Source organism: Moschus berezovskii, chromosome 6 (genome assembly GCF_049115385.1).
Source record: "Moschus berezovskii isolate FMDL1 chromosome 6, NW_MosBer_1.0, whole genome shotgun sequence".
In the NCBI taxonomy this organism is placed as follows: Eukaryota; Metazoa; Chordata; class Mammalia; order Artiodactyla; family Moschidae; genus Moschus; species Moschus berezovskii.
The window spans coordinates 85,819,430-86,396,145 of NC_142465.1; the positions used below are offsets into that span (position 1 = coordinate 85,819,430).

Here is a 576,716-nt window from a genome sequence, read left to right on the forward strand (position 1 = left end):
ATTTATTCCTCCTTCTACCCTAGGGCCTGGTAACCACTATTATTTTTACTATATTCATAGTTTCACCTTTTCCAGAATGTAACATAGTTGGAATCAAACTATATGTAGCCACTTCAGCTTGGCGTTTTTCACTTATTAATATGTTTTTTAAGTTTCCTTCCTGTCTTTTCATGATCAGATAGTTTTTCTCATTTTAGTATTAAATAATATTCCATTGTCTGGATGTACCACAGTTCATTTATCCATTCATCTACTGGAGGATATCTAGGTTGCTTCTAAGTTTGGGCAATTATAAATAAAGCTACTATAAACATCCATGTGCAAATTTTTGTGTGAATATAAGTTTTCAGCTTCTTTGGATAAATACCAAGGAGTAGATTCGCTGAACCATATAATAAGGGTTTGTCTAGTTTTATAAGAAACCACTAAATTGCCATTTTGAATTTCCACTATTTAATATTTCCACCAGGAATAACTGACAGTTCCTATTGTTCCACATCTTCATCAGCATTTGGTATTGCCTATGTTCTACACTTTGGCTATTCTAATAAGGGTGTAGTGGTATCTTCTTGTTTTGATATGCATTTTTCTAATGACATATAAAGTGAAGCATCTTTTTATATGCTTATTTGCAATCTATATATGTTAAGGTATTTAGACCATTTTTTTTTTTACATTGGGTAGTTTGCTTCTGGTTAAGTTTTAATAATTCTTTTTATATTTTGGATAAAAGTCTTTTATCAGATGTTTCTTTTGTAAGTCTGTGGCTTGTCTTCTCATTTTCTTGACAAAATTTTGATTGGAATTACATAGAATCTACAGATCAAGTTGGGGAGAACTGATATCTTGACAATATTGAGTATTCCTATTCATGGGCATGGAATATCTGTATTTATTTAGTTTTTTATTTTATTCATCAGCATTTTATAGTTTGCTCATCCAGGTCTTGTGTATATTTGTTATATTTACACCTGAATATTTCATTTGGGGGGTGCTAATGTAGATGGTTAGACTGTGAAGAGGGCTGATCGCCAAAGAATTGATGCTTTTGAACTGTGGTGTTGGAGAAGACTCTTGAGAGTCCCTTGAACTGCAAGGAGATCCAACCAGTCCATTCTAGAGGAGATCAATCCTGGGTGTTCATTGGAAGGACTGATGCTGAAGCTGAAACTCCAATACTTTGGCCACCTCATGCGAAGAGTTGACTCACTGGAAAAGACTCTGATGCTGGGAGGGATTGGGGGTGGGAGGAGAAGGAGACGACAGAGAATGAGATGGCTGGATGGCATCACCGACTCGATGGACATGAGTTTGAGTGAACTCCGGGAGTTGGTGATAGACACGGAGGCCTGGCGTGCTGTGATTCATGGGGTCGCAAAGAGTCGGACATGACTGAGCGACTGAACTGAACTGAATGTAGATGGTATTGTGCTTTTAACTTCAAATTCCATTTGTTCATTGTTGTTATATAGGAAAGCATTTGACTTTTGTATATTAACTTTGCATCTTGCAACTTTGCTATGATTGGTTATGAGTTTCAATATTTCTTTGTTGATTATTTCAGGTTTCCTACATAAAATATCATATCATCTGTGAATGAGGATGCTTTTGTTCTTGTTGCCAATAAGTATACCATTTATTCCCTTTTCTTGTATTATTGCATTAGCAATAATGTTGAAAAGGGGAAGTTGAAAGAGGAGACATCCTTGCCTTAGAAAGATTTGAGTTTCTTGCTACTAAGTGTGATGTTAACTTTATGTTTATTATATATATTCGTTATCAAGTTGAATATCCTCTCTACTCCAAGTTTGCTAAAAGTTTTCATTAAAAATGGGTGTTGGATTTTATCAAAGACTTATGCTATTGATATGATTAATGTTGATATCAACAACCTGTTGATTAATTTTTATTTATTTATTTTTTTTAATTTTAAAAATTTATTTTTATTTTTTTAATTTTTTTAAGTAATTAATTTATTTTTTATTGGAGGCAAATTATTTTACAATATTATATTGGTTGGTTTTGCCATACATTGACATGAATTCGCCCCGGGTTTACATAAGTTCCCCCTCCTGAACCCCCCTCCCACCTCCCTCCTCCCTTTATCTTCCCTCTGGGTCATCCCCGCACGCCAGCCCTGAGCATCCTATAACATGCATCGACCCTGAACTAGTGATTCGTTTCACATATGACAACATACATGTTTCAATGCCATTCTCCCAAATCATCCCACCCTCACCCTCTCCCAGAGTCCCAAAGACTGTTCTATACATCTGTGTCTCTTTTGCTGTCTCGAATACAGGGTTATCATTTGCATCTTTCTAAATTCCATATATATGCGTTAGTATGCTGTATTGGTGTTTTTCTTTCTGGCTTACTTCACTCTGTATAGTAGGCTCCAGTTTCATCCACCTCATAAGAACTGATTCAAATGTATTCTTTTTAATGGCTGAATAATACTCCATTGTGTATATGTACCAAAGCTTTCTTATCCATTCGTCTGCAGATGGACATCTAGGTTGCTTCCATGTCCTGGCTATTATAAACAGTGTTGCCATGAACATTGGAGTACATGTGTCTCTTTCAATTCTGGTTTCCTCGGTGTGTATGCCCAGGAGTGCGATTGCTGGATCATAAAATATTAAACTTGTTTACATACTTGGGGTAAATTCCACTTAGTTGTTGTGTTTAATTCTCTTCATACCTTTTTGGATTTGATTTGCTAAATTTTTGAGGACTTTTTCATCTATGCCATGAAAGATGAATGTAGAATTCTCTTATTGTCTTTGGTTTTTGTATCAGGGTAATGTTGGCATCATGAATGAATTAGGAAGCATTCCTTCCATTTCTATTCTCTGAAAGAGACAGTATACAATTGGCATTATTTCTTCCTTGAATATTGGGTAGGATTTACTAGTGAACTCATCTGGGCCTGGTGCTTTTTGTTTTGAAAAATCATTAGTTATTGATTCAATTTCTTAAATAAAGAGAGGACTATTCAGATTGCCTATTTCTTCATGTGTTAGCTTTGGCAAATTGTGTCTTTTAGGGAATTGGTCCATTTCATATATGCTATCATACTTGTGGATATAGAATTGTTCATATTAATAGTATTTTTTTATTGTCGTTTTAATATCCACAGGATTGGTAATGATATCCCTATTTTCATTTCAGATATTAGCAGGTTGTATCCTCCCTTTTTCAAATCCTGACTAGAAAAATTGATTTCATTGATCTTATCAAAGAACCATAATATTTGATTTTATTAATATTCTCTATTGGTTCTCTTTTTCATTTTAATTGATTTCTGCCATAATTCTTATTAGTTCTTTACCTTTGGTTATCTTGGATTTAATTATTTTATTTTTATTAGAGAATAACTATTTTACAATGTTGTGTTGGTTTCTGTCATACAACATGAATCAGCTATAAGAATACATATATCCCCTCCCTCTTTCAGATTTCATTCCAATCCCAAAGAAGGGCAATGCCAAACAATGTTCAAACTACTGCACAACTGTACTCATTTCATGTGCTAGCAAAGTAAAGCTCAAAATCCTCCAAGCTAGGCTTCAAACAGTACATAAACCAAGAACTTCCAGATGTATAAGCTGGATTTAGAAAGGGCAGAGCAACCAAAGATCAACTTGCCAACATCCATTGGATCACAGAAAAAAGCAATTCCAGAAAAACATCTACTTCTGCAAAAGCCTTTGACTGTGTGAATCACAACAAACAGTGGAAAATTCTTCAAGAGATGGGAATATCAGACCACCTTGCCTGTCTCCTACAAAACCTGTATGCAGGTCAAGAAGCAACAGTTCGAACTGGACATGAACAATGGACTGGTTCCAGATTGGGATAGGAGTGCATCAAAGCTGTATATTGTCATCCTGCTTATTTAACTTATATGCAAAGTACATCATGCAAAATGCTGGGCTGGATGAAGCACAAGCTGGAATCAAAATTGCCAGGAGGAATATCAATAACCTCAGATACTCAGATGACACCTCCCTTAAGGGAGAAAGGGAAGAAGAACTAAAGAGCCTCTTGATGAAAGTGAAAGAGGAGAGTGAAAAGAGCCGGCTTAGAACTTGACATTCAAAAAATGAAGATCATTGCATCCGGTCCCATCACTTCATGGCAAATAGATGGATAAACAAATGGAGACAGTGACCGACTTTTATTTTGGGGGGCTACAAAACCACTCCAGATGGTGATTGCAGCCATGAAATTAAAAGACACTTTCTCCTTGGAAAAAAAGCTATGACCAACCTAGACAGAGTATTAAAAATCAGAGACATCACTTTGCCAGTGAAGGTCCATATAGTAAAAGCTATGGTTTTTATAGTAGTCATGTATGGATGTGAAAGTTGGACCATAAAGAAGGCTGAGTGCCAAAGAACTGATGCTTTTGAACTGTGGTGTTGAAGACTTTTTAGAGTCCCTTGGACTGCAATGACATCAAACCAATCAATCCTAAAGGAGATCAGCCTTGAATATGCATTGGAAGGACTGATGCTGAAGCTGAAGTTCCAATGTTTCGGCCACCTGATGCAAAGAGCTGGCTCATTAGCAAAGATCCTGATGCTGGGAAAGAATGAAGGTAGGAGGAGAAGGAGATGACAGCGGGCAAGATGGTTGGATGGCATTGCTGACTCAATGGACATGAGTTTGGGAGATGGTGAAGAGCAGGAAATCCTGGCAAAGAGTTGGACACAACTGAGCAACAGCAACAACAAAGGTGAGAACGGCGGCTTCCCAAGTGGCTCAGTGGCAGAGAACCCCCTTGCCACGCAGGCTGCGCAGGCTCAGTCCCTGGATCAGGAAGGTCCCCTGGAGAAGGAAATGGCCACTTACCCTAGTACTCTTGCCTGTGATATCCCATGGACATGGGAGCCTGGTAGGCTATGGTCCTTGGGGTCACAAAAGAGTTGGACATCAGTTCTATGAACTTCCTTCTAAGCACTGCTTTTGCTGAAACCCATAAATTTTGCTGGGTTTAGTTTCTTCTTCTTTTTTTTTTATAAGTAGTCCTGAGAAAACCTTAGACTTTAGGAAATGTACTGCTGAGGAGATGAGTCCTGGGATGATAAACCTTTTGGATAATGACTGAAGCTTTCCAAAAAGTATGTTTTGTATTCAAATGGTAGAGGAATAAAAAATGGTGTTATAGCTTGGAGAGAAAAGTGAGACTTGGGACAAGAAGTGAGGAGGTTAGGAACTCCTATAAGTGGCTATGCTGGTAAAGAATCTGGCTGCAATGCAGGAGACCCCAGTTCAATCTCTGGGTTGGAAAGATCCTCTGGAGGATATGGCAACCCACTCCCATATTATTGTCTGCAGAATCCCATGGACAGAGGAGCCTGGTGGGCTACAGTCCATGGGGTTGCAAAGAGTTGGACACAACTGAGTGACTAAGCACAGCACAAGGCATCGGTGGTTATATGATGTTGGGTATAAGGGATTAAATTTCGGGATTTTATTTTAGATTATGGAAATACTAAATGCTTGGTCAAAATTTTTTTCTGTAAGAATCACAATTCTTATTTTCTAGTGCTTAAGAACAGCTAGTGACATGTCTATAATTGTGAGATGGCAGTAATGAAGGACATGACACAATTAAAAATAGAACTATCATATGATAATCCAGAAACCCCTTTCTGAGTATTTATCTAAAAGAACTGAAATAAGGATCTCAAAGAGATATTTGTATTCCTATGTTCATTGCAGCATTATTCATGGTAACCAAGATATTGTCACACCTGAATGTCCATTGAAAAATGAATGGAGAAAAAAAATGTGATAAAATAAATACGAGTATTCAGCCTTGTAAAAGAAGGATATCTGACCATTTACAGCAACACGGATATATCTGGAGGAGACTATACTAAGTGAAGTAAATCTAACACAGAAAGACAAATACTGTATGATCCTACTTATATGTATGGGTAAGTCACTTAGTTGTGTCCAACTATAGAGTCCATGGAATTCTCCAGGCCAGAATACTGGAGTGGGTAGCCTTTCCCTTCTCCAGGGGATCTTCCCAATCCAGGGATTGAACCCAGGTCTCCCACATTGCAGGTAGATTCTTTACCAGCTGAGCTACCAGGGAAGCTCAAGAATACTGGAGTGGGTAGACTATCTCTTCTCCAGGGGATATTCCCTACCCAGGAATCAAACTGGGGTCTCTTGCATTGCAGGCGGATTCTTTACCAGCTGAGCTACTATATGTATTGGTTTGGCCAAAAAGTTCATTCAGGGTTTTTCTGTAACATCTTACAGAAAAGTCCAAATGAACTTTTTGGATAATCAGTCGGACACGACTGAGCAACTGAACTGAACTGAATATAATCTAAAACAATCAAACTCATAGAAGCACAGGGCACACTGGTGATTGCCAGGTGGTGTCACTATGGGGATTTGGGGGATATAACAAAGTGTACAAAGTTGCAGTTATATACCATAACTTAGTTCAGGAGATCTGCTACACAGCATAGTGCCTATAGATAGCAATGCTGTATTGTATACTTAAAATTCTGTAGGAGGGTAGAACTTATGTTAAGTGTTCTATAACAAAATAATAATAATAATAATAAATTACTATTATTTTTATTATTATAAAAAGGGAATGGGAGAAAACTTTGGGAATTTTTGGATATGGCTCTATTGGTGATGGTGCTGGTTTCACCATGAATCAGTTCAGTTCAGTTCAGTCGCTCAGTCATGTCCGACTCTTTGCGACCCCATGAATCACAGCATGCCAGGCCTCCCTGTCCATCACCAACTCCCGGAGTTCACTCAATCTCATATCCATCGAGCTGGTGATGCCATCCAGCCATCTCATTCTCTGTCGTCCCCGTCTCCTCCCGCCCCCAATCCCTCCCAGCATCAGAGTCTTTTCCAGTGAGTCAACTCATTGCATGAGGTGGCCAAAGTATTGGAGTTTCAGTTTTAGCATCAGTCCTTCCAATGAACACCCAGGATTGATCTCCTCTAGAATGGACTGGTTGGATCTCCTTGCATTCCAAGGGACTCTCAAGAGTCTTCTCCAGCACCACAGTTCAAAAGCATCAATTCTTCGGCGATCAGCTTTCTTCACAGTCCAACTCTCACATCCATACATGACCATGGGAAAAACCATAGCTTTGACTAGATGGACCTTTGTTGGCAAAGTAATGTCTCTGCTTTGTAATATGCTATCTAGGTTGGTCATAACTTTCCTTCCAAGGAGCAAGCGTCTTTTAATTTCATGGCTGCAATCAGCATCTGCAGTGATTTTGGAGCCCCAAAAAATAAAGTCTGACACTGCTTCCACTGTTTCCCCATCTATTTCCCATGAAGTGATGGGACCAGATGCCATGATCTTTGTTTCCTGAATGTTGAGCTTCAAGCCAACCTTTTCACTCCCCTCTTTCACTTTCATCAAGAGGCTTTTGAGTTCCTCTTCACTTTCTGCCATAAGGGTGGTGTCATCTGCATATCTGAGGTTATTGATATTTCTCCCGGCAATTTTGATTCCAGCTTGTGTGTCTTCCAGCCCAGCATTCTTCATGATGTACTCTGCATATAGGTTATATAAGCAGGGTGACAATATACAACCTTGATGCACTCCTTTTCCTATTTGGAACAAGTCTGTTGTTCCATGTCCAGTTCTAACTGTTGCTTCCTGACCTGCATACAGGTTTCTCAAGAGGCAGGTCAGGTGGTCTGGTATTCCCATCTCTTTCAGAATTTTCCATAGTTTATTGTGATCCACACAGTCAAAAGCTTTGGCATAGTCAATGAAGCAGAAATATATGTTTTTCTGGAACTCTCTTGCTTTCTCCATGATCCAGCGGATGTTGGCAATTTGATCTCTGGTTCCTCTGCCTTTTCTAAATCCTCAAAATCAGAAATTTGCATATTATTAAATATGTGTAGCTTTTACACATCAATCACACCACAACAAAGTGGTTTTTTAAAAAAAGACTGAAATGACAAAACTATCAATAGAAGTCAGGGCTATCTCATGTTCGGTCACCACCCGCTTGAGCATCCCCTGTTCTGTGGAATCCTTTGAAGAGCTCACAGTGACACATCAAGAAGGAGAGATGAGAACCATATACCTCAAGTGAGTAGCAATCAGTGACGATTCAGAAATAAATATAAACCAAGTCATTTCTTTTCTTTCTTAAATATACCACAGGAAGGTGATTCTTAATGGGTAGAAAAATCTGATTATTTATGGAAAGGCCCCTGCTGCCTTCAAAATACAATGACCTATTTTCTTTGCACATTATAGTTGGAGACATTCCATTCAATTTGAGGTTTTTAAAATAAACATATATCTTAAGTATCAGCCAAGTAAGTGATGCCTGGTGACTCTTTAATCACAGCATATTGCAGAGTTACTTCTTTCCCCTAATTTCTGTTTCTATGAACAATTTACGGAGTTGTGCAATGTGCAGATGACACATGGAAATCAACCCTGGTGGCTCAGAGGTTAAAGCGTCTGCCTCCAATGCGGGAGACCCGGGTTCGATCCCTGGGTCGGGAAGATCCCCTGGAGAAAGAAACGGTAACCCATTCCAGTATTCTTGCCTGGAGAATCCCATGGATGGAGAAGCCTGGTAGGCTACAGTCCACGGGGTCGCATAGAGTCGGACACGACTGAGCGACGGAACGGAATGGAACCTTTATGTAGACCATGTTGTTTGTTGCCTCTAAATTGTCTCCAAATAACTTGGAGCAAGAGTATTCCTTTATACTGTTTTCAACCAGGAAGAGCTACCTGAAATCATTTCCACCAACTATTCAGTGGAGCTCATTTTGTGTCCTCCTCCACCCTGTTACCCAGGTGGACTATATCGGTTTAGTGTTTCTTCTTAAGGAAAAATTCCACTGGGATATAGAAGAGTTTAGAAATCTTATAATGAAAGGTAGAGGAAGAAAATACAAAAGCTGTTTGGAAGAAATATGGAGCATCTTAAAAGTTACTGTAATTAAAACACAACAATTTTTAATTATTCCAAAGGGGGAAAAATTGCAAGAAACACTCAAAAATGCTAAGTGCTTACCATTGCTTTGCCATATTAGTTCAAATTGACTCGGACAGTTACAATATCTTCAGATGACCTGAAAATTACTTGGAAGGCTTAAAACAAAAGAAAATGCAACATAAGTGGGTGGAAAAGCAGTGGGTTTGGAGTTACTGGAGTATGGTTGGTTCTGCCATTGACTAACCAATTGAACTTTGGCAATTCATGGAACTTCTCTGTGACTCAAATTTTGAAACTGCAAAACAGGATACCACCACTTAACCCTGGGTTAAAAGAATGTGTGCAAAGACGGTGTTTTGTTCTCAAATGCTACTCTCCACACCCTCTTCTTGTCTGTCTCTCTTCTCTCCACCCAGTGGTAGACAACTGCTTGCCTAACTACACTACACCACTCCCAGCCACCTGTTTCATTTTCATTTTTTATATTCAAATACTTCCTTAGTATAAGTCTCCAAATTTATAAATTTTGCCTTTCTTAATATTTCCTAAAGATAGCATTCAATGTCATATTTAAAATTAACCCATTAGTATACTTACATTAAGTGTTTCTTCAAATTATTCTGCAAATTAAGAAAAAGTATTGGAGAAGGGGATGGCAACCCACTCCAGTATTCTTGCCTGGAGAATCCCCATGGACAGAGGAGTCTGGTGGGCTACAATCCATAGGGTTGTAAGAGTCGGACACTACTGAGTGACTAACACACATTCCTCTTGTTACCCCTTGCTCTTTGGTTACCACTGCATCTCTTTGGCCCCTGATGCTAGCTAAACTGCATTCACTGTTCAAATTCTTGACACAGGTGAAGTGGTCAAACATAAGGCAGCTACTGAGGTGTTCTTATGATAAAATCTTTCATTCCTGTAAGGGTTGAGTGAGTCTCCCAGTTGTTTGGGAATGACTAAGTATGTCTCAGCAGTTCTCAAACTTTACTTTGTATTAGAGTCATCTGGAAAACAAGTAAAAAATGAAAATTTCTGAAACCTTCTTTAGAATATTTTGACTCATAAAGTTTAGGTAGGGGACCAGGAATCTGCATTTTTAGCAAGTACCCCAGCTGACTCTGATGCAGGTGACCCATCATTAGTGCTCTAGAAATGCTGTTAAGAGATTATTTAGGCACTTCTAGAGCAAACTGGAGTCTACCCTTGTGGCTTATATGGTAAAGAGTCCACCTGCAATGTAGGAGACCTGGGTTCAGTCCCTGGGTGGGGAAAATCCCCTGGAGGAGGGCATGACTGTCCACCCCAATATTCTTGCCTGGAGAATCCCATGGAAGAGAAGCCTAGCAGACTACAGACCATGGGGTTTCAAGGAGTCAGACAAGACTTGAGCATGCCTGCACATTTGCAAATAGGATTATTTTATATTAAAAAATGTGATGACATATGTTATCAGAGCACTGATCCAAGTTTGGATAATAGTTTTTTCACTTGATATCTGTGTGTCTTAGATAAGTTAGTTAGTCTTACTTTTCTAATACGTGACATGAGAACACCATTAACCACTCGAAGGAGGTACTGTCGGGTTGAAATACATGTTTTAAAAAACACTTAGTCATGAAAAGGATAATAGGAATGTTAATAATAACCTCTTCATTATTGATCATTTCAAGAACTAGATTATTCAACTAAATAAAGAAAAGTTAAGGCTAGATTTCCCATAAGTTTCTTTCCCACAAATTAGTATTTTTACTTATGTGAATACGATGGGTATGTCATTGCCCATTGGCATAGGTGATAGGTCAGAGGCAAGGTAAGGTGCAACTATGAGACAGTTATCTGACTGAATAGGAGTTCTTTGGCATTAATAGTAATTCAATAAAATCTACATTTAATTTAGGACAAAAAACTGCAACTAAGTGTTCATACAATGTAATAGTATGTACATAATATGTACACTGGCTTCCCTGGTGGCTCAAGATGGTAAAGAATCTGCCTGCAATGAGGGAGACCTGGATTTGATCCCTGGGTTGGGAAGTTCTCCACTCCAGTATTCATGCCTGGAGAATCCCATGGACAGAGGAGCCTGGTGGGCTACAGTCTGTGGGGTTGCAAAGAGTAGGACACGACTGACTGACTAAGCACATACAGGGTAATAGTAAAATATATGACTTTTTTACATTGCACTAATTCATTTCAGACAATTTCAACCTGTTCTACAAAAGAAAGAAAAAACAAACAAACAAAATGGTCGGTTAGACATTGGCTGGAAATGAAATATGTGATTTCCATGTTATCAGGGAGCCATTTTTATTCTGTGCAAGACAGTGTCAGGTAGACCACAATTACACTGATTACAAATTTATTCTGTCTGGCTTTTGGAATTTAGTGAAAGACCAACTGAAGAAAGTGGTGCCTTGTATCTTTTTCTCTCTCCCCTGACTCCTTCAAATATATACATTCACCTATGTTTAAAACATTAATGCAGACTAAGTGTGTTAAGGATGTGTGATGTGTACACACTATGCATGTATGCACCATTTTCAGATTAACAAACTTTTTTTGGTAATAAAAAAATGTTTTCAGTAAAGTTTCCCAACATTGAATGGCTCAACAAAACCCTAGGAAGTACTTCTGTATGATCTAAAGTCAAGGGGTTGTATCCTCATAATCTTTCTCTCACAGGTATCTTGTGTAGTGACTAGAAATATTAGACACTGAACCAACACTCATTGTGGAAGTTTACTGATCTCTTTGAGACAGGGTCTAAATGGGTATTAGTAAGAATCCCAAGGAAGTTAGTTTATCCTGAGATTTGTTTTATCTTTCTAGTTACATTAAGATAGATCAAGTTCTCCTGCAATAATAGAAAACTCCCAGATCTCCAACTTAACATACAAAAAAAAAGTTCATTTCTCATTCAATTAAAACCATGTGTGGACATAGGTTTCCTCCAACAACTGTCCTTCTTTGTGGCAACTCAGTGATGTAGGCTGTTTTGATCTCGTTGTCTCTACCATTTCAACACAAGGTCCCTTCTGCTGTCACTCAGCAGGGGAAGAGAGCTTTGGGCTGGTGGGTCTGGCACCTGTAATTGAATGTTTTGGCTTGGACATGATACACTTCAGTTCTGTTCATTGTTCATTAGTATCTCAGCAGTGCCTCACTGAACTGCCATGGCTTAAGGAAATACAACCCATCCTCTGTCTCAGAAACAGAGAACTGGAGAGAATAACAATAGAAGTCTCCACATACAGCCTGAATGGTTTCCAAGAAAACACACAACACAGCAATTCATTTAAGGGGAAAATAACTTAAAAAAATAGATTGATGAAGAGACTATTTAATCATAAATGAAATGAACAGATCCTAGATGCTGATTATGAAGTATTCTACAATTGGACTACATTAAAAATGTAACTAAAAGCTAAGTTTAAAATCAATGTGAATTTATTTTAAAATGCCATATATTTAATATTTTAAAGCAACCTATTGTTGTCGACTTATAACTGAAAAATAATTCTAAATAATAATAGAAACTAGGAGGATAGAAGGCCCAATGGTTTTGAGATAAATCTTCATTGTGTTACTGAATAAATGTTATTCAATCACTGTTATTCAATCATTGAATCATTGATTAAAGCAAACTTTCCTTCCTTTGACAATATACAATTTTTTTTTCTTACGTAATTCTCACAAAAACATTATAATGTAATATAGTTATAATTTAAATTCCTGTTAGGCCAAAGCTTTAGGTATTATGCTGGTGTAGTTTCTGGTCATCTCAAAATCTCTATAAAAGGACTGCCAGGATTGAGTTGATTCTCTGAGAGTTCTTTAGAGTAGCTTTTCTCTGGGATTTTTCCAACACTGGATCCCTGATGGATTAACAAAAATTGACCAGTCCTAAACCTGACACATAAAGCTGACAAAAAAAATTTAGAACTAAATTGTTAACGTAGTTTATATTTTGTTTCCTCCTTAGTCACAAAATGGTGATTAAACTTACTGGTCCATACACTGGAATTAGCTAGCGATCCTTAAACAAGAAGACAAAATTGTATGAATTTATAAGAAATGGAAGCCAAGCTTAATGTTAACCTTTGTGAGAAAGTCTTTAATAATATAATTAATCTTCTTATATGGATGTCATTTAGCATAGTTTGAGATACCATCTGTTATAAGAAAGTTCAAATGCAGTGTTTTCTGGATGTGCTGAACTAGGTCAAGTCTGAAATCCCCTCCAGACCTAGGATTTGATGCGTAGACAGAGCGTGCAATTTTGCGATCTGCTGAGCCAGAAGGGGATTTAACACTGCGTTCAAAGCCGTATTCAAACTGTCAAAAAATGTTCAATAAAATAACACTGCAAATCATACTCAGTTAAACTAGCTGGCAAAGGTAGCATAAGAAAATTGAGAATTAAAGCATATGAGATGTAGTGTTATTTACACGTTTTCAGGGCTTACGCACTGGGTGGCTCGCTATTTACAAGACAGCAGTTTCCACCCTTCCCCTCTGCTTTAAGGTTTGGTGTGAGGCCAAGTCCTCCATCTGACTTCATCTGAATGTGGTCTAGTTCAGATTAGTGTTTGTCACCACTCTTCACAGCAAACAAGAATTCAGCAGACTAAGGGAGGAGGAGGAGGAGGAGAAGGAGAATGGGCTAAGTCTGTTGAAGGTAAACATACCTGAGACAATCACAACAGTGAAATTTGGAGGTTGCATGGCAGTCAGATGTGCATGGCTTAATTTTAGATAACTGTTGAAGGAAAGCGTGTTTTAAAATTCTCAAAATTTTTGCTGCCACTGGAAAAAAAATCATTTGGGAAAGCATTATTTTCACCCTCTCTGAAGACAAAGTTTTACAGGATTCTAAGCTTCTTACTTAGAATCTAATGGGACATGTGGTTGAAAGATGACAGATCATAAATCTGTTTCAAATAAATGAAGACATGGTTTGACAGAAGAGAAAAACCATGAATCAGAATAAATGGGTCAAAATAACGCAAGTATTTTTAAAAGCTAAAAAAATGACATTCAATCAATATGAAAAACATTAACAAAAATAATAATGAAACATTTTAAAGATAATAAAAATAGCAATTTTATTCTTTATGAATACAGAAGATAAACTCTGAAATATGGGCCAGACAATATTTATTGGCTTTACACATTAACCTAACAGGTTTATGAAGTGAATTCTAGTCTAAAACTGAGGAAACCGAAGCAGAAAACAGGTTAAATACTAAGTTGGTAAATGATGGACCTGACTTGACCCCACACATCCAGGCTCCATCCTGCACAACCTGTGATAATTTATGAAAGGGAAGACTACAAACCTTCTTATCATTAAAGTTTTGTAATGGAAACAATATCCTCTCGTCCATTTCCAAATTACTTAATATGTGATGTAATTTCGGATGTTAATATCACTGGAGAGCTGTATCAATTTCAAATAATAGGTAAAATTTGAGAAAAGGAGCCAGTGGTTCTTGGCTCTGTGTTGTGCTCTATGACTAAGATTTAGAAGAGAATTAAATTACTTTATTCAAACCTTTTCTATTTCCTTCTCTGAAAATGTAAGGTTATAATGCTCATCATACCATCAAGTTCTTATTGATTTGGACTGACAATTTCCCTTAAGAATTGATTAGAGCTTGGGAGAAGATTAGTCTTTTGGCAGACTCTTTATTGTTACATTATATTAGCCAGTACTATAGAAGTTGATCTCTTGACTTTATATTCTTGTCATTTAGCTAATGTAACTCCAGGCTAAATCGCAGTATTGATTTGCTTGAGCTGTGGAATGTAAATCTTTTCCCACGAGGTAAACAAGAGCAATTAAATGGAATTTGGCTTAGAAGGGAAATGATTTTCCCATAACTTTGCCCCATTAGCAGAAACCCTGGCACTCTAATAACCTACAGGGTTTAGTGCCAGGTGTGATGATGCATCAGTCAGCATAATCTGGTTGCCAAGAAGCTAAGCCTGGAATTTGTAAATTCTTTTAAGATCATCAGCATCCTTTGGTGGGAGATACATCACAAAAGTGAACTCAAACAGACTGAGTAGCTTGGTTAAATAAAATAGGTGAATGTAACTGGCAGAAGGAAATGTTTTGCCTTCTGATAAGCATGGACTTGTCATCAGGTAGACATGGGATGGAATCTGGCTTTACACCTTATGAAGCAGTGCTTGTTAAGCCATAATCACTGGTGAGTTATTGACCCATTCTCAGCCTTATTTTCCTCTTCTAAAAAAGAACTGTTATGAGCATTAATTAGCTGTATTTGCCAAGCACAGTGCATGACACATAGTAGGAGCTCAGTGCATTTATTTCTCAACAAATTACTGGGAAAAAAGTGTACATAAAATATTCTTGAAAGACATAACTAATTAGACATTATTTTTATTAATTAAAAATCTATTTTGGAAGTCTGAATCCTTAGTATTCAATTCTGAATGATGAATAAGTTGAATTATTCTAAATTGATTGAATAATGACATTATTCAATTTCTGCTTAATTTTAAAAATTAAAGTTATATTGATTCTCCAAGTCCCTCTCAAAAGCAAACCAAGACTGAATTTAACATATTTCCTCAAATCTAGGAGGTGAGTTTCTGATTTTTTGGATTATTTTGGCCAAAGATAAATGGCTCCTCTTTGCAGGCACTAAACTAGAAATGCTCCTAGCTCTGAGAGTCATAATAAGACAGAGGGTTATTCTGATTTAGTAGGTCTTTTACTCTTTAGTCATGATAAAATTAAATACATCAACAACACTGCCTTCTCATCCTTCTGCTGGTGAGATATCTTTCCTTAAAGAATTTCACACACATTTGAACTCATGACCTGCTCAGTCCCCACACTAATCTTCAGAAGGGTGGAAGTGAACAAATTTGACTGTGTTGAAGATCAAGGGTAACAAACCTCATCACTGCTTCCTCCCTGGCAAGAAAATCTCTAGATTTACAATGCACAATGTGGTGGCTACTAGTCACATGTAGCTGTATAAATTTAAACAAAATTAAATTTAAAAATCAGTTTCCTCAGTCACACAAACCACATTTTAAGTATTTAGTACTCACCTACAGCTAGTGGTTTACTGTATGACATAATGCACATATAGAAAGTTTCCCTCATCTCTGGAAGTTCTATCCAGAGGTATTGCTACACGATTAATGCTAAAAGCCCCAGATTATTTTTCTTTCACATTGAGCATACTAAGATATTATCTTCCTCTTACTTTCTCTTATTTTTTAAGAGAAAGAAATATGCAAAAATACCCAGAGTACAAAACGTAAATTGAAGACCATCTCACGCTTTTATTCCCACTCCTTGTTTTTTGACTATTTCATGGAGTTGCTCCAACCTTGGGGTCTTATGTGGTCCCATGTCCTCTATTTCATAAAGGAAAGAGGCATGGCCACCTGACAGTGATCTCAGCATGTTGAAGCAAGCTTAACTGCCCAGTGGGTAACTGATACATTCGACTGCTCGAGTATTTCTCTTAGTCAATTGAATAGGTAATAATTAGAACAGGTAATTAGAAAAGGATAGAATGCTCCTGTTTGGAATTTCTTGAATTTTGCTATTTCCCCCATTCGTACAACCCCAGGCCCCCATCTTACTTGTTTCCTACCTTGTTACTTGTTCACCATAATGGCAGGATTGGTGGTGCCACATGGCAAGAAGAGACAGTGAACTTTTCATGAGGGCTGAGAAGCCTGTCTCTCATTCCCAGAAGGTAGCTAATGAAGGTTGAGAAAATGTTGGTCCATCACGTTGCAAGCCAGGGCTGACTTAGAAAACGCCCAGAATGGCCTGAAACTGCATGTTTCTTTGTAGTACACGCAATACTGGATGAAAAGATTCACCACTGGGGGGTGGGGGGAAAGGAATATATTTTGCTTCCACTTTTCCCACCACTGTGAATAAAATCCCTAACCAATCTTAAAAAAGATTATATAAGACAGGGGTCCCCAACCTCTAGGATCTAATGTCTGATGATCTGAGTTAGAGCTGATGTAATAATAATAAAGTGCACAATAAATGTAATGTGCTTGAACCATCCCAAAACCATCTCCCCTGCCAAACAGGTTGGAGACTGCTAAGAGATCATGGATATTTTAATGCTGAATTCTATTCCACTATAAACCTTTAAGGAGAAACATTTTGGTATAGAAAAGTTAATAATTGTAGAGAAGCAGGTCAAACTGAAGCCATATAGAAGGAAAGGATGTGAAAAAGGAGTTGGATCCCAAAAGTATATACATACTCATTGCACACTTGCAAGTCTCAACCATTCATGTACCACTTTCTCCTTTTCAGCCCAGTCATACTTTCACCACCCACACTTGATCGTGTTAGTGTCCCCGCCCCAGTGATTGAAACCACTGCCGATTATTTGAAACTATTTACTACTTTGTATATGTTCCTAGCATCCAGAGTAAAATTATGAATGTATTTTCCCATAGACCCATTCAGTTCAGTTCAGTTCAGTCGCTCAGTCGTGTCTGACTCTCTGCGACCCCATGAACCACAGCACGCCAGGCCTCCCTGTCCATCACCAACTCCCGGAGTTCACTCAGACTCATGTCCATCGAGTCGGTGATGCCATCCAGCCATCTCATTCTCTGTCGTCCCCGTCTCCTCCTACCCCCAATCCCTCCCAGCATCAGACTCTTCTCCAGTGAGTCAACTCTTCACATGAGGTGGCCAAAGCATTGGAGTTTCAGCTTTAGCATCAGTCCTTCCAATGAACACCCAGGATTGATCTCCTTTAGAATGGACTGGTTGGATCTCCTTGCAGTCCAAGGGACTCTCAAGAGTCTTCTCCAGCACCACAGTTCAAAAGCATCAATTCTTCGGCGATCAGCTTTCTTCACAGTCCAACTCTCACATCCATACATGACCACGGGAAAAACCATAGGCTTGACTAGACAGACTTTCGTTGGCGAAGTAACGTCTCTGCTTTTTAATATGCTATCTAGGCTGGTCATAACTTTCCTTTTAAGGAGTAAGCGTCTTTTAATTTCATGGCTGCAATCAGCATCCGCAGTGATTTTGGAGCCCAAAAAAATAAAGTCTAGACACATTAGTTGGTTCAATAAATTTAGGCTTTAGGAAATCATTAGCTGTAATGTGGAGAATTGATGATTTGAGAGCAAGAATGAAAATAAGGACTCACTTAGCAGACTATTTCAAAAGCAGCGTGAAGGACAGGGAAGCCTGGAGTGCTGTAGTCCATGTGGTTGCCTAGAGTGGGACACGACTAAGTGACTGAACAACAAGGCACAAGATGACAAAGGCTTTGGTTAGCAAGGCAGTTGTGAGAAAGAATGTAAAAAAGTAGATGAATTCAGGAAGTCTTGGAGTACAGCTGACTGGACTAAATTTGAAGTAGGGAGAAAGAGATAAAAGAGAGAAATGGGGAAGGATGATACATTTGTTGAGATGGGAAATATTACCAAAGACAGAGAAAGATCTCTGGTTGGCACGGGTGAAGAGTGCTGTTTCTGACATGTTGGGTGCCACATCAATCAGACAGATGGATATAGGCTTGGATTTAAAAGTCAATGGTCTTTTAGCCTATGGCGAGTATGTAAAGCTGTGGAATCAGAAGAGAAACAGAGAGAGAATAAAGAAATGAGGACGCCAGCCCCATTACATTTAAGACTAAGGTCTATATAACACTGCATTATGGGTTATACAGAATTTTCAGGCTTCAGATTACTTTACATGTGTAATAGAGAATATGCCTTTCAATTTCTAAGGAATTAAGACAAAGACATTTCCGAGCACATGAATTTGCGTGGGGAACTGCCAGCATTACCCTGTGCCACTCTGAATTTAATTCATATAAAAGAGAACATGTCTCACTCTCATCAGTAACTGTAGCTGGTTATCTGGATTTCTTGGAAGCTAGGACTGGAGTTCTCTAAAAAATTCTGATTTGATATTTCTACCTAGCTTATGTCATTTTATAAAACTGCTGCCAATGTCAGTTTTGATTTGATACAAAGTGTAAATGTCTATGACGTGCTTTATGAGAAAAAAGAACAATTATAAGAAAAATGAAGTGTTATTATTTTTAGCTACATAAAAAGCCATGAACAAAAAAAACATATGGTTTGCCTGTAAAATTATAATGTAGAATTAATTCCAAAAAATAGCTCACTGAGACAGTTACTAAAATTGTACTACTTGCATCCCTGTTATATATTTTTTAATAAATTATAAATCTTTACATTTTTAGAAGCTATGGAAAGCAGACAAAAAGATACAGAGAATTACAGAAAAGTATAAAGGTAGTATGTTTCACAGTATTTGGTGGTTCTAACATTTTTAGAAAAGAATACCTACACAAAACAGCAAAACCTCAAAATTCATTACTATACATCTTGCCACAAGACATTTTCTATAATCTGCTTCAGTATATGAACTTGTTAAGTCAGTGATTTGTTCATTCTGTAGCTTCAGTTATTTCTTTTTAAATCAGCTTCCAGACTTTTGAGAACTGAATCTTTGCCAGGACCAAGTCAAGTCTTCCTATCTTTTGAATGACTTTGTTCCTTGATCTCTGTGTATTTCTCAAAAATAAAAGACTAGTTTGCACCACAATTGTGAGTCAGAGTGGGAGTCTAAAAGTCTATTAGATATCCTTCAGCATTCATTAACACCAGGACACACACCACATTGTCCTGAATATTCCCACTTCTGACCTGATCCCTAACTCTCTCTTCTCTTCACCTGTCCCAGTCCTCATCCCTCACCCAGCTCCTGCTGGGTCCTCTGGATCTCCTACTCTTGACTCCAGAATCCTGTGCATACAATCCCTTCTCTAACTTTTCTTCCTTCCTCCTATTGTAGCTGAAACCTGATGGACCAGGACCAGTGAGTCTAGTATTTATAGCTCACTCCCAAAACTGGAAGGCTAGGTACTGTAATAAATTATTTGACATATAATTTTCAGATGGCTTCCCTGATAGCTCAGCTGGTAAAGAATCAGCCTGCAGTGTAGGAGATCCCATTTCAATTCCTGGATTGGGAAGATCCCCTGGAGAAGGAATAGGCTACCCAATTCAATATTCTTGGGCTTCCCTGTGGCTCAGACCATAAAGAATCTACCTACAATGCGGCATGCCTGGGTTCTATCCCTGGGTTGGGCAGATCCCTTGGAGGAGGGCATGGCAATCCACTCCAGTATTCTTGCCTGGAAAATCCCCATGGACAGAGGAGCCCGGCAGGTTACAGTTCATGACGTCACAAAGAGTCAGTCACAACTAAGCGACTAAGCATAGCACACAGTCACTACTTACACTCTTTGGGGATCCAGTAAATTTGGGTAGCACGTCAATTTAGTAGCATTCTAGTAGCTGTGATTTAGTTACCCCATGTAGTATCTGGAATTGCAGGTTCATTTTAAAGTGTTCAAAACGCAGGTTACTGTTTTATGACAGTTCTTTAACTTTCTCATAGGACCTCATTTCTTATTGTACCACGGAAATTTTAGTTATTCCTTTAAATTAGCACTCAGACTCTATTAGCTCAAGTTTAATTTATTACTAGTGGAATAATTGATCAATTATTTATGAACTCACTACTATATACCAAGTTCACACACAGGGTAAGTACCAGGAAATTCCTTCAGGATATAATAAACAAGATAGATGTGGGCTCCTCTTTCAGAAAGATATGTATAAAATAAATAAGAACACATATTATTAATTATAAGTGGCAACAAATACAAAATATTATTTAATTCTGTATGTATTCCATGGGCTTCTCTGGTGGCTCAGCAGTATAAGAATCCACCTGCCAATGCAGGAGATGCGAGTTCAACTCTGGGTTGGGAAGATCACCTGGAAAAGGAAACTACAATCCATTCCAGTATTCTTGCCTGGAAATTTGCGTGGACAGAGGGGCCTAGCGGGTTACAGTCCATAGAGTTGCAAAGAGTCGGACATGACTTAGTGACTAAACAACAACAAACACAAAATATTTCATTCTATATGTACTCCATAGGAAATTACAATTTAATCTCATTAGAGATAAATTTTTGACAAAACTATATTTTCAGTGCGATCATATAAGTCCAATTCCCAACCTAAGAACTATTAATTTATTTTGGCTTCTTGCTCCTCTGAGTAGTCTGGAGACTTGGTAGAGTTGTTTACTGGTATGTAAACAGAAGACTAGGGGCTACGTGCTTAGATTCAATAACTCCAGTTTTTCTCTTATAGTTTTATAAATGTCTTCCAGGTATTTACGTATTTTTTTTCTTATTCAGAATTTATTATGCAAAGACTTATTTTAATTTAGCAAATGAGTAATTCTTTTGTCATTCTTTAAAGCATATTAAGCATTTCCTGATTCCAGTCAGTATAACTGTCAGAAAAAAGTTATAATTGTAGATACCTGACTCAGTGCAGAATCATATCAATCACAGGGACACTGTTCTGGTTTTGATTTCAAAGCAGTTACTGTGTAAGGCTTCAGTGAACTGCAACATGAATCAGCATTTAGCAAGGCTGAGTTTAAACCTCTATTCCAGATTCAGAGTGACAGAGAACTTCTAAATAGGGCCCTGTTTGTTCACAGTTTTAGGTATCTGTGATTTACTTGGCTTTATTAGACAATAGGAGCTTTGGTTCAGTTATATTTTTACATTCCTTAAAATAAATCAAAGAATGTTCCCATTTTGGATGAGGATTAGTATGGTGGAGGAAATGAAGAATTTACAAGTGCCAGGTATCCAGGGATTATGAGCTGGGCTCTGTGCTGAACTGCTTTGGTTAATACTTTATTGGTTGCATGTAATAGAAACTGGCTCTGGCTAGCTTAAGGGAAAAAAGTAAGTGGTGTTGGCATACTGGAAGAATATTTGGGTAGCTCAAAGAATCCAAGACTCAGGAAAGACAGTGATCAGGGGACTTTTGCCCAGAAGTAGAGTTCATGTCTTACCCCCCAGGGTAAAATAGTTGAAGTATCTCAGCACATGACTTTTCACAAGAGGAGTTTTGGTCTTCACCTATGGACCAGTCAGTCAGCGTCAGAGGGCAGAATAATATTGTTTAGCCAGTTGCTTGTGGGCAACTGCACCTGTGTTTTGTGGGCAGTTCCCAGAGAAAGGGGGCTTATTGTGAACTGGAGGCCATACCAATGAGGTCTACTCTATGGGGCATTTTACAAGCTTAACTTTTTTTTTTTTTAAGTCTATTAAACTCACTATTTGCACCTCACAAATGAGAAAACAGATTCCATTTGGCTAGGCAACTTCTCCAATGTTCCACAGTTAGAATGTGGCAGGGCATGAATTCTAACGGGTTATAAAAGGGGGTTGGTCTCCTTCTTTAAAGATTAAAGTAATGTGATGACTATTTGGATAAATATTTCCAGATAATTTCTCATGGAGAGATGTTGCTGCTACTGCTAAGTCACTTCAGTCGTGTCCGACTCTGTGTGACCCCATAGACGGAAGCCCACCAGGCTCCCCCGTCCCTGGGATTCTCCAGGCAAGAACACTGGAGTGGGTTGCCATTTCCTTCTCCAATGTGTGAAAGTGAAAAGTGAAAGTGAAGTCGCTCAGTCGTGTCCGACTAGTAGTGACCCCATGGACTGCAGCCCACCAGGCTCCTCTGTCCATGTGATTTTCTAGGCAAGAGTACTGGAGTGGCTTGCCATTGCCTTCTCCGTGGAGAGATGTTAGGTAGATGCAATTTTATACTAGAAAGAATAAAAAAACTACCTGTTGAAAGATCTGGGGTTGAATCCCACCCAACTCTACCTGGTCCTCATGGGCAATTAAACACCTAATCTATACTAATCAACGTGGATATATCATCTCCTACACAGGGTTATTTCAACTTCACAGGGGTGTTGAGATAATAATGTGAAAATACTTGGTTCAAAGCAGATACTCATTTGTTTTTTGAGAAAATAACTCTTCTAACGAACCCTCAAGCATGTTACTAAAAATGGAGTCACAATTTGACAGTGTTTTGTCACTCAAAAATCTAATTACTCTCTTACCCACAGTCTTTCAAGATGGTGCTTTATTCACCTAGACATAAAGGTAGGAAATGCTATAAAAAGTGGTAAGGAAATCATACAATAGGAGGGGAAAGTTTTAGATACAAAACATCTGACTACTTTGAGACTTTCAGCTCATATTTCAGGGAGAATCTCTTATCTTTGGTCACAGTGTTGCAGGAAGGGGGACCCCCTTCAAGGGCTCGAAACTGGGCTCTTGTCTAACACTCAGAAATGAATTGTCTGGGGAGATATATGTGCTGAGAAATCAAGAGATTTTATTGGAAATAAAATCCCCAATTTTATTGGAGGCCCAGGTGGAGAGCAGTAGGGTAAGGGAACCTAGTAGGACTTCTCTGCCACATAGCAGTAATGTGTTTTGTGGTGATGGGATTAGTTTCTGGGTTGTCTTTAGCCAATCATTCTGACTCAAGAGTCCTTCCTGGTGGTGCATGCCTTGTTCAGTCTATATGGATGCCAGCAAGAAGGATTCTGGGAGGTGGTCTGACATGTGGTGTCTCCTTTTGACCTTTCCGTAGCTCTTCTGGTTGATGGTTTATTAGTTCCATGTTCCTCACCAGGACCTCCTGTCAAAACAACTCATGCAAATAGTTACTATGGTGCCTGGCCAAGGTGGGCGGTTTCAGTCAGTGTGCTTCCCCTAATGACAGCACAATGCTTAAACTGTGAGAAATTAAATTGTAAGTATTAGATTTAAATGTTTAAGTCTAATTCTCTTAGTGAATGCTACCTGACATGGTTTATGTCCTTGTGATAACCAGAACAAAAAGAGAATACAGTTCTAAATGTGGAAACCTGTAATTGAATATCACTGAAACAGATTATTAGCTAATTCAGTTTGGAAGGATAAATGTATTAAATAGTTCTATGTCCAGATGATTATTCTCAGTTATCTTTAAGGACAACTCCATGGGATAAAAATATTGTAGCAATCTAAGAATTTATTATTGTGCATGGTGGGTGTTCTGCAATATTCAGAGACTGATCAGTTTCAATTTGTTCCAAATTACTTCAGACAATAATTAGTCTACATCAAGAGCAAAACTAGAACTCCAAATGGAAGAACAAAAAAACTCATTCTGTGCTGGTTGGGATAGAAAGAGAGGTGGAGATTATTGTATTCTCTTGATATTTCCTCTATCTCTGGGTCTGAGTTTCAGCGACCTTCTATGCTTCATTTTCATTGAACTCATATCTGAGTAACTCGTAAAATATCCTATCATTTTAAATTTGATGACAGTCAACAGATTTTAAACATGACCATAACATGGTTTCGTTGACTTTTTTCTGGATTAAAAGCCCTTTCTCCCCTTTTTAACTATGCTGCATTTCAAATCAGTGGCCTGCTTGCTTTAATTTCCTATTTAAATTTGTAAGATAAAACAACTAAGTAGTCATTAACAATTTAAAGATTTCTGGAGTGAAGTAAAAGTCACTCAGTCCTGTCCGACTATTTGCATCCCCATGTACTGTACCCCCCCAGGCTCCTCTGTCTACCAGCATTCTCCAGGCAAGAATACTGGAGTGGGTTGCCATGCCCTCCTCCAGGGGATCTTCCCAACCCAGGGATCAAACCCAGGTCTCTCACATTGTGGGTGGATTCTTTACCATCTGGGCCAACAGAGAAGCCCTTGGTAAATATTACTGAGCCACCAGGGAAGCCCTTGGTAAAATAAGCCCTTGTTAAAGATTCTTGGTGGGGAGGTATAAGTTAAAAACATCATCATCCGTAGATATAGAAGTTAGACTTAGAAAAAAAATTTAAAGAAAAAACTTTAAAGTATTAAAAATAACAATAACAAAATAAGATTTGAAGCTCTCTTTATTACACTGAGAAATCCCAGAAAAGTACAAAGCCCATGAAAGTATGTGCATTTCAGAAAACAAAACAAAAATGTTTGCAAATATTTTAAATGATATTTTAGTTTTGTTAAAAGAGAAAACAAAAAACCTCATCATTTTTCACTGAAGCACACTGCTCATGAATTAAGTACATCCTGAAATACTGGGAAAGGATTTCACATCTCATATTTGGACCTGATTCCATAATATTTATATATAACAGGGAATATAAATTCCCTAGGTTATATTCTCTTTCTAGAGATTAAGTTCATGGTGTGATTTATAAGAAAAAAGATTTTATTGATTCATCGTGACTGTGAAGAACAGAAATAGGAGATAAGCACACTATACATATATATTCCTTTAGGTGGTACATAAGATCAAAGTTGAATTAATTTAATAATCTTCAGTGTTTTTAATTGCTACCAATGACAATATATGGATCCCACTATAGAAGAGGTTGGTAATATCAGAATGATTCTCTGGCATATCCATGCTTTATAGCTAAGTTACACAGACAAAAAGGTGACGTTGAAAACCATGCTATTTATATCCTCAAAATCAAATAAATGTATGATGATATTCTAGAATCTAATCTGGAGTCACTGTGAAATGATAAGTAAATATATTTACCATTTTTGCCAAATACAATGTAACCGGCCACCAGAAGCTATAAAGTTTATTTAATTAAATTTTGGTAATTTTCAATGGTTTGGAGGGCACATCATACTGTCTGTTGCTGCTATTATTGCTACTAATAAAATAACATTAAACATAAAGGAGAAAATAAAGAAAATAAATTAGATCTCTTGTTCTTCTAAATATTGTTTTAGTTTATCCTTGAAGTGGAAACCAATTTTCCAAGGTTTGGAAAGAAAACAAAAACATCTTTATAATTCAGAGCATGTATTTTGGAGGTCTAATGATTTATCCATTGCCAGTGTGGGTTAGCTTGTCACGTTTTCTTTATTCAATGTCAACTGGTTCTGTAGCTATTAAAGCACTTAACTGTTTCTGAGCACAGGAAAGGAACAGTTCCAAACTGGACAGGCTTCTTTGGCGGATGACTTGGTCAAGCTGTTGATATTTTTTTAAAGAGAGAGAGAGAAAGAAAAAAGAATATACTTAGTTGAGGGATAAAGAATAGTATGCCACTGAAGCCCACTAGACAAAACTTTTGAGTTGCTTATTTAGCAAATCAAACAGTGCTTTAAACTCAGATATACTGCAGTCACCATTTTTGGTCTATCATCTAAGATGAAATGATAATTGTTACAACTTTATAATTGATGTTGATATTCAGCTACTGGAAAACACCATAAATTTGATCAGAGTGATTTCAGAAAATATAAAATAGTATTTAAAATACCATTTCATAATGAATATACAGACAAGAAATCCACAAATATCATAAAAACGTAACAGATGCAAAAAACAAAAGAGAAACAGGGAAAAACTGTATAATTGCACCAGGCCTACTCTGGAAGTTGGTGATGGACAGGGAGGCCTGGTGTGCTGTGATTCATGGGGTCGCAAAGAGTCGGACACGACTGAGCGACTGAACTGAACTAAGTTTACCTGGGACAAAGGATAAGTGAGGACATACACAATATCCTAAAATTAGAGAAAGTTCCTGGGAAAGGAGTATTTTAATGAATATTTGATACTGTTGAAACTTGAATTTGATTTGTTCTATCTGCTGAGTCAGAGATTTTTTTATTAGGATAATTTTAGTGTACTGATAACAAATGCAGTGAACAAAATCATAGAGGTTTAGTAATAAAAGTCATATAAAAACTTTCATGATGTTAAGGATTATTAACTACATCAAAAAAAGTTTCTAATTCTCCTGCCTTAAAAAATTGCTCATGGTATAAAAATAACCAACAACAACATATTACCTACAGGTTATAGAAGAATGGATGAACACAAAAGAAAGCCAAATAAATCCCATTTCACAATACACACGTGTCATATTTATGTAAAAGTTGACATATTCCTCCCACAAGCTCCCTCAACAAAAAGGACAAATCCAAACAAAAATTCTCTAGTAAATTACACATCCATAATCCACTAATTTCTAAAATGACTGAAAAAATGGAAGATTAAAATTTTGAGGTATCCTAAAAATTAGTAAAAAAGAATACAGTATATTTATCAAAATCCTCATGTAAAAAGATTGAAAACTACTAAGACTCCTTCTAATATTAGGGATTTCAATGTACATACAGAAACAGGATTCTTGCTTATCCTTTTTCCTCATTTTTTTTTCGTTCTTCTCTAAATGATAACTTTAGGTAAATATGTACCTTCTGCTTACAAGTTTCTATTAAGTAAGACAGTTCTTACAAGGCAAACCCCAAGTGAGCAGAGAGCTTCTCTGTCTTGACGCCTATTGTACCTCAGCATTAGAAGAAGTTCTGGTCACATGTTAGACATCCCATAAATATTTTCTGAGATTGAATGAATCAATAAATACTTAACCCAAATAGAGCAAAACAATCTACTAGGAAATGATAGGTATACTTTTAATTCTAAAAGTAAAAACATGCCTAACAATCTAAAAGCTATGTAGTAGACAGTTGAAATTTTTAAAGTTTCATTTTAATACACATAAAGTATACTGAAAGTTAATTATTTGAAGTTTTTAAAAATTATTTTGCACTTAGTCCAAATTCAAATAGCACAGAAGGGTATACCAATACCCAGGTCTAGTATATTCCTAGAGGTTTCTATCTACTTTGGATGTTTCCAAGCATTTAAAGATGGGTTTTAAAAAATATTTGGTCCAGATGCTGTAATTGTTAACCATGGGAGAGTTTACATAATCACTTTGTTCCACTGCCATTACAGGAATTTTTTCCTATCTCATTTTTTAAGAAATTGCTTGACTGTATTCCATGATTTATTTAGCAACTCTCCCATTGATAGACATGTAACTTTATTTCAATTTTGCCTAATTTTTGCAGCAACAAAGAAATTTCAACCTGGGTGCATTCCCTTCAGATGTTCAAGGGTTTCTAAAGGGATTCTAATACAGTAGAATTTCTACATCATAAGATCTAGATAGTCTATTTTTAGATGGAAAATAATATGATGATATACAATACAATATCATATAATTGCAGTTGAACATGTTAGTATGTTCACATCAGCAGTGTGTGAAGAACAGGCTATGAGAGGAGCAAGACAAAAACCCAAGAGATACAGTCTACAAGGCAGTCAATAAATGTGAGAAAAATAAACACAATTCACAAAAAAATCTCATTAATAGAGAAAAGTGTAATACTTCTGATCAGTTCAGTTCAGTTGCTCAGTCATGTCCAATTCTTTGCAACCCCATGAACCACAGTACGCCAGGCTTCCTTGTCCATCACCAACTGCCGGAGTCCACACAAACCCATGTCCATCGAGTCACTGATGCCGTCCAACCATCTCATCCTGTCGTCCCCTTCTCCTCCTTCCCTCAATCTTTCCCAGCATCAGGGTCTTTTCAAATGAGTCAGCTCTCTGCACAAGGTGGCCAAAGTAGTGGAGTTTCAGCTTCAACATCAGTCCTTCCAATGAATACCCAGGACTGATCTCCTTTAGGATGGACTGGTTGGATATCCTTGCAGTCCAAGGGACTCTCAAGAGTCTTCTCCAACACCACAGTTCAAAAGCAGCAATTCTTCTGAGCTTTCTTTATAGTCCAACTCTCACATTCATATATGACTACTGGAAAAACCATAGCCTTGACTAGACGGACCTTTGTTGGCAAAGTAATGTCTCTGCTTTTTAATATGCTTTCTAGGTTGGTCATCTTTCCTTCCAAGGAGTAAGTGTCTTTTTAATTTCATGGCTGCAATAAGCATCTGCAGTGATTTTGGGGCCCAGAAAAATAAAGTCAGCCACTGTTTCCACTGTTTCCCCATCTATTTGCCATGAAGTGATGGGACCAGATGCCATGATCTTAGTTTCCTGAATGTTGAGCTTTAAGCCAACCTTTTCACTCTCCTCTCACTTTCATCAAGAGGCTCTTTAGTTCCTCTTCACTTTCTGCCATAAGGCTGGTGTCATCTGCATATCTGAGGTTATTGATATTTCTCCCGGCAATCTTGATTCCAGCTTGTGCTTCTTCCAGCCCAGCGTTTCTCATGATGTACTCTGCATGTAAGTTAAATAAGCAGGGTGACAATATACAGCCTTGATGTACTCCTTTTCCTATTAGGAACCAGTCTGTTGTTCCATGTCCAGTTCTAACTGTTGCTTCCCGACCTGCATACAGGTTTCTCAAGAGGCAATAAACACTTGCAATAAAATTGAAATTAAAAAGGAAAAAATCAGACTACAGATAGTCTGATACTCTTTTTTTCCATGAAGTGAAAAAACTAAGCAAAATTTAAAAGTATATTGCATTGAGTTACACTAATAGGCAAAATAACATTTCTTTTTTTTATGAGTATAAAACAAGGAAGCAAATTTATATAAATTACTAAAATAGCTTTTAAAATCATTTACAAATCAGCTGCTACAATTCGTTTTCCTGATATGGTGTTAGTCACTCAGCTGCTTCTGACTCTCTGTGACCCCATGGACTGTAGCCCACCAGTCTCCTCTGACCATGGAATTCTCCCGGCAAGAATACTGGAGTGGGTTGCTATTCCTTTCTCAAGGTCTCTTCCTGACCCAGGGATTGAACCTGCATCTCCTGCATTGCAGGTAGAATAATTAAAATTTTGGTCAATGAAACATTTAATAGAAACATTAGTTCCTCCATATTACACACATATATAAGATAAGCCTTTTCAGAAACTTATTTTAGAATCCTCTATAAATCAGAATATCTGACTTCTGATATTCAGGAACAAACTACAATGAAGAGTATAAATTTATGAATACTGATAGTCCTAGTGGGAAGAAATGAGACCATACTCTATAATTAGTTATGGGATCCTCAAAAGGTAAATGATGAGGGCATTGACAGGCTCTAGTGTACTAAAGACAATATTGTCATTTAAAGGTTTATAGACAATAAAAAATAAATTGGATCTTTTAGAATTGTAAGTTTCTAAGAAAAATAAAGCAGTTGACAGATGGGAAAGCTGATAGAGATGCAACGCTAAAACCGAAATTCTACAGTAATGTACAGCAGTGTATTTTAACATCCTTCATGTATGGTAAACTTTACTTTGTTTTGGCTGGAAGTACTCTGTAGAATTTATCACGTGCACAGTAAATCTTTATACTTGTTTTAAGAGTGTCATTAAAGGATTCAGACTGCAACAAGTGGACATGTAGAAAATTAAATCCTTCTTCAATAGCCCAGGAGATCTGGTTAACAAATGGCTTGCTAATTCCTGAAATTATATTTCTTAACAAAACTTTCAGGATACGACCAAAATAAACTGCCTGAATTTACCCATTCTTAAGAGCCAAATGAGCAAATATACTAATGCTCATCAGGTACATGCTTCAAAATCTTTGGGAGGACTAAAAATTTCTTAAAGGAAAAAAAAAAAGGACATGTGAGAAGGAGGTCCTAATAGACTTCACTAAGAATGGAATTCATATAACTCTGTTTGACTAACCTTAGGCGTCAGTGACCATTTTTTTGCTGGTTGTGCAGGGCAGCCTGCAGGATTTTATTTCCCTGACCAAGGATGGAACCTGGCTCTTGGCAGTGGAAGCTAAGCTGGGAGTCCTAACCACTGGACTTAACTTAGTAGCTTATTTTAGTGGCTTATTTTAACTTTTCATCTTGAAGACTCCCCCGACCCCTTTCCTTCCCATTCCACAACTTTTCCCTTGTTTCCTTCTCCCTGCCCTCCAAAATCAGGAGAAAAAAAAAACACACACACACACTCAGATGGCCTTTCATTATATCTGTTCCTATAAGTAGAAGCTAAGTAATTTACGTCTAAATGATGTAAAAGAGGAAACCCACATTTGTGTTTAGGAAGCTTAATAACTCAACAAAACCTAAAAGGAAACGATAGAAATGAACTTACAAAACATAAAGAGACTCACAGACTTACAAGATGAACTGATGGTTGCCAGGGGAAAGGATAGATAGGGAGTTTGGGATGGTTATTACACACTGCTGTATTCAAATGGATAATCAACAAGGACCTTACTGCATAGCACATGGAAATCTACTCAATGTTATGTGCCAGCCTGGATGGGAGGGGGATTTGGGGGAGAATGGATACATGCATACATATGTCTGAGTCCCTTCACTGTTCACCTGAAAATACCACAACATTGTTCATCAGTTAAACCTCAATACAAATAATAAGTTAAAGTTTGAAAAAAAACCTAAGCTAAAACTTGGGAGGATTCATTGGAAGGAGCCTGATGCCTCCCACTCACCATACCATAGCAATAATGATTCAACCCAGAATCTAAGTAGATCCTCTGTGTGACTGCGTAGAATTTAGTCCTCAGATATCATTAACACAGATGTCAGAGGAAAACAGGGAAATAGTTCTCTTAAATAACAGATAATTAGGCTGAATAAATGATTTAGATGTTCCATGTTTACCTAAGAACTTAACCTCCTTCAAAAAGAAACCTTAGAGAGGTGGGATCCATTTGAAAAATTCTCAGAACTTGATTTTCTGTCTTCTCTTATAAGCAGATACCCCCTCTCAGGTCATTTTCAGGTTTTACACAGACAGGACTAAGTGAGAAATTCTGCTCCAGAGCCCACTCTATTTGTCTGGGTAAGGAAATAAAACCAGTCAGTCAATTCTAAAGAAAATCAATTCTGAATATTCACTGGAAGAACTGATGCTGAAGCTGAACCTCTAATACTCTGGCCACCTGACGTGAAGAGTCGACTCATTAGAAGAGACCCTGATGCTGGGAAAGATTGAAGGCAAAAAGAGAAGGGAGCAGCAGAGTATTAGATGGTTAGATAGTATCACCGACTCAATGGACATCATTTGAGCAAACTCCAGGAGACAGTGGAGGACAGATGAGTTTGGTGTGCTACATACACTCCATGGTCGCATAGAGTTGGACATGATTTAGCATCAGGACAACAACAAATATGTTTGTAGGAGTTGGGTGTGTCAGAGTTGCTGAACTTAACTTTGAGGAAATCCCTTACTTTTTCTTCAATTTCCTTTAGGCCTAGATTGGTTCCAAGTGTCTCCTCTAATAAGACAATCAGGACTAAGGCTACATCTTTGAAAGCTGCATTTTTATGGTCACAATACTTACAGAAGATCAAAGTAGAGCCTGCAGGTAGTGACTCAAAGTAGTGGACCACAACTGCATTCTGGCCATTTCAGAATCCATTGCTCAGTTCCTGACCTACCTCTTGTTTGACAATATCACTGTCTTCGGTTTCTTTGCCTGCTCCATCAGTTTGGATGAATAGGCATCGGTGATTTGTTCAGACACCTGAGTGCTTTTTCAGCATCTTGGTCAGCAGTGAGCAGCAAGATGGAAGGGTGAAGCCAACGTTGGGAGCTATTAAGATGTTTTTCTAGGAATGTTAGGTTCCTTTTTCACAGCTTCTCATCTTGACCTTGGTAATTATTTATCTGTTGTTTCATCTGGTTCTAGAACTCTTGAACAGGGATACTTTCTCCTTCAGGAGGACAAGTGTACCAGAAACTCCCAATAAGAAGAGCAACTGTCAGAACAAGAGGCCAATACTACTTCATCTTGACAAAAGATGTACTTTTGGGCTGTCCAGTCAACAAGAACTTGTTTGCTGGAGGTTAATGGAAACTGGTTTTCAAGCTCTGATTTCTGAACATTGTCATCACCTGAAAAACTACCATCTACTGAATACTTGCCTGATGATGATGTCTGCATCCTAGCCCTTATCCTTATGGTTTGTTCAACCCATTCCTGAGGCTTTTTTTTTTTTTTTCTCTCTCATATCCCGAGCTTGGTACAAATGATTGCTTATCAAAAAAGCTGTGAGATCTCGGCTTTGTGATGACTGCCAAAGTGATTCTCGGCAGTATCGACTGCCAAGAATGCTGACTTGATTGATGATCTGGTGGTTTGGTCTCCAGACCCAACAGAACCCCTGGGCCTGACCTTAACAACAGTAACATTACTGTCAGAGCTGTCTTGTTTTCCTCACTTTCCCCTTCTTTTAAGACATTAACCTTTTGTTGGACACTATCCACTAAGTTGCTTCAGTCATGTCCAACTCCTTGCAACCCTATGGACCATAGCCTGCCAAGCACCTCTGTCTAAGGGATTCTCCGGGCAAGAATACTGGAGTGGGTTGTCATGCCCTTCTCTCCAGGGGATATTCCCGACCCAGGGATTGAACCCACATCTCTTATGTCTCCTGCACTGACAGGAGCATTCTTTACCACTGAGAAGCACTCAGTTCAGTTCAGTTCAGTTGCTCAGTTGTGCCGACTCTGCGACCCCATGGACTGCAGCACACCAGGCTTTCCTGTCCCTCACCAACTCCCAGAGCTTACTCAAACTCATGCCCACTGAGTAGATGATGATCCAACCATCTCATCCTCCATTATCCCCTTCTCCTCCCGCCTTCAATCTTTACAAGAATCAGGATCTTTTCAACTGAGTCAGTTCTTCGCATCAGGTGGCCAAAGTACTGGAGTTTCAGCTTCAGCATCAGTCCTGCCAATGCATAATCAGGACTGATTTACTTTAGGATGGACTGGTTGGATCTCCTTGCAGTCCAAGGGACTCTCAAGAGTCTTCTCCAGCACCACACTTCAAAAGCATCAATATTTCAGCGCTCAGCTTTCTTTACAGTGCAACTCTCACATACAAATATGACTGCTGGAAAAACCATAGCTTTGATTAGACAAACCTTTGTTGGCAAAGTAATGTCTCTGCTTTTTAATATGCTGTCTAGACTGGTCATAGCTTTTCTTCCAAGGAGTCAGCATCTTTTGATTTCATGGCTGCAGTCACCATTTGCAGTGATTTTGGAGCCCAAAAATATGTTTCCCCATCTATTTGCCATGAAGTGATGGGACCAGATGCCATGATCTTAGTTTCCTGAATGTTGAGTTTTATGCCAACTTTTTGACTCTTCTCTTTCACTTTCATCAAGAGGCTTTTTAGTTCCTCTTTGCTTTCTGCCATAAGGCTGGTGTCATCTGCATATCTGAGGTTATTGATATTTCTCCCACCAATCTTGACTCCAGCTTATGCTTTATCCAGTCCAGCATTTCTCATGATGTACTCTGCATATAAGTTAAATAAGCAGGGTGACAATAGACAGCCTTGACGTACTCCTTTCCCAGTTTGGAACCAGTCTGTTGTTCCATGCCCAGTTCTAACTGTTGCTTCCTGACCTGCATACAGGTTCCTCAAGAGGCAGGTCAGGTGGTCTGGTATTCCCATCTCTTTCAGAATGTTCCACAGTGTATTGTGATCCACATGGTCAAAGGCTTTGGCACAGTCGATGAAGCAGAAGCAGATGTTCTCCTGGACTCTCGCTTTTCTGATGATCCACTGGTGACTTCTAATTCACTCATTTTAGTATTTCCATTTGTTTTCTATGCTGAATCAGATATTAAGATTCTTAGAGGGGGTCTACACACACTGGTTACAGGATCTTCATTCACGACTGTAGTCTTTTGTGTTCTCCTGATACTTTTCTTTGAAATGGTTTGGCTCAAAACAATTTGTGAAGGTGGTTTGTCCTCTTGGGATGAATGGGAATCCTGTAATCCCCTCTGGGTCATAATCAGAGACAGTCTAGCAGAGGCGGCTGTGTATGTTGCTGCTGCTGGAGGTGGGGAGCTCTTTGCTTCTTGATCTCCTGGGCTTCATGGAGTTGCCAACATTTCAGGACAAGAAACTTATGCACCAAAATTGATAACACTTGTATTCAGAAGGGAGAGTCAGAATGAAATATGTAGATTTATTTTGGAGGTGGCTTTTGTTTTATTACTATGGTTCATTACATATATTGTTAGATTTAATAAATTCAAAATCTTTTATAAGTTCCCCACTGCGGATGCTGATTGCAGCCATGAAATTAAAAGACGCTTGCTCCTTGGAAGGAAAGTTATGACCAACCTAGATAATACATTAAAAAGCAGAGACATTACTTTGCCAACAAAGGTCCATCTAGTCAAGGCTATGGTTTTTCCAGTGGTCATGTATGGATGTGAGAGTTGGACTGTGAAGAAAGCTGAGCATCGAAGAATTGATGCTTTTGAACTGTGGTGCTGGAGAAGACTCTTGAGAGTCCCTTGGACTGCAAGGAGATCCAACCAGTCCATTCTAAAGGAGATCGATCCTGGGTGTTCACTGGAAGGACTGATGCTAAAGGTGAAACTCCAATACTTTGGCCACCTCATGCGACGAGCTGACTCACTGGAAAAGTCTGATGCTGGGAAGGATTGGGGGCAGGAGGAGAAGGGGACGACAGAGAATGAGATGGCTGGATGGCATCACCGACTTGATGGACATGAGTTTGAGTGAACTCCGGGATTTGGTGACGGACAGGGAGGCCTGGCGTGCTGTGATTCATGGGGTCGCAAAGTCGGACATGACTGAGTGACTGAACTGAACTGATGTCCCAAAAACATCAGGAGTTCTATTAAAAGCCAAAGTGATTTAATATCTTAGAATTTATGAATGTTAGATAAGAGGAGAAATTTCTCCTTTTGAGACCATATAGCACAAACTCATAATTGCACAAACTAGCAATCAACCTACGACTGTAACAATCCTGAAGATTATGCATCAGAATAAATATCCTGTAATTTTGTAAAAAGCAGGGATATGCACAAGGACAAAAATGTTTGAGAGACTCCAAACACTCCTTTCTCTTGCCTGTGCTAAAAAGTCACCCTGGAAGTAGTCACTGTAAGATGATCGATGTCCTAACTTTGGGTTTAGTAGCTAAACTTCACTGGAGAAGGCAATGGCAAGCCACTCCAGTACTCTTGCCTGGAAAATCCCATGGACGGAGGAGCCTGGTAGGCTGCAGTCCATGGGGTCGCTACGAGTCAGACATGACTGAGCGACTTCACTTTCCCTTTTCACTTTCACACATTGGAGAAGGAAATGGCAACCCACTCCAGTGTTCTTGCTTGGAGAATCCCAGGGACGGGGGAGCCTGGTGGGCTTCCGTCTATGGGGTCACACAGAGTCGGACACGACTGAAGTGACTTAGCAGCAGCAGCAGCAGCAGCTAAACTTCACATCTTTCCTGAGTCTCCCTAGAACTGTTTGAAGGCAAGAATCCATTCAATTAATAGGAGTTCAGCAGTTAAGGAGCAAACAAGATAACAAAGATACTCTGAGGAAGAAGATGAATTGGGCCATCTCAAATCTAAGCTTCCAATTTGGGGGTGTTTTCTGCTTTTAAGACCATGTCCATGTAGGGGGGGGGTCACTTGAGGCCTTTCTCTTATAGTTCAGGGACAATTCCTTTTTCTAAAACAAGTACATCAAACTGAAAATTCTTGAATTTCAACAGTTTCTATTTTATTAGGCATGACCTTATTATCCTTTATTGAAACAAGGAGAATTTTGGCAAAATACTGAATTCTTTTTGCCCCCTTGAAGAGTGAGGCTTAGTTCTGTTTTTGCGACTTTCATCTCAAAGTGAATCAAAGATCTGTATTCTGTGACTTCATGCTGACAGTATTATGTCCAGAGTAGTGGTGGCAAACATATATGCCTCTGGGGTTTACAATCTCTTTATAATATTGTAGCTTTAACTGTTGGAGAAGGAAATGTTAACCCACTCCAGTGTTCTTGCCTGGAGAATCCCAGGGACAGGGGAGCCTGGTGGGCTGCCATCTATGGGGTCGCACAGAGTCGGACACGACTGAAGCGACTTAGCAGCAGCTGCAGCAGTTTTAACTGTACTGTTTTCCCTTCTATTTACTGCTGCTTCAGCTATTGTTCAGCTCTTTCAGATACCTGAAAAAAATAACCCTGGAAATTCTGAGATTCTGAAATGGACACTGAGACTTTAATTATACCATTTATTAAATAAAAATTTTAAAAAAGTAAAAAATAAAAATCTTTTTTTCCCTTTGTCATCTCTTCAGTTTGCTAGCATACTTCTGAACTCCATTAGAAGCATACATATGGCTTGTTAAAAGTTAATATTAAGGTTAGGGGGTAAAAACAAATGATTTTTCACTAACTCCCTATATTAGATTCACTTGTTCATTAGTATTTCATGCCATAGCAAAAGAAAAATAAAACAGCTCTAGACTTGAGCTTTTATTTCCTATCACCAAAACATAATAGGATGCATGGTCAACTTATTCTGGTCAAAAAAGCAAAATTCAAATTTAGTTAAAAACAAATATAGCTTATTTTAATGGGACTGTTAAGAACACTGTTTACATCCCAGAAAATCTGATACTTGTTTTTTAATATATATGTATATAAAATATATGAATGTATATAATTAATATGTATGAAATTTAAAATACAGAGTATTAATTGTGATTTCAGTATTTTTTAGGCTTTCACCAACAAGATATACCAGAAGATGTGAAAGTAGGTCTACTTTTATCAAAGTTACTTTTCCAACCTTCCCTCCTGTATATTTTAAACTTATGCTTTTAAAAAGCAATATCCAGCAAATCTACTGATAGAAAATTACTCATAAACATATGTTTTACGTTTAGTAATATGTTTAATGGATTCTGTTTTCACAGTCATTAACAAGCTTTTTCATGGGCATTGAAGAAAGGTCAAGTATGATGATCTGGAACTATAATTACTCAGGTAGGTTTTCCAGTTGATAACATCATATCAGGTAAGAAGGACTGTTTACCTTCTGATAAATGAAATAGTTCTTCAGGTTTTATTACAATGCTGCCCTTTTAACAATGTTAGTTGGATATGAATGCCTCTCTTTTTCTGACTTTATATACACCCACCACACACACACACACACACACACACATCCTACACACACACCTTCAAGCTGTTGTTTCATTTATATACACATCTGAGATCGAACTAATCCATTAATTAATTGGTCAATCAGCTAATCAATAAAAAAGTTAAGACTGCTACTATTTATGCATTATTACTCTGAACCCCCCAAAAGTATACAAATAGTGGCTTTGTCTTTAAGAAGTTTATAATGTTTTTGAAGACACACACACAACCATTAAAGAACAATTAGGTGATGACAATCAGGTAAAGATGAGTCCAATGGAAGGTCAGAACTGGGGAGAGATCATTGTGGGAGAGTGTAGCAGAGACAACTTCACAGAGGTTGAGGAGGATTTGAAGAGACTGAAAGAGAACATCAAGAGGGTTTTCTTAAAGAGAAACAAGATGTGGACAAAAAGCCTAGGAAAGCAGATGAGCAGGAACAAAGACAGACAGTTTAGTGACACCGAGGAAGGAGGTGACACTGAGTTTAGTGGAGCTTAGCAGTAGTCATATCGTCTCTCATTCACTCATTTATTTAGTATTTATTTGGTACCTACTATGTGCCAAGCACTGCTTCAGGCACTAGAGAAATAGTGTGGTAAAGAAGACTATTCTCTGCTACTGTACACTTTATGTTTTAGTTTGAGGAGACAACAAATTAATATTCTTCAGGTGAAGATCAACACTATAAAACATAACAAAGTAAAGCAGAGGATTTGACAGAGGCAGAGAGGAGATCTTTTTGGAGGGATGGTTAGAAAATACCACTTGGAAAAGGTGGTAATTAAGAGACTTAAAAGAAGTGGTGGTCCAGTGGCTAAGCCTCTATGCTCCCAATGTAGGGGTCACGGGTTCAATCCTTGGTCAGGGAACTAGATCTCACATGCTGCAACAAAGAGTTCACCTGACACAATGAAAAGATCCCTCGTGCCACAATTAAGGCTTGGCTCAGCCAAATAAATAAATAAATTAAAAAAGAAAAAGGTTAACAAAAGAGAAGTGAGGGAGGAAAGGAACCATGCAAAAACATCAGGGAAGTAAGTCAAAAACAGATGAAAACACAAGAGAAAAGTCCAAAATGTGTGTTCAGACTTGGTTTCAGTGAGGACTGGCAGTAAGTATAAGATAGGAGTAAAATGAGCAAGGGGGAACTGGTAGGGTAGGAGAGCATTAGAGAAATAGACAGTGATTAGAGCAGGAAGGTGTTACAGGGCATGGGGAAAATCTGGAGAGCTTTGAGTAAAAGTGTGGCCATACTCTATGTTTGAAGAATGTCACACTTGTAGGGAGTTCCCTGGTTCTGAGCCTTCACTGCTCTGGCCCTGGTTCAACCCCTCAGAGAATTGAGATCCCATAAGCCATGTGGGATCAACAACAGCAACAAAATCACACCTCGTTACTGGGAACAAGAGATTGCAGAGGGGGCAAGAGTGGAAGAAGAAAATCCAATTAAGAGAATTTTTGGCCTGGGAAAAAAATGTAAAGTTAATCAGACTATTGGCAGTAGAGGCTTAACAGTTGGTCCTATTTTTAGATATGACCGACTGGAGTTACTGATGGATAGGAAGTTTGTGGATGAAAGGAAGAGAGAAATAAAAGGTGATTCTTAGAATGGTGGTGGCATTCTAAGATACAATGAACGGAGAAAACTGGGGAAATGAAAGATAAAAAAGGGTTCCTTTTATGCAGAAATTTTCAGAGCCTTAGTGCTAATAAGAAGCATTGTGAGCTGCCAATATGGCTAGGGCATAAGTAATGTTTCTCAAACTTTTAGACCTTGAAATTGTGTGTGTGTATAAAGCATACTTTGGAAAATGCCCCACAAATCAATTTTTCTTGAGAACTCCCCTAGACTCAAAATGAAATGTGTATATATAGAGAAGGTTGCACTGATTCAGTTTCCCCTTAGTCTCCCATCATCTTGGAATTTTAATATTAAGAGACTTTGAGGCTGCTTAGTCTAACATCTACACTTTACAATTTTGGAAAACTGACATGTTGAATTGTTAATAGACCAGTTTCACAAACCTAGTATCACTGTGCTGACAAAGGTCCATATAGTCAAAGCTATGTTTTTTCTAGTAGTCACATATGGATGTGAGAGGTGGATCATAAAGAAGGGTGATCACTAAAGAATTGATGCCTTTAAACTGGTGCTGAGAATCACAGTACCACTCTTGAGAGTCTCTTGGACTGCAAGGAGATCAAATCAGTCAATACTAAAGGAAAGCCACCCTGAATATTCATTGGAAAGTCTGATGCTGAAGCTGAAGCTCTGATACTTTGGCCACTTGGTGTGAAGAGCTGATTCACTGGAAAAGACCCTGATGCTGGGTAAGATTGAGGCAGTAGCAAAGGAGGGCAACAGAGGATGAGATGGTTGGATGGCATCACCAACACAATTAACATGAGTTTGAGCAAACTCCAGGAGACAGTGAAGGACAGGGAAGGTGGTGTGCTGTAGTCAATGGTGTTGTAAGGAGTCAGATACAACTTAGTGACTGAACTAAAATGATATGCCGACTTACACTTAAAAAATACACTTCTTCAAAACATATTTACAAGTATTAGCTTGAGTTTATCTTTGCTTAAGAAACTCTACTATATATCAAGAAGACTATGGCCTCACTACATTTTGACAATGGACTTGAGTACCAGCACTAGGACCAGAAAGGTGCTGACAATCATTCTGGGGGAATGATATAAATATCCTGTCTCTTAATATAGACATAAAAGAAGTGGATTATGTATCAGTTTTAAAATTAATATGCACACATACTCATAAAGGGCTAGTTGGTTTCATGAAATTATCCCTTTGGGGCTGACAGACTTGAAGATGATTTTTACTCTTTAGCGGTAATTATTTTTATTGTGACATCTAAACATTTTTCTTTAAATACCACCTATATCCTATATCTTCAATTTCTGCATTTCAGCCTAAGAAAATTGAGACTTACCTGTAATATTATTGTAGCATTAATGGAGTCTCAGTAGTAAATGTCTTATTACTGATATTATAACCATAAAGAGTTTCTCTTTTAAAATCATCTACATATTTTAGACAAGTAATAAAATAATCTTTTCTTTATATTTTCAGATAAGTAAATTGGACTGCAAGAAATATATACTGTATATAAAGCTGAAGTTGACATAGAAAACTCCCTCTCGAGGAGAAGGAACAAGATGGCGGAGGAATAGGATGGTGAGACCACTCTCTCCCCCACAAATTCATCAAAAGAACATTTGAATGTGGAGTAAAGTCCACAAAACAACTTCTGAATGCTGGCAGAGGACATCAGGCACCCAGAAAAGCAGCCCATTGTCTTCGAAAGGAGGTAGGAAAAAACATAAAAGATAAAAAGAGAGACAAAAGAGGTAAGGACGGAGCTCCGTCCTGGGAAGGGAGGCTTTAAAAAGAGAAAAGTTTCCAAACACCAGGAAACACTCTCACTGGCGAATCTGTGGCGAGTCTTGGAACCTCAGAGGGCCACATAACCGGGAGGAAAAAGAAATAAATAATTAAAACCCACAGATTAACCACCAAACGGTAACTCCCAGTGGAGAAGCAGCGAAGACGCCAGCATATGCCATTAGCAAGCGGGGGCTGGGCAGGGAGGAGCCGGCTGAACTGCTTAGAGAGAGGACTGGGCCTGAATGCCGCGAGGGCAGTCTGGGGGAGCTGACTGGAGATAGCAGAGCAGACTGGGATAGCTTCCGCACGAAAAGGCGGAAAGCTCTAACCTAAGACTCCACCAGCCCCACTCACAGAACAAAGGACTGAGCAGAGTGAGCCAGCTGCGGTCGGCCCACCCCCCACCCCCTGCCAAGACAGGCAAGGGAGGGCAGCCAGAGCCAGAGGGGGCAACCATGGCCCCAGAAAGGCATCTGATACCAAATTGCAGGCAGGCTCCGTTGCTAATCAAGACTTCTTGGGCTCGGGCCGGTCGATTTCTGCCTGAGAAGGTGCGCCGGTTGTACACCCAGAAAACCGAGTGGCAGGGACTGGGGAGGCAATGTCGCAGCGACCGCGCTCGCCAAACACCTGGTCACCTGAGCTGCTTGGACCAGGGAAGGCACAAAACGCAGACCCAGCCAAGTCTGCGCCTTTGTGGAGTACCCAAGGACCCGAACCTGAGCCGCTCAGACCTGGGAAGTGCATACAACCGAGCTCCGGCCTCGGACAGTTCCCGGCATAGCAACATACAGCCTGTGCAGTGTAGACTGGGACAGCACACGCGCTGTGAGTGGGGGCAAACCCCGTGTGGCCGAGACGCTGCGAGCACTCCTCACAGACGCCAGAGATATCTGTCTGCAGTGTTCCTCCCTTCCTAGAACAGGTCTGAACAACTGAGCCTTAAAAAGTGTCCACCCACCTCCTAGTATCAGGGCAGAAATTAGACACTGAAGAGACCAGCAAACAGAAGCTGAAACAGAGAGAACCACCTTGGAAATGACAGAGAAGTATAGAGGCTACTCCAAGAATAAGACCAAAAACCAGAGGCAAGAGGCTTAAGCCTGAATCCTGAGAACACCAGAGAACTCCTGACTCCAGGGAACACTAATTGATAGGAGCTCATCAAACGCCTCCATACCTACACTATAAAACCAACCACCACTCAAGGGTCAACAAGTTTCAGAGCAAGACATTCCATGCAAATTCTCCAGCAACACAGGAAAATAACCCTGAGCTTCAATACACAGGCTGCCCAAAGTCATTCCAAACCCACTGACATCTCATAACTCATTACTGGACACTTCATTGCCCTCCAGAGAGAAGAAATCCAGCTCCATCCACCAGAACACTGACACAAGCTTCCATAACCAGGGAACCTTGACAAGTCACCCGTCCAACCCCACACACAGCGAGGAAACTACATAATAAAGAGAACTCCACAAACTGCAAGAAGAGGGAAAGGCCACCCCAAGCAAAGCAATATAATCAAGATGAAGAGGCAGAGAAATACCCAGCAAGTAAAGGAACAAGATAAATATCCTCCAACACAAACAAAAGAGGAAGATATAGGGAATCTACCTGATAAAGAATTTCGAATTTTGATGGTGAAAATGATTCAAAATCTTGAAAGCAAAATGGAGTTTCGGATAAATAACCTGGATAAAAGGATTGAGAAGGTGGAAGAAAGATTTAATAAGGACTTAGAGGAAATAAAAAAGAGTCAATATACAATGAATAAGGCAATAGATGAGATCAGAAACACTCTGGAGGGAACAAACAGTAGAATAACAGAGGCAGAAGACAGGATAAGCGAACTAGAAGATAGAATTGTAGAAATAAATGAAACAGAGAGCAATAAAGAAAAACGAATTAAAAGAAATGAGGACAATATTTGAGACCTCTGTGACAATGTTAAACACTCCAACATTCGAATCATAGAAGTCCCAGAAGAAGAAGACAAAAAGAAAGACCATGAGAGAATACTTGAGGAGATAATAGTTGAAAACTTCCCTAAAATGGGGAAAGAAATAATCACCCAAGTCCAAGAAACCCAGAGAGTCCCCAACAGGATAAACCCAAGGCGAAATACTCCAAGACACATATTAATCAAATTAACAAAGATCAAACACAAAGATCAAATATTAAAAGCAGCAAGGGAAAAGCAGCAAATAACACACAAGGGGATTCCCATAAGGATAACAGCTGATCTTTCAACAGAAACTCTTCAGGCCAGGAGGGAATGGCAAGACATTCTTAAAGTGATGAAAGAAAATAACCTACAGCCCAGATTACTGTACCCAGCAAGGATTTCATTCAAATATGAAGGAGAAATCAAAAGCTTTACAGACAAGCAAAAGCTGAGAAAATTCAGCATCACCAAACCGGCTCTCCAACAAATACTAAAGGATCTTCTCTATACAGGAAACACAGAAAGGGTGTATAAACTCGAACCCAAAACAATAAAGAAAATTGCAACGGGATCATACTTATCAATAATTGCCTTAAACGTAAATGGGTTGAATGCCCCAACCAAAAGACAAAGGCTGGCTGAATGGATACAAAAACAAGATCCCTATATATGTTATCTACAAGAGACCCACCTCAAAACGAGGGACACATACAGACTGAAAGTGAAGGGATGGAAAAAGATATTCCATGCAAACAGAGACCAAAAGAAAGCAGGAGTAGCAATACTCATATCAGATAAAATAGACTTTAAAACAAAGGCTGTGAAAAGAGACAAAGAAGGAAACTACATAATGATCAAAGGATTAATCCAAGAAGAAGACATAACAATTATAAATATTTATGTACCCAACATAGGAGCACCACAATATGTAAGACAATTACTAACAAGTATGAAAGGGGAAATTAACAACAATGCAATAATAGTGGGAGATTTTAATACCCACTTACATCTATGGATAGATCAACTAAACAGAAAATTAACAAGGAAACACAAACTTTAAATGATACAAGAGACCAGTTAGACCTAATAGATATCTATAGGACATTTTACCCCAAAACAATGAATTTCATGTTTTTCTCAAGCGCACATGGAACCTTTTCCAGGATAGATCACATCCTGGGCCATAAATCTAGCCTTGGTAAATTCAAAAAAATTGAAATCATTCCAAGCATCTTTTCTGACCACAATGCAGTAAGATTAGATCTCAATTACGGGAGAAAAACTATTAAAAATGCCAACATATGGAGGCTGAACAACACGCTGCTGAATAATGAACAAATCATAGAAGAAATCAAAAGAGAAATCAATATATGCATAGAAATGAATGAAAATGAAAACACAACAACCCAAAACCTCTGGGACACTGTAAAAGCAGTGCTAAGGGGGAAGTTCACAGCAATACAGGCACACCTCAAGAAACAAGAAAAAAGTCAACTAAATAACCTAACTCTACATCTAAAGAAACTAGAAAAGGAAGAAATGAAGAACCCCAGGGTCAGTAGAAGGAAAGAAATCGTAAAAATTAGGGCAGAGATAAATGCAAAAGAAACAAAAGAGACCATAGCAAAAATCAACAAAGCCAAAAGCTGGTTCTTTGAGAAGGTAAATAAAATTGACAAACCACTAGCCAGACTCATCAAGAAACAAAGGGAGAAGAGCCAAATCAATAAAATTAGAAATGAAAATGGAGTGATCACAACCAACAAAACAGAAATACAAAGGATTATTAGAGAATACTATCAGCAATTATATGGCAATAAAATGAATAACCTGGAAGAAATGGACAAATTCCTAGAAAAGTACAACTTTCCAAAACTGAACCAGGAAGAAATGGAAAATCTGAACAGACCCATCACAAGCACAGAACTAGAGGCTGTAATCAGAAATGTTCCAGCGAACAAAAGCCCAGGTCTAGATGGCTTCACAGCTGAATGCTACCAAAAATTTAGAGATGAGCTAACACCTATTCTACTCAAACTCTTCCAGAAAATTGCTGAGGAAGGGAAACTTCCAAACTCATTCTATGAGGCCACCATCACCTTAATCCCAAAACCTGGTAAAGATCCCACAAAGAAAGAAAACTACAGGCCAATATCACTGATGAACATAGATGCAAAAATCCTTAACAAAATTCTAGCAATCAGAATCCAAAAACACATTAAGAAGATCATACATCATGACCAAGTGGGCTTTATCCCAGGAATGCAAGGATTCTTCAATATCTGCAAATCAATCAACGTAATACACCACATTAACAAACCGAAAAATAAAAATCACATGATTATCTCAATAGATGCAGAGAAAGCCTTTGACAAAATTCAACATCCATTTATGATAAAAACCCTCCAGAAAGTGGGAATAGAAGGGACATATCTCAACATAATAAAAGCTATATATGACAAACCCACAGCAAACATTATCCTCAATGGTGAAAAACTGAAAGCATTTCCCCTAAAGTCGGGAACAAGACAAGGGTGCCCACTCTCACCACTACTATTCAACATAGTTCTGGAAGTTTTGGCTTCAGCAATCAGAGCAGAAAAAGACATAAAAGGAATACAAATTGGAAAAGAAGAAGTAAAACTTTCACTGTTCGCTGATGACATGATCCTCTACACAGAAAACCCTAAAGACTCTACCAGAAAACTACTAGAGCTAATCAATGAATACAGTAAAGTTGCAGGATATAAAATCAACACACAGAAATCCCTTGCATTCCTATACACTAATAATGAGAAAATAGAAAGAGAAATTAAGGAAATTATTCCATTCACTGTTGCAACGAAAAGAGAACAGTGTGGAGATTCATCAAAAAACTGGTGCCATATGATCCAGCAATCGCACTCCTGGGCATACACACCGAGGAAACCAGAATTGAAAGAGACACATGTACTCCAATGTTCATTGCAGCACTGTTTATAATAGCCAGGACATGGAAGCAACCTAGGTGTCCATCTGCAGACGAATGGATAAGAAAGAGAGGTGGGTTCAGTCCCTGGGTTGGGAAGATCCCCTGGGGGAGGGCATGCCAACCCACTCCAGTATTTAAAAAAAAAAAAAAAGCTTTTGTACATATACACAATGGAGTATTACTCAGCCATTAAAAAGAATGCATTTGAATCAGTTCTAATGAGGTGGATGAAACTGGAACCTATCATACAGAGTGAAGTAAGCCAGAAAGAAAAACACCAATACAGTATCAGTTCAGTTCAGTTCAGTCGCTCAGTTGTGTCCGACTCTCCGCGACCCCATGGATCACAGCATGCCAGGCCTCCCTGTCCATCACCAACTCCCAGAGTTCACTCAAACTCATGTCCACAGAGTCAGTGATACCATCCAGCCATCTCATTCTCGGTTGTCCCCTTCTCCTCCCGCCCCCAACCTTTCCCAGCATCAGAGTCTTTTCCAGTGAGTCAACTCGTCGCATGAGGTGGCCAAAGTATTGGAGTTTCAGCTTTAGCATCAGTCCTTCCAATGAACACCCAGGATTGATCTCCCTTAGAATGGACTGGTTGGATCTCCTTGCAGTACAAGGGACTCTCAACAGTCTTCTCCAACACCACAGTGCAAAAGCATCAATTCTTCGGCGATCAGCTTTCTTCACAGTCCAACTCTCACATCCATACATGACCACGGGAAAAACCACAGCCTTGACTAGACAGACCTTTGTTGGCAAAGTAATGTCTCTGCTTTTTAATATATTATCAAGGTTGGTCATAACTTTCCTTCCAAGGAGTAAGCGTCTTTTAATTTCATGGCTGTAATCAGCATCTGCAGTGATTTTGGAGCCCCCCAAAATAAAGTTTGACACTGTTTCCACTGTTTTTCCATCTATTTCTCATGAAGTGATGGGACCAGATGCCATGATCTTAGTTTTCTGAATGTTGAGCTTCAAGCCAACCTTTTCACTCTCCTCCTTCACTTTCATCAAGAGGCTTTTGAGTTCCTCTTCACTTTCTGCCATAAGGGTAGTGTCATCAGCATATGTGAGTATACTAACGCATATATATGGAATTTAGAAAGATGCAAATGATAACCCTGTATATGAGACAGCAAAAGAGACACAGGTGTATAGAACAGTCTTTTGGACTCTGTGGGAGAGGGCAAGGGTGGGATGATTTGGGAGAATGGCACTGAAACATGTATATTATCATAAGTGAAACGAATCACCAATTCAGGGTCGATGCATGTTACAGGATGCTCGGGGCTGGTATGCGGGGATGACCCAGAGGGAGGATAAGGGGAGGAGGGAGGTGGGAGGGGGGTTCAGGAAGGAGGAACTCATGTACACCCAGGGCGGATTCATGTCAATGTATGGAAAAACCAACCAATATAATATTGTAAAATAATTAGCCTCCAATAAAAAAAAAAAAAAGAAAACTCCCTCTCTGGCAATACAACTATTGTTGTTGTATTAACAACAGTCGTGTTAAGTCTAAGTTGTGTCTAACTCTTTGTGACCCAACGGAGTACAGCACACCAGGTTTCCCTGTCCTTCACCTTCTCTTGGAGCTTGCTCAAACTCAATTTCATTGAGTCGATGATGCCATCCAACCAGCTCATCCTCTGCCACTCCCTTCTCCTCATGCCCTCAACCTTTCCCAGCATCAGGATCCTTTCCAATGAGTCAGTTCTTTGCATCAGGTGGCCAAAGTATTGGAGCTTCAGCTTTATGTCATTATTATAAATCATGTTGAAAGAGATTCTGAACCAACTTCAGGTTAATAGTGATACAGAAATATATGTTTAGAATGACTCTGACTCTAAAAGATTTCAATATGATCAGGAGAGTGATTTGATAAGGCAGTGACAGGTACCTTGACCTGAACTTCTGAATGTTTATCAGAACATTCAAAGAACTTTAATGTCTATTGAATACTCAATCCAGAGTTCACATTTCCTTTCCTCTTTGAGAAACTTTTCAACTTTAAAGTATATTTCAAATCTAATCTATTTAGTAAAAATCTATCAACATATAAAGAAGTTGTGTAACTTGCCAGCAAGCACAAGATGAATTACAGATGCTCTTTTAGAGTAAATGAAAAACGGGTATAAAGAGTCTTAAATCCTATTGGCCACAACTAAAGAACTGTGAGTTTTGATTTGTTTTGCTTTTGTTTTTAAGATGTCTTAGGGTAAGTAAATTCTCTTTTTTTGAGTCATCTATAGCTCTTACATATTTGGGCAGTTTTGCCTTTTTATCCCAAACTACCACAGAATCCATGGGGGAATGGGAACATTCATTTTTGTTCTTCACTAAATCATCTGGGCAGCATAAACCAACATGTATTCCAAACTTTAATGTGCAGGCACACTATTCAGTCCTTTTTTTTTTTCCACTTTCTTTTAAAAAAAATTATTTATTTTAATTGGATGCTAATTACTTTACATTATTGTATTGGCTTTTCCAGTAGGCCAGAAAAGGATGCACTGGGGGAGTGAGTGAATATTTTACCTTTGCTTCCCTGATAACAGGCACTAGACTTTCTAGAAGAAGGTTCCATGTGTGAAGTTTAAGAAATTTTAAATGAAAATAATGCTGGTAACAATTGCTTTACTCCTAATTCAGACAATTTCTAAAACATTTGAAAAAAGCCACAGAGTTAGGAAAATTTTACAACAAAACTAAAGGTAATTAAAATTGTATGTGTTAAGTGCCCTAAGTTGCTTCAGTTGTGTCCAACTTTTTGTGACCCTATGGACTGTAACCTGCCAGGCTCCTCTGTCCATGGAATTTTCCAGCAAGAATACTGGAATGGGTTGTCATGCCTTTTTCCAGGGGATCTTCCTGACCCAGGGATCAATCCTGGGACTCATGTCTCCGGCATTGGCAGGTGGGTTCTCTACCACTGGCACCATAGTAATTGCATAGAAATTCTATCTTAGGGCTCTGACCCATAAGGTTGTGTTTACCTATTAAGTTCCATATCCTACTTTCCAGAGTTCAATGGTAAGAATTTATCTCAAATAAAAAATGGATTGATTCTGGCAAGACAGACTAACCAATTTTAATGACATTTCCACATAAAGTGTTAAATACAATTTATTACATGTTCCAAGCCATGAACAACCTTTTTCTACATATTTTCAAATCTTGGTTAGTGCAAAAGCATTGCAAAGATAACTGGTCTTTTGTAAATTAAACAACACAAAAATCCTGAACAAATATTGTTAAGTAAGCAAATTGATCAAGCACAACAAATATAAATTCTTATATTTTCATCAATTTAAGATAATATTTTAGCAATTCTTTTGTGTCAATCTAAGAAACAATATTTGCAAATTACTTTCTATATCCTTTTTTGTTTTGATTTTTTGGCAATTAAAATTACATCTTATTTTCAAGTAGGTGGAAGAATTACATGACTTCTGGGGGTTCTTGTCTTTCTGTGCTACCTTAAAATCCTCAAGTGACTGCTACATTTTGTCTTTTATGTTTCAATTTACAAAAGCAGGGAAAGAACTGTCCACAAACCTACTTTTTTTTGGCCACACCACACAACTTGTGGGATCTGAGTTTGCTGACCAGGGAATGAACCCAGGCCCTTGGCAGTGAAAGCACATAGTCCTAACCACTGTACTGCCAGGAAATTCCCCAAAAGGCTTTACTGCAAGCTCTCTGCACACATATCAAGTCTAATCTTTTCTTGTTCTGAGAACAGTGTTATTATTACTACCTGCTAACAAAGGTCCATCTAGTCAAGGCTATGGTTTTTCCAGTGGTCATGTATGGATGTGAGAGCTGTACTGTGAAGAAAGTTGATCGCCGAAGAATTGATGCTTTTGAACTGTGGTGCTGGAGAAGACTCTTGAAAGTCCCTTGGACTGCAAGGAGATCCAACCAGTCCATTCTGAAGGAGATCAATCCTGGGTGTTCATTGGAAGGACTGATGCTAAAGCTGAAACTGCAATACTTTGGCCACCTCATGCGATGAGTTGACTCACTGGAAAAGACTCTGATGCTGGGAGGGATTGGGGGCAGGAGAAGAAGGGGACGACAGAGAATGAGGTGGCTGGATGGCATCACCGACCCGATGGACATGAGTTTGAGTGAACTCCAGGAGTTGGTGATGGACAGGGAGGCCTGGCGTGCTGTGATTCATGGGGTCGCAAAGAGTTGGACACAACTGAGTGACTGAAATGAACTGAACTGAACTGATGCACAGGTGAACTTGCCTCTGTGTTATATTTGTTATCTATTTGTTGTTGTTTAGTCACTAATTAGTGTCTGACTCTTTGCGATCTGGACTATAGCTACTCTAGACTGTAGCTTGCCAGGCTCCTCTGACAATGGGATTTCCCAAGCAAGAATATTAGAGTCAGTTGCCATTTCCTTCTCCAGAGAATATTGCCAATTGAGGGATAGAACCTGTCTCCTGCATTGGCAGGTGGATTCTTACCACTGAGCCACCTGGGAAGCCCTTGGTTATCGATTACTGTGTAATAAATCACCCTAATAATGGTTTAAATCAAAACAAAAAACTGTGATATTAATCATCTTCCCTGTTTTTGTGAGTCAGGAAACTGGGTGCAGATTAACTGAGTACCTCTCATGCATGGTCTCTACTGAGGCGTTACAATCAAGGCGTCATTGGGGCTGCAGTCAACTCAAAGTTCAGCTGGGAAAGATGCTGATTCCAAGCTCACTGAGTGGTTGATGATAGGCCTCAAAACATCCCCTTTCAACAGAGCTCATGTGAGCTTCTCCACAAGGCTGCTTAGTAACATGACAGCTGACTTCTCGCAAAGCAAGGAAGCCAAGGGAGAATTAGACACAGCAGGAGCACACCAAGAGAGCAAGATAGCACCCAACACAGAGGCCACAATCTTCCTAAAAGTCAACTTCACTTCATCCAGCGCAGGCTCAAGGGGAGGTAATTACATTATGGACTGTTATGACTTGCCTGAGTGGTAGGGACAGGATTCAAATCCAGGTGTGTATGACACCAAGCTATTCTCTCAAGCACAATACTCCAGTGCCTTTTCAGATAAGAACTTCAGTTATGGCTGGGGGCCTTGGCACAGTATCTGTTTTGCTATAAATATGTAGGGGTATCTTGCACTGTGTACACTTGTGCAAAAACTTGACAATATGCCAAAAGCCCTATAGATACAGTTATTAAAACATGTAATTTTCTTCTCTTCCTAAACAGCAGGTTCAGGAAGCTTTCTGTTATATTAACATACAAATGATTCCCTAAAAATGCAACAGAAGCATCTGAAGAAAAGCTGGCACGTTAAATACATCACATATGCCTTAAAGGATCTGTAAACCTCAGTGGCTGTATATAAAAACAATAGATTACTTCTTTCTAGATCCATAATGAAAGAAAGGGGAAACACTCAAAAAGGCACTGTGTGGGGTGGACCTCACCTTGGGGGGTACCTCTGAGGTTTCGACAATCTTTGCTTGCTTATCTTCTTTTCCACTAGTGATAGAAGGGGCTACGTGCCCAAGGTGAGCTACCCGACACCTGCGACACACATCTGATTCCCATTAGGAAACCCTCAACATCCAAAATAGAATCAAAGGAACAAAGAAATATTTAATCAGATAGAAGTCAGTGAGAATAGATGTTTTTTCTCTTATTTCAAATAAATAGGGCTGCTCTTCTTCTCCATTAAGGATTTTACAGTGTGTACTTGACTGCTAAAGCCTTGAAAAAACACAATGCTGTACGTCTGGCACATTTTAAAACACATTTATCCAACTGAAGGACTCAAGTGGGAAAACACCCTGTCGGTCCTCCTAAAATCCCAGCTGGATTGAGAAATGTAAGAAAACCATAACCTCCCTCCTTGTAAAGAAGTAAAGGAGGTTTGGTTTCAGTTAAGAAAGCTAAATTTGGACATTATTGTCTAAAACTGGCAATAGCACCTGCTCAAAGAGATGTTGAAAAAACTTAACACTGGAACCTACCAAACAGAAGATACGAGAAGTCAGGGATTACGACAGAGCTTGAGAGTTCTCTCTCTAACATCCAGTCATCTTTCTTACCAATAAAATTCCAGTTTAATCCTAGGAAAAATGTGAACTTCCTCAGGGTATCATTCCCAAGATTTCCTTCCAGCTGGCTGCAAGGGGTAACTAAAAAGATGTTAGTGCAAGTTATTGGGGAGGATCTCCAAAGAGCTCCTTAAAAGTGGGACAGACACCTGTCTTGATTTTCTTTTCCCTTTTTTGATTCTTGCATCCTTCCCTTTTCCGCTACCTCAAATGTGTTTACTAGAGCTCCAGCTGCCATTTTATAGCCTTAATCATGTAAGCCAGTGCTAAATGCAGAGTACATCATGAGAAACGCTGGGCTGGAAGAAGCACAAGCTGGAATCAAGATTGCCAGCAGAAATATCAATAACCTCAGATATGCAGATGACACCACCCTTATGGCAGACAGTGAAGAGGAACTAAAAAGCCACTTGATGAAAGTGAAAGAGGACAGTGAAAAAGTTGTCTTAAAGCTCAACATTCAGAAAACTAAGATCATGGCATCTATCCCATCACTTCATGGGGAATAGATGTGGAAACAGTGGAAACAGTGTCAGACTTTATTTTTTGGGGCTCCAAAAACACTGCAGATGGTGATTACAGCCATGAAATTAAAAGACGCTTATTCCTTGGAAGGAAAGTTATGACCAACCTAGACAGCATATTAAAAAGCAGAGACATTACTTTGCCAACAAAGGTCTGTCTAGTCAAGGCTATGGTTTTTCCAGTGGTCATGGATGGATGTGAGAGTTGGACTGTGAAGAAAGCTGATCACCGAAGAACTGATGCTTTTTCACTGTGGTGTTGGAGAAGACTCTTGAGAGTCCCTTGGACTGCAAGGAGATCCAACCAGTCCATTCTAAAGGAGACCAGTCCTGGGTGTTCATTGGAAGGACTGATGCTAAAGCTGAAACTCCAATACTTTGGCTACCTCATATGAAGAGTTGACTCATTGGAAAAGACCCTGATGCTGGGAGGGATTGGGGGCAGGAGGAGAAGGGGACGACAGAGGATGAGATGGCTGGATGGAATCACCGACTCGATGGACATGAGTTTTAGTAAACTCCGGGAGTTGGTGATGGACAGGGAGGCCTGGCATGCTGTAATTCATGGGGTCACAAAGAGTCGGACATGACTGAGCGACTGCAATGAACTGAACTGAACTGAAGGAGTTAAAAAGTACAAAGTCAGAGTGAGTGTGTTTGTGTGAAAGTCACTTAGTCATGTCTGACTCGTCACGATCCCTTGCTGCTGCTGCTACGTCGCTTCAGTCATGTCCGAGTCTGTGTGACCCCACAGACAGCAGCCCACCAGACTCCCCTGTCCCTGGGATTCTCCAGTCAAGAACACTGGAGTGGGTTGCCGTTTCCTGCTTCAATGAATGCAAGTGAAAAGTGAAAGTGTAGTCCCTCAGTGGTGTCTGACTCTTAGCAAGCCCATGGACTGCAGCCTACCAGGCTCCTCCGTCCATGGGATTTTCCAGGCAAGAGTACTGGAGTGGGGTGCCACTGCCTTCTCTGTTACAATCCCTTAGACTATATATACAGTGCATGAAATTCTTCAGGCCAGAATACTGGAGTGAGTAGCCTTTCCCTTCTCGAGGGGATCTACCCAACCCAGGGATTGAACCTAGATCTCCCACATTGCAGGCGGATTCTTTACCAGCTGAGCCACAAGGGATGCCCAAGAATACTGGAGTGGGTAGCCTATCCCTTCTTCAGTGGATCTTCCCAACCCAAGCAGTCGAACCAGGGTCTCCTGCATTGCAAGCGGATTCTTTACCAATTGAGCCATCAGGGAAACCCGACAAAGTCAGAAGGATCCTGAATTTTTTATGACTTTGCTAAGCTTTTGTACCTTTGAACTACTCACCTCTGACTTGCATATGCCATTACTATTTCTAGCTTCTGTTACTAGGAGGAAAATATAAGTTCTAGTGATAAAGGTACCAAGTCTACACTGTATGTGTCTGCTACTATAATAGAAACAAAATTTTACTTGAGGATAGATGACAGAGAATGAGATGGCTGGATGGCATCACTGACTCGATGGACATGAGTTTGAGTGAACTCCGGGAGTTGGTGATGGACAGGGAGGCCTGGCGTGCTGTAATTCATGGGGTCACAAAGAGTCGGACACGACTGAGCGACTGAACTGAACTGAACTGAAGCTCAAAATGTTAGGAGTGAGACTGAAATTTCCACTGTGTTAGAAATTTTAGTTCAGGGGCTGAAAAACAACTAGTGGAATATAATGTCCTCTAATAGCTTAAGAGTATATGAATGCTTAAAAATAAAAAATCATAGTAATCAGGTTATGCCAATCACCTGAACATATACACCTCCAAGTTGCATTGACAAGTATCTTTTCTTTTCTTGTTCTTTGCTAGAGTATCTCATCTACAAACTTTAGAGTGAAAACACCTAAAAATGTTAAAAAATAAATAATGGGGATGAATTAGAAACTAAAGCAGTGAAATTCTGAAATTAACTTAGGCAAACAAGTTAATATATGGAAAGAAACAAAGTTCTTAATCAATTTAAAACTTATATTATGGATAAAATATGATAGTTTTGTCCCCAGGAAATTCCAAGTAATTTTGCAGATTAACTTTGGTAAGTAGACAGGAAGGACATTGTGGCATAAATATATATTTACATTGACTTTCCATCAGTTTCACACTAATTATTTGGTGTTAATTTTCCATTCAACATGAAATTTAATAATGCATATATTTTATGCACTTCTGGAACAAAAAATATTTAACAAATATTTAAAAATCAAGACAGAATGAGTAGAACCAAACACAATCTGATCGCAACCATACAGTTAAGGGACTCATCTCAACAATAAAATAATAGCACCAGTAGCTAACACCAAAAGTGAATGTTTTATGTGCTAAGTAATGTAAACACTACACATGCTAACTAATTAAATTCTCGTAATAATCCTATGTGAGGTAGGACTATTTTAATCTCCATTGTACAGACAAACAAAATGTGGCAAGAGAGGTTAAAGTACTTGCCTGAATTTACACATCTAATAAATTGCAAAGGTCAGTTTTAATCCAGGAAATCTGATTCAAAACCACACATTCCTAATCGTATACTATTCTTACTAAGGTGAAAAGTAGACCTATGCCATGTACAATGTTAAAGTTAAGACTTTCCAATAAAATGGGACAATCTAGTCATGGTAAACAAAACAAGAAAAGACCAAGAATCTTCTCTTTCTTTCTTTAAATATCTGTAGGGAATTTGAAAATCAGAATTGGTGGCGTTTTGGGTAGAAATTTCATAAATTGATGGTTCATAGCCCAGAGATATTTGTGAGGCTGGTATAAAAGCTATTATATGACTTGTTTCTGTATCAACCACTTACTTTTCTTGTCAAATAAATAACAATGATCATCTGTAGTTGCTTTTTATATACATCCAAAAGAAGCAAATGGTTCTAAACTAGAATTCTTACAGAAATAGCCATGTCAATTAATAAAAATTCCCATTTAAAATTCTTATTTCTCACCTATACTTGTATTTTTATATTTATACTGATGAGTGAGAAAGGTTCAGAACAAAACCTGGCAAAGTGTCTTAAGTGTAATCCACCTTCCCCAAGCATCTTTAGAAATGCGTTACAACTAGGAAGTAAGATTAACAAAGGTGGGAGGATAATTTTATTTCTTAAAAAAGTTATCCATAAGTGCATACTGCATTTGGGATGCACCTGAAATATCATATAAAGTATGACACAGTCCCAAGACATCTGCTCTCTCTCCATTACAGTGTACTACCTGAGGACCCCATTAATTAAGGCAATGAATGGCAACCCACTCCAGTGTTCTTGCCTGGAGAATCCCAGGGACGGGGGGAGCCTGGTGGGCTGCCGTCTATGGGGTCACACAGAGTCGGACACGACTGAAGTGACTTAGCAGCAGCAGAGAGCAGCAGCAGTCAATACATTAAAACTTTGTTCTTTCTGTTTTAATGAGAACAAATTCAGCCAATACATTGAAACTCTTTCTTCTTGTGTTCTGATATAAACAAATGACATTATGCAAGGAAATAGAAGGATCAAGTAATCTAAATGGTGTGTGGTAAAACAAATGCAGACTATTATCATAGAGAAATTCCATAGGTATGACCTACCCAAATGACTTACCACCTCATTTACTATATAGGTATCACTATGCTTGGATGAAAAATGATAGTTTTGCTGATGTATATCTAAATTTCTGTAAGTAAAAGACACTATGGAGTTTAAAGTCTTCAGGAAATGCCAAGATAGTGACTCTGAATATAACCATATATATTAAATATATGTTAAATGTTAAGTATGCTAAACTAAATCATATGCTCTGAGCAGAAGTTGGTCTTACTAATTTTTCTATGAAAATCTAGCAGTCAAAAGCAATATGGAATCAGAGGAAAGTAGCAGAGAGAGTATTTCCTAATTCATTCTATGTAGCCAACATTACTCTAATACCAACACCAAACAAAGACATGAACAGAAAACTACAGATATCTCTCATGAACACAGATGAAAAAATCCTTGATAAAATATTAGCAAATCAACCCAAAAAAGTATAAAAAGAATTAACATACAATGACAAAGTAGGTTTTATCTCAAGTATGCAAGGCTAGTTCAACATTCAAAAATTAAGTAATTAACACATCAACAAGCTAAATAAGAAAAACCACATGATCATATCAATAGAGGCAGAAAATGATTTGACAAAATCTAAAATAAAATCCCTCAGCACACTAGCAAGGAGGGAAACTTTCCTAATTTCATAGAGACTATTCACAAAAAACCTTGAGCTAATATTATACTTTAGGTGATAAATTCAAAGCTTACCCTCCAAGATCAGGTACAAGGCAAGGATATCCTCTCTTAAGCATCCTTTCAACATCATAACAGAAGTCCTCGCTAATGCAATAAGCCAAGAAAGCAAAATAAAACTATATGGATTTGAAAGGAAGATAAAAATCTGTTTTATAATAAAGATGTAATGATAAATAGATGACAAACATACATATGAAAAGATGGTCAACATCTTATGCCTTCAGAGAAATACATATTAAAATGACATACCCTATACACCTATTAGAATGATCAAAATCTGTAAAATTTACATCTCTAAATGCCAGTGAGGATATGGAGCAACTCTCATTCATTGCTGGTGGGAATGCAAAATGTTCCAGCCACTTTGGAAAACAATTTGGTGGTTTCTTATAAAACTAAACATATTCTTACTATACGGTTCAGAAATTGTGTTCCCTGGTGTTTACCAAAGGAGTTGAAAATTTATGTCCATATATAAAAACCTAAATGTGACTGTTTATAGCAGCTTTCTTCATAACTGCCCAAGTTTGGGAACAACTATGATGTCCTCCAACAGGTGAATGGGTAAACTATAGTATATCCAGACAATGAAATATTATTTAGCACAAAAAAGAAATGAGTGATCAAACCACGAAAAGCCATGGAGGAAAGTTAAATGACTGTGCTGTGTGCTAAGTAGCTTCAGCCATGTCTGACTCTTTGGAAACCCCTTGGACTGTAGTCTGCCAAGTTCCTCTGTCCATGGGGTTCTACAGTCAAGAAAACTGGAGTGGTTTACCATTCCCTTCTGCAGAGGATCTTCCTGACCCAGGGATCAAACCTTCATCTCTTGTGTCTCTTGCACTGGTAGGCAAAATTCTTTACCACTAGCAGCACCTGGGAAGCCATAAATGCCTAATAATAAGAGAAAGAAGCCAATCTGAAGAGGTTACATATGATTATAATTATACGACATTTTGGAAAAGGAAAAACCACGGACAGCAAAAGGATCAGTGGTTGTCAGGGTGGAGAAGAAGGTGTTGAATAGGCAGAGCACAAGGGAATTTTAGGACAGTAAACATACATTGTATGATGTTATAGGGTGGCAAGTCATGAGTTTGACCCCTGTATGATGTTATAATGCAGGGAAGCGCGTTCAATCCCCGGGTCTGGAAGATCCCCTGGAAGAGGGCATGGCAACTCAATATTCTTGCTTGGAGAATCACCACAGACAGAGGAGACTGGCAGGCTACAGTGCATAGGGTCACAAAGAGTCGGACACAACTGAAGTGACTTAGCATGCATATATCATTATATATTTGTCAAAACGCATGAAATGTACAATACAAAGAACTAACCCTAGTCTAAACTGTGGATTCTGAGTGACTGCGACGTGTTAATGTGTGTTCACCAGTTGTAACAAATGTACTAACCTGTGGGGGATGCTGATAAGAGGGGAGATGGTGCACCTCTGGGGGCAGAGAGTATATGGTAAATCTCTGTATCTTCCTCTCAATTCTGTGAAAAGCCTCTTGATGAAAGTCAAAGAGGAAAGTGAAAAAGTTGGCTTAAAGCTCAACATTCAGAAAACTAAGATCATGGCATCTGGTCCCATCACTTCATGGGAAATAGATGGGGAAACAGTGGAAACAGTGTCAGACTTTATTTTTTTGGGCTCCAAAATCACTGCAGATGGTGATTGCAGCCATGAAATTAAAAGACGCTTACTCCTTGGAAGTTAAGTTATGACCAACCTAGATAGCATATTAAAAAGCAGAGACATTACTTTGCCAACAAAGGTCTGTCTAGTCAAGGCTATGGTTTTTCCAGTGGTCATGGATGGATGTGAGAGTTGGACTGTGAAGAAAGCTGATCGCCGAAGAATTGATGCTTTTTCACTGTGGTGTTGGAAAAGACTCTTGAGAGTCCCTTGGACTGCACGGAGATCCAACCAGTCCATTCTAAAGGAGATCAGTGCTGGGTGTTCATTGGAAGGACTGATGCTAAAGCTGAAACTCCAATACTTTGGCCACCTCATGTGACGAGTTGACTCACTGGAAAAGACTCTGATGCTGGGAGGTATTGGGGGCAGGAGGAGAAGGGGACGACAGAGGATGAGATGGCTGGATGGAATCACCAACTCGATGGACGTGAATCTGAGTGAACTCTGGAAGTTGGTGATGGACAGGGAGGCCTGGCATGCTGTGATTCATGGGGTCGCAAAGATTCGGACATGACTGAGCTGAACTGAACTGAACCAAACTGAACACTACTAAAAAGATAAATCTATGTAGTTCTTCATTTATTCAAAGAAAACACTGAAGAATATTTTAAAATTTATGTTGAGTATATATATATATATATATATATATGTACAATTTTTAACAAAAAAGTAGACCTTTCAGTGATCTGAGAGCTTTGTATAAAAACGAATTATGTGTCCATCATTACCTATGTTGCGAGCTGAGAGAGAAATAGAAAATGTAGGGATACTGTTTAGGGAGGAAGACCACTACACTAATGCAGATATTAGAGACCTCTGCAGAAGCAGTCTTCCTCAAAGGTGGCATTAAAGCTGGGATTGCCAAGAGCTCATTAGTTCATAAATTACTCCCCAAATTACCAATTTAGTATTCATATTTTAATGGAATAAAATATTTTAAGGAATACTGAACCACAGTTAAAAAAAGACATATTTGGAGTCTTGCTCAGTTAAAGTCAGCAGAAGAATTGAGTTCTTTGGGGGAGTGTTATGAATAGATTTTACATGAATCCTGTAGATAGGAAACAAACTCACAACTGATTGGTTTGAATCAGGGACCATATGGAGCAATCATCAAAAAGAGGGATGAAGTTCTGGAAAGCAAAGAAAGCTGACTAGCATTTCATTTCCTTGAGGGACTTCATCCCACTATTTGATGATCACTCCACAAGGTTCCTTGTACTAAAACTGTTGTTATGCAAAAAGAATTGTACAAAGTTGTACAAAGTATTGATTTCATCAGGTAAATTTAGTAGTTTCAAAGGAAGTCTCAAAAGTAGAATGGAAACTAAGTACTGACAATTCTGATCGTCACTCATATTTTACAGATGAGGAAATTAGAACATCAAAAAGTTCTGTATCTGAGGACTGGCAGTAAACTATATTCAGAACATACAAGTTCTTTGGCTCCAGAGTCTAAATTCATACACTGTCGCGCTGAATTAATGTCCAACACTTTGTGATAGAAGATGAATATTTAATGAAAACAGTATTTGTGGGGAGGTTATCTCTTTAAATCAACTTTAGTAAATTGTATAGGGAGAATAAATAATAGTGTAAAGGACTATTCAGATTCTAAAATACATGAAAGTGAAGTCGCTCAGTCATGTCCGACTCTCTGCGACTCCATGGACTGTAGCTTGCCAGGCTCCTCCATCCATGGATTTTTCCAGGCAAGGATACTGGAGTGGGTTGCCATTTCCTTCTCCAAGGGAATCTTTCCGACCCAAGGATCAAACCAGGTTTCCTGCACTGCAGGCAAACTCTTTACCATCTGAGCCACCAGGGAAGCATTGTTGCTAACATACACGAAAGTATAGGAAAAATGAAGAAAATATTTAATTAGAAAATTATTACAAGATATCCAGACATGCTAAAGACTACAAAGTACTTCTGTTGTCCCAATCAAATAGTGAAGCTGTTGGGAGGGCTAAGGAAACACTTTTCAAATAAAGTTTGGAAAAAAAAAAAATCACAGCAAAGCAACATTTCAAAATCTGGTTCTCATTACTTGGCTATACTATGGAGAACAGTGTGGAGATTCCTCAAAAAACTGGAAATAGAACTGCCATATGAACCAGCAATCGCACTCCTGGGCATATACACCGAGGAAACCAGAATTGAAAGAGACACGTGTACTCCAATGTTCATGGCAGCACTGTTTATAATAGCCAGGACATGGAAGCAACCTAGATGTCCATCTGCAGACGAATGGATAAGAAAGCTTTGGTACATATACACAATGGAGTATTATTCAGCCATTAAAAAGAATGCATTTGAACCAGTTCTAATGAGGTGAATGAAACTAGAGCCTATTATACAGAGTGAAGTAAGCCAGAAAGAAAAACACCAATACAATATACTAATGCATATATATGGAATTTAGAAAGATGCAAATGACAACCCTGTATACGAGACAGCAAAAGAGACACAGATGTATAAAACAGTCTTTGGGACTCTGTGGGAGAGGGTGAGGGTGGGATGGTTTGGGAGAACGGCATTGAAACATGTATATTATCATATGTGAAACGAATCGCCAGTTCAGGGTCGACACACAGAGTCGGACACGACTTAAGTGACTTAGCAGCAGCAGCAGCAGCATGTTACAGGATGCTCGGGGCTGGTATGCGGGGATGACCCAGAGGAAGGATAAGGGGAGGAGGGAGGTGGGAGGGGGGTTCGGGAGGGGGAACTCATGTACACCCGGGGTGGATTCATGTCAATGTATGGCAAAACCAACCAATATAATATTGTAAAATAATTAGCCTCCAATAAAAATTTAAAAAAATGTAATGATATTAAAAAAAAAACAAAAACAAAAAAGGTAAATGGAGGGGGGGAGACACACCATGAATAAATAATAATATTAAGGATCATTTCAGTGGCTAAATTTTCTGTATTCTTGAGTCATTACAAAGGGAACCACATAATTTTTAGTTACATCTATCTCAAAATAATCTTTGGTAATGCAAAAAGGGAAAGTATTAATAGAATTGAGAAGTGTGTTTATCAGATAATCATAATATCAAAATGATAGTTATCAATAACAATCACTTAAAGTGTGACTTACTAGAAAATTGACATAAATTACTTGAAAAGGATAAAACCACAAAAATTAATCTTGAAGAAAATATTTAAGACACAGTTTATATTTTATAGGCAAGCAAACTATTGACAGAAAATGAAGTGAACAAATTTAATGTAAAAATAAGGATTATTTGTTTTGGAAACGTGCTCCTAATTAAGAGATTGCAGGTGCCTGATTTTGAGTATGAATAAGCCAGGTGCAATTTCACAGATCTTAAAATGTGAAAAAGAGACTCAATGAAAATATTTTAAAATAGAATTTTACTATAATTAAAAGCTCATTTAAGAAGTATATAAGCATACTCTTTTCTAAAACCTGGAAATTTTACATTGTTCCTCCTCCCTCTTTAAACTTTTCTATTCACCCAGTGTTCCCTACCATTTTTATCCTGGCAATATATCTTATGCTTAACAGTGATCACTCCATTTTACTTCTCTGAAAAATATGCATTTAAAAGCTAAAATTCATTGAAACTTTTCAGAGTTTAAATTATAATTTCTGAAGTCCTTTCACTGTTAGGTCATCAGAGATAACATTAAACACTGCTCAATTATGGCAGTCCGCTCCGGTGTTCTTGCCTGGAGAATCCCAGGGACGGGGGAGCCTGGTGGGCTTCCGTCTATGGGGTCACACAGAGTCGGATACAACTGAAGTGACTTAGCAGCAGCTCAATTATAAGTCCATGATAGCATTTGATAGAGATCAGTCACACCTCAATGTAAATCACTTTTTTCAATTTTCTTTTGGGCAAACATTTCAAACTTCACTTCCTAACCATCTTCCTGTTGCGCATTTTGCTTCAAGCATCCTGTCTTTCTTGCATTTCCTCAAATACAACCAAGCAGTCTTCTACATCAGCCCACTGCTCTTGGTGTTTTATCTGGAATGTTCTTCTCCTAGACAGTTGCATGACTTGATCACTCTCTATACTCATGTCTATTCTTCAATGCCTACTCAGTTCATCACTAAGGCTTGCTCTCACTCACTTTAAAAGAGCACCCCTACTCTTCATCTGCATCAATAACTCCTGATCCTTCTTCATGACATTTATCATCCCCAAATATTATCAGTTCAGTTGCTCAGTCCTGCCCAGCTCTTTGCGACCCTGTGGACTGCAGCACGCCAGACCTCCCTGCCCATCACCAACTGCCAGAGCCTGCCCAAACTCATATCCATCGAGTCGGTGATGCCATCCAACCATCTAATCCTCTGTCATCCCCTTCTCCCTCCAGGCTCCAATCTTTCCCAGCATCAGGGTCTTTTCAAATGAGTCAGTTCTTTGCATCAAGTGGCCAAAGTATTGGAGCTTCAGGTTCAACATCAGTCCTTCCAATGAATATTCAGGACTGATTTCCTTTAGGATTGACTGGTTTGATCTCCTTGCTGTCCAAGGTGCTCTCAAGAGTCGTCTCCAACACCACAGTTCAAAAGCATCAATTCTTTGGTGCTCAACTTTCTTTATAGTCCAATTCTCACATCCATACATGACTACTGGAAAAACGATAGCTTTAACTAGATGGAACTTTGTTAGCAAAGTAATGTCTCTGCTTTTTAATATGCTGTCTAGTTTGGTCATAGTTTTTCTTCCAAGGAGTAAGTGTCTTTTAATTTCATGGCTGCAGTCTCCATCTGCAGTAATTTTGGAGCCCCCCAAAATAGTCTCTCACTGTTTTCATTGTTTACACATCTATTTGCCATGAAGCAATGGGACCAGATGCCATGATCTAAGTTTTTTGAATATTGACTTTTAAGCCCACTCTGCTCTTTCACGTTCATTAAGAGGCTCTTTAGTTCTTCTTTGCTTTCTGCCATAAGGGTGGTGTCATCTGTGTATCTGGGATTATTGATATTTCTCCCAGAAATCTTGTTTCCAGCTTGATTCCACCAAAATATTGTACATGTACTTATTGTCAGTCTCATACCCCATTAAAATGTAAGCTCCCTAGAAAATCCTAAGGAAAATAGGGATTCTTATATATTTACTTTTGTATCTACAAGGTCTAAAATAGTATCTGGCATACAGGGGTGCTGACTAAATGTTTGATGAATTTATTGAATAAAGAACAAAAAGAGAAAAAAATAATTACTAATTTACTTTAGTAGTTCCAATTTAGGAAAAAACAGTGTCATACATTTTCAAAATTTTCAAGATTTTAATATTTTACCATCAAATAGATATATAAATTATTTAAAATGATTTTAAAAGCTTGCAAGTCATTTTTAAAAATAGTACACTGGCAATAGGGCTTCTCTCATAGCTCAGTCAGTAAAGAATCTGCCTGCAATGCAGGAGATCCAGGTTTGATTCCTGGGTTGGGAAGATTCCCTGGAGAATAAAATGGCAACCCACTCTAGAATTCTCGCGTGGAGAATCCCATAGGCAGAGGAGCCTACAGTCTATGGGGTCACAAGAGTCAGACATAATTTAGCGACTAAACTACGATGGCTATTTTTTAAAATTACATAATCTATTAATAAAATACAATATCACATGTGATAAAGGTTTGCATTCTAAATAATGGATAACCGTTTTTATTTTATGGGGTGTGTGTGTGTGCATTTGTGTACTCAGTTGCATCTCTTTGTGACCGCATGGACTGCAGGCTGCTATGCTCCTCTGTGCATAGATATACTTGGGATGAATGAGAGAATAAAAGAATTAGTAACAATAAATTATAAAATTATTTGAGAATCACATACATTTTGAAATTTATAACAAATCAATAAAATGAACAAATTGTCAAGTTTCTCATTTCTGTCACTGAAAATTGTTATTGGAAACTCTCATTTTCTAAACGTTGTTAGATCTAATAATACAGGGAGGGTTAATTTTTTTGACATTGACAATTTTAGGCTTTTAAAACTAGAAGAATTAATTAATGATGTTGAAGTCTCTCTGAAAAGGTAGTATTCTGGAATGCTCCATGAGTTGAGATAACACTGTGAGTCCTCAAACATCCTGGAATCTCAAGGAGTGCTTAGCTGGACCTAAAGGAAACTGCTTTCAGTGGTCTCTGGATACACAAGCTCTGCTTGCTTCAGCTGACTTCAAAAACCAATCCTCTTGTCACTATCTTTGTGCGTGTCAAATATAATATTAGCTACATACATCTTTTAAAAATTACTATTTGAATCCAGGCCACACTGTAGAGATACAAAGTATCACTCAAAAAGAATTTTGTCCTTGTCTCGTGACATTGTACAGGAGACAGGGACCAAGACCATCCCCATGGAAAAGAAATGCAAAAAAGCAAAATGGCTGTCTGAGGAGGCCTTACAAATAGCTGTGAAAAGAAGAGAAGCGAAAAGCAAAGGAGAAAAGGAAAGATATAAGCATCTGAATGCAGAATTCCAAAGAATAGCAAGGAGAGATAAGAAAGCCTTCCTCAGTGATCAATGCAAAGAAATAGAGAAAAACAACAGAATAGGAAAAACAAGAGATCTCTTCCAGAAAATTAGAGATTCCAAGGGAACATTTCATGCAAAGATGGGCTCGATAAAGGACAAAAATGGTATGGACCTAACAGAAGCAGAAGATATTAAGAAGAGGTGGCAAGAATACAAAGAAGAATTGTACAAAAAAGATCTTCATGACCAAGATAGTCACGATAACGTGATCATTGACCTAGAGCCAGACATCTTGGAATGTGAAGTCAAGTGGGCCTTAGAAAGCATCACTACGAACAAAGCTAGTGGAGGTGATGGAATTCCACTTGAGCTACTTCAAATCTTGAAAGATGATGCTGTGAAAGGGCTGCACTCAATATGCCAGCAAATTTGTAAAACTCAGCAGTGGCCACAGGACTGGAAAAGATCAGTCTTCATTTCAATCCCAAAGAAAGACAATGCCAAAGAATGCTCAAACTACCGTACAATTGCACTCATCTCACACGCTAGTAAAGTCATGCTCAAAATTCTCCAAGCCAGGCTTCAGCAATATGTGAACCGAGAACCCCCAGATGTTCAAGCAGGTTTTAGAAGAGGCAGAGGCACCAGAGATCAAATTGCCAACATCCTCTGGATCATGGAGAAAGCGAGAGAGTTCCAGAAAAACATCTATTTCTGCTTCATTGACTATGCCAAAGCCTTTGACTGTGTGGATAACAATAAACTGTGGAAAATTCTGAAAGAGATGGGAATAACAGACCACCTGACCTGCCTCTTGAGAAACTTGTATGCAGGTCAGGAAGCAACAGTCAGAACTGTACATGGAACAACAGACTGGTTCCAAATAGGAAAAGGAGTACGTCAAGGCTGTATATTGTCACCTTGCTTATTTAACTTATATGCAGAGCACGTCATGAGGAACGCTGGGCTGGAAGAAGCACAGGCTGGAATCAAGATTGCTGGGAGAAATATCAATAACCTCAGATATACCCATGACACCACCCTTATGGCAGAAAGTGAAGAGGAACTAAAAAGACTCTTGATGAGAGTGAAAAGGTTGGCTTGAAGCTCAACATTCAGAAAACGAAGATCATGGCATCTGGTCCCATCACTTCATGGGAAATAGATGGAAAAACAGTGGAAACAGTGTCAGACTTTATATTTTGGGCTCCAAAATCACTGCAGATGCTGATTGCAGCCATGAAATTAAAAGGCGCTTACTCCTTGGAAGGAAAGTTATGACCAACCTAGATAGCATATTAAAAAGCAGAGACATTACTTTGCCAACCAAGGTCCGTCTAATCAAGGCTATGGTTTTTCCCGTGGTCATGTATGGATGTGAGAGTTGGACTTTGAAGAAACCTGACTGCCGAAGAATTGTTGCTTTTGAATTGTGGTGCTGGAGAAGACTCTTGAGAGTCCCTTGTACTGCAAGGAGATCCAACCAGTCCATTCTAAAGGAGATCAGTGCTGGGTGTTCATTGGAAGGACTGATGCTAAAGCTGAAACTGCAATACTTTGACCACCTCATGTGACGAGTTGACTCACTGGAAAAGCCTCTGATGCTGGGAAAGGCAGGAGGAGAAGGGGACGACAGAGGATGAGATGGCTGGATGGCATCACCGACTCGATGGACATGAGTTTGAGTGAACTCCGGGAGTTGGTGATGGACAGGGAGGCCTGGCGTGCTTTGATTCATGGGGTCGCAAAGAGTTGGACACGACTGATCACTGAACTGAACAGATACTGCCTTATCCATCTCTGAGTGGAGAAGTGGCCCAGAACCAGTTAATAATATCGTCACTATAAAACATATTATCATAAAACTTAGTGGTATAAAACAACCATTGATCATGCTCATAAATTCTGTGAGTTCGGAATTGGAATATGGTGCAGTTGGACAGCTTATTTTTCCTTAATGTTTAGAACCTCAGCTGGAAAACTTGAAGTCCAGGAGCTAGCACATCTGAGGACTCATTCACTTTCATATCTGATGATTGATGCTTGTCCCCCCACATAGGCTACTTTCACTTTTGTCACTGCTAAATGGCCACATTTCAGAAGTGAGTGTTTCAAGAAAGACAAAGATATAGGTGGAAGCCTTATTGCCTTATCTAGCCTTGAAATCACATAGTGTCATATCCATCACGGGCTTCCCAGTTGGCACCAGTGGTAAAGAATCCACCTGCCAAATACAGGAGATATAAGAGATTTTGGTTTGATCCCTGGGTCGGGAAGATCCCCTGGAGGCAGGCATGGCAACCCACTCTAGTATTGTAGTCTGGGAAATCCCATGGACAGAGGAGCATGGCGGGCTACAGTCCATAGGATCACAAAGAGTCAGACACAACTGAAGCGTTTTAGCATGCACGGACGCATATCCACCACATTCTATTTGTTGAGGCATTCGCAAAGTTCAGCCCCAGACTGAGGGGAGTGACAGGAGAATGCTGGCCTGGAAATACTACTGTGGCCTTTTTTGAAGAATATAACCCAACAACCCAGGTCCTACCTGGATGCTATTTATCATGCTCAATTTCTTGAGGGTGTTACTTCTACCTGTTACTTCAACAGTTCAGATGACTGTTGAAGGAAGTAAACATTTACCTAAATTACAAGAGGTAACGTAGGTCTCTGAATTGTGTTCGGGAAGAATAACTTCAATCTTTATTGGACTAAAAACACAGGAAAAATCAAGGTCAAGAAATAAATATGGAGGATTAAGCAAATAGTGATGGGATAATATATTCAAGAGACAAATTATTTTCCTCATTGGTTTATTTCCACGAATCACTCACAATTGAACTTGCCTTTCTTAAAAAGTTTTAACAACATCCTCAAAAACATACCATACTATATCTCCTTGAAAACTATGTCCTTGCCTACACATATGTTTCTGTCCCCATTATCTACTTGCCTTCCTTAGCAAATAGAAAACAAGAAGGGAACCAGGTGCTTGTAGTCATCTTACCCTACTATTAACTTCACAGAAAGCCCATTCTTAGCCCTGTGGGTTTATATTGCTCTGTGAGTTGAGTGGCATGAAAATGCTCCTGAAGCCTCAATGTAAATTGTTTCTAACCCTATAAAAACTGCAAAACACACTCAGATCATGGGTATAAAACTGAGCTAAAGAACTCTCTATGACCCCAATACCACTATCAGTTTTGGTACTCACTTCATTGGTCAGCATCTTCCTCTAAGCATGACATGGATCAAATGGGAAACCAAAACTCCAGCCTTCTCCGGCTGGACACGCAAATCAAACCTGTTTTAGCCAAAGAGGATTCTGAATATACTTTTAAAATGTAAAGAACAAGGGTTGAAATAATGACATAAAAAAGAGACAACAGTCTACTTAAACTTGTTTTCTCTTTTTAAAACTAAGACATAATCAATATATCATATATTTAAACAAAGCGGGATATAGCAGGAAGCAAAATCTCTCCTAACATACCTCCCAGAGAAGATCATCGATCACTTTTTCCTTTTGTTTATTAAAATATACTTTCTAGTACAATACTCATACAGAGGTATACAGCAAAATATGTTTATATATACAGGATCATATGATCCAGGAGGTTTTACAACCATATCAACAAATGCAGATTTGCTTCAGCAGACACATGATATTCCATCATAATATAATTCATTTAATCAGTCCCCTGTGGCTGGACATTTAGGTTGATTCTAACTTTGAAACTACCAAAAAATAGAACTCTACTTGGGTGACTATGTGCCAAGGGATATTTAACAAAACACATTTTCAAATGTGGTAGGGACCTAGTGTTAAACGTTCTGTAGTAGCTTACAGGGCAGTTGAAAGGGAAGAGAAGCTTGTTTAAATATGTATACATGTAAGATGATGCTCTACTTCACAAATCAGAAAAGTTAACCTATTAAGATGTGATGGTAGTAACAGGGCTTAGGGCTTAACTCTTGTTAATGAGGCCCTTGGGAAAATATAAACACTCTGCCGAATTTGAATCATATCTGTGCACCACATTCGTGTCTTCAGTTCAAGCTTCTGGCCCTCCAGCCTGCAATTGAGGCCTTGCATCAGATGCCAAAGTAAACATTTGGGAACAAGAATTGTAATGACCTTCTGTTTATGTTTGTTTGTTCTAAGTAATTTAAAAACATATAACATGAAGCAAAACACAGAAAAATTAGGATGGGGAAATAACTCTAAGAAATAGGAAACATCTGGATATCTTTCAAAGAATTTTCTTGGGTAGGATATTCCTACATTATTCAGAGCACCTATTAATTGTCAGTGTCGATCAGCATGGCCTCTGAAACAGAGAAAGAGGAGGGGATACATGAATTCTGTTCAGACATTAGCGAAAAATACCAAAAGTTATAATTACCCGAATGCATGAGATAAGAGCGGAACAGAGACTCTTTCCAATTCACCTTCCGTATCTCCATGTCTGGTGAAGTTTGCATGACTGACTAATAGCCATTCTGGTGAAGCCACAACAGACTGATTATTGCTCTTGTTTTTTTAATCACGAACTTTTTAATACAATTAAACCCATCCTCCTTCTCTAATTTAAGAAGGGAAAATAACTGTCTGCCCCTGAAGGCTTTCATATGAAACATGCCAAAGCACATTGCTGATGATGTAAAAAGGACTTTGACATGTTTAGCATGAAATACTTCAGTGTCTGAAGACTCCTCTCTTCTTTAAATGTCAGATTATTCTCAAAGGGTCTAGATGAGTCTGCGGACTTATTAAAAGAATGTGCTAACATCTCCTCTGTTTGTCTTTACAATATAAGTTCCTGAGGAAGAAGTTTCCTTTTGAGGAGTGACTGGAAGGAGGCCGGGGTGTCTGAGATGCTGGCAGTTTTCTGCTTGACTAACATTCTGGTTACACAAGTGTGCTTCCTTTGTGAAAATTCATTGAGTGGTAGCCTTAGAATTTACATTAAACTAAAATAAAAGGTTTTTATAAAGAGAAGCAGCTGAGTAGATACAGCTTCATCTACTCTAGTTAATTTCTCTTGATATTTAAAAAATATTAATGGGCTATTATTGATAATCAGCACAACCAAATCAAAAGACAGTCGTCTCTACACTGATGAAACAGCTAGTTTAACATTACTGTGAATCACTTTGTTATGCACTTCCTAAGTACAAATGTTTTCTTAACTGAGAGGGTGAAGAAATCAAGAGCTAACATACGCTTTCCTTACTTTCATCAGCATAATTATCACAGTACTGTCTGAAATAAAATATTCAATTTACTCTAAATATTGACAGTAAAGACTAACTAAGCACTTGTAATGTGCCAGGAGTCAGGCTCTGAGCTAAGTGGGTTACATGCCCACTACCATTTAATTATTTAAAAAGTAGGCACTTTCTTGCTGAGAAACACCATTCTAAGGTGGCACATTCTGAATAGTCAATAAGATTAGCTATTACTTGCACTGAATTTACCTTCCTTTATCGTTTGCAGGTTCTTTCACTTTTTCAAGCATAGCTGAGGATCTATGATATGCCAGGCAAGGTTCTAAACAATGCGGCAGCCTTAAAATTCCTATTTCTCCAACTCACCTCTTTGGGGGAATTATGGAGGTTTTGACAATGATACTGTGAATATCTTTGAATGTTATAGCATATCTGGGACTCAACAAAGAAATTCACAGAATAACAGGGGAAAGTAATTACAAGGAAGATTTCCATACTTCAGCATGCTTAAATAATCGCTTCACTGTAGATGAGATTTATCTGCCAACCCATAACCATTCTGTGGTATCTATTCTCCTCAGTATCACTCAGTTTGTCATTTATTGTTTGCCAATTACTCCATGTGATAACAACCAACCCAATCAGTTCATAAACCCTATGAGAATTGGGGTCAAATGGACCACCAGGGAATTCCCTCTTTATATACCAGGGGATGGCAAATATTTTTTGCAGAAGTCCAGACAGTAAATATTTCAGGCTTTTCAGGCCATATGTCTCAGTCATAATTATTCAACTCTGCTCTTGTATCACACAAATAGCCACAGATAATACGCAAACAAATGGATGTATCTAAGTTCCAATAAAACTTTATTTTAAAACAGGCAGCAAGCTGATCCATTAGTCATGTTTGGCAAATCCCTGCTTTATCCCACAGTATCTTTTAGAGTGCTAGACAGCTAGCTGGCCTCAATAAATACATCTGGCTTGACAGAGCCAAGGGCACTGAAAAAGGGAATGCAGGAAATGGGGAGGTAACGGGTTAATTCTGAGTTCTCTATATCCACATTCCTTCTGCTGCTATTCTGGATTATACTTCTTTCTCTTTGAAATCAGATTCTAGAGCTTTAGAGAATATTATTTCTACGGATTTAAGGAAATCACATTAGGAAAAGAAAAAAAATCTCACAAGAAATTCAAATTGATCTGGGAGTATAAATTTGCTCAGTGTAGTATCTTTTCCCTTGCAAGTAGAAAACAGTCATTTGTCGATAGGTAGGAAAATCCAATAGGGAGAAAAGGCCCTATTCATAAAAGAATGCATCACAGAAACTCAAATATGGGTGGTCCAACCAGGCCAAAGCAGTTGGCAGTGGGATTTAAAAAATAAGATTGACACAAGATGTTAAGTACTAGAATCCATCTAGTCACAAACACATGTATCTTTAATGACATTCAGAGCTATTTCCATAAAATGAAAGAATGGAGGTAACTGCACTGAAAATATTATGAAAAATCTTAGAATGCCCTAGAAATAAGAACCTTTTATTATTTTCTCATGGCCAAAAAGCATGTTCATCTGCCAGTAACAGGTAATGCTCATGGCTAGGTGGAGACAGAAGACTGATAGCAGCATGAAATGACAGCAAGGGACCACAGCACCTTTTTTTTTTCCCCAACATAAAATTGACATATGAGATGCAGACCCATTGAAGGGGCCCTTCGTAAAACAAAGTTAGCAAAATAAGTATGGGTTTTTCTCAGGCATTACTGAATAGAACAGCTACTTCAGTAAGAGCAATCACCCCTGGCTCAGTCCCTGCTGTGACCATCACTCATGTATTCAGCAAATATCTACTGAATGCCTATAAAATGGGGAATGTACTGGAACAATTGGCTTTTTCTCTTTTAATGCACATCATTATTCTTTAGGGGAAATAGGATCATTTAAAACAGTACGATCATTTCAGTTACTGTTACTGCTAAGCAAAAAAAAAAAAGTCCTGGGTGGGGGTGCAGGGGATAAAGCATGGCATGTGTGAAGAAGAATGTATGGAGTGATTTTAGCTAGAATGGCTAAGGGATAGCCTTTCTGAAGAGATAACATTTAGGAGAACTTTGGAAGATTTCAAGTGTTATAATGCGATGATCAGTTTTATGCTTTGAGAAGACCGATCGTGGGATCCTGGATGGACAATACAGTGCAGCGAGGAAGGGGGCACAGGAGTAGAAGCAGGCTTGGTCATACGACACAGTCACGGAGATGGAGGAGATACTCTGCAGCATATCTGACATGCTGAAAGATGCTATCAGCTTGGGTTAGAGATGAGATCAGTGAAAAGTTGATGAAATCAGCATTATTTTGAAGTCTTGGAAAAATATGTGAATTGGGGAAAGAGGATGACTTCCAGGATTTTAGTTTGAGTGACTGTGCCATTTACTAAGAAAGGCCTCTGAAGGAGAAAATCTGGTAGAGGACAGCTGGTAGAAATCAAGAATTTCTTAAAATATGTCCATTTTAGACATATTAAGCTTTTCTTCCCAGCCCATGTCCTAAGGTAGACTTCACAAGAGAGGCAGTCTGCGTGTTGTGTTCCTCTGGGGTAAAAAATAATTACCTCATCTTTCTTTACATTATCCAAAGAATTATGCACATAAAACAGGTTCAATAAATTTATGAAACAAGTCATTATCCAACTAGTTATCAAAGTCAAATTTTGTGAATGGAATTAGAAAATTTGTTAAGAAACATGACAAGCTTTCACAAAAACCATTTATTTCTATTTCGTATCTAAACACCAACTTCATCCTCTCAGATTTCAAGATTCAACCCATGGTGGATATACTCCCTTCTACTCTGGTACCCCCCCTGCTGGTACACCGGTATTCTCAAGGAATAAGACTGCAAGAATGAAGACTGATCCACTGCAAGAGTTTGCAAAACTATTACTGGTCCAGAAATAGAAGAAGACTTCTTTTATCAAGACATAAAGATTTTACAACTAAGTGAAAATAATACACTTTGACCAAGCATTTTAGACTAGAAGTAGCCTGAAACAAGAGAATACTATATTAATGTCTACTTATAAGAAATACTTTGGTCACCTGATGCAAAGAGGTGACTCAATGGAAAAGACCCTGATGCTGGGAAAGATGGAGGGCAGGAGGAGAAGTGGATGACAGAGGATGAGATGGCTAGATGGTGTCATTGACTCAATGGACATGAGTTTGAGTAAACTCTGGGAGATAGTGAAGGACAGGAGAGCCTGGCCTGTCGCAGTTGCAAAGAGTGCGCCATAACTTAGTGATTGAACGATAAAAAGATAACAAATAGAAATTCTGTAAACAGGTGCTTTGAAGCCTTCCTTTTTTTCTTTCTTGTTCCCATAATTATCACTTTTGAAAGGAAACCCAAATATTTTCATTTGGATAATACCTAGCTACTTACTCTTTTGTATAAGTAAGCTACTTACATTTATATGGATGGTGTCACTGACTCAATAGACAGGAGTTCAAGGAAACTCTGGGAGTTGGTGATGGACAGGGAAGCCTGGCACGCTGCAGTCCATGGGGTCGCAAAGAGTTGGACACGACTGAGTGGCTGAACTGAACTGAAATGAACTGAACTGATAGCCTTTAAATGGGCTTCCCAGGTTACTCAGTGGTAAGCAGGAGACGTGAGCTCAATCTCTGGGTCCGGAAGAATCCCTGAAGGAAGAAATGGCAACCCACTCCAGTATTCTTGCTGAGAAACTCCCATGGACAGAAAAGCCTGGCAGGTTAAGTCCATGGGATTGCAGAGTCGACACAACTTAGTGACTAAACAGAAACAGCAAAAGAGCCTATAATTAGCTCTTTAAATGTCATGTATGTTTAATTAAATGGTGATCATAAAGTTTTACTTTCAAAAAGAACTTAAGATAAAATGATACAAAAGAACACATTAAGTCACTCATGTCATCATCCAGAAGTAAGCTCAATTATACTGTGACATGTATTATACTTCTACCTAGAGACTAGTACTCTCTTATTGCTTGCAGACAATAAACAGCCCTCCATCTTGTAAGATGACACACAGACCTCCATCCCTACTCCCCTGCCACCCTTCCACTAAGATTTACACCTCTTGTCTGTAAGACCTGGCTTCCAGACCAGAGCCACTATTTGAGCTACATCATAAACCAGGTTGGGAAGTGTTGTGCCTGCTAAGGAAAGAAAGGGACTGTACCTCAATGGGCCTTTAGGACCTAGCCAACAGGAGACTGTATGCTGGAGACTGTGCACAAGAGAGTGTTGGATCAAGAAGAGACAGAATATAAATTTGGATGAGGGAGAGTTTATTGACATGGGAGCATTCTCTCACAGGATTTAATACCCTAGTGAGATTACATAAAATGATTCTAAGACAATGCTATGATGTTTCCTGGAAGCATACAGAAAGCAATGATGGTAGAAATCTTATCACTATTTATACCACCCAGAAGTTGCTGGTATAATAGAGATGGTATAATCTATGGAAGGCACAGTTGAGACCCTACCTTCAAGATGTTATCCTATAATACACTCACAAGATTACAGAATACACCCTAGATCAACACCAATTATAAGGAGTTGTGTTTCCAAGAAGCAGAATTCATAGGTCCAGAAAATAAGAGGTGGCAATAAGAACATCCCTACTTATCATTGACTAGAAGACTGTGTGAGCAAACTATAGACTTTAGAGATACTGATGTTTTTTATTATATCCCATCAAAGGACACAGTATCAGTTCAGTTCATTTCAGTCACTCAGTTGTGTCCGACTCTTTGCGACCCCATGAATCACAGCACGCCAGGCCTCCCTGTCCATCACCAACTCCCGGAGTTCACTCAGACTCATGTCCATCGAGTCGGTGATGCCATCCAGCCATCTCATTCTCTGTCGTCCCCGTCTCCTCCCACCCCCAATCCCTCCTAGCATCAGACTCTTTTCCAGTGAGTCAACTCGTCGCATGAGGTGGCCAAAGTATTGGAGTTTCAGCTTTAGCATCAGTCCTTCCAATGAACACCCAGGATTGATCTCCTTTATATCCCATCAAAGGACACAGTATAAGCCCCATTAAACTTTACTACTGTCACTTGGTCACTTCACACCAACAACTGTATGCAAGGAAAAGAAGGCAGGGCTAACTGATCCTGATCAACAAGAGGAGATAGGGCTGTTACACAATGGGGTAAGGCTATGTCTGACATTCAGGTGATGCACAGGATATCTCTGAGAACTCTTTTAATTGTTAAATAGATAAGATCAGCATCCAGTCCCATCACTTCATGGCAAATAGATGGGGAAACAATGGAAACAGTGACAGACTTTATTTTTTTGGGCTCCAAAATCACTGTAGATGGTGATTGCAGCCATGAAATTAAAAGTTGCTTTCTCCCTGGAAGAAAAGCTATGACAAACCTAGACAGCATATTAAAAAGCAGAGACATTACTTTGCCAGCAAAGGTATATCTAGTAAAAGCTATAGTTTTTCCAGCAGTCGTGTGTGGATGTGAGAGTTGGACTATAAAGAAAGCTGAGTGATGAAGATGCTCTTGAATACTCTTAATGCTTTTAAACTGTGGTGCTGGAGATGACTCTTGAGTGTCCCTTGGACAGCAAGGAGATTAAACCAGTCCATTGTAAAGGAAATCAATCCTGAATATTCACTGGAAGGACTGATGCTGAAGCTCCAATACTTTGGCCATCTGATGTGAAGAACTGACTCACTGGAAAAGACCCTGATGATGGGAAAGATTGAAGGCAGGAGGAGAAGGGGATGACAGGGGATGACAGAGGACGAGATGGCTGGGTGACATCATGAGTTTGACTCTTGGTTGATTATGAGGTTGATTGATGGTTAGATGAGTTTGAGCAGGCTTCAGGAGCTGGTGATTGACAGGGAAGCCTGGCGTGCTGCGGTCCATGGGTCGCAGAGTCACATGACTGAGTGACTGAACTGAACTGAAGATCAGCAGCCATGGCCTGAGAAACACAAGGCAACAAAGCTTTAGAGGTCTTATGAGAGTAGATCTGGGTTATCTCATCAGGTAAGCCCCTAGAATAGTAGAGTTCAGCCAAGGTAAAAAAAGGAGTGGAGAGGGAAAAGAGAATCACTTGTAGTCTTGAGACCAGGTAAAGCAGTAGAAATTACAGCTCAGCCCCTCAACTTTCCTTTTTTCTTTCCCTACAAAAGAAAACGAGAAGACCAAATAGAATCCTAGAAGAACTTTTACAAGAACACATACAGAGTAAGTAGAAGTAAAAGGAATGAACTAGTACACCACCTCAGAACTAATTCTAAAGTTGCTGTGGGGCTCAGCTGAATTTCTCTCCAAGAATTGCTGCCTCAAAGTCATGCTCTCTTCCTGAGCTCAGTGAAGGCAAGTGACTTTACAAAGGTCAAAAAGAAAGCTACCAGTAAAAATGGATCTAGTAATTCATTCCACTTAATGCAATATTTTTCTGGTCCAGATGGCTGTCACTAACTGGAGAACACTGGAAACTTTTTACTCCCCTCAATCTCTTCCCTACAAACGAAGCTTATTTATAAAGTTTGATCTGTAGGCTCAAGATTTTATTCACTAATAGATTCAAACCCTTCACTATATCAAGAATTTAAACCTCAAATTTCCATCAGAGGGAAAAAGTCATTTGTAAATGTATGCATTGTGCCTTTCAGTTCAGTTCAGTTCAGTCGCTCAGTTGTGTCCGACTCTCTGCGACCCCATGAATCAAAGCACGCCAGGCCTCCGTGTCCATCACCAACTCCTGGAGTTCACCCAAACTCATGTCCATAGAGTCGGTGATGCCATGCAGCCATCTCATTCTCTGTCGTCCCCTTCTCCTCCTGCCCCCAACCTTTCCCAGCATCAGAGTCTTTTCCAGTGAGTCAACTCGTCGCATGAGGTGGCCGAAGTACTGCAGTTTCAGCTTTAGCATCAGTCCCTCCAATGAACACCCAGGATTGATCTCCTCTAGAATGGACTGGGACTCTCAAGAGTCTTCTCCAGCACCACAGTTCAAAAGCATCAATTCTTCACCGATCAGCCTTCTTCATATTCCAACTCTCACATCCATACATGACCATGGGAAAAACCATAGTCTTGACTAGACGGACCTTGGTTGGCAAAGTAATGTCTCTGTTTTTTAATATACTATCTAGGTTGGTTATAACTTTCCTTCCAAGGAGTAAGTGTCTTTTAATTTCATGGTTTACATAACATTTATTCCCCAAATTAGATTCTAATAAAGCATGTCTACACTATACAAGACTAGTGGTGGATTTAATGTACTTATGTATACCATTTGTTAAAAAGTCTTTTTTGGTGGTCTTTTACCTCTGAGAGATTTCATTTGAGTATTAATTCTTCCCCATGGGGTACAGTCTGATGGGCTGCAATAAGGAATCTTGCCCTTCCCTAGCCAGAGGGCTGGCATGTAAGCCAAACTAACCCAGGTAGATGCTTCCTCCCTGTAATTTATACACACAGAACCTACATATCTGCACAATTCTTTGGTTACAAGCAAAGAATTGTGCAGATATGTAGGTTCTGTATATCACATCAGCACCAAACACCAAACAGATAATCTAATTAATATGTGATTATTAGATATACAAATGATTTAGTGAATTCTCTCTGCCTTCAGAAATATGTTTAATCATTGATTTACCTTTTGGTTTTAGCCTTATTACATATCTATGCACAGTGAAATATATATAAGTCTTGAAGACTATTTACCTCAAGAAAAATTTCCTGTAGAGCAAAGGTGCTGTTTAAGCAGTCATCTCTGTTTGCTCTCCGTTGGAGCACTTCTTGGTAGGACTTCAAGAAATACAAGGCAAATGAAAAAAAACTGCATGTCTGATTGATGTCTGACTGCCTGGGTCCATAATTCTGTAGGCTCACCTGAGATCTTAAATAAGAATCTTTTCAGATATAGAGCCTTTCATTATTTTTGGCTTTCCTTCTGTGTCTTGGATGTGGTTGCTCTTTGGGTATAGCTCTGGGTCAGACTCTGTTGTGGTAAATCTGAATCTGCAATTACTGGCATTGGGGCTGGAGGCGAGGACTGCAGCAGGAGTGTACAGCATGTTTCTTAAACAAGGAAAGAAATGAATAATCATTTTGGTTTCTGCTTAACAGATGTTTTGATCCATTTCATTTTTCACTGTGGGAAGATAGAATGGCAATTCTCTGAGTTGCTATCGTGTTCACCTCCCAGAATAACTCTTCCAAGGCCATGCTTCCATCAGCTGTGTTGCTATACGAAGAAGCCAATAAAATGGCACTTCAGTGCAGGGCACAAAAATACGTTATTTTCCATAATATGGTATATAAAGTTCAGTGCTCCATTAGTGTTTCCCACATCCCAGAACATCATTCAGTAACAATTCTTTAAGCAAAGAAATCTAGAAAAACTAAATACATGTGTAAGAAAATCAAAGACTCTTTGATCCTTGCTGAATAATTAAGCCAAATGTCATCTTTTTTGTTTAAAGACAAAATGAGGAAAGAAGCCCATTAGCAGATGCTGCAATGGGTAACAGTTCTTATTTTCGGTATCACTGAAGCAGCTTTTACCAGCTGTCATGTCTACAATTTAGGTTGTCCTAGGGCTTCCCTGGTGGCTCAGAGGTTAAAGTGTCTGCCTCCAATGCGGGAGGCCCGTGTTCGATTCCTGGGTCGGGAAGATCCCCTGGAGAAGGAAATGGTAACCCACTCCAGTATTCTTGCCTGGAGAATCTCATGGACGGAGAAGCCTGGTAGGCTACAGTCCACGGGGTTGCAAAGAGTCGGACACGGCTGAGCGACTGAACAGAACGGAACGGAACAGATGGCACTGTGGTAAAGAACTCACCTGCCAAAGCAGGAGATGTGGGTTCGATTCCTGGTCTAAGAAGATCTCCTGTAGTAGGAAATGGCAACCGGCTGTGTATTCTTGCCTGAAAAGTTCCATGGATAGAGGAGCCTGGTGGGATACACTCCATGGGGTTGCAAAGAGTAGGACATTACTGAGCAACTGAACACACACACATGGTACTATTACCAATTTGTCATCCTGCAAGTTTCCAAAATAGAAAGGGCAACTCCCAAATTATCTCTGCAGATTAAGTTATAGCTACAGAGGAGCTGTTTTTCTGGCAAATTCCACAAGGTACTATTACCCATTTGTCATACTGCAAGTTTCTAAAATAGAAATGGCAACTCCAAACTTCATTTGTCAGTTACTGGCCAGACAGTAATTTTTCTTGACCTATAAATGATGAATGAAAGATATGCATAAGGATCTTTTAAGTGACATAAGCATCACATAGTTTAATAAATGGCTCAAAACTTTCCTGTGGGAAAAAATCTTATAGAAGGCATGGAAATATTTCATGATTATATAATTTATCTCTTTTCCTAGGAAATATTTTATCCCCTTGTCATAAGGAATCAATTGATTCAGGGTGGTTTTTTGATTATTCTTTCTTCTCAGTTGTATACCTTTCCTTCCTCAACCTACTAGCTGGCAATTCCAAGCTCTGAGAGAAGTATAAGGACCATAGTTGTAAGAGATTTCATCATATTATGGCTTATACTGAATGTATATACATAATAGAACTCATCAATCAATAATCTTTTCAATTCCTAAAGTGACATTTTCAACACCATTTCTTATTGTAATAACCTTACTCATAATAAGAATTCAGGTGTCATCAATTATTTCAGCTGCTGCTGCTGCTGCTAAGTCGCTTCAGTCGTGGCCGACTCTGTGCGACCCCATAGACGGCAGCCGACCAGGCTCCGCCGACCCTGGGATTCTCCAGGCAAGAACACTGGAGTGGGTTGCCATTTCCTTCTCCAATGTGTGAAAGTGAAAAGTGAAAGTGAAGTCGCTCAGTCGTCTCCGACTAGTAGCGACCTCATGGACTGCAGCCCACCAGGCTCCTCTGTCCATGCGATTTTCTAGGCAAGAGTACTGGAGTGGCTTGCCATTGCCTTCTCCGAATTATTTCAGCAGGTACTGTTAAATCACAATCAAATTTTGCAATTTATACCCTAGTTCAAAACATGCCACGAGATTTAGAATACATGAATTTCAGCCATGAAAGCAGAGGAAATGTTCTTCAGTGTATGGCTGGACCTATTCATTCTTTCCCTCCTCCCAAGGGGATCAGAAAAAGAGGGATTTCAGTGACTCACACTTTTCTCCACATGAAACTCCACTAGTTCCTTCTCACCAGAGATGCACTGAATGCTAACTATTTTTATTAAGCTACATGATTTTAAGCCTTTCTCCTTAAAGAGACTGACATTTTTCAGTTTGAATACAATTAAGCTATATTCACTGCCTTATATACTTTACTACTTTTGAGAATATTCCTTGTCCTTAGTTTAAATCAGAGATTACTGGATTGCAGCTAAGAAACAACCAATATGATTTCTTTGAAATAATGCTGGATGTGTCAATCCTTTACAGGAAGTGGCCCTTCGCCACAACGCTGCTGACAAACGATGTCCAGTTCAGGTGACAAACTGTTGTCTGAGTAGAGCATTTCTATGGTGTAAACTTGTTGGAAAAACATGAAAAATTACTGAAATAGCTTATCCTTCATGATAGTTTAAGGTCTTTAACAGGGAAAGATCAAAGAAGTCTACAACTGACTGATGAACTATTGAATACTTTTAAATACAGGGACCTATGGAATTCTGCCATCATTTAAGAAAAATGGACAGAAGAATGCCAAGTGTTTTTTGATAATTCATAAATGATAACAAAGAAAGTAATTTTAAAAATGTTCCTAAAATAATTAAGGCAATTTGTATATTTAAATATAGTGAGTCAATATAAACTTCATTCTAGTGGCCTTAGTCTCTTCACTGTACTCTCATATTCATAATTTAACTGTGACTTGATGCTCTTTTTCCTTCACTTTTTTACCTACTCCAACGTCAAACATTCTTTTTCATCCTTCAGACTGTGTGCAACAGATATCTGTAAAACAGTGGCTTAAACAAGAATTTATTATTTAATGCTCCAAGGCCTCTGGGAGTATACAGGGCAGAACTGGTAAAGAGTCCAGAAACCAGACTATTTTTCTCCACAGCTGTCTTCAGTTCAGTTGCTCAATCATGTCTGACTCTTTGCAACCCCATGGACTGCAGCAGACCAGGCTTCCCTGACTATCACCAACTCCCAGAGCTTGATCAAACTCATATTCATCAAGTTGGTGGTGCCATCCAACCATCTCATCCTCTATCATCCCCTTCTTCTCTTGTCTTCACTCTTTCCCAGCATCAGGGTCTTTTCCAATGAATCAGTTCTTTGCATCAGGTGCCCAAAGTAAGTATTGCAGCTTCAGCTTCAGCATCAGTCCTTCCAATGAATATTCAGGACTAATTTCCTTTAGGATGGACTGGTTGGATCTCCTTGGAGTCCAAGGGACTCTCAAGGGTCTTCTCCAACACCACAGTTCAAAAGCATCAATTTTTTGGCACTCAGCTTTCTTTATGTTCCAACTCTCACATCCATACGTGACTACTGGAAAAACCATAGCTTTGACTAGATGGACCTTTTTGGTAAAGTAATATCTTTGCTTTTTATTATGCTGTCCATCTTTAGCATATAAATTTTTTTCCTTTTGTTATAAGATGGCTATTGCAGCTTCAGGCATTAGCCTATATGCTCTATGTGGGGGAAAAAAAAAAAAGAAGAAGGACATGCAAAATACACACTAGTCAAAGGGGTCTGTCCCTTTCTACCAGGAAAATAATAGCTCTCTTCTCTCGCACAACAGACTTCCTTTGGCACCACAGTGCCTAGAATTAGGTTACATGGCCATTCAAGGCTTGTAGAGGAATTTGAGGAGTTTTGTGTTTGCCACAAATTATTAAAGTGCGACCTTAAATAACCTTGGCTTTCAATTAGGAGGCAGAAGGTGAGAGTTTATATTATATGGGGAATTCGTACTGTTGGTCACAATTCAAGTTTAGATGAAGAACCACAGTCTCTCACAGTCTTTTCTGTTACATTTCAGTCTTTCCTGATGGTTCTTTTTTTGAAGGCTCAGAGCAATGACAGGCAGAGTTAAGTATTACAACAATCCTGTACTGCCTCATATAATGCATTAATTTTTAAATATATCTTTTGACTTATCATCTCATAAGCTCTTGAAAATAAGGACAAATTTTATATTACTTGTGTATCACATAAATATGGTATTTAATTTATTGATGAATTTACTCATGAGTTCTACCTCAATCCTGTTTTCTAGAAAAGTAAGTTATAGTTTATCACTGTTGCTTAGAAGTTATTTCATTTGCAATAGCATGGATGGAGTTGGAAAACATTATGCTAAGTGAAATAAGTCAGACAAAGAAAGACATTTGTACAGAAACAGAAAAGACCCCAAATAGTCAAAGCAATCCTAAGAAAGAAAAGAAGAACTGGAGTAATCAGGCTCCCTGACATAAAACTATCTGATAAAGCTACAATAATCAAGACAGTATACTGGCACAAAAACAGAAATATAGATCAATGGAACAGAACAGAAGGCCCAGATATAAAACTATACACCTATGGTCACCAAATCTATGACAAAGATGGCAAGAACATACAATGGAGAAAAGATAATCTCTTCAATAAGTGGTGCTGGGAAAATCATATGGCTACATGTAATGGAATGAAATTAGAACACTTCCTAACAACATATACAATAATAAATTCAAAATGGATTAAGTATTTAATTGAAAGGCTGGACACAATAAAACTCTTAGAGGAAAACATAGGTAGAACATTCTTTGATATAAACAACTCTTTGATAGCAATATGATCTTTTTTTTTTTTTTTGACCCACCTCCAAGAGTAATGACAATAAAACAAAAGTAAACAAGTGGAATCTATTTAAATTTAAAAGTTCTTGCACAACAGAACTATACACAAAAAGACATCCCTTAGTATAGGAGAAAATATTTGTAAAAAATGAGCAACTACAAGGGTTTAATCTTCAAAATATACAAACAGCTCACATAGCTTAATATATAATAATAAAAATAACCCAATCAAAAAAATGGGCAGAAGTTCTAAACAGATATTTCTGCAAAGAAGACTACAAATGGCTAAAAAGCACATGAAAAGATGCTCAACATTACTAGTTATTAGAGAAATTCAAATCAAAACTACATACAATGAGGTATCATCTCACACTGTTCAGAATAGCCGTCATCAAAAAACTACAAACAATAAATGCTGGAGAAGGTAGGGAGAAAAGAGAAGTCTTCTACACCTTTTGGTGGGAACGTAAACTAGTACAGCCTCTATGGAGAACAGTTCTTTAAAACACAACCTAGGAGGTTCCTTAAAAAACTAAAATAAGTCAGAAAGAGAAAGATAAATATCATATTATAGCACATAAATATGGAAATCTAGAAAAATGGTACTGAAGAATTTATTTACAGGGCAGCAATGGAGAAAAAGACATAGAGAATAGACTTATGGACATGGGGAAAGGGGAGGAGAGGGTGAGATGTATAGAAAGAGTAACATGGAAACTTACATCACCATATGTAAAATAGATAGCCAACGGGAATTTGCAGTATGGCTCAGGAAACAGGGGCTCTGTATCAATCTAGAGGGGTGGTATGGGGCAGGAGATGGGAGGAAGGTTCAAAACGGAGGGCATATATGTATATCTATGGCTGATTCATGTTGAAGTTTGACAGAAAATAACAAAATTCTGTAAAGCAATTATTCTTCAATTAAAAAATTTTTTTAAAAGATTAAAAAAAAAACTAAAATAGAACTACCATATGACTCAGCAATCCAAATTCTGGGCATATATTTGGAGAAAACCATAATTCAAAAAGATAATGCACCCCAATGTTCACTGCAGTACTATTTACAATAGCCAGGACATGGAAGAAATCTACATGTCCATCAACAGAGGAATGGATAAAGAAAATGTGGTATACATATACAATGGAATTTACACAGCCAAAAAACAAAAAAGAACAAAAGAGTGCCATTTGTAGCAACACGGATGGACCTAGAGATTGTCATACTCAGTGAAGTCAGTCAGACACAGAAAGACATATATCATATATTATTGCTTATACGTGGAACCTAAAAGACATGGGTGCTAAGTTGCTTCAGTTGTATCCGATTCTTTGCAACCCTATGGGCTGTAGCCCACCAGGCTCCTCTGTCCATGGATTCTTCAGGCAAGAATACTGGAGTGAGTTGCCATACCCTTCTCTAGGGGATTTTCCTGACCTAGGGATCAAACCCACGTTTTTCACATCTCTTACATTGGCAAGTGGGTTCTTTACAAGGGCCACCTGAGAAGGGTACAATGAACTTATTTACAAAATAGAAGTAAAGTCATGGATGTACAAAACCAAATCATGGTTACCAGAGGATAAGAGGCAGAGGGATTAATTGGGAGACTGGGATTGACATATGCACACTACTATATATAAAATAGATTAACTATTTTATATATACGTATATATACGCATATACTATACGAACTTGCTTTATAGCACAAGGAACTCTACTCAATACTCCATATTGGCAGGCTACAGTCCCTGGGTTGCAGAGTTGGACACAACTGAATGACTAACACACACACACACACACACACACATACATAAAAGGAATATAACTTAAAATTCTGAATTACCATGCTGGAAAACTGAAACATAATTTTGTCTATCAACTATACCTCAATGAAAAAAATTTCATTCTTGACTACTATAGAAGCAATCTAGCTGTTTTCTGAAATGCTATAAGTCTTATTGATTCTCTACTCTTCCTTAAGCTCCTAGCTTTCCTACCAACATTACAGCAATAAAACAAACAAACGTAACAAATATTCTTCTTTTTTACACTGAAGCTCTTAGGGAGTGAGTATATTTTAAAATAACTTTAAATATAGCACTAAAATAATGGTGGCACAAATGAATTGTGACATCTGTGTTATATCTCTTTCCATCTTGTTTCTCCCTGTCAAATAGTCTCTTCCAATTTGAAATGAGAACAAACTGAATAGCTAACTTTCTCAGCAAAAGCATGAAAGTGCTTTTCTCACTACACTACCTAGTTAAAAAAGTTTTTATGGGAATCTTGTCCTAGACATGAGTGTGGAGAAAACCACTGATCTAAAATAGAAACATTTTACACCTAATATATGCTTTTTATTAATTGTGAACATATATTGTATTTTTTACTAACATATTATGCATAATATGAAATACACAATTTTTTAAAAAGTGAGACTAATGCAATTGAACAATTTTTCACTATATTTGAAAATCTTGGTTTAGTACACTGCAATACAGCAATTTGGCTCTACATATCATATATTTTTGCACTTGGTTTAATGGCTGTCATAGCTGAAAAAGATGCCTCAAAATGATATGTGGGTCAAATCCGAAACAATGCATAGTTAACTGTACTTACTAAATCAAGATTCTCAGTTTTCAGTTTCACGCATGGGTTCAAATTAGTAATATTTTGAAAACACTGAGAGTGGAGTATTAGATGACACCAAAAACCTGTGAGAAAGTTGTAATATTTCTCTGTTCTGTTTGGTGTTTTTAAGAGGTAAGAAAAGAAACAGGGAGCCAGGTCACAAGGGTCATATAGGATGCTGCAACGACCAACTTTTAGAGTGAGATGGATTTGACCTTGGAGAACAAAATGAAGCAGGGCAAAGGCTAACAGAGTTTTGACAAGAGAACACACTGGTCACAGCAAACACCCTCTTCCAACAACACGAGATGACTCTACACATGAAATAACCAGATGGTCAATACTGAAATCAGACTGATTATATTCTTTGCAGCCAAAGATGGAGAGGCTCTACACAGTCAGCAAAAACAAGACTGGGAGCTGACTGTGGATCAGATCATGAATTCCTTATTGCCAAATTCAGACTTAAATTGAAAAAAGTAGGAAAAACTACGCTGTTGCAGCAGCAGCAGCAGCAAGAAAAACTACTAGATCACTCAGGTAGGATCTAAATCAAATCCCTTATGATTATACAATGGATGTGACAAATAAGATTCAAGGAATTAGATTTGATAGAGTGCTTGAAGAACTATGGACAGAGGTTAGTGACACTGTACATGAGGCTGTGATCAAGACAATCCCCAAGAAAGAGAAACTCAAAAAGGCAAAATGGTTGTCCAAGGAGGCTTTACTAATAGCTGAAAAAAAAAGAGAAGCTAAAGGCAAAGGAGACAAGGAAAGATATATCCATTTGAATGCAGAGTTCCAAAGAATAGCAAGGAGAGATAAGAAAGCCTTCCTCAGTGATCAATGCAAACAAACAGAGGAAAACAATAAACAGGAAAGACTAGAGATCTCTTCAAGAAAATTAGAGATACCATGCAAAGATGGGCACAATAAAGGACAGAAACGGTATGGACCTAATAGAAGTAGAAGATATTAAGAAGAGGTGGCAAGAATACACAGAACTATACAAAAAAGATCTTCATGACCCAGATAACCATGATGGTGTTATCACCAACCTAGACCCAGACATCCTGGAATGTCAAGTCAAGTGGGCCTTAGGAAGCATCATTACAAACAAAGCTAGCGAAGGTGATGGAATTCCAGCTGAGCTATTTCAAGTCCTAAAAGATGATGCTATTAAAGTGATGAACTCAATAAGCCAGCAAATTTGGAAAACTCAGTCATGGCCACAGGACTGGAAAAGGTCAGTTTTCATTCCAATCCCAAAGAAAGGCAATGCCAAAGAATGCTCAAACTACCGTACAATTGCACTCATCTCACACGCTAGCAAAGTAATGCTCATAATTCTCCAAGCCAGGCTTCTACAGTATGTGAACTGTGAACTTCCAGATGTTTTAGATGGATTTAGAAAATGTAGAGGAACCAAAGATTAAATTGCCAACATTCACTGGATCATAGAAAAAGCAAGAGAGTTCCAGAAAAACATCTACTTCTGCTTCATTGACTATGTCAAAGCCTTCGACTATGTGGATCACAACAAACTATGGAAAATTCTGAGAGATGGGAATACCAGACCTGACCTGCCTCCTGAGAAATCTGCATGCAGGTCAAGAAGCAACAGTTAGAACTGGGCATGGAACAACAGACTGGTTCCATTTGGGAAAACAGTACATGAAGGCTGTATATTGTTACCCTGCTTATTTAACTTATATGCAGAGTATGTCATGTGAAATGCCAAGCTGGATGAATCACAAGCTGGAATCAAGACTGCTGGGAGAAATACCAATAACCTCAGATATGCAGATGACAACACCCTTATGGCAGAAAGCAAAAAGGAACTAAAGAGCAACTGATGAAAATTAAAGAGCAGACAGTGAAAAAGTTGGCATAAAACTCAACATTCAGAAAACTAAGATAATGGCATCTGGTCCCATCACCTCAGGGCATATAAATGGGGAAACAATGGAAACAGTGACAGACATTATTTTTGGGGCTCCAAATTTGCTGCAGATGGTGACTGCAGCCATGAAATTAAAAGACGCTTGTTCCTTGGAAGAACAGCTATGACAAACCTAGACAGCATATTAAAAAGCAGAGACATTACTTTGCCAACAATAGTCTGTTGAGTCAAAGCTACAGTTTTTCCAGTAGTCATGTATGGATGTGAGAGTTGAACTGTAAAGAAAAGTAAGTGCAGAAGAACTGATGCTTTTGAACTGTGGTGTTGGAGAAAACTCACGAGTCCTTTGGACTGCAAGGTTATCAAACCAGTCCATCCTAAAGGAAATTGGTCCTGAATATTCATTGGAAGGACTGATGCTGAAGCTGAAACTCCAATACTTTGGCCAACTGATGTGAAGAATCGACTCATTGGAAAAGATCTTAATGACAACAAAGTTCGAAGGCAGGAGAAAGGGACAATAGAGAATGAGATGAAATCACTGGATGGTTGGATGGCATCACTGACTAGATAGACATGAGTTTGAGCAAGCTCTGGAAGTTGGTGATGGCCAGGGAAGCCTGGTGTGCTGCAGTCCATTGGGTCGCAAAGAGTTGGACACAACTGAGCAACTGAACTGAACTAAACTGAAGCTGTTTCAAGGTTTTGTGCAGAGAAGTGACTAATATGACTTAAGTTTCAAAAAATGACTCCGCCTACTGTGTTAAGAGCAGACTTTGGAGAGCAACAGTGGAAGTAAAGATACCAATTAGGAGGCTTTTGTAGAATTCCAGGCAGAAGACTTAGTGGCTTAGACAGTGGTGACCATAGTTGTGACGGTCAGAATCTGGATATATTCCAAGGACAGACTTCCCTATGTGTTGGACATATGGAGAGACAAGTAATTCTTGAATTTTAAGCTTAGACAGTCAACCTAGGAAGGCTTCTCCCCCTCACATCCCTCAGGGTCATCCCAGTGCACCAGCCCTGAGCACCCTGTCTCGTGCATCGAACTTGGACTGGCGATCTGTTTCACATAAAATAATATATATTCATGAAATGAAATTTTATTGAACATCGGCTATGTGTTAGGCTTATTCTAGACACTGAGAACATGAAATAGACAAAGTCTTTTATTTCTCAGAGCTTATATTTCATCAGGGGAGATAGATAATTAACATGGATTTTTATCTGTTTTATTTACCGAAGTATCCTTAGTACTTGAGTACTGCCTGGTACCTATTAAGTATTTGATAATATTGTTTGATTGAATGAACATTAATAAGATAATTTCAGATAATGTGCACTAAGAAGAAAATAAAACAGCATGGAGATATGATGGAGTATACTTTGAAAGAGTGTAGCTAACCTAGATTGTGTAGTATGGTACATCAAATTATTGTTTGGCAAATATTCATCCACTATTTCCCTCCACCTTCATGACAAAAGGAATTTTCTAAGCCATCAGTGTTGAATTTGACTGTGCAACACGCTTGGCCTCATGATAGGCGAAATGTATTTTATAGCGTTTTGACTATGGGCTTGGCCATATAACTTGCTTTGGCCCACAAGATGTCAGAGATATGAAAAAATCAGAAACTTCCAGTGTTTACATATTTTGGGTTTTCAGTACTTCTATCCCTGACATGAGAAGAGCATGCCCATCATAGATTTCTTCTGAGTTTTGGAAACTCAGTTCAAGTGGTTTAGTTTCTTTCACTAAATTTAGTGAATTAATATTTTGCCTATTGATGCTACTTTCACTAATCTCTTGACTACTGATGTGGAAGTCCTAATATAAAAGAAATATGAGCAAACAAGTTGTATTTTGGGTAAGAGCTGTGAAAGGAAGGGATCTGTTCTGTGATAGGACTCAATGAAAAAATGTAGATATAAAGCTTTTTTTTTTTAAACAGGATTTTTAGTAATTTAACCACAAAAATCAACAAAGTGCAGAAGGAGAGCATGTTTGTTTAGTCCCATGGCTAAGCTCCACCCTAGACAAGATATTTTCATTTTCAACACATGATACATAAGAAAAGGAAAATGTGAACCACAGGAATGGAATAAATATCGAGGACAAAAGCAAAGTGTTGAATATATTATAGTCACACCAATCTTAAATGAATAAGCACTCTAAAGGAAAATGAAGCAACAAAGTTATTTCATATGCCAAATGTCCCCACCAATGAATAAAAAGCAGACATTAAAATTCTTGTAAAGTGGCAAAGAAACTATGATTAATATGTTCCTGGTACAAGGTAATAATCACATTATACATGCAAAAATATGAAAAACCATGGTGACAGGACAGGAATATTGGGATTACTTAATGAATCAATCCCAATGTACACTGAATGCCAGATATAGGATTTATCCTAAAATACTGTACTTCAAATCAAATGTTCAGAAAGTCATCTATGCTGGAAAACAACATTCAGTAAAAACTCAAATTGGAGTGATCTAACTTTCAGACTTACTAGTATAAGAGCGTTCTGACTCGCAGCCAGGTTTTGAACATAATCTTCTGTAACAACCCAGAAGCTCAAACAATGATAGAAGAAACAAGGACCAGTCAAAAGAGACACAACAAAACCTATATATTTATTACATATTATAGAACTGAAGGCTCTCCTTTTTTAGGCTTAGAATATGTTACTTAATTTGATAAATAGTACTTTGTTGCTCAGTTTCTCACCATTTTCTTCAGTTTTACACTTTAATCAGAATTGAAAAAAATATCAGAAGCCATGGATAACAGGTTTGATTGCAAGAAAATGGAAAGGAGGATAGAAGAAAGAGACCCACTTGTCAGAGTGTGAAGTAAATACAGAGAATAACGATGGTGCCAAGGACACAGAGGCAATTAACTCAATCCAGGCGAATTCAGTAGAAAGATAAGTCAATCAAGCTCTCTTTAGTAACCCTTGTGGCCATCACTCTACGAAAAGAAGTTCTATAACTAATGCAAACAAAAATGTCCCAGAATTACTAGGGAGTGAAACTGTTGGTTAATTCAAAGACAAGTTTAATTACTAAAACTTAAAAAATTTTAAAAAAAATCTCTTTATATCTTCTAAAATTATCAATATTTACCTTAAGTACATGGAAACAAAAACCTTATCTATCCAAAGTATTGCATATCTTCTGAACAGTGTCACATACTTTAGGCCTAACTGTAGAAACCTCAGACTATTGAAAAAGAATCAAGTGGTAATGGCCAGGTGACAAACTTTCTACAAGATATATGATGAACTTGGCAATTGCTAATGTTCTGTTTTAGTAAGAATGAAACTCATTTAGTTTGAGTTCAAAGGATCAGTTTGAGAATTAGTCAAGAGACTAAAAAGCTGGAAAAATATTTCTACTATAACCATAGAAACTTGGAAAAAATTCCCCAAATATGTAGTGACCATTTGTAATGTTCTCTGGTTTTTGATACCCTTCCTATGTTTGATGAATTTCTAGTCTTACGAAGTATGACTCTCTTAGGTAAAACCCAGAAAATTTAGTTATCTAGCCTGCCCTACCCCAAAGGCCCTGATAATCAGAGTCAACTGTGAAAGACTTCGATTCAGAAGTGAGCAACTAGGGAAAGGAAGCTCTGTATAGCACCCATTTGCTCATAAGGATAAGAATCATTCAACTGTTGAGTACTGAAATCACTAAATTAAGCAATGGGTTCCCACAGTGCCTGATGAGAATGTTGTGACAAAGAGGGACTCATCTTTAAGCAGGTTTTGTGGTGTAGTTTTTGGTATTGTTTCTGGAAGCTTTACCTTGACCCTAGTTCTCCAGCTCTCAACAACTTGGTCAACTACTCAATATCCTTTTAATAAAACTTCTGCTGCTTAACAGGCTGGAGGCAGTTTTCCCCTACTTAAAATAAGAACCCTGGTTGTTACTAAATGGCTACTAGAAGCAGTTGAAGGCAATACATCCCTAGGAAAATAAAAAAGATCTATGATCTGATGCTATAAGGGTTGATGGCTCCAAAAATCCAGCTAATTTTCTGGGAAAGAAAAGAAAAAAGTCTGGTAGCCCATAGCCCACAGTAGCAAGGAAACAAATTATTAATTACAGTCACTTGAAGTGACAAATGAAGGCAAAACTCTGGGAGATCCAGTGGCTTGTAACATTGAATAATATAAAGAGTATGAAAAATTCAAGCAAAAAGTTAGTTGCTTCTCATTCCACAGTAAGGGTTTGAAAAAAGATACGTAAGTGCTCACAACCCTAATGATGCTACAATTCTCTGTTCAAGGCAAGAATCAAGCCACCACAGCCATGAGCTACTCCTTAACCCTGTTCCTTGGGAGGTAAAAGCCAGCATTAGTGATGAGCATTGTCTTCTATGACCCAAGAGAGGTGATGGGTACCACTGCTTTCAACCTAGACCACGGGATGTGGAGGTGGAAGACCTCAGCCAGAAGCACGAAACTACAAGGGGCAGGAGGAAATGGTTAGTGACCATTAGCTCTAGCTACCTGATCAGACGATCTGTATGGATCAAACAGATAGGGATACAAAAAAAAATTCCAACTTAATAAAGTGATTAAGTTATCTAGATTTAGTGAGAGAGGTCTGACTTGAGCCACTGCAACAAAAATTTGTAATGTCTTTTCCAATTTCTAGTCCTAAGTCAATTCACAGACCCAGAATTTTTGGCTTGGCCTTCCTCATAAAGGCAACTGCATTGAAGAAAGGGAAATGCCTGGTCTTTTGGGTACTACTATCTAATGTATCTAATTGCTCTGAATGAGAACTAAAACTGGGGGCCTAGAATACCACTGTGGACTAGTGGTCAGAAAGGATGCTAGTGGGAATTAAATGATGACTGGACTTTTAATCTGAATCTGTCTCCTATCTAGGCCAGCTGGGCCCTTAACACATACCGAGTATACAGTTAGAATTGGTGGATGATATAAATGACCAAAGCCTAATCAGATAGTCATTTCTACAAAGCTGCTGTAGCAGACATGCATTCTTTACCAGAACTCAGTGCCACATATACAAGTATAACCTGGAAAATGCTTTTCCCCCTCTATTACAATAGACACAGAAACACCTAGCATAGCTATTTTTCATATGACAGGTAGGGCAATAATATTATTTGGCTCTGAACCACAGTATACTTACTTCACTAAGACCATTACTGTCTCACTATTACACAGGTAACTGCACTGATGATATATGTCTCTAGGACCTACAGTAATACATACTCAAGATTCTTAGTAAAGAACAGGTATGTAAAAAATACCTGTGAGTCTAATACGAGTGCAGTATGGTGAGAGATACATCAAACAAAAATATAAGAGCTACACCTCAGTGAAGTTTCTGAGAGTCCAGTGATCTTCAGCATATCAGGACAGCTTCTTCAAAGTTACAGATAACTTATTGTACCTTCTGCCACTAAAAGAGCAGCACAGAGCTAGATAGGGCTCTTGAAGGTAATACATGTATGTGTGTGTATGTATATGTGTGTGTATATATATATATATATACACTCTAAGGCTGGGAATCTTGTTTTGATCTATTTATGAAGTGACCTGAAAGCCTCTATTTGTAAGTGGACCCTGGAGGAAAAATGAGGCTTCCTAGTTAGTTCAGGCTGCAGTGCATCAACTTGGACTTAATGACCAATAGACTCAACAGATGTTAGAACTGTCAACAGTTTATTAAGAGCCTGTGGGGAGTTCTGACAAGAGGAATCAGAAATAAGAAATAAGCAATTGGAAAAGTGAAACTTGATGCGGAATCTTCCCTGCTGGTGAAAGTGGTGGCACACTGCGTTTTCAAAGGAGCGGTTGTGAAATGGTTTTAGTGATACACAAATGGCATAAGAGGAAAGCAGAAGCAATCGTAGTCTTCTTTAATACTTGGTGGAAGAGCAGTAGCACCAGAATTTCCTCATTAGGCCAGTTCTATGTCATGGTTTTAGGCTTTAATTTTGGAAACTGAACTGTTTCTCTCATCCAAATAACCTCTTAATAAACAAACTCCTTTTTTTTTGCTGAACCAATCATAGAAAACTGTTGCTCAAAATTAGGAGTTCAATCTGAATATAAAAATAAATAATCTGAGAACAGACCAACAACCTATCAAATATTTATAGGATATTAATATTAGGTTACTCTCAAATTCTCTGATCAAGGGATACAAAGATAAAAAGTAGTTCTTAGGTGGTAAACCGATGTGAATGTTGGAGCTTTACATATAAAACTGAGGATTATGAAATCTCAAGTACAGAATCTCAGATGAACTAGTCAATGATGAGGGAACAAATGAAAAATTACTAGCGAAAAATACACGGCAATGAATATCTTTAAAGGAGAAAGAACAAGAAGAGATGTACACTGGTACATCAATCTCAGAGAAGGAAAAGAAGTGCTAATAAAATTACTGTCCTGACTATTCATTCAGTATTCCATTTAGTATTATTCCATTGAGTATTACCATTTTTTAAAAATAACAAAAACAGTCCGACAATTTAGTCAGACGTGATTCACCTATAATCTAATGGGTTCATAAAAAAATAATGGGATGATCATAAATGACATATCTTTTACTTCTCTGTTACAGACTGGAGTTCACATATATTAAATAATTGGGCTCCCTTTACAGAGTGAGCACGAAGCTTTCAGAGCAAGACAGGAGCACAGAGAGGTCATGTCAGTGCACATGAATCAGCAAGGAACAGAACATCAAGGAGGTTTTCTCTGTTTTCATATGAGAAGAAAAATACCGCATCTCTTAGAAAATGATTTTTTCATGCTGTTTCCAAGGCACTATTAGTCACAAACCAAATTGTTATTTTTGCTGGTTTTTTTTTAAAGGAAAGAACTGATGGCTGAAAAGATACATATGATGGAAAATAACTATACAATAAATCAAATAGAGTAAATTTTAAAACTACCAAATATTCTTTAGTAATAATACCATCTCCTTTCTACTGGAAGTTGGAGATTTTGATAGTGGAAGAAGAAAACAGTCACTTCAGGAATTTCTTTTAAAAAGCAGCACATAAAAAATCGTATTTCAAGTATTTAAACAAATAGTCTTTGCTAGGATACTCAAAAGTTCACCATAGGTGAAAAGTGTATTTTAAAATAATTCACAAATTTTATGTAATACATAATTTCAAGCTATTTTCCAAATGAACTGTGTGTTCGTATGTGTGTGTATGTCTGCACTGTCTGTGTCAATCTACTTTTTTACCTAATTTATCTGGATGGACCCAATTTAATTAATATTAATATCCAGACAGAGCCTATAAAATTTATCCAGTTTATTTAGATGGAGCCTATTGGCATCACCGACTCTGTGGACATGAGTTTGAGTGTACTCCGGGAGTTGGTGATGGACAGGGAGGCCTGGCGTGCTGTGATTCATGGGGTCGCGGAGAGTCGGACACGACTGAGCGACTGAACTGAACTGAACTGATGAAAATAAAACATATATTTACAAGTTTGCTAGAGAAGAAACTGACAATCCTAAAATAGCACATGAAAAATGATGTGTAAAGTAAATTATCCAACCAGATTTAAGTTCCTCAGGAATCACCGTACACAGTTTGCAGTCAGACAGAACTAAGTTAAAATCTTGCCTCTTTTTATCGATCTCAGGCAGTTAGCTTAAGTCACTGACTTAGTTTTCCTTGTCTCTAAAATCCAGATACTATTTTAGAATACTTTTGAGAATAAAGTGAAACAGTGTAAACAAAATAGCCACTATGGTGTCCTGGACAAACCTGGCACTCAGAAATGGCTGCTGTTTTGTATATTTTTCTGATATAGACTTAGACTCCACTTAAGTTGAATGTTTCTAGGTATTCCTTTAGCATTAAGGTCATACTAAGATGCATCTTGGATTTCTATATTACTGAATTTCCATGGTAAACTTTTTTCCATACTTGAATAAGCTCAGATCTTTCAAAGTCTTCTAGGTTATATACTCAATTGCTCCCTCTGAAAACTGACTTCCATGAAAATATCAACATCTTTTACAAATATGGAACTCAAAACTGGACACTAAAGCTCCACAAGAGAAGATGAGGTAGCATCCGGATTCATGTGATCGGTTGCTTTCTGTATCATTATTTCACACACTTTTAGTTTTCTTAGTTGTTGATATTATAGTTTTTGCTGATTCAAACTACTGTGGTCTTTTTGATGATCATCTCCAGATAATGGCTTCACCAGACATACTACAATGAAACTGCCAGTTGCTGTGATGTAGAAAAAGAAACCTCAAGTCTCACTTATGGTTTATTAGATCTAACCTTGAAAAAGTGAACATTTCTATGATCTTTGACTCTCCAGTTTGTAAATTCAGAATAACCATGCAGGTGATTATATGCCAAAGCCTTTGACTGTGCAGATCACAGTAAACTGTGGAAAATTCTTCAAGAGATGGGAATACCAGACCACCTGACCTGCCTCTTGAGAAACCTCTATGCAGGTCAGGAAGCAACAGTTAGAACTGGACACAGAATAAAAGACTGGTTCCAAATAGGAAAAGGAGTATGTCAAGGCTGTACACTGTCACCCTGCTAATTTAACTTAGATGCAGAGTACACCATGAGAAATGCTGGGCTGGATGAAGCACAAGCGGGAATCAAGACTGCCAGGAGAAATATCAATAACCTCAGATATGCAGATGACACCACCTTTATGGCAGACAGTGAAGAGGAACTAAAGAGCCTCTTGATGAAAGTGAAAGAGGAGAGTGAAAACGTTGGCTTAAAGCTCAACATTCAGAAAACTAAGATCATGGCATCAGGTCCCATCACTTCATGGCAAATAAATGGGGAAACAGTGGCTGATTTTGTTTCTTGGGGCTCCAAAATCACTGCAGATGGTGATTGCAGCCATGAAATTAAAAGACACTTATCCTTGGAAGAAAAGTTATGACCAACCTAGACAGCATATTAGAAAGCAGAGACATTACTTTGTCAACAAAGGTCCATCTAGTCAAGGCTATGGTTTTTCCAGTAGTAATGTATGGATGTGAGAGTTGGACTGTGAAGAAAGCTGAGTGCAGAAGAATTGATGTTTTTGACTGTGGTTTTGGAGAAGGTTCTTGAGAGTCCCTTGGACTGCAAGGAGATCCAACCAGTCCATCCTAAAGGAAATCAGTCCTGAATATTTATTGGAAAGACTGATGTTGAAGCTGAAACTCCAATACTTTGGCCACATGATGCAAAGAGCTGACTCATTTGAACAGACCCTGATGTTGGAAAGATTGAGGGCAGGAGGAGAAGGGGACGACAGAGGATGAGATGGGTAGATGGCATCACCGACTCAATGGACATGAGTTTGGGTAGACTCCGGGAGTTGGTGATGGACAGGGAGGCCTGGTGTGCTGTGGTTCATGGGGTCACAAAGAGTCGGAGATGACTGAGCGGCTGAACTGAACTGATTATAAGAATCAAATAACATATGTAAAAATCTTTATATATTTTAGCTGTTAAACAAACACATTGCTATTATGGATACCAAGGTAAAAGTTCTCTTTCTTGATTATCTCATTTATCCTCATGTCCTGAGCACAGCAGAACATCATTAAAGATGTTTAACATTTCTTTATAGAATGGGAAAAAAATTAAAACTGAAACTTCCCAGTACACAGCTCAGGTTGGAAGATGGAAGGGTATATAAAGATGTATGTTGTATAGATATAAGGATCTATGTTGTATAGATCAAGATGCTGGCAATCTGAAATATCACTTCTTATTCATTTCTTTCTAATCAGTTTAATAGCAGCATGGTAAAGGCAACTGTGACTCTTAATAAATACTTCATGAATAAATGAAGTTATATATACAAGCTTTTTAACTTCTAAGGTTGGCTAAAGGGTAAGGAAAACAACTTAAAAAAACAAAACAAAACAAAAACACAAAGACAAAAAAACCCTCCATATCCACTGTCCTCAATAATAAGAGTTTCATGATCTAGTACATTATAGAACTGCAACCAAAAGGCATATCAAGAATCTAGAAATAGGCTTCTTGATAAAAATGTTTACAAATTAATTTGCCTATTCCTATAAGAGACCAAACCCTTTGGTTTCTCATGTAACACTGTCCATCTTCTGTTTACTATGTAGTCTAGTCCATATTTGAAGAAGGAAATGGCAGCCCGCTCCAGTATTCTTGCCTGGAGAATCCCAGGGACAGAGGAGCCTGGTGGGCTGCCGTCTATGGTGTCGCACAGAGTCAGACATGACTGAAGCGGCTTTGCAGCAGTAGCAGCAGCATCTAGTCCATATTTTAGTTTCTATTTGATTGAAATGAAAAAGCCCACTCTTATCATTGTAGTCTTAAGTGATCTTCTGGAATTCTATTGCTAATTATTATAAGCATAATGTTTTTGACCTTTTTTCAAGCACTACATTATGTTACGGTATTTACTATTGCTTCAAGCCATTTTTTGAACTTATATAATTACTTAAGATAATATGCTCTTATACTTTCCTTCTAAAACAAAACTTATAGCTTTTTAAAGATACGGTGGTTCTGGTCCTTCACAGGAGCTTTGATCTGGTAGATACCATGTAGTGCCACGCAAATAATAAAACATAAACATGAATCTCTGTTATCCTCTTACTCTTCTTGGCTTTTAACTTGAAATGTTCACTCTGACCTATTCACAAAATTCTTCCCTGTTCTTCATTGCTGCATCTTGCCCACAGAAATGGTTTGCCCAATGGTTAAAAGCTCAGGCTCCAGAGCCAGACTGTCACTTTCTAGCTTTGTGATCTCGTGGCTAATAACATTATTGTGAGTAATGAATATATACACACTCACACATGTAATAATATCCTTGGACTAGTGCCTGAAACCTAGTAAATGCTATATAAGTATTAGCTTCTATTGTTGTTGTCATCATCAATATTTCAATTTGGGAGCCTTTGGTAGCCACCACTTCCTCTAGATCTAACCTCTGTCTTTCCTTCTACATCAGCTGCTCACTGTTCACATCACAAGTTATCTAGCTATTCTTCATCTCAAGAAGCTTTACCCAACTATAGGCCTTTAATGATAGTATACCCATCAGGTGTGTCAACTCTTCACTTCCGTGGCCTTTGACACTTTGATTTTGTTGATCTGACTATGATTTGAATCAATTCTTATCACCATCTGAATTTTAAGAACTTTAATGTTGTACAATAATGGAAAAATCAACTGAATATTTAAGAAAAGCTAAAAACTTTTAATGAAGAATAAAGCTAATCGTCACTATCACTATAATGATTCAAGAAGTGATTGAATTATTTAGATGAATGTTTAAGTTACACAAAAACAGAATGGGCATTTTAAAATACTGACTCTAACTAAAGTATTTATACTTACTGTACTCTGATTTAGAAGTTTTGCTTTGCCTTAAACAAAAATGTTATCACAAAGAACAAAGAAGAGTGCTAAATTAATTGGTGGGCCAAACGAGTTAAGTGCAAATACATAAGTTTTAATTTTAAGTTGGAACATATTTATGTCTTATCCCTGAAACAGGAATTATAGTACTTAATCTAAGCATTGTTATTTCTATGCTGCTGATGCTGCTAAGTCGCTTCAGTCATGTCCAACTCTGTGCGACCCCATAGACGGCAGCCCACCAGGCTCCCCTCTCCCTGGGATTCTCCAGGCAAGAACACTGGAGTGGGCTGCCATTTCCTTCTCCAATGCATGAAAGTGAAAAGTGGAAGTGAAGTCACTCAGTCGTGTCCGCTCTTAGCGACCCCATGGACTGCAGCCTACCAGGCTCCTCCGTCCATGGGGTTTTCCAGGCAAGAGGACTGGAGTGGGTTGCCATTGCCTTCTGTTATGTCTATAGTATCTTCTTAATGCCCACTGTTGAAATGGAAATAGTCAATAGATTTGCCTTACCAAAGTCCATGATTGTTAACTTGTCAGTAAGTTCTTTTAAGATTATTCTCATGTAAATGAGTCCAGGAGAATAAGAAAGAGGATCAAGAAGATTGTTAAAATATAAAGTGAAAAACAGCAATAAATTTGATTTTAAGGTGTACTGCATGAAATCAGCATTCAGAGTATAAGACAGAAAAATAGTAACATTTTAGATCATACCTATACAAATCTTTAAATTCCCTTTGATATAAAAAATGAGGTACAGCTGAAAGTACAGATAACGATTGAATATGAGGGTGTATTATTCACTTTAATGTGACCTGGTCTGATAAAACCCTTTTCTAATATGAGACCCAAAGCAAAAGTTACAAGGGCAGATGTTGAATTCCTACTGAGTTGCTTCTTGTACAGGTAACAATATAGCCTGCCCCACGATAGGAGAAGCAAGGTCAACTGATTAGGATGAGAAGGGGCAAGAGGCTGGGAAATGTCAGGAAAGTGTCATTTCCCTACACTGATATATATAAATAATACACCAAATAAATATAAATGATGCAAGTGCTTTAAAGCAAGAATTAAAAACGCGTGGAGAGATTCATCAGTTGTCAAGGAAAATGTTACTCATAGTCTTAACAGATTTCAGAACTGTAAGACCTACACTAGAGACCAGTTGGTCTGACTCCCAAATTATTAAGAGGAAAAAAGTAAAGCAACACAAGTTATTAAAGAACTTGTCTTGCAATCAGGTTTAATTCTAGTAACTATATAAAAGATTAGAAACTAAAGAGAGTTCATTTTGGCCAAATATTGCCTTTTATTAAACAGTTTTTGAGATGCAAACCTCAAGAATACTGTAGAAAACCTGGATCAAAAGAGTCCTTTTATAATTAAAAAATTATAACAATGCTTTGACCACAGAAACTTTGAAGTAAAGGTAATTGCTCCTTACTCCTCTCTGAAGATCTAAATTAAAAGAATCCTCTAAAGTGCAGATTATTTTCCTGGAGGTGATTTAGAAAATACAGGCCATAATTCTGCTTCTTAAGAGGAAAAAAAAATAATCTTTTATTACATTTGGATGGGATTTTATTTTTTAGGAATCACTGCTTGGCTGTGAGTAGTTGTTGCTTGCTGAATATTATTCACACTTCCTCCCTCATAGCAAGCTCATGTGTAACAGTCTTAACTTGTGGGATGAGTTAGAACACTTCATTCTAATCCAAAGGCCATAGGTCATTTTCAACCACAAATTCGTCCTCCCTAGGGAAGTGTCAAGGGATGTGGTCTTTCCCACCTCATTTTTCTACAATCTCCTTTAGTATAAAATAAAGTTTATGTCACTAATGACCAAGTCTGAAATATTATAATGCCTTATCTGGTAATTAATATCAAGAGAGAAATCTTTTCCAGGTCCTCAGGAATTTCAATTGTCTAGTTTTAATGAGGCATAATGAAAGAATAAATATCTTGAAGGGCTGACAGGAGAAATTTTCTCATCAAGATTATTTTGATAGCCTAGAACACGAGTTGACAAATGTTTTTCTGCAAAGGGCCAGACAGTAAATATTTTAGGTTACGTGGGCCCCATGATCTCTCTGAACTACTCAACTCTGTGGTTGCAGCATGAACACATAAATGAATGTGTGGTTGTGTGTTTCAATAAAACTTTATAAAAACAGGCAGAAAATCAAATTTGACCCATGGGCTGTAGTCTGCTATCCCTTAATCCAGAATTTGTAACAATTCAAGAGAGTTTAAAATAAAAAAAATAATTTTAATAAAGTACAGTATGGCTGTTATAAATCACTACACTTAGGGATACCTAGCTGATTCCCAGATAAACTGTATGTTAAAATCTTTTCAGGTTTTCTTGCTTACCTTTTCCTCTCTATTATATAAATTATAACAAAAATTCCTAAATTCATTAAAAATTTAGACAATTTCTACCAATTAATAAGAAAAATTTATAAGAAGTGCGATTGCAAAACTTTGGCTTTTCAATTTCATACTACATTAGTGAACTCAATGTAATAATTTTCTCGGTTTAACAAGATAGAGTTTATAGAGGATTTTTTAATGCTATCATTTAGAATACCTACAAAAAAGCACTTACAAGATAGTCACTGATACAGATTCATTATTAATTTGAATTATTTTTCCAGTTGATCATTTTAAAAGCTTTCTTCGAATAGTTTGATTAAACACAAACATTTGATTATTATTATGAATTGGACTAACAGTATAAGTATTGTGTATTCAACTTAGTAAATAATTCAGGATGTAATTTCAGTGTAAATTTTGATTCACATAATTAGTACATAGGTATATAGGTATAGGTAATCCCTTTATCTGATCTAAGATGTTTAGATCGGAAGAAGGTGAGTATTTATAAAGTTTAGTGACATCTCTATTGATAACAAAAAACCCTGGTAAATGACATTTAAAAATAAAACATTTTCTCAATATAATTTCAGTTTCATTCTAATTCTAATTCTAAATATAACTGTAACACTCAAAAGGGTTGGATCACTGATTAAAAACTTGTTGAGTCCAGATACCTAAAAAAAGGAATAGTATCCTTTATATTGGAAAAGACTCTGATGCTGGGAAGGACTGGGGGTGGGAGGAGAAGGGGACGACAGAGAATGAGATGGCTGGATGGCATCACCAACTCGATGGACACGAGTTTGAGTGAACTCCAGGAGTTGGTGATGGATAGGGAGGCCTGGCATGCTGTGATTCATGGGGTCACAAAGAGTCGGACACTACAGAGCGACTGAACTGAACTGATAGTGATTTGCAATTCTACTGCAGTTAATATTGTAGGATAAATTATAAGCTATTTGAAAAGATAATCATTTCAGATTTTCCATTCTGTTTCTCTTTTAAAACACTGAATTTTTAACTTTATTGAGACTTAAAGGCTAAGTCAAAGATCTCTCAGTAAATGTCACATTGAACGTGAAAATATGCAGTTATTTTTAACTGTCTTTTGATATTGATTTCTAACATAATCCCACAGTTAGAAGAGACTGTGTATGACTTCAATACCTTTAGACAATGAAATTTTTGCACCTTGTTTTAAAGTCCCTGGATAAGTTCCACTGTCTCCTGGTTTACACTCTACAGAACTTGAGTAGAATTTGTATCCTGCTGTTGTATGAAAATTCTATAAATCGTTGAATTGGTTCATAGTACTTTTCAGGTCTACTATATCCTCCTACTTTTCTGTCTATTCACTCTATTAATTTTTGAGACTTTGAAATTCCAACTAAAAATCTTAATTTATCTACTTAGAAATAATTGTAAAAAACAAAAAAAGAATAGAAAATGCCAGAGTACACGTTCATAGTAAGGGTAGGTACCGTCTTATAAATTTCTTTTTCTAATTTTTATTTTTGTTTATAGATTCATTGACAACTGGGTCACAATGTAAACTGCATTTCTTATTCTGCATCACAGAAAAAAAGGCCACTCCAATACACAATGATTCAAACTGTTGCTTGTACTTAACAATGTATGTTGAAGATTGTTATACTACAGTTTTTAAAAAAGTTAAAGAGTGGTTAGGACAAAAGACATATAAAGACAGAAACTAACACGGGGTTAGACTTCTTCTTTCAAAGATTTTGGAAAACTTCAACGGGGGATGATTACTTCACAGACTGGAATGTAAGCCCAGTTGGAATCAAGGTCTACAGGGCTTTTGAGGTGTCTAATGTTGAAAATCTCAAGTTGACTTTAGTTAAAAAAACTGGAGAGGAGAAAGGAAAATTTTTGTTCTGGAAAAGTGTTCTTCTTTGATGCAAAAAGAAATTCATCTTACAAAGGAAGAAGGAGAGATGAGCTGCCCTAATTTAGTCTTTTGGAAACAGACAAAAAGATTATAAATATGCTAAAAAAAAACCCTCTTGTTTCTTCTAAGTATTACTTTATAAGCTACGAGATGTCTTTTTTGTGTGCATGTGAAAAATTTCCAAGCCTCCAAAATTCATAAAAATTAACTTGAAATACTGAAATCCATTTCAAAAAGAATCAGAGTATAGAGAATCTCAATTTTTGAAAAGTTACATATATAAGAAATCTCATAGTAGGTGTTTACATTTTAGATATTCTATCCACTTTCCTTTTTTATAGTTTTTCTATTTGGAGAGGTGGAAACATTCAAATGTTAAAAGTATTCCACAATGTGTGTTATTTAAAAAATTCTCAAGTCCCGAAGTGAAAGTAATAAACTTTCCTATTAATATATTAATTAAGTTTTAATCATCTATGAATCTAATAACATGAGTCAAATAAACTATTAGAATCATGTTTATTCTAAACTATGTTAATTTATTTAATAAATTAAATTTATTGTTCTTACTATATAAAGGAAAAAGGATAGAGAAGTGGAACTTTGGTGCAAATAGAATGTAATATTTTAATGACTGATGTGATTTAATGAACACTTCTAAAGGTGATAACTAGTTTATCTAACATAAAGAGATACTAATTTTTTAGGTTAAAGGCAAAGGAGAAAAGGAAAGATATACCCACCTGAATGCAGAGTTCCAAAAAACAGCAAGGAGAGATAAAAAAGGCTTCCTCAGTGATCAGTGCAAAGAAAAGGAGGAAAACAATAGAATGGGAAATGTCTTCAAGAAAATCAGAGATACTGAGGGAACTTATCATGCAAAGATGGGCACAATAAAGGACATAAATGGTATGGGTCTAACAGAAGCTGAAGATATTAAGAAGAGGTGGCAAGCTCAATATTCAGAAAACCAAGATAATGGCATCTGGTCCCATCACTTCACAGCAAATAGATGGGGAAATAGTGGAAACAGTGGCTGACTTTATTTTTCTGGGACCCAAAATCACCGCAGATGGTGATTGCAGTCATGAAATTAAAAGATGCTTACTCCTTGGAAGGAAAGTTATGACCAAACTAGACAGCACATTAAGGAGCTGAGACATTACTTTGCCAACAAAGGTCTGTCTAGTCAAGGCTATGGCTTTTCCAGTAGTCATGTACGGATATGAGAGTTGGACTATAAAGAAAGCTGAGCACCAAAGAATTGATGCTTTTGAACTGTGGTGTTGGAGAAGACTCTTCAGAGTCCCTTGGACTGCAAGGAGATCCAACCAGTCCATCCTAAAGGAGATCAGTCCTGGGTGTTCAATGGAAGGACTGATGTTGAAGCTGAAACTCCAATATTTTGGCCACCTGATGCAAAGAGCTGACTCATTTAAAAAGACCCTGATGCTGAGAAAGATTGAGGGCAGGAGAATAAGGCGACAACAGAAGATGAGATGGTTGCATGGCATCAACGACTCAATGGACATGGGTTTGATGGACTCCGGGAGTTGGTGATGGACAGGGAGGCCTGGCATGATGCGGTTTATGGGGTTGCAAAGAGTCGGACACGACTGAGCTGAATTGGCAAGAATATGAAAAAGAACTATACAAAAAAGATCTTTATGACCCAGATAATCATGATGGTGTGATCACTCACCTAGAGCCAGACATCCTGGAACACGAAGTCAAATGGGTCTTAGGAAACATCATTACGAACACAGCTGGTGGAGGTGATGGCATTCCAGCTGAGATATTTGGAAACCTCAAGGATGACGCTGTGAAAGTGCTGCACTCAATATGCCAGCAAATTTGGAAAACGGAGCAATGGCTACAGGACTGGAAAAAGGTCAGTTTTCATTCCAATCCCAAAGAAAGGCAATGCCAAATAATGTTCAACTACCACACAATTGTATTCATCTCACATGCAAGCAGAGTAATACTCAAAATTCGCCAAGCTAGGCTTCAACAGTATGTGAACTGAGAACTTTCATATGTTCAAGTTGGATTTAGAAAAAGCAGAGGAACTAGGGATCAAATTGCTAACATCCACTGGATCATAGAAAAAGCAAGAGAGTTCCAGAAAAACATCTATTCTTGCTTCACTGACTATGCTAAAGCCTTTGAATATGGATCACATCAAACTGGAAAATTCTTCAAGAGATGGGAATACCAGACCACCTTTTTTGCCTCCTGAGAAACCTGTATGCAGGTCAAGAAGCAATAGTTACCACCAAACATGGAAAAATGGACTGGTTCCAAATTGGGAAAGCAGTATGTTAAGGCTGTATACTGTCACCCTGCTTACTTAACTTATATGCAGAATACATCATGCGAAATGCCGGGCTGGATGAAGTACAAGCTGGAATCAAGATTTCCAGGAGAAATATAAGTAACTTCAGATATGTAGATGACATCACCCTCACGGCAGAAAGTGAAGAGGATCTAAGAGCCTCTTGACAAAACTGAAACAGTAGACTGAAAAAGCTGGCTTAAAATTCAACATTCAAAAAATCGAAGATCATGGCATCTGGTACCATCACTTCATGGCAAATAGATGGGGAAACAATGGAAACAGTGACAGACTTTATTTTCTTGGGCTCCAAAATCACTATAACCATGATGTAGTGACTGCAGCCATGAAATTAAAAGATGCTTGCTCCTGGGAAGAAAAGCTATGACCAACCTAGACAGCATATTAAAAAGCATAGACATTACTTTGCTGACAAAGGTGCATCTACTCAAAGCTATGGTTCTTCCAGTAGTCGTGTACGGATATGAGAGTTGGACTATAAAGGAAGTTGAGTGCTGAAGAACTGATGCTTTTGAACTATGGTGTTGGAGAAGACTCTTGAGAGTTCCTTGGACAGCAAGGAGATCAAAACAGTTAATCCTAAAGGAAATCAGTCCTGAAGATTCATTGGAAGGACTGATGCTGAAGCTGAAGCTCCAATACTTTGGCCACCTGATGCAAATAACTGACTCACTGGGAAAGATCCTGATGCTGGGAAAGACTGAAGGTAGAAGAAGGAGATGATAGAGGATAAGACTGTTGGATGGCATCACCGAATCAATGGACATGAGTTTGAGCAAGCTCCGGGAGTTGGTAATGGACAGGGAAGCCTGGCAGGCTGCATCCATGGGTCACAAGGAGTTGGACATGACTGAGCGACTGAACTGATACTGAACTGAATCTTTTAATGTGGCTCCGTGGCAAAGAATCCACCTGCCAATGCAAGAGACGTGGGTTTGATCTCTGAGCCGGGAAGATCCCCTGGAGGAGGAAAAGGCAACTCACTCCAGTATTCTTGCCTGAGAAACCCCACGGACAGAGGAACCTGGGGGCTATATTCCATAGGGTTGCAAAATGTTGGACATGACTGAGTATGCAAGCACAATCTTTTAATATAATTTGCAAGATCACACATTAAATGGCAGAGATCATTGTCAGGTCTCTTCAAGGGTTAATTACCTAACACAGAAACCAGATGACTCCGGTAAAGGCATTTGCTGTTCTCATTTTAAATGTTTCTAATGGTGGCCACAAGATTTCTTTTGAGCAGAAAGTAATATTCAATTTTTAAGTTTTTTTAAGAGAAAATTTCAATTTTGATCAAAGAAATATTCATCTAAGACACCCTTATGAATAAGTTTGCTATTTTACATAATCTCTTATCCAAATAGAGTGTTCAAATAAGAACTGGCCATATATTATTAAGAAAAGATGATTAAAAATAATACATCTGTAAGAGTTTGGGATTAACCTGTACAAACTACTATATATAAAACAGATAACCAATAAGGATCTAGTGTATAGCACAAAGAACTATACTCAATATTTTGTTATAATTTTTAAAGGAAAAGAATCTGAAATATGTATATGTATATATATAAAAAACTGAATCATTTTACCGTACACATGAAATGAACACAACATTATAAATGAACTATACTTCAGTTTTTTCATTTTTTTTAAAAGGATACATCCACAATACCCCGAATTTATTTCAAGTCTGTGTTCTTTCACTATCACAATTCCTGTGTGTATATGGAAAGCATCTATAATTCTTTTCTTGTATGACTGCTTCTGAAATAGGTTATTTAACATAAACTCCTTGAGAATACACATGTAAATAGGAGTTTTCTGGGAAAATATCACTTCCTGAAAGGTCAGCTGATGACATCTGGCTCAGAATTTTCTCTTCTGAAAGTGAAAGTCACTCAGTTGTGTCCAACTCTTCGCGATCCCATCGACTGTTACAGTCCATGGAATTCCCCAGGCCAGAATATTGGAGTGGGTAGCTTTTCCCTTCTCTAGGGGATCTATCTAACCCGGGAATCGAACTTAGGTCTCCCGCATTGCAGGTGGATTCTTTAGCAGCTAAGTCACTCTTCTGAAGGTTATGTATCTATTAGAAATTTTGGGGGGGTTAAACTACTTTTAAAAACATCTTGAGATAAGTTGCACAGAGATTTGATCCCGTATGAAATGCTTCTGTGAGTGATTAATTAATCTGGAAAACTTACTTAGAATTTTTTTTTTTGCTCTGCTGACAAACTCTTTGTTGAAATATAATGGTAGCTATTGAGGAGTAAGAATTTTCTTTATATCATACCAAAATTGATTTTAAATTAAGAGTATGGAACTAAAGTGGTATTATGAGTTCTTATGATACTCCTCTGAGTGTCATTATTCTTCTACTTAACTGCCAACTGAAGAGTAATTTTTTATTTCTTATTCTGACAACCATTACCTGTGCCAAATATCCTCATACACAATATGTTTTATGCTTTATTTATAATTTTATTATGTTATATAATACCGTATATTGTGTAATATATAGTTGTTTAATACTTTGTTATACTAAACATATAAATAAGACATAAAATAGTGTGTGAGAATTCACCATATAATATACTGTAATTTAATATGCTTATTACAGAGATTACCATTAAACATCTCATCCTAAGTGTTTTTCATCCTGGATACTAAAAAAAATAAAGATTTGTTGAAAAGTCTACGAATTAAGCTATTAAATACATTATTTTCAGCCACTGCTCAGACTTAACAAATTAATAAAACCACATTGTACCAAAATGACGTTTATTTTGTAAAGCTTCAACATGCATTATAAATTCTGACAAGCATATTCTGAATTTTGTTCTCAAAATGGAACTATGGCAGAAGAGCCCTAATTTGATAACTGTAATAAAATCTATTAGAACCCCAGTGGTGTTAACCTAGTCCGAAGGCCTAAAGAGTGCAAACAAATTTCGACAACCATTACATAAGAAATAACAAACTTAAGGCAAAAACTTAAAAAAAATCTATACATGACTACTTTCTTTTTAAGTGCAGAGTCATGCTGAAGATAGGTCATTTCTGGGAATCCAGCAGGAAATTATTCAGTGCTTTTTTTGTTAACAAATGGAATTTATGTTTACAGATGTAACTATTAGAATATATACTTATACCAGAAAAAATATTAGATGAAGATTCATAATTAGCTGAAAAAGGATGTTTTAAATATTTTAAAACTTCATGTCATTGTATGGAAGCCAATGCTTCAGTTTATGGAAGAACAAATTAAAACCCTTGAGGGGATACTTACCCTTTTCTGTTCCTTTACATACTCTATCAGTTCATCTCTTGTTCTCTTCACTGCCTCTTCCACAGCCTTTTCACTTCGTTTCTGCTCTTCTATTATTGCTGCCTTAACTGTTTCCTGTTTGTGGGAGGATGAGAAAAAGTCAGGGAGGTATGTGCTATGGCATGTTTGTGCCCATTTTATATAAACTAAAAACATTCAATGGGTTGAACTTATTCTGTCCAAAGCATATCTTTAAACAGGAATAAGAACTTACAGAATCTCTTGGGTTCTGTGAACAGATTCCACAGAATTCACTTCTCCAAACTGAGTGAAAGGGGAAAAAAAAAAATGGAGTAAGCCATTTATTGCAGGGAGAGCCTAAAAGACTCCAATGGCTTCCTTACCAACTTTTCATTTGATGTTTACATGATTGATTGCCTTCCTGTACTTTGCACTATTCACATAAAACTTTCAACTGTATTTATTCTTCCAAGAACACCCTAATGTTCTAGGCTGTTTTATTCATGTTTAGCTTTTCCATCATACAATAATCAAGTGTGGTCTGGGTGGTAAGATTTACAGCTAGTTTAGTCCTCCTGCCAGGTTAAGATGTTGAGAGCTGGACACCATGAATGATAGGTAAAAATTTCACTGTGTCCTCAGATCTGAAATGAGAAATCTAGGAAGAAAAGTGGTACTACTCATTTTGCTGAAATAGTAATCAAGGACGCTGAGAGATTTCAAATTTTCAGGTAAACAGAAAGACAGCTAAAATTCTGAAGAAGAAATATAACACTTCTCAAAAACTAAGAACTATTTTGTGCTAAAACAGCATTTCATAGATTGGAAGAATGCTACTAACTCTAACTTCCTTTTTCTACACAGGTAGTATCTTTCTTCGAACAGGCAATCAATTAGAAAATGCCTAGATATTTCTCAATAATATTTTCCTCATTTTGCTATTCTTGAGGACCCTTCACTTTGTTGTGTATACATGTTTTGGTTTAGTTTTTCCCAATTTTATACACACACACACTTAAGTTGGGTCTGACTCTTTTGTGACCACCTAGACTGTAGCCCACCAGGCTCCTCTGTCCATGGGATTTCCCAGGCAAGAATACTGGAGTGGGTTGCCATTTCCTTCTCCAGGGGATCTTCCTGACCCAGGGATTGAACCCATGTCTCCTGAATTGGCAGGCAGATTCTCTACCACTGAGCCACCTGAGAAGCCCTATCTGTTAACCCCAAATTCTAAATTTATGCCTCCTCCTGTCCCCTGCAGTAACTATAATTTTAGTTTCTATATCTGTGAGTCTATTTCTGTTTTGTAAATAAATTCATCTGTATCATGAACAGATTCTACATATAAGCGATATCATGTGATATTTGTCTTTCTCTGACTTACTTCACTCACTATGACAATATCTAGGTCCATCCATGGTGCTGCAAATGGCATTAATTTGTTCTTTTTTTATGGTTGAATAGCATTCCATTGTGTGTGTGTGTGTGTGTGTGTACATAGCACACTTATTCATTTATGTCAACAGACATTTAGGTTGCTTCCATGTTTTGGCTATTGTAAATAGTGCTGCTATGTACATTGGGGTGCATGTATCTTCTCAGATTAGAGTTTTCTCTGTATATATGCCCAGGAGTGTGATTTCTGGGTCATATGATAACTCTTTTAGTTTCTTCAGGAAGCTGCATACTGGTGATATCTCATTATGAAAAACTATAGTAATTTTTGGAAAAAAAAGACAAAAAGATTATTTCAAATTAAAGCACCTACTATTACAATTCCTGTTGGTTTCACACATACTAATTTGGAATTTGAAACTTTTCAGATTTTATAAAGGCAAAAAGTTAATACATATGTTACTAAGCCCCCTGAAATAAAACACAATAATAGTTCTGTGATGAAGGGTGTGAATATTCACACTATATGGGTAAATTAAAAGTGTAAATAGTTTCACATTATTTCAGGACAGGATTTGCAAATAGAAAGTTTCAAAAAGCCTTGGTTTTCAAGGGTTTTATAATTTTAAAATTACTGTAGACCTAGACTAGTTGAATATAGAAGATAAATCCATATGATATTGAATATCAAATACAATTTCTATCTAGTAAGGGTCAAATTTGACTAGAAATGTTTGAAGACAAAACCATCAATTTAAATAAAAGAAATATATCCAGGAAAAAGATGAAGAGAATTAGCTACTATGTTCTTCAGTTAACACTTTTCTTTTTTTAAGGGTGGATAGGCCTGAGAGTTTATACTGTCTGCTCAGTCCATACTTCTGAGGATCCTTCTTTCTTAAATTTTGAGTTGAAGAAGAACACTTACAAAGAAAGTCTCCTTTGATTCTCTTCTCCCCAGCTGGCAGTTAGGTGACAGTCAAGGTTGTGAAATCTATTTATACATAGCTATATTTAAAACAGATATCCAACAAATGGTTAGGGTCCCTTAGGAAGCATCACAATAAACAGAGCTAGTGTAGGTGACGGAATTCCAGTTGAACTATTTCAAATCCTAAACGATGATACTGTTAACATGATGCACTCAATATGCCAGCAAATTTGGAAAACTCAGCAGTGGCTACAGAACTGGAAAAAGGTCCGTTTTAATTCCAATCCCAAAGAAAGGTAAAGCCAAACAATGTTCAACTACTGCACAGTTGCACTTATCTCACACATAAACAAAGTAATGCTCAAAATTCTCGAAGCCAGGCTTTAATAGTACATGAAGTGAGAACCTCCAGATGTACAAGTTGGATTTAGAAAAGGCAGAGGAACCAGAGATCAAACTGCAAACATCAACTGGATCACCGAAAAAGCAAGAGAGTGCCAGAAAAACATCTACTTCTGCTTCATTATGATAAAGCCTTTCAGTGTGTGGATCACAACAAACTGGGAAATTCTTCAAGATATGGCAATACCAGACCACTTTACCTGCCTCCTGAGAAACCTATATGCAGGTCAAGGAGCAACAGTTAGAACTGGACATGGAACAATGCACTGGTTCCATTGGGAAAGGAATACTTCAAGGCTGTATATTATCACCCTGCTTATTGAACTTCTATGCAGAGCACATCATGCAAAATACCGGGGTGGATGAAGCACAAGCTGGAATCAAGATTGCTGAGAGAAATATTAGTAACCTGAGATATGCAGATGACATCACCCTCATGGCGGAAAGTGAGGAAAATTTAAGAGCCTCTTGATGAAAGTGAAAGAGGAGAATGAAAAAGTTGGCTCAAAACTCAACATCCAAAAAACGAAGATCATGGCATCTGGTACCATCACTTCATGGCATCTGGTACCATCACTTCATGGCAAATAGATGGGGAAACAATAGAAACAGTGACAGACTTTATTTTGGGGGGCTCCAAAATCACTGCAGTCACAAAATTAAAAAGATGCTTGCTTCTTGGAAGAAAATTTATGACCAAACTAGAGAGCATATTTAAAAAGCAGAGACACTCCTTTGCTGGAATGTCTAGTCAAAGCTATAGTTTCTCCAGAAGTCATGTATGGATGTGAGAGTTGGACCATAAAGAAGAATGCGCACTGATGAATTGATGTTTTTGAACTGTGGTGTTGGGGAAGGCTCGAGAGTCCCTTGGACAGCAAGGAGATCAAGACAGTCAATCCTAAAGGTAATCAATCCTGAATATTCACTGGAAGGACTGAGGCTGAAGCTGAAGCTCCAATACTTTGGTCACCTGATGCAAATAAGTGACTTATTTAACTTAGATGCAGAGTACATCATGAGAAACGCTGGAAAGATTGAAGACAGGAGAAGAAAGGGATGAGAGAGGATAAGATGGTCTGATGGTATCACTTATCAATGGACATGAGTTTGATCAAGCTCTGGGAGACTGTGAAGGACAGGGAAGCCTGGCGTGTTGCAGTCCATGGGGTTGCAAAAAACTGGAAACAACTGAGCAACTTAACAGCAACAACCCACAAATACCTACTGTATAGCATGTGCAATTCAGGTCCATATTATGTAACACTCTAAATGTGAAAAGGACTTGAAAAAGAATAGATACATGTATGTGTATAACTGAATCACTTTGCTGGACACCTGAAACTAACATAACATTGTTAATCATCTATACTCCAATATAAAATATAAATGAAAAAAGGAAAAAAAAAACTTCTATTATTTCATTTATTTCAAGAAATAAATATCTTTGAATATGACATAAAAAGTTTAAACCTTTCATTTTCTAACCAAATTCTGAACAAGAAACAGTGAATTTTGTGTGCATGTTCATGTGTCTGTGAATATCTGTCTGCATGTTTTGTTGAATTCCATGAATGAACTGTATTATCCCTGTGAGTCATGAGACTTAGTCTAAAATAAAATATATCTCACAAGGGATGGTGATTTGCCACTAATGAATACATTCAAACAAGGCAATTCTGAAAGAATACTTTCCAGAATATTTTAGTAATGGTCACACCCTGGAACATGATATATTCTCTAAGGCATGATTTATTCTCTAACCTTGGCACTACTGACAATTTCTTGCTGGGGGTGGAGATGGGAGTATTGTTATAAGTAGTATACTTGGTATTTGCTTACTAGATCATCTTCAGTTGAGAAACACTGCTCTAAAATTAACGGTTTGGAGGGAAAAACATCCATTTGCATATGTATTTTGGTAAGTTTGTTAAACTATATGTTGACACTTATCCTATTTTCTGTTAAAAATATGTGTAAAAATCACATTCACATTATTATATAACTTGTTTTTTAAGTGTGGAATAAAGAGTTCCAGAAAAACATCTATTCCTGCTTTTTTGACTATGCCAAAGCCTTTGACTGTGTGGATCACAATAAACTGGAAAATTCTGAAAGAGATGGGAATATCAGACCACCTGACCTTCCTCTTGAGAAACCTATATGCAGGTCAGGAAGCAACAGTTAGAACTGGACATGGAACAACAGACTGGTTCCAAATAGGGAAAGGAGGACATCAAGGCTGTACACTGTCACCCTGCTTATTTAACTTAGATGCAGAGTACATCATGAGAAACGCTGGGCTGGACGAAGCACAAGCTGGAATCAAGACTGCCAGGAGAAATATCAATAACCTCAGATATGCAGATGACACCACCCTTATGGCAGAAAGCGAAGAACTTAAGAGATTCTTGATGAAAGTGAAAAAGGAGAGTGAAAAAGTTGGCTTAATGCTCAACATTCAGAAAACTAAGATCATGGCATCCAGTCCCATCACATCATGGCAAATAGATAGGGAAAGAGTGGTAGACTATTTTTGGGGGCTCCAAAATCACTGAAGATGGTGATTGCAACCATGAAATTAAAAGACACTTACTCCTTGGAAGGAAATTTATGACCAACCTAGACAGCATATTAAGGAGCAGAGACATTATTTTGCCAACAAAGGTCCATTTAGTCAAGGCTGTGGTTTTCCCAGTAGTCATGTATGGATGTGAGAGTTGGACTTTAAAGAAAGCTGAGTGCCGAAGAATTGATGCTTTTGAACTGTGGTGTTGGAGAAGAAGACTCTTTAAAGTCCCTTTGATGCAAGGATATCCAACCAGTCCATCCTAAAGGAGATCAGTCCTGGGTGTTCATTGGAAGGACTGATGTTGAAGCTGAAACTCCAATACTTTGGCCACATAATGCAAAGAGCTGACTCATTTGAAAAGACCCTGATGCTGGGAAAGATTGAGGGCAGGAGGAGAAGGGGATGACAGAGGATGAGATGGTTGGATGGCATCGCCAACTCAATACACATCAATTTGGGTAAACTCTGGGAGTTGTTGATGGACAGGGAGGCCTGGCATGCTGCGGTTCATGGGGTCGCAGAGTCGGACACAACAGAGCAATTGAACTGAACTGAACTGATGAAGTTCATTTAGGGCTAAAAACTTACATATCATTTTTTAAGATTTAAATGTTGGTTTTCGTTGCCTAACAGTATAGTTATTCTTTAATATTCATTAAATCCACCATACATTTCAGTAAACATAGTATTCAGTTCAGTTCAGTTTAGTCGCTCAGTCATGTCAGACTCTCTGCGACTCCATGAATCACAGCACGCCAGGCCTCCGTGTCCATCACCAACTCCCAGAGTTCACTCAAACTCATGTCCACAGAGTCGGTGATGCCATCCAGCCATCTCATTCTCTGTCGTACCCTTCTCCTCCCGCCCCCAACCTTTCCCAGCATCAGAGTCTTTTCCAGTATTATGAACTAATAAATGGCCTGTGGTTGTTCTTTATCAATGCTATTTAGTTAAGGATTGTAAACACAGTTTAATTATTTATTGAAGACAAATCATAGAAATCAATTCAATTCTGGTTTGTGGGCCAGTATCAAATATTTTCTAGAGCAACAATATGCTTTATTTTTGTTTCTATACATGATATACATTGCTGTTGTTGTTCCGTCCCCCAGTCATGTCCGACTCTTTGAGACTCCATGGACTGCAGCCACGCCAGGCCTCTCTGTCCCTCACCATGTCCCAAAGTTTGCCCATTTTCATTGCATCGGTGATGTTATCCTGCCATCTCATCTGATGCCCTCTTCTCCTTCTGCCCTCAATCTTTCCTAGTGTCAGGGACTTTTTTGAGTCCGCTGTACACATAAGATGACCAAAATACTGGAGTTTCAGCTTCAGCATCAGTCCTTCCACTGAGTATTTGGGGTTGATTTCTCTTAAGATTGACTGGTTTGATTTTGCTGTTTGAGGGACTCTCATAAGTGCTCTTCAGCACTATAGTTTTTAGGCATCAATTCTTCGGCACTCTGCCTTCTTTATGGTTCAGCTCTTAAACCTGTGCGTGACCACTTGGAAAACCATAGTCTTGACTACACGGACTTTTGTCGGCAGAACAGTGTCTCTACTTTTCATAGTTATTTAATTATGTATTACTTTAAAAGCTGCATGTGGTTGTGGAATTGCACCTCAGAAAATGAATGTCTGAATCATAAGTCAACCTACTTTATGCACTTCCTTTGTATCAACAGTTAAGGAAGTAGGGCTTCAATTCCTACATAAATTTATAAGCTTATATTACAGCTCCATCAGTGTTTTTCATATATTGATCTAACTGCAAACGAAATTTCCATATTTCAAAATTCATCTGCCAGGTAACTGAGGAGCTTTCATCTAATTTTCAATTGGAAATGATCAATCTGCACTATAATAATATGCAAAATAAGAAGAATTTAATTCTACAAATGGTTCTCACGTAATGAATATGCTCAATCAAAATTATATACTCATTGACTGATACCAATATTTTTCCAGTACTTATTTGTGTGAAAGACATTCTTAAAGATGAAATATGTAGAGGTCTCATTAGATATCGGCATTAATAAATAAGTATTTGTCACCGTTTTTGATGATAGGAATACTTAATGGAACCACAATTAAGCAAAATGTTATTCTTTCCAAAGAAAATTCTATTCTTCTCACTAGTAGTGAAGGACAGGGAAGCCTGGTGTGCTGCAGTTCAAGGGGGTGCAAAGAGTCAGACACAATTTAGTGAAGAATACAAGTAGATGCACATTATGAAAAATTAATATTACTGTATTTTTAATTTCATCAACAAAAATTTGTGAATATTTGCTGTTTCCTGTGTAAACATAAGCTCCTACATAATATTTTCAATTAAGCCTCTTGGCCCATAAGTTTCTAAAATATTTACTAACTGGCTCTTTACAGAAAAAGCTTGCTAATCCCTGATTTAGCTCATAATTCTGTAAGCTGGAAACCTGAGCTGGGCTCAGCTGGACAGTTCTTTTGGTCTTGGCTGGGTTCTCCCATGTATCTTCCATCAACTGGTGGGTACCAATGTGGCTGCTGCTACAATGTTGGCTACAATAGGCTGGCTTGTTTCTCCTTCCTGTGGGTTCCTATCTCCTGCAGACTAGTTCAGGATTTTTCATGTAGCAGCTGGACAGAATTGTAAAAGAAAGAGTGGAATGTCTCTTAAGATACTGGCTCAGAAATGATACAGTGTTACTGAAGTCACATTATACTGGCTTAAGCAAATATATATTAAACATTAATTCCAAAATTCTTATCTAATTGTCTATATGTCTTTTTAATACATTCAAAGGTATCAAGCAGTCTGTTTACCTTCTTAGAGACATTGTCTCCTGGACATATCTCCAACCAGGATTGGTCGTTCTCTAGGTCAGTTATTCTGGGATTTCCATAATTTTTCTAGAGGTTTGGCTACATCTCTCTGGAGCCTACCTTCAGCTTTTTAGATACCACTGGATTCTTTTTTCTTTATTTACTTCTTTGTTTTGATAGAGTACCTCCTCCAGGAGATTCCTCAGAAAAGGCATGTTCTTTCTTTGTTTTGATAGAGTACCTCTTTCAGGAGATTTTTCAGAAAAAGGTACATGAGAAGCTTAAGTTTTGGTATCTCCTTTGTCTTCAAAATGCTTTCATTCTACGTTCACACTTATAGTTTGGCTGAGTGTAGCTTTCTAAGGAAAATTTGTTCAGTTTTCAAGGTTATTGAGGAGTCTGCTTACACATTCTAATTCATTATCATTTGCATAAATGTGTCCCTCTTATGAGAACTTTTATGTATTTTCTTTACCTTTGCTTCTCAAAAATTTAATGACAAACTTAGTAACAGTCCTACCTAGAAACTTGTATCTTACAATTTAGAAACTCATGTCTTTCAATTTTGCAAGATTTACTTCAATACTATTATTATATTTACTGCATTTTACTTTCTGCTTTTTATTTCCCCTCAAGATCCTGTGATTCAGCAAAACAATCTCCTGAAACGATTGCCTAATTTTCTCATCTTTTCACTTCTATTTTCCATTTCTTCATATTTTTATACAATGTTCTCTGGAAGACTTCTAACACTTCATCTTCTGACTCTTGCTGTTGCTTTTTAAACTTTCTATTCTATCTTAAATTTCTAATCCTTTCATTTGACTTTTAAAAAGGCACCCTCTTCCTGTTTCATAGGTGCAAAATCTCTTATTTTTAAGGAAATTAATGATAGTGTTTTTTTTTTTAACTTTTCCTGTCTCCATAGAACGTTTTTAATCTCTGCTTTTCATGAGAAGTATTCTATTTATACTTGACTATTTGCTCATGTTTAAAGAGTAGAGCACTAAAATGCTGAGTAACATATCTGTGCTTGCAGTTGTGGTTTATGGACTGTGATCTTAAGAGCAGAGTAATCTGGCTGAGTTGTTTCCTTGGGGAGATTTCTGATACCAATACAGTTAAGTCTTTTATCCTGGGCTGCCTAGATGCCTCAGTTAAAGAATCTTCCAATTTCCTATTTGGTTGTCAGCATTCTGAGAGCTCTGATGGGAAAAATGGGTAAGGTTCTCAATAAGCAGCTGAAAAGTTTTCACCTTGCTGACCTCCTAATCCCATTTCATTATAGCATTTATACCTTCAAGTATGCTTGGTGACACGACTGAGCGACTTCACTTTCACTTTTCACTTTCACACATTGGAGAAGGAAATGGCAACCCACTCCAGTGTTCTTGCCTGGAGAATCCCAGGGACGGGAGAACCTGGTGGGCTGCCGTCTATGGGGTCACACAGAGTCGGACACGACTGAAGTGACTTAGCAGCAGCAGCAGCATGCTTGGTGATCCCTGGTCCAGACACCTTCCACTTTCTTCTTTTTTTTTCCCCCCAGAGAACTAATCCCAGGCTTCTGATAGAATCTGCAGAGGATGAGTGGGGATCTGTTTATTACACAAACTTCCAAGCTTCCCTTCAAATTGAAGCTTCATCTCGATTTTCACTTCTAGAGATACCTGGTTCCACCAACTAGGAAGTCTTTGGGAGTTTCCCCAGAGTATACTGCATGTTGTATATTGGTCTTCTCAGTCATCTCCACTTCTAATTTAGGGCTCCATTTCAGAGTTTTCATTTCAGTGAGGTTTTAGAAGGGAGTTAATAAAACTGCTCTTTGATCTGGATATGTGTTAGAAAAAAATGTATGAAACTTTTTATTTTGAAATAATTTTAGATGTACAGAAAACTTACAAAGACAGTACAAGGATTCTCATATACCCTTAATACAGCTTCTTCTAATATTAACATCTTATATAACTATGGTACATTATCAAGCTAACAAACTAATATCATATGGTAATATTAAATAGATTACACTCAATAGATTATTCTGTTGAGCGTATACATTAGCTTTTCTAATAATGCCGTTTTCCTGTTCCAGGATTAACCTAGGGTAAGACATTGCATTCAGACATCATGTCTCATTAGTCTCCTCCAATTTGTGGCAGTTTCTCAGTCTTTCCTTATTATATTGACACTGTTGAAAAGTACTTTTCATTTTGAAGAAATTTATAGTGGTATTTTGTTCTCTTACAATTAGACGGGGGTTATGAATTTTTGAGAATGCCACAGAAGTGAATAATGCTTTTCACTGAAATCAGGAATTATAATTATTACAGTTCATATTCTCATCCTCTGTCACCCCCTTCTCCTCCTGCTGTCACTCTTTTGTAGCATTAGGGTCTTTTCCAATGAGTCGGCTCTTCCCATCAGGTGGCCAAGTTAATAGGGCTTCAGCCTCAGCATCACCTCATCCTCTGACACCCTCTTCTCCTTTTGCTTTCAATCTTTCCCAGCATCAGGGTCTTTTCCAATGAGTCAGCTCTTCACATCAGGTGGCCAAAGTATTGGCGCTTCAGCTCCAGCATCAGTCCTTTCAATGAATATTCAGGGTTCATTTCCTTTACGTTTCATTGGTTTGAATCCCCTCGCTGTCCAAGGGACTCTCAAGAGTCTTCTCCAGCACCACATTTCAGAAGCATCAGTTCTTCGGTGGTCAGCTTTCTTTACAGTCCAACTCTCACATCCATACATGACCACTGGAAAAACCACAGCTTTGACTATACGAAACTCTGTTGGCAAAATGAGTAACTGGTACACAGCAGAAATGCCTAATTCATCTTCAACAAACGAGTGAATGTGTTTCCTCAATTCAAAGAAACCTACTTAAGAGTAGGGACTATAACTTACATCTCTTGTGGACCCCACAAGAGGTGTATATCTTGTGGATATACCTAGGTTAAAGATTCCCTGGCTTTTTCAGTTTATCATTTGTTTTGCTGCCTCAGTAATTTTGTTCATGGTGCCCTCTAGGCCAGAAGAAATACCTAATTGTCCCATTTATTAATGGAACAATACCTTAGTAGCCATTTGAAAAGATACAAAAAATGGAAAGAAAAATACTTTTAACTCATTCTTGCTGCTGCTGCTGCTGCTAAGTCACTTCACTCGTGTCCGACTCTGTGCGACCCTATGGACAGCAGCCCACCAAGCTCCTCTGTCCACAGGATTCTCTAGGCAAGAATACTGGAGTGGGTTGCCATTTCCTTCTCCAAATTCATTCTCAAACATAGTTATTTATGGGAATTCTGTACATGTCAGGCATTGTACAACTTCTTAAATCTTAAGACTGGACTTCATTTCCTATTCCACAATGATATTTGCATGGTACTTGTTTTTTTATCACAGCAACATCTAAAACCCAAGTTCACTAAGATATGATAAAAACAGAAAGAAATGCAAGACTGTCATCAGTATTGACAAGTTAGTCAAGAGATCTCAAGTGTCTTCTCTGTGTTGTCCTCTAATACTTAAAATACCAGGCAGCATCCTTATGAAGTCACTGCAGCACAGGGCACCATGATTCAGTTTAGAAACTACAGCCTGAAGTAATCACAGCAATTAGCCACTCACTCACTGTTTATTACACATGGTACTATTCTAGGTGTTAAAACTACAAAGATGGTGGTAATAATGGTAAAATAAACAGCATCAACAACAGCAGTGGTCATCTCAGTTACAACAAATCTATGTTTCAGGCAACAAGCTAAGTAAGCTAAGTGAATTTATACTGGGCTATAAACTTATCAACAGTACTAAAAGATTTGTTGACCTAATAGAGGTTTGTGTGAAGAGCGGAGTTAAGCAAAATATACTGTAAACAGTATCAAAAACTAAAAAAGCAATGATATTTGGTATTTAAAATAAGAAAACTAATGTGCATTTTTCACTTAATCTTCAGAACCATTTTGAGAGGCAGGTATACCCTGAGATTTAAAGCAGTAAAACTACTTAATTATGTTTTAAAAGTGGCAATGTAAAAATTTCAAACATATTTTAAAGAGATTTTACAGTAATTATTTCTGGAAGAATTTCCAATGATTATGTTAACACAATGGTAGATTTGGGGCACGTTAGTAACTGGGTACAAATCAGGGTTGGTAATTCCTACTGACACAGGAAAAGAGAGATTCTAGAACAAAAAAAGGACAGTAGAAATGATATTCTCAATATATATACATTCTTTGGTCTTCTACTTAATCCTTTCTTCAGAGTCCTGTATAAAAATTATACACCTGTTGCTATTTAACCTGTAATCTAATGATTTTTTTATCATACTGGGCAATTTAAAATTGGTCACCTATTTCTTCTAATCTGTCCTTCTTCAAATAAATAAACAACAATACCCCTTCACTGCAGCCCTTCAAATATGTGAACAATGTTCTCATATCTTTATTCTCCTCTTCTCTGGGCTACGTGCTCCAATTTCTTCAAAACTATATGGCAAAGTTTCCTGCTCTGTCATTGACTTGACCACAATATCACATGATATTTTAAAGTGTCTGAAGCTGTTTTATAATCTATCAATGTTTTTATTTGACAATCAATCTATGTTTTTATTCTTTTTGAAAAACATGTTTCTAAAGGTCTCATAGCAACTCTACAAAGCCGGTATTATTAATCCCACTTTACAGTGGGATTGGAGGAAATGGGGCCTCATACATTTTTAAAAATTGGTCAAGGTAACACAAGTCACAAGCTAGGACTCAAATCTAACTCCATTTGCTACTTAGCACATTATTTCAACCACAGGTAACAGAAAATTCAGCACAAACTGTCTAAAAATAATTCACAGTCTCACACAGAAAAACATAAAAGAAATACAGGTTCCAGCAATGTGATGGGGATCTCTCTCCCTAGCTCTGCCTTTGGTGTTGGCTCCATTTGTACAAAAAGTTCTACAGATATGGTCCCAAGATGGTCACCTACAGTTCCAAAGATTTTCTCATTTTCTTCTGTGAATGACAGTGTTTACATACTTGAGGATCCAAGTCCCAGATGTAGTCTTATAGGCTTGACTCAGAATATGTGTGAATTCTTAGAACCTTCTAACATGGGGATGGAATATAATCATTAGCCTAAGTAAATAAGGACTTACGTCTAGATTAGAAAGTAGGTTAAATCTCACCTAAACCACATGGCTAAGAAATAAAAAGTATCACTTTGGGAAGAGAGGAATAGATGCTGAGGGAGCACTAATAAATGTGTTAAGTTAGTCCCATTCTGATTTGGAAATGTCTCTCTTAAAACATGGTATATGGAACTGAATGTGTTGTTTCCATCTGACCAGTGAGAGTGTGTGCTTTACTATGACTAAAAAATTCCTATTACTACTCATGCAGTAATTTTGGGGGCGGGAGGAGAAGGGGACAACAGAGAATGAGTTGGCTCCTTTACAACAAATCGAAACTAGTTGTTCAAAGTAAACACTTTCCTGAAGCTGAAATTAATTATCCTTTTTTTTGCCCAGATTTCTTTCTGAGTACTTTATTAAACTTCAATAGTAGTAAGAATCATCTCAGTTTGGCACCCAATAGACAATCTAATGCATACTTTTTAAAAAGGGATCATAATAGCCAAAGCATTAATTTAGGTGAACCTACTTTTAGTAATATGTTCCATTTAAAAGCAAGCAAAACTCTTAAGAGAGTCAAATTATGTTATCAGAGATCAAGTTCATTTTTGAAAGATTAACAATTCTCCTAAAACAGTGCGAGTCCAGAACCATTTCACAATCTCTTGCAGCTTGTTCAAGACTCACTTCCTACCTTAAAATTGCTGATAATATAGTGAAGAAGACACAGAGCAGATCCTTTTAATATAATATGGTTAGGCAATATAGAGTTAAATACTGCCAATGAAGAGGAAAGAATCTTGATTTAATCTGAGAAATGGACAAAGAAATTTACTGAATTTAAAAAAAAAATCTAAGTTATTAACAAGAGAGGGTTTTGAAAATTAGGAGAGCAATGACATTCTAGGCTGAAGGCACAGTATTACTAAAGGCCCAGTACCATAAATGGGGCTTTGCTGGTGGCTCAGATGGTAAAAATCAGTCTGCAATGCAGAAGACACAGTTTTGATATCCTGGAGATGGGAATGGCTGCCCATTCCAGTATGCCTGTCTGGAGAATTCCATGGAGATAAGAGTCTGATGGGCTACAGTCCACAGGCTCGCAAAGAGTCAGACACGACTGAGTGCCTAACACACATCATAAACAGGCTAGTAAGTGAACCAGTAGAATGGTACGAAAAGCATGAAGTGTGAAGCAGAGTGGCAGAATATGAGCTGGAAGTGTGGAGACCAGGTCACTGAAAGATTTATATTTTATGCTCTGAAAGATCTGTCGATCATTCCACGTATATTCTACAGGCTATGGGAGGCATTGACATTATTCCAATTTGTAAAGGGACAAAACTGGAAACAAAGCAATGTATATAAGAAGTCAAGGTAAGCAATAAGAACCCTAATTAAGACAATGATAGCAGATAGGAAGGAAGTGTACATGTTTAAGGATTATTTAACAAGTAAATTGGGAAAACTTGAATAATTTAAAGGCAGTGAAATCGGGACAAGAGAGGAAAAGTTTAGGAGGAGTTCCTTTCCTGGACTGGCTAACTTGGTAGATGACTATTTCATTATTTGAATAAAATAAGAAATGTAACAGGAGGAAAAAGTCTTGAGAGATGAGAAGGTAAGTTGATGTACTATTGTTCACTTGTCTCTAGATACAATACTGTTGACAATTAAAAATCTAATTAAGATTTTACCTATAGCTAACTAGGTTACTATCAAGATTCAGTACATAAAAAAATTTAAAACTAATGAATCAAAACAAAATAAGTCAATACTGAAAAATTATTTCAGTGTTGTGAAACTATCTGGCCTGCTAAGTTAAAATAGAAACGTTATTTCCTTTCTAAAAAGAAGGGTCAGGTGGCAATGCTAAATTTTTTAAAGAAAATTTAACCACTGATTGTAATATCTGTGGCTTCTGGGGAAAACACAACCCCAAATTACTGTGGCTGTGGTTATAAACTATTATGAAGAGCTTCCAACGTCAGACATAGTTTAAGTGTCTGTATGCACTGGAGTCTTTTTACAGGACTTTGCTAGAACAGCAAAATTAATGACTCTCTTCTTTTTGCCCACTTTGGTATCAATAACAAATGTGCTTTAACAAAGATTTTTAAGAAACACAGAATTAATTTAATATGAACATCAAATAAGCCAGAGTCATAAGCTTTCTCCTTCATATACCAGAATAAAAAAGTGCAAGTCTACAATCAACACTGTGACTTGGTCTTACTTTATGAAGAAGGCCAAATCAAATCATCTCTCATGTACAATTGGATAAATATGTGCCACAATACTTAGGTAGCATGTTTTTGGTCATAGTTTAACATTTCTCTCCTCAGTTAAAGTTAGTATTAATATAGAGAAAATCTAGAAGTAAATTAGGAAGCAAAAGCTGTTTTTCCCCTTGAATTTCTCAGGGGTAAATGACGTTGCTTAAGTTAGCCCAGATTGCTTTTTGCTTTGCCACACACTATCCTCTCTACATTTGAGTAAGACTTAGTGGCCAAGATGTTAAGTGCTGCTAATTACAAATTTTATTTTCTGAATTCTTTCCATTAAAGATATATCTGAGTGCTGTGGAGTGACCTAAATCTTGGCATTAATGAAAACATTCCAGGCTTCACAAAGCCAGGCCCTTCAGTCAGTACTCAAGCAGTTTATAGTTCCCAGGACAGTAGTTCTTCAGGCTTGATATTTCTCAACCAGGTGCCAAAGAACTAGCAGACAGAATGAGTGGTGGCCTCTGAAACCAGACAGGAGCTGGGCAGAGGGTGGCAGGAGCTGCTATTGTGCTGCTGCTCTGAGCTTCCCAGAAAATGTAGATGAAGGGGTAGTTGTTCAACCCTGGCTAACAGTGTGATACAGAAAGCATCAATAACTTTAATGCCTTCCCAATTTCATCTGAAATACAGTAATCAGGAGTGTGAGACTGTTTCTACAGTTAATTTAAAGCAGATATAGTTCTTTCTAGTTAGAAAATGGCCAAGTTCCATAAAAGAATGTCATATAAAGTCTTGTTCAGATTTTATTTATTTGCTTTTAAATATCATGTATATATGTGTTAACCTCAAATTTTGGTCTCCAGACCTGACAACCCACCTGAACTCCAGGATCATATTTATAACTGCCTACTCAATATTTCCTCTTGGGTTATGAATGGGTACCTCAAATTTAGAGAGCACAAATTAGATGTTATCTCCATAAAATTGAATCCTTTCTCACCATAGTACTGATAAATGAAGTCACCATCTGAAGTTGCTATCTATCCAATAATTTATTCTTGGTAGTCATTTGTTTTTAAAAATTAGCTTCATTAAAATATTATTTACATATAGTAAAATTATCAGTATGAAATATATAATTTGATATGGTTCTATCAAATCAAATGTAAGCACCACTACAATTATGATTAAAACATTTTCATCACCTTCAAATGTCCCCCTGCTGTCTCTTCCCTATCAACTACTGATTTCTTTCCTCTCAAGCTAATTTTGCGTTCTCTAGTATTTTAAATACAGGCATATCTTGGCGATATTGTGGGTTTGGGTCCAGATCACGGCAATAAAATGAATATTGGAATAAAACAAATCACAAAATTTTTTGGTTTCTCAGAGCATATTAAAGTTATTAGGTTTACACTTTGCTAAAGTCTATTAAGTGTGCAACAGCATTATGTCTAAAGTAATACATGCCTTAGTTTAAAGCATTTTATTGCTAAAAAATGTTAAACATTCTTGGAGCTTTCAGAGAGTCTGAATCTTTTTGCTGGTGGAGGGTCTCGCCTCAAGGTTGATGACTTCTGACTAATCAGGATGGTGGCTGCTGAAGGTTGGGGTGGCTGCAATATTTTCTTAAAAACAGAACAATGAGGTTTGCTGCACTGATTGACCTCCTTTCATAGTCTGTGTAACATGGAATACTGACTGTTTGATAACATTTTACCTGGAGTAGACCTTCTAACAAATTTGGAGACAATCCTCACAAACCCTTGCCGCTGCTTTAGCCAAATGTGCAGTTACTTCCTCCACTGAAGTCTTGAATACCTCAAAGTTATCCAGGAAGGTTGGAATCAACTTCTTCCAAACTCCTACATGTCAATATTTTTACCTCCTTCCATGAATCTGAATGTTCTTAATGGCATCTAGAATGGTGACGTTTTCCCAGAAGTTTTCCATTTACTTTGTTCAGATCCATCAAAAGAATACTGATTCTTTTTCAGCCTTACAGAATCTATTTCTCAAATTATAAGAGTTGAAAGTTGAAATTACTCCTTGACCCATAGGCAGCAGAATGGATATTCTGTTAAGCAGGCATGAAAACACCATTGATCTCTTTGTACATCAGAGTTCTTGGGTGGTCAGGTGTACTGTCAAAGAGCAGTAAAATTTTGAAAAAAAATTTTTTTTTTTAGTAGTAGAAACAGAGAACTGAAAATACTCAGTAAACCATGTTGTCAGCAGATGTGCTGTAATCCCGGCTTAGTTGTTCCATTTATAAGAAGCATGCTGTTGCTGCTGCATCACTTCGGTCGTGTCTGACTCTGTGTGACCCCATAGACGGCAGCCAACCAGGCTCCCCCGTCCCTGGGATTCTCCAGGCAAGAACACTGGAGTGGGTTGCCATTTCTTCTCTAATGCATGAAAGTGAAAAGTGAAAGTGAAGTCGCTCAGTCGTGTCCGACTCTTAGCGACGCCATGGACTGCAGCCCACCAGGCTCCTCCATCCATGGGATTTTCCAGGCAAGAGTACTGGAGTGGGGTGCCATTGCCTTCTCCATATAAGAAGCATGCTGCTGCTGCTGCTGCTAAGTCACTTCAGTCGTGTCCGACTCTGTGTGACCCCATAGACGGAAGCCCACCAGGCTCCCCTGTCCCTGGGATTCTCCAGGCAAGAACACTGGAGCGGGTTGCCATTTCCTTCTCCAATGTATGAAAGTGAAAAGTGAAAGTGAGGTCGCTCAGTTGTGTCCGACCCTTAGTGACCCCACGGACTGCAGCCCACCAGGCTCCTCCATCCATGGGAGTTTCTAGGCAATACTACTGGAGTGGCTTGCCATTGCCTTCTCCAATATAAGAAGCATAGGCAGAGTAAATTGGGAATAATTCTGAAAGGCCTGAGGACTTTCAAGGCCAAAGGAGCACTGGCTTCAACTTAACCAGGTGCTGCTGCTGCTGAGTCACTTCAGTCGTATCCGACTCTGTGTGACCCCATAGACGAAAGCCCACCCGGCTCCCCCGTCCCTGGGATTCTCCAGGCAAGAACACTGGAGTGGGTTGCCATTTCCTTCTCCAATGTGTGAAAGTGAAAGTGAAGTCGCTCAGTCGTGTCCGACCCTTAGCGACCCCATGGACTGCAGCCTACCAGGCTCCTCCATCCATGGGATTTTCTAGGCAAGAGTACTGGAGTGGCTTGCCATTGCCTTCTCCATAACCAGGTGCATTAGCCTCTAATAAGAGAGTCACCTGTACTTTGAAGCTTTGAAGCCAGGCACTGAATTCTTTATAACTGTGAAAGTCCTAGATGATATCTTCTTCCAATACAAGGCTGTTTCATCTACATTAAAAATCTGTTATTTGGTGCAGTCACATTCATTAATTATCTGAGCTAGATCTGGATAACTCACTTCAGCTTCTACATCAGCACTTGCTGCTTCAGCTTGCACTTTTATGTTATGAAAAAGGCTTCTTTCCTTAAACCTTGTGAACCAACCTCTGCTAGCTCCCAACTTTTCTTCTGCAGCTTCCTTGCCTCCTTGGGCCTTCACAGAACTGAACAGAGTCAGGGCCATGCTCTGGATTAGAAAATTAAAATAATGAATTTTTAACTATTCATTAATGTAATCAAAAGGTATTTTGAATGTAGGCCATATTTATTGATATGTGTATATTTCATGAGACTACAGGGGTTATGAGGTTCTACTTTTACTACCAACCACAGGTATATAGCTATACAAATTAGACATAGATGAATCTAATTAAACTGTTTTCAACACATATATACTATTTCTTTGATTTTATGTGCATATTTGTGTGAAAAAGGAAAACTAGCATATTAAAGGAGAAGGCAATGGCACCCCACTCCAGTACTCTTGCCTGGAAAATCCCATGGACGGAGGAGCCTGGTAGGCTACAGGCCATGGGGTCACAGAGTCGGACACGACTGAAGCGACGTAGCAGCAGCAACAGCATATCAAAGAGGAAACAATGTATTTATAGTGATTAAACATAAATTTGGATTCTGACTTCTTTGAAAATAGAGTAAAAAGGCAAAATTATCAGCATTAAAAAGTGAAAAGTACAGATATATTAAAAATTATTCAGTTAAAATATTAACTCAAAAGTAAAATAATTATGCCCAATAAGGTGATTTTAAGTAAGATAAAATAATAGTAAAATTACTTTATTTTGAGAAAATTTAGAAGAAAGAAAATATTCATAAAGAGCTAATTTTACTAACCTGACTAATTTTTCTCTGCTCTTGTATAGCTTTTTGAATTGCCTGAGATACTTCCTCTTGATCTTTTGCGTGCTCAGTCTTCCATAACTCCCTTTCTTCAGCATGGACATTTTCCAAATGTTTTCTTTCTTCTTCTATAGCTTTTAAAACTGCATCCTTCACCACTTCTTTCTCAAGCTTCAAAACAAATAATGACCACAACAAAAATATCTGAGTGAGTGACCACAGTAATTCCTTGAATAAGACACACTGGAGCTAACCTAAAAATCACAAAACTTTGATTTTATTGGGTTTATTTCTGACATTGGTTTTTTTTACTCATATGTAATAACTGCTGTAAAATAAAATCAATTATTTGGCTTTACACAAATAACCAACTTATTCCTATGGTATTTCTAAACTTCAGAGAAACCAAGCCTTAATTTAAAGTAACAGTTTTCAAACCATTTTGCCTTAGGACCTCTTTACACACTCTTAAAAATTATAGAGGACTTCTAAGAGCTTTTGTTTACATGGATTATACATATTAAGATTTTCCACCTTAGATATTCAAACCAGGAGAAGATAGACATATTAACTAATTAATTAAAATTAATAACATTAAATATATATTAATAGTGAATTTGATGAAAATAATTTTCCAAAGTTAAAAAGTTAGAAGAATATCTGCAAACCTCCTTACTATCTGACTTAATAGAAGAAAGCTTAGATTCTCATATATGAGCTCTGTATTAAATCTGCCATTTTTTGTTTTGCTGAAGTATATAAGAACAACCCAGCCTCACAAAGATATGAAGTAGAAAATAAAATGTATTTTATACATACTAAATGTATCCAGTTGAGATCACTGTGGATATTCTTTCTGATTCCACACAAAAACTTAACAAGGAATAGTTCTTAAAGGTAAGTTGCAATAAGGAAAATAAAATCACGTCAATGAACTTCTTGTACTGTTACATTACAATCTTTTCTTACCTTCTGAATGAATTCTTTACAGATGATTTTTTAAACATTTTTTATTTGGAAAACATTGATTCAATGAGTTATGCATCTCTTTCAGATGTTGACACATTTCTCAATATTATAACCAAAACAGTCATATTTGTTCATACCACCATCCATCTCATTAGAACAGTCTTTAAGTATTAAAAAGTAGAATAAATCTTCCAAATTTCTAATTTTCGTTTTAAATCTCTAATTTTATCATTGGCAACAAAAACTGTCAGTTTCTATGTTTTTTTTTTTTTTTTCCTTTAAGGTGTTGGGCTCATTCTGATTATTTTGGAGAAAGTGTCTGCCACATACTAAAGTCTGTATAACCCTAGTAATTCAGTAAAATGGCATTCCATGAAAAATGCATTTTGGATGCATTTTGGATGCAACTCAAACAGCTGCCTAAGAATTTTCCTCAAGAAAATCACCATACTTTGGTACATAGTAAAGTCCATGGGCCTCCTACTTCTGAGACAGTTACCACTTTTTCTCTTGTTTTCAGCTCACAACCAAGTTTGACAAAAGCCATTAAAGCTGACAGTCTTCATTTTTTTAACTCCTGCTTTATTTCACAATTCTTTTGAATCACTCCCTTACTGTGTACACCAATGCCTTCCATGTTTTTTTATACCAAATGGTATTTTTTGTTCTTTATTTTAATCCTTATTTTCATTACCCCAAGCAGTGTTCTACATAGTTGATTATCTCTGATTTTGTAAAGCCCTCTCTTTTCCTGGTTTGCATGAGAGCATGCTGCACATATTTCTTCTATGCATCCTGCTGAGTGTTGTCATTTCTTGGAACTTCTTCCTTTCTCTGGATCTGAAGGAATACTCTGGGAGTTCACAACTTGCCCATCTCCTATATCATCCATACCAAAAATGTTGATTCCATCTTCTATTTCCAAAATTTGGCTATTTCATTATTTTCCAGGTTACTACTGCTACTAGAGTTCTTTCTGCCATTCACTATCTCTTACCCAGACTTCAGATACATTCTGTTAATTCCTTCTCAGGCTTTGGCCTTTCTTGCTACAGTTTCCCCCAAATTAATATCAGTTACCATTATGACCCACCTATACTTGGAAATTTCAATGTGTCTCTACTTCTCTATAGAATAAAATTCCAACTCACTATTCAAAATGTTAGTCATCCTTCAAGGCTCAGTTCAAAAGAAATTTACTATTAAAAACTACTACGAGATGGAAACATAATCTATGCACTTGTAATAATTTAATGCATTTTTTTTACCTTATTAGTACATAAGGAAGGCTTTTTAATCTGATTGTAAATTCTTTAAGAAAAAGACAAAATCAGTCATTCTTGAACTTCTAGCCCAGCATAGTGATTTGTACATAGGAGACTTTTAACATTTGTTTGCTAAATTTAAATATAAATCCCAAACGCAACACTCAGTGCTCTATTTGTGTTAAAAAATTTAGTAAACAGAAACTTCAATTAAATAGTGTCAGGAGACCGTAAGATAGAACATGCTATGACATGGCAGAGCCCAGCAAGAAGAAGCAAGACTCCTCTACTTTCCCAGTGAGAACACAGCATATGAAATGCCATGGACTCTGTTTACCATGGCCCTCCCAACTTCCCTTTCTTCTTCCTCCCTTCCCATATGGGGACTTGCACATGGGTCAGTATGGTTGCAGACCCTGAATTGCAACTCCCTGACAATCCTGAACAGATGCATCATTGCTGGAGAAATATCTGGCATTCTATTTATTTTAGGTCAACATTTTGGTGGCCTGCACAGGGATCAGAGAAGATGCCTAAAGGCTCCGGGGCTACTGAACAGATGTGGTACCCACTGTCACTCGCTGCTTTCTCATTGATTGGAGTTTTACAGGTACACCTTTCTCCTAGACCCTAAGTTCATACCTTCTTTGTGTTTGAGGCTCTCCAGGTTTTATTCAGACTCTGTTTTAAGGTTTTGTATTTCTGTTAAAGGCCATGTTCTGCATGCATTTGGCGCTTCAGTCTGATTTTCAGTTCAGACTGTTTCCATCGAAGCTGGCTGGAAATGCCTTCAGTCCGTTCTTTTGGGAACAGTGACTTGTTCACTGAAACTGTATCTGCTTTTCATCCTTTGGCCAATTCTTTGGAAGGGACTATTACCTGGAAATTGACTGAAAAGGTAATTTCCAGCCTTTGGCCTGGCTCTTCCAGGGTCACGCTATCTCCTTAGAACTGACGTGACAGCTTGCAAGCTGTTTGAGCTGTAAGCTGTTAAACTGTTTGAAACTGTCCTTTTAATCTAGAGAAAAACCTCTGAGAAAGGAGATCCCACTTATCTAAGTATTTTGAGGTCACTCCCCCTACAGGGACTCCAGCTAAACTGATCTTTAAAAAACAATAGTTCTAATCCTCCTCATGGTCCTTTTTGAAAAAAAAGAAAAACTGACCTGACTAAAGACAAGTCAGAATATCAGTGGCCATTATGGGAAACTTTTGAAATTCCTAATTTCCTTAAAACTGAATTAGATCACAACAGTTCAAAACTTTTCAGAACAGAGTGGTGTGCCTGTTTTGATTGGTTATCTTAAGACTTCTCACCATTATCTGAAGCTGAAAATAGCCTTTCTGCAAAATAAGATTTTAAGATTAACTGAGGCACATAAACAACTGAAGAAAGATGAAAGGGTTCCGAAGGCCTCAGGCTCTTCCTCCTGGGTCTCCCCGGCAGCACCTTTCCCACCCTTGGGTCTTCTCGGCCAGACTCTGCCTCCGGTGCATCGTCCTCCCACCTTTCTGTGCCCGCGATGCCTCCTCTATACCCCACAGTAATTCTCCTCTCAAACTTACCCTTTTTCCTAAAACTCTTCCCACCCCATTTTCCTCTGAAATATTCAGAACTTTTCTTGTAAAACTAGGCCTTCTGAGGATCTCGAAGTTAAACCTTTAATTTCTTATATTCTCTGAACTAAACCTGAACTGCAGGTCATAAAAAAATATTTTCTCAAAGTAAACTTAAGATCCTCATACATTTGCTGAGGAATTTAATACAGTTATTCAAACTTATCAACAGTGTTCCTCTGACTCATGTCAGCTAGTTCATATGCTTGTTGGTTAAGGCCAGGCCCAGCATAGGATGAAAACCGCTAACTGGGAAAATCCTGAAAGGTCAGGCAATCATTAGATGACTTCATCGAGCAATTCCTGGGGGTTTTGCGAAACCTGTCGATTGAAACAGAATTCAGGATTGCACACAAAAATTGGATGACCCTTTTTATGACTCCTATAATCGACTTCAGAATGCTTTTAAGAAAATTCTGGTCTTCCTTCAGATGTTGATTCCACCCAGGCAGCTTTGAATTCTGTATTATTAATAGACTGAATTGGGACCTCTTTCTTCCCGTGTAGTAAAAAGGAGGAGGATGGAATGGAAAACTATGTCTACTTCAGACGTAATTAGTCTAGCAAACCAGCTCTCTCACACTCTAGATGAGTCACTGGAAAAGAAGAACACCAGGTTTCCTAATCTTCGAATCCAGCAAATGAAGACCTAAATGAAACCAAAACCTTCCCAGTTTCTGCTATAATTGCAAAGAGCCAGGCCACTGGAAAAGACTGTTACAAATTTAAGTACTCTGAGTGTTTTCAATCCTCTAATCAGCCTTTCCCTTGTCCTTTCAATTCTCAGTTGCTGGGTTTTGAGGAACTACAGGGTCTCTTCCCCTCTCAGTTGTCTTGGAGAAATATTTTTCGTGATTGAGGATGAATCTCTTCCTGTCTTAACTAACAACAAAGGCATGGTCTCAGGGTTCCATCTCATTACTATAATGCAGCTCCTGCTGTGGTTCAAATAGTGAGGATCTCTAATGAACTTCTTTTATTCATGGTCTATAGATTTCAGAGTGGACTGAAAGAAGCCTCCCCTCACAGACAGGATATTCTCTCTTCTGTGACTAAGGTACTTATAAAAAAGGTTGTCCCTACCTGAGGAGCTCATTTCAAGCATCATAGTGATCTAGAAATCCATTTTACTGGCTATGCACTTCAACAAGTTTGTGCTGTTTGGCTGGATTTAAAACATTTTCACTGTGCTTGCTGTTGTTGCTATTTAGTCACTAAGCCATGTCCAGCCCTTTGCGACTCCATGGACTGCAGCGTGCCAGGCATCCCTGTCCTTCAGTATATGCTGGAGTTTGCCCAAACTCATGTCCACTGAGTATATCATCTCATTCTCTGCTGCCACCGTCTCCTTTTGCCTTCAATCTTTCCCAGCATAAGGGTATTTTCCAATGAGTTGGCTCTCTGCATCAGGTGGCCAAAGTATTGGAGCTTCAGCTTCAGAATCAGTTCTTCCAGTGAATATTTACAATTCATTTCCTTTAGGACTGACTGGTTTGATCTTCTTGCAGTCCAAGGGACTCGCAAGAGTCTTCTCCAGCACCATAATCGAAAGCATCAATTCTTCAACCCTCAGCCTTCTTTATGTATGGTCCGCCTCTCACATCCACATACAACTACTAGAAAAACCACAGCTTTGATTATATGGACTTTTGTCAGTAAAGTGATGTCCTTGCTTTTTAATACACTGTCTAGGTTTGTCGTAGCTTTCTTCCAGGGAGCAAGTGTCTTAATTTCATGGCTGCAGTCACTCTATGCCGTGATTTTAGAGCCCAAGAAAAGAAAATCTGTCACTGTTTCCACTTTTTCCCCTTCTATTTGCCATGAAATGATGGGACTGGATGCCATGATCTTAGTTTTTTCATGTTGAGTTTCAAGCAAGCTTTTGTAACTCTCCCGTTTCCACCTGACCAAGAGGCTCTTTAGTTCCTCCTCACTGTCTCCCATTAGAGTAGCATCTTCTGCATAACTGGAGGTTGTTGCTATTTCTCCCAGCAATCTTGAATCCAGCTTGTGCTTCATATGCCCTGGCATTTTGCATGATGTACTCTGCATATAAGTTAAATAAGCAAGATGACAATATATAGCTTGTCTTCTTCTTTTCCATGAACCAGTCAGTTGTACCATGTCCAGATCCATTGCTTCTTGACCTGCATACAGGTTTCTCAGGAGACAGGTAAAGTGGTCTGCTATTCTCATCTCTTTAAGAATTTTTTATTTTTTTTTTGATCCACACAGTCAAAGACTTTAGTGTAGTCAGTGAAATAAAGTAGATATTTTTCTGGAATTCGTTTGCTTTCTATATCATACAACAAATGGATCACAGCCTTGTTGTGGTGAAGGGGCTTGTGTAACTCAATGAAGTTCATGACCACCAAAGATGGATGGGTTATAGTGAAAAGTCCTGAAAAACTGTGGTCCACTGGAGGAGGGAATGGCAAACCACTCCAATATTCTTGCTGTGAGAACCCCATGAAGAGTATGAAAAGGCAAAAAGATATGACAGCAGAAGATAAATCCTCCAGGTTGGAAGGTGTCCAAAACACTACTGGGGGAGAGTGAAGGGCAATTATTAGTAGTTCCAGAAATAATGAAGAGGTTGGGCCAAAAGAGGAATGATACTCAGCTATGGATGTTCCTGGTGGGGAAAGTAAATCTGAAGCTGTTAAAAAAAAAAAAAGAATATCACATAGGAACCTGGAATGTCAGGTCTGTGAATCAAGGTAAATTAGATGTGGTCAAGCAGGAGATGGCAAGAGCGAACATCAACGTATTAGGAATCAGTGAACTAAAATGAATGACAATGGCGAATTTAATTCAGAGCACGATTATATCTACTACTGTGGGTAAGAATCCTTTAGAAGAAATGGAGTAGCCGTCATAGTCAACAAAAAGTCCAAAATGCAGTACTTGGGTGCAATCTCAAAAATGACAGAACGATCTTGGTTAATTTCCAAGGCAAACCATTCAACATCATAGTAATCCAAGTCTATGCCCTGACCACTAATGCTGAAGAAGCTGAAGTTGACCAGTTTTATGAAGATCTACAAGATGTTCTAGAACTAACACCAAAAAAAGACATCCTTTTCATCATAGGGAAATAAAATATAAAATATTTTATTTTATATAAAATATATATATAAATATACTGGAATATAAAAGTAAGAACTCAAGAGATACTTGGAGTAACAGGTAAGTGTGGCCTTGGATTACAAAATGAAGCAGGGCAAAGGCTAACTAAGAATTTGCCAATAGAACACACTGATCATAGCAAACAGCCTTTTGCAACAACACAAGAGATAACTCGACACATGGACACCAAAGTGTTAGTCCCTCAGTCATCTACAATTCTTTGCAACCCCTTGGACTCTAGCCCACCAGGCTCCTCTGTCCATGGAATTCTCCAGGCAAGAATACAGGAGTAGGGAGCCATTCCTTTCTCCAGGGAATCTTCCTGACCCAGGGATCAAAGTCAGGTCCCTGACTGCAGATGTATTCTTTACTGTCTGAGACACCAGGGAAGCCCCTACACATGGACATCACCAGATGATAAATGCCAAAATCAGACTGATTATATTCTTTGCAGCCAAAGATGGAGAAGCTCTATACAGTCAGCAAAATCAACACCTGGAGCTGACTGCGGCTCAGACCATGAGCTCCTTACTGCAAACTTCAGGTTTTCCTGCTTTCTTCAATCTAAGCAAGGTAGAGAAAGTAGGCCATTCACTGTGCTTACCACCCTCAATCCCTCTGGCTTAGCTGAATACACTCATAGCATATTGAGATTCAGTTAGCAAAATTTCTTTCTAAATCCCAGGTCCACCCCTTTGGAACTCATATAATGCTCATCCCTCTTAAAAAATATTTATTTATTTACTTTTCTGTACCTGGTCTAAGTTAAGTTAGCATGTAGGGCCTTTGATTTTGTGGCATACGGGATCTTCAGTTATGGCATGCAGGACCAAAGAGTTCGCATGCCACAATTAAATCATTCCAAATGTCACAACTAAACTCTCACCCTCCAAGACTGTCACAAGACATCCATGCACTTGGCTCCTGCCTCTTTGGACCCACAACTAACAAAAGGAGAGATACTCCAATATTGTAAAGGCCTAGTTGTTTCCATTAAGAACAACCATGAAGAACATGTTTCCATGAAGAACTACTACGCCTTGGTAGAGGAAACCTTTTCACAACATACCCTTGAGAGGTGACAACCTTAAACATCATACCTTGCACCTGGAGATTTGCCTACTGGAAGACATACTTCCAGAAGAATGCTCTTCCACCTCATGGGAGAGGCCCCTATCAGGCAGTGATAACTAACCCCTGCACTGTCAAACTCCAAGGAATAGACTCTTGGAGTACACAGCTTAAGAAAGCACGGAAACCCATCTGGTCAAGCACATCATCTGGTGACCTGAAAGTAAAGACTTCCTGGAAATGAAGTCGATGACATCTGATGAGATAGCTTTCCCTAGATACCTAGACCAGGCTTGTTAGAAGTTTGTCACCAAACCTTTGATGATGATGATATAACACTTCAGATGATCTCTGATGTCTGCTGCTGCTGCTGCTGCTAAATCGCTTCAGTCGTGTCCGACTCTGTGCGACCCCACAGACGGAAGCCCACCAGGCTCCCCCGTCCCTGGGATTCTCCAGGCAAGAACAGTGGAGTGGGTTGCCATTTCCTTCTCCACTCTGATGTCTACAATCTTGATAACATGTGGACTTCAGATAAAAACTGCCGAAGATGTCTCCCTCCTTCCCCTCCTTCTTACTTGAATGCAACTGCAATAGTTCTCCAACCTGCACCACTTTCCTTCTGACAATGATGGACAAAAACTGCTAAAACCAGAAACCCTGATTCTTAATCTGTGATGTTTTCAGAGAAAGATCTTGATCAAAGGGGAAAATGTAAAAAAATTCAGAAACAGAAATATCAACTAAATAGTGTCAGGAGACCCCTTTAAGGGGGAGCTGTCACACCCTGCAACTATAGTAGAGCCCAAGAGGAAGAAGAAAGACCCCTTTTCTTTCCTGCCAGGGACTCAGCCAATGACAACCCATGAACTCTTCCTCTCTGTTAAAGTGTTCTTATTGCCACATGGGAATTTGTATGTGGCTTGCTATGCTAGCAGACCCCAAATTGAAATTCTCTCATAATATTGAAAAAATGTACTTTTGTTGGACAAATATCTGATGGTGTATTTCAGGTCAACATATGTATACATTAGTACATTAGCATACATATATTTTAAATCTATGCATATACTACCCAGATGATTTATTTCAAAGTTGACTTTAAAAATAATACAACTTGATAAACACATATATACATACAAATAAACACATATACTCAATACTTGTGTGATACCTGTCAAATACCAAGTGGATATTGGTGCTCCTATGTAGAAATACTGCTTTAAACATATGATTGATAATCTAAATGTAAAGCATTTCAATATCATTATCTTGTATAATGTATGTTTAATAAGAATACAAACAGCAGAAGAGGAAAAAAATTCTTGAATTTTTTGGAATGAAATATTTTAAAAGTAGACTGACTATACCATTAATGAACTCAGTTTATTAATTCCACTTAGTTACAAAGAAATTTATTACTGATGGGTCTATATCAGGTAAATACTTAGGCATAAATATAACAAAAACAATTCTTACATGAGACCAACAGCATTCACTTTAGGCTTTGAGGTGGGGGTAAACATAAAAAACAATTGAACTAATAAAAAGTATTGGAATTAAACTTCATAATAAACTTTTCAGATAGAAATACCTTTGCAGCAGATATTAATGCTTCTTTATTTTTCTGCCTTTCTTCCTCCAAACATTTTCCCAATATTTCCTGTAAATGATAAAACAGTTAGACGTTACAGTATTATTTGGGGCAACAGAACATTCTTTCCACTCTCTAAGCAAAATTAAAATATTACCTTCTGTTCTTGAGATTGCTGAGTCAAAGCTTCCTTTATTTTTTCTTTTAACAGTTCCTTCTCTGTGTCAAGCATTTCAAGGAGCCTCTGATGCTACAAGGAAAGTTAACTGCATTAAGATTATGGCTCTGAGATAGATAACCTATCAACACGGAAAATAGCTAGTGGAATTCATTTGAAGTAGTTACGAGGGGAAATAAGAAAGTTGGCTAAAATGAGGGCTTAGGAGCCAAAAAATCTAAATTCCCATTTCTTTCATCAATCAAGACATATTCTTTCCATTCCCAAATTCAGTGTAGTAGATGATATGAAAACTAATTTGAAAGATATTCCAAATATGAAGGGAATCAGAAAATGATAAAATGTCCTTTTCCAAAATTAAACTTAGAAAATATAATCATTAAAATTATTATTATTAGCTTTCAGTGAGAGCAATCAGATTATAACTGATGTCTGCCTGATGAAAAATTATCCTAACAGAATATTTGTGTTTCTAGTATTGTTAAAGAAATTGAAAGATCATTAGTCTCATCCTAAGATTTTACTACAGATTCAAAAATAAATAAATAAATCTATGAAAGTAATCAAAGGAATATTATTGTGATCATCGTGTCTGACTCTTTGCGACCCCATGGACTGTAGCCTACCAGGCTCCTCCCTCCATGGGATTCTCCAGGCAAGAGTACTGGAGTGGGTTGCCATTTCTAGCTAATGTTAAAGAATACAGAGTCCATGTATTCATTTTTATTCAAATGTAGTAGTAAAAAACCACACAGAGTCATCATCAAATTACCATTATTCAAACTTGGAGTTTGAATGAAGTTTTGCTGGGAAAATTTGACCTCTATGGCCTCAACACCTTCAATATAGATAAGCTAGATACTTGTTCTGAACAGCATTCCCAGGGAAAGCAAACATATGTATTTCCATTCACACAGATTTCTCCTCAGTTACTAAAGGCAAATAAGATATTTTCTCAGATTTATAACTATTTACATAAGAGCCTCCTTTAAATATGAACCAATTTCTGATACTCAGTATTTTAAAACAGATCTATGTAATTCAAAGTTGTTCATATTTAAATAGCTTTTAGGCAGATAATATAAATTGAGAGTAAGTAACCAAATAGAAAGTTAAGATAATCTATGATTTCTATTTTTAATTTACTGCTTTTATCTTAATTTTTCAAGACAATAAGAAAAATTACAAGAAAAATGTGATTTTTCTTTAAAAACGAATCTAACAAATCTAAACTGCAATATAAATCATGACACCATGATGAAAAATTGCTGGTATCCTATGAATTTGTGGAAATCATCTGAATAATAAATCAGTAGGCCTAGCATATGATATATAATAACTAAGACTTTAATGTTATATTCTTTGAAAGTCTAAATACACATAGAATTTCATAAAGTCAGCAACAACACCTAATACTCTTTATAAAACACACATGATAAAATGTTTAGCCAGGCAAATAATTAGACACAAAAACGGTAAGTACAATTCTCACTTGAGACTGAAAATATTCAATTTTCGGCTTTGGGATGAGGGTAAACATAGCAAAAATGGAACAAGTAAAAATTACCAGAATTAAACTATAGAAGAAATTTTTAAGTCGTTAATAATATTGAAAGTGATTTCTCCTTAAAATAAATCACACTAATGGAAATCAGTAAGTAATTAACTATAAGTAGGCCACGTTTCTCTGATGCTTCTTTTATGGCACAGCGGTAAGGAATCCACCTGCCAATACAGGAGATGTGGATTCAATCCCTGAGTCGGGAAGATTCCCGGGAGAAGGAAATGACAGACCTCTCCAGTACTCTTGCCTGAGTAATTCCATGAACAGGGGAGCCTGGTGGGCTAAAGTCTGTGGGGTCATGAAGAATTGGACAAGAGTTAGCAACTAAACAACAAAGAAGCCACATTTCTACAAGGGTCCAAAAAGAACTAGTAAAAGATGATACAGTAGCTAAAAATGAAAATGCAAGGATTAGAAAATTCATTTCTGAACTTCATTTCTTAATTCTGAAGTACAGTATAATAAAACACTATTTTTGACCTTGTTTGAGCCAAAATAAACTCAGGATAATCATTTGAAATAAGCCATGGCATCACCGACTCGATGGACATGAGTTTGAGTGAACTCTGGGAGTTGGTGATGGACAGGGAGGCCTAGAACTGAACTGAAGTAAAATTATAGATCTACTGGAGAAAATACAAAGTAACTACCACATATATATGTGTGTGTGTATACATATCAGTTCAGTTCAGTCGCTCAGCCGTGTCCGACTCTCCGCGACCCCATGAATCACAGCACACCAGGCCTCCCTGTTCATCACCAACTCCCGGAGTTCACTCAAACTCATGACCACAGAGTCGGTGATGCCATCCAGCCATCTCATTCTCTGTCATCCCCTTCTCCTCCCGCCCCCAACCTTTCCTAGCATCAGAGTCTTTCCCAGTGAGTCAACTCGTCGCATGAGGTGGCCAAAGTATTGGAGTTTCAGCTTTAGCATCAGTCCTTCCAATGAACACCCAGGATTGATCTCCTTTAGAATGGACTGGTTGGATCTCCTTGCAGTACAAGGGAGACATATAAAATAATAGCTAACATTTTTGAGCACTTTAAAGCACTTTAAAACACTGTTAAAAGTGTTTTACATGTAATTGTACCATAATAAACACAAGAAACTGCTAAACTGAATCACAGTCTTCCTCATTTTCAGACTGTTATGTGAGACACAAAGAGGCTAAGAAATTCTCAGGTCTTAAAGGAAGAGTTTCAGCAATAATTATATCTATACACTCATTTTCAGTAGTAATAATCATTTAATAGCTAAAAGCAGTGCCAGTATTACCTAGTTACTAAAGCTACATGATATAAGTATTATAACTGGTAAGACCACAATTCCATTTGGCTTTAAAAGGATTTGAGTAATCTGGTTTTGATTTTGCTCTTTTCAGAATAATATTAAAAAGATTCTTTGAATAAATACCCCTTGATATTAGGAAAGATGATTGAAAAAGATATTTAATGATATGGGAGAAGGTCAGTTTTCATTCCAATCCCAAAGAAAGGCAATGCCAAACAATGTTCAAACTACAGGACAATTGCACTTATCTCACAGACTAGCAAAGAAATGCTCAAAATTCTCCAAGCCAGTCTTCAACAGTACGTGAACTATGAACTTCTAGATGTTCAAGCTGGATTTAGAAAAGGCAGAGGAAGCAGCGATTGAATTGCTAACATCCGTTGGATCACAGAAAAAGCAAGACAATACCAGAAAAAACATCTACAGCTGCTTTATTAATTACTCTTCCAAAGCCTTTGACTCTGTAGATCACAATAAACCATGGAAAACTCATCAAGAGATGGGAATACTAGACTACCTTAGCTGCCTCCTGAGAAATCTGTATGCAGGTCAAGAAGCAACAGTTAGAACTGGACATGGAAGAACGAACCGGTGCCAAACTGGGAAAGTAGTGTGTCAAGGCTGTATATTGTCACCCTGCTTATCTAACTTCTATAGAGAAAACATCATGCGAAATGGTGGGGTAGATGAAGCATAAGCTAGAATCAAGATTGCCAGGAGAAATATCAATAACCTCAGATATACAGATGACACTACCCTTATCGTAGAAAGTGAAGAGGAACTGAAGAGCCTTTTGATGAAGGTGAAAGAGGAGAGTGAAAACACTGGGTAAAACTCAACATTCAAAAAACTAAGATCAAGAGAAGGCTCTACACATGGAAATCACCCCATGGTCAACACTGAAATCAGATTATATTATAATCTGATTATATTCAATGCAGCCAAAGGTGGAGAAGCTCTATACAGTCAGCAAAAAACAAGACCAGGAGTTGACTGTGGCTCAGATCATGAACGTGTTATGGCCAAATTCAGACTAAAATTGAAGAAAGTAGGGAAAACCACTGAACCGTTCAGGTATGACCTAAATCAAATCCCTTACAATTTAACAGTGGAAGTGAGAAATAGATTTAAGGGACTAGATCTGATAGAGTGCCTGATGAACTATGGACAGAATTTCAGGACACTGTACAGGAGATAGAAATCAAGACCATCCCCAAGAAAAAGAAATGCAAAAAAAAAAAAAAATGGCTGTAAGAGGAAGCTTTACAAATAGCTGTGAAAATAAGGGATACAAAAAGCAAAGGAGAAAAGGAAAGATATACCCATTTGAATGCAGAGTTCCAAAGAAAAGCAAGGAGCGATAAGAAAGCCTTCCTCAGTGATCAATACAAAGAAATAGAGGAAAACAATAGAATGGGAAAGACTAGAGATCTCCTCAAGAAAATTAAAGATAAAATAGGAATATTTATTGCAAAGATGGGCTAAATAAAGGACAGAAACGATATGGACCTAACAGAAGAAGAAGGTATTAAGAACAGCTGACAAGAATACACAGAAGAACTATACAAAAAAGATCTTCACGACCCAGATAACCTCGATGGTGTGATCACTCACCTAGAAAGAGACATTCTGGAAAATGAAGTCCAGTGGCCCTTAGGAAACATCACTACTAACAGAGCTAGTCATGGTGATGGAATTCCAGTTGAGCTGTTTCAAAACCTAAAAGATGATGCTGTGAAAGTGCTGCACTCAATATGCCAGCAAATTTGGAAAACTCAGCAGTGGTCACAGGACCGGGAAAATTCAGTTTTCATTCCAATCCCAACGAAGGGCAATGATAAAGACTGTTCAAACTATGGTACAATTTCACTCATCTCACACAATAGCAAAGTAATGCTCAAAATCCTCCAAGCCAGGCTTCAACAGGTAAACTTCCAGATGCTGAGGCTGGATTTAGAAAAGGCAGAGGAACCAGAGATCAAATTGCCAACATCTGCTGGATCATTCCAGAAAAACATCTATTTCTGCTTCATTGACTATGCCAAAGCCTTTCACTGTGTGGATCACAATAAACTGTGGAACATTCTGAAAGAGATGGGAATACCAGACTACCTGACCTGCCTCTTGAGAAACCTGTATGCAGGTCAAGAAGCAACAGTCAGAACTGTACGTGGAACAACAGACTGGTTCCAAATAGGAAAAGGAGTACGTCAAGACTGTATATTGTCACCTTGCTTATTTAACTTATATGCAGAGTATATCATGAGAAACACTGGGCTGGAAGAAGCACAAGCTGGAATCAAGATTGCTGGGAGAAATATCAATAACCAGTATGATATGCAGATGACAACACCCTTATGGCAGAAAGTGAAGAGGAACTAAAGAACCTCTTGATGAAGGTGAAAGTAGAGAGTGAAAAAGCTGGCTTAAAACTCAACATTCAGAAAAACAGATCATGACATTCAGTCCCATCACTTCATTGCAAATAAATGGAGCAGTAAGGGAAACAGTGAGACTTAATTTTTTTGGGCTCCAAAATCACTGCATATGGTGACTGAAGCCATGGAATTAAAAGATGCTTGCTCCTTGGAAGAAAAGATATGAGAAACCTAGATAGCATATCAAAAAGCAGAGACATTACGTTGCCAACAAAGGTCCATCTATTCAGTGCTATGGTTTTTCCAGTAGTCATGTATGGATGTGAGAGTTGGACTATAAAGAAAGCTGAGCTTCGATGAATTGATGCTTGGACTGTGGTATTGGAGAAGACTCTTGACAGTTCCTTGGACTGCAGGGAGATCAAACGAGTCAATCCTAAAGGAAATCAGTCCTGAATATTTACTGGAAGGACTGAGGCTAAAGCTGAAACTCCAATAATTTGGCAACCTGATGTGAAGAACTGACTCATTGGAAAAGACCCTGATGCTGGGAAATATTGAAGGCAGGAGAAGAAGAGGATGACAGAGGATAAGATGGTTGGAAGGCATCACTGACTCGATGGACATGAGTCTGAGCAAGCTCTGGGAGGTGGTGATGGACAGGGAAGCTTGGCTTACTGCAGTCCATGGGGTTACAAAGAGTAGGACTCAACTTAGTGACTGAACTGAATTGAAAATTGCCATTTTAGTGATTTGTTTGGGTGTATGCAACAGAGATAGAGGAAATGACCATGTTAAATTCACCTTATTTATCTAGATTTAGAATCATTTAAAAATATTTTAATTATATTGATCATTTTTTGAGAGACTATGTCAGGCACCATATTAGGAACTTTGTAAATATTAATAATCTTCACAATAGTTCAGAAATGTGTTATTACATTTGACAGGTATTAAAACTGAGTTCAGAGAGGTTATGTAAACTGCTTAGGTCTCACAGGACTAATAAATGGTTAGGCTTCTGAGACTGGAACTCAAGAGAAGCTGGATTCAAAACCCAAGGGCTTTACTCTAGATTCCTGAGAATTAACACACAATGAAAGACGGCTCAATAAAGGACAGAGATGGTAAGGACCTAACAGAAGCAGAAGATATTAAGGAGAGGTGGCAAGAATACATAGAAGAACTACAAAAAAGACCTTCATGACCTAGATAATCATGATGCTGTGATCACTAACCTAGAGCCAGACATCCTGGAATGTGAAGTCAAGTGGGCCTTGGGAAGCATCACTACAACAAAGGTAGTGGAGGTGATGGAATTCCAGTTGAACTATTTCAAATCCTGAAAGATGATGCTGTGAAAGTGCTGCACTCAATATGCCAGCAAATTTGGAAAACTCAGCAGTGGCAACAGGACTGGAAAAGGTCAGTTTCCATTCCAATCCCAAAGAAAGGCAATGCCAAAAAATGCTCAAACTACTGCACAATTGCACTCATCTCACACGCTAGTAAAGTAATGCTCAAAATTCTTGAAACCAGGCTTCAACAATACATGAACTGTTAACTTCAATATGTTCAAGCTAGTTTTAGAGGAGGCAGAGGAACCAGAGATCAAATTGCCAACATCTGCTGGATCATCAAAAAGGCAAGACAGTTCCAGAAAAATATCTATTTCTGCTTTACTGACTACGCCAAAACCTTTGACTGTGTGGATCACAATAAATTTTGGAAAATTCTGAAAGAGATGGGAATACCAGACCACCTGACCGGCCTCTTGAGAAACCTGTATAGAGGTCAGGAAGCAACAGTCAGAACTGGACATGGAACAACAGACTGGTTCCAAATAGGAAAGGAGTAAGTCAAGGCTGTACATTGTCACCCTACTTGTTTAACTTCCTTGCAGAGTACATCATGAGGAACGCTGGGCTGGAGGAAGCATAAGCTGGAATCAAGATTGCCGGGAGAAATATCAATAACCTCAGATATGCAGATGACACCACCCTTATGGCAGAAAGCGAAGAAGAACTAAAGAGCCTCTTGATGAAAGTGAAGGAGGAGAGTTAAAAATGTTGGCTTATAGCCCAACATTCAGAAAACTAAGATCATGACATCTGGTCCCATGACTTCATAGTATATAGATGGGAAATATAGTGGAAACAGTGGCAGACTTTATTTTGGGGGGCTCCAAAATCACAGCAGATGGTGACAGCTGCCATGAAATTAAAAGATGCTTACTTCTTGGACAGAAAGTGATGGTCAACCTAGATAGCATATTAAAAAGCAGAGACATTGCTTTGCTGACAAAGGTTCATCTAGTTGAAGTTATGTTTTTTCCAGTAGTCATGTATGGATATGAGAGTTGGACCATAAAGCTGAGCAGTGAAGAATTGATACTATTGAACTGTGACGTTGGAGAAGACTCTTGAGAGTCCCTTGGACTGCAAGGAGATCCAACCAGTCAATCCTAAAGGAAATCAGTCCTGAGTATTCTTTGGAAGGACTGATGCTGAAGCTTCAATATTTTGGCCACCTGAGGGGAAGAACTGACTCACTGGAAAAGACCCTGATGCTGGGATAGATTGAAGGCAGCAGAAGGGGATGACAGAGGATGAGATAGTTGGATGGCATCACCAACATTCAACACATGAATTTGAGCAAGCTCCGGGAATTGGTTCTAGACAGGGAAGCCTGGGGTGCTACAGTCCATTTGGTTCATAGAGTAGGAGTGAGCAACTCAACTGAACTGATAGTCATTTTAGCAATCTTATTGTGGCCTTTACTTGCATTTTCCTAATAACTAAGCATTTGAACATCTTTAAAAATGCTACTTCTACTTTTTTTTTTTCCTCAAAATTTATTTATTTATTTTTTTATAATTTTTTTTTCTTTACAGTTAAAAGTATTTTTATACTTTTGATAATATACTTTTAACTACTCCTTTTCAACTATTACTATTCATAGTACTATCTGTATAAGAAGGAAAATGATTGGAGCTCTTTTTTCAACTTTTGTAGGAGAGTGTAATAAGTAGAAGGTGTACTGGATTTGAGGTTTGTTTACTGACAGGTTCTTCAAATGTAGAAATACCTTTCCTGTCTGGGCCAGAGATTATTTTCATTATTTAATCACATTAAGGTAGAAATGCTTCCCTTGTAGCTCAGTTGGTAAAGAATCTGCCTGCAGTGCAGGAAACCCGGGTTCGATCCCTGGGTTGGGAATATCCCCTGGAGAAGGAAATAGCAACCCACTCCAGTATCCTTGCCTGGAAAATCTCATAGACAGAGGAGCCTGGTGGTCTGCAGTCCATGGGGTCACAAAGAGTCAGACATGACTGAGCGACTAACACTAACACTAAGGTAGAAATTAAAAAGTATTGAGAGATAATTTGGCCAAAAAGGTTTCAGACTCTCTTTATTAAATCTAAAATACAATATAAAGTATATTTGGAGATTGCCTGTATTACTTCTGTTGCCTGCCTTAATAGAGAATTCCCTACTTGTCTAAATTAAAGTTTAGCACCATGGAAGTAGATCACACGGATTTTGATGATATAAGGGATAATCAGTACAGTCTTTGTACCTTACTAGCAGACCATTCCAAGGTGAGGATGTTCTGAACAGCTTTTGTTACATACTTCAGAGCCAGAATTGAATCAAAGAAAATATTTAATCGTATGATTCTTTAAATATTTACAATTTTGAAACAAAGAGGTCCTTTCTACAGAATTTGCAAGACATAGCCTTACAAGACTTTGAAAGGCATTATGAAAATGAATTTAAATCTAAACTAGTAAATCTCATTTAGAAACACTGAAGAGCTTACTATACTCTGATTATCTAAAATATCCCACTGATTGCTTCTTAAAACTATACTGAAATTTTAGTAATTTTTAAAGCAAATTAAAGAAATAAAGACAAACTACAGAGTCCTGTTAATCTTAGAGTAGGTGCTTAGTGTAACAATACCAAGAACAGCCCTTTGAAATTCAGCATAAAACAAAAGGCATTCAGATGTGAGTTACTTTTTCCCTCTTATGGAAGAATAGAAAAATTTTTGACATAGACTCAAATATAAATATAGAACTTGTGTGGTTTTCACATGATTTTTGCAAAAAAAGAAAAGAAAAAAAAATCCTCTTTCCTTAATGTGACTCACAGGAGATATTGTAAACAGATTTAATTACAATCATACATAGATAGTTTTTGAACATCAAATTTTTGACTGAGGAATCAGAGAAGCTCATGTTCATGTATACAATTATCAATTTATCACAAGTCCACAAGCTTCACATTATTTTACATGTATAGTATATATTCTGCACATTCCAATAAGCATAAACATTGAAAAAAGATCAAGAGGTCTAGTGAAAAGTGGAAGTCGCTCGGTCGTGTCTGACACTTTCTAAAGCCATGGACTATACAGTGATTGAATTCTCCAGGTCAGAATGATGGAATGGGTGGCCTTTCCCTTATCCAGGGGATCTTTCCAACCCAGGGATCCCACATTGTAGGAGGATTCTTTACCAGCTGAGCCACAAGGGAAGCCTGAAGGGTGGTCTTAAATCACACGTTCATATTAACATGATTTGATGGATACTAAATAAATTCAATAAGTGTCTTAATATAATGTTGAGTCACAGCTGCTTCATCTCTTCATGGGCTAATACATTAAATATTGTTTGAAAAGAAACATAAATAAGATGAACTATGAGATCTACTTAAAACAGTTATACCACAAACAATAATATCAATAAACTTCTTAAAGTGAATAAAGTAAGACTAAAGATGTGTGTGTGTGTGTGTGTTAAGCTCCTCAGTCATGTCTGATTCTTTGCGACTCAATGGACTATAGATCGCCAGGTTCCTCTGTCCATGGAACTTTTCAGGCAAGAATACTGAAGTAGGTAGTCATTCCCTTCTCCAGGGTATCTTCCCAACAAAGGCACTGAACCAAAGTCTCCTCGTTGCAGGCAGGTTCTTTACCATCTGAGCCACCAGGAAAGCCCAAGACTAAAGATAGATTATACTAAATTTATTTCGCCAAACAGACATAATTTCTAATATGCATAAAGAATGGAAGTAATCAGGTTATTCCTCCAACTTAAATAGGTGTTTGATCTGAGGAAGTAATATGAACAGATGAAGCAAAAACTGAGGAAGAAGGCAAGAATGATGCCTTTCACTTCTGCTTTTCATCACTGAACTAGATTAACTAATGAAACACAACAAAAATTGGAGATAAAAAGGGAGAAAAAATTAGGCTGTCTTTCTTCACAGATATCATGATCATCTTTGTAGAAAATCTGGAAGAATTAACTAAAAAATTCCTGGAACTGATAAGCAATTATAATAACATTGTAGTATATAAGATTAATACACAAAAGCCAATCCCTTTCCTATACACCAAACAACTTTGAAATCAAAGTCACAATCAGTTCAGTTCAGTTACTCAGTTGTGTTCGACTCTTTGTGACCTCATGGACTGCAGCATGCCAGGCTTCCCTGTCCATCACCAACTTCCACAGTTTGTTCAAACTCATGTCCATCAAGTCAGTAATGTCATCCAGCCATCTCATCCTCTGTCATCCCCTTCTCCTGCCTTCCATCTTTCCCAACATCAGAGTCTTTTCCAGTGAGTTAGTTCTTCGCATCAGGTGGCCAAAGCATTGGAGTTTCAGCTTCAGCATCACTCCTTCCAGTGAATATTCAGGACTGATTTCCTTTACGATTGACTGACTGGATCTCCTTGCTGTCCAAGGGACTCTCAAGAGTCTTCTCCAACACCACAGTTCAAAAGCATCAATTCTTCGATGCTCAGCGTTAATTATGGTCCAACTCTCACATCCATATGTGACTACTGGAAAACCAACAGGGCCACCCAAAACGGACAGGTCATGGTAGAGAGTTCTGACAAAACATAGTCCACCAGAGAAGGAAATGGCAAACCACTTCAGTATTCTTGCCTTGAGAACCCCATGAACAGTACGAAAAGGCAAAGTCACAATACATTTTAAATTATCACCCACAAAAAGAAAATGTTAGGTATAAATCCACCATAATCTGTATAAGAGCTATATGAGAAAGACTACAAATTCTGATGAAAGATGTCAAAGAACAATTAAACAAACAAAATATATTTTCCGTGTTCATGAAAGCGAGACTGAATGCTGTCAATATGTCAGTTCTTCCCAACTTGATGTATAAACACAATGTAATCTCAGTCAACATCCCAGCAAGGTATTTTGTGTATGCACAAACAGATTTTAAAGATATGGAAAGAAAGAAAGAAACAAACAAACAAACTAACAAAAAAAAAAACCAGAACGACCAATACAGTATTAAAGGAGAACAAAGTTGGAGGGCTCATACTCTCTGACTTCAAGACGTTCTGTAAAGCCACCGTAATCAAGATAGTGTGGTAATGGCAAAAAATAGACAAAGAAATAAATGGAACATAACAGTTCAGAAATAGATCCCTATGAATACAGTCAATTGATCTTTGACAAAGAGGCAAAATCAATACAGTGTTACAGTCTTTACAACAAGTGTTTCTAGAACGATTGGACATCCACATGCAAAAATATGAATCTAGACACAGATCTCACTCTCTTCACAAAAATTAACTCAAAGTGGATCATAGACCTAAATTTAAAACACAGAATTTATGAAACTCCTAGATGATAACTTAGGAAAAAACCTAGATGGCCTTGGGTAAGGCAATGCCTTTTTGATATAATATTATAAGGACAATCCATGAAAGAACTAATGTATAAGTTGACATTCCATATAAAAATTCTACTAAAAATACATGTATGCATTGACTATAAATGAACATGAGAGAATTTTGGACGGGTAATGGAAATGTTTTATTTTATTCTTGTTTTAAGTGCTAGTTGTAAAAATGTTCATGTCTGTCAAAATCCAAAGAATGGTACATCTAAAAGGGTACATATTTTATTTATGTGAATCATATTTCAATAAATTTGAAGAAAAAAGAATATATAAATTTTAAATTAATTTTTAACTCATACTAGTTTTGTCCCCTTGAGATAGCTTGACTTTCCTATTCCAGTTAAACACAAATCTTTTCCCGATTAAAATATTACCTCTTTTAAATTCTTTCTTGAAGACTCAGAAAGAATTTCCTACTCCTTTATCTACAATCTTAGACATTTGTTTCTATACTTAATGCATTGGTTTATTTTATTGGAATTTATTTTACGGCTGTCTCTCATAATAAGGCTATTACTTTCTTGAAGGCAAAGGATGTCCTTATACTTTTAAAAACCTTTCTGGTACAGTGCCTGATATATTAATAACTTTCAATTCAAGTTGACAACACCATTATAGATACTAGTGTTCAAGGGAATATCTAACAGTTATTATAATGCCTGCCTAAAGATAAACTAATGGAAAAAAATGTACCGGATTAATATCTGACTCTGATAACAACAAGCAACTGAGTTTTTCCTATGATGAAAGGAAAAAAAAATAGTGGTCACCCAAAAATTGTACACAAATATTATTGGCAAACTAATTAAATAGTTCTAAGTGCAACCTGACCAATGCTTTAACAAGGTTACAGTCTGAACCACACCAATCATCTGGTTTGCAAGATTTCCTGCTGGACATCAACACCAACCACTCGTTAGACCCCAAACCACCTTGGGAAATAGCTGTGGCTAAGATTTACACAGACCAGTAATGGACTAAATTACTAGTTCAGATGAAAAACAGGTCAGAAGCATATATAACATGACAGAAATTGGAAAGCCAATAAAAAGAATTATATATCAGACTCCCAGCCCCACTCCTCAAAATTTAGCTGAAAGTTTTAAGACTCTGAAGTCGGAAGACTTAAAAAAGGTCTGGAAATTTTCTCACACAAACTTTATAATTATTATGAAATGCAGATTTGATGATAACACCTTGGGAAAGATTATCAGGTATTTAGTATCTTTTAGATGGGAAATGAAATAACGACATCAAATACCTTTGACATATTTTTTAAAACATTATACATAGGAAAAGAATATAGAAAATAAAAAGACAGTGCCTCTTTTTCTTCCATATAAAAGAAAAATATATTCTCCAGACAACAGGGGGGAATTTTTTAAGCAGAATATTTTATTTTTACAGCTTTATAAAATACATATTCTAAAATAAAACATACTCCATTTTCCCCCCAAATAAACTATGTATCTATGAAGAATATGAGGATACACAGTAAACACCGTGAATGATAATGAATCAGCATATTATAAAAAACAAGCCATTAACTCCTAACATCAATTAAAGACAGAATGATTGACAAAAATCAATAAACTATTCAGAAGGGTTCAGACCTGGTCTTGATTAGTTTATAGTAAGGACCGGTGGTTTTCAAATTCTGCCCAACAGAGCACTAGACATCCCCATCTCTATTTCAACTAGAGTCAACTATGCCATTATTGGTCTTCTTTGTAGGAATAAGCTTCAGTAGAAGCTTAAATCTAAGAAAAGGTATAACGGATAAGACACTTGCTAAAATAGATAATGAAATTGTATATTCACTTGGTTTCAGCTTTGACATGTAAAAAGCCTGGAAGATCAACGTGATCCTTGAACAAGAAAAAAGCTGAAACAAACTAAAGATCACATGCTTAGATCGATCAGAGAACCAGGATAAAGCAAACACTCCCATCCCCACCATCATGATCATTTTACAACTAGGCAAATCCAGAGTCACAACCAAGATCATCTTACCAAGAGCAGAAGCTACTGGATACATAAACTGGTAGGCACTTAGACGGTAAATCTGAGGAACTGCTTGACTGAGTGAGGATGAGTATGAGAGTGAGAGCTCTGCCAGCTGACGGTTTAGGGGTTTCCACACAGTTTAATGGGTTCTCCCCCCAGCAACTGCATCAGAAACTTAGTATGAAAAGCAAAGAAATTTCCCCTCATGTTCTGTTGAAGGGAGTAGAAAAAGTAACCACTGTGAATTATTCCGAGAGCATGAAGTGAAATGGAACTTGCTGAGTTGTGTTTGACTCTTTGCGACCCCATGGACTATACTGCTAGTCTCCTCTGTCCATAGATTCTCCAGGCAAGAATACTGGAGTGGGTAGCCATTCCCTTCATTTTCCATAACAAAAGTCTATGATTTAGGTGAAAAGACTTTATCAAAACCTTATGAAACCTTAAACCTGGGCAAAGGGCCTTATCAAGATTCCAGCTCCCTCAACCCTCACATAAAAGAGGTGGAAAAGTCAATAAACACTTGTGAAGGTCAGTTCAGTTCAGTCGCTCAGTCGTGTCCGACTCTCTGCGACCCCATGAATCACAGCACGCCAGGCCTCCCTGTCCACCACCAACTCCCGGAGTTCACTCAAACTCATGTCCACAGAGTCGGTGATGCCATCCAGCCATCTCATTTTCTGTCGCCCCCTACTCCTCCCGCCCCCAACCTTTCCCAGCAACAGAGTCTTTCCCAGTGAGTCAACTCGTCGCATGAGGTGGCCAAAGTATTGCAGTTTCAGCTTTAGCATCAGTCCTTCCAATGAACACCCAGGATTGATCTCCTTTAGAATGGACTGGTTGGATCTCCTTGCAGTTCAAGGGACTCTCAAGAGTCTTCTCCAACACCACACTTCAAAAGCATCAATTCTTCGGCGATCAGTTTTCTTCACAGTCCAACTCTCACATCCATACATGACCATGGGAAAAACCATAGCCTTGACTAGACAGACCTTTGTTGGCAAAATAATGTCTCTGCTTTTTAATATACTATCGAGGCTGGTCATAACTTTCCTTCCAAGGAGTAAGTGTCTTTTAATTTCATGGCTGCAATCAGCATCTGCAGTGATTTTGGAGCCCAAAAAAATAAAGTCTGACACTGTTTCCACTATTTTTCCATCTATTTCCCATGAAGTGATGGGACCAGATGCCATGATCTTTGTTTTCTGAATGTTGAGCTTCAAGCCAACCTTTTCACTCTCCTCTTTCACTTTAATCAAGAGGCTTTTTAGTTCCTCTTCACTTCAGGCTCACAAAAAGACGAAAATTTAATCAATTACAGACTACTTCCCCTCTCCAATGCCTTACATCACCAAACCAACAAGTGAGTGAGTGATAGTTACCCAGTTGTGTCCAACTCTTTACAACCCCATGGACTGTAGCCAGCCAGGCTCCTCTATTCATGGAATTCTCCAGGCAAGAATACTAGGGTGGGTTGCCATTTCTTTCTCCAAAACCAACAAGGTTCCAGTAAATCATAGTGGATAACAGTTGAAGGAGCAGTAAGACACAAACTCTTCTTAAGGAGGAGTTCTTAGAGAAGCGAAACACAAGAGGGGAGACAAACAAACAAACAAAAACTCAGAGGAATCTGAACCCTGGCAAAAAATTTACAGCAACAGAAAATATTAAACACAACTACTTCTTCCTAGACAAATTAAGGAAACCTCCCTTTAAATGTGTTAGCTTCTCAGTTGTGTCCTACTCTTTGCAACCCTATCTATTGTATTCCATCAGGCTCCTTGGTCCAAGGAATTCTCCAGGCAAGTATACTGGAGTGGGTAGCCAATCCCTTCTCCAAGGGATCTTCCTGACCCAGGGATCAAACCTGGGACTACCGCATTGCAGGGAGATTCTTTAACGAGACACCAATGAAGCTCCTTAAGAGTCTACCTCAATTCTGATTATATGATACAACATGTTCATCTTTTTTTTTTAATTGAAGTATAACTGACATATAACACTATGTTAATTTCAGGTATTCAATATATTGATTTGATACCTGTATATACTCAGAAATTTTCACTATAATTAACATCAGTCACCATATATAAAAAAAATCATCTTTTAACAAAACATTAAGGCATACTGAAAGGCTAAAAAGTCTGAAGGAACAAAAAAAAAGAGCATCAGAACCAGTTTCAGATATGTCAGAGGTTTATGAATTATCAGACTGGAAATTTAAAAAAAAATGATTAAATATGTTGAGGAAGCTAATGGAAAAAGAAAATAACATGCAGGAACAGGTGAATAAAGTACAGATGGAAACTCCAAGGAAGAAACAAAGGGAAATACGAGAAGTAAAAACAGAAAGAAAGAATGCCTTTGATGGGTTCATCAGCAGAGTCATCCTAACCAAAGAAAGAAGATAGGCCAACGAAAACTTCCTAGACTTAAGTACAAAGAGGGGGGGAAAAAAGGAAAACAGAAACACAGAACCGAACAGTTGAGAATTATGAGACAATTTTAAACGACATAACATATGTGTAATTTCAATACCAAAAGGAGAAGAATAAAGCAGAGTATTTGAAGAAATAATAGCCAAATTTTTTCTAAAATTAATGACAAATACCAAACCATGGATCCAGGAAGCATAGAGGACACCAAGCAAGATAAGTACCAAAAAAATTCCACAAAACCCCTACACCTATGTGTATTATATTCAGATGGCAAGGGAAAAAAAAAAACGAGAGAGAGAGAAATCATGGAAGAAGCCAGGATAGGAAGAGGGGAAAGGGGGAAATACTTCACTTACAAGAGGAAAGGATAAAAATGACAGTAGATTTCAGAAACCATGCAGCTACAAGAGAGGAGTTAAATATTTAAAATGTTGAAAAAAAATCATCAAAAGGAAAGAGCAGAAATTTGCCATACCACACCCTGGTAATACCACACTGTGCAGTAATAAAATATAATGATATTTATGTAAAAAAAAAAACAGATTAATACAACAGAATAAAAAGCTCAGAGACAGACCATGTATCCCTAGGAACTTAATCCCTGGTGGCACTAGTGGTAAAGAATTTGCCTGCCAGTAAAGGAGAAACAAGAGACGCAAGTTCGATCCCTGAGGTTGGGAAGATTTCCTGGAGCTAGAAATGGCAACCAACTCTGGTATTCTTGTCTGGAAAATTCCATGGACAGAGGAGCCTGGCAGGTTATGGTTCATGGGGTCACAAAAGAGTCTGATGTGACTGAGCACTACCAGGACAGTGGCAGCAGGACCTAAAGGAGTACCACAAAAAACAATGTATAAAGGGTAACAGGTTTTGTCAGTGGTTCTCAAACTTATGCATGTATCAGAATCACATGAAGACTTTGTTATGAGCTTGATGAGCCCAAGAGCAGAGTTCTGGATTCGGCAGTCTGCATTAGCACTAGGGAACTTGCATTTCCAACTGTTCCCAAGTGATGCTGACAGTGAAGCTGCTGATTGAAGAACTACAGTTTGAGATCCTTGATCTTAGTGATCCCGAGAGCTCAGGTGAGCTGAAGAGAGCAAACTCTCAAGTGTCAGACTTGCTGATTAAGCAACCAACAATGAGCCAAAATGACAGTAATGAAGAAGCCTTTAATCACTTACTGGTGTAGTATAAGCAAGCGGCTAAAATCCACTGCGTCCCCCTACCCCACCATGCACCATGGAACAGCACAGAAGGTGAAGGTCATGTGAATCAGTGCAGAAGTGGCAGTCATCTCACTGCTGCAGGTGCTCCCAACAAAAGTCTCTGGGTGCTGTATGAACCCTAAGGTGAAAGGGAGGGAAAAACCTGGCAGGGAAGGAGAGGAAAAGTTAAGAAGACTGAGTCAGAGTAGGGAAGAGTGTCTTTAAGTTTCTCTCTCCTCCTCCTAATAAGGTCTTGGCAGAATCACCTGAGGAAGACTTCTGCCCGGGGCACAGATAAACAGCCCTAGGAATAAAGGCACCTGAGGCGGAAATGAACAGTGAAAGTGTTAGTTGCTCAGTCATGTCTGACTCTTTGCCACCCCCATGGACTGTAGCCCACTAGGCTCCTCTGTCCATGGAATTCTACAGGCAAGAATATTGGAGTGGGTAGCCATTCCCTTTCTGACCCAGGTATTGAACCCAGGTCTCTTGCACTGTAGGTGGGTTTTTTTTACAGTCTGAGTCACCAGGGAAGCCCGAAGCAACTATGTAAAGAGCATGACCAGCAGTGGGGCCTGAGGACTTGAATGCCAAGGCTACAAGGCCCTGGTTTTGTAGTAAGTCTACTAAGGGGAGTTGCTTTCTCTCTGAGGCCTGCCAGGTAAAGCCTTTGTAATAGCCTAGTCAGACCTGAATAAAAAAAAAAAAACAAAACAATCACATGCAGGTTTTGAACCAGGAATCAGACTTCTCAAGTATATGCTACTAAGAAAAGTGGCTCATTTTAGGCAGAAACCTAAAAATGGACACTGAATCTTTATCTAAGATGATAAACAAAGCAAGATTATAGGGATACAATACCAAAATGTGAAAGGTAAATAGTAAAGTTAATAAGAAAAACACGTACCAATATGCCTTTGGCTATAAGGACAATAAAGAAATTCTTAAAGAAAGTTAATACAAACCACAAGGCAAAAAACATTAATTGGATTACATCAAAACAAGGGATTTGCTTCCAGCAACAGATACTAAGAACAAAGTCAGTATTCCAATTACAGATGAAAGAAATCTGTTTTATCTAAAAGCCTTTAGGGATTAATATTTCAATTTACAAAGAACCCCTGCAAACTGACAAGAAAAATATATCAACTTCAATTAAAAAAAAAGGTTAATGAATAGGCAACTTACTGAAAAGTGAATCTCCAAAGTAAATAAACTTACAAGAAATTTAAGTTAAGAATGAGGTTTCTATGCTGCTGCTGCTAAGTCGATTTAGTCGTGTGTGACTCTGTGCAACCCCACAGATGGCAGTCCACCAGGCTCCGCCGTCCCTGGGATTCTCCAGGCAAGAACACTGGAGTGGGTTGCCATTTCCTTCTCCGTAGTTTATTATAAAAAGTAAAATTTTGGGAATTCCCTGGACTCAGTGCTTCTGCTACTGTGGTCACAGGTTCAAGCCCTGGTCAGGAGACTAAGACCCTGAAAGCCACACAGCATGGATGGATTGATATTAAAACACAGGATTTACATGCACATAACATCAGTTTCAAATTTTAAAAGCAAATGTTCAGTGGATTTCTCTTGGAAGCATAGGAAACAGAATGCATTCTATACATAACAACATTTTTGTAAAACAAAAAAAGTAAGCACATCAAATAACACAGAGTTTGCAAGAGCACATTCAAATAAGAACATATATAAAAATGGAGGGAAGGCACTGGGAGGAAGGAAGAAGGATAAAAGTGCGGAAGTAGGAAGAAGGATAAAAATTGTATAATTGTATAAATGTACACATATATGCACTTACACATGCACAGACACACACATAGGGAAGGGCCTTGTAAGACACAACAGGATAATACGCCAAGAATTGAGGAGTATGATTAAAATTTCTTTCACCTAAGTTTAATGAAAATATTATAATTATACCGATAAAGTAGAAAATAGTATTAATGACAGCTACCCCAAGAGGGAGAACTATGAATGGAAACAAAACCATATGTTTCAAAACATACTTACGTCACAAAATAAACTGTGCCAGACCTAACCATGATGCACATAACGGACTACCTAAGCTCAAATCTTTTAATGACATTTCACTCATACCCATCCTTCCCAAGAGCACAGAAAAACTAACCTAATAGTAACTCTAGAAGGAGTCATGTATTCTAAAGATCAGATTGTTATAGCAACTTTTAAAATACATTTGATCTTAGCCAACGGCCAAGAAGTGATGAGCAAATTTTTTCTCTTTTTAAAAAATTTATTTATTCTAACTGGAGCCCAATTACTTCACAATATTGTGGTGGTTTTTGCCATACATCGACAGGAATCTGCGGTGGGTATACATGTGTCCCACAATCCTGAACCCCTCTCCCAACACCCTCCCCACCCCGTCCCTCTGTGTTGGCCCAGAGCACCAGCTTTGGGTGCCCTGCTCTATGCATCAAATCTTCACTGTTCATCTACTTTACACATGGCAATATACATGTTTCAATGCTATTCTCTCATTTTGTCCCACCCTTGCCTTCTCCCACAGAGTCCAAAAGTCTGTTATTTACATCTGTGTCTCTTTTGCTGTCTTGCATATAGGGTTGTCATTACCATCTTTCTAAATTCCACATATATGCATTAACATACGGTACTGGTATTTCTCTTTCTGGTTTAATTCACTCTGTATAATAGGCTCCAGTTTCATCCACCTCTTTAGAACTGACTCAAATATGTTCTTTTGAATAGCTGAGTAATATTCCATCCTGTATATGTACCACAACTTCCTTATCCATTCATCTCTCGATGGACATCTAGCTTGCTTCCACATCCTAGCTACTGTAAACAGTGTTTCAGTGAACTTTGGGGTACATATGTCTCTTTCAATTCTGGTTTCCTTGGTGTGTATGCCCAGCAATGGGATTCCTGAGTTGTATAGCAGTTCTATTTCCAGTTTAATTTTTTTCTTTTTTAAGTTAATTAAATTGGAAGCTAATTACTTTACAATATTGTAGTGATTTTTTGCCATACAATGACATGAATCAGCCATGGGTGTACATGTGTCCCCCATCCTGAACTCCCCTCCTACCTCCCTCCCCACCCCTGTATTTCCAGTTTTTTAAGGAATCTCCACACTGTTCTCCATGGCAGCTGTTCTAGTTTACATTCCCACCAACAGTGCAAAAGGGTTCCCTTGTCTCCATACCTTCTCTAGCATTTATTGTTGTGGACTTTATGATGGCAACCATTCCGACCAGCATGAGATGGTACATCATTGTGGTTTTGATTTCCATTTCTCTGATAATGAGTGATGCTGAGCGTCTTCATGTGTTTGTTAGCCATCTGTATGTCTTCTTTGCAGAAATGTCTGTTTAGTTCTTTGGCCCATTTTTTGACTGGGTCATTTATTTTTCTGGTATTGTCCTGTATGAGTTGCTTGTATATTTTGGAGATTAATTTTTTGTCAGTTGCTTTGTTTGCTATTACTTTCTCTCATTCTAAAAGCTGTCTTTTCACGTTATAGTTTCCTTCATTGTGCAAAAGCTTTTAAGTTTAATTAGGTCCCATATATTTTTGCCTTTATTTCCATTACTCTGGGAGGTGGATCAGAGGATATTGCTGTGATTTATGTCAGAGTGTTCCACCTATGTTTTCCTCAAAGAGTTTTATAATTTCTGGTCTTATATTTAGATCTTCAATCCATTTTGAGTTTATTTTTGTGTATGGTGTTAGAAAGTGTTCTAGTTTCATTCTTTTACAGGTAGTTGACCAGTTTTCCCAGCACCACTTGTTAAAGAGATTGTCTTTTCTCTGTTGTATATTTTTGCCTCCTTTGTCAAAGATAAGGTGTCCATAGGGGTATGGATTTACCTCTGGGCTTTCTATTTTGTTCCATTGATCTCTATTTCTGTCTTTGTGCCAGTACCACACTGTCTTGATGACTGTAGCTTTGTAGTATAGTCTGAAGTCAGGCAGGTTGACACCTTCCGTTCCATTCTTCTTTCTCAAGATCGCTTTGGCTAGTCAAGGTTTTTTGTATTTCCATACAAATTGTGAGATTATTCGTTCTAGTTCTGTGAAAAATACCGTTGGTAGCTTCATAGGGATTGCACTGAATCTATAGATTGCTTTGGGTAGTATACTCATTTTCACAATATTGATTCTTCCAATCCACGAACATGGTATATTTCTCCATCTATTTGTGTCATCTTTGATTTCTTTCATCAGTGTTTTATAGTTTTCAATACGTAGGTCTTTTGTTTCTTTGGGTAAATTTATTCCAAAGTATTTTATTCTTTTCATTGCAATGGTGAATGTGATTGTTTCCTTAATTTCTCTGTTTTCTCATTGTTGGTGTATGGGAATGCAAGGAATTTCCATGTATTAATTTTATATCCTGCAACTTTATTATATTCATTGATTAGCTCTACTAATTTTCTGGTGGTGTCTTTAGGGCTTTCTACTTAGAGGATCATGTCATCTGCAGACAGTGAGAGTTTTCTTTTCCAATCTGATTCCTCTCGTTTCTTTTTCTTCTCTGATTACTATGGCTAGGACTTCCAAAACTATGTTGAAAATAGTGGTGAGAGTGGGCACCCTTGTCTTGTTCCTGATTTTAGAGGAAATGCTTTCAATTATTTGCCATTGAGGATAATGTTTGCTATGGGTTTGTCATACATGGCTTTTATTATGTTGAGGTATGTTCCTTCTATGCCTGCTTTCTGGAGGGTTTTTATCATAAATGGCTGTTGAATTTTCTCAAGGCTTTCTCTGCATCTATTGAGATAATCATATGGTTTTCATCTTTCAATTTGTTAATATGATGTATCACATTGATTAATTTGTGAATATTGAAGAATCCTTGTAATCCCTGGGATAAAGCACTTGATCATGATTTATGATCTTTTTAATATGTTGTTGGATTCTGCTTGCTAGAATTTTGTTGAGAATTTTTGCAATTACGTTAATCAGTGATACTGACCTGTAGTTTTCTTTTTTTGTGGCATCTTCATCTGGTTTTGGTATTAGGGTCATGGTGGCCTCACAGAATGAGTTTGGGAGTTTGTCTTCCTCTGCAAAAGAGTTTGAGTAGAACAGGTGTCAGCTTTTCCCTAAATTTTTGGTAGAATTCACCTGTGAAGCCATCTGGTCCTGGGCTTTTGCTCCTTGGAAGACTTGATTACAGCTTCTATTCCCATGCTTGTGATGAGTCTGTTAGGATTTTCTATTTCTTCCTGGTTCAATTTTGGAAGGTTGTACTTTTCTAGGAATTTGTCCATTTTTTTCAAGTTGTCCATTTTATTGGCATATAATTGCTCATAGCAGTCTCTTAGGATCTTTTGTATTTCTTTGTTGTCTTGTGATTTCTCCATTTTCATTTCTAATTTTATTGATTTGATTCTTCTCCCTTTTATCTTTGATGAGTCTGGCTAATGGTTTCTCTATTTATCTTCTCAAAGAACCAGCTTTTTTTTTTTTTTTTTGTTATAGTCTCCTTCATTTACTTTTCATTTATCTCTGTTCTGATTTTTATGATTTCTTTCCTTTTAACTTTTGGATTCTTCTTTTTATAGCTGCTTTAGATGTAAAGTTAGGTTGTTTATTTGATGTTTCTCTTGTTTCTTGAGGTAGGCTTGTTTTGCTACGAACCTCCCTCTTAGCACTGATTTTTCTGAATCCCATAGGCTTTGGGTTGTTGTGTTTTCATTTGTCTCTATGTAATGAACAACTTTTAAAATACATTCTGACAAATCTTTGGAAGACCATTCAATGACCAAGTACAACCCTCCCATTCTATCATTATTTGTCCCTAATCCAAAGACAAACATGGTCCCCTTTGTATGTATCATGCTTTGCTGCAGCAAACTTTAAATCACATTCAGACTGAAGGTGAGTTCCCAGCAGCCTTTGGTTCATGGGTTTTAGTAGGAAGGCACAATAGAGTAAACAGAATTGACTAATCTCAAACAGCCAGTAGCTGTTGGCTGGTAGCTGCTGTGCTATAGAGCTTTCCATTGATTCCAGGTCCTTCTATTCTGAGGAGAGCCTAAAGGATAACTCTTTTGGGCATAACGGCAAAAATTTCATGTAAGTTCTGTGCCAAGTTGTCTAATTATTTTTTCCACTCATTTTAACATAAATGAAACATACCAAATGTAGTTAATAGAGTAAAATTTTTAGAGCATGTACATATTTAGTGTAATTGTACATGCTTTTTTGGACATGCTACTTACGGTAAATCTGATAGTTGTATAATCTGAACTTCATCCTCATTTTACCTACTTATTTCTTCTTTCATTGGTGCTCATACTACCAAAGTGTTAAAAGCTTTACAGTGGTTAGAACATGATAGGGATAAATGGAAAACTCTTAAGTATCTTTGAAAGATATTTTTGAGATACTCTACTGGGTCACAAGTTCTTGCTGCCTTCTTCTACCCATGAAACAATCAGAGAACAAAAAGCTCGATCCACTAATGGCCAAGTGTGCAGCTGGGAGTTTTGATAGATTGCTTCTCTTACACCCATTCCTTTGCATGTTAATTTCCAAGGACAAGGTGTGACTCCTGCCAGCTTTTGAAATGGGTAGGGGGGCCCTGGAATTTTCTTACTTATACAAATTTTTACACATTTGTATGTGACATGAAGTAGTATTTAATTTTTTTTTCATGTTGGAGTAGTGGGGCTATATATAAAATCGAAATTCAAAGGAATAATATCTTTTACTTTAAAACTTCAGCATTAGTAGATGATTAGGAACCAACCTCAGCCACACAACATGTATTTAACACTTGTGTGCCTGCTTGGTCAGTAAGTCGTGTCCGACTCTTTGTGATGTCGTGGACTGCAGTGCACCAGGCTCCTCTGTCCATGGGATTTCCCAGGCAAGAATACTGGAATGGGTTGCCATTTCCTTCTCTAGGAGATCTTCCCAACCCAGGGATCAAACCCGCGTCTCCTGTGTCGGCAGATGGATTCTTACGACTGAGCCACCTGGGAAGCCTTTTATTTAACACTAAGTTTTAAAGGCTAGTTTTAAAAATGAATGTCATTTCAGTCTGATGTAATTGAAATTAACTTTCAAAAAACCAATGGGAAGAGGGAAGTCCCACTCTTTTTCAACTTATATCACATAATTCCCTTTAGTACTGAGTATCATACTTTAAAAAGGTTGTATTCAAATAGGAAGATATTTAATGGCCAGTGGATACAGGATTGAAGGGACATAAAGACATACAGTATGAAGAACAACTGAAGGTACTTGAAATAAGTTTCCTATTTGGAAGACTGTTATATGAAGAAAGAATAGACTTATTCTGGATCCTTACAGAACTAGGGTCAATGTATTAAAACTAGAAAGAAACAGTTTAACTCATGAAAATACAAAGGTATTAGGTTTCATCTAACTAAATTGTGTTGATACGAAATCAGCTATATTAGACCATTTTTACCTATAAAAATAACTATTTCATACACTTCAACCCAATATAAAGGGATTGGGAGTGAACAGTGTTCCCTTCATGGGCTTCCCAGGTGGCTCAGTGGTAAAGAATCCTGCTGATGCAGGAGATGCGGGTTTGATCCCTGTGTTGGGAAGATCCACTAGAGTAGGAAATGGCAACCCATTGCAGTATTCTTGCCTGGAAAAACCCATGAACAGAGAGTAGCCTGGCAGGGCTACAGTCCCTGGGGTTGCAAAAGAGTCAGACATAACTCAGAGACTAAACAACAAGTGTTTCTTCAGGTAGCAAATTTCCTTTTTACTCGAGTAACCTCCTCATAATATGGACACTCATTTATGAGTAATTTACAGAGGGGTTTCAAGCACTGGATGAATAGTCAGAATATTTCCCTTAAGTTAATTTCTGATCCAAAGATTCTGTGATTTGAGAAACTGAATTTAATTTGGATTCACTGTGCATTTGCTGAATGGAAATCCAGATATACAGGGGAATGAGTAGATTTGACATTATCTTTATTGATTTAGAATATTCTCATTTGTCAAGATTCATAAATATCTTTTGCTAAATTTAAGGATATGATATGAGAAAATTTTATATATCAGTAGGCTCTTTACTCCAACCCTTAATGTGGATATTTTAAATACCACTTCACATTTATAACTTTTTTGAAAAATATTTTTGTAAACTAATATCTTGGGTATTTTCCTTTAGAAATATTAATATTTTCTTTAAAATATCCACTCTGGATAAAATTAATTCTTTGATTAGAAATAATTTCTTATGAAATACTTTTATTAACTTTTAGAAAACAAAGTATTGAAAGTAGAAATAATAATAAATAACTTTAATCTAGAAAAGTTATTCTGAAAACGAGTTTCTACCCATTAAACTTATTTTCTCTGCTCAGAGATTTTAAAAATGTGTTCTATGTAACAATTTTGAGAAAAAATGGAGACATAAGAAAGATCTTTATAGTCAATGGATTCTCTATCATATAAGCAATTTAGTAATTCAGACTGCAGAGCTAATCATTATTTTTGGATACCTTATGATTTAAACTCATAAAAATTTGATGTAAGATGAAATATATTATCTGGATACTCAAAGCATTGTTTCACCAGAAGGATTGTCTGAATCTAGCTTAGAGTAACATTCTGAATTTAAACTCAAATTTGAATGCCTTGCAAGGCCTGTTTCAAGAAATGGTGACCCATTAGGGCAATATTGCGGCATCCCACTATAGATCATTCTACTGACTGGATATTAACCTAAATATTTATATATTTGGCCAGGCCATTTAGCCAATTTTTATCTATTGCCCTTGCCCTTATGTATTTCATACTTCTGTTCACAATGAGTTTGTGAGAGACTTAATTAGTTAAATTTGAGATAATCTGTTCTGTCCTATTTTCCTGTCTAGTCTAGTAAATCTGACCTCCAAAAGGATAAGTTTAGCTAGACTTTATTTCATTAGGAAATCAATCTTGGTTCCAGAAGTTACCAATCTTCTTTAACAATCCATTATATAATCATGCTAGGAAACATCTCAACAATCCCAGTTTGTGAAATAATCTTTTTGAAAGTTACTACAAAAAGTAACTTTTGCAAGTTACTACAAATACTTTCGCATTTGTAGTATAGAGTAGCAGCCCTCAAACTTTTTGGCACCAGGGACCGGTTTCATGGAAGACAATTTTTCCACAGATTGCAGGGTGAAGGGTCATTTCTAGATGATTACATTTATTGTGCACTTTATTATTATTATTATTACACTGTGATGTATGATGAATGAATTATACAGTCCACCATAATGAACAATCAATGGGAGCCCTGAGCTTGTTTTCCTGAGCTTAGGCAGTAATGTCGGAGAAGGCAATGGCAAGCCACTCCAGTATTATTGCCTAGAAAATCCCATGGATGGAGGAGCCTGGTGGGCTGCAGTCCGTGGGGTCGCGAAGGGTCAGACACGACTGAGCGACTTCACTTTCACTTTTCACTTTCCACTTTCACACACTGGAGAAGGAAATGGCAACCCACTCCAGTGTTCTTGCCTGGAGAATCCCAGGGACAGGGGAGCCTGGTGGGCTTCCGTCTATGGGGTCACACAGAGTCGGACATGCCTGAAGTGACTTAGCAGCAGCAGGCAGTAATGTGAGCAATAGGGAGCAGCTGTTAAACACAGGTGACGTTTCATTCACTCACCTGCCATTCACCTCCAGCCGTATGGTCAGGATCCTATCAGACCACAGATCACTTCCAGTCTGTGGCCCAGGGGTTGGGAACCCCTGATCTAGAGTATTTAGTACATTCTTTTAAAATTCAGAAGATTACAGGCAATGTTTCATCCCTTTCATTTACCAGGTTCCTTGATCACAATTCACCTGAACAGGCAATTATGGACATATCAGCAGCAGATTGGTACACAATAACAATCTTCTCACTGATCTATGGCTTCTGTTCTCCTTTACCAATGTCCTCTGTGAAAAATGATTTTTGTACCGAGAGAGAGTAATGAAAGTAAAAACAAAATACAACACAGGACTTAGGAAAATTAACCAGGAATTAAGAAGTTCTCCCTTCTTTTGATCACTACAAATTTCCCCGCAAGTAATGAGAAGGACTATTCTTTCTACAGCTTTCTTCTTATGTAAACATTACTTCTATGTGCATGCATGCTCAGTCCTGTCTGATTCTCTGCAACCCCACGCTCTGTAGCCCTTCAGGTCCCTCTGTCCATGGGATTTCCCAGGTAAGAATACTTAAGCAGGTTGCTGTTTTCTTCCCCAGGGGATCTTCTGGGCCCAGGGATCCAGTCTGAGACTCTTGTGTCTCCAGCATTGGCAGGTGGATTCTTTACCACTGCTGCTGCTGCTAAGTCAATTCAGTCGTGTCCAACTCTATGCAACCCCATAGATGGCAGCCCACCAGGCTCTCCTGTCCCTGGGATTCTCCACGCAAGAACACTGGAGTGGGTTGCCATTTCCTTCTCCAATGCATGAAAGTGAAAAGTGAAAGTGAAGTCACTCAGTTGTGTCCTACTCTTAGCAACCCCATGGACTGCAGCCCACCAGGCTCCTCCGTCCATGGGATTTTCCAGGCAAGAGTACTGGAGTGGGGTGCTACTGCCTTCTCCATCTCTACCACTGAGTCACCTGGAAAGTTCAAACATTACTTACAGTATTTTAAATGTTGATGATGATTGGCCTATTCTCTCAAATAATATATTCAGGGAAAAGAGGAAGTAAGCTTCTTATTTTCTGTGTAGTAGATTTCAATTTAAAATTTCACCTCTTTATTCACTCTTTTAAACCTACTACATGTAGAGAAAAAGGAAAAGTGAAGTATGTGGTAAGAGAGAAAAACAATTTTATGGCTAGCCACAACCTGATACATTTGGGACAATAATTAGCAGGTAATAAAATGTGTCTTTACTGGCAGATAAATGGTCTCAAGGAACAGTTTTTCTGCCTATTTTATGATAATGAGATTCAAGTGATCCTGATGACATGCTCAGAATGGATTAGAATAGTAACACCATAACTCATATAAAAGTATTAAAATTTAATGCTGTTTTATAATGTTTTATATATGAAATTAAGTTTAAAAATAAGTAATATCTACAACTAATGAATTCTTATAAAATTTGAAATTTGATATCTACAGTTTTATTCATACAAACAGCAGTATGAAAAAATAATTACCAAAAAATTGATGAATTAGCATAACTAAATGAATTTGAATTTATGAGAAAACTAAACATTGATTATTTCAATGTAACTATAGTACTCTTACACAATAAAGGTGACACTAAAAATCTTTAATAACTTCCTAAATAATCATATGATTTACAATAGGCATTTGACATGCCCAAAAATGACAGAGATACTAAGAGTGACAGATGCAAATGAAGGCTTTCCAGCACTTTCACTTATTATATAAATAGCTAAACAAAACTCCAACAGACAAATAGAACAGAGTATGTATAGAAAAGCATGACAAAGTACTTAAGCATCCTTACAAAGTCATGGCAATCTCAAACACAGGCAAATAAATACAAAGTGCCCATTGCATTAGTCCATAAAAGAACCCACACACATATGTGCAATTAATTTTCAGCAAAAGTGCAAAGACAATTCAATGGAGAAAAGGATTTTCATAAATGGTGCTAGAACAATTGGATACTCACATAAAAAAATAAATAAATTTGATCTATACATCATGCCATACACAAAAATGACTCAAATGTAAAGCCTAAAACTTCTAGATGAAGATATAATCTTTTGACTTGGGATAGGTAAGAAGTTCTTCTGTGTAACACCAAGAGTATAATTCATGAGAAAGAAAACTGATGAAGTGAACTTCATCAGTATTACAAACTCCTGCTCTTCCTAAAGACACTATTAAAAGAATATAAAGTAAATATTTACAAATGAAAAATCTGATAAAAGACTTGAGTATACAAAATGTCTTCAAAACAAAATAAGGAAATTAAGAATCCAAAATAAAAATTAAGCATAAGAACAGATATTTCATTAAATAAAATGTACAGGTGGTAAATAAGAACAGGAAGATACTTAAAATTATTAGTCAAATGCAAACTGAATATAACTTACATGCATATTAAATGCAAGTCAATGCAAATTAAAACTACAAATGGAATCCTAAAAAGTAGTATAAATGAACCTATTTATGGGCCAGAAACAGAGTCATAAACATAGAAAATAAACTTATGTTTACTAAGGGGAAAGAAGGACAAGGCATAAGTTGGGAGACTGGAATTAACATACATACTATAATATATATAAATAGAAAACTAATAAGAATCTACTGTATAGCACAAGAAACTCTACGCAATACATCATAATGACCTATATGGGAATAGAATCTTAAAGAGTGGCTATATTAATATATAATATGTATTACTGATTCACTGTGCTGGGTAGCAACTATACTACAGTAAAAATTAATTTAAAAACATAAGCCACCACTACACAGCTACTGGAATGGCTTAACAAATAAACATCGTGCCAAGAGCTGATAAAATAATACGAAACACTCTTAGATTGCTGGTAGGTGTACAAACAGTACAGCCACTTTTGAAAAACAGTTTGACAGCTGGCATCGAGTTAAGCAGATACTACCTAAAAACCCAGATACCAAAAGTTTTTAAATGAAAACTTACGTTTATTCCAAAATTGCACATAAATAGTTTACAGCAGCTTTATTCATAATCACTGAGAACTGAAAATGACCCAAATTTTCTTTAACTGGTAACTGGAGAAACAAATTGTGGCACATTCATATAATGGAATACTACGTAGCAATGTAAAGAATACAGTACTGGTAAATATACAACATAGAGGCATCTGAAATGTATTATAACAAGTGAAAGAAATCAGTCTCAAAAGTCAACATACTACTAGGTTCCATTTACATGATATTGAGTAGAAAAGGCAAAACTATATGGACATAAAATTTTCCATCCACCATTCTCGCTGCCCAGTTGGTAAAGAATCCACCTGCCATGTTGGAGACGTGGGTTCAAACCCTGTGTGGGGAAGATCCCTGGAGAAGGGAAAGGCTACCCACTTCAGTATTCTGGCCTGGAGAATTCTGTGAACTGTAAAGTACATGGGGTAGCAAAGAATCGAACTGAACTGAAGTGAACTATGCAAAAGTAAATGTGTGTTAAAAAACAAACCTGCCAAATGCTAATAGAAATTATAGCAAGATTGAAAATCTAAATATTCTTTCAAAAAGGAAACCAAAAATAAAAAAGGACACAACAATGGATGAGTGAACTATTTTTTGTTTCAGAAGAATACACTTCCTTTATATAAAGGTAATCACAAAGGAACTGATCAAGATATTTCTCCATGTAACTACAGCTACTGATTATTGAATAGTACTATATTCTGGGCACTGTGCCTCATTTATCTTTAAAAAGCCCTGATGAAACAGTATAATTAACTCTAATTTAGAGATTTTTAAAAGGGGAACAAAGAAATTACATAGTTGCCTTAATTCAAACTACAAATAAAGAATAAAAAACACAATAAGTGGCTTCTAAGGTCACAAAGACAGTAAAAATCTACATGTCTTTTCCTCCACCATACACTTTTTTACATTTATTTATTTTTAATTATCAGGAAAATTGCTTTATAATATTGCTGTGGTTTCTATCATATATTAACATGAATTAGCATAGGTATACATATGTCCCAACCTTCTTGAACCTCCCTCCCATTTCCCATCCTTTCCCACCCCTCTAGAATTTTAAAGAGCCCCATTTTCAGTTTCCTGAGTCATACAGTAAATTTCCATTGACTATCTATTTTACATATTGTAGTGTGTATGCTTTCACGCTGCTCTCTGATGTCAAAACTATCTAAATAAAATGAAGGAATAAAATTCCTTCATTTAAATTTCTGAAATTTAAAAGACGAAGAATTAAGCATCAATACAGTTCAGTTCAGTCGCTCAGTTGGGTCCGGCTCTTTGCGACCCAATGGACTGCAGCACGATAGGCCTTGTTGTCCAACACTAACTCAGGGAGATTACTAAAACTCATGTGTGTTGAGTTGGTGATGCCATCCAACCATCTCATCCTCTGTCATTCCCTTCTCCTCCTGGATTAAATCATTCCCAGCATCAGCATCTTTTCCAATAAATCAGCTCTTCGCATCAGGTGGCCAAAGTATTGGATTTTCAGCTTCAACATCAGTCGCATCAGTCCCTCCAGTGAACACTCAGGACTGACCTCCTTTAGGATGGGCTGGTTGGATCTCCTTGCAGTCCAAGGGACTCTCAAGAGTCTTCTCCAACAACACAGTTCAAAAGCAGCAATTCTTTGGCACTCAGCTTTCTTTATAGTACAACTCTCACATCTATACATGACCACAGGAAAAACCATAGACTTGACTAGACAGACATATGTTGGCAAAATAACGTCTCTGCTTTTTAACATGCTGTCTAGATTGGTCGTCACTTTCCTTCCAAAGAGCAAGGGTCTTTTAATGTCATGGCTTCAGTCACCATCTGCAGTGATTCTGGAGCCCCCCAAAATAAAGTCTGGCACTGTTTCCACTGTTGCCATCTATTTGCCATGAAATGATGGGACCAGATGCCATGATCTTCATTTTCTAAATGATGAGCTTTAAGGCAACTTCTTCACTCTCCTCTTTTACTTTCATCAAGAGGCTCTTTAGTGCTTCTTCACTTTCTGCCATAAGGGTGGTGTAATCTGCATATCTGTGGTTATTGATATTTCTCCCAGCAATCTTCATGCCAGCTTGTGCTTCATCCAGCCCAGCATTTCTCATGATGTCCTCTGCATATAAGTTAAATAAGCAAGGTGACAATATACAGCCTTGAAGTACTCTTTTCCCTATTTGGAACCAGTCTGTTGTTCTATGTCCAGTTCTAACTGTTGCTTCCTGACCTGCATATAGGTTTCTCAAGAGGCAGGTCAGGTGGTCTGGTATTCCCATCTCTTTCAGAATTTTCCACAGTTTACTGTGATCAAGTCAAAGGATTTAGCATAGTCAATAAAGCAGAAATAGATGTTTTTCTGGAACTCTCTTGCTTTTTCAATGATCCAGCAGATATTGGCAATTTGATCATTGGTTCCTCTGCCTTTTCTAAAACCAACTTGAACATCTGGAAGCTCACAGTTCGCGTATTGCTGAAGCCTGGCTTGGAGAATTTTGACCATTCCTTTACTAGCATGGGGTTTCCCTGGTGGTTGAGAGGGTAAAGCGTCTGCCTGCAATGCAGGAGACCCGGGTTTGATCCATGGGTTGGGAAGATCCCTTGGATAAGGAAATGGCAACCCACTCCAGTACTCTTAGCAGGAAAATCCCATGGATGGAGAAGCTTGGTAGGCTATAGTCCATGGGGTTGCAATAGTCGGACACGACTGAGTGACTTCACTTTCACTTTCTTTCACTTTACTAGCATGTGAGACGAGTGTAATTGTGTGATAGTTTGAACATTCTTTGGCATTGCCTTTCTTTGGGACTGGAATGAAAACTGACCTTTTCCAGTCCTGTGGCCACTGCTGAGTTTTCCAAATTTGCTGGCTTATTGAGTGCAGCACTTTCACAGCATCATCTTTCAGGATTTGAAATAGCTCAACTGGAATTCCATCACCTCCACTAGCTTTGTTCGTAGTGATGCTTCCTAAGGCCCACTTGACTTCACATTCCAGGATGTCTGGCTCTAGGTGAGTGATCACACCATCGTGATTATTTGGGTTGTGAAGATCTTTTTTGTACAGTTCTTCTGTGTATTCTTGCCACCTCTTATTAATATCTTCTGCTTCTGTTAGGCCCATACCATTTCTGTCCTTCACTGAGCCCAGCTTTGCATGAAATGTTCCCTTAGTATTTCTAATTTTCTCGAAGAGATCTCTAGTCTTTCCTATTTATTGTTTTCCTCTATTTCTTTTCATTGATCACTGAGGAAGGCTTTCTTATCTCTTCTTGCAATTCTTTAGAACTCTACACTCAAATGGGTATATCTTTCCTTTTCTCCTTTGTTTTTTGCAGCACTTCTTTTCACAGCTATTTGTCAGGCCTCCCCTCACAGCCATTTTGCGTTTTAGCATTTTTTTCCTCAGGGACGGTCTTGATCACTGTCTCCTGCACAATGTCACAAACCTCTATCCATTTTTATCAGGCACTCTGTCTATCAGATCTAGTTCCTTAAATCTATTTCTCACTTCCACTGTATAATCATTAAGGGATATGTTTTAGGTTATACCTGAATGGTTTAGTGGTTTTCCCTACTTTCTTCAATTCCAGTCTAAATTTGGCAATAAGGAGTTTATGATCTGAGCAAAAAGACAGGACACTGAAAGATGAATTCCCCAGGTTTGTAGGTGACCAACATGCTACTGGTGATCAGTGGAGACATAACTCCAGAAAGAATGAAGGGATGGAGCCAAGGCAAAAACAACACCCAGTTGTGGATGTGACTGGTGATAGAAGCAAGGTCTGATGCTGTAAAGAGCGATATTGCATAGGAACCTGGAATGTTAGATCCATGAAACAAGGCAAATTAGAAGTGGTCAAACAGGAGATGGCAAGAATTAAGCATAGTAAATGCTGAAGATGAGCAATACAAAGGCAATACTAAGTTCTTGGATAAGTATTCCCTGATTCGTCTGTTAGAAATACATATACTTGGGCTCCAACTAAACTATTAAGAATAAAAATTAATGTCCAAGAAGCCTATTAATCTGAACAAACGTCTCCAGCAGTATCACTGGAAAACACTAACCAAAATGATATTCCCAATAATGTGGAAACAAACACTTTCCTGGTTTCCTGTTAAAACTACAACAGACTGAAGCACATCAAAATGCTGCTTCTGTAGACAAAAAACAGCTAAGTATTCCCAACTTCATAAGGTTCGGCTCCATATATTTCTTTGCCCCGTGGGATTTACTGCATCAGACTCTGCAGGAAAGAGAATGTTGTTAACAATTAAGCAGTCCAAGGAATTTTCATGATAAAGAAAATCTGAGGAAAAAAAATTATCATCAGGAGGAAATTAAGAACCCAGAAAACCAAAATTCCCCAAGTTATACTAGTTCCTGTCCTAGATTTGTGAGGCTGGCAAACCTCATTTCAAATCTAAATTTTTATTGAATTTTTATTGAAACATAGCATGGCCCATTCACTACAGTGTTTATAGGCACCTTCTCACTATACCAGCAGAGTTAAACAGTTGCAACAGAGAGCCTAAAATATTTACTATTAATACCTTTTATTTTGGAAAAAATTTGCCAAACTTCCCTTAAAGCAATATAAAGAGCACAACAAAGATTAGTAAATAATAAACCAACAGAGGCCATAAAATTATGTGAAGAAGACATAATAATCCTAAACATTTATGCACCAAATACAAGTATGTCAGATAGATGGGGGAATGGAGAAAGTAGAAAAGAAGCATATACACCAGCATATATAAAACAGACGGTCCACGGAAATTTGCTGTATGTCTCAGGGAACTCGAACTGGGGCCCTGTAACAATCTAGAAAGGTGGAAAAGGGTGGGAGGTGGGAGGGAGGTGCAAGAGGATGGGGACTTATGTACACCTATGGCTAATTCATTTTGATGTATGGCAGAAATCAAACCAAAAGTGTAAAGCAATTACCCTTCAATTAAAAATAAATAAATTTTAAAAATATTGGAGAAAAAAAATAGAACTGCAAGGGGAACTAGTCAAATGCATAAGTATAGTCAGATATTTTAACACCTGCCTCTCAATAATTGGTAGACAAGTAGAACAAAAAACTGTAACAACATGGAAGACTTAAATATGATAAAAACTTGATCCAATTAACACTTATAAAAAAAAAATTGCACTAACAGAAGAATGAACACTCTTTTCAAGTAGAAAAAGAACACTTACCAAGAGAGATCATAATGTGAGCCATAAAAGAAATCTCAAAAAAGTACTTAAATCATATGAAGTATATTCTGTGTCTATATAACAATGAGATCAGAAATCAGTAAAAGCAGTACATTTGGAAAACCACAGAATATTTAAAAACTAAATGACACATTTCTAAATAATTCAAAGTTAAAAAAAGAAATCAATAGAAAAAATTAAAAGTATTTTTTTCTCACTGAAAATGAAAATATGACATTTGAAACTGTGAAACACATATCTAAAGTAGTACCTAGAAAGAAATTTACTTTACTAAATAGATTATTTATAAAGCAAGACTTCAATCAATGACCTAAGTATCTCCTTTAAGACACCAGAATAAGTACAAATAAAATTAAAATTAAGCTAAAGAAATAAAATAATAAAGGTCAGAGTAGAAACCAGTGATGCAGAAATAAGAAAAAAACAAAATCAATGAAATAAGCTGATTCTTTGAAAGGATTAAAAAAAATGATAAACCTCTACAAAACTGTCACTTCCTTGGTGGCTCAGATGGTAAAGAATCTCCCTGCAGTGCAGGAGTTTGATCCCTGGGTCTGAAGAAGGGAATTGCAACCCACTCTAGTATTCTTGCCTGGAGAATTCCATGGACAGAGGAGCTTGGTGGGCTACTGTCATGGGGTCACAAAGAGTTGGACATGACTGAGCAACTAACACTTTTGCTATAGAATTAATGAGGAAAAAAGAGGATACGGATCACTAATAACTGGAATAAAATAAGAGATGTCACCAAATATTTATGAAAAAAATTATACCATGAACATATACAGAGATAAAATGACAATAAAATCCAACATCTATTCCTGGAATAAAAACTTGGGAGTAGGAAGAAAATACGTAACCTAATAAATGCCTTCAGGGTATCTATACCTAAGTTTATATCTAATTATGAAAAATTGAATGTTTTCTTCTCATGGTCAAAAAAAGGCAAACATATCCTTCTATTTTAAGATTTACTAGAGGTTCAGTTAGTTCAATAAGTTAAGAAAAAGAAATAAAAGCCATCAAGTTTAAATGGAAAATGAAATGATGTCTCTGCTCTCAGACAACATGATCATCTATATAGAAAACCCTATAGACTCTACAAAAAGAGGGGCTTAAACTAGTAAGGGATTTTAGCATCATTACAGAATAGAAGACTAATACACAACAATCAATTGTATTGACTGTTATGTACCAGCAACAGGAACTGGGTAATTAAAATTCTTAAAAATATATGTCAAACTAGCACTAAATAAATATAAAATATATCAGGATAAATTTGACCCCAAAACTGTGTTCAACTTGAACAGTAAAAAATTTTAAAAAGACCCAAATATTTGGAGCAATAAACTGTATTATTAGGTAAGAAGACTGAATACTGTAAAGTGGTCAACTGCATCTAAATAGAATCAACTTAATCCAATCAGTATCTATGATACAATAAGAAATATATATTAGGGCTTTATCCCCAGTTCCTTAATCCAGGGTATTTAGGAGTGAAAGGAGTATCTTTTATTATTCACAAGGAGACTCTTTCAAAAATACTTCAGTTTATGCTAATGAGGAGACTCTTAGTACATCTCAAGATATCTTCAGGAGACAGACTGTCAGAGTAACAAACCATATGATAAAAGAAAGAGTTGGAACATTCAACCTTATCCTCTTCCTCAACGTGGAGGGAAAGGAGAGGTGCTGAAGACCTAGTTAACCAACAATGGCCATAGATTTAATCAATTTTTTCATCACATCCTTTCCGTTCCGTTCCGTTCAGTTGCTCAGTCGTGTCCAACTCTTAGCGACCCGTGGACTGTAGCCTACCAGGCTTCTCTGTCCATGGGATTCTCCAGGCAAGAATACTGGAGTGGGTTACCATTTCCTTCTCCAGGGGATCTTCCCGACCCAGGGATCGACCCCGGGTCTCCCGCATTGGAGGCAGACGCTTTTTAACCTCTGAGCCACCAGGGAAGCCATAAAACCTCCATAAAAACCCCTAAACAAAAGGATTCAGAGAGCTTCCAGGTTAGTGAACACATAAAGGTGCTGGAAGAGATACACACCCAGATAGTACCTTCTCACCCTTATCTTGCCCTATGCATCTCTTCCATTTGGCTAGCTGCTCCAACAATGCATCATTTATACTAAAGTGGCAGACTATCAAATCCTCAAAAGGAATTTGTGGGAACCCTTGATTTATACCCAGTTGGTCAGAAATAGAGGAGGCCCAGGACTCGGGACTGGCATTTGAAGTTGGTGTAGCCTTCTGGAAGTGAGCCCTTAACCAGTGGGGTCTGCACTAACTCTGGGCAGTGTGAGAACTAAATTCACCTTAGGACATCCAGTTGGTGTACACAGAGCACTGGAGATATTTCTGGTGTTAAAATCCACATATTTGGTGTCAAGAGTAAAATGGTATGGGCCTAACAAAACCAGAAGATATTAAGAAGAGGTGTCAAGAATACACAGAACTGTACAAAAAAGATCTTCACGACCAAGATAATCACGATGGTGTGATCACTCACCTGAAGCCAGACATCTTGCAATGTGAAGTCAAGTGGGCCTTAGAAAGCATCACTACGAACAAAGCTAGTGGAAGTGATGGAATTCCACTTGAGCTATTTCAAATCCTGAAAGATGATGCTGTGAGGGTGCTGCACTCAATATGCCAGCAAATTTGGAAAACTCAGCAGTGGTCACAGGACTGGAAGAGATCAGTCTTCGTTCCAATCCCAAAGAATGCTCAAACTACTGCACAATCGCACTCATCTCACACACGAGTAAAGTCATGCTCAAAATTCTCCAAGCCAGGCTTCAGCAACATGTGAACCCTGAACTTCCAGATGTTCAAGCAGGTTTTAGAAAAGGCAGAGGAACCAGAGATCAAATTGCCAACATCCGCTGGATCATGGAGAAAGCAAGAGAGTTCCAGAAAAAACATCTATTTCTGCTTCATTGACTACGCCAAAGCCTTTGACTGTGTGGATCACAATAAACTGTGGAAAATTGTGAAAGAGATGGGAATACCAGACCACCTGACCTGCCTCTTGAGAAACCTGTATGCAAGTCAGGAAGAAAGAGGTAGAACTGGACATGGAACAACAGACTGGTTCCAAATAGGGAAAGGAGTATGTAAAGCCTGTATGGTGTCACCCTGCTTATTTAACTTATATGCAGAGTACATCATGAAGAACACTGGGCTGGAAGAAGCACAAGCTGGAATCAAGATTGCCGGGAGAAATATCAATAACCTCAGATATGCAGATGACACCACCCTTAAGGCAGAAAGTGAAGAGGAACTCAAAAGCCTCTTGATGAAAGTGAAAGAGGAGAGTGAAAAGGTTGGCTTGAAGCTCAACATTCAGAAAACAAAGATCATGGCATCTGGTCCCATCACTTCATGGGAAATAGATGGGGAAACAGTGGAAACAGTGTCAGACTTTATTTTTTTGGCTTCCAAAATCACTGCAGATGCTGATTGCAGCCATGAAATTAAAAGACGCTTACTCCTTGGAAGGAAAGTTATGACCAACCTAGAGAGCATATTAAAAAGCAGAGACATTACTTTGCCAACAAAGGTCCATCTAGTCAAAGCTATGGTTTTTCCCGTGGTCATGTATGGATGTGAGAGTTGGACTGTGAAGAAAGCTGATAGCGGAAGAATTGATGCTTTTGAACTGTGGTGCTGGAGAAGACTCTTGAGAGTCCCTTGGACTGCAAGGAGATCCAACCAGTCCATTCTAAAGGAGATCAATCCTGGGTGTTCATTGGAAGGACTGATGCTGAAGCTGAAACTGCAATACTTTGGCCACCGCATGAGACAAACTGACTCACTGGAAAAGACTTTGATGCTGGGAGGGATTAGGGACAGGAGGAGAAGGGGACGACAGAGAATGAGATGGCTGGGTGGCATCACCGACTCAATGGACATGAGTTTGAGTGAACTCCGGGACTTGGTGATGGACAGGGAGACCTGGAGTGCTGTGCTTCATGGGGTCTCAAAGAGTCGGACAAGACTGAGCGACTGAACTAATTAACTAAAACACAGTTCAAAACATCCCATCATGCTTTGTTGTAGAAATTGACAGGCTGATTATAAAGATTACATGGAAATATGAATGACCTGCTGCTGCTGCTAAGTTGCTTCAGTTGTGTCCGACTCTGTGCGACCCCATAGATGGCAGCCCACCAGGCTCCCCTGTCCCTAGGATTCTCCAGGCAAGAACACTGGATTGGGTTGCCATTTCCTTCTCCAATGACTACCTGAATTCAAGACTTAATGAATGTCAATGGTAAATAAATAGCACAAGACTTGAATTGAAACAGACAGATAAATTGAAGGGGTAGAGAATTAAGTAGCAAACCCACACATAACATGATTTATTTTTGAAGAAGGTACAAAGGAAATTCACTGGTGAAAGAAAAGTCTTCTTAGCAATTAAGACTGTAATGATTAGACATCCATAGTAAAAAAAAAAAGAAACTTCTGTCCATATCTAGAATCATATGCAAAAATCAAATTAATTACCTGGATCATTTGTAAACCTGAAATTATTAACTAAAACCTTTAAAATTAAACACAAAAGAAAATCTTCTTGATTTTGGGTTAGGTTAAGACTTCTTAGATGTAACACCAAAAGAATGACCCATAGGGAAAAAAATGATGAATTGGATTCGTATGTCATTTAAAATTTCTGCTTTTGGAAATACATTAGAAGAAAAGACAAAGCATAGACTATGATAAAGTATTTGAGCACTTATCTGAAGAAAGATTTATATCTAGAATATGTAAAAAAAAAAACCTGAAAATTCAATTATGAGAAAACAATAAAAACAATTAGGGACAAATGTCACTTTCCTAGTTAATATCTTTTAATAGCACTCAATTTCAGGTCAGACAATGTGGCAGACAAGATCATTCTATTCAACAACAACAAACCATTTCTTGATCAGATTGTGACATGCAACAAAAATTAGATTTTATATGACAACTGGTGATAACCAGTTTAGTGGCTGGACAGAGAAGAAGCTCCAAAGCACTTTCCAAAGCCAAACTTGTACTAAAAAAAAAGTCATGGTCACTGTTTGGTGGTCTGCTGCTGGTCTGACACACCAAAGCTTTCTGAATCCTGGAGAAACAATTACATCTGAGAAGTATGCTCAGCAAATCGATGCTGCTACTGCTAAGTCATGTCAGTCGTGTTGGACGCTGTGCGACCCCACAGACAGCAGCCTACCAGGCTCCGCCATCCCTCGGATTCTCCAGGCAGGAACAATGGAGTAAGTTGCCATTTCCTTCTCCAATGCATGACAGTGACAAGTGAAAGTTAAGTCGCTCAGTCATGTCCGACTCTTTGTGACCCCATGGATTGCAGCCCACCAGGCTCCTCCGTCCATAGCATTTTCCAGGTAAGAGTACTGGAGTGGGTTGCCATTGCCTTCTCCGCAGCAAATCAATGAGATGCACCCAAATCTGCAACTGCTGCAGCGGGCAGTAGTCAACAGAAAGGGCTAATTATTCTCCATGACAACACCTGACTGTACATCACACAACCAACACTTCAAAAGTTGAACTAATCGGGCTTCGAAGTTTTGCCTCCTCCATACCTGACTTCTCATCAACTGACTACTACTTCTTCAAGCATTTCGAAAACTTCTTGCAGGGAAAATACTTCCAGAACCAGCAGGAGGCAGAAAATGCTTTCCAAGAGTTTGTGGAATCCTAAAACATGGATTTTTACACTACAGGAATAAACCAACTTATTTTGCATTGCAAAAATGTGTTGACTGCATAATGGTTCCTATTTTGATTAATAAAGATGTATTTGAGCCTAGTTACAATGATTAAAACTCACGGCCCATAACCACAATTACATTTGCACCAACCTAATACATTTAATAGATGAGAAAAATAAATGACAAAGAGGTTAAAGGACATTCCACAGTGACACAGCTAAGTGACAAAGCCAGGGATAATGCAGCCTCTTTGATTCCAGAGCACATGCTTGTAACTACTCTTACGAGTGTTAACTTGCTTTTCCCTTAAATTCTAAATTTGAATAAAATAGAAAAAAAAAAGACTCCTATACACATGAAAGGTTGAGCCAAATTATTCTTAAGGAACAATTCAGGTATTATTTTTATTAAAGTTACTTCTTTCAAATTTCAAAAGACATCTCAAGAAATATTTGAAAATATGTGTGAGATGCCATTTAAACACTTTATATGACTTTTACCTAATGATCATATTGCTATTAAGTACTATTTTGTTACACTGAATTGTTTTTGATCCTCTAAATGTTCCATGGTAGTCTTGAGTGTTCTTCACTAAATATTTCTCATGGAAATATTTCTGGTGATATTCCACTGATAAACATGGAATGTGTTTCCATGTATTTAGGTTACTTTTAATTTCTTTCAGCAATGTTTTGCAGTTTTTAGCTTACAAGTCTTTCTTCTCCTTGGTTAATTATATAAAAAAAATTAAATGCCTCCAAGACATTTTATTCTTTAAAGTGCTCTTGCAAACAGTAAATAGGCGAACTCACTGTTAAAGATTCAGTGGATTAAAGGATCCCCAAGAAAAGACTCAATAAGTCTATGATGGTCCTGTATATGCTTTCATTTAGGACCAAATGGTTTGAGAAAAAGAGAACACTGGGATTTCTTCAAACTGGGTTTCATAAACGAAGCTATTTTTAATCAGAAGATGAGAGAGACAAAGACAGACAGGAAAGCATGAACATATTTAACATATTAAATCTAGAACACGGGTCTCTAAAATAACTAGGGATTTGCGTCTAACAAATACAGCCAATTGTAACCAGATAAAATGTCCAAAGAACTGTCACCCTGAACTGTGACTATTTCCTACCCTAAATGACCCAGGACTCCCAAATTTTTATAGAGAGGGAGCAGGGTGAGAAATTATATAATCTCCAATACTCACGTTGCTGCTGCTGCTAAGTCACTTCAGTCGTGTCCGACTCTGTGCGACCCCATAGACAGCAGCCCAACAGGCTCCTCTGTCCCTGGGATTCTCCAGGCAAGAACACTGGAGTGGGTTGCCATTTCCTTCTTCAGTGCATGAAAGTGAAAAGTGAAAGTGAAGTCGCTCAGTCGTGTCCGACTCTTAGTGAACCCATGGGCTGCAGCCTACAAGGCTCCTCCGTCCATGGGATTCTCCAGGCAAGAGTACTGGAGTGGGTTGACATTGCCTTCTCCGAATACTCACGTTAGGTATAGCCAAAAACAAAATACTAAAAATTTAGACCCTATAGGATTCACAAAGAACAATGGACAAGAAACCCTGGCCCTAAACCCTAAAAAGTGAATCACGGTAAATTAAAAAGCAAATCTAACCGCCACAGCAGAGAGATTTACTGAATGTATTCATTGAGATTTTAGAATTGCTACATAGTAATGATAGCTGTGCATCTCTGATTCATCTTTCCTCCTGGGAGCATTCACAGTATATACCCTGCCCTTTATCTCACTGCTATATACCAGATCTGTTGCTGGTAAACAACATACAATTTAGTTTCCAGTTCTTCAGGTCAAAAGGGACTATATATCTAGACCTGATGACACAGAGACTACAGCACATCCTTTCCCACCTATCACTCAAATATCCTGGACCGTTGAGCTTGAGACTATCACTTACCAACAGCCAGACGTCTGGGACTGTGATGTCAAATGTGCCTTAGGAAGCATCACTGCAAACAAAGCTAGTGGAGCTGATGGAATTCCAGCTGAGCTAATATAAATCCTAAGAGATGATGCTATTAAAGTGATGCACTCAATATGCCAGCAATTTGGAAGACTCAGCAGTGGCCACAAGACTGGAAAAAGGTCAATTTTCATTTCAATCCCAAAGAAGGGCAATGCCAAACAATGTTCAAATTACCACAGAATTGCTGTCATTTCACATGCTAGCAAGATAATACTCAAAATACTTCAAGCTAGGCTTCAACAGTACATGAACCAAGAACTTCCAGATGTACAAGCTGGATTTAGAAAAGGCAGAGGAACCAGACATCAAGTTGCCAACAACCATTGGATCATAGAAAAAGTAACGGAATTCTAGAAAAACATTTACTTCTGCTTCATTGACTACACTATAGTCTTTGACTGTGTGGATCACAACAAACTGAAAAATTCTTAAAGAGACAGAAATATCAGATCACCTTACCTGCCTCCTATTAAACATGTATGCAGGACATGCAGCAACAGTTAGAACTGGACAAGGAACAAGAGACGGGTTCAAAATCAGGAAAGGGCAATACCAAGGCTGTATACTGTCTCTGGGCTTATTTAACTTATATGCGGAGTACTTCATGCAAAATGCTGAGCTGGATGAAGCACAAGTTGGAATGAAGATTGCTGGGAGAAATATCAATGACCTCAGATATGCAGGTGATACTACTTTAATGGCAGAAAGTGAAAAGAAACTAGAGCCTCTTGATGAAAGTGAAAGAACAAAATGAAAAAGCTGGCTTAAAACTCAACATTCAAAAAACAAAGATTATGGCATCCGGTCCCATCACTTCATGGCAAACAGATGAGAAATTAAGGGAAACAGTGACAAACTTTATTTTCTTGGGCTCCAAAATCAAAGCAGATAGTGACTGCAGCCATGATATTAAAAGATGATTGATCCTTAGAAGAAAAGTTATGACCACCCTAGACAGCATATTAAAAAGCAGAGACATCACTTTGCCAACAAGGGCAAAGCTATGGTTTTTCCAGTGGTCATGTACGGCTGTGAGAGGCAGACCATAAAGAAGGATGAGCACCAAAGAATTGATGCTTTCAAATTGTAGTACTAGAGAATTCTCTTGAGAGTCCCTTGGACAGCAAGGAGATCAAACCAGTCAATCCTAAAGGAAAGCAGTCCTGCATATTCAGTGGAAGGACTAACTGATGCTGAAGTTGAAGCTCCAATACTTTGGCCACCTGATAGGAAGATTTGCCTCACTGGAAAAAAGCCTGACGCTGGGAAAGATTGAGAATAGGAGGAGAAGTGGGTGACATGGCTGGATGTCATCATCGTCTCAATGGACATGAGTCTGAGCAAACTCAGGGAGATAGTAAAGGACAGGTAAGGAAGTCTGGCACGCTGCAGTCCACGGGATCACAAGGAGTCGGACACAACTGAGCAACTGAACAACAACAACAATACCTGGATAGAACCCTCAGATTTTCTCCCATGTGGGCAGGTTAAGAAATTTTACCTGAGAGATGAAGGCTGGAAATATCTGGCAACCCAAAGAGCAGACCATGGTGTACCAGTGCTGCTTATCAAAGATTTCCTGCCCTCTCCCTCTGGATTCAGAGTAGGGTTTCACTCCCTGACCCCAAGATGACTGTGTGGGCACTGCAGGTACAAGTTGGGAGGAGAAGTGTCATTTCTAGTCCAGAATGCTGAACTACCAGTAGGAAATCTGAGTTTTTTTTTTTTTTTAAACTCTACCAGGTAATAGGTAACATTCCACAGTTGAACTGTTTTATCAGACTAGTTTTCATCATGAGGATATCATGACACCGAGCCCTCAAAGCAGCGTCAGTGTATACAGAGAACTGGCTAACACATAAATCTTCGCTGTCTAAAGTCAGGGAGTTTAAGGCATAACATGGCCTGGCATGGATAATACATGCCTTATGCTGTTTCACAGTTCTGTAACCTCCTCTTCTCTGTGATTTTTCTGTACATTTATACAGACATATCCTTCTTATCTCTGACAACCTGGTATTCTACCAGGCAAGAGAGTGTAATTGTTTTTTATCAAATTTATAAAATTTGCTGTGCATTTCTTATTTCACCTATCAAGCTTCACATTATTCAAAAGTGTAGCTGGAAAATTCTTGCACATATTATTTATACTATGACACATACATACAGGCTTTTCAATTGACTATTTCATGTAAATGTACTTATCATGTCTGCAATGCTTTCTAAGACATTAATCAAGAAGGAACAAACCAAAAAATCATGAGAAAATATCAAAATAGAAATAAATTCATATAAGCAGTGAAAGGTAAATTAAACACAAATAAGTACTTAAATTCAAATATTATTTATAAATCTTACACCACAAATCATTTCACATGCCATAATACATTTACAGTCATCTCTTTTGCTCTTGCTATTTGATAAGTAATATGATGGTCCAGAAGTCAGCATAAGAATTATCATTAATTTGGGGAATATTCACATATTTTAGGCCTTTAGTCCTAATTTTAGTATATCATAAAATTCTAAAATTTTAACATTGATTTTACATCAACAGATTTTTTTTTTCCCAAAATACATCAAGGAAAGTAAATGGCATGAAAGTGAATAAACAGTTATAGAGCTCTCAGGGGAAGAGAGTCAGAAGGAAAGTATAAATATATAATGGATGTGCAATTTTATTACCTGAGTATTTAGCAACTCTTCACACTTGTGTGCTTGTTTCTCAATTGCAGAAATGTACTGCTTTTCAATAGCCTCTACTTGTTGCTTAACTGAAGACTGTAGCAGTGCCTAAAAACAAGCAAAAATGTTATTTGGATCACAGACAAAACTTGGAATCTACTATTGGCATGAGAAATTTTTTTGACAGATGTACATGTCTGAAATATGATACTCTTCTGCATTACAACATACACATTTGTGAATATTAAAGCACATTCATATATAACACTACTTTAAGCTTTTGGGTTTAGGTTTTCCTATTGCCAAAACTACAGTTCTTTGGCTCAGATTTTCCTTCCACACACCTTCTCGTTAAAAAGGCCAAGTCATAGAAGATGATAAAGAGAGTGAGCAGTTCTGTTAAATATAAATTCAGTTTAGCAAAGACCACACAGGATGAGAAGCATATGAAAGCTGCTGAAGAAAAAAAGAAAAGAGAAAAAAAACCAGACATATTTCACTGGCTGACAAAACTCCACATCCTCTCGGCACACTGTAATATCCCATGGGCCAAGCATGATCTTCAAGACCACAAGTCAAGTAAAAGCAGATGGAAACTCTGAGCAGTTTCAATCATGAAAAAAAAAAAAAACTGCCACCCGGGAAGTGCACGCCCCTAATGTGAAAAGGTGTAAGGCAAAGTGTGGACGGCAGAATCTCAAGGCAGTATTCATAAGAAGTAATAAAACTTGGGACACTAGACAAACGCAAGTGGACAGTGTAAACACTGGAACCTCAGTCACTTAAATATAAAGATGTTAACACTGTTCTAAGGGAAGCCAAATCAGCATTGGAAGATGTTCCGCCCACTTACTTCCTTATTGGCAACACTTAGAATATTATCATCTTTCCTTTTTTTTTTTAAGGCATTATACATTATAGTTAATGTGCTCACAATATTATCTTACATGCTATTTATAAATCCTGAATCATTCTAAAATATTCACTTCACCATATGCATAAGAACTCTTCAGTAAATATTCTATTTTTGAAGGTCTATCTGGATAATAAACTACTCATAATCAAAATAGTAAGTTGAAACAGACACATGTCTTATAGAAAACAGACCTTTGGCACATTCACCAAGAAAAGAAAAATATGCCAAATCTCTTAAATAATCTGTTTTGAAAATAGACTTACTTGGTTGGAAACAACATGCATTAAGAGGCTAAATAAATATGCATGTATTTTTAAAAACTGAGACAAAAATATTTTTGAAACCTCTGGATAAGTCTCAAATCTTCAAATAATTAACTTTCTCTTGCAAATGTTAAACTGTCGCATGATGCTTCTACTCCTATAATTCAACAGTCGTCACTCTGAAGTTGCAGAATTACCAGTGAGTTAGTAAAGGAAAATAAAGTTCTGACTGCAGTTTAACCAACATAAAAGAACTGCTTAACAGCACTGCTTAAGGTTTTCATTTATATATTATGTCTTCAAAAGAATTCATAATGATAATTTATAAAAAAAAAATTAAAATTTAAACTGGCTAAATAATGTAAAGCTCCTATTTACCTTTGGTACAATATAATACTATTTTTGGACTTCAGAAAATTTAAAGGTTGGTAGATTTATGGCCAGTTCTCTTGGGTTACATTCATGGCATCTTTTGTAGAGAGAAAAATGTCATTCTCTGGGGGGACTTGTTGTGCTTAATGGAAAGGATTGTTTTACTTAATGGAAAGGATTGTTTTCACTTCCATATTTTCTATGAAACCAAATAATCCCAGTTTTAATACCACGTTGTGATTTTTTTAGTAAACTATATCCTTTAGAGAGACAGGTAAATTAATGAAATAAAATAATACTTCCTCATCATAATTAAGAAACACAAATGAACAGTACTTTCTCCATTGGTGATTAATTTGTAAACTACATACTCATTTCCTTCCAAACTTCAAGGAAGTAAGCACCATAGGATAATTAATCATGTAAAGGCCAAAACTGTAATTATAGAACATGGAAAAAAGCTTTGCACAAATAACCAACTTTTCATATAGTTCAAGCCTCTCATCTTAGCCCCATTAGGTTACTTAAATGTATCCATCTATAAAAAGGATATGAAGGTAGGTAACAGGAACAGAAAGATTTTAAAAGTGGTCCTCACTGAGTTCATTCTATGGTTGAAGAGAAACATTCTCTAGAAAACGGAAGGTGCAAGGTGCTTATCACAGATAAAAAAGATGCCCAAGGCCTGCCTGTAAGGCTCATTGCTATTCACAGAGAACATTAAATAAAGAAGACTAGCTGGACTTTAAAGAGTGGAGGCAGATAGAATGGCAGAAAATGTAGAAAAGTTGGCAGGTGCCATATACTAAAAATCTTTGTATAGTCATAAGAAGATTTTTTTTTAAGTGGGCCTATAATACTGAAATTCCTAAGTTTGAATTCCAGTCCCCTATAATGAAAAGGACATTTCTGGGGGGTGTTAGTTCTAATAAGGTCTTGTAAGTCCTCATAGAAACGTTCAACTTCAGCTTCTACACCATTAATTAGTCAGGGCATAGACCTGGACTACTGTGATATTGAATGGTTTGCCTTGGAAATGAACAGAGATCATTCTGTCATTTTTGAGATTGAATCCAAGTACTGCATTTCGGACACTTTTGTTGACCAGGATGGCTACTCCATTTCTTCTAAGGGATTCCTGCCCACAGTAGTAGATATAATGGTCATCTGAGTTAAATTCATCCATTCCAGTCCATCTTAGTTCGCTGACTCCTAGAATGTCGATGTTCACTCTTGCCACCTCCTGTTTGGCCACTTCAAATTTGCCTTGTTTCAAGGACCTAATATTCCAGGTTACTAGGCAGTATCACTCTTTACAGAATTAAACTTTGCTTCTATCACCAGTCCTGTCCACAACTGGATGTTGTTTTTGCTTTGGCTCCATCCCTTCATTCTTTCTGGAATTATTTCACCACTGATCTCCAGTAGCATATTGGGCACCTACTGACCTGGGGAGTTCATCTTTCAGTGTCCTATCTTTTTGCTTTTTCATACTGTTTATGGGGTTCTCAAGGAAAGAATACTGAAGTGTTTTGCCATTCCATTCTGCAGTGGACCACATTCTGTCAGACCTCTCCAACAAGACCTGTCTTGGGTGGACCCAAATAGCATGGCTAATGCAAAAGTATGAGGTCAAGAAACACCTGGAGTAACGTGCAACTTTGGCCTTAAAGTACAGAATGAAGCAGGGCAAAGGCGAACAGAGTTTTGCCAATAGAACGCACTGGTCATAGCAAACACCCTCTTGCAATAACTCAAGAGAAGACTCTACACATGGACATCACCAGATGGTCAACAACGAAATCTGACTGATTATATTCTTTGCAGCCAAAGATGGAGAAGCTCTATACAGTCAGCAAAAACAAGACTGGGAACTGATTGTGGCTCAGATCATGAACTCCTTATTGCCAAATTCAGGCTGAAATTGAAGAAAGTGGGGAAAACCACTAGACCATTCAGTTCAGTTCAGTTCAGTTCAGTCGCTCAGTTGTGTCCGACTCTCTGCAACCCCATGAATCACAGCACGCCAGGCCTCCCTGTCCATCACCAATTCGTGGAGTTCACTCAAACTCATGTCCATTGAGTCGGTGATGCCATCCATCCATGTCATTCTCTGTCGTCCCCTTCTCTTCCCGCCCCCAATCCTTCCCAGCATCAGAATCTTTTCCAGCAAGTCAACTCATCTCATGAGGTGGCCAAAGTATTGGAGTTTCAGCTTTAGCATCAGTCCTTCCAATGAACACCCAGGACTGATCTCCTTTAGAATGGACTGGTTGGATCTCCTTTCAGGTATGACCTAAATCAGATCCTTTAAGATTATATAGTGGATGTGACAAATAGGTCTAAGGGACTAGATCTGATAGAGTACCTGATGAACTAAGGACAGAGGTTCTTGACACTGTACAGGAGACATGGATCAAGACTATTCCCAAGAAAAAGAAATGCAAAAAAGCAGAGTGGCTGTCTGAGGAGGCCTTATAAATAGATGTGAAAAGAAGACAAGCAAAAAGCAAACGAGAAAAGGAAAGATACACCCATATGAATAGCAAGGAGAGATAAGAAAGACATCCTCAGTGATCAGTGCAAAGAAATAGAGGAAAACAATAGAATGGGAAAAACTAGAGATCTCTTCAAGAAAATTAGAGATACCAAGAGAACATTTCATGCAAAGATGGGCTCAATCAATGACAGAAATGGTATGGACCTAATAGAAGCAGAAGATATTAAGAAGAGGTGGCAAGAATACACAGAAGAACTGTATGAAAAAGATCTTCACAACCCAGATAATCACAATGGTGTGATCACTCACCTAGAGCCAGACATCTTGGAATGTGAAGACAAGTGGCCCTTAGGAAGTATCCCAACAAACAAAGCTAGTAGAGGTGATGGAATTCCCATTGAGCTATCTCAAATCCTAAAATATGATGTTGTGAAAGTGCTGCACTCAATATGTCAACAAATTTGGAAAGCTCAGCAGTGGCCACAGGACTGGAAAAGGTCAGTTTTCACTCCAATCCCAAAGAAAGGCAATGCCAAAGAATGCTCAAACTACCTCACAACTGCATCATCTCACATGCTAGTGAAATAATGCCCAAAATTCTCCAAGCCAGGCTTCAGCAATACATGAACCGTGAACTTCCAGATGCTTAAGCTGGTTTTAGAAAAGGCAGAAAAACCAGACATCAAATTGCCAACATCTGCTGGATCATGGAAAAAGCAAGAGAGTTCCAGAAAAACATCTATTTCTGCTTTATTGACTATGCCAAAGTCTTTGACTGGGTGGATCACAATAAACTGTGGAAAATTCTGAAAGAGATGGGAATACCAGAGCACATGACCTTCCTCTTGAGAAACCTGTATGTAGGTCAGGAAACAACAGTTAGAACTGGACATGGAACAACAGACTGGTTCCAAATAGGAAAAGGAGTACGTCAAGGCTGTATATTGTCACCCTCTTATTTAACTTATATGCAGAGAACATCATGAGAAACACTGGGCTGGAGGAAGCACAAGCTGGAATCAAGATTGCCAGGAGAACTATCAATAACCTCAGATATGCAGAAGACTCCACCCTTGTGGCAGAAAGTGAAGAAATAAAGAGTCTCCTGATGAAGAAAGAGGAGAGTGAAAAAGTTGGCTTAAAGCTCCACATTCAGAAAACTAAGATCATGGCATCCAGTCCCATCACTTCATGCAAATAGATGGGGAAACAGTGGCTGACTTTATTTTGAGGGGTCTCTAAAATCATTGCAGATGGTGACTGCAGCCATGAAATTAAAAGATACTTACTCCTTGGAAGGAAAGTTATGACCAACCTAGAGAGCATATTTAAAAGCAGAGACATTACTTTGTCACCAACGGTTGGTCTAGTCAAGGCTATGGTTTTTCCAGTGGTCATGTATGGATGTGAGAGTTGTACTACAAAGAAAGCTGAGCACCAAAGAATTGATGCTTTTGAACTGTGGTGTTGGAGAAGACTCTTGAGAGTCCCTTGGACTACAAGGAGATCCAACCAGTCCATCCTAGAGGAGATCAGTCCTGGGTGTTCATTGGAAGGACTGATTTTGAAGCTGAAGCTCCAATATTTTGGCCACCTGATGCTACGAGCTGACTCATTGGAAAAGACCCTGATGCTGGCTGGAAAAGATTGAGAGTAGGAGGAGAAGGGGACGATAGAGGATGAGATGGCTGGATGGCATCACCGACTCGATGGACATGAGTTTGGGTAAACTCCGGGAGTTGGTGATGGACAGGGAGGCCTGGCGTGCTGAGGTTCATGGGGTCGCAAAGAGTTGGACACGGCTGAGCGACCAAACTGACTGTCTGATAATACTGAACAGTGGAATTATTATTGTCACTGTCCAAACAAAGGATGTGCTGTCCGAAAACAATCCTTAGAAGTAGAATATTAATCATTGTGGACATACATAGTAATAAACAATGGTACTATGTACAAGCTTTTATCGCTAAGTCTATCATTATATACTGGATATTTATCCTCCTTTGTAATATACTATAATAACTGCCTGTGCAGTTACATTCAAGAATTTACATTAGTCCTAACATTTTCCTTTAATTGTTTTTTACCTTTGTAGTTGGTTCTAGAGATATCAGAGACACAAGTAACACTTCCCTTGGGTTTATATAATACTACAAAAATGATTCATGAAAAAATTACTTCCTTTATCAGCTCTTTTAAACTACTCTCAACACAAATAAAGCACTAAGATTTTCATTATGTGTAGAGGTAGAAAAACACAGATGCACAGAATCATTCTATAAAGTAAAAAATGATAATAAAAGAAGGGAATATTTTGCTAATTTTTAACATTTTTAGGTTTTAGCTTCAATCCTAAGAGATCCTCTGTATCATCCTAGGGGACAGGAAAACTACTGACCACACTTCTTCAAGAATAATTTTAAAGGTGTGAACAAGATCATAGATTTCTTTAGAACAGGAACTATGTCATGTTTATATTCACAGCTTCATATATCACACAGAGATTCTTACAGTTATTTGTACATAGCATACACATGAAATAGCTATTTGGGGTGTGGCATTCCTTATACTGAGATTAATGTTTTAAAAATCATAGTTTTAATCACACCAATATTCATTAGAAGTTCACTAAATTTCAAATTATAACTACCAAGTTCAGTTACCAACTTTGTTGCTGAATACATTTAATCACTAAGAGAGATCTGAATTTTTTTTATTATTTTAGACTAGAAATATTTATTCTTTTTACTCTATAAGTATAAATTTTGAATAAACAAAATAGAGCATGCAAAGGATGATAAACTCCTTAAAAAATGCATGTTTTAAATTCTTTAACGATTAGACTAGAAAATACTGATATTAAGTCAAAAACCTTGCTACACCAACCAATACCCATAAGCAGTAGACAGACTGTTTTTAATGGAACTGAGTATACACTGGAATTTAAGTGAGTGGAGAAGTTGCAGCTCAAGTGGACTACTGCAAACCAAACTACAATCCACTGTACCAACAAATCCACAGAATTTCTCTTTTCCCTTGAAACAGTCCAATTCTTACAGATCTCATTCCAGCCTCATCAAATTTAATTACTTGTCCAGATTCTCAGAGCAGATGTGTCTAAAGAACCAGATGGTCTCTGAAACGTTAATATCATGTTGGCATTTAGCACATAACCTTAAAAGAACACTTCATATCTAATTTTAGGCAATAGTTAATTAAAATTACTTTAAAAGTCAATCTTCTAAGTCATAATTTACAAATAGGAATAAGCTAGAGGCAAAACACAAAATTAATATCCCCAATAAAAATTCAGCCCTAGGAAATAGGAATCTGTGATTAATTCACTGATGCATCCATTTTACCTACAAGAGTACCTAATAGAAGACAAATAACTATTGAAGCAACTGAAGAAATGAATCTTGATTTCAGTATATCCAATTTGTATTATTTGCCAATTCATAGAAAAACTATTAAAACACTGATGATAACTATGTCAGTATGTATATTCTTAGTTTAGCTTTCAGACTGCAGTAGTACACATAAATAAACTGCTGTAAAAGGTCATTTGAAATCAAATACAATTTTGCTTTTCTTAGGAAACTATCACCGTTTGCTTTTTTTTTTTTTTTTTTTTAACACCATAAACATTTTGTATTGGAGTATAGTCACTTAATGTTGTGGCGGTTTCAGGTGAACAGTGAAGGGACTTAGCCAGACAGTTTGCTTTTTAAAATCTATTTCAGATCTTTTCCAGTTTAACTAAAAATAAAATAAGAAAAGGACATGGCAACCCACTCCAGTATTTCTTGCCTGGAGAATCCCATGGACAAAGGAGCCTGGTGGAATACTGTAAACAGGGTCACAAAGAGTTGGACATAACTGAAGTGACTTAGCATGCACAGCATATAGTTGTTGTTCCCCGTGGGCTTCACAGGTGGGGAGAGTGATAAAACATTCACCTGCCAATTCAGGAGACATAAGAGATGGGGGTTAGACTGCTGAGTCAGGAAGGTCTCCTGGAGTAGAAAATGGCAACCCACTGCAAGACAGCAGAGTCTGGCTGCTGCAGTCTATAGGGTTACAAAGAATTGGATATAACTGAAGTGACTTAGCATCCATATAGTTGTTTATAGTATTCCTTATTTCCTTTTTTTGGTAAGATAAGTACTGATATCCTCTCTTTCATTCCTGATTTCCTACTTTGAGTCTTTCCTCTGCTTTAGTTGATCAATTAGTCTAAACGTATGCTCATTTTGTTTGTGTTTTCAAAGAATTAACTATTGGTTTTGTTCATTTTCTCCCTTGCTTTTCCACTGTATAATTTACTTTATTCTACCTGACATTTTGCTTGCTTTTTACTTTAGTTTGTTATTTTTCTAAACTTTTAATATGGATATTAAATTATTGATTTGCTGTCTTTTCCTTTTTCCTATAGACATTTATACTTAAAAATTTGCCTCTGGTTCCAAACTTACTTAAGGTATACCTGAGATCTCTTACTCCCAGTCACTTTATACAGGAGGTTCCTAACACAGCTGCTCTTTAAGGATCTATTTCTGAACCAAAATGATTCCCTTTTTTGCACAGGGTCTGCTCAAGAGTGAGCAAGATTTCTGGTATATGATAACCAAAAAAAAATAGAATATGTTCTTACAAAATACTGTTAATTATGTACGCCAAAGAATGTTCAAATTACAGTACAATTGCACTCATTTCACATGCCAGAAAGATTATGCTCAAAATCCTTCAAGCTAGGCTTCATGAACCAAGGTACATGAACCAAGAACTTCCAGATGTACAAGTTGGATTTAGAAAAGGCAGAGGAACCAGAGATTGAACTGTCAACATATGCTGGATCATAGAAAAATCAAGGGAATTAAAAAACATCTACTTCTGCTTCATTGACTACTTTAAATCCTTTAATTTTGTGGGTCACAACAAACTGTGGAATATACTTAATGAGCTGGGAGTACCAGAACACATTACATGCCTCCTGAGAAACCTGTGTGCAGGTCAAGAAGCAACAGTTAGAACTGAACATGGAACAACAGACTGGTTCAAAATTGGGAAAGGAGTGCATTGAGGCTGTATACTGTCCCCCTGCTTATTTAACTTACATGCAGAGTACATCATGCAAAATGCCAGGGTGGATGAATCACAAGCTGGAATCAAGATTTCCTGGAGAAATATCAATAACCTCAGATATGCAGATGACACCAATTTAATAGCAGAAAGTGAGAGGAACTAAAGAGCCTCTTGATGAAGGTGAGAGAGGAGAGTGAAAAGGCTGGCTTAAAACTCAACATCAAAAAATGAAGATTGTGGCATGAGGTCCCATCACATCATGGCAAATAGATGAGGAGACAATGGAAACAGTGACAGACTTTATTTTCTTGGGCTCCAAAATCACTGCATATGGTGACTGTGGCCACGAAATTAAAAGATGCCTGCTCCTTAGAAAAACAGCTACGACAAACCTAGACAAAAAGCTGATATGTCATTTTGCCGACAAAGGTTCCTATAGTCATAGCTATGGTTTTTCTAGTAGTCATGTACGGAGATGAGAGTTGGACCACAAAAAAGGCTGTGTGCCAAAGAATTGATGCTTTCCAACTGTGGTGCTGGAGAAAACTCTTGAAAGTCCCTTAGACAGCAGGAGATCAAACCAATTAATCCTAAAGGAAATCAATCCTGAATATTCATTGGAAGGACTGATGCTGAAGCTTGAATCTCCAATCCTTTAGCCACCTGATGCGAAGAGCTGACTCACTGGAGAAGACCCTAATGCTGGAAAGATTGAGGGCAAGACGAGAAGCGAGTGACAGTGGATGAGATAGGTGCCTCACCAATTTAAAGGACATGAGTTTGAGCAAATGCCAGAAGACAGTGAAGGACAGGGAAGCAAGGCATGTTGCAGTTCATGGGGTCATAAAGAGTCGAACACTACTTAGGGACTGAACAACAACAAAGAGATATTCAGATATCCTTGGTTTGTGCACTGGGAAGAAAAAATAAAACAGGTAGTAAACATAAAATCTTTAATAAACTTTGCATATTTTGGTATTGTTTTAGGAATGTTTTTTAATACCTGTTTGTTGGGTTGGGTTGGGCTTCCCAGGTGTCAAAGTGAAAAAGAATCCACCTTCCAATTCAGGAGATGCAAGATATACAGGCTCGATCCCTGGGCCAGGAAGATGCCCTGGAGAAGGAAATTGCAACCCACTCCAGTATTCTTGCCTGGGAAATCCCACAGACAGAGGAGCCTGGCAGGCTAGAGTCCATGGGGTCACAAAGAATTGGACATGACTTAGCAACTGAACAACAACAATTATTTATTAAAGCTTCATTTATTCAATGAATATTTACTGAATGCATGTTTTATTCCAAACATTGTTCTAGGCACTGGGGATGCATACCCAACAAGAGAGATAAGAGCCTGACTCTCCTCAATTCACATTGTAAATAGGAAAAGTGGATAAGACAAAGAAGATTGCAAGGTAGACAATAAACAAACATTTCTGATGGTATTACATGCCGTAAAGAAAATTGAAAAGGGCAAAAGGAACAGAATAATGGTGGAGAAACTTTTCAGAGAGATAAGTCAATAGCTTTCTTGTTGCTGCTGCTGCTGCTGCTAAGTCGCTTCAGTTGTGTCCGACTCTGTGTGACCCCATAGACGGCAGCCCACGAGGCTCCACCATCCCTGGGATTCTCCAGGCAAGAACACTGGAGTGGGTTGCCATTTCCTTCTCCAATGCATGAAAGTGAAGTTGCTCAGTCGTGTCTGACTAGTAGCGACCCCATGGACTGCAGCCTACCAGGCTCCTCTGTCCATGGGATTTTCTAGGCAAGAGTACTGGAGTGCTTGCCATTGCCTTCTCTGAGAGCTTTCTGAGGAAGTCACAAATGAGAAAGAAAAAAACTCAGTTTTATTTTGAATCTGAGAGAAGAACATTTCCAAAAAAGAAAAATGTACAAAGTTTTATCATGGGAATTAAGGCTGATGAATTGTAAAACTAGAAAAAAGGCCACTGTAGATCATACAAAACAGGGAATCCAACCAGATGCTATAGCAGCACCAGACTTCCAGACAAAGGGAATCACATAGAACCATGGAAAAGCATTTTATTTTTTACTCAAACAAGAAGGTTTCTATAATCTGACCTACTTTCATTTTCTTCAATGTTTCAAAGTACAAAAAACAGTCAAATGGTATAAAACAAATTCTTCAATAGACAACTTGTGAGAATGAAATATGTAGCACTGATTTTTTGACAGCTACACATACACACACACACACACATATAAATGCACCATGCATATGCCACTTTTCATTCAGTAAAATTAAGAGTAATGAAATTATCCTCTCTGGTAATGAAGGGGTTAATCCTAAAAAGAACAGTTGAATGATTTTCACGGTCTCACAGAAAAGTGCCATAGATATGCTACAAGTATATCTGTCAATTAATAACTACCTGAACTTCATCTGGACACGCTGTCTATTAGCATGAAGTTCTTCTATAATACATTCTCCATCTCATACTGAATTAGACTGACAAGATAAGACTATGAAAATTAATATATAGTGTCCAAACGGTGGCAGCTCACTAACATGTCTTCAAGTTCAATGACTCTTGGCTAATCAAAGATATCTTCTGCCAGTGTTGTGATCTAAAATGTCGATCTATGGCTTTGCTGGCTTGTAGTTTGGGAAAAGAAACTGATACAGACACACATATTTTAAGACCTCAGTGAGTTAGTAATTCAACTGTGGAGCAGATGTAGTTGCATCAGAAGAGAAACATTAGGTTATCTCTGAAAACAATATTTAGACATTTTAGAAAATTTTGTTGGAATACAAAAAGAATTAATGTGATCAAAATCTATCACTGGTAAGTGATTTAAACATATAAGGTAAAAAAGGACTGCTGCTGCTGCTGCTAAGTCACTTCAGTCGTGTCCAACTCTGTGTGACCCCATAGATGGAAGCCCACCAGGCTCCCCCGTCCCTGGGATTCTCCAGGCAAGAACACTGGAGTGGGTTGCCATTTCCTTCCAATGTGTGAAAGTGAAAAGTGAAAGTGAAGTTGCTCAGTCGTGTCCGACCCTTAGCGACCCCACGGACTGCAGCCTACCAGGCTCCTCCATCCATGGGATTTTCTAGGCAAGAGTACTGGAGTGGCTTGCCATTGCCTTCTCCAAAAGGACTAGGGAATATAATTCTCTTAAAGAAAAAATTCTATCTGAACTTAAGGCTTGGGTTTACTTAAAAAACCTGGATCTAAATCCAAGCTCAGGTTCATGGCCTGACTACCCAAGCAGGCAGAAGTTAAGCAACATCTAGATAATCTTTAAGTTCAACCCTTGGGGAAAATGAAGGTGCATGCTTCTCAAAAGTGTAAGCTCCAGATGTCTGAGGAGTTATAGTAATGGATTTGGTCATATTTATTTTTAGAAAGCAGCACAAAAACAAATTCCTAAAATTATGGATTTTAATTTAAAAAGAAATGACCCCACCCTTCCTTTTCCTTAACTTAAACAAACAGCAGTGTCAAGGTCATGGGGAAGCTGGTGAAAATTTATCTTGTCACAGATCTCAAGCATTTGGAATTGCAGAGACCCTAAATTTTTCTACTATTTGAGGTGCTATGCAGTGGCACTATACTAATTCATAATGAAAACTGTTAAATTATGGGTGTAGAGCTAAACATGGAAATTCAATACAGTCTAGCCATGCTATAAAATGCTCTGCGGGCTGTGAAAGCCAAAAAAAAAAAAAAAAGTCTTTAGGACAGAAGAAATCATTCCTGTTGGCCCTGTTGTTAAGGGATTCTAGTAACATCAGAGTTGTTACCTCAAACACCACAAAAGTCTCCCAGTGAAAATTTCTTTTATGCCATGGACAACACATTAAAATTAAGAAGTTTCTAAAATTAAGTTCAGCAGAGAGACGCTGCATGTCTGCCTTCCAGATACTTTAAACTTCTGAAAAGCTGCCATATGGACATGCCTCTCCCTCAGATGCCACAATATTATTTCTTGTGACTCGCATAAGAGCTACAGTTTCAGTTAAAGAAAAGAAGAAAGGAAGGAATGAAAGAAAAGGAAAAAAAACTGACTAAAATCTCTCCGAATTTTTCATAGGATTCAATGAAGCACCTAATTATTAAACACTAAACTAGTACAGCCACTATGGAGAACAGTGTGGAGATTCCTCAAAAAACTGGAAATAGAACTGCCGTATGATCCAGCAATCGCACTCCTGGGCATACACACCGAGGAAACCAGAACTGAAAGAGACACGTGTACTCCAATGTTCATGGCAGCAATGTTTATAATAGCCAGGACATGGAAGCAATCTAGATGTCCATCTGCAGACGAATGGATAAGAAAGCTTTGGTATATATACACAATGGAGTATTACTCAGCCATTAAAAAGAATGCATTTGAATCCGTTCTAATGAGGTGGATGAAACTAGAGCCTTTTATACAGAGTGAAATAAGCCAGAAAGAAAAACACCAATACAGTATACTAACGCATATATATGGAATTTAGAAAGATGGAAATGACAACCCTGTATACGAGACAGCAAAAGAGACACAGATGTATAGAACAGTCTTTGGGACTCTGTGGGAGAGGGTGAGGGTGGGATGATTTGGGAGAACAGCACTGAAACATGTATATTATCATATGTGAAATGAATCGCCAGTTCAGGGTCGATGCATATTACAGGATGTTCGGGGCTGGTGTGTGGGATGACCCAGAGGGAGGATAAGGGGAGGAGGGAGGTAGGAGGGGGATTCAGGAAGGGGAACTCATGTACACCCGGGGCAGATTCATGTCAATGTATGGCAAAACCAACCAATATAATATTGTAAAATAATTAGCCTCCAATAAAAATTTTAAAAAAAGAAAATGAAAAAAAAAATTCCGATTGAAATTAGAGGGGAAAAAAAAAACACTAAAGACATAACATTCCATTTTCTGAAATATCAGAAACCACGGAAAAAAGAAACCCATGTACATGTCAGGAATATCTGACTTAAATACACAATCATTAACCTTCCAAAGAGGCAGCATATCTTGCTAAATAGAGATCTGGATCAAGCTTTGAATGATCTGAGTATATTCACAACTCTTTCTCTGGTTGTATGTGTTTGATCAGGGCACTGTGCTTCTCCATGTCTCAGATGTATTATCTAATAAATAGGAAGAGTAATAGAGCGTCATCACTGCCAGTAATAAAGGAATTCTGTGAAATTCTGACTGCTAATTTAATCCTTTATACTGATAAACTTTCAAAAGAGAATTGTTCAACCTTCTGCTGATTTTTGAAAAATAAACTCCATGTTTGCATGAAAAGGAACCTCAAGCTATTTGGATTCAAATTGTATCAACAAAAATTTTAAGTTACCAGATTTAAGATCATTAAAATAATTTTCCTCCAAATTAACAGACATCCATTTATCAAATATAGATCTCAAAAATTAGAAAAGAACTTTTATTAACACTGAAAAGGTGAGTGAGATTAGAGGTTTCATCTAAATCAATTTATCAGAAGACACATTGACAGTGTATCTTGGATAAGGAAATGGCAGCCCACTCCAGTACTCTTACCAGGAAAATCCCATGGACAGAGAAGCCTAGTAGGCTACAGTCCATGGGGTCTCAAACAGTCAGACATGACTGAGCAACTTCACTTTCACACTGACAAAGATGAAATTTTCCTTTATGTCTTCTTTTAGATCAAAAAGAGAAGAATGTTATAAACTTAGATGACAATTTAAGGTATTTCAACCTGGTTCTTTTCCAGTTAAGTGTTAATCATATATTCAGTTCAGTTCACTCAGTCATGTCTGATTCTTTGTGACCCCATGGACTGCAGCATACCAGCCTTCCCTATCCATCACCGACTCCCGGAGCTTGTTCAAACTCATATCCATCGAGTCAGTGATGCCATCCAACTATCTCATCCTCTGATCATCCCCTTTTCCTCCTGCCTTCAATATTTTTCAGCATCACACTCTTTTCTAATGAGTCGGTTCTTCCCATCAGGTGGACAAAGTATTGGAGTTTCAACTCCAAAACCATATATTACAGAAGTGATATTGCATGGGAGATATGTAAATTATTTAAAATCCATAAGATTGGGCACCAAAATAGCAGAAGTGTCATCCCCAGCACTGGAGCAGGTGTCAGAGGTCCCTGAAGTGCTGATCCATAGTTTGACTGTGAAGGGTTAGGATAAAGCCTCAGGGAAGGGACAAAGTCATAAAAGTGACTCAGAGGAATTGTTAATATACTAACTAGTATGGAAGTAATTCACCATTAAAATACAAAGTAGTGATTTATTGATTATCGATTTATTGGAAGTCACTCAGTCATGTCTGATTCTTTGCAATCCCATGGACTATATAGTCCATGGAATTCTCCAGGCTAGAATACTGGAGCAAGAAGCCGTTCCCTTCTCCAGGGGGTCTTCCACATCCAGAGATCAAACCCAGGTCTCCCGCATTGCAGGAGGATTCTTTACCAGTTGAGCCACAAGGGAAGACCTTGCTGGCACCCAAATTAGGCTGTTACAATGAATTAACTACCAAGAAACTTGGGTACATGAATATTGTGCTAAACTACCAAAACAGGATAACTTTTGAACTTGGTGCTTCTAACCATATGGACGAAATCAGACTCTATAAGTTTTATTCCTCAAATGGAATTCCTTTCTCACTGCTATAAAACAATCTGACAATCAATTTATTGCAAATCAGAGACATGACAATCTTTAGCAAATGATCTCACTTCTGGAAGCAATAAAGCCTAAAGAATAGATGAGAATTGATACTCTGACAGCAATGGGAGCAAAATTTAATTTTTACTATGCATATTTCTGGGCTTCCCAGGTGGCGCTAGGGGTAAAGAATCCACCTGCCAATGCAGGAGACACAGAGATATGGGTTCAATCCTTGGGTTGGGAAAATCTCCTGGAGGAGGGTATGGAAATCCACTCCAGCACTCTTGCCTGGAGAAATCCATGGACAGAGGAGTCAGGCAGCTGCAGTCCATAGGGTCACAAAAAGAGTCGGACCAAATGAGGTAACAGCACACACACACACACGTACACACTTTCGTATCTTTTAAATTTTGTATTGCATGCATGTTTCCTTGGCAAAGAAATAAGATACTTTGAAGACAACAGGGAAAATCATTTACTCCCTAATAATTTATTCTTGATTGTTGTTCAGTCGCTCACTCGTGTCCAACTCTTTGCAACCCCATGGACTGCAGCATGCCAGGCTTCCCTGTCCTTCACCATCTCCTGGAGCTTGCTCAAACTCATATCCATTCAACCATCTCAAACTCTGCCGTCCCCTTCTCCTCCTGCCTTCAATCTTTCCCAGCATCAGGGTCTTTTCTAATGAGTTGGCTCTTCACATCAGGTGGCCAAGTATTGGAATTTCAGCTTCAACATCAGTCTTTCCAATGAACACCCAGGACTGATCTCCTTTAGGATTGACTGGTTAGATCTCCTTGTAGTCCAAGGAACTTTCAAGAGTTTTCTCCAACATCACAGTTCAAAAGTATCAATTCGTTGGCACACAGCCTTCTTTATGATCCAACTCTCACATCCATTCAAGACTACTGGAAAAACCCACAGCTTTGACTCTATGGAATTTATCAACAGGCAAAGTGATGTCTCTGCTTTTTAATACACCACCTAGGTTTGTCAGAGTTTCTTCCAAGGAGCAAGTGTCTTTTAATTTCATAGCTGCAGTCACCATCTGCATTGATTTTGGAGCCCAAGAAAATAAAAGTCTGTCACCGTTTCCATTGTTCCCCCATCTATATGCCATGAAGAGATGGAACTGGATGCCATTATCTTAGTTTTTCTATGTTGAGTTTTAAGCAAGCTCTTTCATTCTCCTCTTTCACCTTCATCAAGAGGCTATTTATTTCCTCTTGGCTTTTGGCATAAAGGTGGTGTCATCTGCATCTATGAGGTTACTGATATTTCTTCCGATAATCCTGATTCCAGCTTGTGCTTCATCCATCCCAGCATTGCGCATGTTGTACTCATCCCGCATGATGGATGAAGTCTGTTGTTCGACCCAGGGATTGAACCTGTGTCTCTCATTCTCCTGCATTGGCAGGCAGATTCTTTACCACTAGCACCATCTATGTGTATATATATATATATTTATATAGATGTATTTATATACATAAATATGCATTTAAATATATTTATATACATTTGTTTAAATTTATACACTTATATACACTTATATATCAATCCGTTCCGTTCCATCGCTCAGTCGTGTCCGACTCTATGCGACCCCGTGGACTGTAGCCTACCAGGCTTCTCCGTCCATGGGATTCTCCAGGCAAGAATACTGGAGTGGGTTACCGTTTCCTTCTCCAGGGGATCTTCCCGACCCAGGGATCGAACCCGGGTCTCCCGCATTGGAGGCAGACGCTTTAACCTCTGAGCCACCAGGGAAGCCCTATATATCAATATACATTTGTATATACACATATATGTATATCAGTTCAGTTCAGTTTAGTCGCTCAGGCGTGTCCGACTCTTTGCGACCCCATGAATCACAGCATGCCAGGCCTCCCTGTCCGTCACCAACTCCCGGAGTTCACTCAAACTCATGTCCATCGAGTCTATAAAACTTATATATACATATATCTGTATATATAAAGTTACATAAAAACATACATATATGTATGTATATGTATATATAAAATTTCCCAAAAGCTAATTAACTAAAACTTAACAGATAAAATCAAAACCAGATGTGTATTCTGATACTGGATTGCACACTAATGGTTTATAATTCAGATTAAAGCATAAAGTTAACCGTTCCTCTTTTATTACTTTTCAAGCAGGCAAGAAATTAGAAAAAAATCTTAAAAGTAGTTTTTTATGTACATATCCTCATTTGGACTTAATAAGAATAATTTTAACCAGTTTATCTTTTCTGCCTTTAAGAACTATGGTATGTAATTGTCGACTAACTGGATTATTAGTTTCCAATAAAAATAAATCTGTAACATATCAATTACATCTCTTCTAAAGTCTAATAAACATGTAAGACTTCAGTACTATCAAAAATTGAAAAAGGTTGATTACGGACAGACCTCAATGGTAATTCAGTTCACTACAATAACGGAAGATTTAAAATCACATAACTGATACATCACATTGACTAGAATAGTTACAGAAATTATATTCTTTAGATATTACTATAAACTCACTCTTTCACCATTCCTACTAGATGTAGAAACCTCCTGAAAAACATTGTTAAAGGTTTGTTTCAACCCTGTAGGAACAAAACAGATCCAGCTTCATTCAACACAGAAAGATAATATTATTACGGATAAAAGGTACTTATGATAGACCAGTTTGAGTTTTCATAACAATAAGCAGAAGTCTGTAATTAATTAACAATGGACAGGACTCACACTGATACAATTTTCAAGTCTCATTAACATTAGTCACAAATATTAACCTGATGTGATATAAAAAAAAAAAGGACATTTAAATTGCATTTTGGAAGGTAAGCCAAAAATAACTAATGGATAAAGGCAGGTCTTACATGTCTTAAGAAACAACTAAATAAAACCTATTCATTAATTTTTTGTTAATCTGTGGAGTTATTTTTCAAAGTCTTCTTTGCAGCAAAAATTTGAAATTTATATCCTCAATACAGAATGGAGTCTTCTCCTTCATTCCTCTGACTATCAGGCTGAAAATACAGTCACAATATAAAGGAAAGCCTTAAATCTATATTAGAACAAGTTTTCTTGCAAGGCTTCCAATGCCTTTTGGTTTTGGCCTGGCTGGAAAACCACAAGAATAGCCTTGCATGCAAGATTCTGGCTTAGCCCAGAAAACTCAGAGGCACATAAGAACAGTTCTCAACTACCAAACCTTTTTCAATCCTCTGCTGAGGTTAAGTTTGATGGGAGGGATAAGAATGGACAGCCAAGTTGTGAGTTCCAAACCAATCACTAGTATCTAGCATGCTGTTAGGCCAAATGCTATTGGCAAAAGCAAGCATCTTTATTTGTCCAGGAAAAATCTGATCATATGATAAAAGCTGGAATTTATGAGGATCCTTGTTCAATCAAATAACTAAAACTATAAATTTATTTCATATCTTTGGGTTAACAAAAAGGTACAATTTTTTTTAAAAAGTTAGATAACAGATCTCACATATCTTCATTTTTACTTATCCCCTCTTTACACAAAAAGTTAGCAATCTCTAATCAAGGGAAAACATCAAAAGAAGAGAAAATGTCGTTTCCTCCTCCTTGGAGCAGAACTTTATACAATAAAAGTAATTCTACACCCTGGGAAAAATTGGTCTCCAAAATGTATTATGTTCTCCCTTATAAAACAGTACAAACAACTCAAGAGTTCAAATAAAATACTAGCAAGTAGATGCTTTTGAAAAATGGAATACAGCAGGCATGTGATATTCTTAGCTGGCATTTGACATATGTTACACTGCTGAAATTCAAAGCAGTCCGTAGCAAAAGAGACTTAAGGTATACTAACCTTTGAGAAATGCACAATGAACCAATACTCTCAATAAAACTAAGGTTGATCAAATGGAAAATAAAGAATTTTACTCAAGATAATTTCAGAACAATTTAAGTTTATGTAGCAATTCTGCACCATCTTTCACTCTGAATAGCAGAAAATGTATGTGTCTGATAAGCTAAAACTCTATAGAATATCTAGTTCAATACTCTGGTACTTAAACATAAGAAAAAAAAATCAGGAAATTCTCTTCATAAAATGTTCTGAGACTTTAGAAAAGAAGCACATAATTCCTTGCCTGCTTATTTAAATTAGTAAAATATTTATAAGCACTAATCATGTGTCTAGCACTCAGTGGCTTTTGGCACCTGGGATGTAGTACACCAAGTTGAAGATCATCAATTCAGACAGGCTTTCAGAAACAAAGACTGAAAAATGAGTATATGTCTATATGTCTAATCTGGTGGAAATATCTTCATATATGTAAATAAACATAAATAAGTCTGAATTTTTTAAATGTACTCAACTTGGCTGAAAGCATGCACACAAAACACAAGGGTTAGAATAGAAAGCTCTAAAGTTTAAGAAGAGGGTATAAAAACTTCTAGTTTGAAGATGAATGTGATGACCAGGAACTAATTTTCATATCACCAAAAAACTGATACAGAAAATGTTTAGGTTAGGCACAGACGAGGGGGCCAAGAAACATACAATAGACCTTAAATCACTACAGTTATAATTTATTGGTATTGCAATAAAAATTAAACCAAAATGCATTTTCTTTTTTGCGCTAACTTTCCAGGCACCATTTTGACTCATCTATCAACTATATCAAATTCAATGTTTCAACACTTCTATCTCCTATGATTTGAAAAATGTCTAAATCCCTTAAGTTTAAACAACAAAACAGCTGAATGTAAGTCAACTTGAAAAATAAACAAGTTGAGTCCCAACAAAGAAAATAACTAACTTGCAAATACAACTTCAGGATGAAATAAATTCTGAATACTAGAGTTTCAAAAGGAAAAGCACTTTTTTCTAACTGATCTATCTTAAAGCAAACACCACATTAAAAAGAAAGAAAGAAAGGAGGCAGTCTTTTGTCATTGCCTTGAAAAAGAAGATTCAGTACATAGTAGTAAAACAAAACTATTAACCAAAAAAAACTTATGTTATCTTATACATGTCAATTTGGGATCATCAATGAACCAGACTCAAAGTAAAATAAAATAAAATAGAAACAACACGCTAAAGTTAATTTCTTGAGTACTTTCCACTCACTGTTAGAGCATGTGAGCAAAAGTTCTAGCTTTGAAGTTTAACACATTGAGTCAACTAGAACTTTCTTTGGAAAATTCTTTCCAAAAGTCATTTTGGATAAAAAAGAAAATTAATTTTAAGAATGTATTAACATCTAAAATAGTTTTACCTCAAGCACTTACATACAGTATATTAACTGAATAAATGTATACTGATATACTTCTGGAAAAAACAAAACAAAACAAAAGCCAAACATATCTGTGCGAGAAATGGAGATTGCAAGATACTTTCTCTTTAAAACTTTCTCTTTAAACATGACTTAAGTTAAAGAACTATATTTATTTTAGCAAATATGCCTGTATTTTTTCTATATATGATTTTCTTTGACAGTCTTTCTGTGCTGTTATACCAATCCTCCACTATAAAGAAATTTCTCCTTGCTCTGATCACTTATCCTACATAAAGGAAAATAAGACATAAGTTTTAAAAAATCTTAATGTGGGATAAATCTAGTTCCTTAGTTACAGCTAAAACTTTTGCTCCTTTTGTAACTTTTAAAAAACAGAAAGTGGTCCATTCAACTGTCATTTAAATCTGTCAGAATATCTCTCATTTTCTCATAAGGAAAAATTTCCTAGTGATTTCAATCTAAACATGCACACAGACACACATACCCACATACCCACCCACACAGAATCTTGACAGGTTCAATTTAGATAATAAGAATGGGGAAAATAGCAACATATAGGATATAATGACAGGCAAATAAACATGAAGGGATAAGCTGATGGTTAACAACCTCCTTGGGATAGCAGAATGACTTACAAAACTTCAAAGAAAATACAGATGCCTAAATCCCACCTACGTGAACTGATTTTAAATTTCCAGAGAAGAAAATTAGTATAATTTCTTAAAAGCAACCCAAGTAATTTATTATGTCCTGCAAAAAGTGAGAACCATGAGGTTAAGATACCCTAATTGATGACAACTGGTGAGTGCATCCCAAGCAAAATAGCAGTCCAATAATACAACTACACATTACCTTAATAAAAAAAGGAGATATACACCATGGATGTGTCCCAGGTGACACTACTGGTAAAGAACTCCCCTGCCAATGCAGGAGACTTCAGAGACACAGGTTTGATCTGGGTCAAAAAGATCCCCTGGAGGAGGGTATGGAAACCCACTCCAGTAATTTTGCTTGGAGAACCCCATGGACAAAGAAGTCTAGCGGGCTATAGTCCATGGGATAACAAAGAATCAGACACAACTGAAATGACTTGGCACGCACACATATCATGGATAGTAACACTTGATAGAGAAAACTACAGATATAAAGAACTGTGAAGTCTGAGCTAGTGTATATAATAGTAAATGACAATTTGAAGAAAAAAACCCAGTTAAGTAAAGGAAAATTCTTGTTCCTTGTAGTAAACAATCTTAGATGTGGCATGCTCCTATGGCAAGCCTCCCGAGATCTACATTTATTTTACTGTTGTTAATTATCAGGATAAAAGATTTTTTAAATCATGACATGAAAGAAAATAAATAAATACAATGAAGTAAATAGTATAGGGAAAGTTGGCATATGTAGCACATTAAGTTAGTGTTAGCGTTGTTTTCTTCTGCATTTTAGCAGAATTTCACATGGCCTTTCATTCATCATGGACTTCCCTGGTGGCTCAGATGGTAAAGTGTCTGCCTACAATGTGGGAGACCCAGGTTCAATTGCTGGGTTGGGAATATCCTCTGGAGAAAAAAATGGCAATCCACTCCAGTATTCTTGCCTGGAAAATCCCATGGATGGAGGAGCTTGGTAGGCTCCAGTCCATGGGGTCGCAAAGGGTCGGACACAACAGAATGACTTCACTTTCTTTCATTCATTAGTCTGAAGCAAGTTATTTACTTTCTTCTTTTTAATTAATTATTTTAATTGGGGAATAATAACCTTATTTTCTAAATGAATAAAAGAACACTGACTTTTTAGCAGAAGTCCAGGAATATGAAGGGCTGGACCATGATCGCTTTCTCTTAAATAGACATTTCTAAAACAGACTGAAACAAGCATCCACACTGTATAATATTGAGAAGTAAGCTAATTAATAGTCAGCTGTAAGATAATGACAAGACATTAACATTGCTATACTAGAAAACTGATATACTGAATGTTATAATAACTAAATTGCAAAAATTTATTGACAGCATCATCATTGTTGTTTCTGTTGCTCAGTTGCTAAGTCACATCCAACTCTTTGGGACCCCGTGGACTGCAGCATACCAGGCTCCTCTGCCCTCCACCATCTCCCGGAATTTGCGCAAATTCATGTCCACTTAATCAGTGATACTATTATTATTAGCCATGATCAACATTCATTATCTCACTGGGTCCTCGCAATACTTCCCTGAATAGGTTATATGTTTTATTACCTCATATACTTAAGGGCAAATTAAAATTTATATATAATAAAATGCCTGAGGTGACACTGTTAGTAAGTACCAGAGCTAGGGCTTAGATCCAGGTTTATCTGACTCAAAATAATCAATCAGCTCTACTAGTAGAAGTTCTTAGCAGTCCTAAAGAGGAAATTTTTGCAGAGATGCAAATTCCTTTAGGAATTTATAGAATAAAAATTATGAATTAAGAAAATATCATTATTAAAGGTAGCAAAAGATAAGGATATTAGTACATAATACATAATAATAAGGGCTTCCCCTGAAGCTCAGCAGTAAAGAATCTGCCTGCAGTGCAGAAGACAAGTGGAACATATCACATAAAGTAAAAAAAAATAATTTTCAACACAGATGTAGTATTGGATACTATCATGCAGCCTTTCATGATTTAAAAAGAAACAGCAAACTACAAATAAAAATGAAATGTCCGCAACCTGATAAAGGCCATCTATAAAAATCTCACTGATAACATCATTCAGTTCAGTTCAGTTCAGTCGCTCAGTCGTATCCGACTCTTTGCGACCCCATGAATCACAGCATGCCAGTCCTCCCTGTCCATCACCAACTCCCGGAGTTCACTCAAACTCATGTCCATCGAGTCGGTGATGCCAACCAGCCGTCTCATTCTCTATCGTCCCTGTCTCCTCCCACCCCCAATCCCTCCCAGCATCAGACTCTTTTCCAGTGAGTCAACTCGTTGCATGAGGTGGCCAAACTATTGGAGTTTCAGCTTTAGCATCAGTCTTTCCAATGAACACCCAGGATTGATCTCCTTTAGGATGGACTGGTTGGATCTCCTTGCAGTACAAGGGACTCTCAAGAGTCTTCTCCAGCACCACAGTTCAAAAGCATCAATTCTTCGGCGATCAGCTTTCTTCACAGTCCAACACTCACATCCATACATGACCACGGGAAAAACCATAGCCTTGACTAGACGGACCTTTGTTGGCAAAGTAATGTCTCTGCTTGTTAATATGCTATCTAGGTTGGTCATAACTTTCCTTCCAAGGAGTAAGAGTCTTTTAATTTCCTGGCTGCAATCAGCATCCACAGTGATTTTGGAGCCCAAAAAATTAAAGTCTGACACTGTTTCCACTGTTTCCCCGTCTATTTCCCATGAAGCGATGGGACCAGATGCCATGATCTTTGTTTTCTGAATGTTGAGTTTCAAGCCAAACTGTTCACTCTCCTCTTTCACTTTCATCAAGAGGCTTTTGAGTTCCTCTTCACTTTCTGCCATAAGGGTGGTGTCATCTGCATATCTGAGGTTATTGATATTTCTCCCAGCAATCTTGATTCCAGCTTGTGCTTCTTCCAGCCCAGCGTTCCTCATGATGTACTCTGCAAAGAAGTTAAATAAGCAGGGTGACAATATACAACCTTGACCTACTCCTTTTCCTATTTGGAAGCAGTCTGTTGTTCCATGTCCAGTTCTAACTGTTGCTTCCTGACCTGCATACAGGATTCTCAAGAGGCACGTCAGGTGGTCTGGTATTCCTATCTCTTTCAGAATGTTCCACAGTTTATTGTGATCCACACAGTCAAAGGCTTTGGCATAGTCAATGAAGCAGAAATAGATGTTTTTCTGGAACTCTCTTGCTTTCTCCACGATCCAGCGGATGTTGAAAATTGATCTCTGGTGCCTCTGCCTTTTCTAAAACCTGCTTGAACATCTGGAAGTTCACGGTTCACATATTGCTGAAGCCTGGCTTGGAGAATTTTGAGCATGACTTTACCAGCGTGTGAGATGAGTGCAATTGTGCTGTAGTTTGAGCATTCTTTGGCATTCCCTTTCTTTGGGATCAGAATGAAGACTGACCTTTTCCATCAGTTCAGTTCAGTTCAGTTCAGTTCAGTCGCTCAGTCATGTCCGACTCTCCGCGACCCCATGAATCACAGCACGCCAGGCCTCCCTATCCATAACCAACTCCCTGAGTTCACTCAAACTCATGTCCACAGAGTCGGTGATACCATCCAGCCATCTCATTCTCGGTTGTCCCCTTCTCCTCCCGTCCCCAACCTTTCCCAGCATCAGAGTCTTTTCCAGTGAATCAACTCGTCGCATGAGGTGGCCAACGTATTGCAGTTTCAGCTTTAGCATCAGTCCTTCCAATGAACACCCAGGATTGATCTCCCTTAGAATGGACTGGTTGGATCTCCTTGTGGTACAAGGGACTCTCAAGAGTCTTCTCCAACACCACAGTTCAATCAATATATACATATATGTTTTGCAGCTCTTATTAATATTATATTGGAAGTCTACCTGGAAAATTAGGTAAGAAAAAAGAAAAGAAAAGCATCCAGATTGAAAAAGAGGAAGCAATCTCTAGCTGCAGATGGCATGGTCTTATATATAGAAAATCTTACAAAATCTAACCAACTATTAGAACTAATGACCATGTATAAGAACAACACGCAAAAACGTGGCAGCACTGAACAATCTAAACATGAAATTAAGAAAAACAATTCAATTTAGAAGATCGTCAGAAAGAAAAAGGAATATTGAAAACTATAAAACAATGTTGAAAGCCATTAAAGAAGATAAACATAAAGTCATTTCATGACTATGGATCAGAAAACTTAATACAGTTAAAATGGCAATACTCCCTAAATTGATCTACTTATTCAATGAAAATCCAATTAAAATCCAACTTGGACTTTTTAAATTTACATACTGATTCTAAAATTAATATAAAAATGAAAGTGACCCCACCCCAGTGGGGCTTCCCTAGTAGCTCAGATGGTAAAACACCTGCTTGCAATGCAGGAGACCCGGGTTCGATCCTTGGGTCAGGAAGATGCCCTGGAGAAGGAAAATGCAACCCTCTCCAATATCCTTGCCTGGTAAATCCCATGGAAAGAGGAGTCTGGCAGGCTACAGTCCATGGGGTCACAAAGAGTCCAACATGACTGAGCAACTAACACACACACCACCCCAATGAGGATGAGAAAGGGCACCTCATTATGAACTGATAAAAGGTCAAGTCTAGGACTGTGAAGAAAGCTGATCGATGAAGAACTGGTGCTTTTGAACTGTGGTGCTGGAGAAGACTCTTGAGAGTCCCTTGGACTGCAAGGAGATCCAACCAGTCCATTCTAAAGAAGATCAGTCCTGGGTGTTCACTGGAAGGACTGATGCTAAAGCTGAAACTCCAATACTTTGGCCACCTCATGTGACGAGTTGACTCACTGGAAAAGACTCTGATGCTGGGAGGGATTGGGGGCAGGAGGAGAAGGGGATGACAGAGAATGAGATGGCTGGATGGCATCACCAACTCGATGGATTGTGAGTTTGAGTGAACTCTGGGAGTTGGCAATGGACAGGGAGGCCTGGTGTGCTGCAGTTCATGGAGTTGCAAAGAGTCGGACACAACTGAGCAACTGAACTGAACTGAGGCCCCCTTAACTAGCCTTTGTTAGCAGGGCTTGGAGTCGGGCTACAGTTTGCTCTCTGGTATTTGGTGGAATTAGAATGGTTATTATCTAAAGCAAGTGGAAGCTTTCCTGGTCTGGATAGAAAGAGTAGGTTTTTCTTGGGTTCTATTATCTGACCCCATTGATATTTCTGGGTTGATTACTTGACCAGTACCTTGTCTGGGGCAAATGAGGCAAAAAGAGAAGCAAAATAAAAATAATTAGCACATGAACTTCTCATGCATGGATTCATGATGGAAAAAAACAAAATTGTTTCTTTTCTTGTTCCATAACAGGCCACAAATCATCAACATGTACATTAAAAAGACAACTAACCAACCAAGAAAACATTGAAATTTTTCCTATCTAAATTACTTTAGTTTTTCCATAGTACTATGAAGTTGTCAGTATCTTTCTAAGACACTTTGGTTTCTAAAATTTTATACAATAATTATCAGATGTATCCTTTGTAAGAATATTGTAGTATCTTTGTGCAAAATGTGAAGCTCACCAATAATTCTATTCAGATGGCTATATAAAAAGTATTTACACTGAAGTTCCATGCTATAAGATAATTTATATACTTTACATATTAACTGACTACAAGTATAATATGATAAATTAAATATAACTTTGTAGGATACTTGATTTGATACCTAATCCTTTTAAGCAAAATGAAATAAATACCTAATGCCCGAAACTTCTAAATTCTTTTTCTAAATGAGCATCCCATAATGATATGAGACAAAGAGGTGAAATGCGTAGCTCTCAAAAATAATTTTCTTTAAAATATAATTTACAAAATATAGTTGCAAATTTGTCACACATGCTTTTAAACTCATTATTTGCCAGTGTTGAAAGTAATACACAGTAAACATATTTTTAGCAAAGGAAATATGTAGAGCCAGAACCAAAAAATTTTAAATATCAAAATACTAAGTTTTCAGAACAACACAACAATGTAAGTATTTTCACAACATTTCATTTAGAATTCATAAATATAAATAAGTAAAACAAAAATTCATCCAAGAATATATCACATAATATGCCAGGAGAATTATGTAAATTCCATTATTTTAATTCTTCCCACCCTTAGCCTTAGGACAAAAGAGAAGATGGTTCAAAATAGATCCTATACACTTTCCTCCAACTCAATAACTATAAAGCTGGTTTATATTAGAACGAAAAATTCACAACATTATAAAGAAAAGAGCCAATAATCACAGCTATAAAAAGCAGACATTTTAAAACAGTCTTCTCAAGAATGGAACAAGTTTCTGTATTGGGTGTGGTCATAAAAATTACCTTCCAGGTCCCAAGATATATCATCTACCAAACTATTTTAATACCTTCAGCTTTTTCAAAAGTGTCTTTCACTTAAAATCTGGATCTGTTTCTTTTACTACTTTTATTCAAATGACTTGTTATGAGAAGCTTTTTGACATTAAACTGTCAGCTAATTAAAATGAAATGAACTTCTATCTTGTCTAGGTATGAAGTTGAATCAACCAATATTGTCTACATTCCACACTGATAGAAGGATTTTTTTAAACAGTTATTGTAATAATTAACAATAAAAAATAAACTAATGCCTATTTATACAGGTAGAATTAAGCCAATTATGGTGCATGCATATATACATATATATGTGTGTGCATGTGTATAAATATAGAATGTAATAGTATAGAACAATGACAAAAATAGGATGCTTATATATACTGACATGAAAATACATATTGATAAGTATAGCAAGAAACAAAAGAATAGATTGAGTAGAACAACACATTTCTAAAAGCAAATTAAAATTATATAGCACGATATGAGTAAATATGTGTGTGTATGTATTTAAACATAAAGAGAAATCTCTATAAGGATGGACATCAAACCATTCACATGTGATTTATGGGGAGAACTGGTGGAATTTGATTTCAATGAGAAACTATTCCTTAAATACTTGATGGGAAAAAATGATCTCAAATGAAATTTAGGAAGGAAAAGATTTTGTCATTAAACTCTAAATTTGCTTTAAATGTTTAAGTTTATGCAGGCTTAGCTTATCCAGAATAATACTGAGTGTATCATTGATATTGATACTTGTTAATATCAAATCTATTCAACTTGTTTAAAGAAAAAAAGTATGACAATAATTTTCAGATTTATATATCTATTTTTCCCTAAAAAAGTAGATTCACAGTAAAGACCAAAAAAGCTAAACTAGAAATTAATTCTATAGCATTTTGTTTTAAAACTTCAATCCTGTAAGTTCTCAAATGCAGAGCAATATCTAACATTACCTTCGTAATTTACTAAGTATGCTTTCAATGAGCACTATTGATCAACTGAAAGGAATTCCATATGAAAATATTATAACACTTCTATAATTTGTGAATATTTGCATATACATAATGTTTTTACTAAAATTTGCCAAACTTTAAAAAGATAAAGGTAACAGACTCTCAATTCACTACCTTATATTCATCCACAATGATGCTGAGGGCTTCATGACCTGCTTTCCTCATATCTTCCAATTCTTGTTTATGCTTTTCCTGAAAGAAAATAAGAAACTAAGCTATGATTTGTTTTTTGTTGTTGTTGTTGACAAAATAACACATTACTGATTTTTGCATTTATAAGTGATGTGAGTGATTTGTGGCACACCAATGTTGCAGCTGAAGACAAAGAGAAACCCATTCAAAAAAAAAACTTTCTCTTTAAAAGCATTCTGAAGACAGCAATGAGAGATTACATGGAAACCATAACTGGGAAAGGAAAACCATGCTCACAGGTAAAATAACCCAAGGCAATGGTGTTATCCCTTGAGACATCTGGCAATTGTGGACCTGAATCTAGAGACAGGAGGCCCTGTGTCATCCAACAAGTCAGGACCCTTTTTTTTTTTTTCGTTACTTCTCCAGTAATACACATATATCAATAGTTCAATATGTAACAAAATTTGAGAACCACTAGATTAAGGAGAACAAACCCTCATTCTACCTTCTGAAGAAAGGAGAAGCTGAACTCTCTTTAAGAATGTTAACATCCTACAGAACCTTTCCAATTTTTCAAACATGATGTAAAGCTTTCAATGCGAAATTATCAGAAATAATAACAGATGAGACCAAAGAAACATAAAATAGAAAAGACCAAAGAAATAGACCCATGGGTGATTCAGAGATTAGTTATCAAAAAGTTTACAATATTGATGAATAAATACACACAAGAAAATAGAGAAGTGAGGAAAGTGGATAGTACAGAGAATTTATTCAGAGAATTGGAATTCATAAAACAAATTCTACAGCTCAATGCAATAAATGAGGTAAATAATAGGTAAAACAGCAGAAAGCAGGATTAGAGGACGGAAAACCTACAGCAAAAGAGAAATAAATTATTGAAAATTTACTAAAAAAAAAACCTTTAAAAAGACAAGAGACAAAGTAAAAAGACAAATATTTATGTAAAAAAATTGCTAAAAAAATTATCCAAAGGAAGAAGAAAAAATAAAATCTAGCAAGACGGGAACAATAAAGTGATGGAAGAAAATAAAAAACAAAAATTTATAATATTTCTCATGAATTCAGGATATTATACAACCTATAGATTTTTCTAAACAAATAGTAAGATACTGTTAAATATTACAGCAATAAATATGAAATTTTAAGTAAAATTAAAAAACTCCTAGGGAAAAAAAAACAAAACTGAAAGAAGATGAAATAAAAATTCTGAAAAATTTTGTATGTGTTAAAAAAAAAACTGAATATATATTATGTTAAAAACAAAATAAAACTTCTGACCAAGAAATATATAAGTGCATATTATTAAAAAGGTTACTTTAAATAAACAATTAATAAATAACAGAATTCTTACACAAAATCTTCCAAAGAATGCAAAAAGAGGAAATATTTCCCCACATATTTTATTAAGAAAGCATATCCCTAATAGTTAAATTTGCAAAGATAAAATTATGAACCAACCTCTTTTATGAAAACTAAAACTAAAATCTAGCAATAAATAAATAATACATCTCAACCAAGGGTGATTTATCTTAGGAATGTCAGGTAGGTAGAAGTGAAGCACACCATTTCAGACCTTAACCACAAAACGTCCAACAAATCCCCCCCACATTTCCTTTGTCCCCCACTATTTGCTTACTGATGTCATTGCCCTGGATAATAATTAAAGCCATGTGCTGCAAACAGCAGGAGGGCCTCTGTTAGCCTGGGACTCTGAATGACTACACCATCACCTCAGTGGACTTGGTGAGCAAATTAATGATATTTAGGATAAAAGAAAAGAAAAACAGTTCTTGTTCATTTATTGTTGTGAGTGTGCCAACTTGCCTTGGTCATGTCCAATTCTGTGAGACCATATGGACTAGAGCCCTCCAGGCTCCCCTGACCATGGGATTCTCTAGGCAAGAATTCTGGAGTGGGTTGCCATGACCCCCTCCAAGGGATCTTCCTGACCCACGGATCGAACTCGCTTCTCTTATAGCTTCTGCATTGGCAGGCAGGTTCTTTACCACTAGCGCCACCTGGGAATGTTACCAATTCCTCATTTATAAACTGCTTATACTTAACTTAGGGGCTTCCCTGGTGGCTCAGAGGTTAAAGCGTCTGCCTCCAATGCGGGAGACCCGGGTTCGATCCCTGGGTTGGGAAGATCCCCTAGAGAAGGAAATGGTAACCCACTCCAGTATTCTTGCCTGGAGAATCCCATGGATGGAGAAGCCTGGTAGGCTACAGTCCATAGGGTTGCAAAGAGTCGGACACGACTGAGCGACTTCACTTTCACTTAACTTTTTCAAGAATTTCTATTTCATTATCAAATTCTAATTGCCTTTTCCAGTATATAGTTTCATGTATCTTTCTGTAGCTAAATCTGCTACTGCTAAGTCACTTCAATCATGTCCGACTCTGTGCGACCCCATAGACGGCAATCCACCAGGCTCCCCTGTCCCTAGGATTCTCCAGGCAGGAACACTGGAGTGGGTTGCCATTTCCTTCTCCAAAAGTAGCTAAATCACTCTTTACCAAAAAGCCTAAACATAAAGGACAATTAAAGGCCCTTGATGTAGACACTGATTTTTGTTGGTATGATTATCAATCTATGGCTCATGGCAGCAATCTTTTTTATTTATTTACTTTTTTTAGCAATTTTTTTTAAAAGTCATTTTCCCATTTCTGTGAGAGCTGTTTTCACTTCAGTCACTCAGTCGTGTCAGACTCTTTGCAACCCCATGAATCGCAGCACGCCAGGCCTCCCTGTCTATCACCAACTCTCAGAGTCCACACAAACTCATGTCCATTGAGTCAGTGATGTCATCCAACCATCTCATCCTCTGTTGCCCCCTTCTCTTCCTGCCCTCAATCCTTCCCAGCATCACGGTCTTTTCCAATGAGTCAGCTCTGCATCAGGAGGCCAAAGTATTGGAGTTTCAGCTTCAACATCAGTCCTTCCAATGAACACCCAGGAATGATCTCTTTTAAGATGGACTAAAGAATTGTTTTAGTCAAAACTAAATAACAAAGCAGCAAAATCCAATCACTTAATAAAGCAAACTCATACATTCTACTATACTAAAAATAAGCAAACACATGTGGGCAGCACCACCAATTCATCACTTTGGAACTTCCATTCAGGTAAGGTTATCTCACTAATGGTATGAGACGTTCATAAAGTTACCTAGGAGGGCAAAGCTGTCAATTTCTATGATGAATAATAACAGAGATTTGGGGTTTTTTTTAGTTTTCAAGATTTAAAAACAATAAAGAAAAACAGGTATTATGATATTTTCTTTTCACATCACAGTGGAACATCTCAAGCAGTTCTTGAGATGCATATACTCCACCTTAAGGCCATTAATTAATAACAAACTCATATAAAATAGGTTATATGGGCACACAAATTCTGGAAATTAACAATATATATTAAAATATTAAACCTCCTACAAACCCAGAAGTAAAGAAACATTTGAATTTTACTAAAACCAAGATTTTTCAGACTTAAGTAATTAAATATTAATATACTTTTTTCTCTCATTGACAATACCTATTACCAACTAATCTCTTTAGTTCAGAATTGAAATTTAAAACCAAAAAGGTCCAAAAGCTTTTTACTGTTTTATTATCTAAAGCAAAGCAAATTCATTTAGATCTGCTAAATGAAACAGAATATATTCTACTTTTACATCATTATTTAGAAATTGAAGATGAATATGCACCATTTCAACAATAAAGTTTGACCATTCAGCAACTATGGTTCTGAATAATGACATGAACCATTAAAAAGTATTGGGGTGCTATTAAAGGCACACACAGAGTACAATATATTAAGCAATTCACATAACAGGTCTTTAAAATAGACATTTTATAAATGATAAAAATGTTCTATGACATACTTTATTGCAGTTGAAAATAAACATTTAACTGATGGCTACATATTCTTAAATCGAAGGAAGAGCAATCTATTGCTTTGTACATGCCTTAGAATACAGAATGTGCTAAATTGTTTCAGTTGTGTCCAACCCTGTGCAACCCCATGGACTGTAGCCTTCCAGGCTCCTTTGTCCATGGGATTCTCCAGACAACAATACTGGAGTGAGTTGCCATGTCCTTCTCCAGGGGAAATTCCCAACCCAGGACTGAACCCGAGTTTCTTAATCTCCTGCATTGGCAGGTGGATTTTTTACAACTAGCGCCACCTGGGGAGAACCTTAGAATACAGCACCTATTGACGAAAGCTTGTTGGATTATGCTCAAATTTTCATTACTGATATCAGTTCAGATCAGTTACTCAGTCGTGTCCGACTCTTTGCAACGCCATGAACTACAGCACGCCAGGCATTCCTGTCCATCACCAACTCCCGTAGTTTACACAAACTCAGGTCCATTGAGTTGGTGGTATCATCCAACCATCTCATCCTCTATCGTTCCCTTCGCCTCCTGCCTTCAATCCTTCCCAGCATCAGGGTCTTTTCCAATGAGTCAGCTCTTTGCATGAGGTGGCCAAAGTATTGGAGTTTCAGTTTCAGCATCAGTCCTTCCAATGAATATTCAGGACTGATTTCGTTTAGGATGGACTGGTTGGATCTCCTTCCAATACAAGGGACTCTCAAGAGTCTTCTCCAACACCACAGTTCAAAAGCAGCAATTCTTTGGCACTCAGCTTTCTTTATAGTCCAACCCTCACATCCATACATGACTACTAGAAAAACCATAGACTTGACTAGATGGACCTTCGTTGACAAAGTAATGTCTCTGCTTTTTAATATGCTGTCTAGGTTGGTCATAACTTTTCTTCTAAGGAGTAAGTGTCTTTTAATTTAATGGGTGCAATCACCATCGGCAATGATTTCGGAGTGCAAAAAAATAAATGACAGAAAACTGAACAACAGATACACCTAAGAAAAGAAACAATAGAATACACCACCCAACAACAAAAGAATACACATTATACTCAAGTAGACATGAAACAATCACCAGGATAGACTATATGGTAAACCACAAAACAAATCTTAATAAATTATAGCATACTTAAGTCATACAAAGTATTCTCTTCAAGTACACGGGAATGAAATTTGAGATAATAGTGAAAAAATGAGAAAATTCACAAATTTGTAGCAATGAACATATTCCAATATAACAAATTAGTCAAAGAGGAAATCAGAAAGGAAACACAAAATCTATACTAAAAAAGAAAAACAACAAACCAATAACCTAACCTTTCACCTTAAGGAACTAGAAAAGGAAGAATAAACTAAACGCAAAGCAAGCATAATGAAGGAAACTAAAAGATAAAAAAGAAAATAAAGAATAGAAAATAAACAGAGAAAATCAACTAGACCAAAGTTTGTTCTTTTTTTGAAAAAATCAGCAATAGGACAAATATTCATTGACCAAGGTAGGAAAAAAAAAGAGATAAGGGATGAGTCAAATTGGTAAAATTAATAACAAGGAAAGGGCTTACTATTGAACTTAAATAAACAAAAAGGAGCATTAAAAAAATATTCAGTTCAGTTCAGTCACTCAGTCCTGTCTGACTCGCCGCGACCCCATGAATCACAGCACGCCAGGCCTCCCTGTCCATCACCAAATCCCGGAGTTCACTCAAACTCATGTCCACAGAGTCGGTGATGCCATCCAGCTATCTCATTCTCCCTCATCCCCTTCTCCTCCCACCCCCAACTTTTCCCAGCATCAGAGTCTTTTGCAGTGAGTCAACTTGTCGCATGAGGTGGCCAAAATATTGCAGTTTCAGCTTTAGCATCAGTCCTTCCAATGAACACCCAGGATCGATCTCCCCTAGAATGGACTGGTTGGATCTCCTTGCAATACAAGGGACTCACAAGAGTCTTCTCCAACACCACAGTTCAAAGGCATCAATTCTTCGGTGATCAGCTTTTTTCACAGTCCCACTCTCATATCCATACATGACCACGGGAAAAACCATAGCCTTGACTAGACGGACCTTTGTTGGCAAAGTAACGTCTCTGTTTTTTAATATATTATCAAGGTTGGTCATAACTTTCCTTCCAAGGAGTAAGTGTCTTTTAATTTCATGGCTGCAATCAGCATCTGCAGTGATTCTTCAGCCCAAAAAATAAAGTCTGACACTGTTTCCACTGTTTTTTCATCTATTTCCCATGAACTGATGGGACCAGATGCCATGATCTTAGTTTTCAGAATGTTGAGCTTCAAGCCAACCTTTTCACTCTCCTCTTTCACTTTCATCAAGAGGCTTTTGAGTTCCTCTTCACTTTCTGCCATAAGGGTAGTGTCATCTGCATATCTGAGATTATTGATATTTCTCCCAGCAATCTTGATTCCAGCTTGTGCTTCTTCCAGCCCAGCGTTCCTCATGATGTACTCTGCATAGAAGTTAAATAAGCAAGGTGACAATATACAGCCTTGACATACTCCTTTTCCTATTTAGAACCAGTCTGTTGTTCCATGTCCAGTTCTAACTGTTGCTTCCTGACCTGCATACAGGTTTCTCAAGAGGCAGGTCAGGTGGTCTGGGATTCCCATCTCTTTCAGAATGTTCCACAGTTTATTGTGATCCACACAGTCAAAGGCTTTGGCATAGTCGAAGCAGAAATAGATGTTTTTCTGGAACTCTCTTGCTTTCTCCATGATCGAGCAGATATTGGCAATTTGATCTCTGGTGCCTCTGCCTTTTCTAAAACCTGCTTGAACATCTGGGAGTTCACGGTTCACACATTGCTGAAGCCTGGCTGGAGAATTTTGAGCATGACTTTACTAGCGTGTGAGATGAGTGCAATTGTGCAGTAGTTGGAGCATTCTTTGGCATTGCCTTTCTTTGGGATTGGAATGAAGACTGACCTTTTCCAGTCCTGTGGCCACTGCTGAGTTTTCCAAACTTGCTGGCATATTGAGTGCAGCACTTTCACAGCATCATCTTTCAAGATTTGAAATAGCTCAACTGGAATTCCATCACCACCACTAGCTTTGTTCGTAGTGATGCTTTCTAAGGCCCACTTGAATTCACATTCCAAGATGTCTGGCTCTAGGTCAGTGATCACGTTATCGTGACTATCTTGGTTGTGAAGATCTTTTTTGTACAGTTCTTCTATGTATTCTTGCCACCTCTTCTTAATATCTTCTGCTTCTGTTAGGTTCCTACCATTTCTGTCCTTTATCGAGCCCATCTTTGCATGAAATGTTCCCTTGGAATCTCTAATTTTCTTGAAGAGATCTCTTGTTTTTCCTATTCTGTTGTTTTCCTCTATTTCTTTGCACTGATCACTGAGGAAGGCTTTCTTATCTCTCCTTGCTATTCTTTGGAACTCTGCATTCAGATGCTTGTATATTTCCTATTCTCCTTTGCTTTTCGCTTCTCTTCTTTTCACAGCTATTTGTAAGACCTCCTCAGACAGCCATTTTGCTTTTTTGCATTTCTTTTCCATGGGGATGGTCTTGGTCCCTGTATCCTGTACCATGTCACGAACCTCCGTCCAGAGTTCATCAGGCACTCTATCTATCAGATCTAGTCCCTTAAATCTATTTCTCACTTCCACTGTATAATCATAAGGGATTTGATTGAGGTCATGCCTGAATGGTCCAGTGGTTTTCCCTACTTTCTTCAATTTAAGTCTGAATTTGGCAATAAGGAGTTCATTATCTGAGCCACAGTCAGCTCCTGGTCTTGTTTTTGCTAAATGTATACAGCTTCTCCATCTTTGGCTGCAAAGAATATAATCAATCCGATTTCGGTGTTGACCATCTGGTGATGTCCACGTGTAGAGTCTTCTCTTGTGTTGTTGGAAGAGGGTGTTTGCTATGACCAGTGCTTTCTCTTGACAAAACTCTATTAGCCTTTACCCTGATTCATTCCGTGCTCCAAGGCCAAATTTGCCTGTTACTCCAGGTGTTTCTTGACTTCCTACTTTTGCATTCCAGTCCCCTATAAGGAAAAGGACATCTTTTTTGGGTGTTAGTTCTAAAAGGTCTTGTAGGTCTTCATAGAACCATTCAACTTCGGCTTCTTCACCATTACTGGTTAGGGCATAGGCCTGGATTACTGTAATATTGAATGGTTTGCCTTGGAAACGAACAGAAATCATTCTGTCTTTTTTGAGACTGCATCCAAGTACTGCATTTCGGACTCTTTTGTTGACCATGATGGCTACTCCATTTCTTCTAAGGGATTCCTGCCCACAGTAGTAGATATAATGGTCATCTGAGTTAAATTCACCCATTTTAGTCCATCTTAGTTCTTTGATTCCTAACATGTCAACATTCACTCCTGCCATCTCCTGTTTGACCACTTCCAATTTGCCTTGATTCATGGACCTAACATTCCAGGTTCCTATGCAATATTGCTCTTTACAGCAGCGGACCTTGCTTCCATCATCGGTCACATCCACAACTGGGTACTGGTTTTGCTTTTGCTCCATCCCTTTATTCCTTCTGGAGTTATTTCTCCACTGAGCTCCAGTAGCATACTGGGCACCTACCGACCTGGGGAATTCCTCATTCAGTATCCTATCATTTTGCCCTTTGATATTGTTCATGGGGTTCTCAAGGCAATTATACTGAAGTGGTTTGCCATTCCCTTCTCCAGTGGACCACGTTCGGCTGTGGTCCATGTGATCAGATCAACTAGTTTCCTGTGATTATGAAAAAAATATTAGGAACCACTAAAAGACCCTGATGCTGGGAAAGATTAAAGGTAAAAGGAGAAGAGGGTGGCAGAGGATGAGATGGTTAGATAGCATCTCCAATTCAATGGACATGAGTTTTTGCAATTTTGGGAGAAAGTAAAAGACAGGAAATCCTGACACACTATAGTTCATGGAGTCTCAAAGAGTCAGATATGACTTAGTGACTGAACAAAAACAACACGCCAACAAATTAGATAACAAAGTTGTAAGGTACAAATTCCTAGAAATATGCAAACTACCAAAATTGACTTAAAAAGAAACAGAAAACCAAAGAGACCTATAACAAGAAAGGAGACTGAATCCAGTAATCAGAAACACTTCACACAAAATAAAATCCTCTCTTTCAAATGACTTAGTGGTGAATGCCAACAAATGATTATAAAAGGATTAACACCAACCTTTCTCATATAGATAAGAAAACATGCCATATAAGGCCAGTATTACACGAATGGAAAGCCACACAGAGAAAACACAAGAAAAAACAAAGCAATGTTTCCTATGAACATGTCTGCAAAATTCCTTAATAAAACAGCAATAAGCAGAATCCATTCGGAGAAGGCAATGGCAAGTCACTCCAGTACTCTTGCCTAGAAAATCCCATGGATGGAGGAGCCTGGTAGGCTGCAGTCCGTGGGGTCACTAAGGGTCGGACACGACTGAGTGACTTCACTTTCACTTTTCACTTTCACACATTGGAGAAGGAAATGGCAACCCACTCCAGTGTTCTTGCCTGGAGAATCCCAGGGATGGGGGAGCCTGGTGGGCTTCCATCTGTGGGGTCACAGAGAGTCGGACATGACTGAAGTGACTTAGCAGCAGCAGCAAGCAGAATCCAACAGCATATTTAAAAGGCTATAGCCTAGGACCAAGTGTAATAGGTGGTTTAACATATAAAAATCAATCCATTTAATACACCACATTAAAACAATGAAGGAAACAAAAGCCCACAAGATTATCTCAGGACTCAGAAAAATGGTACAAGATCAAGCAAACTTTCATGATGAAAATATTCAGAAAACTAAGAACAAAAAGCAATATGTATAATCTGATAAAGGGCATTGTGAAAATCCCACAGCTAAAATCATATTATTGATGAAAGACTGAAGACTTTCCCCTAACATCAGGAACAAGACAAGAATGCCTTCTCTTTCCAACTCCATTAAACAGTATACTAAAATTCTAGCAAGGGCATCAGGCAAGAAAAATAAATACAAAGCATTCTTAGAAATTATTAGATTAGAAATGAAGAAGTAAAGCTATCCTGATTTTCAGAAGACATGATTTTACATATAGGAACCTGTGAAAAATAATTAGGTCTAACAAAATACTATTAAATCTAATAAACAAGTTCAATAACATTATATGAAAGAAGATTAACACTCAAAATCAGTTGTATCTCTATAGACTTGCATGAAGAATCCAAATATGAAAACACTTCCATTTACAATAGCATAAAAAAGATAAAATACTTAGAAATACTTTTTTACCAAAGAAGTGTGAAATTTTTACCCTACTAACTATAAAACATCGTAGAGTCTTAAAAAATGGGAAGGACATCCTGTATTCCTGGATTTTAAGATGTAATATATTCAGTTCAGTTCAGTTCAATCGCTCAGTCGTGTCTGATCTTTGCGACCCCATGAATCACAGCATGCCAGGCCTCCCTGTCCAACATCAACTCCCGGAGTTCACTCAAACTCACATCCATAGAGTCGGTGATGACATCCAGCCATCTCATTTTCTGTCGTCCCCTTCTCCTCCTGCCACCAATCCCTCCCAGCATCAGAGTCTTTTCCAGTGAGTCAACTCATCGCATGAGGTGGCCAAAGCATTGCAGTTTCAGCTTTAGCATCAGTCCTTCCAGTGAACACCCAGGACTGATCTCCTTTAGAATGGACTGGTTGGATCTCCTTGAAGTCCAAGGGACTCTCAAGAGTCTTCTCCAACACCACAGTTCAAAAGCATCAATTCTTCCGTGATCAGCCCTCTTCACAGTCCAACTCTCACATCCATACATGACCACTGGAAAAACCACAGCCTTGACTAGACGGACCTTGGTTTGCAAGGTAATGTCTCTGCTTTTTAACATGCTACCCAGGTTGGTCACAACTTTCCAAGGAGTAAGCGTCTTTTAATTTCATGGCTGCAATCAGCATCCACAGTGATTTTGGAGCCCCAAAGAATAAACTCTGCCACTGTTTCCACTGTTTTCCCATCTATTTCCCGTGAAGTGATGGGATCAGATGCCATGATCTTAGTTTTCTGAAAGCTGAGCTTTAAGACAACTTTTTCACTCTCCTCTTTCACTTTCATCAACAGGCTTTGTAGTTCCTCTTCACTTTGTTCCATAAAGGTGGTGTCATCTGCGTATCTGAGGTTATTGATATTTCTCCTGGCAATGTTGATTACAGCTTGTGTTTCTTCCAACCCAGCGTTCCTCCTGATGTACTCTGCATATAAGTTAAATAAGCAGAGTTACAATATACAACCTTGACGTACTCTTTTTACTATTTGGAACCAGTCTGTTGTTCCATGTCCAGTTCTAACTGTTGCTTCCTGACCTGCATACAGGTTTCTCAAGAGGCACGTCAGGGGGTCTGGGATTCCCATCTCTTTCAGGATTTTCCACAGTTTATTGAGATCCACACAGTCAAAGGCTTTGGCATAGTCAATAAAGCAGAAATAGACAATTTTCTGGAACTCTCTTGCTTTTCCCATGATCCAGCGGATGTTGGCAATTTGATCTCTGGTGCCTCTGCCTTTTCTAAAACCAGCTTGAACATCTCCAAGTTCATGGTTCACGTATTGCTGAAGCCTGGTTTGGAGAATTTTGAGCATGACTTTACTAGCGTGTGAGATGAGTGCAATTGTGAGGTAGTTTAAGCATTCTTAGGCGTTGCCTTTCTCCGGGACTGGAATGAAGACTGACCTTTTCCAGTCCTGTGGCCACTGCTGACTTTTCCAAATTTGATGGCATATTGAATGCACCACTTTCACAGCATCATCTTTCAGGATTTGAAATAGCTCAACTGGAATTCCATCACCTCCACTAGCTTTGTTCGTAGTGATGCTTTCTAAGGCCCACTTGACTTCACATTCCAAGATGTCTGGCTCTAGGTCAGTGATCACACCATTGTGATTATCTTGGTTATGAAGATCTTTGTTGTACAGTTCTTCTGTGTATTCTTGCCACCTCTTCTTAATATCTTCTGCTTCTGTTAGGTCCACACCATTTCTTTCCTTTATCGAGCCCATCTTTGCATGAAATGTTCCCTTGGTATCTCTAATTTTCTTGAAGAGATCTCTTGTCTTTCCTATTCTTTGTTTTCCTCTATTTATTTGCATTGATCACTGAGGAAGGCTTTCTTATCTCTCCTTGCTATTCTTTGGAACGCTGCGTTACGAAGGTTATATCTTTCCTTTTCTACTTTGGTTTTTGCTTCTCTTCTTTTCACAGCTATTTCTAAGGCCTCCTCAGACAGCCATTCTAATTCAAAATTTTTATCTATAGTAATGCAATCCCTATCAAAATTCCAGTGACTTTATTTTGCAGAAATAGACAAGCTCATCTAAAATTCATATAGAATTGCAAGTGATTATGAGTCACTAAAACAATCTCAAAAAATAAAGCAATGTACAGGACTTACACTTTCTAATTCCAAAACTGAGCAAAGGGCTGCAATAACCAAAACAATGTGGTATTTGCATAAGGAGAGAGATTCCATTGGAAAATAAAAATGAGTGCTTCAAAATAAGTTTATATATCTATAAGCAACTGATTTTTGACAAGAGTAAACAAGTCAGTTCAATAGGGAGAGAATAATTCTATCAACAAATGTTGGTGGAAAAACTGGACACACATGCAAAAGGCTAAACCTTTAACCCCAATCCACATAGATGTATAAATATTAACACCAAAGGAATCAAATTCCTGAATATAAAAGCTAAAACTACTAATTTCTTGTAGGAAAAGATAGGTACACACTTTTATCACCTTGGATTAGGTAACAGTTTCTAAAAATATGACACTAAAATATAAGTACAAGCAAAAAAAGTTAAAAATGCCTAAACTTAAAACTTTGTGCATTGAAGGGTACTACTACGAAAGCAAAAAAGCAACCCACTGAATATCTGTAAAAATATCAACAGACCTAAGATCTGATATCCAGAATATAAAAGCAACTCTTGTAAATCATCAACAAAAAGATAACCAAACTTTAAAAATGGGCAAAGAACTTGAGTAGCTATTTCCCAAAGAAACAAATGTTCATCATCATTTAGCCATTATAGAAATTCAACTCAAAACCACTGACATCCACCAGCATGGCTATAATTGAAATTCAGAAAATAAGTATTGGTAAGGAGGTGGAGAAACTGAAACCCTTCCACTTTGCTTGTTGAAATGTAAAATGGTGCTTCCACAGTGAAAAAGTTTGGTAGCTTCTCAAAAAATTAAAGTTAGATTTTAATTAAACATAGACTTACCCAATGTCCCAGAAATTTCAGTCTTAATTATACACCCAAGGGCATTGAAAACATACATTTACACAAAAACTTGGACACAAACATGCATATGAGCATTATTTAATAATAGCAAAAAAGTAAAAACAATGTCAATTTTCATAAACTAATAGTTTTTTTAAATGAAGTATTATCCATACAAGGGAATATTCTTCACCCATAAAAGGAATGAAATGATACATGTTTTAACATGGAAGAACCTTGAAACCATTATGCTATGTCAAAGTAGCTAGACAGGAGAGGCTGTGTATTCCATGGTTTCATTTTATGTGACATGTCCAAAACATGTAAATAGGTAAAATAGGTAAATCCAGAAACAGAATGTAGATTGGCATCTGTCAGGTGCTAGGGAGAAGAGACCTAGGGAGCAACTGCTTAATGCATACAAGGCTTCTTCAGGTGATGATACTACCTGGCCAGTTAGATACTAGTGACAGTACAACAATATTGTGAATATACTCAAACAAACAAACAAAAAACACTGAACTATACTTTATACTATTTTAAATGATGAATTTTATGTTCTGCAAATTTTACACGAATGCCAAAAAACTACACTGGTGGAAGAAAGAAATAGTATGTTTGTGTCTATTTAATTTCTAAGCCGAATGATGTTTTTTTTTTTATTTTGCTATTTTATTTCTAATTTTGTTTCACTCTGATCAGAGAATGCTGGCTTTAAATTTTTACTTCTTGGAATTCACTGAGGTGAAAGATTTATCCCAAAACAACCAAGTGAATAACAATCTTTAAGTTTCTGATTGCTGAGAACCATTTGCCGCTTTTTTTAAAATTGAAAATCAGTTAGCTGTGCTGATTCATACTTTATTTGAATATTCTAATTATCTTACATTATTTTGTTGGCATATACTGTGTTTTTTAAAAAGTCTGTCATGGATCTAATTTTATTTTATATTTAGATTGACTAAACAATTTATTTTCCAAATTGGGTCACTTTTGAGAGTAAAAGGGGTTTCTGTTAATAACCGCAATAGGATAACAGTATAAACATAGACTATCCTGGGAAAAACAAAAAAGCAGAGTCACTGGAGTTACAGATTCCCAAGGTATTATTTTGAAAAACACTTTGTTTAAAGTCACTAGAAGATGTCTCATAACTGACTGTTCAGTTCGGTTCAGTCGCTCAGTCGTGTCCGACTCTTTGCGACCCCATGAATCACAGCACGCCAGGCCTCCCTGTCCATCACCAACTCACAAGAGTGAGTCAACTCTTCGCATGAGGTGGCCAAATTATTGGAGTTTCAGCTTCAGCATCAGTCCTTCCAGTGAACACTCAGGACTGATTAGGGGTCTATTTTCTCAGGTATACATGTACATTTTCAAAATAGGTCCCAGTCATCTTTCACATCATGTAAGGTAGCCACCTCATGTGAAGGGTTGACTCACTGGAAAAGACTCTGATGCGGGGAGGGATTGGGGTCAGGAGGAGAAGGAAGGGGACGACAGAGAATGAGATGGCTGGATGGCGTCACCGATTCGATGCAGATGAGTTTGGGTGAACTCCGGGAGTTGGTGATGGACAGGGATGCCTGGCGTGGTGTGATTCATGGGGTTGCAAAGAGTCGGACACGACTGAGAGACTGAACTGAAGGTGGTTGAATTACATATTTCATACAGTTCTGTTTCACCTCTTTAGAATTCCTCTTTGGGACTCCAATTACAAACATACTGGATCGGGGTAAAACAAACACACTGTTTTCCATAATTATAATTATTCCTTCCTCTCAAATTCTTCTTCATTTATGTTAGTTTTCATTTTGTCATGCCTTATTTTTCTTTCTGTACTATTACGTTCCCCCTTTTATTCCTTCAGGCTTAATCTTCATTTTGGATTTTTTTTCTTTTATGTCTATCAGCTATATCTTCTTATTTGTTCTTTTCTCATTTCTGAACTGTTGTTCTATTTCTGATTTTTGCTGCTGTTCAAATGCTTCCATCACTGTACTCATTTCTACAATAATCCTTTTCTCTTAACCATGTACCAGTTTACTCTTAGGCAGAGGTTCCTGAATGAGTTGAAGTTAGCATGAAGAACTTCTGCAGCTTCACGATTCTAGGGCTTCCTCTTCTGTTTCTATTATAAGGTTTTTTTTTTTTTAAAAAAAAAAAAACTGTTTTTCCAATGCAGCGACTTCTTGAGTACTTTCTGATAAATGCTTTCTCTGATCCCCTCCCTACCAGTATCTGAACATTCTCCCCCTGCAGTGTCTGTACTATGCTTTACCATTCTCCTTAGCAAGAATTACTTTAAGATGGGTCCTTTCTCTGCGTATTTCCAAAAGAAATGAGGGCTCAGAGCACTCAGCCAGTTTTAGCTGTTGTCGTCAGATCTGTCTTCCAGGTCCTCTACTCTGAGTGGGAACTGTTTCTTTTCGCATGGCAATATTTGAGTCTCTAGGCCCCCAGAACCACCCTAAATCCCCTTTATGTTCCCCTCCATCACTCAAACATAGATGTGACAGAATGCCTATCCTGTTGCTGTCAACAGTTCAGCTCTACTAGCTTAAGCCATCTGTGTTCCTATTCAAGCTGTTATTTATGGACTTTTCCCCCTTAACTATCTTAGACTATTTTTTTTAAGAAAATATAAGAAGATTCAAAAATTATGTAGCTTCTGCTGCTGCCAATCACCAAGCCCAATCCACCCCTCTTCCTTCTTGAAATATTTTCTTCATTTGTTTCTTCTCCTTCTCAGTCCATCCTGTTTGCTCTTCTTCACTGCCCCAATCTCAAACTGCAGGAGTTCCAGAGAATGAGACCTCTTCTTTAACTTGTTCAACTGATAAGTAAACTTAAATATCATCTTTGTACAACTCCTTACATTATATCTCCAATTCTGCCATAGTTAATCCTCAGATTTCTTTACCTAGCTGCCTATTAAGGTCTTTACATGCATATCTAAAATAAATCTCAAAATTAACATGTCCAATGTCAAACCTTTTATTTTCCTTTACCAATCTTCCCTTTGCTCAAAAAAATCCTGAAATTATTTTCAGTTTCCTTTTTTCCCATCACAATCCACATGTAATATATCACAAAACCCTACTGGCTTGATGTTCATTTTTATTTCTTTAACAAAGTCTTTAACTTTGTTAACTTCAACAAAGTCCAAAATACCTGATTAAAATCTCTTTAACAAAGTCTTTAGCAATACGACTGTGTACCATACCCCTTGCAAATATCGGGTCATTTATTTACTTATTTAAACCTCCTAATGTCTCCATCCCATGATCTACAATCCGGACAGTTGTCAACATCTCCACTGCGACTTCTCTAGTCCACACTACGATCCTCTCCCAACATCCCTCCCTCTTTGATTCTACCCTTTCTCTAAGACTGCAGCCAAAACAGTCCTTTAAAACTTGAGGGCAATCACAAAGAATGTAATTTCAATGATGGCAGGAATTGTTCACCACAGTATCCATAACACCTAAAATAGTACCAGGCATAGTGTGGGTACTCAATAAATATCTGTTAAATAATAAAATATCACACATCTGACTAAAATTTCTAAGCTTCCACATTACTGCAAATAAACTCCATAATCCCTCCCATAGCCCAAAGTTATACCCCTATCTCCCTAAATCCTTCCATCTGTTGTCAATGACCTTCCTCAAATCATTATAAGCACATTATTCAGTCAGTTCAGTTCAGTTCAGTCGCTCAGTCATGTCCGACTATCCGCGACCCCATGAATCACAGTACGCCAGGCCTCCCTGTCCATCACCAACTCCCGGAGTTCACTCAAACTCATGTCCACAGAGTCGGTGATGTCATCCAGCCACCTCATTCTCGGTTGTCCCCTTCTCCTCCCGCCCCCAACCTTTCCCAGCATCAGACTCTGACTCTGACTCTGAAGCACATTATTACCATAAGGCTATTGAAGTTATTTGCTGTATTTGATATATTCTTCACCCCAGATATCACACACTTATTTCCTCTGCATACTACTCAAAAACCCATACCCAGAGGGATGCTCGCTGACCACCCTATATAAAATGGCACACACTCATCATTGTCCATTAATCATGCTTTATTTTTCTTCATAGCACTTATCACTACTTACTGTTTTGTACTCTTCATTGCCCATCTCTCTCACATACTGGGGAAGATAATGATGATACTCTTAACACTATGGCACTTGGGAAAGTGAGGAAAAGACAGACAGTAGGGAGATTTCAAAATCTGACATTAAGTTCAATTTAGGAAGGCGAAATTTCACTTGCCAGTTTTTTTTAATTGGAGGCTAATTACTTTACAATATTATATTGGTTGGTTTTGCCATACATTGACATGAATCTGCCCTGGGTGTACATGCGTTCCCCGTCTTGAACCGCCCTCACACCTCCCTTCCCATCCCATCCATCTGGTTCATCCCAGTGCACCATACATATCTCAAACGGCACCTTGTATATAATGTCTGCTCAATAGATAATGACTGAATAAAGATGAGATTGAATGGACAGGATCTGAAGGCCAAATATATTAAGGAAGTAAGAATGGTGTTTCATTCTTCAACAGAGAGAGTTATTTAAAATCATAATAAGAATTGTTTAAAATGTATTCAAAATTTGGTCTTCAAAAAGGCTACTTGATAGATTTACATATCTGTTTGTTGAATGAATGAATGAGCTTATGATCAATGCTCTTTTTCTGATATAAGCCCTGCATATAAATTAAGAAACATCTCTGAGCAGGTTTCTTTACCTATTAAATAAGAGAGTTGGATGAAATCATCTCTAAAATATATTACCAACTCTTGACAGACATGTGTTTGAGCAAACTCCAGAAGATAGTGAAGGACAGGGAAGCCTGGTGTGCTACACAGTCCATGGGGTCGCAAAGAGTCAGACACAACTTAGCAATTGAACAACAATGAATAACATTCTATGATATCATTCTACGATACTGTATGTTAAATCTAGCTAGATAAATCAACCCACTTTGCTTACTTCAAAGTTACTGATGGTAATCATACAACCACATTGTAACAGACCAGGCTTCCAAGTTACCAAAAGAAAAACATAGGAATAACCAAATAGTCATACATGGCCTGAAATTCTTATTTCAAGAAAATAGAGCCAAAAATTTACAACCTATGTTCAAAGTAGTCAAAACCAAATCTGACCACAATGATAGCTTTCTTTCAAAATGTCAAACCCAAAAACATCAATAGAATGGGAAGATTTAGGAAAATGCCCTCACCTTAAATAAAGCTACAGAGTTTCTAAGCAAGACTTCAAAGGTAAGCTTTTTCAGTGCACTCATTTTACAAATGAGGAAACTAAGGCTGGGAGACCAAGAAGTTTGTTCAAGATCACTGAGTTATCAGTGAGGGCACAGCAAAGGCTAAATCACATCTTCTGATCTGCCAGTCCAATGTTTACTGAAAAATATCATGACAAAGACTGAACTATCTGATATCTGAGTACATTCCAAACTGTTTTTCAATAGATTTGCTGTCTATAAAAACTCATTAATAAATAGACTAATCTGTCATAAGTCACTCCTTCTGAAGGACATGAGTTTGAGCAAACTCCAGAAGATAGTGAAGGACAGGGAAGCCTGACATGCTACAGTCCATGGAGCTGCAGTCAGACACAACTTAGCAGCTGAACAACAATGAACAATATCTGATGAAAATAACACACAAACTGACCACTCTTGGTAAAATTGAAATGGTCATTCATCAATTCATTACTGTCAACCAGAAATTCCAGTTTGACAAAAATGTGAAAGGTGCTTTTCAAATGTTACCAGAAGTACATTAACCAATTCTCTGCTACCCACAATCACCCAATATCAATCCTTCGTCGAAATTATTAAACACACATAGGTAGAGTATTTTAATATGCCTGCACATGTTTGTTGCTGAAAAATTATCTTTGATTGAATACACGTGTAAATAGGAACCACAAAATGTATAGATGTTTCACGGGAAAATGAGAAATTAGCAACTTTATAAAAACTTTAAAATCTCATTGCTATATTGATGACAAAACTCTATTCAATTATTTGAATCACAATTCATGCAGAAAAATATTTTTAAGCCAAAGCTTATGGGAAAAACTGATAAACACTTTACAATTCATATTATTATTGATCATTAAAAAATCCAGTAGAACCCATACTGTGTGCTGTGTGCTCAATTGCTTCAGTTGTGTCGAGTCTGTGCAACCCTATAGACTATGGCCTGCCAAGCTCCACTGTCCCTGGGATTCTCCAGGGAAGAATACTAGAGTGGGTTACCATGTCCTCCTCCAGGGGCTCATCCCAATTCAGGGGTCAAGGCCATGTCTCTTATGTCTCCTGCATTAGCAGGCAGGTTCTTTATCTCTAGTGCTACCTGGGAAGCCCATACTAGTCATCTCTAATAAATTAATTCATGCGTAGAAGCACGATCCTCTCCTTTAAAGACAGTAAAAGGCAACATCTGACTGATGTATTTGGAGTGAATTATTACAGTAGTTTTAAAAAAAAAACTTGAGAAGGACACAAGGTAGGAAGCAAGGAATGGAGGGAGGGAGTGAGGGACAGAGGGAGAAAGGAAAATTCACAAGTCCAATCCAACATTTTACTTCACCTCTTAGAAAGCTGTTGTTTTTCACTTTCCAAATTCTTTGGCCAAGAACAAGTCTATAATTAGACTGAACATAATTAGTAGAATATAATTAGCTAATATAGCCTGATTGAGAAAAGTTTTCTAATCCAGGTGTCATCACCACTCTCTCTCTGAAGCCACAAGATTATATCCCTTACAAATGCACTATATTGAGTAAGGCAGTCATAACCATCTCCAGATATTTCAAAAGGAAATTTGCAGGGCAAGATATCAAAATAAAGATAGTGGCCTAACATCTAACCAATGCACTGAAAGATTTGGACTGAGAAATGGTATAAACTGCTCCCACCAAAATCTGAAGAATCCAACACACGGCCTGATTATAAATGTCAGAGAAGCACAAAGATGAAATTATCCAATAGGCATCCACTTTGTCAAAATAGAACAAAAACAACAAAACACCACCTCTCCATCTCTTACTGACCCTACATTCAATAGCGGCAACAAGCCTAGCTGTGTTCTATAATAAAGGAAAGTAGGTTTCATTGGCATGATGCAGCAAAGTCTTTCCCATTGAATGTATGTTTAATCTTTACCTCCTTACCCCCTCATTTCTTAGTTTCCCTATACAACCAGTAAAAAAAAATGCACGACAGGATCCTTCAAAATATTAACAAGTCAGTTTCACAGACTAATTCAAATTCTTAGCCAAATATAAAATGGAAGAAAAATATAACACAAGCATGGAAATCAGCCTAAAGGTAAAGTAATCTTACATATGGAAATAAAGCATTAGTGCCATAATTAACTGTATCCAATACTGAAACAGACACCCTTAATATGTGTATCCCATTAGCTTAAGATTTCCAAAATTTTTCAAAAAGTGAATTTGCATGTCTGCCTCTGACTCATTAATGGCCAACTTAACCCAACTGTATGGATTTCATCAGCACACAGATCCCAAACTATTGGCTTTGTGGACCCCTCTCAGTCAAAAACAACATAATGAAACAAACTTCTTCTCGAACTTTTCCAACAGATACAATGGATGACGGTATGCAAAAATAAATCCCATGATGTCTTCACACCAGCACTGAGGTAACTGACTTTTCTACATGCCACCTTACAAAACCCAAATGTGACAATGTCACATCCACGTCTAAAGCAAACTTTTAGGAAAGAATTAATAGTTTCAAATGAGAAATGAGTAAGCAGGCCATAGCCGATTTATTATTTAAAAATGAAAACAACTACTCAAGTGCAATTCATAACAGAAGATGATATGCTTATAGCAGTGCCATTATTCCTGTCACTATCATTGCTCTGTTAACACAACAATCTCTCCACCAACTATAACCTGTTAAAGAATAAAGGCCAAATCCTTCAAAGTCTGAGAATCTGGCCCCTTGCATCCATTCCGTTCCATTCAGTCGCTCAGACGTGTCCGACTCTTTGTGACCCCGTGGACTGTAGCCTACCAGGCTTCTCCGTCCATGGGATTCTCCAGGCAAGAATACTGCAGTGGGTTACCATTTCCTTCTCCAGGGATCTTCCCGACCCAGGGAAAGAACCCGGGTCTCCCGCATTGGAGGCAGACACTTTAACCTCTGAGCCACCAGGGAAGCCCAGCCCCTTGCATAACCCTGGCTAAATTCTTAGCTGATTTGTTGATTGGATTGGCATTGTTCCTATTGCTACTTCAATGTCACCTTATTATTTGCTCCAAAGGGAAAGGCAGAAACTCCACTCTGTGCCACATTAAAAACAAATTACTATTAATTTTCAACTTTGTTAAAATCTTCAAAGGCAAAGTGCCTTGAGAAGCAGATGCTCAAAGCTAATTAAAGTCAAGCAGAAAGAAAAGAAAGGAATGGAAAGGAGAAAGGGAGGGGAAAAGATGATGACGGAAAAGAAGGAGGAAGGAAGGAAGAAAGGATAAGGAGGAGGAAAGAAGGAAGAGCAGACAGCTTGCAACAGTTAACGGGAAAGACTTATGCTTATGTATACATCTACAGACATTGCCCCACCATTCAGTAAGGATGTCAACATCAACAAATTCTAATTTCTTACAACTTCTTATTTTAAGTCTGCTCTCCAAAGTTTGGCTGTATTTTAAATTCTGATAACAGAAAGGGACTTTCTAACAACACTATCTCTCAAAATAGTTAATATTTTGATAGAGAAAAGAAAAATGGCTTAATAATAAAAGGCGCTTTTTAATGTTTTGGTCATTTGTCTTCACATTCTGAGTGTTACTATCCACATTATTATGATTTGCATTCATATTTTAAAATACACTAGGATTCACCTGTGGTGCCTGCAGTGGGGTTGAATTGTGACACCCTCAAAAAAGATAATCTCCTAATTGCTGGCATCTGTGTATGTAATTTGGAACTAGGGTCTTTGATATCCCAAGATAAGATTACCTTGGACACAGAGTGAACCCTAAGTCCTAAGATTAGTTTCCTGATAAGAAAGGGGACTGAGACTAGTAAAGAAGGAGGCAGAAACTGACTTCAGCTACTTCAAGACACAGAATGCCAGCTCCAACAACAGCACTGCCAAAACATTGATTTTAGACGTTATTTCCCATAACTGTGAGAGAAAAAAATTTTGCTATTATAAGTCACCAAGTTTGTGAAACCTAGTTACAGCTTTAGGAAATACAGGTTTCATCTGAAATGTCAGGCTGCATGAAGCACAAGCTGGAATCAAGACTGCTGGGAGAAATATCAATAACCTCAGATATGCAGATGACACTACTCTATGGCAGAAAGCCAAGAAGAACTAAACAGCCTCTTGATGAAGGTAAAAGAGAAGAGTGAAACAGCTGGATTAAAACACAACATTCAAAACAAAAAAAGACCCTGGCATCTGGTCCCATCACTTCATGGAAAAAAGATATGTAAACAGTGGAAACCGTGGCTGACTTTATTTTTTGAGGTTCCAAAATCACAGCAGATGGTTATTGCAGCCATGAAATTAAAAGATGCTTGCTCCTTGGAAGAAAAGCTATAACAAACTTAGGCAGAGACATTACATTGCCAACAAAGGTCCATACAGTCAAAGCTATGGTTTTTCCAGTAGTCACAGATGGAGATGAGAATTGGAGAATAAAAAAAGCTGAGTGCCAAAGAACTGATGCCTTCAAACTGGTGCTGGAGAAGACTCTTGAGAGTCCTTTGGACTTCAAGGAGATCAAACTAGTCAATTCTAAAAGAAATCAACATTAACTACTCATTGGAAGGACTGATGCTGAAGCAGAAGCTCCAATAATTTGGCCACCTGATACAAAGACCCGACTGTGGTGCTGGAGAAGACTCTTGAGAGTCCCTTGGACTGCAAGGAGATCCAACAAGTGCATTCTAAAGGAGATCAGTCCTGGGTGTTCATTGGAAGGTCTGATGCTAAAGCTGAAACTCCAATACTTTGGCCACCTCATGCAACGAGTTGACTCACTGGAAAAGACTCTGATGCTGGGAAGGATTGGGGGCAGGAGGAGAAGGGGACAACAGAGAATGAGATGGATGGATGGCATCACCAACTCAATGAACATGAGTTTTAGTGAACTCCAGGAGTTGTTGATGGACAGGGAGGCCTGGAGTGCTGTGATTCATGGGGTCGCAAAGAGTCGGTCACGACTGAGCGACTGAACTGAACTGAACTGAATGGAAAAGATCCAACTCAATGGAAATGGATAAGACAGTTTTGCTTGGAAAGAGTGAAGGTAGGAGAAGAAGGAGACAACAGAAGATGAAATGGTTGGATGGCCTCACTGACTAAATGGACATGAGTTTGAACAAACTCAAGCGGATGGTGAAGGACAGGGAAGCATGTCATGCTATAGTCCATGAGGTTAAAAAGAGTTGGACACAAGTGAGTGAATGAATAACCACCACCTATCTAATGGCATTAATCCTCTCAGTTTACACAGGAGATCCACAAGGTTTTTAAGAATGTTATACCAGTAAACCTGGAGGGAGTAAAAGAGACAGAAATGGAAGGAAATAGGAAAAGGAGTATGTCAAGGCTGTATATTGTCACCTTGCTTATTTAACTTATATGCAGAGTACATCATGAGGAACGCTGGGCTGGAAGAAGCACAAGCTGGAATCAAGATTGCTGGGAGAAATATCAATAACCTCAGATATGCAGATGACACTACCCTTATGGCAGAAAGTGAAGAGGAATTAAAAGCCTCTTGATGAAAGTAAAAGAGAAGAGTGAAAAGGTTGGCTTGAAGCTCAACATTCAGAAAACAAAGATCATGGCATCTGGTCCCATCACTTCATGGGAAATAGATGAAAAAACAGTGGAAATAGTGTCAGACTGTATTTTTTTGGGCTCCAAAATCACTGCAGATGCTGATTGCAGCCATGAAATTAGAAGGCACTTACTCCTTGGAAGGAAAGTTCTGAACAACCTTGATAGTATATTAAAAAGCAGAGACATTTCTTTGCCAACAAAGGTCGGTCCAGTCAAGGCTATGGTTTTTCCCGTGGTCATGTATGGATGTGAGAGTTGGACTGTGAAGAAAGCTGGTCGCCGAGGAATTGATGCTTTTGAACTGTGGTGTTGGAGAAGACTCTTGAGAGTCCCTTGAACTGCAAGGATATCCAACCAGTCCATTCTAAAGGAGATCAATCCTAGGTGTTCATTGGAAGGACTGATGCTAAAGCTGAAACTGCAATACTGGAAAAGACTCTGATGCTAGGAAAGGTTGGGGGCGGGAGAAGAAGGGGACGACAGAGAATGAGACGGCTGGATGGCATCACCGACTCTGTGGACATAAGTTTGAGTGAACTCCAGAAGTTGGTGATGGACAGGGAGGCCTGGCATGCTGTGATTCATGGGGTCACGGAGAGTCGGACATACTGAGCGACTGAACTGAACTGAGAGAAGGGTACTGGATTTCTGGGATTCTACAAGGAAGAAAAAAAAAGAAAAATGCAACAAAAAGAGCGAATGGCTATCTGAGGAGGTCTTACAAATAGTTGTAAAAAGAAAAGAAGCGAAAAGAAAAGAGAAAAGGAATGATATACCCATTTGAATGCAGAGTTCCAAAGAATAGCAAGGAGCAATAAGAAAGCCTTCCACAGCAAAGAAATAAAGGAAAACAACAGAACAGGAAACACTAGAGATCTCTTCAAGAAAACTAGAGATACCAAGGGAACATTTCATGCAAAGGTGGGCTCGATAAAGGACAGAAATGGAAGGGACCTAACAGAAGCAGAAGATATTAAGAAGAGGTGGAAGAATACACAGAAGAACTATACTAAAAAGACCTTCACAACCCAGATGATCACAATGGTGTGATCACTCACATAGAGCCAGACATCCTGAAATGTGAAGTCAAGTGGGCCTTAGGAAGCATCACTATGAACAAACCTAGTGGAGATGATGGAATTCCAGTTGAGCTATTTCAAATCCTAAAAGATGATGCTGTGAAAGTGCTGCACTCAATATGCCAGCAAATTTGGAAAACTCAGCAGTGGCCAAAGGACTGAAAAAGGTCAGTTTTCATTCCAATCCCAAAGAAAGGCAATGCCAAAGAATGCTCAAACTACCGGAAAATTACACTCATCTCACACGTTAGTAAAGTCCTGCTCAAAATTCTCCAAGCCAGGCTTTAGCAATACATGATCCATGAAATTCCAGATGTTCGAGCTGGTTTTAGAAAAGGCAGAGGAACCAGAGATCAAATTGCCAAGATTCTCTGGATCATCAAAAAAGCAAGAGAGTTTCAGAAAAACATCTATTTCTGCTTTATTGACTATGCCAACGCCTTTGACTGGGTGGATCACAATAAACTGTGGAAAATTCTGAAAGAGATGGGAATACCAGACCACCTGACCTGCCTCTTGAGAAACTTGTATGTAGGTCAGAAACCACCGGTTAGAATTGGACACAGAACAACAGACTGGTTCCAAATAGGAAAAGGAGTATGTCAAAGCTGTATATTGTCTCCTTGCTTGTTTAACTTACATGCAGAGTACATCATGAGAAATGCTGAGCTGGAGGAAGCACAAGTTGGAATCAAGATTGCTGGGAGAAATATCAATAACCTCAGATATGCAGATGACACCATCCTTATGGCAGAAAGTGAAGAAGAGCCAAAGAGCCACTTCATGAAAGTGAAAGAGGAGAGTGAAAAAGATGGTTTATAGCTCAACTTTCAGAAAACTAAGATCATGGCATCTGGTCCCATCACTTCATGGGAAATAGATGGGGAAACAGTGGAAAGAGTGTCAGAGTATATTTTTGGGCTTTAAAATCACTGCAGATGCTGACTGCAGCCATGAAATTAAAAGACACTTACTCCTTGGAAGCAAAGTTATGATCAATCTAGACAGCATATTAAAAAGCAGAGACATTACTTTGCCAACAAAGGTCCGTCGAGTCAGAGCTATGACTTTTCCAGTAGTCATGTATGGACATGTGAGTTGAACTATTAAGAAAGCTGAGCACCGACGAATTGATGCTTTTGAACTGTGGTGTTGAAGAAGACTCTTGACAGTCCCTTGGACTGAAAGGAGACCCAACCAGTCCATTCTAAAGAAGATCAGTCCTGAATATTCATTGGAAGGACTGATGCTGAAGCTGAAACTCCAATACTTTGTTTTGGCCACCTAATGTGAAGAACTGACTCATTTGAAAAGACCCTGATGTTCTGGGAAAGACTGAAGGCAGGAGAAGAAGGGGTTGACAGAGTATGAGATTTTTGAATGGCATCACCAACTCAATGGACATCAGTTTGAGTAAACTCTAGGAGTCAGCAATGGATAGGGAGGTCTGGCGTGCTGCAGTCCATGTGTCCCAAGGGGTCAGTCACAACTGAGCAACTGAACTGAACTGAAATGAATTGCTTAAAATAGTAACTATTATTTTAGAACATTGACAATTTAATACACGTTAAATCATCATCTTAATAACAACAGCGGATTTTTAAAAGAGTTGGCAGATTATACGTGAATATTTACGGCTTCTGCCACTCTGCTGCTATTGCTATTGCTACTGCTACTTCAGTCGTGTCCGACTCTGTGCGACCCCACAGACAGCAGCCCACCAGGCTCCCCCGTCCCTGGGATTCTCCAGGCAAGAACACTGGAGTGGGTTGCCATTTCCTTCTCCATGTGTGAAAGTGAAAAGTGAAAGTGAAGTCGCTCAGTCATGTCTGACTTGTAGCAACGCCATGGACTGCAGCCTATCAGGCTCCTCTGTCCATGGGATTTCCTAGGCAAGAGTACTGGAGTGGCTTGCCATTGCCTTCTGCCACTCTAAATGCAACAAAAATACCCGAGAAGATTTTTAGCCTTCTAATTTTCTTTTCCGTTTTTGTGTGTGTGTGTGTGTGTGCTTATAATAATACAAAACTAAAAAGTAAACAGTCAAAGTGAGAAGACAAAAGATGGAAAGCAGATGGATGTACATCCCTCTCAGAAACCCAACTTCCTTGCTTTCTAAAAATATATCAAATACAACTTTACCTCTTTCATGTGTTTCCTCTGTCTGCCCCACTTCTCTCACACAAACCCAGGGTCCAGAAGGCCTACCTATACCTGTTTTTCCAAAAGTTCTCTTGTCAAGACAGGCTTTCCACTACCACCTTATCATATGTTAACACTTTCCAGATCCTTTATTCTGTTATTTTTTTATAGTACTTATCATGGCATTACAAACTACAGATTTATCTGTTTATACACTGTCTATACCTCATTATAAGTTGGACTCTAAATTCAGGACTTCGTCTCTAATGATATCTGGTAAGTTGTTGCTCACTATTTATTAACCATCATCATTAAATGATTATTCTAGGAAAAATATCCACACACAAGAAAAATATTTAATACCCAAAGCAGAAAATGTATCAAGTGTATTAGAAGTATTGCAGGGACTTCCCCTGGTGGCCCAGTGGTTAAGATTCCATACTTCCACTAAAGGTGGTGTGGGTTCGACTCCTGGTTGGGGAACTAAGACCGTGCATGCCAAAGCCAAAAAGAAGAAATATTGCAATCATAAAAGGAAAATATTCAAAATATGGGATAGATACTTCCTATGGAAGAAAAGAAGTATCTGATGGAAATATTTTTAAGTCCAACACAAAATATAATTTCAAAAAAATTAAATTTAAAGGTGATACCATTTTATGGGTTTCAAAGTCACAAAACTCTGCTTAAATATAATCTATATTCTAAGGCAGGTATGAAACAAGCACAGGGCTTCCCTGGTGGCTCAGAGGGGAAAGTGTCTGCCTGTAATGCAGGAGACCCAGATTCGATCCCTGGGTCAGGAAGGTCCCCTGGAGAAGGAGATGGCAACCCACTCCAGTACTCTTGCCTGGAAAATCCCATGGATGGAGAAGCCTGGTAGGCTACAGTCCATGTGGTCACAAGGAGTCGATAATGACTGAGCGACTTCACTTTCTTTTATGAAACAAGCACTGGGAACATAACTTGGTTCAACCTTTCGTGAAACTAACTTAATGTTTATATTTTCACCCTGTGATCCAGTAATTCCTCTTCTAACAATTTACATTAAAAAGAAAATCATAAATCAAGATGGGCTTCCCTGACAGCTTAGTTGATAAAGAACCTGCCTGCAACATAAGAGACCCTGGTTCAATCCCTGGGTTGGGAAGATCCCCTGGAGAAGAGAAAGGCTACCCACTACAGTATTCTGGCCTAGAGAATTCCATGGACTCTATAGTCCATGGGGTCACAAAGAGTTGGACATGCCAATTCCTCTTCTAACAATTTACATTAAAAAGAAAATCATAAATCAAGATAGGTTTTTCTACATAAAAATTTTTTGGGACAACATGATTTTAAAAGACTAAAAACATTTTTAAATAATAATAATAAATATGTACAACAACAAAAAGAGAAGATTCTCAAAATTATGGTCCTGTCCAATGCATAATATTATGCAGTAATATTTGCAAAGAATTTATAGGAGTATGAGAAATGTTTAAGCTATGTTAGATAATGGCATACAAATAGTTTGCATTTGACACATTCAGAGTATCATTAGAAAGAAAAACATATCAAATGCATGATGTTGTTCTGTGGAAGTATTATAGATAATTTTATAATTCTTGGCATGAAAGACACTTATCTCCAAGGAACAATGATTAGCTTCAAAATTATGCCGTAAATTGAAAGAAAACTAGGTAAAACTAACCGTTTCTAATTGGTGACAACTGACCTGGAAAACCTACTTGACAGTGGGGCTTTAACAAGTACTCAGTAACTTGAACCAAAAGTGATGCTAGGAAAGTACTCTGCATATCATCCAGATAAAACACAGTACTATTAAGACAAAGATCTTCTTACAGAAGGAATTAATTTGAATAAATATGTTGAAAAATGGAAAATATCTTCTTCAGTTAGTAGCAACTGTTTTAAAAAGATGGAAAATTACATGTAGGAATCCATATAAATATCCAAAGTTAGAATAGTTACCAAATTTTACTTTAGAAAAAAATTTTTCACACAGGGCATTCTGGCAAGGACTATTTTTCATCTTCTTCTTCTTTAAGGTAATTCAACAATGTAGCCACAAAAGCATAAGAAATGACAGATCTTCCTATTCTCCTGCCTACTTTTATGTTTGTAATCATTCCCAAAATGTGTCTTAATTTTCTAGGAAAAAAAATATATCATGCATGCTAGAAACAACAACTCACTAGGATTTGAACAAAACTCTTCAAACTTTAGAAAATAAATTAGTCACCAATGAACTAAGCCTAACTCTGCCAAATCTTAGCCTACAACAAAACACTGAAGTTGAATTATTAAGCCCTTTACAAGTTTTCTTTAAGAGATAATGCAACACAACTACAAAAATCACCACACTGTTACCACTGCCACTATGTCCAATACGTGTAATAATATACAGTATAAACCTTGCTTGTTCCAACAGAACTTAAGGAACACTTTCAAAAATCACATTGGGCAATACAATATGGATATGTCCCAATTTTCCAATGATTATTATTCTGATTAGTGTATCTATGAATCAGATTCTCTTCCTGTCCTGCCATAAATTACTAATTATTTCTGCTAACAGCTAACCAAGCTAGACAAGAATAAAATATTCCAACAAATTCCCTTCTGGGAGTATCCTCTTCTTTTGAATGAGGGCCCCAGTGATTGGGAAATGCCTGTTTATTTTATCCACTATTACTAAGAAATCAGATAAAATGATCTATTTGTATTTCTTTAGGAAAGGGGACTGGGGTTAGAAAAAAGCAAGAAGAGCTGCTGTTTGCTTTTTTAATCTACCCCTCAGGGTAGCTCAAACACTACCCTCTGATAATAAAACACAATCATCATTTCTCAGAAAATTAAAATTTGTGGCAAATACCTCTGCTATATATGAGATGAAGAGAAAAAATATGATATTTTTCTCTTGGTTTTCTTGTCGGGACATACAGTCTTGACTGCTCTACAGACCATGAGAGCAACAAGAGTTAACATGTCAGTATAAGAATCAGTGCTCACAAAGCTGTCCTTCTAGCAAACAAACGGTAACAGATATTTAATATAATCTCTAAAAACAAAAAGAATAAAGAGAGACAGGGAGATGTTTGCTATATGTCAGCATTCTATTCAAAATAGTTAAGGTATTTAAATAAAATACTTTCAATATAAAAGCTAACATTCTTTATCTCCTCTAAAGAAACAATTACAACAAAATGTCACCTCCGATACTATTCTAGTATGTTCAGGTCAATCCAATTTTAAACCTAGGGAATGAGTTTACTAGCAATGTGAACCCTGGAGGAGCAATTTACTATTATCATTTTCTTCAACTGTAAATGGGACTAATAAGGCCAATCAGACCGTCTCGAAGTGGGAATTAAATGAAAGTAAGTATGTCAAGGGTTTATTAGCATGGTAATTAATATATTGTAGACAAAAAATAGGGTTGTAGTCATAACACATGGGAAAGTCAAAATTGCTCCTGACAATCTCTTGAAAACAGACACCCAGGAATCCAACATACTGTATCTTCTCTATTTATCCAATACAGTTTCTGTAACACTGAATAGATCACTCTCTCTGGTTAATCATCAGATACACTAATTGATTTCTATTAAAGGGTAATGTTGTGGGTAAGAGCAAGAGAAGGGGTGGATGGATTTTAAACATTCGAGTTACACATATTACACTGAAATGTTAACAGTAAAAGAGAGATACTTGGAATATCCTGACTGAGTGCATAGCACAACTCACCCTACCATTACACATTTTAGAGCGTAAGTCAATTTTGTTTGTCCATTTGGAGAGAAGGGTTTTTAACATCTGCTTGCTTGACTTAGGGCACAAATCTTTTTGCTTTTGCAAGTACATAAAGTTCCTATAAGCTAAGAGTATATAAAGTCGATCACTGAATTTTCTTACCTTATTAAATAAACCAAAAAAGTTTTTTAAAGTAAAAAAATCAATGCATACTAAAAAGTAAAAATAGTTGACAAAAATTTGTGCTCCAGAATTTCTCTGCTCTATATAAAGAAGAATTGCCCCAAAGTCTAAAACAGTGGCTACTAACCCTTCTTCAAGCTACTCCACCAAGTTTAGTAATCCAGGTTCTAAGCTTTCAGCAGATCAGCAGGAGCAAGGGAAAGAAATACTGTGTGCAGGGATGTGTGCGCTGTGTGTGCTCAGTCACACAGTCGTGTCCAACTCTTTGTGACCCCACGGACTGTAGCACACCAAGCTCCTCTATCCATAAGATTTTTCAAGCAAGAATACTGGAGTGGGTTGCCATTTTCTCCTCCATGGGATATTCCCAACCCAGGGATTGAACCCACGTATTTTGTGACTCCTGCATTGCCAGTGGGTTTTTTTCCCACTGAGTCACTGGAGAAGCCCCAAGGAAACTGGTTTCTTTAGAGAAAATGAACTTTTTTTTTTTTTTAATAATACCAAGAAAATGATGAGCTCTTACTAGGTGCATTTTAAAAATCGCTATAGTAAAACCTGCTTTCCTCTTCAAAAACCATTCTTTTAAATTCCTTAAAGCAATCAATCTTAGTAAAGAACAAGAGAAATATGCCAACAAACTGACTCCCACACTAAATGTGGAAAAGAACTGTTCTGTACAGATGAAAACTTACCTGGCTGCTTTTAGTACCTCATATTCCTTAGGCTGTTAGATTCCTGAGAAAATAAACTTTTAAACTCTCAAGGAAGGACTGATGCTGAAGCTGAAACTCCAATATTTTGGCTACCTGATGCGAAGAACTGACTCATTGGAAAAGACCCTGATGCTGGGAAAGATTGAAGGCATGAAGAGAAGGGGACAACAGAAGATGAGATGGTTGGATGGCATCATCGCCTCAATGGACATGAGTTTGAGCAAGCTCCAGAAGTTGGTGATGGACAGGGAAGCCTGGCGTGCTGCAGTCCATTGGGTCGCAAAGAGTCAAACACGAATGAGTGACTGAAGAAAACTGAACTGAAACACTCCTATTTGAGACTGTAATTAAAAGACATGCACATATACACAAATGTTCCCCAAAACCATTTCAACTCCTAATAAAGGACAAGTATATAAGTCCATCTTAAAATGGGTATTGAAACAAACTTAAACATCAACTATATTTTTAAACCCATTCATGGATCAAAACCTTGTCATGGCAAAGGGGCTTGCATAACTCAGTGAAGCTATGAGCCATGCCGTGCAGGGCAATCCAAAATGAATGGGTCACAGAGGAGAATTCTGAAAAAAGGTGGTCCACTGCAAGAAGGAATGGCAAACCACTCCAGTATTACTGCTGCAAGAACATGATGAACAGTATGAAAAGGCAAAAAAGATATGACACCAGAAGACAAGCCTGCCAGGTAGTCCAATATGCTACTGGGAAAGAAGGGATGGCAATTACTAATAGCTCCAGAAAGAATGAAGCAGCTGGAGCAAAGTGAAAATGATGTGCAGCTGTGGATGTGTCTGGTGTTGATATTAAAGTTCAAAGCTGTAAAGAAAACATTGCATAGGAACCTGGAATGCTGGTTCCATGAATCAAGGTAAGTTGGATGTGGTAAAATAGGAGATGGCAAGAAAGAACATAGACATCTTAGGAATCAGTGAACTAAAATGGACGAGGATGGGCGAATTTAATTCAGATGACCATTATATCTACTATGGTGAACAGGAATCCCTTAGAAGAAATGGAGTAGCCTTCAATGTCAACAAGAGAATCTGAAATGTAGTACTTGGGTGCAATCTCAAAAATGACAGAAGGATCTTGATTCCTTTCCAAGGCAAACAATTCAACGTCACAGTAATCTATGTTATGTCTATAATCTAAGTCTATGTAAAACCACCGATGCCAAACAGCTAAAGTTGAATAGTTCTATGAAGATCTACAACACCTTCCAGAACTAACACCAGAAAAAAAAAGATGTCCTTTTCATCTCAGGGGATTAGAATGCAGAAGTAGGAAGTCAAGAGATACCTGGAGTAACAGCAAAGTTTGGCCTTAAAGTGCAAAATGAATCTTGGCAAAGCTTACAGAGTTTGTCAAGAGAACACAATGGTCATAGGAAACACCCTCTTCCAACAACACAAGAGATGACTCTACACATGAACATCACCAATGGTCATACTGAAATCAGATTGATTATACTTTTTGCAGCCAAAGATGGAGAACCTCTATACAGTCAGCAAAAATAAGACCAGGAGCCAACTGTGTCTCAGACAATCCCTTATTGCAAAATTTAGGCTTAACTTGAAGAAAGTAGGGAAAACCACTAGGTCATTCAGGTATGACCTAAATCAAATCCCTTATGATTATACAGTGGAAGTGACAAATAGATTCAGGGATTAGACCTGGTAGACAGAGTGCCTCAAGAAGTATGGATGGAAGTTCATAATATTGTAGAGGAGGCAGTTACCAAAACCATCCCAAAGAAAAAGAAATGCAAGAAGGCAAAGTGGTTGTCTGAGGAGGCTTTACAAACAGCTGAGGAAAGAAGAGAGGCAAAAAGCAAGGGAGAACCAGACAGATATATCCAACTGAATGCAGAGTTCCAGAGAAAAAGAAAGAAAAGTAAGAAGGTCTTCTTCCATGAACAATGCAAAGAAGTAGAGGAAAACAACAGAATGGAAAGAATAGAGATCTCTTCAAGAAAATTGGAGATACCAAGGGAATATTTCATGCAAGGATGGGCATGTAAAGCACAGAAATGGTAAGGACCTAAGAAAGGCAGAAGAGATTTAAAAAAGGTTGCAAGAATAGACAGACTATATTAAAAAAAAAAAAAAAGGTCTTAATTACTTGGATCACCACAATGGTGTGGTCACTCACCTAGAGCCACACATCCTGAAGTATGAAATCAAATGGGACTTATGAAGCATTACTACAAAGTTAGTGGAGGTGATAGAATTCAAGTGGAGCTATTTCAAATCCTAAAAGATGATGCTGTTAAAGTGCTGCAATCAATATGTCAGCAAATTTGGAAAACTCAGCCGCAGCCACAGGACATCAATTCTTTGGCATTTAGCCTTCTTTATGGTCCAGCTCTCAAATCCGTACATGACTATTGGAAAAATAATAGCTTTGACTATACAGATTTGGAGGCAAACTAATGTCTCTGCTTATCAATATGCTATCTATATCATAGCTTTTCTTTCAAGGAGCAAGCATCTTTTAATCTCATAGCTACAGTCACCATTCGCAGTGATTTTGGAGCCCAAGAAAATAAAGTCTGTCACTTGGTAAGGCCTTCCCCTGCTGGCTCTGGTCATGGTCATGAGATCTACGAGGATCAACTGAGTGTTAGCAAACATCATGAAAGCAGAAACTGAAAAAGTGCTTGCATATTGGAACTTGCCCTCTTGATATTTTTGAAACTCTTTTCAGCCACCATCAGAAGCAAAACTAGCTTACTAGATGACGAGATATGCGGCCCATTTACTTGGTCACCATAGCCAACAGCCAGTCAACTACCACACATGTAAATGAGGTCTATCCAGATGTGCCTGCCCCAGGCCTACCCATCAGCTGACTGCAGATTCCTGAGAGAGCTCGACAGAAATCAGCTGAATCTGGACTATATCAGCAGAACCAGCTGATCCAAATGCTCATGAACAGTAAAAACAAATGATTACTGGTTTAATGTAGGAGCTTTCAAGTAACTTGCTATTCAGCTATACCAAATTGATACACATATGGAGAAAGTTATGACAAACCTAGACAGCATATTAAAAAGCAGAGATATCACTTTGCTGACAAAGGTCGTATTGTCAAAGCTTTGGTTTTTCCAGTAGTCATGTGAGGATGTGAGATTTGGACCATAAAGAAGACTGAGTGCTGAAAAATAGATGTTTTCAATTTTTCAAACTGTGGTACTGGAGAAGACTCTTGAGAGTCCTTTCGACAGCAAGGAAATCAAACCAGTCAATCCTAAAGGAAATCAATCCTGAATATTCACTGGAAGGACTGATGCTGAAGCTGAAGCTGCAATACTTTGCCCACTTGATGCAAAGAGCCGATTCACTGGAAAAGACCCTGACACTGGGAAAGATTGAGGGCAGAAGGAGAAGAGGGTGACAGAGGATGAGATGGTTGGATGGCATCACCAATTCAACAGACATGAGTTTGAGCAGACTCTGTGAGATAGTGAAGGCCGGTGAAGCCTGGCATGCTATAGTCTGTGTGGATGCAGAGAGTCAGACACGACTTATCAACTGAACAACAATAAATAAAATTTTAAAAATAACAAATTTTAATATGGAAGAACAAACTACAGCACATTATCTTTTTCTTCCAATGTATAACAAGATTAGTTCTCAAACAGTATAACTTAACCTAGAAAATTAGCACATGAGAAACTCTGGAGGAACAGAGAGTCATACCATGGCACAGCTCCACCCCTAATCACTTAAGCCCCACTAGCAAATTCTGGAAATGTCTCACTAATATTCTCAAGAGCAACAAGTTGAGAGGCTAGCCACAGTTTTTCAGGTAGAATATGGACTGGGCAGAAGGAAAAGGCCCCTTTTAATTTCTTGATCCAATAACCTAAGAAAAGATAACTTATTTAAACTGAGATGGCCATTGACAGGAGGAGCAGTTAAAGCATACTGTTTCCCTCACTCTTTGGTTCCATGCTAAGATACATACTGTCCTACCAGATCTATGAAAACATCTGACTACAATTCTTATTTTCAAGCCTTATATCAACCATTCTGGAAACATTTACATCAATAATCCATGAGCTCCCATCTAAAAGAATGCTTATATGCACTGGAGTTTCCTAATTCCTAAACCAAACTCAGCATCATCTAGGCCACAAACAAGGTGGGTGGAGCTCGGGGAGAGGGACATAGTAGTGGCGTCTCTGCTTCCAGCTGTCCAATATCTCAAAGAGTTTTTTCCCTGGAGTCAGTATTCTTCTTGCTTCTGAATGGTGAGTACATGGCTGCTATAAGAGGTAGACGGAAGTAATGTCTTCAGAACTACTGACTACAAGTGAGGAAAAGATCCAAAGCTTAAAAGTATTAAATGTAGAGAAGAGAAAAACCGGTGCACTGCATCCTGATAGAAACCTGTGAAGCAGTTTAGAGCCCAGATACTCTAACAAATCGAATCAGTTCTTCAACTGAACACTCTAGGACTTAAACTACTGCCTCATGTGACAGAATTGTGTGTTCTGCACAGAAAAAAGGCAGCTGATCTCACATAAAAGGGGAACAGAATCAAGATGTTACCCACAAATTTATATATCACAGCAAATTCAATTTCTGGACAAAGCCACCCAAACACGAGCATTATAAAAAGAAACATGGTAACTGTGCCAACACACAAACACTCCTCTCTCTACTATAAACACATATAGAAAGAATAGAAAGGAACAAGTTTGTGAAAGGATGTTGATAAAGACTTTTTCTGTTATCTTGGAACTGCAGTTAAGCTTCAAAACTCAAGTCGAGAGATACAATGTGCCCTCTTGTTCCCAGAGTTAACTAAAAGGTAGCAGAACTGGCCCTTACCACTTCCAAATGCCTATGCCACTGCCACCATCACCACCACCACTGGTGTACACAAAGAAAGCAATAAGGGAATAAAAGAAGGAATAAGGAAAGAAGTTTTCATTTTCATGGAAATGACACTGTTCCTGGAGAAAAGCTTCTCTTTCCCCTCCCAGAGGAATGCATTTACTCATGTCTGATCAGACAGTAAAGAATATGCCTGTAATGCAGGAGACCTGGGTTCAATCCCTGGGTCGGAAAGATCCCCTGGAAAAGGGAATGGCTACCCACTGAAGTGTTCTTGCCTGGAGAATTCCATGGACAGAGGAGCCCACAGCAGGCTATAGCCCATGGGACTGCAAAAAGTTGGACATAACTTAGCAACTAACACTTTCACTTTTTTTCTATTTTCTTTGGGTAACAAAATAGAGTCAGTCTCTCGTAACATCTTAGAAGGTCCTTCTTACTCTTGACTTGCATCAGCAGCTGCTGAACTAGATGAGAAGTCATACCACCAAGAAAATGACCTTGTCCTAGACAACTGACACAGCCAGCAGGGAGCCACACTGAAGAGGTCCTCAGCAAATACTACTGCAGAGGTAAACCTCAGCGCTGTCCAATGAAAACCATGCATAATCCATGTGGGGACCAAGAAATTATTAGGAGCACCATCAGTCAATGAAATCAGGCCTCACCCAGAGGAAGAACACGTATGCTTCACATCACCAATAATTAAGAGTTAAGCTGCTTACCCATTCCTCCACTTCCTCCCAACTCACCAGGAGAGCTACAGACTAGAAAGTCAGAGGGGAGGAGCAGACATCAATCTGGACTGGTGTACTATATACTAATCAAACACTAATACTCCTAATCTTTATTAACTATCACAAATGACAGAACACATTTTCCTAATGAAAAATCAAGATAAATAGTTTGAACAAAGATTGTTCCCCTCATTTCTTAATCTATTTCTTTGAAAGATAATATACTGGTATACAAAAGTAAGGGTTTCTCTGGTAGTTCAGCTGGTAAAGAATCCACCTGCAATGTAAGAGACTGCAATTCAATTCCTGGTTCAGGAGATCCTCTAGAGAAGGGATAGGTTACCCAATCCAGTATTCTTGGGCTTCCCTGGTGGCTCAGTCGGTAAAGAATCCACCTGCAGCACAGAAGACCTAGGTTCGATCCCTGGATTGGGAAGATCCCCTGGAGAAGGGCATGGCAATCCACTCCAGTATTCTTGCGTGGAGAATCCCCATGGACAGAGGAGCATGGTAGGCTGTAGTCCATGGGGATGCAAAGAATCAGACACAACTGAGAGACTAAGCCCACATATACAAAAGTAAGTATTTTAAAATCATTATTAACAAAAAGAAAATTTCTGAAAAATTCAAGTTAAAGTTCACCATACTTTTAGGTCATATTTTCCATTTAATTACTAAGGAGGCTCTTTTCTGCATCCCCTCCAAGTTTTTTAATTGCTTCCTTAAAATATAAACTGCAAAAACTAGAAAAGTCATTCTTAAAATGCGCCAACAGGTACAATTTGGAATTTTTATTTACCAATTAGTTTTGTCACTGTGCTTTGCATGCTCAGTCGCTCAGTTCTGTCTGACTCTCTGCAACCCCATGAACTACAGACAGCCAGGCCCCACTGTCCACGGGATTTTTCAGGCAATACTGGAATGGGCTGCCAGTGCCTCCTCCAGGGATCTTCCCAACACAGGGATCGAACCCACATCTCTTGCATCTCCTGCGTCGCAGGAGGTTTCTTTACCACTGAGTCAACTGGGAGGAAATCACTGAAAGAATAAGTCCTATCTGATGTGACTATACCTCTGTCAATAATATTTTACTTAGAATATCTATACTAGTTACATACTCTGTATTTATAATTTTCTAATAAGTATAATTAACTACCCTGAGTTCTTTCTGAATAAAGGATATCAATAAATCTATATATTTTTCAAATTTTAATAAAACATGCAATTACACTGCTTTCTAATTATCAAAGAAATAAATCCTTCAAGGAAGCACTGGGACTTAAAAATGCAACTCTTATCTAAAATAATTACTAAATTCGACACATAAACTTATCACATATTGACTTGTCTTATATATGTATATATAATCTCCAATATTAGATTTTAAGAATAGGTATCATTTCTTATATATTTTAGTAATCCTTAAAAACCCATTCCTAGAACAAAAAAGGAGTTAGTTGGTAAGAATTTTTTTCAAGTCCTAAAATATCTGTTCCCAAAGAGACATACTTCAAAAGTTATAATTTCTAACAATGATCTTGAAGGCATTACACAAATGAAAAATATTTAACTTGTGATTCAGTAAAATGAACATATGATTCTATTTTTATCTCTCTTGTGCTTATTAAATAAATGGATGAGGGCAAATATAATTGCATAAAAACAGTGAACCGTCTCCTAACTCAGGGTGAAGAACTGTGGAATACAAAGTAATCTTTCCAAAAATAACTTGTTATGACTATCATCCCTAAATCCTAGGCTTCAAAACAAGGGGAAAAATTATATTTCAAAATCTGTGGCATTTCCATCCACAGTATTTTAAAAATGATTTTCCAAAAAGGCTTGTGGCAAAAACTACAACACCATCACCATTTTCATAGAATACAATACTTTTGCTTCTCTTTTGTCCCGTAATTTTACCCCAGGCTGACTTTCTTTCCTCACATGAACCTCTGTCAGGAGGATGCTGTGTTGGCAGCAAATAACCAGTCCACAATATTCATCCTGGAGATTACTGACAACTCAAAAACCACAAGCATGGAGTTAAGATAGCATTTAAGCATGCCTTTGGGGTTAGAAAGTAGTATTTAGCTTGCAGTTCATCAGTTTTTATATGACCAAGGTGAAATAAATAAAAGGAGAAATCTATGAATGATTCTCTTTGCCTCAGAATATTTCCTGATTTTTTAATAAGTTTAAAACTACCAGATCACAGCTTTGACAGATGACTTTGACTTGGATACATAATTGAAAGCTCAAAAATAAATTCTAATCCGGGAACACGCGTTTTTATTGCTGAAATTAAAAACATAATCAAAAAGAACAGGCTAAAGTCAATTTTATGATGCTTACTAGTGATGACTAATATTCTCTTCTCAAGGTTTTCTTGCATGACTAAGTTGTTTTCTTAAAAAGAAAAGAAGAAGGCAACACTTGGGAGCATTAAGAAGTGGTAGTAGCTAAATATGTATAACCCTGCAGACTGCAATAAGCTCAACATAAAGAGCAATAACCTTGGCTATCTTCCAATCTGGCTGCAATACCTATCAGACTGCCCATTAAGTGTGATATTAAATCATGTCAGCAACTATCTCAGTATTGGCCAAAATGTTCTTTAAAATGTCCAATAATTTATACTGTGTGTGTGTGTGTGTGTGTGTGTGTGTACACACACATACAGAGTCTATACCTGTCATTTGGTCACAATTACTGATTCAGCTCCCATAAAATTAAAAAGTGTGCCAAGCATATGTGAACTCAAATGATATAAAATATAATACATTTAGGAATACACAACAGGGTTTACAGCATACAGAAAAACTATTTATCTAGCATATGGATTAGATTTAGATCTATGTCCACATTTGTGCTAGAGATACGAAAGGAAAAATTTAGAGGGAACGAAATAAATGCCATAATATGATAAACAAGTACTCCAAAATGGGGGAAAAAAAAAAAACTGAAAGGAAGTCAACCAAAGGACATTGATTTTAAAATCCAACCCAAACACCTTGCTTTAGTAATACTTTCACTTTCATAAAAATTATTGGCCCCTGAAGTCCAAATTGAACTGAATCATTATTTGCATAACAGAGAACTGAGTCACATTTTAATTTTCTTTCTTCAGTATTATTTCAGAAAGTCTCCTTTATTTTCCATTCAATACCATATGAAGAGTCCAGGTATGAAAATGCATCACTATTTTCAAAAAGAACAATTTTATGAGCTTAGTAGAAAGTAAATGGATTACAATATTTTTCCCCAAACATCATCATTTCTCTTTTCCATCGTCTAAAGTCTATCATTTGTCTCTACTATCAAGCTACCAGCTGAAGGAAAATTTTCTATTTGAAGTATCTATTTTCAATAAAATTGTCCAATAGCTAAGTGGCCTAAAAATGAAAATTAAGAATATATTTTTCTGGTATTCCTATGAAATCCCACTACCTTGTTTATAAACAAAAAGGAGGTTAAAAAAATGACCTCTACTTACTTCATATCTAAAACCGTCAAAGAAAACAGAAATAATTATTGGTATTATTGGTGTATTGCAACTGCGATGCCTATTCAAGAAAATGAACACCAGAACATGATTATGGGCAGAGGGAAATGCTTTGTCATCTCTCTACACTTTTTACTTTCTGCAACTACACTGCTTTGAAGTGCAAATCCTTCATCCAAATTTTTAGGCCTTATTACCACAAATTCTACTAAACGTCTATGCAAGTTTCACTTAAGTTTTTCTTTACAAGTTACAATGCCAGCCTGTTTAGCAAAATTAGTCATCTGAGAGTAAAACCTGTAGCTCAGTGCTAAAAAAAAGTTTAGAAATAATTATGCATGCCCTGCTTTTTTCTTGGCCTTACTATTCCACTCTATCTATTCCCTGATTCTGAGTTTCTTCAGAATCATCAGAACATGACTCTGATGTTCTTCAAATATCTACTTTGATGTTTCAAATCAAACAAGACACTCAAAACTTTTGTAAAAGGGCTTCCCTGGTTGTTCAGTGATCATGAATCTATCTGCCCATGCAGGGGACATGTGCTTGATCCCTGGTCTGGGAAGATTCCACATGCTGCAGGGCAAGTGAGCCTGTGCACCACAACTCCTGAGCTTATGCTTTAGAATCCTGTGAGCCACAGCTATTGAACTGGCATGTTGCTGTGTAACTAGAGCCCATGCTCAACAACAAGGGAAGCCACCACAATGACAAGCCTGCATACCACAACTAGAGAGTAGCCCGCTCGCCACTACTAGAGAAAAACTTGCATACAGCAATGAAGACCCAGTACAGCCAAAACTAAATTAACAGAATTTTTTAAAAAGGAAACTTTTGTGAAAAGAAATGAGCTGCAAATACGTAAATATAAATCTACAGTTTTTTGTGGTTTTTTTTTTGCTTACAAAAAAACGAAAGTTAAAAATACCCAAAGTGGAAATTTGGGTTGAAGTATCATCTAGATATCTTTCTCAAGATAATGATGTAAGGTAGATGGAATTATCTATGATTCAATTTTCCTGTAGTTCTGAAAGGTTGATAGCAATGCAAGACATCAATTAAATTTGTGATACTTCTGAAAGGCACAGAAGTTTAAAAATCTATAAAATGTAGATTAGCAATATACTTTGTCAAAGTATATTATCAAGAATATATGATACAAGGGAATCCTTTGAATTCCACATACAATAAAATCTGCTTCATTAGTTTCTTTAAAAAATTAGTTGTCAAGATTTCTATGAGTACAGTGGAGATTTAAAATTGTCTTAAATAGTTTTAAAAATCATTAAAACACTAAAGCTGTTGAAAGTCTACCAAAGATATACAAGAAACATGCCAAATGGTCCATCAAGTTCAATCTTGCTTAAAAACGAATCCTATTTGAAGTCCTGGCCACATCTCACAACTACAGAGAAATAAAGATGGACTTATATTTTAATTCTAAAGCAGATCATATGTTTGTAATGACACAGAAAAAAAAAAGAGAGAGAGAGACAGAAATACACTGGAGGGAAAAGTGTGGAGCACCACAAAAACATCTTAGACAAAAAAAGCTGAAACAAAGAGTGTGCTGAGCGATGTCTGAGTCTCCGATGAAGGAAGAAAGCTGGCTGCTGACCAGGCTTTACTTGCAAAGAAGAATATATATGCTCTGGAATGACAACAGACAGCTTGCTTTGCAGAACATGTAGCCTGTTACTGCCTACAGTACCTTTTACTGTGGCATACTCTTTCAACAAAATGTGATGATATTCATATATTTTTAAAGTGTAAAACTGAACACTTTGATAAAAATATTTTATCAAAATATTCCCATCCCCTGTTCCACCTCCACTGTGAGGTGACTTCATTTCCTACATTCCCTCATTCATTCTGCTCCAGCCAAACTGCTCTTGTAGGTTCTGACTTCAGGGTATTTTCATTTGGCTTCTCTCTAGACTTAAAATCTTCACTTCTCACCATCTTTAAATCTCTGCTCGAAAGTCATGTTTTAACTGAAACCTTCATCATTTCACTTAAAATTGTGATCTACTCTTCCCTCCCCTAGTACTCCCAATTCCCTTATCCTGCTCTGTTTTTGTTTCATCTAAGTTAAATAAGCTTCTATTTAGCTTATTGTAAAGTTATTACTCTCTTTCATATACTAAAAAAGAGGTTCCATGAATAGCAATTTGCTGCTGTTGGTTTTTTTCCACTAATATATCAAGCACCCAACTAACACCTAGCAAAATAATACCGAGTCACTCAATCATACCTGACTTTTTTGTGACTGCATGGACTATAGCCCGCCAGGTTCCTCCATCCATGAGATTTCCCAAGCAAGAATACTGGAGGTCTCCCTAACTGCATCTCATCTTCCTCCAACTCATACCTATCAACAGCAAGAACATCCTTCTAAAACATCAAAAAAGTCACTGTCACACAACTACCAGAATATATTTTTGACAGACCACAGCAACCTTTTCAGATTCTGCAAAATTCATGCCCTGTGCTAATAATCCAAACCAGACACACTCACTACTGAATCTCCAGTACTAGCTGTCTTTCAAACCAGTCACACTATTTTATACCTGCAGGACTCTGCACATGTTCTTCCCTCTACAATCCATCCCCTCCCCCACTGACACCACAAAGACCAGTCAACCTTCTGAGTCAAAATTCTAATGACTTTTCCTCCTTCATGATCTTTTATACTTAGCATACTATCAGACTATACGACAATGCTTGCATTTATTCTTTCATTCATTCACCCAATCAAATTACATTTCTACCTTCATGGTGTGACACAGTTTCTGGGAGAGTATATGTATTCCAGTGTGTTGCACTGAATTCAGGAGTAAAATCTACAGTAATAGCAGGAGCTAAAGGGCTTTTAACTATCAAGACTGAAAGCCAAGGTGAGATTATAAAAAACCTGATTCTAAATAACAAGTATATTGCCATACCTGTTACTTAGAATTATAAAGTATAAATTCACAATACAAGTATAATTATAAATGTATTGTGAAACAAAAACTCTTAACATGTTCAGGAAAAACTTAGCAGTAAATGTCCAGGAGTTATAAGAAGAAAACTATAAAACTCAACTGAGGGATATTTTAAAAGTCTGAAATAAACTGAGAAACACGTCCCCTAAAGAACAATTTAATAGACTGAATCACGGAATTTATGACACAGATAACCACGATGGTGTGATCACTCACCTAGAGCCAGACATCCTGGAATGTGAAGTCAAGTGGGCCTTAGAAAGCATCACTATGAACAAAGCTACTGGAGGTGATGGAATTCCAGTTGAACTATTTCAAATCCTAAAAGATGATGCTGTGAAAGTGCTGCACTCAATATGCCAGCAAATTTGGGAAACTCAGCAGTGACCACAGGACTGGAAAAGGTCAGTTTTCATTCTAATGCCAAAGAAAGGGAATACCAAAGAATGTTCAAACTACCACACAATTGCACTCATCTTACACGCTAGAAAAGTAATGCTCAAAATTCTCCAAGCCAGGTTTCAACAGTACGTGAACCGTGAGCTTGCAGATGTTCAAGCTGGATTCAGAAAAGGCAGAGGAATCAGGGATCAAATTGCCAACATCCGCTGGATCATGGAAAAGGCAAGAGAATTCCAGAAAAAGATCTACTTCTGCTCTATTGACTACGCCAAAGCCTTTGACTGTGTGGATCACAACAAACTGTGGAAAATTCTGAAAGAGATGGGAATACCAGACCACCTGATCTGCCTCCTGAGAAATCTGTATGGAGGTCAAGAAGCAAAAGTTAGAACTGGACATGGAACAACAGACTGGTTCCAAATCAAGAAAGGAGTACATCAAGGCTGTATATTGTCACCATGCCTACTTAACTTATATGCAGAGTACATCATGCAAAATGCCAGGCTGGATGAAGCACAAGCTGGAATCAAGATTGCTGGAAAAAATATCAATAACCTCAGGTGTGCAGATGCTACCACCCTTATAGCACAAAGCAAAGAACTAAATGGCCTCTTGATGAAAGTGAGAGGAGAATGAAAAAGTTGGCTTAAAACTCAACATTCAGAAAACTAAGATCATGGCATCCAGTCCCATCACTTCATGGCAAACAGATGGGGAAACAGTGGAAACAGTGACAGACTTTATTTTTCTGGGCTCCAAAATCACTTCAGATGGTGACTGCAGCCTTGAAATTAAAAGACACTTGCTCCTTGGAAGAAAAGCGATGACTAAGAAAAGCACATTAAAAAGAAAAGGCATTACTTTACCAACAAAGGTCTGTCTAGTCAACGCTATAGTTTTTCCAGTGGTCATGTATGATTGTGAGAGTTGGACTATGAAGAAAGCTGAGTCCCAAAGAATTGATGCTTTTGAACTGTGGTGTTGGAGAAGACTCTTGAGAGTCCCTTGGACTGCAAGGAGACCCAAACAGTCAATCCTAAAGTATTTCAGTCATGAATATTCATTTGAAGGACTGATGCTGAAGCTGAGACTCCAATACTTAAGCCACCTGATGCAAAGAACTGACTCATTGGAAAAGACCCTGATGCTGGGAAAGATTGAAGGCAGGAGGAGAAGGGGATGACAGAGGATGAGATGGTTGGATGGCATCACTGACTCAATGGACATGAGTTTGAGCAAGGTCTAGGGGTTGGTGATGAACAGGGAGGCCTGGCATGCTGCAGTCCTTGGGGTCACAAAGAGTTGCACATGATTGAGCGACTGAACTGAACTGAATACACGGAATAATGTCAATTTTCTACACGTTAATATAAAAATTTATTGAAATTTCTATCAGAATTTCCAGTGTTCTTTTTAAATTTAAAAAGTTGAATGATTTTAAAATCTAACTGGAAGATTAATAGTTAACATTAGCTAAGAAAAAGAAGTATAACCGTATAGATAATTAAATGGTTAATTAAAGAGAAAATAATCTCATAATATTTGGCAAAGTGTAAATAACCCTCATGTATAACGGTTTTCTATAAATCATTAAAAATGAGATGAACAGATTTTTTTAATGGACAAAAAAGAAATAAAATTCAGGGATGAAATGAAAATGGTTAACAGCACAAGGAAAATTCATATATACCAATAAGAAAATAAAAATTAAACAAGAGGTATATTTTGCTTTTCTAATTGTCAAGAAGACTGGTAATACATAGTGTAGGCAAGGATGTGGCAAAATAGGCACATTCATTTATTTCTTGGTAAAGGTGTAAATTTATATAATATTCTAGAGGAGTAACTGATAGTTATCTATCTTAATGTTATCTGTAGAATTCTTATTAGACTGTGTTGCTAGAAAGATTATGTTTTAAGAAAAAGAGCTAAGGAAAATGTATAAGACAGAAGAGATAATATGGAAGGCAGAGAAACTATATTTAGACATACATAAAATGTACACATATTGAAAAATAAGAAAAAGAAACTTTCCAGGAAGCATATTACCTGTATAAAAGAAACTATGACAAAATGGGAGAGAGTTCAAAGGCCAAGTGGGGAACAAGTCTGAAATAACAGCGGAGGAAAAAGTCTTATGAAACTGAAAGCAAAAGAGGGGTCAATTATTTTAAACTGTGTGAGGTCCTTGATTAAGTCTTAAAGCAGAAGCAGGACCTGAGCTGCTGCCACATTTATAAATTCCTATGCAGTAAAGAGCAAGTTAGTGTTTGCTATGAAGGCTGCCTGTTTCAGATTCTAGAGGTTTCAGGCTGTTCTGTGATTTCAGACACTGCCGTAACTTGTGACACTCCCTGGCTGTTAGTCTGTAATTTTAGAAGTAGAAGGAGTAAGTAGCATATTTATATCTATTTTTCATTACTAAAATGCCCTCCACTTGGTATCTACAGCTGAAACCAAATATTTTCTTATAAGATGTTATTTAACAAAATACAAGGGTAATAAATGTATTAGCTCAAAAGAAAATACACATTTCCTAATATTTTTATCACAAAATCTTCCTTTAAGTACCATAAATTCCTTAAGCAGTCTTTTAAAATTAAATTAAAAGTATTTTACTTTTATCCTTTAAATAACTGAATCCAGCTAAGTTTTAGCATAGAGATGGCTCACAAAAGGAAACATTAAATGGATGATGAAGTACACCACAGCCTTAAATACAAAACACCTATCTGTTGTTGTTGTTCAGTATCTAAGTCATGTCTGACTCTTTGCAACTCCATGGACTGCAGTGCACCAGGCTTCCCTGTCCTTCACTATCTCCTGGAGTTTGCTCAAATTCATGGCCAGTGAGTCAGTGATGTTATCTAACCATTTCACCCTCTGTGGCTCTCTTTTCCTTTTGTCTTCAATCTTTCCCTACATCAGGGTCTTTCCAACAACTAGGCTCTTCACATCAGGTGGTCAAAGTATTGGAGATTCAGTTGCCACCTCAGTCCTTCCAATGAATAGTCAGGGCTGATTTCCTTTAGGACTGACTGATTTGATCACCTTGCTGTCCAAGGGACTTTCAAGAAGCCTCTGCAGCACTTCAATTCAAAAGCATCAAAAACACCTATATTCCATGTCTCAGTGTGCTCAGAATACTTTGACAAAATATCATACACTAGGTGATAAACAACAGACATTTGTTTTCTCACAGCTCTGAAGGCTAGAAATCCAAGATCAAGGTGCCAAGATGAATTATCTCTGGGGCTTCCCAGGTGGTGCTAGTGATAAAGAACCTGCCTGCTAGTACAGGAGATCTTAGTGACAAAGGATCGATCCCTAGGTGAGGAAGTTACCCTGGTGGAAGGCATGGCAACCCACTCCAGTATTTTTGCCTAAAGAATCCCATGGGCCCATTAGCCTGGAGGGCTACAGTCCATGGGTCTCAAAGAGTCAGACATGACTTAAGCAACTTAGGATGAAGCATTTCTAGAGAGGATTTTCCTTCTAGCTTACAGCTTAGAGAAAGCTACCTTCAAGCTGTGTCTTTACATCCCTATGGGCAGAGAGTGACCAAGCTCTCTGGTTTCTCTTAAAAGAGCACTAATACTTTCCTATCATCTCCTTCTGATCTTATTGAAATGTAAGGATCTCCCAAAGGCACCACCTCTAGATACGATTACATTGGGGCTTACGGCTTCAGCATATGAATTTGAGCAAGGGGGAAGTAGGGAGACACTAAATTCAGAGAACTTCACAAGCTATTAACAATTTCAGTCAACCAATCAACCAACATGCATTTTTTTATTTTTTTATGTGTCAAGCACTATTTTGGGAGTTGATAATACAATTATTAAAAAGGAGAGAAAATGCCTCACCTTCCTGGAACTTACATTCTGAGAAAAGGGAGGAATAGTCAAACAATAAATACATAGCAACATTCTTCTAAGTACTCTGAGGAAAACACAAGAGTGGGGTGAAGAGGAGCAGAAACTACTTTAGTCAGATAAATCTAAAGAACGTTTTTTCAAGAAGTGGCCTTTCAGTTAAGAGGTAAATCATGAAGTAACAATGAGCTAGTTAAGTCAATCACAAAATTCTCAGTCAGTTCAGTTCAGTCGCTTAGTCGTGTCCGACTCTTTGCGACTCCATGAATCACAGCACGCCAGGCCTCCCTGTCCATCACCAACTCCCGGAGTTCAATCAAACTCATGTCCATCGAGTCGGTGATGCCATCCAGCCATCTCATTCTCTGTCGTCCACTTCTCCTCCCGCCCCCAATACCTCCCAGCATCAGACTCTTTCCAGTGAGTTAACTCGTCACATGAGGTGGCCAAAGTATTGGAGTTTCAGCTTTAGCATCAGTCCTTCCAATGAACACCCAGGATTGATCTCCTTTAGAATGGACTGGTTGGATCTCCTTGCAGTCCAAGGGACTCTCAAGAGTCTTCTCCAGCACCACAGTTCAAAAGCATCAATTCTTCGGCGATCATACATGACCACGGGAAAAACCATAGCCTTGACTAGACGGACCTTGGTTGGCAAAGTAATATCTCTGCTTTTTAATATGCTGTCTAGGTTGGTCATAACTTTCCTTCCAAGGAGTAAGCATCTTTTAATTTCATGGCTGCAATCAGCATCCGCAGTGATTTGGGAGCCCCAAAAAATAAAGTCTGACACTGCTTCCACTGTTTCCCCATCTATTTCCCATGAAGTGATGGGACCAGATGCCATGATCTTTCTTTTCTGAATGTTGAGCTTCAAGCCAACATTTTCACTCTCCTCTTTCACTTTCATCAAGAGGCTTTTGAGTTCCTCTTCACTTTCTGCCATAAGGGTGGTGTCATCTGCATATCTGAGATTATTGATATTTCTCCCGGCAATCTTGATTCCAGCTTGTGCTTCCTCCAGCCCAGTGTTCCTCATGATGTACTCTGCATATAAGTTAAATAAACAGGGTGACAATATACAACCTTGACGGACTCCATTTCCTATTTGGAACCAGTCTGTTGTTTCATGTCCAGGTCTAACTGTTGCTTCCTGACCTGCATACAGGTTTCTCAAGAGGCAGGTCAAGTGGTCTGGTATTCCCATCTCTTTCAGAATGTTCCACAGTTTATTGTGATCCACACAGTCAAACGCTTTGGCATACTCAATGAAGCAGAAATAGATGTTTTTCTGGAACTCTCTCGCTTTCTCCATGATCCAGCGGATGTTGGCAATTTGATCTCTGGTGCCTCTGCCTTTTCTAAAACCTGCTTGAACATCTGGAAGTTCACGGTTCACATATTGCTGAAGCCTGGCTTGGAGAATTTTGAGCATGACTTTACTAGCGTGTGAGATTGAGTGCAATTGTGCGGTAGTTTGAGCATTCTTTGGCATTCCCTTTCTTTGGGATTGGAACGAAGACTGATCTCTTCCAGTCCTGTGGCCACTGCTGAGTTTTCCAAATTTGCTGGCATATTGAGTGCAGCACTTTCACAGCATCATCTTTCAGGATTTGAAATAGCTCAACTGGAATTTCATCACCTACACTAGCTTTGTTAGTAATGATGCGCTTTAAGGCCCACTTGACTTCACATTCCAAGATGTCTGGTTCCAGGTGAGTGATCACACCATCGTGATTATCTTCGTCATGAAATGCTCCCTTGATAGCTCGAATTTTCTTGAAAACATCTCTCGTTTTTCCTATTCTGTTGTTTTCCTCTATTTCTTTGCATTGATCGCTGAGGAAGGCTTTCTTATCTCTCCTAGCTATTCTTTGGAACTCTGCATTCAGATGTTTAAATCTTTCCTTTTCTCCTTTCCTTTTCACTTCTCTTCTTTTCACAGCTATTTGTAAGGCCTCCTCAGACAGCCATCTTGCTTTTTTGCATTTCTTTTCCATGGGGATGGTTTTGGTCCCTGTCTCCTGCACAATGTCACGAACCTCCATCCAGAGTTCATCTGGCACTCTATCTATCAGATCTAGTCCCTTACATCTATTTCTTACTTCCACTGTATAATCATAAGGGATATGATTTACGTCATATCTGAATGGTCTAGTAGTTTTCCCTACTTTTTTCAATTTCAGTCTGAATTTGGCAATAAGGAGTTCATGATCTGAGCCACAGTCAGCTCCTGGTCTTGTTTTTGCTAACTGTATAGAACTTCTCCATCTTTGGCTGCAAAGAACATAATCTCAGAAAGCATTTATTCTGCATAATCATCCTTCCAAAGCTAACAAAATTGGCCACTATTCTCTGTACTGTGAAAAGGTTTTAGATAGTAAATTCCTGACTCTTCCCTTCAAAATCACAATATTCAGAAAGAATATGTAAAGCAAGTAAACATTCAAAGAGAAAAGGAGATAGTACACTTGAAAGCAAATCTATTTATATGTAGTAAATGTGCCTTACGATACCACTTTCCTAAACGTTTTTACCTAAGTAAAGTCTAAATTTTATGTCCATCAAAGAAATATACAGAAAACATATTGATCCTGGGAGCCACTTAACCCTGCCTCAAAATTTCTCAGATTTTCAAGCTTTGGGTATGTTTTCTCCTTCAACATTCATTTTTGGCTGCTGTGAGTGTAAACATCTTTTCTCCATTACTTTGTACTCAACCATCTGGTTGAGAGAGAAAAAGACTCCATGACTTACCTACCAAATAAAGTAGATGGATTTTTAAAGAATTTGCTCAAACCATTCTCTTCATTTACTGGTGAGGCCTGTGGCTTTGTTCTAGAATGGTTGAGGTCAGTGTGTGACCTCAGATAAGTAGGAAAATACAGTGAATATATCCCTTGAGATTGTAAACTAGAGTATTCAAAAATAACAGGTTTGCCTCACCACTGGATGAGAATAAGGCTTAGCCACATTGTAAGTCCATGTTTTCCTATTTTTTGGCAATACCATTACACGCGCACGCACACACACACACACACACACACACATCTATCACTAAGCACTACTCAAAAACACTGGGTACAAAAAAATCCATGTGCACTCTAAGAATTTCCTTGGGTAATTAACAATCTCATAAAGAAGGTAAAACATGAACTCTTAAAGTGACAAGGGTACTTATAAACATCCTAATAGTAAATAGGATTACTGTAAATAAACATTTAAATTATATTTTACCAACTTATGTGATCCTGAAATGAAAATTTTAAAAAGTTATTTAAATTTATAAGACAAGTTAAAGATCTAATTCAATATCATAAAAAAGGGGGGAGAGCAGAATGTTAGTCTTATAAGAGGCATCTAGGGCAGAGGGTCCCATGTTTTTTCCAAGATATAGTCAAAATGGGAGGATTTAACTCACTGGGGAAAGTGACATTGCTTAGACAGTAAGGAGCAATGAAACCTGGGCTGAGTGTAGGGGATCTTAAAGAGTTAGTGCTCATTTTATAAAGTCTTTATGTGTTAGAGATGCATATTGAAGTATTCATGTGAAAGGTGATAGGTCCTTTCCAGGAAACATTTCTAGGTGTGATGAATGAACAAACTGTGGACACTCTGTAAAAGAGAAGAACAAATGTGACTCCATATTGAATCTTTTACTTTAACCTTTGTATTCTATTGCTTTTGCTCCAAGTTAAGAATGTTGCCTACAGCCTGAGATAAGTTACTGGATAGCCCTTTCTGAAGACCGTGACCTTTAAAGTTATAACAGTTTTCCATTCACAGAGATAAAACGCTGAATAATAGAAAATAACATTTCTCTTGCTGGCTGTTAGGCTGTGCTATGCTGGGTCGTATCTGACTCTTTGTGACCCCATGGACTGTACCCCACCAGGCTCCCCTGTCCATGGAATTTTCCAGGCAAGAATACTGGAGTGGGTTGCTGTTTCCTCCAGTGTATCATTCCAACCCACAGATCGAATCCAAGTTTCTTGCATCTCCTGCATTGGCAGATGGATTCTTTAACACTGTGCCAGCTAGGAAGTCCCTGGCTGTTGGAGGTTTACATGAATATGGTGACCTGCCTATGTAGACAGCTGCAAGAACAAAAGATTCAGGCACTAAGTCTGCAGCAAACAACCACACCTCACCCCTTTCAGTATTAAAAAAGCCTGAATCCTAACTCAGGGTAGATGATTTTTTGGGATACTATCTAATTATCTTCTCCATTTGCTGACTTTCCAAATAAAGTTGCTACTGCTTGCTCAAAAAAAAAAAATTCAGTGTCACAGAATAAGAATTATAATGATGATTCTATACCACCTCTGACATATGTTCATATAAAGCATGGCATTAGTATAGCTCACAAGGGGTCATGTACTATCTAACTTGAAAAGAAATCATGACTATGAAATTAAAATCCAACCTTGAATCACTCAATAAAAAATGAGCAAAACTTTTAAGACCAAATAAACATATAAAAGTAATATACACTTGCTGCTAAAATTTTATGCAAAATCATGCTATGAGAATATAATTAAGTAAATTGAAGGTAGACTCTTAATCCAGTTTTTGGTATAAAAACTTTTTGTGGAAAATCTCTTTAATGAAGGCAATTCATTAAAACTGAGATAACTAGTTTTAAATTTTAAAGCAGGTTAAAAAAAACTTTATTTTAAAATTATTTTTTAATTTCTTTTTTAATTGAAGGATAATTGCTTTACAATGCTGTACCAACCTCCACCTTACAATAGCAAGAATCAGCCATAATTACATATATATGACCTTCCTTCCTGAGCCTCCCTCCCTGATGTCATCTACCCTTCTAGGTTGTCACAGAACACCAGGTTGGGCTCCCTGCCTATATAGCAACCTCCCACCAGCCATCTATTTTACACATGAGAGTGTATATATGTCAGTACTACTTTCTTAATTTGTCCTACCCTCTCCTGCCCCCATTATGTTCACAAGTCCATTCTCTACGTCCTTGTCCCCATTCCTTCCCTGAAAGGAGGTTCATTAGTACTATTTTTCTAGATTCCATATATATAAAGTAATAAAAAATATTCATTTTTGTTTCTTACTTGACTCTCTTTAATAGGTTCTAGGCTCATCCACTTCACTACAACTGACTCAAATTCATTCTCTATTATGGCTAAGTAATAGATATACCACAGCTTCTTTATCTATTCATCTATCGATGGACATCTAGGTTGCTTTCATGTCCTGTAAACAGTGCTTCCACGTCCTGTAAATAGCTACTGTAAATACTACTGTAATGAACACTGGGGTACATGTGTCTTTTTGAATTATGGTTTAAAAAATCTTTATTTTCTGAGTTCGGAAGTTAGGAAATGTTACTTTTTCTGTCCCCTCAAAATCTATTATCAAATTCATGCTGTGTCTATGTTATCTTAGATAATCTATGTAATCTATGTTATCTTAGATTTATGAACTGGTAGAAATTTTAAATTTCTATCGTGTAAGTGAGAAAAAACATTTTTGCAATGGTTAATTAGCCTATAGAATTGAAGATGGTATTCTAATGAATTCAAAATTACACAATTAATGTTTTGATAAAGGGACAACTTGATTTTCAGAATTATTAGAATAGGAGTGAGAAAAATCACATGATACCTTCAAATATTAACCGGTATAAAATTTCAAAAATGTATACCTATAATGACAGTTCTCAAAAATGTTTCCAATCTTGGAACTCTTTGAAATTAAAAGGTCAATTTTCTCATTACTACTGCTATTTAGTAACAAATAATCCATCTGGTAAATTGTCTATGGGGTCACACAGAGTCGGACACAACTGAAGTGACTTAGCAGCAGCAGCAGCAGCAGCAAAACTAAAAATATTGCTTTTGCTTTTCTAAAAACCGCATATTTGGATGATAAAAGGGGAAAAGGCTGCTTTCCTAAAGTATTTATAATTTCGCTATTGTTTAAACTGTTTTGAAAAATCTAGTCCTTTTTTAAGAGTTTATTGTTTTCATTTTGAAAAAGTATGTGCTAAAAATGATCCTCATTTAAAAGAAAAGTTGCTAACTCCTAAGTTAAGGAAAGGTTGTTAACACCTAAGTTAGGGAATAATGAATGAGGAGAAATAGTATAAAACCTGTATTTATTCTCAAGATAGTTAACACTTTGCAGGGGTGGGGGGTGTCTTAACAGGGTCCTTATTAGGAACACCAATCATGATCTTAGTGATCTGGATTCTAAAGATACAGGTAAAAAGGTACAAATACAAGTTATAATTTACAGGACAAAAAAAATCAAATGAGTAGTAGCCATTTAGATATGCTTGCAAATACCCTCCTACTCAAATTAATTTTTGAAAATTTTTTTTACTTTTATCAAAAAAGTGTAATGAAGTATATGAAATTCGGTAACTATCAGGAATCTGTAATATAACTGACTTTCTATAAAACTGAAGATGAAACAACACATAAAGTAGTAGTCTTCCCAAATAGTTTTTCTTTATTCTCTTGACATTTCTTTTTTATTTCAATAATTCTCACAGGCACCTATAAGGACCAAGCAATAGTATATAAAAGTGAACAAAAGATGTTTTTTAGCCACAAATTGTATTAAGCAAATTAGAAACCTATGACTCCCTGCAATCTAGTACTAATTCCATAAACAAGTAAGCATCCTTGGGAAAACCATATGTTTAACCTTCACCATCCCAGACAACTCCCTTTAATAACCATTAACAGTGACAGCATGGATGTGACATTTGGACCAGAAAGAAGAGAAAAGCAGAAAAAAAGAAAGCTGAGTGAAGAAAAATTGATGCTTTCAAACTGTGAGAAGACTCTTGAGAATCCCCTGGAGAGCAAGGAGATCAAACCAGTCAATTCTAAAGGAAATCAACCCTTAATATTCATTGGAAGGATTGGTGCTGAAGCTGAAGCTCCAATATTTTGGCCACCTAATGCAAAGAGCTGATTCATTGGAAAAGACCCTGATGCTGGGAAAGATTGAGGGCAAGAGGAGAAGAGGCTGACAGAGGATGAGGTGGTTGGATGGCATCACCGACTCAATGACCATGAGTTTGAGCAAACTCAGGGAGTTAATGAACGATAGGGAAGCCTGGCATGCTGCTGTTCATGGGGTACAAAAAGTTGGACATGACTTAGCAACTGAAAAACAATAACAATGGGAGAATACTGGGTTTCTGGCAGTAATGATGATATAGTTTTTAAATCTCCCAAAATTCCTTCACAAAAATACATAGAACACCTTAAGAAACATGAACCAATATGAACCAAAAGTTCATATTCAATATCTATCATAAAAACAGATGTCACAGTATCTCTGAAAATGACAGATATAAGCAAGTGAGGTAAACCAAGAACAATCTCAAGATTACATGGCATAAGAATCTGTGCAGGAGGAAAGATGAAAGCAATGGGATATCAGACAGACATGAGAACTGCAAAATAGATAATAGACGGGAGCTGGATCATAAAGGGTGAGCGCCAAAGGATTGATGCTTTTGAACTGTGGTGTTAGAGAAGACTCTTGAGAGTCCCTTGGACTGCAAGGAGATCCAACCAGTTAATCCCAAAGGAAACTGATCCCAAATATGCATTGGAAGGACTGATGCTGAAGCTGAAACTCCAATACTTTGGCCACCTGATGCGAAGAGCTGACTCATTAGAAAAGACCCTGATGCTGGGAAAGATTGAAAGCAGGAGGAGAAGGGGATGACAGAGGATGAGATGGCTGGATGGCATCACCGACTCGATGGACATGACTCTCAGCAAGCTCCAGGGAAGCCTGGCGTGCTGCAGTTCTTGGGTTGCAAAGAGTCAGACACCACTGAGCACGTGAACAACAACAACAAGTCACCAGAGAGGTCAGCCGGCCAGGGTGAGGACAGCAGGCAGGACGGAGGGGCCTACCACTCCAGTAAGTATGAGTGTCCCTAGTGTCAATGGCCTGGATAAACCAGATCAGTAAACTCTCAGTACAACAAGAGGTCAAGCCAGCCAGGGTGAGGACAGCAGGCAGGACGGAGGGGTCCACCATTCCAGTCAGTATGAGTGTCCCTAGTGTCAATGGCCTGGATAAACTAGATCAGTAAACTCTCAGTACGACAAGAGAAAGCCAGCCCCATATTGAGCAGAAAAAGCTAAGAACAGAATCCACACTGACCAAGCCACAGACAACAACAAAACAAAAGGGGAGGGAAGGAAAAGAATATCAAGTCAAAATGAAAGAAAGGAACAGCGTCAGAAAAATCTAGAAATTTTGCCACATCCTTTTATTCTAACAAAAACACAAGAGCACTATACAATCATGAGGGGAAAAAAACAGCCTTAAATCACACCTCCAGTTAAAAAGATCAAGAAAACTAATTTTGCATAAAAACAAAATAACAAAACTATTAAGTCAAATGCTAGGCAATGTTTTATTTATATATTTATGGAATAGCATGACAGCCCTACATAACATAAAGCCATAGCAGAAATATAAATTTCAAAAAGAAATTTTAAATTCTATCCTTGTACTTCAAGGTAAGTTAAAAGATATTATGAAAGTAATAAAGTATATTATAGAATAATACAAAGTATTATTAGAAAAATTCAGGAGTGATGTAGGAAATTTTTTAAAATTAAAACAGAATAAATTATTTCAGAAATGATGACTATATTAAAAAGAACATAATATCAAATGAGCTGAATGGACAATACCTTCAGTTCAGTTCAGTTCAGTCGCTCAGTCATGTCCGACTCTTTGCGACCCCATGAATCACAGCACGCTAGGCCTCCCTGTCCATCACCAACTCCCGGAGTTCACTCAAACTCATGTCCACAGAGTCGGTGATGCCATCCAGCCATCTCATTCTCTGTCGTCCCCGTCTCCTCCCACCCCCAATCCCTCCTAGCATCAGATACCTTAGGAGAACATATTGAATAACACATTTAAGAACACTTATTCTCTTAGCACCTTAAAAGAATAAGAGGAAACACATTTTACGTCAAAAGTAAATGAAAAAAGAGATGAAAAAGATTCAAGAATAAAGGGTAATATGGAAGACAAAGAGTAACCAATACACACACAGTTAGTCACCAGAATGAATAAAACATAGTGAGAAAATAATACAGGTATTAATTTTATAATTAATAAAAACTCCTTGACATTTAGAAAGGAATTGAAACTATATATGGATATTAAAGGATACACTGGAAATCTAGAACTATCAACCCACAATGACCAATACCAAGACATACTATAGTAAAATTATTTGACTTTCAGTTCAGTTCAGTCACTCAGTCATGTCCGACCCTTTGTGACCCCATGAACCGCAGCACGCCAGGCCTCCCTGTCCATCACCAACTCCCGAAGTCCACCCAAAACCATGTCCATTGAGTCGGTGATGCCATCCAACCATCTCATCCTCTGTAGTCCCCTTCTCCTCCTGCCCTCTATCTTTCCAAGCATCAGGGTCTTTTCCAGTGAATCAACCCATTGCATGAGGTGGCCAAAGTATTGGACTTTCAGCTTCAACATCAGTCCTTCCAAGGAACACCCAGGACTGATCTCCTTTAGGATGTACTCGTTGGATCTCCTTGCAGTCCAAGGGACTCTCAAGATTGTCTTCTCCAACACCACAGTTCAAAAGTATCAATTATTCTGTGCTCAGCTTTATTTGACTTTAAAGAGTAAGAAATTGAAAGAATAGACTGAAAATAAGCTATACTTTATACTGAAAGAAAACAGAATAATATATTCAGATACTCATAAAATGAAAATAATAAGGAATTTCTTAATGAGTCACTATGCATGGACATCCAAGAAATATTCTTAATAAAAGAAAAAGAATATTTTCTCAAATAAAAGTATATTTATTTAGTGTACTACCATCTGTATATAGGCATGTCTCAGAGATATTGTGGGTTTGAGTCCAAACCACCACAATAAAGTGATACTGAAATAAAGCAAGTCACACAAATATTTTGGCAAGTGTGATATAAAAGTTATGTTTACAGCATGCTTTCATCTATTAAGTGTGCAAATAGCATTATGTGTAACAAAACAATGAACTGACCTTAGTCAAAAAATACTTTACTGCTAAAAAATACCAGTAATCATTTGAGTCTTCAGTGAATTCTACTCATTTTGCTAGTGGAATGTTTTGCCTCAGTGTTGATGGCTTCTGACTGATCAAGGTGGTGGTTGCTGAAGGCTCTGGTAGTATGGCAATTTCTTGAAATAAGGCTAGCAATGAAGTTGGCCACAACAACTGACTCTTACTTTCACAAACACTCTCGGTAGCATGTAATGCTGCTTGATAGCACTGGACCCACAGAAGAACTTTTTCAAAACTGGAGTCAATCCTTTCAAACCCTGCCATTTACCATATAAGTTTACATAATATTCTAACCCCTGATTTTCGTTCGACCACTTTCACAGCATTTTCACCTACTGCAGATTCCATCTCAAGAAACCACTCTTTCTGCAAAACCAAAAGAAGCAACTCTTAAATTTCAGTAATGTCTCCAGGCTCTATTTTTAATTCTACTTCTCTTACTATTTCTACCATCAACTACATTTTGGTTTAGCTATACAGAACTGATTAATTCCTCACAAGTTATCAAGTTAAATGCTCAAGGATATCAAAGCCATTGCTCTAATGCCATGAAGCATAACTATTAATATTACAGTGGTTGCTGGCTAAGCACCCAACTTCCCAACAGCTGACTAGTATTCATTTTAAAACTATGCAAAAATATTAAGAATAATATCTATTCTTATTGAAGTAATGTAACCTTTAAAATCAGCAACAGAACACAGGTAAAAACCCATTTATGGGATCAATTGAAAGTCCTCTGAAACACTGAATTTTCACAATATTTTTTTAAATTAAATTCTCAAACAGAATATTCAACATACTATATAACTAAGCAACATTTCAATGAAGAATAGCATTTGGAGGAATAGACTCAATCTTTAAAGAGTTTGTATAGAAAATTCCCAAATCTAGCCATAGGTACCAATACTGACAACTATCAGAGATAATTTAACAATCAGCTAAGATCTATTAGTTAAACCTGTTAAAATGTGGTCACACTATGAGATGCACAATTTGATAAGCTTCCAAATTTCCTCACTGCCTGTCACAGGTGTGATGTACTTACTATGAGAGTCAAAGATAGAAAACAGAAGACACTGGAATCCAAATTATACTAAGTTCTCTATTCATGTTTCAAGAGAAGCCCTTTAAATAGCTACCTCAGACAAACGCAGCATGACTCACTTTTCTTCCTCTGCTTGGGCTACACACCCTGGACAGAACAGGAAAGGAGAGGTAGTGCACACCCCCATTGTACTGTAGGGTTCATGTTCTTTGTTACTTCCTTCTGTTAAGGACACATTCACACCCCTCCACCTAGCCTAGCAATTAGACCGTATCACAAAAATCAACACTGTCAGAATTCTCTGTAACAGTTAATGTTCTTTTTTTTTTTTTCAAAGTTAAAGGGTTTTACAAACATTCCATTTATTAATTACTCCATCTCTGGTTAGACTAAAATCATGACAAAGGCACACCCAACACTGATCCAAGTGGAGGCAGATTTCTTTACAAGATTGAAAACTGAAGCACTACATTTTCAGATCACTTGAAAATACCTAGATTTTTCATGGTGATGAGAAGGTGTGAATTTTGTTTTCTTTTTCTCCACATATAAACTTTTCAGTCAATTTAATCCAATCTTGCCAGGATTATCTTTGTGTACTCCTGGATATTTTGCTTCATTTGGGATAACACAGAGAGGCAAGCACTGATGTATTATCCCTATCATCAAAAATAGCAGAAAAGAAAACTTTTTCTACTTCATCGAGCTCCGCACACATTTAGAAAACTTGTATATAACATATGGTTTAATATAAAAATTATATGGATTACCATAGTCTCAAGAAAATATACAATAAATACATTAACTTTCAAATATCTGAGGGATGACTGACAGGCCACAAATTCAAGCAAAAAACTTTACATTCATGATTCCAAAACTCATTTCTGCTAAAATTTCATCATACTTATATTTAGCATAGAATATTCTCCTTTGATATTCACAAATTTAATCACATCTTCTATTTCTTAAAAAGTATTAGACAGAACAAACTTTGTACCAATTTTTAAAAACTTGTAATTCAATTTTAAAAAATGAATTACACAAAGTAGGTCAAAGAGCAAAGCCCAAGATTTTCTCAATTCTTAATAATCAGGTACAATTAATTTAAAAATATTTATTAAAAATATACTTCCAAAAAGTCTAACACATAACCTATTTATGCATAAACTTATAAATATAGTGCAGATATAGAGATTTATGAATTATCTCACAAATTGAGCTGAACATATTTTTATTTGCCCCTCCTCTACCTACAATGACTCTATGAGTTGATTCAGTTCAGTTCAGTTTAGTCACTCAGTCGTGTCCAACTCTTTGCGACGCCATGAATGGCTGCACGCCAGGCCTCCCAGGCCATAACCAACTCCCAGAGTTTACTCAAACTCATGTGCATCGAGTCGGTGATGCCATCCAGCCATCTCTTCCTCTGTCGTCCCCTTCTCCTCCCGCCATCAATCTTTCCCAGAATCAGGGTCTTTTCCAATGAGTGAACTCTTCGCATGAGGTAGCCAAAGTATTGCAGCTTCAGCTTTAGCATCAGTCCTTCCAATGAACACCCAGGATTGATCTCCCTTAGAATGGACTGGTTGGATCTCCTGGTGGTACAAGGAACTCTCAAGAGTCTTCTCCAACACCACAGTGCAAAAGCATCAATTCTTCGGCGATCAGCTTTCTTCACAGTCCAACTCTCACATCCATACATGACCACAGGAAAAACCATAGCCTTGACTAGACAGACCTTGGTTGGCAAAGTAATGTCTCTGCTTTTCAATATATTATCAAGGTTGGTCATAACTTTCCTTCCAAGGAGTAAGTGTCTTTTAATTTCCTGGCTGCAATCAGCATCTGCAGTGATTTTGGAGCCCAAAAAAATAAAGTCTGACACTCTTTCCACTGTTTTTCCATCTATTTCCCATGAAGTGATGGGACCAGATGCCATGATCTTTAACTCAGCAGTGGCCACAGGACTGGAAAAGGTCAGTCTTCATTCCAATCCCAAAGAAAGGCAATGCCAAAGAATGCTCAAACTACCACACAATTGCACTCATCTCACACGCTAATAAAGTCATGCTCAAAATTCTCCAAGCCAGGCTTCAGCAATATGTGAACTGTGAACTCCCAGATGTTCAAGCAGGTTTTAGAAAAGGCAGAGGCACCAGAGATCAAATTGCCAACATCCGCTGGATCATGGAGAAAGCAAGAGAGTTCCAGAAGAGCATCTATTTCTGCTTCATTGACTATGCCAAAGCCTTTGACTGTGTGGATCACAATAAACTGTGGAACATTCTGAAAGGGATGGGAATCCCAGACCACCTGACCTGCCTCTTGAGAAACCTGTATGCAGGTCAGGAAGCAACAGTTAGAACTGGACATGGAACGACAGACTGGTTCCAAATAGGAAAAGGAGTACGTCAAGGCTGTATATTGTCACCTTGCTTATTTAACTTATATGCAGAGTACATCATGAGGAATGCTGGGCTGGAAGAAGGACAAGCTGGAATCAAGATTGCTGGGAGAAATATCAATAATCTCAGATATGCAGATGACACTACCCTTATGGCAGAAAGTGAAGAGGAACTCAAAAGCCTCTTGTTGAAAGTGAAAGAGGAGAGTGAAAAGGTTGGCTTGAAACTCAACATTCAGAAAACAAAGATCATGGCATCTGGTCCCATCACTGACCATGTATACAGGTTCTTATTTTCTACAGAACAGTAAAAAAAGCTTCCAGAAGAAGGTAGCATTTGAGCAAGTTTCTAAAGGAAGCAATGGTTCATGAGAGTTGTTAAGGAGTACAATTTTCAAACAGTTGAAACGTGATTCACATAAATATAAAGGAAACACATCACAGACTTAATCTACTCTTTATTAATGAATCATTTATGTTAATAGAATGAATCAGATGGTAAGACCATTGCAAAGAGCATTTCAATCGGCATACCTATAAAAAGGGCATCCCAGGTGGCACTAGTGGTAAAGAACCTGCCTGTCAACACAGGATACATAAGAGACACTGGTTCAGTCCCTGGGTTGGGAAGATCCCCTGGAGGAGGGCATGGCAACCCACTCCAATATTCTTACCTGAAGAATCCCATGGACAGGGAAGTCTAGCAGGCTACAGTCCATAGTGTCAAAAAGAGGCAAACACAACTGAAGCAACTTAGCACACATGAATAGAAAATTTAAATAACAGAGTATTAGACTAAGCAAGAGTGCTAGTCAGAAACAGAAATGATGAATATCCTATAAGGTAATATGAATAGTATTTTTTGAAATTCTAACAGACCAGTATTGTTTGTATCTTTTCTGTCGAAAAAACTGACATGTAACGTCAATATAACTGAGGCTTTTAATCAACAGTAAACAGTGAGCACTGTTTAATAGCACTGCTACATTTCTCCTAAATAATCTGTGAGTAGGTCAAGTAAGTAATGTCCTCCTAGGGCACTGAAAGAACACACTGTTAATGCTTTTCCTTACTTTCAAGTTTTGCCCTTTTTAAAACAAAACCATGCAGATATCTGAAGGAAGAGCATTCCAGTCTGAGAAAATGTGAATGAATCACAAATCCTTTCCCTCCATTCACCACCGCAACAGGCAGGGAATGCTCTCAGTAACACAGACTCACACATTCACCTGGATCTCATTAGGAACTCAGTGTAAGTAAGCAGCTGAGGTGAGGCCGGGCAAGGGTCAGTGGGGGTCATGGGGGGATGAGAGTGAGTAGGAGAGAAGTCAAAGATTTATGCTGAAAGGAGGAGAATGATAATTGAGGTTGGGTAAAGGAGATCAGTCCTGGGTGTTCATTGGAAGGAGTGATGCTGAAGCTGAAGCTCCAATACTTTGGCCACCTCATGCCAATAGTTGACTCACTGGAAAAGACTCTGATGCTGGGAGGGATTGGGGGCAGGAGGAGAAGGGGACAACAGAGAATGAGTTAGCTGGATGGTATCACCGACTCGAGTGATGGACATGAGTTTGAGTGAACTCCAGGAGTTGGTGATGGACAGGGAAGCCGGGCGTGCTGTGATTCATGGGGTCGCAAAGAGTCAGACATGACTGAGCGACTGAACTGAACTGAATGAAGTGATTCACATTTTTAAAAACATTATTTCACCTGCTGAAACAAAAGACTCATTAGGGGTGAAGAGCAAGGGTAGAAGCTAGAAGACTACTAAAATGATCTATGCAAATATACAAGTAAATACACAGTTGGTCAGATGTAAAAAGTGCTATGGAGAAAAATAAAGGAGACTATGGGAAGGCTGGCAGGGGATGTCAGCACTATCTAAAAGGTTTCCCTTGATAGGGTGAGACTGGCATGGAGACCAGGATGATATCAAAAAGTAAACCATGCAGAAAAGTGAGGGATGTGTATTCTAGACAGAGGGATAAAGTAAAACAATTGAGGAGAAAGAGTCAGGGAAAAGAAGGGAAAAGGGACAAAAGAAAATGAAGGGCCTTGCAAACCATTTTAAGGACTTACTTGACTTTTAGTTTGGGTGAGATGAGAAGCCACCGAAGGTTTCAGAGCAGAGAAATGACATAAGCAGCTTTAAATATTAAAGAGATCACAGTGGCTGCCATGTAGAGAATGATCTGTAAGTGGGCAATGACAGAAGCAGAAAGATAAGTTAGAACAGAAGATACTTCAGTATTCCAAGGAAGAAAATAAGGGTGGCTTGGAATAGGTTGGCAGCAGTGACCATAATGATAAACAGTCGAAACCTGGATATTGTGAAAGTAGAGGCAAGCTAAAGGAACAGACTTGGAGTAAGTACAAAAGGAGTAAATGTGGGTTTCAGCTTTAGCAACTGGAAAGACAGAATTGTTATTTACTGAGATGGATAAGACTGCATAAGAAACAAATTTGTTAAGGAAATGTGAGGAGAAGAGGAGACTGATTCAGTTCAGTTCAGTTCAGTTCAGTCGCTCAGTCGTGTCCGACTCTCCGCGACCCCATGGAGACTGATTACATTTATGAAAAAGGTTAAATATCTCAGTTCTCTTCAAATGTAATCACAATATGAAAAACTGCAATGTGCAATTTCCAAATTGAGAAAATCATCAGAAACAGAATATTTTAGGCCAGACTGAAACTCAAGCAACTAACCTTCACAGCTTCTCAGAGATCTCTACTTTTCAAAATGGCATTTATCACTGATTTCATCAATATTAGTCAGTATTTTACATATTTAAACAAGTATCTGATCCCTCACTCATAAAGCATTTATTGAGCATTGTATGAAATTATATATGATATGCTTCATCAAAAGGCCTACATATTAAATTTTTAATTTGCTGTGTTTACCTGAAGTTCTTTGTATCTATCTTGAAAAGAAATGGCCTCTTGCTCTTTTTCTTTAAGGAAATCTTTTTCTAAGATACTATGTTTCTCCATCAATGATTCCACATCCTAAAAGAAAAAACCAAGCATAAATTGTGTAATATTTATGGCAAAAAATAGACTTTGATTTTTCAATGACACAATAGAAAATATTTGGTAAGGAAAGAACCCACAGGAAGTATAGTCTCTAAAGTTCAACAATATATAATGTACACTTCACTCTCATTTCCAGACCAATACCAAACACTAACATTTACATTAACCTTGATATAATACTAAAAGCATTCATGCTAAATATATACATAAAAGCATTTAAGCTAACTATAAACAACATGCTACTTCAACATATTGTACAGGGGGCAGGGATCAAGACCATCCCCATGGAAAAGAAAAGCAAAAAGGCAAAATGATTGTCTGAGGAGGTCTTACAAATAGCTGGGAAAAGAAGAGAAGAAAAAGCCAAAGGGTAAAAGGAAAGATATACCCATTTGAACGCAGAGTTACAAAGAACAGCAAGGAGAAATAAGAAAGACTTCCTCAGCAATCAATGCAAATAAACACAGGAAAACAATAGAATGGGAAAGACTAGAGATCTCTTCAAGAAAATTAGAGATACCAAAGGAACATTTCATGCAAACATAGGTACAATAAAGAACAGAAATGATATGGACCAAACAGATGATATTAGGAAGAGGTGGCAAGAATACACAGAAGAACTATACAAAAAAGATCTTCACAACCCAGATAATCATGATGGTGTGATTACTCATCTAGAGCCAGACATTCTGAAATGCGAAGTAAAGTGGGCCTTAGGAAGCATCACTACGGACAAAGCTAATAGAGGTGACAGAATTCCAGTTGAGCAATTTCTAATCCTAAAAGATGATGACATGAAAGTGCTACACTCAATATGCCAGCAAATTTGGAAAACTCAGAAGTGGCCACAGGACTGGAAAACGTCAGTTTTCATTACAATCCCTAAGAAAAGCAATGCCAAAGAATGTTCAAACTACTACACAATCGCACTCATCTCACACACCAGTAAATTAATGCTCAAAATTCTCCAAGCCAGGCTTCAACAGTACGTGAACCATGAACTTCTAGATTTTCAAGCTGGATTTAGAAAAGACAGAGGAATGAGAGATTAAGTTGCCAACATCCGCTGGATCATGGAAAAAGCAAGAGAGTTCCAGAAAAACATCTATTTCTGCTTCATTGACTATGCCAAAGCCTTTGACTGTGTGGACCACAACAAACTGGGGAAAATTCTGAAAGAGATGGGAATACTAGACCACCTGACCTGCCTCTTGAGAAATCTGTACGCAGGTAAGGAAGCAACAGGTAGAACTGGACATGAAACAGTAGACTGGTTCCAAATCAGGAAAGGAGTACGTCAAGGCTGTATATTGTCACCCTGCTTATTTAACTTATATGCAGAGTACATCATGCAAAACACTGGGATGGATGAAGCATAAGCTGGAATCAAGATTGCTGGGAGAAATATCAATAACCTCAGATATGCATATGACACTACCCTTATGGCAGAAAGTAAAGAAGAACTAAAGAGCCTCTTGATGAAAGTGAAAGAGGAGAGTGAAAAAGCTGGCTTAAAGCTCAACACTCAGAAAACTAAGATCATGGCATCCAGTCCCATCACTTCATGGCAAATAGATGGGGAAACAGTGGGAATAGTCAGAGACTTTATTTTGGGGGGCTCTAAAATCACTGCCGATGGTGATTGCAGCCATAAAATTAAAAGACACTTGCTCCTTGGAAGAAAAGTTATGACCAATCTAGACAGCATATTAAAAAGCAGAGACATTGCTTTACCAACAAATGTCCATCTAGTTAAAGCTATGGTTTTTCCAGTAGTCACATATGAATGTGAGAGTTGGACTATAAAGAAAGCTGAGTCCCAAAGAATTGATTCTTTTGATCTGTGGTGCTGGAGAAGACTCTTGAGAGTCCCTTGGACTGCAAGGAGATCCAACCAGTCAATCCAAAATGAAATCAGTCCTGAATATTCATTGGAAGGACGACTGATGCTGAAGCTGAAACTCCAATACTTTGGCCACCTGATATGAAGAACTGACTCATTGGAAAAGAACCTGATGCTGGGAAAGACTGAAGGCAGGAGAAGGGGATGACAGAGGATGAGATGGGTGGATGGCATCACCTACTCAATGGACATGAGTTTAAGTAAACTCTGGTAGTTGGCAATGGACAGGGAGGCCTGGTATGCTGTAGTCCATGAGATCGCAAAGAGTTGGACATGACTGATCCTCTGAACTAAACTGATCTCAACACATACTTTGCATAAACTTGCTAAAGTCTTTTTATAGAGACATTTGTAGAAAACAGAAATAAGAACACACATAGATAATTTACTAGAACAGTTGCATTTCTAAGTATTTTGTCAAAAATCGCATGATGCCTGACTTTTCATATAGACAAATGAATAGTACAAATCTTCTAATCTACATAAAACTGCAACACTATGTGCTTTCAATATAAAGAAACCCAAAGGAAAGCATTCATTAGGAAAAAATAAAAATCTAGTAAAAGTCATTTATACCTTTAAAAGTACATATTTATGGCTAAAAATTTCTTATCAAAGGCTTTTTTAAGTGATAGACTCATCTAACTGATTTAAGCCCATCACAAAAGCATAAAAGCTTTTCCACTGATGAATTTTCAATCAGAGGTTGGGATTATATTGTATTTCCAGAATATGCAATTCAAACATTTATTTTTTAGGAAAATGTAAATATACCTTTTTAATTCTCTGTTTTTCTTCTTCAGAAACTTTGAGTTTCATCTCCAGAGTTGAAATTTTCTGCTGAAGCTGTATGTTTGATACATTGGCTCCAGGATCCTCAGAATCATCCACAAGAGCAATTGTTCCATTACTTTTCTCATCAGTTAAACCCAATGGAAAAAGTGAGATATCCAGATGAGTGTGTGTTGATTGCTGAATCTAAACCACATTAAAAACACACACACACACACAAGAGAGGAAAGTTTACACTGTACCAAGAAAGAAATCACCCAAAGGGCACTAGAAACCACATTGGAAATTAAGTTGTAGCAAAGGTTCTGAAATTATTTCACCCTTTAAGTAAATCAACAGACCTCAAACTGTTACAACAATCTGATCTAAGAAAGGAAATTTTCTCTAAACTTACGAGTTTAAGGTATTTATTATTTTCCAAACAAAGCACTAAAAAACTTAAAACTTTTTTCTTATGTTGAGGGTGATAAGTATAGACAATTCTGACACTCACAAGTTCTTGAATTTACACACACATTCAGAATTTGCTTATCTATTACATTATAAATCAGAATTTGAAATTTATCAATAATCTTTAATTGATCATCACTTTCTAGTAAAGATCACAAGGGAGTCAAGATTTTATATAGCACTTTGGAAATCTGGACTAACTCCAGCAGCTAGCATAAGGCCTGGATCAATAAATGGTTGAAAGAATAAACATTATGACTGCTATATTTTTGTTTTTATTCTAAAACTGAAATGAATACTCTAATACTTGAAAACATATTTTAAGTTCCCCTGAAAAAGAAGTTTTTTATTTTTAAAGATTTATTAATTTATGTATGTATTTATTTTATTTTTGGCTGTGCTGGGTCTTCATTGCTGCATGTGGGCTTTCTCTAGTTGTCATGAATGGGGGCTACTTTCTGTTGTGAGGTGCGGGCTTCTCATTGCAGTAGCTGCTCTTGTTCCAGAGCATGTGTCTAGAGATGCAGGCTTCAGAAGTTGTGGCTCCTCATCTCCAGAGCGCTGAGTAGTGGTGGTGCATGGGCTTAGTTTCTCCAAGGCATGTGGGCTCTTTCTAGATTAGGGATCAAACCAGTATCCCCTGCATCAGCAGGCGGATTCTTTACCACTGGACAACAAGGGAAGCCCTGAGAAGAAGTTTATTTTCCTTTTTGAAATTCATGATTTCCAATGCAAAATTAAGTCTATTTTAATAAATAAGATATTCAAATCATACTTCAGTAACTAAAGCTATTTGGACATCTTAAAATTATGTCACAAAACAAATACTGTTCAGTTTTTTGAATTCAAGATATTAACCTCAAAGAGTATCTACAGAAAAAAAATGGGGGGGGGGGGAACCTGGAAAACGTCAATTAAATTAGTATGCAATTTTTTAAGTAGGGAAACTTCCTATAAAAATTTGCTTGTCTTTACCTGTGCTTTAGGAATAGTCTGACTGCGAATGCTGTTATCTGCATGTGTATTCTCTGGTGATGCAATGATGGGCTCAGAAGAGAGGCAGCCAACTGAAGGGGAAGTGTGGTCATGGTCCAATACAATCTCAGGAGAAGCTGGAGAAAGATGGACTCCAGATACTGAAGGAAAGCAAATAAACCAAAACAAGTATTAATAAAGAGGAAATAAAGAGCAATTGAGGGGAAGAAAGAGAGTAGAGGGAAGGAAAGGAAACAGGACAAGGAAAGTAAAAGCAAAGGATAGAAAATGAGGATTCTATGATTAATTTTCAGGGATTGTTATCTAAGATCTAAAACTAGTGTTTCTAAATTTAACACGACATTTCCATGTGAGACCCAGGCAAACAAAACAATTTAATAGCGTCTTAATGTTTACATACTAATACATTACCACAGGGGTGCATTTGCCACTCAGAAATTATTTAACTTTATTATTTACCTATTCAGGTAGTTACAAAAAAGCACTAGAATGCCTACCAGTGCCCGACACAGCACTAGGCACCGAGAAGACAGCAATGAGCAGGGCATGCATCCACATATTCAGTGACCTTACGATGCAAGAGGCAAATCAGATGAATTAGTTACTACCAGAGCTAAAGGGAAAAACAATGACATTACAATAGTTAATCTACTGTCTCTGGGTTAATTTCTTCTTTTACAACAACATAAGATGTTTTCTCATATTAAGGTCAATTTTAGTTTGCTTCTACAGACAAATAAAGGTGAAATGCAACTCTGTAGTTAGTTTCACAACAAAACATTATCAGATTGTAATTAGAGTTCAAACACAAAGGTCACGAAAGGAAAGCCAATTCCAAACAAGAAATGAGACAAAAATACTGATGACAGCAAAATAAACAGATTATTTTCAAATGTTCCTTCTAAAAATTCAAATACATTGGCATGTGTGTTTTAATGTTTAAGAAGAGAAACTAAATCACTTTTAAGAGTAATTCATTTATCTGTTTTGACTGTCTAAATTATAAAGACCTTTATTCCACATTGGCATCAGTAGCAACGTCAACGAAGCTCTAGCATAAATTCTGGAAGGCAGCTCACAATGGCAATTGCATTTTTCCCTGAAGAAAGACATTTATAAGGTCATTAGGTATTAACAAACTAAAGACTGTACCAATTTTTATTGGTACCATACAGGACTACTTAATTATCTTATATATGCTTTTATTGTACAGCTATATTATATTTTTCAAATACTGTGTGCCATACTGAGTAAGGTATCATTGTTTCTCCAACAAGCATTTCACTATTTTAACTAAAACACACAAAAAAAGCCCTGTAATTTTAATTCACATTTCTACTTGATATATTTTTCAGAAATTATTTTTTCTATTCTTCATTATTCTATATTCTAACAGATTTCCCTAAAATGTCAAAATATTCTAACTTCTAATTTTAAATTAAAATTATACTAAAAATAATACTAACTTTTTAAAGGAATGACAACAGGTACTGAAGTACAGTAAAAAGGAATACAGCCTTATCATTAAGAGCATAAACTTTGAAATTATATTGCCAAAATAAGTACAAAACATATTGGCAAGTTTACTTAACTTCCTTCAGTTTCCTCATTTGTATAACTGACATAGAGGTGATAATGAGGTTTTAATTGACTAAAATATTCAAAGCTTTTAGCACTGTGCTGAAATTACCTTCATCATTACTTCAAAGACTGTTAAAATTTGTTGGACAAGTATGTTTACTTCCAGGTATAAAAGGTACAAAGTATATGGATAGGTTTCCCCAGTGGCTCAGTGGTAAAGTATCCAAGGAACCCGAGGCTCCTGCATCTCCTGGACTGGCAGGCAGATTCTTTACCATTACGCCACCTTGGTGTCAGGAGACTATCTGCAATCAAGAGACTTGGATTTGATCTCTATGTAGGGAAGATCCCCCAGAGAAGGAAACAACTAACTCCAGTATAACTTGCCTGGAAAATCAGACTACAGTCCACAGGTTCGCAAAAGTCAGACACAACTTAGCGACTAAACCACCATACCACCATGCATGTTATTCATATTTATATCGATAATGTAAGAAAAAATGTCATGTCATGAGTTAAATTCTCACTTGGTAACATTATATGTTCAAGTATGTCATGTTAAGAAAAGAAAGAGGGAAAGAGGGTAGAAGAAAGAAAGAAAGAGACAGGAACGAGATAAATGAAAGGAAAAGGGAGTTTGAGAGAGGAAAGTACAGAGGGCGAGGAAGCACCCTCACATTCACATTCCAATAGTTACAACCACCCTACCACACTTTCCCTTCACAACCAAATTTCCTTTTTCTTTCAAATTCCCGTCACTCCACTAGACTCATAATTTATGATATTAATTTTCCTTTCAGCTATTATTAAGTTAAATGAACATTTCTTATTTTATCCTTCTTTTACTCCAGAGCACATAGCACTAATGACTTTTCCTTTTCCTTGAAACTCTTCCTTTGGCACTTATAAGCCACTATATCCTAAATTCCTGGAGGAAGGCATAGTAACCCACTCCAGTATTCTTGTCTGGAGAATGCCACGGACAGAGGAGCCTGACAGGCTACAGAGTCAGACATGACTGAAGTGACAGCACACACATCCTAAATTTCCTTCTCGTATTTTTACTTTTCTTGTTTTTCAGACTCTTTACACTCAATCTTAATTTCACTGTTTTTTACACCCTCTAATCTTCTCAGTATTCACAATATTCTTACCAGGTTCAGAAGTCCTTATTTAAATCATCATATATAAGCTACTGAAACGATTCACATCTCCAGCACAAACCATTCTACAGACCTCCTAATCCAGAGGCTCACCTAACCACCAGACAGTTGCATTTAGCTGTGTGGTACATGCATGACACTTACCCATTATCTTACATAAACCTGCTTTATTTCATGTTAATGGTATCCCAAAGAAATGTTTGCCCAACACAGAAATGACACCACTAACTGCCAATTTCATTCCAGTCACACTGTGCTACTTACTGTTCCCTGATTAAGCCACACTGTTCAGTACCTCTGTGACATCACAATATTATTGCTTAAGTAAAAGCCACAGCTGTGGAATCAGAATGGGTTCAAATTTGAACCATAACAATTTATTCTTATGCAGTTTTGGGCAAATTACACAAACCTCTACAAGTCACAGTTTCCTCTTCTAAAAATGTTAAAATAATACCAACAAGCTTTTCCAGGAATCTTTTCACATACTCCATTATCCATCCAATCACTGTACAATTTTAATTTTCCACTGTAAAGACACTACACATTTCCAAGAAAGAAAGAAAACATTACATATCTATGTATTACATTTAAAGCAGTGTTTAGAAAAAACGTGTAGAGCCTTGAACACTTCAATTTTAAAATGAATTAAACTTCTATCTCATAAACTAAAATAGAAACAACAGAGAAGACTTTAAAAGCATGTAAAAAATAATAAAGACAACGCAAGTGTCAAAGGTTAAAAAAAAGCAGATCGAATTAATCAAAATCCTGACATTCTAAGAAAATTAAGTAAACAGTAATTAACTTATTAACATAAAAGGATAAAAGTTCAAATATAAAAATTAAGTCACAAGGGTAACATAATAATTAATACAGAAGACTTGTGTAAAATCCTCTAAGACTTCTAGGTAAATAAATTTGAAAAATCTGTATATAATAGACAACTCTCCATAGAAATATAGTCTATAAAAGATGACTGGATTAAAGCCAAAAAATAATTTGAAAACATAAATTTTCTTGGGGAAAAAATAAAATTTTAAGCCAACTACCTTATAGATAAGGACTTCCCTCCTGGCTTAGACTAATAAGAATCCGCCTGCATTGTGGGAGACCTGGGTTAGATCCCTGGGTTGGGAAAATCCCCTGAGGGAGGGCATATCAACACACTCCAGTACTCTTGCCTGCAGAAATCCCATGGACTGAGAAGCCTGGTGGGCTACAGCCAATGGGATCACAAAGAGTTGGACAATCTGAGTGACTAAGAACACCCTATAAAGTATTTCAAGAGAATTTCTAACAAAAATTCAAAAAATGAATTATCCCAATACTCTAAAATTATTACAGATACAGAGCATTGAAAATGAATGAAAACTTCCCTAGAGTTATATAATATTAACATAACATTGATAGCCAAGCCTGATAATAATAATTAAAAAAAAAAAAGATCTTTAGAATTTAAAAGTTTTAAATAAAATATTACTACACATAATCTAACACCATATTGAGAAAATGATATGCAATGAATGAATTTGATTTGTTCAGGAATGCAAGGTTAGAGAACTCATTAATATAACACTCCATATTAATAGACTTACAGAGAAAATGGCAAAACTAACAGTGAAAAAATAAAAAACACACTGAAGAAATAAAAACCGTTGCATAATTTCCTACAGTAAAACATACAGACCTCAGTCCTAAAGTAAGCATGAGAATTAAAGGAAAAAACCTATAGGTGTTTCTTCCAAGAATAAGACAAGGATGCCTACTATCTCAATACCACGTAATACTGCACTAAAGCAATGCAATTAGACAAGAGAAATTAAATAGAAGCATAAAAATAAGAAAAGGAGGAAAACTACCTCATGCTCCTACAACCTCAAACAAACACATTCAGAAAAGTAGCAAGATATTAACTTAATAAACAGAAGCCAATTGTATTTACATGTAAAAACAAAAACTATCTAGAGGATATGGTGGTAGTGAAAATATTATTTTCCATACCAACAAAGAAGATAAAATACTTAGGAATAAATTTAGCAAAAAAACATGAGGGAACTTTTAAAACATCCTGAAAGCCTCAATGCTGGATATGAACAACAATAGAGATTCTTCTGATTAGACAGGGCAACTAATCATCATAAATATGTCAGTCTTCTCTTGGTCAATGTATAGACCAATATAATTCCAGTAAAAGTAAATATTTGTTTATAATGGAGCTAGACAAATTGATAGTAAATATTATGTGGAAAAAGTAAAAACGCAAAAGGTAAAAAAGAAAAAGTATTAGGAGGATACATGCCCCTTACTAAAATAAACTAAATTGCAGTAAAACATACTACTGACCTTGTTAAGATTTGCTATAATAAATTATGTTAAAATAAAGAATAAATCCTTTATAATTAAGACGCTGTATTTATACAAAATACAAAACATGGTCTACAAAGAAGGGAATGGCAAACTACTCCAGTATTCTTGCCTTGAGAATGCCATGAACAGAATGAAAAATATACCAGAGAATCCAGAAATAGAGTCACGTATGTGAAATATAAATATATCACCAACTGGCATTTCAAATTACTGGGACAAAGATGGGCTTATTAATAAACAAAGCCAGAAGAACTGATTAGCCATTTGGAAAACACTGAAAATAGACTCATATCTCAAATTATAAACAAACCAAAAAAAAAAAAAAGCAACAAATCTATTAGGGTTCTAAATAAAAACAAGATCACATAAGTACTAAAAGAAAATATAAGAGCATGTAAGAAATGGCTAACAATGTCTCAATTCCAAACACAACAAAAGAAAAGATTGACAAATGATTAGAGAATATACAGAAATATTGTCTATCAAAAATCATCTTAAATAAAATTTAAAGATAACTTACAGAATACAAACAGTCCTTAAATACATGAAAAGATACAGATGCATGCATCTACTCATTTGTCATAAAGGAAACATAGAAAGAATAAAGCAAAACTAAAGAGACTGGTAGGTGGAAGAGAGGTGGAATGAAGTGGAAAGACACAGAATTGAATAGTAGGAAGTACCTCTTCCCTAAAAGTAATTTTATAATATGTTTCTGAGTTCTGCAACCATATTAATATTTCATTGACAGAATGTGGTCGACTGGAGAAGGGAATGGCAAACCACTTCAGTATTCTTGCCTTGAAAACCCCATGAACAGTATCAAAAGGCAAAATGATAGGATACTGAATGAGGGATTCCCCAGGTCGGTAGGTGCCCAGTATGCTACTAGAGATGAGTGGAGAAATAACTTCAGAAAGAATGAAGGGATGGAGCCAAGCGAAACAAATACCCAGTTGTGGATGTGACTGGTGATAGAAGCAAGGTCCGATGCTGTAAAGAGCAATACTGCATAGGAACCTGGAATGTTAGGTCCATGAATCAAGGCAAATTGGAAGTGGTCAAACAGGAGATGGCAAGAGTGAATGTCGACATTCTAGGAATCAGTGAACTAAAATGGACTAGAATGGGTGAATTTAACTCAGATGACCATTATATCTACTACTGTGGGCAGGAATCCCTTAGAAGAAATGGAGTAGCCATCATGGTCAACAAAAGAGTCCGAAATGCAGTACTTGGATGCAATCTCAAAAACGACAGAATGATCTCTGTTCGTTTCCAAGGCAAACCATTCAATATTACAGTAATCCAAGTCTATGCCCCAACCAGTAATGCTGAAGAAGCCGAAGTTGAACGGTTCTATGAAGACCTACAAGACCTTTTAGAACTAACACCCAAAAAAGATGTCCTTTTCATTATAGGGGACTGGAATGCAAAAGTAGGAAGTCAAGAAACACCTGGAGTAACAGGCAAATTTGGCCTTGGAACACAGAATGAAGCAGGGCAAAGGCTAATAGAGTTTTGCCAAGAGAACACACTGGTCATAGCAAACACCCTCTTCCAACAACACAAGAGAAGACTCTACATATGGACATCACCAGATGGTCAACACCGAAATCAGAATGATTATATTCTTTGCAGCCAAAGATGGAGAAGCTCTATACAGTTAGCAAAAACAAGACCAGGAGCTGACTGTGGCTCAGATCATGAACTCCTTATTGCCAAATTCACACTGAAATTGAAGAAAGAAGGAAAACCACTAGACCATTCAGATTTGACCTAAATCAAATCCCCTGTGATTATACAGTGGAAGTAAGAAATAGATTTAAGGAACTAGATCTGATAGATAGAGTCCCTGATGAACTCTGGACGGAGGTTCATGACATTGTACAGGAGACAGGGACCAAGACCATTCTCATGGAAAAGAAATGCAAAAAAGCAAAATGGCTGTCTGAGGAGGCCTTACAAATAGCTGTGAAAAGAAGAGAAGCGAAAAGCAAAGGAGAAAAGGAAATATACAAGCATCTGAATGCAGAGTTCCAAAGAATAGCAAGGAGAGATAAGAAAGCCTTCCTCAGTGATCAATGCAAAGAAATAGAGGAAAACAACAGATTAGGAAAAACAAGAGATCTCTTCAAGAAAATTAGAGATTCCAAGGGAATATTTCATGAAAAGATGGGCTCGATAAAGGACAGAATGGTATGGACCTAACAGAAGCAGAAGATATTAAGAAGAGGTGGCAAGAATACACAGAAGAACTGTACAAAAAAGATCTTCACAACCAAGATAATCATGATGGCTTGATCACTCACCTGGAGCCAGAAATCTTGGAATGTGAAGTCAAGTGGGCCTTAGAAAGCATCATTACGAACAAAGCTAGTGGAAGTGATGGAATTCCAGTTGAGCTATTTCAAATCCTGAAAGATGATGCTGTGAAAGTGCTGCACTCAATATGCCAGCAAGTTTGGAAAACTCAGCAGTGGCCACAGGACTGGAAAAGGTCAGTCTTCATTCCAATCCCAAAGAAAGGCAATGGTAAAGAATGCTCAAACTACCAAACAATTGCACTCATCTCACACATTAGTAAAGTCATGCTCAAAATTCTCCAACCCAGGCTTCAGCAATATGTGAACCATGAACTCCCAGATGTTCAAGCAGGTTTTAGAAAAGGCAGAGGCACCAGAGATCAAATTGCCAACATCCGCTGGATCATGGAGAAAGCAAGAGAGTTCCAGAAAAACATCTACTTCTGCTTCATTGACTATGCCAAAGCCTTTGACTGTGTGGATCACAATAAACTGTGGAACATTCTGAAAGAGATGGGAATACCAAACCACCTGACCTGCCTCTTGAGAAACCTGTATGCAGGTCAGGAAGCAACAGTTAGAACTGGACATTGAACAACAGACTGGTTCCAAATAGGAAAAGGAGTACGTCAAGGTTGTATATCGTCACCCTGCTTATTTAACTTCTACGCAGAGTACATCATGAGGAACGCTGGGCTGGAAGAAGCACAAGCGGGAATCAAGATTGCTGGGAGAAATATCAATAATCTCAAATATGCAGATGACACCACCCTTATGGCAGCAAGTGAAGAGGAACTCAAAAGCTTCTTGATGAAAGTGAAAGAGGAGAGTGAAAAGTTTGGCTTTAAGCTCAACATTCAGAAAACGAAGACCATGGCATCTGGTCCCATCACTTCATGGGAAATAAATGGGGGAAACAGTGGAAACAGTGTCAGAATTCATTTTGGGGGCTCCAATATCACTGCAGATGGTGATTACAGCCAGGAAATTAAAAGATGCTTACTCCTTGGAAGGAAAGTTATGACCAACCTCGATAGTAATTTAAAAAGCAGAGACATTACTTTGCCAACAAAGGTCCGTCTATTCAAGGCTATGGTTTTTCCAGTGGTCATGTATGGATGCGAGAGTTGGACTGTGAAGAAAGCTGATCACCGAAGAATTGATGCTTTTGAACTGTGGTGCTGGAGAAGACTCTTGAGAGTCCCTGGGACTGCAAGGAGATCAAACCAGTCCATTCTAAAGGAGATCAATCCTGGGTGTTCATTGGAAGGACTGATGCTAAAGCTGAAACTCCAATACTTTGGCCACCTCATGCCAATAGTTGACTCACTGGAAAAGACTCTGATGCTGGGAGGGATTGGGGGCGGGAGTAGACGGGGAAGACAGAGAATGAGATGGCTGGATGGCATCACCGACTTGATGGACATGAGTTTGAGTGAACTCCGGGAGTTGGTCATGGACAGGGAAGCCTGGCATGCTGTGATTCATGGGGTCGCAAAGAGTCGGACACGACTGAGCGACTGAACTGAATTAATACTCAATAAAATAAAACTAGAATCAACAGGCAGAGGAATAGGGAAATTGAATCCTAAAACGGAATACAAAGAACAACAATCAAACCATATTTCAAATAAATAAATTAACAGCATTACTAAGGAAAGGGATTGGAGGGTAGATGGTGAGAATCAAATGCTACTTTAGAACACAGTACTTTGCCTATATTGCCTCAGCAAAATAACAACAACAACAACAACAAAATATCACTAAATAAATTATCAGGAGAAAAAGAGAAAAGGGAAGAAAAAAGAAAATGAAGAGGAGGGAAAAGAATAAAGACAAAGTAAACATGACAAAGTGTTAATATTCGAAGAAAGTGAATGAAGGGTACAGAGGAATTATTTGTCTATTTCTTGCAGCTTTTTCTGTAATTAAAAATAAAAAGTCAAGAGGGATGAGCAAAAAGGAAAAATATATAATAGGAAAGAAATTACTCACGAAGGGAAAAATAGCTTGTCTCTGACAAGTCTCCCGTATGCAAAACTGCTGAATACAGACTAGGCAACACAGAAAACATGTATAAAAATACTCGCAGCAGTACTGACAAAACCTGCATATCTGCTGACAGTCAAATGATCAAATGAGCTGTAGGATAATCACAAATTAGAATATTTTATATCAGGGAAAATAAACATAAGTATATACAACAACATGGGTAAGGCTTGAAACATAATTTTGGATTTAAAAAAATGCAGGAAAATGTGCACAATATTAACCCATTTCTGAGAAGGCACTGGCAACCCATTCGCTAAGAGTAGGCTACGACTGAGCAACTTCACTTTCACTTTTCACTTTCATGCATTGGAGAAGGAAATGGCAACCCACTCCAGTGTTTCTGCCTGGAGAATCCCAGGGGTGGGGGAGCCTGGTGGGCTGCCATCTATGGGGTTGCACAGAGTCAGACACAACTGAAGCGACTTAGCAGCAGCAAGCCATTTCTACGGTAGCCCAACCTGTAAAGAATCTGCCTACAGGGCAGGAGATCCAGGTTAGATCCCTGGGTCGCGAAGATCCCCTGGAGAAGGAAACGGCAAACCATTCCAGTATTCTTGCCTGGAAAAGCCCATGGACAGAGGAGCCAGGTGGGCTACAGTCCATGGGATTGCAAAAGTTGGACAAGATATAGCAACTAAACCTTCACTAGCACCAACACATTTCTACAAGGCACATAAACAAATAAAACTATACACACACACACACACACATATATAAATGTCATATATATGTAATAGATATAAAAAAACATTTTTTTTTTTTTTACAAAAGCAAGTAAATTATAACAAAAATTTAAGCCAGAGGTTCCCTCTGCGAAAAAGTACAGGGACAGGACAGGGGTATTAGTTAGTCATGTTCTAGTTCTTAAGTTAAATAGCTAGATTCATGAGGAAAAATTTTAAATATAACAAAAAAAGAATAATTACACATGCTTAAAAATATAATTCTGAAGATCTCTTGTTTCATTGTCCTTTCTGGTAGCAGTACTCAAAGTCCATGAGCTGTACCCTCTCACTGACCAAAATTCGCTCCGGGTAAGAGAAGAAAAAACTCGAATCCAAATTAAAGACTAATAGGGACGAATTAGGCTCCCCCAATGGCTCAGCGGTAAAAAATCTGCCCATATGCATGTTCGATCCCTGGGCCTGGAAGAACCACTGGAGAAAGAAATGTACCTTCTCTTGAAAAATCCCATACACAGAGCAGTCTGGTGAGCCATAGATTCAGACACGACTGAAGAACTGAGCACAGCACACAGTGTATTCAAAGAAATGATTCTTTAGTGAAAAGATATCAAGAATCAGTAAAAGACTAATAAATATTAGATTTGGAGGTGAAAATCCTTCTAGCATCCTACTAATCACATCAAAACTTACTGCAGACATCAGTAAAGTTGAACTTAAAATGCCTAGAATTTACATGTGCATTCAACTTATGAAACATTAGGAAAATTTTCAGGAATATTTTTAATTTGATAATATAAATGTTCACTGAACAAAATTCACGTCCTAGTTTAAAAATTAAATGAGAAAACAAATGTGTAGTGTTGTGAAAGAAAAGAGAATATAAAAATGTTACTCTTTAACCAGGAACAAGATTTTTCAGTTAGGCCTCCTACAAGGTGACTATCCAAAAGCAGCAATTCATCCTAAAAAAAAATCCACGTTTATAAATACTGTACACATAAACATACTCTAAATGTAATGCAATAATATAGATGATATCCATATTTATACATGTTTGTTCAATGAGAATTTTTAAACATAACAATGAAAAAATGTGAATTTCAATATGTGAAATATAATTATCTTCTCACCTAGCTGAGAAGTTACAATTTTTAATGTTTCAAATTGCTGTAGTATTCTTTCATCTATTGAATGTTGACTGCTATAAGTCTATGCCCAGAATCTTTAAATTCAGATCAAGGATACCCAACAGCAACAATTTCCATAAAAATTCAGCCAACACTTTTCAAGAAGTAGAAATCTACAAAATTTTCTTCAGGTATTTTGTCTGTTTGTTTGCTTTTAAGTCTTAAGCAAGACTCAGTTCACTCCAGTTCAGTTCAGTCACTCAGCTGTGCCTGACTGTTTGAGACTCCGTGGACTGCAGCACGCCAGGCTTCCCAGTCCATCACCAACTCCCGAGCTTACTCAAACTCATGCCCATCAAGTTGGTGATGCCATCCAACCATCTCATCCTCTGCCATCCCCTTCTCCTCCCACCTTCAATCTTTCCTAGCATCAGGGTCTTTTCCAATGAGTCAATTCTTCGCATCAGTTGGCCAAAGTAAGCAAGACTACAAACACAAATTGCTTCATTTCAAATGAGAACTTCTTGTTTTTCTAAAAATTAAAGGATATAAGGTCATCATATATTCCTTTAAAGCAATAAAGTTAATTAAAAGTGCAATGAATGACAGATCCTCATCTTTAACTTTGTAATGGTAATTAGCACAGTCATTGAGCATATCATTTGTCATTGACAGACCTCTTCTAAAACACAAAAATAAAGCACATTAAGTCATAACACCACACAAGCAAAGAAGCACTAAGTTTCAAAATGGTATGCATTTTTTTCCAGTAATTCTGCCTGTGGTCAACTATATTTTGTTTACACAAGCATAATGACTCTTGAAAAGTCTAAACAAGAAATAGGTGGAATTATCTATGCACTTTTAACTATACTCAAAGAAATCTGTTTATATCTGTTAATAGTTAATTCAAGAGTAGAATACCAATACAATGATAATAATTTTTCCAACTTTTAACATAGAAACAATTTTTAATCTTTAATTTCCATTTAAAGATGCTTTTACCCAGTCAAGGGCCCATTTTTCAACATTCTTTCCTTTATATGAAAAACAAAGGACAAGTAAAAAGTGAGGAAATAGGGGAAATATTGAGGTCAGGAGGAGAAGGAGGCAACAGAGGATGACACACTTGGATGGCATCACCAACTCAATGAACCTGAGTTTGAGCAAACTCTAGAAGATAGTAAAGGACAGGGAAGCCTGGCATGCTGCAGGTGATGGAATTACAAAGCATTGGAGACACCTTAGCAACAGAACAACAGATGTAAGAATGGAAGAAAATCTAAACGTATATCTAAATATGAAGATGGTAGTAAGTACAAATAAGTGGATAAATTTTTTAACTGACCAAAACAAAAAAAAAGAAAAAACAGGGTAAAATTTGCTGGTTAGAAAAGTACTTCCTCTTTAAAAGAAAGGTTCCCTATAGGAAATACCTCTTGATTAAAAATCTAATGGGTAAACATAATAGATTCAAGATGTACCTAAGATATCTGTTAGAGATTTAATGAGAAATATCAGTTCAATTCAGTCGCTCAGCCATGTCTGACTCTTTGCGACCCCATGGATTATAGCCCACCAGGCTTTCCTCAATTCAGTTCAGTCATTCAGTCGTGTCCGACTCACCGCGACCCCATGAATCACAGCACGCCAGGCCTCCCTGTCCATCAAAACTCCCGGAGTTCACTCAAACTCATGTCCATCGAGTCGGTGATGCCATCCAGCCATCTCATCCTCTGTCGTCCCCTTCTCCTCCCGCCCCCAACCTTTCCTAGCATCAGACTCTTTTCCAGTGAGTCAACTATTGGCATGAGGTGGCCAAAGTATTGGAGTTTCAGCTTTAGCATCAGTCCTTCCAATGAACACCCAGGACTGATCTTCTTTAGAATGGACTGGTTGGATCTCCTTGCAGTACAAGGGACTCTCAAGAGTCTTATCTAACACCACAGTTCAAAAGCATCAATTCTTCGGCGATCAGCATTCTTCACAGTCCAACTCACACATCCATACATGACCACGGAAAAAACCATAGCCTTGACTAGACGGACCTTGGTTGGCAAAGTAATGTCTCTGCTTTTTAATATACTATCAAAGTTGGTTGCCGGGAGCCAGCGAGGGAAATCCTACCCATGGCAAAGGTCAACTGGGGAAGAGGCCTGACGGGCAAAGGCTAATCAGGACTCGAGGAACCCCCTGGACTTACCTGAGCATCTACCCCAAAGAAAACCGGAGTCTGACTGCTTTACTATCTTACGCCTCTTATCAAGTCCTCTAATACTTTCGGGGGCTTCCCCCCAACCACCTTTCTCTGAAAACATTAATTCAGAGCTGTAGTTTAAAAGTTCTCCTCGGCTTAATAGGAGTGTTCCAATCCAAGCCCCTCTGATAGCTTTCTAACTTGCATGACAAGTTTGTCCTGGCTCTTACAACTATGAGTGTGACTGTTTATACCCTCCCAGCCATGCAAGGACAGAAAGCCTAATATTCTAAAATACAGGAATCTGTTGAAGAAGTTAAAATCATTAGAATATTACTAAAAAAGATTTCATTGTTGAATCAATGCTTGCTGCAAAGTTTCCTCTATCTATTGTATCCTTGGAAATATATTAATCACATATAGAGAATATAAGTAGTAGCCTTTGATTTAACCACATCAGATCTTAAGTTAATAAATTCCTTTCTTGTAGCTCACTACACCGGTGCCTTATAGGAATGTAACTTTGTTATGTGTCTAGCACCTGACTCTAGGAGAGTCACCTTAAAAGAATATAAGCCTTTTACTTGCTAACTAACCTATTGTTAGGAGAGAGGGCCATAAACTGTTAGCAGGCCCCCTGGCCAGAAGATGATGTACTAGCTAACTAACGTATTGTTAGGAGAGAGGGCCATAAACTGTTATCAGGCCCCCTGGCCAGAAGATGATGTAAACCACCTAAAACTTTTATCAGGAGACACACAAAAATAAGCCCTGATCCTGATAAGGGTCAAGACTGCTGACCCCAGGTGATTTTGGCGTGACTCTATACCTCCCTTTCTCTGTTTCTTATGCGCACAACTTAGGGTATAAAAGCAGCACTGGAAAATAAAGTTTTGGGTCTTGCTCACTGAAGCTTGGTCTCCCCGTGTCGTTCTTTCTCTTTTTCCGTCCTTTTCTCTATTCTCCTTTTTCTGGTTGAGATCCTTGGAGCGCTGGGCCCTCTGAGTTTACTTATCTGCCTGGGCTTCTAAGACCCACTCGAGGGGGTGCCCTGGTGGGGTGCCTCCAGTGATTCGAGAGGGCGCCTGCGGCCTACGTAAACAGAGCAAACCCCGTGCTGGGGTTTTATTGGTTTCCAGCGTAAACCAAGGAATCATCAGCCCCTGTCTCTCTGTCTCTGTCTCTGTCTCTGTCTCTGTCTCTCTCTCTCTCTCTCTCTCTCTCGATCTGACGCCGACGCCATTCATCCCGAGGATACCCTGGGCCATATCGAGGCTGATCCCCGATAGTTGGTCATAAATTTCCTTCCAAGGAGTAAGCGTCTTTTAACTTCATGGCTACAATCAGCATCTGCAGTGATTTTGGAGCCCAAAAAAATAAAGTCTGACACTGTTTCCACTGTTTTTCCATCTATTTCCCATGAAGCGATGGGACCAGATGCCATGATCTTTGTTTTCTGAATGTTGAGCTTCAAGCCAACCTTTTCACTCTCCTCTTTCACTGTCATCAAGAGGCTTTTGAGTTCCTCTTCACTTTTGCCATAAGGGTGGTGTCATCTGCATATCTGAGATTATTGATATTTCTCCCAGCAATCTTGATTCCAGCTTGTCCTTCTTCCAGCCCAGCGCTCCTCATGATGTACTCTGCATAGAAGTTAAATAAGCAAGGTGACAATATACAGCCTTGACGTACTCCTTTTCCTATTTGGAACCAGTCTGTTGTTCCATGTCCAGTTCTGACTGTTGCTTCCTGACCTGCATACAGGTTTCTCAAGAGGCAGGTCAGGTGGTCTGGTATTCCCATCTCTATCAGAATGTTCCACAGTTTATTGTGATCTACACAGTCAAAGGCTTTGGCATAGTCAATGAAGCAGAAATAGATGCTTTTCTGGAACTCTCTTGCTTTCTCCATGATCCAGCGGATGTTGGCAATTTGATCTCTGGTGCCTCTGCCTTTTCTAAAACCTGCTTGAACATCTGGGAGTTCACGGTTCACATACTGCTGAAGCCTGGCTTGGAGAATTTTGAGCATGACTTTACTAGCGTGTGAGATGAGTGCAATTGTGCGGTAGTTGGAGCATTCTTTGGCATTGCCTTTCTTTGGGATTGGAATGAAGACTGACCTTTTCCAATCCTGTGGCCACTGCTGAGTTTTCCAAACTTGCTGGCATATTGAGTGCAGCACTTTCACAGCATCATCTTTCAGGATTTGAAATAGCTCAATTGGAATTCCATCACCTCCACTAGCTTTGTTCGCAGTGATGCTTTCTAAGGCCCACTTGACTTCACATTCCAAGATGTCTGGCTCTAGGTCAGTGATCACACCATCATGATTATCTGGGTCGTGAAGTTCTTTTTCGTACAGTTCTTCTCTGTATTCTTGCCACCTCTTCTTAATATCTTCTGCTTCTGTTAGGTCCATACCATTCTGTCCTTTATCGAGCCCATCTTTGCATGAAATGTTCCCTTGGAATCTCTAATTTTCTTGAAGAGATCTCTTGTCTTTCCCATTCTGTTGTTCTCCTCTATTTCTTTGCATTGATCATGGAGGAAGGCTTTCTTATCTCTCCTTGCTATTCTTTGGAACTCTGCATTCTATCCATCACCAACTCCAAGAACTTGCTCAAACTCATGTCCATCGAGTAAGTGATGCAATCCAACAATCTCATCCTCGGTTGCCCCCTTCTCCTCCTGCCTTCAATCTTTCCCAGTATAGTGTCTTTCCAATAAGTCAGTTCTTTGTATCAGTGGCCAAAGTATTGGAATTTCAGTTTTAGCATCAGTCCTTCCAATGAATATTCAGGACTGATTTCCTTTAGGATGGACTGGTTGGATCTCCTTGCAGTCCAAGGGACTCTCAAGAGTCTTCTACAATACCACAATTCAAAAGCATCAATTCTTCAGCAATCAGCTTTCTTTTTAGTCCAACTCTCACATCCATACCTGACTACTGGAAAGACCATACTTTGACTAGATAAGACCTTTGTTGGCAAAGTACTGCCTCTCCTTTTTAATATGCTGTCTAGGTTGGTTCTAATTTTTCTTCCAAGGAGCAAGCATCTTTTAATTTCATGGTTGCAGTCACCATCTGCAGTGATTTTGGAACCCAATAAAAGAGAAATATATAATACCTTTAAAAAGCTTGAGGTCGAATCATAAGAAACAGATATGTTACTTTTTTAATAAAAGGGGCAGCACATATATGATTAAATTTGCATCATTTTAGTTATTTTCTATTATCCTTCATGTTATCTGTGGCCTCTTGCCATCTCCATCACTCTTGCTATCTTCTGTTTGACCACTTCCAATTCGCCTTGATTCATGGACCTAACATTCCAGGTTCCTATGCAATATTGCTCTTTACAGCATCGGACCTTGCTTCTATCACCAGTCACATCCACAACTGTGTATTGTTTTTGCTTTGGCTCCATCCCTTCATTCTTTCTGGAGTTATTTCTCCAGTGATCTCCAGTAGCATATTGGGCACCTACTGACCTGGGGATTTCCTATTTCAGTATCCTATGGTTTGCCCTGGAAACAAACAGAGATCCCTCACCTAGAGCCAGACATCCAGGAATGTGAAGTCAAGTGGGCCTTAGAAAGCATCACTACGAACAAAGCTAGTGGAGGGGATGGAATTCGAGTTGAGCTAAAAGATGATGCTGTGAAAGTGCTGCACTCAATATGCCAGCAAATTTGGAAAATTCAGCAATGGCCACAGGATTGGAAAAGGTCAGTCTTCATTCCAATCTCAAAGAAAGGCACTGCCAAAGAATGCTCAAACTACTGCAGAATTGCACTCATCACACACGCTAGTAAGGTAATGCTCAAAATTCTCCAAGCCAGGCTTCAGCAATACGTGAACTGTGAACTTCCAGATGTTCAAACTGGTTTTAGAAAAGGCAGAGGAACCAGAGATCAAACTGCCAACATCTGCTGGATCATGGAAAAAGCAAGAGAGTTCCAGAAAAACATCTATTTCTGCTTCATTGACTATGCCAAAGCCTTTGACTGTGTCGATCACAATAAACTGTGGAACATTCTGAAAGGGATGGGAATACCAGACCACCTGACCTGCCTCTTGAGAAACCTATATGCAGGTCCGGAAGCAACATTTAGAACTGGACATGGAACAACAGACTGGTTCCAAATAGGGAAAGGAGTACGTCAAGGCTGTATATTGTCACCCTGCTTATTTAACTTATACGCAGAGTACATCATGAGAAAGGCTGGGCTGGAAGAAGCATAAGCTGGAATTAAGATTGCTGGGAGAAATATCAATAACCGCAGATATGCAGATGACACCACTCTTATGGCAGAAAGTGAAGAGGAACTCAAAAACCTCTTGATGAAAGTGAAAGAGGAGAGTGAAAAAGTTGGCTTAAAGCTCAACATTCAGAAAACTAAGATCATGGAATCTGGTCCCATCGCTTCATGGGAAATAGATGGGGAAACAGTGGAAACACTGGCTGACTTTATTTTGGGGGGCTCCAAAATCACTGCAGAGGGTGAGTGCAGCCATGAAATTAAAAGACGCTTACTCCTTGGAAGGAAAGTTATAACCAACCTAGACAGCATATTGAAAACCAGAGATATTACTTTGCCAACAAAGGTCCATCTGGTCAAGGCTATGGTTTTTCCCGTGGTCATGTATGGATGTGAGAGTTGGACTATGAAGAAAGCTGAGCACCGAAGATTTGATGCTTTTGAACTATGGTGCTGGAGAAGACTCTTGAGAGTCCCTTGGACTGCAAGGAGATCCAACCAGTCCATCCTAAAGGTGACCAGTCCTGGGTATTCATTGGAAGGACTGATGCTGAGGCTGAAACCCCAATATTTTGGCCACCTCATGGGAAGAGCTGACTCATGGAAAAGACCCTGATGCTGGGAGGGATTGGGGACAGGAGGAGAAGGGGACGACAGAGGATGAGATGGCTGGATGGCATCACCAACTCGATGCACATGAGTTTGGGTGTACTCCAGGAGTTGGTGATGGATAGGGAGGCCTGGTGTGCTGCGATTCACGGGGTTGCAAAGAGTTGGACATGACTGAGTGATTGAACTGATTACCCTTCAATTGTTCTATAAATAAATGCTCCATCTCTACTTGATTAATTGAGGAATAATAGTGTTTCTGTAAGGGCTGTTTAGGAAACACTAATACATATCAAAAATTTCAGTGAGTACTTTTTAGAATTACACAGATGACTAAAGAAAGTATGTTTAATTTCTAAAAGAGAAAGAGGTAAAGTCTCTATAATCCATTGCTAGAATGGCCAACAACAATTTGTATCATATAAATATAACTTTTGAACAGGCAAATGAAAAACTGTGCTACTTACATCACCACTGCTTCCTTATTATTACAGCAGAAAGAAAACCCTACTGCAACTACAAAAGAAATAAAAACAGAAACTAACAAGAGGGCAATACAGAGGGCATTGTCTGACTCTTATAAGTTGGAAAAATATGGAAGAAATATTTCAAAATCACACATCTTTAGACCAAGTTACACTCCAAAATCTGAGATTACTTTTTATTTTATCTCTGGCTCATAGGCAAACAGATTCCAATTCTAAGCAATTTCCCAACAAAAAGAAAAAAACTGCTATTGCAACTTGAAGCAATATATTAAGATGTTATGCTAAGACAGTTTTTCGCTCCTCAGTCTATGGAAACTGGCTACTTAAGACTTTCTTTTAGATACCAAAAGTAAAGGGAACAAAAGCAAAAATGACCAAGCAAACTAAACTACAACAAACTAAAAACTATTAAATAGGAGAAAATATTTTCAAACCATATATTTTAAAAGGGGTTATATTCAAAATATATAAAGAACTCAGTAGCAAAAAAAATTTGATTAAAAAATAAGTAGAAGTTCTCAATAGATATTTTCCAAAGAAGACATATATATGGCCAGTAAGTACATGAGAGGTGTTTAGCATCATTAATCATCAAGGAAATGCAAACTAAAACCACAAATGAGATATCATCTGTTAGAAGAGCTATTATCAAAAATGGAAGAAATAAGAAGTTTTGATAAGGATATGGAGAAAAGCAGCCCTTTGTGAACTATTGGTGGAATGTAAATTGATGAAGATGCTATGGAATACCATATGGAAGCTTCTCAAAAAATTAAGAATAGAATTACTTTATGATGCAGCAATTCTACTTCTGGATGTTCTCCAAAGAAAAAAAAATAATAACTCAAAAAGACATGTGCACCCATGTTCAGTCCAGCATCATATATAATATTGAAAATATGAAATCAGTGTCCATCAATGGATGAATGGATAAAGAAAACGTAATACACACACACACCCACCCACACACACACACAGAGGAATATTATTTGATCATAGAAAAGACGAAAAGCTTTCCATTTGCAACAACATGGATAGATCTCGAGAGCATTATACTATGTGAAATAAGTCAAACAAAGACAAAACCCTTATGCTATCACTGACATAAGGAATCTAAAAAGAAACAAAGAAGCACATGGAAAGAGAGAGTAAACTGGAGGTTTACAGAAGCAGAGGGTGGGGGAAGGCAAAATGGGCGACTGGGTATAAAGGCACAAATTTCAAGCTATAAAATAAATATTAACAGGCATAATTTAATATATATATTAAATAATACAAATAATATATATACGATAACCATAGTTAATAATACTGTATGGCATATTTGAAAGTTGCTAAGACGTGAAGTTTTACAAGTTCCTTACCACAAGAAATAAAAAAGATCTATAGCTATGTATGAGCAAAAATGTTAGCTTGATTTTATTGTGATCATTTTTGCAATATATATAAGCATTACATCATTATAAGCATAAAACTGATATAATGTTACTTGTCAATTATACCTAAATAAAAAAGAAACTTTAAATCTCTTTACAACATGATAAGAAACTTAAGGGGGAAAAAGTGGTGGTCTTTTGGGGACTCCTTTATCCATTCACTCATTGAAAACACAATTATAGAGTATCACTATATTCAAGACACCATGCAATTAAAGATACAACACAAATCCTTTAAATTAGAAATTTCACCCTAAGACTATCGCATCGATATTAAAATAATACCCAAATAATAATTATAATAAAAATATTATACTCACCTTAAGAATATCACCCTAGTATTAAAATAATAAATACTAAACCTTAGTGGTTAAATATTTATTGTGAGTGAGACTTGCCATTGTTTGTAAAGTTGATATCACTATGGGAACACCTCAAATAATAAATGATTAAAATAAAATATTAGTATACCGAGTTATGAGAAACCTAGATAGGGTATTAAAAAGGAGAGACACTACTCTGCTGACAAAGATCCGTATAGTCAAAGCTGTGGTTTTTCCCATAGTTATATATGGATGTGAGAGAAGGACCATAAAGAAGGCGAGAGCCAAAGGAAATGCAAGAGACAGGAGTTGGATCCCTGGGTCGGGAAGATCCCCTGCAGTAGGAAATGGCAACTCACTTCCATATCCTTGCCTGGGAAAATTCCATGGACAGAGGAGTTTGGTGGGCTACAGTCCATCAGGCTGCAATGAGTCGGACATGACTGAGCGACTGAGCACAGGCACACACATGCTGCTCATGGTAAGTTTTTAATGAACTAATCTACTCTGGAGGATTTATTTAGACAGTCTTTGGAAATAGTGTATATTAATATTTAAATATAGTAAAGAAAGACAATCATTCCAAGACAAAGGGTAAAATTTGACTCTCGTAGAGATACAAATGAACACATGTGAAGATTTTATTCTGCTCATACAATGAGGGAATCAGGCAAATGTTACAACCAGTTTAAAGGAAAAGTGAAACTAGCACAAATTGATAGGGAGTAAAAGAATGCTAAAATGAACTGCAACCAAAGAGGAGGAGGAAGACAACTAAAAATCTACCCAACATGACAGAATTTACCTGTATAACAGTTACCTATAACAAATAAATTGCTGAAAAATATAAAATAGTCCAAAGACAAGGAACAGGGCTAGAATCAAATAATCCTTAAATTTATGCTGAATGTAGACAATGCATAGTTCCACTATAAACCATTTTTTTCTACATAACCAAAAATAGTAGCTCGAATTTCTGTTAAACTAGTGAAATCGAGAAAGGGGAGAGAACTGTCATTGACTGAATACATAAGTTAATGCCAGGCATTGTGCAAAATATTCTGTTTGTTAGCTGACTGTGTCTGTGTTAGTCACTCAGTCATGTCCGACTCTTTCCGACCCCGTGGACTGTAACCCGCCAGACTCCTCTGTCCATGGGATTCTTCAGGCAAGAATACTGGAGGGGGTTACCATTTCCTTCTCCAGGGGATCTTCCCAACCCAGGGATCAAACCTGGGTTTCCAGCATTGCAGGCAGATACTTTACCATCTGAACTACTTAGAAGCCAGATGATTAGATACTTAATAATAATCATTTTATAAATGAAGAACCTAAGGTTTCAGTTTTAACTATTATATCCCTGACCTCATGGACAAAAGACTGCCAGGATCAGAATGTCTATTTGCTTCCAAGGCTCAGTCTGTACACTAAAATGATCAAAAATACAACTTAAAATCACTTAGGATTTGAGGTTTATGTGTATGTAAACAATGAAAGATACAATACAAGGAAACAAAACATACACCACCTAACAGTAAAAGAAAAAAAAAAAGAGAGAGAGATGAAAACTTAAGAATTTAATAAAACTCTTATTATCCTCAATAAAGTATATATTTACATGACACCAACAACAGAAGCTACTATTCTGTTATTAAAAATCTGGCTATCATATGTACAGTAATTTAACAATGCCAATTAAAAGAATAAAGAAAAAACAGCAGTCCTCAAATAAACTCTTAACCACATACTATGGACAATGAAAAGCAAAACTAATGAAGTAAAACTAAAGCTCACTTCTGCCCTCTGAGTTAATCAAATTAATCTAGTTACAAAATGTGAATGTCTGAAAAATTCAATTAGCGATTCTTTCTTTCTTTCCTCTTTCTTTAAAACTTCAATAAAAACTGCCACAATTTCCTTTCTCTATACAGTGTGGAGACTATTTGCTATTCTTTTTGTCTCTGACATGCACTATTCTCTCATCAATAGCAAATTTCTTCTTTTATTCTCTGAAAGAGCCTTTACTATTCTCTTCCTATATGCCACTTTTGCCACAAATCTTTTTAAAACATATGTTAATACTTTCGGTTTAATCATTGTTGCTTGAAGTCAAAATAATTTTTCTTTTCTTGGTTATCTAAATCATAGAACATAAATATCAATTTAAAAATTTCCATAGCAACATACTGACTGGTTTCAGTAGATTACAGCATGATTCCTATTTGCAAGAAGCTAGCTAGCTTAGCCTCCTAAGATGAAATAAACGGCCCCATAATAATTCTCAGAGTTTATGAAAAATGAATCATCATTGTATACAAATGGAACTGTTCACTTTATAGAGACTGGGGGGTACTTTTCCTGTATTCAAGTCTGAAGCATCTATACTATTCTAAGCAGTAGAGTATATTTAAGTATTCCCATTAAAGTAATGTATTATCTACATGATTACCTGTGTAATTCATAAACTTTATAAACACAAAAATTTTTAACAGCAGCGGACTAGTCTGATTTTTATCAATATGATGAATACACTATTAAAATTACCACACCAATGTATTCTTTTGAGACAGATATCTAAAGCTATATGTCCTCAACCCAAAGTGGAGGACATTATATCCTCTTCATCAGTAATTTAAATACAATAGGAGCTATTAGACACCTAAACTCTTAGAATTACCTTCAAGAAATTTTATAAGCCCAAATCTAGAAGAAATATGTAGCTTAAATAAAATTCTACTCCCAGTTTGCCCATTAAATTTAAGGAACCTTGTGGTTAAAATAAATTGAAAATAGTGTACATCTTGCAGTAGTTCTCAAAACAAAAAAGAAAAGGAATATAACTTCATCTAAGTAATGTCTGTCAAAAGAGTGCAATGAAACATCTAACTAATACTTCTTAGTAAGCATAAAAGACAAACAAAACAAAAAATGAAATTTTGAATAAGAAACACTAGTGCTGAAAAAATCTTATACTTAAAAAAAAACCCACATAGAATGGACGTGAACCCTTACAATTGTTCATTTAAGAGAAACAACAATCTAAGGTTTAGAATATTCACTATTTAACTCAAGAAAAAATAAATTAATTAACTGCAAGAAGAACTTCAGTTCAGTCACTCAGTCATGTCCGACTCTTTGCGACCCCATGAATCACAGCACGCCAGGCCTCACTGTCCATCACCAACTCCCGGAGTTCACTCAAACTCATGTCCATCGAGTCGGTGATGCCATCCAGCCATCTCATTCTCTGTCAACCCCGTCTCCTCCCGCCCCCAATCCCTCCCAGCATCAGAGTCTTTCCCAGTGAGTCAACTCTTCACATGAGGTGGCCAAAGTATTGGAGTTTCCACTTTAGCATCAGTCCTTCCAATGAACACCCAGGATTGATCTCCTTTAGAATGGACTGGTTGGACCTCCGTGCAGTCCAAGGGACTCTCAAGAGTCTTCTCCAACACCACAGTTCAAAAGCATCAATTCTTCAGCGATCAGCTTTCTTCACAGTCCAACTCTCACATCCATACATGACTACTGGAAAAACCATAGCCTTGACTAGAGGGACCTTTGTTTGCAAAGTAGTATCTCGGGTTTTCAATATGCTACCTAGGTTGATCATAACTTTCCTTTCAAGGAGTAAGCATCTTTTAATTGCATGGCTGCAATCAGCATCTGCAGTGATTTGGGAGCCCAAGAAATAAAGTCTGACACTGTTTCCACTGTTTCTGCATCTATTTCCCATGAAGTGATGGGACCAGATGCCATGATCTTAGGTTTCTGAATGTTGAGTTTTACGCCAACTTTTTCACTCTCCTCTTTCACTTTCATCAAGAGGCTTTTGAGTTCCTCTTCACTTTCTGCCATAAGGGTAGTGTCATCTGCATATCTGAGGTTATTGATATTTCTCCTGGCAATCTTGAGTCCAGCTTGTGCTTCTTCCAGCCCAGCATTTCTCATGATGTACTCTGCATATAAGTTAAATAAGCAGGGTGACAATACACAGCCTTGACGTACTCCGTTTCCTATTTGGAACCAGTCTGTTGTTCCATGTCCAGTTCTAAATGTTGCTTCCTGACCTGCATATAGGTTTCTCAAGAGGCAGGTCAGGTGGTCTGGTATTCCCATCTCTTTCAGAAAATTAGCTTGCACTTAAAGTCACCAGCTTCCACTTTTAGCCACCAGCTGCCTTAGCCCCTTAACAAGAAAAGTCAGCCTGTCCTTTGAAGCTCTGAAGTTTCTACTCTTTAGCAATGAAAGTCCTACACAGCATCTCTTCCAATAGAAAGCTGTTTTGTCTATCACGAAAATCTATTTCTTAGTGCAGCTACCTGCATTAATTATCTGAGCTAGACCTTCTGAATAACTTGCTGAAGCTTCTACATCAGTACTTGCTGCTTTACCTTATTTATGTACTTATTTATGTTATTAAAAAGGCTTCTTTCTTTAAACCTCATGAACCAACCTCTGCTATCTTCAAATATTACTTCAGCAGTGTCCTCACCTCTCTCTGCCTATATGGGAATTGAGAGAGTTAAGGCCATGCTCTGGACTAGGACTTGGCTTGGAGGAATGCTGTAGCTAATTTGATCTTCTATTGAGACTACTATAACTTTCTCCATATCAGCAGTAAGGCTCTTTCACTTTCTTATCATGTCTGTGTTCACTGGAGCAGCACTTTTCACTTCCTTCAAGAACTTTTCCTTTGCATTAACAGCTTGACTAACTCATTCAAGAGGCTTTCAACATGTCTTCCTCACTAAGTTTAATTATTTCTAGCCTTTGATTTAAAGTGAGAGAGATGTGACTCTTCCTTTCACTTGAAGATCTAGAGGCCACTGTAGGGTTATTAACTGGCCTAAATTCAATATTTTCTTCAATACTGTTTGTCTCAGGGGTTAGGGAGGCCAGAAGAGAGGGAGTGAGATGGGGGAATGGCCGGTTAGTGGTGCTGTCAGAACATACACCATATTTATGAATTGTTTGCCATCTTATATGGGTATGGTTCATGGTGCCCCAAACAATTACAATAATAACAAAGATCACTGTTCACAAATCACCATGACAAATATGATAATAATGAAAACATCTGAACTACTACAAGAATTACCAAACTGTGACAGAAAGACAGAAAGTGAACAAATGCTGCTGAAAAAAACTGTGCTGACAGACTTGCATGATGCAGGGTTCCCATGAAAGACACAGAACCTACAAAATGCAATAAAAACAACATATACCTGCATATGTGAAAGTATGTGTATGTACTATCACTCGATCTTCATAATATCTCTTTTGAGCATGTATTTTTAAAAGTCTATAGATAAGTAAACAGGTACTTGAAAGTGTACTTAACTTAGAAAGGTCACGGGGCTTTTAATTGTGAAGCTGAGACTCACACCTATGTCTGTATAATTCTTACTTTAGGACTTTCTAGGCAAATAGAACAGCATACAAAAAGGTACCCAAGAAAATGTATAGAATCATAAATTTGCATAATGTGTTTAGGGTACAGCAAGTTTTTCAGCATAATTGAGAAGAAAAAAAAGCTCAAAAGAAATATGGAAATTACAGAGGCCCCAATCAACTAATTGTAACAAATTTTTAAAAATGACATGGGAATAGCATAATTACCTGACCTATATACATGAATGAATGGCGACTTCATTAAGTGGAAAAAAAATATATGAAGAGTAAAGGCCTGAAGCAGTAATAAGAGTGACAGGTTATGTTACAAACATGTAGACTTTATGGTACATATGGAGCCAGCTAGACCAGAAAGACCAACCTGGAGCTCTAAAGAAGGGCATAGTAAAGATATGATGAACCTAGAGCCTTTTACACAGAATGAAGTAAGTCAAGAGAGAAAAAAAATTAATTAAAACTTTTATTCATTAAAATTAAGTTTTAAAAAATTAAGTGTTTTTAATTAATCATATACTAATACATATATATGCAATCTAGGAAAATAGTAATGATGAACCTATTTACAGGGAAAAAACGGAGATACAGACATATAAAACAGACTTGTGAACAGAGGAGGGGAAGGAAAGGGTAGGTTGAATTGAGAAATATATACATTGACATATATACTTGATCCTGTGTAACACAGATAGCTAGCAGGAAGCTGCTATATAACACAGGGAGTCCAGCCTGGCGCTCTGTGATGACCTAAAAGGGCAGGATGGAGGCATGGGGGCTCAAAATGGAGGGGATATATATTATATATATATACACATATATATATGCATATATGTATATATATATATATACTTATGACTGATTGGGGATGTTGTATGGCAGAAATCAACACAACGCTGTAAAGCAGCCATCTTCCAACTTAAAAAAAAATTTTAATTTAAAACAAAAGAGTAAAGGCACAAACCTGGATGTGCTGTCTGCTATGTAAGGAGGCAAAACTATACAATGGAGACAAGGCAATCTCTTTAACAAGTAGTGCTGGGATAGCTGTTCAACCACCTGTAAAAGAATGAAACTAGAACACTTTCTAACACCATCACAAAAATGAACTCAAAATGGATTAAAGATCTAAGTGTAAGAACAGAAACTATACAACTCTTAGAGGAAAACAAAGGCAGAACACTCTCTGATATAAAGTACAGCAAAATCCTCTATGATCCACCACCCAGCGTAATGAAAATAAAGACAAAAATAAACAAATGGGATCTAATTAAACTTAAAAGCTTTTGCACAACGAAGGAAACTATAAGAAAGCTGAAAAGGCAGACTTCAGAATGGGAGAAAATATTAGCAAACAAAGCAACTGACAAAGAATTAAACTACAAAATATACAAGCAACTCATGCAGCTCAATTCCAGAAAAGTAAACGACCCAATTAAAAAATGTGCCAAAGAACTAAACAGACATTTCTCCAAAGAAGACATACAAATGGCTAACAAACACATGAAAAGATGCTCAACATCACTCATTATCAGAGAAATGCAACTCAAAACCACAATGAGGTACCCATCTCATGATGGTCAGAATGGCTGCCATCACAAAGTCTACAAACAATAAATGCTGGAGAGGGTGAATGGTGTTGGTGTGAATGCAAACTAGTACAGCCACTATGGAGAACACTGTGGAGATTCCTTAAAAAACCGGAAACAGAACTGCCATATGACCCAGAAATACCACTGCTGAGCATACACACCAAGGAAACCAGAATTGAAAGAGACACGTGTACCCCAATGTTCACTGCAGCACTGTTTACAATAGCTAGGACATGGAAGCAACCTAGATGTCCATCAGTAGATGAACAGATAAGGAAGTTGTGGTACATATACACGATGGAATATTACTCAGCTATAAGAAAGAATGCATTTGAGTCAGTTCTAATGAGGTGGATGAAACTGGAGCCTATCATACAGAGTGAACTAAGCCAGAAAGAAAACACTAACACAGTGTATTAACACATATATATGGAATTTAGAAAGACAGTAATGACGACCCTATATACAAGATAGCAAAAGAGACACAGATGTAAAGAACAGACTTTTGGACTATGTGGGAGAAGGCGAGGGTGAGACAATATGAAAGAATAGTATTGAAACATGTATATTACCATATGTAAAATAGATGACCAGTGCAATTCGATGCATGATGCAGGGCACCCAAAGTTGGTGCTCTGGGACAACCCAGAGGGATGGGGTGAGGATAGAGGTGGGAGGAGGGTTCAGGATGGTGGGACCCACGGCTGATTCATGTCGATGTATGACAAAAACCACCACAATACTGTAAAGTAATTAGCCTCCAATTAAATAAATTCTTTAAAAAATTTAAAACAAAAGAGTAAAGGCACAAACTTGGATTACTGTCTGCTAAGTAACTTCAGTAGTATTCAACTCTTCGCAGCCCTATGGACCATAGCCCACCCAACAGGATCCTCTGTCCATGGGATTCTCCAGGCAAGAATACTGGAGTGGGTTGCCATGCCCTTCACCAGGGGATCTTCCCAACCCAGGGAACAAACTCACGTCTCTTACGTCTCCTGCACTGGCAGGTGGGTTCTTCACCACTAGTACCACCTGGGAAGTCCCCATTTAAAAGGTTCCATCAGTGAAAAAATGAAAAGGTCACGGACAAAACCCTACAAAACAACAATTTTTAAGAGGAAGGGAGAAAGAAAATTAAAAAGTGAAGATGCCAAGAGGAAAGTTTAGAGAAGTAGGAAAGAACCAGGGTTACATGGCGCCATAACCATCGACCTTAAAGGGAATTATTAACAGAAAAATGGCACAGATAAAACAAACAGTAATTAATAGAAAAAGGTCACTTTCAGATTTGGGGAGAATTGAGGTGGACTGAAAACGCTGACTGAGGAAAACTCAGTGGAGAAAAATATATTTAAACCAGGCCTTGAAGGTAGGATGTGATTTGAACTTGCAGAGATGAAGAATATTTCAGCTGGAAATCAAAACTAGAACACAGAACTGAAGCAAGAATATACTGGGAAAATGTGCCAAGAAGAACAAATAATTTCCATTTTACTGAACCATTGGTATGTCAAGGGTAACAGTGAGTGAAAAGTGAGCAGAGTCAGGTCATTACCAAGTAACAGTGGACCTTGAAAGTCAGACAAAAGAACTTAGGGGTTCTGAATGCCACTATATAAAAACTTCTGGAAATCATGTATAAGATGAATTATAAGGCAAAGGGGCCACTTAAGACTATATTTATAACAATTCATATGAAATTCTGTATAAATTCAAGCTATTGTGACAGAAGTGAAAACAACAAAGGGGCTGATGCATAAAACAGAAGAACTTAGCCAACAGCACTTAGCAATGCAGCTCTGTTCAGGTTTTGCTAAAGTTAAGTAACTGGATTAACCAACAGGCAATGTCATTTGAAGACAAAGTTAAAATAAAGAGCATTTGTCATACCAGAAACAGATTACTCCATTTAAAAAAAATCCGAACTTAGCTGACATAGTAGTATTTATAGCACTCATGATGAATATTAGAAATTCCCTTTATTATAGTAAGTCACTTATAAATCTCTAAAATTTTCAATTACTATGAAGAAAGTTTGTGGCATCTTTTTATAAAAATATATTTGAACATAAAGCTTTTTTAGTTCTAAAACAATCATTAATTTTAATGTATACTTTACATGGTCTTAAATAGAAAGGTTTATATTACTTACTAAATCTGTAAATATATCAGTATATGTTATGAGCTTATGAAATATGGCTTCAATTAGCCTTGAGGAAAACTAATAGCATATCTTTGAAATTCAATTTCCTGTAAATCTTGGCAGGTAAGTAAAATATAATTATAAAATTAAAAATCTAAAAACAAAAAGCTGAAATTTCTCTAAATTAAACATGCAGTAACTATATATTAACATATAAAAATATACATATAAATTTCAACAGACAAATGATAAAAGTTCATAGTATGGACTCTGTCATGTCAGATTTGTTTTAATCCACAAAGAAGTCTTAGCCAATAATTTCAATAAGCAAAACAATGAAGACCTTTTCTAAACCAAATCTGACCAGTTAAACTTCTATATTTCTTTCTAAGAACACTGCCCTTCTATGAAAACTTTACAATCCAATTGCCCCAAGAAGACTGATTCAGACTCAGAAACCTAAGAGAATAAAGCAAATAAAGCAAAAATCACAATCTATCCCTCAGCCCAGCTGTTTAACAGTTTATGAGCGACATAAAAAAACTATACAAATGGTACAACAGAAACATGAAAATGTGAATCACTTTCCAGAAGTAAAAAATTCATAGATTCATATCCATCTCCTCAAGAGAAAGAAAACACTATTTATTTGCATTGCGTGTGCCTGTTAGTCGCTCAGTCGTGTCCAACTCTTCGTGACCCCACGACTGTAGCTCGCCAGGCTCCTCTGTCCATGGGATTCTCTAGGCAAGAATACTAGAGTGTACTGCCATTCCCTTCTCCAGAGGATCCTCCCGACCCAGAGATTGAACCCAGGTCTCCTGCACTGCAGGCAGATTCTTTACCATTTGAGCTACAAGGAAGCTCCAGTTATTTTCATTATACACTTGGTAAAAATGATTGTATATTTAGTTCACTTTAAACATAAGAAAACCTAGGAAACATATATCTCTTTGGTTTACACCCAATTAATCCAAAATGACGTCTGGTTTAAACTCTAAACAGTACTTTCTTGACCAATAACAACACCTTCTCTTTCTAAAGAAATGTAACTCAAAAATTTTAAGAATCATGTATCTATATATGTATATATAAAATATTCAATTAATAAAAACACACCAAATGTTCTTAAATAATCAAGGGCTATAAATTATGATTTATATAATATATGGGTCTAAAGAAAAAGTCAAGACCAGCACATTTGACATTATCATATTTAATTAGGCCACAGTAAACACATTACAAGGGTGATACAGGACTCTGAAATATATTAGATAAACATTATATACTCTAATTGCTAGAATCTAGCAAACAAAAATCCATTTGCCTCATTTTTCATGTCAATTTTCTTTTTTTACTTTCAGGGAAATTAGCAAAGACCAGGCATCAAGCTGTAGAATACACGGGTAAAGAATTCATCAAAAAAGTCCTAGAACTAACCACTGTTTCCAGAATTATGGGAAAGTAGGTATCTGGCTAACCAAACCATTTCTATTTCAATTAAATGTACAGAGTAAAGTTATGACCAACCTAGATAGTATATTAAAAAGCAAAGACATTACTTTGCGAACCAAGGTCCGTCTAGTCAAGGCTATGGTTTTTCCAGTGGTCATGTATGGATGTGAGAGTTGGACTGTGAAGAAGGCTGATTGCCGAAGAATTGATGCTTTTGAACCGTGGTGCTGGAGAAGACTCTTGAGAGTCCCTTGGACTGCAAGGAGATCCAACCAGTCCATTCTAAAGGTGATCAATCCTGGGTGTTCATTGCAAGGGCTGATGCTGAAGCTGAATCTGCAGTACTTTGGCCACCTCATTCGATGAGTTGACTTACTGGAAAAGAGTCTGATGCTGGGAAGGATTGGGGGCAGGAGGAGAAGGGGACGACAGAGAATGAGATGGCTGGATGGCATCACCGACTCGATGGACATGAGTTTGAGTGAACTCCGGGAGTTGGTGATGGACAGGGAAGCCTGGCGTGCTGTGATTCATGGGGTCGCAGAGAGTCGGACACGACTGAGCGACTGAACTGAACTGAACTGAATATAAAAAAAGAAAAAAAAGAAAAATCAACCTAACTGAAGATCTGGCTAAAAGTAAGAAATACTCAGGTAAAAGCTAAGTATGTAACGGAGATTAGTAACTTTTTGCCTTGAAAACATTTGCCAAACTTTGTAAACCTCAGTTTTGGCTTTCATAACCTCAGAAACACAGGGGACAAAGAAAGAAGTTCAGGACTCACTCAAGGACCCTCCCTCATACATCTGACCCCTAAAGGAATATATTCTCAAACTAAAAATAAACTAAAAGTAATGTACCCATCCTTGAACATAAGAAAGAAAACAGCCTATATCAAACAATGCAGTGGAAGGAAGGGAAGAGAAGGAAAGGGCAGCGTAGGAGGGAAGGGTATAAAATACGGAGGGAAGAAAAGAAAGAGCAAAAGGGAAGATAAAGGAAAAGGAGAAGGGAAGAAGAAAGGAAAGCTGGGGTGAGGGAGGTGTTGCAGACAGTAGGGTGGATGTTGCAGAGCATAGCAGGAGAGGAAGGAAGCAAAGGAAGGAGGGAGTGGGGAAGGAGAAAAGAAAGAAGGAAAGAAAGTTGAAAATTATAAACAATGGATAGAATATGTATCAGCTTTGACAATGATGAAAAAAGCATAGTGAAATGGAAGATACATCTATAATGAATCGTCAGATAGCATGTCACAGAGCAAACTTCATCAAATTACAAAAAAAAAATATATATATATATAGCTACTTTCTCTAGGAATAAAGCATCAAAAAATAGTAACAGTAACTAGAAAAAAAAAAAAATCCCTGCTTAGAAATTAAGAAACACTGTTAAAGTAACTCAAGTAATTGAATTCAGACTCCAAATTAGAAAATGTATATAATTGGAGGATTAAAAAAACAAAAACTGGCAAGACATAGCTAACGTAATAATCAAAGGGAAAATTATATCCTTGAATCCTTATATTTGAAAAGGTTAAAATTAACAAGATAGGCATCAAACTTTTTTAATTAGGAAAAAATACAAAAATAAGCCCAACAAAATAGAGGAAAGAGAAGAGCAATCATGAAATGGATTTTAATAAATCTGAAAACAAACATAAAATTAAGAATGTTGACACTGCCAAAAGTTAGTATGTTTAGAAATGTTCTCTCAATGTCCCCTTCTCTACTGCAAAGCTTTCAGGTCTTTCAGATAAGTCTGTCTCCTTTAACATAAGAGGCCTTTTTTTTTTTTTTTTTCGCCCTGTTGATGTTGAACCCTATTTAGACTGAGACAGTGGTCTGATAGCCTTCCCAGAGAGTGTTCACTTCACTCTCTGCTCCTGCTATCCTGATATCCTGTATCTACCCTTAAAAATGATATCCTAGTTATAATTAAATAATGAAATGTAACTGTTTGTTTAATTTTTATGTACCTTACAAGGTTGAATGACTCATGAAGGTATATATTGTCTATGTCGAGAGTTTAGCTAAGTGACTCCACAGTCTCACTGCCTCCAAATTCACTTGTTTGACGAAGTGGCCTGCGGGGAAAATAAACTGCCAAAGCCTTCTTGGGCAAGCACACTCCCTAGATAACAGCCCACACACAGGTCACAAGCAAATTTAAGTTCTTAATATGACTTCCCCTACAGCCCTTGTGATCAGCAGTCCCCCATGCCTCCCAAGATATTCTGCACCCCCTTGATAAGACCCCTGAAGAGGATCCTATACCCTGCTCTTCAGCTTTAAACTAAGCAATCCAGATTTAGCCCTGAAACCCGTAATACCTTTACCCAAGGACACAAAGGCATCTGCCCTGAATTCTTCCATACTCTCTCTCTGCACTCTACCTTGATTTCTCAAATGGCCCCACAAGGCATGCCTGTGCTCCACTTGACAAATGTTAGGTAACAAATTCATAGCATTTTCATCACGGCTGTTTTCTGTTGTTCTCCCTGTACTTGATATACAATAAATACTTATTGTATTGGGGGGGTGGGGGGGGGGTGGGAGAGGTGGGGGAGGCACAAACAAAAGAAGGTAGAAAGTAAGTTCTATACCCTGACTCCAAACAGGATTGTAATAAAATGAGAATCTAATCTATCTTTAAAGATTTAGAAATGATATTCTTAAATTTCATTACATATTTCATACAAACAAAGAATTAATGTTTACATCATAAGACCAAGGAAAAATTACTAGAGAATGTTCCTTAAGGAATCTAATCGATTGATAAAATCCATAAATGTCTGTTCACTCTTAAATAAGCAATTCTATCAGCAAAGATTTCCCTTTGTTTTACTTGCTGTATATTCATAAGTGTCAAGAGAATGATTGAAGACAATAACAGTTTTATTTAGATGGCTAAAAGGATACATAATAACCAACTGCAAGAAATATTTTATTACCACATTGTGACAGTTCTGTGATATGTACCAAAATAAATTTTAAAATTTTTATCCAAATGACATGAGTCACCTTTTACCCACTTTCCTTCATTCTGTCTGACCTTTAACTTGACAAATAGAAAATAATCACAACATTCATGTCAGGCAGACAAACTTTTTAAAGGATTCGTTCGTTCGTTCTGTCGCTCAGTTGTGTCCGACTCTTTGCGACCCCGTGGACTATAGCCTACCAGGCTTCTCCGTCCATGGGATTCTCCAGGCAAGAATACTGGAGTGGGTTACCATTTCCTTCTCCAGGGGATCTTCCCGACCCAGGGATTGAACCCGGGTCTCCCGCATTGGAGGCAGACGCTTTAACCTCTGAGCTATCAGGGAAGCCCCTTTTAAAGGATTAAGATTAGGTAAAAACATCACTATGTATTTACAGTTCTAAAAGGTATTCCTAAAAAGATAATGCTGTAAAAGTGCTTCACTCAATATGCCAGCAAACTTGGAAAACTCAGCAGTGGCCCCAGGACTGGAAAAGGTCAGTTTTCATTCTAATCCCAAAGAAAAGCAATGCCAAAGAATGCTCAAACTACTGCAAAATTGCACTCATCTCACTTGCGAGCAAAGTAATGCTCAAAATTCTCCAAGCCAAGATTCAACAGTACGTTAACCGTGAACTTCCAGATGTTCAAGCTGGATTTAGAAAAGGGAGAGGAACCACAGATCAAATTGCCAACAGCCGCTGGATCATCAAAAAAGCAAGAGAGTTCCAGAAAAACATCTACTTCTGCTTTACTGACTATACCAAAGTCTTTGACTGTGTGGATCACAACAAACTGGAAAATTCTGAAAGTGATGGGAATACCAGACCACCTGACCTGCCTCCTGAGAAATCTGTATGCAGGTCAAGAAGCAATCGTTAGAACTGGTCATGGAACAACAGACTGATTCCAAATTGGGAAAGGAGTACGTCAAGGTTGTATATTGTCACCCTGCTTATTTAACTTAGATGCAGGGTACATCATGAGAAACGCTGGGCTGGAGGAAGTACAAGCTGGAACAGGGATTGCCGGGAGAAATATCAACAACCGCAGATAAACAGATGACACCACACTTATGGCAGAAAGCGAAGAAGAACTAACTGGCTTCTGATGAAAGTGAAAAAGGAGAGTGAAAAAGTTGGCTTAAAGCTCTACATGCAGAAAACTAGGATCATGGCATCTGGTCCTATCACTCCACGGCAAATAGATGAGGAAGCAAAGGAAACAGTGACAGACTTTATTTGGGGGCTCCAAAATCACTGCAGATGGTGACTACAGCTACGAAATTAAAAGATGCTTGCTCTTTGGAAGAAAAGTTATGACCAACCTAGACAGCTTATTAAAAACCAGAGACATTACTTTGCCAACAAAGGTTCATCTAGTCAAAGCTATGGTTTTTCCAGTAATCATATATGGATATGAGAGTTGGACTATAAAGAAAGCTGATCGCCGAAGAACTGATGCTTTTGAACTGTGGTGTTGGAGAAGACTCTTGAGAGTCCCTTGGACTGCAAGGAGATCCAACCAGTCCATCCTAAAGGAAATCACTCCTGAATAATCATCGGAAGGACTGATGCTGAAGCTGAAACTCCAATACTTTGGCCACCTGATGCAAAGAACTGACTCAGTGGAAAAGACCTTGATGCTAGGAAAGATTGAAGGCGGGAGGAGAAGAGGGTGACAGAGGATGATATGGTTGGATGGCATCACCAATTCAATGGATATGAGTCTGAGTAAACTCCGGGAGTTTGTGAGGGACAGGCATGCTGCAGTCCATGGGGCCACAAGGAGTAAGCCAGGACTGAGTGACTGAAGTGAACTGAACTGATTATGCTCAAAATCCTTTAAGTTAGGCTTCAGCATTATGTGAAGTGAGAACTTCCAGATACACAAACTGGGTTTTGAAAAGGCAGAGAAATCAGAGATCAAAGTGACAACAAAATTTGTTGGCTCACAGAGAAAGCAAGGGAATTCCAGGAAAACATCTATATCTGCTTTACTGACTATGTGAAAGTCTTTGACTGTATGGATCACAATGAACTGTGGAAAATTCTTAGAGATGGGAATACCAGACCACCTTACCTATCTCCTGAAAAACCTGTTTGTGGGTCAAAAAGCAACAATTAAAACCTCACATGGAAAAACTGACTAGTTCAAAATCGGGAAAAGAGTACAACAAGACTGTGTATTGTCACTCAGTTTATTTAATGTATAGGCAGAATACATCATGAAAAATGTCAGGCAGGATGACTCACAAACTGGGATCAAGATTGCCGGGAGAAATATCAACAACCCCACATATGCAGATAATACTACTCTAAGGGCAAGCAAAGAGAACTAAAGAGCCTTTTGATGAGGGTGAAAAAAAAGAGTGAAAAAGCTAGCTTAAAACTCAACATTCAAAAAACTAAGATCATGGCATCCAATTCCATCACTTCATGGCAAATAGAAGGGGAAAAAGTGAAAGCACTGACAGATTTTCTTTTCCTGGGCTCCAGAATCACTGTGAATGGTGAGTGTGGCCATGAAATTAAAAGATGCTTGTTCCTTGGAAGGAAAGCTATGACAAACCTAGACATTGTATTAAAAAACAATGACATCACTTTGCCAACAACATATAGTCAAAACTATGGTTTTTCCAGTAATCGTGTATGGATGTGACAGTTGGACTGTAAAGAAGGCTAAGTGCCAAAGAATTTATGCCTTCAAGTTGTGGTGCTAGAGGAGATTCGAGAATCCCTTGGACTGCCAGGAGATAAAAAGAGTCAATCCTAATAGAAAGTAACCCTGAATGTTCATTGGAAGAACTGTTGCTGAAGTTGAGAATCCAATACTCTGGCCACCTAATGTGAAGAGCTCACTGGAAAAGACCCTGATACTCGGAAAGATTGAGGGCAAAAGGGAAAGAGGGTGGCAGAGGATGAGATGGTTAGATAGCATCACCAACTCAATGGACGTGAATCTAAGCAAATTTAGGGAGACAGTCAAGGACAGGGAAACCTGGCGTGCTGCAGTCTATGGGGTTGCAAAGATCAGACATGACTTAGAAACTGAACAGCAACAGCAATAATTCAGGAATCCACAAAGATTTAAAAAAAAAAAAATTCTAAACTTTAAAATCAAATTCCACATATAGCCAAGATTTACTTACGAGTATTCACTGGGGCCCATACCTCTGGGTGCCACTTAAAAGTGGTGAGAGATTTAAGAGTGGGAAAAAAAAAACTCCTGAAGTTATCCCAGAAAGATATGATAGGACCTTTTACTGGGACAGTAACTAGGAAAATGGGCTTCCCCAGTGGCTCAGCGGTAGAGAATCTGCCTGCAATGCAGGAAACCTAGGTTCAATCCCCAGGTCAGGAGGAGACCCTGGAGAAGGGCATGGCAACCCCCTCCAGCATTCTTGCCTGGAGAATCCCATGGACAGAGGAGCCTTTTGAGCTACAGTCCATAGGGTCACAAACAGTCAGACATGACTCAAGCGACTCTGCACACAACTAGGGAAGTAGAGAGAAGTGAAAAGATACCCAAGTTTAATTAAACATAGAACCTACAGTATTTGATGATAGGCAGAATACATCATGAAAAATGTCAGGCTGGATGACTCACAAGCTGGGATCAAGATTGCCAGGAGAAAAAAAACCACAAGGAGGGAACAGGAATAGAGCAAGATCAGAAGATTCAAAAATCTCAAGAAATCATGGTACTCCTCAAAGAGGATCCCCAGAAGTGCAGCATCTATAGAACAGCACAGAGTGTTGGAGACACTCTATTTGAGAAGATCAAATACCCAACCTTCAAAAAGAGGAAAAAGTACTTGAAAACTCAACTTGAGTGAGCACAAAGAACACACTGAAGCAACCGTGTTCATGAAAAGACATCAATCCAAAGACATCAAGTCAGGTGTGAGCAGGCACAGCAGCAGAACCTCTGGCTGTGCTGGTCCAATCAACCTGTCAAGTGTCATGACCCCATGGGCCCCTCAAACTTTAGTTTGGCCACTTGAATTTTCCCACAGTAGAAGATTTTATTATTTTCAGCTGAGGTAGGCCTTGGAGTCTAAAACAAGAATCCTAGGGGGAAGGCATGGAAGCGAAGAGAGACACAGGCAGCTCTGCTAGCTTCACGAATGGTCTTTGTCTCTGACCTTCATCCAAAGAATTTAAGCCAGAAGTACTCCCTAGTCTCATATTACCCCATTCATCCACAGTTTCCCTTTAATCTGAAATCTACTCCCCACTCCCCACCCCACGCTGTCCTGAGAGAGTAAAAAGATGATGACTTCTGCCCTTTGGCAGATTCAGACATGGGGCCCACTATGAACTGCTCTCAAGCCTAGCTCTCTGGCCAAAACACAGAACCCTCAACTTCGTGAAGAACAAGAATTCCAGGACTCCAAATGGAAGCTAACATTGTAGACTTCAGATTTTAGCACTAGGATCTGAATTACAGAAAGAACAGTTTGTCAAATGAGACTTCTGACTGATCCCTTAAAGACACTGTGAAAATAGTGCCTATGTTTAGGACATCCTTTCCTGTTTTTATGTACAGTGGTAGTTTGCTAACTTTCCAGGTGTATGGTTGTCTGTCAAATAAATATATCCCCAAATATTAAGCTTTCTCCTTGTGATTGATAATTGAGTTGTTTCTTGTTCTTGTTTAGTCACTAAGTCATGTCTGATTCTTTGAGACCCCATGAACTGTAGCCCACCAGGCTCCAATATTCATGGAATTTCCCATGCAAGAATACTAGGGTGGGTTCCATCTCTTTGTCCAGAGGATCTTCCCGAACCAGGGATCCAACCTGACTTCTGCACTGCAGGGGAATTTTAGTGACTGTAATTATAGACTTAGGATTCCAAAGAAAACTGGCTTTGTTGTTGTTTAATGTCACTAAGTTGTATCTGACCCCACACACTATAGTCCACCAGGGTCCTCTTTCCGTGGAATTTTCCAGGCAAGAATAGTTTAAGCTATTATAAAGTGTTGCAATAATCATTATTTGACACATTAAAAAATACAGTGTAACAACTGAAGAGTATTTCAACCTACCATGCTATTTTCCTCATTCAGTTCAGTTCAGTTCAGTCGCTCAGTCGTGTCCGACTCTTTGCAACCCCATGAACCACAGAACGCCAGGCCTCCCTGTACATCACCAACTCCTGGAGTTCACTCAAACTCATGTCCATCGAGTTGGTGATGCCATCCAGCCATCTCATTCTCTGTCGTCCCCATCTCCTCCCACCCCCAATCCCTCCTAGCATCAGACTCTTTTCCAGTGAGTCAACTCTTTGCATGAGGTGGCCAAAGTACTGGAGTTTCAGTTTAGCATCAGTCCTTCCAATGAACACCCAGGATTGATGTTCATAGACAACTTAAAATTTTTAATTTCATTTATTTTTGGCTGCACTGTATCTTTGTTGCTGCGTGCAGGCTTTCTCTAGCTGTGATGCAAGAGCTTCTCACTGTGGTGGCTTCTCTTATTGCAGAGCACAGGATCTAGAGTACATGGGCTCAGTAGCTGTGGTACACAGGTTTAGCTGCCCTGAGGCATGAGGAATCTTTCCAGACCAGGGATCAAACCCATGTCCCTGCATTGGCAGGCAGATTCTTAACCACTGAACCACTAGGGAAGACTGCCAGCTAAAGATTTTAGTTTCAACATACTCATAAAGGGAAAGGGAATGGCTTCCCACTCCAATATTCTTGTCAGGAGAATTCCAGGACAGACAAGCCTGGTGGGCTATAGGTCCATGGGGTTGAGAGCAAACCACTCTTTGGGCTTCCCAGGTGGCTCAGATGGTAAAGAATCCGCCTGCAGTGCAGGAGACCTGGGTTTGATCTCCGGGTCAGGAAGATCCCCAGGAGAAAGCAATGGCTACCCACTCCAGTATTCTTGCTTGGAGAATCCCATGGATAGAGGAGACTGGCAGGCTACAGTCCATGGGGTGGTAAAGAGTTGGACACAACTGAGCGACTAAGTACATACTCATAAAATTACCATGAGTGTGGTCATTTTATGTAACCAATGTGACCAACACTTTCTTATATATGGCCCCATAAATATAAAATTTGACATTATTTAGAGTAAGAGAATGTTGCCTTCTGCTCATATTAGTAAAACTAATAAATGAAATATGTTAATTTTAATTAATCTTTCCATTAAGACACATGAACAACATAATATTATCAGCTAAATTAAAACAGCTTCAGCAAAAATACATATAAGAACATTCACTCCAAGGCTACTTGTAACAGCAAAAAACTGACAGTAAAATAACTGGTTATGTCTATAATGATACATCCATGCAAAAGTGTGTTATGCAACTACTAACAAGAATCTAGAAGATCGACAAGTACTCCTGTAGCCAAATCTCCTGGTGGGGGAAAAAAGCAGGAGGTGTTAGCATGTACATACATTATGTACAGCATGCTATGCCTATCTCAGGAGAGGAGGAGGATACATTCACATTTTATACGCCTGGCAGATACCCGGAGGGTTTCAAAAGAAAGTGTAAATAAGTCATATCAAGGGAGTGGAACAAGGGGACTAGCAAAAAAGAAGAAATGCTCACTGTATATCTTTAACATTATTTCCCTTTTATTTCATGCATTTTGTAACACATATGTGTATTTCTCCCTATTTGTCACAAACAATAAAAAGTTTACATTCTGACTCAATGAGTGTAATGTAGGAGAGCTATAAGGAAATGTACATATTCATATAAGAACATTTGACAAGGAGTTCTAGTGTTACTGAGCCAGACAGAGCCTAAGTTTTGGTTGCTACTGCCGTTGGCTAATTCAGCAGCATCATCAAGAGTCAGAACACTACCTTTATCTTACAGAGAAAAGAGTCACTGCCAATCCTTCATCATTTTTAATAATGTGGAAAAAATTTCTACAAAGCTCTACAACAAACATTTTTACAATAATACTCTAAAAATCAAACCCTTATTTTTTCTTTTTCTTCATTTTTTTTAATTGGAGGTAACTGCTTTATACATAAGCATATTAAAAAGCAGAGACATTACTTTGCCAACAAAGGTCCATCTAGTCAAAGCTATGGTTTTTCCAGTAATCATGTATGGATATGAGAGTTGGACTATAAAGAAAGCTGATCGCTGAAGAATTGATGCTTTTGAACTGTGGTGTTGGAGAAGACTCTTGAGAGTCCCTTGGACTGCAAGGAGATCCAACCAGTCCATCCTAAAGGAAATCACTCCTGAATATTCATAGGAAGGACTGATGCTGAAGCTGAAACTCCAATAATTTGGCCACCTGATGTGAAGAACTGACTCATTGGAAAAGACCCTGATGCTGGGAAAGATTGAAGGCAGGAAGAGAAGAGGACGACAGAGGATGAGATGGTTGGATGGCATTACCGACTCCATGGACATGAGTTTAAGTAAATTCTGGGTGTTGGTGATGGACAGGGAGGCCTGGCGTTCTGCAGTCCATGGGGTCGCAAATAGTCAGACACGACTGCGCGACTGAACTGAACTGAACAGGGTATATGCCCAGTAGTGGGACTGCTGCGTCACAGTGCTAGTTTTTTAAAAGATCTCCATACTGCTCTCTATAGTGGTTATAACAATTTACATTCCCACCAGCTGTACAAGAGGCTCCCCACCATTTTCTCCACATTCGCACCAGGATTTATTGTTTAGATTTTTTGATGATGGAGAATCTGACCAGAGGTGATACCTCATAGTAGTTTTGATTTGTTTTTCTCTAATAATAAGCAATTTTGAGCATTTTTTCATGTGCTTATTAGCCACCTGCGTAGCTTCTTTGGAGAAATGTCTGTTGACATTTTCTGCCCATTTTTTGACTGGGTTGTTTGTTTTTCTGATATTGAGCTGTATGAGGTGCTTTTATATTTTGGAGATTAATCCTCTGTCAGTTGCTTCATCTGCAATTAATTTCTCCAATTCTGAGAGTTGTCTTTTTATCTTCCTTAGTTTCCTTTGCTGAAACCACTGTCTTTTTAATAAGCAAGCTCAGAATCAGATAGAAGAGATACAGACTGTACCAGAAAATACCAGAAAATAAATCAGTTTAAACAATAACTGATAATAATTAAAATGCATAGAAAAGTTTCTCTTCAGTATTATAGTTCTTTATAGTGACATCTGTGTTCTAGGTTTAAGCTATGTTTTTAGATTAAGTGTAGTTAGATCAGCACTGTGTCAGTGGGACCATGCAGTTAAAATGAGGTATCATGAATCACCTACTGGAGGCTACTCGTATCACAGACACTATAATCAGAAAAAAATTAGAAATAAATGTGGAGCTCAAACTCTGGAAGAACATTTAGATATCATCTAGTCCTTCAATTTATAGATTAAATAAGTGAGTTTCAGAGAAGTTACACAGTTAGCTAAAGGCAAAAACCAGAACTCCTCATTCAGTGTCAAAGATAATGGATTCTAAACCACATTACAAATCTAATCTTCAAGGTCATAATAAATATCACTATTATATTCTCTATTATATGCATTAATGAAGACAAAAGTTGCATAAATTACTGAAAATTCACATAAGGCCTAATATATGTACAGGAATAATTCATACCTTTATAGAAGCTAATCATTTTAGTCCTCATTTATAAAGTTGACTTCAGAAAAAATAAAGGTGAGTTAAAAATCTACGAGGTAAGAAAAAAATACATGTAGCAGAAAGAAGCTAACTGGCAACTTTTCATTCAAACACCCAGTGTAACAATATTACAAAATTACTACACTGTAACTGAAATCCAGTTGATGTCCTGGCAAAAAATATCCAATGTGGATATAAAGTAGAAGCGATGGAAAGTTTTCAAACATCACCAATACTGCCTATTATAATACAGTACGTGAACAAGTAGTAAGTCACCTTCAAATTTTACCTCAAAGATAGATCAGACCAGTGAATTCAGTTAATAATTATTATCCCTCTGTGCAAACCACAGATTAATCTGAAGGAAAATATCACAACTTTTTCTCAAATAAAGAATGTGTGGACTCAGGTTCTGAGTTCTTATAGATGCGTAACACAGATTCTACTGGAAAAACAGGGTTAGCAAGGAGAGTAATGGGATATTAATAAAGGGACCGATTTGTTGTCCTAGGTTTTCCTGGCCAGGAGAATGGAGAATGGAAAAACTGAACCATGAAATCAAAAAGGCATCTGTCTTCCAGGTTTCTTTCTGCCAATGTCTTGAGAAAAATGTTTGAACTTTCCTGTTGGCTTTGTATGCAAATAGCTCCAGATGCAAAGTGAACCACATCTAAGTTATTCGGTTCAACATCTGCTGGTCCAACTCCCATTATTCCTTCTAAAGGGTCGCCTTGTGAAAGACAGTTTAGTTGCTTCCTATATAAGCTGTTTTGAAGGAACTAATTTGAATTAAAGTATCTATCTGGACCACGTGCTTTTACCTTTGATGGTCAATGCATTCTAATGTGGTCTGTGTAGTGCTGCAAGGAACTTGGAAACATATTGGAAAGGACAGTATTCAAGGTTTTGCCTTGGACCTCGCCTTCTAGGCAATTTACATTTATACAGTTAAAAGTAAAAAAGTGCAGTCATATGCCTCTGAAACAGCACCACCCACACTGAATACAACGGCATCATGATGATACTTTCTGACCTAACATACTTTTCATGCAACCTCTATCATAGATTTGAAGCTAAAGTTATTGACAAAAGCACTTGCCAGTACTAACGTTACATTTCACGGAACAGCTCGTCATTTGAGATGACTCTTTTCATATGGTATCACTGAAAGTGGCATAAGTTAGTCCGCGGCACATGGCACTTTGTGTCACATATACAGTATATTTTCAAACATGATAAATGAGTATAGTAGTGAATGAATGAACAAACAAGTTAAATAATTAACTTAAATAAACATCATGGATTCTGTAACTTTGAGTCTGATGAATTCAGAAAGCATAATCAAAAATATACAAAAGCCATACTAAGACTAACAGTCTAATGTTCTGAGAATTTGCAAGGTTAAGTAAAGATAAAATCCTTCCTTCAAAAGAGTATGGCAGGAAAGGCAATTTGCAATGAAGGTGAAAGTGGAATATATGTCTACGAGTCTGTGTATGTATACATTTGCATTTGTATTTGTATAAAGAAACACATTTGCATTTGTATAAAGGAACACAAACATATGTATATCAAAAGATAGACATTCATTTCGAAGATGGACATTCATTTCGAAAAGTTACTTTTCTAAAAAAGCAGAGTATTACCAGTCTTCTAAAAATTTACAAAGACAGTTAATTGCTCAAAAATGATTCTGAAAAAATAGATCTCTCAGCCAAAAAATTGTTTTTCTAAAAAATATAGTTCTTAAGCCAATTCAAAAACTTACTGATATCTTAAGATATGCAAAATCTGGAATGACTTTTCTTTGGGAAAATGTTAGAAAAATAATATTTTTAAAAGGAGGTAAAACAACTGAATACTATTATTATTGTTTCTATACTCCTATTATCTTGAACTAAAATTTAGCCAAACTGCTGCTGTCCTGTACTGTTACCTGCCAACACACTGTAGGACCAGGGGAAAAAATTAGAATAGTCATCCTTGAATAATTATCTAAGATTTCCAGGTGTTTTTTAATAAAGTACTGTAATTTTTAAGGAAAACTTAAGTTTGTCTTCCTTTAACTTGTGATTGACAGGCTATTTAAATTCAAAGAATTAAAATAATCAAAAAGAGTTACATGAAAGTAAATCTGCTCTACTCATTATCAAGAAACAATTACCAAGCACTGTTCATTAGCAAGGCACAATGCTATACTAGGTACTTAAGAGTCAAAAAAACTTTAAAACATAGTCCCTGCCCTCCAAGGCTTAGACTAAAGTAGTCATGCAGAGATGAATGTCATATTGAAAAACTAATATATTTAAAAGTACAAATTAGTACACCAATGTCCAAGGCAGCATTATTTACAATAGCCAAAGGAAGTAACTTAAGTGTGCATGGACAAATGAATACATAAACAAAATGTAATCTGTACATACACTGGAATACTATTTAGGCTTAGAAAGGCAGGAAATTCTATGCATGCTACTATATGGATGAAACTTGAGAATATATCATGCTAAAGTAAAATAAACTGGTCACAAAAAGGAAAATACTAGATGATTCTATTTATATGAGATATCCAGAGTAGTCAAATTCATAGAGATAAAAAGTAGAATGGGAGTTGATTGAGGCTGTAGGGAGGGGAAATTGGGTAGTTATTAATGGCTAAAGAGTTTCAATTCTACAAATGAAAAAGTTCTAGAGATTACTTGCACAACAATAAAAATATAATTAAAAATACTGAATTGGAAACAAAACTGATGAATATGGTGGGGGAAGAGACAAATTGGGAAATTGGGATTGACATACATGCATTACTATATATAAAATAGGTAAGTAATAAGAACCTACTGTATTTCACAGGAACTCTATTCATTACTCTGTAATGACTTAATGGAAACAGAATCTAAAAAAGAGTGGATATATCAATATGTATATGTATAATTGATGTGCTTTGCTGTACAGCAGAAACTACACAACACTGTAGATCAAATATATTGCAATAAATCATTAATTCAGTTCAGTACAGCTGCTCAGTCATGTCTGACTCTTTGTGATCCCATGGACTGCAGCATGACAGGCCTCCCTGTCCATAACCAACTCCCGGAGTTTACTCAAACTCATGTCCATTGAGTCGGTGATGCCATCCAACCATTTCATCCTCCGTCATCCTCTTCTCCTCCTGCCTTCAATCTTTCCCAGCATCAGAGTTTTTTCAAATGAGTCAGTACTTTTTTAAAATTGTGGTTAAATGCATATAATGTAAAATTTACCATATCTATTATTTATTAAATTTTTATTATTTATAAATTTTAAAAGGCACAAACTGGTATATGACAAGGGCCAAGGAAATGAGATAGAAAAAAAAATGATACGGTAGCTAAGACCAAGAAGCAAGTATGTATGAGAAATGGAACAAATTCAGTGAGAAATGTATTTTTTTACAAGAAAAATAAGACTCAAGTAAGCAGACAGGAGCCCAAAAAAATAAAGTCTGACACTGTTTCCAATGTTTTTTCATCTATTTCCCATGAAGTGATGGGACCAGATGTCATGATCTTTGTTTCCTGAATGTTGAGCTTCAAGCCAACCTTTTCACTCTCCTTTTTCACTTTCATCAAGAGGCTTTTGAGTTCCTCTTCACTTTCTGCCATAAGGGTAGTGTCATCTGCATATCTGAGGTTATTGATATTTCTCCCAGCAATCTTGATTCCAGCTAGTGCTTCTTCCAGCCCAGCGTTCCTCATGATGTACTCTGCGTAGAAGTTAAATAAGCAAGGTGACAATATACAGCCTTGACGCACTCCTTTTCCTATTTGGAACCAGTCTGTTGTTCCACGTACAGTTCTAACTGTTGCTTCCTGACCTCCATACAGTTTTCTCAAGAGGCAGGTCAGGTGGTCTGGTATTCACATCTCTTTCAGAATTTTCCACAGTTTATTGTGATCCACACAGTCAAAAGCTTTGGCATAGTCAATGAAGCAGAAATAGATGTTTTTCTGGAACTCTCTTGCTTTCTCCATGATCCAGCAGATGTTGGCAATTTGATCTCTGGTGCCTCGGCCTTTTCTAAAACCTGCTTGAACATCTGGGAGTTCACAGTTCACATATTGCTGAAGCCTGGCTTGGAGAATTTTGAGCATGACTTTACTAGCGTGTGAGATGAGTGGAACTGTGCGGTAGTTGGAGCATTCTTTGGCATTGCCTTTCTTTGGGATTGGAATGAAGACTGACCTTTTCCAATCCTGTGGCCACTGCTGAGTTTTCCAAACTTCCTGGCATATTGAGTGCAGCACTTTCACAGCATCATCTTTCAAGATTTGAAATTGCTCAACTGGAATTCCATCACCTCCACTAGCTTTGTTCGTAGTGATGCTCTCCTTGGAAGGAAAGTTATGACCAACCTTGATAGTATATTAAAAAGCAGAGACATTACTTTGCCAACAAAGGTCCGTCTAGTCAAGGATATGGTTTTTCCTGTGGTCATGTATGGATGTGAGAGTTGGACTGTGAAGAAAGCTGATCGCCGAAGAATGGATGCTTTTGAACTGTGGTGTTGGAGAAGACTCTTGAGAGTCCCTTGTACTGGAAGGAGATCCAACCAGTCCATTCTAAAGATCAGTCCTGGGTGTTCATTGGAAGGACTGATGCCAAAACTGAAACTCCAATACTTTGGCCACCTCATGCGACGAGTTGACTCACTGGAAAAGACTCTGATGCTGGGAAAGGTTGGGGGCGGGAGGGGAAGGGGACGACCGAGAATGAGATGGCTGGATGGCATCACCGACTCTGTGGACATGAGTTTGAGTGAACTCCGGAAGTTGGTGATGGACGGGGAGGCCTGGCGTGCTGTGATTCATGGGGTTGCAGAGAGTCGGACACGACTGAGTGACTGAACTGAACTGAACTGAAGCAGACAGGGGATGAGGGCAGGTATGACAACCAGAAGCAATGGCAGACATTAGCAGACATCATCTAAAAAACATAATGTAGATCACAGGTTGATTCATAGGCTTCAAACAACAGCCAGGGAGACACGCTAGAGGGTAAGGCAATTCTTGAATTCTATGAAGGAGAGGGAAAAATACTTGAGGCAATTCTTCTCACTGAATAGCAGTATAGTCACTCAGTCATGTCTGCCTTTTTGCGACCCCATAGACTGTAGCCCACCAGGCTCCTTTGTCCATGGGATTCTCTAGGCAAAAATACTGGAGTGGATTGCCATTTCCATCTCCAGGGGACCTTCCCAACTGTACATAAAGGAGACTTCATTAATGTGCATTAGAGGATACCCCAGGTTAACCTATTATGGAAAACTCTCTTGAGTCTTTAAATTCTATACCAATTCTCACTGAATAGCTTTTACTGAAATGAGGCAATATTCATCACAGTTTTACTAAGAGTAAAGGCAAGAAGAAAAAAGGAGATTCATAATTTCATATTCATTCACATCTTACATTCTCCAACTACTATGATTAAGGAAGTGCACAGACACATATCATTAATTACACGCCTCACCATAGGAGGGATGTGCCTAGAGACAATAATCTGTGTGAAGAAGAAACATGTGGATTTTATTTATTCTGCAATTTCTAAATTTCATTATCAGCACTGCATATAATCCAGTATTTTTAAAGATTCCACTAAGTAAATGACGCTAATATTACAGAAAAATGCCTGTCCCTAGGTACCTCCTTTTACTGACAGAATTGAAGGCTAAAACAGATAGTCTCAGAGGTAAATTATCCCATTGCTATAAGGAAATCATCCTCTAACAGACTGCCAGCCCTATAGCAGACTAATCACTAGGCACACTAAAACAACTCACTCTTTATTTACAACACCATTTGAAATGTTCTATGTCTGATGCCTCTTTTGGACTATTCCATCAGTTAAATTCAATTCAGTCGCTCAGTCGTGTCCAACTCTTTGCAACCCCATGAATCACAGCACACCAGGCCTCCCTGTCCATCACCAACTCCCAGAGTTCATTCAAACTCATGTCCATCAAGTCAGTGATGCCATCCAGCCATCTCATTCTCTATCATCCCCTTCTCCTCCTGCCCCCAATCCCTCCCATCATCAGTCTTTTCCAGTGAGTCAACTCGTCGCATGAGGTGGCCAAAGTATCTGAGTTTCAGCTTTAGCATCAGTCCTTCCAAGGAACACCCAGGACTGATCTCCTTTAGAATGGACTGGTTGGATCTCCTTGAAGTCCAAGGAACTCTCAAGAGTCTTCTCCAGCACCACAGTTCAAAAGCATCAATTCTTCAGCGATCAGCTTTCTTCACAGTCCAACTCTCACATCCATACATGACTACTGGAAAAACCATAGCCTTGACTAGAGGGACCTTTGTTGGAAGAGAATATCTCTGCTTTTTAATATGCTATCTAGGTTGGTCATAACTTTCCTTCCAAGGAGTAAGTGTCTTTTAATTTCATGGCTGCAATCAGCATCTGCAGTGATTTTGGAGCCCAAGAAAATAAAGTCTGACACTGTTTCCACTGTTTCCCCATCTATTTCCAGTGAAGTGATGGGACCAGATGCCATGATCTTAGTTTTCTGAATGTTGACCTACAAGCCAACTTTTTCACTCTCCTCTTTCACTTTCATCAAGAGGCTCTTTAGTTCTTCTTCACTTGCTGCCATAAGGGTGGTGTCATCTGCATATCTGAGGTTATTGATATTTATCCCGGCAATCTTGATTCCAGCTTGAGCTTCTTCCATCCCAGCATTCCTCATGATGTACTCTGCTTATAAGTTAAATAAGCAGGGTGACAACATACAGCCTTGACGTACTCCTATTTGGAACCAGTCTGTTGTTCCATATCCAGTTCCAACTGTAGCTTCCTGACCTGCATACAGGTTTCTCAAGAGGCAGGTCAGGTGGTCTGGTATTCCCATCTCTTTCAGAATTTTCCACAGTTTATTGTGATCCACACAGTCAAAGGCTTTGGCATAGTCCATAAAGCAGAAATATATGTTTTTCTGGAACTCTCTTGCTTTCTCCATGATCCAGCGGATGTTGGCAATTTGATCTCTGGTGCCTCTGCCTTTTCTAAAACCAGCTTGAACACCTGGAAGTTCATGGTTCACGTATTGCTGAAGCCTGGCTTGGAGAATTTTGAGCATGACTTTACTAGCATGTTAGATGAGTGCAATTGTGCGGAAGTTTGAGCACTATTCCATACTCTCATTTCTCAAGTCTCTTTTTTTTCTATTGTTCCCTAACTATGGGCATCCAAATTTCTCTACTTAACTCTATTCTTTCTATGTTCAGCTTCCCACTGTCATCTCCTACAACTTCAACTATCATATCAGTGGGAAAACTCCTAAACCTAGACCTTCAGTCTACCTTTCTCCTGAACTCTAGGAACTTTAAAAACACATCTCTAAGATGAATTAATTAAGGCCTCATACTGTCCCCAACCGACTCTTTTAAATTCTCTATTTCTTTTCATGGTAATACCATCCTTTTTAGAACCAAGTCTTGTAACCTTAAAAATCAACTCTAACTCCTCCTTCACCGAAACATGCAATCAGTCAGACAGACAGTCCTGCTGATGCTTTTCTCAAAAGACAGAATTCCTGACAATAAACTGAAATAAGAATCTGAAAGTCTAGATTTCATTCTTAAACATATTTATCTGTATCAAACTCCAAAACTTTCCTAAGCCGTCATTTCATCATCTGAACAATGGGAAGAATGCAGTTGCCCCACCTGTTTCACAAAAAACAAATACATAATGGCACGCTGACAATCCTCAACCATTATGTAAACATTTCATCTCGTCTTCCTACCCCCCTGCTGTCACCCTAGTCTAGTCATTTATTCAGTTCCTTAGTCATTCATTCACTCATTTTTTTCTTTAATTATAGGACCAAGTATAAGCCAGGTACTATGTTCAGCATTTGAAATGTAACAACAGAACAAACAGATATAGCCTTACATAACTTACAGTCTAATGTGAAAGTCAGAAAACAGGTACATCTAGATGGGAGAAGGTTCTCTGGGAAAACTTCTCAGAAAAAGAAAATTTAAAGTAAGAAACAATACATAAAACAAACATGAGTCTATATGGTAAGGGTGTGGGGGAGAGCAGCAGTAGGAAAACGATGAGCAAGTTGAGGCAAAGGAAACAACACTTATACCCCTCAAACAAGAATGAGCATCCTCACAGTGCCATCCTCTTTTCCACATTTACATCTTTATTCCATGCGCTTTTCTCCCTTCAAAATCTTTCTCCATTCTCTCATCCTTCAAAGCCCAGATAGACAATATACAACCAGTTTCAAGGACAATACTTGACTCATTTGAGGCATGAAGTATCATTTGCTAAAGGAATGGATAACAAAATCATCATTCTTCCCAAATCACAAATCTGCTTCATATTACATATATACACACGCTTGCCTTGTCTTTCCTTGAAGTAAAGGACATGTCCACATAGTGTCTCATGCATAAAAGGTACGCAAAAATATTTGTAAAATGAATAATTCTAATAATCTGAGACAGACCTGTTAAAGAATATTTTCATCTTTGACTCCTGACTTTACAATAATTTGTCAGGAAAAAAAGAAAATGCAAAATAATATTTAGATATGAATTATATTAATACTGAACATTAGGTCTTCCACAAAATACTTCCCAATAATGGAATTTATTTTTGTATTTCATTTCTGAGATGGCTTAAATCTTAATATTTTTGAATCATTTTCCTATAGAAATATTTGTAAATTTAAATACTGTGGAAGATAACAAATAATCTTTAGAATATTAAGGAAAAGAAGTCTTTAATTAATGAACTGGACACTCTAAAAAAATTACTTGGCATCTCACATTTCTAAAACTAAAACAAATTTGGAAATTCAAATTGTACTTTAATTTCATTTTAATGCTAATGGTATCATTTTTGGAATCATGCCTCAAGCTACCATTTCAGAATTTGTTATGCAATTCATAGTTAGTTATGCAAAAAACTAGGTTAAATTTGGGCCATTCCATTTATCAGATCAAAGAAGGCAAAATGCAGAGGTAGAAAGGTGCTTTCAAAAGGAAGACAAAAGTATTGAATAAGAAAAACATTCGAAGTTACTCTATAGTACCTGCAGGAAAAGCAGCCCAAGGAATGGCAGGAGATGTAGTTTGGGTTTCCCCATTTCCACCATCAAAAATCTCTGCAGCCTATAAAACAAAGGCAAAATTATTTTAGAAAATCTGAAAAGGAGAAATGTTATTTAAGCAATTAAGTCTCCCAATTCTACAAGCATAATTCTCTGTAATACACTACACATTTTCAAATTTCTTCTGAATACTAAATTATTTTTCAGTCTTCAGTGCTACCACCTCCAACCACTAGTCACTGCCCCCGGTGCTTGTGCTCTGTCCTTGAGTAAAATTTTCCTTCCTTACTCAGATATATTTCCTGTCAATGAAATTTTATTTTACATATCCTCACAGTTTCATTTCTGAAACTGCAATATTTACCTATGTATATTAAAAAAAATACATTATTTTTCTTCAAAAATATAGACACTAAATCTTTTTATTTAATTATCACAAGATCAAAAAGCGATTAAAGAAACAAGGTTTACCCATATGTTTTAATAATATACCAGGCTTCCCTTGTGGCTCAGCTGGTAAAGAATTAGCCTGCAATGCGGGAGACCTGGATTGGGTCTCTGGGTTGGGAAGATCCCCTGGAAAAGGGAAAGGCTACCCACTTCAGAATTCTGGCCTGGAGAATTCCCTGTATAGTCCAGGGGTTCACAAAGAGTTAGACACGACCGAGCATCTTTCACTTTCACTTTAATAATATACCAGCTGGACTTACCAGCATTCAACATTTAGAAAATTCCTAAACCTGACATTTAAATTAAACCCTCATTTTAAACAGTTTTAAACTATGAGACAGTCAATTACTGAATGTTTAGTTTGTGGGTAAGAGCGCAGAGTTTTCTCTCTCTTAAGTGTTCAGGTCACAGAAAAATTACTATTGGAAAAGAACGGCCAGAATTTCAATTTGGATTCTGCACTGAGTTGTCAGCCAAAAAGACAGTCAACTGGGCAATTGACAAGTCAATTGAGGGAATCTGCCACAGGAGTTAAGTGATGTTGAATACAGAACCTTCTCTCTACAAACTATGAAAAATGTGCTAAGTCACTTCAGTCATGTCAGACTCTGTGATCCAATGGACTGTAGCCTGCTAGGCTCCTCTGTCCATGGGACTCTCCAGGCAAGAATACTAGATGAGTTGCCATGCCCTTCTTCAAGGAATATTCCCAACCCAGGGATCAAACCCACTTCTCTTAGTCTTCTGCATTGGCAGGTGGATTATTTACCAATACTACCACCTGGGAAGCCCCACAAGTCATGAGGGAAGGCCAAAAAAATAAAATAAAAATACTGCATATTCCTTGACCTAGCCATTCCATTTCTAAGAACTTATCCTAAACATATAATTGTAAAAATTTACCCAAAAAGATGTATACCAAAAGGTTACTTATAATAGACAATCACTGGATACAATCTAAACATTTACCAGAAATCTGATCAAATAAATCATCTTTTACTCTTTTACTAGAATTCTCTAGAACTATTAAAAATGTTTTAGAAAAAAATCTTAATAACATCTAAAATATGTTCACATAAAAATACAGATAGTGCTTGTCTAGAAAAAACTATATATTTATCTAGAAAAAAGGTAAGAAAGACAAAAATCAAATTAAAAACAAAGTTTTCTAGTGGCAATTTTTATTCATTTGGCTATTAGTCGTTTTTCAAATTTTCTGCACTAAAAATACTTCTAAAATTAGAATACAATTATTTTTTTACCTGTATTAAAAATCATTTCAGAATATTCTATCAATGCTTAATTCACTGACATTGATAACTATACTGTTGTTAAGCAAAAGAATATCCTTCTTCTTAGGAAATATTAACACACACTAAAGTATCTAGGAGTAAAGAATCATAATGTATTTAACTGATCTTCAAATATCTCCTCCCAGAAAGGTTTTTATACCCAAGGATAGAAACCTTTCATATTTCTACAACAGAATGTAGAAAGAAAGAATCCCAGCAACCATAATTAAATTGGAATGGTTGGTTAGCATTGTACCTGTGTAACCTTCAAAGGAATAGATCCATTGAATATACACTGAAGTGTAACTGTTACTCTAGAGAATACTATCTATTCTTAGTTCTCTGATAAAATAAATCAAGAAACATAATAACATTCAGTCACTCACCCAACAACCCAAAATACTAAAGCAAATGCAGAAAGCATATCAATGTGCTAAACAAAAAGTTTCAGATGAAATGCAGAAAATAGGTAAGTTCATATTCTAATTATTTCCATATTAACAGATATTAAAGAGCAACAGGAGAGAAACTGATCCTAACCTAAAATAAACTCATACCATTCTTTCACGACATTCAGAACATTGAATATATACTAATGTCTCATTTCTCCTATTGTAATGTCATCAATTACAGTCACTAGCTTTAACAATCTCCTTTTCACCAAGTTCCAAACTAGATAAAAGTCTTTCTTAAAAAAAAAAAGTCACAGAGCTCACTTGATGGTAGTTCCAGGACTTGAGCTCAGGCATCCTGACTCCTAATCCAGAGATTTTCCTGCAAGACTGTACTGGCTCCATAAAAATAACTGGGTTACAAAATATTTCAATAAAATGAACACACACTGAAAAGGATTAAGGAAAAGACAGGGCTTCTTCAGTTAACAATTTCCTTACAAAGCATCCAACTAAAACCTGACAGAATAACAACACAAACACACTAATTAGCTCTGTAAGCCACCAAAAGGCGATGTACTTAATACACTAAATCAACTCATTGCAGGTATAAACATGAAAATATGTCACAGATCTTCAACACTCATCCCTCATCTCACAAGTATTTCCTAACAGACATGTATCCCAACAGAACCATCTGCTGACAATTTCTCAAATCTCTTCTTTAGTGCTTCCACCAATAGCACTTAATTACCTCAATTTAAAACATTCCTATGGGTATGATCAAGTGTTCAATAATAATAAATCAATTTTAACTTTCAGAGGGAATATATTTTAATTTTTCTGGATTTCATTTTTTTATTCGAGTTACACTCAAAATGATCAAGAAAGGATCATGAACATCAATGATTAATAAAACATTTAAAAAATTATACAAGTAAAATAAGGTAAATAATAGCACATACCTCAAAACCACCAAAATCATCATCATCCATTCTTTAAGTGCACCTGAAAAAAAAAAAAAAAGACATTAAAACAAGCCCATACACATAGTCATTTATGTCAAAACACTTCTCTCATTTAAGGGTATATACATTTTGATTTGTTTTTTTGATTTGTAAATTAGAACTATTTGGGTTAAGAAAATGATTTAACTAAATGCATATGCATTTTTAACACAAAAAGACTGAGATTTTTGTGACAAAATTAGCCATTCTGGAAATATTAACAATTTCTGTGACTTTTTCAGCAACCATGTATTTTGCCATTATGTGTTGAGACGCCAGGAGTGGAAAAATATTCTTTTACATTTTAATTTGCTTTTCCCAAATTGGCACTAGGGCTCAATTCAATAATGCTTCCTGCTTTTTGCATCTATTCCTCAGTTGTCTGGCAACATCAGCACAAACTCCAGCTAAGAACAGGACTGTGGTGAATTTTTGGAAATCTGTCCCACACCACAAAGGTTCTTCCCTTGGTTTCATGGCCGAGGTTGATTTAGATTTTCAAAACTGATCAGCATTTTTGAGCTGTGGCCACAACTTCTGGAGCATTTTGATATGTGTATTTTTAGCTGAAACTGCTTTGCACTTTTGGAAAAATGTGGAGCACGTTACTAGGCTGATCAAGATAAATCAAGTCATGTATTCATGGAGACCAGGGAAGAGAAAAACACAAGCAAATATCCAGAATACCTCTCTTCTTTACCTTTAAAATATGTAGGTGAGACAAGCAGTGGGATAATACATGATTTATTTTGTCCTAAATGCATACTATAAAAATAAGAGGGTAAAACTATGAGTGCTTGGGCTTTAAAACAAAAAGAAAAAAATAAAAAGGAGATGCTTTCATCAAACAAACTGTGAAAGAACTAAGAAACCTAGAAAGGTAAAACAAGTAATAAGTGATATATATCAAAACAAAACTAAACCTACAATAAATTGTGAATTACTGGACAGAAGTCACACTCTGGTCAATAACAGGTTTTCCTTTTCTTTCTTTCAAAAGTGGACATATTCAAATATTAATTACAGCTTTCTTGACTCAATAATATAAGATGAACTTCATTACAGAAAATCTTCTCCAACTTCTAAAAAAAGAAAAAAAACAGCTAAGCAAATTAAGCTCTATACACTAAGCAATAAGTCTAACGGTATTTTCTAAGGCATTTTGCTCTGACTGATAAAGCAGTTGTCATGCTTTACCTTGTCACCAACATTACTACTGTGTGTGCGCGTGCTCAGTCATGTTCAACTCTTTGCAATCCCAGGGACCATAGGCTGCCAGGCTCCACTGTCCATGGGATTAATTAACACTAATGCCTTGAAAAATAAAACTCAAAAATAGTCAAAGAAAAGTAAACAGTAAAAAGTAATCTCAGGATTGTTTTGTTTTAATAGACAAAGAAAATTTATTTTCACAGAAACTCAGTAGGCAATGACACTATAAGAAATATATAGATAGAAATATTCAATACATTATAAAAATGGACAATTCTAACCAGAATATAATACCAGTATTGTCACCACTCCCCACAATTTAACAATCTGTTGAAAAATTTTCAAAAGAGTTACTTCTCCAAAAATCAAAATGAAGCAAATCATCCACATACACTTAAAAAATATGAACCAGACTTTCAGAAACTTTTGATGGTGGTTAGTTTGAAATGGAATTCACATTAATTCTGATGCAAGCGAGTAGAAATCTGTATGTGATTACATTTTTCATGAAGAAATTATGAAAGAAGAGTGGTACTGATATTAAGAATTAACCAAGTCAAACTATAAACACCAAGTTTGTCTTTTCCATGTGTCCCACGAATCTCAGGAGACTATTAAAAGCTATTTTTAGCATCTGCAAACACTGTACCCAAATAATTTGGTTTCAAAAGAATGGAATTTTTAGAGTAATGCATCTATGTGCTTTCATATGACACAGCCCAATAAGTTATTTGTTAAGATACCAGAAAATATGAAAACAAAAACAAATACCCATGCCTAAGAATCATTCCAGCTTGTTTGCCTGTGGCAATCAACCAAATACCATCAGCTACCTAAGTACTGATTTAGCTCTATAAAAGAAGATGTTAGTGACCACAGATGCTTTCTATACCCCAACAACTATTACATATTAAAATACAGATAAGTCTTCCGGTATTTTCAAAGAAATATTAATATATCTTAAAAAGGCAAATGTGTCCTGAGTTTCTTAAAATACAGTACTAGAGAAATAAAGATTATTTAAAGTAATAGCCTTTCTCTGAATAATTTAGTTTCAAATTCTGAAATAGTTTGTTTCCTTCTGAACATTTTAAAGAGCAGGAGGAAGAAAAATTAACAGCACTGATTTGTCAAAATTAACTTTACAAAATACAAAAACTAAAAATTAGTTTTTAAAGGAAATATTACAAATGTGGGCTTCTTTATGGATTTAGTTAGTCCAATACATTTAAAACACTGCTTTATATACAGTGCATTTATTAACCTTTTAGAAGACTTCCAGCACTTAACATTATCTGCCTGAAGTACAAATATAATTAAGCAACACAAAATATTTCTGTCATATAAGTTATGGAATCATGAGCCTGGCCAAAAAATTGGCATATCCATGCAGTTCATTCTTTGGTGTCATAGAAAGTGGAGAGATGAAAACTTTGTTATGATTAGCTATGTTTGTTTAAAGATTTCATAAAATCCAGGTTTAACAATTCGGACATGACTAGTGACTGAACAACGACAATTCTCAGACTTCTTTATATCAGAATTTAATCTCTTTTGTTGCATTATTATATTAATTCTCTCATAAATTACCCTCAGTATTTAATATACTGCTGATATTTCACAAGAAAAACATATGCACAACACATAGAAGAGAAAAATGTGTTAGCCACTCAGTCATGTGACTCTTTGTGACACCCATGTACTCTAACCCACCAGGCTCCTCCAATCCATGCACAATACTTAATGTAACATTTTTACCAAGCACCTCTACAAAAGGGATCACTCAAGGTCCTCGAGAAGGTACAGTCTGCTGTAGAGCAGAGGGCAGTGTGTAAGAAGAGCATGCAAATATAAATAACACAAAATATAAAAGGGTCTTACAAAAGAAGAACATCCAAGGTGGGAAAAAATTTTCAGAAGTTGGAGCACCATGAAATCCCTCAGGTAAAAGGAGACATCTGAAATTTATTTCAAGAGACTTAGCAGAGAATTTAAAATGGCACATTAAGAACATGGATTATACTCAAGTCTTTTCCTAAAATCTTTTCTTAAAAGATATCAAGCAAGGATTGGATTGTTTGCTTCCACATAAACAAAGGTCAAAGAGTAAGCAAAAAGAAAAAAAAAAAACTGCAAAAAAAAAAAAAACGGAATGCAAATACAAGGAAGATGAATCTTAGACTATCAGTGGAGAAAATAAGAATCAATCACGTTTACATCAGGGAAACCACAAAAGGCTCAGGAATGGGCAGCACTGAAAGACGGGTAAAGATCACAGATATATCCCAAGCTCCCCTCCCAGAATCGGCACAACTGGGCAATTAATAATTCCTCATCACAGAAGAAGACTGAAGGTTTAATCCTTGGACAGTGTAAAAGCAAGAATCTCTAGACTGGAAGATCAGAGATAGGTGACTAAAGCAAAATTGTATTAAATTTTGAGACCCATTCCCCCATCTTCTTTCACCACTCAGCAACCAAACTGCCAGTTGCAGTTCTTCAACTTCTAAACAGTAGATTATAAGGTTCTTCTCTGATCTAATCTAATCACTCCCTAACAAAGGACCTCACCAGACATTCCACAAAGATACAGCTCACTTGGGTAACACTACTCTGACAAACCCTACCATATACGGGTCAAGAAGCAACAGTTAGAACCCTGTATGGAACAACTGATTGGTTCAAAATCAAGAAAGGAGTTCGAAAGGGCTATCAGTTGTCATCCTGTTTGTTTTACCTACATGCTGAGCACATCATAAGAAATGCCAGACTAGATGAATTACAAGCTGGAATCAAGATAAGTGGGAGAAACATCAACAACTTCAGATACGCAGATGATACCACTCTAATGGCAGAAAGCAAAGATGACTCAAGAGCCTCTTAATGAGGGTGAAGGAGGAGAGTGAAAGAGCCAGCTTAAGACTAAATATTAAAAAAGAAAAACAAAAAAACTAAGATCATGGCATCAGGTCCCATAACTTCATGGCAAATAGAAGGGGAAAGGTGGAAGTAGTGACAGATTTCCTCTTCTTGGGCTCCAAAACAGTTATTGCAGCCATGAAATCAGAAAACGATTGCTTCTTGGCAGAACAGTAATGACAAACCTAGACAGTGTGTTGAAAAGCATAGACTACTCTGCCGACAAAGGTCTGTATATTCAAGGCTATGGTCTTCCCAGTGGTCCTATATGGTTGTGAGAGTGAAAAGTGAAAGTCACTCAGTTGTGTACAACTCTTTGCAACCCCATGTACTGTAAACCGCCAGGTTCCTCTGTCCATGGAATTCTCTAGGGAAAATACTGGAGTGGGTAGCTGGTCCCTTCTCCAGGGGATCTTTCTAACCCAGGGACAGAATCCAGGTCTCCCGCACTGTAGGTGTATTCCTCACTGTCTGAGATACCAGGGAAGCCCATGGTTGTGAATGCTGGACCATAAAGAAGGCAGAGTGCCAAAGAATTGATGCCTTCAAAGTGTGGTGCTGGAGAAGACTCCTGAGAGACCCTTGGACAGCAAGGAAATCAAATCAGTCTATCTTGAAAGAGACCAACCATGAATATTCACTAGAAGAACTGATGCTGAAGCTGAAGTTCCAGTATTTTGGTCATCTGATGCAAAGAAATGACTCATTGGAAAAGTCCCTGATGCTGTGAAAGACTGAAGGCAGAAGGAGAAAGGATCAAGAGGATGAGATGGCGGGACAGTATCACAGACGCAATGAACGTGAACTTTGAGCAAACTCCAGGAGATGGTGAGGGACAGGGAGGCCTGGTGTGCTGCATTCCATGGGGTCGCAAACAGTAGGATATGACTGGGCTACTGAACACCAACCCACATACATGGAATTTCCAATTTGCTCCTTATTACATTAAGAGACAAAATAAGTATAACAGTTAAAAGAAGGAAATATGGAGTTCGGCCTCCTGGATTCAGATTCTAGCTCTGCCACTTACCAAACTGTGTAAAATTGGGCAACTTATTTATCATTTTATGACTCAGTTTTCTCATCTGTCAAATAGCATTAATAATAATAGTAACCAATTCCTAAAGTCCTTGTGAGGATTAAATAAGTCAAAACAGACAAAGCACTTAGAACAATGTCTGACACACTTTAATCATTACACAAGCATAAGCTACCTTATTATTAGTGTCTAATTCATATTGGAACAGATAGCCAAGGACAATCACAGATATGTAGAAATGAAATTATGGTTGCCAGGGAGCAGGGGAGGGATAATTTGGTTGCCTTTGAGAAGGCCATGTACACACTGCTATATTTAAAACAGATAATCAACAAGGACCTATTGTATAGCACATGGAACTCTGCTCAATGTTATGTGCCAACCTGGATGGGAGAGGAGAGTGGGGAAGAACAGATACATGTATATATATGGCTGAGTCCATTTACTGTTTACTTGAAACTACCACAACATTGTTAATCAGCCACACTCTAATAAAAATAAAAAGTTTAAAATATAGGGAAAAAACAATAAGAATATTCAAATGACAAAAAAAAAGAAAGAAAATACCTAATATGAAAAGAGCAGAGGTCAATTACTAATAGTGCCAGAAAGAATAAAGTGACAGGGCCAAAGCAGAAATGATGCTCAGCTGTGGATGTGTCTGGTGTGAAAGTAAAGTTCGATGCTGTAAAGAACAATACTACATATGAACCTGGAATGTTAGGTCCATGAATCAAGACAATGTGGACATGGTCAAGCAGGAGATGGCACGAATGAACATTATCATCTTAGGAATCAGTGAACTAAAATGGATGGGAAAGGGCAAAGTTAATTCAGAATGCTATTATATCTACTCCTATGGGCAAGAATCCCTTAGGAAAAGAAAAATGAAGTAGCCCTCATAGTCAACAGATGAGTCCGAAATGCAATATCTGAGTAAAATCTCAAAAAATGACAGAATGATCTCGGTTCGTTTCCAAGGCAAACTATTCAACATCACAGTAACCCAATCTATGCCCCAACCACTGATGCCAAAGAAGCTGAAGTGGAACGGTTCTGTGAAGACCTACAAGACCTTCTAAAACTAACACCAAAAAGAGACATTTGTTTCATCACAGGGGATTGGAATATAAAAGGAGGAAACAAGAGATACCCAGAGTAACAGGCAAGTTTGGCCTTAAAGCACAAAATGAAGCAGGGTAAAGGCTTACAGAGCTTTGTCAGGAGAACACATTTGATCATTGGTTATAGAAAACACCCTTTTCCAAGAACACAAGAGACAACTCCACACATGGACATCACCAAATGGTCAATACCAAAACCAGATTGATTACATTATTTGCAGCCAAAGATGAGAAGCTCCATACATTTAGCAAAAACAAGACCTGAAGCTGATTGTGACTCAGATCATCAGCTCCTTACTGAAAAATTCAGGCTTAAATTGAAGAAAATAGGGAAAACCCCTAGGCCATTCCGGTATGACCTAAACCAAATCCCTTATGATTACACACTGAAGTGATGAACAGATTCAAGAGATTAGATCTGGTAGATGGAGCGCTTGAAGAACTATGGACAGTTTCATACACTATACAGGAGTCAGTGAACAAAACCATCTGAAAGGAAAAAAAAAAAAAAAAAGGCAAGATGTCAAAGTGGTAGTCTGAGGTCTGAGGAGGCTTTACAAATACCTGAAGAAAGAAGAGAAGCGAAAAGCAAGAGAGAAAGGGAAAGATATATCTAATTGAATGCAGAGTTCCAGAGAATAACAAGGAGAGATGATAAGGCCTTCTTCAGTGAACAATCCGATGAAGCATAGGAAAACAACAGAATGGGAAAGACTAGAGATGTCTTCCAGAAAATTAGAGAGATCAAGGGAACATTTCATGCAAGGACAGGCACAATAAAGGACAGAAATGGCAAGGACCTAACAGAGGCAGAAGATATTAAGAGGTGGCAAGAATACACAGAAGAACTATATAAAAAATAATCTTGATGACCAGGATAACCACAGTGGTGCGGTAACTTACCTAGACCCAGACATTCTGGAGTGTGAGGTCAAGTAGGCCTTAGGAAGCATTACTAGAAACAAAGCTAGTAGAGGTGACAGAATTCCAGCTGAACTAGTTAAAACACTAAAAGTTAATGTTGTTAAAGTGCTACACTCATTATGACAGCAAATTTGGAAAAATCAGAAGTAGCCATAAGAATTGAAAAGGTCGGACGCCCGGTTCCGGCAGCGCAAGTGCAGACGCGGGAGACGCCCGGCTCCGGCGGCGCAGGCGCAGACGCGGGAGACGCCCGGCTCCGGCGGCGCAGGCGCAGACGCGGGAGACGCCCGGCTCCGGCGGCGCAGGCGCAGACGCGGGAGACGCCCGGCTCCGGCGGCGCAGGCGCAGACGCGGGAGACGCCCGGCTCCGGCGGCGCAGGCGCAGACGCGGGAGACGCCCGGCTCCGGCGGCGCAGGCACGGGAGACGCCCGGCTCCGGCGCAACCGACCACGGGCAGAATCGTGGCTGAGATGAGCTACCCCGCGCCCAGGGTTAGGGCGGTGGCCGAGAGGAGCTGTACCACGTCCAGGAGGCGGTGGCTGCTTGGGCACTGGAGGGCCGAGAGGAGCTGATCCACATTCAAAGCAGGAGGGGCGGCCTTGAGGAGATACCCCTCGTCCAAGGTAAGGTACAGCGGCTGCGCCTTGCTGGAGCAGCTGGGAAGAGATACTCCACGACCAAGTGGAATATAAGAATCCAGTGTTCTGGGGAGGAAGGAACAAGATGGCGGAGGGATAAGATGGCAAGACCACTTTCTCCCCCACAAATTCATCAAAAGAACATTTGAACGCGGAGTAAAGTCCACAAAACAACTGGCAGAGGACATCAGGCTCCCAGAAAAGCAGCCCATTGTCTTCTAAAGGAGAAAGAAGAAATCCAGCTGCACCCACCAGAACACCGACACATGCTTCCCTAACCAGGGAACCCGGACAAGTCACCCGTCCAACCCCACACACAGCGAAGAAACTACATAATAAAGAGAACTCCACAAACTGCAAGAAGAGGGAAAGGCCACCCCAAGCAAAGCAATATAAGCAAGATGAAGAGGCAGAGAAATACCCAGCAAGTAAAGGAACAAGATAATTGCCCACCAACACAAACAAAAGAAGAAGATATAGGGAATTTACCTGATAAAGAATTTCAAATTTTGATGGTGAAAATGATTCAAAATCTTGAAAGCAAAATGGAGTTACAGATAAATAACCTGGAGAAAAGGATTGAGAAGATGGAAGAAAGATTTAATAAGGACTTAGAAGAAATAAAAAAGAGTCAATATACAATGAATAATGCAATAGATGAGATCAGAAACACTCTGGAGGGAACAAACAGTAGAATAACAGAGGCAGAAGACAGGATAAGCGAACTAGAAGATAGAATTGTAGAAATAAATGAAACAGAGAGAAAAAAAGAAAAACGAATTAAAAGAAATGAGGACAATATTAGAGACCTCTGGGACAATGTTAAACGCTCCAACATTCGAATCATAGGAGTCCCAGAAGAAGAAGACAAAAAGAAAGACCATGAGAGAATATTTGAGGAGATAATAGTTGAAAACTTCCCTAAAATGGGGAAAGAAATAATCACCCAAGTCCAAGAAACCCAGAGAGTCCCCAACAGGATAAACCCAAGGCGAAATACTCCAAGACATATATTAATCAAATTAACAAAGATCAAACACAAAGAACAAATATTAAAAGCAGCAAGGGAAAAGCAGCAAATAACACATAAGGGGATTCCCATAAGGATAACAGCTGATCTTTCAACAGAAACTCTTCAGGCCAGAAGGGAGTGGCAAGACATACTTAACGTGATGAAAGAAAATACCCTACAGCCCAGATTACTATACCCAGCAAGGATCTCATTCAAATATGAAGGAGAAATCAAAAGCTTTACAGACAAGGAAAAGCTGAGGGAATTCAGCATCACCAAACCAGCTCTCCAACAAATGCTAAAGGATCTTCTACAGATAGGAAACACAGAAAAAGTGTATAAACTTGAACCCAAAGCAATAAAGAAAATGGCTACGGGATCGTACTTAATAATTACCTTAAACGTAAATGGGTTGAAATTTTCAAAAAGGCTAGGAAACAATTCTCATAGCCATCAATAGTTCAGTGTTGAGTTCATGAATAGTTTTTAAAGTTTGGGACAAACTGTAGTATTTGCTATTTGAAGTACTATTTGTAATTGGCATATTACGATGTAACATTGGTCTTCATTTCCAACTTAAAACGCCTAAAAATGCCTAACAGGTTTTTAGATTTGTGAATTTTAATTGAAATGTATTTTATGATGTTACTAAACCTGCAGAAATATTGAAATATTTCAGAGAACTTATTCACTGTACATTTAATTTATTTTATTTATTAAAGTTATGAACTGTAGGAAGTTTTACTTGTTGGGTCAAATGCTTGTTGTTTCAAATGCTTGTTGCATTTGAAGTGCTAGTTACAAGAAAATCAAATACCTTCAATGTATAAATGCTATTAAGTTTTTAAAGGACTCTGGAGTATAAGTAAGTTTGTTTAAAGAAATTTAGTCTGTTCAACTTGAAAAAAATAAATAAATAAAACTGGATTATTTGATTTAAAAAAAAATAAAAAATAAACAGCACAGTCTTTTATATATTGTTAAAAGTTTAAAAAAAAATTCATTACAGCAAGGTTAGTTAGACACATGATGGATGCAGCTTTAATCCTGCCATATATTATTACAGTTAAAATGTAAATGATGAAAAATATTTTGTGCTTATCAGAATTTATGTGGAAATGTGTTTTACAGTGATATATGGTGTTATATTTCTATTATTGTGATGAAAAAGAAAACAATACAAAAAGACGAAGTGTTTATTAAAACATGAAAAAAGAAAAAGAAATAAATGGTTTTGCAGCACTGAAGAGATTATAGAAAGTAAATAAGCTAGATCAGACCTGTTTTATGTAGTAATTTTATAGTTTATTTTAATTATTTCAGTTGTAAAATATTGTTATACTGTTAATTAGTTCTGATTGTTCATATTAAACTATTGTAATGCAAATAAATAAATAAATAAATAAGGGGAAAAAAAAAGAAAATTATTAAAGAAAAAAAAAAAAGACTGGAAAAGGTCAGTTTTCATTCCAGTATCAAAGAAGGGCAATGCCAAAGAATGTCCACAGGAGAATTGTGCTCATTTTGCATACTCATTTAGATTACACTCAAATTAGACTTGAAATCCTTCAAGGTAGACTTCAGCAGTACATAACTGAGAACTTCAGGATGTATAAGCTGGGTTTAGAAAAAGCAGAGGAACCAGAGATCAAAATGCCAACATTCGTTGGATCACAGAAAAAGCAAAGGAATTCCAGAAGAACATCTACTTCTGCTTCATTGACAGTGTAAAAGCCATTGTCAAAGACAATTTACATTTCTATTTAAATCACAACGAACTATAGAAAATTCTTAAGGAGATGAGAATATCAGACCACCTTACCTGTCTCCTAAGAAACCTGTATGTGGATCAAGAAGCAACAGTTATAACCTTACATGGAACAAGAGACTGGTTAAAAATTGGGAAAGTAGTATGACAAAAGGTATAGTGTCATCCTGCTTACTTAACTTATATACAGAGTACATCATGCAAAATGCCAGGCTAGATGACTCACAGCTGAATTCAAGATAGCAGGAAAAATATCAATCAACAACCTCAAGTATGCAGATAATACCATTCTAATGGCAGAAAGAGAAGAGGAACTAAAGATCCTATAGATGAGGGTAAAAGAGGAGAGTGAAAACTCTGGCTTAAAACTCAACATTCAAAAAACTAATATCATGGCATCTGGTCCCATCACTTCATGGCAAAAAGAAGGGGAAAAAGGAGAAGCAATGACAGATTTTATTTCTTGGGGCTCCAAAAATCATTGCAGATGGTGACTGCAGCCATGAAATTAAGATGCCTGCTGCTTAGAAGGAAAGCTATGACAAACCCAGACAGCATATTAGAATGCAATCACATCATTTTGTGAACAACAGTCTGTATAATCAAAACTATGGCTTTTCCAGTAGTCATATATGGATGTGAGAGTTGGACCATAAAGAAGGCTGAGTGCTGAAGAATTGATGATTTTGAATTGTGGTGCTGGAGATGACTATTGAGGGTACCTTGGACTGCAAGAAAGTTAAACTAGTCAATCCTAAAGAAGATCAACCCTGAATATTCATTGGAAGGACTTATGAGGAAGCCAAAGCTCCAATACCTTGGCCACCTGATGCAAAGAGCTGATTCACTGAAAAAGACCCTGAAGCTGGGAAAGACTTAAGGCAAAAGGGGAAGACAGCAGCAAAGGATGAGAAGGTTAGATAGCATCACTGACTCAATCTGAGCAAACTGCAGGAGACAGTGAAGGACGGGAAGCCTGGTATGCTGCAGTCCACATGGCTGTATGGAGTCAGACACAACTTAGAGACTGAACAAAAAACGAAAAACAGAAATAAACTCCCCCCAAAAAAGGAAAAAAGATAGAAGAAACAGAGACTACATATGAGAGAAATATTTGCTAAAAAATAAAAACTATAATGAATACCTTCAGAGAGTTGAGATCAGAAGAGAGTGCATTCATGAAATAAGAACAAGAAGCTTTAATGTGGGAGGGAAGTTGGGTGGTATATAACAAGACTAAGGTCTTGAAAATATAAATGATTACGGAAATGAAACACTTCAGATTGGGTAATAAAGCTAAGAAAATCTCCTTTAAGAAGCAGGGTATAAAAGAAAAAGAAATGAGAAACCAGAGAAAAATGTAAGAAAATTATAAGATCCAGTCTAGAATAAGCAATAAGGAATTCTAGAAAAAATAGAAAAAACAAAAGCTAAATCATGAGTCAAATGATAAAAGAAAATTATTAAAACTGAAGGATATAATTTGCAGATTTAGTGGTTCCTCACGTACCTAAGAAAACAGAAGTAAAAAGCCACACTAAGAGTGCAGTGACTTACATCCTACAAAAAAAGACAAGATCCTACAAGCTTATAAAGAGATAAAATAGGTTTTGTGCAATGGATAGAGAATATACGTAATGGTATTAGACTTTAAAAGAGCATCACTGAAAGGCGAAAAACAATGAAGCGACGATGCTAAGTTTTTTTTTTTTTTTTGAGGAAAAATTCTACAACATAGAACTTTATAATGAGCCAATCCAACAAATAATCAAGTAGAGGGAAAATAAGTCATATACACACCTGACAGTCTCAAAAAAAAATTATTTCCCAACAATTCTATGGAGTAAACAAAAAGAATAAGACATAAGGGAGATATAGTATTCAGTTCAGTTCAGTCGCTTAGTCGTGTCTGACTCTTTGCGACCCCATGAACAATAGCACGCCAGGCCTCCCTGTCCATCACCAACTCCCAAAGTTCACTCAAACTCATGTCCATTGAGTCGGTGATGCCATCCAGCCATCTCATTCTCTGCCATCCCCGTCTCCTCCTACCCCCAATCCCTCCTAGCATCAGACTCTTTTGCAGTGAGTCGACTCGTCGCATGAGGTGGCCAAAGTACTGGAGTTTCAGCTTTAGCATAAGTCCTTCCAATGAACATCCAGGATTGATCTCCTTTAAAATGGACTGGTTGGATTTCCTTGCAATCCAAGGGACTCTCAAGAGTCTTCTCCAACACCACAGTTCAAAAGCATCAATTCTTCGGCGATCAGCTTTCTTCACAGTCCAACTCTCACATCCATACATGACCACGGGAAAAACCATAGCCTTGACTAGACGGACCTTGGTTGGCAAAGTAATGTCTCTGCTTTTTAATATGCTATCTAGGCTGGTCATAACTTTCCTTCCAAGGAGTAAGAGTCTTTTAATTTCATGGCTGCAATCAGCATCCGAAGTGATTCTGGAGCCCAAAAAAATAGTCTGACACTGTTTCCACTGTTTCCCCATCTATTTCCCATGAAGTGATGGGACCAGATGCCATGATCTTTGTTTTCTGAATGTTGAGCTTCAAGCTAACCTTTTCACTCTCCTCTTTCACTTTCATCAAGAGTTCCTCTTCACTTTCTGCCATAAGGGTGGTGTCATCTGCATATCTGCGGTTACTGATATTTCTCCTGGCAATCTTGATTCCAGCTTGTGCTTCTTCCAGCCCAGCGTTCTTCATGATGTACTCTGCATAGAAGTTAAATAAGCAGCGTGACAATATACAACTTTGACGTTTTGGAACCAGTCTGTTGTTCCATGTCCAGTTCTAACTGTTGCTTCCTGACCTGCATACAGGATTCTCAAGAGGCAGGTCAGGTGGTCTGGGATTCCCATCTCTTTCAGGATGTTCCACAGTTTATTGTGATCCACACAGTCAAAAGCTTTGGCATAGTCAATGAAGCAGAAATAGATGTTTTTCTGGAACTCTCTTACTTTCTCCATGATCCAGCGGATGTTGGCAATTTGATCTCTGGTGCCTCTGCCTTTTCTAAAACCTGCTTGAACATCTGGAAGTTCACGATTCACATACTGCTGAAGCCTAGCTTGGAGAATTTTGAGCCTGACTTTACTAGCGTGAGAGATGAGTGCAATTGTGCGGTAGTTTGAGCATTCTTTGGCATTCCCTTTCTTTGGGATTGGAATGAAGACTGACCTTTTCCATTTCTGTGGCCACTGCTGAGTTTTCCAAATTTGCTGGCATACTGAGTGCAGCCCTTTCACAGCATCATCTTTCAGGATTTGAAATAGCTCAATTGGAATTCCATCACCTCCACTAGCTTTGTTCGTAGTGATGCTAAGAAAAAGGAAATCCAAGTAAAGTGAAAAGCAAAAGGATTCTCCCAGAAAAATCAAGTGAGTAACAAGAAGAGATAGCAACAAGTCTAAATTGAAGTGGAGAGGAAAGCTCCCCGGAGATGTATTCGAGGAAATGAAATTAATACACTGTCTCTGTTTTACCATAATAAGAGTAATTTTAAACAACTGTAGAAAAATGTAGACTTGAATAAGTGATTAGAAAATTAGCTAAATGAAAACAGTGAGAAACAACGTGTTAGACAGGAAAAGAAAATATAATATACTATATTTTCAGCTGTGAGCAGTATTTACATGGTCATGGATGTGACAGTTGGACTGTGAAGAAAGCTGAGAGCCGAAGAATTGATGCTTTTGAACTGTGGTGTTGGAGAAGACTCCTGAGAGTCCCTTGGACTTCAAGGAGATCCAACCAGTCCATTCTAAAGGAGATCAATCCTGGGTGTTCATTGGAAGGACTGATGCTAAGCTGAAACTCCAATACTTTGGCCACCTCATGCGATGAGTTGACTCACTGGAAAAGACTCTGATGCTGGGAGGGATTGGGGGCTGGAGGAGAAGGGGACGACAGAGAATGAGATGGCTGGATGGCATCACCAACTCGATGGACATGACTTTGAGTGAACTCTGGGAGTTGATGATGGACAGGGAGGCCTGGCGTGCTGTGATTCATAGGGTCGCAAAGAGTCGGACACGACTGAGCGAATGAACTGAACTCAACTGAACTGAATAATGTTAGCAGTGAATAACTACCAGTACCAAAATTATTATATAACCATAGTGGGAAGGTAAGAGAAAAATGATGAAGGATATGGTATAAGCCAGAGGTAAAAGACAGTTTCGGTCTGATCTGCCATATTGGAAAGACAATGGGCATGAAATTTAAAAATCAAGACATAGCAATAATAAATGTTATTTTGTGATTAACTGGTAAACACTAAAAGATTCAGCTATATATGCTGTTAAAAATCTTGCTTCCAGAAAGCAAGAAATGGAGAGGCTGCAAGAGAGGGCATCATAAGATGGACTTGGGCCACAATAAGCCTTTAATAACTTTAAACTGTGGGGTCTCTTACATCTTCTCGATCATTGCCTCCATGCTATTTATCTGTAACTCCATTTTGTTTTCAAGATTTTGGATCATTTTCACTATCATTATTTGGAATTCTTTATCAGGTAGATTTCCTATCTCGTCCTCTTTGGTTTGGTTTGGTAGACATTTATCCTGTTCCTTTACCTGCTGGGTATTTCTCTGCCTCTTCATCTTGCTTATATTGCTGTATTCGGGGTGGGCTTTCTATATTCTGGCAGTTTGTGGAGTTCTCTTTAGTGTGGAGTTTCCTCGCTCTGGGTGGGGATGGATGGGTGGCTTGTCAAGGTTTCCTGGTTAGGGAAGCTTGTGTCAGTGTTCTGGTGGGTGGAGCTGGATTTCTCCTCTCAGGAGTGCAATGAAGTGTCCAGTAATGAGTTATGAGATGGAGTGACTTTGGGCAGCCTGTATATTGAAGCTCAGAGCTATGTTCCTGTGTTGCTGGAAAAATGGTGTGGTATGTCTTGCTCTGAAACTTGTTGGCGCTTGGATGGTGCTTGGTTTCAGTGTAGGTATGGAGGCATTTGATGAGCTCCTATCGATTAATGTTCCCTGGAGTCAACAATTCTCTGGTGTTCTCAAGATTTGGACTTTAGCCTCCTGCCTCTGGCTTTCAGTCTTATACTTACAGTAGTCTCAAGACTTCTCTGTCACTTCCAAGGCGGTTCCCTCTGTTTTAGCTTCTTCTGTTTGCTAGTCTCTTCAGTGTCTAACTTCTGCCCTGACACAACCGGGTGGTGGTGGTCACTTTCTAAGGCTCACTTTTTCAGGCGCACTGTGGGGAGAGAGGAACGCTGCAAACAAATAACACTGGCATCCCTGGGGAGAGTTTGCAGTGTCTCGGCCACACTGGGTTTGCCCCCACTCACGGTGTGTGTGCTTTCCCTGTCTATACTGCTCAGGCTTTAGGTTGCTCTCCCGGGAACCGTATGAGACAGGCCCTGGGTTGCATGCACTTCCCAGGTCAAAGTTGCTCAGGTTCAGGTACTCGGGTAATCCACAAAGGTGCAAACTCGATTGGGCCTGCGTTTTGTGCCCTTCCCCATTCCCAGCAGCTCAGCTGACCAGGTGTTTGGCGAGCACAGTTGCTGCAAATTATCGCCTCCCCCATCGCTGCCACTCAGTATTCTTGGGGTAAAACTGGCACACCTTCTCAGGCGGATGTCGACCGTTCAGAATCCCAAGAAGTCTTGGTTAGCAACGAAGCCTGCTTGCAATTTGGTAAATGATGCCTTTCTGGGGCTTCGATTGCCCCCTTCCAGCTCTGGCTGCCCTCGCCTGCCTGTCTCCGGTGGGGGATGGGCCGTCGGCAGCCAGCTAGCTCTATTCAGTCCTTTGTTCTGTGAGCGGGCCTGGCAGTGTCTTAGTGAGTGAAGTGAAGTCGCTCAGTCATCTCTAACTCTTTGGAACCCCATGGACTGTAGCCTGCCAGGCTCCTCCATCCATGGGATTGTCCAGGCAAGAGTACTGGAGTGGGTTACCATTTCTTTCTCCAGGGGATCTTCCTGACCCAGGGATTGAACCCAGGTCTCCCGCATTGTGGGCTGACGCTTTACCATCTGAACCACCAGGGTGGTGTCTTAGGTTAGGGCTTTTCCCAGGGTAGCTATCCCACAGTCTGGCTTGCTATCTCAAGTGAGTTCCATAAGATTGTCCTCGGGGCATTCAGGCCCAGTCCTTACTCTAAGCAATGCAGCCCACGCCTCCTTGCCCAGCCCCTGCTTGCTCATGGCGGATGCAGGTGACTGTGCTGTTTCTCTGATGGGAGTTACTGTTGGGGACACAATCTGGGTTTTAATTATTTATTTTTCCTCCCGGTTATGCTGCCCTCTGAGGTTCCAAGCCTCACCACAGACTCGCCAGTGAGAGTGTTTGCTGGTGTTTGAAACTTCTCTCTTTTTTAAGACTCCCTTCCCAGGACTGATCTCCATCCCTACCTCTTTTGTCTATCTTTTTGTCTTTTATATTTTTTCCTACTTCCTCTCGAAGACAATGAGCTGCTTTTCTGGGTGACTGATGTCCTCTGCCAACATTCAGAAGTTGTTTTGTGGAATTTATTCAGCGTTCAAATGTTCTTTTGATGAATATGTTGGGGAGAAAGTGGTCTCCCTGTGGTATTCCTCCGCCATCATAGGACCACCCCCTGATAGGTTTACAGTAATATCAATCACTGGTTTTTCATCTAGTTTTAATGTCTCTTAGATTCCTTTCCTCTGGAGTTGACTTTTTATTGTCCTATATGATATTGGCCTTTAAAAAAAAGTATATCCTTCTTGTTTCCCAAAATGTTATTTAATTTGGGTTTATCAGCTTGCTTCCTACTGATGGGATTTGGGTTCCACCTGATTGACAGCCATGCTGTGTACATGATGTATCCTCTGTGCCTTTAGTCAGAGGGCATCCAAAAACCATTGGTATTGCTCTTGGTGACAATAACGTCCATCCCAGGTTAAGAGGATGCCCACCAAATATCTCCAATGAAAAGGTAACCCCCCTTTAATTAATGAGTAATCTGAGGAGAGACGCTTTGAGAATATGTAAATATTCTTTAACCCATGAGAAGTATAAAAACTGCACACAAACACTCCATCCAAACCCCTGAACAAAGAAGCTTGATTAAAGAGAAGAGTAGAGGTGGGGGGAGGGGGTGGAGTCGGGGGTGGGAGGCAGAGCAGAGAGACGAGATCAAACCTTAACACAGCCTCTGGCAGCAAAGTCACATCCTTGGGACCCAGCCCTCTTTTGAGTTCTTGCCTGAAAAAGCATCAAGGCTGTCAAAATAATTTACTGTTTGTTCTAACTGATATCAGGTGGTATGCCCCAGTTTCTCAGAGCATTTATTCAAAAAGGTTTACAATTGAGAATTCTTTCTGTCCCTTAGAGAGGTATCCGTACCTCCTTCAACTCAGGAGTGTCTTTCTCAAGGACCTGAGATGTCTCAAGGACCTCTGAGACGTGGACCTCTATCCCAGTCTCTGTGGGGACAGAACCCTCCCTGGGAGCCCTGCCAGCAGCAGACGCAGCTGATTACATTTACAGACCACTGTCTGTGACTTTGCACTTGAGCCTCCTCCCCACCCCACCCCCACTCTCCCCTTGAAACACCCAGTCCCCTCTGTGCCGGTCAGAATGGAGTTCAGCTCTTTCCCTTACTGTCAGCGGTTACTGAATAAAAGCTGTTTTCACTGTTTCAACTAACAGCTGCCTTTATCTTCGAATCCCTGATGATTCAGCCGTGGTTCTTATCTGTTTGGTAGTTGGCATTCTGCTAAAAACGAGGGCTTTCCTTCTCCTCCTCCTCTTTCCTTTTCTGTTTCTTCGGATGCAAAAACTCGTTTATATTCAATGTGTACTTGCTTTGTCAATTTTGGTGCGACTGAACTGAACTGGCCAGTAGGAGCTGTGTCAAACTGACTCCTGTGCCTTTATGACATGTTTCCCAACATTTTTTGAGCACTTCTTTACCTTATGGCCCAATATATTCCAGGATCACATTGTAGTAATATTTTTCAGACGAAGCCCTGAAATCAGCCAGTTCTCCAGTGAATCATAATTCCTTTTAGAGGTGAATGGTATTTAGAAACCAAGACACAAGCACTAGACGTTCTCATTGCTATGGTATGCCATTGGTTCTAGGATCTTTCAATGGCAGAGCTAAGAAAACAAAATCGAGGACTTTCCCTGTGGTTCAGTTGTTAAGCCTTTGCCTTCCAGGGCAGGGGTACAGGCTTGATCCCTGGTCAGGGAGCTAAGATCCCACATGCCTCTTGGACAAAAAACTAAACCACAAAAACAGAAACAATATTGTAATTAATTCAATAAGCACTTTAAAAATGGTCCCTATGAAGAAAAATCTAAACAAAAAAAAATCCAAAGGATCAAACATGAGTTCATATTGAAAACTCCAAATTTGAAATATGATCAACTGTAATTGTGTATTCCATCTTCTGCTGAGAACTTTGGCTCTAATTAGCATCAATCTATTTAATTCTTTGCTTAATCTGAGAACACACAGTGGGAGTTTCAGAATAGCTACAATGTCTACCAATGGCAAATTTATGAACTTAAAGGTATTTTTTATTTTTTATATCTTTACACAGAAGATATATAATCAAACTACTGTGTTCAGTGCCATGGATTATATTTTTTTCTTCTATATGGTTGTGGTATTCATTTGATACACAGTTTAATCTATTTATTTCCAGTGCAGTACTTTGAGGATTCCATCGGTATCCCAGGTGACTCTGCTATGCATGAGAGTACAGGAAAATAGAACAAGATTGCCATCAAGGGAACATTTCATGCAAAGATGGGCTCAATAAAGGACAGAAATGGTAGGGACCTAACAGAAGCAATAGATATTATGAAGAGGTAGCAAGAATACATGGAAAAACTGTACAAAAATCTTTTCATGACCCTGATAATCATGATGGTGTGATCACTCACCTAGAACCAGACATCCTGGAATGTGGAGTCAAGAGGGCCTTAGGAAGCATAACTAGGAACAAAGCTAGTGGAGGTGATGGAAATCCAATTGAGCTATTTCAAACCCTAAAAGATGATGCCATGAAAGTGCTGCACTCAATATGCCATCAAACTTGGAAAACTCAGCAGTGGCCACAGGACTGGAAAAGGTCAGTTTTCATTCCAATCCCAAACAAACGTAATGCCAAACAATGCTCAAATTACCCCACAACTGCACTCATCTCAGACACTAGTAAAGTGATGCCTAAAACTCTCCAAGCGAGGCTTCAGCAATATGTGAACCGTGAACTTCCAGATGTGCAAGCTGGTTTTAGAAAAGGCAGAGGAACCAGAGATCTAATTGTCAACATCTGCTGGATCATAGAAAAAGCAAGAGAGTTGCAGGAAAACATCTATTTCTGCTTTATTGACTATGCCAAAGCCTTTGACTGTGTGGATCACCACAAATTGAGGAAAATTCATCAAGAGATGGGAATACCAGACCACCTGACCTGCCTCTTGAGAAACCTGTATGCAGGTCTGGAAGCAACAGTTAGAACTGGACATGGAACAGGTTCCAAATAGGAAAAGGAGTACATCAAGGCTATATATTGTCACCCTGCTTATTTAACTTATATGCAGTACATCATGAAAAACACTGGGCTGGAAGAAGCACAAGCTGGAATCAAGATTGCCTTGGAATCAAGGTTATTGATATAGCCTCAAAAACCTCAGATATGCAGATGATACCACCCTTATGGCAGAAAGTGAAGAAGAATGTGGCAGTCCTAAGATGCCTGAGGAATAGGACGGGAAGACCACTTTCTCCCCCACAAATTCATCAAAAGAACATTTGAACGCTGAGTAAATTTCACAAACAACTTCTGAATGCCGGCAGAGGACATCAGGCACCCAGAAAAGCAGCCCATTGTCTTCGATAGGAGGTAGGAAAAAAAATAAAAGATAAAAAGAGAGACAAATGAGGTAGGGACATCCATCCTGAGAAGGGAGTTTTAAAAAAGAGAGAAGTTTCCAAATACCAGGAAACACTCTCACTGGCAAGTCTGTGGAGAGCCTTGGAACCTGAGAAGGTAACATAACATGTAGGAAAAATAAATTAATTATTAAACCCCATGGATTATGAGCCCACCGGTAACTCTCAGCGGTGAAGCATTGCAGACGTCCGCATCTGCCACAAGCAAGAGAGTGCTGGGCAGGGAGGTGCGGGCTGCATTGCTTAGAGTAAGGACTGGGTCTGAATGCCCCGAGGACAAACTGACAGAACTAACTTGAGATAGCAAACCAGACTGTGGGATAGCTACCCTGCGAAAAGCCCTAACCTAAGACACCGCCCTGGTGGTTCAGATGGTAAAGCATCAACTTGCAATGCGAGAGACCTGGGTTCAATCCCTGGGTCAGGAATATCCCCTGGAGAAGGCAATGGCAATCCATTCCAGTACTCTTCCCTGGAAAATCCCATGGATGGAGGAGCCTGGTAGGCTACAGTCCATGGGGTCGCAAAGAGTTGGACACGACTGAGTAACTTCACTTCACTCACTAAGACACCTCCAGGCCTGCTCACAGAACAAAGGACTGACTACAGCTAGCCGGCTGCAGACGCCCCATCCCCTGCCGGAAACAGGCAGGCGAGGGCAGCCAGAGCCAGAAGGGGGCTATCGAGGCCCCAGAGAGGCATCATTTACCAAACTGCAAGCAGGCTTTGTTGCTAACCAAGACTTCTGGGAATTCTAAACGGTCAACATCCACCTGAGAAGGTACGCCGGTTGGAAAGCCAGAAAACCGAGTGGCAGGGATGAGGGAGGCGATATGTCACAGCGACCTTGCTTGTCAAACACCTGAGCGGCTCGGACCGGGGAAGGGCACAAAACGCAGGCCCAACCGAGTCTGTGCCTTTGAGGAGAACCCTAGTACCTGAACCTGAGCAGCTTTGACCTGGGAAGTGCATGCAACCCAGGGCCTGCCTCATACAGTTCCCGGCATAGCAATCTAGAGCCTGAGCAGTATAGACACAGAAAGCAAACACGCCGGGAGCAGGGGCAAATCCAGTGTGGCCAAGAGACTGCAAGCATTCCCCACAGACACCAGTGATATTTTTTTTGCAGCGTTCCTCCCTCCCCATATTGCAATTGAACAAGTGAGCCTAACAAAAGTGTCCACCACTGCCCCGTTGTGTGAGGGTGGAAATTAGACACTGAAGAGAGCCAGCAAACAGAAGAAGCTAAAACAAACAGAGGGAACTGCCTTGGAAGTGACAGATGGAGAAGTCTTGTGGCTGCTGTAAGAATAAGAATGAAAATCAGAGGCAGGAGGCTTAAGTCCCAGTTCTGAGAACACCAGAGAACTCCTGACTCCAGGGAACATTAATCGATAGGAGTTCATCAAACGCCTCCATACCTACACTGAAACCAAGCACCATCCAAGCACCAACAAGTTTCAGAGCAAGACATACCAAAGAAATTCTCCAGAAACGCAGGAACGCAGCCCCAAGCTTCAATAAACAGGCTGCCAAAGGCACACCAAACCCACTGACATCTCATAACTCAGTACTGGACACTTCATTGCACTCCAAAGAAAAGAAATCCAGCTCCACCCACCAGAACACTCACACAAGCTTCCCTAACCAGGAAACCTTGGCAAGCCACCGGTCCAACCCCACCCAGAGCGAGGAAACCCCACAATAAAGAGAACTCCACAAGCTGACAGAATACAGAAAGGCCACCCCAAACACATCAATATAAGCAATATGAAGAGGCAGAAAAATACCCCGCAGGTAAAGGAACAGCATAAATGCCCACCAAACCTAACCAAAGAGGAAGAGATAGGGAATCTACCTGATAAAGAATTACGAATAATGACAGTGAAAATGATCCAAAATCTTGAAAACAAAATGGAGTTACAGATAAACAGCCTGGAGACAAGGATCGAAAAGATGCAAGAAAGGTTTAACAAGGATCTAGAAGAAATAAAGATGAGTCAATATACAATAAATAATGCAATAAATATGATCAAAAACACGCTGGAGGGAACCAATAGTAGAATAATGGAGGCAGAACAAAGGATAAATGAGGTAGAAGGTAGAATGGTAGAAATAAATGAAACAGAGAGGAAAAAAGAAAAACGAATTAAAAGAAATGAGGACAATCTCAGAGACCTCTGGGACAATGTTAAATGCCCCAACATTCAAATTATAGGAGTCTGAGCAGAAGAAGATGAAAAGAAATGGCATGAGAAGATATTTGAGGAGATACTAGTTTAAAACTTCCCTAAAATGGGGAAGGAAATAATCACCCAAGGCCAAGAAACCCAAAGAGTCCCAAATAGGATAAACCCAAGGTGAAAGACTCCAAGATACATATTAATCAAATAAACAAAGATAAAACACAAAGAACAAATATTAAAAGCAGCAAGGGAAAAAAAACAACACACAAGGGAATTCCCATTAGGATAACAGCTGATCTTTCAACAGAAACTCTTCAGGCCAGGAGGGAATGGCAGGACATACTTAAAGTGATAAAAGAAAATAAGTTTACAGCCCAGATTACTGTACCCAGCAAGGATCTCATTCAAATATGAAGGAGAAATCAAAAACTTTACAGACAAGCAAAAGCTGAGAGAATTCAGCATCACCAAACCAGCTCTCCAACAAATGCTAAAGGATCTTCTCTAGACAGGAAACACAGAAAGGGTGTATAAACTCAAACACAAAACAATAAAGTAAATGGCAACAGGATCATACTTATCAATAATTACCTTAAATGTAAGCGGGTTGAATGCCCCAACCAAAAGATAAAGACTGGCTGAATGGATACAAAAACAAGACCCCCATATATGTTGCCTACAAGAGACCCACCTTGAAATGAGGGACACATACAGACTGAAAGTGAAGGACAGGAAAAACATATTCCATGCAAACAGAGACCAAAAGAAAGCAGGAGTAGCAATACTCATATCAGATAAAATAGACTTTAAAACAAAGGCTGTGAAAAGAGACAAAGAAGGACACTACATAATGATCAAAGGATCAATCCAAGAAGGAGATATAACAATTATAAATATATATGCACCCAACACAGAAGCACCACAATATGTAAGACAATTGCTAACAAGTATGAAAGGGGAAATTACCAATAATACAATAATAGTGGGAGATTTTAATACCCCACTCACGCCTATGGATAGATCAACTAAACAGAAAATTAACAAGAAAACACAAACGTTAAATGATACAATAGACCTGTTAGACCTAATTGATATCTACAGAACATTTCACCCCAAAACAATGAATTTCACCTTTTTCTCAAGCGCACAGAGAACCTTCTCCAGGGTAGATCACATCCTGGACCATATATCTAGCCTTGGTAAATTCAAAACCATTGAAATCATTCCAAGCATTTTTTCTGACCACAATGCAGTAAGATGAGATCTCAATTATGGGAGAAAAACTATTAAAAATTTCAACATATGAAGACTGAACAACACGCTGCTGAATAACCAACAAATTATAGAATAAATCAAAAAAGAAATAAAAATATTCATAGAAATGAATGAAAATGAAAACACAACAATCCAAAACCTCTGGGACACTGTAAAAGCAGTGTTAAGGGGAGGGTTCATAGCAATACAGGCATACCTCAAGAAACAAGAAAAAAGTCAGCTAAATAACCTAACTCTACATCTAAAGCAACTAGAAAAGGAAGAAATGAAGAACCCCAGGGTTAGTAGAAGGAAAGAAATCTTAAACATTAGGACAGAAATAAATGCAAAAGAAACAAAAGAGACCATAGCAAAAATCAACAAAGCCAAAGGCTGGTTCTTTGAAAGGATAAATGAAACTGACAAACCACTAGCCAGACTCATCAAGAAACAAAGGGAGAAATATCAAATCAATAAAATTAGAAATAAAAACGGAGAGATCACAAGAGACAACACAGAAATACAAAGGATCATAAGAGACTACTATCAGCAATTACATGCCAATAAAACGGACACGACTGAGCGACTGAACTGAACTGAACTGACTGAAAATGGACAACTTGGAAGAAATGGACAAATTCTTAGAAAAGTACACCTTTCCAAAACTGAACCAGGAAGAAATAGAAAATCTTAACAGACCCATCACAAGCAGGGAAATTGAAACTGTAGTCAGAAATCTTCCAGTAAACAAAAGCCCAGGTCCAGACGGCCTCACAGCTGAATTCTACCAAAAATTTAGAGAAGAGCTAACATCTATCCTACTCAAACTCTTCCAGAAAATTGCAGAGGAAGGTAAACTTCCAAACTCATTCTATGAGGCCACTATCACCCTAATACCAAAACCTGACAAAGATGTCACAAAAAAAAAGAAAACTACAGGCCAGTATCACTGATGAACATAGATGCAAAAATCCTTAACAAAATTCTCCCAATCAGAACCCAACAACACAGTAAAAAGATCATACATCATGACCAAGTGGGCTTTATCCCAGGAATGCAAGGATTCTTCAGTATCTGCAAATCAATCAATGTAATACACCACATTAACAAAATGAAAAATAAAAACCATATGATTATCTCAATAGATGCAGAGAAAGCCTTTGACAAAATTCAACATCCATTTATGATGAAACCCTCCAGAAAGCAGGAATAGAAGGAACATACCTCAACATAATAAAAGTTAGACATGACAAACCCACAGCAAACATTATCCTCAATGGTGAAAAACTGAAAGCATTTCCCCTAAAGTCAGGAACAAGACAAGGGTGCCCACTCTCACCACTACTATTCAACATGGTTTTGGAAGTTTTGGGCACAGCATTCAGAGCAGAAAAAGAAATAAAAGGAATCCAAATTGGAAAAGAAGAAGTAAAACTCTCACTGTTTCCAGATGACATGATCCTCTACATAGAAAACCCTAAAGATTCCTCCAGAAAACTATTAGAGCTAATCAATGAATATAGTGAAGTTGAAGGATATAAAATCAACACACTGAAATCCCTTGCATTCCTATACACTAATAATGAGAAAATAGAAAGAGAAAATAAGTAAACAGTTCCATTCACCACTGCAACGAAAACAATAAAACACTTAGAAATATATTTACCTAAAGAAACAAAAGACCTATATATAGAAAACTATAAAACACTGGTGAAATAAATCAGAGAGGAGACTAATAGATGGAGAAATATACCATGTTCATGGATCAGAAGAATCAAGAGAGTGAAAATGAGTATAGTACCCAAAGTAATCTATAGGTTCAATGAAATCCCTAACAAGTTACCAAAGGTATATTTCACAGAGCTAGAATAAATAATTTCACAATTTGTATGGAAATACAAAAAACCTCAAATAGCCAAAGTAATCCTGAGGAATAAGAATGGAACTAGAGGAATCAACATGCCAGACTTCAGGCTCCACTGCAAAGCCACAGTCATCAAGACAGTATGGTACTGGCACAAAGACGGAAATATAGATCAATGGAACAAAATAGAAAGCCCAGAGATAAATCCACACACCTATGGACACCTTATCTTTGACAAAGGAGGCAAGAATATTCAATGGAGAAAAGACAATCTCTTTAACAAGTGGTGCTGGGAAAACTGGTCAATCACTTGTAAAAGAATGAAACTAGAGCACTTTCTAACACCATACACAAAATTAAATTCAAAATGGATTAAAGATCTAAATGTAAGACCAGAAACTATAAAACTCCTAGAGGAGAACATAGGCAAAACACTCTCCAACATAAATCACAGGAGGATCCTCCATGACCCATCTCCCAGAATATCAGAAATAAAAGCAAAACTAAACAAATGGGACCTAATTAAAATTAAAAGCTTCTGCACAGCAAAGGAAACTATAAGCAAGGTGAAACGACAGCCTTCAGAAAGGGAGAAAATAATAGCAAATGAAGCAACTGACAAAGAAATAATTTCAAAAATATACAAGCAACTCCTGCAGCTCAATTCCAGAAAAATAAACGACCCAATCAAAAAATGGGCCAAAGAATTAAACAGACATTTCTGCAAAGAAGACATACTGATGGCTAACAAACACATGAAAAGATGTTCAACATCACTCATTATCAGAGAAATGCACATCAAAACCACAATGAGGTACCATTTCACCCCACTCAGAATGGCTGCTATCCAAAAGTCTACAAGCAATAAATGCTGGAGAGGGTGTGGAGAAAAGGGAACCCTCTTACACTGTTGATGGGAATGCAAACTAGTACAGCCACTATGGAGAACAGTGTGGAGATTCCTTAAAAAACTGGAAATAGAACTGCCATACGACCCAGCAATCCCACTTCTGGGCATACACACTGAGGAAATCAGAATTGAAAGAGACATGTGTACCCCAATGTTCATCACAGCACTGTTTATAATAGCCAGGACATGGAAGTAACCTAGATGTCCATCAGCAGACAAATGGATAAGAAATCTGTGGTAATTACAGTATTACAATGGAGTAATACTCAGCCATTAAAAAGAATACATCTGGATCAGTTCTAAGGAGGTGGATGAAACGAGCCTGTTATACAGAGTGAAGTAAGCCAGAAAGAAAAACACCAATACAGTATACTAACACATATATATGGAATTTAGAAAGATGGTAACGATAACCCTGTATGCGAGACAGGAAAAGAGACACAGATGTATAGAACAGTCTTTTGGACTCTGTGGGAGAGGGCGAGGGTGGGATGATTTGGGAGAATGGCATTGAAACATGTATATTATCATAAGTGAAACGAATCGCCAGTCCAGGTTTGATGCATGATACAAGATGCTCCGGGCTGGTGCACTGGGATGACCCAGAGGGATGGGATGGGGAGGGAGGAGGGAAGGGGGTTCAAGAAGGGGAACACATGTACACCCAGGGCAGATTCATGTCAATGTATGGCAAAACCAATACAATAATGTAAAGTAATTAGCCTCCAATTAAAACTTAAAAAATAAAATTCAACATACTCATAAATCAAAAATAAATAAAAACAAACTGTGGGCTCTCATAATTGACTATTTTAATGACAGCATAAAAAGAAAATCATGGCACAATGAATCAAGAACACTTTTTTTGCATCAAAATACTATTTTGAAAAGAAAACTCATGGCAAGTTTTATTTTTCATAACAAACTGTAAAAGAAGGTTTAAATATTTTAAATTAGCCTTTAATCAGTGAATAAATGGAAAATGTTTCATGTTAGTCTTCTTCATGACATGTTCCCGTATTATAAATATTTATACAAAATGTAAAAGTGTATCTCAGACACCAAAGTTGCTCAAAATGCAAAAAAACACCAAATAGAAAAGTAGACAATTTAAGTAACTGACTTCAAAAATTACCATCTCCACAGATTATCCAAAGTATTCAGTCATCCCAAAGTGCCTTACACTGTCCATTCAGCATTTAAGTCAATCTCTATCCCATCTGGAAAATTACTGGATAACCAACATCCAAATTTTTTTCTATTTGAGACTACTTTGCCAACCAAGGTCCGTCTAGTCAAGGCTATGGTTTTTCCCGTGGTCATGTATGGATGTGAGAGTTGGACTGTGAAGAAAGCTGATCACCGAAGAATTGATGCTTTTGAACTGTGGCGCTGGAGAAGACTCTTGAGAGTCCCTTGGACTGCAAGGAGATCCAACCAGTCCATTCTAAAGGAGATCAATCCTGGGTGTTCATTGGAAGGACTGATGCTAAAGCTGAAACTGCAATACTTTGGCCACCTCATGCGACGAGTTGACTCACTGGAAAAGACTCTGATGCTGGGAAAGGTTGGGGACAGAAGGAGAAGAGGACGACAGAGAAGGAGATGGCATCACTGACTCGATGGACATGAGTTTGAGTGAACTCCGGGAGTTGTTGATGGACAGGGAGGCCTGGCGTGCTGTGATTCATGGGGTCGCAGAGAGTCGGACACGACTGAGTGACTGAACTGACTGACTGACTGACTGAACTGACTGACATGCCATGTTTCCTAAAAGTAACAGACGGGTGATTTTTTCAGACAATCCAAAGCAAATATAAATTGGTAAGAAGAAACATAACAAAGGAAATACACATAAACACAGACAGACACACACACCCTTAGCTAAGGTAAAAGTGAACAGCCATTAATTAAGATTGGACTAAATGGAAGAGTCTAATCAAAACACAATATCAAAATTTCAAGCTTATCTTGTCAAGGAAATTATTTACCTGAATTTCCATAAGGTCTTTCAAAGTAATTTATGGACTATTTCTTAAACTTTTTTTACTCCCTAGAATCTTGAACTATGCAATTCCTAGCACACAGTAGGATCTCCAAAAAGGATTTTTGAATCAATGCTTTCGGAATAAATGACTGAATGAAAGCAAATGAGTTACCAATAGCTTCTCCATAACTCTGCTTTTCCTCTTATTTCTCCAAGAAAAATGCATTAGAGTTTGGGCACAGAAAGTCTACACCTTAGAAGAAGTTACAGTGCCACACTCACTCCTATTCAATATTTACTGTGGCGAATGGTAATTTTGAAACGTCCTGTCTTCACTGTTGTGTTTCAGGCACTAAGTTGTGTCCTACTCTTTGCAACCCCGTGGACTGCAGTACATCAGGCTTCCCGGTCCTTCACTATCTCCTGGAGTTTGCTCAAATTCACGTTCATTGAGTGGGTGATGCTATCTAACCATCTCATCCTCTGCCATCTTCTTCTGCTCACTGTGGAGAGGTCAGCATGCACACACAGAGCAAGTTCTTTGAGTTCCTCACTGGGAACTTTATGCCCATAAACAGTATAATCTTCCTCTGATCCAGCTCTCATGAGGGAAATTCACCGTAGAAAAACATTTTCTTAGCCTGGATTCATGTTTTTTAGCCAAAGGATAAATTTAATTCAGGAGAGAAATTGCGGGAGACCTCATTTCAGCCTCAATCCAAGCCACATTTACATTAAACTTTTAAGACTAGAGACACTTTTCTGGTTCTTATAACTCTTGGTTCTATTTCTCAATAGCTTCAGAACCTGGAGTTCTTACAAGGCAGGAGATAATAGCTCTCATACAGAACCACCAACAATATCCAATTGCATGTCTTCTGCTTAGAAGGATCATAAAATTCGTTTCCCATCTTCAACTGGGTCCACAGTGCTGCCAACCACATACATTTTTTCTTTAATTAAGCCTCTTGCTCCCCTTCTCCAGAAGCTAATTCAAAGATTCTCAGCTCTCCTCAAACTTTCCAACCTATTACTTTCAGTAATCGAAGTACATGATCAAGCCTCCTGATAAACAAAGAAGGCATTTTAAGGGAAGGCCCTTTACTTTTCTCTACCAAAACTATAGTTACTAGCATGTGTACCGAACTGTGATGTGCTTAGTCTCTTCAGTCGTGTCCAACTCCTTGTGACCCCATGGACTGTAGCCTGCTAGGCTCCTCTGTCCATAGGGATTCTCCAGGCAAGAATACTGGAGTGTGTTGCCATGCCCTCCTCCTGGGGATCTTCCCAACCCAGGGATCAAACCCAGGTCTCCCGCGGATTCTTTACTGTATGAGCCACCAGGGAAGCCCAATTACTCCACTTCATTCTGCTCATAAGGAAAAAGAATTCCTCTACCCACTTAAGACTAATTCCTCCATCTGTTGTCTGAGACTTGACTCTCAATTATTCCTTCTCTTTATTAAATATTCAACCTTCCCCTTTTATTTGGCTCCTTCCTATTAACACTGAAACATGTTCCACGTCCTACATCTTTAAAAATAAAAAACAAAACAAAAACAAAAGCAAAACCATCCTTAACTGCACATTCTTCTCCAACCACAGCCCTCTCCTTTTCACAACTCAACATCATAGATGCTCTATTCTTAAAGACCTACAGACCGTGCCTGCAACCAATTACCTCCTTGTCACTAAATGCAAAAAGACACTTTCAATTCCTTGTCATATTTGAACACTAACAGCATTTGACCAGTCTTTCCTTCTCAAAACACTCTCAATCTCTGGCTTGCAAAACAACCATACTTGTTCCCTCTTTCTTCCTGTTTCTCCGACTGCTTCTTCCCAGTCTCCCTTACAGGTCCTTATTCTACCTACCCCTTAAATGCTGGCATTTTTATCTCACTTCAAATAAACTCTCTAGGTTATTTGTACCTTCAGATTCATTTTATTTGCAAACAATCTAAGGGATCTCTAGTTCAGATCCACCTCCTGAACTTCAGATCCATAAACTCAACAGACAACTGATTAGTTTCTTTTTCATCTAACAGGTACTTCAAATTCAATACAATCAAACCTGAACCCAAGATCTCTACCACCAAACTCAAATTGATGCTTCCTCTAGGATTCTTTCACAGTTGGCCAAGAACAAAAGCTGGAGTCATCCTTGCCTCCTTCTCTCACCAAATTCTATGTCTTAAATACTTCTAGTTGACAACTTTATAAAGTGCTCCATATCTTTCATAGTGTTATATGTGCTTTTTTTATCTTTTTTTCTATTTACAGTGAATTTTCATTTATCTGGACAGATATATTTAATAACCTCATCTATCTGGAACATGGCTATTCTGCTATAATAAGCATAGAACTCTTAGGTAGATTGTTGTTGTTGGGTAAGAATAAAATTAAAACACAATGTCTCAGTGTTCCGTTATTTAACCACAGACAGCTTTAAACCCTTGTTAAGAATTTGTTTACTCTTCTCCTAGACATAATTAGAGTGCCCAGTGCCTCTCTGATCTAAACTATAACTCCCTCTGACTCACCCTGTTCTAGCTACATAGCCTCCCTAACAATCATATTCCTGCCTCAAGGCATTTGGTTTTTTTTTAATTGCTTATTCCATTTTTTTAAATAAAATTAAGATATGGAAACCCACCACCAGGCATAAAACTGAAGATCATAACAAATTACATATAACAATCTCTCTGGACTCACAATCCTAAATTTATTTTTCATCATTCCTTTGTTTTCGAGTTAATGAAGTTCCATTTTATATCTACCACCAAAAGGTATATTTTAGCTATTTTTATAGGGCATCCTATGACATAAATTTAGGGATTTTAGTTTTTTCACATTATGTTGCTAATATTATTTTAATTGCCATTCATTCTTTTTTACTACTTTAATATACCATAGTTTATTCAGTCACTTTCTTTTCAACAAACATTTGCGTGGCTTACAATATTTTGTTACTGAAAAGATGTACCATAATTAATCTTTCTTAATGCCTATTAATAAAATCTTAAAATTTTCACTGAAGAAGTCTTATATATCTCCTACTAGATTTATCCTTAGATACTAACATTTTGATACATTAATATCTTCTTTTAAATTGTATTTTCTCGTTGTCTGATGCTGTTGTGTAACAATACAATTAACTTTTAACTTTTGTATATTAATCTTATATCCATTCATCTTTGCTAAACTGACATCTAGTAATTTATCTTTTGATTTTATATGTAAATGATCATATTATCTCCAGATAACAATTTTACTTCTTTCCAATTCTATCTAATTTATTTTTCTTATCTTCAAGCACAGGCTATGTCCTCCAATAAAGTGCTAAGAACAAGAGGTAATGTGGTGACTGTAGTCTTCAAAGACATTATCAAAAATATCTCCTAACTTACATGTTCTCCTAAGAATGAAACACTGATACTCATTCCAAAGAGTCATAATATCTCTGTTTTCTCCTTTTGAAACTGTGGGATATTAATCATTAAACTTCCAAAACCGATATAGTACAGTAGAATTAACATGTGTGACTTTCCCAGTTAGGTCATAAAACTGTAATTTCTGACTGTGTCCTTGTATTGCCTGACTAGTAACCTAGCTACCACGTTGTGAGAAAAGCCAAGCCAGGCCACATGGAGAGATGTCGTAGAGAAGTCACCTGAAAGTTTTTCAACTGAGCCCCCAGCCAGCAACTGGAATCAAATCACCAGATATATGAAAATACTTTCAGATGATTCCAGCTTCCAGCTATCCAGCCACTTCCAGTATTTAAGTCATCCTACTGATGCATTAGAAAGGGGGGAGTAGTAAACAAACCTTTCTATTTTGCACTGTTCAAGTTCCTGACCCTCAGAATCCATAGGAATAGTTGTTTAATGCCCTTAAGTTTAGGATGATTTGTTATGTAGCAATAAGATCACTAGAATGGGTGATAACATCCATGTCTGTAACATTCCTGTTTTGTAAGGGAATGTTTTTTAATATTTCCCCATTTAAAAACATGTCTGTTGATTACTGCTGGGTTTTTTTTCAATAGTCGCAACAGGTTAAACAATTTCTAACTTTCCTAATTTACTAAGCATTTTAATCATGAATTTGCATTCATAATTAGATGCTTTTTTCTACCTTTCTGATATTACCGTATGATTTTTCTCTTTTAATCTATTAATATCATCATTTACATTTATAGATCATATAATAGTTATCTATCCTTGCATACCTGAAATAAACAGAACTTAGTGATAGCATTTTTCTTCTTTTACAATATACATTTCTAAATGTTAATATCTTGTTTGAGATTTCTACATCTACACTCATGAATGAAATAACCTGTAATTTTCATTTCTTGGAATGCCTTCATCTGGTTTAGATATCAGGGTTACATAGGGCTTTCAGAACTAGGTGGGGCAACATTCTCTTTTTCTATTAATTAAAAGAGATTGCATCAGATTGGAATAACCTATTTCTTAAAATTTTGGTAGAAACTTGCTCAGCAAATCATCTGGACTTGTTACTTTCTTTGCGGTAAGATTCAATTTCTTGTAATTATAGGATGATTCAGACTTTTAATTTCTCCCTCATTTTTTGTAAGTAATATTTTTCAAGAAATGTGTCTATTTCTTCTAAGTTTTTAAAAAACAGCTGGCATAAAGTTGTTAATAATATCATCATGGTTGATTTTATTGTGGTAAAATAAATACCACATAAAATTTACTATCTTAACCATGTTCAAGTGTACAGTTCCGTGGTACTAAGCATATTTATATTATTATGAAGTCACCATCATCCGTCTTTTCATTTTTCTTTGAAAAACTAAAACTCTGTCCCCATTAAATGGTAATTCCCCATTCTCATCTCCCTGGTCCCTGACAACCATCTCATCTCCCTAGTCCCTGACAACCATCATTCTATGTTCTATTTTGACTACATTAAGTACCTTACGTAAGTGGAATAATACAGTAATTGTCTGAGTGGATTACTTCACATAGCATAATGTCTTCAAAGTTCTTCCATGCTGTAACATATATCAGAAGTCCCTTCCTTTTAAACACAATAATATTCCATTATGCCACATTTTGTTTATCCATATATGTCAAGATACTTGGGCTGTTTCAGATGTCTTAGCTTTTGTGAAAAATACTGCTATGAGTAAGTATCTTGTACTCTGCTTTTAATTATTTTGAGTATAAATCATGATGTGGAATTGTTAGACTATATAGTAATTCTAGTTTTAATTTAAGGAGGAACTGCCATACAGCTATTTCCCACAACAGCAGTACCACTTTGCATTCCCACCAACAGTGCTCAAGTGTTCCAATTTCTCTATATCTTCATCAAAACTTATTATTTTCTGGGTTTTTTGTTTGTTTTGGGTTTTTTTTTTAATTTTTATTGGAGGCTAATTATTTTACAATATTATATTGGTTGGTTGTGCCATACATTGACATGAATCCGCCCCGGGTGTACATGATTTCCCCTTCCTGAACCCCCCCCTCCCACCTCGCTCCTCCCTTTATCCTCCCTCTGGGTCATCCCCGCACACCAGCCCTGAGCATCCTGTAACATGCAACGACCCTGAACTGGCAATTCGTTTCACATATGACAACATACATGTTTCAATGCCATTCTCCAAAATCATACCACCCTCACACTCTCCCACAGAGTCCCAAAAACTGTTCTATACATCTGTGTCTCTTTTGCTGTCTCGTATACAGGGTTATCATTTGCATCTTTCTAAATTCCATATATATGCATTAGTATACGGAGAAGGCAATGGCAAGCCACTCCAGTACTCTTGCCTAGAAAATCCCATGGACGGAGGAGCCTGGTAGGCTGCAGTCTGTGGGGTCGCTAAGGACACAACTGAGTGACTTCACTTTTACTTTTCACTTTCACACATTGGAGAAGGAAATGGCAACCCACTCCAGTGTTCTTGACTGGAGAATCCCAGGGACGGGGAGCCTGGTGGGCTTCCGTCTATGGGGTCACACAGAGTCGGACACGACTGAAGTGACTTAGCAGCAGCAGCAGCAGCAATTAAAGGACCCCATGTCCAAGGTCAGGGGCAGGGGACGAGAGGAGTTACCCAAACGTGATTTCAAGTGGGCCTTAAAAAGGATCACTACGAACAAAGCTATTGGAGGGGATGGAATTACAGTTGAGCTATTTCAAATCCTGAAAGATGATGCTGTGAAACTGCTGTACTCAATATGCCAGCAAATTTGGAAAACTCAGCAGTGGCCACAGGACTGGAAAAAGTCAGTCTTCATTCCAATCCCAAAGAAAGGCAATGCCAAAGAATGCTCAAACTACTGCACAACTGCACTCATCTCACACACCAGTAAAATGCTCAAAATTCTCCAAGCCAGGCTTTAGCAATACATGATCTGTGAAACTCCAGATGTTCAAGCTGGTTTTAGAAAAGACAGAGGAACCAGAGGTCAAATTGCCAAGTTTCTCTGGATCATGGAAAAAGCACGAGAGTTCCAGAAAATCATCTATTTCTGCTTCATTGATTATGCCAAAGCCTTTGACTGTGTGGATCACAATAAACTGTGGAAAACTCTGAAAGAGATGGGAATACCAGACCACCTGACCTGCCTCTTGAGAAACCTGTATGTAGGTCAGGAAGCAACGGTTAGAACAGGACATGGAACGACAGACTGGTTCCAAATAGGAAAAGGAGTATGTCAAGGTTGTATATTGTCACCCTGCTTATTTAATTAATATGTAGAGTACATCATGAGAAACGCTGGGCTGGAAGAAGCACAAGCTGTTATCAAGATTGCCAAAAGAAATATCAATAACCTCAGATATGCAGATGACACCACCCTTATGGCAGAAAGTGAAGAGGAACTAAAAGCCTCTTGATGAAAGTGAAAGAAGAGAGTGAAAAAGATGGCTTAAAGCTCAGCATTCAGAAAATTAAGATCATGGCATTTGGTCCCATCACTTCATGGGAAATAGATGGGGAAACAGTGGAAACAGTGTCAGGCTTTATTTTTGGGGACTCCAACATCACTGCAGAAGCTGATTGCAGCCATGAAATTAAAAGACGCTTACTCCTTGAAGGAAAGTTATGACCAATAGATAGCATATTAAAAAGCAGAGACATTACTCTTCCAACAAAGGTCCATCTAGTCAAGGCTCTGGTTTTTCCAGTGGTCACGTACGGATGTGAGAGTTGGACTGTGAAGAAAGCTGATCGCCGAAGAATTGATTATTTTGAACTGTGGTGTTGGAGAAGACTCTTGAGAGTCCTTTGGACTGCAAGGAGATCCAACCAGTCCATTCTAAAGGAGATCAGTCCTAGGTGTTAATTGGAAGGACTGATGCTAAAGCTGAAACTCCAATACTTTGGCCACCTCATGCGAAGAGTTGACTCACTGGAAAAGACTCTGATGCTGGGAAGGATTGGGGGTGGGAGAAGGGGATGACAGAGAATGAGATGGCTGGATGGCATCACTGACTCGATGGACATGAGTCTGAGTGAACTCCAGGAGTTGGTGATGGACAGGGAGGCCTGGCGTGCTGTGATTCATGGGGTCGCAAAGAGTCAGACATGACTGAGCGACTGAACTGAACTGAACGATTAATGATGCTGAGCATCTTTTAATTAGTTTATTAGCATTCTGCACATCTTTAGAGAAATGTCTATTCAAAACCTTTCAGTTCAGCTCAGTCATTCAGTCATGTCTGACCCTTTGTGAGTCCATGGACTGCGTCATCCAGGCTTTCCTGTCCATCACCAATTCCTGGAGCTTTCTCAAACTGATGTCAGTCGAGTCCATTAGCCATTTTTTAATCTACTTGTTTTTCTTTTTAGTGTTGAGTTTTGTTGTTGCTGTTATTGTTCAGTTCCTAAGTCGTGTCCAAATCTTTTGTGACCCCATGGGCTATAGACTGCCAGGCTCCTCTGTCCATGAAATTTCCCAAACAAAAACACTGGAGTAGATTGCCATTTCCTCCTCTGAGGGATCTTCTGAACCGAGGGATCGAACTCATGTCTCCTGCACTGGCAGGCAGATTCTTTACCCCTGAACCATTAGAAAAGCCCTGTTGAGTTTTAGGAGCTCTCTGTATATTCTGGAATATTAATTCCTTATCACATATATGGTTTGCAAATATTTTCTTCCATTCTGTGGAGAAGCTAGATCTTTTAAACACCACTAGTGGAGATGTAAAATGGCACAGTCATTTCCGTTATTCTCGAAAATAATTTGTCAGTGTCTTTAAAAGTTAAATATACACTTACCATAATATCTAGCAATTGTACTCCTGGGTATTTCTCCCAAAGAAATGAAAACTTATGTCCACACAAAAATCTGTACATGATTGTTCATACCTTTGTTTTTACCAGTCAAAAAACAGAAACAACCGAAAAGTTCTAAAATAAGTGAACAGTTAAACTGTGCCACATGCAGGCTACTATAATATTAGTCAGTATCACAAAGAAAAGAACTACTGATACATGCAACAAGTTAGATGAATCTCAAGGGCATTAACTGAGTGAAAAAAAAAATCTACTCTCAAAAGGTCAAATACTGTATGACTCCATTTATATAACACTGTCAGAATGATAAAACTGTAAATATGGAGAACAAATTTCAGTTGCTAGGGGTTGGGGATGATAGGAAGGGAAGGAATAAGGCTGACTATAAAAACGTAGCACAAGGAGATCTTACTGGTGACAGAATAGTTGTGTTTTGATGTGATATTGGTTATACAAATCTACAGATGTGGTTAAAATGATAGAACTGTACACACACACTGTACCAGCATCAATTTCCTAGTTTCGACATTGTACTGTGCATATAAAATTGCTTCAATTGTATCTGACTCTTTGCCACCCTATAGACTATAGCTCACCAGGCGCCTCTGTCCATGGGATTCTCCAGGCAAGAATACTGGAATGGGCTATCATGCCCTCCTCCTGAGGATCTTCCTGACTCAGGGATCAAATCCTCATCTCTTATGTCTCCTGCAGGTAGGTACGTTACCACTAGTGCCCCCTGGGGGGATATCACTGTACCACAGTTACATGAAATATAACCATTCGGGAAACTGAACAAAACAGGACTTCTCTGTAATATCTTTGCAACTTCTTAATGAATCTACAAAGATTTCAAAATTAAGTTTTTTTAAGCCATGTATCTTGAAAAAGTTAAATTATGTACTTTATTAAAACAAAATTTAAATGTCTCTTTAAAATTTTTGACTTACACAGCATTTTCCTTTAAATTGGCTAACCAATATATCACATAATTGTCTTAACTTCATAATGCATTAACTTACTTTTATGGAGCTAAATATTCCTCATTAATAAATCATAAAGAGAATGAAACTTTTAGGATAAGATACTAATAAAGATATTCAGTTGACTCCAAATTTACACAGTCTGCAAATGCCTAAAGGATACTTTAAAATTATTTTACCACAAAGAAAACTTATTATAAGGCTAGATATTAGCATGTTGGCGTTTCAACACCAATGACTTAAAAGACATGTGCCTCTTTGTACTCATAAATATAATTCACCTCCATCTTCTACAAACAGCAACAAAAATTATGAGACAAGTAAAAGAGAAAGAAAACTGTCAAGAGACAAAGAAATCAAAACCAGGCTAGGTGATGATCCAGATGACAGGAATTAGAAAAGAAAAAAAAAAAAGCAGCTGTGATAGAAGAATACAATGGAAAGGTAGAAAATATGTATACATGGCTATCAACAGATAGATGGAAACTATTATAAAGAATAAAATGGAAATGCTGGTAATGCATCAGGGAGGAAAATATCTTTTATGGGTTTATCATCAAAATGTACAGAATAGAAAAAACAAAGCAGTGACCTTGAAAATAGATCAACAGAAATTATTCAAACTGGCACACACACAAACACACATTGGCTACAAAAAGAGAGAGAGAGAGAAAAGAATCCATCCATAAATTGAAGGACAGTCTTGGAAGGTCTATCATATGTGTAATTAAAATCGCCAAAAAAAAAAAAGAGAGAAGATTGAAAGAGATATTGGCTGAAAGTTTTCCAGATCAATTAAAGACAACAAACACAAACCAAGAAAATTAAAAGAATCCACACCAGATAAATACAAAGTGCACAAACTCTCATAAAATCTCATGTGAGGTAAGATGCACATAAGTATACAAAAAGTAAAGTGTATAAGAGATTTGGAAAGATCCATCAAAAATAGAATAGGCAATTAAAATCAAATTCTCTTTCTCCTCTAATATGTAATGAACAAGTCAGCTACATAATTGTTCAACTCTGAAAATAGCTAAGTTTTTAATCATCAAATAAATGAATAACATACAACAGGTAAGCTGTTACAGAACTGGCTATCTGAATCTGTACCAACACTGTAACTATAAAAGCATGAAATCATGCTAATAATTTCCAGATACTCAACAATTTTCTCATAATAAGAAATATGGCACATGAAACTAAAGATTTCTCATAATAAATCATGAAGAGACTGAAATTTTTAGGATAAGATATTGATAAAGATGCTCAGTTGACTCCAAATTTACACAGTCTGCAAATACCTAAAGCATACTTTAAAATTATTTCACCACAAAGAAAAGTATATAAGGCTAGATGTTAATTTTTAATAAGTATTTCTTCTAAATTTTGTTTTGCAATATTTGAACTGTACTTTTCTTGAGAATTTTATTGTCAAAACAACATAAAAGCAATTTGCTATGATGTCATCCTAGCCTATTCATTTATAGTATTCAAATGTATACATATATGTTTCAATTGCATATGAAATTATAAATTCTTTTTTCATATATCACACCATTAATATACTTCTAAGTCATTACAGGCTTTGTAACTGTACTCTTCATGACTGTATTATTTACATCTGCATAATATACCATCAGCATGACAATCTAATCATTATCCTACTTTTAAACATAACAGTTTATCCAATATATTCCCTACTATAGAGCCAACATCACAATGACTTCATTATGCATTCAGTTCAGTTCAGTTCAGTTCAGTTGCTCAGTCGTGTCCGACTCTCCGCGACCCCATGAATCACAGCACGCCAGGCCTCCCTGTCCATCACCAACTCCTGGAGTTCACTCAAACTCATGTCCACAGAGTCGGTGATGCCATCCAGCCATCTCATTCTCGGTCGTAATATTATTTTAGGTTATAGTATAAACTTTCAGATACAGAATGATTAGGTGAAAGACTCTGAACACTGCTTGATGAAGTTTGTTAAATCACTTTCCAAAAGAGCTATACTGATTAATAACATACATGCAATCTTTTTAATTCTTTAAATATAGATACATAAATATATAACTTTAACTGTAAAGCATAACGATGATCTTGCTATCATGAAAGTATTATTTATAATGCGATCTTTATTTTTTCTTTGTGGACATCGTTCCTTGTCTCACAATATACCTTCCTTTCTTTCACCACATAAAGGCACCACCCATTTGCCCATCCAGATGGCCCAAGTAAAGAACCCAGTATGTAAACGACCAAATATGTATCTAGCTTGTACTTCTATTCTCATATAATCATATCCAATTATATATCTTCACATAGACATCTGTATATATAATGGTACTGTTACCGCATTTTCTTTAAAATAAAGGATGTCACACACATTTTTCATTACCTTATTTTTTCTTACAGCATAATACCCAACAGAAATCCCTCCCAGTCTACTGTTGTATATCTGATTCATTCTTTTTAACTGCTACTAAGATTCCATGCTGTAGGTATATATTCAGTAATAAACACATATTTATTCAGTCATTCCTCTACCAGTAAACCTATACTTTATTTCTGTCTTGTACACTTTGCTTCTGTCTTTTTGCCACTATTTGTTTAATAAATGAATAAATGGAAATCAGTCCTGAATATTCATTGGAAGGACTGATGCTGAAGCTGAAACTCCAATACTTTGGCCACCTGATGTGAATAACTGACTCACTGAAAAAGACCCTGACGCTGGGAATGATTGAAGGCAGGAGGAGAAGGGGACGACAGAGGATGAGATGGTTGGATGGCATCACCGACTCTATGGACATGAGTTTGAGTAAGCTCCGGGAGCTGGTGATAGACAGGGAAGCCTGGCATACTGCAGTCCATGGGGTTGCAAAGAGTCAGACACAACTGACTAATCTGAACTGAAACAAATGTTTGTACAGTAACCTTTATATGCAGAGGTATGTTTCAACCGGCTAGATTCCAAAGAATGGGTCTGCTAGGTCAACTAGTATACACAGAATATTTTTTACTTTAATAGATGCCGTCAGATCATCTTCCTAAAAGACTCCATTAATTCATCTTTCTACCAACAAAATATAAAAATAGCTTTTTCCCTTAGTCTACTGCCAGCAAAAGATTATTGTTGCCCCTTTTTTCTTTTTCAAGAAGGGTAGGGGCTGAGAAGGCAGTCTCATAGATACAAAGTTAAAATACATTATTACTTTAATTTGCATTACTCTTCTATTAAGTATAAACATCTTTTTATATATTGTGAGACATTTGGATTTGCTTCTTCATATCTTGCACTAATTTTCCTGTATTGTTGCTGCTCCCTTTTTTGTCAAAATCTAAGTAGTTATTTCCTGTAAGAGATATCCATTTGTCCTTTCTTTGCAATGTAAACATTTTTATCAAATAACACCGTTCATATGCTATCTTTTATCAAATAACACTGTTCATATGCTATCTTTTCTCATCCAAAGCTGTTTCATAAATTCAAATACAGCCTTCTTTCTTTATAGTTTACAGACTTATAATGATGGATCATGTCACCCTCATCACAAGAATGCACATGTAATCTCCCAAATTTAGTGCAGAATTTTTATTATTCTTTCCACATGGAATTTACTTTTATATATTGTATTAGATGGAGATCCAATTATTTCCCGCAAAGTGGATAGCCAGATGTGCCAGAACTAGTTATTAAATAACCTACCCTCATTCTTCTAAATTAAATTTTAATATATAACATTGGTATATATATAGAGATCTACTTCCAGATTCTCTATTTTGTTCACATAAATTATTTTAATTCAAAGCATTTCAATACTATTCATCAAATATCCTTCTGTTTGCCTTTCTCATATCCCCATCAACAATGGCTGACATGCTATTAATTGCTCAATTGTTAGTTGCTGAATGCATAAACTTTAAAACTGATGTTTTAATGCAGCCACTTATCAACAGCACCTACTCTATTTTCTGCCTAAGTTTATGTCTTGCTCCCATTTCTAGTCCCCACATACAGCAGAATATAAATGTTTCATAATTAAACAAATAATAATAAGGTTGATTCTGATTGGACCCCAGTTAAGAAACTGCTTTGTTTCCTAAAGTTCATTAACCCTACTCAATCACTAGATTCCAAATGGGTACTCCCCTTAGGGTTAATGTAGTCTTACTACCATGTTACTATAAATTTTGTCTACAAATTATATTTATTCATAACACCAGTTATCAATTAACATTTAATTATGAATAACTAAATATTATAGAAGCCTGTCTATTTACAGTATGCAAATGGTTCTATTCAGTTCAGTTCGGTTCAGTTGCTCAGTCGTGTCCGACTCTTTGCGACCCCATGAATCACAGCACGCCAGGCCTCCCTGTCCATTATTTTGAACATTAAAACTAAAACCAATTTATTTTTCAAAATTATATTCTCAGTACAGGATCAGTTCAGTTCAGTTCAGTCACTCAGTCGATCAGGTCTAAGTAAAGCTTAATATATTATTGATGTTCAGTAGAATGGACCCTAATTCATTAAAAATAATAACTAGATAAATACACAAAAACCTGCAAGAGAATGTTCATAGTTTTTATTCACAATCACTAAAAATTGGAAGCAACCATTAAGTCCTTCAATATGAAAAAGAATAAACAAACTGAGATACATCTACACAATGAAATACTTTGCAGTGGTAACAAGAATGAGCCATCAAGCCACAAAAAGACATGGATGAATCTTTAATGAAGAGAACTAAGTGAAATAAACCAGTCTGAAAAAACTATATACTATATAGTTACAATTATATGACACTCTGAACAAAGGCAAAACTAGAGACATGGTTATTAGACTAATGGTTGCCAGGGACTAAAGGTGGGGAATGTTGAATAGGTAAAGCATAGGAGATTTTCACAGGAAATAAAGCTATTTTTGCATGATACTGTAACAGTGCATACATGACATTATGTATTAGAACACAGAATGAACCTTACTATGTGTAAATTTTTTAAATAATTTAGAAATTGAAGGAATCTCAGAATAGAAAATTGAATGTGACCAAATAATCTAACTGTATTACAAATGTGTGAACTATGCTCACTGAGAGAAGAAAGGAGTTAAACATCTTTGGAAATAAGTAATCCATAACACTAAAAACAAAGAGAACTGTACACAAGTACTATAGTCAAACAGCAATTCTGAAACTATGCTACACACGTATATACTGGAATTAAACAATATAGTACATGAATGGCAGATGGTGGGAGCCCGGTTTCTCACTGTTGGAGAAAAAGTTTCAAATAAGCAAGGGAGAAAGCATGAATGATGGGTTAATGGGTTAGAGATGAAGGCATCAATACGAAGTATCTTTAGTATACTTTAGTTCAGAGATAAATTTAATTACAGAGAAAAATATTTACAAATATGTGTGTATACTCACATATATTTTCTTTCTCTGTCAGCTGAGAAAGTCTACAAGCATCCACACCCTGATAGCAATGAGAACAGCTATCAACCAAATCTTCGTTTCTAACACCATTCTCTAAAAGAAAAATCCAGAGCTCTTTGAAAAAATGGTTGGTTCTCAATGGCACCCCACTCCAGCACTCTTGCCTGGAAAATCCCATGGACGGAGGAGCCTGGTAGGCTGCAGTCCGTGGGGTTGCTAAGAGTCAGACTGAGCAACTTCACTTTCACTTTTCACTTTCATGCATTCAAGAAGGAAATGGCACCCCACTCCATTGTTCTTGCCTGGAGAATCCCAGGGACGGGGGAGCCTGGTGGGCTGCCGTCTCTGGGGTCGCACAGAATCGGACATGACTGAAGTGACTTAGCAGCAGCAGCAGCAAGACTTGGTCAGGAAGCATAAAGATGAGCCTGGAGGAGCTTATAATGTCAGAAAGTAATTACTAACACACACACACACAACTCACAAAATGATGGTTAAACAGCGTCAACTGAAAGAGCTCCCACCGGCCAAGGCTAGAATAATTTATTCAAATAGAATTAAGTAATTGGATTATAATTAAAAGTTTAAAATAAGAATCCATGAGTCCATACTGATATAAATACTTGAATGAATAAATAAGGAAAAATAGACAAACCTCCTATATAGAAACATTTCAAATAACTTATGTATATATGCTACCCTCAGATATGTAGAGCATAACTCTATTATATTTAAAGAACAGTATAGAAAGGAAGAATAATTTTATAGTGGAAAAATCTAACAAACATCAGTTCTGCCAAATGATCACAATATGAACAGTGGTAAATCAGACTGACAATATGTATCCTTAGCATGACGTGGTGAAAATTAATTTTACCTCTGTGGTCTTCCTCCCCAAACCTGTAACTCCAGTCTAATCATGAGTAACACACCTGACAAATGCCAAGTGAAGGACAATCTACAAAATAACTACCCACATGCCTCAAAACTATCATGGTCGTCAAAAACAAGCAAAGTTTAAGGAACCATCACAATTAAGAGAAGCCTAGGGAGACATGCGGAGAAGGCAATGGCAAGCCACTCCAGTACTCTTGCCAAGAAAATCCCATGGATGGAGGAGCCTGGTAGGCTGCAGTCCATGGTATCGCTAAGGGTCGGACACGACTTAGTGACTTCACTTTCACTTTTCACTTTCACACATTGGAGAAGGAAATGGCAGCCCACTCCAGTGTTCTTGCCTGGAGAATCCCAGGGACGGGGGAGCCTGGTGGGCTTCTGTCTATGGGGTCACACAGAGTCGGACACGACTGAGGTGACTTAGCAGCAGCAGCAGCAGGGAGACATGACCACTAAATGCAGTGTGTATCATGAACAGGACTCTAAAATAGAAAAGGGACAGTAGGTAGAAACTATGGAAATCTATACCATATCAGTATAAAATGATAACAATAAAAAAAATGGATGTGGGATATAAAATAACTCTCTGTACCATCTTGAAGTATTTGGGCGGGAGGACAAGGGGACAACAGAGAATGAGATGGCTGGATGGCATAACCGACTCTGTGGACATGAGTTTGAGTGAACTCCGGGAGTTGGTGATGGGCAGGGAGGCCTGGAGTGCTGTGATTCATGGGGTCGCAAAGAGTCAGACGCGACTGAACTGAGCTGAACACTATTTTAAAACAAAAGTTTATTTAAAAACCAAATAACATTTAATGGGTACATTGTATATGCTATCTTCTTACACACATCTCCCTCCTGGAATGCCCTTTCTTGAGGACATTATCTATCTGTTAAAACATTCATCCTTCAAGAACAAGACTAGGAAAGTAGGTGGAAGGGAGGACAGACAGGCAGGCCAATCCAAAAATACACTGTACAAAAATGTCCATATTTACTATTACAACTGTCTTATATCATTCATCTCTCTCCTATGTCATATATCTGAAAGAAAAAAACTGGAATTATCTAGCCACAAGAAAACCTCTCCCTTATACTGACCTTAATAACCAAGATGGTAGTGTAAGTTATAATTTTAAAATAAAATCCCATTTGAACTGACCAAAAGAAATATAACTGAATGCAGCTTAATATTCAAATGTGTGTGTGCTAGTTGCTCAGTCATATCCAACTCTTTGCAACCCCATGTAGCCCACCAGGCTCCTCTGTCCATGGAATTCTCCATGCAAGAACACCGGAGTGCATAGCCATTACCTTCTCCAGGGGATCTTCCCAACCCAGGGATCAAACCCAGGTCTCCTACACTACAGGCAGATTCTTCACCATCCAAGCCACCAAAGAAGCCCATAATATTCAAATAATCATGCCTTATACAATTGGTAAGTTTACAACATTTTTTACAATCTTTATTTTCCCTACTCATCCTCTCCTTTAGCCAAACACAAGTATGCACGCATTCTAAGTTGCTTCAGTCATGTTTGGCTCTTTGCAACCCTTGGACTGTAGCCTGCCAGGCTCCTCTGTACATGGGATTCTCCAGGCAAGAATACTGGAGAGGAATGCCATACTCTCCTCCAGGGTATCTTCCCACCCAAGGATCGAATCTGCCTCCCTTATGTCTCCTGCATTGACAGGGTTATTTACTACTAGTGCTAAGCATAGCTACCAGAGTTGACTTCTCTGAAGTAATAGAACATTTTTTTCCCAACCACACAGTAACATCTCCCTTAAAATGTATTATACTTCTCTAACTTTCCCTAATGGACTATATAGCTCCCATGAGGATAGAGCCTATCCTTCAACCCTGTCATTATATATCCTCATATAACACAATACATTGCTCTGCAAGTAGAGAATTTGACAGAGAGAAAATATAAACAAGAATCAAATGAGACTGAAGAACACAATAACAGAATTTTAAAATACAACAGAAGGCATCAACAATAGGTTGGATCATACAGAGGAACAGACCAGAAAACTGGAAGACAGAGTTGAGGAAGTCACTCAAATTGCACTAAAAAGGAGAGAGAAATAACACTGTTTTTTGTTTTTTTTTTAATGAAGATAGTTTAAGATGTTAGTAAGTAATTAAAGGACACACACACACAAAAAGATGTAAAACATGATGTCAAAAAAATTAAATGTGTGGAAGTGAGGGAGTAAAAATGTGGGGTTATTAGAATGCATTCGAACTTTAGAAATTATCGAATTTAAAAAATCACATGCATGGATGTATGTGTATACATATTCTTGTATATAAAACTCACAGTAACCACAAACCAAAAATCTAAAAAAGATACATGCTAAAAAGAGAGAAATGAATTCAAACATAACACTAAAGATACCCATTAAATCATTAAGGAATAGAGCAAAGAAAGGAACAGAAAAAACTACAAAAACAACCAGAAAACAATCAACACAACAGCAGTAAGTACATACCTATCAATAATTACTCTAAATGTAAATGAATTAAATGATCCAGTCAAAAGAAAAAGACTGGCTGAACTGATACAAAAACAAGACCCATATATATGCTGCCAACAAGAGATTCACTTCAAATATATACAGGCTGAAAGTGAGGAGATGGAAAAATGTATTTCATGCAAATGTAAAAAAGGGAACTGGAGTAGCAATGCTTGTATCAGGCAAAATAGATCTCAAAATAAAGACTGTAACAAGAGACAAAGAAGGACATTATATAATGATAAAAGGATCAAGTGGCTTCTCTGATAGCTCAGCTGGTAAAGAATCCACCTGCAAAGCAGGAGAACCCAGTTCGATTCCTGGGTTGGGAAGATCTGCTGGAGAAGGGATAGGCTATCCAGTACGGTATTCTTGGGCTTCCCTGGTGGCTCAGATGGTAAAGAATCTGCCTGCAATGCAAAAAGACCTGGGTTTGATCCGTCGGTTGGGAAGGTCCCCTGAAGAAGGGAACAGCTACCCACTCCAGTATTCTCGCCTGCAGAATTCCATGAACTGTATAGTCCATGGGGTCACAAAGAGTCAGACACAACTAAGCAACTTTCACTTTCACGTCACAAAAGGATCAATCCAATAAGAATATATAACAACTGAAAATATATAAATATACATGCACCTAACACAGAAGCACCTAATTAAATATAGCAAATATTACAAATATAAAGGAAGAAACTGATAATAACACAATAGCAGTCGAAGATTTAAACAGTCCACTTAACTAATGGACAGATTATGCAAACATAAAATGAGGAAACACAGGCATTAAACAAGACCTTAGAACATGTAGACTGAATAGAGATAACATTCCATCCAAAAGCAGCAGAACACACATTCTTTTAACTGCACATGGAACATTCTTTAGGACAGACCATATGCACAGCCACAAAATAAAAGGACTGAAATCATATCAAGCATCTTTTCTGACTGTAATACCAAGAGACTAGGAATCAACTACAACAAAAAAATGGCAAAAAACACAAACAAGTAGAGGCTACTAACCAACCAGCTGGTCACTAAAAAAATCACAGAGGAAATCAAAAAACATCTGGACACAAATGAAAATGGAAACATAATGATATTTAAATCATTGAGACACAGCAAAAGCAGTTCTAAGAGAGAAGTTTACAGCAACGCAAACCTGCCACAGAAAACATGAAAAACTGCAATTAACCTAAACTTACACCAAAGGAAACTACAAAAAGAAGAATAAACAAGACTCAAAGTTAGAAGAGGAAAATAAATATAAAGATCAGAGTAGAAATAAAAGAACTGGAGACTATGAAACAATGAAAAAGATCAACGAAACTAACAGTTGATTATTGTTATATGCTTTTACATAGTAACAATAAAATGGACAAATATGAGCAAACCAAATTCAACAATACATTAAAAGGACCATGCACCATGATCAAGTTAAATTTATCCCATGGATGAAAGAAGAGTTCAATCCAGAAATCAATGAATGTGATAAACTTCATTAACAAACTACAGAATGATTTAAAATCATATAAACATCTCAACAGACACACAAAAGAGCTTTTGACAAATCAATATACATTTAAGATAAGAACTCTCAACAAAGTAGGTATAGAGGGATCACACCCCACATAATAAAGGCCATATATAACAAACTCACAGCCAACATGAAACTCAAACAAGAAAAGAAGAAAGTATTTCTTCTTAGATCAGGTACAAGACAAGGAGGTCCACTTTCCCAACTTTTATTCTACAAAGTACTGAAAGTCCTAGACACAACAATCAGGCAAGAAAAAGAAATAAAGGGAGTCTAAATTACAAAGGAAGAAACAAAACTGTCACTGTTTGCAGATGACATGATAGCATATGTAGAAAATCCTAAAGATGCCACTAAGTAAACTACTAGAACTAACCAATGAATTTGGTAAAATTGTAGGACAGAAACCTAATACATGGAAATTTGTTGCACTTCTATACACTAACAATGAACTATCAGAGAGAGAAATTAAGAAAACAGTTTCATTTCTAATTACATCATAAAAGATTAAATACTATGAATAAATCTAACAAGAGGTAAAAGACCTAGACTCAGAGAATTAAAAGATACTGAAAAGAAATTAAAAGATGACACAAACAAAGGAAAAGATATACCATATTCATGGGTTGGAAGAATTAATGCTGTAAAATGACCATACGAGCCAAAGAAATCTATGGAATCAACACAATCCCTACCAACTTATCAATAGCACTTTTCTCAGAACTAAAACAAAAATTTCTGTGGAAACACAGAAGACAGTAGGTAGCTAAAAAAAGAAAGAAGAAATAAGCTGGAGGCATCATATTACCTGATTTCAAATTATATTATAAACTACAGTAATCAAAACAGTACAGTATAAGCATAAACGCAGACACATAGATCAATGGAACAGAATAGATATTCCAGAAACAAAACCATGCTTAAACTAGCAACTAATCTACTCAAAGTAGGCCAAAATATACAAAGAGACAGTCTCTTCAATAAATGGTGTTGGGAAAACTGGACAACTACACGCAAAAGAATTAACTGGATTACTTTCTTATATCATATACAAAACAAACTCAAAATGTATTAAATATCTAAATGTAAGACCTGAAACCATAAACTCCTATAACAAAACATATGTAGTTAATTCAACCAGTCTATTCTAAAGGAGATCAATCCTGGGTGTTCATTGGAAGGACTGATGCTAAAGCTGAAACTCCAATACTTTGGCCACCTCATGCGACGAGTTGACTCACTGGAAAAGACTCTGATGCTAGGAGGGATTGGGGGTGGGAGGAGACGGGGACGACAGAGAATGAGATGGCTGGATGGCATCACCGACTCGATGGACATGAGTTTGAGTGAACTCCGGGAGTTGGTGATGGACAGGGAGGCTTGGCGTGCTGTGATTCACGGGGTCGCAAAGAGTCGGACACGACTAAGCGAATGAACTGACCTGAACCTCTTAGACATTAGTTTTAGCACTGTTTTTAGATATGTCTCATCAGGCAAGCAACAAAAGCAAAATCAAACAAACAGGACTACATTAAGTAAAAGCTTTTGTACCATAAAAGAAACTATCAACAAAATGTAAAGGCAGCCTACTGAAAGGGATAAGACATTTGCAAACAATATACCTGGCAATGCTTAATATCTGAAATATACAAAGAACTCATACAACTCAGCATCAAAAAATAAGTAATCTGATTAAAAAATGGGTAGAGGACCTGAACATTTTTCCAAAGAGGACATCCAGATTGCCCATCAGACACATGAAAAGATGCTCACATCACTAACTATCAGGAATACGCAGATCATAACCATAATGAGGTATGACCTCACACCTGCCATGGTGACCTATTATCAAAAAAACAAAAGTAAAAAGTGTTGACAAGGAAAAGAAAAGGGAACTCTTGTATAATTTTCACAGCAGAAACTGGTGCATCTGCTATGGAAAACAATGTGAAGTTTCCTCAAAAAATTAAATATAGAACTATCATAAGGCCCAGCAATTCTACTTCTGGGTATTTCTCCAAATAAAATAAAAACACTAACTCAAAAAGGTATTTGTGGCCCCCTTATGTTCACTGCAACATTATTTACAATAGCCAAGATATAGAAGCAACCTAAGTGACCATCAATAGATAAACAGATAAAGAAGATGTGGTATAGTCAATGGCATATTATTATTCAGCCATAAAAAAGAGCTAGAGAGTATTATGCTAAGTAAAATAAGTCACACCATGAAAGAAAAATATCATATGAGGCATCTAAAAATCTGAATGAACAAACACAGCAAAACAGAAACAGAGTCATAGACACAGAAAACAAAATGCTATTTGTCAGAGGGAAGGGAATCAGGGGACAAGTGAAATAGGTGAGAGACATTAAGAGGGACAAATTTCCATTTATAAAGCAAATGTAATGGACAACAGGGAACAGAGTCAAGAGTACTGTTACAATTTGCAAGATGACAAATGGTAACTAGACTTATCATAGTGATCATTTTGTAATGCATAAAAATATCAGATATATCAGGTGCTGGACACCTGAAACTAATACAATACTGTAGGTCAATTATACTTAGGTAAAAAAATAAACGAACAAAATTTTTTTAATTCTAGAAATAAAATAATTTATTGGAATAAAACAGTTCAAGCCACAAAAAGATTGAATGGAAGAGAGGAAGGCATATTATAATAAAAGTGACATTAAACTTAAAAACAATTTTATACTGCTATTCAGAATATATATATTATATATAAAATATCATAAAACCAAACAGAAATATTCTTCCATAGAAAACTACCTCTACCTTCTAATACATAATATTTATATAAAATAAGGAAACAAAGTTAATGGTTATAAAAATTAATTTATTACTATAAACTACGCAACAGAACCAAAGTATGTAAGAAATTTAATGAGTCATTACTAATAACACTGATTTAGAAGTCACTGGAAATAACCAGTCTTTGTCTAAAGAGAAGAAATGACTTCATTAAAATCTGAAAGTAATTCTTCTTGGCACCATCAGGGAAACAGTTGCCACAGTCACAAGGAGAGAGAGAACACTTCCATTCTTTCTTTATTGAAAAAATAATTCAACACCGGTATTAATTACATCAATTTGATACCAATTATATAAGAATATATAGATCTAATTTCCTTGATCTATGTTTTCTCAGCATCCAACTAAATATAACACACATTCAAATGCTGGCTGATCTTAATAAAAGTGATATTACTTCCAACAGCAAAGCATAGCAAAACCTAGTGAAATAAATCATTTCTAAAGACCATTTTAGAAATTCTTCACTGTTTCTTCACTGTGATGACCAATGGGTCGTCAAAAAAGATCACATTAAGTGTGTCACTGAAATATACATTACTCATAAGATCTGATTGTCCTTTATTGTTAACAGGTGATAAAAGATTATTACATTTAAAAACAAAGCTAAATTTTACCAAGTTATATACAAAAATGACACTGCATCCAGCTTATGTAACAAAGAACAAAAAATATTTATAAATGTTAAATTCATTTTAAAATGCTGCCTTCTAAAACATGAAACTCAGAGCTGGTCCACTTAAAACCAATTCACAATGTTGTCTAAAATATCTGTTGTGAGGATACCAAATGGGATTTACAGTCTGCCAAGAGATTAAAACTTAAATTCATTTATATACTTTTATTAAGCGTTGTCCTCCCCTTTTTAAATGTGATGAGGCACTTTAACTCAAACCTAATGGTAGAACAGGAACTGGACTGATAAATAAGAACCTTAAAATAACCACTGTTATAATGAAGTTGCCACCAGCATTCTAGTCTTCATCAGTTTAACACTTTCCAAATATTTCATTTATAATTCAAATCAGTTAAATATAAACCTATGTTTTCTTCCATAGACCTCAAAGTTGACATCCAATAGAAATATATTCAAGGTTTTTAAAGTAAAAATGTTATTAATTATACACACCATTTAAACCCATGGCAGATTAAAAACAACCACAAATTCTTTGACATGCCTCCTACAGAGAGAAGAGTCTCTGTCTCCTCCTCTTAAATATGAATGGGCTCTTGTGATTGATTGCTTTGACCAGCAGTATGTGGTAGAAATGACATCGTATTATTTTCTGGGCCTATACTTTCTATGAAAGTAATAGCTTCTACCTCCTATCTTTTGGAACACTTGTTCTGGAGGAAATCACCCTCCACCGAAGAAATTTGACTATTCTGAGACCACCACACTGAAAGGTAACCCAAAACAGACACGTGGAGAGCCCACATGAAGAGAAAAACATCTACTCAATCTCTCACTCTTCAAGTAAAGGTTACTTCCATGCTAGATATGTAAATGAAGAGGCCTTCAGATGTCCCCAGCACTTAGCCACCACCTGAGCAGAACAATGTAAGACCAGCAAAACCCTACCCAAATTCCCTGATCAGCAAAATTAATTAAATTGTGATGTTTGCTGCACAACAGAAAAACAAAAACTATAATTTCATCATATGGCATGTAAACACTCACTATAGCAACAGAAAAGAAAGCAAAGAGTCTTTTCCATACACTGCCAATTCACAGGGTTGCTGCTGCTAAGTCACTTCAGCCGTGTCCGACTCTGTGTGACCCCATAGATGACAGCCCATCAGGCTATCCCTGGGATTTTCCAGGCAAGAGTACTGGAGTGGGTTGCCATTCCCTTCTCTGTTATACGGTTAAGGCAATGAAATTTTTATAAACTTTTAAATTATCAACTTACTATCTTCAGAAGTTCTCTTGTCTTCCATTAACTAACTTTTGAGTAAATTAACAGATAAACCAATATTCCTAACTACTTTTGATTCTCACAGTGTGAAGGAAAGCATCAAGGTTAGGAGGACATGACCCTGAACTTGCACATGACCCCCATCAGCCAAACTGTACACTATCAAGAATGAGTTGTTTTTGTACTAAACATTTTTATGAGTTGTATCTGTTAATATAATTTTATAATTTGGTTACCTATTTTTAAAAATTTATGAGAATTAGAAGTACTTGTTTCCATGAATAAACTGGATACTTTATAACAAATTGATAAAGGCTAACTGTTTTAAAAATAAATACTGTTAATTGGCAAGACTATTTATAAACACTTAGTACAATAACCACTGAGACAATTTTTAACAGTCTCAGGACAGTTAAAAGAAAATGAAACTAGAAATTGACGATAATAGATAAAAGTTTGATTTAAGGAAGTCCATGATGAACTCCAATCAGATCTATGCTCATAGAATAGATGTGGACCCAACATCAAAAGACTGAACTACAAATATATATTATGTTTTAAGGTATATATAGATAATCTTTATGACTACTCACTCTGGCCAAAAAAAGTTTTATAAACTAACAATTACTAGGCCAACTGAGTTGGATTACAGAAGCTTATACTGTAAGTTCTTAAGGATGAAGTTTCAGTTTTACAATTAAAAGAGGATGAATGGTAATGGTGATGGCAGCACAACAATGTGATTGCACTTAATGCCACTAAATTTATACACTTTGAAATGATAAAGATGGTAAATTTTATGTTTTGCATCAAAAAGACTGAAGTGAATAGATGTCATAATAATAATCAAAGAAATCAAAAGTATTACATTGGGCAAATTAATCCAGTAACAAACAGTACATATTGCGTAATTCCATTTACATGAATTAAGAAACAAGTAAGACTAATTTATGTTAACAGAAATCAGAAGAGTGAAACAGGGCACAGGAATAGAGTGGTGTAGAAAGAGACTACACGGATTATTAAAAATTTTCTAGAGAAATGAAAATGTGTTGTATCTTCATCAACGTATAGTTACATAGTTGTGTATTTGTCAGAATGCAACAAGGCAAACACTTCTGATCTCTACCTTTCACAATATAAGCAAATTACACTTTTTTTTTAAATGGAGGTATGGAGGATGCAGAAAGACTAAAGAAATTAAGTCTAGAAATTAATTCATAAAAGCTATCTCCCAAAACAAAATAATGGTATTTTTTAACCACCAAAATTATTACACAGAGCAGCTTAATGAAAAGTAAATCTCTAGCTGATACAGAACAAAGACATGCTACAACTTCTGACTAGTCCATCATAAAGGTTTTTAAATATAAGTATAATATCATCATCTTTGATTCCTTAAACTAAAACAGTAAGATATCTAGAAAGACTTTAAAGACTCAGCTTTCTTCAGGTTAGCCCAGTTTTTCCTTCTGCCTAATTCCTCGCTTCTATTTCAAGTCAATACTATTTAAAAATGTCTTATCCCTACCATGTGTAACACATTATGTGAGGAGCTAAGTATAATGTAATACAAAAATGAATATATAGTAAACTTGACCCCCCAAGGCATTTATAATCCAGTACATGGCAGTTACACAACAGACAATAGCTACAAGAAAAGGCTTCATGATACCTGCAATATTCTAATTGAAACTGTGCAATTCAGACCAATATTTTAAAAGGTGAATTTTTGTTGTAAGTAAGGCAAGAAAGCACTAAGTGACTCATCCTCTAGGTCTATCCTTAGATCAAAAAAGAGATGCAATCCCTTTATACTATCAGTGCAGGAAAATTCCATAAAAAATCTGTGTTCCCAAGAAATTTATGAATGCAAATATAAAGGGTCTCCTGTATTTTCATACACAAAAGATAGAAAATTCATGGTTACAATTCAATGAGTGGGTGAGTAAAAGGTTCCACCAAATTTCTAATAAAAAAACAATACACCTGTCATTTTTAAAATATAAAGAAAAAAACCTTGATAAAAAGTCAACAAAGAAATCCAACAACAGGTATCTTCAAATATGTTATGACAGAACTCTTAGCTAACGAAATGAAATGCTCTTGACCCACAAGGTCCATAGTCATTTTGCCAATCCACACCCCTTCCTTCCATGCTTCTTCTAGCCATAAGGGTAGACAATTAAGCAACACTAAGCTACACATCTCAACCGTAATAATTAGTCCTAAGGATAAAAACTATGGTGGAGGTAATGAAGATAATGGTGACCTCCTTCAAAACACCCCATGCACACACTGCTACACTCAGTGCCCCCAACCCTGCAGCAGGCTACCAACTCATGCCTCTGCCAGAGACTCCTGACACTCACGGGCAAGTCGGGGTCAGTCTCTTGTGGGGTCACTGCTCCTTTTTCCTGGGTCCTGGGGCACACAAGGTTCTGTTTGTGCCCTCCAAAAGTCTGTTTCCCCAGTCCTGTGTAAGTTCTGATGGCTCTATGGAGAGTTCCTTGAATTGCAAGAAGATCCAACCAGTCCATCCTAAAGGAAATCAGTCCTGAATATTCATTGGAAGGACTTATGCTGAAGCTGAAACTCCAATACTTAGGCCACCGAAGTATTGAACTGGCAAAGAACTGGCTCACTGGAAAAGACCCTGATGCTGGGAAAGAATAAAAGTCGTAGGAGAAGAGGATGACAGAGGATGAGATGGTTGGATGGCATCACCGACTCAATGGACATGAGTTTGAGTAAGCTCCAGGAGCTGGTGATGAACAGGGAGGCCTGGCGTGCTACAGTCCATGAGGTAGCCAAGAGTCAGACACGACTGAGCAACTGAATTGAACTGAACTGAAGGATAAAAAATTGACTCCAGCTGGATCAGTCTTTCCTAGGGATATTTCCAGCTAGAGACAGAAGGGAAAATCCCATATAGCACAAAACTTTCTTCATCTTCTAAGTTCTAAATCCAATTCCTTAACTTATTCCTCAGCATGCAAGTTCAGTCCCACTGAATTTTCCCTGAGCTATTCCCCAGAGTATTCTTCCTTCTGATATTTGCATGGCTGGCTATTTCTTCTGATTCAGATCTCAGCTTTAATGCCCCCTGTGGACAAAGGCCTTAGTAAGCAGACACTTCAGTTCAGTTCAGTTCAGTCGCTCAGTCGTGTCCGACTCTCCGCGACCCCATGAATCACAGCACTGTCTTATCACTTTAATTCTCTGCAACAGCATTAACCTCTTAGTATCTTTGTTTTTAATACTCTCTGCTGTATCTCTAACACCTAAAATAGCACCTGGCACAAACTATATACTCCATTCATAATTTGTTGAATAAGTGAAAAAATGAGCCCAAAGCCAACAGCCATGGTCTTAGCTCCAAGAAGAAGACAGTCTGAAAGAGTGACGCCATTAAGGAAAGATTCAAAAAGAAAAAGCAGAATTTCTTGAGGCATCTGAGCCTGTTCAGTCATTCCAAAGGCCAGCTCCAATCCTACCCATACTACAGTTTGATTATATATATATTAGAGGACTTTAAAGTGGTATGCATATATCAACCTGAGGAGAACTAAGGGGTACATAAGATGATTCACAAAAAGAAATACTACATCTAAAATGGACTTTCTATTATTCTTTGTTTTATACTGTACAAAATAAATTATTATAGTCATTGTACATACATAATGTACAGATAGATATACCCATACTGGATGGACATCTACTACTTAACAGAGGGGAACAACTGAAAAAGTCAGGAGACTATGACTGTCAATGAGCAAATTTGTCTTTCTTAAGCTAGAGTGTTCCAGGTTTCTCTCATTTCTAACCAAGAGACTTCTGAAATGTACTTAACACATATTTGATGGTAAAATGTTTGTAAAATGCTGAATGCTCACATTGTTTGTCACTCAAGAGAACAAATAAAAACTGCTGCTAAGTCACTTCAGTCGTGTCCAACTCTGTGCGACCCCATGGACGGCAGCCCACCAGGCTCTGCCATCCCTGGGATTCTCCAGGCAAGAACACTGGAGTGGGTTGCCATTTCCTTCTCCAACGTGTGAAAGTGAAAAATGAAAGTGAAGTTGCTCAGTCTTGTCCGACTAGTAGCGACCCCATGGACTGTAGCCCACCAGGCTCCTCTGTCCATGGGATTTTCTAGGCAAGAGTACTGGAGTGGCTTGCCATTGCCTTCTCCCAAATAAAAACTAATGGTAAACAGATTTCAAATATACATTAAAAATAATTTTCTAAAACTTAGACCTGTCCAAAACTAATCAATAACTCTCCGATTATCATTTTTTTTCCTACTATACAGCTTCAAGTGGAAGCCAGATAACCACTAGTAAAGGATGATTAATGATAATGTGGCCACTTAATGATAAGCACCCTATGGTTAGAGAGTATCCACAAATGAAGCTGCTAGAGAAGTGGCTAGGAAACAAACTATGAAAGGTCATGATAAGGAATTGGGAAAGAAACACAGAAAAATAAAAATGACTCTCAGAATTGTATGATTTTGTTCCAGACAGATATCTAAACTCTTTAGACACTCTAGCAGTTTTAGTCTTCAGAAGATCCCTATCATTATCTACACTGTTTAAATAAGGAAACTTAGGCTAGAGACAGACCAAGTAATTTGACTAATATCACAATTAAATTAGTGTCAGAAATAGAATTTATTTAAGAATTCTGAGAAGGGATGTGTAACACAGAGTATTTTGAATGAATAATATGCATTTCAGAAAAACAGCTATGAGTCAATGAAGAAAATTCTATAGAAGTAGCACACACCTGCAACAGACAAATATCCAAATGAGAGCTACTGAGGGAGAGGGGATAAGGGGAAAATACTGTGGGATTTCACTTATATCTAGCTTGAGCAAGCAGGTGGAAAAGTAAGTTTCGGTGGAAGTAATGAAGCAGAAAATGAAGAGATGAGGTATAAAATGAGTAGGCTGAGCCTAGGCAATATGGGCATGTTTATTTGAGATTTCAGTAAAAAAAAGAAAAAGAAAAACGTCCAATACGAAGTTAACAAGCAAGAGTTCTTTCTAAAATAAAGGTGGGAAGACTGACTAAGACAAACATATTTATCAATAATCAATATAAAAAGATCAATTAAAAAATTAGGCCAAGCAAGATAGAAAATATCCAAAAGTCCATACTATTATTAAATAAATAAATGTCAGTAGTGAATGCTCAGTTGTGTCTGACTCTTTGCGACCGCTCCTCTGTCCATGGAATTCTTCAGGCAAGAATTCTGGAATGGGTTGCCATTCCCTTCTCCAGAATCCTCCCGACCAAGGGATCAAACCCACAACTCATGTATCTCTTGTATTGGCAGGTGGATTTTTTTACCACTAGCGCCACCTCAGTTCAGTTCTGTCGCTCAGTCGTGTCCAACTCTTTGTGACCCCATGAATCACATCACACCAGGACTCCCTGTCCATCACCAACTCCCAGAGTTCACTCAAACTCATGTCCATCGAGTCGGTGATGCCATCCAGCCATCTCATTCTCTGTCGTCCCCTTCTCCTCCCGCCCCCAATCCCTCCCAGCATCAGACTCTTTTCCACTGAGTCAACTCGTCGCATGAGGTGGCCAAAGTATTGCAGTTTCAGCTTTAGCATCAGTCCTTCCAATGAACATCCAGGACTGATCTCCTTTAGAATGGACTGGTTGGATCTCCTTGCAGTACAAGGGACTCTCAAGAGCCTTCTCCAGCACCACAGTTCAAAAGCATCAATTCTTCGGCGATCAGCTTTCTTCACAGTCCAACTCTCACATCCATACATGACCACGGGAAAAACCATAGCCTTGACTAGACAGACCTTTGTTGGCAAAGTAATGTCTCTGCTTTTTAATATGCTATCTAGGTTGGTCATAACTTTCCTCCCAAGGAGTAAGCGTCGTTTAATTTCATGGCTGCAATCAGCATCCACAGTGATTTTGGAGCCCAAAAAAATAAAGTCTGAAACTGTTTCCACTGTTTCCCCATCTATTTCCCATGAAGTGATGGGACCAGATGCCATGATCTTTGTTTTCTGAATGTTGAGCTTCAAGCCAACCTTTTCACTCTCCTCTTTCACTTTCACCAAGAGGCCATTGAGTTCCTCTTCACTTTCTGCCATAAGGGTGGTGTCATCTGCATATCTGAGGTTACTGATATTTCTCCCAGCAATCTTGATTCCAGCCTGTGCTTCTTCCAGCCCAGCGTTCCTCATGATGTACTCTGCATGTAAGTTAAATAAGCAGGGTAACAATATACAGCCTTGACATACTCCTTTTCCTATTTGGAACCAGTCTGTTGTTCCATGTCCAGTTCTAACTGTTGCTTCCTGACCTGCATACAGGTTTCTCAAGAGGCAGGTCAGGTGGTTTGGTATTCCCATAGCTTTCAGAATTTTCCAGTTTATTGTGATCCACACAGTCAAAGGCTTTGGCATAGTCAATGAAGCAGAAATAGATGTTTTTCTGGAACTCTCTTGTTTTTTCCATGATCCAGTGGATGTTGGCAATTTGATCTCTGGTGCCTCTGCCTTTTCTAAATCCAGCTTGAACATCTGGAAGTTCATGGTTCACGTATAGCTGAAGCCTGGCTTAGAGAATTTTGAGCATGACTTTACTAGAGTGTGAGATGAGTGAAATTGTACGGTAGTTTGGGCATTCTTTGGCATTGCCTTTCTTTGGTATTGGAATGAAGACTGACCTTTTCCAGTCCTGTGGTCACTGCTGACTTTTCCAATATTTGCTGGCATATTGAGTGCAGCACTTTCACAGCATCATCTTTCAGGATTTGAAATAGCTCAACTGGAATTCCATCACCTCCACTAGCTTTGTTCGTAGTGATGCTTTCTAAGGCCCACTTGACTTCACATTCCAAGATGTCCGGCTCTAGGTGAGTGATCACACCATCATGATTATCTTGGTCGTGAAGATCTTTTTTGTACAGTTCTTCTGTGTATTCTTGACCTAGGAAGCTCCAGATAAATAAGTAGTGGCAATTGATCAATTTTCCATGCAGAAGAACTCCAAACAATTTATATAGATACTGTATCCTCACAGAGGTGGAACTCCTTACCCCTTAAGTTTGGGCTGCAGATAGTGACATCCTTCTGAGGAGTACAATATGGAAAGCGGGGAAGGTGAAGAAGAATAACTTTAGAACATAGAACCCTGATAAAAACCACCTCAGCCATATGATCCAAGTCAATATCAACAAGAAGTCATGATGACAGTTTGTACCCTTGATATGATGTGATGAAAATGGCACTCTACTCTGCAGTCTTTCTCCCCAAAATCATCAGTCAGTCAGTTCAGTTGCTTAGTTGTGTCTGACTCTTTGAGACCCCATGAATCACAGCACGCCAGGCCTCCCTGTCCATCACCAACTCCCAGAGTTCACTCAAACTCACGTCCATCGAGTCGGTGATGCCATCCAGCCATCTCATTCTCTGTTGCCCCCTTCTCCTCCTGCCCCCAATCCCTCCCAGCATCAGAGTCTTTTCCAGTGAGTCAACTCGTCACATGAGGTGGCCAAAGTATTGGAGTTTCAGCTTTAGCATCAGTCCTTCCAATGAACAGCCAGGATTGATCTCCTTTAGAATGGCCCATAACTCTATTCTAGACATGAGAAAAGCATCAGACCAAAACCAACAGTGGGGCAATCTACAAAATACCTGACTACTGCACCTCAAAATAAACTGGCAAGGTCATCAAAAACAAGTTTAAAAAAAAAAAAAATCAGCCAACAGGAACCATGACCGTTAAATGTAATATGGTGTGGGATGTATGGACAGAGTAACACTGAAACTTAATCATCATATGTAAAATAGACAGCCAATGGGAATTTGCTGTATGATTCAGGGAACTAAAACCAGGGCTCTGTATCAACCTAGAAGGGCGGAATGAGGAGAGAGATGGGAGGGAGGTTCCAGAGGGAGGAGATATATGTATACCAATAGCTAATTTGGAGAAGGCAATGGCAAGCCACTCCAGTACTCTTGCCTAGAAAATCCCATGGATGGAGGAGCCTGGTTGGCTGCAGTCCGTGGGGTCGCTAAGGGTCGGACACGACTGAGCGACTTCATTTTCACTTTCACTTTCACACATTGGAGAAGGAAATGGCAACCCACTCCAGTGTTCTTGCCTGGAGAATCCCAGGGACGGGGGAGCCTGGTGGGCTTCCGTCTGTGGGGTCACACAGAGTCGGACACGACTGAAGTGACTTAGCAGTAGCAGCAGCAATAGCTAATTCATGCTGATAACTGGAAAAAAAAAAAAATATATATATATATATATTCTGTAAAGTAATTATCCTTTGATTAAAAAATAATTTTTTTAAAAAAATGTAATATGGTATTGACCTCGAGGAGACAGCAGTGAGTGGTGACTTGAAGTGAGATCTTAGTTTCCTGACCAGGAATTGAAGCTCTTCCTTGAATTCAGATTACTTTAATCACCAAAACTTAATTCATATGAAATCTGTATTACGAGATGCATCAGATACCATACTTTACTCTGGAAGTAACAAAAAATTCCAAACGCAAATTAGCTTAAACAATAAGCAAATGTATAACCATGATCTCGTATAACAAGTCCATAGGCAAAGCAGACAAAGCACTACAAATCAGAGCTTCAGATTCTCTGTAACTGCCTTGGATCTGATTTCCTATGTATAACTTCATCCATAGGCTGGAGATAAGAGCAAACTAGTCTGAGACTACAATCTGCTCATCTTTGAACCTGTTATTAACAAAGAAAGGGAATTACCATGTTTCACTTAGCCTTACTAAAACCAATCCTGGAACTAGGAATGAGGACTCCTCTCTCTAAGTCAGGTGAAGGAGGGTTAGATATGTGAACAAACAGGTTCTGTTAGAAAGGCAGATAGGAGAATAATAAGGCTAAATATGCAATAAACAGTTAGCCAATACAGGAGGTTCTTATTTGCATGATGTCCTACCTTCAGGGAAGTTTTTAAAATTCCTTTAATGCAATGAAAATAGGCTCAAATAAAATGACAGCCAAATAATTTCCTTCTTCAAATAAGCAAGTGATAAGACAGCATTTTATAGATCAAGAGGAAAAAAGTGGTATGAATTTGTAAATTTTCTCTTATCACTCAAATTCATATCACAAAGATAAAATGTGTTTGGGTATTTTAAAACCAGAACCTTGATTTCATTTTACTCTTCAAAATTATTGTGCTGGAGATAAAATGGTAAGAGATCCCAAGGTAGCAGAAAGAGAGAGAAGAGCCCTGGACTTAACTCTTCCACTAAATCACAGTGTTTTCACAGATGGTCACCTTATCTGTGCAGTTTCAGTTATCTGTGTTCAGTTATCTGAAACACCTTACTTGTGTTTCAGTTTCTTCCTCTGTTAAATTAGAAAGTCCAGAGAGGTCATCTTCAAATATTCTTTCTAGTTCATCCCAAGTTATAAATAATACTCATTTGCAAATGAAAATATTTATGCAGACTATTTCAACTTCTAAGTCTGGGCTAGCCAAATCCCAAAGATGCCTTTCAGGACTACCTACAAGTTGATGACATGAAGCTTCTCTTACAAAATTTCACTTTTATGAAAACCTTCACCATGGCCAGATGTTAACAGCTTGATGTTACAATTCTGAAATAGTTCAAAACTCCACTTAACTTCTCTTTAAATCCAAATTCACTACTGAAAGGTTGCAGTATACCTACATAAGCAATGGACACTGGTGGACAGGGAATGGAAAATGACAAAAACGTAACCACTTTGAAATTCAATGAAAGATAAGATATCTAGCCAATAAGCCAAAATGAAGAAGATGAAAATCAAAGCACAATGAGAAAGCTGGAATTCAACCCTTAATCAGAAATAGGAATTCTATACAGAAAAAGACATAGTGGGGAAATAACCTCCGAAAGGGATTTGATTTAGGTCATACCTGAATAGTCCAGTTGTTTTCCCTACTTTCTTCAATTTAGGTCTGAATTTTACAATAAAGAGTTCATGATCTGAGCCACAGTCAGCTCCCAGTCTTGTTTTACCTGACTGTATAGAGCATCTCCATCTTCGGCTGCAAAGAATATAACTAATCTGATTTCGGTACTGACAATGTATCCGGTGATGTCCATGTGTAGGGTCGCTTGTGTTGCTGGAAGAGGGTGTTTAATATGATCAGGGGGTTCTCTTGGCAAAACTCTTGTTAGCCTTTGCCCTCCTTCATTTTGAACTCCAAGGCCAAAACTGCCTGTTACTCAAAGTATCTCTTGACTTCCTACTTTTGCATTCCAGTTGTCTATGCAGAAAAAGACATCTTTTTTGGATGTTAGTTACAAAAGGTCTTGTAGGTCTTCATACAAACATTCAACTTCAGATTCTTTGGCATTAGTGGCTGGGGCATAGACTTGGATTACTGTGATACTGAATGGTTTGCCTTGGAAACCAACAGAAATCATTCTGTTGTTTTTGAGGCTGCATCCAAGTACTTCATTTTGGACTCTTCTGTTGACTATGATGGCTATTCCATTTCTTCTAAAGGATCCCTGCCCACAGTACTAGATATAATGGTCATCTGAATTAAATTCACCCATTCCAGTCCATTTTAGTTCACTGATTCCTAAAATGTCAGTGTTCACTCTTGCCATCTCCTGTTTGACCACTTCCAATTTGCCTTGCTTCATGGACCTAACATTCCAGGTAATATGGTTTTTTATAGCATCGGATTTTACTTTCATCACCAGTCACATCCGCAACTGGGTGATGTTTTCACTTTGGCTCCATCTTTTCATTCTTTCTGGAGTTATTTCTCCACTCTTTACCAGTAGCATACTGGGCACCTACCGACCTGGGGAGTTCATCTTTCAGTGTCATATCTTTCTGCCTTTTCATACTGTTCATGGGGTTCTCAAGGCAAGAATATTGAAGTGGTTTGTCATTCCCTTCTCCAGTGGACTACATTCTGTCAGACCTCTCCACCATGACCCATCTGTCCTGGGCAGCCCTACATGGCATGGCTCATGGTTTCACTGAGTTAAGCAAGGCTGTGGTTCACATGATCAGTTTGCTTTAGTTTTCTGTGACTGTGGTTTTCATTCTGTCTGCCCTCTGAGGAATAAGGATAAGAGGCTTATGGACACTTCCTGATGGGAAAGACTGACTGCAGGGGCAGGTAAGTTTCTTGTTCTGATGGTCAGGGCCATGCTCAGTAAATATTTAATCTGATTTTCTATTGATGGGTGGGGAGTGTTCCCTCCCTGTTGTTTGGCCTGAGGCCAAACTGTCAACCCAAATCTCCACCAGATAGTCCTGGACACTCACAGGCAAGTCTAACTCAGTCTCCTGTGGGGACACAGCTCCTTTCTCCTGGCTCCTAGTGTGCACAAGGTTTTATCTGTGCCCTCCAAGAGTCTGTTTCCCCAGTCCTGTGGAAGTTCTGTAAGCAAATCCCACTTGCCTCCAAAGTCAAATTCCCTGGGGGTTCTCAGTTCCTTCCCTGGATCTCCAGGTTAGGAAATCTGTTGTGGGTCCTAGAACTTTCTTAGCAGTGTACAGATTTCTTTGGTATACTACTTCTGCAGTATGTGGGTCGTCTGCTCAGCGGCTCTGTGGTGGATAATACTGTGTGATCCAGGGCTGCTGAGGTCAGAGGCCCTGTCACTGTGGCAGCCCACTGCTGACCTGTGCTTCTGCAGGAGACACTCAAACACTCAAAGGCACATCTGGCTCAATCTCTGTGAGGCCACTGGGTCCTGGTGCGCAAAAGGTTTTGTTTGAGCCCTCCGAGCGTCTCTGGCAGGTATGCGGTTGGACTCTAAACACGAATTGCCCCTCCTAACGTCTTGCGAGGGCTTCTCCTTTGCCCTTGGACATAAGGTATCTTTTTTTGGTGCGATTCAACATTCTGCTAGGTTATGACGAATCTAGACAGCATTTAAAAAGCAAAGATATTATTTTTCCAACAAAGGTCTATCTAGTCAAGGCTATGGTTTTTGCAGTAGTCACATATGGATGCGAGAGTTGGACTATTAAGAAAGCTGAGTGCCGAAGAATTGACACTTTTGAGCTGTGGTGTTGGAGAAGACTCTTGAGAGTCATTTGGACTGCAAGGAGATCTAACCACTAAATTCGAAAGGAAATCAGTCATGAATATTCATTGAAGGACTTCTGGTGAAGCTCCAATACTCTGGCCACCTGATGCAAAGAACTGACTCATTCAAAAAGACCCTGATGCTGAGAAAGATTGAAGGTGAGAGAAGAAGGGGACAACAGAGGATGAGATGGTTGGATGGCATCACCGATTCAATAGACATAAGTCTGAGTAAACTCCAGGAGTTGGTGATGAACAGGGAGGCTTGGCATGCTGCAGTCCATGGGGTCACAAAGAGTCAGATATGACTGAGCGACTGAACTGAACATTCTTCTGTTGATGGTTGTTCAGCAGCAAGTTGAAATTTTGGAGTTCTCACAGGAGATGAGAGCACGTCCTGCTACTCTGCCATCTTCTTGCTCCGTTCCGTTCCGTTCAGTCGCTCAGTCGTGTCCGATTCTTTGTGACCCGGTGGACTGTAGCCTACCAGGTTTCTCCGTCCATGGGATTCTCCAGGCAAGAATACTGGAGTGGGTTACCATTTCCTTCTCCAGGGGATCTTCTTGCTAGGCTTGAAGAAAGTAGGGAAAACCACTAAACCATTCATGTATGACCTAAATAAAATCCCTTATGATTATACAGTGGAAATGAGAAATAGATTCAAGAGATTAGATCTGAAAGAGTGCCTGAAGAACTATGGACTGAAGGTTCGTGACGTTGTCCAGGAGGCAGTGATCAAAACCATCCTCAAGAAAAGAAGAGAAGCTAAAGGCAAAGGAGAAAAGGAAAGACATACCCATCATAATACAGAATTCCAGAGAAGAGCAAGGGGAGATAAAAAAAAGTCTTCCTCAGTGATCAATGCAAAGAAATATAGGAAAACAACAGAATGGAAAAGACTAGAGATCTCTTCAAGAAAATTAGAGATATAAAAGGAACATTTCAAGCAAAGATGGGCCCAATAAAGGACAGAAATGGTACGGACCTAACGAAGCAGAAAAAATTAAGAAAAGGTGGCAAGAATACACAGAAGAACTATTAAAAAAAGATCTTCATGACCCAGAAAACCAAGATGGTGTGATCACTCACCTAGAGCCAGACACCCTGGAATGTGAAGTCAACTGGGCCTTAGGAAGCATCACTACGAACAAAGCTAGTGGAGGTGATGGAATTCCAGGTGAGCTATTTCAAATCCTAAAAGATGATGCTGTGATAGTGCTACACTCAATATGTCAGCAAATTTGGAAAACTCAGAAGTGGCCACAGGACAGGAAAAGGTCATTTTTCATTACAACCCCAAAGAAAGGCAATGCCAAAGAATGTTCAAACTACCGCACAATTGCACTCATCTCACACGCTAGCAAAGTAATACTCAAAATGAACCAAGCAAGGCTTCAACAGTATGTGAATCGAGAATTTCCAGATGTTCAAGTTGGATTTAGAAGGCAATGGCAAGCCACTCCAGTACTATTGCCTAGAAAATTCCATGGATGGAGGAGCCTGGTAGGCTGCAATCCATGGGGTCGCTGAGGGTCGGACATGACTGAGCGACTTCACTTTCACACACTGGAGAAGGAAATGGCAACCCACTCCAGTGTTCTTGCCTGGAGAATCCCAGGGACAGGGGAGCCTGGTGGGCTTCCGTCTATGGGGTCACACAGAGTCGGACACGACTGAAGTGACTTAGCAGCAGAGGAACCAAAGATAAAATTGCCAACATCCACTGGATCATAGAAAAAGCAAGAGAGTTCGAGAAAAACATCTACCTCTACTTTATTGACTGCACCAAAGCCTTTCACTGTGTGGATCACAACAAACTGTGGAAAATTCTTCAAGAGACGGGACTACCAGACCACCTGACCTACCTCTTGAGAAACTGTACGCAGGTCAAAAGCAGCAGTTAGAACTGGACATGGAACAACAGACTCACTCCAAATAGTGAAAGGAGTACATCAAGGCTGTATATTGTCACCCCGCTTATTTAACTTATGCAGAGTACATCATACAAAATGCCGGACTTGATGAAGCACACCTGGAATCAAGATTGCTGGGAGAAATATCAATAACCTCAGATATGCACATGATACCACCCTTATGGCAGAAAGCGAAGAAGAACTAAAAGCTTCTTGATGGAAGTGAAAGAGGAGAGTGAAAAAATCAGCTTAAAACTCAACATTCAGAAAACTAAGATCATGGTATCCAGTCCCATCACTTCCTGGCAAATAAATGGAGAAACAATGGAAAAAATGACAGATTTATTTTCCTGGACTCCAAAATCATTGCAGATGGTAACAGTAGCCATGGAATTGAAAGACGCTTGCTCCTTGGAAGAAAAGCTATGACAAACCTAAACAGCATATTAAAAAGCAGAGACATTACTTTGCCAACAAAGGTCCATCTAGTCAAAGCTTTTTCTAGAAGTCACGTATGGATGTGAGAGTTGGACCATAAAGAAAGCTGAGCACCAAAGAATTGATGGCTTTGAACTGTAGTGTTGGAAAAGACTCTTGAGAGTCCCTTGAACTGCAAGGAGATCCAACCAGTCAATCCTAAAGCAAATCAGTCCGAAACATTCATTGGAAATACTTACGCTGAAGCTGAAGCTGTAGCTGTCTACCTTATGTGAAGAACTGATTCATTAGAAAAGACCCTGATGCTGGGAAAGATTGAAGGCAGGAGGACAAGGGGATGACAAAGGATGAGATGGTTGGATGGCATTACCTACTCGATGAACAAGTTTGAGCAAATCTCGGGAGTTGGTGATGAACAGGGAAACCTTGCAAGCTGCAGTCCATTGGGTCACAAAGAGTTGACACGACTGAGTGACTGAACTGAACTGAACCTCCAATAGTAAACCAATATATAAACACAGAAGAAACTTAATGTCTCATGAATTTCTCTTAAAGATTATTATTTACATAAAATTGATAGAAATAATTTCCAAAAACAGGTTGGTGACAGTGAGACGCAGGAAAGGAAACCATTATCTTATCCTTTGGGAACTTCAAATTAACCAATCTTGGCAAACCAGATAAAAATCATCTGGGATGACTCGATAAAATCTCATGACTTAAGCCAACTGCATTATGACTTAGAGATGGTTCTTCTCCAAATTGTTAATAATGAAAAATACTTACACAGGATATACATGCTTGCCAGGAAAAAAAAAAAATGTACTTATTTGAAACAGTACTTAAAACAACAAACCACCCACAGAAACCACATGGGCACAAAATGAAATGATTCTGGTCACCGATTTGTAGAAGAGCACTTAGTTCAGTTCAGTTCAGTCGCTCAGTCGTGTCTGACTCTTTGCAACCCCATGAAACACAGCAGGCCAGGCCTCCCTGTCCATCACCAACTCCCGGAGTTCACTCAAACTCATGTCCATCGAGTCGGTGACGCCATCAAGCCATCTTATTCTCTGTCGTCCCCTTCTCCTCCTGCCCCCAATCCCTCCCAGCATCAGAGTCTTTTCCAGTGAGTCAACTCTTCGCATGAGGTGGCCAAAGTATTGGAGTTTCAGCTTTAGCATCAGTCCTTCCAGTAAACACCCAGGACCGATCTCCTTTAGAATGGACTGGTTGGATCTCCTTGCAGTCCAAGGGACTCTGAAGAGTCTTCTCCAACAGAATAGCACTTAAGCACTCCCCAAATGAAAGATTCACTTTAGTCTCTCTTTCTGGGACAAGCAGATCATCCATGAAAATACCTGATTGGACCTACCAAGAAAACAGTACAAACATACCTGCACCAGCCTGAGTTTCAACAGAAAAAACTTTTCCCAATGAGAGCATAATAGTTTTCAAAGACCACTTCCTTTTTTTAAGAAGACATTTTTTTTTCACAGTAAGAATTTATACTAAGCTTAAAAATACCTCAAAATAAAATAAATCTCACTCGGAGTACTTAATTATAATATTAAAGACACATTAATTAAAAATTACCATTCTCTATCAGTAGCAATATCATTAATATGTGAGAATTACTCAATTAATCAAATTATGTAATATCCTAGTGAAACAGTATACTAGAAAGGTAAGTTTCAAAAGCAGAAGGAATAAATATAAAGCAAGGGCTATTGCTCAGGAGACAGGCAAACTAGAGGGGTGGCATATAGTTTCACTTGACACTAGAAGTTAGGTTGGGTACATTCAAGGGGCAAAAGGTACAGAAAATGAAGCCAAATGAAGCCAAATGAAACCAAAGTCAAACACGTCTAGCACACAGCATTGCCTAAGGTAAAATGTAAAGAATACAAAAAATTCCCCTTATGTATAGAAATATCAGATAAGTACTAGATATATCAACAGAAAGCAGAAAGTTAACCTTGACCCTCAACATCACTAAAAATTCACAAATCCCTTTAAATAAGTAGGAAAAAAGGGGTGGGGGGCGTTTTCAGGGCTATATTATATAGCCTGCACAGAACATAAAAAGAACACAATAAAAACCAAGAAGCAATGCAAGAGCTACAAGTTTACATACATCTGCACATATACTTTTCACCAAGTTTTCAATTTCCTGATACAATGCCATAAAAATTGGGGACTTTTTTCCCTCTACTTTGGCACTATGTAAGGTGCTGACTTTTCCCTTGGATAGACTGGCAAAACTCAGTTTGTCAAAGCTTGCATAACCTTGAAGTACACATATAATTTCCAGAAGAAATAAAGAAAGAATGGAAAAATAGATGAGTTTCCAAAAGAAATAATTTTAAATTATATATATCTATAGTCTTTATGCCTTGGAAAAGATGTCACTGGTGGTATTTGTTACCACATGCATGAATCCTAAAAAATCCAAAGCACTGAATCAGTCCAAGTGCAATTGTAGATATCGTAATATAGTTTGAAAATAATGAAAATATAATAATGTCAAAGATGGAAAGCCCTGGGATTGTCACCTAGTCAGAAAGAATACAGATTGAAAGAGAGATTAGATTAGATTCATTTCAGAAAATGAACAGGGAACTCCTATAACTCTATTGAGGATCTCTACATAAAATAAAATTTATACACCAAAATTCTTCATGTTGTAGTAAAGTAACTCAATATTTTCTAAATAGCTGCTGAGTAAAATGATCTTTTATGGATGCAGGAATGAGAAATGTCTGGTTCCTTTAGGTTTACTAAAAGTAGAAAGTGACGTTTTAAGATACAGGAAAGTAACAAAAAATATGGTACATTTTCCTATTGGATAAATTTTATACAAAGACTTAATAACATGTTAAGAGGAGAAATTTTACTTTTCTGAGTAATTTACAAAGTATATTTTATAAAATATAACACAGAATATAAGATAATAGAAATAAATTTTTTAAAAAACACATTTTCTAAATATCACCAGTAGCTAATTCGTAAACATCTTTACTACTATACACCACCGAGTTTCTATTATTTCTGTACTATGCATGCTTCAAAATAAAAGGATGATAAAGGTTGGAGAAAAGTTTAAACTACAATATACAGACAGCATTCTACTTCAAATCAAAATGGAGACACACAGACCATGTTCCAACTAAAAGAACGAGAAAACTGAACAAGATACATGAAACAATTGTATAAGAGACAACAGACAGCATCAAATTATAATTCCTGAGAGAAAGCAAACAAACAACGTTTACAACCTGAAGTCAGTTTCAGTTCAGCTCAGTCGCTAAGTCGTGCATGACTCTTTGCGACCCCATGAATCACAGCACACCAAGCCTCCCTGTCCATCACCAACTCCCGAAGGTCACTCAAACTCATGTCCATCGAGTCAGTGATGCCATCCAGCCATCTCATTCTCTGTCATCCCCTTCTCCTCCCGCCCCCAATCTCTCCCAGCATCAGAGTCTTTTCCAAGGAGTCAACTCTTCACACGAGGTGGCCAAAGTATTGGAACTTCAGCTTTAGCATCAGTCCTTCCAATGAACATCCAGGACTGATCTCCTTTAGGATGGACTGGTTGGACCACCTTGCAGTCCAAGGGACTCTCAAGAGTCTTCTCCAACACCACAGTTCAAAAGCATCAATTCTTCGGCGATCAGCTTTCTTCACAGTCCAACTCTCACATCCATACATGACTACTGGAAAAAACTATAGCCTTGACTAGATGGACCTTGGTTGGCAAAGCAATGTCTCTGCTTTTTAATATGCTATCTAGGTTGGTCCTAACTTTCCTCCCAAGGAGTAAGCGTCTTTTAATTTCATGGCTGCAATCAGCATCTGCAGTGATTTTGGAGCCCAAAAAAATAAAGTCTGACACTGTTTCCCCATCTATTTCCCATGAAGTGATGGGGCTAGATGCCATGATCTTAGTTTTCTGAATGTTGAGCTTTATAGGCTGGTTAAATGGTAGGGAAACCCAAGCCTCTCACTGAAAAGGGGACAGAGTTAAAAGTTTACAAGATAGGTAGAATTTCCAGGGCCAAGCACTTAAGAAGAGAGAACTACACCGGATAAGAACCCTAAGAGTTAGAAAGATCTGTTCAAGTCTTGGGCTGAGTAATAACCTCTATACACATGAGAAAACTCCACAATGATAGGAAAAGTAAAATAAAAGTAAGCAGAACAACATCTGAAGCTTGCACAAGCTGGCAATAGTATTCCTATCAGTCAGATTAGATAAACCTCTTAATGCATAAAGTATTCAGCAAATCCTCAGAGTGGTATCTCCTTAGCAGTGAGGCTAAATTAGAGGCACAACAAAAGGATTTTCTGGACACTAACTAAAAATCTTGAAATGTCCCTCAAAATAATCCAACTGAATCCACATAATATAACTTAGAGCCAGAACAAAATACAGCACTATTTGAAATACAACAAAATTCAGCAATCAATGAGATAAAATTCAAAATGTCTTAATCCAATCAAAAATTAACAGGAATATTAAAAAATCAGGAAAATATGACTTATAACCAGGAGAAAAATCACCCAACAGACAGAAATTAGCAAGATGAGAGAATAAGCAAAGACATGAAAACAGCCATTATAAACATTTCATGTTTAAGAAAGTAGAAGAAAAAACGATCATGGTGATAAAAAAAACACGGAAGGTGTAAATAAGACTCAAATGGACCTTCCAGAGAACTTCTAAAACAAAAAAATTCAGAGGATGAGATTAACAACAGATTAAACGTTATAGAAGACAATATCAAGATAAGTCTCAACTGATGCAAAAATAGAGAAATCATTCAAAGTATCTTCTCCAGGTGTGGAAGAAATATATCAAAAACCAATGTAAGAAAGAAATCTGGAGATTCTCCCAAATACCTGAAAATTAAACAACACAATTCTAAATAACCCATGAGGAATATTTTGAAGTAAATATAACCAAAAATAATGTGTATCAAAATTTGTGGGATACAGTTAGAATAGTGCTTTAAGGGAAATTTATAAATATTATATACTTAAATTTACAGAACAAAAAAGCAGTCAAATAATTGACCTAAGATTATCTCCTTAAGCATCTGAAAATGTAGAACATATTCAATTCAAAAGACAGAAAAGCAATTAATAAAACAGAAAATACAAAAACAGACAAAATTACAAAAAACAAAAGATGATTCTTCCCAAATATCAGTGAAATCAATAATAAAAACAAAGAAATGACACAAATTACCAATATCAGGAACGTAAGAATATCAATATTAGGACATCTCTAGAAACATACAGATATTAAAAGAATAACAAGGGCAAGTTATATTTTTTAAAAAAGCATTTCTTGCCAATAATTTCAAATATTTACATAAAATGGACAAATTCATTAAAATATGAAAAACTTCCAAAAGTCACTCCAGATAAATAGATTAAACTGACTACAGCTGGATCTATTAAAATAGTTGATTTCATAGTTAAAATCCTTCTACAAAGAAACTTTTAGGTGCAGGTGGCTTTACTGGAGAAGTCTATGAAATTCAAGAAACAAATAAAATTTTTCACAAACTCTTTAACAAAATAGAGAAGTAAACTGTATCTGGTATCACTCCAATACCAAACAAAACCAGACAAAGACCAGAGAATAAAAGATTATATAATATCCAATATCAATATAGATGAATAAAAAATCTTTAACAAAGTTTAAACAACTTTCTAGCAATATATGAAGATAATATAACATGAAAAATAAGGCAGATGAGATGGTTAGATAGCATCACTGACTCAATGGGCATGAATCTAAGCAAGCTCCAGAAGACAGTGAAGGACAGGGAAGCCTGGCATGCTGCAGTTCATGGGGTCGCAAAGACTTGGACAAGACTGAGCAACTGGACAACAGCAGCAGGAATACAAGTTAGGTTGAATATCCAAAACTAAACAAATTTAATTCACATGAAGGCAAATCATATGATCTTGTCAATAAATGCAGAAAACATTTTGACAGAACTCAAAACCCATTCAATATACAAAAAACAGAAGAAAATGTATTCAGCCTGATGAAGGCTATTTACAAACACAAGAAACTCACAGCTAACATATTTAAGGGTCAAGACTGAATACCTTCATCTTAAGATTCCAAAGAGCTCAAAGATGCATGATCTCACTAGAGGTCGTAGCTAGTGTAATAAGACAATAAACTGAAATTAAAAACATATAGACTGAAAAAGATGTAAAACTATCTTCATTCATAGGAAATACTCTTGTCTATAAAGAAAATCCTAAGGAATTTACTAAAAATTTTATACTGACTGTGTGTTAAAGGTCAAAGCCTGAAAAACACAGTCAGTATAAAAAAATCAACTGTATTTTACAGTCTAGAAACTAATAATTGAAAATTAAATAAACAATACCAATAGTATCATCAAACATCTGAAACAATGATAAATTTAACAAAATGTGTACAAAACATATATATGAACCAGATTAATTCAGCATTGCTACTACTTCTCTTCAAATTGAGATATAAATTTAATATTTTCCTAATCAAAAGGCTTTACTTTAAAAACTGTCAAGCTATTTCTAAGATATGCATGAAAATGTAAAGAACCTAAGTAACTAATACAGTTTGAAAATGAAGAACAAATCTGAAAGACTCACACTATATGATTACGATTCTTACCTGAAAGCTACAGTAAGTCAACAGAGTGTGATAAGCATAGAGTTCAGAAACAGATACACAGATATGCCACAAAGTTCCCAAGGTAATACAATAGGGAAAGAACAGTCTTTTGACCAGGTGGATATCAATATGCAAAGTAATGAACTTTGACATTTACAGTGTATTATGCAAAGAAAATACTAACTTGAAACTGATAATAAACCTAAACCTAAAACTATGTAACTTCCACAGGAAAACACTGAAGAGAATCTTTCAAACCACAGGTTAGGTAGAGATTTCTTAAATAAAACAAAAAGTACAAACCACAGAAGAAACAAAAGAGACTATCAAAATTAAACACGTCTGTTCAAAACACATGTTTGTCTGCTCTTACTTCCAGAGAGTCTGAACCAGAGTGACATTCAAGAATCTGAATATATAACAAGTTATTTTTGATGCCAGTGGTTGCTGAACCACTTTCAGAGAAACATTTAACTTTCAGATCAATACATTAACACAAATAATGGCTTTTATGGAAATAAAGGAGAAAGCATGCAAACCTGCAGATTTTTTGGCTACTATTCTTCCTGTACTAGTAGCTGTTTCCCAATGGTTCGCTGTCTATAATGACGAAGCACACTCACTGAACCAAAGCAGAAAGCAAATAGACTTTAAAAATGCAGCGTGTCTCAGAAACGAGAATGGTGGTTCCTTGAAAGATTAAGCATAGAATTACCATATGATCCAGCATTCCATTTGTGAGTATATACACAAAAGAACTTAAAGCAGAGACTCACATACTAATACACATACAATTATCTGAAAGCAGATAATCATATGCTCAACTTTATAGCAGTATTATTCACAATAGCCAAAAAAACAACCCAAATGTCTATCTGTAGATGAACAGATAAACAAAATGTAGTATATACATAGAATGAAATGCAATTCAGTCTTAAAAAGGAATGAAATTCTGATACATGACACAATATAGATGAACCCAAAGACATTATATTAAGTGAAATAAGACAAAAACAAAAGAGCAAATATTATATGATTCCACTTATATAAGGCAGTGATATAGTCAAATTCTTAGAGAAAGTAGAATGGTGGCTACCAAGGACTAGGGTGGGAGATTGTGGGGAATTACTAATTAATAGGTACAGAGTTACAATTAAGGCTGACAAAAAAGTGGTGACAGACAGTGGTGATGGTTGCACAACAGTGTCAATGTACTTAATGCCACTGAACATTAGAATGATAAATTTTATGTTATACATATATTACCACAATTTAAAAATTTTTTTAAATATATATATTGTTATGAATATGAAAAGGCAAGTCATTGATTGGGACAAAATATTTGAAAAATATATCTGATAAAGGTCTTAGATCCAGAACATAAACATAACCCTTACAACTAAATAAGATGAACAATTCTATGTTTTAAATGACCAAAAAAATGAATACACATTTCATAAAAGAAAGAAAGTATAAGAATAGCACATGAAAAGATGTTTAACCATCATTAGCCTTTAGAAACGGAGAAGGCAATGGCAATCCACTCCAGTACTCTTGCCTGAAGAATCCCATAGAAGGAGGAGCCCGGTAGGCTACAGTCCATGGGGTCGCTAACAGTCGGACAGGACTGAGCGACTTCACTTTCACTTTCCTGCAATGGAGAAAGAAAATGCAACCCGCTCCAGTATTCTTGCCTGGAGAATCCCAGGGACAGAGGAGTCTGTGGGGCTGCCGTCTATGGGGTCGCACAGAGTCGGACACGACTGATGCAACTTAGCAGCAGCAGCAGCCTTTAGAAAAATGAAAATTAAATCCAAAATGCAGGTACTGAACACATCTACTAAAGTGGCTAAAATTAAAAAGACTTAAAACAGATGCAACTAAAATACCTATCAACTAGTAAACGGATAAAAGAATTGTGGTACATCCATATAGTGAGCTACTACTCAGCAATAAAAATGAGTAACATATGTGCAACATGGATGAATCTTTATCATATCAAGTGAAAGAAGCTGATCACACACAAATGCAAAAAAAGAAAAGATAATGTTCCTTTTACATTAAATTCCTAAGAAGGCAAAACCTTAGTAACCAAAAGCAAGTCAATAGTTGCCAAGGACCAAGAGTGGTAACACAGGATCAACTGTAAAGAGACTCATGGAAGTATTTCAGAGTGATGGAAAAGTTCTATATCATGAATGTAATCTTCACAAATACATGAATATTTGTCAGAAGTCATGTGATATGGTGTTTCCCTGGTGGCTCAGGTGGTAAAGAAACTGCCTGCAATGCAAGAGACCTAGGTTCAATCCCTGGGTCAGGAATATCACCTGGAGAAAGAAATGGCAACCCACTCCAGTATTCTTGCCTGGGAAATCCCATTGACAGAGGAGCCTGGCAGGCTACAGTCCATGGGGTCGCAAGAGTCGGACATAGCTTAGTGACTAAACCACCACCACCACTGTGTCATTTTGGTTTATTTTTTAAGATTTTAATATTATTATATTATTGGTTATTTTAATAGCATAAGTGTTATATCTCAATAAAACTGAGTTTTTAAATCACCACAGAATATAGAATAAATAGTGGAAAAGAATATTCTAAGACTTTTATCACAATCCCACTGTTTATCACTAGTGCTAAGCCCCTTCCTCCAGCAGGGGTGGGAGTAGAAAGAGCATACTGGGGAAACAGTCCAGCTAATGGTCATTTCTTGAAATTAAGGTCAGAGAAAAGATTATCTCTTAGCAGAACTATAGTTGCTAGCAAAATCAAAGAGGAGAGGGAGTGAGACTTAGAGAAAAAAGATATGCGGTATGTAAAGTACCTCAGGGTGTGTAATATGGGTAAGCTTGAAATAGAGTATCCAAGGACAGAAGAAGTGAGAACAGATCATGGAGTCACCAAACTAGAAAACCAAGGAGACTAGAATAGAAGGGGATAGATGTATTAGGAACACAGGAAGATAACCTCAGATGTTAAGTGAAACATGGGGTGTTTTTAAACCTTTCTACAGTAAGCTAGGCTTCCCTGGTGGCTCAGTGGTAAGAAATTCACCTGCCAAAGCAGGAGACACAGATTCAGTCCCTAGGTTAGGAAGATCTCCTGGAGAAGGAAATGACGACCCATTCCAGTATTCTTTGCTGGAAAATCCCATGGACAGAGGTCCCTGCTGGGCTATAGTCCTATATTTCATGGGATTAGAAAAGAATTAGACACGACTTAGCCACTAAACAACTGTAAGCTAGGCTGCCTGAGACTGGAGAAGCTACCAGGCATACTCAAATTGTAATCAGCTTTCTGATATTCTGTCTTGCTTTTAAACTTTCTGTCATATCACCACCCTTTGTCCCCAGAAAAGCCTTATTTTTTAAGATTGCTAAACAACAATGATTATATAATGTTGTTCTTTTTTTCTCCCCCCAAGCAATGAACAAGTAAGAGCATTATCCCAGCCTGTCCAGGGTGGACTTCATCATGCCTATGATGAAGCTCATACATTTCACTATACTGCTACCGGTAATCTATCCTTAGAGATCCTAGAGTCCCTTAATGATCTGGCTCAAATTTATGTTTCTAGTCTCATCTTCTGCCTCTTTCTGCCATTCTGAAGTTTGCAATTTTTTTTTTTCCTGCACAGAACAATAGTTCATTAATAAACACATTATTTTTTATTGACTTTACTGACTTCTACTTCTCAAATGAGAAAAACCCCAAAGCATGCCTGTAACTATTAAGACTACGTAGTCAGTTCAAAACTGCTATTTCAGAAATTTCGTTAAAAATTGTCCAAGAGCTATTTACAACTCAAATATGCACAAACTTGACATATGTGTAAAAAACTCTACTAGAATATTTAAAGAATACAATGAGTTGAAGGATTTCAATATTCCCAGGCAATTTAACGTGTAACATATACATACGGGCATATGTGTTAATATACACATATATAGCATCTCTGTTGTCAGTTCCATAATACAACCATCTAGTTCATTTTTCCATAGTCCCTAAATATGCTAAGAGGTTACACTAGGCCAAAATTTTCTTATGGGAGAAACGTATATATATATATACACTATAGTAACATAAAAGCAATGGCAGTAATGTGAACAAAAATGCAATTCTCCTAAGCCCTGACTCCTTCACCATCATTACAACTGATTCCGTGATGCTTACGATATTCCCTGATATCTTTATGTATTCTGAAAGCCCAAAACAAAGAATATCTTAAAATGAAAGCAATATTATTTATATGACTCACAATGACTTTCTTTCTCAACACAGACACATAAAACTTGGTCATCAACAAATTTAAGTTTCAATTTCAAAGATGAAGAAACAGCATTTCCTGTTTATTTTAACAAGATTCAGTTCAGCTCAGTTCAGTTGCTCAGTCGTGTCCAACTCTTTGTGACCCCATGAATCACAGCACGCCAGGCCTCCCTGTCCATCACCAACTCCCGGAGTTCACTCAAACTCATGTCCATCGAGTCGGTGATGCCATCCAGCCGTCTCATTCTCATTCCCCTTCTCCTCCCACCCCCAATCCCTCCCAGCATCAGAGTCTTTTCCAGTGAGTCAACTCGTCGCATGAGGTGGCCAAAATATTGGAGTTTCAGCTTTAGCATCAGTCCTTCCAATGAACACCCAGGATTGATCTCCTTTAGAATGGTCTGGTTGGATCTCCTTGCAGTCCAAGGGACTCTCAAGAGTCTTCTTCAACACTCTGAATAATTCTCATTATGTTATTTTAAGAATGGATAAGAACAGATAATTACATGAAAGAATGTTACAGTTCCTACACATAGAAACATATGCCCCAGCTTTCACATATAAAACCAATTAGTGGTGCTTTATTCAATTGTTATGGTTTCCTTCCTCCCCGAAGGCTGACAATGTCCATAAATCATTACACAGAAACTCCCAAAAAGATGTACACATTTCTTGATTAGAATAACTAGTTCTGTGATATTTTTGAGGCACAATATATATTTTCTTTTAATTAATGACACAAAGTAACTGAATTGCACAAAGTAATGACACAAAGTGACTGAAGATTTGCTTAGAAAACCACTATACATTTTCCAAGCCTGAGAACCACAAAAGTTTGCTATGAAAATCCAACATCAGAGACACAGAGAACAAGTCTGCTGAGAGTCAAATTAGAAAAGAAAAAACAAAAATGTTTTCTGCCTGATTCTGGACCTCAGCTCCGCTACAAAATCACAATGGAAAGAATGTGTGGTAATTAATCATCTTTAAATGCTGAAAATATCCCAAAATTTTTTCCCTAAAAACTTTTCAGAAAAGGGAAAATCCTATAGATTTCATGACTGCTCCTTCATTTACAATTGAAAAATGAAAACTAAGTACTGAGTACTGCTATTCACAGATTTTTTTCTCTATTTTTAAGTAGTACCTTATCAGACATATGATTTCTTTTTATTATATTCACTAAATCTCTCTACAGTATATGTGATTAACTTCTTAGCATAATGACTAGTTTCCATAATCTAATGAGACTATGACAAAAATAAAAGCTCAAAGAACAATAGCAGTAACAGTAACTGAGTTTTGCTGCTGCTGCTAAGTCACCTCAGTCGTGTCTGACTCTGTGCGACCCCACAGACGGCAGCCCAACAGGCTCCTCTGTCCCTGGGATTCTCCAGGCAAGAACACTGGAGTGGGTTGCCATTTCCTTCTCCAAGGCATGAAAGAGAAAAGTGAAAGTGAAGGCGCTCAGTCGTGTCCGACTCTTAGCGACCCCATGGACTGTAGCCCACCAGGCTCCTCCATCCATGGGATTCTCCAGGCAAGAATACTGGAGTGGGGTGCCATTGCCTTCTCCGAACTGAGTTTTACCAGATACATTTAAAACAGAAGTAGACATCTGTCAGTAATCAATACAGACAGTTGTTAAATGTCAATACACTGAATGTGTCTGAGGCTAATTAATTCTGAGAACTTAGTCATGATTTCTAAGAGTTTTACTATAAATTACGCTTACAGTAGTAGGACTCAGCATCTTATAGTAATTTATCATGTGAGATTTGGAATACAGTAAGGAATGAATTGGGAAAGGAATAAATCAAGGCTGCATATTGTCACCCTGCTTACTCACTTATGTGCAGAGTACATCATGCAAAATGCCAGGTTGGATGAAGCACAAGATGGAATCAAGATTGCTGGGAGAAATACCAATAACCTCAGATATGCAGATAGCATATCTACATATGCCTTATGGCAGAAAGCGAAGAGGAACTGAAAAACCTCTTGATGAAAGTGAAAGAGCAGAGTGAAAAAGTTGGCATAAAATTCAACATTCAAAAAACTAAGATCATGGCAACTGGTCCCATCACTTCATGGCAAATAGATGGGGAAAAAACGGAAACAGTGATAGACTGTTTTTCTTGGGCTGCAAAATCACTGCAGATGATGACTACAACCATGAAATTAAGAGACGCTTGCTCCTTGGAAGAAAAGCTGTGACAAACCTAGACAGCATATTAAAAAGCAGACATCACTTTGCCAACAAAGGCCTGTCTAGTCAAAGCTATGGTTTTTCCAGTGGTCATGTATGGATGTGAGAGTTGGACTATAAAAAAAGCTGAGTGCGGAAGAACTGATGCTTTTGAACTGTGGTGTTGGAGAAGACTCTTAAGAGTGTTGGACTGCAAGATCAAACTAGTCCGTCCTAAAGGAAATCAGTCCTGAATATTCATTGGAAGGAGTGATGCTGAAGCTGAAGCTCCAGTACTTTGGCCACCTGATGTGAAGAAATGACTCACTGGAAGAGACCCTGATGCTAGGAAAGACTGAAGGCAGAAGGAGAAGGGGATGACAGAGGATGAGATGGCTGGATGGCATCATCGACTTGATGGAAATGAGTCTGAGCAAGCTCCAGGAGTTAGTGATGGACAGGGAAGCCTGGCGTGCTACAGTCCATGGGGTCACAGAGTTGGACACAACTGAGTGAATGAACAGAACTGAAGGAATGAAAGCAATTTATAAAGTAAACTGCAAGGTCACTCTTCTTGCTACAGTGGTAAGATGACCATATAGTCTTTAAAACTTTCATTAGCTCCATATTTGACATTCCACTTTGCCAAAATGGTCAATTATTTTCTGTCCATGGTGAGTGTATTAGTCAGGATCCTCCAAATTACTGCAGCTGACCCTTGAACAACAATGGGACTGAACTGCATGGGCCCACTTATATGCAAATTTTTTTCAAATAAATACATACTGCAAGATGACATGATTTATGGTTGGTAGAAGCAATGGATGCAGAACCACAGATATAGCAGGCCAACTAGAAAGTTATACTCAGATGTTAGACTACATGAGGTTCAGCATCCAACTCCTACAAAAAATAATAACTATATATAACTGTTATGGCAACCCACTCCAGTATTCTTGCCTGGGAAATCTCATGGATAGAGGAGCCTGGAAGGTTATAGTCCAAGGGGTAGCAAAGAGTCAGACATGACTTAGCAACAACAACAAAAAATAAAAATGTTATTTGTATATAATAATATATAATTTTATTTGTAATATTTATATATTTATTTTTAATTTTTTATTTTATATTGAACTATAGTTAATATTGGAGAAGGAAATGGCAACCCACTCCGGTGTTCTTGCCTGGAGAATCCCAGGGATAGGGGAGCCTAGTGGGCTACCATCTATAGGGTCGCACAGAGTCGGACACGACTGAAGCGACTTAGCAGCAGCAGCATAGTTAATATACAATGTGGTGTTAGTTTCAGATGTATGGCAAAATGATTCAGTTACACATATACGTCCATACATTCTTTGCAGATTCTTTTCCCATATAAGTTATTATAGAAGATTGAGTCGTTTCCTGTGCTATACAGTAGCTCCTTATTGATTATCTGTTTTATATTAGTAATGTGCATATGTTAATCCCAAACTTGCAATTTTTCCCCCCTCCTACCACCTTTCCCCTTTGTTAACCATAAGTTTTCAACATCTATGAGTCTGTTTGTTTTATAAATTCATTTGTATCATATTTTTTAGATTCCACATATAAGTGATTATCATATGATATTTGTCTTTCTCTGACTTACTTCACTTAGTATGATAATCTCTAGGCTATCCATGTTGCTACAAATGACATTATTTCATTCTTCTGAGTAATATTCCATTGTGTGTGTGTACCACACCTATATCAATTCCACTACTGATGGGCATTGAGGTTGCTTCCATATCCTGGCTATTATAAATAGTGCTGCAATGAATACTGGGGTGCATGTATCTATTCAAACTATGGTTTTCTCCAGATATGTGCCCAGGGGTAGGACTGCTAGATCATATGGTAGTTCTATTTTTAGTTTTTTAAGGAATCTCCATACCATTCTCCATAGTGGTTGTACCAATATACATTCCCACCAACAGTGTAGGAGGGTTCTCTTTCTCCACACCCTCTCCAGAATTTATCATTTGTAGACTTCTTGATGATGGCCATTCTGAACTATGTGAGATAATACTTTATTGTAGTTTTGATTTCAACTTCTCTACTAATTAGTGAAATTAAGCATCTTTTCAAGTGTTTTTGGCCACCTGTATGTCTACTTCGGAGAAATGTTTATTCAGATCTTCTGCCCACTTTTAGATTGGGTTGTTTATTTTCTTGATATTAAGCTGCATAAGCTGTTTGTATATTTTGAAGATTAATCCCTTATTGGTCACATGGTTTACAATAGTTTTTTCCCATGATGTGGGTTGTCTTTTTGTTTATGGTTTGCTTTATTGTGCAAAAGCTTTTAAGTAGCTTTGTTTATTTTTACTTTCATTACTTTAGGAGGTGAATCCAAAAAGACATTACTGAGATTTATGTCAAAGAGTGTTCTGCCTATGTTTTCCTCTAAGAGTTTTATAATACCCAGTCTTACATTTAGGTCTTTAATCCAATTTGAGTTTATCTTTGTATATGGTGTTAGAGAATGTTCTAATTGCATTCTTTCCATGCAGCTGTATAATTGTGCCATCACCACTTGTTGAAGAGACTGTCTTTTCTCTACTGTATATTCTTGCCTCCTTTGTCACAGATTAACTGACCACTGGTATATGGGTTTATTTCTGGACTTTCTGTCCTATTCCACTGATTTATATTTGTCTTTATGCCAGTACCATACTGTTTGGTTACTGCAGCTTTGTAATTATTATTTTTATAATAATATATAGTTTTAATATAATTTTATATTTTATATATACATTTTATACATGTACTCACACACACATAAAAGAGACACAGAGAGAGAACTAGATTAAGAGGAACTGGCTCATAAGATTACGGAAGCTAAGAAGTCCAGATCCAGAGTTTACAAGCTGGGAACCCAGGAGAACGGATGGTGCAGTTCCAGTCTGCATCCACAGTGTCCAAGAGAAAGAGAAGACCAGTTTCCCAGTTCAGGTAATTGAGCAGAAGTTCTGTCTTACTCACCTTTTTATTCTATTGGGCAATCGGCTTTACTCTGTGTAGTAATTCTAATGTTAATCTCACAAACACACTCAGAATAAAGTTTGATCAAATATCTTCAGCAAGCACTTCAGCTGGTCATGGTTCTTTACATGGTGGGGTGATCCAAACCCTCATTCCTGAGAGGTCTGGGCCATTAAAAGACCTCCCTGAATTGGGTTGTTTTAGTTTTCCATTGACCTTAATCACAAGGCATGATAATACTAAGATATGCCTTAAATAATCTCCTGTATTTCAGCCATAGACTTCCTTACCTCCACTGTAGAATATAAGTCTAATATTCCTTTAGTAGTCAGGATCAATCACCCTAGCCAACACAATAACTCCTTGTTTGCTTGTTGATTCAGTGGCATGAGAAACCCAAAGTAGCTAGGCAGTAGTTTTAATTTCCAATTCAATGGAATCACTTCAAGTGAAAGCACTCCTCCTTTTAGAACTAGGACCTATAAACTGGCAGAGCATAAAGTCATAGAAACAGAAACCAAAAATTTTCCTAAAGGGTCACTAGGTGTAATAGGGAATAGGGCTGCTCCCATTTCCACCCCTTGTTTCCTGGACCTGTGACCCTGGCTATGGAAAAAATAGCAACATATACTGTATGTTAATTCAAAGTATGTACAACCTCTGGAGAACCCTGTCCCAGTCCTACAGGGTACTGACACCATAATAAGTCAATAATAAGTCTTCTGGCACCATAACTTGGTCTTCAAAAGACCATTCCACCATTTGTCAAGCCAGCTGCTTCAGGATGGTAGGAAACAAGGTGTGCTGTGCTGTGCTGTTTGCTGTGCCAAGTCACTTCAGTCGTGTCAGACTCTTTGCGACCCTACTGACCACAGCCCACAAGGCTCCTCTGTCCATGGGATTCTCCAGGCAAGAATACTGGAGTGGGTTGCTATGCCCTCCTCCAAAGGATCTTCCTGACCCAGGGATCAAGCCAGTGTCTCTTATGTCTCCTGCACTGGCAGGCAAGCTCCTTCCCACTAGCACTACCTGGAAAGCCCAGGAAATAAGGTAAGACCAGTGAATTCCATGAACATGGGACCACTGCTACACTTCTTTTGCTGTGAAGTAAGTTCCTTAACCGGAGAAGGCAATGGCAAGCCACTCCAGTACTCTTGCCTGGAAAATCCCATGGACGGGGGAGCCTGATGGGCTGCCGTCTATGGGGTCACACAGAGTCGGACACGACTGAAGTGACTTAGCAGCAGCAGCAGCAGCAGCAAGTTCCTTAACAAAAGAAATGCTATGTGGAATACCATGTAGTGAACGAAGCACTGTATAATTCTAGAGATGACAGTTTTGGCAGAAGCACTGCATGTAGGGAAGGCAGATCCATATATAAACTAAGCATCTATTCCAGTAAGAACAAATCAATGCCACTTCCATGATGGGAGCAGTTCAGTATAACCAACCTGCCTCCAGTTAGCTAGCTAATCATCCACTAAGAATGGTGCTATATCAAGGATTCAGGGTTAGTCTCTGCTGATGACAGACTGGGCATTCAGCAGTGGCCATAGCCAGGTTGGCGTTGATGAGGGGAAGTCTATGTTGCTATGTCTATTTGTAACCTCCACCCCTGCCAGCATGGCCAGTTTGCTTATGAGCCCACTAGACAATGACACAGATGACAGGGAAAAGAGGCTCACTGGTATCCAGAGAATGAGAGTCATCCTATCCACTTGATTATTAAAATCCTCCTCTGCTGAGATCACTCTTTGGTCAGTATTCACATGAAATTCAAATATCTTCACTTTTTTTCCCCCATTCAAAGAAGTCTATCCACATTTCTTCCCCAGATTTCCTTGTCACCAACATTCCAGTCATGTTTCTCCCAAGTTCCTGACCATCCAGCCAAACCGCTGGCCATAGGCCATGAGTCAGTGCACATCTGCATGTCTGGTCATTTATCCTTTCAGGCAAAGTGAACAACCAGGTGCAATGCCTGAAGTTCTGCCCACAGGGAGGATTTCCCTTCACCACTGTCCTTCAGGGATGTCCCAGAAGTGAGCTGTACTACCGCAGTCAACCACTTTCCTGGGCTGCCTGCGTATCATGCAAAACTACCTATACACCAGGCTTTAGTCTTCTCTTCTGAGGGCTGATCTTCGCAAACTTTCCACGAGGCCACAGGTTACTCTGGAAAAAGAAGACACTGTAGCAGAGTGGGAACCATGGACATTTGGGCCACTTCTTTCACTTGTCTGTACCTTGAAGACCTACTCAGGCCTGATCAGATATATACTGCTTCCATTTGATAATGAAGTAGTGCTGTACATGCCCAATTTTATGGGTTGGTGGGTCAGATAACACTCATTTCATGATGAGCAGCTAAGGTGACATGGTAACTTGGTGGCCCATGGTTATGTAATCAGTCTCTAAGGTCCAAATGTAGAACAACAGCTATTTCTCAAGAAGCACAGTTATCCACAGAGGATGGCAGGGCATTGGTCCAAAATCCGAGGGGCCTGCCCTGTGATTCTCTGGCAGAAATCTGCCAAAAGTTCCAAACAGCATCACTATCTGCCATTTACACCTGAAGGACCACTAGATCTCCTGGATCCCATGGCCCAAGCGACAGAGCAGCTTGCACAGCAGCCTGGACCTTTGGCAGAATCTTGGTCCTGTTCTGGGTCCCACTCAAAACTAGCAGCTTTTTGAGTCAGGAAACAGGCCAGAGCAAAATACCCCATATGAGGACTACATTGTCTCTAAAGTCTAGAGATCCACTGAATGTTGAGCCTCTTTCTTGACTGGAGGAGGGCCCAGATGCAACAACCTATCCTTGTCTTAACCTTAGAAGTGATATCTCAAGATACGTCACACCACTGGATCCCTAGAAATTTCACTCAGGTAGGAGGCCCCTGAACTTTTATGAGATTTGTTTCTTACTCTCTGACACTAAAATGTTTCACTAACAAGTCTAATGTAGTTGGTGCTTTATTCACGAGGTCCAGTCAACATAATGTCCTCAGTTTAATGGACCAGTGTGAACCAGGTGATTCACAGCCACACAAACTAAATTATGATGTAGAGCTGGAGAGCTGATATAACCCTGAGGTAGGACAGTGAAGGTGTATTGCTGGCCTTGCCAGCTGACAGCAAACTTTTTCAGTTAGACCTTATTTACAGAGATGGAGACAAATATATTTGCCAGATCAACAGCTGTACACAAGTCACCTGGAGATGTAGTAAACTGCTCCAGCAATAAAACCATATCTGGTATAGCAGCTGCAACTGCAATCACCACATGGCTAAGCTTATAATAATTCATTTGTCATTCTCCAAGACCCATCTGTTTATGCACAAGCCAAACAGATCAGATGAATGGGGAAGTGGTGGGAATCACCGTCCCTGCATGTTTCAAGTCCTTGATGATGGCACTAATATCTGCAATTCCTCCAGAAATGAGAAACTGCTTTCGGTTTACTATGTTGTTAGGCTAAGGCAATTATACTGTCTTCCATTTAGCCTTTCTCACCATAATCACCTTCATTCCACTGGTCAGGGAAGCAATGTAGAGACTGCAACAGCTACTGAGTATATCTATTCCAATTATGCATTCTGGAAATGGACAAAGAACCACAGGATGGACTTGGGAACCCACTGAGCCCACTGTGAGACAGACTTGAACTAAAACTTCAGTGATTACTTGACCTCCATTAGCCACTATGCTGACTGATAGACCAAAGGGACAATCTGGGTCTCTTGGAATTAGCATCAGTCCAGAGCCAATATCCAGTAGTCTTTGGAAGGTCTGATTATTCCTTTTCCCCAATGCATAATTACCCTGGTAAAAGTCTGTAGGTCCCTTTGCGGAGGGCTGGGAGAAGGATTACCGGTATACACTTTGGCAGTGTACCAGAGTCCTTCTTCAAGTGGACCTTGCCTCCTCTTCACTCAAAGGATTCTAGGTCTGTAAAAATTCAAGTCTTAGAATTGACTGATGGGTCATGACTCTGTTTTTATGATTCAGGCTAGACTTCTGTTCACCTGACCTACAACTTTTCTGCTTATACAGATCAAGTAAGAATTTAGTAGGCTTCCTATCTTTTCACTTCTAGGACAACCATAATCAACTAGCCAACACCACTGTTCTTCATTAGTTAGACTATTATAACTGTCACTTTGACTCTGCTGTCCAAACCTGGTTCACCTTCCCTTTGACAGTTAGATGTCACGACTGGGCCCCTGTCACCCTCCAATCCATTTCCTCCCATTTCATTTAGGTTTCCCGATTCAGAGACTGCATTCCCACTGAATCAATCACAGAACTCTTCAAGGATGCCAGGACTCCCCTCACAATTTATCTCTCGTAATATTAGTAAAAGGTATGTCCGCTGGACCCTCCCAGTTTGGGTGAGCACTTCTTAAATGATAAATCCACTCTAACATTCCTTTCTCCCTAAGCCTTTGAATCCCTTCCTAGACACTGAACCAAAATAGGTAGGTCCTGTTTTTCCAACTCACTCACTGTGTGCCACCTTTTGGTGCATATTTCAGTCAAACAGCCACACTAAATGCAGAAGCTCTGCTTAGTGAGCCCATATAAATAAATTCTGCCTGGTCCAGTTTTATGTTCTTTTCATGATTATGCCATACCTCTAGTATCATTCTCACACATGTTCCCTGGATTTCTGTCTGTATAAGTTAGAAAGCTCAAGAAGTTCTTTTGGAGTCACACTTTGTACCTCACCTTTAGAAACCTGATGAGATTTGAGTCTAGTCATAGATCTAGAAGAGTGTAGGGGCAGGTCTTAAGAAGATCAGCACTGCCTTTTTTGGCAACTGCCTCTGGAATAGCCATTAATGCAGAATTAATCCCCTCAGATCTCAGACAGTAGTGGAGAGCTACATTACTTTGCCAACAAAGGTCCGTCTAGTCAAGGCTATGGTTTATCCCGTGGTCATGTATGGATGTGAGAGTTAGACTGTGAAGAAAGCTGATCGCTAAAGAATTGATGCTTTTGAACTGTGGTGCTGGAGAAGACTCTTGAGAGTCCCTTGGACTGCAAGGAGATCCAAACAATCCATGCTAAAGGAGATCAATCCTGGGTGTTCATTGGAAGGACTGATGCTAAAGCTGAAACTGCAATACTTTGGCCACCTCATGCGACGAATTGACTCACTGGAAAAGACTCTGATGCTAGGAAGGATTGGGGGTGGGAGGAGATGGGGACGACGGAGAATGAGATGGCTGGATGGCATCACCGACTCTGTGTACATGAGTTTGAGTGAACTCCGGGAGTTGGTGATGGACAGGGAGGCCTGGCATGCTGTGATTCATGGGGTCGCAAAGAGTCGGACACGACTGAGCGACTGAACTGAACTGAACTCCCACGGGAGTGAGGCAGAGCCCCCAGTGAGGAGGAGAAAGCCACTATCACTGAGCATGGGAAGGATGCTTCCACTGACAAAAATACTCATCAGCATTCAGGGGCTCAATGTGTCCAGCTTCATCAGGGTCTTCCCTTGCATTCCTAGTCTAACTTTCAGGACCCCATTACTTTTCAATCAGTGCTCTCTCTATAATATATCATTTACATTACTCTCACCTACTTGACTGGGAGGTCTTTGAAAATCAAGTGACATTTATTTCTGTATCTTCCACTGCCTAGTACAGAACCCTGAAATTATAGTCAGGACTCAATAAAGATTTCTGTTGAGTTGAATTTTGCTTCTCACCATAGCGCAGTAGTCCATTATTTCACTTTCATAAACTCAGTTTGACAGTAATTAAATCCTTGTTCATGCACCTATCAAAGGTCTTCATCTGCCAGTAGTGTCCTTTAACAGAAAACAGACCTGTTTACCAAAAAAAACACATAAAGGACTTGCTTGCTCACATTTTTCTAAGATAATATAAAACTGTCCTAATCACAGATTTTCATTTCTTCCTGAATTAAGGTACCAGTATCTTTGGCAGGATCATTTTTTCCATCTGATTTTAACTCATAATTTATTTTTCCCACTTTCATATATAATAAGTAATTGAGTACCAAATTTATCTTAAAGACTTCTAAAATATATAGACTTAGCTCATCCAAAACAGAATTAAATGTGCATGTGGAAACAAAAATGTCTGAAGCACACAAAGCCTCTATAATTGGGTATATTCCTGACAAATCTGACACCTTCTGAGCAATGTTTGAAAAACTTTTCCTCTGTACCATTATGAAGCTTAACTGAGCCATTAGCTAAAAATCCAAAGTTTTCTCACAAGGCAATCTAGGCACTCCCAATTTTTTTTTTTTAATATGCAATAGTGTCAAGATCCTACAGAAATGTCAACTGACACTCTCTCTGTACTAAGTAAATATATAACCAAATCCAAAATATGCTAGCTAATAGCTGATGGCACTGACAACTGTAATTTTTATTCACTTACGTTCCATTCATTGTGTATAAGTATTTCTACATTTTAACCCCATGTTCTTATCAACTGTTTGAAGGCAACAATCATCCAAATCTCTTCTAAAGCAGTGAAAATAACATTCTCAATTATGACTCTCAGGTAGTACAAGATGACAAGATGCTAAGTCAGTGAGTTAAATGCTAGGGAAAAAATAATAAGTTCAGTTACCTTTAACTACTAAGGCATTAAAACTCCACAAGTCTAGATATTTTTCACCAAATTGAAAAAAACAAAAAAAACCTGAGCTTCTACTTATCTTTCTTTACTAGAAAATCCCATTAACCAAGTACTAAGTTCAGGCATAGCATACTATAAGCATTCAATAATGTTTTCTTACTTTTTGTAATCATTTTGATACTGCTATTAATTTTTAAGCATAATTCACAAGCCCTAACTAAATATTTCCTCTATTTAAATTGACCCATTATATAAGACAGAATGGCATAATTCCAAGTGGCCACACAAGATAAAGAACACAGAGTTTAGATAAAGACAGAAAGACAGCAAGTCAGAAAAATAGCAAGAAAAATAGTAACAATAAAAATATTAAAAACCTGGAGAGGAGAGAAAAAATCTGATATCCCAAGTTGCCACATTACATATATATATATTTATATATATACTGTATTTCAAAATATATATACACAACAGACACATATTTATAAATGTCTAGTTTTCAACAAAAATTATGATACATGCCAAGAAACAAAAACACAGAGCCCCTCCCTACACAGAGGGAAAAAATGCAGTCAACAGAAACTTACTTGTGAGGAAACTCAGACATTAGACTTATTAGACAAAGATATTAAAATTCACAACTCTAATATGTTCAAATATAATGTCTCAAATCACTAAACGAAACTGTCTTAAATAAAGGAAAAATAATAACAATGTCTCACAAAATAAAGAATATTAATGAAAAGACAGGAGTTATAAAAATAAAACATATAAAATCTGAAGTTTATTTACAGGTCAGCAACGGAGAAACAGACATAGAGAATAGACTTATGGACATGCGGAGAGGGGAGGAGAGGGTGAGACGTATGGAAAGAGTAACATGGAAACTTACATTACCATATGTAAAACAGACAGCCAACAGGCATTTGCTGGATGGCTCATGAAACTCAAAAAGGGGCTCTGTATCAATCTAGAGGGGTGGGATGGAACAGGAGATGGGAGGGAGGTTCAAAAGGGAGGGGATATATATATATCTATGACTTATTCATGTTGAGGTTTGACAGAAAACAACAAAATTCTGTAAAGCAATTATCCTCCAATAAAAAATTTTTTAAAAATCTAGAGTTGAAAATACATTGACTGAAATTGTAAAACATCCACTAGAAGACCTCAACAGCAAATTTATGAACTGATAGAAGAATCGGTTAATGTGAAGATAGGTCAATTGAGATTAACCAGTCTGAGCAAAAGGAAAAAGGATAAAGAAAAATTAACAAAGTATCAAAGACCTGTGGATAACCACCAAGAATACTAACATAAGCATAATCAGCATTCCAAAAAACAAGGAGAAAAAGAAAGGGGCAGAAAAACTATTCAAGGAAATAATACTAGAAAATTTCAGAAATTTAATGAAAAACATTAACCGACACATTCAAGAAGTTCAACAAATTGCAAGTAGGATAAAATTAAGAGACCCACACTTTAAGGTGTCATAATTAAACTTTCAAATGACAAAGACAAAGAGAGAATCTTGTAATCAGCAAAATAGAAGCAAGTCGTCATGTACAAGGAATCAGTGATAAGATTTTTAACCTGATTTTTCATAAACAACCATAGACGCCAGAAGGCAATGGGATGGCCCAAAGTGCTGAAAGAGACTTTCAACCAAGAATTCTATACCCAGCAAAACTAATACTAAAAAAAAAAAAAAGGAGAAATTAAGACTTACTCAAAGCAAAAACAGAGAATTTATCAGCAAGAGGTCTTATCTATGAGGAATTCTAAAAGGAGTAATCAGGCTGAAATGAAAGAACCATACAAAGCAACTGAATCCTCACAAAGAAATAAAGAGCACCAGTAAAGATAACTACACAGGCAAATATAAAAGACACAGGTAAATATATTTACCTATGTAAATATAAAGGTATATTGTGGACTTCCCTGGTGGCTCAGACAGTAAAGAATCCGCCTGCAATGTGGAAGACCTGGGTTCGATCCCTGGGTTGGGAAGACCCCCTGGAGAAGACAATGGCTACCCACTCCAGTATTCTGGCCTGGAGAATTCCAAGGGCCGAGGAGCCTGGCAGGCAACAGTCCATGGGGTCACAAAGAGTCAGGGATGCCTGAGCAACTTTCACAAAAGGTATATTTGTAATTCTTTTTTCACCTATACAATTTACAAGACAACTGCACAAAGAAAGATGGAAATCTGTGTTGATGGGCATCAATGTAGAAAGATGTAATTTATGTGACAGTTGCACAACAAAGAAGAAGAAATGGAACTACAGAGGAGCAAACTTTTTATAAGTTTGAGATTGTTGGTGCTAATTCAAAATAGACACCAAACAGACTGTTATAAAGTCGTTAGTTGTAATCCCCAGGGCAATCACTAAAAAAGTAACTTAAACATAGTGAGAGAAAACAATAAAAGAATTAAAATGGCACACTAGAAAATATCTATTTAATGCAACACAAAGCAGTAATGGGATTCAAGAATAGCAACAACAAAAACACTTTAAAATATACAGAAAATAAATACTAGGTTGGTGCAAATGCAACTGCAGTTTTTCCTTGTAGAAATTTGCCATTTGATATTGGAATACATTCTTAAATAAATGTGGCTATGTTAAACATCATTTTAATGTGCATTTCTTTATTTCTTTTTCTACTGACTTATTACTTACTGTTTACTTTATATTTACTTTAGACTAGGGAACTGATGTTAGACCAAAAGTAAATTCAAGCAATTTTCTTATCTGAGTTCAAAATGGGAGGTAAAACAGCAGAGACAACTCACAACATCAACAACACATTTGGCCCAGGAACTTCTGACAAACATACGGTGAAGTGTTGGTTCAAGAAGTTTTGCAAAGGAGATGAGAGCCTTGAAGATGAAGAGCATAGTGGCCAGCCCCTAGATCACAACGACCAACTGAGAGACATCACCAAAGCTGATTCTCTTAAAAATACAGGAGACGTTGCCCAAGAACACGGTGTAAGCCCCTGAGTTGAGTCCTTTGGAATCTGAAGCAAATTGGAAAGGTGAAAAGGTTCAGTAAATGGGTGCCTTGTGAAGGGACTGCAAATCAAAGAAAAATCGTTGTTCTGAAGAGTCATGTTCTCTTATTCCACGCAACAACAATGAACCATTCTGGGAGTGGGTCGAGTAAGTAAGGTCCTCCTAGGGCACTGAAAGAACACACTGTTAATGATTTTCCTTACTTTCAAGTTTTGCCCTTTTTAAAACAAAACCATGCAGATATCTGAAGGAAGAGCATTCCAGTCAGAGAAAATGTGAATGAATCACAAATCCTTTCCTTCCATTCACCACCGCAACAGGCAGGGAATGCTCTCAGAACACAGACTCACACCTTCACCTGGACCTCATTAGGAACTCAGTGTAAGTAAGCAGCTGAGGTGAGGCCGGGCAAGGGTCAGTGGGGGGTGTACAGGGGTGGCAGTGAGCAGGAGAGAAGTCAGAAGATTTACGCTGAAAGGAGGAGAATGATAATTGAGGTTGGGAAAAGGAGATCAGTCCTGGGTATTCATTGGAAGGAGTGATGCTGAAGCTGAGGTTCCAAAACTTTGGCCACCTCATATGAAGAGTTCACTCACTGGAAAAGACTCTGATGCTGGGAGGGATTGGGGGCAGGAGGAGAAGGGGATGACAGAGAATGAGATGGCTGGATGGCATCACCGACTCAATGGACATGAGTTTGAGTGAACTCTGGGAGCTGGTGATAGACAGGGAGGCCTGGCGTGTTGTGATTCATGGGGTCGCAAAGAGTCGGACATGACTGAGCGACTGACCTGAACTGAACTGAAGCCTAGTTAGAATAATTTAAAATTCGTGATTTGAAACTGCAATTACATATGCACCAACAGTAAAATGGCAAGTATAATCCCTATCTTATCAGTAATTATCTTAAATACACGTGTGTTAAACAACCTGATCCAAAGGCAGAAATTTGCAGAATGAAGAAAAAGCATGATCCAACTACATACTGACTACAAGACGCCTTAGATTCAAAGACACAAGTGCAATATTGCACACCAGTAACACATGAAGTACAACTGAAAACTTTATAATCAATATGCAGAATGGTACACTATAAACAACCCAAGGTTTGGAGCATCCATTTCTTAAAAGTCTGTAAGTCAACCAAAAATCTGATTTTCATTCATCCAACATGTAGTTTTTTAGCAATATTCATGTAAACCCCTAAGTCTACCAGAGAAGCACACACATATTAATGGGTCTTGCATAATATAGCACTGTCTTTTCTACAATCGCAGAAGTTTTGAATTCTTATAATACAAAAGTAAAACATCTTGAAATGATCAAGCAGACCCTCTTTTACCACAAAATTGGACACAACATAAAAGGCAATTTGGCTGGCTTCGTCACTATCTATGCCTGCTTTTGGTAGGAGATGCACATGGTCTATGTTAGCAAGGCTGGTAAAGGGAGAAGAAAGACAGTCTTCCCTGAATACCACTTCATGGAAAAAGTGATTTCACACTTTATAAAACAGTGGTTTTTTTCATTGATATAATTAGTCTACATGAATATATGTGTTCAACAGCATTATGTAAATACCAAAATGTTCATACACTTCTAAGGATAAAAGGTTTACCAGAATTATAACATGCTGCACTTTAAAGTATATACCATTACTTCTGATCTTCATCTAACAAACCCGTAACTTAAAAATAATCTTCTCATTTCAAAATTTTAAAATTATTGTATTCTCTACTAGTGACAATAAATGTATCTCTAATTCATTAAGTAAAACTACGGCATATAGCTAACAATGGTCTTTCTGATCCTTATTGGTGACTTGACAGGGAAGAGAAGGGGATACAGGACAAAAAATATCTAAAGTAATTTAAAATTAGACAATATAAAAAGATATGAATATAATACAAATTTCTATTTGGGCATTTTAGAATTAACTGAACCTGTCTCATGTTGAATTATTAAATTGCTTAATGAGCTTATTCTGCAAATTAAAATAAGACCAATCCAGAACAAAAAAAATATATACAAAATACTTACATGAACTCCATATTGGTATTGTCAGTTCAGTTCAGTCACCCAGTCATGTCTGACTCTTTGCGATACCACATGAACCACAGCACGCCAGGCCTCCCTGTCCATCATCAGCTACTGGAGTTCACCCAAAACCATGTCCATTGAGTTGGTGATGCCATCAAACCATATCATCCTCTGTCCTCCCCTTCTCCTCCTGCCCTAAATCTTTCCCAGCATCACGGTCTTTCAAATGAGTCAGCTCTTCTCATCAGGTGGCGAAACTATTGGTTTTTCAGCTTCAACATCAGTCCTTCCAATGAACACCCAGGACTGATCTCCTTTAGGATGGACTGGTTGGACCTGCTTGCAGACCAGGAGACTCTCAAGAGGCTTCTCCAACACCACAGTTCAAAAGCATCAATTCTTCTGCGCTCAGCTTTCTTTATAGTCCAGCTCTCACATCTATACATGACTACTAGAAAAACAATAGCCTTGACTAGACGGACTTTTGTAGACAAAGTAATGTTTTTGCTTTTTAATATGCTGCCTAGGTTGGTCATAACTTTCCTTCCAAGGAGTAAGCATCTTTTAACTTCACGGCTGCAATCACCATCTGCAGTGATTTTGGAGCCCAGAAAAATAAAGTCAACCACTGTTTCCACTGTTTCCCCATCTATTTGCCTTGAAGAGACGGGACCGGATGCCATGATCCTAGTTTTCTGAATGTTGAGCTTTAAGCCAACTTTTTCACTCACCTTCTTAACTTTCATCAATAAGCTCTTTAGTTCTTCTTTGCTTTCTGCCCTAATGGTGGTGTCATCTGCACATCTGAGGCTATTGATATTTCTCCCGGCAACCTTGATTCCAGCTTGTGCTTCATCCAGCCCAGCGTTTCCCATGATGTACTCTGCACAGAAGTTTAATAAGCAGGGTGACAATATACAGCCTTGACGTACTCATTTTCCTATTTGGAACAAGTCTGTTGTTCCATGTCCAGTTCTAACTGTTGCTTCCTGACCTGAATATAGGGTTCTCAAGAGGAAGATCAGGTGATCTGGTATTCCCATCTATTTCAGAATTTTCCAGTTTATTGTGATTCACAAAGTCAAAGGCTTTGGCCTAGTCAATAAAGCAGAAAAAGATGTTATTCTGGAACTCTCTTCCTTTTTTGATGATCGAGCGGATGTTGCAATCTGATCTCTGTTCCTCTGCCTTTTCTAAAACCAGCTTGAACTTCTGGAAGTTCACAATGCATGTATTGCTGAAGCCTGGCTTGGAGAAACTTAAGCATCACTTCACTAGCGGGTGACATGAATGCAATTGTGTGGTAGTTTGAGCATTCTTTGGCATTGCCTTTCTTTGAGATTGGAATGAAAACGGACCTTTTCCAGTACTGAGGTCACTGGTGAGTTTTCCAAATTTGCTGGCATACTGAGTGCAGCACTTTCACAGCATCATCTTTTAGGATTTGAAATAGATCAACTGGAACTCCATCACTTCCACTAGCTTTCTTTATAGGGATGCTTTCTAAGGCCCACTTGACTTCACATTCCAAAATGTCTGGCTGTAGGTAAGTGATCACACCATTGTGATTATCTGGGTCATGAAGATCTTTTCTGTACAGTTGTTCTATGTATTCTTGCCAACTCTTCTTAATATCTTCTGCTTCTGTTAGGTCCATACCATTTCTGTCCTTTATTGAGCCCATCTTTGCATGAAATGTTCCCTTGGTATCTCTAATTTTCTTGAAGAGATCTCTCAATTCAGTTCAGTCACTCAGTCATATCCATCTCTTTGCGACCCCATGAGTCACAGCACGCCAGGCCTCCCTGTCCATCACCAACTACCAGAGTTCACTCAAACTCACATCCATCGAGGCACTGATGCCATCCAGCCATCTCATTCTCTGTTGTCCCCTACTCCTCCTGCCCCCAATCCCTCCCAGCATCAGAGTCTTTTCCAGTGAGTCAACTCGTCGCATGAGGTGGCCAAAGTACTGGAGCTTCAGCTTTGGTATCAGTCCTTCCAATGAACACCCAGGACTGATCTCCTTTAGAATGGACTAGTTGGATCTCCTTGCAGTCCAAGGGACTCTCAAGAGTCTTCTCCAACACCACAGTTCAAAAGCAGCAATTCTTCGGCGCTCAACTTTCTTCACAGTCCAACTCTCACATCCATACATGACCACGGGAAAAACCATAGCCTTGACTAGACGGACCTTAGTTGGCAAAGTAACGTCTCTGCTTTTTAATATGCTATCTAGGCTGGTCATAACTTTCCTTCCAAGGAGTAAGAGTCTTTTAATTTCATGGCTGCAGTCAGCATCCGCAGTGATTTTGGAGCCCAAAAAAATAAAGTCTGACACTGTTTCCACTGTTTCCCCATCTATTTCCCATGAAGTGATGGGACCAGATGCCATGATATTTGTTTTCTGAGTGTTGAGCTTCAAGCCAACTTTTTCACTCTCCTCTTTCACTTTCATCAAGAGGCTTTTTAATTCCTCTTCACTTTCTGCCATAAGGGTGGTGTCATCTGCATATCTGATTTTATTGATATTTATCCCGGCAATCTTGATTCCAGCCTGTGCTTCTTCCAGCCCAGCGTTCCTTATGATGTACTCTGCATAGAAGTTAAATAAGCAGGGTGACAATATACAGCCTTGACGTACTCCTTTTCCTATTTGGAACCAGTCCGTTGTTCCATGTCCAGTTCTAACTGTTGCTTCCTGACCTGCATACAGGGTTCTCAAGAGGCAGGTCAGGTGGTCTGGTATTCCCATCTCTTTCAGAATTTTCCACAGTTTTTTTGTGACCCACACAGTGAAAGGCTTTGGCATAGTCAATGAATCAGAAATAGATGTTTTTCTGAAACTCTCTTGCTTTTTCCATGACCCAGCAGATGTTGGCAATTTGACCTCTGGTTCCACTGCCTTTTCTAAAATCACCTTGAACATCTGGAAGTTCAAGGTTCATGTACTGTTGAAGCCTGGCTTGGAGACATTGAGCATTCCTTTGCTAGTGTGTGAGATGAGTGCAACTGCGCAGTAGTTTGAATATTCTTTGGCATTGCGTTTCTTTGGGACTGGAATAAAAACTGTCCTTTTCCAGTCCTGTGGCCACTGCTGACCAAACTTGCTGGCATACTGAGTGCAGCACTTTCACAGCATCATCGTTTTTTAAATAGCTCAACTGGAATTCCATCACCTCCACTAGCTTTGTTTGTAGGGATGCTTCCTAAGGCCAATTTGACTTCGAATCCCAGGAGGTCTAGCTCTAAATGAGTGATCACACATCATGGTTATCTGGGTCATGAAGATATTTTTTGTATAGTTTTTCTGTGTATTCTTGCCACCTCTTCTTAATATCTTCTACTTCTGTTAGTTCCATACCATTTTTGTCCTTTATTGTGCCCATCTTTGCATGAAATGTTCCCTTGCTATCACTGATTTTCTTGAAGAGATCTCTAGTTTTTCCCATTCTACCATTCACTATCACAATAATCCAAGTTTATGCCCCAACTAGTTATGCTGAAGAAGCTGAAGTTAAACAGTTCTACGTAGATCTATAAGGTTTTCTAGATCTAACACCCAAAACAGATATCCCTTTCATCATAGGGGACTGAAATGCAAAAGTAGGAAGTCAAAAGATACCTGATGTAACAAGCAAATTTGGCCTTGGAGTACAAAATGAAGCAGGGCAAAGGCTAACAGAGTTTTGCCAAGAGAATGCACTGGTCATAGGAAACACCCTCTTCCAACAACACAAGAGAAAACCCTACACATGGACATCACCAGATGGTCAATACCAAAATCAGACTGATTATATTCTTTGCAGCCAAAGACAGAGCAGCTCTATATAGGCAGCAAAAACAAGACCGGGAGCTGACTGTAGCTCAGATCATGAAGTTCTTATTGCCAAATTCAGACTTAAATTGAAGTAGGGAAAACAATGAGATCATTCGGGTATGACCTAAGGAATTAGATCTGACAGACAGAGTGCCCGAAGAACTATGGACAAAGGTTTGTGACATTGTACAGCAGCAGTGATCAAGACCATCCCCAAGAAAAACAAATGCAAAAAAGGCAAAATGGTTGTCTGAGGAGGTCTTACAAATAGCTGAGAAAAGAATAGAAGCTAAAGGCAAAGGAGAAAAGGAAAGATATACCCATTTGAATTCAGAGTTCCAAAGACTAGAAAGGAGAGATAAGAAAGCCTTCCTCAGTGATCAATGCAAAGAAATGAAATAGTACTTGGTAATAAAGCAAAAAAGGACAAAGCACTGATACATGCACCAAAATGGGTGACTCACAAAAGCATTAAGTGAAAGAAACCAGGAAAAAATTCTATTTGTTGTAGGAGTCCGTTTATATGCCATTCCAGAAAAGAAAAAGCTATATGGATAGGGACTAGATCAGTGGTTGCCTGATCTACCACCGAGGGGAGGAAACCAACTACAAAGTCCCAAGAGGGAACTTTTTGGAATGATAGAAATGTTCTGTGAATGGATTGTGGTGGTAGTTATATGAATATTGTGCATGTGTCAGTTTAAAGAACAAGATACTGAGAGATTGTTTTTACTTATAAACTATACCTCAATAAGCCCACATTTTAAAAGACACAGGACATGCTCTTTTGAAAAATATGTTGTTGTTGTTGTCTAATTGCTCAGTCATGTCTGACTCTTTGCAACGCTGTGGACTGTAGCCCACCGGACTCCTCTGTCCAAGGAATTTTTGAGGCAAGAATAGAGGGATGGGATGCCATTTCCTTCTCCAGGGAATATTCCCCACCCAGGGATCAAGTCCCAGTCTCCTGCATTACAGGTGGGTTCTTTACCACTGAGCCACCAGGGAAGCTTTGGAAAACATGTTTCAAATTAAATGACAACCCATCTAAATGGGTATTGGGGTGGAGGAGAAACACTGGGGGAAACAAAAAATTCTTAGAAATATTACAAATCAAAAACTGATTTATCATTAGTAAGAAGAAACACATTGATATAAAAAGTTACTCCAGTGTGTCCTTTTTATTGTTCTCATTGTTCAGACAGAAAATAACAAAATTTGATGAGTTTCAAGAAAGACCAAGTCACGAGTAACAGATTGATAAAGGAGGCACAGAGATTACAAGCTAAAATTTGGAAACACTCACCTAAACATGCCCTTTCCAAGTTACTACAAAAACGATCTCATCCAACCAAATGCACTTCCACCCCAATTTCTGCTATGAAGAACAAGACAATAAACATCGTTTTCTTTATTCATAACAACCCTCCATACTTTACAACCATATATCTACAGCTAGGAATACAAGATAAAATGCCTCTAACTAGGCAAATTCCTATTTGTCCATTTAAGCTTCAGACTAGCTACTTGGTAACCATCTATCTTCTTTTTTTCCCCCCACTGCCACCAAAAAAAAAAAAAAATGCTGTCTCTCTATGATGACTTTCTGCAGTTTCTGTTTTTCTGATATCAAGATGATTAAAACAGGAGTTTTGAGCTTATCACTCCAATAAGAAGCTACATTTTTCCATTTAATAAAAGTTAATAAATTGTAACTTTCACCACTTTCTTTTCTTTATGTTTATTCCATTTGGCGTGTACTGCTGCTAGGAAACCAGTTAATAATAAGATTTTCCAACTCACAGAACAACCTCCTAGCCAGCCTGCAGTATACCAAAATTCGTAACCAGGGCAATTCTCTACCACACAACTTACTCGCCAGCACCATACAGGTGCACTCTCTCTGGTATCCTCCAGCTCCATTAACCTTACAGGTGCAGTGGCGCTAATCCCCTCAATGCAACAGAAACTGCAGCAGAAAGCAAATGAGATGAAGGATACAGGTCTCCGATGGCAGAGAACAACGCGAACTTATTGCCGGTCCCTGTCATCCCCTCCAACTAAATATTCTGGGAATTTGGTCTTAAATTGTAGAGTGAAATGTTAGCCCATCCCCCCGTGACAAAATGAAACGTCAGCCCACCCCCAATCACCAGCACGAATGCAACATCCAAAATGCGGTCCAAAAGCCTTCGTCCAACTACCGCCCAGATAAATATTTAACGAGTAAGGTGGGCATCAGTTCCTGTACAGCTCAGAAGGGGGGATAAGGAGAAAAAAATCCTAATTCCTAAGGCGCCGCTGAATCACCTACAGCTGTGGTCAGAACTTGATCCAACAGTTAATCAGGCTGTGCCCCGACTCTCATCAGGGAAGCAAGTGAGAGTAGCAATAGCAACATCATCCTACCAAAAAAAAAAAAAAAAAACACCCACTCAGCGCTGCTTTTAATAGAGTTCCCACTTCTTCAAGTGAAACCAAACAGGTTTTACGTCCAAAGCTTTGCACCCCAGTATGCAACAAGGGGAGATGGAAGAATCATCTTTACTGTGGGAGAGGGGGCGCACTTAAGGGGATGAAGGATGCCTCACCACTTGGAAAGTTACCAGCCACTGCCTTCACCCTGAAATGCTTTTATATCAGTCTGTGACCCAAAGTAACGACAAGGAAACGTGACTGCCTGAAGGACCCTGTTGTACTTAAGTCAAAGGGAAAACTTAAACCAGGCACGATCGGTGAAAACTCTGCAAGGATCAAAGTCATCATTCATGGGAGCTTTGGTGACACAGTAATCACGTGTACTTGTGCGTAGACTTCCGAAAACATCAGCTTCTGAAACATGCAGGGGCAGAAATTTGCCGGCGAGGGCAAGCACGGGTAGACACCGCCCGCCGGGGAGCGAGGCTCAGCTCCAGCCCGCGGCGGGTCACGCCCCGTGACTCCCCGGCCGGAGACCTCCCTGGGCCGGGGCCGTACCCGCCGGCGGCGGAAGACCGGCCGCGCTCCCCGCCCGTGCCCAGGCCGCCTCAGGGCGTGCCGCCGGCCTCGTGCGGCCCAGGCCCCAGGCCCAGGCCCAGAAGGCAAGCGTCCGTTTACCTGCGCCCCGGCTCTCGCCGCTGCCGCCTGCCGCCACTGTCACCACCGCCGCGCTGCTCCCCCACAGCGCCAGGTGAGCCACCCCCAGCACACAGCCACGCGCGCGCACCCGGGCGCGACCCAGACCTAGGGCACTGCGGCCCAGGAACACGCGCTGGGACAGCGCACTCGCCACCCGGCTTCCAGAACCTCTGCCCCCGGAAGTTGATTTCCGCCAAGGCCCGCCCTACACCGCGCCTGTCACTCAACGCCCACAGGCGCGTCACGTGTGCCCAGGCCAAGCGCTAGCCCCAGGCCCCATCGTCCCAGGCCCCATCGTCCCAGGCCCGCCACTTTTGGCTCCTGTGGTCGTCAGAGCGCTTCCCTGTGAAACAGGTTGACTCAGGCGCTACCCACTGTTGGTTACAGCTTCTTGTTCACTTGAATGATAGACCCTGTTTCCGTGCCTAACCCGTACAAGTCAAACCATCCCCATAATGGCACTCCTGTCTAGGACTTTGTAGGACTGGTCCTGAGAAGAACGGGCCCTGATTCTTAACCACCTCCAAGCAGAGTACCCTAAATACTGGACCCTAGTTAAGTGCTCAAGAAAAGAGTGGACTCGACAACATCTCCTCTTGACCATCAGAACTCTCACAGCACTGGGTTGCAGTCAAGTCCAGAGCCTCTCCAGACCACTGCTGCATGACTCCAGCCAAAGAGCTCTGCTCTAGAATTACGTTTGTTCTTGTCTTTATCTCCACATCACAGCGATCTGTACATGCCATCTCTGTTCAAAGGAAAATCTGTTTTCAGCTGCCAAGGTACCCTGTGTTTACGAAACCTTCAAATAGTTTCTCCTAAAGAAAAGAGAGAATGACAAAACTGACCATTTTATTTGAAAACAAGCATGGTTATATAAAGTTGTTTTGCTGTTGTTGTTCCATTTCAGATCTAACCTAGGTCTCCCACATTGCCAACAGATTCTTTACTGTCTGAGTCACTAGGGAAGATTTTTTTTTTTAATAAAGAGTCTTCCAATTTTGACATAATAAGGATTTGTTGTTGTTTAGTCACTGAGTCGTGTCTGACTCTTTGCAACCCCATGGATTGTAGCCCACCAGGTACCTCTGTCCATGGGGTTTCCCAGGCAAGATAACTGGAGGGGTTGCCATTACTTTCTCCAGTGGATCTTCCCCACCCAGGGATCAAACCTGTGACTCTTGCATTAGCAGGTGAATTCTTTACCACTGAGCCACCAGGAAAGCCAAGAGGGATTTGGGAAACATTTATTTAACAATTTGTTAATGTAACTAGTGAGCCAAGTTGGGACAATCCAAAAGAGCACAAGATACACTCAAGATTTTTGCCTTCAAGGAGTCAACAGCCAAATAAGAAAGACAAGTAGCCTGGAAATTTAATCATTAGTGTCTGGAATATTGATGATCATTGTATATAACAGGCGTTCTTTAACGTTTTGAACTTTAACATTTTGGACATATTTTTCTCATCTTTCCATTGAAGAAAAGTGGATCAAGCCTGTAATCATCTCTGCTCTGTATTGGAGGTGGAAAATGTCAGTAAAGAATGCTAGCAGTCCGTTTTCCAGTAATTGCAGCTCAAGGGGTTAACAGTTTCAATATTGAGCATAGATGTCACCTCTTATGCACCCCTTTTTCCTGTCCACCATCGTAGGTGTGTCCAAAGCCAACATTTCTGTTATAAGAAATAGTATACTTTCATACACATTATTTGTTTACCTGTGTACTGGACCACCAACTCAAGGACCACTTCTCATTTGCACATCTTTTAGTCCACTTCTCCTTTATCTTTTATATTCTGCAATCTAGCACAGTGTCTAGTGATTAGAAGAAAGAATTTAATAAATGTTTCTTAAGCTGAATATATACAATTATCTTTGTATTATTTTGTGCCTCAAATTTCTTTCTGCTACAAACGTCAAATGAGTTTCTGAGAGTTTTCATTGATATAACATGCTACTTCTTTCCCACCTAATCCAATATTCAATATTGAGCAGATTTATAATATTAATAGAAACTAATATTTATTGAACACTCACTTTGTTCCCGGCTAAATATTTTCATCTGTTATATAATTTGTCATCACACTAATCCTCTGAAATAAGTATACTGATATAGTCACTTTTTAGATGAGGATACAGGCTTAACAAAGGTAACTAGACCAAGTGGCAGAGCAGATTCAGATCAAGTCTGCCAAACAAAAAGATTTGTTAATTCACTACAACGTGCTATCTCTGTTTTTCACATCATTCATTTGTGTATCCAGATTTTTCCAGCACCAGGAAGTCTTTCTCTCCTTTTATTAAGTACAGTTCAGTGGTTGTTGGTATAGTCACAAAGTTGTGCAACGATCACAACAATCAACTTCAGAACTTTTTCATCACCCCCAAAAGAAACCTCATAGCCTTTGTCAGTCACTCCCCATTCCTCTTGTTCACTTCTCCCTGATGCCCTAGACAAGCACTTTTTGTCTCTATAGGTTTGTCTATTCAGGACATGGCCTGTGAACAGAATCATGCAATATGCAGTCTTTTGTGACTGGCTTCTTTCACTTCAAGCCATGTTGACAAACATTGTTTATCCATTCTTTAATTGGTAGACATTTGGACTGTTTCCACTTTCAAGCTATTATGAGCAATGCTTCTATAAACATTGATATACAAGTTTTTGTATCAACATATGTTTTCATTTCTCTTGAGTATATATATATATATATATATATAGCAGTGGAATTGCTGGGCCATGTGGTAACTCCATGTTTAACCTTTTGAGAAACAGTTGAACTGTTTTCCAAAGTGGCTACTATTTTTTCATTCCCATTTGCACTGTACTGCTGCTGCTGCTAAGTCACTTCAGTCGTGTCCAACTCTGTGTGACCCCATAGACGAAAGCCCACCAGGCTGCCTCATCCCTGGGATTCTCCAGGCAAGAACACTGGAGTGGGTTGCCATTTCCTTCTCCAAGTGTGTGAAAGTGAAGTCACTCAGTCGTGTCCGACCCTTAGCGACCCCATGGACTGCAGCCTACCAGGCTCCTCCATCCATGGGATTTTCTAGGCGAGAGTACTGGAGTGGCTTGCCATTGCCTTCTCCATTGCACTGTACTAAGGCCCTAATTTCTCCACAGTGAGCCGTTTTATCTCCTCTAGAACTTATGACTCTATTACTTACTTTCCATAAGTCATTTTTTTATTATTAGTTACCTTTGTTATTTATGTATCTACAGACTAACCACACTAATAGATTGTAACCTTCTGAGACAGAGAAACATAGTTCCTGCCCTCAAGAAGATCAAATTTGGAGAAAGATGTAGAGAATCAAATCAACTAGAATGATAGTAAGCACTGAAATCAGGTTTGTTGTCGAAATGTGGAGGAACGTCTCACTCACTCTGCACTAAACAGGAAGTACTTCTCATAAAATGTAAAGCACAAGATGAATCTTGAAGAATCAGTTAGAATTGGCCAAGCTAAGAAGAGATGAAATGTGCTCCAGACAAAGAAGCATGGACCTTTATATGTATTTCCTTGCATACGAACTGTTGACTTAAGTGTTGTGTAGTGTGTATGCAGGTATAATGGAAGCAAAGGTGATGAAGAGTGGAAATGTGGCAGAGGAAATGGAAAAATGTAGATAGGGCAAGTTGAATAGTTTTGCTAACTTCTAAGGAGTTGGAAACCTAATGGAAATCTAATGGATTGTTTAGGCAAGTTTGGGGGAGAATTACTTCAGGAGCAGTGTGGAATATGGAGATATTAGAGAATAAATGGCCAAGACTGGGAAAACAAACCAACTATTATAGTAGAAGAATGATGAAATAATTAGAATGAGAAATTTTGAAAGTCTGAGTTGAGGTAGTAGCCATGAAGTTGGCAAAGAGGATTTGCAAGGCATGGTGGGCAGCAAAAAAAAAAAAAAAAGAAAGAAAGAAAGAAAAAAGAAAAATTAAGAAAGACCAAAAGATATATCCCAAGTTTCTGGTAATTTTCAAAGAAGTAGGAGATTCAGGAAGAAGATGATACACTTGTTGATAAGAATAATGAAGCACTACAACTTATTGCTCTTATAGCTTATATGTTATTGCAATCACCCACAGAAGTGAAATGGACACACACCTGAAATTTGGTTCAGATTTCAACCACATATATATCAAGGGGTATATGAAAGTTATTTCTCACATAATGAGACTTTTTAGAAAGAGCAGGGCAAGCCTTCCAAGTAAATCCAAAATGTCTTTGTAGTGGAGTTGGAGAAGACTGGCCTTGGGCATTTTATGGTGGCTAGGCTGTGTCTCTAAGATGAAAATTCTCCTATGGCCACCAGGGCTTCTACAGCTTGAATTTCTCTATGGCACCAGAGAAGGAGCATCGGGGCTTTCATATCAGCCTGCCCAGATGTGGGTCAAGAGAGAACAGGTGAGACTTGAAAGTTGTCAGTGGTCAAACGTCAAAAAGAGAGTCAGGATCTTTATTACATATGCTTAGAGTAAGGTGTTTTCTTTATTCACTTCAACAGATAAAATTATATCATTGTTATATATTTACATGCTTTGAAAGTGATTGTAGTGAACACTTGCCTGACATTTATTTTACTCTTCCTACGTTGTGTAGCACATACCTCAGAAATTTAGGTGGAGCTAACCTCACCCTTATCCCAAAATAAATCCAGTTTGGATCAGTCCTGACCTATGGTGCTCCCCTGGCCGTAACAAACAGTTTGAGAGTGGGCACCAACTACAGGACTTGCCCAAGGTTGTGAGATGTGGCACCCTCTCCCCTCCTACCCCACCCTTGATTTGAATGAGAAAGCATGTGGTCCTTATTGTTGAAGGTAGTCATCTTGTGACCAAAAATTGAAGGAGACATGGAGCTGGAACGCTGATCAAATAAACAAAGATCTCTAGCATTGCAAATAGACGAAAGGATATAAGGAACAAGCTGCAAAAGGAACAAGCTATAAAAGTTTTAAACAGGCACTCCTCTGGCCCCTTGCTTTTCCTGTATTCATTGTTCATTTATGTGAGCCTTGAAATCAAATCAACGTAGTTTGACTTTTCTGCTACTCATCCTCAATATTCAGTGTTGAATATTGTGTGGAATGTTAAGTCAGTTTGAATTTGCTTGTTATGTGCGTGCATGCATGTTATGGACTGTAGTGTGCCAGGCTCCTCTATCCGTGGAGTTCTCCAGACAAAAATACTGGAATGGGTTACCATACCCTCCTCCAGGGGATCTTCCTGATCCAGGGATCAAACCCGTGGCTCTTGTGTCTCCTACATTGGCAAGCAAGCTCTTTACCACTAGTTTGTTATATCTTACCTCAAAATACTTTAGTGTAAGTAATATGATATGCATTCATATATGTTACTTAATTTACTTTATCATCTAATGATCATCAGTTGCCATAATCTAGAGTTCACACTAGAACTAGTATTCAGATGGTGTTTAATCAGAAAGACTGTTTTCCAAACACAGCAAGGATAAGTGCTTCAGCTATCACTGTCTTCCATTAACAATTCAGACTTTGTTAATCAATAAAATGAATGCTATAAATGGGTTTTCGTGTCTAAAATTAAGTTTTTTGATTAGTATGAGGAATATTATAAACTGACTCTCATAGATGAGCCAGTTGGGTTTATGATATACAGATTGGTTAAAATATTTCAGAGAGTCCGTACCTTTCATGACCAAGACTATAAAAAACACGGTAGTCACAGCTCTATAGGAAAAACAACCTTCAGACCTCCAACCTAAATGTCTGAAATCCTAACAATCTTAAGCACGTCAAAGGTGAAACAGTTTAGTTTCAATTTAACTAAAGGAAGAATCACTCTCATTACAGAGATGACTGCAGACATGATGCTTATCATGGAGACAAAGAATAAATCATCGGTGCCTTGCCATTCTCTCCCTCTGTTCATCTTCAGAATATCCTCAATAATGCAGTGGTCTTTAAACTGAAATCTCAGGATTAGGTCATTAAGGTTTATAAAAACATTAAAAATGTTGAATTTTTTAATATTCTGAGTTAATTCTAACTCCAAAATTATTCACATAATTCCAAATCCTTATTTAAATGTTGTGGCTGCTAACACTACTTTATGTGATGCATGTTGAAAAATACAAACATGACCTAGATTTTACATCTATATTAAACTATCACATTGCTACCTTAGAACTTAGTCTACCACTTTTGCAGATGGAACAGGCAGTTCTCTGGGCAGAAAGCCATGCAAGAGCTGCTACAACTAAGATAAACTGAGTTTGAATTAAACTTTTTCAAAAATTTTGGTCCACCACAGAATTAACACATCATCAGAAAACTCTGAAGTTTGAAAAATGGGGTTTGAAAGATCATGGTTGAACCCCAAGCAGCATTCTCCTGAGAGTCTGATCACTTTTTTAAGTTGACCAGAAAAAGCAAAGTATTACATATGAGCAGTGGAAGGGCTTTCCATTTATTTCTTTAAGTCTGGATATTAAATGATTCTAATGATAAAAAGAATTCTTTGTCGTTATGTCAAATGACACCTCACATAAGGAAAAAATCATCCAAATATCTGAGAATTATTACTGTTGAAAGTTCTGCCTGCATATTTGTTAAACTGTCATTTAAGAATACCTGTCTTACAATTTAAATTATAAATAAAACACTAATTAATTTTTTATTTGATGACAATTTATAAGTTTGAAAGCATAGTTATAAGGATATAAAGGCACAAAGTGTATCAAACCTGCAGTGTCTAAATCTGTTTCTGGCAATAAGCAACAAACAAACAAAAAAGCATTTTGGGGAGGATAAGAGAGTCTACTAATAAACAGCTAAGGCATTGTTTTAACTATTACTCATGTTATAAGTTTTTACATTATTTTAATACACTTATCAGAATCTTTGCGAGATATGTATCTTAAACCCCAACATCGTATGGTACTTTGCCTAATTTCTCTACCAATTTAACAAATGCCAAAAGCAAGAGAGTTCCAGAAAAACACCTATTTCTGCTTTATTGACTATGCCAAAGACTTTGACTGTGTGGATCACAATAAACTGTGGAACATTCTGAAAGAGATGGGAATCCCAGACCACCTGACCTGCCTCTTGAGAACCCTATATGTAGGTCAGGAAGCAACAGTTAGAACTGGACATGGAACAACAGACTGGTTCCAAGTAGGAAAAGGAGTACATCAAGGTTGTATATTGTCACCCTGCTTATTTAACTTATATGCAGAGTACATCATGAGGAACGCTGGGCTGGAAGAAGTACAAGCTGGAATCAAGATTGCTGGGAGAAATATCAATAACCTCAGATATGCGGATGACACCACTCTTATGGCAGAAAGTGAAGACGAACTAAAAAGCCTGTTGATGAAAGTGAAAGAGGAGAGTGAAAAAGTTGGCTTAAAGCTCAACATTCAGAAAACTAAGATCATGGCATCTGGTCCCATCACTTCATGGGAAATAGATGCAGAAACAGTGGAAACAGTGACATACTATTTTTTTGGGCTCCAAAATCACTGCAGATGCTGATTGCAGCCATGAAATTAAAAGACGCTTACTCCTTGGAAGGAAAGTTATGACCAACCTAGATAGCATATTAAAAAGCAGAGACATTACTTTGCCAACCATCTAGTCAAGGCTATGGTTTTTCCCGTGGTCATGTATGGATGTGAGAGTTGGACTGTGAAGAAAGCTGATCGCCGAAGAATTGAACTTTTGAAACTTTTAAACTGTGGTGTTGGAGAAGACTCTTGAGAGTCCCTTGTACTGCAAGGAGATCCAACCAGTCCATTCTAAAGGAGATCAGTCCTGGGTGTTTACTGGGAGGACTGACGCTAAAGCTGAAGTTCCAATACTTTGGCCACCTCATGTGAAGAGTTGACTCACTGGAAAAGACTGATGCTGGGAAGGATTGGGGACGGGAGGAGAAGGGGATGACAGAGAATGAGATTCTGGATGGCATCACCTACTCAATGGAGGTGAGTTTGAGTGAACTCCGGGAGTTGGTGATGGACAGGGAGGCCTGGCATGCTGTGATTCATGGGGTCACAAAGAGTTGGACATGACTGAGCTACTGAACTGAACTGAATCATACCTTTAGATAATAATTAGAGATTAAGTGACAATAAAATTAGCTTTTACATTAATGAAGTTAAAGTAAAGTTAGATTTATATATAGTGTATTTATATAGATTTATGAGATACCCCAAATGTAAGATTTTATAGAAATATTTGATAACAAGACTTCTAAGTTAAAAATGGATTATATGAGTCCTGTTATAAGGAGGATGAATAATTCTGTGCTCTTTGTTTTCTAGGACTTTGCTATGAATCCTTGATCACCCTGTGACTGAGGTGCATAGGCAACATTTCGCCCAACTTTATAACAATAGCATAAAGTCTCTTTGTTAACACTCTGTAGTGACCTGAATATGTTTTACAATCACTGTATCTAAGACATATGTGTGTATGTTTATTATCTCCCAATTAGATTTACTCCCTAAAATATATAAGCATCTGAGACTGAGTCCGTCTCTTTACAGAAATCCACTCCCCCATCAACATTAACAAAATTCTATCTTGATTCTCTGACTTTCCAGAATATTCTTCATCCAATTTAAAAAGCCCCTCTGCTTCAATGTAGCTGATCTGTGAGTGTTCATTCTTTGTTTACTTCTTGCTCAAGTTTAGCCATTCTCTGTGGGTGATTTTTTCTTCTTGCCACAGGATAAATTTATCCCCTTTCTACAGATGACTCTGGAACCTACAGGAATCTTCCATATAAAATCTTCTCTCTTATCCTACATTAAGATACATGGCCCCTTCATGGAAACACAGTCTTACTGTGGTGAAGTTGCTTGTGTAACTCAGTGAAGCTATGAGCCATGCTGTGTAGGGCCACCCAAGATGGGCAGGTCACAGTGGAGAGTTCTGACAAAATGTGATCCACAGGAGGAGGGAATGGCCAGCCATGAGAATCTCATGAAGAAGGTGAAAAGGGTGTCAGAGAATTAGATGGCTGGATGGCATCACCGATGCAACGGACATGAACTTGGTCAAATTCTGGGAGATGGTGAGGAACAGGGAGACCTGGCATGCTGCAGTCCATGGCGTGACCAAACATGAAAGAGCCAAACATGACTGAGCAACTGAACATGCAGGCACACATGCACGCCAACATTTTCCCATGGCAATCCTACCATTTCACCTTTACATACCATTGACCATGTATCTTGGTTGAAATTTAGTCATCTTTAAAATTCAGCCACCCTGACTATAAAGTCTTGTCTTGGCCCTCAGCTTTCTCTAGTCTCCCTTTGCAGGAAATGAGACCATGCTTGTATGCAAAAAAAAGAGGCCCATTCAACTACCCACATGACTTTTAGTTTCCTGTTATTCACTCTCAGTTGCTCATTATCCTACTGTAGAGCATCCATGCTGCTTAGCAATAACAATCCTGTCTCAGTATCTTTCAGTTCAGTTCGGTTCAGTTCAGTCGCTTAGTCATGTCCGACTCCTTGCGACCCCATGGACTGCAGCACACCAGACCTCCCTATTCATCATCAACTCCCAGAGTTGACTCAAACTCATGTCCATTGAGTCAGTGATGCCATCCAACCATCTCATTCTCTGTCATCCCCTTCTCCACCTGCCCTCAATCTTTTCCAGCATCAGGGTCTTTTCCAATGAGTCAGTTCTTCACATCAGGTGGCCAAAGTATTGAAGTTTCAGCTTCAACATCAGTTCTTCCAATAAACACTCAGGAGTGATCTCCTTTAGGATGGACTGGTTGGATCTCCTTGCAGTCCAAGGGACTCTCAAGAGTCTTTTCCAACACCACAGTTCAAAAGCATTGATTCTTTGGTGCTAAGCTTTCTTTACAGTCCAACTCTCACATCCATACATGACTACTGGAAAAACCATAGCCTTGACTAGATGAACTTCTGTTGGCAAAGTAATGTCTCTGCTTTTTAATATGCTGCTTGGGTTGGTCATAAATTTCCTTCCAAGGAGAAAGCGTCTTTTAATTTCATGGCTGCAATCAGCATCTGCAGTGATTTTGGAGCCCAAACAATAAAGACAGCCAGTTTTCATTCTTTCCCATTGCCCATGAAGTGATGGGACCGGATGCCATGATATTAGTTTTCTGAATGCTGAGCTTTAGCCAACTTTTTCACTTTCCTCTTTCACTTTCATCAAGAGGTTCTTTAGTTCTTCTGCCATAAGGGTGGTGTCATCTGCATATCTGAGGTTATTGATATTTCTCCCAACAATCTTGATTCCAGCCTGTGCTTCTTCCAGCCCAGTGTTCCTCATGATGTGCTCTGCATATAAGTTAAATAAGCAAGGTGACAATATACAGCCTTGACGTACTCCTTTTCCTATTTGGAACCAGTCTGTTGTTCCATGTCCAGTTCGAACTGTTGCATCCTGACCTGCATACAGGTTTCTCAAGAGGCAGGTCAGGTGGTCTGATTTTCCACAGTTTATTGTGATCCACGCAGTCAAAGGCTTTGGCATAGTTAATAAAGCAGAAATAGATGTTTTTCTGGAACTCTCTTGCTTTTTCGATGATCCAGCAGATGTTGGCAATTTGATCTCTGGTGTCTCTGACTTTTCTAAAACCTGCTGAACATCTGGAAGTTCATGATTCACATATTGCTGAAGCCTGGCTTGGATGATTTTGAGCATGACTTTACTAGCGTGTGAGATGAGTGCAATTGTGTGGTCGTTTGAGCATTCTTTGGCATTGCTTTTCTTTGGGATTGGAATGAAAACTGACTTTTTTTCAGTTCCATGGCCCGCTGAGTTTTCCAAATTTGCTGGCATATTGAGTGCAGCACTTTCACAGTATCATCTTTTAGGATTTGAAATAGCTCAACTGGAATTCCATCACCTCCATTGTCTTTGTTTGTAGTGATGCTTCCTAAGGCCCACTTGACTTCACATTCCAGGATGTCTGGCTCTAGGTGAGTGATCACACCATCATGATTATCCGGGTCGTGAAGATCTTTTTTGTACAGTTTTTCTGTGTATTCTTGCCACCCTTTCCACTATCTTTAGAGCTACTATATTCTCCATATATCTCAAATATCTGACTTCTTTGGCCAATTCACTAGGCTTTTCTCTAGTTGTGAAAAATAGAGGCGACTCTCTAGTTGTGGTACACAAGCTTCTTATTGCTGTGGCCTCTGTCTTTTGAAGCACATGCTCTCGAGTGTTTGGTCTTCAGTAGTTGTGGCACATGGGCTCACTAGTCGCAGTTCCTGGGCTCTAGAGCAAAGCTCAGTAGTTGTGGCAAACAGGCCCAGCTGCCCTACTGCATGTAGCATCCTCCAGACAAGGAATCAAGCTTGTGTCCCCTGCACTGTCAGATAGACTTCCACTAATGAGACTCTCTCAGCTAGGAAAGTCCCCAGAGTCATTTTAAAACAAGCTATTCAGAGGAGAGGCAAAGATGGTGGAATAGGAAGACCCTGGGATGATTAAATCAGATGGACACACCAAAACTGTCACTATTTAAGGAGAAACTATTATTTCAATAGTTTGAAAAATAATATTGAAAAAAATTGTTTCTCAGTATTGGTAAGAAAATTTATTTGGGGGGCTCCAAAATCACTGCAGATGGTGACTGCAGTCATGAAATTAAAAGACACTTGCTCTTTCAAAGAAAAGTTGTGACCAACCTAGACAGCATATTAAAAAGCAGAGACGTTACTTTACCAACAAAGGTCCATCTAGTCAAGGCTGTGGTTTTTCCAGTAGTCATGTATGGATGTGAGAGTTGGACTGTAAAGAAAGCTGAGCATCAAAGGACTTGTGCTTTTGAACTGTGTGTTGGAGAAGACTCTTGAGAGTCCCTTGGACTGCAAGGAGATCCAACTAGTCCATCCTAAAGGAAATCAGCCTTAAATATTCATTGGATGGACTGATGTTGAAGCTGAAACCCCAATACTTTGGCCACCTGATGCAAAGAACCAACTCACTGGAAAAGATCCTGATGCTGGGAAAGACTGAAGGTGGGAGAAGAGAATGACAGAGGATGAGATGGCTGGATGGTATCACCAACGTGAGAGACATGAGTTTGAGTAGGCTCCAGGGGTTGGTGATGGACAGGGAAGTCTATAGTGAGTGTTGCAGTCCATGGGGTCTCAAAGAGTCAGACACAACTGAGTGATTGAACTGACTGACGAAAAAGACTGGAAAACTAGCAGAAAGATTTTCTACAACCAAAGATATATAGAATGAACAATGAGATCTAGAACAGTAAAAGCCCATTCAATCTAATGCAGGATCAAACCTGAGTCTCCTATATTGGAAGGCTGATTCTTTACCACCCAGCTACCAGGAAAGCACACAAAATTTTTCATCTTTCAGGACCCAGGGCAGAAGCAGTCATTTGAAAGGAGCTCAGCCAGACCCACTGCTGATCTTGGAGAGCCTCCTGGAGATATAGGAGGCAACTGGAGTCCATGCTGGGGACATAGACACTGGAGATAGTCATTCTGGGAGCTTGTTGCACCAGGAGGACACTGGTGTTGACAAGCATCGCTTTAGAACCCATCCTCTAGCACAGGGCCTTGGCATTGCCCACCAGTATGTCAGTAGCAGTAATGGGAGGCCTTATGCCAAGAACCAGTAAACCAGCTGCCTTAAGACACCCTGAATCCACAGCCACACTGGGCACAAGCCTTGTCAACCAGAGGGCTTAAGACCAGTCCACGCATACCAGTATCCTGGTGGGATTAGTCCTGAAATGCCTTGGGGCCCCACAGCCAGGTTTCAGGACTCAGTCTCACTCACCAGTTTGCTGACACCAATTCCAAGATTCCCAACACCCTGAAGCCAGAGACCATGAGTGGGCCAGCACTTCCCTGGAAGCAGGATCACCCACACCACTGGACAGGTGCTATCCCTAGGAAAACCTGAGCTTCAGCCTCACCCACCAGTAGGCTGATACAAATTCCAGAACCCCTGCATCCTGCAGACAGAGACTCCAGCTGTCTCTGTCCTCTAATGAATAACCAGACACAGGACCTGGCCTTACCCACCAGTAAATGGACACCAGCCCCAGGCCCACTGCATCCCCACAGACTACTGTGTCAGGAATCAGTCTATACCAAAAGGCCAGCACCAACTCTAGGACCAACCTAAACTCTTACTCCTAGGCTCCAGCAGGCCAACACTAGCTCCAAGACACCTTAAACTCCATAGCCAGCCATCCTGGGATCCAGCCTCACTCACCAAGTGTACCAGGTTTGGGACACCCCCACAGTGCAGTCAACCATATCAAGAACCAGTCCAATTCATAAATAGGCTGACACTATATCTGGGACCTTTGGCAGCACAACCATCTACCACAGAACATGACTCTGCCCACCTATGGGCCAGCAGTAGCCCCATTACACCCCAGGCTCTGAATCTAGCTGCTTTGTGATCTAGTCCTTCCCACCAGCAGCCAGGAGATTCCACACAGGTCAGGACCTAGCAACCAACCACACTGGGGACTAGACACACCTACCAGATTACCCACAAGTGGTCAGACCACCACAAGAGAAGGACCCACACAGCCCACATAGAGGGTGCCTCTGATGACTAGAAGGAAGTGTACTTATGGATAATATAGGACAGATGTCCTACAGAAAGCCAGTTATCCAAGCTTGGGAAATGTAACCAACCTACTCAACACATAAAAATGAAAGCATCAAGTTAAGCAAAATAAGGGACAGAGGAATATATTTCAAACAAAAGAACAAGAAAAATCTCAGAAGAAGAACTGAGTGAAGATAAGAAATCTACCTGATAAAGAGTTCACAATAATGATCATAAAGAACTCAAAGAACCTGGCAGAAGATTAACGAGCAGAATGAGAAATTAATTTTTAATGAAGGGTTAGAAAATATAAAGAAGAACCAAAGATGAAGAATACAATAACTGAAGTGAAAGATACACTAGAAGGTGTCAGTAGTAGATTAGAAGATGCAGAGGAATGGATCAGGAGCTGAAAAACAGAGTAGTGGAAATCACCCAAGCTTAACAGTGAAAAAATGAAAAAGAAGCAAAAGAAATGAGAACGATTTGGATGACATGATGGATACTAACATTTGCACTATAGGGCTCCCATAAAGAGAAAAGAGAGAAAGAGGCAAAGAATATATATGAAAATGTAATAGCCAAAAACTTCCTTAACCCGAGAAAGGAAACAGATATCCAGGTCCAGAAAGCACTGAGAGTCCCAAGCAGGGTGAATCCAAAGAAAGCCATACCAAATTACACTTACTATAATTAAAATGCCAAAAATTAAAGATAGAGAATATTAAAGTAAAAAGATAAAATCAATAACTTATATACACGAGAACTACCATAATGTGATAAGCTGATTTTTCAGTAAAACTTTAAAGACCAGAAGGAAGTGGTACTACATATTCAAAATGATGAAAGGGAAAAACTACAACCAAGAATTCTCTGCTTAGGCTTTCATTCAGATTTAAAGGAGAAGGCAAAAGTTTTACAGACAAGCAAAAACTAAAAGTGAAGACCATGAAAAGTACTTTACTAAGGGGACTTCTCTAAGAGGAAAGGAAACCATCACAACTAGAAATATGAAAATTATGAAAGGAATAATCTCATCACTAAAAGCAAAGGCACAGGAAAGGTAGTAAATCAACTATGCATAAAGCTAGTAGGAGTGTTAAAAGACAAAAGTAGTAAAATCACCTGTATCTGCAATAAGTAGTTAAAGGATACACAAAACAAAAAGATGTAAAATGTGATGTCATTGTAGTAGTAACTGTGGTAAATGTATGTGGGGGTGTGAAAATACAGGGTTTTAAGAATTCATTTGAACTTAGGAGATCAGCAACTTAAATAATCACGTACATATATAGGTTGCTATATATAAACCTCATAGTAACAACAAACAAAAAATCTATAATAGATATATACACACAACAGAGAAAGGAATCCAAGTATAATACTAAAGATAACCATCAAATCACAAGGGGCAAAAGCAAAAAATGGAGACGGGGGAAAAAAGAACTATAGAAAACTATAGAAACAACCTACAAACAATTAACAAAATGATAATATGTACATACCTACAGATAATAACTTTAAATGTAAATGGACTAAATGCTCCAATCAAAAGACAGAGTGGCTGAATGGATACAAAAACAAAATCCATATATATGTTCCTTGCAAGAGACTCACTTCAGATCTAAAGACACAGACAGACTGAAAGTGAGAAGGTTGTAAAAGATACTAAATTCAGGCAGACGCGAGAGACGCCCGGCTCCGGCAGCGCAGACGCGAGAGATGCCCAGCTCCGCGCAACCGACCACGTGCAGAATCGTGGCTGAGATGAGCTATCCCGCGCCCAGGGTTAGGGCGGTGGCCGAGAGGAGCTGTACCACGTTCAGGAGGCGGTGGCTGCTTGGGCACCGGAGGGCCGAGAGGAGCTGATCCACACTCAAAGTAGGAGGGGCGGCCTTGAGGAGATACCCCTCGTCCAAGATAAGGTACAGTGGCTGCGCCTTGCTGGAGCAGCTGGGAAAAGATACTCCATGACCAAGTGGAATATAAGAATCCAGTGTTCTGGGGAGGAAGGAACAAGATGGCGGAGGGATAAGACGGCAAGACCATTTTCTCCCCCACAAATTCATCAAAGGAACATTTGAACGCGGAGTAAAGTCCACAAAACAACTTCTGAATACTGGCAGAGGACATCAGGCTCCCAGAAAAGCAGCCCATTGTCTTCTAAAGGAGAGAGAAGAAATCCAGCTCCACCCACCAGAACACCGACACATGCTTCCCTAACCAGGGAACCCGGACAAGTCACCCGTCCAACCCCACACACAGCGAAGAAACTACATAATAAAGAGAATTCCACAAACTGCAAGAAGAGGGAAAGGCCACCCCAAGCAAAGCAATATAAGCAAGATGAAGAGGCAGAGAAATACCCAGCAAGTAAAGGAACAAGATAATTGCCCACCAACACAAACAAAAGAAGAAGATGTAGGGAATTTACCTGATAAAGAATTTCAAATTTTGATGGTGAAAATGATTCAAAATCTTGAAAGCAAAATGGAGTTACAGATAAATAACCTGGAGAAAAGGATTGAGAAGATGGAAGAAAGATTTAATAAGGACTTAGAAGAAATAAAAAAGAGTCAATATACAATGAATAATGCAATAGATGAGATCAGAAACACTCTGGAGGGAACAAACAGTAGAATAACAGAGGCAGAAGACAGGATAAGCGAGCTAGAAGATAGAATTGTAGAAACAAATGAAACAGAGAGGAAAAAAGAAAAATGAATTAAAAGAAATGAGGACAATATTAGAGACCTCTGGGACAATGTTAAACGCTCCAACATTCGAATCATAGGAGTCCCAGAAGAAGAAGACAAAAAGAAAGACCATGAGAGAATACTTGAGGAGATAATAGTTGAAAACTTCCCTAAAATGGGGAAAGAAATAATCACCCAAGTCCAAGAAACCCAGAGAGTCCCCAGTAGGATAAACCCAAGGCGAAATACTCCAAGACACATATTAATCAAATTAACAAAGATCAAACACAAAGAACAAATATTAAAAGCAGCAAGGGAAAAACAGCAAATAACACATAAGGGGATTCCCATAAGGATAACAGCTGACCTTTCAACAGAAACTCTTCAGGCCAGAAGGGAGTGGCAAGACATACTTAAAGTGATGAAAGAAAATACCCTACAGCCCAGATTACTATACCCAGCAAGGATCTCATTCAAATATGAAGGAGAAATCAAAAGCTTTACAGACAAGCAAAAGCTGAGGGAATTCAGCATCACCAAACCAGCTCTCCAACAAATGCTAAAGGATCTTCTATAGACAGGATACACAGAAAAAGTGTATAAACTTGAACCCAAAGCAATAAAGAAAATGGCTACGGGATCGTACTTATCAATAATTACCTTAAACGTAAATGGGTTGAAATTTTCAAAAAGGCTAGGAAACAATTCTCATAGCCATCAATAGTTCAGTGTTGAGTTCATGAATAGTTTTTAAAGTTTGGGACAAACTGTAGTATTTGCTATTTGAAGTACTATTTGTAATTGACATATTACGATGTAACATTGGTCTTCATTTCCAACTTAAAACGCCTAAAAATGCCTAACAGGTTTTTAGATTGTGAATTTTAGTGGAAATGTATTTTACGATGTTACTAAACCTGCAGAAATATTGAAATATTTCAGAGAACTTATTCACTGTACATTTAATTTATTTTATTTATAAAAGTTATGAACTGTAAAAAAAAAAAATTCCGACATGTTAAATAGATTATTGAATCATATAATCACAACATTGTGGAAAAATTTTAAATATGAATTTTTGGAAAGAATTAATAAATTGGTTCAAGACAAAAAAAAAAAGATACTAAATTCAAATGGAAATGAAAGCAAATCTGTGGTAGCAATACTCATATCAGACCATACAGACTTTAAAAACAAAGGCTGTTACAGAGACAAGGAAGGACATTACATAATTATCAAGAATAAACAAAAATTGAAAATATATGTACACCCAGCATGCTGCTGCTGCTGCTGCTGCTGCTGTGTCACTTCAGTTGTGTCCGACTCTGTGCGACCCCATAGACGGCAGCCCACCAGGCTCTGCCATCCCTGGGACTCTCCAGGCAAAAACACTGGAGTGGGTTGCCATTTCCTTCTCCAATGTGTAACAGTAAAAATTGAAAGTGAAGTCTCTCAGTCGTGTCCGACTAGTAGCGACCCCATGGACTGCAGCCCACCAGGTTCCTCTGTCCATGCGATTTTTCTAGGCAAGAGTATTGGAGCGGCTTGCCATCGCCTTGTCCAACACCCAGCATAGGAGTACCTAATTACAAAAAGCATGTGTTAACAAATAACGAGGGGGGAAATTCACAGTAATACCATAATATCAAGATGCTTTAACACAAACAAGCACAAAGTTAGCAGCAGGGAAGAAATCATAAAGATCTGAACATAAATAAATAAAATAGGTTAAGAAGAAACAGAAAAGTCAATTACACTAGAAACTGGTTATTTGAAAAGATAAACAAAGTGAATAAACCTTTAGCCAGACTCATAAAGAATAAAAAGTGAGAGTACCCATCCCAATAAAATCATAAATAAAAAAGAAATGGCAACTGACGCAACAAAATTTCAAAGGATCATAAGAGGACACTATGAGCAATTAAACTCCAATAAAATAGATACCTAGAAAAAATGGACAAATTCTTGGAAAGATATAATCTCCCAAGACGGAACAAGGAAGACATAAAAAATATGAACAGACCGACCATCAGTACTGAATTTGAACTAGTACTTTGAAAACTCCCAAGAAACAAAAGTCCAAGACCAGATGGGGTCATGGGTGATTCTGCCAAACATTAGCAACTTTCCTTCTGAATCTATTCCAAAAGGTTATGGAAGAAGGAACACATTCAAACTCATTCTATGAGGCCAAAATCACCTTGATATCCAAAGGGACAAAGATATCAGAGACACACACAAAATTACAGACCAATATCACTGATGAATATAGAACAAAAATCCTCAACAAAATGCTAGCAATGTAAATCCTACAATATATTAAAAAAGTAATTCACCATGATTAAGTGGGATTTACCCCAAGGATGCAAGAATTTTTCAGTATCCATAAATCATTCAATGTGATATACCACATTAACCAATTGAAGGATAAATCCATATGATTATCTCTATACACGAAGTAAAGGTTTTGATAAAATTCAACATCCATTTATGATTAAAAAATTCTTCAGCATGTGGCATAGAGGGAACATATTCAATATGATAAATATCATCTGTGACAGACCCATAGCTAGCATCATACTCAATTGTGAAAATCTTAAAGCATTTCCTATAAGATCAAGAACAAGACAAGGATGCCCACCCTCACCACTTTTATTCAACATAGTTCTGGAAGTCCTAGCCACAGCAATTAGAGAAGAAGAGAAATCTAAATTTGAAAAGACGTAAAACTGTTACTGATTGCAGACAATTAGAGAACCCTAAAGATGATACAAGAAAACTAGTCGAGTTCATCAATGAATCTGGTAAAGCTGCAGGATGCAAAATTAATATACAGAAATCTGTTTCATTTCTATGCAACAACAATGAAATATCAGAAAGAAAGTAAAGGAAATAATGACAGATTTGTAGATGACATAATGTTATGCACAGAGAATCCTAAACACAACACCAAAAATCTACTAGAACTCATTAATGAATTTGGTAAATTTGCAGAATACAAATTTAATATACAGAAATCTGTTGCATTCTATACACCAACAATAAACTACCAGAAAGAGAAATTAAGAAAACAATCTTTACAATCACATCAAAAAAGATAAAATATCTAGGAATAATTCTAATCAGTTCTCTAGACTTGGAAATTTAAAAAACATTCAAAGAAATTGAAGATAACAAAGATACGCTGGTTTCATGGATTGGAAGAATTAGTATGGTTAAAACAACCATAATACCCAAGGAAATCTGTGGATTTAATGCAATTCCTATCAACACACCAACAGCATTTTTCACAGAACTATAACAAATTAAAAATTTGTAAAGAAACACAAAAGACCCTAAAAAGTCAAAACAACCTTGAGAAAAGATATCAAAGCTAGAGATATCATGTGCCCTGATTTCAAACTATACTACAAAGCTATAAAAATCAAAACAGTATGGTACTGGTACAAAAACAGACATATAGATCAATGGTACAGGATAGAGAGCCCCCAAATAAACCCACACTTACATGGACAATTAATCTATGACAAGGTAATTAAGAACCCATAATGGGGAAAGACAGCATTTTCAATAAATTGACTTGGGAAAACTAGTCAGCTCTATGCAGCTCTATGCTGAAACTGGACTATTCTCTCATACCAAGCACAAAATAAATTCAAATTCAAGATGAACTGAAAACTTAAATATAAGACTTGAAACAACAAAATTTCTAGAAGAAAACATAGGCAGTACCTCTCTGACATAGTTCTTAGTAAATTTTTTTTTTGGATAGGTCTCCTCAGGCAAAGGAAGTAAAAGAAAAAAATTAACAAATGGGACAACATCAAACTAAAAACTTTTTGCACAACATCAGAAACTTTCAACAAAACAAAAAGGCCATCTAGTGAATGGAGAAGATATTTGCAAATGATCTATCCAATAAGTGTTAATATCCAAAATATTCAAAGAACTTATACAATTCAATATAAAAAAGAAACTAAATAGTTCTATTAAAAAGTGGGAAGAGGGTCTGAATAGACATTTTTCCAAAGAAGACATGCAGATGGCTAACAGACACATGAAAAGATGCTCAACATCACTCATTTTCTGGGAAATGCAAATCAAAACCATAATGAGATACCCCTTCACCTTTGTCAGAATGGATTTAATCAAAAAGACAAGCAAAAAACAAGTGTTATTGAGGAATTTGGAGAGAAGGGAAACCTCTTGCACTATTAGTGGAAATGTAAATTGGTGCAGCCTCTATGGAAAATAGTATGGATATTATATTTCTGAAAAAATTTAAAAGTAGTACTACCGTGAAAGAAAGTTAAAGTGTTAGTCACTTAGTCCTGTCCGACTCTTTGTGACCCTATGGACTAGAGCCCACCAGGCTCCTCTATCCATAGAATTCTCCAGGCAAGAATACTGGAGTGGGTAGCCAATCCCTTCTTCAGAGGATCTTCCCAACCCAGGGATCAAACCCATGTCTCCTGCATTGCACACAGATTCTTTACTATCTGAACCACCAAGGAAGTCTCATTTTGCTCCAGGGCATTTATCCAAGGAAAATGAAAAAACTAATTAGCAAAGATATATGTGCTCCTAGATTCATTGCAGCATTACTCACAATAACCAAAATATGGAAGCAACCTAAGTTCACATCAACAGATGAATGAATATAGAAAATATGAAATACACACACACACACACACACACACTATGGAATATTACTTAGTCATAAAAAAGAATGGACTCTTTCCATTTGCAGCAACATGGATGAACCTGATGGTATTATGTTCAGTGAAATAAGTAGAGAAAGGCAAAAATTCCACTTATATATAGAATCATAAATGAACAAACATAACAAAACAGAAACAGAGTTAATGACACAGAGAACAACAGGTGTTTGTCAGAGATGAGGGGAGTGGGGAAAGAAAAGACATAGGTAAGATAGGTTAAGAGGTACAAGCTTCAGTTGCAAAATAAAAGTCATGGTTTGAAGTATACAGTGTGGGAATATAGTCCATGGCTATGTAGTATCTTTGTATGATGACAGATTATAATCAGACTCATCATGGTGATCATTTTCAAATCAGATCAGATCACTTTGTTGTGGGCTTCTCCAGAGGTTCGGTGGTAAAGAATCAACCTGTAATGCTAGAGACCCAGGTTTGATTCTAAACCTAGCTAGAGTCCATAGGGTCACAAAGAGTTGGACATGACTGAAGAGACTGAGCACACACTGTGTTATATAGTAGAAACAAAAATAGTGTTGTAGGTCAATTATACTTAAAAAGCAAACAAACTCATAGAAAAAGAGATCAGATTTGTGGTTACCTGAGGTGGGAGTTTTGGGGGTGTGGGTAGAGGAAAAAGAGACTGAATGAAGGCAATCATAAGGTATGAACTTCCAGTTATAAGACAAACAAGTTCTAGTGTTATAATGTACAACATGATAAATATGATTAACACTGCTGTATGTTATATATTAAAATTAAGAGAGTAAATCCTGAGTTCTCATCTCAAGAAAAAGTTTTTTTCTATTTCTTTAATTTTATATTTGTATGAGGTAAACAATATTCATTAACCTTATTATGATAATCAAATAGAGGGTAGATCTAATGTTAAATATTCTCACCACAATAAAATATTTTTAAATTAAGGGTTAAAAATAAATAAGCCATTTAAATCTAAATTCTATGACTTGGTTATGGAGAAGGAACAAGATGGCGGAGGAATAGGATGGTGAGACCACTCTCTCTCTGAATACTGGCAGAGGACATCAGGCACCCAGAAAAGCAGCCCATTGTCTTCGAAAGGACATAGGAAAAAACATAAAAGATAAAAAGAGAGACAAAAGAAGTAAGGACGGAGCTCCATCCCGGGAAGGGAGGCTTTAAAAAGAGAGAAGTTTCCAAACACCAGGAAACACTCTCACTGGAGAATCTGTGGCGAGCCTTGGAATCTCAGAGGGCCACATAACCCTCTTTTTTTTTTTTAAGATTTTTTTAAAACCCACAGATTACCCGCCAAATGGTAACTCCCAGCGGAGAAGCAGCGCAGACGCCTGCATACGCCATTAGCAAGCGGGGTCTGGGCAGGGAGGAGCCAGCTGAACTGCTTAGAGAGAGGACTGGGGCTCACAGAATAAAGGACTGAGCAGAGCGAACCGGCTGCGGTCGGCCCATCCCCCATCCCCCTCCGAGACAGGCAGGGAGGGCAGCCAGAGCCGGAGCGGGCAACCGCGGCCCCAGAAAGGCATCTGATACAAACTGCAGACAGGCTTGTTGCTAATCAGGACTTCTTGGGCTCGGGCCAGTTGATATCCACCTGAGAAGGTGCACTGGTTGTACACCCAGAAAACTGAGTGGCAGGGACTGGGGAGGCAATAAGTCACAGAGACCGCGTTCGCCAAACACCTGGTCCCCTGAGCTGCTCGGACCGGGGAAGGCACAAAACGCAGGCCCAACCAAGTCTGTGCCTTTGTGGAGTACCCGAGAACCTGAACTTGAGCCGCTCAGACCTGGGAAGTGCATACAACCTGGCACCAGCCTCGGACAGTTCCCGGCAGAGCAACCTAGAGCCTGTGCAGTGTAGACTGGGACAGCATACGTGCTGTGAGTGGGGGCAGACCCAGTGTGGCTGAGACGCTGCGAGCACTCCCCACAGACGCCAGAGATATTCGTCTGTAGCGTTCCTCCCTTCCCAGAACAGGACTGAACAACTGAGCCTTAAAAAGTGTCCACCCACCCCCTAGTATCAGTGCAGAAATTAGACACTGAAGAGACCAGCAAACAGAAGCTAAAACAGACGGAACCACCTTGGAAACGACAGATAGAGACGTCTAGAGACTACTCCAAGAATAAGACCAAAAACCAGAGGCAAGAGGCTTAAGCCCGAATCCTGAGAACACCAGAGAACTCCTGACTCCAGGGAACATTAATCGATAGGAGCTCATCAAACGTCTCCATACCTACAATAAAACCAAGCACCACCCAAGGGTCAACAAGTTCCAGAGCAAGACATACCATGCAAATTCTCCAGTAACACAGGAAACTAGCCCTAAGCTTCAATATACAGGCTGCCCAAAGTCACTCCAAACCCACTGACATCTCATAACTCATTACTGGGAACTGCATTGCACTCCAGAGAGAAGAAATCCAGCTCCACCCACCAGAACACTGACACAAGCTTCCATAACCAGGGAACCTTGACAAGTCACCTGTCCAACCCCACACACAGCGAGGAAACTACATAATAAAGAGAACTCCACAAACTGCAAGAAGAGGGAAAGGCCACCCCAAGCAAAGCAATATAAGCAAGATGAAGAGGCAGAGAAATACCCAGCAAGTAAAGGAACAAGATAAATGCCCACCAACACAAACAAAAGAGGAAGATATAGGGAATCTACCTGATAAAGAATTTCGAATTTTGGTGGTGAAAATGATTCAAAATCTTGAAAGCAAAATGGAGTTACAGATAAATAACCTGGAAAAAAGGATTGAGAAGATGGAAGAAAGGTTTAATAAGGACTTAGAGGAAATAAAAAAGAATCAATATACAAAGAATAATGCAATAGATGAGATCAAAAACACTCTGGAGGGAACAAACAGTAGAATAACAGAGGCAGAAGACAGGATAAGCGAGCTAGAAGATAGAATTGTAGAAATAAATGAAACAGAGAGGAAAAAAGAAAAATGAATTAAAAGAAATGAGAACAATATTAGAGACCTCTGGGACAATGTTAAACGCTCCAACATTCGAATCATAGGAATCCCAGAAGAAGAAGACAAAAAGAAAGACCATGAAAGAATACTTGAGGAGATAATAGTTGAAAACTTCCCTAAAATGGGGAAAGAAATAATCACCCAAGTCCAAGAAACCCAGAGAGTCCCCAACAGGATAAACCCAAGGCAAAATACTCCAAGACACATATTAATCAAATTAACAAAGATCAAACACAAAGAACAAATATTAAAAGCAGCAAGGGAAAAACAGCAAATAACACACAAGGGGATTCCCATAAGGATAACAGCTGATCTTTCAACAGAAACTCTTCAGGCCAGGAGGGAATGGCAAGACATACTTAAAGTGATGAAAGAAAATAACCTACAGCCCAGACTATTGTACCCAGCAAGGATCTCATTCAAATATGAAGGAGAAATCAAAAGCTTTACAGACAAATCAAAAGCAAAAGCTGAGAGAATTCAGCATTACCAAACCAGCTCTCCAACAAATGCTAAAGGATCTTTTCTAGACAGGAAACACAGAAAGGGTGTATAAACTCGAACCCAAAGCAATAAAGAAAATGGCTATGGGATCGTACTTATCAATAATTACCTTAAACATAAATGGGTTGAATGCCCCAACCAAAAGACAAAGGCTGGCTGAATGGATACAAAAACAAGACCCCCATATATGTTGTCTGCAAGAGACCCACCTCAAAACGAGGGACACATACAGACTGAAAGTGAAGGGCTGGAAAAAGATATTCCATGAAAAATAGAGACCAAAAGAAAGCAGGAGTAGCAATACTCATATCAGATAAAATAGACTTTAAAACAAAGGCTGTGAAAAGAGACAAAGAAGGAAACTACATAATGATCAAAGGATCAATCCAAGATGAAGATATAACAACTATAAATATTTATGCACCCAACATAGGAGCACCGCAATATGTAAGACAATTACTAACAAGTATGAAAGGGGAAATTAACAACAATGCAATAATAGTGGGAGATTTTAATACTCCACTTACATCAATGGATAGATCAACTAAACAGAAAATTAACAAGGAAACACAAACTTTCAATGATACAAGAGACCAGTTAGACCTAATAGATATCTATAGGACATTTCACCCCAAAACAATGAATTTCACCTTTTTCTCAAGTGCACACGGAACCTTTTCCAGGATAGATCACATCCTGGGCCATAAATCTAGCCTTGGTAAATTCAAAAAAATTGAAATCATTTCAAGCATCTTTTCTGACCACAATGCAGTAAGATTAGACCTCAATTATGGGAGAAAAACTATTAAAAATGCCAACATATGGAGGCGGAACAACACGCTGCTGAATAATGAACAAATCATAGAAGAAATCAAAAGAGAAATCAAAATATGCATAGAAATGAATGAAAATGAAAACACAACAACCCAAAACCTCTGGGACACTGTAAAAGCAGTGCTAAGGGGGAAGTTCATAGCAATACAGGCACACCTCAAGAAACAAGAAAAAAGTCAACTAAATAACATAACTCTACATCTAAAGCAACTAGAAAAGGAAGAAATGAAGAACCCCAGGGTCAGTAGAAGGAAAGAAATCGTAAAAATTAGGGCAGAGATAAATGCAAAAGAAACAAAAGAGACCATAGCAAAAATCAACAAAGCCAAAAGCTGGTTCTTTGAGAAGGTAAATAAAATTGACAAACCACTAGCCAGACTTATCAAGAAACAAAGGGAGAAGAACCAAATCAATAAAATTAGAAATGAAAATGGAGAGATCACAACTGACAACACAGAAATACAAAGGATTATTAGAGAATACTATCAGCAATTATATGGCAATAAAATGAATAACCTGGAAGAAATGGACAAATTCCTAGAAAGGTACAACTTTCCAAAACTGAACCAGGAAGAAATAGAAAATCTGAACAGACCCATCACAAGCATGGAACTAGAGGCTGTAATCAGGAATCTTCCAGCAAACAAAAGCCCAGGTCCAGACAGCTTCACAGCCGAATTCTACCAAAAATTTAGAGAAGAGCTAACACCTATTCTACTCAAACTCTTCCAGAAAATTGCTGAGGAAGGGAAACTTCCAAACTCATTCTATGAGGCCACCATCACCCTAATCCCAAAACCTGGTAAAGACCCCACAAAAAAAGAAAACTACAGGCCAATATCACTGACGAACACAGATGCAAAAATCCTTAACAAAATTCTAGCAATCAGAATCCAACAACACGTTAAGAAGATCATACATCATGACCAAGTGGGTTTTATCCCAGAATGCAAGGATTCTTCAATGTCCGCAGATCAAGCAACGTAATACACCACATTAACAAACTGAAAAATAAAAATCATATGATTATCTCAATAGATGCAGAGAAAGCCTTCGACAAAATTCAACGTCCATTTATGATAAAAACCCTCCAGAAAGTGGGAATAGAAGGGACATATCTCAACATAATAAAAGCTATATATGACAAACCCACAGCAAACATTATCCTCAATGGTGAAAAACTGAAAGCATTTCCCCTAAAGTCAGGAACAAGACAAGGGTGCCCACTCTCACCACTACTATTCAACATAGTTCTGGAAGTTTTGGCCACAGCAATCAGAGCAGAAAAAGACATAAAAGGAATACAAATTGGAAAAGAAGAAGTAAAACTTTCACTGTTCCCTGATGGCATGATCCTCTACACAGAAAACCCTAGAGACTCTACCAGAAAACTACGAGAGCTAATCAATGATTACAGTAACGTTGCAGGATATAAAATCAACACACAGAAATCCCTTGCGTTCCTATACACTAATAATGAGAAAATACTGAACTGATTCCATTCACTGTTGCAACGAAAAGAATTAAATACTTAGGAATATATCTACCTAAGGAAACAAAAGACTTGTATGTAGAAAACTATAAAACACTAGTGAAAGTAATCAAAGAGGACACTAATAGATGGAGAAATATACCATGTTCATGGATTGGAAGAATAAATATTGTAAAAATGAGTATACTACCCAAAGTAATTTATACATTCAATGCAATCCCTATCAAGCTACCAACGATATTTTTCACAGAACTAGAACAAATAATCTCACAATTTGTATGGAAATACAAAAAACCTCGAATAGCCAAAGCAATCTTGAGGAAGAAGAATGGAACTGGGGGAATTAACCTGCCGGACTTCAGGCTCTACTACAAAGCCACAGTCATCAAGACAGTATGGTACTGGCATAAAGACAGAAATATAGATCAATGGAACAAAATAGAAAGCCCAGAGATAAATCCATGCACCTATGGACACCTTATCTTTGACAAAGGAGGCAAGAATATACAATGGAGAAAAGACAGTCTCTTTAACAAGTGGTGCTGGGAAAACTGGTCAGCCACTTGTAAAAGAATGAAAGTAGAACATTTCCTAACACCATACACAAAAATAAACTCAAAATAGATTAGAGAGCTAAATGTAAGACCAGAAACTATAAAACTCCTAGAGGAGAACATAGGCAAAACACTCTCCGACATAAATCACAGCAGGATCCTCCATGACCCACCTCCCAGAATATTGGAAATAAAAGCAAAAATAAACAAATGGGACCTAATTATAATCAAAAGCTTCTGCACAGCAAAGGAAACTATAAGTAAGGTGAAAAGACAGCCTTCAGAATGGGAGAAAATAGTAGCAAATGAAGCAACTGATAAAGGATTAATCTCCAAAATATACAAGCAGCTCCTGCAGCTCAATTCCAGAAAAATAAATGACCCCATCAAAAAATGGGCCAAAGAACTAAACAGACATTTCTCCAAAGAAGACATAAAGATGGCTAACAAACACATGAAAAAATGCTCAACCTCCCTCATAATCAGAGAGATGCAAATCGAAACCACAATGAGATACCATTTCACACCAGTCAGAATGGCTGCTATCCAAAAGTCCACATGCAATAAATGCTGGAGAGGATGTGGAGAGAAAGGAACCCTCTTACACTGTTGGTGGGAATGCAAACTAGTACAGCCACTATGGAGAACAGTGTGGAGATTCCTCAAAAAACTGGAAATAGAACTGCCATATGATCCAGCAATCGCACTCCTGGGCATACACACCGAGGAAACCAGAATTGAAAGAGACACATGTACTCCAATGTTCATTGCAGCACTGTTTATTATAGCCAGGACATGGAAGCAACCTAGATGTCCATCTGCAGACGAATGGATAAGAAAGCTTTGGTACATATACACAATGGAGTATTATTCAGCCATTAAAAAGAATACATTTGAATCAGTTCTAATGAGGTGGATGAAACTGGAGCCTATTATACAGAGTGAAGTAAGCCAGAAAGAAAAACACCAATACAGTATACTAACGCATATATATGGAATTTAGAAAGATGCAAATGATAATCCTGTATACGAGACAGCAAAAGAGACACAGATGTATAGAACAGTCTTTGGGACTCTGTGGGAGAGGGTGAGGGTGGGATGATTTGGGAGAATGGCATTGAAACAGGTATGTTGTCATATGTGAAACAAATCACTAGTTCAGGGTCGATGCATGTTATAGGATGCTCAGGGCTGGCGTGCGGGGATGACCCAGAGGGAGGATAGAGGGAGGAGGGAGGTGGGAGGGGGGTTCAGGAGGGGGAACTTATGTAGACCCGGGGCAAATTCATGTCAACATATGGTAAAACCAACCAATATAATATTGTAAAATAATTTGCCTTCAATAAAAAATAAATTAAATTTAAAAAAATAAATAGATATATTCTATGACTTGGTTATTGTCTTTTACTTTTTGATTGGTATCCATAAAAACAAGTTGCATATAAGGAAAAGAAAAAATTTATATAATATTTATCACATACAATGCTATTAATTTGCATATTTACTTGACAAATATTTAGTTTATTGTAGAAGCATTTACTACAAAATACAGATGTATCCTATTTGAGTAAATGCTGAGTAGACACAGAATTGATATTTAATCAAGCCTAAATAACATTGAATAGCCGAAGAGTTGATACTTTTGAACTGTGGTATTGGAGAAGACTCTTGAGAGTCCCTTGGACTGCAAGAAGATCCAACCAGTCCATCCTAAAGGAAATCAATCCTGAATATTCATTCGAAGGACTGATGTTGAAGCTGAAATGCCAATACTTTAGCCACCTGATGCAAAGAACTGACTCATTTGAAAAGACCCTGATGCTTGGAAAGAAAAGTGGGAGGAGAAGGAAATGACAGAGGATGAGATGGTTGGATGGCATGAAGAACTCAATGGACGTAAGTTTGAGTAAACTCTGGGAGTTGGTGATGGACAGGGCAGCCTGGCATGCTGCAGTCCATGGGGTCGCAAAGAATCAGACACAACTGAGCGACTGAGCTGAACTGAATTGAATAACATTATTTCTATGGTAACAAAGACACATTTGTACTATTTCTCCTTATGGTACTTTTATGGTTACATAATATACAACAATATAAAGATTGAGTTTAAGTATGTATTGCATATGTGGTTAATATTTGAAACTTTAAAATTATTATTCACCACTATATGACAGCAAGTGACAACACTGAATTTGAGAGTTTAAAGGACCTTACTATTTTATCTAAACTTCTCTCTAAAATCTGTTTACCCACGTTTAAGTAACAATTCCACAGAAATCAGTATTAAACCTTCCACAGAAAGCTTTCTTACTTGAAAGTAAAACAAATTAATTAATCATAAGTAAAAACTAGTTTTCTGAGATTGAGAGTCAAGAAAAAATTTGCAGCTACTACATAATGAAAATTTACATTTCTGTATTAGAAGGTTAGAACATTTTAAAGCAGTATCAGTTTCTTAGAGTTTGAGGAAAGTCAAAGTGTTGATAAAAGAGAACTTTTTAAAAAAACAAAATTAGCACTCCATTAAATAATAATAAGGCACTTCTCTGATGTTTATACAAATCTTTCTTTACTTTGGAAAGGAAATTTCCACTTATTTGAAGGTCATCCATTATTGGTATCACTCATAGCATGTAGTTTCCCAAAGTTGTGAATAGAATAAGAAAACAACAAATGTCCTTGTGTATGAACAGTAAATGGATCTTCCCTGGAGCTCAGATGGTAAAGAATCTGCCTGCAATGCAGGAGACCTGGGTTCGATCCCTGGGTCAGGAAGATCCTTTATAGAAGGAAATGGCAATCCACTCCAGTATTCTTTCCTGGAGAATCCCATGGACAGAGGAGCCTGGTGGGCTACAGTTTGTGGGGTCACAAACAGTTGGACACAACTGAGTGACTAACACTGCTACACTGCTTCTACAGAAGCCAATGAAGCACCTCTTTGGATGTTGGGTTATAGGTATCCTTCCTAGAATAATAGTTTTGATTATTTCCATGTCTATTCTGAAACTTTTAATTATTGATTTAGTCATGGATGGTATTTGGTCAGGTGGTAAATGAATAGATGAATAACATCACCCAGAAATATGACTGTTTTAATATGGTCAAAAGCCAAATACACCTGTGGTCTTTCCAAGTCAAACAGTGCTTCTAATGTTATTGGGTTGGTTATTTGAGCTTTGGCCTTCTCTTGAAGAATGAGAAAGCTCTATATTTTTATATATGAAATACAATTTGTTTATGTGGATATGAGTGTTCCACATGTCATTTACTAAGAGTCTATTTTCCTTGCAAACTGAGAATAGTTTTTACCATTATTTTCATGTAATGCTTTGGAGATATTGGAAGATGCAGGGAAATGTCGTGGTGGGAGTAATAGTAATATTTATTTTAAAGTTTGGGTTAGCAAAACTCATTACATCTTTTCTGGATCCATTTTTGGCTTAGTGAAGAGGAAAGTTTTACCAACTGATGGCCCTTTGATGACCTGCATGGAAAGAATTGGTAGACTCAAGAGAGCACAATTGAGAGAAGTGATCACATCATAAAATGTGACATCATTCTTTGGCACCAGCTGGCATCTTGTGCGTGGAGAGTAAGTTATACTCTCAACCACAAATTTTCCCCTCTAGATTACCGTTGTGGCTCACCAGAGGGCAGTGTGCAGTAATCAGTTCTACTGTGTCCTGCAATGGATGTCTCCTATGAAAAAGCCAAGGTCAAATCATCAGAACCAAACAGGAAAGACAGTAGAGTATGGAAGTTGTTTTGTTATATTTCCATTCCCCCTACATGGAATTTTTAATACTTAGAAATTAACCAATCGTACAAGATGTGATGAATTTTTATGAGTTTTTCATAAATTCTGTGTAACAGTTTCAAATTTATGACAAAAGCTTTGGGATTACTAAACTCAATTCTCCTCTTTAGACTTACAGATGCATAATACTATTCAGAGGTAGGTAAATTCCCTTCCTTTCCTTCCTTTATCTATCTTACACTTGAATTCTCAAGGGTTTGTAATTATACACACAGATTAAATAATTAAGTGAATATTTATTGAGCATTGGAGTATAGGATATAACAAGATAAAGCACCTATTAACCTTGCTCAAAAAGAACTTGAAATATATCAAGGCATTAAAGTGCAAATGAAAATTTGAATACATGATAAAAATTATACAAATGAGGTGATAAATATATAAAATTCTAAGAGAATTTGGAGAATGGAAAGATCAAGGCTTTGGGGGAGAGTTCAGAGTCAGAACTTAGTCTTGAAATGAGTCAAAATTCACTTAGATGTATTGAAAGTGATGAAAACAAATCTATGAAAGTAACATCATGGATAATAGGATCTTCAGTTCAGTTCAATTGCTAAGTCATGACCGACTCTTTGCGACACCATGAATCACAGCATGCCAGGCCTCCCTGTCTATCACCAACTCCCAGAGTTCACTCAAACTCATGTCCATCGAGTCGGTGATGCCATCCAGCCATCTCATTCTCTGTCGTCCCCTTCTCCTTCCGCCCCCAATCCTTCCCAGCATCAGAGTCTTTTCCAGTGAGTCACCTGGTCACATGAGGTGGCAAAGTATTGGAGTTTCAGCTTTAGCATCAGTCCTTCCAATGAACACCCAGGATTGATCTCCTTTGGAATGGACTAGTTGGATCTCCTTGCAGTCCAAGGGACACTCAAGAGTCTTCTCCAACACCACAGTTCAAAAGCATCAATTCATCGGCGCTCAGCTTTCTTCACAGTCCAACTCTCACATCCATACATGACCAATGGAAAAACCATAGCCTTGACTAGACGGACCTTTGTTGGCAAAGTAATGTCTCTGCTTTTTAATATACTATCTAGGTTGATCATAACTTTTCTTCCAATGAGTAAGCGTCTTTTAATTTCATGGCTGCAATCAGCATCCGCAGTGATTTTGGAGCCCCCAAAAATAAAGTCTGACACTGTTTTCACTGTTTCCCCATCTGTTTCCCATGAAGTGATGGGAGCAGATGCCATGATCTTAGTTTTCTGAATGCTGAGCTTCAAGCCAACTTTTTCACTCTCCTCTTTCACTTTTACCAAAAGGCTTTTTAGTTTGTCTTCACTTTCTGCCATAAGGGTGTTGTCATCTGCATATCTGAGGTTATTGATATTTCTCCCGGCAATCTTGATTCCAGCTTGTGCTTCTTCCAGCCCAGCGTTCCTCATGATGTACTCTGCATGTAAGTTAAATAAGCAGGGTGACAATATACAACCTTGACGTACTCCTTTTCCTATTTGGAACCAGTCTGTTGTTCCATGTCCAGTTCTAACTGTAGCTTCCTGACCTGCATACAGGTTTCTCAAGAGGCAGGTCAGGTGGTCTGATATTCCCATCTCTTTCAGAATTTTCCACAGTTTGTGGTGATCCACACAGTCAAAAGCTTTGGCATAGTCAATGAAGCAGAAAGAGATGTTTTTCTGGAACTCTCTTGCTTTCTCCATGATCCAGCAGATGTTGGCAATTTGATCTCTGGTGCCTCTGCCTTTTCTAAAACCTGCTTGAACATCTGGAAGTTCACGATTCACATATCGCTGAAGCCTGGCTTGGAGGATTTTGAGCATGACTTTACTAGCGTGTGAGATGAGTGGAATTGTGCGGTAGTTTGAGCATTCTTTGGCATTGCCTTTCTTTGGGATTGGGATGAAGACTGACCTTTTCCAGTCCTGTGGCCACTGCTGAGTTTTCCAAATTTGCTGGCGTATTGAGTTCAGCACATTCACAGCATCATCTTTCAGGATTTGAAATAGCTCAACTGGAATTCCATCACCTCCACTAGCTTTGTTCATAGTGTTCCTTTCTAAGGCCCACATGACTTCACATTCCAGGATGTCTGGCTCTAGGTCAGTGATCATGCCATCATGATTATCTTAGGGTATGTAAAAGGTAGTTGTGGGAAATAATGCTAGAGGGCTGCATTGTGAATAGGACCTTGAAAGCATTGCATATCAGACATGTTCCCAAAACTTAACTGACAATGGAAAATTACAGGACCATAAGGTCTGCATTAGTATTGTTTACCAAGAAAATTGTGTTGTATGTTGCGCAGGTGGACTGGATAAGTGAGAACCTAACACATGGACATCACCAGATGGTCAATACTGAAATCAGATTGATTATATTTTTTGCAGCCAAAGATAGAGAAGCACTATACAGTCAGAAAAAGCAAGATCGGGAGCTGACTGTGGCTCAGATCATGAACTCCTTATTGCCAAATTCATACTTAAACTGAAGAAAGTAGGGAAAACCACGAAACCATTCAGGTATGAGTTAAATCAAATCCCTTACAATTATACAGTGGTAGTGACAAATAGATACAAGGGATTAGATCTGATAGACCGAGTGCCTGAAGAACTATGGACAGAGGTTCGTGACATGTATAGGAGGCAGTGATCAAGACCATCCCCAAGAAAAACAAATGCAAGTAGGCAAAACAGTTTTCTGAGGACACTTTACAAATAGCTGTGAAAAGAAGACAAGCGAAAGGCAAAGGAGAAAAGGAAAGATATATCCATTTGAATGCAAAGTTCCAAAGAATAGCAAGGAGAGATAAGAAAGCCTTCCTAAGTGATCAGTGCAAGGAAATAGAGGAAAACAACAGAATGGGGAAGAATAGAGATCTCTTCAAGAAAATTAGAGATACCAAGGGAACATTTCATGCAAAGATGGGCTCAATAAAGGACAGAAATTGTATGGACCCAATAGAAGCAGGAGATATTAAGAAGAGGTGGCAAGAATACACAGAAGAACTGTACAAAAAAGATTTTCATGACCCAGAAAATCATGATGGTGTGATCACTCACCTAGAGCCCAACATCCTGGAAGGCGAAGTCAAGTGGGCCTTAGGAAGCATAGCTATGAACAAAGCTAGTGGAGGTGATGGAATTCCAGTTGAGCTATTTCAAATCCTAAAAGATGATGCTGTGAATGTGTTGAACTCAATAAGGCAGCAAATTTGGAAAACTCAGAAGTGGCCACAGAACTGGAAAATGTTCGTTTTCATTCCAATCCCAAAGAAAATCAATGCTAAAGAATTCTCAAACTACCACACAATTGCACTCATCTCACACGCTAGTGAAGTAATGCTCAAAATTCTCCAAGCCAGGCTTCAACAGTATGTGAACCATGAACTTCCAGATGTTCAAGCTAGATTTAGAAAAGGCAGAGGCACCAGAGATCAAATTGCCAACATCTGTCCCGTCCCGTCCCGTTCCCGTTCAGTCGCTCAGTCGTGTCCGACTCTTTGCGACCCCGTGGACTGTAGCTTACCAGGCTTCTCCGTCCATGGGCTTCTCCAGGCAAGAATACTGGAGTGGGTTACCATTTCCTTCTCCAGGGGATCTTCCCGACCCAGGGATCGAACCCGAGTTTCCCGCACTGGAGGCAGACGCGTTAACCTCTGAGCCACCAGGGAAGCCCGCCAACATCTGTAGGATCATTGAAAAAGCAAGAATGTTCCAGACCAGAGAAAGATCTACTTCTGCTTTATTGACTATGCCAAAGCCTTTGACTGTGTGGATCACAATAAACTGTGGAAAATTCTGAAAGAGATGGGAATACCAGACCATCTGACCTGCCTCTTGAGAAATCTGTATGCAGGTCGAGAAACAACAGTTAGAACTGGACATGGAACAACAGACTGGTTCCAAATAGGGAAAGGAGTATGTAAAGCCTGTATGGTGTCACCCTGCTTACTTAACTTCTATGCAGAGTACATCATGAGAAATGCTGGCTGGATGAAGCATAAGCTGTAATCAAGATTGCCAGGAGAAATATCAATAACCTCAGACATGCAGATGACACCACCCTTATGGCAGAAAACGAAGAAGAATTAAAGAGCCTCCTGGAGAGTGAAAAAGTTGGCTTAAAACTCAACATTCAGAAAACTAAGATCATGGTATCTTAGATCATCCCATCACTTCTGGGCAAATAGATGGGAAAGCAATGGAAACAGTGACAGACTTTATTTTTCTGGGCTCCCAAATCACTGTGGATGGTGACTGCAGCCATGAAATTAAAAGATGCTTACTCCTTGGAAGGAAAGTTATGACCAACCTAGACGTCTTTTTAAAAAGCAGAGACATTACTTTCCCAACAAAGGTCCATCTAGTCAAAGCTATGGTTTTTCCAGTAGTCTTGTATGGATGTGAGAGTTGGACTATAAAGAAAGCTGAGTGCCAAAGAATTGATGCTTTTGAACTGTGGTGTTGGAGAAGCCTCTTGAGAGTCCCTTGGACTGCAAGGACATCCTACCAGTCCATTCTACAGGAAATCAGTCATGAATATTCATTTGAAGGACTGATGCTGAAGCTGAAACTCCAATACTTTGGCCACCTGATGCAAAGAACTGACTCATTGGAAGAGACCCTGATGCTGGGAAATATTGAAGGCAGGAGGAGAAGGGTACGACAGTGTATGAGTTGGTTGGATGACATCACTCACTCTGGACATGAGTTTGAGTAAACTCTGGGAACTGGTGATTGACAAGGAGGCCTGGTGGGATAGCAAAGAGTCGGACACAACTGAGCAACTGAACTGAACTGAACTTAAAGGTTGGGAGTTGAGTCAAAAGGGTATTTCAGTATCATGTGGATTTTGAGATTGAAAAGGCCAACAAACTGTACATAAAAGTCAAAACTAAGTGGATGTGGGTGAAGTGAAAAGAGAGCATAGTTTGAGGCTGTGAGCCCAAGCAGAAGGATGATGACATTGAAAGATAGGTCCCAGAACAAGTAGGTTTGGGAAAGAAATGGATACATCCACCAAAAATCTTCAATAGAAAATCTTAGTCAAATCTCTATGAAGCTAAATGTTTCTCTTTTTATCCAAATTAATTCAGATGAAGAACTCATTATTTTTGATACCCTCAAAAGTCTTCTCCAACAACAAACTTGTTTATTGAAATGTTTTGAAATTTTTAAATGTGAAAGTCTAAGAGGAGTTTATTTTACACCCAGGTTAACAGACTTGAATTATATCATCATGTCAAATGTAGGGAAATGCAAGGTGTTCTCTCACCACTGAGGAAAATAAGATTCATAAAAATTTATTATTGTTTAAAAAATTTTAAATATCCTAATTTTACCAGGTGGTGAATTTCTGCTTAATGAAAAGAAAAGAGCTGGAGCTTTTCATCCACACAAGAACCATGCTCTATGCATTTTTTTCTTTCTGATAGAAAAATAAATGATAGAACATTTAAAAGAATCAATAGCTTTCTTGTTGAAAAAAGCAAAAAATATATAACTTCCGTTAATATTTTCAAACATATTTTTTATATTAACCTAAAAGGCTGTGATGGAGGCACAGTTGCTCAAACACATTGTAATATTTTTCCCTAATTTGGTTGACAGTAACAAAACCCAGAGACAAAGCTATGAAAGAAACTTTTCCAGTTAAAGCATCTGCTTTTGTCACAAGTTTTTCAATCAATCATATAGGAAGTTTTGGAGTTGCCTTGAGTTCATCTGTTAGTTTTTCTACTCAAATTAAATAAATGACACCTTTCTTGGCCACTAAAAATAAGAATCCATTATTAAATTTTCTCACTTAACAGAATTTTTATAATCTTACCTTTCACTCTTGACCCTTGAAACAGTTGTTTATTAGATAACTTTTGTTCATTCCTGTGGACTTAGAGCTTGAAATTTTTTCTGTGTAAACCACTTAGTCTTCTACATTTTAATCATTTTCTCTCCACTCTGCCCTCATAATCATATAACTATTTAAAACAAAATAAGCCGTTCATCTTAGTAGGCTATTATGCATGACATTTCTTAGTAAATGTCTTATCAAATTAGAAATTTTATGCTTTATACTACCACTAATACTACTTCTCTTGGTCCCCAAGATGGTGTGAGGTACTATAGGAAGCCCTCTTGAGTTCAACACCATAAGAACTTTAGGTGAACTTCAGAAATTGACACACCATATTGTTCTGTTATCACCCCTTCTCTTGTTTATGTATCAATACAGGAACGTGAACCCTCTAAGGGGAAGGATGGTTTCTAATTTAAGAAGTTCTCTGAGTTCACCAACTTGCTAGAAAGCAAGAAAGGAGTGGAAATGTCAAATAGTGACAAGATTTCTGGATGTGGAGAAGGTTGTGATTTTGGCTGGTATTCCACTAAAGGGAAAAAAGGTGGTACCGGGAAATGAGATTATAATTATTATCCAAGGATCAGAAAACAGAAAAAAAATCTCTGTTCTTCCCTTTCATAGGTAATCTCTCCAATATACCTTATTTGTGTATGTAATCAGTAAATTATTTGCAGTAAAATACACATAAAATTTACCATCTTAGCCACTTCTAAGTGTATTCAGTGACATTATATACATTCACATTATTGTGCACCCATCACCACCACCTGTCTCCAGAACTCTTCATCTTGCTACCCCTTACCAGTTAACAAAAAATCTCCATTCCCTCCTCCCCCTAGCACCTAGAAACCACCACTTTATTTTTTCTCTCTATGAATTACTTAAGGTAACTCATACGTGAAATTAACTATTTGTTTCTTTGTGACTGGTTCTATTTCACTTACATGCTTTAGTATGTGTCAGAATTTTCTTCTTTTTTAAGTCTGAAAAATACCTGTGTGTGTGTTTTTGTGATCTGTTTTGGGCTCTTGGGTTGTTTCCATAATTTAGCTGTTGTGAATAAGCTTCCATGAACATGGATGTATAAATCTCTCTTCAGGTAGCTCCTTCCATTCTTTTGGGTGTATATTCAAAAGCAGAATTACTGGATCATATGACAATTCTATTTTTAATTTTTTGGGGAAGCACCATGAAATTTTAATTACCATAACTTTATAGTAAGCTTTGGAATCAAAGAAGTATGAGACATTTAACTTTGATCTTCTTTCTCAAAATTGTTTTGGACATTCAGGGTCCCTTGAGATTTTATATGAATTTCAAGATAGGTTTTTCTAATTCTACCAGAAAAAGTCTTTGGGATTTTTTTGATAGGACCTTGATTGCATTGGATCAATTATTGATCCCTTTGTGTAGTATTTACATCTTAACATATGTTGGAAGATAAGTCCAATAACATGTTGGAAGATAAGTCTTCCAATCTCCAATATTTCTATAAGGCTGAAAACAGTCTGTTTTAAAAAGCTCATTTATTGGATGAAAAGCACTTGAAACATTTTATTCAAGGCTCTCATGATGTCAAATTCCAAGCAGTTGACAAGAGATTGAGGATTGGAGCTATCTACTAAAAAATTAAAACACAACCAGTGGAGGAGGCAACAGAAAAATATAAAAAGACAGCTTTATTATTATTCCCATGTATATTAGATTTTGTTTATATATTTTTATTATATTCTTACTGATCTATATCTATTTTGATATGTCACCATGTCACAGTTTTAATTATTATACTTTTATAATTTGCTCTAATGTTTAGTGGGTGGAATATCTGTACATTGTTTTCTCATTAATAAATTAATTTTGCTCATGATTCTTTTCGAGAAAACTTTATAAGAATTTTACCAAATTTTAAAAACATTTTCATTAAAATTTTATTTAAATCAAATTAAGTGTATAAATTAATTTGAAGGAAATGGATATTTTCATAATATTGAAACTTCAACATCCAAGAATGAGGTATGTCTTTTCATTTTTTCAAAATTTGTTTAAGAAAAGTTCTATTGACTTCTTTAAGCACTTTCTACTATTGTTAGGTTTGATATATATAATGACTGTAAAATTTCATCACTGTCTTTCCTAACTGAATAATGATTGCTATTGCTGGCATAGAAAATAAACTACACATTTCTCTGATTTTAGCATTAATTCATCTGAGTTTTGCAGAGTAAAAAGAGTTGCATTCAACAATGATGAATATTTTGTTCTTCTCCTATCCTGTAACTGCCCTTTGTTGTGCATGGACATATGTCAGTAAATAAGAGTGGTGTCAGCATGCATCATGTACTCTTTTTCATTTTTACTGGAATACCTCTAACACTTTACATTAAACATTCTAGAACACAAGAAATTATCATGATTTAAAGATATGGATTTATTTTTTATTAAGGATTGGATTTTGAAGCTTATCAAATTTCTGTTTTCAGTCTGAGCTTGGCATTTCAAGTAATCCATGTACTGAATTTAATGTGGGAATTATGAATTTACACATCTTGTGGAAGAACTACAGAAACAAAGGTCAGGGAGTTAAAAGGTGAAGATCTCAGTCTGAACTCAGAGTAGGTGGTTCACAAATCACATGTTTGCAATCACCTCAGAGATAATGGCCTCTCCTTCTCTTGAATCCTAAAAATCTCACATCAGTGCATCTTATTGGCAGCTTCTGACTAGGAGTTGTAGCCTGTGACTTCTCTACAATAAAAGGGTAGAGAAGTGATGCCAAGTGGATAACTATCCAGTCCAATTTACGAAGATGAGCATTACTACAAAGAGCATATAAGTTTTTTTTTAATGTGATGAATTGTATCACTTGTTATCACTAAATTGTGTCCAACTCACTGGTTTGAAATAAAACCTACCTATTTCTTTAAATATATCATCAGATTTAGTTTAAAACTCTATCCTATTTAGCTGGTTTGTTTTTTGTATTATATTTATGAAAGAGTTCTGCAGTTGTACTGTGGTATCTTTGCCCAATTTTGCTACTGGACAAAGATTATACTTGCTTTATAAAATGAAGCCTGTCATCTTTTTCTGTATTCTAAACGAATTTAAGTTTATCTTTTGTAATTATCTGTTACTAGATAATTAGAAATAACCTACAAACACTTCTGAATCCAATACCCTTTTTACCTCTCCCATTTTCCCCCAGTTTTATGAGTAAATATAGATCTGTGCTCTTCTCAATTTAACCAATATTATAATAGGAAAAATAAGTTTTCTAAAGCTGAAGAAACATGTGCACTTGTAATGAAAATAGTTCAATAACTGAATTGGGCTAAATTAATATAAAAGTACTAATACTTAGATACATTAGGATGAAATTTTTTAATTCCAAAGGAAAAGAATATTCTACACCATGGCAGCCATTTAACACAGATTGCCTTTAAAGCAGTAAAACTCGGATCAGCCTTGGGCCTGAATATAAATTTAAAGGAAAGAAAACATTGTATTCTTTTGAAATAAAGTTTTTTTTTTAACCCCAAAGATGCAACTAAATTGTTCTTTACATATGAAATCAACAGAAAGACATTCTTATATGTGCAGAGACTCAGAAGGTATATGAGCCAAATATTCTTAATTAAAATATTTTCAAATATAAGTCTCTAGCCAGTGGGAAATGTCTCAAATAAACAATAAGAGAGATAACACCACAAAATAGAGGAAAAATGATAATATAGAAGAATCAAGACAAGCATCAAAGGCAGCTCAACATTGAATTAAATAAAACACTTGGTTGTGACTGGATGGACCTTTGTCGGCATAGGAATGTCTCTGCTTTTTAATAATCTGGTCCCTGATCATGGGACAAGATGCCATGATCTTAGTTTTCTGATTGTTGAGTTTTCAGCCAACTTTTTCACTCTCCTCTTTCACTTTCATCAGGAGACTCTTTAGTTCTTCTTTGCTTTCTGCCATAAGGGTGGTGTTAACTGCATATCTGAGGTTATTGATATTTCTTCTGGCAATCTTAATTCCAGCTTGTGCTTCATCCTGCCCAGCATTTCTCATGATGTATTCTGCATTAAGTTAAATAAGCAGGGTGATAATATACAGGCTTGACATACTCCTTTCCCTATTTGGAACCAGTCTTTTGTTGCATGTCCAGTTCTAACTGTTGTTTCCTGACTTGCATACAGATTTCTCAAGAGGCAGGTCAGGTGGTCTGGGATTCCCATCATTTTAAGAGTTTCCCACAGTCTGTGGTGATCCACACAGTCAAAGGCTTTGGCATAGTCAATAAAGCAGAAGTGGATGTTTCTCTGGAACATTCTTACTTTTTCAATGATCCAACAGATGTTGACAATTTGATCTCTGGTTCTTCTGCCTTTTCTAAATCTAGCTTGAACATCTGGAAGTTCATGGTTCACATACTGTTGAAGCCTGGCTTGGAGAATTTTGAGCATTACTTCACTAGCATGTGAGATGAGTGTAATTGTGTGGTAGTTTGAGCATTCTTTGGCATTGTCTTTCTTTAGGATTGGAATGAAAATGGACTTTTTCCAGTCCTGTGGCCACTTCTGAGTTTTCCAAATTTGCTGCCTTATTGAGTTCAGCACTTTCACAGCATCATCTTTTAGGATTTGAAATAGCTCAACTGGAATTCCATCACCTCCACTAGCTTTGTTCATAACTATGCTTCCTAATGCCCACTTGACTTCGCCTTCCAGGATGTTGGGCTCTAGGTGAGTGATCACACCATCTTGATTATCTAGGTCATGAAGAGCTTTCTTGTATAGTTCTTCTGTGTATTCTTGCCACCTCTTCTTAATATCTCCTGCTTCTGTTGGGTCCATACAATTTCTGTCCTTTATTGAGCCCATCTTTGCATGAAATGTTCCCTTGGTATCTCTAATTTTCTTGAAGAGATCTCTATTCTTCCCCATTCTGTTGTTTTCCTCTATTTCCTTGCACTGATCACTTAGGAAGGCTTTCTTATCTCTTCTTGCTATTCTTTGGAACTTTGCATTCAAATGGATATATCTTTCCTTTTCTCCTTTGCCTTTCGCTTGTCTTCTTTTCACAGCTATTTGTAAAGTGTCCTCAGAAAACCGTTTTGCCTACTTGCATTTGTTTTTCTTGGGGATGGTCTTGATCACTGCCTCCTATACATGTCACGAACCTCTGTCCATAGTTCTTCAGGCACTCGGTCTATCAGATCTATTCCCTTGTATCTATTTGTCATTTCCACTGTATAATCATAAGGGATTTGATTTAGATCATATCTGCATGGTCTAATGGTTTTCGCCTACTTTCTTCAATTTAAAATTGAATTTGAATCCAAATTCAAATTTCTGAATTTGGCAATAAGGAGTGCATGTTCTGAGCCACAGGCAGCTCCCAGTCTTGTTTTTTCTGACTGTGTAGTGCTTCTCCATCTTTGGCTGCAAAGCATATACTCAATCTGATTTCAGTATTGACCATCTGGTGATATCCATGTGTAGAGTCTTTTCTTGTGCTGTTGGAAGGGTTTGTTTGCTATGAATAGTGCATTCTCTTGGCAGACTCTATTAACCTTTGCCCTACTTCATTCTGTACTCCAAGGCCAAATATGCCTGTTACTCCAGGACTTCCTACTTTTGCATTCCTGTCCCCTATAATTAAAAGGATATCTTTTTTTGGTTATGCCTTTTTGCATTTGAGTGGGCTTATGAAATGACAATTTTGAACCTTGTTTTCTGTGCTAATGTTCAATGCAAGATGGTAGGTATTGGAGTGACAGCTGCATGGCACTGGAGGGGCTTTAAGGAAATAACCTACATTCAAGGACAGAGAAGCCCCAGCAAGACGGTAGGTGCTGAAGTTGTGGCTGCATGGTGCTGGAGCAACTGAGAGGAGAAGCCCCAGCAAGATGGTAGGAGGGGTGAAATCACCTTTAGAATAAAACCCCATACCCGCTAGAAATGCTCAGAGGGCTCAAACAAACCTTGTGCACATCAGGACCCAGGGAACCCACAGAGACTGAGATAGAACTGTGTTTGAGTGTCTCCTGTGGAAGTATGGGTCAGCAGTGGCCTGCTGCAGGGGCAGGGGCTCTGGGTGCAGCAGACTGGGGCATGGCATAGCCCTCTTGGAGGAGGTCGCCATTAACCCCACCATAGAGCCACCTGAATTTACACAGAACTGGGGAAACAGACTCTTGGTGGGCACAAACAGAGCCTTGTGTGCACCAGGACCCAGGAGAAAGGAGCAGTGACCCCACAAGAAACTGACCCAGACTTGCCAGTAAGTGTCCAGGAGACTCCAGTGGAGGCATGGGTCGGCAGTGGCCTGCTGCAGCGCTGGGGGCATTGAGTGTAGCAGTGCGTGCATGGGACCTTTTGAAGGCAGTCGCCATTATCTTAATTACCTCCACCATAGTTTGGCCCCAAGTAAATGACAGGGAGGGAACATAGCACCACCCATCAACAGAAAATTGGATTAAAGGTTTACTGAGCACGGTCCCCCGTCCATTAGAAAAAGACCCAGTTTCCCTCAGTATCTCCCATCAGGAAGCTTCCATAAGCCTCTTATCCTTCTCCATCACAGGGCAGACACAGGGCAGACAGACTGAAAACCACAATCATGGAAAACTAACCAATCTGGTCACATGGATCACAGCCTTGTCTAACTCAATGAAACTATGAGCCACGCTGTGTAGGGCCACCTAGGACGGACAGGTCATGGTGGAGAGTTCTGACAAAATATGGTCCACTGGAGAAGGGAATGGCAAACCACTTCAGTATTCTTGCCTTGAGAACCCCATGAACAGTATGAAAAGGCAAAAAGAGAAGACACTGAAAGATGAAATCCCCAGGTCAGTAGGTGCCCAATATGCTATGGGAGATTAGAAAGAATGAAGGGATGGAGCCAAAGCAAAAACAAGACCCAGCTGTGGATGTGACTGGTGATGGAAGTAAAGTCCGATTCTGTAAAGAGCAATATTGCATAGGAATCTAGAATGTTAGGTCCATGAATCAAGGCAAATTGGAAATGGTCAAACAGGAGATGGCAAGAGTGAACATTGACATTTTAGGAATCAGTGAACTAAAATGGACTGGAATGGGTGGATTTAATTCAGATGACCATTATATCTACTACTGTGGGCAAGAATCTCTTAGAAGAAATGAGGTAGCCATCATGGTCAACAAAAGAGTCTGAAATGCAGTACTTGGATGCAGTCTCAAAAATGACATTATGATCTCTGTTCATTCCCAAGGTAAACCATTCAATATCACAGTAATCCAAGTCTATGCTCCGACCAGTAATGCTGAAGAAGCTGAAGCTGAATGGTTCTAATGAAAACCTACAAGACCTTCTAGAAATAACACCCACCCCCCAAAAAAAAGTATAGCAAAGAGAAAATGTTGAAGATAGAGAAAATGTTGAAGATAGAAAACAGAGGAGCATAAATATTTAAGGAATTGTTAGAAGAAAATCTAGTGAAGTGGGCTGAGAAGAAGCAAGTCAATAATTGAATAAGAACAAGGAGAGTGTGGTGTCACAAAAGACAAATTAAGAAAAAAATTTTCAAGATATCCTAACTTACAGAAAGAATTTAGGGTAAAGAATAGTCAAAGAATCAAGGGGCCAGAGCCACTATTGGAGAGAAAGACTGAAAAAGGGCCTGAGAGATGGTGATGCTGTCTTTGACAGTCTTATAGAGCTGAATCTTGGAAATGGTGTGTGAAGGGTACTAGATATTGTAACACATTGAGTAGTAACAAAAAGCTGAGGCAGCTTTTTCGAAAAAGCAAAGGAAGGCATAGCTTTTAAGTATGTATTCAACAGTTCCCTTTTTTCTCTTCAATTTTATGTAAATTTTTACTAAGTTTTTAATTCAGGACAGTGCACAAGTCATGAATATAGCTCAGTGAATATTCACAAAGTGAATATATGCATGTAAGCAACATGCAGATGAAGAAACAACCTAGCAGAAACTCAAGGTGTCTTTTGTGTTCCCTTCTTTTTTCCACCCATCCTTCATTTCCAAGCTTAACATTATCTTGACATCTAACACATCATAATTCAGATATGTTGTCTCTGTGCTTCCCTGTCTTTTAAAATAAAATGTGACTTTATTTAAAGTAAAAAGTAATGTCTAGTTGACAGATATTTTTAGCTTGTCCCTTCTTTTAGTATTTGTATCACATCATATGTATTACAATAAATCCCCTGCATATGAACAAGTACCATCCTGAGAGCTCATTCTTAAGTCTGATGTGTCCTTAAATCCAACAAAGTTAGCCTAGATACCCAACTAACAAGGCTGGCTATATAGTACTGAACTATAATAGTTTTGTAATGCTTTTCACACAAGTGATACATAAAAAACAAACCCTCCAAAAAAAGAACATATATTTAATCTTACAGCACAGTACTTTGAAAAGGACAGTAGCACAATCCAACAGATAGCATACAGGGGCTGACATCCAGTGAACAAGCAAGAAGAGTTACTGACTGGAGAAGGGGAAGGAGGGGAGAGATGGTAGAACTGAAAGCTCATCAGCAAAAGGAGATGGAGGACAAACTGCAATTTCACCTATGCCTGACATTAACGGCACAGGTTCTGGTTCCTGGTTGCATTAAATTCTTTCTACGCTCTTGAAAAAACAAACCAGTGATGTCTGGTTAATAGCTCTTTTCCTTCTCATCATAAATAACATGGTAGCCTGGATTGCATTCTTTTTTAAAAAAATGTATTTACTTTTAATTGGAGAATAATTGCTTTACAATATTGTTTTGGTTTCTGCCATACATCAACATGAATCAGCCATAGGTATACATATGTCCCCTCTCCCCTGAGTTGCCCTCCCACCTCCCACCCCATCCCACCCTTCTAGGTTGTCACAGAGTACCAGTTTGAGCTCCTTGAATCATACAGCAAATTCCCACTGGCTACCTATTTTACACATGGTAATATAATTGTTTCCATACTACTCTCTCAATTCGTCCCACCCTCTTCTTTCCCCAATGTGTCCACAAGTCTATTCTTTATGTCTGTGTCTCTATTGCTGCCCTGCAAGTAGATTCATCAGTACCACCTTTCTAGATTTCATATATGCATTAATATAGTATATTTGTTTTTCTGACTTACTTCACTTGGTATAATAGGCTCTAGGTTCATTCACCTCATTAGAACGGACTCAAATGCATTTCTTTTTATGGCCAACTAATATTTCATTGTATATATGTACCACATCTTTATCCATTCATCTGTTGATGGATATCTAGATTGCTTCCATGTCCTAGCTATTATAAATAGTGTTGCAGTGAACACTGGGTTACCTGTTTCTTCTTCAATAATGGTTTTCTCAGGGTGTATGCCCAGAAGTGGGACTGCTGAGTCATATGGTAGTTTTGTTCAAAGTTTTTTAAGGACTCTCCATTCTGTTCTCCATAATGGCTGTATCAGTTTACACTCTCTCCAACAGTGAAAGACGATTTCCTTTTTCTCCACATTCTCTCCAGCATTTACTGTTGGTAGATTTTTTTGAAGATGGCCATTCAACTGGTATGAGATGATATGATTGTAGTTATAATTTGCATTTCTCTAACAATAAACAATGTTGAATATATTTTCATGTGTTTATTAGCCATTTATATGTCTTTGGAGAAATGTCTGTTTAGATAGGTCTTCTGCTCACTTTTTGACTGAGTTGTTTTTCTGGTATTGAGTTGACTAAGCTGCTTGTATGCTGCTGCTGCTAAGTCACTTCAGTCGTGTCCAACTCTGTGCGACCCCATAGATGGCAGCCCACCAGGCTCCCCCGTCCCTGGGATTCTCCAAGCAAGAACACTGGAGTGGGTTGCCATTTCCTTCTCCAATGCGTGAAAGTGAAAAGTGAAAGTGAAGTCGCTCAGTCGTGTCCAACTCGTAGCGACCCCATGGACTGCAGCCTACCAGGCCCTTCCATCCATGGGATTTTCTAGGCAAGAGTACTGGAGTGGCTTGCCATTGCCTTCTCTGAGCTGCTTATATAGTTTGGAGATTAATCCTTTGCCAGTTTTTCATTTGCTATTATTTTCTACCATTCTGAGGGTTGTCTATTCACCTTAGTTATGGTTTCTTTTGATGTGCAAAACTTTTAAGTTTAATAAGGTCCCACTTGTTTTTGTTTTTATTTCTGTTACTCTAGAAGCTGAAACTCCAATACTTTGGCCACATCATGTGACAAGTTGACTCATTGGAAAAGACTCTGATGCTGGGAGTGATTGGGGGCAGGAGGAGACGGGGACGACAGAGAATGAGATGGCTTGATGGCATCACCGCCTTGATGGACATGAGTTTGAGTGAACTCCGGGAGTTGGTGATGGACAGGGAAGCCTGGCGTGCTGTGATTCATGGGGTCGCAAAGAGTCAGACACAACTGAGCGACTGAACGGAACGGAAGAAGGTGGATCATAGAGGATTTTGCTGTGATTTAGGTCAAAGAGTGTTCTGCCTATGTTTTCCTCTAAGAGTTTTATAGTTTCTAGTCTTGTATTTAGGTCTTTAATCCATTTTGAGAGTTTATCTTTTTGTATGGTGTTAGGAAGTATTCTAATTTCATTCTTTATACATAGCTGTCCAGTGTTCCCAGCACTACTTATTGAAGAGACTATCTTTTCTCCATTATATATTCTTGACTCCTCTGTCAAAGATAAGGTGCCCATGGGTTTATGGGTTTATCTCTGGGCTTTCTATCTTAATCCATTGGCCTATATTTCTGTGTTTGGCCAGTGGCATACTGTCTTAATGACTATATCATTGTAATATAATATGAAGTCAAGAAAGTTGATTCCTCCAGCCAAGATTGCTTTGGCCATTCAAGGTTTTTTATGGTTCCATCTGAATTGTGAAAAATTTTGTTCTAGTTCTGTGAAAAAATGCCATTGGTAATTTGATAAGGATTGCTTTGAATCTATAGATTGCTTTTGGTAATATAGTCATTTTCACAATACTGATTCTTCCAACTAGGTTGCATTCTGAATAGCTGCTGCAACATTCATGTACAGTTCTATGTTTGGGTCCTTTGCTTCAAAAGTTAACAGTGCCCCCTCAAATAAAGAAAATCCCTTTGCCATTTCCTGTGTCATGAATCTCTTGGTCCTTCAATTACTTCTTCTTCCTCTAGCGTCTCTTCATCTTTTCTGTGAGCCTCTAATTCTAACAGGTCTTTATTATAAAGCTCCTCCTGTTGCACAGCAAAGAGTTCAATGTTATAAGGCTGAGTGATGTTTACCATCTTTTCACTTTGCTTCGCACTCAATTATTTTCACTTTTGTTTCCATCATTATGGCTTGGTGCTTCTCAGCAGTACCAGCTACATCACTGCTGCTGTAAGCTTGCTTTCAGATATCCTGGGCTTGAAATAAAGATACTATACTAAGGTACTCTATACACTACTGCATAGTAAAGTATGCAAAAGAACAACTACTTGTAGTGAATGCACATATGTGACAATGTAGGCCAGACATGTGAACTAACTTACCTGATTGGACATTCAAATGCACGTTCACATCTTCGAAAGTTGGCAAACAAAAGGTTCTCATGTAGTGGACTTGCTGTATTTCTTGTGTTGTTCAGCACTACATCCTAACAACCTTTCAATGTCTCTCAGTTCTGCAAAACCTTAGAAAAATCCCAAGCTCATTTTTCTACTTCTGACTATTTTATAGCTTTACTAAATGTAGCTGTTATTAAGAGCAAGACCCTTAAGAGAAAAAACTTTTAAAATTCCTTAAATTATAAAACTATATCCTAAAATCATACAGCTCTACCTATAACTCCAAGCCTTTATGTGTTTGTATTATCAGTCGGTTCAGTTCAGTCGCTCAGTCATGTCTGACTCTCCACGACCCCATGAATCACAGCACGCCAGGCCTCCCTGTCCATGACCAACTCCCGGAGGTCACTCAAACTCATGTCCACAGAGTCGGTGATGCCATCCAGCCATCTCATTCTCTGTAGTCCCCTTCTCCTCCCACCCCCAACCTTTCCCAGCATCAGAGTCTTTTCCAGTGAGTCAACTCTTCGCATGAGGTGGCCAAAGTATTGCAGTTTCAGCTTCAGCATCAGTCCTTCCAATGAACACCCAGGATTGATCTCCTTTAGAATGGACTGGTTAGATCTCCTTGCAGTACAAAAATGCATTTATTTGTAGTGAAAAACAGCTGAGTGGAAATCTGATTAAAAAGCAACTATCATTGATTTTGTATGGCTCTGTTAATTGCCTGCCATTCCTTTTATGTATTTTTTATTTAATTTGATCTGATACCATTAAAATATTAACCTCAGGGAAACTTACAGGGATTCAAACACTTAAGATTAAAACCATAAGTTAAACCTGCTTCTTTGCCCATACTCTCCACGCTTGTTTCTAACAAAAGCAAAGATTAAATGGATTCCTTTCATACATGTGGGTAGTACATTTAACTCACTTTGCCTGAACTATATGTCTGTTAAACAAAGCACCAGGATTACTTTTATGAATGAGTATAGAGATACATTCTTTTTTTTTTTTTTCAGTTCAAGAAAAGAATTCAAATCCTTTATTGTAATAGCTAGGTTGTATTGCTATATCAAAAGCTCATTTGTGGATATAAGGGCTTCTGTTCTCAAAAAGCAGAACACTGTTGTTATAAAGTATTATCTCACTATAGTGGGTTATAAGGAGAAAAAAAATCAGATATAAAATACCCATAGCTCTAGGAAGAATAGACTAGCAAATATTTTATATGAAAGAATACCAAATGATGGCTGTAGATATTCTAAGGCATTTATTATTTAAATCCCACCTACTCTGTGAAGAAAGCTGATCGCCGAAGAATTGATGCTTTTGAACTGTAGTGTTGGAGAAGACTCTTGAGAGTCCCTTGTACCGCAAGGAGATCCACCAGTCCATTCTGAAGGAGATCAATCCTGGGTGTTCATTGGAAGGACTGATGCTAAAGCTGAAACTGCAATACTTTGGCCACCTCATGCGACGAGTTGACTCACTGGAAAAGACTCTGATGCTGGGAAAGGTTGAGGGCGGGAGGAGAAGGGGACGACCGAGAATGAGATGGCTGGATGGCATCACCGACTCTGTGGACATGAGTGAACTCCGGGGGTTGGTGATGGACAAGGAGGCCTGGTGTGCTGTGATTCATGGGGTCGCGGAGAGTCGGACACGACTGAGGGACTGAACTGAACTGAACTGAACTCTAGTCTGTACAGAAAACACAGATATAATTGATTATTGAAGCAAGTATAAAAGCACAAAAGCCAGGAAATGTAAAGGGGGAAAGAGGAGAATCGATTTGGTTGTACCAGAAAGCCTGAACTCAGGATAACTACCGATTCAACCAAAAAATTATCTTTAACCTCCTTTGTAGTCAAGCCATATAAATAAATAAATAAATAAATATATATATATATATATATATGAGTTGCATAGATTTCTGAATATACTAAAAAGAATTATACTAGTTAGAAAAACTTCTTCCCTGCATTAAACTCTAAAACAAACCTGGTATATGGATGAATCTTCATACTTCACAGTTTTATTTTTAAGATTTTTTGATATAAACCATTTTGAAAATCTTTCTTGGATTTGTAACAATATTGCTTCTGTTTTCTGTTTCTGAATTATTATTATTACTTTGGCCATGAAGCATGTGGGATCTTAGTTCCCCAAACAGGGATTGAACCTACAGCCCCTGCATTAGAAAGAAAAGTTTTAACCACTGGACAGCCAGGGAAGTCACAATACAGTTATTTTTAGCAATAGACATTTCACAAAAGTTTTGAAATATTGAGTTTATTATGGGAGTTTTTATTGCACTGTGTAAAAATAAGCTGTGACACGTTCAAGGAAAGTATGAACTTCAGTTTATTAATTGGATTTTCATGTCAGTTTTAAACAATCAGCAAGATATTTTTAAACATCGCAATATTTGCAAAACCTTTCCTAAAAGAAAAATTCAAAGGTAAGTGTATTCAAGAAGAAAAGAAGCAAAGAGTTGACATTAAAATTTGTTGATTACAATATCCTTGGAATTTTTTGGTTCAGTTGAGTTCAGTTCAGTTGCTCAGTCCTGTCCAACTTTTTGCAACCCCATGGACTGCAGCAAACCAGGCCTCCCTGTGCATCACCAATGCCCAGAATTTACCCAAACTCATGTTCACTGAGTCGGTGATGCCATCCAACCGTCTCATCCTCTGTCGTCCTCTTTTCCTCCTGCCTTCAATCTTTCCCAGCATCAGGGTCTCTTCTAATGAGTCAGTTCTTTGCATCAGGTGGCCAAACTATTGGAGTTTCAGCTTCAACATCAGTCCTTCCAATGAACACTCAGGACTGATCTTCTTTAGGATACACTGGTTGGATCTCCTTGCAGTCCAAGAGACTCTTGAGAGTCTTCTCCAACACCATAGTTCAAAAGCATCAATTCTTCAGCGCTCAGCTTTCTTTACAGTCCAACTCTCACATCCATACATGACCACTGGAAAAACCATAACCTGGACTAGACGGACCTTTGTTGGCAAACTAATGTCTCTGCTTTTTAATATGCTGTCTAGGTTGGTCACGACTTTTCTTTGAAAGAGCAAGTGTCTTTTAATTTTATGACTGCAGTCACCATCAGCAGTGATTTTGGAGCCCAGAAAAATAAAGTCAGCCACTGTTTCCACTGTTTCTCCATCTATTTGCCTTGAGTAAATGGACCTTTGTTGGCAAAGTAATGACTCTGCTTTCTAATATGCTGTCTAGGTTGGTCATAACTTTCCTTCCAAGGAACAAGCATCTTTTAATTTCATGGCTGCAGTCACCATCTGCAGTAATTTTGGAGACCCCCCCCCCAAAAAAAATAAAATCAGTCACTGTTTCCACTGTTTTCCCATCTGTTTGCCATGATGTGATGGGACCAGATGCCATGATCTTTGTTTTCAGAATGTTGAGTTTTAAGCCAACTTTTTCATTCTCCTCTTTCATTTTCACCAAGAGGCTCTTTAGTTCTTATTCGCTTTCTGCCATAAAGGTGGTGTCATCTGCATATCTGAGGCTATTGATATTTCTCCCAGCAATCTTGATTCCAGCTTGTTGTTCATCCAGCCCAGCGTTTCTCATGATGTACTCTGCATATAAGTTAAATAAGCAGGTCCTTTCCCAATTTGGAACCAGTCTGCTGTTCCATGTCCAGTTCTAACTGTTGCTTCCTGACCTGCATACAGATTTCTCAAGAGGCAGGCCAGGTGGTCTGGTATTCCCATCTCCTTCAGAATTTTCCACAGTTTGTGGTGATCCACACAGTCAAAAGTTTTGGTATAGTCAATAAAACAATTGTAGATGTTGTTTAGGAACTCTCTTGCTTTTTAGATGATCCAGTAGATGTTGGCAATCTGATCTCTGGTTCCTCTGTCTTTTCTAAATCCAGCGTAAACATCTGGAAATTCACGGTTCATGTATTATTGAAGCCTAGCTTGGAGAATTTTGAGCATTCCTTTTACAACAGCTGTGCTTTGCTGGAGCAGCTGTGAAGAGATATTCCACCACTAAGGTAAGAGAAACACAAATAAGACGGTAAGTATTGCGAGGGGGTATGAGAGGGCAGACACACTGAAATCATAATCACAGAACACTAGTTAATCTGATCACATGGACCACAGCCCTGTCTAACTCAATGAAACTAAGCCATGCCTTGTGGGGCCACCCAAGACGGACAGGTAATGGTGGAGAGGACTGACAGAATGTGGTCCACTAGAGAAGGGAATGGGAAACCACTTCAGTATTCCTGCCTTGAGAACACCATGAACAGTATCAAAAGGCAAAATGATAGGATACTGAATGAGGAATTCCCCAGGTTGGTAGGTGCCCAGTATGCTACTAGAGATGAGTGGAGAAATAACTCTAGAAAGAATGAAAGGATGGAGCCAAAGCAAAAACAAATACCCAGTTGTGGATGTGACTGATGATAGAAGCAAGGTCCGATGCTGTAAAGAGCAATATTGCATAGGAACCTGGAATGTTAGGTCCATGAATCAAGGCAAATTGGAAGTGGTCAAACAGGAGATGGCAAGAGTGAATGTCGACATTCTAGGAATCAGTGAACTAAAATGGACTGGAATGGGTGAATTTAACTCAGATGACCATTATATCTATTACTGTGGGCAGGAATCCCTTAGAAGTAATGGAGTAGCCATCATGGCCAACAAAAGAGTCTGAAATGCAATACTTGGATGCAATCTCAAAAACGACAGAATGATCTCTATTCGTTTCCAAGGCAAACCATTCAATATTACAGTAATCCAAGCCTATGCCCCAACCAGTAAAGCTGAAGAAGCTGAAGTTGAACGGTTCTATGAAGACCTACAAGACCTTTTAGAACTAACACCCAAAAAAGATGTCCTTTTCATTATAGGGGACTGGAATGCAAAAGCAGGAAGTCAAGAAACACCTGGAGTAACAGGCAAATTTGGCCTTGGAGCACGGAATGAAGCAGGGCAAAGGCTAATAGAGTTTTGTCAAGAGAAAGCACTGGTCATAGCAAACACCCTCTTCCAACAACACAAGAGAAGACTCTACACATGGACATCACCAGATGGTCAACACCGAAATCGGATTGATTATATTCTTTGCAGCCAAAGATGGAGAAGTTCTATACAGTTAGCAAAAACAAGACCAGGAGCTGACTGTGGCTCAGATCATGAACTCCTTATTGCCAAATTCAGACTTAAATTGAAGAAAGTAGGGAAAACCACTAGACCATTCAGATATGACCTAAATCAAATCCCTAATGATTATACAGTGGAAGTGAGAAATAGATTTATGGGACTAGATCTGATAGATAGAGTGACTGATGAACTCTGGACGGAGGTTCGTGACATTGTAAAGGAGACAGGGATCAAGACCATCCCCATGGAAAAGAAATGCAAAAAAGCAAAATGGCTGTCTGAGGAGGTCTTACAAATAGCTGTGAAAAGAAGAGAAGCAAAAAGCAATGGAGAAAAGGAAAGATATATGCATCTGAATGCAGAGTTCCAAAGAATAGCAAGGAGAGATAAGAAAGCCTTCCTCAGTGATCAATGCAAAGAAATAGAGGAAAACAACAGAATAGGAAACACAAGAGATGTTTTCAAGAAAATTCGAGCTATCAAGGGAACATTTCATGCAAAGATGGGCTCGATAAAGGACAGAAATGGTGTGGACCTAAGAGAAGCAGAAGATATTAAGAAGAGGTGGCAAGAATACATAGAAGAACTGTACAAAAAAGATCTTCAGGACGAAGATAATCACGATGGCGTGATCACTCACCTGGAGCCAGACATCTTGGAATGTGAAATCAAGTGGGCCTTAGAGAGCATCACTATGAACAAAGCTAGTGGAGGTGATGGAATTCCAATTGAGCTATTTCAAATCCTGAAAGATGATGCTGTGAAAGTGCTGCACTCAATATGCCAGCAAATTTGGAAAACTCAGCAGTGGCCACAGGACTGGAAAAGGTCAGTCTTCATTCCAATCCCAAAGAAAGGCAATGCCAAAGAATGCTCAAACTACCGCACAATTGCACTCATCTCACACGCTAGTAAAGTCATGCTCAAAATTCTCCAAGCCAGCCTTCAGCAATATGTGAACGGTGAACTTCCAGATGTTCAAGCAGGTTTTAGAAAAGGCAGAGGCACCAGAGATCAAATTGCCAACATCTGCTGGATCATGGAGAAAGCAAGAGAGTTCCAGAAAAACATCTATTTCTGCTTCATTGACTATGCCAAAGCCTTTGACTGTGTGGATCACAATAAACTGTGAAAAATTCTGAAAGAGATGGGAATCCAAGACCACCTGACTTGCCTCTTGAGAATCCTGTATGCTGGTCAGGAAGCTACAGTTCAAACTGGACATGGAACAACAAACAGACTGGTTCCAAATAGGAAAAGGAATACGTCAAGGTTGTATATTGTCACCCTGCTTATTTAACTTACATGCAGAGTACATCATGAAGAACGCTGGGCTGGAAGAAGCACAAGCTGGAATCAAGATTGCTGGGAGAAATATCAATAATCTCAGATATGCAGATGACACCACCCTTATGGAAGAAAGTGAAGACAAACTAAAAAGCCTTTTGGTAAAAGTGAAAGAGGAGAGTGAAAAAGTTGGATTGAAGCTCAACATTCAGAAAACTAAGATCATGGCATCTGGTCCCATCACTTCATGGGAAATAGATGTGGAAACAGTGGAAACAGGGTCAGACTTTATTTTTTTGCGCTCCAAAATCACTGCGGATACTGATTGCAGCCTTGAAATTAAAAGACGCTTACTCCTTGGAAGGAAAGTTATGACCAACCTAGATAGCATATTAAAAAGTAGAGACATTACTTTGCCAACCAAGGTCCATCTAGTAAAGCTATGGTTTTCCAGTGGTCATATATGGATGTGAGAGTTGGACTGTGAAGAAAGCTGATCGCCGAAGAATTGATGCTTTTGAACTGTGGTGCTGGAGAAGACCCTTGAGAGTCCCTTGTACTGCAAGGAGATCCAACCAGTCCATCCTAAAGGAGATCCGTCCTGGGTGTTCATTGGAAGGTCTGATGCTAAAGCTGAAACTCCAATACTTTGCCACCTCATGCTACAGGTTGACTCACTGGAAAAGACTCTGATGCTGGGAGGGATTGGCAGTGGGAGGAGACGGGGACGACAGAGAATGAGATGGCTGGATGGCATCACTGACTCGATGGACATGAGTTTGAGTGAACTCCGGGAGTTGGTGATGCAGGGAGGCCTGGTGTACTGTGATTCATGGGTCGCAAGAGTCAGACACGACTGAGCGACTGAACTGAACTGAACTGAACTTGCTAGCATGTGAGATGAGTGCAATTGTGTTGTAGTTTGAGCATTCTTTGGCATTGCCTTTCTTTGGGATTGGAATGAAAATGGGCATTTTCCAGCCCTGTGGCCATTGCTGAGTTTTCCAAATTTGCTGGCATATTAAGTTCAGGACTTTCATAGCATCATCTTTCAGGATTTGAAATAGCTCAACTGGAATTCCATCACCTCCACTAACTAGCTTTGTCGTAGTGATGCTTTCTAAGGCCCACTTGACTTCACATTCCAGGATGTCTGGTTCTACATTTACCTAAATATGATGCATGAAGCTGTGACCAACCTAGACAACATATTAAAAAGCAGAGACATTTCTTTGCCAACAAAGATCTATCTAGTCAAAAGCTATGGTTTTTCCAGTAGTAATGTATGGATGTGAGAATTGGACCATAAAGAAAGCTGAGCACTGATAGATTTGATGCTTTTGAACTGTGGTGTTGGAGAAGACTCTTGAGAATCCCTTGGACTGCAAGGAGATCCAACCAGTCAATCCCAAAGGAAATCAGCCTTAAATATTCATTGGAAGGACTGATGTTGAAGCTGAAGCTGCATTACTTTGGCCACCTGATGCAAAGAACTGACTCATTTGAAAAGCCTCTGTTGCTGGGAAAGGCAGGAGGACAACGGGATGACAGAGGATGAGATGGTTGGATGGCATCACCGACCCTATGGAAAGAGTTTGAGCAAGCTCTTGGAGTTGATGATCAACAGGGAAGCCTGGTGTGCTGCAGTCCATGGGGTAACAGAGTTGGACACGACTGAGTAACTGAACTGAACTGTACATGAAACTGTGAATAAATCAGAAAATTATTTGAAGTTGTGCTTTAGAATCTATACAGCAAAAATAGGACCCAGATTTTCTATTCCGTCTCCCCGTTTTTATGTAGAACAACCCCATAATCTTTTCAAATATGTGATTTCCTAGTCTACAGTCATTTCAAGTTTTTTTTATCAACACAGTAAGCGTTTGATATTTATAACATGAACTGAATACCAAATATTTCTTTTTGGAGAAATAGGGACCCAACTCTAATTATTCAACTATCTTCTTTTGTTAAACTGCTTTAGATAGAATAATTTTAAAATTATTTCTGTGAGATAAACATTTTATACATTAAAGTATATAATAGGAGATATAATGTTTTCTTCTTTATGTATAAATAGCATTTTCATTTCCTTGTGGTCCTGCTATTTACTTATAAGTTTTCTACATTTTTGATTTCATCACAAGCTTCTGCCACAGAATCTGACAACACAAGATCCTTAAGCCCGAAAACACTGCAGTAGAATAAGGAGTGGTACTTAAAAACTACCTAGGGTACTGCAAACTCCTGGCAATTAATTTCAATTAAGTTATTTACAAGGTGTGCCACGACTAACTTGTACCCAGATGTTTCAGTTGGCATAATGTGATGGCCACCAATGTAGTCAATTTCAGGAACAATCACTCATTGATGGAATTTTCACACTGAATTCACAGCACCTTTGAAACATTAGTACATGATGTCATCACCTTTTGCCTCATCATAACCGTAAAAATACCAATACGAGTTGCAACAAATTACTGCAGGCAATTGCTGAGTTCTAGAGATGCTGGAGAGAACACCTGGGCTGGCTCAGAATCTAGCAACTTTCAAAATTTCATTACCAGATGTTTGTGGAACAACTTATGCATGTATGGAAAACATACACTTTCTTTTTCATTTGTATGAATGATTACCAGATCTTTGGAAGCAGTAGAAACACGTTTCATAAAAAGACAAAGTTAACCAATAGCAATTTTTTAGGGAAATATTTTTATTAAAATCAGCATGGTTAGTCTGAAACACTCTGAATTGAATCTGCATAACCACGTGTGTATCCAATTATTTGTTTACATAATAAAACACACCTTTACAAATTAGATAAGTGGTTAGTGGATTATATTGTCCTTTGGCAAAGCAAAAAGAATTTAGGAAATTTTCATCAACATTTAAATAAAAATCATCAATTTATGTCTGATCTTAATATTTTTGTATTTTTAGAAAAATACCCATTTAATAATTGCCCTCCTTTTCTTAAATATCTTATGCCTTCCTAGAAGAAGATAGAGACTGCTTAAATTTTTCTGTGTTTTATTTACTTTTGCCACTAATTTAAGATAATATTAACTTTCTGTGCATTTTAGGAAAGTTGCACTTTGCTGTTCGAATAATAAATATTCTTAGAAAAACTTTTCTGTGTCACTTCAAGATATATTTCCCACCCATAATGAGAATAAGAATAGAAAATCATTACTAATTTTTATGGATCTGTTTATTAGAGGATTCTCATTTTTAATGCAAAGAAAGTGAAGATATTTAATTTTTTAACTGAAATACTAGTCCTATTAAAATCAACAAGTCTCTCTTTTATTAAAGCTAAATTATTGTTCCCATCATAATTCACTCTTTTATATAAGGACCTGAAATAGAGCACATTTTCCTCCCTCTGGGCAACCGCAAGAAGTTGTTAAAACTATTAACAGCTGTCTGGTAATTGTTAGATTCTCAGTGATTTCATTTAGTTCAAAAGACCTCTAAATTTATCCAGGTGTTAAATATAGTAAGTCCTGGATAAAATCAAAGGACATTCTATTAGGCATGCATTTCAAGATTTGATGAATACATTGTATCTAGAAAGGCCAAAGTAAAAGAAAATACATTTCTGCTACTCACTAAACAGATAGGTAAGTGAATGTCAAAAACAACAACAACAGAAAAAGCTCCTGTCTTGTTTAAGAAGCAAGCATGTCAACAAATTACTGAGAAAGGAGAATTACACATACCATTAAAACAGATCTGTTCACTATCGGGGTATAAACTGGATGAAGTGCCAGAAGCAAACATACATTAATGTGCTGGATAGTAAACTTGAAAAAACCCCTTTGCAGCTTTAACACTTAGGAGATGAATACACATCACTCTGTGCACTGCTCTGAAGTTCACGGTGGTCCTGGGGTGCTGCCCTGATGACTTCGTTTGCCTTTCCTTCTTATATGTCCAGGAATCCCTCCCATCTCCCGGGAGTCATTATGAGCTGCGGGGTGGTACTGCAAGCAGGCGCCTTCCGGGTATCTCTAGGGAGGCGCGGACCAGAGATACACTGAAAGTCACTGTGGAGCCCACGTTTTCTCATTCCTTATTTGTTGTAAGACTTGGGCCCGAGGGGGTGTGCAAGAATGCCACGTGAATATAGTCCCCTATGTTTTGTTAAGAAAATGTAAATGTCTCACTGTTGCGTTTTTAACCCGAAATGATCCTGAAACTTTAATCTTGACCCATAGGCAAAATAACAGAGAACCTCTTAATGCCTGTGTTAAAAATAAGCTGCAATTTGTTTTTAGTCCTTGGGACATTTTTACACTCCCATTAAATAAAAGAAGTAATCACAAAGGAAATTAAACCACAAAGAAAATATGTTAAACCCATGTTTAGTGTCTGACCTAAATATATAAAACAAAGGAAATACATGACTGCGGTTAGTACTTGGTCTTTAACTGGTCTATTGCATTTTCAGCACGTGGTAACATGGCAACAATATGTCAAAAAGATTCTCAAGCTGTATTTACTCAAAACAACATATTTGGAAGAAGAGTGAAAAATTCACTGAATTATTCCAATATTTATACACTTGAAGTAAAAATTCCAGTTTTTTATAAGTATCGATTGTATTGGAAAGATCAGAAATGATGATTTGGGAATGTTTACTACTTATATTTTCCCCATATGCAAATATAATTTCCAGTAAAACAGCTGAACATTCATGGGTAGTACAAGTTACCCATGTCAGCAGACCATGAAACTCGAGTCTCCATGGGCAATCAGGTCACAATGATTCTCAGTCCAACTCTCCTAGCACTATATTCCCCAAAGATTGAAGCGTGTAAAGGAATTCAGCAGTAGTACCCAAATGCCTTTCAGTACTCTGACTTCTCTCTGAATGTTAGAGGTAATATATCACGTTTATCCTCTGCTTCGTTTGATATCCATAAGCCCATATATTAATGAAGGCAAGCAAACAAGCGCAATACTCAGAATCTTTGCTTTATCCCTAAAGGTTCATCCTGACATTTCTTTGTCTGAGACCTAGGCTTTGCCCACTGCATGACTTTATCACTTCAAATTGAACCTTTGAGATTCTAGCCATCCCAAAAATTTAGTCCAGTTGAACTTGTAGATAGTTTTATATATATATATATATATAATTAAATTAGATATAGATATTAAAGACCATATGATAAAGTAGAAATTCATTGCTATTTAGTCACCAGGTCTTGTCTGACTCTTTTGCAACCCCGTGGACTGTAGCCCACCAGGCTCCTCTGTTCGTGGGATTTTCCAGGCAAGAATACTGAAGTGGGTAGTCACGTCCTTCTCTAGGGGATCTTCCCATCCTAGGGACTGAACCTGCATCTCCTGCACTGGCAGACATATTCTTTACCACTGACACACCAGGGAAGCCTCAAAGTAGAAATTATTGTTATCCAGTTGCTCAGTCGTGTCCAACTTTTTGTGACCCCATGGACTGCAGCTTGCCAGGTTTCCCTGTCCATTGCTATCTTTCAGAGTTGGCTCAAACTCATGTCCATTGAGTCAATGATGCCATCCAACCATCTCATCCTCCGCTCCCCACTCTGCTCCTGCCCTCAGTCTTTCCAAGCATCGGGGTCTTTTCCAAATGAGTCAACTCTTTGCACCATAAAGTAGAAATAACTCTTTCGTAATTAAGTTTTTCACATAATGAAAAGATTAACACCACATTTTTATTATTACTAGAGGCATTACACAGTAGTTATGTTTAAATTGCTCAGCAGATGCACATATTGGATTGCTAAATATCCAGTATGTTCTATATAATGTAAGCCAATCAGGTAGTTAAGAATCCTTGTCATGAGTTGGAGAGTGGTTGAAGAAATCCACTCTGGTGGGAAGGATATGCTCCTGTCTAAAACAGCACATTGGGCCTACTCCAAGGAGCTAATGTAGGAAGCGGAGCTCTGCTATCCTCTTGGCATGAATCTTACAGAAATTTATACTGTGTCTTTGGGAAGTTTGCTTTTGTTGAAACAGCATTTGATAATATCTTAATTTTTCCTCTTTGTAGAGATCTTTTTTTACATGTATTTGCTTAATTGCTTTTGGTTTTCCCCACTAGGTTCAGATTAGCTGATTATCTGGGGGTTATTCTATATCAAAAACAACAGGAAATTTATAACTGGAATAGAAGAAAAAACTGAGATTTTTGTTGAAATACTTTTATCATGATTACATTTGGCCCTTATTTGAAGGTGCCCTTAAAAACTGCATCAACAAAATAGTGTATGTAGGATGGATAAACAACAAAGTCTTACTGTACAACACAGGAAACTGTATTCAATACCCTGTGATAAACCAGAATGGAAAATAATATGAAAAATAATATATGTGTGTATGTGTGTGTATATATATATATGTAAAACTGTCACTTTGCTGAATAGCAGAAATTAACACAACATTGCAAGTCAACTATCCTTTCATAAAATTTTTTCAAAAATTAAAAAAAAATTGCATCAATGCAAGTAGGAGTCTGACAGCCAAACACAATGTGTCCCATAGATGGAGAGTTAGCTGCCTAGAAAGAAGCCATTGTGCTGTATCGTGATCGAGAAGTGCCTCACCAGGGTAAGCATTATTTAGCATCTGCGCCAAAAACCTTCACTCACCAGCTGTTGAAGTTCTGTGAAACAACCCACAGAGAGCTCGGGGACAAAATTAGATGGGAGTTTCCTGCCCCTTAATTAAATTTCAACTTCTTTCTGCAGTGACAAGGCACCAATTAGAGGAGAGTTCAAAGAAAGTTAGTTACCTGTGGCTGTATCCTAAGCTTTAATGCAGACCAGGGTTTGGAGAATACAACCTTAGGTGAGCCTCCTGTAACTGTCTGAACAGTGACAAATTTAACTTGGATAAATCATGAAGCCCGGAGGGAAAGTTCCTTTTCTTTGTTGAGTTTTTTCCTAAGTGGTCTAATCCACATATATGAATCACACATAAATACAGTTCTTGGGAGATGATTTTCCTTTGTTCCACATGAAGTATATTTCCCACAAAAGCCATCCACAAAATCTGGGTCTAAGGTTGTCACACACCCCAACAAATACTAACACCAAATAATGCTGGCATGCTATCAGCATTTCCTATACAAATACATGTATGTATATAATATTTTCAAATAATAATAAAGATAATAGAAAAGAGTAGTAGTGCACTTTGTAATGATCTTTATGAGACTTCCAAATTCTCAATGTCACAAACATTCTCAAAGCAGAAGATATAAAGCTTTCTTCAAAATGTCACTTAAAATTTGTTCCCCCTTCTCTCTATTTAAAATGAGTAGGACCCATCCATTTTAAGTCAGCATTTTCAAAAAGAATCAACTGAAATTTGAACGGGCAGAAGGAAAAATGTTTCCACTTCTACCAGACTTAAAAGAAGTTGGGCATCTTTTCACATTTTTCTTGTTAGAATTGTAATACAAAACATCTGTAATAATTTAGTAAATTAAATACATTAAAACAACAAATAAAAGGAGCTGTAATGAATAAAATACAGAAGACCCCTTGAAGCTGCCTGTTCTTTTCTTGACAAGCTGCATGGTTAAGTAGCTAGAGCCATGAGTAACTGTGTGGGCAGAAAATACACCGACCAGCCGGATTGAGAGCTTCTCTGTGCTCACATGAAAACCAGCACTGGCTGATTTCATCACCTTTGTAACAGAATGCAGCATTCTGCCATTTCTCTCTGCTTCTCTTTGTCTCCGTGGAAAGAGCAGTCTGATAAATTCTTTTGTCATTCTTGTCTAATCCCATTTTCTGTTACCCTCTTTTCTATGTCTTTCCATCATCAGCACCACCACCTTTATTAAAACTGTTATCTCCTACTTGGATTAATGAAAAAGTTTTGAGCTCGTATCTGTCTTTTCATGAAACTTTAACCATTATATAGAAGTTAAGTGCCTTGTCTCAAGTAACTCCAAAAACTCTCAAACAAGAATTTAAGTGACAGACAACTGCTTAATGAAGAAAATCTGAATTTTTTGAGCTCATTATTATGGGCTTCTGTCACCAATTCCTTCTGAAACTCTCCCTTCTCATCTACTAGAATTCTACAAATAGAGTCTCTTAATTTCATTCAGACCAACTTCTATAGCATCCCTGTTTCACTTACACACATCCATGGCTCACATCTCTTGGCCTTTGTATGAGCTGATCTGCCAAGAATGAATGAGTGTCCCCTTCTTTCATCATGACAGTAAACATTTAGGGAGTACAAACTCACATGTCTTCAGGGCAGGGACAGGCAGCATAGTCATGATACAGTAAATGACGGAACAAAGCACGAAGGAGTAGTTCAGAGTATGGCTAAAATGGAAGGAGCAGGTCACATGTAAAAACATTCAAATTTACATTGGTTTTCAAAATGCCATGCTGTCCCAACAGAACACAAGGAAAGCTAATTCATCTGAGGGCCACAAATTTGCAACCTCTGAGGTATAATTACCATTATCTTCTCTAAGAGCTATAACAAATTTCCTTAAAAGTTTCTTTTCATATTTCCATTTGTAGTCTTTATTTTCTATTCCTTCAGTGATTTCTAGGTAGTTTGGCTTACATTGCTATACATTTACTTTTGCTATCATTTATAACTACATTATTCTCTCAATTATTTAGGAAAGTTACTTTGGGGAAAAAAAGAGGTCTTGAGTTTTGATTCCTTTGTTCCCATACCCTAGAGTTAACTTCCCTTCACTTGTATGCATAAAAGCATGCTCATTGAGCATAAAAAGTAATTGACAAGTCAATATACTACCAGGGTAAGAGTTTCTGAAAAAAATCATCTAACAGCATTTTCTCTAACTTCTTAGAAAGAAGCAATTAGAAAAGCAGGGGGAAAGGACTGTGGGATTCAGAGTGAAATAAAGAGAAGCAAACCAGTGTTTTGAAACAGTTTGATTATGCTAAGTTGCTTCAGTCACGTGCTGCCAGGGTTCTCTGTCCATGAGATTCTCCAGGCAAGAATTCTGAAGTGAGCTGCCATGCCCTCCTCCAGGGGATCTTCCCCACCCAGAGAACGAACCCCCATCTTTTACCTCTCCTACATTGGCGGGTGGATTCTTTACCACAAGTGCCAACTGGGAAGCTAAATCGTATGTAAAAATTACAACTAGATAGGAAACTTTCACTTTATGACCTTAGCCAAGTAATTTATTATTTGAGGGAATGTTTCCTTCTGTTAAAGTGATGTGTTTGGTGTTGGAATAGTGGGTACGAGGTGGGAGTAACTTTTCTGAGGGACAAATTTTGGAATATCTGCTTAGCCTACAATGATCCCCTTAACTACCTCCTTTCTCCACCTCAAACTCAGGGATATATTCCTATAGCTTGATAAGGTACAACCACAGTTGATTGGACCATGAGTAGCAATAATCAATGTTTCTCCCTCAGGGTATGGAACTGTGGTGGAGAGAAGATTCAGTATTTAATATTGCTGAGCATATTTCATGTTGAAGTGTATAAACTTGAGTCATATTCTACATAACCAACTAGAAGACAGAGAAACATGGAAGCAAAAGGCAGAGACAAGAGATAAGTGATAGAATCTGCCTGGGTTCAAGACATCCTTTCTGTTACCTGTTCCAGTTATTACCTGTTTGTAGTTAATAACAACCAACAGTCTAGAGATCCCTCTCTACCCTTTAATTCTGTGATGCTATACATTTAAGTTTTCTCATCTATAAAATAGAGGCTATGAGTGGAAAAGCAGTTAACAGGATAGTTCATTTTATTGAGACTCCAAAGCCATGCAGTCAGCCAAAACTGTCTGTACAAGCTGTATTTCCTGGGATAGAAGACAGAGTTTGTCATAATGACACATCTCTTACTTTCTACCCAAGGCAATGATGTGGAGTTTAGGGGAAAAAATAGCATAAAAAGCTATGAGGATTACTAAGGTAATATCTGAAAGGGGCTTTAAGTTTCCCAAATATGAGAACCATATGGATTCTAAGAACTTTATTTCTTTTTATATGTGTAAAGAAAGCTGAATGCTGAAGAATTGATGCTTTTGAACTGTGGTGTTAGAAAAGACTCTTGAGAGTTCTTTGGACTGTGAGGATATCAAAACAGTGAATCTTAAAGGAAATCAACCCTGAATATTCATTGGAAGGACTGATGCTGAAGTTCTAATAATTTGGCAATCTGAAGTGAAGAACTGACCCTGGAAAAGACCCTAATGCTAGGAAAAATTGAAGGCAGGAGGAGAAGGTGACAACTGAAGATAAGATAGTTGGATGGCTTCACCGACTCAATGGACATGAGTTTGAGCAAACTTCTGGAGTTGGTGATGGACAGGGAAGCCTGGCGTGCTGCAGTCCATGGGGTTGCAAAGAGTTGGACACAACTCAGTGACTGAACTGAACTGAAGGAACCCAAGGAGAGAAATTCAAGAATATTAGTACACAATGGTCATAAAATGATCTATAACACTTTTAATTTTGTACAAAATAAATGCTTACTGAGTAGCTTTTTTAATTGTCTGATCTATCTAATGGACTTCATAAAGAGAAAATAATTCAAAATACTGTGCCTGGTATTACACCCTTACATATTGGGCTGAAAGGACTTCATTTTGCTGAGTGATTCTCAGTATTCTTGGAATTTCTGGCTGGTGGCTTCACTCCATGTGCTCTTCCGTGTGAGTGCAGTTGAATCTTGCTGCAGGACAAAGGGTTATAAATATAAAAGTTGGTCTGTCACAGATCGGATGGTGTTCCTGGAAACCTAACTATAGATGAAAAAAATTCAAGGATATGAAGACTTGTCCCCAAAGGCAGATGTTTGTATTAATAGTACCCTCCAAAATCAGGGCATCTCTTTGAAATAGCACCTCTTTATTTTAGCCTAAAAAAATCCTTATTTTCTTAGAGAAGGAAAGAGAAAACAAAGAGGAGAAAGAGGAAGAGAGAGAGAGAACAAAGAAGAAAAAAGAGACCAGAAGAGAAAGAAAGAAAAAAAGAAGAGAAAGAGGAGGAGAGAGAGAAAGCGTTCTTCCACCTCTGTTCGCACTCAGACCTCTGGCAAGAGTCATCCTTCTGATATTTTTGCCACTTCCCCTCCTCTTCATCTTGAATCTCTTGCAATCTGGCTTTTTCCTCCTTCACACTCAGAAAATTATTTTTGTGATAGTCTCCAAAAAGAGAAGCCTCATAGCTGCAAAATTTGATGGGGACTTTATTATTGCAATAGACTTTTAACAGAGTTTAAAATATTTACCAACTCCCTTTGAAATGCTTGCCTTTCTTACTTTATGTGGCAATTACTTGGTCCTCTTCTGCCTCTATCTGTTCTCTCTCCCTCTTCCTTGGTTTCCTTTTTCTACAGCTGGCCCTGTTTACACTCTGGTTTATTTCCAAGGTTCTGTCCTTGCACTTGTCCATTCTCTATACAGTCTCCATGACACTCTTGGCCAATCGTGTACTCTCAGGTGCCAGATATTTATGACTCTTGATTTTTATCTTTAGTACAGACCCTTCTGTTGAACCTCAGTTTTGTATTTCTAGGCTTGTGTGCTTCCCAGTTGTCACTAGTGGTAAAGAACCCGCCTGCCAGTGCAGGAGACATAAGAGAAAGTGGGTTCAATTCCTGGGTCATGAAGATCCCCTGGAGGAGGGCGTGGCAACCCACTCCAATATTCTTGCCTGAGAAATCCCTTGGACAGGTGAGCTTGGCAGGCTACAGTTCATAGGGTCACAAAGAGCCAGACAACGGCCGAAGCAACAGCAATAGACCTCTCTACTAGATATATCACACACATCTTAAACTTAGCAAATCCAAAATTAAGCTGTCTTATTTCCTTTTTCTGATTTTGCTCCACTTCATTTCATTAGATCTTAGTATCCAAGTCAGAAACTTCAGAATCACTTCCTCCTCATTACTCCTGTATATAAAAATTCATTAGGTCTGATTGAGTCTATGAACATCTCTGGGATCCACTCCATGCCCACCGCTTCTGTCTGACTTCAGACTCAGCACTTCTTGCTTGTTCTGCTCCAGCAGCCTCTGACCAGATCTCCTTGCCTGCGGGCTTTCCCATGCTTCCTGGCTCCTGAATCTGGGTTCTACATTGTTGCTGCTGGTATCCAAAGCACAAAACTAGTCATGACACTTCTCAGCTTAATACCTTTCAATGAATTTTCATCACCTATTTTTAAAAGATCAGCTCCTTTCCTTGATGAACATTAAGGGCCTTCCATGATCTGACTCCTTCCTCCTTGTTATTTTATCTCCCCTATTCACTCCTTGTGGTTCAGCCTTAACTGTCTCAAAGTTTCACAGACATGCCCATCTATTTCACATCTCCAAGTTTTTGGACAGACTGATGCATTTCCTGGAATTGTCTTTCCTTCTTAGGCCCCTAACAAATTTCTGCTCAGTATCTGAAAATTCCATAAACATCACCCTCCCTATGTTTCTTCCTACAGCCATTCCCACCCAAAGCACAGAGGTACCAAACATGCCTGCCTTAACCTTTTTCTCTTCATGCAGTAGTTTACAATAAGGGGGCCCCATCAATCCTCTGGTTCTCTGAGAGATATCTTAGTCATCTTTATTTCAGTGTTTTAAGGATGCTTGGTGCAAAATATGTGCTCAATGTATGTTGGTTGAATGAATGACAAGGCACTAAAAAAAAAAAACCTGAGAGAGAGTAACTTGTTGAAGGTGTGTGGCATTCCTTTCCTGTATGTATTTGGGCTGTATATAATGCTAAGCAAAAATTGCCTTAAATCTCTTGAAATCTAAGTTTCAGAGAAGCAGAGAACTGCAAAATAAAGCAAAAGTTTGAAAATGAAGCTCCTTTGTAACAAAAGAAGTGCTTTCTTAAAGCAAAGTATCTGGACTAATTTAAGGGAGGGACTTCTGCCTATTGTTACTAACTGATAAAATAAAAGAAATAAGGTTTCATTACTTCTCACTGTTAATTCTTCTAATAGAAATATTTGAAAAAGAAAAACCAACCTTACAGCCTGTGGGGTCAATTCCACCCAGGGAACAAAACCTGGACAAGTGCGTCACCATCTACCTTGCAAAATCCTCTCACAGACCTGCATCTACATGCACGTCTCTGATTTTATAAGATTTTGTACGTGACAATAAGCACATCAACAGTGTGTCTAGACTACAAGGTCATAAGCAGAAACTTATGACTTCAACAGGGGTGGAGATTGTGGGGGAACAGAGCCTAGATCAGGTGAACTTTGAAACAGAAAAGGTATTTGTGTGTTCATGTGAAAAGGAAACAAGGAAAGAAGCATGTTAACAAAAGAATGACTTGTGGTAATTCTGGGAACTATTGGAGTAAAGAATTACAAACTTAACCCAATACCTGGATAATTGTAATGACGAACAGAGCTTTTCAGGTAGAAGATTTCTACTAACTCTTGGGTGAGAAGAGGGTGAAGAATAGCAATCAAGAGTGTAGATTAAGATTAGTTTGCAAAAGACATTTCCATTTAAATTAAGAAATTGCTTTCTTTGGTTGGTAGGTGATGTCAGATTGAAAACACAGTGATAAGCCAAAAGCATATTTCTCTGAATAGGAAATAGAAATAAAGGAACTTCCACGAACCACACGCCTGGCTGGAATCTCCCTCTTAAATAATTTTTACACTGTTTCCTCTTCCTGCTTTGGCACACCTTGGCAAACCCTATATCTTTCCCTGTCTACATCTGTAAAGATTTCTCATATCTTCCCTAATAATTTTTCTCTTTTCATTTGGATGAGGGATGACTTTACTATTTCTAGAACCCAGAAGTCTCAGGACAAGCGTAGACAAATTCTGCTTGACCACAAGTCCACCGTGAACTGACAAGTGCATAGAGAACAAAAAACAGAGCAGCATCCCTCTGTGTTGTTTTGAATCTTCTCAGTGAAGCAATTAAGATCCATTTCATTAATATTTTCACTTAAATCTTTAAATTGCCAATTCATAAGCTTATCATTATTTGTATTCCATTAATTGGAACTTATAATTGAAAAAAAAATCGTGGTCAGACCCAGTTTCATGCAATTCTGGTCTCTGTCTCTGATTACAGAGATGATTTATGGGGAAATTAGTGGGCTTTTCTAATGTCAAACTAGAGTGTTTAGAATTACACTCCCCAATTCTCCGTTTTCTTTCCTTAATCTAATGTTATTATTCAGTAATTATCTCTTCAGCCTATTTATGTATGTTGTTCTCATTCATTTCTAGAGGTTATGAATTCCACGTTTTCTGTCCATTATATAAAATGTACATTTTCTTCTAAATTTCTGTTTAACAAAGTTTATGGGGATGTTCCTCATTTTAATAGGATTATAAGTGTACTTCACAATTTTAGAAATTTACATGGTCTTTTTTTTTTGACACCATCCTTTACCGAAGTTGCAAATTCTTAAAATTTTGTTGCTCTCCAAGTCATTTATGTTGTACACTTGACTTTATCTAGCTTCTTGAGTTAAAACATGTAACTATGGTTTAGTCCAAAAGTTGTCTATTGTTATGTACTTTTTCAGCTTGTTATGATTGTGGTTATGTGTTGCACTGCTGTCACTTGATTTCTCCCACAGTGGTTTTCAAGGATTTCAAGTTTCTTGTTTTATTTTAATGCAAGTAATGTTAATATTGGGTTTCCCTGGTGGCTCAGAGGTTAAAGCGTCTGCCTCCAATGCGGGAGACCCGGGTTCGATCCCTGGGTCGGGAAGATCCCCTGGAGAAGGAAACGGTAACCCACTCCAGTATTCTTACCTGGAGAATCCCATGGACGGAGAAGCCTGGTAGGCTACAGTCCACGGGGTCGCAAAGAGTTGGACATGACTGAGCGACAGAACGGAATGGAATGTTAATATTATTTAAAATTCAACAAATTAAAAATTCCCAAAAAATATAAAAATGAAAATAAGAATTACCTATCTTCCTTACAAAAATCATTGCAGTTTACATACTTCCAGATACTTTTTCTGTGCTCATATTCATATATATTATTTTCCTAAAAGGAAAAATAACAGCCATGATTCTTGACTTGGGAAGAGTATAGGAGGAAAAGGACGGTGTGGCTGGTGATTTGGAACCATGTGGGGCTCTTTCTAAGTGTATGTATGGTTTGCCACCTTACTCAAACATGTCTCAAAATGAGAGAGAGGAGAGAAGAGTGAATGATTCAGTCTCCTTTTTCATACCTCTCCATTTTTCCCACCTCTCCATTTGAGAATCATTGTTCTAATGCCATTTATTTATTTATTTTGCTCATTTACTCTATTTTGTAAACATTTTTCTGTACCAATGGCCAAGTATCAACTACTCAGCCAAAGAAAGGTATCTATAATATATTTTAAATTAAAAAAGAAAAGAAACTAGAGTTTGGCACAACATTGTAAATTAACTGTTCAGTTCAGTTCAGTCGCTCAGTCGTGTCCGACTCTCCGGGACCCCATGAATCACAACACGCCAGGCCTCCCTGTCCATCACCAACTCCCGGAGTTCACTCAAACTCATGTCCACAGAGTCGGTGATGCCATCCAGCCATCTCATTCTCGGTCTTTCCCTTCTCCTCCCGCCCCCAACCTTTCCTAGCATCAGAGTCTTTTCCAGTGAGTCAACTCGTCACATGAGGTGGCCAAAGTATTGCAGTTTCAGCTTTAGTAAAAATCTTTTAAAAGAAATTACAGAACAGAGTTCTGTCTTCAATATGTTGTCATTAACGTTAATGCTATACCTATATATACATAAAACCTTTTGAAGGAGTGTGTGTCTGTCTGTTAACGTGATTTATCCCTGGATCTTTGAAGTATTGGAGTATTGATGGCATTTTACTCTTGTGTTATTTGAGAATGTGGAGCAGCAAAAAATACGCTATTTTGGACAAGAAGAATATAGATACAGAAATCATTTTAATGTCTACTTAATACTATATGGATCAACTATAATTTTTAAAGTAGTCTCATTTTGCTCTTTGAGAAACATTAAACATTGTAAATAATGCTGATTTGAATATTGATGTATCTCTCTCAGTACACGTGTTTGTTCTGAAACAGAATCCTATTGATGCTTTTGAACTGTGGTGTTGGAAAAGACCCTTGAGAGTCCCTTGGATTGCAAAGAGATCAAACCAGTCAATCCTAAAAGAAATAAGTACTGAATGTTCATTGGATGGACTGATGCTAAAGCTGAAGCTCCAATACTTTGGCCACCTGATGCAAAGAACTGACTCATTGGAAAAGACCCTGATGCTGGGAAAGATGGAAGGCAGGAGGAGAAAGGAACCACAGAGGGTGAGATGGTTGGATGGTATCACCAACTCGATGGACATGAATTTGAGCAAGATCCGGAAGTTGGCGATGGACAGGGAAACCTGGTGTGCTGCAGTCCGTAGGGTCACAAAGAGTTGCACGTGACTAAGAGACTGAACTGAACTGAATATGGGAATGTACTGTATGTAGAATATTTGAAATCTGTTGAAACCTGTATTTCAGATTACTGTCTGAAAAAAATCTCTAATTTGTTTCCTCCAATAAATGTGCCCACTTTCTCACAACTTTATCAACATTCAGCTCAGTTCAGTTCAGTCACTCAGTAATGTCCGACTCTGCAACACAATGGACTGCAGCCGGCCAGGCCTCCCTGTCCATCACCAGCTCCTGGAGTTTACTCAAACTTATGTCCATTGAGTTGATGATGCCATCCAACAGTCTCATACTCTGTCATCCCCTTCTTCTCCCTGCTTCAATCTTTCCCAGCATCAGGATATTTTCCAATGAGTCAGTTCTTCACATCAGGTGGCCAAAGTATTGGAGTTTCAGCTTTAGCATCCGTCCTTCCAATGAATATTAAGGATTGATTTCCTTTAGGATTGACTGGTTGGATCTCCTTGCAGTCCAAGGACACTCAAGAGCCTTCTCCAACACCACAATTCAAAAGCATCAATTCTTCTGCGCTCAGCTTTCTTTATAGTCCAACTCTCACATCCATACATGATTACTGGAAAAACCATAGCTTTGACTAGACAGACCTTTTTTAACAAAGTGAAGTCTCTGCTTTTTAATAAGCTATCTAGGTTGGTCATAATTTCTCTTCCAAAAAGCAAGCATCTTTTAATTTCATGGCTGCAGTCACCATCTGTAGTGATTTTGGAGCCCAAAAAAACAAAATCAGCCACTGTTTCCCCATCTATTTGCAATGAAGTAATGGGACCAGATGCCATGATCTTAGTTTTCTTAGTGTTGAGTTTTAAGCCAGCTTTTCACTCTCCTCTTTCACTTTCAACAAGAGGCTCTTTAGTTCTTCGCTTTCTGCCATAAAAGTGGTGTCATCTGCATATCTGAGGTTATTGATATTTTTTCGGGCAATCTCGATTCCAGCTTGTGCTTCACCCAGTCCAACATTTCTCATGATGTACTCTGCATATAAGTTAAATAAGCAAGGTGACAATATACAGCCTTGATGTACTCCTTTCCAAATTTGGAACTAGTCTGTTGTTCCATGTCCAGTTCTACCTGTTGCTTCCTGACCTGCATACAGATTTCTCAAGAGGCAAGTCAGGTGGTCTGGTATTCCCATCTCTTTCAGAATTTTCCACAGTTTGTGATCCACGCAGTCAAAGGCTTTGGCATAGTCAATAAAGCAGAAGTAAATGTTTTTCTGCAACTCTCTTGCTTTTTCAATGATCCAAAGGATGTTGACAATTTGACCTCTTGTTCTGCTGCCACTTCTAAATCCAGCTTGAACATCTGGAAGTTCATGGTTCATGTACTGTTGAAGCCTTACTTGGTTAATTTTGAGCATTCCTTTGCTAGCATGTGAGATGAGTGCAATTGTGTGGTTGTTTGAGCATTTTTTGGTATTGTTTTTCTTTGGGATTGGAATGAAAACGGACCTTTTAAAGTCCTGTGGCCACTGCCGAGTTTTCCAAATTTGCTGTCATATTGAGTGCAGCACTTTCACAGCATCATCTTTCAGAATTTGAAATAGCTCAACTGGAATTTCATCACCTCCACTAGCTTTGTTCGTAGTGATGCTTCCTAAGGCCCCCTTGACTTTGCATTCCAGGATGTTGGGCTCTAGGTGAGTGATCACACCATCATGATTATCTGGGTTGTGAAGATCATTTTTGTACAGTTCTATTCTTGGCACCTCTTCTTAATATCTTCTGCTTCTGTTAGGCCCATACCATTTCTGTCCTTTCTTATGTCCATGTTTGCATGAAAAGTTCCCTTGGTATCTCTAATTTTCTTGAAGAGATCTCTAGTCTTTCCCATTCTATTGTTTTCCTCTATTTCTTTGCACTGATTGCTGAGGAAGGCTTTCTTATCTCTCCTTGCTATTCTTTGGAACTCTGCATTCAAATGGGTATATCTTTCCTTTTCTCCTTTGCTTTTTCCTTATCTTCTTTTCATAGCTGTTTGTAAGCTATGTAATGTTATCAATATTGTGTATTTTCAATTCTTTTCATCTTTGGAAATCTAATATGTATGTAAAAAATGTCATTGGAGTTTGCATTTCTTTGATTACAAATGAGGGAGAATATCCATCCATACATTTATTGATCATACACATTTCTTCTTTGGTGAGTTGCATGTTTAGGGTCTTTACTCACCTTGCTATTGGTGTATACTATTTTTTTACTAATTTGTAAATACTTCTCAGGGTCCTCTCTGGTGACTCAGTGGTAAATAATTTACTCTCCAATGAAAGAGACATGGGTTTGATCCCTGGCTCAAGAAGATCCCCTGGAGAAGGAAATAGCAACTCACTCCATTATTCTTATTCGGGAAATCCCATGGACAGAGGAGCTTGATGGGCTACAGTCTATGGGGTTGCAGATGGTCAGACATAACTTAGTGACTAAAAAACAACATATACTTCTCATATCTTTAATATATTAATAATTGCGTTATATTATGCCAACATGAAATTTGTGTGCAGTTTGCCATAGTTTGTATATATTTTCTTTGGATTATACAAATTTATAATGCTTATCCACTTATTCATTCTTTCCTTTATGTTTGCTTTTCTCTATGTAAAATTATAAGACAATTTATTTTTATTTGTATTATGATTTCTTATATGCATTGACATCTTTAACCTATCTGGAGGGTTAAAGGTTAAAGTTTTCTCTTCGAGAAAATTAGAGATACCAAGTGAACTGGAAGGTTGCCCATTTAAGGCAAACATTATTCTGCAACAGTTTGACCTTAATATCTGAGTATTCAACAAAGTCCAAATGGCATTACATTAATACTGTAATAAGCCACTTTGTATTTATTCTTATTTGTTTAATGCTATTAAAATATAGTTTTATACCTCATTTTTTCTCACACTCCTTTCCTTTTCTTCTTCTTGTCAGTTTTAAGCAAATTCTTTTAATTATACATACAATATAGATTTTTTTAAAATATAGAGGTATTAAATTATTCCATTTCCCTATATTCCACATATGAAATGTAGGGATTAACAGTTTTTTCAAAAGTGATTTAATACATGGCATAAACCACCTGTTGGTTTCCATTACTGTGACACACTGCAGATTTTTGATAAGGGTTTTTGGAAAGGCTAGATTTACAAATCAAACAAAATATTTAAATCATAGTCAATAAATGGCACTAAAATCTCACAACTAAAGTGATATTTGTACCGATGTTCAGCACAGGCTTTTTTAACTGTTCATTTATTCACATTGTAGAATAAAGAAAACAATATTGATAAACAATTTATTTAACACCATGGACTTTTTGATCTCCATTTGTCATAGAGATCATTTGTCTCCATTTTTACTCACTTCTTCACAAGACTGTTGGAAGAGTAATAAGATATAATTCTGAAAATGTTTTGAAAGAAAACTTTTCACAGGAAAAAATGCTGTCATATAAACAAATAGCAATGACCATGGATGGCCTGCTGTTGTTACAAAAACAAATAAAAGCATGATAGACCATCAGCATGTTTCCCACTGGTCAATAAAGGTTTGTGATTTCCATTCTGAAATAAAAATGAATTCCCCACACAAAAATTCATGAAGACAGGTATCACCTGTCCTGCCAGACCACGGTGAGGAGGAGATTGATTGTGAGTTAGGTATTTCCTGTGGGCTCAGCTGTATCTGTGATCACAAGCAGGGAGTGTTCATTCTTCAGAGTTGATGTGTGTTGATGACAAGGTCTGCCCTCTGTGGCTCGCCTCCAAGGCCCTCCACACCACAGAGAAGGCATGATAGGAAGAACTGCATTTTATGTAATAATGACTTACCTCACCTCCTTCTTACATATGTTTCATACTTTCATGGGGCTTTGTAATTATATAACAATTATTCCTCACAGAGTTTCAAGGAAGAAGTTAAGTTCCACTACTGTATGTGAGTTACAGTAATATGTGCCATACTAATATTTTATTTGAAAAGCTAATTTACAGAAGATTGATTTGATCAAAGTAAAGATGTATGCTCCACAAGTACCACCTCATATGACAAAATCAGTATCAGAACTCGGATTTACCTACAAGTATTTGTTTAGAAATTACCATGTGTCCACAACTGTGAGGAAAGTAAGAGCCGCATGTATTTCCTTAAGAAGCTTGTAATCTGATTCAGGGTAGAGATAATACTCAAAGACAGGTGTAATTTAACCACCCAGTACACCTCAAGCGTTGTGGGTACCCTCATGTGTAAATCAATATGCCTGAGGAACCTGTACTTTGAGCCAAACTCAGGCGTCCCAGACTCACTCTCATCCTCACATGACGGAGAGACTTGGGATTCTTGGATTCCTTTTTCAGGAGAGACTTAAAGCTGTTTCTCAGTGGGCATGCTATTGGATTACCGGATAGGATAATTCTTTGTGGCACAACAGTGGCAGAGAGAAGGGGGAATCCTCAGCATGAAACTATGGCATCCCCACACCTTCTCAATGCCCCTTTGGGCTGAGTGGGTACATTTCCAAATGCCCCCTTTAGGGGTGGGTTCCACCCCGGGTGAGAACTGCTCAACTGTGGGATATTCCAAAAGTGTACCTTGTCTCATTAGCTCATTTTACTTTAAATTAATTTTTAAATCAATTTTTTACAATGCTGTGTTAGCTTCTACTGTACAGCAAAGTGAATCAGATAGTCACATACATATAGTCTTTCTTTTTTGGATTTCCTTCCTGTTTATGTCACCACAGAGAACTGAGTACAGTACAATAAATTCTCATTAATTACCTATTTAATGAAAGTAAGGATGAAACTGAAAGTTAGTAGCTCAGTCATGCATGATTTGTTGAAACTTTGTGGAATATAGCCTGCCAGGCTGCTCTGTCCATGGAATTTGCCAGGCAAGAATATTGGAGTGGGTAGCCATTCCCTTCTCCAGGGGATCTTCCTTACCTGGGGATCGAACCTGGGTCTCTCACATTGCAGGCAGATTCTTTACCATCTGAGCCACCAGGGAAGCCTTATCTATTTTACACATAATATCAATAATGGATATATTTTAATCCCAGTCTCCCAATTCATCCCAACCTTAAAGCTCATTTCAGCTGTGAAAATCCACAGGGAGAAAGCAAAGTTTTATTTGATTGAGAGTGACTGTGATTATCCATCCACGTTTCTTGCCTTCACAGCAGGTCATTCCATTTTTTGAGACAACTCCAACTGTTAGAAAATTTCTTAAAATAAGGAAGCTATGACTTCTGGTCGAACACATGGATTGAACTCTTACACACTGTAACCAAACCTTACACAAAACACAGTAAACAGATAAAAAGAACTCACAAGGACCACTAAAACAGGAGAGGAGACAACACTATGTATAAAGTTAAACCTGATCATATCACTACTAACTCAAAACTCATCGACATCTCCCCATCTTGCTCAAAGTCCACGGTCCTTGCCAAGCTACAAAGCCCCTGCACAAATACTACACTACTTCTATTCTTTGACATCACCTCCTCCTTTCCCCGCACTGGTCTCCTTGCTGTTCCTTACAAGCTAGCTCTACTGCTTCAAGTCCTTTGCATTTGAACGTCTCCATATCTGCATATCTCCTTCTGTAACTTTCTTCAGGCTTCTATCCAAATGCTACTTTCTGGAAGAGGCCTTCTGCGCATATGCCATGTGAACTAGCACTCCTTCACTCTTATCTCTCTCACCCTAATTTACTTTTCTTTACAGCACTTATTGCCATTTATTGCCATTGTACTTTTTAGGTTTTTGCTTATTATCTGTATCTTCCCCTAAAACATAAGTTCTAGAAGGGCAGGGGCAAAATGATGCCAATGAACTATCAATTGGTAGATTGAGGAACACCAAAAAAATTTTTTTTCGAAAATGGAAAACACATAGATGAGACGTAACTGACACAATCATGCTGAAACCTAAGTATCCATAGATAGAATGGCTGTAGGAATTGAACAAGTCATACTGCAGAGCCTTGAAAAGTCTCAGAAATTGGAGGCACCAGAGAGCCCAGAAGAAGAGACTGTGAAGTAGATTTGAAAAATTAAGATGATGAGGTGAAATTATTATAAAAGAAATTAGATCCCTGGTCCACTCTCCAACTTCATGTAACCAGGCAATAAGCTCTCTTCAAGACTAACAAAAGACTAGAAACTGAACAGAAGCTCAGGATGAGATGAGGCCAGGTGGTGGTCAGGGATGAGGCTTCCCACCTAAAATAGGAGATGTAAGCATAGATCTACATTATGAGAATGAAAAACCCCTTCCCCCTCTTACACACATGCAGGATTTCCAATCTGATTTTTTGTACATCATTCTTAAATATGAATATACGGCAAAATACAATATATATTGGAAGAAAGTTCCAGCATGAAAGACATGGGACAAAACAAAGATAAAAAGAAATTCAGATACAATAGACCAGTTAGACCTAATAGATATCTATAGGACGTTTCACCCCAAAACAATGAATTTCACCTTTTTCTCAAGTGCACATAGAACATTTTCCAGGATAGATCACATCCTGGGCCATAAATCTAGCCTTGGTAAATTTAAAAAAATTGAAATCATTCCAAGCATCTTTTCTGACCACAATGCAGTAAGATTAGATCTCAATTACAGAAGAAAAACTATTAAAAATGCCAACATATGGAGGCTGGACAACACGCTGCTGAATAATGAACAAATCATAGAAGAAATCAAAAGAGAAATCAATATATGCATAGAAATGAATGAAAATGAAAACACAACAACCCAAAACCTCTGGGACACTGTAAAAGCAGTGCTAAGGGGGAAGTTCACAGCAATACAGGCACACCTCAAGAAACAAGAAAAAAGTCAGCTAAATAACCTAACTCTACATCTAAAGAAACTAGAAAAGGAAGAAATGAAGAACCCCAGGGTCAGTAGAAGGAAAGAAATCGTAAAAATTAGGGCAGAGATAAATGCAAAAGAAACAAAAGAGACCATAGCAAAAATCAACAAAGCCAAAAGCTGGTTCTTTGAGAAGGTAAATAAAATTGACAAACCACTAGCCAGACTTATCAAGAAAGAAAGGGAGAAGAACCAAATCAATAAAATTAGAAATGAAAATGGAGAGATCACAACCGACAACACAGAAATACAAAGGATTATTAGAGAATACTATCAGCAATTATACGGAAATAAAATGAATTACCTGGAAGAAATGGACAAATTCCTAGAAAAGTACAACTTTCCAAAACTGAACCAGGAAGAAATAGAAAATCTGAATAGACCCATCACAAGCATGGAACTAGAGGCTGTAATCAGGAATCTTCCCGCAAACAAAAGCTCAGGTCCAGACGGCTTCACAGCTGAATTCTACCAAAAATTTAGAGAAGAGCTAACACCTATCCTACTCAAACTCTTCCAGAAAATTGCTGAGGAAGGAAAACTTCCAAACTCATTCTATGAGGCCACCATCACCCTAATCCCAAAACCTGGTAAAGACCCCACAAAAAAAGAAAACTACAGGCCAATACCATGATGAACATAGATGCAAAAATCCTTAACAAAATTCTAGCAATCAGAATCTAACAGCATATTAAGAAGATCATACATCATGACCAAGTGGGCTTTATCCCAGGAATGCAAGGATTCTTCAATATCCACAAATCAATCAACGTAATACACCACATTAACAAACTGAAAAATAAAAATCATATGATTATCTCAATAGATGCAGAGAAAGCCTTCGACAAAATTCAACATCCATTTATGATAAAAACCCTCCAGAAAGTGGGAATAGAAGGGACATATCTCAACATAATAAAAGCTATATATGACAAACCCACAGCAAACATTATCCTCAATGGTGAAAAACTGAAAGCATTTCCCCTAAAGTCAGGAACAAGACAAGGGTGCCCACTCTCACCACTACTATTCAACATAGTTCTGGAAGTTTTGGCCACAGCAATCAGAGCAGAAAAAGACATAAAAGGAATACAAATTGGAAAAGAAGAAGTAAAACTTTCACTGTTCGCTGATGACATGATCCTCTACACAGAAAACCCTAGAGACTCTACCAGAAAACTACTAGAGCTAATCAATGATTACAGTAAAGTTGCAGGATATAAAATCAACACAGAAATCCCTTGCATTCCTATATACTAATAATGAGAAAATACTGAACTGATTCCATTCACTGTTGCAACGAAAAGAATTAAATACTTAGGAATATATCTACCTAAGGAAACAAAAGACTTGTACATAGAAAACTATAAAACACTACTGAAAGCAATCAAAGAGGACACTAATAGATGGAGAAATATACCATGTTCATGGATTGGAAGAATAAATATTGTAAAAATGAGTATACTACCCAAAGTAATTTATACATTCAATGCAATCCCTATCAAGCTACCAACGATATTTTTCACAGAACTAGAACAAATAATCTCACAATTTGTATGGAAATACAAAAAACCTTGAATAGCCAAAGCAATCTTGAGGAAGAAAAATGGAACTGGGGGAATTAACCTGCCGGACTTCAGGCTCTACTACAAAGCCACAGTCATCAAGACAGTATGGTACTGGCATAAAGACAGAAATATAGATCAATGGAACAAAATAGAAAGCCCAGAGATAAATCCATGCACCTATGGACACCTTATCTTTGACAAAGGAGGCAAGAATATACAATGGAGAAAAGACAGTCTCTTTAACAAGTGGTGCTGGGAAAACTGGTCAGCCACTTGTAAAAGAATGAAACTAGAACACTTCCTAACACCATACACAAAAATAAACTCAAAATGGACTAGAGAGCTAAATGTAAGACCAGAAACTATAAAACTCCTAAAGGAGAACGTAGGCAAAACACTCTCCAACATAAATCACAGCAGGATCCTCCAAGACCCACCTCCCAGAATATTGGAAATAAAAGCAAAAATAAATAAATGGGACCTAATTAAAATCCAAAGCTTCTGCACAGCAAAGGAAACTATAAGTAAGGTGAAAAGACAGCCTTCAGAATGGGAGAAAATAATAGCAAATGAAGCAACTGATAAAAGATTAATCTCCAAAATATACAAGCAGCTCCTGCAGCTCAATTCCAGGAAAATAAATGACCCCATCAAAAAATGGGCCAAAGAACTAAACAGACATTTCTCCAAAGAAGACATAAAGATGGCTAACAAACACATGAAAAAATGCTCAACATCCCTCATAATCAGAGAGATGCAAATCAAAACCACAATGAGATACCATTTCACACCAGTCAGAATGGCTGCTATCCAAAAGTCTACATGCAGTAAATGCTGGAGAGGATGTGGAGAGAAGGGAACCCTCTTACACTGTTGGTGGGAATGCAAACTAGTACAGCCACTATGGAGAACAGTGTGGAGATTCCTTAAAAAACTGGAAATGGAACTGCCATATGATCCAGCAATCACACTCCTGGGCATACACACCGAGGAAACCAGAATTGAAAGAGACACATGTACTCCAATGTTCATTGCAGCACTGTTTATAATAGCCAGGACATGGAAGCAACCTAGATGTCCATCTGCAGACGAATGGATAAGAAAGCTTTGGTACATATACACAATGGAGTGTTATTCAGCCATTAAAAAGAATACATTTGAACCAGTTCTAATGAGGTGGATGAAACTGGAGCCTATTAAACAGAGTGAAGTAAGCCAGAAAGAAAAATACCAATACAGTATACTAACGCATATATATGGAATTTAGAAAGATGCAAATGATAACCCTGTATACGAGACAGCATAAGAGACACAGATGTATAGAACAGTCTTTGGGACTCTGTGGGAGAGGGTGAGGGTGGGATGATTTGGGAGAATGGCATTGAAACAAGTGTGTTGTTATATGTGAAATGAATCACTAGTTCAGGATCGATGCATGTTATAGGATGCTCAGGGCTGGTGTGCGGGGATGACCCAGAGGGAAGATAAAGGGAGGAGGGAGGTGGGAGGGGGTTCAGGAGGGGGAACTCATGTATACCTGGGGCGAATTCATGTCAACGTATGGCAAAACCAACCAATATAATATTGTAAAATAATTTGCCTCCAATAAAAAATAATTAATAAAAAAAAAAGAAATTCAGGTGGTAAGAGCTAATCAAACTGAAAGGCTTTTTTCATAACAAAGGAAACCATCAATACAATGAAAAAAACCTACAGAAAGAGAGAAAATATTTGCACACATTGTGACCAAAAAGAGTTTAATATCCAAAATATAGAGACAGCTCATATAACTTAATACCAAAAGAAAAAAAAAACCAATTACAAAATAGGCAGAAAACCTAAATAGACATTTCTCCAAAGGAAACATATAGAGGGCCAACAGGCACATGAAGAGATGCTCAACATCATTAATTATTAGAGAAATGCAAATCAAAACTGTAATGAGATATCACTTCACATTTATCAACAAAAATTTTACAGATGATTAATGCCAGAGAGTGTTGAGAAAAGGGAACCCTCCTACATTATTGGTGGGAATGTAATTTGGTGCAACCACTATGGAAGACATTATGCGTGTTCACTAGCTAAGTCTCCTCCAACTTTTTTGCAACCCCATGAAGTGTAGCATTTCTCTGTCAATGGGATTTTCCAGGTAAGAATAATGAAGTGGGTTGTCATTTCCTCCTTCAGGGTATCAAGACAGTATAAAGGTTCCTTAAAAAACCAGATAACTGCGAATCTTCCCCTGTTTCACTAGTCGTAAAGAACTCGCCTGCCAATGCAGGAGAGAAGAGAAGCGAGTTTGATCCCTGGGTCAGGAAGATCCCCTGGAAGAGGGCATGGCAACCCACTCTAGTATTCATGCCTGGAGAATCCCATGGACAGAGGAGACTGCCAGTCTACAGTCTATAGGATTGCAAAGAGTCAGACACGACTAAGCGACTTAGCATGCACACATGACTCTGCAATCCCACTCCTGGGAAAATATCCAGAAAAGATGAAAACTCTAGCTGGAAAAGATAGGTGCATCACAATGTTCATAATAGCACTATTTACAATAGCCAAGACATGGAAACAACTCAAGTGCCCAGCAGCAGATACAAACTGCTCCTGCTGCTGCTGCTAAGTCGCTTCAGTCGTGTCCGACTTTTTGCGACCCCATAGACAGCAGCCCACCAGGCTCCCCATCCCCGGGATTCTCCAGGCAAGAACACTGGAGTGGGTTGCCATTTCCTTCTCCAATGCAAGAAAGTGAAAAGTGAAAGGGAAGTTGCTCAGTCGTGCCTGACTCTTAGCGACCCCATGGACTGCACCCCGCCAGGCTCCTCCATCCATGGGATTTTCCAGGCAAGAGTACTGGAGTGGGGTGCCATTGCCTTCTCCGAGATACAAACTACTATATATAAAATAGACAAGCAGCAAGGATTTACTGTATGTGTTTGTGCTAAGTCGAATCAGTGGTGTCTGACTCTTTGCAACCTTGTATAGCACATTTACTGTATAGCACAGGGATATGTACCTAATAACCTAACCTGTGAAAGTGAAAGTTGCTCAGTCGGGCCCACTGTTTGCGACCCTGCGGACTATATATTCCATGGAATTCTCCAGACCAGAATACTGGAGTGGGTAGCATTTCCCTTCTCCAGGGGATCTTCCCAACCCAGGGATAGAACCCAGGTCTCCTACATTGCAGACGGATTCTTTACCAACTGAGCCACAAGGAAAGCCCCAAAGTATCCTGGGCTCTGGGCATGGGACCAAGTGTGCATATTGAACAGGTGGGCTCTCCCTATAGGTGTGTGTGCATGTTCAGTTGTGTCTGACTCTTTGTGACCCCATGGACTGTAGCCCACCAGACTCCTCTGTTATAGAATTCTCCAGGCAAGAATACTGGAGTAGGTAGCCATTCCCTTCTCCAGGGAATCTTCCTGATCCAGGGATCAAACCTGGGTCTCCTGCACTGTAGGCAGATTCTTTACAGTCTGATCAACCAGGCATCTCTAATAACCTGTAATAGAAAACAATCTGAAAAACACATATATACAACTGAATCACTTTGTTGTATACCTGAAACTAACACAATGTTGTAAATCAATTATAATTTTAATAAAAAGAAATTCAGAGGGAATCAGTATTTCAGAGAGGAGAAAAAATGCACTTGAAATTATTAATACGCATAGAGAAATATGAGAAAAAATAGGTTGCTATTTTAAAAGGATGCATTTAGAGATAACAAAAATGTCTTGTGATGAGAAGTGTTATAGAAGAAATAAAACTTTGATATGAGTTGCATGTGAGAATACAGATTTGCAAAAGATAGATAAAAAGATGAAAAATATCAAAGAATATAGAATAAATTTAAAATAATGATCTAAACAATCCAGGTAATAAGAGTTCTAGAAATAGATACAGAAAGGAGATAAAATTATTCAAGAAATAAATTAAGAACGTTTCCTAGTACTGAGATATATAAATTTTCATTTTGAAGAAGCCCCTCAAATTGTTTCCACAAAAAATGAAAAATGATCCACATCAAAACAGGCCATTAAATATCAGACTGACCATAAAAGCTTTCAGAGAGAGACATTAAAAATAAGAAGCACATATCTAAAGTAGCATAATAGCAATCAAAATAGCAACAGATTTCTCAACATTACTAGAAGCTAGAAGGCAGCTAGATTTCAATATTTCTGAGAGCCTAAATAGTTTCCAGCTTAGATTTTTAAACTGAACCAAATTTTCACTCAAGTCTGAAGGTAAAGAAATTTTCTTACATGAAAGGTGTAATGGGAAGGATGAGATTATGTAGTCCTTGGAATAGACATCATTTCCCTCTTATGTAAAAGCACAAGGTTATGCAGTCAGGGTACGATTTGTTCCATGATGCCCTCAGGGACCCAGACCCCTTATAATCCTTTGCTCTATCATCCTTAGATTTGACCCAGGTTCTCATTCTAAGGTGGCATCTATATTCTAGGCATGAAAAAGGGTTTGTTTCATCTCTATCTCATGGAAGGTCCCTGGAAGTTTAACATTTGATGTTTTTGCTCCAGAATTTAGACATACTAACCTCACATAGCTGCTCAAGACACTGGAAAATGTGGTCTTCAATCTTGGAAGGTAGTTATGGGCTCAGCTAGAATATCTATAACTATGAGAAAAGAGGAATAGAAGTATTGGTAACAACCAGCAGCTTCTGACATGCAAGCATGTAATATACCTTGCCTGCATCTTTTTCAGGCAGTTACTGAAGTAGATGTGCCATTAAAACAGAAAAATAAACCATAAAGAGGAAGAATTGGGGTCCAGGACAAGAAACTCCAATAGAAGACAGAAATTCCCAGGATAATGACCAAGGAAACTCCAAGAGAGAAGCTACATATTACACCCAAAGAGCAACCTGTTTAGACTGGAGCAGAGAGTGATAGAGACGTGGTTCAAAGCAAAAAAACTAAACAATAAATTACCTAATGTGTCCAAGATTGTATTCACAACAGTTTGACAGATTGGGTAGAAAATTTGAGTGTACATTAACAACAGGTACCTAGAAAACAAAGAAACTGAGACAAACAAACAAACATGGCACATGTTAACTCTAAGGAAAACCAAAAGGTCATGCAATAAAGGAAATGTAATCACACCCATCGTGACTCACTGGTGAACAAAATAGATGAGCTAGACACTGAATATAAAGGAACTTTTCTGGGAGAAGAGGAAAATGGTGAAGTGTGTGTGTGTGTGTGTGTATAAAATAAAAGAACAACAATCTTACCTCCCATATTTGAAAGTCAGTGAACAGATTCTAACATTCAAATACAAGGAAAGGAAAAAAAATCACCATAAGCATGTTAGTTAGAAATACCAGGAGTAGCTAGAAGAGTTAAAGGATTACTTCCAGGAGGCAGGATTTGTGTTGGAGAAGAAGTGGTGTAGTAGTCACTATTTTTCATCATTGTTTCTCTAGCACTGTTTCACTTTTTAGGTAATATTCCTACAGTACTTTGATTTAAAAGTAATAGAAGAGGAGATGGCTAAGAAAGACAAAAATTAAATCCAAACTTGTTCTATTAAGGGTACTTTGCAGGTATTCTTTCCCTGTCCCTGACTGTAATAGTAGAAGTAGAGAAGGCTTTAAAGAGTTTTCAAAATTAATAGTCCTTTGGTATAATTATTATTATTAGACAACTAGTATTATTTGAGAATGCACTGTGGGCCAGGATTTATTCCTCCAGCGGTCCAATGAATTAGGTTGTATTATTACCCCTACAGCACAGGCGGAGAATCTAAAGCTTGGGACAACTTAATTAGCTCAAGGCCATGTATGTGAGAGTTGGACTGTGAAGAAAGTTGATCGCCAAAGAATTGATGCTTTTGAACTGTGGTGCTGGAGAAGACTCTTGAGAGTTCCTTGGATTGCAAGGAGATCCAAACAGTCCATTCTAAAGGAGATCAATCCTGGGTGTTCATTGGAAGGACTGATGCTAAAGCTGAAACTCCAATACTTTGGCCACCTCATGCGACAAGTTGACTCACTGGAAAATAGTCTGATGCTGGGAAGGATTGGGGGTGGGAGGAGACGGGGACGACAGAGAATGAGATGGCTGGATGGCATCACCTACTCGATGGACATGAGTTTGAGTGAACTCCGGGAGTTGGTGATGGACAGGGAGGCCTGGCGTGCTGTGATACATGGGGTTGCAAAGAGTCGGTCATGACTGAGTAACTGAACTGAACTGAACTGAGAGAAGGAAACGGAGAAGGCACTGGCGACCCACTCCAGTACTCGGACCTGGAAAATCCCATGGACGGAGGAGCCTGGTAGGCTGCAGTCCGTGGCGTCACTAAGGCTCAGACAGGACTGAGCGATTTCACTTTCACTTTTCACTTTCACACACTGGAGAAGGAAATGGCAGCCCACTCCAGTATTCTTGCCTGGAGAATCCCAGGGACGGGGGAGCCTGGTGGGCTGCCGTCTATGGGGTCGCACAGAGTAGGACACGACTGAAGTGACTTAGCAGCAGCAGCAGCAGTACCTTTAATCAATACTTGATCAGACACCCAAGAAGTTTCCCATAGTCAGTCCTGCCAATGTACCTCAGGCCTTGACCTTTAGCACCCAAGGCTTTAGGCTCTTCTGAATTGAGTATGTTAAGAACACTAAATTATATGAAATGATGTCAATGCTTTCACAGTATAAATACTGCACCGAAACCTTAGGGCTCCCTCAATAAAAGTTCACATTTATAAGGGCTTGAGTGAAATGTCAAATGATGTAATCATCACCTCTCTGTCATGTCTGATGAAGATACATATCTAGGAGGCCAAAAGAGTAGTGGATATAGGAGATGAAAGAAGAGGGTGGACTATCCAATTTGCTTTTTCATTCTTCACCTTTCCCCAACCAATACTGAAAAGCTCTAAGCCCATTTTCTTACAACCGACTTCTCTGAGCAGAATAATGAAGTGGGAATGTTAATTTGCATCTTTGTTTTCCATTCCTCCTTTTGGAAACTTTCATATGCTCCCAATATTTCTCGCCCTCTTTTCTCTCACAAAAGTGTCCCTTATCCAGTGTTTCCTCCTAGAGTTTTCAGAGGTTATAGGACACTAGCCCTGGTGATCCCATGACTTTGGCTTTGAATAGGACTTTTCTGGGAATTGTAAGCCAATAATAGCACACTTCCCACAATGGCAATGATGTGTCTTTATTCAAAGAATTGATTCATTTGACACTTTGAATAGAGAAGAGAGGTGGTAGTACCTGAGCAGAAATAGAAACCTTGAAGGAAGAATTTTATCATAAAGAATCTAGCTGCAATGCAGGAGACCTGGGTTCAATCCCTGGGTTGGAAAGGTCCCCTGGAAAAGGGAACAACTCTCCACTTAAGCATTCTTTCCTGGAGAAGTCCATGGACAGAGGAGCCTGGTGGGCTACAGTCCATGGGGTCACAAAGAGTCGGACATGACTGAGCGACTAAAATCTAGGACTAGCTTCTAATTTGGCATGAGTGGATAGATTTGATACTGTTAAACTATAACGTTGAACATTGTGAAAGGTATTGGTTTTCAAAGGAAGATGAGTTCTTTTTGATGAAATGGAGTTAGGAACCTGCAGAACATCCAAATGGAGATATTCAGTAGGACTTTGTATTATCCAGGGCGATTTGGTAGCAAAATTCAGGAGAAGCTACTGGAATCCAAATTAGGGGGACAGAGCTTAGAAGAGTTTCAGTCTTTCTCAGGGTGTGGTACCATAGTCTGAACTTAAAAGATTGTTTTTCCAGACATCAAGGGTTGAACAGAAATAGCTCAATCCTCTGTTTTAGTTTCACTGCCTCCTTCTGCCCTTCAGAGTGATCCCTACTAATTATCCTCATCTGTTTCTGCTTTCATTGCTTTTCTGTTTACCCGAGGCTGGGGCCTACAGATACCGCACTGCCATCCCCACTCCTATTGCTCACAGAAGACACTGATGATTGGATAAGAGCTCTCAGCACCGAGTCCAGGTGATCAACAATGCTTCCCAACCTGGTGTTCCCAACAGCACCCTCCAAGCAGCGCCAGCACAAGAGATGAAACCTACTACTCTCCTTCGTCCTTGCCCAGACTTAGGCTTTCCAATGTGGAACCAATTATTTGTGGGGTTGTTTTTTTTTTTTTTTGAGATCTCTTTCTTCTCTCATTTTCTAAACATCCTTACACAATTTTTGATGTTTCTGCCCTTCCTTGGTTACCAGTCCTTATCTGGGGTTTCCAATTTCCAAACCAAGACCACTGAGTCAACAAACTAGAATGATGGAGGTGGAGCAGAGAAGTCATGGACTGTGAACTCAAACAGACATAGACTCAGGTCCTTGCTCCATCACGTGCAAACCCTGTGATTTGGGCATGTTACCTGACCTCACTGAGCCTCTGCTTCCGCAGCTGTAAAATTGTGAAACTAATATCCACCCTGAAGGATTGTTTGGAACCTAGCTGCTGCTGCTGCTGCTAAGTCACTTCAGTCGTGTCTGACTCTGTGTGACCCCACAGACGGAAGCCCACCAGGCTCCCCCTTCCCTGGGATTCTCCAGGCAAGAACACTGGAGTGGGTTGCCATTTCCTTCTCCAATGTGTGAAAGTGAAAAGTGAAAGTGAAGTCGCTCAGTTGTGTCCGACCCCCAGCGACCCCACGGACTGCAGCCTACCAGGCTCCTCCATCCATGGGATTTTCTAGGCAAGAGTACTGGAGTGGCTTGCCATTGCCTTCTCCAGGAACCTAGCTAGTTTACATAAAACTTGGTACATAGTACTTTGTCAATAAATGCTTATTTTTATTATTGGGCCAGTCTCTATTTCATAAATTTCCTCTGGAAGACTAAGTTCCTTGAGAGCCAACTGTGTGTTTTATCTTTGTATCTTTCACAATGTCTCCCAGGTGGCTCTAGTAGTAAAGAACCCATCAGCCAGTGCAGGACACGGGTTCGATCCCTGGGTCTGGAAGATCCCCTGAAAAAGAGCATGACAACCCACTCCAGTATTCTTACCTGGAGAATCCCATGGACAGTGGAACCTGGAGAGCTACAGTCTGTAGGATCACAAAGAGTTGGACACAACTGAAGTGACTTAGCAGGCAAGCTCAACATAGGTCTTCAATATGCCCTCAATACATTCTTCTTGAAGAAATGGATACATTCCCTGATAATTTTGGGGGGGATAGGGATCAATTATTTTTAAGTAAACAGGGGTATATCAGTCCTTCCAATGAACACCCAGGATTGATCTCCTCTAGAATGGACTGGTTGGATCTCCTTGCAGTCCAAGGAACTCTCAAGAGTCTTCTCCAACACCACAGTTCAAAAGCATCAATTCTTTGGCGATCAGCTTTCTTCACAGTCCAGCTCTCACATCCATACATGACCACGGGAAAAACCATAGCCTTGACTAGATGGACCTTGGTTGGCAAAGTAATGTCTCTGCTTTTTAATATACTATCAAGGTTGGTCATAACTTTCCTTCCAAGGAGTAAGCGCCTTTTAATTTCATGGCTGCAATCAGCATCTGCAGTGATTGTGGAGCCCAAAAAAATAAAGTCTGACACTGCTTCCACTGTTTTTCCATCTATTTCCCATGAAATGATGGGACCAGATGCCATGGTCTTAGTTTTCTGAATGTTGAGTTTTAAGCTAATTTTTTCACTCTCCTCTTTCACTTTCATCAAGAGGCTTTTGAATTCCTCTTCACTTTCTGCCATAAGGGTGGTGTCATCTGCATATCTGAGGTTATTGATATTTCTCCTGGCAATCTTGATTCCAGCTTGTGCTCCTTCCAGCCCAGCGTTCTTCATGATGTACTCTGCATATAAGTTAAATAAGCAAGGTGACAATATACAGCCTTGACGTACTCCTTTTCCTATTTGGAACCAGACTGTTGTTCCATGTACAGTTCTGACTGTTGCTTCCTGACCTGCATACAGGTTAAAGCTGAAACTGCAATACTTTGGCCACCTCATGCAAAGAGTTGACTCACTGGAAAAGACTCTGATGCTGGGAAAGGTTGGGGGCGGGAGGAGAAGGGGACGACCGAGAATGAGATGGCTGGATGGCATCACCGACTCTGTGGACATAAGTTTGAGTGAACTCCGGGAGTTGGTGATGGACACGGAGGCCTGGCGTGCTGTGATTCATGGGGTCGCGGAGAGTCGGACATGACTGAGCGACTGAACTGAACTGAACTGAACTGAAACGAGGGTATATCATAGCATAGAATGCAAAGGATTATGTTCAAAATAATCAAAACTCATTTACTGAGCCCTCAGTGTATGCCAGGCCTTCTTGTGAGTACTTCACTTGAATTTACTCATTCCATCCTCACAACAGCTCTAGAAAGAGACACCATTATTATCCCCACTGAACAGGCTGAAGTAACTGCAGCAGGAGAAGGATAGGTTGCTTATTCAATGTCACCCAGCCAGTCAGTGTTGCCTGAGGGATTCAAGATTAGACCATTTGTCTTTAAGAATCTACATTATTAACCTCTATGCCACACATATGGAAAACTTGAAAAAGTTTCTTCTGGCTAACCTGTCTCTAACCTTTGGTCTTTGCTCTTGACTGTGATTAACTTACTTTGGTAGAAAAATTGGAAAAATTATACCTAAAGACATCAAAGCACAAATATCCAAGCTCTAGCAACTCCCTATTAGCAGACAACCAATTTCTAGCATTTAAAATAGACTCAGAACATTTCCTTCAAACAAACCCAAAAAACTTACTTCCAATAAGAAAGGACACTAGTTTGTAGAAAGACTCTCATATTCCTTGTTCCCAAGGTCTAACTGAAAAGTTGTTTACAAGCATAAACTGATGACTTGTGCTTGTTTTTATCCATTTGCCCAGATTTGGTTTATCCATCTTGACATGCAAATATATCCACCTTCACATATGTTTGTTTTGCATGCTGATGAGTGCACCTGGGATTATGACACAAGAGCATGAATAGGTAGGGGCTACAGTGGGTGTTGGGATGTGCAAAGAGCTAAAAAGAAAATGAGGGTTAACTTATTCCCCCCACAAGTCTGCCTCCTTTTCTCTTCGCTGCTTACTTCCTGCAGGGAAAGATTCCTCAGGGAAGACACTGTAAACAGGCCTCTTCTCCAGTTCAGATGCACTAAAAATACTCTTATTGTATGCTCATGCTTTGCAGGTTTGGGAGAGTGGTTAAGTTATTTGCTAAATCACATCATGGATTCTTTAAGGAGTTGCTATAGTTTTTATTTCTTCTAGAAAATTTTTCTTAATCTTTATCTTTTGCTTTGCTGTAGTTTTTTTTTTTGCTGTTGTAGTTATTGTGTTAGTTTGTGTAGGATATTTCATAATTAATCAAGGGAAAGGCTAAAGATAGAACCTTAGCAGAAACTTTAAGTGCCATCCAAGTGTAGAACTTAATTCTTTCAGTGTCTGAGGTCAGTCTTTCTACAATATCAGCAATAAACACCAATGATCAGAATTCACATCTTCACTGTCTAAGCTGTAGATGAACAAGGCAAAGTTCTTGTCCACAGTGGAAGAACTGAAGAATATCTAGGGGTAAGGCCAAGATTAGGAGTAAATTGGTGTCAGAGTGGAAAAACTGCAGACTTAAAATCAGAAATACTAGACCTTACTGCTTGTCATTAACTTAAATTGGGAAATTCACTTCCTTTCTTGACTTTGATTTCCTCATTTGTAAAATAATAATAAATTAATGCTAATAGCTAATACTTAACTGAGAATTCACTGGAGATGTCAGGCACTATTCTACTCTCAAATGTATTAACTCACTTTATCTTCATAGTAACACTATGAAATTGGTACTATTATAATATATTCATTTTGCAGTTGAAAAAACAAAAGACAAGGGGATTAAGCAACTTGCTCAAGATTTCAATTATAAACTCACATAGCTCTAAGAGCTTTGTAGAGATATAAAAGAATTTAAAAACCCAACAATTTACTAAAATTTTTCAGACTTGAGTTTCATTAGAAATTTTTAGTTTGCATATGTAATCTGTTTCCTTTGGGTGGAGGCTATCAATTTCACATTGTTGTAAAGGGCCAAGTTTGATTATAATCCCAAATTCCAAAGCACTTTGGACATTGAGTAGGAAACATTTTAAATATTCACATACTTTGATTTACTAGATGGAGTAATAGTAACTAACATTTATCAGAAGACTTAAGTTGATCCGGTCATTGTGCAGAGTACTTTCTGCATAGTATCTCATCTCGTTCTCACTCACTCTTAAGGGGAGAGTCTTCTAGGATATTATCCTCATTTTACAAGGGGATCAAAAACCTTGCCCACAGTCACACAATTTAGCAGAAACCTTTGGATTTAATCCAGCCACAGTCTTGCCCAAAACCTTCATATTTCTCTGTGTGGAAGGAAAGTAAAATAATAAAAGATGGATTTGGGAGGAAGGTAAACACTGGAGTCTGGGGAGTACTGTAGTAAGTTTTCAAAACCTGCTCAAAGGTTTAGAATGGCAAAATTAAGACATGAACAAAAACCAGTCCATAATGACTACTGATCTTTGCCAATTTAAGTATATCATTAGCATTAAAATTAATTTTCCATTATCTATGTCATCTAGGACTTGGAAGAGCACAAGGAATTCTAATTCTCAGAAGAAACTCAGATCTTGTTTTAGTCAGTAGTCTCAGCCTTTTCCCTGACCAGACATTTTGCAGAACAGCCTACTTATTAAAGTTTGTCAAATGGAATGCTATGGAATTTGGTGAGTCCTTTTTTCCTCCTTGATTTAAGCCTCAGCATAAGATGAACTCAAAGTAGATAAAAGTGTGTTTAAACAAAGAAAGTCGGGGGAAACATGTTCTGTGCCTGGATACTGTTTCAGATGAATAAGAAATTCCTTGTTCATTTGTTTGCCAAAAGTCTCTAAAATCTGTAACATGTTAGATACCATGTTAACCATTTTAGATTTTCAAATGTCTGCTTTAAAATGTGGAGAATTGAGCAAGTCTGAAGGGCAGTTACAAAGCACTCAGGGTACACTGGCTAATAGATAAATCAAGTACAGAGCAGTAACTACAAGAATTGCAAGATAGGGATAGCCTTTTCTTTATCTAAGAAACCACAAGGTTTTGCTTTGTTCTGAAATATCTCATACTACCCATCATAGAAGCATTGTTTCATGGTCATGACAGCAAAAAAGGTCAGGATATTCCCTGCAGAAATGTAAATATGCATTGCTAAAGACAGTTGGGTATCTTCCTTATAAGAATGAAGCAATGGGAAAGATTTGGTTTTTTTAATCTGATGCTTCCATCAAATTCTTGCTATAAACATATGATGGGCTGTAGCAAATTAACATTTAAACACTGGGTTTATGTACTTTTTCTGTTTGTTTTATAGCCACAAAGAAAACCCACCTTTTCTTAGCTTCTAGTATCATGAATCACAGACCTATTATTTCCTCCTTCCCATCTACATTTTACAATTTTCAGACAAATAGCACTGTCTCCAGGAAAGCAGTAATTTCATTTCTGCCAATTATGTTCTTTGTTCAGTTTCTCCTTGACTTCCCAGAACCATATAACTGAAAGGACCACTGGGAGATCATCTGGACCAACCATCCCAGGAAGGCCTTTTATAACGTGTCCTTCATGAATTGATAAGAGATCCTCTATTTGACATATGGTTTTCTTCCATTAAGAAACCATGTACTTGAATTCATCTACTAATAAATATGTTTTTATTTCATATCCACAACTGTTGTAGACCTTTAGAGAATCTTTATGACAAGGACAGAAGAAAACATCATTCCACAGTTTCCTTATCTATAAAATAGGGGGTGATGCTACCTACCTTGCAGGGACGATGTGTCCTGCACAGAAGTCTACTGAAATGGTTGATTACCACTAGTTTATTTCATAGATAAAAGAAACTAAAGTTCAGAGAGGTTAAGTGACATCAGCATTCTATGCCAGTTGTAAAACTAGTAAGTGACAAAGTCTTGATCTCAGGTATTCTAATCTCAAGATTTTTCCTTTCTTCTGAAAACCTCACATTTATATAGCATTATACATTTTATTGGAGAAGGAAATGGCAACCCACCCCAGTGTTCTTGCCTGGAGAATCCCAGGGACGGGGGGAGCCTGGTGGGCTTCCGTCTATGGGGTCACACAGAGTAGGACATGACTGAAGTGACTTAGCATACATTTTATAAAATCCTTCCACATGTATTCTTATTTTAAGTAGATATTCTTACCTTTATTTCACAAATGAGGAAACTTGGACATAAAAGAAACATTTGTCTGCAGACATCTGGCTGAGGAGGCAGGCCAGGTCTTAGACAAGTCTCCTCTGATCCCAATTTTAGTGTTTTTCACTGCATCATTGCAGTCACTGGTCTTACTTAGGAACCCAAATAAGCACTCAAGAAACAAAGAAAAATTAAATCTTAAAACTCTACACTACTACTTATCAGTACAGTGGGAGATCAGAGTTCATGAGCTGTTTTACAAATTGGTTTCCATACCACCTCCATCCCTACCTGCTCTATTGTCATTTTCTGTGCCCTGTGTAGTTAAATCTTTCCATTGCCTTCTACCATTTCAGTCAATCTGACTTCTTTCCCTTGAACTTCATTTGACCTGTCTATTAAATATTTCCAAGCACAAGTATTACATTCCTTTCATCCTTAAATATGGTTGTCCTCATAAATGTTTAAATTTGCTTAGAATGGTTTCTCTTTTCATTAACTGGGGAGACAGATTACTCATTATTACACTGGGTTTACGTGTTCATACAGATTGTTAAATACCTTCCATGTTATTCCCCAGCTTATGTGGCTATGTAGAGACTTCTCAATGACTCAACTCTAGCTGTGTGCCAAATACTGTAGCTGTGAGCAATCCTTCTCTTTAAAGGCACGTCCCTTGGCCTGCCTTTGCCTTCCACCAAAGAGCACAACTAGGTTGGATGATTGCTCTTTCCCTGGTGTTGTGGTCTAGCAGAAGGCCATGTCCATTCTGGAAGGCTGCCTTGTGTTGTTTCTAATGCTAATGTTGGGGCAAGTGAAGAAGTAGCTTAAGCAGTATGCAAGGTGTGGGGCCATGCTGCCCAGGCTCAGTGTTCAGCTGTGCCTGTTTCCTTGTTTGTAAAATGAGGATAATAACCCTAGCTTCCTCCTAGGATTATTGGGAGGATTAAGTGAGTCAATGAGTATAGGGTGTGTGAACACAAACACATACTACTGTTTATATACTAGTATCATATTTGCAGTTAATCTGCAGAATGTGGCTGTCTGTACGAAAGGTGATGTGTTTCAGTTAGTTCATTGAATCCTCCTAAGAACCTGAAAGACCAGTGTCACTAGCCTCATTAATGATGAAGAAATTGAGGCACAGATTTTCTCAAGTTAATATGAGTAGAAAATTATAGTAAAAGAAAGCAAACCCAAATCAGTATAATTCCCGCATGCCAAAACATAATAATAGCTGAATGTGCTTAGTTGCTCAGTCGTGTCTGACTCTTTGTGAGCCCATGGACTATAGCCCACCAGGCTCCTTTGTCCAGGGGCATTCTCCAGGCAAGAATACTGGAGTGGGTTGCCATACCCTCCTCCAGGGAATGTTCCTAACTCAGGGATTGACCCCAGGTCTCCAGCATTACAGGTGGATTCTTTAACGTCTGAGCCACCAGGGAAGCCCTGAGTAGCTGATACTAATTCAGTGCATTAGGTACGATGCTCTTTTATCTCTCATAATAACTCTTAAAATCAGCATTATTATTATACTCATTTTATAGTTCACAAAATTGAGGCTTAGTGAGTTGTAAGAACTCATTTGGAATTAAATCAAACTGGTACTGATTCAAAATATAAATTTTTTTTTCTGATAAGAGAAGGATCTCAAACTTAGAATGTTGAAATTGAGCAGACTCATTAATGCTTTTGGCAATTAACTAATATAGCAGGAAGAAGAAAGAAACTCTCTAATGGAGGATTAAATGTGAAACAATTTAAGGATCTTTTTAATAGGCTACCTTTCTACATGGAGGCAGAAAGAATCAAGTATTTCATCTTCTAGATTACTACATAAGCTGTATTTCATCAACTCTAAGGCACATTTTTTTCCCCACATTTGAACATCTAAATTAAGATCCTTACTAAAATAATCATCGGAAAAGTTTTCTTTCATGATATATAATCTAACAGAGCTACTTACAGTTTGTGACTTCTTAAGAGTCATTAGATCCTGGTATTTTGTATTTGTTCTCTACTGTGTGACCTCATTATTATAGCTTTCAAAGGTGTTCTTTATTTAATAGCAAGCAAGCTCCTTGCTGCTGCTGCTGTTGCTAAGTTCCTTCAGCCGTGTCCGACTCTGTACGACCCCACAGATGGCAGTCCACCAGGCTCCCCGGATGCTGGGATTCTCCAGGCAAGAACACTGGAGTGGGTCGCCATTTCCTAAGCAAGCTCCTTACTTGGGTTTTAATAAGGAATAAGAATTCCCACAAAATCACCTCTTAATTTTCAATGCTCCATATTTCATTGGAAGTTATAATAAATCATGAACTGATACTACAAAGAGGGGAATAAGTGAAGGGTGTTCTCTGGACTAATTTAGGCTCATCTGTACAGGAAAAATGGTAACCAAGTAAAAAAGTCAGCACACTGGTTGAATGCTTCTTTTCTCTTCTCAAAGATTTCCTTTGACTTCATGAAGTCACAGTTTAAACATTTTCAAGTTCTCACTTTTGAAAGATACTAAATACTCTCAAAATTCCCCTACTATATAGTCTCTAAGTTTCTTTTTCTGTGATCCTAACACTTTTCCAATTCCCATTCCTAGTTTAATTTTAGGTTTTTACCCACCTTTTGCAGGTGAGAGTTTTAAGGGCTTCCCCTATCTTATTTGCTTGAAATAAATTTTGCATAACTCCAGGTTTTCCAAAAGAATATCCTTTCAATTTAAATTTCTATCAGTGTTTTTTTTCTTATTTGTGTAATTGAATTGCTCTGCATTCTTACTTCAGCCTCTTCCCCTCTTCTCTAACCTGATGTTCAATGTTCAGTGATGTTCAGTGTAGGTGAATGATGTAAAGCATCCTCTATTCTGAGAACAGACTGGTCTCTTTTGCCATTGTTTCCTTATATATTATGCATGCGTATTTCCAATTACAACTATTTTACTCATTGAAAAAATTGATTTTTCAAGTCCATTCTATGATTTTGAAGCAGACACAAAAAGAGTGAATCCTAATTAAACTAAGAAAGTGAAAGTGTTAATTGCTTGGTCATGTTAGACTCTTTGCCACCCCATGGATTATAGGCCACCAGTTTCCTTGGTCCATGGAATTCTCCAGGCAAGAATACTGGAGAGGGTAGCCATTAGCTTCTCCAGAGGATCTTCACGACCCAGGGATCCAACCCAGGTCTCCTACAGTGCAGGCAGATTCTTTACTATCTGAGCCATGAGGGAACTATGGACTTTAGTTAATAGTAACGGATCAATATTGGTTCACTAAGTGTAACAAATGTACCACACTAACACAAGATATAAATAATAGATGAAGCTCGGTATGTGTGTGTGTGTGTGTGTGTGTGTGTGTGAGCATGTGCATGCGCACACCCACATAGGAACCCTCTAATTTCTGATAATTTTTCTGTAAACTTAAAACTTCCCCCCAAAATTTGAGTCATTAAAAAAAAATCAATTTCCCCAAATTAAGAATTCAATATGGCTTATGGTTTTATTGGTTTTTAAAATTGGTCCCCCTGGTTACCTTCCAGGAGCAGGCAGAAATCTCACTGTTCTAGAATAGCAATTTTCCCCAACAAATGACCACAAAAGACTGAAAGAAGAAAGCGATGATGATTTAATGAACAGCATGCTCCCTTTCCTCACTGAGTCAGTGCCATCAATGCTTCAGCAGCACTTTGTTTTCTGATGGCCTTACAATAGCTTAGTAGCTGAGTTCACAAATCTTCTGTGAGGTAGGTGGTCAGCAAATACCTTGGTTAGCAGTTTCGTTTGAACAACAGGATGCCTCAAATAGGCAATGATATAAGCAAGGTAGCAGTGAGTCAGGGAGTAGGGAGAACAGACATGGGAACGTCTTCTGGAGGCCTCATTCTGTGGTGCTGGCCTTTACCAGATCAGCATGCTATGGGCTGTGTGATTATTGAAAGTGTGTGTTTTCATGGGGTAGCTAATTTAGAAGGGAGGGAGGGTTGAGCATGAGATGACAGGACTTCGCACCATTCTGTCTTTTGTCAGCGTAAGTTCCATATGCCAATCCTCTGAGCCTAAAACTGGTAGAGGGAAGGTCACCAGGCATCTCCATGGAAAGAGTTTCCCTTGAGGTGAAAAATAAAATGGAAATTGCTGGAAAAACTCTCTCAGATTTCTTTCTCTTTCATTAAATTATTTTTAATTGAAGTATAGTTGATGTACAATATTACATGTTTCAGATGTACAAAATAGTGACTCACAATTTTTAAAAGTTATACTTCATTTATAGTTATTATAAAATATTGGCTATATAGCCTGTGTTGTAAAATATATCCTTGTAGCTTATTTATACTATTTATACTTCTATACAAATATTTGGCCACATATTACTCATGCTGGGAAAGAGTGAAGGCAAAAAGAGAAGAGGCAGCAGAGGATGAGATGGTTAGGTAGCATCACCAACTCAGTGGGCATGAAATCCAGGAGATAGCAAAGGACAGAGTGGCCTGGGGTGCTGTAGTCAATGGGGTTACAAAAAGTCAGACATGACTTAGTAATCGAACAATAACATACTTCTTCTATACATCTTTAAAAATAGGAGTGCTACTCTACACTTCAGTGGTCAAAGCAGAAGATGTGGATATTTTAGAATTTAGAATTCTAGAGTTTTTAGAACTAAGGATGCTATCTTAAAGCAAAGATGTTGTGATCCAAGGCATTCCATGCTTTCCTACACTTGAAACCATTTAGTCATTTCTGAAAGAAATCAGATATCATGGTGAAAGAAGTACAGATATGTAATTTTTGCCTTTATCACATTTGGAGAATACTTGTTTTAATTTTTTCCAGAGCTAGCGAAGCAGAAGAAAGTAAAAGATATTGGTCCTTAGATCACTGGTTTAAATCAGATAATCATCCTTACATACATAATGGTCTCTTAAGAGGAATAGAAAATGAATACATGGCAGCAAATATAAATGAAATATTAAATATGAGTAAATTAATTAGCAAACAAACATTGAAGTTGGAGAAATGGCTACACTGACGTCTGCCAAGAGAAGTGTTTAGGGTTGAAATAAGGCCAGGCAGAGACAGAGTTATTCAATAAAGTCTTTTTTTTTTCAGGGACATGAACAGGAAAGTTTGCATGAGATCATTTTATGTGAAATGATATCAGTTTTACAGCATGTCAAAGAACAATTATTTACTGAGCAATTATGTTATGGAAAAAGCAGAATGAACTTTTGGCTAACCTGATATTTATTATGTATATGGTTGAATTAGGTGTTATACTGAATACAAAGGTAATTTCTCCATAAAACTTAACCAGGTGTCTGTAAGCTGGTATGAAAAAATTTTTTCTACATATAACAATAAAAAATTATAATCAACAAACGCATTACTCATAGCATTAAGATTCAGTACAAATTTGATTTTTGTTTAAAAGATAAAAACTTGAAATTCTTAACTGAACCCCTTATCATAATATTATAGCTATGAAAACCTTAAAAAACCAGAATAATCAGCAATCAATATCCGAAGAACCCATAATTACCAAATAACCCTATGTTATTTAGTGATTAGTTTTAAAAATTAAAATAAAACACTTGAGGGATCTTTTGACAAACTTATATATCTTTAACTCTGTCTATACAATGAGATCTCACCTATTTCAGCTTTTTGTTGCAAAATGATTTCTGCTAAAAGTGAAAAATCTCTAAATCTTAAAATTGGAAGCTGCAATTTTTCCTTACATGAGGGGAAGAAATAATTTTATAAATGCTTCACAATTAAAATAGCAACATATTTTGGAAATGAAGGAAAAGGGGAAATGCTAGTGTTAAGTCTCTGGGCCATGTAATAGTTAAGAATATTATTTTTCATTGAAAGCTAAACATAGCATTAGATCAATAAATTCTATCAACATCCTTCTTGAATCTAGAGGATAATTTCAATTAATCAAGAAGAAACATTATCGTAATTATTTGAAATAAGAATTCACAGGTTTTAAAATAAGAATGGAAAAAAATTACTGAGCATAAGTGACTAAAAAATGCTTAAAAAAGGTTGGCTGGATTTTTATATTGATGAAGAATATCAGTCTTTACTCTTTTAATATTCTATTGTTAAAGCCCTTTTTAAAAGAATCTCCTTTAAAGTCCCAGCACTTTGAAAGCTACAGCAAACCAAATGCTGGAAGTATTTCAGTTTTGTTTACTTTGGACAGTATATAATGTGTGATATCATTTTTTTCTTTTCCAACCTGAAAGACAAAAACTACTAGAAACCCTTTGGTTATCAGTATGCATCACAGAATATGAAGAAATGTTAGACATAAAACAATTCTTGGAAGAAGAACAAACAAAATACGTCAGTTATAACAAGCCAAGAAATTTAGAGCTATAATATTTGTGATGTTATTAGTAAATAGAGGAGAGCATGGGGGGAAACCCATATTCAAAATATTTGTGATATACCACAAAAAAAGAGAGAGGAAGATTTTTTTTTTAAATGTCATATTTTCACTGCATTTGGATGTTTTCAACAAAACTGAGAGCTTTGTGCCCGAGCCAATTGGCATTCTACTGTATCTGTGGATTTCTGTGGTGCTTTTCAGGCTATGAGAAATTTGATTGAGCCTTACATTTGTTCCTTACAGCAAGAAATTCCCTTGTCTGCTCTAAGTCAGCCGTTTTCATCAAATTTTCTAAGGAGAGCAACTGTATCAAAATAAAGGTACACTCTGTTCAATAAAGAATTAAACCCACTCTCATCATCATTAACATGGAAAAAGATTCAGCTTGACCTTTCCTTGTTACTGTTTATACCTGGGGCTTGAATTTGGTTTTTCTTCATTGCTTTGAGGAAGTCAAAGTCTAAACTTCAAAGGTATAAAATGATTGATAAATAGTATTCACAATAGATTTTTTTTAAAGTATTACATGTATAAAATGATTCATTTTAAACATTCCTTTGATAATTAAAACCAAATTCTTAAAGAAGACACTCAGAAATAGAGTATCACAAAAAACTACTGTGATGATATCTGCCTCTTGGATACATTTCTTCTCAAAGTTACTATTCCCCAAATATAGTCAATTCTTACCTATTTATTTCACTTTTTGTTTCCATTCCTACCTGAATTCTTTGCTTTTAAATATTTTTAAAAATACTTTGACTTCATGTGGAAATTGCTTTTCTTTTTTGATGTTGCTTTCTTACTAATCTAATTTTATCTTAAATATAAGTACAGATTTTATATATCTATTTTATATCTTTAATTTCTTTTTAAAACCATCAATGCCTTTGTTTAGCTCTCCAAATTTCACAAGAAGAAATAATCTACAATACCCAGGAGAAACACCTTGGATTACAATTCTTTAATTTGGAGATTTTCACACTTCAGAAAAAAAGGAAAAAATGGATCAAAATTGATGGAAAGTGGTTCTGATTATAGCTCTTAAGGGAATGGGGGAAAAAAAATCCTAATTTTGGTTCATTCTTTATACGAAACCAAGTTAAACCTACCCAAGAAGGGTCAAAGGGAAGAGAGAATATAAAACACATTTGAATGTGCCATCAAAATGTCAATACTTTTGATTTGGTAGATAGTACACTAAGCTAGCAATTCTCTTTAAAAGGTAAAACTTAAAAAAAAAAAGTTATAAACCAGAGAATTAGGAAAAAGAGTACCACGCATGAGTTTCAATAATTATGTTGAAAAACTTAGCAGAAGAATTTCTGTTTATTTATCATAATAGCAGCCTTTGCTTTAGGGAGGAAGGAGCAGAGCAGAGCTGCCTAAGTATAGCTGGCTGTCTAGCCGCTGATTCTCAGAAATCTATCACTTCAGCCCTCTGTCTGCCTACAAACCCAAGTTCATGGTTTCACCTCTTCATTGGCATTTACACAACTACATGGATTTTAACGCTTAAATTTTTAAGTGCTCTCTTTTAAAAAGCAATGAAGAAAAAATGCCAAATTAATGCAACTTGGTATTACCAGGTAAATACAGTTTGTTATAGAATGTGTATTCCTTTTTTGATGGTGTTTATTTAAAAGCTCAGAAAGACAAACCCAACAATTAGGTTATTTATTTTATTACAATCAGTAGTTATTCCCTCAGTGAAAGGAAGGCATACCATTTCTTTCCTCCTTCACCTGCCCTTAACTCCTTTACCCTCTAGAGATGGTCTGGGGCGGGGGCGGGTGGTGCGGGCCAGCGATTAGATGGAGGATAGTGTGCATGACAGTTTGGCCAATGTTAGGGCTTTTTGGCGATAGGCTGTCACCATTATCAGACTATTTTCAGAAGATAATTAACCCAATGGACTTGAAGTAATACAATCTTTTTCTGGATTTCTGTGTCAGAAGAAGGCAATTAGTTTGTTCTTAAAAGTCTGTATTTTGCAATACAATCACAGTGGCTATCCCACTTAGCAGTGAAATCCGTTCATCCTTTACTGCCACTACTCATTAGCATTTCCCTCTTGTCTCATATTCACAGCAGAATTCCTCTTCTTTTAGGATTCATATCCTTCAGCTGTTTACAGACACTTTCTATTTTCTTTTTTTATATCTACTTATTTATTTTTGTTTGCACTGGGTCTTGTCAAGTTGTGCACGAGCTTTCTCTAGTTGTGGAGAGTGAGGACTACTCTCTAGTTGTGTGCAGGCTTCTCTTGTTACGAAGCACAGGCTCTGTGTGTACGGGCTTCCGTAGCATGTGGGCTCAGCAGTTGTGACTTGCTGGCTCCGAGTTGCTTGGGCTTCAGTAGTGGCAGCTCACAGGCTCATTAGTGTGGCTCTCAGGCCCTAGAGTGTGCAGGCTCTGCATTTGTGGCACTCTGGCTTAGTTGCTCCGCGGTATGTGGAATCTTCCCAGACCAGGGATCAAAGCTGTGTGCGAATTGGTAGGTGGGTTCTTATCCACTGTACCACTGGGAAAGTCCCATCACTTGCATTTTTTTCTAATCAATTCACACTGCCCATACTTCTGGAGTCTTCCTGCCAGAGTCAGATCCGTTTTTTTTCCCTTCCTTCCTTCCCTCTTTCCTTCCCCTCCTCCCTCCCTTCCCCTCCTTCCTTCTTTTCTCTCTCTCTTCCGTTCCTCCTTCTTTGCTTCCTTCTGCTCATCATACCCACCCCCTCCTCCTTCCTCTTCTTTGTCTCAGCCTGCTGATCTACAGATCTTCTGAGCAAAGAGCAGCAAGTGTGAAATCTTTCAGACGCCCTTTTGTTGATTTACTTAAACACTTTCTTCATGGTGAGTTAATTCCTTTAAAATTAACTACTTTATTTCTGTCATTAACACTTTGCCTAATTGGAAGCGAGTGTGTTTGAAAATCCATGAGGATTTTTCTAAGTGACTCAAATAGTCACCATTCTGAGTTCGTACTTGGTAGTATACACTCTTCACACTCTACACACTAGTAGTAGTAGCAGTACTCTTCACTAGTACACACCGCTTCTAGTGCCCTCATTGGTCCTGCAAGAAAGGGTGCATTTTTCTCATTTCACAAAGTAAGGAACGGGGATTCCCAGAGGTTAAATACAAACTTCAGACTAACAGTGTCTGTCATACGATTAAAAAAAAAACAGAAATCAAGCAAACAAAAATATGGACCATGTACAGCAGTATGCGTATGTAAAACCGAACATATCTAAGAAATATAGTTACTAAGAGAAAAAACTAGCATCCAAACCTAGATTGATGAAATTCCAAACTCCCCGCTTTTTTTCTGCTAAAACACATAGCTTTTAAGTCCTACATCAGAATGACCTAAATAAACTAATTGAGCCATGCCAAAGAATAAAACAACCAAAGTTTGATTTATAGTTAGCTGATCCTGCTTTAAAAAAGAAATTAGATTGGCCCTATTGGCCTGAAAGATTTTGTTTCACTTGTATCACTTTCTTAAAAACAAAACAAAACAAAACAAAAATTAATGCTTCCTGTGGTGTGTTATAATGATGTAAAACCCAAACCAAAAGATTGTACATGCAGAAAAGGCTAAATAGAAATTTAAAAACTCATCAACATTTAATGGGAGTTGTCTTTAGATGAAAGGATTATAGATCTTTAATTTATTTTTTACTTTGCTTTCCAAATTTCCTAGTAAATATGAATTACTTAATCACTGAAATGTATCTTCAGTAAAAATAATTGGTAGAATTAAATACATTAGTGAAAAAGAAAAAAAGTTGTTTTGCTGTTGTCAGCTTGCATTTTCTACCATAAGATTAAAAAAAAAGAGCAGCTACATAATATGATTGTGTCTTATGTTTGTAAAAAAATATTTTAATCAGGGCTTAGGGAGTTTAGGAACCCCCTGCCATGACAAGCATGCTAGTTCAATGGAAGGAAAAAAAAAGGTTTAACTGAGTTAAGCTTTGGAGTTTAATTACTATTTGAATGAAGAATTAAGACTTTAAAACCCAGCTGGGTATTAACTTATCAAGGCCTCTGACACAACTGTTTTAATAAAGCTACTGAAGTTGATGCCACACAGTAAACAGGGGCAAAAATAAAAACCCAACTCAGTGAATTCCGGGATTGAGTTCATACTTTAAGAAAGCAGTAACTTGTCTTAAGCAGTTGAGGGAGTGGGAAATCTGTTCAGCTCATGTATTTTCAAACACTGAAATGTCTCCATCAACCTTTGTTTAAGTAGAAGCCTCACCTTCCAAATTTATTCCCAGATGAGAGGGAAATAGCCATTATAGGAAACTGATTTCTAGCTTTCATGCTTCCAGTATAAATGATCTTAATTGAAATATATTTTATTTGAAAACGACAGTATCTGATTCTACAACAAATCACCTTCCATAAAGATAGTTCAGATTTCTCAAAATATTCTTACATTCACCCTAGAAAGGTATGGCAGATTCTGGACAGTCATATTCTAAACATAGAGACTACTTTGAGGTGTGTATCTTTATTCATTTATTCATAATTTATTCACATGCTGAGGATAGAAAGACAAATATGAAATGGTCCTGGGGCTTCCTAGGTGGCACTGATGGTAAAGAATCCACCTGCCAATGCAGAAGACACAGGAGACTCAAGTTTGATCCTTAGGTCAGGAAGATCCCCTGGAGTAGGAAGTGGCAAACCACTTATTATTCTTGTCTGAAAAACTCTGTGGAAAGAGAGGCCTGGCAGGCTACAGTCTATGGGGCTTCAAAGAGTTGGACATGACTGAGCGACTGAACACACATGAAATGGTCCTAGTCTCCAAAATGCCAGGTGAGGGGCCAGAAGACAGGGACTGGTTTGTGATATTTGCATAAGTAGGACTATTGTGTTTTCTGAATGTTGAGCTTCAAGCCAACCTTTTCACTCTCCTCTTTCACTTTCATCAAGAGGCTTTTGAGTTCCTCTTCACTCTCTGCCATAAGGGTAGTGTCATCAGCATATCTGAGATTATTGATATTTCTCCTGGCAATCTTGATTCCAGCTTGTGCTTCTTCCAGCCCAGCGTTCCTCATGATGTACTCTGCATATAAGTTAAATAAGCAAGATGACAATATACAGCCTTGACGCACTCCTTTTCCTATTTGGAACCAGTCTGTTCCATGAGTCTGAGTGAACTCCGGGAGTTGGTGATGGACAGGGAGGCCTGGCGTGCTGTGATTCATGGGGTCGCGGAGAGTCAGACTGAGCGACTGAACTGAGCTGAACTGAGGACTATTGTGTTCTATGCTTTAAAAACCAACCAACTCAGTTTTCAATTTCTTGAAACCATCCTAGGTAATATCGGATGTATATATGTAGGGATATGTTTGTGTGTGTATATAAATATAAAGATAGAGTATATATCAGTTCAGTTCAGTCACTCAGTCGTGTCCGACTCTTTGCGACCCCATGAAGCACAGCACGCCATGCCTCCCTGTCCATCACCAGCTCCCGGAGTTCACTCAAACTCATGTCCATCGAGTTGGTGATGCCATCCAGCCGTCTCATTCTCTGTCGTCCCCATCTCCTCCCACCTGCAATCCCTCCCAGCATCAGACTCTTTCCCAGTGTCAACTCGTCGCATGAGGTGGCCAAAGTATTGGAGTTTCAGCTTCAACATCAGTCCTTCCAGTGAACACCCAGGATTGATCTCCTTTAGAATGGACTGGTTGGATCTCCTTGCAGTCCAAGGGACTCTCAAGAGTCTTCTCCAGCACCACAGTTCAAAAGCATCAATTCTTCGCGATCAGCTTTCTTCACAGTCCAGCTCTCACATCCATACATGACCACTGGAAAAACCATAGCCTTGACTAGACGGACCTTGGTTGGCAAAGTAATTTTTTCCTTTAAATAATTCTATACTTGGAGTCATAAAACCCGATTTAATGTCACAGTAGTGCCACACTACTATGGAACTGACAAACAGCTCAACACTTCCTCTGATTATTAAAATGATCACATAGAACAGATTCTAGAGGAAAAAGAGAGAGGGGTGACTTTCTTTTTTAAGGTTGGGGGACTTACAGGTAAGAAAGAAAGAGTAAAAAATGAAAATACATAGTAAAAATTATTTTTAAACTTACATTATTTTTTATTGAAGCATAGTTGATTCACAATATTGTGTTAATTTCTGCTATACAGCAAAGTGACTCAGTTATACACATATATACATTTTAATAGTATTTCCCCTTATGATTTATCCCAGCTGATTCTATAAATTTCCCTGTGTAAGCAGTATGACTTTTTTGTTTATCTATTCTAAATGTAATATTTTGCATCTACTAAGCCCAAGGTCCCAGTCCATCCCTCTCCCAATACCCTTCCTCTTGGCAACCATCAGTCTGTTCTCTGTCTGTGATTAGGTTCCTGTTTCTTACATGTGCTCATCTGTGCCATATTTTAGATTCCACTTAGTATGATAATCTCTACTTTCATCCATGTTGCTGCAAAATGGCATTATTTTGTTCTATTTTATGGCAGAGTAGTGTTCCATTGTACACATGTACCACATCTTCTTTATCCAGTCACCTGTTGATGGACATTTAGGTTGTTTCTATGTTTTGGCTATTATGAATAGTGCTCTGATGAACATAGACATGGATATATCTTTTTAAATTATAGTTTTGTCCAGCTGTATGTCTAGGAATGGGATTGTTGGATCATATAGTAATTCTACTTTCAATTTTCTGAGGAAACTCCATAGTGTTTTCCATACTGGCCACATTTTCTTACATTCCCACCAACAGTGTAGGAGAATCCCTTTTTCTCCATACTCTCTCTAGCATTTGTTATTTGTGGAACTTTTAATGATGGCCATTCTGACCAGTGTAAGGTGGTATCTTGGTGTAATTTTGATTTGCCTTTCTCTAAGTTAGTGATGTTGAACATCTTTTTATGTGTCTATTGGCCATCAAAATGTCTTTCTTGGTGAAATGTCTGTTTAGATCTTCTGCCCATTTTTCTGCTGAATTTTTTGTTTTGTTTTTGAATTGTATGAACTGTTTGTATATTTTAGAGATTAAACGCTTGTCAGTCACATCACTTACAAATATTTTCTCCCATTTCATATGTTGTCTTTTTCTCTATGATTTCCTTTGCTATGAAAAATCTTGTTAATTTGATTAGGTCCCATTTGTTTATTTATTTTTTATTTCTATTGCCTTGGGAGACTGACCTAAGAAAACTTCAGTATAATTTATGCCAGAGAATGTTTTGCCCATGCTCTCTGCTAGTTTTATGGTGGAACATCTTTTGTTTAAATCTTTAATCTATTTTGAGTTTATTTTGTGTGTGGTGTGAGGGGGTGTTTTTTCGTCATTGATTTACATGCAGCTGTCCAACTTTCTCCATATCACTTGCTGAAGAGACTGTCTTCGTCTCATTTTATATTCTTGCCTCCTTTGTCAAAGATTAATTGACTATAGGTTTGTGGATTTATTTCTGGGCTTTCTGTTCTGTTCCATTGATCTGCATGTCTGATTTTATACAAATACCACACTGTTTTGATTACTGTAGCTTTGTAATACTGTCTGAAGTCTGGGAGGGTTGTACCTCCTGATTCACGTTTTTTCCCCTCAGTTTCACTTTGGCAATTCTGGGTCTTCTATGCTTCCATATAAATTTTTGGATTATTTGTTCTAGTTCTGTTAAAAATGGCATGGGTAATTTGATAGGGATCATGTCAAATATGCAGATTGCTTTGGATAGTATTGCCATTTTAACAATATTAATTCTTACAATCCAAAAGCTTTATTAATGTTTTACAGTTCTCATTGTATAAGTCTTTCATTTGCTTATTCAGGTTTATTCTTAAATATTTTATTTTGATTGTGCAGTTTTAAAGAGCATTTTTTTTTTTACATTCCGTTTCTGATATTTCATTGTTAGTATAAAGAAATGCAGCAGATTTCTGAATGTTAGTCTTGTGTTTTGCTACTTTGCTGAATTCATTTATCAGTTCTAGTAGTTTGGTGTGAAGTCCTTAGGGTTTTTTACATGTAGTATCATGTCATCTGAATGGATATTGAATTTTGTCAAATGCTTTTTCTGTATCTATTGAGATGATCATGTGTTTTTTTTTCTTTTCTTTCCTTAATGTGATATATTACATTGATTGATTTGTGTATGTTAAACCATCCTTGTGATGAATCCCGCATGGTTGTGGTGTATGATCTTTTTTCTGTGTTGTTAGATTTGGTTTGCTATTGTTTTGTTGAGAATTTTTGCATCTATATTCATCAAAGATATTGGCCTGTATATATTTTTAGTGGTATCTTTGTCTGGTTTTAATGTCAGAACGAGGGTGATTTATAGAATGTGTTTGGGAGCTTTCCCTCTTCAATCTTTTGAAGAACTTGAGAAGGATTGGTATACATTTTTCTTTGCATATTTGGTAGAATTCACCTGTGAAGCCATCTGGTCCTAGACTATTTTTTGTAGGGAGTTTTTTCTGTTACAGATTCTGTTTCATTTCTAGTGATTAGTCTGTTCAAATGATTTCTTCTAGATTCACATTTGGTGGACTGTATGTTTCTAAAAAGTTGTCCATATCTTCTAGGTTGTCAAATGGGTTGGCAAATAATTATTCATAGTATCCTCTTACAGTTTTTGTATTTCTGTGGTATCCATTGAGATTTCTCCTTTATCATTTCTTATTTTGCTTATTTGTTCTGTCTCTCTTCTTGGTGAGTCTGGCCAGATATTTGTCAACTTGGTTTACCCTTTCAAAGAACCAGCTCTTGGTTTTATTGACTTTTTCTATTTTTTTTTTAAATCTCTGTTTTATTTCCTCTCTCATCTTGATTATTCCCTTCTTCTGATGGCTGTAGGTTTTGTTTGTTCTTTTTCTAATTCTTTTTGGTGGAGGTGAAGTTTGAAGAACCTATATAACTATGAATTTCTGAGAATGGCTTTTGCTACATCCAATAGATTTTCTATGGTTGCGTTTTCATTGTTATTTGTCTCAAGATATTTTTCAATTTCCTTTTTGATTTTCTCATTGACCTATTGGGTTTTTTTTAGTAGCATGTTGCTTAGTCTCCATGTAATCTATTGTTCTCATTTCTTTTTATGCCTGTGATCGATTTCTAGTTTTATGCCACTGTGGTCAGACACTTGAAATAATTTCTATACTTTTAAATTTGTTGAGGTTTGTTTTGTGCCCTGGTATATAGCCAGTCCTAGAGAATGTTCCATGTGCACAACTTGAAAAGAACATGTATTCTCATTTTTTTCTTGTACTGTCTTGAAAGTATCAATTACCTCTAACTCTTTCATTGTACCATTTAGAGGCTTTGTTGCCTTATTTATTTTCCATCTAGAATCGTCCACTGATGTAAGTGGTGGGTTCAAGTCTCCTACTGTTATTGTTTTTCCATTAGTTCTCCCTTTGTGTCCTTCAGCATTTGTTCTATGCATTTGGGTGCCCTCGGATGCATGTATGTTGACAAGTATAAAATTCTCTTCTTGTATTGATCTTTTATATCATTATAATATCCTTATTCATCTTTCTTTATGGCCTTTATTTTAAAGTCTACTTTGTCTGATATGAGTATAGTGACCCCCACTTTCTTATATTTCTATTAGCGTGAAGTATCTTTTCCCATCTCCGTATTTTCAATCAGTATGTGTCCTTTGCCTAAAGTGGGTCTCTTATAGGCAGCAAATTACAGGCTCTGGTTTTTTAATCACCTGCCACTCTGTGTCTTTAGGTGTGGAGCATGTGTTCCATTGAAATTTGGGGTAATTATTGATATGTATTTATGGCCATTTTAAACCTTGTTTTCTGATTGATCCTATGGTTCTTTTTTTGTTCCTTTCTTTTCCTTTTTTGCTTTTCTTTTTGTGCTTTGATGATTTCCTTCTATTCTTTGCTTGTGTTCTCTTCTTTCTAGTTTTTGTGAATTTACTGTATGTTTTTGATTTGTGGTTATCTTGTTTTTCAAATATGTTAACCCCTTCCCATATCTGATGCTTTAGACTGATAGTCATGTAGGCTCAAACCCATTCTTAAAAAAAAAAAAATCTATGTTTTCTTAATCTTTTCCCTCAAATTTTACAATTTTGATGTCCTCTTTTATACCGTGATTTTTATCCTTTTGCTGTTCATTGTGTTTATCATTACTTTCACAAATAGATTTTTGGTTTTTTAATCTGTATACTAGCTTAATTAAGTGATTTACTTTCCAATTGTGATTTCTTCTTTCCTCTATCATCTTGTTTCTTTTCTTTTTAAAGAAGACCTTTCAATATTTCTTTTAGGATGGGTTTAGTATTGCTGCCTTCTTTTAGTTTTCGCTTGTCTGAGAAACTCTTGATCTCTCCTCCTATTCTAAATGATAATCTTGCTGGGTAGAGCATCCTAGGTTGTAGATTTTTCCCTTTCAAGATTTTGGGTATATTTTGCCACTTCCTTCTGGCCTGCATCATTTCTGTAGAGAAATCAGTTGATAAGCTTATGGGGGTTCCCTTGTAATTAACTCTTTGTGTTTCTCTCTTCCTGCCTTTAAAATCTTCTGTTTAATTCTTTGCCATTTTTATTATATCTTGGTGTACATCTGTTTGAACTCATTTTGTTGGAAACCCTCTGTGCTTCCTGTATCTGAATATCAGTTTTCTTCTTTATGATTGGGAAGTTTTCAGCCATAATTCTTAAAACATATTTTTCAATCCCATTTTCTCTTTCTTCTTCTGGAATCACTATCATATGTATATTGGTATGCTTTACATTATCCCAAAGGTCTCCTATATTGCTTTTATTTAATTTTTTTATTTCATCTGGCTTTCTGTTAACTGTTCTAACTAGGTAATTTCCATTATTTTATCTTCCATATCACTTATCCTTTCTTCTGCATTATTCATTCTGCTCTTCATTGCTTTTAGCTCAACATTTTTTAGGCAAATGAATTTTCTAATTTTTCTTGGCTACTTATAGTTTCTAGTTCTTTTTTTAAAGTAATTTGCATTTTTACCTTTCTTAATTCCTTCAGTATTTTCAATATTTTTTTTTTAATTCAGTGTCTATTGTTTGTTCCTTAAGGGGAATTCTCTTAGTCTTTTAACTTGGAGTGGTTCCTCAACTTCTTGATTATACTTATATTTCTCTTACTTTGTGAATTTAAGAGAAAAAATTATCTACTGTAGTCCTAGAGGGCTATTTATACTCAAGAAAGTCCCTGTGTAGCTTGCTTGCATTTAAAATTTTTTGGTACATGGACTGCTTTTAGTTTAGATATTTGTCATCACTTTCCTCAACGTGTTTTGGCAATTATCCCCTTGAGAGTGAGTATGAAGATTTGTGGCTAACACGTGTTCCTAGAAAGGCAGAAACTTTGACTGACTCCAGCTCGTGGGACCCTCAGCAGTGGCAATGGCCTGCACCCTTCCTCTGGAGTCTGAAATGGGGGCAGCAGCTGGAACCTGCTTACATCCACCCTGGAGGTCATGTGGGCAGTGCCCTACCATCTGAGAGTGCACACAGAAAAAGAAGCTCCTGTGACAGTCCTGCTCCTCTCCTCACGCACCCCTGTCAATGGCATCTTGCCTCTCTAGCAGGCCCAGGCTTCTTCCTACACCCTATGTTGTGACACACCATACACAGCCCTCTCAGGCTATCTCCATGCAGCCCATTCCAGTTCTTTCCCAGGTCTGACCTCCGAAGCCCAAGCCTCAGCACCTAGCTGCCACCCACACCAGCAAAGAGCAGGCTGGGAGTTCTGAGCTGCAGAACTAACCATCTGAGCAAGAATCTCTCCACTTTGCTCTCAGCAAACTGGTAGCTGTACTTTCATCCAGGCCCTGAAGCTCCCCATCTGTCCTTTTTGATCTCCCCATGACTTAAAGGACTTTTTAGGGAACAGAAATATTTCTTCTTTCACAGCTTCTTTCCAGGGATGGCAGTTCACTTCAGTTCAGTTCAGTCGCTCAGTCGTGTCCGACTCTTTGCGACCCCATGAATCACAGTACGCCAGGCCTCCCTGTTCATCACCAACTCCCGGAGTTCACTCTAACTCATGTCCATTAAGTCAGTGATGCCATCCAGCCATCTCATCCTCTGTCATCCCCTTCTCCTCCTGCCTCCAATCCCTATCAGCATCAGAGTCTTTTCCAAGGAGTCAACTCTTCACATCAGGTGGCCAAAGTATTGGAGTTTCAGCTTTAGCATCAGTCCTTCCAATGAACACCCAGGACTGATCTCCTCCAGAATGACTGGTTGGATTTCCTTGCAGTCCAGGGGACTCTCAAGAGTCTTCTCCAGCACCACAGTTTAAAAGCATCAATTCTTCGGCGATCAGCTTTCTTCACAGTCCAACTCTCACATCCATACATGACCACTGGAAAAACCATAGCCTTGACTAGATGGACCTTTGTTGGCAAAGTAATGTCTCTGCTTTTTAATATGCTGTCTAGGTTGGTCACAACTTTCCTCACAAGGGGTAAGTGTCTTTTAATTTCATGGCTGCAATCAGTATCTGCAGTGATTTTGGAGCCCAAAAAAATAAAGTCTGACACTGTTTCCACTGTTTCTGCATCTATTTCCCATGAAGTGATGGGACCAGATGCCATGATCTTAGTTTTCTGAATGTTGAGCTTTAAGCCAACTTTTTCACTCTCCTCCTTCACTTTCACCAAGAGGCTTTTTAGTTCCTCTTCACTTTCTGCCATAAAGGTGGTGTCATCTGCATATCTGAGGTTATTGATATTTCTCCCGGCAATCTTGATTCCAGCTTCTGCTTCTTCCAGCCCAGCATTCCTCATGATGTACTCTGCATATAAGTTAAATAAGCAGGGTGACAATATGCAGCCTTGACATACTCCTTTTCCTATTTGGAACCAGTCTGTTGTTCCATGTCCAGTTCTAACTGTTGCTTCCTGACCTGCATACAGGTTTCTCAAGAGGCAGGTCAGGTGGTCTGGGATTCCCATCTCTTTCAGAATGTTCCACAGTTTATTGTGATCCACACAGTCAAAGGCTTTGGCATAGTCAATGAAGCAGAAATAGATGTTTTTCTGGAACTCTCTTGCTTTCTCCATGATCCAGCGGATGTTGGCAATTTGATCTCTGGTGCCTCTGCCTTTTCTAAAACCTGCTTGAACATCTGGAAGTTCATGGTTCACGTATTGCTGAATCCTGGCTTGGAGAATTTTGAGCATGACTTTACCAGTGTGTGAGATGAGTGCAACTGTGAGATAGTTTGAGCGTTCTTTGGCATTGCCTTTCTTTGGGATTGGAATCAAATCTAACCTTTTCCAGTCCTGTGGCCACTGCTGAGTTTTCCAAATTTGCTGACATATTGAGTGCTGGGAAAGGTTGGGGGCGGGAGGAAAAGGGGACGACAGAGAATGAGATGGCTGGATGGCATCACCGACTCTATGGACATGAGTTTGAGTGAACTCCGGGAGTTGGTGATGGACAGGGAGGCTTGGCGTGCTGTGATTCATGGGGTCGCAGGGAGTCGGACACGACTGAGTGACTGAACTGACTGACTGACTGAGTGCAGCACTTTCACAGCATCATCTTTCAGGATTTGAAATAGCTCAACTGGAATTCCATCACCTCCACTAGCTTTGTTCATAGTGATGCTTCCTAAGGCCCATTTGACTTCACATTCCAGGATGTCTGGCTCTAGGTCAGTGATCACACCATCGTGATTATCTTGGTCGTGAAGATCTTCTTTGTACAGTTCTTCTGTGTATTCTTGCCACCTCTTAATTCCTCTACTTCTGTTACGTCCATACTATTTCTGTAGTTTATTGAGCCCATCTTTGCATGAAATGTTCCCTTGGTATCTAATTTTCTTGAAGAGATCTCTAGTCTTTCCCATTCTGTTTTTTCCTCTATTTTTTTCCATTGATCGCTGAGGAAGGCCTTCTTTTCTTTCCTTGCTATTCTTTGGAACTCTGCATTCAGATGCTTATATCTTTCCTTTTCTCCTTTGCTTTTCATTTCTCTTCTTTTCACAGCTATTTGTAAGGCCTCCTCAGACAGCCATTTTGCTTTTTTGCATTTCTTTTCCATAGGGATGGTCTTGATCCCTGTCTCCTATACAATGTCACGAACCTCTGTCCAGAGTTCATCAGGCACTCTATCAGATCTAGTCCCTTAAATCTATTTCTCACTTCCTCTGCATAGTCATAAGGGATTTGATTTTGGTCATATCTGAATGGTCTAATGGTTTTCCCTACTTTCTTCAATTTAAGTCTGAATTTAGCAATAAGGAGTTCATGATCTGAGCCACAGTCAGCTCCTGGTCTTGTTTTTGCTGACTGTATAGAGCTTCTCCATCTTTGGCTGCAAAGAATATAATCAATCTGATTTTGGTGTTGACCATCTGGTGATGTCCATGTGCAGAGTCTTCTCTTGTGTTGTTGCAAGAGGGTGTTTGCTATGACCAATGCATTCTCTTGGCAAAACTCTATTAGCCTTTGCCCTGTTTCATTCCATACTCCAAGGCCAAATTTGCCTGTTACTCCAGGTGTTTCTTAACTTCCTACTTTTGCATTCCAGTCCCCTATAATGAAAAGGACATCTTTTTTGGGTGTTAGTTCTAAAAGGTCTTGTAGATCTTCATAGAACCGTTCAACTTCGGCTTCTTCAGCATTACTGGTTGGGGCATAGCCTTGGATTACTGTAATATTGAATGGTTTGCCTTGGAAACGAACAGAGATCACTCTGTCGTTTTTGAGATTGCATCCAAGTACTGTATTTTGGACTGTTTTGTTGACCATCCATCTTCTAAGGGATTCCTGCCCACAGTAATAGATATAATGGTCATCGAAGTTAAATTCACCCATTCCAGTCCATTTTAGTTCACTGATTCCTAGAATGTCGACGTTAACTCTTGCCATCTCCTGTTTGACCACTTCCAATTTGCCTTGATTCAAGGACCTAACATTCCAGGTTCCTATGCAATATTGCTTTTCGCAGCCTCAGACCTTGCTTCTGTCACCAGTCACATCCACAACTGGGTATTGTTTTTTCTTTGGCTCCATCCCTTCATTCTTTCTGGATTTATTTCTCCACTGATCTCCAGTAGCATATTGGGCATCTACCGACCTGGGGAGTTCTTCATTCAGTATCCTATCATTTTGCCTTTTCATACTGTTTATGGGGTTCTCAAGGCAAGAATACTGAAGTGGTTTGCCGTTCCCTTCTCCAGTGGACCACATTCTGTCAGATCTCTCCACCATGACCCGCCCGTCTTGGGTGGCCCCACACGGCATGGCTTAGTTTCACTGAGTTAGACAAGGCTGTGTTCTGTGTGATCAGATTGACTAGTTTTCTGTGATTATGATTTCAGTGTGTCTGCCCTCTGATGCCCTCTCGCAATACCTACCATCTTACTTGGGTTTCTCTTACCTTGGTCGTGGGGTATCTCTTCACGACTGTTTCAGCAAAGTGCAGCCACTGCTCCTTACCTTGGACAAGGGGTATCTCCTCTCTGCCTCCCCTCCTGACCTTGAACGTGGAGTAGCTCCTCTCAACCCTCCTGTGCCCGCACAGCCGCCACTACTTGGACGTGGGGTTGCTCCTCTCGGCCGCCGCCTCGACCTAATTTCTTTCTCTCTGTTTCTTCTTCCTTTTGTTCTATCTAGTTATGTGGAGATGCTTGCCCTCTTGGAGGTCTGAGTTCTTCTGCCAGCACTCAGTAAATGTCTTGTGAGAACTGTTTCACATGTAGATGTATTTTTGGTGTAGTCATATTTTCTCCTCCACCACCTTAATCCCATCTGCCTTCATTTAAGTTGTTGTAAACTTGAAAGGAAATGGCAACCTACTCCAGTGTTCTTGCCTGGAGAATCCCAGGGACGGGGAGCCTGGTGGGAGGCTGTCTATAGGGTCGCTCAGAGTCACACACGACTGAAGTGACTTAGCAGCAAACTTTAAATAAATAATATAGTCAAGGGAGTACAACTCGCACAATTCTCACTCTCTCTTGTGAGAGTAGGACTATAAAGAAAGCTGAGAGCTGAAGAATTGATGCTTTTGAACTGTGTTGGAGAATACTCTTGAGAGTCCCTTGGGCTACAAGGAGATCCAATCAGTCCATCCTAAAGGAAATCAGTCCTGAATATTCATTGTAAGGACTGATACTGAAGCTAAAACTCCAATATTTTGGCCACCTGATGCGAAGAGCTGACTCACTGGAAAAGACCCTGATGCTGGGAAAGATTAAAGGCAGGAGGAGAAGGGGACCACAGAGGATGAGATGGTTGGATGGCATCACAGATAGACATGAGTCTGAGCATGCTCCAGGAGTTGGTGATGGACAGGTAAGCCTGGCGTGCTGCAGTCCATGGGGTTGCAAAGAGTCGGACACAAGTGAGCAACTGAACTGAGCTGAATTGAACTGAAGGAATACAAAAGAATACACAGTAAATATGTCTCTCTCATTTCCTTGTCCCCCATATGGAGAGAGAAGAACTGTGAACAGTTTCCTACTGTTCTTCCAGACCTGTGTCATGCTTGAAAATGTATAGAATATATAGGATATTGTACTAGGCACTTTGCTTTCATTTCATTAAATGTTTTTAAATCTTTTGAAACATATCAAACATAGAGATAACATACTGTTTCATATTACTACGCAAGCTGTGGACCTAATAGCTCCATGGGATGCATTTTATATTGATTATGATGTCATTGGTTCTCTGTGCAGTATGGTAGCCCTATGGAAAATGACAAAAGATGAATACTTTCGCATCATATTCACCACACAGTTTTATGAAAGCATATCAAAATGATTATATTTTCTCCAAATTTTTTAAACTGTCGACAGTAGAAGTTATTTGAGTATCCCTTCTTGATCTCACTATTATTTTGCTTTCCTGCCACAGTCAAAGATTTAGTTTTATAAGTTCCATGCATAACTCATATCTTCGCTCAGTATTTATGTATCCATCAGTGTAGAAATACTACATGATGTGGTTATGTTCACCGGTTTTTAAAGTTTATTGAAATGGTATACTACTGAAAATACCATTCTGCAACTTGCTTTTTCCCCCATCACTCTATGCTTTCACTGTTCATCTTAGTTCATTCTTTTAAAATGCTATATAGTATTCCACTATATCACAATTTATTTATGTACTCTCCTATTGAATAACATTTCTGTTTCTACTTTTTTTTTCTTTAGAAACTACGCTGAAACAAAGTGCACCCATTCACCAGCATACACATTTTCTCCAAGTTATATACCAGGGGAATTACTATATATATATAGCAGGGGAATTACTAAGTTGAAGAGTATGAACATCAGCTTTACCAGATATTTCAAAATTGCTCTCCAAAGTAATGATACCAATTCACATGCTGATTAGTAGTATATGAGCATAAAAGAGTTACAGTTACTGCAACCATGACAACTATTGATACTGTCATAATCGAAATGTTGCCTGTTTAAGATGATATCCCACTGATATTTTCCCCTAATTATTGGTAGGTTGAGCATCTTTTCATACGTTCATTATTTGCTTAGGTTATTTTCTCTTTCAGTTCATTTCAGTTCAGTCGCTCAGTCGTGTCCGACTCTGCGACCCCATGAATCACAGCACGCCAGGCCTCCCTGTCCATCACCAACTCCCGGAGTACACTCAAACTCATCTCCATCGAGTCGGTGATGCCATCCAGCCATCTCATTCTCTGTTGTCCCCTTATCCTCCCGCCCCCAATCCTTCCCAGCATCAGAGTCTTTTCCAGTGAGTCAATTCGTCACATGAGGTGGCCAAAGTATTGGAGTTTCAGCTTTACCATCAGTCCTTCCAATGAACCCCCAGGATTGATCTCCTTTAGAATGGACTGGTTGGATCTCCTTGCAGTCCAAGGGACTCTCAAGAGTCTTCTCCAGCACCACAGTTGCATATTAATGGACTTTGTTCATTCTTCTCTTTGGTTAGGAAAAAATAACAAATACCTTTGTAATTTATATGTGTTTTACAGGCTGTGGTTTATTTTTTCTACTTTGTTGCTGTGTCTTTGTTGAAAGTAAGAGGTTTGTAAATTTTATCTTGGTGTATCAAATTACCTATCTTTTCCTCTACTATTTTGTTTTGTCTAAGAAAAATTTCCACAACTAAATGCTATGAAGATATTCCATATTTTCTACCAAAAGTTGCTTTTAACATTTAGATCTCTAATCCATCTGAAATTTGTTTTAGTATATGGTGTGAGAATGGGATCCAATATTACTTAATTTTTCCCATATGGATAACCAGTTGTTCTAGTACCACTTAATGAATAGTCCTACTTTTTCTCATTTATTTGTAGTGCCACCTTGGTCATAATTCAAGTTTCCACATATACAAGCATCTGTTTTGGGGTTCTCTATCACATTCTTTGGGTTTATTTGACTCTTCCCACGCCAATACCACAGTCTTATTTTCTATAGCTCTATAAATTCCTGATACATTTGGTCGAGCAAATTTCCCCTCCCCCATCTTATTCTTCTTAAATTTATTTTGGCTATTCTTGATTCTTTGTGCTTCCATATTAATTTTAAGATTCACTTGTCAAGTTTCATAAAGTCTCTTTTTTATCTTGGTTAGAATTTTATTAAGTTTATAGAGTATTTTGGAAAGAAACTGACATCTTTGAACTTTTTTAATGTAACAGTGTGTATCCCTATACAAATCTTTTTATTGTTCAAATATATTTCATTTTCCTGTTGGAGGTCTTAGCCATCCTACACTAGGTTTATTTCTAGCTATTTTGTAGACTTTTTTGTTTGATTTTCTAGTTGGTTATTATTGGTTTGTTGAAATGACAAAAAAATGGTTTTAGTATGCTGATTTGAGTCCAGTAAACTTATGGAACTTTCTTATTTGTTCCTGTAGCTTTACAAGTTCTTGCATTTTCTTTGTTTTAAAATCACATTTTTTTACAAATAAGGAAAGTTTTATTGTTTCTTTTTCAAATTTTGTAGCACTTACCTTTCTTCTTATATTGCCCCAGATGAGACCTTGAGCACACTGTTGCCTACAGGTGGTTATAGTGATATCCTTGTCTGAGGCTAGGAGCATTTCTAAAATTTCACATTTATATGTGATATATCTAGATTTTCCATAGATACTCTTTATTAGGAACTACTCTCAGTTTGATTTGATGACTAATTTTATGTGTCAACTTGACTAGACCATGGGATGTCTAGACATTTTGATCAACCATTATTCTGGATATGCTGTGATAGTGTTTCTGGATAAGACTAACATCTGAGTCAATAGGGTAAATAAAGCAGATTGCGCTCCTTTTTGTGAGTGGCCCTATCCAATAACTGAAGCCCAGAAGAGAACACAAGTTGAACCCTCCAGTGAGTAAAAGGACACTCCTCCTTCTTGAACTACCTTTGAGATAGGACATCAGTTCCTACCTTCAGGTTCAAACTGAAACATTAGCTCTTTCTAGGTCCCAAGCTTGCCACCCTTCAGGTTGGAATTACATCACAGTTTCTCCTGGTCCTCTGGAGTTAGTACTTGGACTAGAACTATACTGCTAACTATCCTGAGTCTCTAGTTGGCCAACCACAGATCATAAACTTGTCAGTCTCTATAACTGGCAAATCAACTCCTTATAATAAGACACATATATTGATATTTTCTATTGGTTCTCTTTCTCTGGAAAGCCCTGGCCAATCCATTTGCTACCAGGTTTTATCCATGAATCAATTTAATCTCTCTCATCATTGCAATATCCCTAGTATAAGCCACCAAGTCATTTCATCTGGGGTATTACCATTTCCTCTTAGTTGTTCTTCCTTTTCTAACTGGTTTTTATATCAGCTATACTTACTGACGGAGAAGGCAATGGCAAGCCACTCCAGTACTCTTGTCTGGAAAATCCCATGGGTGGAGGAGCCTGGTGGGCTGCAGTCCATGGGGTCGCTAGGGGTCGGACATGACTGAGCGACTTCACTTTCACTTTTCACTTTCACACATTGGAGAAGGAAATGGCAACCCACTCCAGTGTTCTTGCCTGGAGAATCCCAGGGACGGGGGAGCCTGGTAGACTTCCTTCTATGGGGTCACACAGAGTCGGACACGACTGAAGTGACTTAGCAGTAGCATACTTACTCTAGTATAGATTATTCCCTACATGTTAGCCAGAGAAGTCATTTAAAACACAAATCAGAACTTGTAACTTCCCTTCTGAACACCCTTAAAGATTTTCCCATTACATTTAGAATAAAATCCAGAGTCTTTATTTTGGTAAATAAAACCATTCATGATTTGAGTTCTAGCATTCTCTCCAAACCCTTACCTTTTACTCAGTCCCTCCAACCACCTTATTTCTACTTATGCTGGCCAAGCATGCTTCCAAATGTTCCTCCTCTTTCTTTGATCAAAGCAGATTCCTATCTCAGAGACTTTGCATTCACAATTCTCTCTACCTGATGTGCTCTCTCACTGAAACTTTTGTCTTATTGCCTCCATGCATCCAGGTATCCTCCCAAAATACCACTCAGCATCAAATTCTATCTCATTGTCTTGTTTTTCCCTGTAGGGATTTTTGGTAGTGGTTTAGTCGCTAAATCGAGTCTGACTCTTCTAATCCTATAGACTGTAGCCTACCAGGCTCCTCTGTCCATGGGATTCTCCAGGTTCTCCAGGAGAGAATACGGGAGAGAGTTACCATTCCCTTCTCCAGAGGATATTCCCAACCCAGGAATCAAACCCAGGTCTCCTGCATGGCAGGCAGATTCTTTACCGACTGAGCTATGAGGTAACGATTATTACACCATGACCCCCCTTTTTTATTTTTACAATTAAAAGTCAAAATAGAGTAGCTATGGTTCAGACATCCTGGGAAATAACTATTTCCCAGATATCCTGAAAAATGATATTATGAGTGTGATTTCAGATTAGACGCTGTGACTTAATGTAGAACTTAATGCTCCTATAATGCATTTTTGCTTCTGTACTTTGCTTGCTGCTCGTAAAACCAAAGTTACTCCATTTTAAGATAAGGTTGTTTTTAAGTAAAGATTCCTAAAATTTTTTTGAAAAAAAATTAATATTAAATCCAGAAAGATTAAAAAAAATAAAAGCATGGATATAAAAAAAAATAATAAAGTCTAGATTGGCTGTAGTTTAAAAAAAAAATAAAAAAGAATACTGGAGTGGGTTGCCATTCCCTTCTCCAGGGGATCTTCCTAACCCTGAGATCAAACTTGGGTCTCCTGCATTGCAGGCAGATTCTCTACCATCTGAAGCATCAGGAAAGCCCAAATATTTATACACCAGAGCACTAAAAAATATATTAAAAATATAGTGGAAAGTTATTGAAAAATTATAATGGGAGAATTTATTTTAAAATATAATGGTAAAATACAAAGGAAAATGTAACTATACACTTGTGAATTTTTAAAATATATATTAAAGTGTATGTATTACATGTATAACATATACATGTTATATTGAATTTCTTTCTCACAGAGATGTTTATCCTGTGTTTGATACTCCTTATGTCTTCTTTTCTTTCTCTAATGATTTTTTTTTTTTTGCATCATTGTTGGGTACTTTGCTCGACCTGTTCTATATCTTGCTTAGCAATATTCTTGAGTATAGCCTCATATCATTATGTACAGAGCTCCTTCATTAAGTTTAACGGCTGCATAATATTTCATTGTATTTATTTCAGTGTTAAATTAGTCCCATAAAGAAGAGCACTTCAGTTATTTCCAATATTTTTCTCTATTATCAATAATACTGAAGTAAATTCCCTTATACATAAATAGTTTGGAAATGCTGAAGTATATTTGGGGAATAAATTCCTAACAATATAATTGCTAGGCCAAAGGTTATAGACATTTCCCAATTTATGGATAGCTATCATACAGTTGCTTTCCACAGAGATTAAATAATCTATACTCCCAAAAACTACATATGAAAATTTCTAATATCCATCCATTGCCACCAATTATATAATTTTCTTTCATCTTTATTAATCTAAGTAAAAAAGTTATATCACAGCTTTAATTTTCTTTTCCCTACTTTTTCATGTTTGATAGTTAAATTTATGTTTCTACAGTTTTGATATATAATTGACTTATAACATTATGTAAAATATGTGGTAATTTGATTTACACATATATTGTGAAATGGTTACCACACAAAGGTTAGTTAACATATCCTTCATCTCACATAGTTACTTTTTATGTGTATGTGTGATGAAAACATTTAACACACTACTGACGGGAACTTTTGTGGAAACTAATGCCTATGGCCAGCAATTAGTTATGTAAGTGAATATTGAACATCTCTGGTCAATAACATTCGGGTAACAAAAGACGTATTAATACATCTCCAGTCAACAGTGTGGGGGAAGATCTACTATGTTAGCAACTTTCAAGTATACAAACTGTATTGTTAACTATAGTCCCCATGCTGTATGTTACATCCCTAGAACTTACTCATCTTGTATGTTTGTAGCCTTTCACCAAAATCTACCCCTTTCTCCCATCTCCCAGGTTCTGGGAACTGCCAATCTATTGTTCCTACGAGTTCAACATTTTTTAGATTCCATCTATAAGTGAGATCATACAGTATTTATGTTTCTCTGTCTGTATCACTTTGCATAATGTCCTCAAGATTCATCCATAGTGACACAAATGGTAGGAATTACTTCCTTTTTTGGCTGAATAATATTCTATATTTATCCATCAATCGATATTTAGATTGTTTCCATGTCTTAAGAATAATGCTGCAACGAACATGGAAATGCCGGTATCTCTTTGAGATCCTGTTTTCATTTTCTTTGAATATGTACCCAGAAGTGAGATTGCAGGATCATATGACAGTTCTATTTTTAATTTTTTTAGGGAGCACCATACTGTTTTCCAAAATGACTACACCAATTTACATTTCCATTAATAATGCATAAGGATTCCCTTTTCTCCATATACTTGCTTCTCTTTTTTTTGATGATAGTCATTCTGACAAGGCCCATCTAGTCAAAGCTATGGTTTTTCCAGTAGTCATGTATGGATGTGAGAGTTGAACCATAAAGAAAGCTGAGCACCAAAGAATTGATGCTTCTGAGCTGTGGTGTTGGAGAAGACTTTTGAGAGTCCTTTAGACTGCAAGGAGATCAAACCAGTCAATCCTAAAGGAAATCAACCCTGTCATTCTAACAGGGAGGTATGAGGTGCTATCTCATGGTGGTTTGGATTTGCATTTGATGATTGGTGCTGTTGAGTACCTTTTCAAGTACCTACTGGCCATTCATATGTCTTCTTTGGAAAAAACTGTCGATTCAGTTCCATTGCTCATATTTTAATCAAATTTTGGGGAGTTTTTTTGCTATTGAGTTGTGTGAATTCTTTGTATATTTTAATTAACCCATTATCAGATATATCATTTGAAAATATTTTCTCCCATTCTGTAGGTTGCCTTTTCATGTTTTCATTGTTTCTCTTGCTGTAAAGAAACTGTTTAGTTTGCTATAGTCTTAATTATTAATATTCATTTTTATTGCTTGTACTTTTGGTGTCATATTGGAAAAAATCATTGCCAAGACTAATATCAAAGAGTTTTTTCTGTTTCTCCCCCCTAGGAGTTTTAATGATTTCAGGTCTTACATTTAAGTCTTTAATCCATTTTAAGTTAACTTTTATGAGTGGTATAATATTGTGGTCCAGCTTCACTCTTTTGTATGTTAATATCTGGTTTCCCTCAAACCATTTATTGAAGTGACTACTGAGTATTCTTGGTGCCCTGGTTGAATACTAGCTGACCTAATATGAATGGGTTTATTTCTGGGCTCTCAATTCTGTTCCATTGGTCTACATGTCTGCTTTATGCCATTATTATATTGTTTTGATTACTAGAGCTGCTTATTTAACTTATATACAGAGTACATCATATGAAATGCCAGACTAGATGAAGCACAAGTTGGAATCAAAATTGCTGGGAGAAATACCAATAACCTCAGATGACACTACCCTTATGGCAGAAAGTGAAAAGGAATTCAAGAGCCTGTTGATGAAAGAGGAGAGTGAAAAAGTTGGCTTAAAACAAGATTCAAAAAACTGAGGTCATGGCATCCAGTCTCATCACTTCATGGCAAATAGATGGGGAAACAGTGACAGACTTTATTTTCTTGGGCTTCAAAACCACTGCAGATGGTGACTGCAGCCATGAAATTAGAAGACACTTGCTCCTTGGAAGAAAAGCTATGACCAACCTAGAAAGCATATTAAAAAGCAGAGACATTACTTTGTAGACAAAGGACCATCTAGTCAAACCTATGGTTTTTCCTGTAGTCATGCATGGATGTGAGAGTTGGACCATAAATAAAGCTAAGCACCAAAGAATTGACGCTTTTGAACTGTGGTGTTGGAGAAGACTCTTGAGAGTCCCTTGGACTGCAAGGAGATCAAACCAGTCAATCCTAAAGGAAATCAACCCTGAATATTCATTGGATGGTCTGATGCTTAAGCTGAAGTTCCAATACTTTAGCCACCTGATGCGAAGAGCTGACTCATTAGAAAAGACCCTGGTACTGGGAAAGATTGAAGGCAGAAGGAGAAGGGGACCACAGAGGATGAGATGGTTGGATGGCATTACCAACTCAATGGACTTGAGTTTTAGCAAGCTACAGGAGATGGTGAAGGACAGGGAAGCCTGGTGTGCTGCAGTCCATGGGGTCTCAAAGAGTTGAACATGACTGAGTGATTGAGCAACAAGTTTAATCAGGAAACATGATGCCTCTAGCTTTATTCTTTTTTCTCAAGGCTTATTTGACCATTCAGGTCTTTTGTGGTTCCATACACATTTTCCATTTTTTTTCTTATGAGTGAGACTGAGTATATTTTCCTATGTTTAAGCATATTTGTCTTTTGTTTTTTGGTAATTGCTTGCCTGCTACCTTGTCAGTTTTTAAATATTTATATCTTGAAAAATATACCCTTTCTTTTACTTTTTAATTTTGGGTTTGTTTGAAAGTTAAATGGATTCAATGCACCACTCCAGTACTTCTTTTTTTTTTCCATTTAGATGTTGGTTGACTCAAAGTTTTCCTCTGAAGGATTATCTTCTCTCATTCATAAACAAATTTGTATAGGTAGAAAATTCTTAGCTTATACTCTTTTTAGGTGTTAAAAGTATTTGCTCTTTGTGTTCTAGCATTCATTTCTTTCTATAAACTCTCCTGTAGTTCACCGTATCTGTTATCTTTTTAACTAGAACCTCAAATAACTTTTTCTTTATGTTTACTCTTCATAAGCTTTACTAAGATGTGTTTCTTTGTTCATTGTTTTAAGTCGATTATTCCTGAACCATGTTGTATGTGCCCATCCAACTGACACATCTGAGACTATTTCTATTGCTAAGAAATTCTCTTTAATTATATCTTTAATTTTATTTTTTCCACAAGTTATGGTCTATCCTTGGGGACAGCATTATTCTAATCTCCCTTTAACTTTTCATTTTATTTTGCTATCTCTACAATATTATACCTCTACAGTATTCCTTATGGTGTTTTTAGTAAAATCTAATCTTTTTTGTCCTACTCCAAATGTAGCCTTTAGTTCTCTGATGGTTTTGTTTTCTCTTCCATTTCTTTTGTTTGCCAGTTCAAATTTAATTGTATGTTACTTCACCCTATTTTTTCTACACTCTCAAGTCCATAGTTGGAATTTCTACTTAATAGAAACAATAATTTCTTAACATTTAAAATTCTTGACAAATACTTGTTCACAGTTTTTAAACAGCTCTATAAAAAATATTTATCTGATGAGGGTTTATTATCTGTCATTCTTTTTCCTTTTTTTACCCATATAGTATATTTGATTGTTTCATGGCAGTTCTTTAAAAAAAAAAAAAAAAAAACACTTGAGTACAACCTCCTGGCATATATTTCAGGATATTTTTATTTTTCTAAATTATCATTTCTGAGTATACGGCTACAGATATATGTTCAATAAAAAGTCACAGTGAAACTTTTCTCTCTGGTAAGCAGAAAGCATGGTGATGCATAATACACAGATAAAATGTCATAGTTCACTCCAAAATATACACACTACCATAAAGACAATTATATTTAATACAATAGTTATACTTTATTTGGCAAATAGATAAAAAGGAATTATTTTGAAATAGTTTATCAATTAATGATGAAAAAATATGTCCACATGCATTTTCATATCAAAGCCTGCTGCAACTATTGAAAGTACGTCTTCTTTGAGTCACTTAAAACAATCAAATATATTTAGAGTAACAAGTAACTTTTAAAAATAAAATGTTAGTTTATTAGTTTTGAAGGGAGAGGCCAGGTCCACAACACATTTCAGGCTACATTTTATGGAAGTATAGGGTTTTATTAAACTTCCTGTTTCTGCTGGCTGCTTGCTTGGGTTGCTGTGGAGGGCCATGTGATTGTAGCAAATGCTGGATGTAAATTTATACCTTTGGCATAAAATGAAAGATAAAATATAGGAAATCTGAAAATGTTTTTGCTTGTCTAACAATTTGATCTTAGAAGTTACTATATACCACCTTAGAGAAGGAGAGGGACAGAATTAATGTCAATAGTCTAAATATTGGCTTGGGCTCCTGGCAAGTTTTCCATGAAAGGCAGAGAGAGTGAAGTTAATACTTACCAACACAGGCCCACACATAATCTGTGGCTGGAAAGGGTTGAATGCTAGATCCCCAGAAGATTAAAGGAACTTGGTTCAAGGTAGCATTAAATCTAGACTCTAGAATTTAATAATTCTAGTTAAATTAGGAAAAATTAGGGATTTAAACTTATGTGCAGATTTTGGAAGATAAAATAACTAATCAACAAATATACATAAGAATGGTTTCCTACTAAATGAAAATTTTCCTGCTCTGGTATGCATAGCTTCTTTTTTCATATTCAAATTTCCCAGACACTAATAAATGAGATGCCCTCTCCCCTAACAATAATGTTGTTGCCACAGCTGCAGCAGTTCTATCTCCCCCTTTTCTGACTTTTGGGGAGACTAGAAACCAGTGTGGTTTGTTTTTGTACACTTGGTCCAGATCACAGGAAGACCACAAGAGTCTGATAACACATTTGGACTCAGACTTCACATGCAAAAATAAAAACATACATCCCCTAACCCCTTTTTCACTCTCACTCCTATGCTTACAACATCAAAGTTGTTGTTATTGTCATTTGTGCTCCCTGCTCACACCACAAAACCATGGTGGCCAACTGGATCTCCGATCCTCATTATCAGCCTCACTCATGACAGAGACAATTATCACAGAAGGAAGGGAGAAGGAATAGGCACACATTTCCCCTTACGCCTTCATGGGACTTGTCACACATCAGCAGGAAAAGCAAGTCATGCGGCTCTACCTGGCTAAAGAGGAAGAATATTGGAGATTAGTAGTACAATCTACCATTTTCTATTTTTGTAACATGTCTGGGCATTTGATGTGTTCAGACATTTTTTTTCAGACTATGTTCTACAATACATGAAAAGCAAAGCTATTGCCTTCTTTTCTTATATGACAAATAAATAAAGACACCTGGAAGTGAAAGTGAAAGTCACTCAGTTGTGCCCAACTCTTTGTGACCCCATGGACTACACAGTCCATGGAATTCTCCAGGCCAGAATACTGGAGTGGATAGCCTTTGCCTTCTTCAGCGTAAAAAGAAATAGAAGTATAATTAAGTAATAAAGAATGCTTCTCGAAATATTACTGCTTTGAAAGTCATCCAGTGTTTCAGAACATGAAATACCATTTTAAGACAATTTCATGGAAACATGCCAGGCATTCATTAAAGTTTTTAAAAACAATTGTTCCTCTTTGAAAATTATTCACTTTACAATTATGATTCACTTTACAATACACACTTTACCTTCTTTTCTGATCAGTCTTGATTAGCCTAAATCTAATTGATATACCTATCCATTATATTACAAATGTGATAGCTACTTTATATTCAGTGTGTATGAATAAAAAATTTTTAATGACATTATTGTGTACTTGTTTAAGTATGATGCCAGCCAAAGAGTTGGTCATGACTCAGTGCCAGCCCTTGAGGAGACGAAGAGTTAAATGGAGGAGAGGTTAGAATGGAGAAGATATACAGCAATTACTTGAGGATTATATGCTAATGGATTTTCCAAAGCAAATGGGTTTTAAGTTTGTGGCAATTGTTGAATCCTTCCTTCCTTATTTGTAAATTGAAGTTATTAGATACATAAAAGGAGAGCTCTTCTGATTGAAATGGGAATGGGATGCCATGAATTTGCCCTGATAGTTTCCCTATCTTAACTTCTTGCGATGCTTGTTTCTTCTAGGGAAGCTCTTGGCATTTTTGGAGTAGAGTTCCGAGACAAAAACAAGCTCTCTTAGACCCTACTGCATACATGCTTAATTTTATTTTGTCCAAATAATTGAAGACACATATTTAATGTATACTAGGCTTTGAGATAGGGATTCCCTGATAGCTCAGTTGGTAAAGAATCTGCCTACAATGCAGGAGACCCCAGTTCAATTCCTGGGTTGGGAAGATTTCCTGCAGAAAGGATAGGCTACCCACTCTAGTATTTTGTGGCTCAGCCGGTAAAGAATCCACCTGCAGTGCTGGAGACCTGAGTTTGATCCCCGGGTTGGAAAGATCCCCTGAAGAAGGGAAAGGCTACCCACTTCAGTATTCTGGCCTGGAGAATTCCATGGACTGTAGAGTCCATGGGGTCACAAAGAGTTCGATTTCCTGCCATATGTGTTATAATGGCCATGTCATAGACTAGACTATGATTTTAAAGTAGAAATAAATGGGAGATATCTTCCCAGGTGGCTCAGTGGGTAAAGAATATGCCTTCCAATGCAGGAGATGTGGGTTCTATCTTTGGGTTGAGAAGATCCCCAGGAATAGGAAATGGCAACCTACTCCACAATTCTTGTCTAGAAAATGCCATGGATAGAGGAGCCTGGTGGGCTACAGTCCATGGAGTTGCAAAGAGTTGGACATGACTGAACACAGCACAGCAAGCAGCACAGAGAAAAGGTAGAAAAGGAGTAAAGGATGGCAGTTGGGAAAGTTTCTTTCACACAGTAATATAGAACTAACCAATTGATGGTTGATAGATAAACAAATCAAACTTTCCAAACTCCAATGGATAGAATTTTATGAGACGTATTGCCAATTTTGTCCCTCAAGTCTCCCTCAAGTTTCCCTCAAATGACAAAGTTAATGGAAGGGTTATAATCCATCAGTAGCAAAGCAAAATTACATTAGATTAATGGGAGGAACAGAGTTTTCAGTTTAGAAAAAATTTAGGGAAATTTACAGAAAAAAGTGAAGATTAGTGAGAAAGTAGTAAAATAGGTTTTGTTTAAATGCTAACAATAAACTCAGATTCCCAATTTAGTTTGTGTTTGGAAGAGAACTATAGAGAAGGAGTTATGAGAAACATTTGGTGACAGAATATTATCAGCACTTTTTCCTCATTAGGAGGATACTCATTAGGAGCATTAATACTGATGTGTTGTTCCAGTTTGTTTGCAGTCCCTCTAAACTGTCTGAGATTGCTGCTATATAGTGACAATGCACATGGTTGAGCAAACTGTGCACTGCCCAAGAAAGCACTTCCAGCAGGGTGATATAGATGTCATGGACTTGTATATTTATTATAACAATATTCCTACTGAAGTAGAGTCATGATGAAGGGGCACTTTTTCCTAACTTAAACAGAGGTGTCATGTGCACTGGTAACAATCCTAACAAATATTATTCAAAAGAAGTGTTCATTCTTTTGTAGAATCATCTCAACTCTACCCAAGATTTTTCATCACTAGAGGTATAGATGTATCATTTTTCATTTGCTTTTCTTATCTTAAATAAATGTGCTCATAAATGAAGTTTAAAATGCCTATTGGATCTTTGGACTCTTTTGGTACCTTAAAAGATGGCTGACATCCCAAATTTTGGGAGTGAACCCAAAACAATTTGCTTTACTAATTCAAGATGAGGATTGGGTAGTTCCAAATAGGAAAAGAATAATTGGATTTAGCAGATGAAATTTTTTCTGGACTGTTTACTGCTTGGCATGTAGTAACCATTTAAGAAGATATCTCTGGAATTAATTAAGCCATAGACGCCATCATCTCTAGAATCACCAAGACAACTGTTATTTGCAGAATCAGTCTAAAAGCTAAGTAAGGATAAACAATATTAACAACAATGGTGATGATGAAACTGATAATACATTGTGGTACCTAGATTCTACCAACTGACCTCTATTACACTCCTGTGGTTTTCTAAAACATGTCTGTTCTATTACATTTGGTCAGCTGTTCTCCTTTCTTTCCATTTAGCCCAATGTCCACTTTCTGACTAGATCCTCAGACACACTTGACATTTTCATCAAGAGAAAGAAAATCATTTCAAGTCCAAAGGATAAGCACCACCATGGTAAAAAGTTATAAAACACTAGGAGTTGCTCTTTAGCAACAGAGTTTGAAGGCAAGTCCAAAGAAAACATGGGACATGGTTTGGAACAAGCTTGCGTGTACTTCATCATGAGGGCTGTGGTACACAGTACGAGAAGGCTCCAGGGGAATTCAAACACCAGTGGGAAGGAGGGTTTTGCTTGCATTGGCTATCATAAATATGTTTTTACAATAAACAAATGATGGCCATAAGACATGCATGTCTGATGTTGAAGGAAAGCCTATTTGCACCAAATAAATTACAGAAACAGTTCAAAAGCAGTTCATCCTAGTGAAAATATTTTCCCTGAACTACTGGCAGGGTTAGTGTCAGGTTAGGTTATCTTTTGTATGAATGCCAGTTGCACTCGTTAAATCTGCCTAAGGGCAGTTGTGCTTGTATACACTTTGGTGTTTTCCAAAAACTTGCACACATTTAGTTACATACAAACTCCACTTACTCTTTTCCTCTTGGGATTGACTTCTCCCCCTGTCTCTCATTGAGCTTGGAAATCATTCCTCTCTGCCCTCATGCCCCGCTACTCTTGCCCTATCCTTGGTGACCATATTCCCAGTGAATGCCTGGGATGAAGGCCAGGTTGACAGATGCCAATCCTGCACAAATCACAAGACAGACACAACTGATCCAAAGGGCATCAGTTATTCAAAGCCCAGTCCTTCAGTTCACTGAGGGTGAATGGCTTTCAAAACACATCCAGCAAAAACAATGAAGTAAGAATCTTTGCGGGGGGGGGCATTCATTTCAACACATTTGCTGAAAAATTGCAGAAACTTTTTATAAACTTTGGCTTGTTGGAACACTACAGGAATTATATATTAGCGATTTAAAATGAAATAACTCAGCCTGGTTTCTGATCTCCTTTGTTGTCCAAGCCTCTGTACAAAAATGAGCATAGAATTCACGGAGTGGTTAACAAGACAGATCGATCCTTTCCAGCAACTGACAACACAGTCTCAGAACTGCTGATTAGCATTTTAATTGCTATGTTTTGCAAAGATTTACAAAGAGAAAAAAACTTCAAATCCATAGTCTATCACAAAGGATTTATCGAGCACTCACAGATTGGAACAAATATCTGAGGGACATTATCTATATAATCTGTCTCAATTACCTGTCTCTTTTGGTAACTAAGTCATTTCGAAATAAATGTCTATCAAATTCTCTGTATTATTGTTGTTTATAGTGGCATATCTTTCTCAGAGAATACATCCTTTCTTAATCTTTTTAAATAGCAGAAACAGGTGTTTCTCCTTTCTCTGCCTGCAGTGCATTAGTGTTATAGTGGAAAAATTCATGCTTCAGTGCAAAAGACCAGGATCTGGTCTTTTTGGGATCTGAATTTCAACCCCATCACTTAATAACTGGGAAAACTATTGAAATTCTGAGCCTCAGTCCCTTCAAGTATAAAATGAGAATGTTATCAGGGGTGTCCTTATGTAGTTTTTGGTGAAAAATGAAGGCTATAATGTATGAAATGAAGTGTTCGATGCTTGTAAAAATATAATATGTCATTGTGATTTGTTTTTTATAATCTGATGAAAGGCTCATGATACCTAAGTCACCACTTGCCATTGGTGACTAGATGACTTTGGTATACATCAAAATATCGGTACACCAGTTCAGCTCAGTCGCTCAGTCATGTCCAACCAACTCTTTGCAAATCCAAGGACTATAGCACGGTAGGCTTCCCTATCCATCACCACCTCCCAGAGCTTGCACAAACTCATGTCCATTGAGTTGGTAATGCCATTCAACTATGTCATCCTCTGTCAACCCCTTCTCCTCCTGTCTTCAATCTTTCCCAGCATCAGGGTCTTTTCTAGTGAGTCAGTTCTTTGCATCAGATGGCCAAAGTATTGGAGTTTCAGCTTCAGCATCAGTCCCTCCAATGAATATTCAGGACTGATTTCCTTTAGGATGGACTGGTTGGATCTCCTTGCAGATTTAAATTAAATTGAAAATTACCAGTGGGACTTGATAAAAACATAGCACCTTGGGCTCTATTGTCAGCAATCTGGTGAGGTTGACTAGGGTTGGACAAGGGCATCCCTATTTAAAAGTGTCACAAGTCAACCAAGGTTTGAGGACTACTGTATTAATATACAAGGATCCCCCTCTCCTTCACAATGATCCTGTGAATATAATTCATGCATCCTCTAGATGCATGGCTTACAAACAGAAAATTGATTTACAGGACAATTTATGAAAATCTATCCACTAAAATCTCTAATAAACTCTAGTGATAGGTTCTGAACCTCTGTATATGAAAATCCATGGAAATGCAATCAACCTAATGGTAAGAATTTAAATTAAGTGATGGTAAAGGAAATCACCTGTGACTGTGTGTATATCACAACAAACTGTGGAAAATTCTTAAAGAGATGGGAATACCAGACCACCCGACCTGCCTCTTGAGAAATCTGTATGCAGGTCAGGAAGCAACAGGTAGAACTGGACATGGAACAACAGACTGGTTCCAAATAGGAAAAGGAATACGTCAAGGCTGTATATGGTCACCCTGCTTATTTAACTTATATGCAGAGTACATCATGAGAAACGCTGGGATGGATGGAGCACAGGCTGGAATCAAGATTGCTGAGAGAAATATCAATAACCTCAGATATGCAGATGACACCGCCCTTATGGCAGAAACTGATGAAGAACTAAAGAGCCTCTTGATGAAAGTGAAAGAGGAGAGTGAAAAAGTTGGCTTAAAGCTCAACATTCAGAAAACTAAGATCATGGCATCTGGTCCCATCACTTCATGGTAAAAAGATGGGAAACAATGGAAACAGTGACAGACTTTATTTTGGAGGGGCTCCCAAATCACTGCAGATGGTGATTGCAGCCATGAAATTAAAAGATGCTTACTCCTTGGAAGAAAAGTTATGACCAACGTAGACAGCATATTAAAAAGCAGAAACATTCATTTGCCAGCAAAAGGTCTGTCTAGTCAAAGCTATGGTTTTTCCACTAGTCATGTATGGATGTGAGAGTTGGACTATAAAGAAGGCTGAGTGCTGAAGAATTGATGCTTTTGAACTGCGGTGTTGGAGAAGACTCTTGAGAGTCCCTTGGACTGCAAGGAGATCCAACCAGTCCATCCTAACGGAAATCAGTCCTGAATATTCATTGGAAGGACTGATGCTGAAGCTGAAACTCCAATACTTTGGCCACCTGATGAGAAGAACTGACTCATTTGAAAAGACCCTGATGCTGGGAAGGATTGAAGGTGGGAGGAGAAGGGGATGACAGAGGATGAGCTGGTTGGATGGCATCACCAACTCAGTGGACATGAGTTTGAGTAGACTCCAGGAGTTGCTGATGGACAGGGAGGCCTGGCGTGCTGCAGTCCATGGGGTAGCAAAGAGTCAGACATACTGAACTGAATTGAAAGAAAATCAATGTTAACTTATTAAAATATATGCCATGATATAGTTAATGTCAGGGGAAATATGCTAATTAAACTAACCAATGATTCTATAAAATATGTAATAAAACAGTGTGAAAAACAATAGAAAATTGTTGTCATTGTTCAGTCACTCAGTTTTGTCCGACCCCCACATGAACTACAGCACGCCGGGCTTCCCTGTCTTTCACTGTCTCCTGGAGTTTGCTCAAATTCATGTCCACTGAGTCAGTGATGACATCCAACCATTGCATCCTCTATTGCCCTTTTCTCTTCTTGCCCTCAATCTTTCCCAGCATCAGGGTATTTTCCAATGAGTTGGCTCTTAGTATCAGGTGGCCAGAGTATTGGAGCTTCAGCTTTAGTATCAGTCCTTTCAGTGAATATTCAGGATTGATTTCCTTTAGGATTGACTGCTTTGATCTTGCAGTTCAAGGGCTCTCAGGAGTCTTCTCCAGCATCACAATTCAAAAGTATCAATTCTTCAGAGTTCAGCCCACTTTATGGTCTAACTCTCACATCCATACATGACTACTGGACAAACCATAGCTTTGACTAGATGGACTTTCTTTGGCAAAGTGATGTCTCCGCTTTTGAATATGGTGTCTAGGTTTGTCATAGCTTTTCTTCCAAGGAGCAAGTGTCTTTTAATTTTGTGACTGTGTTCACTATCCTCAGTGATTTTGGAGCCCAAAAAAATAAAATCTGTCACTGTTTCCACTTTTTCCTCATCTATTTGCCATGAAGTGAGGGGATCTGATGCCAGACAAAATGTGGTCCACTGGAGAAGAGAATGGCAAAATGTGGTGCACTTGAGAAGGGAATGGCAAACCACTTCAGTATTCTTGCCTTAAGAATTCCATGAACAGTATGAAAAGGCAAAAAAAAAAAAAAAAAAAGGAAATAATAATCTCTAATTGCCTCCTTTTTACCACAGGTGGGCTGAATTATTAATAGCATCCCAAATCTCTCCTGATACATATTATCACAAGGCCTATCATTATTAAGAGTGACTTGATATGTTCCTAAAACAATTTTGAACTGAACTTTTCTGAAGCACCAAGAGAAAAAAAAAAGATCAGTTACTATTCCATTATTTTTCAGTCTCATTCACCTCTGAACTTCCTGGTTCTCTCTGAGGCCAAAGTAAAAACTGGCAAAACACCACGGGAAAGGCTGCTCTCACAGTATTTCTGGCTCACCAAAACTTTCTTGAGAAAGCCAGTTTCCATGAGATTTCAGTTCCAATTTTACAAACCCAAGAAAACTCAGGATAGTTCAGATAAAGTTCAGATAAGCATTCAGATTTTCAGTTGTGCCAGATGAACCACTAAGCCATTTAACATGTTCACATCCCTGTTTGGGGACAAAAAAGAAAAATCAACTAGGATTCTGGTTCAGTGTGGACAGTTTTGGAGGAGTACAATACACTGAGAGGGCATTAGAGATTATTCTTTTTTTGAAAAATTCAAACTAAAAATAATGGCTCTGTGACATATTTTAGAGATTTAAATGAAGAAACCTAGTGACTTCAAACAGTGAGAGTCAAACAGACTCTTGTCTGACAAAAGTGACTGCAGTAACTGACGCAAGATATAATATGGAGAGATAACACTTTGGCACCTGTTTTTCTTTATTCACTTTCTCTTCCCCTTCCTTCTTTCTAAATGGAAACGACAATACTCACACCACTACGTGTTCACAGGGGTATAATGAATGACTAATCCTCAGATTTGAAAGTTCTGTGAGAACCCATTTCTCCCACTGCCATAGGGGTAGAGGGCAGGGAAGAAAAGATTAATTTACCTTTGGGCTAGAAATCGGAGAAGGCAATGGCAAGCCACTCCAGTACTATTGCCTAGAAAATCCCATGGATGGAGGAGCCTGGTAGGCTGCAGTCCGTGGGGTCGCTAAGGGTCGGACACGACTGAGTGACTTCACTTTCACTTTTCACTTTCCACTTTCACACATTGGAGAAGGAAATGGCAACCCACTCCAGTGTTCTGGAATCCCAGGGACGGGGGAGCCTGGTGGGCTTCCGTCTATGGGGTCACACAGAGTCGGACACGACTGAAGTGACTTAGCAGTA

The 576,716-nt window shown here is 38.0% G+C and overlaps 1 protein-coding gene and 1 pseudogene across 6 annotated transcripts; both read right to left on the minus strand.

Annotated features, from left to right (window-relative positions):
* Positions 1 to 24,845: 24,845 nt before the first annotated feature.
* On the minus strand, positions 24,846 to 440,459 carry CCDC91 (coiled-coil domain containing 91). Of its 6 annotated transcripts, XM_088837254.1 has the most exons (14): positions 440,243 to 440,457; positions 338,813 to 338,967; positions 337,844 to 337,886; positions 334,727 to 334,805; positions 282,830 to 282,990; positions 281,387 to 281,590; positions 278,578 to 278,682; positions 213,786 to 213,863; positions 184,591 to 184,698; positions 138,645 to 138,737; positions 138,488 to 138,556; positions 128,837 to 129,013; positions 109,148 to 109,261; positions 78,060 to 79,410 (listed from the first exon to the last, which is right to left on the minus strand). In XM_088837254.1, exons 3-14 carry the CDS (start codon positions 337,871 to 337,873, stop codon positions 79,039 to 79,041), a joined length of 1,590 nt encoding a protein of 529 aa, XP_088693380.1. In that variant the 5' UTR covers positions 337,874 to 337,886; positions 338,813 to 338,967; positions 440,243 to 440,457; the 3' UTR covers positions 78,060 to 79,038. The 6 variants fall into 6 exon arrangements, with proteins under 6 accessions (XP_055250988.1, XP_055250994.1, XP_088693382.1 ...); XM_055395013.2 differs by lacking the exons at positions 78,060 to 79,410; positions 338,813 to 338,967 and adding an exon at positions 24,846 to 25,959 and having other exon boundaries at positions 440,243 to 440,452; XM_055395019.2 differs by lacking the exons at positions 78,060 to 79,410; positions 338,813 to 338,967; positions 440,243 to 440,457 and adding exons at positions 24,846 to 25,959; positions 283,861 to 283,949 and having other exon boundaries at positions 337,844 to 337,878.
* On the minus strand, positions 25,968 to 37,795 carry LOC148777676 (torsin-1A-interacting protein 1-like; annotated as a pseudogene).
* Positions 440,460 to 576,716: the final 136,257 nt, after the last annotated feature.

Bases quoted from the DNA above. Each gene is read 5' to 3' on its own strand.
- CCDC91 (XM_088837254.1), bottom strand. From the start codon at position 337,873: ATGGATGATGATGATTTTGGTGGTTTTGAG. The intron at 138,557-138,644 runs GTAATATTTTAA...TATCATTTACAG, and splicing joins AGCAATCTCAAGAACAGAAG to GAAATATTGGGAAAATGTTT. The intron at 109,262-128,836 runs GTTAGTAAAATT...TCCCACAAACAG, and splicing joins AGCAGAGAAAAATTAGTCAG to GAAACAGTTAAGGCAGCAAT.